The sequence below is a fragment of the Cervus elaphus genome, chromosome 8, assembly GCF_910594005.1.
Source record: "Cervus elaphus chromosome 8, mCerEla1.1, whole genome shotgun sequence".
NCBI lineage: Eukaryota > Metazoa > Chordata > Mammalia > Artiodactyla > Cervidae > Cervus > Cervus elaphus.
In genome coordinates, this window is record NC_057822.1 from 17,680,216 (window position 1) to 18,169,178 (window position 488,963).

At 42.3% G+C, this 488,963-nt stretch overlaps 1 protein-coding gene and 1 non-coding gene across 2 annotated transcripts; one reads left to right on the forward strand and one right to left on the reverse strand.

Moving 5' to 3' along the window:
- Window positions 1-20,034: 20,034 nt before the first annotated feature.
- On the forward strand, window positions 20,035-398,122 carry DNER (delta/notch like EGF repeat containing). The gene is made up of 13 exons (XM_043909786.1): window positions 20,035-20,409; window positions 174,282-174,581; window positions 176,759-176,853; window positions 179,546-179,712; window positions 216,160-216,305; window positions 253,356-253,509; window positions 277,171-277,284; window positions 308,965-309,189; window positions 348,088-348,210; window positions 361,003-361,116; window positions 377,443-377,574; window positions 390,175-390,421; window positions 397,099-398,122. Exons 1-13 carry the CDS (start codon window positions 20,155-20,157, stop codon window positions 397,208-397,210), a joined length of 2,184 nt encoding a protein of 727 aa, XP_043765721.1. The 5' UTR covers window positions 20,035-20,154; the 3' UTR covers window positions 397,211-398,122.
- Window positions 366,389-366,496, reverse strand: LOC122699069. The gene has a single exon (XR_006342553.1). It is a non-coding gene; the product is annotated as a U6 spliceosomal RNA (small nuclear RNA).
- Window positions 398,123-488,963: the final 90,841 nt, after the last annotated feature.

Consider the following 488,963-nt stretch of genomic DNA (forward strand, 5'->3'; position numbering starts at 1 on the left):
GCTACTCTCTAGTTGCCTTGCCCAGGCTTCTCATTGCAGTGGCTTCTCTTATCGTGGAGGACAGGCTCTAGGTATACAGGCTTCAATAATTGCGGCATAGGGGCTCTTTAGTTGTGGCATGCGAGCTCAGCTGTCGTGGCTTGCCAGCTCTGGAGCATGGACTTAGTAGTTGTAACACACAGGCTTAGTTGCTTAGGGCATGTGGGATCTTCCCAGACCAGGAATCGAACCCGTGTCTCCTGCATTGACAGGTGAATTCCAATCCACTGCACCACCAGGAAAGTCCCACAGGTTTCTTTAAATGCATGAAACAGTATGTCTGTCAGTCTTTGCTTTCCCTCTGTGAGGATGTATGTATATTGGGACATGCCTTCAATCCTTGGGCAGTTCAGTTCAGTTCAGTTGCTCAGTTGTGTCCAACTCTTTGTGACCCCATGGACTGGAGCACGCCAGGCTTCCCTGTCCATCACCATCTCCCAGAGCTTGCTCAAACTCATGGCCGTTGAGTTGGTGTTGCCAGCCAACCATCTCGTCCTCTGTCATCCCCTTCTCCTCCTGCCTTCAGTCTTTCCCAGCATCCAGGTCTTTTCCAATGAGTCAGTTCTTCACATCAGGTAGCCAAAGTATTGGAGTTTCAGCTTCCAATGAATGTTCAGGACTGATCTCCTTTAGGATGGACTGGTTGGATCACCTTGCAGTCCAAGAGACTTTCAAGAGTCTTCTCCAACACCACAGTTCAAAAGCATCAGTTCTTCGGTGCTCAGCTTTCTTTATGGTCCAACTCTTACATCCATACGTGACTACTGGAAAAACCACAGCTTTGACTGTACGGACGTTTGTTGGCAAAGTAATGTATCTCCTTCTTAATAAGCTGTCTAGGTTGGCCATAGGTTTTCTTCCAAGGAGCAAGTGTCTTTTAATTTCATGGCCGCAGTCACCACCTGCAGTCATTTTGGAGCCCAGAAAAATAAAGTCTGTCACTGTTTCCAGTGGTTCCCCATCTATTGCCATGAAGTGATGGGACCGGATGCCATGATCTTTGTTTTTTGAATGTTGAGTTTTAAGCCAACTTTTTCATTCTCCTCTTTCACTTTCATAAAGAGGTTATTTAGTTCTTGCAGTTTACAATTCTACTTTAGAGTCCCTCTTTGGCTTCCACAGAGACTCAAAGTCAGACAGAGCGGAGAGATTAGGGTCTTTTCAGGTCTTTCCTGGGCATGTGCATAGCTCTGAAAATGCATACAGTCTTCTAGATTTCCAGGAATATGTCAGAGCTTTTCCAAGCCCCATGTGGACATCTTGGAGAAGGAAATGGCAACCCACTCCACTATTCTTGCCCAGAGAATCCTGTGGGCAGAGGAGCCTGGGAGGCTACAGTCCATAGGGTCGCAGAGTCAGACCAGACTGAAATGACTAAACTCATGGGCATCTCATTTCCCAGCTTTTAAAAAAGTTTTTCCGTCAGTCCCAAGTGCTATTTCTACCTCAGGCATCTGCAGTGTTAAACAATTGACATATATTGTCTTCTGTTTGTTTGCAAATGCCCTGGGAGTAGGGTTGTTTGAACAGAGTGAGTTTTGAGTAAGGTCACACAGTGATAACCTTGAGAAGAGTACTTTTCAGGATGCTTCTAGGCAGGTCAAATGGTGACAATTCTCTGGGGTTGGCTCAGAGGAGCTCCAGACCCTTTTCCCTCCCTCCAGTGGTTGCAAGGCTGATTATTTTCACAGTGGTCATAGTTGTGGGGCTGTTAGTTTTCAAGGCTACAAGGGAGCTGGGGAAATGGGGATAGGACTAGGACAAGGAAAAGGACAAGGCTCATTTTTCTTACTGAGATTCAGCAGGTTTTCTTGAATAAGTGTATCTTGATGATTGCACATTTTTGGTTAATTTCCAGAGTTCTGAAAAAGTTGTTTTTTGACAATTTTCCCAGTGTACTCATTGCTTTTATGGAGGCGCAGATTGAGGTCCTTATTCCACCATTTCAGAAATGTTTCTACAGTGATTAGGTAATAGATGTGTGTGTGTGTGTATGTGTGTGTGTGTGTGTGTGTGTATAAAGAAGTGGGGAGAGATCAGAGGGTGGGTGTGTGAATATAGTTTAATTTGTAGACTTAAGGCCACCATGGTAGGAGCAGTTTGTAGAAAGTTCCCCCCACCTCGCTGTGAAAGTACAGTTATCCTTTGATACACACTGGGAGTTGGTTCCAGGACCCCTCCCCACCCGTGGACACCCCAATCTGCAAATGATGGTTTCTTTTATAAAATGGTTTATTTAGCAAAGTTGCCTCTCCATGTTTAACCCACAGATATGGAGGTTTTACTGTAATAACTTCCTTGCTTGTATCTAAAATTTCACGGTTTGGGAGAAGTTCTTATGGTGAGAATGGTGTATGTGTGTGTGTACTATCTAACTTCTTTTTTAAAAGGCACACAACATAACCATGAGAAAGATAGGTAGAGTTCACCCAGTTGTTTCTTTGCTTAGCCAGAGGGAAATTCTCTGAATGAGAATTTTACCTGAGTAGAGAGGTAGGGGTTGTTGAGAAGTCAGGAGAAGAGGGTAGGGGCCACAGAAGACAGGTGCTAAAGACAGAGATCTTCTATTTTCCAGATTTCCTGAAAACTCCCTTCGTGTAGATTGAGAGGTGGTGTGTGTATGTATGTGTGTGTGTGTGTATGCACGCACATCCATACATATGTGTGTTTGTTCATGGTTAGAAGATCATAGAAGAGGAGGTATAGAGGCTCCTGGACTGTGGTCAACAGAAAAAAAATGCATAACCTAAAAGCTGAGAATTATGTTTTGCCAGGCTTTCTGAGGACTTTCCCTGGGAGGCAGCCTCTCAGATAGCTCTGAGGGACATTTCTGAAGTGGTAAGGGAGGAACCTGGATCTATAGAAGTTTTTGCAACAGAAACCAGGTAGTTGGCATCAAAGGATGACTGTTAATTAAAGAAAAACCAGACATTTCAAGTTAATACATTTAGTGTTTTTCTTTGTATGGGAATATGCAAGAGTTTGAGCTCATTGAAATCATTCCTTTGATATGCACCTTAGCTATCTAAGGCAAGTATCCTGTTTTTTTCCATCCTGAATCCCTTCAGGGTACACAGTAGGGGGCTGCTGAGGAGGCGGGGGTGTTGGGGGCTGTTGACTGCAGTGGTTGATGGATTGGTGGACACATCTTTTGTTTATGATTTGGCAAGCAACTGCAAGGAGATCAAACCAGTCAATCCTAAAGGAAATCAGTCCTGAACATTCGTTGGAAGGACTGATACTGAAGTTGAAGCTCCAATACTTTGGCCACCTGATGCAAAGGGGCAGTTCATTGGAAAAGACCCTGATGCTGGGAAAGACTGAAGGCAGGAGAAGGGGACGACAGAGGATGAGATGGTTGGATGACATCACCGACTCAATGGACATGAGTTTGAGCAAACTCCGGGAGATGGTAAAGGACAGGGAAGCCTGGCTTGCTGCAGTCCGTGGGGTCTCAAAGAGCTGGACACGACTGAATGACTGAGCTACTACAACAACAGTGGCAGGCAACTTTCTTCATCCCCAGCTGAAAGTCGGAAGGCAGGATGACCTGTGTTCCTGTGTCTCTGTCTGTGTCTCTGACTGGGTCCCTCCTTCTGCTTCAGTTTTAATGCCCATGAAAACAATGCTAATGAGCTAGTGTAAGGTATTTCTGGCCAGAAATTCTATAGATCAATGAAGTAGAAGTCTGCAAAATATAGCAAATCACATTTAAAGTGAACTAGTAAGAGCTTGAAAGTTTTTCAAACGTATTTTGGGAGTATTTTTCCCTTTTATATACACAAGGAAGCAAAAAAAAAAAAAAAAAATCTACTGAGTTCCACACGAAGCTGTGACTTCTTTTTAAAATATTTATTTGGTTGCACCCAGTCTCAGTTGCAGCATGTGGGATCTAATTCCCTGACCAGGGATTGAACCCAGGCCCCCTGCTTTGGGAGCATGGAGTCTTAGCCACTGAGCCACCAGGGAAGGCCCTGAGCTGTGACATCTTTACTGTTTACTTTAGTGTTGGAACAAATGTCCTGCTGCCTTTCTGGGGACAGAGCATGGTCAGTCCCCAGAAAGAAAGGTCTCATTAGATGTGGTTTGTCTCATTAGACGAGGGAAGCAGCCTCTTGCTTGGCTGAGTTCAAATTACATGGAGATAGGAAGGGTCAGTCACCAACATAAACAATGAAAGATGAATGACTGTGGAGGGCGCAAATAAAACAACGTTGGTAAATCTGAGGCAGGAGGAAGTTCAGCCCCCCCCACCACCAGGGTAAAGCGATTGGAGATTCATTCTCTATTGATCAAAACTCCAAGACAAGAATAGCAGGACAATTAAGGGAGGAGGTTCGTTCCTGAAGTCAGGAGACCTCCCCAGCCACACATGAGCAGAAAAGGCTCCTTGGAGGCCAAAGGAGAGTCATGTCAAGAGATGTTCTACCCATAGGCCTTTGCGGTAGAATCCATCTTGGCTAAGAGATGCACATGCACACATGGCAGGACCCTGAGATACTCCAAATATAGACTGTGAACCAGGCAAATCATAATGATTGGCCAAAGGAAGCCCAGAAGAAATACCCCATGAAAGTAATTCAAACTACCTCAAGAGTGAGACTTAGCAGCTTAGGGGCTCTCCCTCTGAGTCTGCCCATGTGTCTATCTACAAGTACTGTACTCTTTTCCTCCTAATAAATACTTTACTTGCTTGACTATTTTCTGTCTTTGTGGAAATTATTTTCTGCAAAGTTGGAAGGGCCAGGCCCTTGTCACTGACCATTGGTCTAGTGGCTGGGATCTGGTACTTTCACAGCCACAATCCAGCCTCAGTCTCTGGTTGGGAACCGAAGCCCTGCTCCAAGCCGTTGCAGGCCATGGCCACCTGAGATCATATCCTCTTACTTGAGAACTGATCAGGTGTTCTACTGACATCAGGAGTTGGGTTTTTAACACCACAGAATCTTTGCGCATGATTGGAACTGAAATTCACACTGATGACCTCAGACTGTCTCAGTTGCCCCTAATTTCCAGGAGGATTAATTTATCAGCCTACGTTTTATCTCCAAGGCTAATTCTACTTGAGGCAATATAGTAGGCTAAATAAATTTCCTGCAGGGCCTTAGCCACCTTGCAGCACCCCCTGAAAGCTCCTGACTGGTGTTGAGTGCCTGCTTTCTGCTCTGCTCTTCCATCCACATTTACTCCCAAATTCTCCACTCATGGACAAAGGCAAATGATCCATCTTCCCAAGAATATTTTCAAATGAAGAGGGACAACATAAAAGTATCAAGAACAGCAGAGAAATGACATCCCATGGGCTGATCTTCATTGTTCTGTCGTGATTGTCAAGGGAGCTGTGATGGGAGGATGGGGAGATGACGTCACAGCCTGGGAGTGAAGAGTATCATGACTGATTATTGATGTCTGCTGTGGGTTAGCAGGAGTTACCATGGTAAACGTGACACATAGCTGAGCCTGGTGTGCAAGGCAGACACCTGCTCTGCAGGTCGTCTGAACTGAGTTTGAGTATGAGCTCTGCCACTAGCTTACAAACTTCATTATTTGCGGGGAGTGGCTTGAAAGAGCTGACTCTGGGAGCTGCCTTGATTGATTATCAAGGGTCTGTTCGCAGACATAGCTCTCTGTCCCGCCACCCCTCTGAAGTTTACTATCCAAGTTAACTCCTAACAGACCATTAGTGAGCCTTGAATGCACACAAGGTGCAGATAGATGGCTTTGCACGACTGCCCTTAAGATAAGTAGGATGCCTTTGGCGCCTTGAGAGAGCTCTGGTGATTATCTTAAAGATGATGTACATGGGGAAGAATTTTCTTTGGGATGCCTCTCTTCTTGGTTTAGTATATATGTAACCCTGAGAAATAAAGAATCATCGTTGACTGCAGCGATCCTCTCGACCCCATCTGTTCTGTCTCCTTATTTCTTAGCCTAAAGGAACGCGTCGTGTTGCTCGCTGAAATCTTCCGGCTGGCGCGGCAATTATTGAGAGAACGAAAGGGAAGATGTGGATTACATGAGAAGGTGCCTGTAAAATGTTCAGAAGAGTTTGGGGTGAGAAAGCAGTTCTGCCTCCTTAGGTTGTGAATTCTTAAACCAGTCATATTCATCTTCGTATTCTGGCAATTCTCAATTTGTTGAATTCTTGTATGTTGCATAGAGAAACAGTTTAAAGGAAAGAATCTAGTGGTCAAGTCGGAAGGCTCAGTTCAACAAATAGGGAAAAATCTGTGTGGTCATTGGGGCTTTTCTACAGGACCCTGAAACTGCCCTTTATAGGTTTTCCCTCCAATTTTCTTAAGCTTAAAAAATTGCTATCAAAGTAAAATGAGCACACAGAGAAGTACACAAATCATAAGGGGACACGGCTCCATGAATTCTCACGTATGTAACCACGACCCACATACAAATGGAAGCTACAGGGACTTCCCTGGTGGTCCGGTGGATAAGACATTGAGCTCCCAATGCAGGGGACCTGGCTTCCATCCCTGGTCAGGGGACTAGATCCCACATGCCACAAAGAACACCCATTGCAACTAAATAACTAAAAATAAATAATTTTTTTTTAAATGGAAGCAACACCAGCTCCCCAGAATGCTGATATTCCTTCCTCCCGTTGTCAGCTATTCCCTCCCTGCAAAGACACCCAGACATCCTTCACCTTTTTTTTTAAGTTTTATTTATTTACTTATTTTTGGCTGCACCAGGTCTTCACTGGGGCACTCAGGCTCCTCTCTAGTTGCAGTGTGCTGCTTCCCACTGCCATGGCTTCTCTTGCTGTGGAGCACGGGCCCTAGGCACTGGGGCTCAGCAGCTGAGGTGCATCAGCTTGGTTGCTCCGTAGCGTGTGGAATCCTCCCTGACCAGGGATTGAACCCTTGTGCCCTGCATTGGAAGGCAGATTCTTAACCACTAGGCCACCAGGGAAACCCCTGGCTTAACATTATGTATTAATTTTGTTCTGCATTTTCTGAGATTCAACTATGTTGTTTCATGGAGTTATAATTTGTTCATTTTCATTTCAGGAGATGAATATACCATAATTTGTTCATTTATTTACCTGATGGACACTTCGGTTGTTTCCAGTTTGGGGCTATTACAAATAGAGTTGCAATGAACATGGTTTTTGGAGCCTTTGATCTGTATTTCTGTGGGATGTGAGTAAAAGCATGGAGTGAAACTGCCAAGTCACAGGGAATGTTTGTGTTCGATGTTAGCAAGTACCACTAGGAAGCTGTCCAAAGTGGTCATTCCAATTTACAACCTCCCCAGCAGTGTCTGCAGGTCCTCACTGCCCTGCATCCTTGTCAATACTTGTCATTGTCAGTCTTTTTTAATTTTATCCATTCCAGTGGAATGTATAATATTTATTTTTATTTTAATTTGCATTTCCCTGATGACTAATGCTGATGAACCTCTTTTCACATATTTATTGGCCTTTAGAATATTCCCCTTTCCTGAATTCTCCTCTTATTTTTTAAGACTGTGCTTTACGGCTGGAATGTTAATTTTTAATGTATTCATGCTAATCACTTCGGGCATGTCCAACTCTTTGTGACCCTATGGGCTGTAGCCCACTAGGCTCCTCTGTCCATTAATTTCTCCAGCAAGAATACTGGAGAGGGTTACCATTCCCTTCTTCAGAGGATCTTCCCAACCCAGGGATTGAACCTGGGTCTCCTGCATTGCAAGCAGGTTCTTTACCATACGAGCTACAGGGAAGTTCCTAAATAATAATAATACAGTTATTAAACACAGTCAAGGACCTTTAGTTCTTTCTCAAGGGCTATAGACAACATTCTGAGTCATACTGTGAGCTGTCTTATAGATAGCAGATCACCGGGTGGAGAAGTTTACTACCTGATGACCAGACTGTACCAAGGATGCGAGCTGCCCCAATTCTGAAAATTGGAAGTAAAGAAATGGGGACAAATGGACCCTGGAACATGAAGATTAACTGTACCTAAAACAGCCAAGCTGATGCCGATCAGACTCAGTTCAGTTCAGTTCAGTTGCTCAATCATGTCTGACTCTTTTTGACCCCATGGACTGTAGCACGCCAGGCTTCCCTGTCCGTCACCAACTCCCAGAGCTTGCTCAAACTCATGTCCACTGAGTCGGTGATGCCATCCAGCCATCTCATCCTCTGTCATCCCCTTCTCCTCTTGCCTTCAATCTTTCCCAGCATCAGGGTCTTTTTCGGTGAGCCAGTTCTTCGCATCAGGTGGCCAAAGTATTGGAGTTCCAGCTTCAGCATCAGTCCTTCCAATGAATATTCAGGACTGATTTCCTTGAGGATTGACTGGTTGGATCTCCTTGCTCTCCAAAGGACTCGCAAGAGTCTTCTCTAACACCACAGTTCAAAAGCATCAGTTTTTCGGCGCTGATGAGACTATTGGTGACCAATTTGAAGGTGACTGTTAGAGATGACTGTGCTGTTTCTGCATGTAGCACCCTCCCCCACCCCTGTCTGTAAAAGCTCTCATCCCTCTGCTTGTTGGTGAGTGGGGCACTGGGGGGTAGTGGCCTTTGGACAAACATCTGCCACCCTCCCCCTGCTTCAGTTGCCAGCATCTGAAATAAAGCAAACTTTTCTTTCCCCCAACCTGGCCTGTTTATTGGCTTTTGAGCAGCAAGCAGCCAGAACCCACACTCTTTCAGTAACAATACAACAGCATGAATCAGCCATAAGTATACATACGTCCCCTGCCTCTTGAACCTCCCTCCACCCGCATCCCGTAACCACCATTCTAGGTTGTCACAGAGCACTGAGTTGAGCTCCCTGTGTTATGCATGAGCTGACCTTTTGCTTGGACTCTTTTGTCTCCTGGATGCCTCACCTTTAGCTCACAGATCTGTACCTTGTAACCAGTAAGATGTCCCCAGCCAACATCCGTGAGCCCTGCTCAGCCCCACAGATTGAAAGCATTTAGTCCCATCCATGGTCCTTTGGGATTTATTCCCAGAATGTAAGCATGAGTCAGCACCAAGTAAAAAAAATTGGTTTTCTTTTTTCCTGGAATTAAAAAATATCCCATAGACCCTGGATTATGTGGTGAGCATTTCTAAATACTGGATTTCTAAAAATTCATCATAGTTGATAACCAGGATGATGATACAAAATTCTGAGAGTTTCATAAAGCAGTGTAGTAAAAGCTGAAATTATGAGCATTCATTTAAGTAGTTTTCCATAGAAGAGGGGGTGGGCTCACCTTGGGCTAATTTGTACATTCAGAAAAATGACTGAGCATGTGCTGTGTGCTGTCACGCACATAAAAATGTCGTCTGACTTGTGCCTATTAATTTCCATCTCGGCAGCAAATAGAATCTTTGCTACTGAGTAGTTTTTAATCAGTCTGTGACATCTGTATCTAAATAAATTGGTTTAATCTCGAGAAAAATATCACAGTTGGTATGGCTCACAGTTCTACTAACGTCCTTTAATATTCACATCTTTGAAGGATGCTTGGGACTGCATTCTATCCCCTGACACACAAAAGGTCACATGATGCTGTGATGACATCGATGGTGACGCAGACCTACGCAGACCTAGTGCTTCAGCTAATGACCAGGCAGTGACATGCCAGCCCAGGAAAGCTAGAGCACTCGAGACTCACAGAGAAAAACTCCTGCCGTTTACCCACCCCTTAGCTTTTCTTTATAATTCAATTAGATTCCATATAAAATAAATCTGCCTTCTCTTGTGCACTGTCAGCAAAAACAGAATGTGCACAAGCCGTCTTCTGAGTTGCTGATTTTACCTGGAGAGCAGTTAAACCTAAGATTTTCTAGATTCTTTTTGTTTTTTTCCCCCAAATCAACCTCCTCTTATTTCATTAGTGTCTTTGAAAAGATTTCTAACAGATACGCAAAGGGACACACTGTCCTTTTGATAAGAGCACAAGGCTTGCTGGGTAAGGACATGAGTCCGAACCCTGGCACTATTTTTGGAAATTCGTGATAGGAAAAGTACTACATGGATCTCATAAAATGATTTTGTGGGTTTAAAATAGTAATTCGAGGGTCAAATTTATCTTTACTGATAAAATAATCAGAAGTAGATAAACACTTTATGTACGGGACATGAGATAGAAATTAACATTGAGCAATGCCCTTATTTAGCTCAACCCCATCACTTGTCACTCAACACTGCCGGTAAAGGTGGCCCAACCACCCCCTAGTGAAGTATCTACTTCTCTGCCTCCATCACAACACCCCCACCCCTCGACCCCCCCACCCATTGCTTCTCCTTACTGCTCACCATCCCAGGAAATGGAAACTCCATTTATCCAGCTTTCCTTGTGACTCAGCTGGTAAAGAATCCACCTGTGGGAGACCTGGGTTCAACCCCTGGGTTGGGAAGATCCCCTGGAGAAGGGAAAGGCTACCCACTCCAGTATTCTGGCCTGGGGAATTCCATGGACCGTATAGTCTATGGGGTTGCAAAGAGTCAGACACGACTGAGCAACTTTCACTTCACTCAGCACCCAAATCTGGAGGTCATCTTTGACTCCTCTTTCTCAATCACACCTCCTGGCCAGTGCATCCAAAGTGTCTTCCATGCTGCAAATATATCCCAAATTTGACTGCTCTCTCCATCTCCACTGCTATGCTCCTAGTTTAAGCTGCCCACTACTGCTTCCCCTGGGGCTTCCCTGGTGGCTGAGTGGTAAAGAATCCACCTACCAATGCAGGAGACACAGGTTCGATCCCTGGGTCCCGAAGACTCCCTGGAGAAGGAAATGGCAACCCATTCCAGTATTTCTGACTGAGAAATCCTTTGGACAGAGGAGCCTGGCGGGCCACAGTCTATGGGGTTGCAAAAGAGTCGGACACGGCTTAGAGACTAAATAACAACAATCAAACAACAAGCACTTCTGCTGTCTACTCTCCTTGGCAGTCAGTCTCTCCATCCACACTAATCTTCTTAAGATGCTAATTCAATTGTATCATTCCTTGGCTTCCCCTCTGGAAGAAAAAAAAAAAAAAAACAACCCAGGCTCCAAATTGTGGTCCACAATCCTGGTTCTCTCTAGCTCCCTCTTGTTCGTGTTCCCACTGCCAAGCTGGGTTTCTTTTGGCTTCATGAAGCAGCTCTCACAAATAAATACAAAGAGGCTAATAACACAATAGAACAGGCAGTGGCTCAGAGACTGAATTTACTGCACTGCAGAGTGTTGGCAATGGTCTCTGAGGGGGAGAGGAAAAGCTGGATTCTGCAGCAAATTTAAAGTTTGGTTTAAGGCAAATCTTTCAATGAAGGGGCTTAGTGGGGATTGAGTAAGACGTGTGATACACCAGGATTTGGGTAGGTGGAAGCAGCAAGGCGAGTATTTTGAGGCAAAGGGTTTTAGAGCTTGAAGTGTTGGTGGTTTTTATTAAAGAATTGATGGATTTTTCAGGAAGTTTCTGCAATGGATAATTAAGTTATTTGCCTGGAGAGGCATGTCCTGAAATAGTAACGCAATGCAAGGGAAGATGAGGGAATAGTGAAGTCTGTGGAGTCTACACTGCGATTTTAGGGTGTGTGTATGTGTGTGGGGGGGTTTCATCGCAGGTTCAAGCTGTGTATGAAGGTGGATGGTTTTGGTTCTCAGAATAATCAGCTCACAGAAAAGAAGATACACATGTCTCTGAAGTATACAAAAAGACACTAAGTTTGATTCATGATGAGAAATACATTTGAAAACTACACTGAGATTTTTTTTTCACTTATTAGATTTTCAAAGATCAAAATGTTTGATTAGAATCTTATGATGGAGGGGAAAACAGGGAATCCTACACACTTTCTCCTAATTTGTTTAAGTCATTAAAGAAAAAAATCTTCCATATGGAACTGAAAATATGAAGTATTTTTTTATGTCAGCAAAGCCAATGTGGGCATTGCCATGCCGGAATGCATTAGACCTATATCACGGTGTTCTATTTCAAGGTCCTGGAGTGAATTTAGGGGCAAAGGGGAGGTCTGGAATTGAACCTCCTGATTTTCAAGCCAGGAGACGTGGATTCCTTCTTGAAAACAGTCCTGTCTTCCAGTATGGTACATTTGTCATAATAACAGTAAGTAGAAACTAAAAACAATTATTGAGTTTAACATAATTCTCATGTTCTCAGGAGTCTTTGTGAAAAGATCTGATTTCCATTTGGTGGTAGTTGAAGTGCTTTATGAAATATTTATAGAGGAAAGATATGCTTCCTTGCTGTGTTTTTACTCAAGACTTCTCATTTAAACTTGCCCTAGATCAAATCAATATTAGAGTAATAATGTAAAAGAAATTAAAACTGTTTTAAACAGCTGCTAGAATAGTGGTTTAATTCAAATCAGGACAAGTCTAGTGGGAAGAAAGTAAATGTGAGCATATCTTAAACATGGCATTTAGAAATTGTTCAGTGATAATTCAGAGTAAAATAACCTGGATATATATGCTAAAATGGGCTTCTCTGGTGGCTCAGATGGTGAAGAATCTGCCTGAAGTATGGGAGACCTGGGTTTGATCCCTGGGTTGGGAAGATCTGCTGGAGAAGGGCATGGCAACCCACTCCAGTATTCTGGCCTGGAGAATCCCCATGGACAGAGGAGCCTGGTGGGCTACAATTCATGGGGTCACAAAGAGTCAGACACAACTGAGTGACTAAGCACACAGCACATATGCTAAAACACTTCAATGACTAATTACAAAAAGGGTACTACTAATTAAAAGAGTAAGAAGTAGTTCTGGTACCTATGACTGGAATGTACGCAAATCATATTTATCCTTTGTGAGGCACTTAAAACTCCCATGTAGTTAGTATGTGTGTTTTTACATTGCCTTTTGATTTGATTGCCTCTTAAATGGGCTTCCCTGGTGGCTCAAAAGGTAAAGAATCGGCCCACAATGCGGGAGACCCACGTTCGATCCCTGGATGGGGAAGATCCCCAAGAGAAGGACATGGCAACCCACTCCAATATTCTTGTCTGGGAAATCCCAAGGACAGAGGAGACTGTCAGGCTACAGTCCATGGGGTCACAAGAGAGTCAGACACGACCGAGTGACTTTTGCTTTCACACATGTAAGCAGGAAATACTGAGAGTGGAGGAAAGGCAGAAGCAGCCTTACTGCACCAGCATGTGCTGTGGAATTCGGAGGACTGGGGTCTCGCTCGGGTTCTGCACTGCCCAGTCTGGAGCAGTGATTCATTTCCTCAGTATCTCATCTTACTCCTCAGAAAAGATGGTTCAAGTCCCATTCCATTTTCACATCCTATGACTCTGCAAGGCAGGAGCAATAGAGCATCTTACAAGGAAAGCAAGTGAGCAACAAAACTAAACCTTCCAGAGCCTCAGCCAACAATAACCAAAGCCCAGCAGTCACTGTGCATATATTACATGTTCACTCATACATATACATGATACAGACATATAGTACATACATCATAGACACATGACATTGCATACACAATACACATAGAATATCCATACATGAGTGCTTCCCAGATGGTGATAGTGGTAAAGAGCTTGCCTGCCAATGAAAGAGACTTGAAAGACATGGATTTGATCCCTGGGTTGGGAAGATCCCCTGGAAGAGGAAATGGCAACCCACGCCAGTGTTCTTGCCTGGAGAATCCCGTGGATGGAAGAACCCGCTGGGCTACAGTCCATGGGGCCACAGAATCAGACACTACTGAAGTGACTTAGCATGTATGCACATCCATATATGAAACATCCATGATATAGACATAGAGATATGATGCACACACATCACAGATACACACATATATACATGTGTACACACATATATACCATATATGTTTGTGTGTGTGCCCAGTCACTCAGTCATGTCTGACTCTTTGCAACCCCATGGACTGTGGCCCATCAGGCTCCTCTGTCCATAGAATTTCTCAGCCAAGAATACTGGAATGGGTTGCCATTTCTTTCTCCAGGGGATCTTCCTGACCCAGGGATTGAACCCGCATCTCTTGCATCTCCTGCATTGGCAGGTGTATTCTTTACCACTGCACCACCTGGGAAGCCCATACCATGTATATGTGTGTGTGTGTATGTATGGACTTCCCTGGTGGGAAGTAAAAAATCTGCCCAGACAGTAAAAAATCTGCCTGCAATGCCGGGGACCTGGGTTCGATCCCTGGGTTGGAAAGATCCCCTGGAGAAGGGAACGGCTACCCACTCCAGTATTTTGGCCTGGAGAATTCCATGGACAGAGGAGCCCGGCAGGCTATAGTCCATGGGGTCACAAAGAGTCAACATGACTGAGTGACTTGCACAGCACAGCATACACACATACACACACACATATGCACATACATATTTATATGGCAGTATCTACCTAGTATCAGACCTGCATTGCAGGAGATTCATATAGCAGATGCAGTTTCAAAGCGCAGGCTCTTCAGCCAGAATCCTCTCTGTGAGTCCTGGCCACTCTACTTGTTGTGTGACTTTAGATCTTTTTCTAAATTTTCTTGTCCTAGTGCAGTGAGCCTTTCTCATCAAGTTTTCTGAAAGGCTGGCACTGGTCAGTGAAGAAGCTGAGCTTGTCCACCTGGACATGACCATGAGGAAGAGTTGGCCCCAATCAGCACCCAACTCATGCGCTGCACCCTGGGCAGAAGTCTTTAGATCTTTTACTTAATCTCATGGCCCCTCAATTTTGTCCTTTTAAAATTGGGCACAAATCCTGGTTTGTACCTCATTGTGCTAGGATTAGGATCCAAAGAGATAATATGTGAAATATACTCATAGTAATGCTCATTACCATATTAATGGTACCATATTAATGGAAGTTGGTGATGGACAGGGAAGTCTGGCATGCTGCAGTCCATGGGGTCGCAAAGAATTGGACACGACTGAGTGACTGAACTGAACTGACCACATTAATGGCTCTTATCATCCCATTTAATTCTCCCAACATCTTTATAAAGTATAATATTGGTTCAAAATATCAGGGACTTCTTGGGTGAAACGTGAAACTGACCCTATAACCCAGAGGTCAAGGCAAAACAGAGAAAGGGGTGGAGGTGGACCACTCTGGATTGGCCAATGGCAATGTTAATAAGCAAGAGAAAGTACATATGAGGCGTGTCTTGGGCACTGCAAGACCAAGTAGATCTGTGCACCCACCACTAGAATCTTCCAAGTTGATACAGAGGCCTTAACTCAGTTCTGTCTCGTATTTGGTCCAGATGATCTCAACAGCACTTTCCTCTCTCAAGTCTTTGTCTTCGAGGCTTCGTGGCTTCCTGTGGGCGTGTGGGGAAGTACAGTTCAAGGATAGGAGGGAGGAAGGAGCCATTGCCCCGTTCTACTCAATCAGTGTCACATCCTCTTACTGACCTCTTCCAGCAAAGGTGTTTCTGTCTCCATATCACGTGGCATCTGAAGGTCAAAGAGCCTAATTTGCTCAACATCATTGTGGGTCCTGATAAGACTATTCTGGTTGGAGTAGGCAGTTTGGTGCTGTTCTCTATGGCAGAATATTGACACCAGGCAATGTGTCCCCTGTCTGGGTTGTAGGGCTGACTTTTTCTTTCAAGCTGACTCCAGATTCAATCCAGTATCCAGGCCCACCTTCTGCAGGGGGCAATAATGTACTGTGTAACTTTAGTGGGTAACTGAAAGTGGAAGGAGGCAGCAGTAATGACGTCACCATCTACAGGCAACTCTGGGTGCAGAGAGAGGCATAGAGTCCAACTTGCTGATGACTTCAGAAAACTTAGGTTCCTTGAGTGAGGCAATGAATGCTTAATCATTAATAGATGCACGTGGGCACACCTTGGAGCTACCGAGGGTCCATTTCAGAGCACCACAATAAAGTGAATATCACAATAAAGTAAGTCACAGGAATTTTTTGGTTTCCCAGTGCATATAAAGGTTTGGTTACACTATAGTCTGTTGTGTATAATAGCATAATGACTAAGAAAAACCTCTATACGTTAATTAAAAATACTTTGTTGCTAGAAAATTCTAAACATAATCTGAGCTTTTGGTGAGTCATAGTAATAACATCAAAGATCACTGATCACAGATCACCATAACAAACCTAACAATGATGAAAAAGTTTGAAATATTGCAAGAATTACCAAAGTGTGACAAGGATAGGAAGTGAGCAAAGGTGTTAGAAAAATGATGATGCTAATTGACTTTTTCAAAGCAGAGTTGCTACAAACCTCCAATTTGTAAAAAATGCAGTATCTGTGAAGCACAGTAAAGCAAAGTGCTTTACTTACTCATGAAATGAGCTATGCCTGTATGTTAGCACCTGTGTAGCTCCAGGTATACCACCCCACATAAGTGTTCCTGCTTGGACCTTAGTTCAAACCCTGGGAGATCATACCAGGTAACCTTTGCAGATTGTTCTAAATACCAGGTTCTGAGTCTATGGACCATCACATCATTTGTCAGGTCAGCATTCCCATAGGATGCTCTGGAGTTCAGAACCTGGGAACCTCACTATTACAATGAGTGTTGTTCTCATTGAGGCAAGTGATCCCCAAATGGCTGCCTAGGAACCTGGGCTGGCCTGGGAAGATGTGTTTCACCTGTTGTGACAAAAGGAAAAAAATAAAAAGAATCATGCGTGCATTGGTTCGTAACATTTTTGTAATACCTAAAGTATATTGAGTTGAGCTATCACTCTGGAGTAGATCCACGAAAGGAAATGAGCCAAATTGTTTCTTAAAAATGTCTCTGTTCCATCAAATTCAGAGACCTTGGAATCCATAACTGGATCCAGCCTTTTATCTTGCAGAAAGATCACACTGAAGATAGTTGGTTGAGCTGCATGGCCTGACTGGGAACAGTCAGTCCTGCCTTGACATTTTCTTGTGTGTGGTCTGGAGTTATTTAACATCTCTGGGACTTAAGGGCTTAACACTACAATGGCTTATGTCTTACACCACAGTGTCTATTACAGGTTCCTATTGCTTCACCACGTTTGCCCCCTGCTCAGGGACACAGTCCCCAACTTTCAGAATCTTAAGGGTCACCATGGTCACGTGTCATGTACTGGATTTTATTTTATTTTTGGCCACATATCAGTTTGTAGGATCTTAGTTCCCTTATCAGGGATAGAACCTGGATCCCCTGAAGCAGAAGCACCAAGTCTTAACCACTGGACGCCAGGGAATTTCCACTGGATTTTAAAGTCTTCCACCTGGAAGTGGTGTGTGCTATTTCCCCTCAAATTTCATTGGCCAAGACAAGTCATGTGATTACACCTAACTGCAAGAGGTCTGAAAAGTACAACCCTACAAAGAAGTTCTTGGAAGGAATAGAGGTATAAGTATTGGCAAATAGCAGTTAAGGCCAAACACACACTCATTCATTAATATTCCTTTTTCTTTATTTTAGCTCAGTATTTTAACTGGTTGAAATATTTTTATATCTTGATTCTGATATGAATTGTTTTAGTTGCCAAATTTTGAGTCTATGGCATTTCCCTAAAAACTTCCTCTAGCCTGGTAGTGATTTGCTGACTAGTATGTTCAGATTACAGTTGTTCAATGGTTTCAAGTCCACATTCTCCATGAGGGCATCTTGAGAAATTCTATCACATGGTTTGCTGAAATCCAGACATGTTATTTGGGTATTTTGCCTTTGACTTGTTAAAGTAGGATCTCTATCAAAAAAGGAAATAAGGTGAGTTAGTGAGAAGATTAGATGTTTTTAAGTTTGGAATAATATGAACCAAAGGTCTGGATAATTGAACTTTGAGTTTTTGTTTAAACATAGAACTAGCATTGTTTTAATAACTATGTTAATAAGATATAGTAATATACTAGTTGGGCTCTTTGGTTAGGTATTTGGAGGTCTTGCAGATGGTTGGAAACTGTCAGCCAAACACCAAATCAACTTCAGGACCAAAGAAAAGACCCACTTCTCCATGAGTGACAACAGCAATAATAACAGTGAACACTTGCATGGTATTTAGTGTGTGGATGTTTTGCAGCCAGGGCACATAATACCATGTTCTACTGTCCAGAAATAATTGCATAGTTCCTCTTACAATCAAGAGGGCTGGATTTAGTCTTTTTTAACTTGGATAAAAATGGTCTTGTACTGTCTCTTTCATAATATGCTTTTTAAAAATAAAGACAGAGAGAATATATTTTTATGAAAGTTCAGTGTTAACTTAAAAATTCAGAAATCAGCATCCAGAAAATAAAACTAGTTACTTCTTTTTTTTTTTCTTTTTTTTTTAGTTACTTCTTTCATAGTTCAAAGTGATATGAAATTCACCCCCAAGAGAATTGTTTAGGCAAAAATATAGCAAACTGAAGCGTGATTTTAATTAGATCACAACCTTACACTTCATTGTGTGTGTGAGTGTGTGTGTGTGTGTTGATGGAAAGGAATGAGCAGCGTTAGTTCATTATTCCAGAATTTAAGGTAAGAGTTAGTTTCAGGAAAGAATGTGCACTCTATAGGCACAGAAACACCTGAATGATGAGAGGATTACCAGCAGAGGGTGCTGGTGCGGCACAAAATTAAGAATTTTTTTTTTTTCCAAACAGGCGGTCTGGGCTAGAAGACAGCAGGTGTGAGGGAAATGTAATAACTGTTTGGGTCCACTTGGAGGTATGAATTCTCCAGCTGCAGGCAAATGAGTCTGGGTTTCAGTGACTTGTTTTGTAATGGCCACATGGATTTTAGACATCTTCTAAAGCACAACCTCCTGACACTTGCTCCTGTGTCTGAGCGAGTTGGGCAGAGGCCAGGCAGTTTGGTTCCTGTTTTCACTGGAGACTTATCAGCCCCTGGCTGCTCATCTGTGGCACCTTCATGCTGGGTTCACGTGTCATCTCTACTTTCTTACTTGCTCAGCTTTTGCAAAACTGTATTTGTATGGTTGAGAAAATTTGCCCGAACTGTTAATCCAGTTCGGGCAATCCTGTTAATCCAAGAGGGTCGCATTTTCTTTACTCACACTGTCAGCTTAAAGACTAGGTGATTAGCTCCTGGGAGCCCATCCGTAGCAGAGGTTGTGAAAGGTCAGATGGGGAGACAAGGTGGGCTTCATCTCCTCCGCGGAGCCTGACCTCCCGGCCTAACTCGGACGTTTAGAGGAGCCTCCCCCTCCCCTCTCCGTCCCCCCTACCCATGTAGGTCGGGAGGAACATCCCCTTTACTCAGGGCTCTATAGTAAACCCTGGCAGGGCCTTCTCGAACCTGCACTTCTGAACTGCTCTTTCAGAAGACCGACCGCGTTCTGGGCTGGGAGTCAAGTGACCCACTGGGGTCCAGTTCAGCCCGTCTGGGCCTCAGTTTCCTCCTCGGTTCAACGACAGGGTTGGACACCCTGATCCCGAGGCCTCTTTCCGCTCTCCCACTCCACAGTCTGACATTTCCAAGCGGCGCGGCCGGCTCCGCCCTCGGCAAAGTGCGGCTCTCGGTCAGCACCAAGGACAGGGGCCCCGGGGCACGCTACGCAGAACGCAAGGTCACTTCCTAGCCAGCCCCGGGGATCTGCGGGTGTCGGGGCGCCGGGGTTGGGATGCGGCGCGGTGAAGGCTGTGTGTGTCGGGGGGAGTGTTGTGGTGGGCAGTGGGGTGGGGAAGGAGCCCCGAGAACGAGGTAAGGCCGGTCCCCGCTACGGTCTCGCAGATTCCGCGCCGAGGGGCCGCGGGCGGCCAGTCGGGCACCTGCTCGCCCCGCGGCGGGCGCGCGCTGCTCGGCACCTGGAAGCCCGTAAAATCCTCCCCGTGTTGGCGTTGACCCCGTCCACCCCCCTTTTCTTCCCAAGCCCCTCCGAGCTCCCCGCCAGGCCCGCATCAACACCGCTGTCCCCTAGAGCCGCTTTTGGACACACCCCCGACTCTGACCGCACCCCTCGAGGCTGGGAGCCCCCTGTCGGCCTCTCTGCTCCACCTAACCCAACTCCTGGTTTGGGGGGAAGGGTACCCACCTCCCTCCCTCCCCTGCCCGCCCGGAGCCCCGCCCCCGCTGGCCCCGCCCACAGGCCCCGCCCTCCGTTGCCCCGGGAACCGCTCATCCCGCATCTGCAGGAGGCGCCCGGCCCGGCGGAGCTGTGTTCTCGCCGCCAGCACCTCCGCTCCTGCCGCCAGCGCCGCCGCCGCGCCCCAGTTCCAGCTCCGGCTCCCGCGCCCTCTCCGTCGGCCATGCCGCCCCGCCGCGCCCCGGCGTCCGCCCTGCTGCTGCTGCTGCTACTCGGCGCGGGGCCCCGCAGCGGCTGCCTGGCCAGCCCGGTGCCCGCCGCGCCCCTGCCCGTGCCGGGGCCATGCAGTGCGCAGCCCTGCCAGAACGGGGGTGTGTGCTCCCAGCTCCCTGCGCCCGACCCGCAGTCCTCGGCCGCCGCCGGCGAGCCCGGCTACAGCTGCACCTGCCCCGCCGGGGTCTCTGGCACCAACTGCCAGGTGAGTGGACGCGGCGGGCGCGGCGCGGGCCACTGCGCGCTGTCCAGTGCGGGGCTCTAGGGGCCTGACCCAAGCTTCTCCCTTTTCGGGGTGGGCGATGGAAGTGGCCTCTTGGCTCGCGTGGACGCGGACCCCTGGCCGACCTTGCTAGCGTCTCTTCTCTGCCTACCCTGGTTCTCCGGCCGTGCCAGCCCGGGGCTCTCGGGGCGCCCCGTTCCAGGGCCTGGCGGCTACCCTGGCCCTCATACTTCTGGCACGACCGTGAGCCACCAAGTGGCGCGCCCCTCTCGACCCGGGCCGAGCCATCCTCCACTAGAGCCGGGTCTTGGTGCCCGCCCTGGCAGCAAAGAAGGGCCAGCCTGCGAGCGTCCCTGGCGGGATGTTCGTGTCCAGGTGACCCCTGCTCTTGGTCCCGCTGGACCCGAGGGTGAGCTGTAAGAGCGACAGGGAGTGGTGGGCTCCGTGCCCGGTGGTCGGGCATTTCCTTTCCTTTCCAATCTCCTTGAGGCTCTGACAAGGCAGCTGGAGACCGAGAGGTCAGCTGCCTCCCCGCGGCCAGCCCTTTTTGAGCTCAGGAGGAAGTGCTGGAGCCCTAGGAAACATTCGAGGGGACGTGGCGAGTGGGGCTTGGTGCGTAGCCTTCCCGGCCGCCGCTCCTGGAGGCGCACGTTTGGGGCAGGCAGCCAGGCTTAGTGAGGCTTCGAGGAAGCGTGGGGCCAGGCGAGGGACGGGAGATGGCCAGCTGCTGTCTCTGGGTCTGGGATTTCAGAAGAATTTGGCAGATAACAAACGAGGCTGGTTTAAAGAATGTTGAAAGCTCGGTGAAACCTACTGACCTATTCACACCAACGTTATCAGTAGGTGACTTAGCAGCCCTGGGTGTGCAGGTAGAAAATCTGCAAGTCTTGGTTCCAAGGTAGGGGCAAAGAGTGGATTTATCTGAAATGATGAAATTAAACCAAGTGAACGTGGAAAACAATTGGGATCAAATGCTTTCTTCCCTCCATTTGGAGGGGAGGAGTTTATTTCATGTCAATCTGCCCCGAGAGTTACTTTGAGAATGCTCAGATGCACTTTTATTCCTGTGGTGAAGAGGCCGCATGTGACATGATGTAATTTGATAGGATAGGGTGGCTTAAGCTTTAATATTTTTTAAATAGAGGTAAATAAGACTGAGAAGCTTGACCTTGACAGACAATTTTTGCTATTTTCTAGAATCTTTTTTTTTTTTTTTTCTTCTGGGTAGTAGCAAACTGTCAAGCTGACCCTGTCTTTTCAGTGTAGTGCTCCTCTTTGTTAGCTGGTTCCAGTGAGCTGATGAAAGGAGGATGAGGATGAAGAGGGGATAATGATGAGTGTGTGAATGAACCTGGGAGTAAATTTGGGGAATGAGGCCTCTCTTGGGAGATGCCAGTTGGAGCCATATGAGCCATTAGGACGAAATCCTGCTCACTGATCTCCCCTGCTGATTGATGAAGTGCATGGTGTTTACGGGAGAAATGAGTTGCCTAATTGATTCCATCAAACCACTCTCACGTTTCCATGTCTGAAATCTGTCCTTGAAAGAAATAGTTGATTTGGACTCAGACTGTAGTAGCAATGCACAAGAGAAGGTAGGTTAGAGCGCACGTCAGTTTAAGTATATGGGAGGACAGACTGAACATAGGGAATTTAATCCAACTCTGGGACTTATTCTTTTGGTAACTCTAAAAATATAAGAAATCTTCAAGAGAGAGAAAAACCTCTTTAGTTCTTCCTAAAGATGATTCACAGAGAAGCATAAATATTTTTTGTCCTAACGTGGGGGTTTGACATAGACTGCGTTCATTCAGAGACGAGTCATGAACTGATGCACAAATATTGCAGAACAACTGGTCAAAACAGAGTCAGATCTCTAGCCCCGATCTGAGACGTTCTTAGCTGTGTGAATGTGAGGAGAAGCTGTAGTGGGTGTCCGGAGTTCTGAGTTGAAGAGAGCTGGAGTTACTGTCATTCTAACAGGAAAGCTTAGCAAATTTGGAACCTGATCTGACTTGGTTACCCAGAAGAACTTGACTGAGATGATTCGGAGTCTTATAAACCCATAACAAATTGATTCCTGTTAATTCTAACTTAATCTTTCATTATCTTGCAGTAACACTCGAGACTCTCATTTTCTGTTGGGGGGAAAAAGGCAATCTGAATAGAGAAGTTAAACAGAGGAAAAAGCCCCTTACACATACTCAATTACAGATAAGGGAAATGGATGTTAGCCATTGCAGACCGTGTGGTTGCTGAAACAGAACGGCATGCTTGCTGGATAAATTGAATATGGAATTCTACCTGTACATGAAGAGAATTCTTTAGACAGCAAGTGTCACCCCTCCCCCAGCTACAGAGGCAATAATGTTAGCAATGGAAACATCGAACCTAACTCTGAGGTTCCCTTTCTGCCTGCCTCCTCCCTCCCTTCCTTCCTTCTTTCCTCCCTTCCTTTCTTTCTCTTCTGCTCTCCCTCCTCCCCCTCCTTCTATTTTGGGTATGTGTTGCAAGGTTAAGAAAGCCATGAACCACTAATTTGGCTTAAAATGGAGTAAGGCTGTCTTCAGCTTCTGTGTGGTCACTTGGCTGATGTTCGGGCAAGGCCATGGCTTCAGACAGTGCTTCTGGTATCATCTGGTGATGGAAGTACCCAGGCTCTGGGAAGTGGTGTGAATAATGTGAAGGAGGATCTGTGGGTCTGAAGCTGAGCCACCCGCATTGAACCTGCTGTTACAGGCGATCTAAGCCACGTCTCAGGTTCCTCATCTTTGAGGATGGGATCTACCTCACAGGGTGGGTGATGAATGGTCTGATTCTGTTTTTTAATATTTGACTGCTGACAGCTGTCAAGCGTCATCTGTCCCTCTTCCCCCTCTGCCTACATGGGTGCAAGCTGATAGGATGGTGCTCTTTCCATTGGTACTGGCTAGAGGTTCAAGCCATGCAAGCCCCTGTCCAGACTTGCGATACATCTTAAGATACATCTTTTTTAAAGTGTTAGGACACACTGAAGAGTATGAAATCCTGAGGATTCGATGGATTCTAAAGATGATATGGAAATCTAACCTACAGAGACGTGGTGACGATGATGACGATTGCTGACTGTTTTCTCAAGCGCTTGGTATGCGCCAGTGCTATTCCAGGGGCTTTACAGATATAGCTCCTGAGTTCTCCTGGTGTCCTGTGAGCTAAGTGCTGCAACCATCCCCATTATTTAGATGAAGTGCAGAAAAGTTAAATGACTGCCCCAAGGTCACCCTGCTAGTCAGTGTAGGATTTGAACCAGGTGGCTGACTTGATGCTATTAATAGAGCTGTTGAGTCTGAAGGATGCCAAGATGAAAGTCCAGTCCTGTCCCTGTTATTTTTAGCTATGTGACCTTAAATTAGCACCATAACCTCTTTGAGTCTTATCAGTGAAAAGGGGATGGAGTGATTTCTGAGTCTGGCTTTACTCTAAAACACCCTGTTTTGCTCTGAAACACAGTTCAGATGGCTGTGCCCAGCTGGAATGAAAAGCTTCAGGACTGATAAAGACACAGAAAATTCTCCTTATGCTGCCTACCAAGCAGGACCTTCCTGCAGAGTTAGAATCATAGGTCCTGCCTGGCTGAAGTTATTTTTTGCCACCATGAAAGCATATGGATACTAGATAAAAGACACCTTAGTATCTCTGATGGATTTGAAAACAACTTCAAACTTTAAATTAAAAAAAATATTATTGAAGCTGCTGTTCTTGCCTTCTTGGTTCACTTGGGGAAGCAAGCAGGTATCAGAGGTGGCAGCTGCTGGGCCAAATTTTCTTTCTGGTGAGTGGTACAGGAATGCCTCCCTTCCATTGAGCCTTCCATCACATGTAAGGATTACTTAGTTTTATTATTTTGTTTTTTTATTTTTAATGAAATAATTCTTTGTCAGATATTCAAACAGGCAGACACCTGTTTGTTTTTTCTTGTCATGTTCCCTGGAAATCTTACCCTTTGGGATTAGAATGAAAATGTGTCAGTTTCTCCCCTTGGAGGAAAAAGGGGTTTTTGGAGCTGCTTTTTATGCAGTTTTACCCACTAAGCTGATTCTATAATCCTCTCTTTGATTAAACATGCTAACTTGAAACAATGGTTCTGCTTCTGATGAATTTATTTTTGATTGAAGTTTGCTAACAAACAACAACAAAGAATTCTAGCACTTTGCACAGCATCATCCTTCTCAACTGAAGTATTTGCACACATTCACACACATGCATGCACACGCACCAGTTCACATTGTGATTGTACAAAATGTTCTATGTTGGCTCTCAAGAGACATTGCTCCTTCCTCTGATTTTTCTACAGGTATTCATGTTTTGTGACCTTGCGAGAGAAATTGAACATCCCTGAACTTCAGTGTTCTTATCTCCAAAATGGGCTAGTAATGCTTGTCTTATTTTCTTTTTTAGAAAAGGTGCAGTTAATAAATGAGAAATTGTGAAATTTTTTTCCATAAATATAAAGATGTATGGGAGAATGAATTTTAAAATTTTTTGAGAAAAAAAGTAAAATGTTGCATAAACACAAGGTATAGTGCTAGGAGAAAGATTATCTATTTCTCATACAAAATATGATTACACTAGTCTATTTGGTGTCTGTGATTGTTTCCCTTCAAGGAACAGATTCAACTTTTTCTCCCTACCAGGATGAGTTATACTACAACCTCAGTTTTTAAAATGAAAAAACTCATTGTGCTGAAATTTTGATAAATGTATAGTTCTTTTTATTATGAAAGAGACAGTTTCTCAGAAAATTCTCAGTGTGACTTCAAGTTTTCTTTTGAAACAAACAGATAAAGCTCATCTAAATCCTTTGAGTGATTTTAAGAAAGGAAAGAAACAGTTGTTTTTCTAGGCATTATGAAAATGGAGTGATTTCTTATTTGGTCTATCTGGTGCATTCTTAGGAAACATCATTTTTCTCAGCTTGGCCACCTGACAAAGACGCATTTCTGTCTTTAGCTTCTTTGCTTAAGCTTCTCATGTGACACAGTACCATCCAAAGTGCTTTTGTTTATGCCCTCATTTCAGGCATCAAACAGGAAAGAAAACCTATCTGAAGCTGAAGGGTATTTGAGTCAGAAAACGGAATGGCTGAGTTATATTTTTAGATCTTCTTACTGATTCAGGAGACGGCTGTGGTTAGTGCTGGCTAACCCAGAGGCCGGAACATCTGAAATTTACCCCCAAACGAAAAGTCCAACAGTGCAGTAAAGTTTGTGGATAGAATTTTTTTTAAAGCGAAATTTTATTTTATCTGTTTTTTCGATGTGAGTCATTTTTATAGTGTTTATTGAATTTGTTACAATATTGTTTGTTTTGTATTTTGAAATTTTTGGCCACGAGGAATGTGGGATCTTAGCTCCCAAACAGGGATCGAACCTGCACCCCCTGCATTGGAAGGCAAGGTCTTAACCACTGGACTGCCAGGGAAATCCCTAGAATTTCTTTATATTTCCCCCTTCCTTCTTTACTTACACTGGTGTTCAACCCTGGCTGCATGTTGGAGTCACATGGGAGCTTTAACATAAATGAGTGCCTGGGTCCCTCTACTCCCACCCCCAGGCTCTGATTTAATTGGTGGGGTCTGGGAACCTGGGATTTTAAAATGTCTTCCAAGTAATTCTACTGTAGGACCAGGGTTGAGAAGCCCCCTCTAGACTTAGGACATCTCCCCTACAGCCTGCCCTACATGTGGCATGTGGCAGAGAAAAAGAGTACAAATCGCAACCTGCTCTTGGACCTTCTCATCCAAAAGCACCTAGCTTCAAATGGCCTGAAATTTCTGGCCTATGCTTTCCTCCAATGGCAAAGATCTTGCATCTTAAAGTGGACTTGAAGTCTCCATGAAGCTGGCGTGCGCTGGATTGTTAAAGAGTCCAGGTGGGTGGACTCTGAAGGTCCTCAGATAAGTAATTTGTTTTTCTGCAGCTTGATTTTCTCTTCTGTGAAAATGGGAACCCGATGCCAACCTTGAAATTTGTTGTGGATTAGAAAAGTATCCAGCCCAGTACCTGGCCCAGATGAGACAACTACCAAGAGCTAGTAGCGATTGTGTGTATCTGTAAGAGGAGTCATATTTATTTCATGCTTTTCCCTTGGAGAGAGATATATATACATATTATATATATATTTCTATCTGATTTCCAAAAAGACTAAAATTCCACCAGTAGAGAGTCTTTTCTTTGGTTGTGATGTATCAGACACTAGAAAGCTCTGATTTTGGTGCTGATTCCCCTCTGCATTCACTTTTGTTAGTTTCTCCTCTGTAGCCCCCTTACCAGGTAGGTGCCAAACAACAGAGAACGATGTGGCCTGAGCATGCGCGGGCCACCTAGACTTTTATGGAATCATTCATTGCTTCATTTGAACACTGACCTGTCTTTGGTCAACACTCACAGTGTGAGTTGGAGCGCAGTTGTCTTTAAGAGGAGGGGCTTCTCTAAGTCACCCACTGATGCTCCCCAGGATGAGCGAGGGCAGCTGGCTTCAGGACTCCAGGAGCGCTAGGCATCAGACAACAGACAGGCCCCCTGCCAAGAATGGTTTTAACATTTTAAGATGATTGGAAACAAAAATAAGAATAAGGTTTAGGGATGCATGAAAATGATATAAAATTTGATTTTCAGTATCTCTCAGGTTTTGTGGAACACAGCCACGCCCATTCGTTTAGGTACTGTCCATTCATTTAAGTACTGTCCATTTGTTTAAGTACTGTCCATTCGTTTAAGTACAGCGGAGTGGAGTAGTTGCAACAAACAAGATGGATTACAAAGCTGAAAATATTTATCTGGCCCATGATAAAGGGAGAGGTTGAGTGACTATTTTCATAAACGTTGGTGAAAAGAATTTGCTTTTCCATTTTTATTTGACTGAGCTAAATACTGGTCCTGGCCCCCCTTGCCAAGTCCTTCCACATTCTTTCTTCTTAAGGGGTGTTTGTAGCCAGGCTCTAGAGTCTAACCCTAAGGCTGTATCAGTGTCTCTTCCACAGCATCCTTAATTTTTAAGCAAAGTGAAGTGTATTAGAATAGGAAAATTAAGTATATCTTCAGTATACTACCCAAGAAAGGGAAGACTTTATATAGGAAATATGAAAAGAAAACCAAACTCTCTAACTTTAAACTGACCTTCCTGATTATTCCTTACATGTAGGATTTTCAGACTCTATAAAAAAATTTAAGGTATAATTTGCACACAGTAAAATTCACCCTTTTAAGCATTCAGTTCTATGATTTTTGAAGTATAGTTGTGTAGCTGTCTCCATAATCAGGATATAGACTAGCTCGTTACCTTCATAAATTTCAGCTTGCCCCTTTGTGGTGAACCCTCTCCCCAGCCCCAGCCTCCACTGATCTGATGTCTGTCTTTAGAGTTCTGCAGCTTCCAGAACATCCTATAAATTAAATCATACAACAGGCGTGCTGCTTTTACTTGGTGTAAGGCTCCTGAGGTTCCGTGCCTCAGTAGTTTTTCTTTCTATTGCTAAGTAGTATCCCGCTGTATGGATACGCCACTGTTTCATTTATCCTTTCACTGGTTGATGACTTTCCAGTTGTTTCCAGTTTTGGGTGATTATGAATAAAGCTGCTGTAAACATTCATCTACATTTAAGTGGGCATGTTTTCATTTCTCCTTGGTGAGTACCTAGGGATGGGATTGCTGGGTCACATGTAAGGACATGTTAAGCTTTATAAGAAGTTGCCAAGCTGGTTCCCAGCATGTTAGTTTGCATTAAGTGAGAGCTCCAGTGGCTTGCATCCTTATCACTTCTTGGTATCATTGGTGCTTTAGGTTTTAGCTGTTCTAATACCTGTGTGTAGCAGCATCACACCGCTGTGTTAATTTGCGTTTTCATAGCAATGGATGATATTGAGTATTTTTTAATGTGCTATTTGCCACCCATACCGTTTCCTGGATGAAATGTTTGTTTAAATGAGTCGTGAGAATTCCTTCTATATTTTGGATATAAATCCTTTATTCGGTATGTGACTTGCAAATATTTTCTCCTAATCTGTGGCTTGTCTTCTTATTTTCTTGACAGTATCTTTTGAAGGGCAGGTTTTTAGAATTGATGGAGTCTAATGTATCATTTTTTCCTTTTTTGATTTGTGCTTCTTTTTTTTGTGTGTGCAATAAAGTTTTATTAAAGTATAAAGGAGATAGAGAAAGCTTCTGACATAGGCATCAGAAGGGGGCAAAAGAGTACCCCTTTGCTAGTGTTAGCAATGGAGTTATATACTCTCCAATGAATCCAAAGAATGTCTGGAGGTTGCAAAGACCTCACCAGACCCACTCCCATAATTTACGTTTTAAGATAACAGAGTTGGCTAGAAGGTTTAATCCAAAGATTGTCCTCAGGCAGGATACGTCCTCGTAAAGACCAGACCTACTGCCATAATTTACATTTTAAGATAACAGAATTAGCCAGAGGGTTTAATCCAAAGACTGTCCTCAGGCAGGATACATTATTGTTATATAATCCTAAGGAATGTAGAGAAAAAAAAAAAGTTTGTCCTTTCTTCCTCCTTGAATATCCCAGACCTCTCTCTCCTTGGGGACCCCTAGACTTCGTATCAACCTGCCTAGGAAATGACTCTCTCATTCCCCCCTTTTCTTTTAGGAGAATTATGTTGCCTAGGGAAAAGGGGGGTCATTCTCATTCCATAACTGCTTCCGAGCTGATAAGGGGCATTGTCCCTAAATTGGTGAGGCAACATATTCTCCTAATCCTCATAGGGAGGATGTCTGATCCAGGGGCTCCAAGTAATAGTTGGAGGAGGCTGTGGCACTCATAGGAGCTTGGACAACTATTTGTAAATTAAAAGCTTTTAGACGGTTAGAAAACCCCATTATACAGTTACAGATGTAAGGCAAAATAGTCATTAAACCAAGTTAAAATCAAAATGAAAAGTCACATTATGTCCATAGTTACATCAGTCCATCTTAAGGTTGTTAGATGTCATCAGTTTAAGAAGAGGTATCACATGTGATTGTTGAAGGTATTTGCAGACTTGGAGAAAGTCCTTTCCTTGAAGTGGAGATGTCCACCATGGAACGCCTTCCACTGATGAAGAAGGGAGTGCTCCGCAGACCCAGCAGTTAGACCGATTGTGGAATGCAGCATAGGAGTGAGCGCAGGACAGGAAGGCATTGTCTTGAGGATCAAACGGCAGACTCAGGATTTCTGGAGTCAGCAGAAGTAGGCTCACATAGGTTATCAGGCCCATCTTGTCCTGAAGGATCCCGGACGAGCCCCCAAGATGAAAGGTTGTTGCTGAACGATGAGATGCGGGATTCTTGGCCTCCGGAGGAGATGAATTCAATCCGGGGCCAGAGACGAGGCTGGATCGCTCAGAGCTTTTGTGTAATAAAGTTTTATTAAAGTATAAAGGAAATAGAGAAAGCTTCTGACATAGGCATCAGAAGGGGGCAAAAGAGTACTAAGGGGGCAAAAGAGTACCCTGTGCTTCTTTTTCTATGTAAGAAATCTTTACTTAACCCAAGGTCACAAATTTTTTCTCCTATATTTTCTTCTAGACTTGTATTGTTCTAGGTGTTACATTTAAGTCTTTGACCCATTTAGAGTTAATAGTTGTATTTTCATGTGGTTCAGTGTATGAGTAGCTTTTATTTATTTTTGGCATAGGAATATCCAATTTCCTAGAAATAATTGTTAACAAGAGGCTCTGCTGAATTATCTTGGCACCTTTGTTGAAAATCATTCGACTATACATATGTGGGTATGTTTTATTCCATTCTGTTGTCTCTGTATATCTGTCCTTCTGCCAGTTTTATACAACCTTGATTACTGTAGTTTTAGAGTAAGCCTTGAGGTCAGGTTGTGTGAGTCCTTTAAATTTGTTGAGATGACATGAAATTCAAGACTCAGGGTAGCATGTCACATCTAGATAGAAATTAAGGTTCTTAACCTGGAACCTACAGATGGTTTCAAGAGTATGTCGATGTCTTGAGATTCCAACTTTTGTATGTATTTGTTCTCCTAGAGAATGGCCCACAAGTTTCATGAGGCTCTTGAAGGAGTCTTCCACCAATAGAATAACCACTGGAACAGAGGAAGAAGAATCTAGTTAAATGCACAAGAACTTCTGGGCATGGACTAAAGCATGTTCCAAGAACCACCCTGGGACCATGAATTAACTCCCAAATAGGGGTGCCAGATAAAATGTAGGATGTTCAGTTAAATTTGAATTTCACATAAAAATGAATTTTGTTTCCTTTGGGTCCCACGTATTGCACATTGTTCTTCTGAAATTCACATTTAACTGGGAGTTCTATAGTTTTAATTTGCTTAGTCTGACAACCCTACCTGAAAAGCCTAGCTAATCCCTACCTTGATTCCCAGCTTTGCTCTGAAGAGTTCCTCAATGACAATTTAAATTCTTGCCAAATAATCACACAAGGCCAATTTTATTAGCTTGCATTTAAAATAATAACTTAGCTCATAGTTTTACATCTTCATAGACTGTTCAAGGGCAACTGTCAAACTGTGTTACGGCATTAAAAATGTGTAAAAATATAGGAAATAAGGCCGCTGGTAAACTTATCTTACCCTTTTCCTACCTCTTCTGCTAGTATCATGCCTCTGCAGTAATCATTATTCATGTTTTGGTGTGTCGTTTTACATTGTCCTCTCTACATATAAGCATATGTGAAGCATATGTAAATTCTCATATATCCAGGCAGCTATTTTATATAAAGAAGAAATAATCTTGTGCATACTATTCTGCAGATATTTTTCTTAATCTATTGTGAAAATCTTACCATGTCTTAAAACAGAAAGCAAGCTCGGTCTTTTTGATGGATGAATAGTATTCCATTATGTGAATATTTATGTACTCAGTTTTTACTGGAATGCACTATTTCCATTTTTCTGTTATAAATGATGTTGCAATGACTATATATGTATGTACATAATTTTATGCAATGATATATGTGGGTGTGTATATATATATGTATATGTAGGTCAAAAGTTACATATATTAAGCATTTTAATAAGCATTGCTAAATTGCCATCCAGAAAGATTGAACAGTTTTGCTCATTTGCTCACAGCATTTGAGAATGCCTATTCACCCACATTTTTGTTAATTCTGGTTTCCCAGATTTTGATTTATTTTTATGTGTTAACTGATAGATAAAACATGGTATCCTCCTGGTTCTCTTTGCATTTTAAAAATTGTGAATGAAAGAAAACTGTTTTTTTTTTTTAAATGAATTGCCTCTTTTTATTTCTGCCTGATTTTCTTTTGGGTTGTTCATTTTTAAAACTGATCTATCGTGGAACTTCCCTGGTGGTCCAGTGGTTAAGACTCCATACTCCCAGTGCAGGGGGCATGGGTTTGACCCCTTGTCAGGGAAGTAAGGTCCCGCTTACTGCCTGGTGTGCCAAAAAAAAAAAAAGGTTGATCTGCAGTAGCTCATTGTTAATGAGAATATCAGCCCTTTGTCCTTTGTGTTATTAATATTTTCCCCTACTTATCTTTTCTTTTTTGATTCTGCTTATGCTCACTGTTTTGCCCTTTAGAATTTTATCATTGTTTGTTCTTATTTATAAAGCCAAGTTCATCATGGTCAATAGATTTTAATTAGAATTCTAATGTTTGATACCAGTACTATATTATACAATATTTTGAGAACTGCCTAATTTGAACCAGGAGTTTGCTTTTAAAGAATTCTGTTTTGGCCAAGATTTATATTGACAGGACTGATCCTATTGTCTTTTTAGAATGTATAATTAAACGTAACTAGCCCTAGTTTATGGCTATTTTAAGAAGGACTGGCATGGATCTTCTAAATCATATTTAAATATTTGTAATTTGTCTTGATTTTTTTTTGAAGCTGAAACACTGCAACCATTTTATTAAGATGCTTCATTCATTTTTAAAAAAGAACTATTCAGCAAAGTTCCCTTTTAATAATTGGCATGGGTTTCTCGGTATTTTGTTAAAATCACCAAGTTAATTTTAATGGCATTATTGGATAACAGAGTATTTCTTAGAAGTTCTTGATGGTGTAATGGTCTGATTTCAAAAAGTGTTCTCTATACAGGCTTGGGCAGAAAAAGACTCATCTTAATATTCAGCAAAATGCAAATTTCCCTTATGCTTTAATTTCACGTTATGTATTTAGCACTTTTTCCCTTGAGAACAACCCCTTTTTTTCCTGACCAGGAATTTTTGTGGTCCTCTATCTTCATTTTCACTCTTTAAAACTGGCCATTGTTTTTTTTTTTTTTTTGGTTGTGCAAAAGGGAATTCTTTTATTTCTGTAGAAAAGCTTCATAATGAGAGAAATAAGCGAGACAGAGAAATGAGAACTCATATTAGCATTTCTATGAGGCTTAAAATAAACTCTCAGCTGGAGAGAAGTAAATTTAATATTATTATGTTTTCTTTTATAAAGAAGGGGTAGGACGGGGTAGGATGGAGATTTGGGGGCTATACTGACTGAAAGAAAAATCACTCTTGTCTTTGTTATCTAAGGAAAAAAATCATTATTATATTCAGCCTTAAGAGCTAAAAACTATGCTCAGTGTGCTGACTCCTTTAAAAAAATCTCTTATGTGAGGTTTTCCTCACCTTCAGTGAGATGTTTTGTATGTTCGGAAGAGGCTTAAAATTTTTTTTTTTATTGGTGTATAGTTGATTTATAATGTTGTGTTGATTTCAGGTGTACGGCAAAGTGGACCAGTTGTCCATATCCATATTCCCACACTTTAGATTCTTTTCCCATATAGGCCATTATAGAATATTGAGTAGAGTTCCCTGTGCTGTACTTGAGTGCGTGTGAAGTTGTTTCAGCTGTGTCTGACTGTTTGCGACCCTATGGACTGTAGCCTGCTAGGCTTCTCTGTCCCTGGGATTGTCCAGGCAAGAATACTGGAGTGAGCTGCCATGCCCTCCTCCAGGGGATCTTATATGCCAGGGTTGATGTCTTCTTGCTTCTGTCCTTGCCCAGGCACTCAGCATCCCAGGTAATCCATTCTTGGTCTGGTCTGGTCTGTGGCCCCAGTTCTCATGACATTCTGCTTGCCCACTCCATTGTCTCTTCCTGAAAGAGCTCAGTGTCTGGGGTTCCCTCCCAGGAAGACCTGTGCACTGGGGAGCTGTGTCTTCTGACCTAGCCTGGGCCCTAAGCCCTGCTTGTCCACCCCAGCGATCAAGCCGCCTTCTAGTGCCTGTGTCTGCTGAACTCCTTTGGGAGAAGGAGGGAGCTGGCCAGGGGTACTAGAACTACTGTGAATAAGCGGCTCTAGATGTCATTAGTCCACTTGCTTCACTTCACTGAGAAGAAAATTGAGGCCAGAAAGTGCAAAAAAAAAAAAAAAAAATGCAGGGCCATCCAGATCCGAAGTAGCCACATACAGCTTGAGGATGGTCTTGGCATCCGGTTGGTTGACCTTCACATGCCTGGTCCTGTCCCCTTCTGTAGGCCCTGGCACCCATGGGGCACTTGCAGTGTGTCTGGTATGGCACGGTGTAGAGTCTCTCTGGTCATTGTGGTGGGTAGCCGTGCCATCTGAGCATGCTTGTTAAGGGGCTAGTCCTGTGGGTTTGTGTAGAGCACTGACATAGCTAGTTTTTAGTGAGGGTGTATAAATGAGAAATGCGAGTGGGCGGGGAGGTGGGACCCCTTGCCCTTGATGATGGGCCTGCAGGGCTGCAGGCTGGAGATCACTCGTTGCTTAGCAACCTCTGCCAGGCTTTTTGTTTCCTCCAGCCTGAACCTAGGTAATGTCCTCAGGGATTGGGATTCAGGCAGCCCAGTTTAGAAAGGAGTGGGAATTGGATGTTCCGTAAGCTCAATATGGGGGCTTCCCTGGTGGCTCAGTGGTAAAGAATCTGCCTACCAATGCAGGAGATGCGGGATCGATTCCTGGGTTGGGAAGATCCCCTGGAGAAGTAAATGGCAACCCATCCAGGATTCTTGCCTGGAGAATCCCATGGACAGAGGAGCCTGATGGGCTAGAGTCCATAGGGTCGAAAAGAGTCAGACACGATTTCATGACTAAACAATAACAACAAAGCTTAATATGGCTTCTAGTGCATAGCCTTCTACCCTAAACAAAGAAACAAACAAACAAATACCTTCAGGGAGCTGGCAGTTCTGGCAACTTTGGATAGTTTGTGGCCCAGAGAATCTCATAAAACAAACTGAAACCGCAGGTCAAGGGCTCAGCCTAAACATCTGCTTCCCATTTGTCCCTCAATTTCCATGACTTGGAATCTTCCAGGCCTAACCTACTCACAGTTTGACACTGAAACAGATTTTTTGTAGAATGCTGGAAGAGGGGGAGGAAATGATGCTCTTTGTCTTTCAAAGCGAGGTTAGTAATCTAAGAAACTCATCCTTTCACTGGCAGTTTCTGAAAGTGAAAGTGAAGTCACTCAGTCCTGTCTGACTCTTTGCGACCCCATGGACTGTAGCCTACCAGGTTCCTCTGTCTATGGGATTTTCCAGGCAAGGGTACTGGAGTGGGTTGCCATTTCCTTCTCCAGGGGATCTTCCCAACCCAGGGATCGAACCCAGATCTCCCGCGTTGCTGGCAGATGCTTTACCATCTGAGTCACCAGGAAAGCCAGTTTCTGAGCACTGATTAAAGTGGTGTTGGAGGAGGTCATTGAGAAGACTTGACTGCTAGCTGACTTTCCATCTTACCCTGAGCAACTGGTAGCTCCTCACCCATTCCTGTCTCATCCTTGGAATGTGCATTCTGCCTGGCATTACCGTGATGAGAGCCATCTTCAAGGATATGACCTTGAGAGCAGTGTGTTGTTGAGACCATCTGGACTGGAGACATGGCTGAATCTCTACATAAATTTTAAGATTCTGGAGGGCAGGGACAGAAATCTGTCTTGTGATGCCCAAGATATAACTCATAAGTAAGTTCCTTTGCTTATTAAATCTGCCACCTGCCGATCCAGAGGGGTCTGCCTTGTCCTCACTCTACAGGGGCTAGTTTCAGATTTTACCCTGGAAGCTCATGAGTTTTCAAACTGACAGATGGCAACACATTTTGTAGACTTCTAGAGCTTGGAACCATCCTAGAATTCATCTTGGCCATTTCTCTAATTTTGCAGAAGAAAGTGAAGGCCAAAGAGGTGAATGACAGAGTCAGGAGTCGAATATTGCTTACTTCCCATCTTTGGGCTCTCTTCACCAAAGAATTTAAGCTTAGACATTTGGAATCACAAGGACAGTCCTCTGGGCAGGTATGGTGGGAATTGCCCATAAGAACGTATGTAGGTTCTTAGGGGCATTCAGATTCACATTCAATATTCAGTTACTTATGTGCCTGGCTGTGTGTGAGGCTCCTTTCTCTGTATTACATATTTTTAATCTTCACATTTCTTTGGAGGAGGCATTTCCTTTGCTTGATAGGTGAGGAGACTGGAGTGGATAGAATTGGTGGTTTACCCAAGGTCAAACAGTGGCTGGGTTGATACTGGAGTCCCCTGTCTACATATGTAGTGTTTTCTTCATGTCATCACAGCTGTCTACTGCTCATCCTGCAATGTATAGAAAAATTCATTATACATGATGTTGAGCTCAGTACTGAAATTTATCCCATTCGGTTGAAGACTTAAAATGGTGAAATGCTTACTGTAATCATTGCATCATTTTATTTTTTGGCAATTAAGAGACATCTCAGACAAGCAGGCCATTGTTTTACGATGGCCTCAACCAAACCATTTTCATCTGGATCAGAAACAATTTTCCTGCATGGCTTAATGCTTTTGCCTAACACCTTCAGAAATCACTGTTAAAAGTGTAATTTTGTATTTTAACTGATAGAAAACCTCTAAAAATAAAATGAGTTTTATTAAAATAATAATTAACTTGCAGTAATCACTTGTAATACAAAATTCAGTAATTTGAATGACCATAGCTAAAAGCCAGTAAAATTACTAATTTTAAGATGATTGTGAATTTTGTATGTTTCCATGAGTATGAGTAGACCAGAAGTACAATTAAGTGTTTTTACTAAGTAGACATAATTGTGTGTGCATGCTTAATTGCTCGGTCATGTCCGACTCTTTGGACCCCATGGACTGTGGCCCTCCAGGCTCCTCTGTCTGTGGAATTTTTCAGGCAAGAATACTGGAGTGGGTTGCCATTTCCCCCTCCAGGGGAAGGAGGAAATTCAACGCAGGGATAGAACCTGAGTCTCCTGCATTGGCAGGTGGATTCTTTACCACTGAGCCATCTGGGAAGCTCATAGTCTTAAATAGAATGTATTAAGCACTCTTATGAGGACTTCAGTGATTATGTCTGAGGTTCTTATCTTATAGATGAGAAAAATGAAGATGAGGGAATTTTGAAAACCAGGCCAGATCAAGATTCTTTCACACTTGTAGCAGGTGTTAATTAGAACTCCTTGGGTTGCAAGCAACAGAAAACTCAATTCAGATAGCTTAAGCAAGAAAGGAAGTCTCTAGTTTCAGTTCAGTTTCAGTTCAGTTCAGTCACTCAGTCTTGTCCAACTCTTTGCGACCCCATGGACTGCAGCACGCCAGGCTTCCCTGTCCATCACCAACTCCCAGAGTTTACTCAAACTCATGTCCATTGAATTGGTGATGCCATCTAACCATCTCATCCTCTGTCACCCCCTTCTCCTTCCACCTTCAATCTGTAGTCATGTACAGATGTGAAAATTGGACCATAAAGAAAGCTGAGTGCTGAAGAATTGATGCTTTCAAACTGTGGTGCTGGAGAAGACTCTTGAGAGTCCCTTGGCCTGCAAGGAGATCAAACCAATCAATCTTAAAGGAAATCAACCCTGAATATTCATTGGAAGAACTGGTTCTGAAGCTAAAACTCTGACACTTTGGCCACTTGATGTGAAGAGCTGATTCATTGGAAAAGACCCTGATGCTGGGAAGGATTGAAGGCAGGAGGAGAAGAGGGTAGCAGAGGAACAGATGGTTAGATAGCATCATTAACTCAGTGGACATGAATTTGAGCAAACTCCTGGGGATAGTGAAGGACAGGGAAGCCTGGCATGCTGCAGTCCGTGGGGTCACAAGGAGTTGGACATGACTTAGAGACTGAACAACAACCACCCCTGACATTGATGTAATATAAACAGCACTTTACCTCTATGGTTTTCCTCTCCTCAAATCCATAATCCCACTTCAATTGTGATAAAAATGGCGGTTAAGTCTTTGATAGACACATTTATGTGTGTGCTTAGTTGCTTCGTCATATCCGATTCTTGTGATGCCGAGGACTGTAGCCCACCAGGCTTCTCGGTCCATGGAATTCTCCAGGCAAGAATACTGGAGTGGGTTGTCATTTCTTCCAGGGGATCTTCCTGACCCAAGGATAGAACTCGCAACTCCTGTGGCTCTGACATCGGCAGGCGGATAAGTCCATACGTCCCTAATGTCCCTAACAAAATACCTGATCATTACTCCTCAAAATTATCGAAGTCATCAAGACAAGGAAAGTCTGGGAAAGAATCTGTCACATCCAAGGAGAGCCTGTGAATCCATAAAGGCCACCTGTAATATGGGATCTTGTAATAGGAGAAGGACATTAGGAAAAAGCTAAGGAAACTTGAATAAAGAATAAACTTTAGTTGGTAATAATGTGTCAATATTGCTTCATTTGTTGCAACAAAGGTACCAGACTAATGCCAGATATCAGTGATAAGAGAACCAAGTTATGGAGTGTGTGGTAATTCTCTATGTTGTCTTCACAACTTTCCTGTGAATCTGAAAGTATTCTAAAATTAAAAAAAATTTACTTAAAGAAAATGAGCTTCCCTCACTTCAGCCGAAAGTATTTTATCAAACTCTGGTTCCATCCAGGCCCTGGCGCTGGGAGATCCGAGATGAATTAGACGTGTTTTCTGCACCTGGTTGTTATTGGGCAGATGTTAAAGCAGGTTCAGGGAGGCTGAATGATTTTTACAAAGAAGAGCAAAATTCTGTCATTCCTTGAGACCCAGGGATATCTGTAAGGCATATTTTGTTTTGTAGGCAAAAGAGGAAAAAACATCTTGCCTCCTCCATCAGTGGTCCTCAACCCTGGCTACATATTGGGTGAGGCTTCCCTAGTGGCTCAGATGGTAAAGGTCTGTCTGCAGCTCAGGAGATGCGGGTTTGATCCCTTGGTGGGGAAGATCCTCTGGAGGAGGGCATGGCAACCCGCTCCAGTATTCTTGCCTGAGAAACCCCATGGATAGAGGAGCATGGCAGGTTATAGTCTATAGATTCAGAAGAGTCAGAAGGGACTAAACCACCACCACCAGGGGATCTTTAAAAATGCAAATATCTGTGTACTAAATGCTCAAAAAATGTTATTTACTCTTAAAAAAGTGTAGATGCCTGGGCCTTACTCCAGACCTATTACATCAGAATCATGGGGTGGGGGTGGTATCTGGGTGGCCTTTTGACGACAGACCCCCTAGGTGATTCTGATGGTCAGCTATGGTCCAGGACCACTGGCCTGATTACTTGTGTAGGTCACACAGCACATTTTCGTGTCATTCCTCTTCCTTCTGGAATATCACCTTTCTTCTGCTTTCTTGGTTGAGAGCTTGGTTTGGTTTCTTTACCTGTGTTGGTCTGCTCCAGGACAAAGTAAGCCTTGCCTGAAAATTGTGGTAATTCAGGTCTGCCATGATCAAATTAAATTGGTGATTCTGTGTTCTTGTCCTTTCCTCTTACTTATCCAGCCATGGGATTCCACGTTACATATTTAGTCCCTTCACTCTTTGGATCCAGGGATTTTCATCCTGGTTCTTTGGCCTTGAGCAAGTTACATCCTGTCTGTGAGCCTCGTTTCCCTCAGTCCTAAATTAGACCCCGTCAAGTGTATATCTTCTGGCTGTTATGAAGGTGATTCAGGTGATTCAGGTCCCAACTGAACACATGGCTTTGATCCATCATCTGCCAGCCCAGGAACTTTCCTTCTCTATAGGAAAGTTTCCTAAATTGTTTCTTCCTTTTCTTTCTCAAAAATAAATTTCCATGTGCATTTTGCTCTAATGCCTGTAGGAAGTGGACTCAAATATTTGCAAAATCATCTGATATAGTTTCTACAAAGAATCAAAGGATATACTTTTCCTGGTTCCTTTCTTCAGGACCCCTCTAGAAGCAACTAGAAAAGAAGATTGTTTTTATTTATTTTGTTCTGCAAGGGTGATTGGAGTGGATTGGTGAAGATGACTGTTCTTTGTCTCTGTCACCCTTGTGTCGACTTTAAATGAGAATCATTGTGGTGGAAAGTCAGTTGTCTGCAAGCTGAATCTTGAATATGTGCTTTATGGTTCAATATTTCCACTGGTAAGAACAGTTCTGGCCTGTCGTAAGGGCCAATATTATAGCACAAATGAAGCATTTTGCTAGAGCCTACATGATTTGTAATGATCTCTCTCAAGGCTTCATACTGGCTCTATTGCTTTATTGTGTTCCAAATTTCAATTATTGTTGTTCAAGAGAAAGTAAGATATCTATTATACTGTTGTCTGAATCAGATCAGTTGGGTTTTGTCTGGTAATTCCCTTTATGCATTATTTTCTATAGAACTTGACAAATGATTAATCAACATGACACATTCTCGTCTTGCATATGTTTCTTTGGGGAAATTACTGGAGTTACTTGGCTGCATTGTTGAGTACTTAGTTGATATCTGAGCACGGAAAAGAAACTTTAACATGGGGCTTAACATGCTTTGGAAGAATTACTTGTAAATATCTGAAGACTACAATGACCCACTAATGCAAAATAATTGCAGCCTTCAAATTTAATTACTCCAGTTATGCTTGCCAAAGGTTGTTTGGAATTAGGAATCCTGCATTTGAACAGAAGAACACACTTTTTTGTCTTTATACCTGGGTAGTAAGCTAGGAAGAATTCTTGATGGTGAGTAAGGAGGCTGTGTGTGTGTGTGTACTCATTTATGTCTGACTCTTTGTGACCCCATGGACTGTAACCTGCCAGGTTCCTCTATCCATGGAATTTTCCAGGCAGGAATACTGAAGTGGGTTGCTATTTCTTTCTCCAGGGGATCTTCCTGACCCAGGGATCGAACCTGTGTCCCTTGTGTCTCCTGCATTGCAGGTGGATTCTTTACCATTAATGCCACCTGAGAAGCCCACAAGGAGGCTAGATTCCATCATTAGCTTGCAGTGGGAAACCACCTAACCTTTCTGGGGCTTAGTTACATCATCTCAGTGCTTTCAGCTTCTCCAAGGTTCCATTGAAGGCTGTGATCATTTCGGTGGTAGGAGCTCTTACATTTGTCCAGTGGGGCCAGAGAGGGCCTTTGGTGGTGTCTGCCCCCTCCACTGGCCCAGCCTCTCTGATTAATGAGAGTATGCCTGTCTGTGAATGCACTTTCAGAAAGCAGGGAGTGCCAAGGGAGTTTCACACTGGTAGGTGGTGGCATTTCCTCTTCATCCAATTTGAGTTAAATGGGACCAACATATATTTTTTTCTGGCTTGTTTTTTTGCCAGGTTACATCTCCAGCGTTTGCTGGTATGCTGATGTGAACACTGTCATCTTGCTTCTTTTCTTCCAGGATATTTTAAGGCTAAGATAAATTGTGTGAAGAAACACATTTTAAAATGGTTTTAAACTTTGCATATGTTTAAATGGGTTTTCACAGGAGAAATATGTCTAAACTTTTGCATCATTAGAAAGTCATGACTCTGCCAAAGCCACCTTCTAGAAGCAAATAGGAATCAGCTAACTCCCTCTGAGGTGAAAGAAGATAGCTCTAAACCAAGGCCAAGGTGGGGAGGGTGAAGCAGGTGGAAGGTGGGGAACACAGGGGCCTCCAGGTTCCAGTGTATATATATTCAGCTTGGATTCTTGAATCTGTTTAAATTATGTGTTCAGCTGACACATGTTTTCTGATCTCTCCCAGGAACCAGTCTTATAGATGAAATTCTCATACGTGCTAAAGGTCAGACTTTTCGAGACATGATGTTTCATTCAGGATTCATCCTGCTGCCTCAGGGGTCAAGCTCCTAGAGACAACTGAGTCCACCATTTAGAGGCATCTGCCACAAAAGACAGACCTAGGATCCCAGGACCCCAAAGCTGGTTCTGACAGGGTGGGGGTGTCTGCAGCAGCAACTCATACTTTGCTGTGTCTCAGTCTTCAAGTCAACACGGGGGAAACTTCCATCTTCTTCACTCATTTCCATGATTCAAGGGGAGGAAAGTGGCCTGTTCAACGTAGCCGAAGCTTCAAAAGTTCAAATTGCGTGAATGTCATGGTGCACCTGATGGTTGCCTCAGAGAATCCAGGGTGGGAGGGGTTACCTGCTAGTGTAGATAAGTTTGGACTTCAAGGTGATTCAACAGGACCCAGCTTATACAGGGTCAGGACTAGACTTTTCCAGGAAGGTCCTTTCGGTGTCTCTGGTCATAGGAGGGGCTCACAACCCCCAGGTTGGGATGTTCTGCTGAAATACATTAGGGAAGACTATTATTTACGTGAGTTTGATGAGACATGAGAAGTTTCCGGGCCACGTGTTTGCTGATGTGAATTTACTACGGCGGAAGACTGGCATCGATTCTACATCATGACTAAAAGTTGCCAAACTCTTGTTGTCCAATTTTAATTACCAGCCAGACTAAGAGGACAGAAAAGGAGGAAAGAAATGATGACAGTTAAGATAAAGTTGACTGAGAATCCATCTGGAGATCATTTTGGCCCAAAGCAGTGCCAAATATACAAATATTATGGGAAATTATTCTATTAGACTTATGATTAAATTTGGCAGCTATTGATATTAAAATATTGTGACAGATTAAAATAATTTCAAGTTGCATTAAAAATATACCCCTAGAAGTGAAATGAATTCTTCTTTGGGTGTTGGGTTGTAAAAATTGGTTTAGTTTTCTGGAAAGCAATTATACTACATGGATCAAAAATCTTAAAGTCTGTTGACTCTGTAATACCTCTTTTAGAAGTTTGTTCTTAGAAAGTTGTTGGAAATTTGAGCAAGATTTTATAAACAGAGATAGTCCTCACAGCATTATTTACAATAACCCAAAATCAGAAAATGGCTATATGTCAAGTTTAAAAAAAATATTTATATGTATTTGGCTGTTCCAGGTCTTAGTTGTGGCACATGGAGTCTTTCAATTGAGGCATGTGGGTTCTAGTTCCCTGACCAGAGATTGAACTTGGGTCCCCTGCATTGGGAGCTTGAAGTCTTAGCCACTGGACCACCAGGGAAGTTCCGGAGTATCAAGTTAATAGGAGAATGTTTCAGTAATGGTGTAGCTCTGTGATGGAGATGTATATAGACAATGCAAATGCATGCTCAATTGTGACCCATAGACTGTAGCCTATCAGGCTCCTCTGTCCATAGAATTCTTAGGCAAGAATACTGGAGTGGGTTGCCATTTCCTACTACAGGGGATCTTCCTGACACAGGAATCAAACCCATATCTCCTGTGTCTCATGCATTGGCAGGCAAATTCTTTACCAGTGAGCCACCTGGGAAGCCCCAGACATTGCAAAAGGTATTTTTAAAGATAACTTGTACTTATGATGTTAAATGGAAAGGAAAAAAAAAGAAAAATTGAACCAGTGCTACACAGAGGATGAGATGGTTGGATGGCGTCACCGACTCAATGGACATGAGTTTGGGTAAACTCTGGGAGTTGGTGATGGATAGGGAGGCCTGGCGTGCTGCGGTTTGTGGGGTTGCTAAGAGTCGGACATGACTGAGCGACTGAACTGATGACTGATAGTCACAATTAGTTTAAGGTACATAAAATAACGCTGGAATGAAACACACGCTGTCCTTTGACAGAGTGACTATAAAACCGATTGAACTCTGTGCCTTTCAATTATTTAGAATTTTTGGCGTTTTGCATGTCTGTTGATACTTCATTGTGATTTGAAGAGAGTTGATGACAAAGTCCACGAAACTCATTCCTCCCTAACATATTGGTGTGACTGGGATTTCCAGGATTAGAGTCACTTGTTTGGGTTAGGTAGTAAGGACTTCCAGAAGGTCCTTGTCTAGACTGTTAGGGAGTTGGGGGAGGAAGGGGATGGTATTAAGCCATCAACTCACTCCACTCACAGAGCTTTGTTTTCTAGTCGAGTGGGAGCCTGCAGCTGGGTGTCTTGGTCGGTGGTTAGAAGGCGTCTGCTGGTCTCTGAACAAACACGGAGGGTGGGCCGAGTGAGGGTCAGGATGTGGTACTAGGGCAGAAGCGGAAGGGTTCGCTTCTGTTGGTTTCTTAGAATCTCTGGGATTTCTGCCTGTTCCCTCCTCCCAGGCCGGCTCATGCTGGCCCAGACTCATGTCTTTGGCGGGCTGTTCCTGGACTCCGCCTCTCTGCACCCAAGGCTGGTGAACGCTGGCTGGGACCCGGGTGCAGGCCCCGGCTGGCTGGCTGGGTGGGGGTGGAGTGGGGATGGAGGGCAGCCAACAGCCGTGCCACATGCGCAGCAACCTCCCTCCTGTAGGGTTCATTTTGCACAAGTGAAAGTGGGGTGGCTTTTTGCTGGTAAAATGGGGCTTTTGGAATTTCATGAAGACACAGGCCCATCTCCGTCTCCTGCCTCCCTCTGATCCCCGCCTACCATGTTCATCCCATCTTGGGAGAGGCTCACAACACACTTTTCTGCCCCAGCCCTTTGTATGTGACATTCCTCCAGAAAACTCCTCTTTCCTTGACTCTATCCAGGGCTGGCTCTCCTTCAGGTACCTATTAAATAGCACCTCCTGAAAGAGTCCTCCTCTGACCACTTTATAGAGATCTTGCACGTGTGCTCAATTGCTTCAGTTATGTCCGACTCTTTGTGACCCCATGGACTGTAGCCCGTCAGGCTCCTCTGTCCATGGAATTCTCCAGGTAAGAATACTAGAGTGGGTTGCCATGCCCTCTTCCAGGGGATCTTCCCAACCCAGGGATCGAACCTGCATCTCCTGGGGCTCCTGCATTGCAGACGGATTCTTTACCTCTGAGCCTCCCATGTCCCAGTTCTTATCATGACTGAGAGACTGTTGGTTTACCTGTTTCCCATCTCCCTTGAGGCTGGTTGCCGTGTCTCCTGGAGTGATTGCTCTGTGCCTGGCGCCTGAAGTTGCTGCATGACTGTTTGCTGAATGAATAAATCATAAATGAATGAATGAAGAGCATGTAAACTCACTCCTGCATTTACAATCACCAGAATGAATGGACAAGTGCTCACTATGGAATAAATGTTATTTGCTAAGTTCTCTGCACAGGCCAGTTGATCTGTTCTTCTTTGCTGAGAATAAGAATGATGGTGATTGGGGCTTCTCTGGTGGTCCAATGGTTAAGAATCCTCCTTGCAATGCAGGGGACCTGGGTTGGCTCCTTAGTTGCGGATCTAAGATTCCGCATGCTGCACGGCAGCTAAGCCCGTGTACTATAACTACTAAGCTCGCATGCCCTGGCGCCCGTGAGCCACATCTAGAGAAACTTGCACTGTGCAACAAAGATCCTGTGAGCCGCAACTGTGTGCCAATGCAGCCAAATAAAAAATATATTTTTTTTATAAAGAATGTTGGTGTGATAACAGCTAACCTGATTGGGCAAGCTTGACAGGCATTGCCTTTGTCATTGACATGCATCTTTTCCTTTAATTTTTCCAACTTTGGGAGCTCTGCTAGGAAAGGAACAATGACACTCAGCATTTGAAACAGCCATGTTCAACGCTGTTCTCATCATATTTTTGTTCAAATTAGTAAAATTGCATCATCCATTCAGTGATTAACTCCAAATTCAGGGTAGGACGGAAATAAAAATGACGATGGATCTTGTGGAGTAGTCATTTGCATACTTTATTTAGACAGAATAGTTTTAATAATTCTAAAACTTTTAAATAACTGTTGAACTGAAAACAGCATTATTTTACCAATGAACCCTTTTTTCTTCAGTCTCTTCAGAGCTGTGGGTTGCTAGGCAACCAAAGACCAGAGTCCTCTAAACTTGTTGAGTTATTGCCCAATCACAGCCCTGGTGGATAGGAACAAATCAACAAAGATAAAAACATGCCCCAGAATGATTATAATAATTCAGTGATTATCCCGATTGCATTCTAGAGAATCACATTTATTCCAAACCACATGCTCAGTCTCTTTATTTTTTTTACTAGGTCATGGGAACAGCTTTTATCTAAATTATCTTTAACTGTGGATTCTCATTATAATTCTCAAAAAGTAAATTATTTTAAATTAGTTTCAGTTGGAAAATAGCCCACAATGCTTTGATTTGTGATGAACCATAGGCTGTAAATAGGTCATAATCATAGTCATAATAAATAGACCAGATTTGGTAGGAGATTTTTTTTGTTTGTTTGTTTTCTTCCCCTGCAGATTGTGGCCCAGGAAAACTGGGTCAGGGGGCAGTATGCCAGGAGTCAGACAGGTCCCAGTGCAGCTTTGGACAAGTTTCTTAAACTCGGTCAGCCTCAGTTTTTTTATCTGTAAAATGGAAAAACAACAGCCTCTCCCTCACACAGGAAGCTTCTGTAATGGATGGGATCCGAGAAGTGCCTTGTGCTCAGATGATGGAAACTTTGTAAATTTTTTATGTCATCCTAAAGACACTGGGGAGCTTTTGGAGAGTTTATAGAGACGCCTTCTCTTTCCTGCCATCTTTCACCACCCCCACTGATAAGCAGAGGCTTATTTGGGTCTGGGGGGCTCAGCGATCATTGTTTTGATCATCTATTGTGGAGAAACAAATGATCCCCAAAATGTAGTAGCTTAACTCAACAACTGTTTTATTGATTTGCTCATGAACATGTGATTCAGGCAGGGTGTCCGCTGGGCCTGACTGGGCTGGGGGACAGGGCCATATGACAACATGAAAGGCAGGTCAGTGCTGGCTTTTGGCTGGATGCTCTGCGGGGCTGTAGCCTAGACCTCTGTCTTCCTCCACGTGACTTCTCTGTGGGGTGGATTGAGCTTCTCACAGCATGGCAGGCCCAGGTGAGTAGGACTTTTAGCTGGCTTCCCCCAGGGCAGAAATGTGGAAGCCTCCGGGACTTCTTAAAGTGGAAACCCAGGCCTGGCACAGTGTCACTTCTACTGCAGGCTGTGGGTTGAGGCAGATCAGAGCTCCAGTCCATACTAAAGAGGAGGGGTCTACATAAGGCCTCGGTTGTGGGAAGTGTGGCTTATTGACTGCCTTCACAGTAATAGTCCACCAGAACCATCCTGCTTGTTTTCAGAGTTCAGCCTCCAAGTCTCTGGGCAATAAATGCCTCCTTCCCTCTCCTGATGGGCTTCCCTAGTGGTTCAGATGGTAAAGCGTCTGTCTGCAATGCAGGAGACCCGGGTTCGATCCTTGGGTTGGGAAGATCCCCTGGAGAAAGAAATGGCAGCCTACTTTAGTATCCTTGCCTGGAAAATCCCATGGACCACGGAGTCTGGTAAGCTACCGTCTTTGGGGTCGCAAAGAGTCTGAGCAACTTCACTTTCACTCCCTCTCCTGATATGTTCACATTGTGAGAATTAAAAATCATACCTACACATTACAAAGTGCCTCTGGTTGAGAACCACTTGGTCATGTATATGTTCAAGGGCTATGAGGATAGGCAGTGTGGTTGTAAAGGGTACTTAGCAGAGTGCCTGGCACAAGGTGAGTGCCAGACATGCTTATAGCATCACCACCATCACCATCACCATTATCACCATCACCATCATTGTTATCATTATCACTCTAATCCATCACCATCATCACCATCACTATTACCATAATCACCATCACTATTACCATCACCACCGTCACCATCATCACAATCACTATCATTACCATCACCATCATCACCACCACTGTAATCATCATTATCATTACAAATTTAGCTTTCCTGGACTAATATGATAACCCAGTTATTTCTTTTCCCTTTCCTTTTTAGGAAAATGTGCTGTGATTTCTAAACAACCAACTTAAAATTTTAAGCACAATGAATTTTCAAATTGGGGAAATTATAGACTTCTTTACATCACACTCTTTTTGACATTTGTAATTTATGGATTCTGTGATTTCTTGGCAAATACTGGATAACTATTAAAAGTAAGAGCTCTAATTATAGGGGAAATAGCAAAGTGTCAGAATACCCACTTTGGAATTCAGACTTTAAAATTACATACCGCTGACAAATGACCAAAGACTTCCAAGCCTCATTTTCCGAATCCATAAAATGGGGGTAACTATGTGTCTAGGAAGGTGGTGTAAGAATTAAATAAATTATGTGTAAAAACCACAAACTGAACCACTAGTACATAGCAGGAATTCAGTTGATGAAACTTTGTCATCGGTTTGGATTTTTTTTTTTTGGTACTTGTTTAGCTATGATATGAGTCAAACTTCATGCTATTATATCCTACAATTAAGATGTTAAATAATTAGCTACCTCACAAAATAAATTTGTTTCCTTTGTCTGGAAATTGCTGCCCATCTTTGCATTTTTGTAGTTCAGTCTAATGGAAAGCAGTTACATTTACAACCAATCTTCCATTCTTGTTGATTATCTGGTTTTGACCTTTCCTGGTGGCTGGTTTTCTTGTTTCTTCACTGTCTTCTCTGTCCTACCTGATGGTTTTGAGATAAAGTGACTGGTATAACTTTTCAAATGCTACTTGCTTAGAGAAGGAAATGGCAACCCACTCCGGTACTCTCACCTGGAAAATCCCATGGAGGGAGAAGCCTGGTGCAGGCTACAGTCCATGGGGCTACAAAGAGTCAGATATGACTAAGCGACTTCACTTTCACTTTCTTTAGCTGATTATATCAGTAAGAAGTATTAAAAAATAAGATCAATAACATCTTCCTGAATATTTTAATGACCTCCATGAAATATTTGGCTACAGTTCGATAAGCAAACTTGGGTAAATGAAAATTACCCTTGGTTACTGAGATCAGTCCTGAGTGCTCATTGGAAGGACTGATGTTGAAGCTGAAACTCCAATACTTTGACCATCTGATGCAAAGAGGTAACTCATTTGAAAAGACCCTGATCCTGGGAAAGATTAAAGGCAGGAGGAGAAGGGGACAACAGAGGATGAGATGGTTGGATGGCATCACCGACTCGATGGACATGAGTTTAGGTAAACTCCGGGAGTTGGTGATGGACAGGGAGGCCTGGCGTGCTGTGGTCCATGGGGTTGCAAAGAGTCAGACACGACTGAGTGACTGAACTGGACTGAACTGTAATTAGAAAATATTGAGTTTTATGCTGAGGTTTTTGAGAGCTGAACAAATACTAACTGAGTCTTCATTTTAAAATTCTACGCGTAAGGTTTCTTAGGAAATTTCAGTTCAGAGTCTGCTGAATTTTACACTGGGGTTGGGGGGAAGAGTGCAGGATAAATTTATAAACTAGTCTTGAAATATGTTCTCACCTGTTCAAATGTCATTTTCATTCTAAACAGTGTAGCCTTTAGCTGTGGCCTTTAGATTGCGATTCTTGGAACTCTCTCTTCTCATAAGCCAGCTCCCCACCCCTCATCTTGCTTACATTTTGAATGATTTCTGTTCCCCTCTAACATGATTTTCTCTGGAATGTGTGCATAGCATCTGGCAATCTGTTGTGCCTGTTTCCAATTTCTTGAGATGACATTTGCTAAACTAAAAAATATATATAATTGTGTTTTTATAATTATAAATGTATTATGTGATGCATGGGTTTTAGTATGCATACATGGGAGGGTGTAATATTCCATAACCTGCTTAATGAACTCCACTGAATTTGAGTGAGGAAATGTGGTAAGGATCCCCAAATTTGAAAGAATAATGCTTCTGAGAGAAACTTGCTGAGTCTCTTTCCTCTCGGATGGTGTTCCATGGCTTCCCCAGGACTCAGGAACTGAGTTGGGTAACTATGTGAAGGATAAAGGATTTACTTAATGAATGACTGAGATGGTTTTTGGTCATCCACAGATGACTAGGAAGAAATTTACTATAAATCTTGTAGTCTATAGGATACCTGGTTGTTTGAGTTTGGATGCTCTTCTCTACGAGGGACCAAACTCCTTTTCTTAGAACATAACTGACTTAAAGGGTGGAGAAAGCATGGCCTTGACCTGTCATTTTATCTCTCACCGTGATCTGAGAGTCAATGGTTCTTCTGTGGGTATTAATATTCTCAGGTGCATCCAATGAACTATTACACTATTATGGTACCAAGGATGGGATGTTTAGGATCTATGACTTAGTGTTAGAATCTGGGCATGGTCTATTGTTTCTCCACCCTCTTGCACACTTGATCAGGTCAGTTGCCTCATAATTTTATCAGTGGTTTTTTGGAGCTGGAGTGTGTCAGTCTTTGAGAGCTGACTGTTAGGTTTTCAAGTCACTTGATGTCATGCTGGTAATTTGAAATCAGCCATGGTGGGACCGTTGGCACCATAGAAATTAGCAGAGGTTTCAGATCAGAGCTCCTTCCTTCCAGAGAGCTGGTTGTTAAGCTTTTATTGGCACACCAATATGTATTCCTCTCCTTTGGAGATTCTATCATGTTGTGGACTAATAGTTTCTTCAATACCTTGATACCTGCCCATCCTCCCTACTCTCACCCCTCCTGCCCAAGCTAACCTCTTCACGAAGGCAGTCTTCATCAAGGTATCCTCAACTACTCACACAGCGCCCTAGAACATAGTAGGTTTAATTGGATATTCATTGGCTGAATATCCACTGGTCTTTTGAAACTGTTCTCTGTTCTTCTCACATTCTCCAATTTGTACACTTGTTGGAAAAGGAATTTGTTTGACCATTACATTCAAGAGAAATGATACTGCTAAGAAAAATAAGCTGTATGAAAAGTTAGTTTTGTCAAAAAGTTAAATAAGTCCCTTGACTAATTTTATAGCCACTGGTACACAGCATTGTTTGATAGGGCACATAGAAGTTGCTTGCTTATCTTTGGTGGGGAAGATGAAGGCTTTAGCCTGCCAAGTGTTCTAGTGTTGGACAAAGTTGCTAGCCCATCAGATTCAGCACTCGTGTGATACCTATGCTTCCAATGAAGGATGAAATTAGCAATGACATGGGCATCTGGGGGTCAGTGGTTCTTCTCCAGTCATTCCTGATTACCAGTTGCATCCAGTTTGCTATGTAAGACACAGGAGTCATCAGCAAGCGTGAGATCTGTGGACCATTTAACACAAGAGTGGCCAACAGGACCCCCAAGTATGTACCATGGGAGGATGCTGTCTTCTCTGATACGGCTTTACAGATGAGGTCTTTCTGAATAGCCACCCATGTTAATTACTATTAACACATTAATGGTGCCAAATGTCTAGAGTCTTTCTTAGCCCTTTTTCTTACATACCTGGGACCACATCTTGAGACAAATGAGTTTCATACTGTTATTACTTTATTTGAACACTGAGTTTCCCTTTATTTGTCTTACTCTTGAAGCTGTACGGGGTGCCTGCCCCCATAGTCTAGTATTTTAGGATTTGGCGAACGAATCCAGAATCATTCATGAACATGTGCTTCATGATTATGAAGGTTTGAATCAGATGTCTTCCAATTCTTTGCAGTTGGAGGAGACCTAACAAAAAAAATTTTTTTTTTTAAAACTTTTCTCTGTGCTAGGTCTTCATTGGTGTGCTCAGGTTTCTCTAGTTGCAGTGCATGGGCTTCTCATTGCCATGGCTTCTCCTGTTGGGGTACTTGGGTTCTAGACACATGGGCTTCAGTAGTCACAGCAGGAGGGCTCAACAGTTGCGGCTGGTGGGCTTTAGAGTATGAGGTCAGTAGTTGTGGTGCAGAGGCTTAGTTGCCCTGTGACACATGGAATCTTCTTGGACCAGGGATCAAATCCGTGTCCCCTGCATTGGCAGGAAGATTCTTTACCACCGGACCACCAGGGATATCTGAGACCTAACTTTTACAGCTTTTTTTTTCTAATGAGTCAGATTGCTTTCATTGCACAGTAGGACCCTCTAGAGTGAAAGTGAATCACCCCATTTTTTTTAAATGTGAGGGCTTCATTCCTGAGGAACGAAGGAATTGGCCTTAGGTTCGATGTGAGAGATATTGGGTCAGGTGATCAGTGCACTAATTTGCCACATAATGAAGCTCAGTTTTGAGTGAATGACAGGTGGGCAAGCAAATGCAGAAGAGTCAAAGGAAACATGAAGACAGTTGCCAAATGTGATCCAAGACCAGATGAACCATTAGGCAAGTGGAACAAGGCCTTAGTGGGTTTTGAGAATCTTTCTGCCTAAATGAATGTCTGGTCAATAAGATTCTGTGGATGAAGTACCCATTGTGCCTGAGACAACTATTTCTGTCAGACTCTGTGTTGGTACTCATGTATGGAAGGTTTTCCAGCAGTCATGTATGGATGTGAGAGTTGGAGCTTTAACAAATGATTATAATTGTGTTTTCAATCTTCAAAAAACATGGACTAGGCAAGGATTAGTAGAGAGAGATGTTCCCATGAGAAACTTTGCACAAGTGAAGTTAAAGGTTAATGAAGTTCTTTTATAATAATATTTTCATATTAAATATGTTTAAAATATCATTTAGTATCTTTTATAAAAGTTTTTCTTTTTGATGTGATTTTTAAAGTCTTTATTGAATTTGGTACAGTATTGTTTTGTAGTTTTGGTTTTTTGGCCACGAGGCATGTGGGTTCTTAGCTGCTTGCCCATGGATGGAGCCCTCACCCCCTGCATTGGAAGATAAAATCTCAATCACTGGACCACCAAGGAAGTCTCACTTAGTACCTTTTATAACTACTCATTCCTTCTCCCCTTATGTACCTTACTGTTTAAGGAAGAATGTGAAGATGAATTCTTGGACTATCTTACTGAGAAATTACAGTGAAAGATGGTTTGCGTCCTAAATATCAGAGTAATTTCCCCCTCCTTTCTCCTCTGATATTCCTGCTCAGGAATAGACTTCAGGTAGGCACTTTGTCCCTGGTGGGCAGAGAAGTGGCGTAACCAGGAGTATTCAGGAAGGGGGATTCTTACATACGGTAAATCTTTCATGCTGTATGTGGTGTCAGACTGAAATCCTCACAGGCTGTGGAGGGAACCTTGGAGAGTCTGGGAAGTTCTCACCCTGCCTGAAAACAGTGCGCACTCTGTCCTCCTGCTCCCTGGATCCATTTGAAAGAGCGCTCAATGCCTTTCTGCATAATTTCCCAGCAATCACATTATATATCCTTCTAACTGTGACTGTTGGTATCTTTCTGTCAGTCACTTGCCCTTCTGATCTCTGTACAGGGCATTTGTGTGATGTGTAGCCTGTGGCTGCTGAAATATGTTGATATTCCTTTTTTTCTAAGGCCTTAAATTCCACAGACAATTCAGGATTAACAGAACTGAGGTGGTTGGCAGAATTTGACGCCTTCTGGTTGAACAATGCTGGTCTAGGTTTTGCAACACCACTTCGCTCATTAGCTCTTTAGTTCCTCTTCACTTTCTGCTATAAGTGTGGTGTCATCTGCATATCTGAGGTTATTGATATTTCTCTTGGTGATCTTGATTCCAGCTTGGGTTTCAACCAGCCCAGCATTTCTCATGAGGTACTCTGCATATAAGTTAAATAAACAGGGTGACAATATATAGCCTTGAGGTGCACCTTTCCCAGTTTGGAACCAGTCTGTTGTTCCACGTCCAGTTCTAACTGTTGCTTCTTGACCTGCATACAGATTTCTCAGGAGGCAGATAAGGTGGTCTAGTATTCCCATCTCTTGAAGAATTTTCCAGTTTGTTGTGATCCACACAGTCAAAGGTTTTAGCATAGTCAATAAAGCAGAAGGAGATGTTTTTCTGGAATCCAAAGTAGTTTTAAAAATATAAATATAAATAAATATATATATATATATATACAAACGGGGCTTCCCTTGTGGCTCAGTGGTAAAGAACCCACCTGCCAATGCAAGTGACACGGGTTTGATTCCTGGGTCAGGAACATCCCTTGGAGAAGGAAATGGCAACCCAACTAGAGAAAGTTTGTGCAGCAACAAAGACCCAGCGTAGCCAAAAATAAAAGTTAAAAAAAAAAAGAGAGTAAAGAGGAGATGCAGGTGGAGCAGAAGCCAGAACAGGAGCCCGTCAGTCATCTCTTCCCTGATGGGTGAACCGAGATGGCTGAAGTGAGACTTGAGTACCGTCCCTTTGGTGAGATAACAAGATTACTTCCCAATGATCATGGAGGGACACGGCAAGTGAGGAGAAGTCAGGAGAGCCTGTGTCTTTTGTCTCCTCGGGCCCATCCTCTCTGCCTTGTGCAACCTTGAAGTCCAGCTGGCTTCTGGACAGTAATGAGGCAGAAATTTGACAGCACAGATAAGCTTCCTGTCCACAGGTTCTCTAACTGAACCACAGTGAATGCAGGCCTGGGATCAGAGCTGACAGTGGCTGGCAGATGGTGGGTGTGGAAGGGGCAGGGAGTGGGACTTTGGGGTTAAAAAAGGCAGACAGTGGAGCTGGGTCTACTTCAGCTCAGGCTGATATATCAGCTACAGCAGCTCAGAAGCTCCTCCTCTGACTGGCCCAGTGAAAACAATAAAGCTTCCTCCGTGAGACTGATTTGTCCTCATGGGAGGAAGGTGTCTTTGGTGACTTCTGTTGTGTAGCATACTGTGTACTGACCCTCCAGGGTACTTTCAGATTAGATTCGTTTTCAGATATCCCTGGCTGACTCCACCCCAACCAACATGAAGACTCACAAACGTCACCCTCTGTGTCAACCATCCCCTGATTGCCACCTGGGATTTGAACAGTGTAACAGGATCAACACCTTCCAGGATCGTGTGATTTTTATATAAAAGATGAGCTTTATGGGCAGATAATGATGCTGTGGGCTGGTGAGTGTCCTTCACTTTTTAGCTTCCCTTCTAGCGCCGTGTCACTCTGAAGGTGACAAGTAAAGGCAGAGGTCACCATCAGCAATCTGTGTTACCTTTGTTGTTCAGTCGCTCAGTCATGTCCAACTCTCTGTGACCCCATGGACTGCAGCACACCAGGCTTCCCTTCCTTCACTATCTCCCAGAGCTTGCTCAAACTGATATCCACTGGGTCAGTGACATCATCCAATCATCTCAGCCACTGTCTCCTTCTTCTCCTGCTGCCTTCAGTCTTTTCTAGCAGCAGGGTCTTTTCAAATGAGTCAGCTCTTCACATCTTGACTGTCTTCAGCATCAGTCCTTCCAATGAATATCCACGGTTGATTTCCTTTAAGATTGGCTGGTTTGATCTGCTTGCAGTCCAAGGGATGCTCAAGAGTCTTCTCCAGCACCACAGTTTGAAAGCATCAATTCTTCGGCGTTCAACCTTCTTTATGGTCCAACTCTCACATCTATACATGACTACTGGAAAAACAATAGCTTGACTAGATGGACCTTTGTTGGCAAAGTAATGTCTCTGATTTTTAATATGCTGTCTAGGTTGGTCATAGTTTTCCTTCCGAGAAGCAAGCATCTTTTATTTTCATGGCTGCAGTCACCATCTGTAGTGATTTTGGAGCCCAGGAAAATAAAGTCTGTCATGATACCTTAGGTCTCAGTGTTTTGGAAACTAGACACTTCTTCTGGCTGCCTGACAAATATTGGCCAAATAAAACCCAACATGACAGGTGGATGGTAAGTTCCACAAAAGTAGGCATCCACAAGGTTTCCCCTCACCCCCTAATCTAGCTGTTGCAGTCACTTACTAGTACTCATGGTTATTCATGGATAAATGAGCGGGTGTGACCTGATTAAGGCATCACCCTGGTGAACACCCCTCCAAAGAGTGGAGCACAGAGGAGGAAGAGGGATTTGGACCACTCCTAGTTCAGAGGAGAAGGGTCTGGGCCAGGCTGGGGCACATCTGGAAACAGATGACCTCCTCGAGTTTGTGCACTTTGAGAAGAGTTTAATAAGGCAGCCATTTTCACAGAAGTGGGCAGGATGCAGAACAAGCTACAGGGGCTGCTGCAGTGCCCCGGGGCTGACAATGGCTGTTGTATTGTCACGGGTCAGAGGGGTGAGGGAGGGAGGAGCTGATCTTGAACCTGGAGACCAAAGAGATGGAGTGAGAGCCCTTCACGGATGGAGGCAGCCAGCCTGGGGAGAGTTGCCTGGGGGAGCTGGCCCGACAGACACCCTTCCCTCAGCCTCCTCCCTCCCTCCCTGCGGGCTCAGCCAGTGCCCCTGAGGTCAGAGGCAAGGGAGCCTGGGCACCAGCCTGCAGAGCTGCCCCTGCCCACCTCAGCACTGGGGCAGGATGTTCCCGCTTGATCTGTCACTTGTGGTTGTGAGCAGTGGGCATTGGTGCCTCCATCTCCTTGGGTATCGTGTGCCTGAGATCAGCTTAGGAAGGGTCAGTAATGGGTGTTCCCAAAAGATCCTTTTGCAAAGACGTGGCCACTGGGTGAAGGGCTATTTAGCAAATAGTTGGAAGTCTTGGGAAATGGTCTTTTCCAAAAATGGCCGCAACAATATTTCTGGTCCCGTAGATATTTCTAGAAATGTGCCACTCTTCCATTGAGGTGTTGAGTCCATATCTCTTCCCCTTAAACATGTGCAAGCCTTGTGACTGCTTCTGTGAAGAGACTGTGACTTCTGGGTTAGAGGAGGTCACACAGCTCTCCCGCCTCTTCTGTGCTTCTCTGTCTCTCTCTCTGTACCTTTAGAGCCCTCGGCTGCCATCTTAGAAGTCTGGCTCCTTTGAGCCTGCCATGCTGGGGAGACTACATTGAGACCGAGAGAGATGTCCCAGGTCATGAGACGGAGCGAGTCAGCATACGAGGCCAGCCTAGCTTTGACTTCTGATGCCAAGTAGAGCAGAGATGGGCTATTTCTGCTGAGCCCGATTCAAATCATAGATCTGTGGTCAAAGTCAATGTTATCATTTTTTTAAGCTTTGATTTTGGCCTGGTTCATTTCGTGCCAATAGAAAACAATCAGGAGTTGCCTTAGAAGGTGCTGGTTGAAGTTTTGATTCCCTTTCCTCTTACCAACGATTTCTGCAAATTTGTCTACTTTCCTCCCACAAAGCAGAGAGTTTTGAAGTCTAGTAACAGCTGATGTTGAGCATGTCTGTGTCAGACACTGGGCTCGGGGCTTTACCTGTGTTATTTCATGTGAATTCTCGCAGCCGGTAAGGTCTCTTATTACCGTCCCCTTGAGCAGCAAACAAATGGATGTGGAGAAGAGGTAGTGATTATCTTCCCAGATTGAACCTGGCAACTGGACCCCAGGACCCACCTATGTCTCACATGTAAAGTCTTAAAAAACAGAGTTCTCCATGAAGTCTGGAGACTGTAGCCATTCATTCAGTGAGTATTGATTGAGCACCAATAAGTTATAGTCATTGTGCTTGGTGGTGGGCAGAGGGCAGTGAGCAAAACAGACAAGACTCCTGCTTTCTTGGAGTTTATCTTCTAGTTCAGGGAAGACAGATAGTAAATAGGTAAATAAACTAGAAAATAGCAGATAGTGCAGTGCAGAGAATGAAGTGAAGTGACAACGTGGTGGGGGACTGGTTGCCTCCACTGGCAGGAGATGGTGTTTAACCTGAAAAGCGAATTTTAAGGAGCCAGACTAGAGACTTGGGAATGTTGCTTACATCAGGAGAAAGCTTTGCTGGCTTACATAAGACAAGCCTGGCATATTCAAGTACTCAAAGGAAATCCAGTGTGGCTGGAGCACCATGAACTCCAGGTGGATCTGAACCTGCCTCTCGGTGAGTGATGGCTACGTGGGCAGCAGCAGTGGTTTCATCATCCATTGGTAGTCTTAAAAATTTGTTTATGATTTTTGTTTGTTTGTTTTTGGTTTCCTTTGCTATGTAGAAGCTTTTAAGTTTAATTAGGTGCCATTTGTTTATTTTTATTTCTATTACTCTAGGAGATGGATCCTCCAAAATATTACTGTCTAATTTATGATTTATGTCAAAGAGTGTTCTGCCTGTGTTTTCCTCTAGGAGTTCTATAGCATCTGGTTTTACATTTAGGTCTTCAGTTCATTTTGAGTCAGCGGTAAAGAATCTGCTTGCAATGTAAGAGTTGCAAAAGATGTAGGTTCTCTCCCTGGGTTGTGAAGATCCTTTGGAGGAGGAAATGACAACCCACTCCAGTATTCGTGTCTGGGAAATCCCATGGACAGAAGGAGCCTGGCGAACTATAACCCATGGGATCACAAAGAGTCAGACATGACTTCACAACTGAGCAGTGGTGTTAGACTGTGTTCTAAAAAACATCTTAAAAAATGATACAAACAAACTTGTTTACAAAACAAAAATAGACTCACAGACAGAAAACAGATTTTTGGTTACTACGCAGGAGAGGGGAAGGGAGGGACAAATTAGGAATTAGGATGAACAGATACACGCTACTATATATAAAATAGATAAGCAAGATGCTGTTGAATATAGTTTCCTATGCTATACAGCAGTATAACACAGGGAACTATTCAGTATCTTGTAATAACATGTAATGGAAAAGAATCTGAAACGGAATACACACACACACCACACACACACGTATAAAATGAATCACTTTTCTGTATGCCTGAAGTTAACACAGCGTTGTAAATCAACCACACTCCAATAAAAAAAAATGTAGAAATATAGAAAAAGTATAAAAAAGAAGAAAAAATGTGCCCCCAGGTAACCACTATTATCATTTCACACATTTTGCCAGTCTTTTTCACTGTGTCTGGTTTTCATAGTTGAGATCAGATGTGGCCTGTCCAGTACAGTAGACAGTAGCCACGTGTGTATGGTTACTTAATATTAAACTAACTGTAAAAAATAATGGTGTGATCATGCATCACGATGGTATGATCACTCACCTAGAGCCAGACATCCTGGAATGCGAAGTCAAGTAGGCCTTAGGAAGCATCACTACGAGCAAAATTAGTGGAGGTGATGGAATTCCAGTTGAACTATTTCAAATCCTAAAAGATGATGCTGTGAAAGTGCTGCACTCAGTATGTCAGCAAATTTGGAAAACTCAGCAGTGGCCACAGGAGTGGAAAAGGTCAGTTTCCATTCCAATCCCAAAGAGAGACAATGCCAAAGAATGCTCAAACTACCACACAATTGCACTCAATAGCAAAGTAATACTCAAAATTCTCCAAGCCAGGCTTCAACAGTACATGAACTGAGAACTTCCAGATATTCAAGCTGGATTTAGAAAAAGCAGAGGAACCAGAGATCAAATTGCCAACATCTGATGGATCATCAAAAAAGCAAGGGAATTCCAGAAAAACATCTATTTCTGCTCTATTGGCTACACCAAGGCCTTTGACTGTGTGGATCACAACAAACTGTGGAAAATTCTTCAATAGATGAGAATACCAGACCACCTGATCTGCCTCTTGAGAAATCTGTATGCAGGTCATGAAGTAACAGTTAGAACTGTACATGGAACAACAGATTGGTTCCAAATTGGGAAAGGAGTATGTCAAGGCTATATATTGTCACTCTGCTTATTTAACTTATTTGCAGAGTACATCATGTGAAATGCCGGGCTAGATGAAGCACAAGCTAGAATCAGGATTGCTGGGAGAACTATCAATAAGCTCAGATATGCAGATGACACCACCTTTATGGCAGAAAGCAGAGAGGAACTGAAGAGCCTCTTGATGAAAGTGAAAGAGGAGAGTGAAATAATTAGATTAAAACTCAACATTCAAAACACTAAGATCATGGCATCCGGCCCCATCACTTCATGGCAAATAGATGGGGAAACACTGGAAACAGTGACAGACTTTATTTTCATGGGCTCCAAAATCATTGCAGATGGAATTAAAAGATGCTTGCTCCTTGGAAGAAAAGCTATAAGCAACTTAGATAGTATATTAAAATACAGAGACATTACTTTGCCAACAAAAGTCCATCTAGTCAAAGCTATAGTTTTTCCAGTAGTCATGTATGGATGTGAGAGTTGGACTATAAAGAAAGCTGAGTGCCAAAGAATTGATGCTTTTGAACTGTGGTGTTGGAGAAGACTCTTGAGAGTCCCTTGGACTGCAAGGAGATCCAACTAGTCCATCCTAAAGGAAATCAGTCCTGAATATTCATTGGAAGGACTGATGTTGAAGCTGAAACTCCAATACTTTGGCCCCCTGATGTGAACAACTGACTCATTGGAAAAGATCCTGATGCTGAGAAAGATTGAAGGTAGGAGGGGAAGGGGTCGACAGAGAATGAGATGGTTGGATGGTATCACCGACTAGATGGACATGAGTTTGAGCCAACTCTGAGAGTTGGTGATGGATAGGGAAGCCTGGTGTGCTGCAGTCCATGGGGTCGCAAAGAGTTGGACCCAACTGAGCGACTGAACTGAGCTGGAAAAAAGAATAGAAAATTCAGTCCTTCAGTCCCAGTAGCCACACTTCAAGTCCAAAACCCACTGTGGCTGGTGGCTACCATATGGATAGTGCAGAATAGAATCTTTTATCATCACGGAAAGTTCTAGTGGACAATGCAGTGCTAAACACAAGCCTGCTTCTGGACTTTCAAGTGTAAGAGTTTTTTTCTTAGTGCATTTGTGATTCCTATAAAATTTTACTGCAGAATCAATGGTGCCTACTGTTTATTTAGATATGCGTGGCTCATGCGATAACATCAGTTTCTCTTTATAAGGCTCCGATTCCTTGGGGAGCCCCATGGAATATCTGTTTCATTCCCACAGCCGAGCTCATCTGATGTTTTGAATGCCGCAGGTGTATTTTCCCAGGGGTGCACACCAGCTCCTTCTCCAGTCTTGGTGGCATTCTCCATGAGATGAATGAGCCTAGCTGGGATTGTTGTGTAATTGTTAAGTTGTGTCTGACTCTTGGCGGCCCCATGGTCTGTACCCAGCAGGCTCCTGTGTCCATGGGATTTCCCAGGCGAGAATACTGGAGTGGGTTGCCATTTCCTCTTCCAGGGGATCTTCCCAACCCAGAGATCAAACCCAGGTCTCCTGCATCTCCTACACTGGAGGCAGATTCTTTATTGCTGAGCCACCAGGGAAGCCAACTATTGATAATAAGGACCTATTGTTTTAGCACAGGGAACTCTACTCAATACTCTGTAATGACCAAAAAAATTAATAAAAATTTTGTGATATTTTCCCCATTTCTTCCTTTTCATGCCTCAGTTGCTTCTCAGGTCTGTTCTTATTTGGTATGGAGACCGTGTACCCTTTCCCGCTCGAGGTGTTGGAAGCTGCTCCTTCACCTTCTGTGCAAACAAAGTGATGCACGGTCTGCCTGGACACACTCTTTCCTTGGACTAGTATGAAAGCAGATTAGGTTAAGGCCATGTGAGAACATCCTGGGTCTGCACCTCCACCCCTGGGGAAGCCTCTCAAGGAGGCATCTCATTTGAGGCCGAGCCCGTTGAAGCAGCAGTGCCTCTCACAGCTGCCTCCTCTGGTTGGAGAGCTTGTGTCTGAAGGGGGCTGGACACCATCTCAAGAGCACAGCCTCAAATCCTCTCTATTCTGTAAAATACACTAAGTCTGGATGAAGTGAAGGACATCGTTTGGCATAGTTTGGGCTTCAGAAACTCTCAATGCTCCAACGCATGTCTTTTGTTGGCTACAGGATGGCATCAATTCTCTGAGTTCAGGGTCCCCAGATGACGTGTCATCTCCTGTGGGCCCCTCCATGGCCATATTTACGGACGGCTCTGTTTACATTCTGGTGTGGGGGCCGGAGCTTGTAGTCACCTCGACTGAGAGACAGTGACCCATCTCTGCTTTTTCCAGACCCACCTGCCCACCTACCTCCTCCTTCCTTCCTTTTCCTCTTTTCTTTCTTCCTTTCCTCCCTCCTCCTTCCTTATTACATTAACATTTTACTCTCTCTCTTTTGTTACACACTTAATATAATTGTGTTGCTGAAAACGTTTAAGCCATATGGAAGTATCTCAGCTGTCACTTTAATACACAACACCTTGTCAGAAAAGGCAGAAGACAAGCCTGGGGGACACAGAACTCTGACATGGCCATCATTTATTGGGACACATATGATGGTATAACTGTGCCCTAAATTGTGAAAGAATAATATCAAAGAAGCAATTAAGAAAAATGCTAGTGTTAAACATGGGCACCCCTGCATGCATGACCCTGAACAATTTCTGTAATAGCCGTTAAAGGTATCTGTTTGTGTCCATGAACTTTTTAATTAAGACCTTTATGCTCAGGAACTTCCTTAGTGGTCCAGTGGCTAAAACTCTGGGCTTCCAATGCAGGGGGCCCAGGTTTGATCCCTGGTTGGGGAACTAGATCCCACATGCCACAACTAAGAGTTCACATGCTGTAACTAAAGATTCTACATGTCACAACAAAGATGGAAGATTCCACGTGCTGCAGCTAAGACCCGGCACAACCAAATATGTAAAAAAATAAAAATAAATAATTAAAAAACCCAACCCTCCCCCCCCCCCCCCCATACTTAGTGTTACTGAAGACATAGGTTTGTCAGAAGCTCTCTGCTGGTTCATCTGTTGCTTCCTTTCCCCAGGTTGTTATGTGTCACTTTGCAGAGTGGTCAAACCACAGTGCTCTTTTGGGCAGGTGCCTCTGCGTCTTGATGGCCAGTGCTGGGTGGTCACTTCCAGTCGATAGTGACTCCAGTGGGCATTTTGTTGCTGATGACTCCTGGTTGCTGTAGTCCTGCTGAAAGGATATATTGGACAGGAGTCATTTTCGGGCTGTTTTTGACAGAGCAGAGTTTGGGTCATCCTGCCCCCTGAAGCTTTTCTGTGTTTGATGTAGAGGACACGTCAACGGCAGCTGAGTGCCTGTTTGAGCATCAGACACGACATGGAGATGTTTTGGAGATAGTCTTAGATTAATCACCTGGCTTCTTTGGTGACACGTTTCCCCAAGGATATCAGGCGGCCTCCATCAAGGTGACTCTTCCATGTTCCTGCCCAAATGAAACATTTGTTGGCTTTGTCCTCAGACAACCAGCATTTGGTCAGTTCCTCTCAGGTGTCTGCCGGTGGTGTCTGTGGCAAGTCACCTGCTGTCTCACTCCAGGCAGATGTTAGAAGGAGCAGTTCCTGTGCCAAGTCTCAGAGCTATAAAGTGACGCACCTGGTATTTTTCTAGCTCCCAATAGAATTGTATTAATAGATTCAGGTTACCATTATGCCCTTGGGTTTTAAAATTTTATTTAAATTTTTTAATTGAAATATAGTTGACGTACAATGTTGTGTTAGTTTCAGGTATACAGCAAAGTGATTCAGTTATGTGTGTGTGCTCAGTTGCCCAGTCCTGTCTGACTCTTTGAGATCCCATGGATAGCAACCTCCCAGGCTCCTCTGTCCGTGGGATTTTCCAGGCATGAATACTGGAGTGGGTTGCCATTTCCTCCTTCAGAGAACTTTCCCAACCCAGGGGAGGAACCTGCTTCTCCTGAATTGCAGACTGATTCTTTACTACTGGGACACCCGGGAAGCCTGATTTAGTTAAACATACATATTATATATGTTTTTTCAGATTCTTTTCTCTTATAGGTTATTACAAATTACTGAGGATAGTTTCCTATGCTATACAGTAGGTCCTTGTTGGTTATCTATTTTATATATAGTAGTCTGTATATGTTAATCCCAAACTTCTAATTTATTCCTCCCCTTCTTTTTCCCTTTTGGTAGCCATAAATTTGTTTTCTGTATGTGTGGGCCTATTTCTGTTTTCTATATGAGTTCACTTGTACCATTTTTTAAAGATTCCACAGATAAGCAATATCGTATGGTATTTGTCTTTGTCTGGTCTACTTCACTTAGTATGATAATCTTTAGGTCCATCCTTGTTGCTGCAAATATGCCCTCAGTTTTTATTGAGGGTCATGGGAAGAAATAGCCATATGGGTTTTTGCTTTCTATAAAACAACTTTTGTGGATGTTATCCATCATGTTAAATGTATTTAATATAATGATTACACATGGAAATTTCTTCTGAGTTCGGAGCTGAGGAAATTGTATCTCTTCCAGTGAATTAGATTATCTGATTCTTCTTTGATTAGAGTCAGATAAAAACTACTCAGTGTATCATGTGTCATCTTTACCTTGATGTAGATAGTCCACCAAGGAAATGCAGAGCTGGATTTGAAGTCAGAATAGAGCCTATATCTAGTGCTGAGTAGGGTGAAAAGACTAAGCACTGACATTTTGGCATCCTTTAACATTGCATTATAAATATTTTGAGGTCAACATTTAATTATATATTTAAATTTTTATTACATTTTATGTAATTTAAATTGCATATTTAATTACACATTACATTTTACATATCACATATTACATTTAATTACATATTGTCCCCATATTATATTTATTTTTTATAAACATTATATTTATTTTCTAATTTTGGGCTTCCCTGGTGGCTCAGTTGGTAAAGAATCTGCCTGCAATGCAGGAGACCCAGGTTTGGTCCCTGGGTCGGGAAGATCCCCTGGATAAGGGAACGGCAACCAACTCCAGTATTCTTTTCTTTTTCTTTTTCCACTCCAGCATTCTTGCCTGGAGAATTCCATGACTGGCAGGCTACAGTCCATGGGGTGTCAAAGAGTTGGACATAACTTAGTGACTAGCAGTTTCACTTTTGATAGATGCTTTAGAGAATCACTTAAAAAATCATGGCGCTGTTGGCTGTTTTAAGTGTTTTTGATGACTTATCTGTTTGCTCTGCTCTTTGCGGTGCTCTGCAGCTGTGCTGGCCAGCTCTGTCCCCTGCCTGCCCCGACTCCTCGTGGAGTTGGTGATCAACACTTAGAACAATGACTGGCTTTCCTAGAATCCTCTGGCGCTATGACGTTCTTTCTTTTGGATCCTTCTTTAATAAGTGTCTTAAATCTGGCAAGACTTGTTTTGAATTCATTTTCTTACCTTGATGACTTTTCTTAGGATCTCCACTTGGGTCATTTTATGAGAGCTTCTTACCTCACAGGCTTTCAGAATCTGGTCTAGATGGACAGTAGCATCAATTCTCGTACAAGAGGAAATTCACTCTGGTGGGGTTCATGGTGCCCAAGGAAACGTGACCTGAGAGGCTGGTTAGGGAGCCAGTCAACAAATTAAAGAACCTGACTTGAAGCTGCTTGAGTTATTTGACAGAAGGAGGGGAGTGTTGTTTTACTATTTTTCCTGATAAAGTATTCTCAAGTTTGCTCAGAGGACTGAGTAGCTCAATGTAGCTTTCTTTTTTCCCCCAGAGTTCAATTTAATTTTCTTTTTCATTTCTTTAGAAGTTAAAAATTATATATTACTAGAGCTTAAAGGGAATTGCCAAGAAACTGGGAAGACAGAATAAGACACCAGGTGTCCTGACCCAGGCCCAGCGCTTTTTCATTTCATCATGGCCTCAGGCCAGAGTGATGTGAAAGTGCCCTTTCTTCTACCCAGTAAAAGAATCCACTAATCTTTGCAGAACACTTTGTTTTCACTTTGGATGCCAGTTTTTTTTTTTTTCTAAAGGAAGACAGTGTGAAATAGACTTATCATGGACATTGGGATCAATTTCTAGATCCTTGACTTATCATTTTAAAGTCAAATTACTGAGCTCCTTTGTGCTTCTATGTGCCTCTCTGGGGACAAGCATAATGAGCTGGTCTTTTTTTTTTTTTGGTGGGGGGAGGTATAATTTCTTTACAATGTTGTATTAGTTTCTGCTGCACGATGAAGTGAATCAGCTATATGTATACATATATCCTCCCCACCCCGCCACTGGCCCAACTGCTCTGGCCTTGGACCTCCCTACACTCATCCTTCTCAATTCTTCCAAGAAAATTGCAGAGGAATAAGCTCGCCTTTTTTGGTCAGTTTTTTTTTTTTTTTTAATATTTCACATTTTCCTTTAATATTTATGTATTTACTTATTTACTTGCCTGTGCTAGGTCTTACTTGCAGCATGGGGATCTTTGGTTGTGGCATGTGTGATCTAGTTCCCTGACCAGGGACTGAACCCAGTTCCCCTGCATTGGAAGCGTGGAGTCTTAGCCACTGGACCACAAGGGAAGTCCCTTCTTGGTCACTTTTTTCTTGCTGCTTCTAGAGTGGGGCCCTTCACAGAGGATGTGTCTGCTGGCTCAGTTGTTGGCCATACCATTCTTGATGCTCCAGACGGTACTTGCATCCCACCAGTGTATGTAACATGGCTCTTTGTGAAAGCTGTATTTAATTTAGTGATTTTTCTTTGACTGCTGACATTGGGCAAATTGCTTACTCAAGGTATACTTTGGGAGGACATTCCTATTCAGTTTGGAATAATTCAGCATTGAATAGAAATCTTTGCAGCTGAAAAAAAAAGACAGAAGCCTATGGTTTTATGAATCCCCCTCAGCATCAAGACAAGGGAAGAACCGAAATATGAGCAGGGATAATGAAGCAATTACTGGTACAATGCCAGTTAAAGGATTTTTTTCAATGTCAGATGCATTTAGAATATGGAGGTCAGAAATGGAGATATCTTTATGGAGTCCCAGAGCTCTGATTGAATCTCTTGGTAATTTATTCTTGGAGATTACCTTCTAGTTGAAGCTGTGTTGCAAATAGGCAGCAATTACCAACCCCCTGTCCCCACTTGGGCTGCATGTGCAAAAAGGATAGGATCCTCTGTAGAGATCAGTAGCCGTGAATGGAAGCTGACCATCACATATTGCTAAAGAACTATTGCACACCTATTTTTTTAACTTCCTGTAACTCACAATGAAAAATTAAAAACCCAACCACATCTCCTGGTCTCAACACTCTCCTTAAATCTTAACTCTTCTTTCAAAGGAATGTTCCATGATACATTGTCACTTAATCTCCTGCACTGCATTAGTGAAGATGCTAGATAACAATGGGAGATGTAAACAGGTGGCACTTCTGCTTTGCACAATACAAGCGAGATTGCATCTTATTGGTATTACTTTTAAAAATTTTATAGAAAAATGAGTGTGAAAAGTGAAATCTCGAGACATGGAGGCTGCATTTTGTACCCATTTTGGTTGTCTGTGCAGGGTCCAAGTATGTCAAATTGTAATTCCCCAGAGAATGCAACATACAAACCATTTTGTTTAGGTTAAGTGATGACTGGTTTGGTTGTGTACTCGGGAAGTGAATGCCAAGATCAGTCCTGGGACCGAATCAGGTAATAGAAAACAGTTGACTTTGGGTTTTTTTTTTTTTTTTCATTTGTTTTTATTAGTTGGAGGCTAATTATACAGCAGTTGACTTTGGAATGATATGAGTGTGTTTGCTTTTAACACTATGTGAAAACTCCTTTTGATTGACTTGCAGCATAGAATAGTGCTTTAATTGGGGGGAACCTTGTGCTTATAAGGTCACAAATCAGTTACACTCTTCATTGCACTTCCTTTTTTGGTGGATCAAAGAAAGAGCTAAGAATTAAACTGTGGTGGCTTTTTCCTTTTGCGTTTGATCAAAGCTAACTATTCTGATAGGGAAAGAGCAATTGAAGGTTGCTTTCAACCTGGTTCAATGGATCCAGCATCTCCTTGAGGCAAATCCCTGGGGAGGTGCTGTGTAGTTTTTCTCAGAAGAGGGTCTGTGGCATGGAGTCTTAGCTTTGGAGGGGATATTAGTAAATATCTGGTTCCACCTTCTCATGCTACAGGCTAATAAGACAACGTCCAGAATAGGAAGAACAGACTAAGATTGTAGTTGGAGGCAGCTGCAGAGATAGCCCAGGTTTCTTATTTTAGTTCAATCCAATGTCAGTGCATTGGTCTATGTTTGTGGTCTCCCACTCTGAAAAGTCTACCTTATTTCACAGGTGAATTTGCTTTTGCATCCTACTTAACAGGTTTTGAAGCTTGATTACCTGAAGCCTGGTTTGGTTCAGCTCTGTTAACTTGATGAGTCTGGTGTGACTGTTGTGGTCAGCAGAGGCGATGGAGAGTTGTACTGTCCTTGGTTTTTTAGGAGGCTGGGCCAATCCTAGATTATGAGGCAACCTTAGGTTGGAGGCCCTGAGGTGGGAGAGGAGATGAAATAATGTTTACTTCCTGCCTCAGAGTCATTCCTATAGCATCAGAGCAATGGTCTCTGAACCTGGACTGCCTGGTTCTGTGTCTTGTCTCTGCCACTTACTAGTTGGGTGAACTTGGGCAAGTTATTTTGCCTCTTTATGCTTTCATTTCCTCATCTGGAAATGGGAGCAACATAATTAGTAATTAATTACATACAAAACTCTCAGAATAGTGGTTGGCAAATAATGATACTCCATTGGAGTCACTTATCATTCTCCTTGGGTCTGCCTTTGTTTGTCAAAACGTGTGCCCTCTTGGATAGCGCTGTTCCAGGTCTCAGCCTCAGTGAACTAGCTATAGCTTGCATCTCTACCAGGCAAAGTGGCCTTGGACGTCTTCTCTGTGCTGACTCCGAGAGTCCTGCCCTAGTTCCTCTGATGATATTGTGCTCTTCTTTATCCTATGAGATTATTGATTTTGTCAACTTAGCACTTTGGGGAATAGTACACTCTTACAAAATTGAACAAATAGGGCCAAATTTAGTGCTACTGATTATTACAAGTCTTTGGCTATAGCTATATTGTGCTAAACCAAATATTAATTGGATTAAAAATCAGTCTAACAAATTATTTGATGTCATGGACAAAAAAAGCCAGAATTTTCCCATGTCTAGATCTTGGCACTGCCCCATGAGGATGTAGATATGGAGTTTCATTTCTCTCAATTGTTGTTGTTGTTCAGTTGCCAAGTCATGTCCAACTCATTGCAACCCCACAGACTGTAGCCAAGCCTTCTTGTCCCTCACCATCTCCTAGAGTTTGCCCAAGTTCATGTCTATTGAATCGGTGATGCCATCCAACCATCTCATCTCTGTCTCCCTCTTCTCCTTTCTGCGTTCAATCTTTCTCAGCATCAGGGTCTTTGTTGGCTCTTTGCATCAGGTGGCCAAAAGACTGGAACTTCAACTTCAGCACCAGTCCTTCCAATGAATATTCAGGATTGATTTCTTTTAGGATTAACTGGTTTGATCTTCTTGCAGTCCAAGGGACTCTCAAGAGTCTTCTCCAGCACCACAGTTTGAAATCATCAGTGCTTCAGTGCTCTGCCTTCTTTATAGTCCATCTCTCACATGGTCCAACTTGTACATGACTACTAGAAAGACCATAGCCTTGATTTTATGGACCTTTGTTGGCAAAGTGATGTTTTTGCTTTTTAATACATTGTCTAGGTTTGTCATACCTTTGCTGACAAGAAGCAGTTGTCTTCTAATTTCATGGCTTTGGTCACCATCCTCAGTGATTTTGAAGTCCAAGAAGAGGAAATCTGTCACTGCTTCCATCTTTTCCCCTTCTATTTGCCAGGAAGTGATGGGACTGAATGCCACAATCTTAGTTTTTTAATACTGAGTTTTACACTGGCTTTTTCACTCTCATCTTTCACCCTCAACAAAAGGAGCTTTAGTTCCTCTTCTCTTTCTGCCAGTAGAGTGGTATCATCTGCATATCTGAGCTTGTTGATATTTCTCCTGGCAATCTTGATTCCATCTTGTAGCTCATCCAGCCTGGCATTTCACGTGATGTTTTCTGCATATAAATTAAATAAACAGGGTGACAATAAACAGCCTTATCATACTCCTTTCTCAGTTTTGAACCAGTCAGTTGTTCCATATAAGGCTCTAACTGTTGCTTCTTGACCCTGTACAGGTTGCTCAGGAGATAGCTAAGATGGTCTGGTATTCCCACCTCTTTAAGAGTTTTCCACAGTTTGTTATGATCCACACAGTTAAAGGCTTTCACGTAGTCAATGAAATAGAAGTAGATGTTTTTCTGAAATTCCCTTGCTTTCTCCATGATCCAATAGATATTGGCGATTTGATCTCTGATTCCTCTGTCTTTTCTAAACCCAGCTTGATCATGTGGAAGTTCTTGGTTCACAAACTGCTGAAGCCTAGTTTGGAGGATTTTGAACATCACATTTCTCTCGATTATGAATCATGAATCCTAACACCAATAGATCACACATTTCCTCCCCTTTTCTCAAAGTAAGAGTGGGTCACTATGGAGTTATGGCATTTGAATGTTCCACATAGACATTTAATTAAAAAATAGGTTTGCATTCCCACGGTCATGTTTGTTGCTCTGATTTTAAGGTTAATTTTGGTAGGTTTGACTTTATGCTGCATTAGAAATCAAATATTTGCTTGTTTTCTTTCTTTTTTTTTAAAATTTGCTTGTTTTCTTAACATTTGGTTTCTTTTCATGAATGTCTTTCTTATGAAGTCTTTTCTTTAGTCTCTTTGATATTTTACGTTTCACTGAGGACTGTGGTCCAGCTCATCTTTTTTGGGTCATCCTTAAAGAGTTTAATTATGAACAGTCAGTTAATATCAGATCTCCTTTTCTAATTTTGAGAATTCTTGATCTTGGAACTTTAGGGTCAATATATGATGGCTCTTGGGTTCCATGGAAAGCCTTAGCATGTACTATTCTGCTGCAGTGAACCTTGTACAGCATGACTAGGTTTGTTTTTCTTTTTTTTTTCCCAGGCTGATATGCCGGAAATTTGGAGAAGCAGTTTTCCATTTTGTGCTTGGTTATAAAACCTAAGTCCAACTCTCACATCTGTACATGACTACAGGAAAAACCATAGCTTTGACGATATAGACCTTTGTTGGCAAAGAGATGTCTCTGCTTTTAAATAGTCTGTCTAGGTTTGTCATAGCTTTCCAGTTGGATGGTAAAGAAGGCTGAGCACTGAAGAACTGATGTTTTCAAATTGTGATGCGGGAGAAAACTCTTGAGAGTCCCTTGTAATGCAAGGAGATCAAACCAGCCATTCCTAAAGGAAATCAATGCTGAATATTCATTAGAAGGACTGTTGCTGAAGCTGAAGTTCCAATCCTTTGGCCACAATGTGAAGAGCCAACTCATTGGAAAAGACTCAGGTGGTGGGAAAGACTGAAGGCAAAGGAGAAGGGGATCGCAGAGGCTGAGATAGATAACATCACCAACTCAATGGACATGAAGTTGAGCAAACTCCGGGAGATAATGCAGGACAGCGGGGCCTGGCCTCCTGCAGTCTGTGGGATCGCAAAGAGTGGGAAGTGACTGAACAACAAACATTAACATTTATTCTGCTATGTGGTATATAACATATAACATACACAATAACTTATACAATAGGTTGCCCTCCTGAATGATAGTAATACTTCAGCTCTGCAGGGATCATAGAGATTGTTTAGATATGTTGTTTTTTAATCTGTGGCTCCTTTTGAATATCACAGAATTGATGGTAAACTTCGGTCTGTGTGGAGATGATCTATAACTCATATCAGCCTCTCAAAGTGACTGTTTAAGAAATGCTCATTGAGATCAGATCATAGCAGATCTGAGTGGTAAAAATACTGGCTCATTCAATGTCACATGGTTTTTGGCTCAAGGTCCAGGACTCAGAGTTCAGATCTTGTGACCAAACTACAAATTAGAAGTATTTATATCATTGTGAGGTTAAATTAGGTCAAATGTTCCTGTCCTACATAAATAGCAAATGCTTGCAAGTGTCAGGAGTTGGAACTTGCCACTGAATCGGATATAAAGCTATCCTTTGTGCAAATATAAGCTTTTCAGAATCTTCTTGAGGTTTTTAGTAATTTTTACACGTGTGTCTATAGTGAGTATGTAAAGAAATAAATTTACTGCTTTAGAAAAAAGGTTAATGGCTTAAAAATGTAGTTCTTCCACGTGGTCCTCATTTCCAGTGTTGAGGATTCAGTCACTCAGTTGTTTCCAACTCTTTGTGACCTTGTGGACTGCAGCATGCCAGGCTTCCCGGTCCTTCACCATCTCCTGGAGTTTGCTCAAACTCATGTCCATTGAGTCAGTGATGCCTTCCAACCATCTTATTATCTATAGCCCCCTTCCATTGTTTACTGAGTTCTAATTTCAGAGACCTTGTAAGGACACCCCATCCTTGTCTCAGGACAAAACCCACAACCTTGTTTAGCTTTGCAGCTCCAGGATGTCTCTCTGTTCTTCATCAGTGACGGCCAGGGCTGGGTGCTGCAGAGTTCTGATAATGAGAGTGTCAGTTCTATGTAGGTCACTGCATCCTTCAGGACAAAATTCAGATGTAGCGAAGTGATGTTAAAAAAAAAGTATCACATTTCTTTCAGTAGGAAGCTGGCTAATTTTGTGGCCTCTAACTGAACTGATTTTTTTTTTTAAGGTCTACTTTTTAAACCTTCCGTTACTATTTCATTTTTCAATGACGCGTTGTGCAATTTGAACTACAAAAGTTATGCCCATTTTTTCCCCTCCAAACTAAGAAAGTCTTAGAAATCGACCAGAATGCTTCTAATGGTTCCTAAAACTAGAACGATAGGGGATCAAAGCAAGCTGTTTTCTGATTAGATTTTTGGTGTCTGGGTGCTGATTCTTTGAATCGTCTTTTAGATTAGGGGGTTGTTGTTGTTCTTCAGTCAATAAGTTGGGTTTATCAAAGGTCTTTCTGATGGGCAGTTGGAAAGTAAAACCCCTCCTCCTTTCCGAAATACCCTTTAATAACAGGCACATTGTTAGTGCTTAATAAAGTCTTAAGAATGAATGAATTCATGGTGAGTGAATTCATTTTGAATGACGTGTGTTCATTTTTAGTTTGTGTGAATTGTTGGAAGCATCGTTCCAAGATTCAGTCAGGCTGTTACCGTGGAGAGGTCCTACTTGGGCTTGCAGAGCTGTAGAAGAATGCTGCTAAGGGCTCTTCAGAAGGAAGCACATGTTCATTATCACCCAACTCCAAGATACCCGGGCAGCTTGCAGCCTCAGTCAGAGTGTGTGCTCACTTGCTCAGTTGTGTCCAACTCTTTTTTTGTGACCTCGTGGACTATAGCCCACCAGGCTTCTCTGTCTATGGAATTTTCCAGCCAAGAGTACTGGAGTGGCTTGCCATTTCCTATTCCAGGGGATATTTCTGATCCAGGGATTGAACCAGCATCTCTTGCCTCTCCTACATTGGCAGGTGGATTCTTTACCTTTCTGCCACCTGGTCAGAGCGTATGAACCAGATCAAATGAGACCAATGGTGTCAGTTGGGTGTCCTGGCTTCTCTGACATCTTCAGGCAAAATGAAAACTGCTTCAGAAGACACCTGGATAAAATTTGCTTCTGTTAAGATGATGTATTCAGGAGGGAGAGTGAGAGGGGAAACAGTCAAATCAGACTTCTTCGCATCTATAGCCGATATGTTTGTGAAGGCTGGGCTTACCAGACAGTTAAGGTAACTTGAACATTCCTCTCCCACCAGAAAGAATGAGGTCTTCCTAGAACTTCACCTGCTTGTGTTTGATTCAGCAGCATTCTGCTTCATTCCCATTTAATTCAGTGTTTTCTTTTTTCACTTCTTGTCCCCAATCATTGGCTTGTTGCTGCTGAGTCACTAAGTCTTGTCTGACTCTGCGATCCATAGACTGCAGCACACCAGGCTTTCCTGTCCTTCACTATCTCCCAGAGTTTGCTCAAACGTTGGCTTGGGAACTTTTAAATGTCTCCAAGGCTGTAAGGAAGAACTGTATTTTATTCATTACCATGAAGTTTACTTGAAATGCAGGTGTGATGGTTAGTTTTATGTGTCAACTTGACACATAAAGGGATGCTCAGATAGCTGGGAAAAAAATAAAAATATTTCTGGGTATGTCTGTGAGGGTGTTTTCAGAAGAGATTAGCATTAGAATCAATAGACTTTGAGTACAAACATATCATTTAGGGAGGCAGTGTGAGTGGGCATTGTCCAATCTGTTGAAGGCCCACATAGAACAGAAAGGTAGAGGAATGGAAAATTCGCTTTCGGCTTGAGGTAGGAAGTCCAGCTTCTCCTGTCTTTGGACATCCATGCTTCTGGTTCTTGGGCCTTTGGACTCAGACCTGGACTTACACCATGGTACCCCTACTCCATTTTGGGACCTTTGGACTTGGATATATGCTGTTGGTTCTGCTGATTCTCAGGCCTTTGAACTTTGACTGAATTAAACCTCTGCTTTCCTGAGTCTCCAATTTATGGATGGCAGGTCAGGGGACCTCTCAGCCTCCATAACCACATAAGCCAATTCCTATAATAAATCTCCTCTTACATCTATTTGTCTCTCTATCTATTACATATTTGTCATCCTATTTATCACATGTTTTTCTACCTATTATCTATCTGTATCACATATCTATCTACCTATCTATTATCTATTCATCTATCTATATCACATATGGTGTGTGTGCTTCCCAGGTGGCGCAGTGGTAAAGAATTCGCCTGCCAATGCAGGAGACACAGGAGACTCAGGTTCGATCCCTGGGTTGGGAAGATCCCCCAGAGGAGGAAATGGCAACCCACTCCAGTATTATTGCCTGAAAAACTCCATGAACAGAAGAGCCTGGCAGGCTCCTGGGGTCCATGGGGCCTATCTGTGTATCTATCTATATCACATATATATCCTACCTATTTATCTATCACCTATCTATCTACCTATTATCTGTCTATATCACGTATCTCTCTAGGTATCTATTATCTATCTATCTCTTTTATTGGTTCTGTTTCTCTGGAGAACTGACCAACACAGCAGGGATGCCTCAAAATTAGGGAGCAACAAGCTCGACTCCAATTCTTTTTTTTTTTTCCGACTCCAATTCTTAAAATGAATTTCTCCCTTCCCCTGAATTTAGCAGAGGGGCTGACTAGCCTATGTATAACTGCTTGTCACACCAGGCAAGTATTTTAACTCTGAGCTGGAGAAGCTCCTTTGAGAGTCTGTACACAAAAGCTTAGTCAAAGGAAGTATGTTTCCAAAAATAATATCATTCCAAAAACCGTGATCTTGTGTTCTGTGGTCTTGTCACACTAAGGTACTAAGCAAACATTTGAATGAATGGTGACTGTTACTTAGCTGACCATGATCAAATATCATGGGGTAAATATCTTTAGGATTATAATGACTTTTGTTACTTCAACAAAGTAAAGTTGAAACTGAAAAATTGTTGCCTTCATGTTTTTCAGAAAGTAAATGAATCACATTATAGTTTCATAACTCCAGGACACTGAAACATCTCAAAAACACGTTTCCTGAAATTAAACTCCTCCTGCGAGAATTAATGAATAAGTGCTTAGGTGTGGTAGTGAGAATGAAGCTGATAATTTTAAGTATTATAAATAGAAGTGTGGATATCAAGACTGTGGAATTGTTTTAATTATTGACAAGAAGTTCGCTGAGAAGAACAGATTCAAAGAGATAGATGTCATTAGCAGTGAGCTTTCGTTTTATTTATGAATCCCCAGCGCTCACATCCATGAGTATGGCACTGAGTTGGTCGTGGGGACTATATTTCACCATTCATCTGCCCCTGCACCATGCACTTTTGCAGTGATGATTTCGTTTATTCTCAACAACACTGTGTGAATAGGGGCTGTTTATACTACTCACCATTTTGGAGGTGACACTGATGCCCAGAGAGTTAAAGAAACATGTCCAGGGTCACACAGCGAGTAATTGGCAGAATCTAGATTCAGTCTTGGTTTCCTTAATCTGAAAGCTTTTGCTTCCAGCCACTAGGATATCTGCTTCCCACTAGATCATAGCTGGTAACGACAGGCACAGGATGGCTTTTCGGTAGGTAATTAATAGCTAAGGTGCTTGTGTTAGTTTCCTGTTGTGGTTTAGTCGTTAAGTTGTGTCCGGCTCTTCTGCAACCCCATGGACTGTAGTCCACCAGGCTCCTCTGTTCATGGACTTCTCCAGGCAAGAGTACTGGGGTGGGTCACCGTTTCCTTCTCCAGGGGATCTTCCCGACCCAGGAACTGAACCCATGTCTCTTGCTTTGGCAGGCAGATCCTTTACCACTGAGTCACCAGGGAAGGCCCGTTGGTTTCATAGGCCTGCAGTCACACACCAGTACGGAAGTGTGGTGGCTTAAAACAATGGAGATTGATTCTCTTACAGTTCTGGAGGCCAGAAGCTAGATATAAATGGGGCAGGGTCACTCTCCTTCCACACACTCTAGGGGAGGATCCTTCTCCGTCTTTTCCAGGGCCTGGTGGTTCTTGGGGTCCCTTGGCTTGTGGCAGCATAACAGTCTGAACCTTCACCTTTGCATGGGTCTTCACATCTCCATATGGCCTTGCCTGTGTCTGTGCCTGTCTCCCCTCCCCTTGCCCTCCCCTTCCCTCCCCTCACCTCATCTCGTCTTTTCTTAGCTTGTCACTGGATTTAGGACACACCTTATTTCCAGATCTTTGATGACCTTTGAAATGCCCCTTTCCCAAATAAGGTCACAATTTATAGGTTTTGGGAGTTAGGAGATGGACATAGCATTTTGGGGGTCACCATTCAATGCACTCCAGTATAACTTTTCATCCTTTGCATGTACCCCAAATGAAACCAAATTACTTTTTTTTTGAAAAAGCAAAAAGTACTTCTGTGCTGTGAATGCCTTGTGTGCCATGATAACATATTCCTTGTCTTACTCATTTAGACCTTCTGAACTGCCTCTTCTTTGCCTCTGTGATCCTAGATCTTAGGATTGTGAAGACCTTGTGAAATTTCTTTTCCTGGATCTGATGGTGTTTAAATGACTATTTCCTCCTTCCCCTGAGAAGTTCTTTAAGATGCTTTTCTGGTTTTAGTTATTAACATTTTATTTCCTACTTTTAATAGTCCCTCCTTTGATTTCATTTCTTTTACATCCTTTTTTTATTTATTCATTTTTAAACTTAAGAATTCTTTTTGCTGTTTTTTATATATTTGATTCCATTCTTTTTGATTATTCTTGATTGTGCATGGCTTTGTTATAGTAAAGACATTTTGCAGCTTTGAGGGTTGTTGCTTATAGTGATAATGGATCCACTGTAAGTTTCAGTGAGTGCCACTCAATTATGGGGAAATGTCCTGGGATTTGGCAGTGTTTTAGAACTAGGTCAGTACATTCTTCATTCTCTTAAATCTGTCTCAGTACCAAATTTGAAAGATCTTCTACAAGTTGCCAGATGCTATTTCTTTATGTAGATTTTTTTTCCCTTATAGAATTTGAGACTATAAAATTCAACACTCCAGTTAGGTTCAAACTAAAATTTTCACTTTGTGAAGTGACACTCTGGTGTTTTGGTTAATATGACCTCAGTAATGTATTTAGGCTGAGTTTCAGGTGGTTACCTAGGACATACTGATTGAATCTCAAAGCTGTCAAATGTGTTAATTTGATGGCAAGTTTCTGTAACTAAGAATCCCTTGGTCTTGTTGTAGGGATTGGAGCCTTCTATTCCAATCCATTGAATCAATGATGCCATCCAACCATCTTATCCTTTGTCATCCTCTTCTCCTCCTGCCTTCAATCTTTCCCAGCATCAGGGTCTTTTCCAATGAGTTGGCTCTTTGCATCAGGTGGCCAAAGTATTGGAGTTTCAGCTTCAGCATCAGTCCTTCCAGTGAGTATTCAGGGTTGATTTCCTTTAGGATTGACTGGTTTGATCTCCTTGCAGTCCGAGGGACTCTCAAGAGTCTTCACTGATTCAATGGCTGCAAACTTGGGCAAACTCCAGAAGATAGTGAGGGACAGGGAGGCCTGGCATGCTGTAGTCCATGGGGTTGTGAAGAGTCAGACATGACTTAGTGACTGAACAACAACAATATTCCAATCCCAAACCTGAGGGACTTCCCTGGTGGCCCAGTGGTTAAGAATCTGCCTTCTAATGCAGGGGATGCTGGTTTGATCCCTGGTCCAGGAACTAAGAGCCCACATGCCGAGGCGCAACTAAGCCTACAACCTGCAACTGCAGAGACTCTGCACCAGAACCAGAGGAGCTCATATGCTGCAGGGATAAGCCCAAGTGCCAAAACAAGAGAAGACTGCAGGCTGCAAGGAAGACCCAGTGCAGCCAAAATAAAAACCAAAAACCAAAATCTGAGACTCGTCCAGCCCATAAGCTTAATAGTACCCAAGGTTCAGATGGTGGGAATTCAGGGCCATCTTGGGAAAGGGATCCACGTCCACAACCACTGGTAGTTGTCAACAAACCAGACAAAAATTACTCTCGGCATGGGATTTCCAAAACGAATCATTGTCTCCTTAGGCATTATTGCTGTCTTTGTAATAAACACATATCAAGGTAAGACCCAAGCCCTGCCATATTCTTTCCCTAACCCTCCCTCTAAATATGGATTTAAGACAACCTTGCAACGCTTCCTCATGACTTTCGTTCATGTTTTTCTTTGGCGTTCTGCAGCATGGCTAATTGTACAGCGGGGATTTTCAACCATTAGCCAGTTGTAATGCCTCATATTTTTTCCTCTGCTGTTTACTTCCTCTTAGACTAACCAGATGGCATGAGGCTTATGAAGCACGTGTGAGGCTGTGAATGTTAAGAAACGGCAGGAAAAGGAAAGAAGTCTGTCTCAGGAGGTGGATTTCTGGAAGCTTAACAGGAGCTGGCCTTACTTCTTTGTTTCCTGCCTGGTGATGGGGAGGGTGTGTGTTTTGCTAGCTAATTTAGTGTAAAATAAGCCTCAGTTAATATTCTTTCTTGTCAATTTGAACTGCTCGGAAAAGGAGCAGAAAACACTTGGGTTCGGCAGGGAGCTAGTGACAGTGGGGTGATAATCACAATTTGTGATCAAGTGTGGCTTGGTTCATATATTTAAGAGAAGAGCACATGGAAGATACCGGCCCTCCACAGAGCAAGTTAGAGGGAGCATTTGTTTACTTTTTTGTTTTCGTGGCAAGTGGCTCCAGGGAAGCCATGAGCTCTTGATGGGCTTGGCACCAACCTTTCTCAACACCACTGAAACAAAAACCTCAGTTCTTTCATGGCTGACTCTGGGGTCCAGAGAGCAAACACCGTTCCCACTGCTCTCCCCCCAAAGATGCTCGAGCCTCGGGTACCGGCTCCATCCGGAACGGGTGGCAGCTGTCAACAGCAGGGGCCCTGCCACCCAGAGCCAGAAATGACAAATGATTTTTCTCCCTAGACCTCTGACTCTGGGGCTCTTAAGAGCTTCTGAGTTACTCTGTGACACATGAAAAGCAACCTTGGGCTTTCCGAGTGTGATTCGGAAGACTGCAAAAGCTAATGGACATGCTTGCGGCATGCCCACTGAGACGCAGGTCCAAATTAGCATGCTGATGCTTAAGCTCTAACAGATTCTGGGAGAAGAAAGATCTTGTGTTCGCGATGGCACTAATCATCCCTGACCCCACTCATTAGCATACTCCCCGGGCCCCTGCCTCTGTGTGCTCCCTTCTGCACCCGTGAACAGCTTTTCACAGCTTCTCTTCCATCTGCTGAAATAAACAATAGCCTTTGTAACCCATGGCAAAAGCAGCAGCAGGTGAAGAACTATTTTTAGACACGCTGCAAGCTCAACGTTGATGACTGCGTTTTCACACCTAAAACACACAAAATACGAGGCTGAGAAAAATGGATTGTTCCCCTCTCAGCTGAGCTCATGCTCTCTGCTGTCTTTCACATGCTGCTTTCTGCCTGGAGCTTCCGTCTGTCACCAGAGATGCTGCAGGGTCGGGTCACCTCCTTTTCATGGCTCCTCTCCCATCCCCACTTGATGGCTCTTTGTAACAACGACCGTTCTTTTCTCCCATCTCACTCTTTAACATAATACTGAGGAGACTGGTTTACTGTACACTGATGTGCAGGTGGTCCTTGCTCCATTCCCCTCTGTGATGTCCTGAGGAAGGCACCTGGTCCTTCACCGGCTCACATGGGGAACTTCATATGAAAATTGGCTTTCCCTGCGATCTCCTGTATCCTGCAGAGTAAATCTGCAAAGTGGTGGTCTTATTCATTTCACAGATGAGGAATGTGGGAAAGGGGACTTGGAGAGGTTGAGAAACCAGCTCAGCCTACCTGCCTCGTCGAGGCCAAACTTGAGACTGGACTTAGGTTTTTTCCTAATCTAAGACCTCATGTTTCCTGCTGCCTTTCTCACTGACTTAATTGCAAATCATTCTTGACTGCAGGGGACAGGGCTCCATTTTTCTTTTGATGTTTCTTCTAGCTCTTTGATTCTATCATGAAGTAAATCTCTTTTGAGTACAGTTTTCCTTTTTATGAAGTGCTGCAGTAATGACCAGTAATAGCTCAGATGTCAAAGGCCTGTCATTTGCCTTTTCTAATTGAGACAAATCCATTATACTCCCCACCAATTTTCTCTCTGTCATCAGGGTGCCTGATTTAATTGTCCCTACCGCTGCTTTATGGCTATAATGCTGAATCTTAAGAGCATCATGGCTGTTGGCACTTGGACACTTGGATTGTCCCCAAGGATCATGCTAACCTGTATGTTGCCCCATATTGAGTCTCCATTTGACTACTCATTGCTTCCTCATAATCCCCTTTGAAACTCAGAGACTTACTCTGAGGTGTCACCTACAAAAGGTCCTTGAAATCCCCTTGGTTGATACTGTGCTTATTCATGGTTTGGGAATAAAAGACTCCTCGATCACTATTCTGATGAAATGTGCTTTTATCCTCTTGTTTTGCCCCGTGCTGAGTTAACCTGAGACAGACCCCAATGGGCAGCCAAGGGAGGGGCTCGCAGCTTAACAGATCTGAATGGGTCCTTCTCCACCTCTGCTTCCCAAAGCAGGTTTCCTCCTGCAGTTCTGCTTTCTCTGAGACCCAGATAATGTATTGAGATTCTGCAGAGCAAAAGAGAAAAAAAGAGAGAGAGAGAGAGACTGGTTCCAGGGCTTGCTCATGGCCAGAGCTGGGACGAAGACACTCAGGGGTCCTCTGAGAACTGTAAGAAAACACGAAAGGTTAAGACTTCACTCCCGTTTACCCATCTGTCCGGGACTCATTCATAAATGTGTTTACGTAAATAGGAGTCTTTTGGTTACAAGCAGTGAAAATGCACTGCTGTTAATTTAAGGAAAAAAGAATCTGTTAATTTAAGAAAAGAAAATTTAAGGCCCTGGACTGCAAGGCTGCTCTCAGAGTTGAAAATGAAGCTGAGCGATTGACCTTGGCAAGAAGAGGAGCCAGGGTGGGTGGGGATGCAGGAAGTGTCCTCTCCTGAGGCTGCCCTTGGGACAACTCAGCTCTGTCCTCGAGTCCCTTGACTCATGACTAGAATTAGGGAAAGACTTAATGGGCCCGCCGTGTCACAGACCAGACTTGGGGCCAGACTGACCGTCCACTGAGCCTCCCCAAGGGGAATCTTGGTGCTCATGACAGATGAAGGACAAATGGAGGAAAGGCAAGCAAGACCATTACATGTCCCCACACCCTGTATTTATCCCCAGCTCTGGAGATTAGAAGGGATAAGCTATCCACTCCAGTATTCTTGGGCTTCCCTTGTGGCTCAGCTGGTAAAGAATCTGCCTGCAATGCGGGAGACCTGGGTTCGATCCCTGGGTGGGGAAGATCCCCTGGAGAAGGGAAAGGCTACCCACTCCAGTATTCTGGCCTGGAGAATTCCATGGACTGTATAGTCTATGGGGTTGCAAAGAGTCGGACACAACTGAGCGACTTTCACTGGAGATTCTATGGAAAGCATTTCACAGCTGTCCATGGTGATCAGTCCCAGGGCCTTTCCGTACAAGCTGGGAAGAAAGGAAGGGACTCAGAGATCAGACAGGGTCGGGTGAGGCGAGCACCAGTCCACAGCACAGTGGACTGTGATGGGTAACTCTGGGCAGGCAGGTAGAGTGCATTCTGGCAAGACAGTGGTACCAGGTAAAGCAAATAGCACAGAAAGAAGTCTTCAAGTGGTGAGTTCATGGAGGGTTGTGAAACAGAGCAGGACCCTATGGTCCTTGCCTGCCCCTGCCTCCCCCTCTTCATGTCTTCTACCTGCCTTTTGTCTGTGTAAAACTCTAGTCAAAGAATAGGTTTGAGCAGAGAAATGAGAACATGCAAAAACAAAGGAAAACAGTCTGTGCTTAGTCGCTCAGTCGTGTCCAACTCTTTGCAACCCCATGGACTGTACCTGCCATGTTTCTCTGTCCATGGGCATTCTCCAGGCAAAAATACTGAAGTGGGTTGCCATGTCCTCCTCCAGGGGATCTTCCCAACCCAGGGATCGAACTCAGGTCTCCCACATTGCAGGCATATCCTTTTCCATCTGAGCCACCAGGAAAACAGTCAAAGGAGACCAAATAATAACAATGCAGTCATTAAGCATAGCCTAGGACCTTTAGTGGAGAAGGCAATGGCAGCCCACTCCAGTACTCTTGCCTGGGAAATCCCATGGACAGAGGAGCCTGGTGGGCTGCCGTCTCTGGGGTCGCACAGAGTCGGACACGACTGATGTGACTTAGCAGCAGTAGCAGCAGCGGGACCTTTTAGTTCCTTCTCATGGGCTATAGGTATTATTCTGAGCCATATCCTGTGAGCTGTCTTATAGATAATGAAACCCCAGGTGGAGAAGTTAACCACCTGATGTCCAGACTGTAACCATGACCTAAGGTGTCACAACTCTGAGAACCGGCCTCAAAGAATGGAAACAAACTGACCCTGGAACTGGACATTAACTGTAACTAGAACAGTCAAGATGTTGCTAGTCAGACCACTGATGACCAATTTCAAGGTGACTGTGACAGCCACCTGTGCTGTTTCTGCATGTAGCCTCCTTCTGCCTATAAAGAAAGGCTCTTGCCCACTGATTTGTCAGTGGGGGGAGTTGGCCTTTGGACAAATGTCCACCCTCCCCCCTACCCCAGTAGGGCATCTGAAATAAAGTCGTTTCCTTTCCACCAACCTGGCCTGTTTATTGGCGTTTGAGTAGTGAGCAGCCAGACCCCCACCTTTCAGTAACAGTAGCAGGAGCGAAGGGCTGGAATTTAGCATCATGATGTCCCTCTTCCAGAGAGAAGATCTGGCATTGCAAGCTTGATCTCTACCCACGAAGCTCTGTTCTGACAGGGTCTGGGGGAAGGCTGCTTTTCAAGACTGAAAGTGAAAGTGTTTGTCGCTCAGTTGTTTCTGACTCTATGTGACCCCATGGCCTATAGCCCATCAGGCTCCTCTATCCATGGAATTCTCCAGGCAAGAATACTGGAGTGGGTTGCCATTCCCTTCTCCAGGGGATCTTCCCAACCCAGGGATTGAAGCTGGGTCTCCTGCAGTGCAGGCAGATTCTTTACCATCTGAGCCACCAGGGTGAAGCCACTTTTCAGGAGTAGCCACAGGCAAGATCACCAAATAGGGAAATACATTTTCATTTCTAAAATTTTCCCTTTCTTTGGTGATGATGGTCTCCATTAAAGCAGAGAGTAAAAGATACTCTTTTGTTATGTCCCCTCTAACCTGCCTTCAAAACCCCTTCTCAGATGCTTCATTCACACTAGGGTATGACTGTCAGAGAATAACTTAATGGGGATATTTGCATTCTTCACTAGAAGTGGGGAAGTTATAAGAGTTGAATCTGTAGCTGATGGCATCTCTTTAGTTACCATATGTGGGAGAGAAGGTAACAAGTGACTTTGTTTCGTGGGTATGGAGATCATCTGGAGGTTGAGCTATTTATTTTGATGTTCTTCCTTAAGGTGTGAAAAGGGAGAATAGAAAGGAAAGAGTTAAGGACAACTTTACTGCATATAAAGTATAGTGGCCTTCAGGTATTAGACATTTTCTGTCATCACATTGAGGGTTATAAATATTCCCTCCTTTTGATGATCTAAGTTGCTGTAGTCTTGGTGTAGTTCCACGATGTTCAGTCACCAAGTCATGTCCAACCTTACGTGACCCCATGGACTGCTGTCCATGCAAGCCTCCCTGTCCCTCACCATCTCTTGGAGTTTGTCCAAGTTCATGTCCATTGAATTGGTGATACCATCCCACCATCTCATCTTCTGTTGCCCTTTTCTCCTTCTACCTTCAGTCTTCCCCAACATCAGGGTCTCTTCCAGTGAGTTAGCTCTTTGCATCAGGTGGCCAAAGTATTGGAGTTCAGCTTCAGCATCAGTCCTTCCAAAGAGTATTCAGGACTGATTTCCTTTAGGATTGACTGGTTGGATCTCCTTGCAGTCCAAGGGACTCTCAAGAGTTTTCTCCAACACCACAGTTCAAAAGCATCAATTCCTCAGTGCTTTGCCTTTTTTATGGTTCAACTCTCACATCCCTATGAGAGATACTCTTAGCTAAAGCCAATGGTGTGTTGAAGCTGGCTCCTGCTGGCTTGCAAGGATGACCCCAGACATCTCCTTTCAAGCTGGAGTTCAGTGACATCACATTGGTAGCTGGAAATTAGACATGGTGGGAGTATTTACACCATGGAAATTGGAAATCCTTTAAAGCAGGAATTTTTTTTCAGAAAGTTGACTGTTAAACATTTATCTGCATATAACCAGATATAATTCATTTTGAAGTATTGCTTTTACATATCTAATGCTCTCCCTCCTGTGGAGGATAACATTTTAATAAGTAATACTGATAAGTGTATAAATGTACTGTTAAGCTTACAAAGCATCTTTGTACTCAGTCTTTGCTGTTAGTTTTTTTTAACCTTAAAATAAGGAAATGCTGCTTCTGATTGCAATAGAAATACATCCTGAAATGACTGTGGATTAGACGAGTTGAGAGTGTTAACTGAGACCCTTTTAACCTGCAGTTGTGATCTAGCCTTTTCTCACCTCCTCCTCTCTTTTGGTCTCTGTTACTGGAAAGAATTCCAAGTGTCAGCCATCTGTTCAGTTTATTGAGTTCAGGACAGTGTATGCTTCATTCATGGATTTTGACCTCTTGACACAGGTTAGCAGGGACACATTATCTCTGGGAGGGAAGAAGCCTACTGTAATTGCAAGCACGTTTTCAACAGAAGAAGATTTTGCACATTAATGAAAAAAAGTGTTTGGAACAGTGAGTATATAGGAGATGAATTATTATGGGGCAAAATGCACTTTTCAAAGAAAGGTCTATTAGCTTTTATATTTGAATCAGAAAGAAATAATGTCACAGATAATCACAGCATATATATGGAGTGATGTTTACCATTGAACCCAGGTCTCCCACATTGTAGACAGATTCTTTACCAGCTGAGCCATGAGGGAAGCCCGTTTAGCATTTAGTAGTTGTTATAACTTGTTTTCATTATCGTAATGACTATTATGCCTACCCTTACCATTCCCAACACAAGACTCAAGACTGAATAAAGAGAATTCTTTAGAAAAATGAGATATTCTAAAACAGCTAAATCATTTGATATCTCTGAGGTGAAGAAATGAAGAAAGATGTGAAGAAATGGCATAACAGATTCAGTACAGAACCTACCCATAACACAAAAAAGCTTACGGTTATTTCAGGCACTCAAAGATGTTGCAAAGAGAAAGCCTTAAATGCTGAATCTGATGCAAAACAACTTAAGTGTTACTCTAAGAATAGTATATGCTTTGACTTAAATGCAAAACAATGATCTCATTTAGACAGCGGATAAAAGATTCTAAATAGTAGGACTGATTACCTCTGATTTGCAACTTTACATGATTCAGTTGGCGTTTATTGAGCATTTACTATGAACCACATGCAGTGAGTGATGAGTGACCTCAGGATGCCCACAGGATTGTGATGAGAAGGCAACAGCATCAGTAAATGAGAGTGAAAAATCCAAACTCAGGGATGGAGGTGAAGAACTCAGTGCCCCCCCGCCCCCAGTACACTAAAATTATACTCTAGGTTTTCCTGAGGACATTTCTAATGTTTTCCTAGTACATTTCTGACTGTGAGCCCCTCTTTTTATCTAAAAAATCTAAAGCTGTAACACTGTATACTTCTATTTCTTTAGCTTTTTCCTTATAAACGTCAATCATGCTCTTTGTGGAACAAAGAGAATGTTTAGGGAACTCTAAAGAAAATCAATCACTTGTAATCTCCTAAAGTCAGAGGTAATCACCTTTTAGCATGTTTCCCCCAGAATACTATTATTTATTTATATTAGATATTGATATTTATTTAAATTAGAATATTATTTATTTATATATATATGTAAGTATATCATTGATTTCAAGTTGGAATCATTTATATGATTTTATATTGTCTTTCCCCTCAATTTCTCGTGAGCATTTCTGAATCTCATTAAATTTTGTGCAAAAATCTGCTTTTTAATTATTAGCTATTTCATTACATGCTGTTGTAACCATCTAACATTTCTTTTGTTGTTAGACCTTGAGTTCATTTCTGATTTTTTTGCTATTATAAGCTATAGATAGCTTTGATGTAGATTGTCATAGATACTCTTGTATAAAAACCTTTGTGCACATTTCTGAATGCATTTCTACCATATCTTAGGAACAGAATTACTGAATCATGTAATTATGATAATTGTAATAGCTTTCGCTACATATTTCCAGAGTACATTCTCCAAGTGTTTCCTAGTTTATATACCCATCTGCAATGATGTAGATATTCTCAAATGGATGTTTTAATATTAATGTAGCAGATACAAGTGGGGAAGTTGAATTCTGAGAAAAAATTTAAAAGAGAATTTTTTAAATTGGAGAATATTTGCTTTACAATGTTGCGTTGGTTTCTGCTGTACAATAATGTAAGTCAGCCGTAAATATGCATATGTCCCCTCCCTCTTGAATCATCCCACCCCACCAGGTTGTCACGGCACCGTTTTGAGCTCCCTGTTTTATTCAGCAACTTTCTGCTAGCTACCTATTTTATATACGGTAATGTATGTGTTTCAGAGCTACTCTCTCAATTCGTCTCACCCTCTCCTTCTCCTGCTGTGTTCACAAGTCTTTTCTCTACATCTGCGTCTATATAGCCTGCCCTGGAAGTAGATTTATCAGTGCCATTTTTCTAGATTCCGTGTGAATGAATGGGAATAATATGAATGTGGAAGTTGCTCAGTCGTGTCCAACTCTTTGCAACCCCATGGACTATATAGTCCATGGAATTCTCCAGGCCAGAATACTGGAGTGGGTAGCCGTTCCCTTCTCCAGGGGATCTTCCCGACCCAGGAATCAAACCGGGGTCTCCTGCATTGCAGGCAGATTCTTTATCAACTGAGCTATCAGGGAAGATTCCATGTATATGTGTTAATATACAATATTTGATTGTCTCTTTCTGACTGACTTCACTCTGTATAACAGGCTCTAGGTTCAGCCACCTCACTAGAACTGACTCAAATACATTCCTTTTTATGGCTGAGTAATATTCTATTATATATATCTACCACAGCTTCTTTATCCATTCCTTTGTTTTTTTTATTTTTTTAATTTTTATTTATTTATTTATTTTCATTTATTTTTATTAGTTGGAGGCTAATTACTTAACAACATTGCAGTGGGTTTTGTCATACATTGACATGAATCAGCCATGGAGTTACATGTATTCCCCATCCAGATCCCCCCTCCCACCTCCCTCTCCACCCGATTCCTCTGGGTCTTCCCAGTGCACCAGGCCTGAGCACCTGTCTCATGCATCCCACCTGGGCTGGTGATCTGTTTCACTATAGATAATATACATGCTGTTCTCTCAAAATATCCCACCCTCACCTTCTCCCACAGAGTCCAAAAGTCTGTTCTGTACATCTGTGTCTCTTTTTCTGTTTTGCATATAGGGTTATCATTACCATCTTTCTAAATTCCATATATATGTGTTAGTATGCTGTAATGTTCTTTATCTTTCTGGCTTACTTCACTCTGTATAATGGGCTCCAGTTTCATCCATCTCATTAGAACTGATTCAAATGAATTCTTTTTAACGGCTGAGTAATATTCCATGGTGTATATGTATCACAGCTTCCTTATCCATTCGTCTGCTGATGGGCATCTAGGTTGCTTCCATGTCCTGGCTATTATAAACAGTGCTGCGATGAACATTGGGGTGCACATGTCTCCTTCAGATCTCATTTCCTCAGTGTGTATGCCCAGAAGTGGTATTGTGGGGTCACATGGCAGTTCCATTTCCAGTTTTTTTAAGAAATCTCCACACTGTTCTCCATAGCGGCTGTACTAGTTAGCATTCCCACCAACAGTGTAAGAGGGTTCCCTTTTCTCCACACCCTCTCCAGCATTTAGTGCTTAGAGACTTTTGGATAGCAGCCATCCTGACTGGCGTGTAATGGTACCTCATTGTGGTTTTGATTTGCATTTCTCTGATAATGAGTGATATTGAGCATCTTTTCATGTGTTTGTTAGCCATCTGTATGTCTTCTTTGGAGAAATGTCTGTTTAGTTCTTTGGCCCATTTTTTGATTGGGTCATTTATTTTTCTGGAATTGAGCTTCAGGAGTTGCTTGTATATTTTTGAGATTAATCCTTTGTCTGCTGCTTCATTTGCTATTATTTTCTCCCAATCTGATGGCTGTCTTTTCACCTTACTTATAGTTTCCTTTGTTGTGCAAAAGCTTTTAAGTTTCATTAGGTCCCATTTGTTTATGTTTGCTTTTATTTCCAATATTCTGGGAGGTGGGTCATAGAGGAGCCTGCTGTGATTCATGTCAGAGAGTGTTTTGCCTATGTTCTCCTCTAGGAATTTTATGGTTTCTGGTCTTACATTTAGATCTTTAATCCATTTTGAGTTTATTTTTGTGTATGGTGTTAGAAAGTGTTCTAGTTTCATTCTTTTACAAGTGGTTGACCAGTTTTCCCAGCACCACTTGTTAAAGAGGTTGTCTTTTTTCCATTGTATATCCTTGCCTCCTTTGTCGAAGATAAGGTGTCCATAGGTTCGTGGATTCATCTCTGGGCTTTCTATTCTGTTCCATTGATCTATATTTCTGTCTTTGTGCCAGTACCATACTGTCTTGATGACTGTGGCCTTGTAGTAGGGTCTGAAGTCAGGCAGGCTGATTCCTCCAGTTCCATTCAAGATTACTTTGGCTATTCGAGGTTTTTTGTATTTCCATACAAATTGTGAAATTCTTTGGTCTAGTTCTGTGAAAAATACCGTTGGTAGCTTGATAGGAGTTGCATTGAATCTACAGATTGCTTTGGGTAGAATAGCCATTTTGACAATATGGATTCTTCCAATCCATGAACACGGTATGTTTCTCCATCTGTTTGTGTCCTTTTTGATTTCTTTCATCAGTGTTTTATAGTTTTCTATGTATAGGTCTTTTGTTTCTTTAGGTAGATATACTCCTAAGTATAATATTCTTTTTGTTGCAATGGTGAACGGTATTGTTTCCTTAATTTCTCTTTCTGTTTTCTCATTGTTAGTGTATAGGAATGCAAGGGATTTCTGTGTGTTAATTTTATATCCTGCAAATATATTTATAATTGTTATATCTTCTTCTTGGATTGATCCTTTGATCATTATGTAATGTCCTTCTTTGTCTCTTTTCACAGCCTTTATTTGAAAGTCTATTTTATCTGATATGAGTATTGTGACTCCTGCTTTCTTTTGGTCTCCGTTTGCGTGAAATATTTTTTTCCAGCCCTTCACTTTTAGTCTGTATGTGTCTCTTGTTTTGAGGTGGGTCTCTTGTAGACAGCATATATAGGGGTCTTGTTTTTGTATCCATTCAGCCAGTCTTTGTCTTTTGGTTGGGGCATTTAACCCATTTACATTTAAGGTAATTATTGATAGGTGTGGTCCCGTTGCCATTTACGTTGTTCTTTTGGGTTCACGTTTATACAACCTTTCTGCATTTCCTGTCTAGAGAAGATCCTTTAGCATTTGTTGAAGAGCTGGTTTGGTGGTGCTGAATTCTCTCAGCTTTTGCTTCTCTGTAAAGCTTTTGAGTTCTCCTTCATATCTGAATGAGATCCTTGCTGGGTACAGTAATCTAGGTTGTAGGTTATTCTCTTTCATTACTTGAAGTATGTCCTGCCATTCCCTTCTGGCCTGGAGGGTTTCTATTGATAGATCAGCTGTTATCCTTGTGGGAATCCCTTTGTGTGTTATTTGTTGTTTCTCCCTTGCTGCTTTTAATATTTGTTCTTTGTGTTTGATCTTTGTTAATTTGATTAATATGTGTCTTGGGGTGTTTCGCCTTGGGTTTATCCTGTTTGGGACTCTGGGTTTCTTGGACTTGGGTGGCTCTTTCCTTCCCCATTTTAGGGAAGTTTTCAGCTATTATCTCCTCGAGTATTTTCTCATGGCCTTTCTTTTTGTCTTCTTCTTCTGGGACTCCTATGATTCGAATGTTGGGGCGTTTCACATTGTCCCAGAGGTCCCTGAGGTTGTCCTCATTTCTTTCGATTCTTTTTTCTTTTTTCCTCTCTGCTTCATTTATTTCCACCATTTTATCTTCTACCTCACTTATCCTGTCTTCTGTCTCCGTTATTCTACTCTTGGTTCCCTCCAGAGTGTTTTTGATCTCATTTATTGCATTATTCATTTTTAATTGACTCTTTTTTATTTCTTCTAGGTCTTTATTAAACATTTCTTGCATCCTCTCAATCTTTGTCTCCAGGCTATTTATCTGTAACTCCATTTTGTTTTCAAGATTTTGGATCATTTTTATTATCATTATTCTAAATTCTTTTTCAGGTAGATTCCCTATCTCCTCCTCTTTTGTTTGACTTGGTGGGCATTTTTCATGTTCCTTTACCTGTTGGGTATTTCTCTGCCTTTTCATCTTGTTTAGATTGCTGTGTCTGGAGTGGGCTTTCTGTATTCTGGAGGTCTGTGGTTCCTTTTTATTGTGGAGGTTTTACCCAGTGGGTGGGGTTGGACGATTGGCTTGTCAAGGTTTCCTGGTTAGGGAAGCTTGTGTCAGTGTTCTGGTGCATGGAACTAGATTTCTTCTCTCTGGAGTGCAATGGAGTGCCCAGTAATGAGTTTTGAGATGGGTCTATGTGTTAGGTGTGACTTTGGGCAGCCTGTATGTTGACGTTCAGGGCTATGTTCCTGTGTTGCTGGAGAATTTCCATGGTATGTATTGCTCTGAAACTTACTGGCTCTTGGGTGGTGGCTGGTTTCAGTGTAGGTATGGAGGCTTTTGGACGGTCTCTTATTTCTTAAAGTTCCATGTAGTCAAGAGTTTTCTGGTGTTCTCAGGTTTTGAGCTTAAGTCTCCTGCCTCTGGATTTCAGTTTTATTCTTCCAGTAGTCTCAAGACTTCTCCAACTATACAGCACTGATAATAAAACTTCTAGGTTAATGGTGAAAAGATTCTCCCCCGTGAGGGACACCCAGAGAGGTTCACAGTGTTACATGAAGAAGAGGAGAGGGAGGAGGGAGATAGAGATGAGCAGGAGGAGAAAAAGGGGGACTCATGAGGAGAGAGACAGATCTATGCAGTTGTCTGTTCCCAGATTGTTCTCCGTAGCCCAGACACCCACAAAGATTCACAGAATTGGATTGGGAAGAGAAGGGGAAAGGAGGAAATAGAGGTGTTCTGAGGTAGAAAACGGAGAGTCAAGATTGGGAGAGAGTAATCAACACACTCCTGAATAAAAATGGGAACTGAATATTGGATTCTTAAATGTCCACAATTTATATCATGTACTGAAAAACAAAGATTAAAAATCTAGAGTAGAGGTTAGACTCTTAAAAATACAATATTAAAAACAAAAACCAAAACACACACACACACAAATTTTAGAAATATATATGAAGTTCGGTTTAAAAATAGGGCTTCTCTTTCTTTTTTTTTTTTTGGTAAGGTTATAGTGTAATGAAAATGAAAATTAAGGAGTAGTAGAGGAGTAATAGAGGACTTTCAAAGGAAATAAGAGAAAAAGAAAAATAGAAAGTAGAAGAGAAAAAGAAAAAAAAAGAACAAGAAAAAAAATTTTTTTTCTAATTAAAAACATCATAAAAATCTATGAAAATGAACGTTAAGGAGTAATGGGGGAGTAATAGGGAATTTTAAAAGAAAATAAAAGAGAAAAAATAAAAAAGAAAAAATAAATTTTTTTTAACTTAAAAAAAAAGGGGACTTCCCTGGTGGTTTAGTGGCTGCGACTCTGTCCTTCCAATGCAGGGGGCCTGGGTTCATACCCTGGTCAGGGAACAAGATCCCATGTGCTGTAGCTAGGACCTCATGCAGTCAAATAAAAAAAAAAAAAAAGTAAAAATGTATCTAGGAATTTCTCTGGAGCTGTTGTGGTCAGTGTGGGTTCGGTTCAGTTTCAGATAGCTCCTTGTTCCAGCTTACACTTCTTGATATCTACAGGCCCCTTCCAGTGTAGTCAGTGTTATCTACAGGGATTTTAATCTGTTGCACCGGTCCCTTCTGAGTCGGTTCCCTTTGTTTATTTGGCTTCTGTTTGCCAGTCTCTTCCACGCCTGATTTCCGCCCTGACACAGGCGGGCGGAGGTGGTCTCTCATTCAGGTAGCTAGTTCTGTCGCGCTGCGGGGCGGGGCTGGCGCTGCTTTCCCGTGTACGCTGCTCAGGCTCCCGGCTGCTCTATATGGAGCGTGCCCTGCGCTGCGTGTGGTTCCATCCCTCGGGTGTTCCACAAAAGCACTGAACAAAAAGCCGCGCCTGCGTTTTGTGCCTTCCCCGTCAGAGCGGCTCAGGTAGCCAGGGGCTTGACGGGTGCACTCTGCCCGGGGGCGGCGCGCCTTCTCCCCTCCGCGGTCCCAGTCTCAGTTTCCGCCGGCGCCAGTTGGGTGCGTGCGCCCTGTGTCTAGTCGCGACCCTCCTGGCGGATGTCGACCATCCAGAATGTCAGGAGGTCTTTGATTAGGAATTGGGGGCCTGTTTGCAGTGTGGTAGGGGATGCGGTCCTTGGGGCCATGCCTGCCCCTTTCCCCTCCCCACACCCTCCTGCCTCGGGCGGGGCTGGGCTGGTCCGCAGCCTGCAAGCTCTTCTCTGGACTTGCTCGGTCCCTTTGTTCTGTGAACGGCCGGCAGTGTGTTTGGGCCAGTTAACTATCTCTCTCTCTTTTGCTGTCCCACAGTTTAAGTTGGTAACTCACAAAAGCTCCCTCTGATTGCCTTCAGGGCACTCAGGCCCGGTCCTTACCCTAAGCAATGCCGCAGCTCCTCTCCGTTCCGCCCCCACATGCTGGTGGCAGATGCGGGCGTCTGGGGTACTTTTCTGCTGGGAGTTGCTTTTAGGCACGTAATCTGTGGGTTTTATTTATTCTTCCCCTCCCAGTCAGGTTGCCCTCCAAGATTCAAAAACTTCCCCCAGACTCGCCAGTGCGAGGGTTTCCTGGTGTTTGGAAACTTTCTCTGTTAAGACTCCCTTCCTGGGACAGATCTCCGTCCTTAGCTCTTTTGTCTCTCTTTTTATCTTTTATATTTTGTCTACCTCCTTTTGAAGACAATGGGTTGCTTTTCTGGGCACCTGATGACCTCAGCTAGCGATCAGAAGTTGTTTTGTGAAGTTTGCTCTGCGTTCAATTGTTCTTTCATGAATTTGTAGGAGAGAAAGTGGTCTCCCCGTCCTATTCCTCCGCCATCTTGGCTCCTCCTCTATCCATTCCTTTGTTGATGGACATCTAGGTTGCTTCCATGTCCTGGCTATTGTAAATAGTGCTATAATGAACACTGGGGTACATGTGTCTTTTTCAATTATGGTTGAAATAAAACATTTTGCAATGATTAAGTTTTATAGCAGTGAGACAGATATCATTCTTGCTGTTCCCACTGCCTGAATTGCTCATCTCCAAATCACTGTTACATTCAGCTCTCTCTACACACCAACCTCTATGAGAGACAGTTCTGGAACCCTCTGACCATTTCTCCCCACTGTTTTATTTTCTTCTTATTACCACTGTGTGCTCATGATCAACCACTTCAGTGTGCCCAACTCTTTGAGACCCCATGGACTGTAGACCACCAGGCTCCTCTGTCCATGGGATTCTCCAGGCCAGAATACTGGAGTGGGTTGCCATGCCCTCCTCCAGGGGATCTTCTTGACCCAGGGATTGAACCCGTGTCCCTTATGTCTCCTGTATTTCCAGGCGGGTTCTTTACCACTAGCACCACCTGGGAAGCCCTCTTATTGGCATTGCTTGGTACTAAATATTTATGACTTATCTATTGCCTCTGGGCTACTGCATGAGGGCGGGGAGCTTGTCTGGTTCCCCAGCACATAGAGTGTTCAGTCAGCAGGTGTTAAATGGATGCACAAAAATACTTGATGAATGTGATTGCTTTTATGTTGTTAATTTTTTTTTTTTTCCTTCAGAAAACCCGAGTGTAATGTTACATAACAAGCAACTGTCAGATGTTTTGTCCATCCCATTAGTAACTCAGAGATGGCTGGCTCAGGCCTTTCCCCTGTAAATTATGTCAACTGCACAATTGCAGATAGAAGCATAATGCACTTGCTTGGCATCAGCAAAACACAGATAGAAGTGGATGGTTATCTGACTTCCCAGTTTTGATGTTTGGGATTCTGAATTAAACCAGGATCTCATTATTTATTGTACATAGTGAGCCATCTGTGTTTACTGTGCTTTTCCAAATCAGGGTTTTTTTTTTTTTTGACTATTTTATGATTTATTATAGACTTTTCTTGGCAGTCCAAACTGGGTACTAGCCTGCACTTGGTGGGACTTTTTTAGTCGCCACAACTTCTTGTTGTAATGTCTTAAAATTAGCAGGCGGAAATAATCCACACTCACGGTGGGATTATTGGGCACATGAGCCCTGGTTGTCATCTGCTCACTGTGGCTTTTGCACAAAGCGTGGAAAGGAAAGTGGAAGTGGAGATTCAGATTCAGGTGCCAACAGGTGTCGACTAAAAATATAGTCAGAGGATGAGATGGTTGGATGGCATCACCGACTCGATGAACTTGAGTTTGAGCAAGCTCTGGGAGTTGATGATGGATAGGGAAGCCTGGCATGCTGCTGTCCATGGGGTTGCAAAGAGTTGGACACAAATGAGTGACTGGACTGAGCTGAAAAAATAAAGTCACAACCTGAAAGTAGAGAGTCTTTTGGTGGGAATGTTTAGGACTCCAAGCCTGGGAGACATCATATTAGTAGCTCTGAGAAAACTACTCTAAGGAGGTAGGGGGAAAATCAGAATATATACATGTTTGCAATAAAGGGAGCAAGTAGTTTGAACATCAAAGATCAGGTATCAAGTTAAGAAATTTAGCATACTATGTATGGGAAGATTATTCTTTGCAGCTGAAGGTGTAGAAGCTCTATATAGTCAGCAAAAACAAGACTGGGAGCTGACTATGGCTCAGATCATAAAGTCCTTATGGCCAATTTCAGATTTAAATTGTAGAAAGTAGGGAAAACCACTAGGTCATTCAGGTATGACCTAAATAAAATCCATTACAATTGTACAGTGAAAGTTACAAATATATTCAAGAAATTAGATCTGATAGAGTGCCTGGAGAACTATGGACGGAGGTTCATAACACAGTACAAGAAGTGGTGATCAAAACCATCCCCAAGAAGAAGAAATGCAAAAGGGCAAAATGGATGTCTGAGGAGGTCTTACAAATAGCTGAGAAAAGAAGAGAAGTGAAAGGCAAAAGAAAAAAGGAAAGATACACAGATCTGAATGCAGAGTTCCAAAGAATAGCAGGAGAGAGAGATAAGAAAGCCTTTCTAAGTGATCAATGCAAAGAAATAGAGGAAAACAATAGAATGGGAAAGATTAGAGATCTCTTCAAGAAAATTAGAGACACCAAGGGAACATTTCAAGCAAAAATGGGCACGATAAAGGACAGAAATGGTATGGACATAACAGAAGCAGAAGATATTAAGAACAGGCAGCAAGAATGCACAGAAGAACTATACAAAAAAGATCTTCATGACACAGATAACCATAATTGTGTGATCACTCACCTAGAGCCAGATTTCTTGGAGGGTGAAGTCAAGTGGGCCTTAGGAAGCATCACTATGAACAAAGCTAGTGGAGATGATGGAATCCAGCTGAACTTTTTTAAATCCTAAAAGATGATGCTGTGAAAGTGCTGCACTCAATATGCCAGCAAATTTGGAAAACTCAGCAGTGGTCACAGGACTGGAAAAGGTCAGTTTTCATTCCAAACCCAAAGAAAGGCAGTACCAAAGAATGCTCAAACTACTGCACAATTGCACTCATCTCACATGCTAGCTGAGTAATGCTCAAAATTCTCCAAGCCAGGGTTCAACAGTATGTGAATCAAAAACTTTCAGATGTTCAAACTGGGTTTAGAAAAGGCAGGAACAAGAGATCAAATTGCCAACATCTATTGGATCATAGAAAAAGCAAGAGAATTCCAGGTAAACATCTAGTTCTGTTTCATTGACTACATTAAAGCCTTTGACTGTGTGCATCACAAGAAACTTTGGAAAATGCTTCAAGAGATTGGAATACCAGACCACCTTACCTGCCTCCTGAGAAACCTGTATGCAGGTCAAGAAACAACAATTAGAAACGGACATGGAACAGTGGACTGGTTCCATATTGTCACCCTACTTTTTAAACTTATATGCAGAGTACATCATGCAAAATGCCAGGCTGGATGAAGCCCGAGCTGGAATCAAGTTTGCCAGGAGAAATATCAATAACCTCAGATATGTAGATGACACAACTCTTATGGCAGAAAGTGAAGAGGAACTAAAGAGCCTCTTGATGAAAGTGAAAGAGGAGAGTGAAAAAATTGGCTAAAAACTCAACACTCAAAAAACAAAGACCATGGCATCTGGTCCCATCACTTCATGACAAATAGATGGGGAAACAATGGAAACAGTGACAGACTTTATTTTCTTGGATTCCAAAATCACTGCAGATGGTAACTGTAGCCATGAAATTAAAAGATGCTTTTAACTTTCCTTGGAAGAAAAGTTATGACCAACCTAGACAGCAAATTAGCAAGCAGACACATTGCTTTGCCAACAAAGGTCTACACAGTCAAAGCTGTGGTTTTTCTAGTAGTCATGTATGGATGTGAGAGTTGGACCGTAAAGAAGGTTGAGCACTGAAGAACTGATGCTTCTGAGCTTTGGAGTTGGAGAAGACTCTTGAGAGTCCCTTGGACTGCAAGGAGATCAAACCAATCAATCCTAAAGGAAATCAGTCCTGAATATTCATTGGAAGGACTTTTGCTGAAGCTGAAACTCCAACACTTTGGCCACCTGATGGGAAGAACTGACTCATTTGAAAAGACCCTGATACTCAGAAAGATTGAAGGCAGGAGGAGAAGGGGACGACAGAGGATGAGATGGTTGGACAGAATCACCAACTCAATGAACACAATTTTGAGCAAGCTCTGGGCGATGGTGAAGGACAAGAAGCCTGGCGTGCTGCAGTTCATGGGGTCACAACGAGTCAGACACGACTGAGCGACTGAACAACAAGTATGCGAAGGTGCACGCCTCTAGGCTCGCTGAATCCATTCCTTTCATATGCACCTCAGCTATCTGTGGCCAATCCTGTTTCATTGTTCACCTTGCTTCTTGCATTCCCCAGCTCCTCAGCAGTCACTGTTGCGGATAGCAGCATTAGCTGGATCACAGTTTTGGGAGCTCTCATTCACATTTGGAGGCCAGAAATCACTGATGGCTGTGACATTTCTTGTTGGTTAATATGGCAGGAGATGTTTTCATTTCATGCAGGAAAAGGATTAAAAGCCACGTGGCCAAGGTTTTGGTCTATCCCTTGGTCTCCTGTAAAGTGGTGAAAGGACTAGATTTCCTCAGGATAGTTTGCTTCTGGTGGATTACCTGGGTGAGGACTAGCCCTCTTCCCAACCTTGTCCTTCAGGCCCATGTGTCTGTGGTTTGTGCCCTCTCCCATTGCACATGGCACGTGGTGTCTGAGATGCTAAGAGAAGCCTGCAGCATGAGGGGCAGAGGTTCTGGATGCAGAACAGGCCTGGTGAAGGTCAGCACCTAGAAGGTATTTGATTGAGTGAACATGAAAGAAACTTACATGTCCCAAGGGCCTGGGTTGGGGTTTTTCTGGTGGAACAGAGGGGTGGGATGGGGAGGGAGGTGGGAGGGGGTTTCAGGATGGGGAACACATGTAAATCCATGGCTGATTCATGTCAATGTATGGCAAAAACCAATACAATATTATAAAGTAATTAGCCTCCAACTAATAAAAATAATTGGGAAAAAAATAAATAAAAAATAAAAAAAAAGAAAAAGGGGAAATAAATATACTAAATTAAAAAAAAAAAAGAATCTGCCTTCAATGCGAGAGACCCAGAAGGAGAGAGATCCTTCCAGGGCCTTCAAGGCTTCATTTTCTCCTGCCCAGTCCCTCCCAGACATCCCAGAGAACTCTTTCCTTTCTTCTCTTCCCACCTGCCAGCTAGAATCCCATGATCCATCACTTGACCCAACTTCTTGCCAATGCTCTTAGCATCCTTACGCCTTTGGACATTCTGCTGCACCAGGTCAGCAAAATCACAACCCACGTCTGTCTAGATGTTAACCTTCTTTGCTCCAAACCCAGGCTGACCAGCTTTGCCAGGAGAAGTCACCCAGTCTGGAGACAGGTGCCGCTGGGTATTCCTGGTCTCCAACCTCTCCTGGGTCCTCAGCAGTGCCCAGTGAGCCGTCCATAATCCCAGTGACCTGTCTGTGGCATCCAGTTCCTGGTGCGGCCTCACTCCTTCATGCATACGTTGTTCTGACACAATTAGTGCCTCGGAGGCTGAGAGCATGTTGTGATATTTCTTCTCTCTGTGTGTTGACCATGATGGAGAAGCACAGTAAGAATAAATTGATTTGGAATTGTCTTTTGATTCCAGAAATTATCATAGATATTTGAAATTGCCTTGCACCTCATTGTAAAGCAGAAGCAGAGAAAAAAGTGTTTCTTCTGAAGGTTTTTTTTTTCTTCTTCTTCTTTTTTTCCCCCTATGGGATATGCTGAGCTACTTTCTCTTCGTGTATCAGTTAATGATAATATTTTGCTCCCTGTTCACTTATCTTTAAATAATTTGGCACAATTCTATATTAATCCTTTCAACAAAGCTCTGAGGCTCTGAGTGGGAAGTATGATATTGTAGCGTAATCTTGAAACATGCAGATCAGAGCTTAGAGCTCAGAAGATGAAGACCTGCCACAATAGGAGCAAAGCAGAGTTAACCTTGTTTCCTGAAAGCACACCTGGGTTGATATTAGCCTTTTATAGTTCTTTTTTTTTTTTTTTTAAGTCTTGTAAGTTCTTAAAATAGCCTCTGCAGAGGTGATCCAGGCGGCAGGGTTGGGGGAGGTGAAAGGGATAATTTAGGAGATTGGGGTTAAAATAGACACACTGCTATATATAAAATGGGCTTCCCAGGTGGCGCTAATGGTAAAGAACCCATTTGCCAATGCAGGAGACATAAGAGACATGGGTTCGATCCCTGGGTTGGAAAGATCCCCTGGGGAAAGGCATGGCAACACACTTCAGTATTTTTGCCTGGAGAATCCCATGGACAGAGGGGCTTGGTAGGCTACACTCAGTGGGGTCACAAAGTGTCAGACTGAAGTCATATATAAAATAGATAACCAACAAAGACCTACTGTATAGCACAGGGGACTCTACTCAATATCTTGTACTAACCTTTAATGGAAAGGAAACTATATATTTATATGTGTGTGTGTGTGTGTGTGTGTGTGTGTGTGTGTGAATCAGTTTGGTGTACACCTGAAATTAACACATCATTGTAAATCAACTATATTTCAGTAAAATAAAAAATAAAATAGCTTCTGCATGGTGCTCACGGTGCTGTGGTGTAGGTGGTACATTGGAAGAGGACACAGGCTGTGAAAAGAAACAGATGCTGGTGTGGGGGCATGGGGGCATCTGCTGATGTAATTTTTCTTCAAGGCCTCTTTCATAAATATCTATTGGTAATTAAGATCCAGGTTCAAATGGAAGATGTCATTTGGAGGAGGAAGCCAGAACTTGTGGTTTCTGTTACTTAACTGGTGAAAAGTTGCAAGTTCTGGGAACTCCGGAGCCCAACACCAGGCTGCCGTCAGAGCCCTGCTCCCGAGTCCTGGGAGTCTGAGGCCTTGTCTTCACTTCCTGGCTCCATCCCCATCCTTTGGCCAACTGTTCAGGTTTTGTGTGGATGAAGCCTGAGGTCCCAGCCTCATAAGAGCTTTGCTCTTAGCCACTTTCAGGATGTCAAGATAAAGCCTCAAAAGCTTAATTTTTAGTTTTATACTATCTTCAGAAATTACCTTCAGTGTTCTTATTCTTTACTGAATGTCCTTGGGTCTCCTGAAAAGACATTTCAACATGTAAAAAAATGTCAGAAAAAAGTCTAGGATAATTTGTATTTTAATAAGAAATACTGTTTTCTCATTTCCAAAAGTTGCTTTCCCATAGCTTTGTCTTGTTTTTATGTACTTTTCTTGGAGCCTTCATGGTATGATCATTTTGTTGTTCAATAAGTCAATAAGTTCAATAGTCGATAAGTTGTGTCTGACTTTTTGCAACCCCATGGATTGCAACATGCCAGGCTTCTCTGTCCTTCACTATCTCCAAGAGTTTGCTCAAATTTATGTCCATTGAGTCAGTTATGCTACCTAACTATCTCATCCTCTACTGTCCCCTTCTCCTTTTGCCTTCAGTCTTTTCTAGCATCAGAGTCTTTTCCAGTGACTCGGCTCTTCGCATCAGGTGGCCAAAGTACTGGAGCTTCAGCTTCAGCATCAGTCCTTCCAATGAACACCCAGGACTGATCTCCTTTAGGATGGACTGGTTGGATCTCCTTGCAGTCCAAGGGACTCTCAAGAGTCTTCTCCAACACCACAGTTCAAAAGCATCAATTTTTGGTGTTCAGCTTTCTTTATGGTCTGATTCTCACATCTGTACATGACTACTAGAAAAAACATATTGGACCCCTTCCAACCTAGGGGACTTATCTCCCAATGTCATATCTCTTTTGCCTTTTCATACTGTTCATGGGGTTCTTGCAGCAAGAATACTGGAGTGGTTTGCCATTCCCTCCTCCAGGGGACCACGTTTCATCAGAACTCTTCACTATAACCCATCTGTCTTGGGTGGCTCTGCACAGCATCGCTCATAGATTCATTGAGTTACACAAATTCCTTCACCATGACAAGGCTGTGATCCGTGAAGGAGGGTATGATGACAGAGGTACTAAATTCCATATTAGTCCTCCTTGGAGAGTGCAGTTGGTCAGTAAAGCTGGGCCCATTTCCACTAACTATCATTCAGGAGCCTGGGATGGGACCTAGGTGTCCACCTGTCACAGGGGTTCCCCAGGTGGCTCTGATGCAGGTGGATCACGTGGTGGCAGACACTCTGAGAAACTCCATGAGTCTCACCCTGGAGCAGAAGCCTGGACACCTGGCCCTGAAGCTTTGGATTCTTTGCCTTTATTGCTTCAGAAATAATTTTTCAAATCTGTGAGTGGATTAAATGAGATTATTTCTCGAACACTGTTTTCTACATAATCTCTGAGAGTTTGTTCCAAAGAAATGACTGTCTGACTTAGTTGTTGCCATGCAGTTGCTCAGTCATGCCTGACTCTTTGAAACCCCTCGGACAATAGCACGCCAGGCTTCCCTGTCCTTCGCCATCTCTTGGAGCTTGCTCAAACTCATGTCCATTGAGTAAGCGATGCCATCCAACTATCTGGTCCTCTGTCGTTCCCTTCTCCTCCTGCCTTCAATCTTTCCCAGCATCAGGGACTTATCTAATGAGTTGGCTCTATGCATCAGGTGGCCAAAGAATTGGAGCTTCAGCTTCAGCATCAGTCCTTCTAAGGAATATTCATGACTGATTTCCTTAAGGATTGACTGGTTTGATCTCCTTGCAGTCCAAGGGACTCTCAAGAGTCTTCTCCAACACCACAGCTCAAAAGCATCGATTCTTTGTCATTTAGCCTTCTTTATGGTCCGATTCTCACATCCATGCATGACTACTGAAAAAACCACAGCTTTGACTGTACGGACCTTTGTTGGCAAAGTAACGTCTCTGCTTTTTAATATGCTGTCTAGGTTGGTCATAGCTTTTCTTCCAAGGAGCAAGCGTCTTTTAATTTCATGGCAGCACTCACCATGTGCAGTGATTTTGGAGCCCAAGAAAATAAATCTGTCACTGTTTCCACTGTTTCCCCATCTATTTGCCAAGAAGTGATGGGACCAGATGCCATGATCTTCATTTTCTAAATCTTGAGTTTTAAGCCAGCTTTTTCACTCTCCTCTTTCAGCTTCATCTAGAGGCTTTTTAGTACCTTTTCACTTTCTGCCGTAAGGGTGGTATCATTTGCATATCTGAGGTTATTGATATTTCTCCTGGCAATCTTGATTCCAGCTTGTGCTTCATCCAGCCTGGCATTTTGCATGATGTACTCTGCATATAAGTTAAATAAGCAGGGTGACAGTGTATAGCCTTGACATACTTCTTACCCAATTTGGAACCAGTCTGTTTTATGTCCAGTTCTAACTGTTGCTTCTCGACCGGTGCACAGATTTCTCAGGAGGCAGGTAAGGTGGTCTGGTATTCCCATCTCTTTTAGCGTTTTCTACAGTTTGTTGTAATCCACACAATCAAAGCCTTTAGCTTAGTCAATGAAGGAGAAGTAGATGTTTTTCTGGAACTCTTTTGCTTTTTCTATAATGCAATGGATGTCTCTAAATCCAGCTTGAACATCTGGATTTTTGGTTCACATACTGTTGAAGTCTGGCCTGGAGAATTTTGAGCATTACTTTGCTAGCATGTGAAATGAGTGCTATTGTGCGATAGTTTGAACAATTTTTGGCATTGCCTTTCTTTGGGTTTGGAATGAAAACTGACCTTTTTCAGTCCTGTGGCCACTGCTGAGTTTTCCAAATTTGCTGGCATATTGAGTGCAGCACTTTCACAGCATCATCTTTTAGGAGTTGAAATAGCTCAGCTGGAATTTCATCACCTCCACTAGCTTTGTTCATAGTGATGCTTCCTAAGGCCCACTTGACTTCACCCTCCAAGAAATCTGGCTCTAGGTGAGTGATCACACAATTGTGGTTATCTGTGTCATGAAGATCTTTATGTATAGTTCTTCTGTGTATTCTTGCTGTCTATTCTTTATATCTTAGGCTTCTGTTATGTCCATACCATTTCTGTCCTTTATTGTGCCCATCTTTGCTTAAAATGTTCCCTTGGTATCTCTAATTTTTTTGAAGAGATCTCTAGTCTTTGCCATTGTATTGTTTTCCTCCATTTGCACTGATCACTGAGGAAGCCTTTTTATTTGTCCTTGCTCTTCTTTGAAATTCTGCATTCATATGGGTATATCTTTCCTTTTCTTTATTGCGTTTCACTTCTCTTCTTTTCTCAGCTATTTGTAAGACCTCCTCAGATATCCATTTTGCCTTTTAGCATTTCTTTTTCTTGGGGATGATTTTAATCACCCCCTCCTATACAATGTCATGGACTCTGTCCATAGTTCTTCAGGCACTCTGTCTATCAGATCTAATCCCTTGAATCTATTTGTCACTTCCACTGTATAATCTAGATTTGGGAGAGGAGCCAAGATGGCGGAGGAATAGGACGCGGAGACCACTTTCTCCCCTACAAATTCATCGAAAGAACAATTGAACGCAGAGCAAGCTTCACAAAACAACTTCTGATCGCTAGCTGAGGTCATCAGGCGCCCAGAAAAGCAACCCATTGTCTTCAAAAGGATGTAGGACAAAATATAAAAGATAAAAAGAGAGACAAAAGAGCTAAGGATGGAGATCCGTCCCGGGAAGGGAGTCTTAATAGAGGAAGTTTCCAAACACCAGGAAACCCTCGCACTGGTGGGTCTGGGGGAAGTTTTTGAATCTTGGAGGGCAACCTGACTGGGAGGGGAAGAATAAATAAAACCCACAGATTATGTGCCTAAAAGCAACTCCCAGCAGAAAAGTACCCCAGACGCCCGCATCCACCACCAGCATGTGGGGGCAGAACGGAGAGGAGCTGGCGGCATTGCTTAGGGTAAGGACCGGGCCTGAGTGCCCTGAGGGCAATCGGAGGGAGCTTTTGTGAGTTACCAACTTAAACTGTGGGACAGCAAAAGAGAGAGAGATAATTAACTGGCCCAAACACACTGCCGGCCGTTCACAGAACAAAGGGTCTGAGCAAGTCCAGAGAAGAGCTCGCAGGCTGCGGACCAGACCAGCCCCGCCGGAGGCAGGAGGCAGGGGGGAGGGGAAAGGGGCAGGCTCGGCCCCAAGGACCGCATCCCCTACTGCACTGCAAACAGGCCCCCAATTCCTCATCAAAGACCTCCTGACATTCTCGATGGTCGACATCCGCTGCGAGGGTCACGGCGAGGCACAGGGCGCAGGCACCCGACAGGCGCGGGCGGGGACTGGGGCTGGGGACACGGAGGGCAGAGGGCGCACGCACCCGTCTGGTGCTGGTGGAAACTGAGACTGGGACCACGGAGGGGAGAAGGCGCCCCGCACCCTGGGAGAGTGCGCCCGTCAAGCTCCTGGCTGCCTGCGCCGCTCCGACGGGGAAGGCACAAAAAGCAGGCGCAGCCGAGTCCACGCTTTTGTGGATCACCCGAGGGCTGGAACCGCGCGCAGAGCAGGGCACGCTCCATATAGAGCAGCCAGGAGCCTGAGCAGCGTAGACGCGGAAACAGCGCCAGCCCCTCCCCGCAGCGCGACAGAACTAGCAACCTGAGTAAGAGTCTACCTCCGCCCGCCTGTGTTAGGGCGGAAATTAGGCACTGAAGAGACCGGCAAACAGAAGCCAAATAAACAAAGGGAACCGCTTCAGAAGGGACCGTGCAACACATTAAAATCCCTGTAGATAACACCCACTACACTGGAAGGGGCCTGTAGATATCGAGAAGTGTAAGCTGGATCGAGGAGCTATCTGAAACTGAACCGAACCCACACTGACCACAAAAGCTCCAGAGAAATTCCTAGATACATTTTTACTTTTTTTTTTTTAAGTTAAAAAAATTTTTTTTTCTTTTTTCTCTTTTATTTTCTTTTAAAATTCCCTATTACTCCCCCATTACTCCTTAACGTTCATTTTCATAGATTTTTACGATTTTTTTAATTAGGGAAAATTTCTTTTCTTGTTTTTTTTTTCTTTTCCTTTTTCTTTTCTTTTTTATATTTTCCTTTTTCTCTTATTTCCTTTGAAAGTCCTCTATTACTCCTCTATTACTCCTTAATTTTCATTTTCATTACACTATAACCTTACCAAAAAAAAAGAGAGAGAAGCCCTATTTTTAAACCGAACTTCATATATATTTCTAAAATTTTTTGTGTTTTGGCTTTTGTTTTTAATATTGTATTTTTAAGAGTCTAACCTCTACTCTAGATTTTTAATCTTTGTTTTTCAGTACATGATATAAATTGCGGACATTTAAGAATCCAATATTCAGTTCCCATTTTTATTCAGGAGTGTGTTGATTACTCTCTCCCAATCTTGACTCTCCGTTTTCTACCTCAGAACACCTCTATTTCCTCCTTTCCCCTTCTCTTCCCAATCCAATTCTGTGAATCTTTGTGGGTGTCTGGGCTACGGAGAACAATCTGGGAACAGACAACTGCATAGATCTGTCTCTCTCCTCATGAGTCCCCCTTTTTCTCCCCCTGCTCATCTCTATCTCCCTCCTCCCTCTCCTCTTTTTCATGTAACTCTGTGAACCTCTCTGGGTGTCCCTCACAGGGGAGAATCTTTTCACCATTAACCTAGAAGTTTTATTATCAGTGCTGTATAGTTGGAGAAGTCTTGAGACTACTGGAAGAATAAAACTGAAATCCAGAGGCAAGAGACTTAAGCCCCAAACCTGAGAACACCAGAAAACTCCTGACTACATGGAACTTTAAGAAATAAGAGACCGTCCAAAAGCCTCCATACCTACACTGAAACCAACCACCACCCAAGAGCCAGTAAGTTTCAGAGCAATACATACCATGGAAATTCTCCAGCAACACAGGAACATAGCCCTGAACGTCAACATACAGGCTGCCCAAAGTCACACCTAACACATAGACCCATCTCAAAACTCATTACTGGGCACTCCATTGCACTCCAGAGAGAAGAAATCTAGTTCCATGCACCAGAACACCGATGCAAGCTTCCCTAACCAGGAAACCTTGACTAGCCAATCGTCCAACCCCACCCACTGGGTAAAACCTCCACAATAAAAACGAACCACAGACCTCCAGAATACAGAAAGCCCACTCCAGACACAGCAATCTAAACAAGATGAAAAGGCAGAGAAATACCCAACAGGTAAAGGAACATGAAAAATGCCCACCAAGTCAAACAAAAGAGGAGGAGATAGGGAATCTACCTGAAAAAGAATTTAGAATAATGATAATAAACATGATCCAAAATCTTGAAAACAAAATGGAGTTACAGATAAATAGCCTGGAGACAAAGATTGAGAGGATGCAAGAAATGTTTAATAAAGACCTAGAAGAAATAAAAAAGAGTCAATTAAAAATGAATAATGCAATAAATGAGATCAAAAACACTCTGGAGGGAACCAAGAGTAGAATAATGGAGACAGAAGACAGGATAAGTGAGGTAGAAGATAAAATGGTGGAAATAAATGAAGCAGAGAGGAAAAAAGAAAAAAGAATCGAAAGAAATGAGGACAACCTCAGGGACCTCTGGGACAATGTGAAACGCCCCAACATTCGAATCATAGGAGTCCCAGAAGAAGAAGACAAAAAGAAAGGCCATGAGAAAATACTCGAGGAGATAATAGCTGAAAACTTCCCTAAAATGGGGAAGGAAAGAGCCACCCAAGTCCAAGAAACCCAGAGTCCCAAACAGGATAAACCCAAGGCGAAACACCCCAAGACACATATTAATCAAATTAACAAAGATCAAACACAAAGAACAAATATTAAAAGCAGCAAGGGAGAAAGAACAAATAACACACAAAGGGATTCCCACAAGGATAACAGCTGATCTATCAATAGAAACCCTCCAGGCCAGAAGGGAATGGCAGGACATACTTCAAGTAATGAAAGAGAATAACCTACAACCTAGATTACTGTACCCAGCAAGGATCTCATTCAGATATGAAGGAGAACTCAAAAGCTTTACAGAGAAGCAAAAGCTGAGAGAATTCAGCACCACCAAACCAGCTCTTCAACAAATGCTAAAGGATCTTCTCTAGACAGGAAATGCAGAAAGGTTGTATAAACGTGAACCCAAAAGAACAACGTAAATGGCAACGGGACCACACCTATCAATAATTACCTTAAATGTAAATGGGTTAAATGCCCCAACCAAAAGACAAAGACTGGCTGAATGGATACAAAAACAAGACCCCTATATATGCTGTCTACAAGAGACCCGCCTCAAAACAAGAGACACATACAGACTAAAAGTGAAGGGCTGGAAAAAAATATTTCAAGCAAATGGAGACCAAAAGAAAGCAAGAGTTGCAATACTCATATCAGATAAAATAGACTTTCAAATAAAGGCTGTGAAAAGAGACAAAGAAGGACACTACATAATGATCAAAGGATCAATCCAAGAAGAAGATATAACAATTATAAATATATATGCACCCAACATAGGAGCACCGCAATATGTACGGCAAACGCTAACGAGTATGAAAGAGGAAATTAATAGTAACACAATAATAGTGGGAGACTTTAATACCCCACTCACAGCTATGGATAGATCAACTAAACAGAAAATTAACAAGGAAACACAAACCTTAAATGACACAATGGACCAGCTAGACCTAATTGATATCTATAGGACATTTCACCCCAAAACAATCAACTTCACCTTTTTCTCAAGTGCACACGGAACCTTCTCCAGAATGGATCACATCCTGGGCCATAAATCTGGTCTTGGAAAATTCAAAAAAAAATCGAAATCATTCCAGTCATCTTTTCTGACCACAGTGCAGTAAGATTAGATCTCAATTACAGGAAAAAAATTGTTAAAAATTCAAACATATGGAGGCTAAATAACACGCTTCTGAATAACCAACAAATCATAGAAGAAATCAAAAAAGAAATCAAAATATGCATAGAAATGAATGAAAATGAAAACACAACAACCCAAAACCTATGGGACACTGTAAAAGCAGTGCTAAGGGGAAGGTTCATAGCATTACAGGCTTACCTCAAGAAACAAGAAAAAAGTCAAATAAATAACCTAGCTCTACACCTAAAGCAATTAGAGAAGGAAGAAATGAAGAACCCCAGGGTTAGCAGAAGGAAAGAAATCTTAAAAATTAGGGCAGAAATAAATGCAAAAGAAACTAAAGAGACCATAGCAAAAATCAACAAAGCTAAAAGTGTGTTTTTTGAAAAAATAAACAAAATTGACAAACCATTAGCAAGACTCATTAAGAAACAAAGAGGGGAGAACCAGATTAACAAAATTAGAAATGAAAATGGAGAGATCACAACAGACAACACTGAAATACAAAGGATCATAAGACACTACTACCAGCAGCTCTATGCCAATAAAATGGACAACTTCGAAGAAATGGACAAATTCTTAGAAAAGTATAACTTTCCAAAACTGAACCAGGAAGAAATAGAAGATCTTAACAGAGCCATCACAAGCAAGGAAATAAAAACTGTAATCAGAAATCTTCCAGCAAACAAAAGCCCAGGACCAGATGGCTTCACAGCTGAATTCTACCAAAAATTTAGAGAAGAGCTAACACCTATCTTACTCAAACTCTTCCAGAAAATTGCAGAAGAAGGTAAACTTCCAAACTCATTCTATGAGGCCACCATCACCCTAATTCCAAAACCAGACAAAGATGCCACAAAAAAAGAAAACTACAGGCCAATATCACTGATGAACATAGATGCAAAAATCCTTAACAAAATTCTAGCAAACAGAAACCAACAACATATTAAAAAAATCATACACCATGACCAAGTGGGCTTTATCTCAGGAATGCAAGGGTTCTTTAATGTCTGCAAATCAATCAATGTAATACACCACTTTAACAAATTGAAAGATTAAAAACCATATGATTATCTCAATAGATGCAGAGAAAGCCTTTGACAAAATTCAACATCCATTTATGATTAAAACTCTCCAGAAAGCAGGAATAGAAGGAACATACCTCAACATAATAAAAGCTATATATGACAAACCCCCAGCAAGCATTACCCTCAATGGTGAAAAATTGAAAGCATTTCCCCTGAAATCAGGAACAAGACAAGGGTGCCCACTCTCACCACTACTATTCAACATAGTTTTGGAAGTTTTGGCCACAGCAATCAGAGCAGAAAAAGAAGTAAAAGGAATCCAGATAGGAAAAGAAGAAGTGAAACTCTCACTGTTTGCAGATGACATGATCCTCTACATAGAAAACCCTAAAAACTCTACCAGAAAATTACTAGAGCTAATCAACGAATATAGTAAAGTTGCAGGATATAAAATTAACACACAGAAATCCCTTGCTATACACTAACAATGAGAAAACAGAAAGAAAAATTAAGGAAACAATACCATTCACCATTGCAACAAAAAGAATAAAATACTTAGGAGTATATCTACCTAAAGAAACAAAAGGCCTATACATAGAAAACTATAAAACACTGATGAAAGAAATCAAAGAGGACACAAACAGATGGAGAAACATACCGTGTTCATGGATTGGAAGAATCCATATTGTCAAAATGGCTATTCTACCCAAAGCAATCTGTAGATTCAATGCAATCCCTATGAAGCTACCAACGGTATTTTTCACAGAACTAGACCAAAGAATTTCACAATTTGTATGGAAATACAAAAAACCTCGAATAGCCAAAGTAATCTTGAATGGAACTGGAGGAATCAGCCTGCCTGACTTCAGACCCTACTACAAGGCCACAGTCATCAAGACAGTATGGTACTGGCACAAAGACAGAAATATAGATCAATGGAACAGAATAGAAAGCCCAGAGATAAATCCACGAACCTATGGACACCTTATCTTCGACAAAGGAGGCAAGGATATACAATGGAAAAAAGACAACCTCTTTAACAAGTGGTGCTGGGAAAACTGGTCAACCACTTGTAAAAGAATGAAACTAGAACACTTTCTAACATCAGACACAAAAATAAACTCAAAATGGATTAAAGATCTAAATGTAAGACCAGAAACTATAAAACTCCTAGAGGAGAAAATAGGCAAAACACTGTCCGACATGAATCACAGCAGGCTCCTCTATGACCCACCTCCCAGAATATTGGAAATAAAAGCAAACATAAACAAATGGGACCTAATGAAACTTAAAAGCTTTTGCACAACAAAGGAAACTATAAGTAAGGTGAAAAGACAGCCGTCAGATTGGGAGAAAATAATAGCAAATGAAGCAGCAGACAAAGGAGTAATCTCAAAAATATACAAGCAACTCCTGAAGCTCAATTCCAGAAAAATAAATGACCCAATCAAAAAGTGGGCCAAAGAACTAAACAGACATTTCTCCAAAGAAGACATACAGATGGCTAACAAACACATGAAAAGATGCTCAATATCACTCATTATCAGAGAAATGCAAATCAAAACCACAATGAGGTACCATTACACGCCAGTCAGGATGGCTGCTATCCAAAAGTCTCTAAGCACTAAATGCTGGAGAGGGTGTGGAGAAAAGGGAACCCTCTTACACTGTTGGTGGGAATGCTAACTAGTACAGCCGCTATGGAGAACAGTGTGGAGATTTCTTAAAAAAACTGGAAATAGAACTGCCATGTGACCCCACAATACCACTTCTGGGCATACACACTGAGGAAATGAGATCTGAAGGAGACATGTGCACCCCAATGTTCATCGCAGCACTGTTTATAATAGCCAGGACATGGAAGCAACCTAGATGCCCATCAGCAGACGAATGGATAAGGAAGATGTGATACATATACACCATGGAATATTACTCAGCCGTTAAAAAGAATTCATTTGAATCAGTTCTAATGAGATGGATGAAACTGGAGCCCATTATACAGAGTGAAGTAAGCCAGAAAGATAAAGAACATTACAGCATACTAACACATATATATGGAATTTAGAAAGATGGTAATGATAACCCTATATGCAAAACAGAAAAAGAGACACAGATGTACAGAACAGACTTTTGGACTCTGTGGGAGAAGGTGAGGGTGGGATGTTTTGAGAGAACAGCATGTATATTATCTATAGTGAAACAGATCACCAGCCCAGGTGGGATGCATGAGACAAGTGCTCGGGCCTCGTGCACTGGGAAGGCCCAGAGGAATCGGGTGGAGAGGGAGGTGGGAGGGGGGATCGGGATGGGGAATACTTATAACTCCATGGCTGATTCATGTCAATGTATGACAAAACCCACTGCAATGTTGTTAAGTAATTAGCCTCCAACTAATAAAAATAAATGAAAAAAAATAAACATGATCATTAAGTATAAAAAAAAAATCTAGATTTGATTTAGGTCATACCTGAATGACCTAGTGGTTTTCCCTACTTTCTTCAATTTAAGTTTGAATTTTGCAGTAAGGAGTTCATGATCTGAGCCACAGTCAGCCTACAGTCTTGTTTTTGCTTACTGTATGGAGCTTCTCCATCTTCTATTGCAAAGAATATAATCAATCTGATTTCGGTATTGACCATCTGGTGATGTACATGTGTAGAGTCATCCCTTGTGTTGTTTGAAGAGGGTGTTGGTTGTGAGCAGTGCATTCTCTTGGCAAAACTCTGTTAGCCTTTGCCCTGCTTCATTTTGTACTCCAAAGCCAAAGTTGCCTGTTACTCCCGGTGTCTCTTGACTTCTTACTTTTGCATTCCAGTCCCTATGATGAAAAGGACGTCTTTTTTTGGTATTAATTCTAGGTCTTGTAGGTCTTCGTAGAACTGTTAAGCTTCTTTGGCATTAGTGATTAGGGCATAGACTTGGATTACTGTGATACTAAATGTCTTACCTTGGAAACAAACAGACATGGTTCTGTCATTTTTGAGATTGTACCCAAGTACTGCATTTTGGGCTCTTTTGTTGACTATGAGGGCTACTCATTTCTTCTAAGGGATTCTTGCCCACAGTAGAAGAAATAATGTTCATCTGAATTAAATTCTCCTTTTCTGGTCCATTTTAGTTCACTGATTCTTAAAATGTTGATGTTCAATCTTGCCATCTCCTGTTTGACCACTTCCAATTTGCCTTGATTCATGGACCTAACATTCCAGGTTCCTATGCAATATTGTTCTTTACAGCATCAGACTTTACTTCCATCACCAGTCACATCCACAACTGGGTGTTGTTTTCACTTTGGCTCTGTCTCTTCATTCTTTCTGGAGCTATTTCTCCACTCTTATCCAGTAGCATATTGGGCACCCACTGACCTGGGGAGTTCATGTTTCAGTGTCTGATCTTTTTGCCTTTTCATACTGTTCATGGGGTTCTGAAGGCAAGAGTACTGAAGTGGTTTGCCATTCCCATCTCCACTGGACCATGTTTTGTCAGAACTCTCCACCATGACCTGTCCATCTTGGGTGGCCCTACATGGGATGGCTCATAGTTTCATTGAGTTAGAAAAGGTTGTGATCCATATGATCAGTTTGGTTAGTTTTCTGTGATTGTGGTTTTCATTCTGTCTTCCCTCTCATGGATAAGGATGAGAGGCTTGTGGAAGCTTCCTGATGGGAGGGACTGGCTGTGGGGAAAACTGGATCTTGCTCTGGTGCGCGGGGGCCATCTGACTTAGTAGTGAAAGATATAATTCTGATAGGATTTTTGTTTTATTTTAGACTTTTGACTACAGGTTTAACAGGTCCAGATAGATAAGTCCTGCATTTGATCAATTTATTTCAATAATTAGAAAATATCTATGAATGTTTTGATTGAAATTAAATTCATATCACCTGGGAACACACATTTTTAAGCCTCTCTTTCTGTCCTTCCACTTATGCAGATGGCATATTACAAGGTGTAGATTAAAAAAGAGAGTTGAAATGTTTTCCATATGGATAACCAACTGTCCTGCACTGTTTTGTTGAAAAGAGGGTTCTTTTTCCATTAAATTACCTTGATATCTTTGCCAAAAATCAGTAACTGTTTTTGTGTTTCTGAACTCTGTTCCATTAACCTTTTTGTCTGTCTTTAGGCCAATACTTCACTGTATTGCTTACTGTAGACTGTATGTACTATATGGCAGTTTTGAGATCAGATAGTGTTAGTCCTCTAAATTCATTCTTTTTAAAAAATCAATTGATTCTTTTAGTCCTCTATATATTTTAATATATATTTTAAAGTCAGTTTTTTTCAATAGCTGTAAAAAGCTTAACAAGATTGTAACTAGAATTGCTTGGAATCTATAGATCAATTGAAAAGAATTGATATCCTATAAACCACTACAGTTCCCCACCCTCCCCCATCATGTTAGTTTTTAGTTTTAAGGGATTACTCATAATTTAAGGAAGAGAAATCCTGACTAGCGAGTGTATACTCTGAACAGAAAGTAGATGATGAGTTCAGATTTTCACTAATAGGCTCCATGTGGCATCTATCTGAGTTATTAACATGGTAATAAGAATGTTAAATAATTTTCTTAAGGCAACTTAGTAATTTTTGAAATAAACTTAATGAAGGAAATGTGCAAATTAAAAATTATAGTATTTTCAGGTTAACCCAAAAGCCTAATGTCTTTATGTCCATTTAAAATAATTAAGAGGATGATGTTAAAGCTTCACTTTTCCTCAACAGCAGTGGTAAATATTAAAAACTGACTCTCCAGGAAAAAAAAAAAAGAGCCCTGATTTGTAGCATTTGCCCATTTCTGTGTTATAAATACTCCCACTACAGCTCATTTCATGTTACAAAGTTAATGTCTCTCAGTGCATAGATGCACACTAGCATGCCATTATATAGAATTCCCGTCATACAGATACAATAGATGTAACTTCATGAGCATAGATGAAAATGAAAAAAAAGTGGAAGTGTTAGTTGCTTAGTCATGTCTGACTCTTTGCAACTCCATGGACTGTAGCCCACCAGGTTCCTCTGTCCATGGAATTCTCCAGGCAAGAATACTGGAGTGGGTGGTCATTCCCTTCTCCAGGGGATTGAACCTGGGTCTCCTGCCTTGCAGGCAGATTCTTTACAATCTGAGCCACCAGGGAAGCCCAATGATAATAAAATGTAAAATAATTAAACAGAGATGAGGTTTGATGGTTGATTTTGTTTTGCTATTTTTAGAAGATGTCTGCTCCACTCACTCATTCAGGGACCACGTTAAGAATAATTCTACAGCCTTATCCAAGGTCACACGTTGGAAGGAGACTGAGCCTGGAGGAGCAGTATGTGAGACGGTTTGTATGGCCAGGCCTGGAAGTGGTTCTAGTATCTTCTTCCCTTCTGGCCTACACTACAGTCACATAACTGCTGCAAAGGAGGCTGGGAAATGTAGTCCATTGGTGTGTCCAGGAGAGGAGCAAAGCCCAGTTTAGGGGACCAGTTAATAGTCTCTCATGTCATTGCTTCGTACTTTTTAACCTGTCCTCGTGTGGCATGACTTGGGGAGGGAGATGTGAATTTAGATAAGTGTAGTCAATAACTGTTCTTCAGCAAGCCCCGTCGTCTCTCTGAGTCCCAGTTTTCTCTGTAGAATTCAGGGCTTAAACTAGGTCCTTCCTAGTTCTGTAACTGCTAATTCATCTTCCCTACTCAGCATTCCCTGTTCTTTTCTTTCTGGTCTCTTGGGGGTAGCTTTTGTTCATCTGTCGGTCCTGATGTGAACCCCTTTCTGCAGTGGAAACTGGTCTTTCCTGTGACTTGGCAGCTTTGTCTACCTGCCTGACTTGGGACCAGGGCCTTGGAGCCCAGGGCACTCCTGAGTCAGGGGTTCTGAGTGCACCTGTTCTGTCTGGGGAGAGCCAGGCCTGCTGCAGGCCAGAGGTTTCTCAAGGAACTGTTCTCATTTTGCTTCACTCAGGAAAATGCCAAATTTAATATGTAGGTGCAGACATTTTGCTCCAGCAAACAACATCTTGGAGAAATTATAGTTTCCATGGGAGAATGCAGCCTCTGGAGTTAAAGTGCCTGGGTTCAAATCCCTACGCTTTCTGAGTTATGTTACAGAGGCCAAACTACGTAACATTTCTGTGCCTCAGTTTCTTTCTCTGAAAATAAAAAAAAAAAGATAAAATAAAAAGTTAGATGATATATAATTTAAAATATTTGTGTTAAAATAATCTTCAGTGTTTTTTTTGAGGAATAAATAAGTTAATACACGTAAATGCTATAAAAGTGTTGTTTTTAGTGGTGTCATTAATTGTTATTGCACAGAGAAGTTAAGGAAATGGTGTTCTTATGGGCATTGTGAATAGGAAATAAAAAAGGGTCAGGATCCGGTGATTTTAAAATTGGCAGTTACTTCAATAGGTTGCGCACTGCAGCCTGTTCACCAAGAATAGAAAACTGCCCCAATTATGCCATGGATGCTCTTCCCTTCTCTTCCTTCCTGGCTTTACACTCTTCCTCCTGCCCTCCTTCAATCCCTTTTCCTCCATGAGAAGCAAAAAGAGTGGGACTTAGGATGGTATTAAAGTGCCAAGCTGAGAGCTGCAGACATTTTAATCAGATCAGCATCTTTTCAGCATGTCGACCTCTCTTCCTACTTCTATATTCTTGGCAGACATTGCTAATCAATGTGAGAGTTTTTTCCTACTGAACCTCAGGACCTCCAAAGGAAGAGGTTGTAAGTCAAGACACTTAACATCTGGTATTGTTTGACCAATCAGAGCCAACCCTCCAGAAGGCTGGAGTTTCCCTGTGGCACCAGGCATTAACCCCTTAGTTGCTGGACTTGTTAAGAAATCAAGGGATTTACAGGGAAAAAGCCTGAGTGTCCACGGGAGTAGTAGAGCAGGAGAAGGGAAGATACAAGGGTTCTCAGAGCAGCATGAAAGAATGAAAGTATTTTACTATGTTAATAATTAGTATAGCTGTTCTTGCACAGAGTACTAACCTTGCACAGAATCATTTTCAACACCGCCACTGCCACAGACCACATTGGAGATGAAACTCAGCTGACAGGCAAGCATTAGAAGATGTGGTTCAAAGAAATAGGTCACTGCTCTTCTCGAAAGTTATGGAGGAGACTTTGTGGAAAAGATGGATTTGGGCTGGATCCTGAAGGGTTTCCACTGATAGAAGGGGAAATGGGAAGAGGATGAGCAGACAGGCCAGTGTGAACATGACTAGGGAGGCAGGTCCCTCTTCCTGGCTCCCTGGAAGCTGCTGTACTAGGCTGCCGTGGTGATGACAACAGATTCCTTTGGTCCAGCAGCCTTGTGAAGCCATCAGAGAAGAAAAGATGGGCAATTCCCCAGTTCCCATTTCTGCCCAGACTGTGAAATGGCAGTAAATGCCAATCTGTTTTCCTCTAGAAAAAGTGATTTCATTTTGAATTTTACATCGTCAGTTCCAAAGAGAAAATAATTCACCAAAACAAATGTAAATATATCATTATAAAATGTCCTGCTTTTCTATTTTTCTTTTCTTTGGGTAGATGTTTTCAGTATTCACAAGTAAAATCATACTACTTTCAAAATTAGTCTGCAGACAACTTAACTGCTTGAGAAAAATTGTTTCTCCAGATTTGTTAAGGAAGAAATACTACAGGAGTGGAGTGAGAGTAGAATGAATTTTATACTGGGAGTGAGAAGAAATGAGTGCTGGTCTTTGTTCTGTCTCCTAGTGTGTAATGGGAGATTTTACTTCCTGTCAATTGATTTCCTCCTTACAAAGTGAATTAACATCTTCATTTCAGAGAAAGTTTGACAAAATAGAGAAAGGAATAAAAAAGAAAAGAAGAATCCATAGCTCAAACACAGCTATTAAAATTTTTGGCTTATTCTCTCTTCATATTTGTTTAAAAATTTATACAAGGTTCTAATCAGGGAACCTTGGCTTTCTCTGGTGTCTCAGATGATAGGGAATCCACCTGCAATGCAGAAGACCTGGGTTTGATCTCTGGGTTTGGAAAATCCTCTGGAGAAGGAAATGGCTACCCTCTCCAGTATTCTGGCCTGGAGAGTTGCAGAGACAGAGGAGCCTGGTGGGCTACAGTTCATGGGGTCGCAGAGTCGGACACAATTCAGAGACTTTCACTTCCTTTCTTCCTAATCACTAAAAGTGAAAGTGTTGCTCAGTCATGTCCGACTCTTTGAAACCCCTTGGATTGTAGCCTGCCAAGCTCTTTTGCCCATTGAATTCTCCAGGCAAGAATACTGGAGTGGGTAGTCATTCCTTTCTCCAAGGGATATTCCTAACCCAAGGCTCGAACCAAGGTTTCTTGGCAGGCAGATTCTTTCCCATCTGAGCCATCAGGGAAGCCCATAAATCATAGTCTACATTTAATTTATGTCCTGCCTCCTCACCTAACCTGAAGTTTACATTTTTCCTAGGCTGTGTAGTGTGGCATTGTCTCTTCACTGAAGGCAAAATCACAGGATGCTGAGGGTTGGAGTTTATAATTTACTCCTTAAACTCAAGGGTCTTCACAGCATTTCCGTGTGGATAGATATTCTGGTGTCTTGTGTTTTAAGGCAATTGCTCATTTGTTTAGCTTCAGGCTGTCTTTGCTTTAGGTTCTCTGCATGAATGAGTTATTGTCTAGAGAGGGTGCTATACTAATAGATGGAGCTGGCCTCTCTTGGATGTGGGTTTTTTGACTCAATGGGGGCAGAAACTAGGGTGGCTTGAACCCTGTCCTCTCTGCCCTGCCCCTGGGGAGACAGGTATAGAAGGGGGCTGCTGGAAAGACATGTTCCCCAGGTTGGAATGAGCCTTGCTATTTCTGTACCAGTTCACAAACCTCAGATTTCACCTTTATTTGGGGTTTATTTTCAGTGTCTTAAATTTTAAAATCATCATTTTTATTACTTTAGCTACTCTTTGGCTTTTCTGCATATGCACTGCATGCTTAGTCATGTCTAACACTTTGCAACCCCCTGGACTGTAGCCCACCAGATTCCTCTGTCCATGGGATTCTCCAGGCAAGGATACTGGAATGGGTTGCCATTCCCTCCTCCAGGACATCTTCCTGATCCAGGGATCGAACCCAGGTCTCCTGCATCGATGCAGAAAGATTCCTTACCACTTTGACTTTTCTAAAGGAGTTTTATTCTTGTAATTGTTTAGTTCTTAAATAGTCTTTTAGTTTTACATTACAGCAGTGGGATCGTACCATTATAAGAAGTTTAGCCAAAAAGAGAAAAATACCCATAACCCAAACACAATTCATAATTTTTGCTTATTTCCTATTAATTAATATTCAACATATTTAATAAGTCATAAACATGGTATAGGAATAGTTTTATACCCTGCTTCTTCACATAACCTGCCATTGTTTGCATTTTCTATTTCGTTTTCCATACTGTTTGCTTTAAGTGGTTGCAGTATTCTGTGTGGTGATTGTGTACCCTCGTTGGTTGAACCATTTCTCTTATGTCACACATTCAGTTTTCTTCAAATTTGCAGCATGTGAGATCTGAGTGCCCTGACCAGGGATGGAACCTGTTCCCCCTGCCCTGCAAGCATGGAGTCTAAACCACCAGATTGCCAAGGAAGTCCCAAACTAAAGCTATTTTATGTCACTTGTTTACTTCTGGCCCGGTAGACTTCCCAAATTCTTTCTCAGACAATGCTGAGAACAGCTGTTTCATTGAACACTTGCTGACATTTGATATACTACTGCTCATTATTAATGTATTTACTTTTGCTAATTAAGTAGGGGAAGAGGATATCTTGTTTTAATTTGCATTTTTAATTTTTGGTAGGCTTGAACTTTCTCCCATGGTCGTTCATTTTTTTGAGTTTTTTCTTTGTGAATTATCTTTTTAGATGCATTGTGTGTGTGTGTGTATGTGTGTTTAGTCACTCAGTCATGTCTGACATTTTGCGACCCTATGAACTATAGCCCGCCAGGCTCCTCTGTCCATGAGGATTCTCCAGGCAAGAATACTGGAAAGGGTTGCCATTTTCTCCTCCAGGGGATCTGCCTGATCCAAGGATCAGATCTGTGTCTCCCTCATCTCCTGCATTGCTGGTTGATTCTTTACCACTGAGCCGCTGGGGAAGCTCTAGATGCTTTGGATATTTGGGCCTAATGATGTTCTTATTGTTTTAGATAAGAAGCATATTAACCCTTTGCTGTGTTTGCTGGATTGTTTCTTATTTAACATCCTTTCTGGACTGATATTTCTGTTTCTAGGATCTGGATTATCTGTATTGATACCACAATTTCAATGGTGCTGCTTTGTAATTCTTTTAGAAATTTCTTTTTAAAAAAATTTATTTATTTTTAATTGAAGGATAATTGCTCTATAGTATCATGTTGGTGTCTACCAAACATCAACATGATAAAACTTTCTTTATATTCTTTTATTCCTCACTTTTAAATGAAAATTATCATTGTTCAGTTAGTTTCCCCTACTCCACATCTCCCAAACTTCTGCTTGAGTTTTGATTGTATGTGAGTGAAATAAGCATATTAATTTTGGAAGAGCAGACGTATATTAGTCCTTTATTGAGGAGGTGAGTCTTGGTAAATGTTTGTGGGATAGAGTTCTTCAGCTGCTTCACTCTGGTCTCAGTTGCAGATTTGCTTTGTGAGCTGCTGGATACTTAGTATGCAAGTGCTATTTTATAGTTGGTGTTTATTTAGCTTTAGAATGCATGTGTCAGAATCTCCTACTCATTGTTTTGTAAAATGTTGATAGAAAACATGAGTAACTTTAAATTTGCACAGCCTTGTGTAGGAGCTCTTTTTCCAGAATTCTTTGGAGGTTGGAATGCTTTCTTTAATACTACATTGGTGTTGAAATGATGCCGTGTTTGACTTTTCATCCTTACCAGCTAAAATCACTATTTTGTGTCCAATGTGGCATTGCCTTTGGTGCTAACATTTTAATTAGAGAGATATACTTAATCATAGCTGTGTATTTTGACAGGATAATTTATATATATGTATTTTTTTCAGGATAATTTATATTAACTCAAAATATTCTACAGTGCTTATGTTAGTAAGGTTAGGGAAAATGTTGGCAGAAAAATTTTATTGCTTGATATAGAAATGATAATTATAACAATAATAAAAAATAATCGTAGCTGACATCTGAATCTGTCTTTTGCCAGTTATTTTTCTTAGCTAATATAATTCTTACAACAATCCTGTGAGGTAGATGCTGTTATTATTCCTGTTTTGCAGATGAGGAAACTGAGTCACTGAGAGATTAAGCAACTTTCTATTGATTTTCTCCTTTGCCCTTTCACTAAGATGGGCAAATGGAAGTCGTAGTAAATAGTTGCGCGGGGAGCATTTTTGATACCACAGGATTTAAGAGCTGGAAGCAATGTCTTCATATCATTTAGTGATGGTCCACTCTTTTCATCTTTCAGGTGAGAAAAATCAGAGTCCAGAAAGCTTCAATAATTATTTAATTTTTTTTAGGTTATGAAAACAGAAATATTCAATATGCAGAAGTACACAAAGAATTCCCCCATTTTCCTTTCTTATCTATTTTATTCACCAAGGAAGTCCCATTAGTAGCTTGAAGTGTCTTCTTCCAAGTTACAAAGTTGAAAAAGAGACACAAATGTAGAAAACAAATGTATGGACACCAAGGGGGAAAGGAGGGAGGTGGGTTGAATTGGGAGGCTGGGATTGACATATATCCACTATTGACACTGTGTATGAAGCAGATAGCTGATGAGAACTTACTGTATAGCACAGGGGACTGTACTCAGTGCCTCTGTGGCGACCTAAATGGGGAGGAAATCCAAAAAGGAGGAAATATATGTGTATGTATCGCCGATTCACTTTGCTGTATGGCAGAAACGAACACAATATTGTAAAGCAACTATACTCCAATAATTTTTTTTTTTTAAGCGGGGGAAAAAAGAAGTGTCTTCTTCCAGACATTCTTGTTCTGTATTTAAATAGCATTTCTAAATTTCAGAGCAAGTTGGAGGCACAGAGTTGAGTAGAAGGCAGAGCTTATGTCCCAAGGGCAGTGACTTGTTGAGGGCACATGGAGGTGCCTTTGTTGACTCCCGCTCCAGGGAGGTGCTGGGGGCAAGGAGATGGCCAGGATGCTCCCGTCATCACCAGATGCAGTCACTGGGGGTAGGTGAAGGTGAAAGTCACTCAGTCGTGTCTGACTCTTTTTGACCCCATGGACTATACAGTCCATGGAGTTCTCCAGGCCAGAATACTGGAGTGGGCAGCCTTTCCCTTCTCCAAGGATCTTCCCAACCCAGGGATCAAACCCAGGTCTCCCACATTACAGGAGAATTCCTTACCAGCTGAACTGCCAGGGAAGCCGCATTGGGGGTAAACCCTGGTCATAAATTAGCTGGTCTTTTCCAGGCAAGCCAATGACTTTTAATAGTTGGTTTTCTCCTGAGGATATGAAAGGAGGGCGCTGTCAATAAAAAATGTTTCTTCTGTTATATATTAGCTTGCAATCTGTGTGCCACAAGTAAAGGAGACTATTTTAAACATCTGGTCAGGAAAGTTTATTTTCTGTGAGTCTATAAGACTTCTAGGGTCCACTGGTATAAATGGTGTTGACAATGAATAAATTCTGTTGAAGTTCAGTGTGTTTTTTGAGTGGTCAACTGTTAAAACAAGGTGCACAAACCTTACTCAAATAAGCATTGGAAAATTATTAGATTGTGTTTAATAGAAAATTAATAGATTGTGCTTACAAATAAGATAGCTTAAAACAGGCACAAATTCTGTAGTCTGTAACTTCAGGCATTTTCTACAATGATAATAACTTTATAATGTCATGTTTGATCATTTTTGGTCACCTTCTCTAAAAATGTCCAGGTCTATCAAGATGCAATAACAGTAATTGTTGCTATGACAATGGATGTATCAGAGGTCAGGGCACCCATAGATGTGGTCCTAGAGACCATTCAGAGGCCATCTGGCTGCATTTCTGGGTGCTGTCCCAGAGTGTCCAACTCAGAGTATTCAAACATTAACTTCTTTTTCTCAGTTTTGCTGTGACACAGGAAAATGAGTTAACACTGGGTCATTGCACTGATATTTGGCTGTGTTTGCTCTAGTCCAAGTCTTCTTATCTAGGAAGACGTTCAGTTTGGGAGGAAAGGAAGCTCTCTGTCTCTGCTACACTAGACTCCATGTATTGCCTGAGGGTCCTTTAAAAGCTGACATCCAATCCCATGCCCTGGAGTCAGTAACTTGACTAACTCAGGTGGAGGCAACCATTTCGAAAGCTCTGCTTAGTATTTCTGCCCAGTGAGGCCTCAGGGTGGTGACCACACTGCAGTTGAGTCACCTTAGTAAGTCCTCCTTGGTAAAATGTAAAGAAAGTCTTTGAAAGGTTAACTGTAATGTGTAAAGAGTCTTGTACTTTATTTTTTTATTAAAAAAAATTTTTTTTGCCATGTTTGGGCATGCTTAGCTTCCCAACCAGGAATTAAACTTGTTACCCCTGCATTAGGAGCACAGAGTCTTAACAACTGGACCACCAGGGAAGTCTCAAGAGTCTTATACTTTTGAGCATAACTATCATGGTACATCTCAGATGTTACCTACGAAGTCTTCCTTACTAAAATATTGGAAAGCTGTCAGCTGCAGCTAGGATGATAGTCATGACCTAACATTTACTGAGCCCTGACTATCACATATTACTCATATACGTATTGCATCAGCTCTATGAGCAGGGTTCTATTACTATCACATGAATTTTACAGCTTAGAAAATGGAGGCCCAGCGGCCCAGAGAGTGGTTGGCAAAATTAGGACTGGGAAATCTGGAGTTTGGTTGGAGTCAGAATCTCCAAGTCACCCAAACATCTTGCAAAACCATGCTGAACAATTTTCCATTTCTTTTTCTCCCTTATCTCACTGAGAGCAATGCAGAGTAAGGGGAAGGTTGAGGAGAGAGGAAGGAGCAGGATGTAGAACTGCTGGTGTCTCTAAAAGGCTGTTAAGGTTATTTGAAAATAAGTTAGAGGGACCCTGCAGAATGGGGACTGGATGAGTCAGTGACAGGCCCTGAGACGGAGGAAGCAACTAGTCTAAGGGCAGTATCTCTTTCATGTCCTGGGTTCTGGCTCCCACCTACTGTTAGAACCAGGCTCCCTCTGGCTGTCGAGACCAAGATCAAGAGCTCTCTGCCTGCATCTGGATGCTGCCTGGCGAGGTGGTTCACAGCCAGGGCCTCTTGGGTGAGTGTCGTGGGTCCCTTCTCTGGAGCTGACAGGTTCAGAACTAATTAGCTCCAGGATCATGCTGAACTACAGAGCAGAGCTCCTGGGGCCCCTGCCACCTTGTTCTCCTAAATCAGAGCACCTCTTTTTTTTTTCTGTCTTTTATTTTTGGTTTCTGAATAAGATATCTTTTGGACAAAAGGTTCAGCAGTCCAAAATCTGTCAAAATCTGCTTCTCTGTCAGACCTAACTTGCTACTGTGGTGCTCTCAGTTATTTGGGTATCTATTTCTACATAACCAATTACTCCAAAATTTATTTGCCTAAAACTGCCGTTTTATTTTGCTGAGGGTTTTGTGGGCTGGGAATTTGGGAAGGGCTGTACTGAGGAATTTGTCTCAGATCCGAGAGGTGTCACCTGGAGTCCCTATGGCTGATGAATCTGCTGCTGAGATGGCTTCTTTCCCCATAAGTCTGGCCCCTCACTGCTCTTGATTTGTTTCTCCTTAACTCTCCATCTCCAGTCTTAGGGTTTTGTGCTTTACAGTATCTCCATGTGGTCAATACTTTGACCACCTGATGTGAAGAGCCGGCTCATTGAAAAAAGATCCTGATTCTGGGAAAGACTGAGGGCAGGAGGAGAAGGGATGATAGAGGATGAGATGGTTGAATGGCATCACCAACTCAATGGACATGAATCTGAGCAAACTCCAGGAGCTGGTGATGGACAGGGAAGCCTAGCGTGCTGCAGTTCATGGAGTTGCAAAGAGTCTGTCACAGCTGGATGACTGAACAACAACAGTATGTGGTTTAGGCTTCTCATGGTATGGTGGTTTCTGGGTAGTCTCCCTTTGAACATGGTGGTTACCTTCCAAGAGCCAGGAAGCAGTAACTACCTGGCCAAGTAAGAACCTTTCCGGAACTGGTGTAATATTACTTCCACCTTGCTCTATGGACAAGAGCAGCCATGGAATCTCCCACATTCAAGAACATAGAGAAACTTTATTTCTGTTTTGTAAATAAGTTCATTGTACTATTTTTTCCCCACATATATGCGCTATCATACAATATTTGTCCTTCTCTGTCTGACTTACTTCACTCAGTATGACACTCTCTATGTTGCTGCAAATGGCATTGTTTCATTCCTTCTTATGGCTGAGTAATATCCCGTTGTATATATGTACCACATCTTCTTTATCCATTCTTCTGTCAATGCACATTTAGGTTGTTTTCATTGGCTTTTGTAAGCAGTGCTGCAGTGAACATTGAAGTGCATGTATCTTTTCGAAATAGGGTCACAGATGTAGAAAACAATTTTATGGTTACCAGGGGAAGGGAGGGAGGGATAAATTAGGAGATTGAGATTGAAATATACACACTACAGCATATAAAATATATAACTAATAAAGACCGACTGTGGGCTTCCCTGGTAGCTCAGCTGGTAAAGAATCCGCCTGCAATGCAGGAGACCCAGGTTTGATTCCTGGGTCAGGAAGGTCCCCTGGAGAAGGGATGGGCTACCCACTCCAGTATTCTTGGGCTTACATGGAGGCTCAGATGATAAAGAATCTGCTTGCAATGCAGGAGACCTGGGTTTAATTCCTGGGCTGAGAAGATCCCCTGGAGGAGGGCATGCCAACCCACTCCAGTATTCTGGCCTGGAGAATCCCCATGGACAGAGGAGCCTGGCAGGCTACAGTCCATGGGGTCACAAACAGTCGGACAGGACTGAATGACTAAGCATAGCACAGCAAAGGCCTACTGTATAGCACAAGGGACTCTATTCAATACTCTGTAATGACCTTATTTGGGAAAAGAATCTAAAAAAGGGTAGGCATATATATATATGTGAGCTTCCCTGATAGCTCGTATGGTAAAGAATCTGCCTGCGATGCAGGAGACCTGGGTTCAATCCCCGAGTTGGGAAGATCCCCTGGAGAAGGGGAAAGGCTACCCACTCCAGTATTCTGGCCTGGAGAATTCCATGGACTGTATAGTCCATGGGGTCGCAAAGAGTCGGACACGACTGAGGGACTTTCACTTCACTTCTCTTCATGTGTATATGTATAACTGATTCACTGTGCTCTACACCTGAAGCTAATACAACGTTGTAAATCAACTATACCCTGAGAACATTTTTCTAAAGGAAGAATGTAGAGAAAGACTCCAGCTCCTGATGGGAAAGGGGAGAGGTCATATTGCAGAAGAGGATCCTGGGTGCGAGTCATTGTTGCGCCATCTTGGAAAATACAGTCTGTCTTATCTCACCACCACCAAGTGCAGTTTCAGCCTCTCACCCCTCCCAGATGCTGGTGTTTCTCTCTGCCACCTGCTTCTCTCCATCTCCTTTCGTTCTTCTCTCACCTCCTTTTCTGTGAGAGATTCCCTCTCCTTCCCTTGTTACTCTGCTCCCAGCTTCCTGCTCATGTCAGCACATTAATGGCTTCTGGGAGGGTTCTCCTCTTTTCCTTCTCACCACCTGCCTTTCTGTTTGCAGCTTCTTTTCTCCATGTCTTAACTTTTCAGCAAACAAGTGCCATTTACAAGGTGTCACCTGTTCATCAGACCTCTTTCTTCCACAGGGCATTCTAATCAGTCATGGCTTCACTCATGTCATCTTTGTGTCTTTCCTTCTGTGGTGTTGTTCATCGTTAATAGGTGGTAAATACCTGTTAGTGTGTGTGCGCATGCGTATGCTAAGTTGCTTAAGTCGTGTTCGACTCTTTGCCACCCTATGTACTGTAGCCCTCCAGGCTCCTCTGTCCATGGGGATTCTCCAGGCAAGAATACTGGAGTGGGTTGCTATACCCGCCTCCAGGGGATCTTCCTGACCCAGGGATTGAACCCGTGTCTCTTATATTTCTTGCATTGGCAGGTGGGTTCTTTACCACTAGTGCCACCTGGGAAGCCCAAATACCTATTTATTTTCTTTAAATATTTAAAAGTTATTTTCCTCAAAAACTCAAGTAAGTGAGCTTTTATTAACTCAGGAAAAGCCATCATTAGCCAAAACCTTTATCTCTAAAGTTGTGAAATAAATGAAACCATTGATTTTAGGTGGCCTGTTGTGGTATCTATATCTGTGTATTTGCAATAAGCATTCTCTAGGCACTTGTGCAGAAAAGAATTGAAAGAACGCGTATGTCACCAGTTCCCTGTCAAACAATGCCTTGGGACCAAACATTGTTTCTGGAGGCTAATTTGAAGGGGCAAATAAGTCCAAGTTGAGGTACCTAAAAGATTTACTCTCCACACAAAAAGACATTCTGGTAAATTCATTGGGACAGTGCATTTTAGTGAAAAGGAAAAGTGCATTGCCTGTGCTGGGATTTTGGGTGAGTTATTTAAACTCTCATGACCTGGTTTTTAACCTGGTTGATAATGGGGTCATCTTGATGATCTCTGTGGTTCCCATCAGCTCTGAAATGCTCTCATATTCTTAAAAGGTGACTTGAGTTGGGTAGGCTTTCTCTTAAAATACACATTACATGATCTCTTCTTTATGAATGTGGAGAAAATATATGTACTATATTCAAAGACAGTTTCAGTACTCAAACTGCTCAGTATTTACTTGGAGTGAAAAGATTAGCTTGAAACAAGTCCAGATTTTATGATGAATCAATTAAAATATCTAATAACAAGTGGCTTTTTGTGGAATATATGGATTTATTGATCTGCCTTCAGCGCTGGTATTGTTTCCCAAAAAGGCAAATGTGGGAAAGGAAAATGCTGCCTCTTTTTTAGCTTCAATATGATCCTTCCGTATCATTAGGCTTTTACAATAAAAGTAACATTGATTCTCTGTAATTGCTTGATTCTCTCTTACTGCTTTTGGTAACCCGTGTTTGAATTTTTTAAAAGGGCTAGAGCAAAGGCCTTAAATAATGGTTGTATAAGCAAAGAGGAGAAGATATTAAAATTGTGCTTTGTCTAGCTCTCCTGTCTATGAAATTTAGAAAACCAGTCTATACATATTTTGCTTAGCTCACAAACTATATATTATCCTCCGATCAGTTTTATGGAGTTGAATATAATGGTTTGAATGATGTATTTCTGTATCACTCAATATTTTCCTTTTAGCCCTTGGAGTAAACAGAAACTTCTGGTCCTACTATTGTTGTCAAAATTACTTAGTGCAGGCTCTTCCAGCCTGCCCTAACTGGTGATCTTTTTATTTCCAACAATGCTGCAACTCTCTTTCCAGTCTTTAGTTTTGGTTCAGTCGCTCAGTCGTGTCTGACTCTTTGCGACCCCATGAATCGCAGCACACCAGGCCTCCCTGCCCATCACCAACTCCTGGAGTTTACGCAAACTCATGTCCATCGAGTCGGCCTGCTGGAATTCTTTGGGTGGTCTTCAGTGGTGCTTTATGCATTCCCATTTCTAAATCGTACTTGTTTTACACACTGGGGAAATGTTTCTGGCATCTCCATAGGCTCTCCTCTCGATTCAAACTCAGATTCATTTCCACAATAATTTATGTTTTCTGCCAATAACATATTTGATTTATAACACGCAAGCTTTCTGAGAAGAGTCTCCATGTTGGTTCTAGGGTTTAAATCCTACCTGTGCAGAAAGTGGACTTTTCCTCTGGCTCTTAAGTCCTTCCTTTCCCTCCATCTCTTCTGTCTTCCAGCCTTTGACAGTGACTGTGGTCTATTCTTTATTTTTTGGGCTCCAAAATCATTGCAGATGGTGACTGCAGCCTTGAAATTAAAAGATTCTTGCTCCTTGGAAGAAGAGCTATGACCAACCTAGATAGCATATTAATAAGCAGAGACATTACTTTGACGACAAAGGTCCATGTAGTCAAAGCTATGGTTTCTCCAGTAGTCATGTATGGATGTGAGAGTTGGACCATAAAGAAAGCTGAGTGCCAAACGATTGATGCTTTTGAACTGTGGGTTGGAGAAGACTCTTGGGAGTCCCTTGGCCTGCAAGCAGATCAAACCAGTCCATCCTAAAGGAAATCAGTCCTGAATGTTCATTGGAAGGACTGATGCTGAAGCTGAAGCTCCAATACTTTGGCCACCTGATGTGAAGAACTGACTCATTGGAAAAGACCCTGATGCTGAAAGATTGAAGGCAGGAGGAGAAGGGGATGACAGAGGATAAGATGGCTGGGTGGTATCATTGACTTGATGGACATGAGTTTGAGTAAGCTTCAGGAGTTGGTGATGGACAGGGAAGGCTGGTGTGCTGGTGTCCTTGGGGTCACGAAGAATCAGACACTACTGAGCAACTGAACTGTGGTCCATTCTGGCTGAGACGCTTCTGTTTTATCTGAGCTGTGGGGAGGCTGGGTTGATAACGTTTGATGTCCCTGAGGATGGAGGAAGTGGCTATAAGGGAAGAAGTGGGGGAAAGTGTGGGATTAGATGCAGGAAACAAGGACCTTTGGGAGGAAGAAGAGCTGATCTCAGCCTATATTCAATTATTCATACTCCCCTCCCTTACCACTCCCTCCCAGTCCTTACTGACTCTCCAAGAGAATAAAATAAAAGAGAACTACTTTGGGGAAGCAGATTTTCTTTGGTTTGGTTGCAGTTTCTATTTAGCCTAGGGTTCAAAGGTCTATTTGAAAGAAATGCCCTCATCCTAGAGAATTCTCATATAGTCTTGTTTATCCTCAATATAATAAAATGAAATAATAGTGGATGCCTTACCATCACATAGAAAGACTTTAGGAGATTTGCTTACATATTGGAAATCTGAGGGAAAAAGCGACTGGAAAAAGGAGTAATGGAGATTGGAGTCCCAGAGTACATTGCACTAACCTCAGCAGGAATGAAATTAAGGGGCATGATTTGAAATGATAATTCTGTGTAGCCTCCAGAAATGTACACAAGTACAAAGGTGTGATGCAGCTCAACTCTGGCTCTGTCAAGATTGCCTGGAAGTGAGGGCTAAATGTCACTGCCTAAAAAATGCAGGGAGAAAAGCGATTTTAATTTATTTCAGTGCTGGTGGAAACTGCAGATTTTTGTGTGCAGCAAACATACCTGATCTTGTTGAAATCAGGACATAACTGCTATATTTAAGATGGGGACTATTTTATGCTCTGTTAATTTGCTAGAGGTGTGAGGAGATTTTGTATTTTTGGTTATGAAGAAAAGTTTTGAAAGTCTCTTGTAGCTATTGTTATTGTTTTTTAATTGAAGTATAGTTAACTTACAATGTTCTGTTAGTTTCTGGTGTACAGCAAAGTCATTCAGTTTTACATATATATATATATATATATATATTTAGATTCTTTTCTATTATAGTTTATTGCAAGATATTGAATATAGTTTCTGTGCTATATAGTTGATCCTTGTTTTTTATCTATTATATATAGAGTAGTGTCTGGACTTCCCTGATAGCTCAGTTGGTCAAGAATCCGCCTGCAATGCAGGAGACCTGGGTTTGATTCCTGGGCTGGGAAGATCCCCTGGAGAAGGGATAGGTTACCCACTCCAGTTTTCTTGGGCTTCCCTTGTGGCTCAGCTGACAAAGAATCTGCCTGCAATGCAGGAGACCTGGGTTCAATCCCTGGGTTGGGAAGATCCCCTGGAGAAGGGAAAGGCTACCCACTCCAGTATTCTGGCCTGGAGAATTTCATAGACTGTACAGTCCATGGGGTCGCAAAGCTTCAGACATAACTGAGTGACTTTCACTTCACTTAGTGTGTATCTTCGAGAAGGCAATGGCACCCCACTCCAGTACTCTTGCTTGGAAAATCCCATGGATGGAGGAGCCTAGTAGGCTACAGTCCATGGGGTCTTGAAGAGTCGGACATGACTGAGTGACTTCACTTTCACTTTTCATTTTCATGCACTGGAGAAGGAAATGTCAACCCACTCCAATATTCTTGCCTGAAGAATCCCAGGGATAGAGGAGCCTGGTAGGCTTTCCATCTATGGGGTCACACAGAATCGGACACGGATGAAGCAACTTAGCAGCAGCAGCAGCAGCAGCAGCAGTGTGTATCTGTTAATTCCAAACTCCTAATTTATTCCCCTCTCTCGTTTCCTTTTTGGTAACTGTAAATTTGTTTTCTGTGTCTGTGAGTCTATTTCTATTTTGTAGATAAGTTCATTTGTGTCATTTTAGTTTCCATGTATAAGTGATGTCATGTGGTATTTGCCTTTCTCTGTCTGACTTACTTCTCATACTCACTTAGTATGAGAATCTCTAGGTCCATCCATGTTGTTGTAAATGGCATTATTTCATTCTTTTTATGTCCTAAAGCCATAACTTAACTTTTTTTTTAAGGTTCTTGCTCCAGAAACTCTTGTCTATTTTTTAGTGCAAAGAGAAAAAATTGTAAGATGTTGTTGAAGAGAGAAATAACTTCTGGATTCCCGTAATATTTTTCTAGGATAGGACATTCTAGTCAAGAAATTCCATTGTTGTGGAATTTTTATTTTCCATCAGTGAAAGATCAGAGCTGCTACCTAGGATTTAGAAATCTGTAAAGAAACCTTTCCCAGGTGGCTCAGTGTTAAAGAATCTGCCTGCCAGTGCAGGAGATGCAGGTTCGGTCCCTGGGTCAGGAAGGTCCTCTGGAGAAGGAGATGGCAACCCACTCCAGTATTCTTGCCTGGGAAATCCCATGGACAAGAAGGAGCCTGACGGGTTATAGGCCACAGGGTCACAAAGAGTCGGACATGACTGACCACACCCACCCTGAAAGTCTCTCATGGTTTACACCATTTTTCTGCTTTCTTTCTCTTCCTTAAGTTCACTTCTAACTTAGGCTTGTGTTTTCATTTTGGTTATATTTTTGCCTTCCTTCTCTGCTATGTCATTTTTTTGGACACACCTCTTTAGAAGGTGCTCAGGAAGAATAAACTTGGTGAGTACCAGCTTTCCGCTGTCTCTCCAAGAGTTTTTTTTCCCCTTTTTAAAAATATTTATTTATTTGGCTGTGTTGGGTCTTTTTTTTAAAATTTATTTTTTTATTGAAGGATAATTGCTGTATAGAATTTTGTTGTTTTCTGTCAAATCTCAACATGAATCAGCCATAAGTGAGAAACAGACATAGAGAATAGACTTATGGACATGAGGAAAGGGGAGGAGAGTGTGAGATGTATGAGAAGAGTAACATGAAAACTTACATCTCCAGGAGTTTTTAATGCACTGTCTAAAGAATGTTTGTGAAGAAGCTTGGATGGCTGGGGAGTTGGATTTTAATGACTTCTAAAGTCTTTTCTAACCTAGAAGCTCTGTGAATCTATGAAGACCTGTCTTAGGTGTTAGGTATTCATATGAAACCTGATTGCCCAGGTTAATAGATGGTAACACTCAATGCTGGACAATGTTGAACATTTTGTTGTTGTTTTAGTCCTTAAATTGTGTCCGACTCATTTGCAACTCCTTACACTGTAGCCTGCCAGGCTCCTCTGTCCGTGGGATTCTCCAGGCAAGAACACTGCCTCTAGTCTAGGACACGGGTTGCCATGTCCTCCTCCAGGGGATCTTCCCAACCCATGAGTTGAACCTGCATCTCCTGCATGGCAGGCAGATTCTTTACTGCTGAACCACCAGGGAAGCCCATTGAACATTTAGAATTTGCCTTTTAGCAGCAGAATGTCTGATTCCTAGAGATAAATGAGTAGCACGGTGAGAAGGAAGCCTACAGATTTTCTGTCTTTGCTTTGGCCTCTTAAGGTCCATTTTCAAGTGTTTGTCTTGTCTCCATAGGTAATGGTGAGATGGATGGAAAGAAAACAATCTTTTTTTTTTTAAAACAATCTTTTTTACAGTAAATTGAAAACAAATTCTACTTTAGAAAAGAATTTGGAGCTAGGCTAGAAAAAGTGAAGGTATATTCTGGGCAAATTCTGCCATCAGTGCAATGTCCAGGTGAATGGGAAGCTCTTAATAGCTAAAGATGGAGGGACCCAGAGTTGGATCCCCACGGAGGACAATGGGAAACCCAGAAGCCCTGGTGTTGGCATTGGGCTGGGGAGGAGACCCGTGGGGACTTAGAGTACCACTATTAGAGATTCTGATGTGGTAATTCAAAGCGGGACTCAGGAACCTGCATCTTAGGTACACATTGCAAGTGATTCCAATTCAGGTGACCCTCTGAACGAGGCCTCAACAGAGCTTGAGACAGGCCCTGAGTTATATGTGTGTCTAGGCTATTTTCCTTACCCTTGACTGTGTACTGCAGTCACTTGGGATGCCTTGAATATGCTGAGTCTGGGCTCCACCCTGGAGATTCTGGTATGCTGGGCCCAGAGTGGGACCTGTGTCAGCTCCCAGGGTTGGGGGGCGCGGTTGGGGTGGTGGTGGTGATGGATCTGATGTCAGGGGGGGCTGAGAAGCACCACTTCTTTGGAGCTGAACCACAGACTGATGAGACGAATATATGATTAACTTGGACTTCATTACAGTGATCCAAATCCAGACGAAGTTGAAGTTTATATTTGTATAATTTATAAAAAAATGGTATGCTAAGAGTAATAGTGTTTCTAATGTCATAAAGGGATTATAGAGGCCATTTACAAAAATAAATTCAAGCATTCTTAAAAGGCCTTAGCCTTTATATGCAATCCATGTGTATGCAACTGGTTGCAACACTGTGCTTATTCCAGGTGTTTTCAATTTATTAAAAAATGTCAGGATTTCTGTGAACTCCTGTGTTGTTTGCTATTTATGTTATTGTTATATAATTGAAAATTAAGAAAACTGTGTTTCTCAAGCACTCTAAAATGAATATTTCCCCCCATTTAGAAAAGGTTATGGCTATTCCTTTGTGATGGTGTCCACATTGTGAGATTAGTGTGATATTGCTGAGAATTTCAGTTTGGATTTGTTTTTGCCAAACTACTAGGAGGAGAACATTGGCTCCTTTTATCAACTAGCTTTCTCTTAATTAGTTTCAGAGGTGAGATATTTACAAACATCAAAAGGGTGAGCCACCAGTACAACAAATAACACTTTGGCATCCCCAGCTTTTATGGTTTTCCCCAATTATTTTCTGTTACTGATATAATCAACTGAATCATCAGATACTAATAACATTAAAGCTATTAACTGTATACTAGTTCTTCTTGGTCACTGTTTCTTAACTGGGCACAAAGCTGCAAGTGTGCATTTGAGAGTAGGATTTGCAAAACACTGGTGAGTTACATTGAGCAGAGTCACCCTTGCTTTTGGCAGAGTTTTCGCCCTAGTGTGTGAATGCACTTGCTTTACTCTGAGACTAGGCTGGTGAAGCTAGGTGGTGGCCAGGAGGGTTTGATTTGACCTTTTTGGTAATAAAGTGTGTGTTAGTTGCTCAGGTGTGTCCGACTCTACAACCCCGTGGACTGTAGCCCGCCAGGCTTCTCTGTCCATGGGATCCTCCAGGCAAGAATCCTGGAGTGGGTTTCCATTTCCTTCTCTATTTGGTAATAAAACATTGCAGTAATTGAAATGAACATAGGATTGTTTCCCCACGGTTAGGTTAAGCTATTATCAAAAGATTGCAAAGATGAATTTCCATGGGGTAAGTGCACCAGAACCCAAGTCAGATGGAGAAGAGGTTTGGGAGTATTACAGCGTTGGGCTCATATGGGGGGGTGTGTGTATGTGAATGTGCATGTGAGTGTGCATGTGTGTACGTGAGTGTGTGAGTGTGTGTGTGAGACAGTGCAGTGTGTGAGTGTGCATGTGTGTATGTGAGTGTGTGTGAGAGTGTGTGTGTGAGACAGTGTGTGAGCTTGCATGTGTGAGTGTGCATGTGTGTGAGAGTATGTGAATGTGTGTGTAAGAGTGTGAGTGTACATGTGTGAGTGTGTGTGAATATGTGAGTGTGTGTGTGTGTGTGTGTGTGTGTGTGTGAGTGTGGGTTAGGTTTCCTGCTGGTTTCCTTCATCTTGCCTTGTCCAGGAGTCATCTTTCTTTATTACACCTCCACCCCCCACCCTGCATCGTCAGGATTTCTCTTTCCATCTGTCCCATTGGGGATGGGTGTCATGAGGTCTCTGGTTCATTGGAAGGGGATTGACTCCGTGGGGCTGATAAGATGGAGACCGAGTACACTTGTGGTCACTCTGCTGGGTGAAGGAGCTGGCTGCAGCCCATGGGAGGTCCTTGGCTTGGGGAAGGGTGAGCTGCACTAAGGCTGCGCTCCCTGCATTGGGGCAGGACGTCCCCAGGTTATGGCTAGACCTCTGACATTGGCGACCATCCGTGCTCACTTAAATGAAAGAAACTCTGCACCCATCTCCTGCTCTGGCCCACAGAGTCTCTTCATCATCTGCAATAGAGAGAATGAGCAAGACCTGTCCAGCATTTTCTGCCTTCTTCCTTATTGTGACATTTTTTTTTTTTTTTAATATTTACTTCACTTGTTTTTGCTTGTGCTGGGTCTTTGTTTCTTTGTGCGGGCTTTCTCTACTTACAGTGAGTGGAAGCTACTCTTCATTGTGGTGTGAGGGCTTCTCATTGCGGTGGCTTCTCTTTTTGCAGAGAATGGGCTGTAGGGTGTGCGGTCTTCAGTAGTTGCAACACGTGCTCAGTAGCTGGGGTGCACGGGCTTAGTTACTCCTCAGCATGTGGAATCTTCTCGGACCAGGGATCAAACTCACACCCCTCTTGGGCAGGCAAATTCTTAACCACTGGGCCAACAGGGAAGTTCCGTACTATGACTTTTGAAACCCAAATACCACGATTCAACACTTCCTTTCTCTAGCCCAAGTAGTGGCCCTCGTCTAAGGGTGAGCAGCTCAGGCCTAGGGGCAGGGATCTTGGAATACAAAGTGGTTTTGGGGGTAGAGAACCTATTGATTGGGCTGCCCTGGTGGCTCAGCTGGTAAAGAATCTGCCTGCAATGTGAGAGACCTGGGTTTGATCCCTGGGTTGGAAAGATCCCTTGGAGAAAGGAATGGCAACCCTCTCCAGTATTCTGGCCTGGAGAATTCCATGGACTGTATAGTCCTTGGGGTTGCAGAGAGTTGGACATGACTAAGCAACTTTCACTTTCACTTTCAGCCCACTGGTTAATACTTCAACATTACTCCTCCTCTCCTTTCTGCTGGTGAGGAGGTAGACTGGATGTGTGGAAATGGCCTTGCAGGATGGCTGGAGCTCAGGCAAGTTGCAGGGAGGGAGGATGGACATTCAGCCACAAGGAGTACTGGTTCTTAACCACTTAGGGAACATAGAGCTTGTCAGGAAGAAAACAAGCCTGGGCTTTAGGAAAGAAGAGACTTCATTGGAAAGGGCTATTGCAGCTGAGACGGGAGTGACTGTTTAAGAGGAGGGGTGTGTGTGTGTCTGTGTAAATGTGTGTGCTCAGGTGTGTCTGACCCTCTGCAACCCCATGGGGTATAGCCCGCCAGCCTCCTCTGTCCATGGGATTCTCCAGACAAGAATACTGGAGTGGGTTGCCATTTCCTTCTCCAAGGGATCTTCCCAACCCAGGGATCAAACCCTAGTCTCCTACACTGGAAGGTGGATTCTTTACCACTGTACCATGAGGGGGCTTTGTAATAGGGAGAATGTTGTGACTGTAAGCTTGGCAAACATCTCAAAGGGCAAGCAGAAATGATTTTATGGGGAGGAGCAAATAGGGCTAGAAAGACTGTAGGTGCAAGGGTAGCAACCACAGGTAGTATGACCTGGCAGTTGAACAGCTGTTTTTTTTTTTTTTTTTTGACTGTATTAATTTGCAGGAGCTGCTGTAATAAAATGCCACAAATCCGGTGCTTTAAAACAGTAGAAATTTATTCACTCATAGTTCAGGAGGATGGAAGTCCCAAATCAAGGTGTTGGCACAGTGGGTTCCTCCTGGAGTCCCCAAAGGAGAATCTGATCCCTGCCCCTCTTCTGGCTCTCAGAGGTGGCTGGCAGTCCTGGACGTTCCTTGGCTTGTAGATGCATCACTATGTCTTGACGTGATGTTTTCCCTGGGTGTCTATGTGTCTCCTCTTCTTACAAGTTTGCTGGTCATTTTGGATCAGGGCCCACACTAATTAGGGTGACCTCATTTTCTCTAATTACATCCACGAAGACCTGATTTCCAAATAAGATCACACTCTGAGGAACTGGGGATTTGGATTTCAACAAATAGGGGAACACAGTTCAGCTCATCACCTTACACCAGAGGCCCTTAAAGAGGTTGTGCTGTACTCTGATGCCACTCAGGCTGAGGGTGGATCAAAGTTCACAGGTCTGCAGGGAAGGAAGCCTGGCTAGTGTTTGGTTAAATCAGGTTAGCAGATTTTGTCCAGAAGAGTTTTTGGGGACAGTTCAGCTAATCGTTTTTGAGACAAGAAATGGGAGTATGGAGAGTCTGTGTCTTGCCTTGTCATTGGTGTATGTTAGATTTTAGCCATATGTGAAAGATGGTTCTTTGTAGTAAATAGTTTCTACACTGAAGACTGGGCTTCTTTGGTAACTCAGCGGCGAAGAATCTGCTTGCAATTCAGGAGACACAAGAGATGCAGGTTCGATTCTTGGGTTGGGAAGATCCCTTAGGGGAGGGCATGGAAACCCACTCCAGTATTCTTGCCAGGAGAATCCCATGGACAGAGAAGCCTGGTGGGCTACAGTCCATGGAATCGCAGAGTCGGACACTACTGAAGGGACTGAGCATGCATGCAAACTAAAGGTTGGGGTTTCTCAGCCAACACAGTCTTCCAGGACTACAGGCCTCAGGTGAAATTCAAGCTCCTTGAAAATCTAATGAGAATGATGAGCACTCTTTCTTGAAAAAAAAAAAAATGCTCATATGTAGAGATACGTGAATATTTGCATACAATTTCAGTGTATTCTTAGACTCTTTGGAGCCTTCTGAACTATAGAGGTCCATAGATTCTAGCTTAAGAAAACAGTAAAGAAAGGCAGGGCTTCTCTGGTGGTCCAGTGGTTGAGAATTCACCTTGCAATGCATGGGACACTGGTTTGATCCCTGGTCTGGGAAGCTCCCATGTGCCTCAAGGCTCCTGAGTCCGTGTGCTACAGCTGTTGAGCCCTTGTGCCCTAGAACCTGTGCTGTGGTACAAGGGAAGCCATTGCAATGAGAAAACCCGCACAACAGCAGTGAAGACCCAGCACAGCCAAAAATAAAGAAAGAAAGGCAAGGAGTAAGGGACAGTGCAGGGGTGACCAGGTGGCAGCAGGCAGTCCTGTTGGAGGATCGGGTATGTGTAGGGAGCATTGTCGTAGGTGTGGCTGGAAAGGTCGTATTGGGGCCTGAACCTCCAGAGCCTTGCATGCGAGTTTCATTTGTTTGGTAATGAGAAGCCTGAGGAAATTTCCCAGCAGAAATTTTCAAGGCTGTGCTTTGGGAAGATTTTATTTCCACAGAGGTAGACTGAAGTGGGAAAAAGATTGACTGTGAGGAACTGTGTTAGAAAGTTATTGCAATAAAGTCCCATGCCACAGATATTCATGTAGTTATTATTTATCATTTTTGTTTTAATACCTGTAATACTAAAACAGTAAAATCACTTGGTCTTGGGGTCGTTAAGGAGTTTGCTTATTGTTGGAAGCTCACAGAGCTTTCATGTAGGAGTCTGCTAGTGCTGCCATAACAAAATAGCTCAGGTGGGGTAACTTACATATAAGAGACTTGTTTCTTACAGCTTGGAGGCTGGAAGTCCAAGAGTAAGGTGCTGGCAGGTTTGCTTTTTGCTGAGACCTGTCTTCTCAGCTCACAGAGGACCACTTTCTGGATGTGTCCTCTGGCCTTTCCTGTCTGTACCCACGTCCTTGCTGTCTTCATTTTCTTATAAGGCCACTAGTCCTACTGGATAGAGGCCCCACCCCAACAATCTCATTTTCACCTTCTTTAAAGGCCTTTCTTTAAAGGCCTTATCTCCAAATATTGTTACATTCTAAAATACTGTAACCAAGCAGGACCCCTTGGGGCCTTCCCAGGACAGGCCTTCCCATAAGGGGAAGATAAGTCCTCTGCTTTAGCTCCTTTCTGAAGTACCTAGATAATGGTATCTGATGCACATTTCCTGAGTTATTTTGCAGATGTAAAAAACCTCCCCCTCTCCAACAAAAGGAAAATGTTAAGTACTTGAGGACCCTGAGCACATAGCCCCAGGCCTCCTCAGTCCAGTTCAGTTGCTCAGTTGTGTCTGACTCTTTGCAACCCCATGGACAGCAGCACGCCAGGCTTCCCTGTCTATCATCAACTCCCAGAGCTTACTCAAACTCATGTCCATCAGTCAGTGATGCTATCCAACCATCTCATCCTCTGTTGTCTCCTTCTCCTCCTGCCTTCAATCTTTCCCAGCATCAGGGTCTTTTCCAGTGAATCAGTTCTTCACATTAGGTGGCCAAAATATTGGAGCTTCAGCATCAGTTCTTCCAATAAATATTCAGGACTGATTTCCCTGAAGATGGACTGGTTTGATCTCCCTTCAGTCCAAGGGACTCTCAAGTCTTCTCCAACACCACAGTTCAAAAGCATCAATTCTTCAGCACTCAGCTTTCTTTAGTCCAACTCTCACATCCATACATGACTACTGGAAAAACCATAGCTTTGACTGGACGGACCTTTGTCATCAAAGTAATGTCTCTGCTTTTTTAATATGCTGTCTAGGTTAGTCATAGCTCTTCTTCCAAGGAGCAAGCGTCTTTTACTTTCATGGCTGCAGTCACCATCTGCAGTGATTCTGGAACCCAAAAAAATAAAGTCTTTCACTGCTTCCATTGTTTCCCTGTCTATTTGCCATGAAGTGATTGGACTGGACGCCATGATCTTCGTTTTTTGAATGTTGAGCTTTAAGCTGACATTTTACTTTCCTTTTTTACTTCATCAAGAGGCTCTTTAGTTTTTCTTCACTTTCTGCCATAAGGGTGGTATCATCTGCGTATCTGAGCTTTTTGATATTTCTCCCGGCAATCTTGATTCCAGCTTGGCATTTGATTCCAGCTTCATCCAGCCTGGCATTTCTCATGATGTACTCTGCATATAAGTTAAATAAGCAGGGTGACAATATGCAGGTTTGATGTACTCCTTTCCCGATTTGGAACCAGTCTGTTGTTCCATGTTCAGTTCTAACTGTTGCTTCTTGACCTGCACACAGATTTCTCAAGGGACAGGTCAGGTGGTCTGTGTTAGAAAAACGCCGCAGGAGGAAAAAAGCCGTCTCTAATGACTGGTGGTAAAGGCTTTATTGAGCGGTCGCTCTCGGGCAGAACTCCCGGGGGCGGGTGAGTGAGGAGACAAAGGGAGTCTGCGAGGTATGAGGGGTGGGGAGGGGTTTTATAGCCAGGGCCGGCATCCAAGCCTGGTCTTTTCATATAAGGAAGAAAGCGCGGGCTACAGCGGCGGTCAGTGTCCGAGGGCTCCGAGTCGGTACCTGATTGGACCAGGCTACAGGGGGTCAGTCCCCAGAAGTTTAGCCAGCCTCCGGAATTTGCCTTGCAGCACTTTCCCGGGGCATGCCCCAACCTTTCAGTCCGGTATTCCCATCTCTTGAAGAATTTTCCAGTTTGTTTTGATCCACACAGTCAAAATTCTCCTAAGGACTGATAAAGTTAACCCTCATAACACCACCCTGCTACCTCACCATCAGCTAGTGAGAGAAATGAGCACAAGGTGATCACAGACCTTGCAACCCCCTCCCTCACCTGGCTTTTCAAAGTGCTTTGTTGAAACCTTTGGGGAGCTCAGGACTTTAGGGCATGAGCCACCGTCTCCTTCCTGGCCCTGCAATAAACCTTCCTCTGCTCTAAACTCTGATGTTTCAGCATTTGCACAAGGACTTTTGTCAGCAGTACTGGGGGTTGGGGCTTCAATGGATGAATTTTGTAGGAACACAGTTCAGTCCATAGCACTTCTAAAAGGTCTTGTGCCCCATCAGAGCGCAAGGTGGGTGTTTTTCCCAGGCCTACGCTGGGATCTCTGTCAGGAAAGCTAAAGAGAACAGTACCTGCCTCTAGAAGACACCAATACCCAGCATTATCCAGAGATGCTTCTGTCTCAAGTCTGTTCCTCATTTCATCACACCCAGTAAGGTGATAGACAAGAACCCTTATTGAAAGAGATGCTGATGGCTGAAAACTGGATGGATGACATTTAATTGGCCAGAGTAAGGAGACTGTCAACGGTGAGGCCAATGTGTACTGATGTTCATAATTATAATTCTGATATGAAAGTCATTTGAGCCAAAAAGATACACACAAAAAATGAACTAGTAATGATAATGTCTGATTTTGCTCAGTCCTTCCTGTTGGCAGTTCCTTAATTGCTTCTGAATTCTTCCTTTTCCATTATTTTCTCATTGGTGCATGTCTTGGGAGCCATTCAGTCCCAGGAGGGGCTGGCAAACCTGTGCTTCATCTGAGTCACCTTAGTTCAGAACAAAGTTTCAACAAGTTCCGTATTAGCTCCATGAATCTGCTTTCTCACGTGTGAAGAAACTTCACCCTGGTGATTTTTCTGTTCTTCTCTGTTTCCTAATAATAAAAGTATCCACAGTTACCTAATATCTCAAGGTTTTTCCTTTTTCAAAAACAATGGCAAAGATGGAACAGCAGAGCAGGCTGAGAATGACCCATGGGACGAGAGACTATAAAAGAAAGTTGCATTACTTATCCATAGACTCATCGCCATTTAGTCCTTGCGTCCTTAGGAATCAAAATAGTGCTAATGTTGGCTAACATATTTACACTTTTACTCTGTACCTGGCACTCTGCTAAAGGCCTTTTATGCGTTCTCTTATGCAACGTCAAATAATCTTCTGAGTTAAATTCTGATATTAGCTACATTTTAAGAGTTAGAGACAGGAAAATTGCATTGTATTATATAGCTAGAAAAGTACAGGGGCCAACTTGAAGCCAAGATGCATAGATTTCAAAACCTGGGCCACTTTTCCTGTTTAAAACCTGATTCTTGGGACTTCCCTGGCTGTCCAGTGGTTAAGAGTCTGTGCCTCCACTGCAGGGGGCATGAGTTCGATCCCTGGTCAGGGAACTAAGATCCCACATGCTGGGAGGCATAGCCAAAAATAAAAATAAACAATGATGCAAAAAAATAAAATCCATGATGAACAAAAAAATCAAAAATTAAACAAATCATGCCAAAAACCTGACTCTCTTCTTTCATACCAGGTTAACCTGTCAAATTCAGAATAAGCAAACACAGTATATCTAGCAGTGTTGCTGTCATTTCTAATAAACCTGCATGAAAGACCACCAACCCAGTGATGAGACTTCTGAGAAGTAACATTATTAATTGCTAATAACCAGTGTAAAATTATGATCAGTAATTCCTATTTTCATAGCATATTTTCTTCTAAAACCTGAAGGAGAGGGTCAAGTGTTATAGTGTCCCACAGTTTGAAGCCATCAGCGGCACTGAGTCCCCTTTCATTCCATAAGATACATGCAGTTGTTCACAACCACCTATTCCTGTTCAGGTGCAGTTCTTAGTAGACTGTTCATGTTCTCCTCCAGCGGTGACCTTCAAGCCTTTGAAGACTGGGGGTGGTTTCCTTTCATGGGGTACCCTTGGGGCATTGTTGGTGTCCTGGTGGAGCTGTCCTTTGAGTGAGCACGAATTAGACTTTGTCCTTTGTGAATGAGGCTGAAAAACAAATCATTGAAACCATAGGGACCTCTGAAGTTTACATGGACAGGTCCGGAAGTGATCAGATCACTCCTTTCTGAGTAACATTACTGCAATTCAAGGCACAGGAAGTTTGTCCTTTTTTCTTTTTTTTTTAACCTAATTAAAATTTTAGCTAATCTCAAAGTCACTTGGATATTTATTTTGATTAAAATTTTTGGGGAAAGACTTAAATACATTTGTGTGTGTATATGAAATACCAGTTAGGTAAAGAATCTGAGTTTGATTCAGTTTTAATATTAGAATATCGTGACTAAGGATTGCTGTTATCATTGATGTTTTAATGATGAAAACTCACAGTTGTTTGGTATATTATGAAGCTGATAAAATGTGCATGTCTTGCCCTGGCTATAATTAAAGATTTACATATGGTGCCAGTCACCCTCAGAGGTCAGAGACTTTTCTTAAATAGTTAATAGATATTTAAAACTCCCCCCTCCCTTTAAGATTTTTTTTTTAAAAAACCTTTTTGATTCTATTTACTTTTCTTTTAAAGTATGTTTTAAATCTTCAAGATGAAAACATTTGGGAATGTCAGAATAGTAGGAAAAAGGAGCTTGAGACTTAAACTGTAAAAATGTGATCTAACAATGTTATGAAGTGTTTCTAAATACTAAAGTGAAATTTCCAGGTAAATGAAGCTTTCCTCCTTAACTGTCAAAGCATTCGTTGTTAGAGTCACTTTCTTAACCGTGTACACATTTCCTGTGCTCAGTCCTTTCAGTTGCGTCCGACTCTTTGCAGCCCTCTGGACTGCAGCCTGCCGGGCTCCTCTGTCCATGGGTATTCTCCAGGCAAGAATACTGGAGTGGGTTGCCATGCCCTCCTCCAGGGGATCTTCCCAACCCAAGGATCGAACTTGTGTCTCTTATGTCTCCTGCACTGGCAGGTGGGTTCCTTACCCCTAGTGCCAGCTGGGAAGCCACATTTCCTAGCCATTGTGTAAATAGTGGATAATGTAAGGACTACGTCAGTGTGGCATAGTTAAAATCTCAGGTTCTGGAGACTTCCTGGATTCCGATTTTGTTTTACCACTTGTAGCTGTCTTCCCTTGGCAAGTTGGCAAACCACTTGACCTCAGTTTCCTGGTCTGTAAAATGGGGATAATGACAGTGTCTCCCTCGTAGGTACGCTGGGAGGGTTAAATAAGTTAATGCATGCCAAGTGTCTGGTATGCACTAAAGTGAAAGTGAAGTCGCTTAGTTGTGTCCGACTCTTTGCGACCCCGTGGACTGTGGCCCACCAGGCTCCTCTGTCCATGGGATTCTCCAGGCAAGAATACTGGAGTGGGTTGCCATTTCCTTCTCCAGGGGATCTTCCCAACCCAGGGATCGAACCCAGGTCTCCCGCATTGCAGGCAGGTGCTTTAACCTGCAAGCACACATGAAATGTTAGCTGCTGTTGTGTAAGTTTTTTGATTTCTGTTATGAACATGACTTAGATACTGAATGATGGTCTGATGTAGAAGTGATCTCTCTGGTTCTCCTGAGTTTTCTTCATTCTTCTGATGCTTTGGATGATTTTTCTCCAAAACCTGTCACCAGCGCTTTTGTTTCTCCTTTGGTCATGGATTTGTTTCATGGTGATTAGGAGGATGGGGTTAGAGAATGAGAGACTTGTGTTCTGCTTCTGGCTTCATCATACCCGACTCTGAGACTGTGAGGAACTTATTTCACCTCTCTGGGTCTTAGTGCCCTTGTTTGTTACCTGGGCTAGTTGTGCCATTCTCTTCATAGGAAAAGTATGTAGAATTCTTGACATGGTGATAGGCACAGGGTAATAATATCTGCCTTAATACCCTTAATGATTGTTTATGCATAGTTGCCTAGAAAAGATCCTGAAGGCAATTTGTGATTTTCCAACAGAATAAAATTTGTATACGTGTATATATATATATATATATACATATATATTTAATTTTTTCCTTTACTTCTTCTGTTTAGATGCTGAGACGCTGAAATAGTTTAGATGTTTTGTTGTAATTGTTGTTCGGTCAGTAAGTCGTGTCCGACTCTTTGCAGCCCTACAGACCGTAGCACTCCAGGCTTCTCTGTCCTCCACAATCTCCTGGAGTTTGCTCAGATTTATGTCCATTGAGTCAGGGATGCTGTCTATCCAGTTTATCCTCTGCTGCCCCCTTTTTCTTTTGCCTTCAATCTTTCTCAGCATCAGGGTCTTTTCCAATGAGTTGGCTTTTCATATCAGGTAGCCAAAGTATTGGAGCTTCAGCTTTAGCATCAGTCCTTCCAATAAATATTCAGGGTTGATTTCCTTTCTGATTGACTGGTTTGATTTCCTTGCAGTCCAAGGGACTCTCAAGAGTCTTCTCCAGCACCACAGTTTGAAAGCATCAATTCTTCGGTGCTTAGCCATCTTTATGGTTCATTCACATCCATACATGAATACTGGAAAAACCATAGTTATATTTCCAGTTATATTTAATAGCATGTGATAAGTAGGTGAATCAATATACAAAATTATGATTAGACTATGAGACCACATTAAAGTGTTAAAAGAAAAACACAAAAGAATTTAGAAAGAGAAATATCATTTCATTTGGCTTATATGACAATTCCTGAATTGACATGCTTCCAAATTACTAAATTAAGCAAATGTGCTAAATTTTTCTAACCTTAGTCTACACATAGAGTCACAAGTAGAATATGAAATATGCAACATAAGACTTTGAAAGGCCAGTGGATCATGGTGCTGGGTGGAAGAACTAAGCCTGCTGGAGTCAGAATTCAAGGAGGTGGCCTGCATGTCTTGTTTTGATCACTCAGGCATCAGCTTTGTGATGCTGATTCGTGGCGAGCTACATTTTCACATTATGTGAGGGTCCTGGAAAAAGGGTCTTCATGAAGCCAGCAGAAGTTGTGTTGAGAATTACTGAGCTGCTGATATTCTGGCATCACATATAAAACACATGTTAAAACATATTCGGTGTGTTCTCTTAGTCCTGTATTTTCCTCAGGGAGGAATTGGTGAGAGCTCTTGCCCAAATGAATTGCTTTGGATTTGCATTATCTTCTCTCTAGACTGGAAATGTTGACTTCTTTGGTGGCCTTTACACCATGTAGCTCTTTGTATAATAATACTAAATATTTTCCTCTACCTCTGGAAACTATGGAATTGTGGATTGACTATTTCCAGGCTGGTAGCATAAGTAGTTAAAAAAAAAGGAGTTGTAGTGATTATCATGCATGAAATATTTGCCTATTAGAATATGGAGCTGGTGGGCTCTGAAGGCCATTGGGAGCAGCCTTTCATGCAGGAAAAGGGTGGTTATCTTCATTTGACAGATGCAGAAACCAAAGCTTAGGGATCAGGTGACTCGTCCAGACTCAGAGGACTGGGGACAGCTTTCTGATCTGAACCCCTTTTCATGCTTACCACACACTCTTGTTTTCTGGCTTCTTTATGAGGTACAGAAATAAATTACTCACAACTTCAGAAAACAAATTCAATTTTTTTCTTTCTGGTAAAAATGTGAAGTATGAAGGAATACAACTAATATGTTTGATAGGTCTGTTTTTAGCATCAGTTTTCAGAAGGCTGTTAAGTTGCCAAGAACAGTTGTATAGAAGCAAAACTAATTTGAAAAATAATTAATTTTTCATTAGCTAAATTATGAGAACATATTTGGAATAATTGTCACAGGTGACAGAGTTTTAATGCAAATGAGAGGCAAATCAGTATTTTAAATAGTTCTATATAATTAGGTTGCAATTATTTGAATAAATTGGATCTAAATCCTGGAAACTGTGTCATAATATCTATCCAAATGCAGGTTTATTGTTATAGCATCAAGAAAGGGTGCATTTTTTTTCTTTTCAGATTAGCATTATCTCTAGCCTGATTTTTTTCATCAAGCTAATGTTGAGCTTTGATAAATAAGATCAAGTAGGATCAAGGATCAAGGATTTCCTATTTACAGAATTTAATTTGCATATTTTGAAATTAATGTGAGGTTGAAATGCCTGCTTTTCTTTTTTTTGAAATTCACATAAAATTAACTATTATAAAGTAAGAAATTCAGTGCAAAACAATACATTCATAATGTTGTACAACCATCACATCAATCTAGTTCCATAACATTTTATCGCCCCCAAATAAAACCCATTATACATTAAACAGTTATTTTCATTCTCTCCTTCTCCTTGTCACTGATAAGTACCAATCTGCTTTTTTCTCTTCAAGTTCACTGAAGCATGTTCAGTCTATATTTTCCTAAAAACTCTAATAGTATCTAATGCTATCATTTAGATCTTTACACTATTTGGAGTTTATTTTTGTGTATGGTGTTCAGTTCAGTTCAGTTCAATTGTTCAGTCATGTTTGACTCTTTGTGACTCCCTGGGCTGCAGCTCACCAGGCCTCCCTGGCCATCACCAACTCCTGGAGCTTACTCAAACTCATGTCCATTGAGTTGGTGATGCCATCCAACCATCTCATCCTCTGTCGTCCCCTTCTCCTCCTGCCTTCAATCTTTTCCAGCATCAGGGTCTTTTCCAGTGAGTCAGTTCTTCACATCAGGTGGCCAAAGTATTGGAGTTTCAGCTTTAACATCAGTCTTTCCAATGAATATTCATGACTGATTTCCTTTAGGATGGACTGGTTGGATCTCCTTGCAGTCCAAGGGACTCTCAAGAGTCTTCTCCAGCACCACCGTTCAAAAGCATCAATTCTTTTGGTGTCACTCCAGGGTATTAGGGATTAATGGCATTGTAGATGTCAGACCTCCCCAGGGCCTAGACTTTAGACAACTCTCTCCTTTTACCCTGAGACGGACATGACCCTACAGTGGATGGAGCTCACCATGGCAGTGTCCCCTCTTCGACAGTGGTGTTTATAGGCACAGGGAAGGGAAGAAGGGTCACACACTGTCCATGAGAGCATTTTTGGGGAGGTATGTGAAATTGACTGAAAAGGTATGTAATGTGTGCTTTCATTTTGACATCAGCACCCTGGATCAAAGATGACCACTTTATAATGAACACCACTCTAAGAAGCGGGGCTTGCTTGTGTTTTTTATGTGTGTGCTAAGTCACTTCAGTTGTATCCAACTCTTTGCAACCCTGTGGGCTGTAGCCCACCAGGCTCCTCTGTCTGTGGGATTTCCCAAGAAAGAATACTGGAGTGGGTTGTCATTTCCTTCTCCAGATCTTCCCCACCCAGGGACCAAACCCATGTCTCCTGAGACTCCTGCACTGACAGACTGATTCTTTACCACTGAGCCACCAGGGAAGCCCAAAATCTATTACCCAGTACATTCGATTTTCCCGATCAGCCATGAGGAAAGTGAGGATTGTCCCCTTGATTTTATATGTGATGAAAGTGCAATTCAGCATCTCTGTTCAGTCAGCAGAGGAGGTGGGGCTGGAACCCAAGCCCCAGAGCCCAGGCTCTTAGCACTGTTCTTTACTGGTCCTTCAGCTTAGTGATAACCCTGGTCTAGTCTCAGCAGAACTGCAAGGAAGTCTTTTTGGTCCACGGACCTTCCTCTTGCTCCAAGAAATTGTGACTTTGCCAATGAAATGTCCCATAGGAGGGTCTGGCAAGAGGTTAGGAAGCAGGGCAGAGATGAAGCTGAGGGTAGAATGAGCGTCGAACTGGCCCCGTTTGCTCTCAGGGGTAGTGTATGTTGGAGAGGCTGGGCAGGTTAGGGAAAAGGTGAACATTCCATCTAGTTTGGAAAACATGAACATTCCATCTAGTTGTGTTTCATAGTTTTTTTCTGACGTGCATTAAATTCCCAGACGCTCATCTTCAAGTATAAATCACAAATTTTGGGGGGTGGCCAAACGTAAAATTATTTTTGCTTTACTCCTTACTTGCTTTGTCTATGCCCTGAAGGCCTTCCTCAGCAGGTATAATTAGGAATTTAAGGCTCAGCAGTTCTGAGGGGCAGCTAAAATGAAGATTAATGATTTTCGGCCTTAATAGGTGTAGTCATTTGTATCCAAAGATGTGCTTGGATTCACCTGACTCTAGTTGTCCTTCCTGAAAGGTGAAGGATTAATAGAAAAAAAAATCTGAAAGACTTAGCAGCTCTTCATCATTTTTTTTTTTGAAAGGTAAATTATAGTAAAAGCAACCTGGGTTTGATTCTTCACTGTGCTGTATGTTTGTGAAATGTTCATGGCTCCTGAGTCTCAGATTTCTCACCTATAAAATAGACTTGATAACACTTGCCTAAAGGGTCATTTCAACGTTTAGAAACAATGTTTGTAACGATTACAGCACCACTGCAGAACATTTGCTCAGTATATGAGAATCTCTATCATCAGTTTTATTTTCGACGCAATGCACTGATGGGTCACATCTCATAAGTTGAGGGTGATGTGACTATAATTTAGATGACCTGGCTCTTTTGCACTCATACATTCGAATACTTGACTATGTTTTCTTACAGTAGTATGCATTGATCACCAGACTACTAAAAATGCTACTGTAGTTATTGAAAATGCTGTTTGGATTTCATTTCTTCCCTTTACCAGCAAAACTTCTATTTTTGGAAGCAATATTTATAGAGTTAGCTGGCTATTAATCTATATTATAGTCAGCAAAATTGTATCTTTTAATAACATTGTTTGTCAAAAATCTTCCCTGCAGAATTAGAGACCATAAAAATACTGGTAAGTGGACTTCATCTCAGATATTTTGCAATGTAAACCTTGTCACGAGGACACATATGTGATACAATTTTAAATAGAGCTGAGTCATTGTTTTGTGTTACAGTCGGTCACTTGTACTTTGTCTTAAATATGCAAACATATGTTGTAGTAAAAATAATTTTGTATATTGGACTAGGTTCTTGCTTTATAACACATAGTGATGTAGCAGGTGGGGCTGTCACTTTCAAATTTCATATTAGTTCACCCTGTTCTCCCTATATATGTGAATAGATGTGATAATAAAATAAATTCATAGAACTGTTCACAGGATATAGAGGTGAGCACGTATGTTCAGTCGCTCAGTCATGTCTGGCTCTGTGAGACCCCATTGACTGCAGCACACCAGACTTCCCTGTCCATCACCATCTCCTAGAGCTTGCTCAAAATCATGTCCATCGAGTCAGTGATGCCATCCAACCATCTCATCCTCTGTTGTCTCCTTCTCCTCCTGCCTTCAATCTTTCCCAGCATCAGGGTCTTTTCCAGTGAGTCAGTTCTTTGCATCAGGTGACCAAAATGTTGGAGCTTCAGCTTCAGCATCAGTCCTTCCAATGAACACCCAGGACTGATCTCCTTTAGGATGGACTGGTTGGATCTCCTTGCAGTCCAAGGGACGCTCAAGAGTCTTCTCCAACACCACAGTTCAAAAGCATCAATTCTTCGGCGCTCAGCTTTCTTTATAGTCCAACTCTCACATCTATACATGACTACTGGGAAAACCATAGCTTTGACTAGATGAACCTTTGTCAGCCAAGTAATGTCTCTGCTTTTTAATTTGTTGTCTAGTTTGGTCATAAGTTTTCTTCCAAGGAGCAAGTGTCTTTTAATTTCATGGCTGCAGTCACCATGTGTAGTGATTTTGGAACCCATGAAAATAAAGTCTGTCACTATTTCCATTGTTTCCCCATCTATTTGCCATGAAGTGATGGGACCGGACACCATGATCTTCATTTTTTGAATGCTGAGTTTTAAGCCGACTTTTCTACTCTCCTCTTTCACTTTCATCAAGATGTACTTTAGTTCCTCTTCACTTTCTGCCATGAGGGTGGTGTCATCTGCCTATCTGAGGTGATTGATATTTCTCCTGGCAATCTTAATTCTAGCTTGTGCTTCATTCAGCCCAGCATTTTGCATGATGTACTCTGCATAGAAGTTAAATAAGCAGGGTGACAATATATAGCCTTGACATACTCCTTTCCCAATTTTGAACCAGTCTCTTCAGTTGTTTCCAACTCTTTGTGACTCCATAGGCTGTAGCCTGGCAGGATCCTCTGTTCATGGGATTCTCCAGGCAAGAATACCAGAGTGGATAGTCATTCCCTTCTCCAGGGGATCTTCCTGACCCAGGGATGGAACCTGGGTCTCCTGCATTGGCAGGCAAATTTTTTTACCAAAGAGCCACCAGGAAGTTCAGAGGTGAGCACAACTGATCAAGCATAAGTGGTTTGGAACTCACTGAGCCTATTGTTGGTCAGAACAGAAGCTGAACTGAGCACTTGGGTGCTGCCAACTCCCATCTCCAGGTCATTGTTGCAAGGTGCAAAGGAGCGTGATCTTAGAATATTCCAGTCTATGCTGGGCCCAAAGCTAGGTTGCTGGAGCTGCAGCTTTCTCAGTGAACACCTGCAGTGGACAGCTGGCATATCCTTACTCCAGAATCTGCTGACATTTTTCACTCAGAACCTTCCTCTCCCTGACCTGAGGTACCCTTGCTGGTAGTAGCTGGCTCTACCAGACACCTCTGCCTTTAGAGTGTATTGCTCTCTGGGACATTAAAAAATTAATTTGTTTTACTTAAGTATAATTGACCTATTAGTTTGAGGTATATGGGTTTCCCTGTTGGCTCAGATGATAAAGAATCCACCTGCAATGCAGGAGACATGGGTTCAAGCCCCGGTTAGGAAGATCCGCTGAAGAAGGGAATGGCTACCCACTCCAGTATTCTTGCCTGGAGGATTCCATGGACAGAGGAATCCGGCAGGCTACAGTCCATGGGGTCACAAAGAGATGGACAGGAGTGAGCAACTAACACTTTTATTTTTGAGGTATACCACATGTAGATTTTAATATTTGCATACATTGCAAGATATTCTCAACAATGTATAGTCTAGTGGATATCTGTCACCATACGTAGATAGAAAAATGCTTTTTCTTATGGAAACTTTTAAAATTTACTCTCTTAACAACTTTCACATGTGAAGTATAGTCATCATCCCCAGGACTTATTTTATAACTGGAATTTTGTACTTTTAGATCCTCTTCACCCATTTTGCCCCCCGCCCCCATTTTTGGCAGCCTATTTTCTGTATCTATGAGCTTTCTTTAAAAAATATTCTCCATGTAGGTGAGATTGTATGGTATTTGTCTTATTTCATTTAGCATAATGTTCTCAAGGTCCATCCATATCATTGCAAAAGGCAAGATTTTATTCTTGTTTATGGCTGAATAATATTCCATCATGCTCTGTCACTTAGGGACCCTGTGAACTCATGGGATCTCCTAGGACCTTGGTTTTGTCTTCCTAAAGTGGAGATGAAATCTTTTTGCCTGTCTGCTTCTCATAGTGGTATGGGATTGCTCAGAGCTGGGTCAGTCTCATGCATCGTCAACCCATTGATTTCAGTCATTGATCAGTAACTTTGTTCTTGTTTGCCCTGTATACTATTTTCTTGAAATGTCAGCTATTTGGCTTTCTTAGGAGATGAAGACAAGTAGACAGCTGAGCCTCCAGATTGTTGTACTTTCTATAATTTGAAGTGGCAGAAATTTACTTTTTATGAAAGTCATTTATAGAGTGACACACACGATGGAAAACTTTTATGGATTACCTCGCAGCAACCTCTTGGATATAAGCCAGAGGTTCTCAAACTGCCTTGGTTTATGGTGGTCTTAGCATCAGTAAAATTTTCACAGAATGTTAGGCCAAAAATAAAAGCTAGTGCTTCCATTTACAAAATAATATTAAAGAAAAAATAAGAGCTGGACAGTAGGTAAAGAGCAAAAAACAGATTTTATTCAAGACAATTGCATTAGGGAAAAGGGACCTCAGTACAGAACTGGGCTTAGTTATGAATACAGCCTGGGCAAATGGGAGTTTATAACAGAGGGTAGGTGGGTATCAATGGATGGAAAATTACTCATAGGAAACATTGAGGGCAAGGGGAGATTTTGGTTAAACTGACCTAATAGGATTCTTTCTAAAACTGTGCAGTATAGATACAAACACAGAAGTCCAAAAATTGAGACCTAGTTGAAAAATTCAATGGGTTTCCCTTGTGGCTCAGCTGGTAAAGAATCTGCCTGCAATGCGGAGGACCTGGGTTCGATCCCTGGGTTGGGAAGATCCCCTTGAGAAGGGAAAGGTTATCCACTCCAGTATTCTGGCCTGGAGAATTCCATGGACTACAGTCCATGGGGTCGCAAAGAGTCGGACACAACTGAGCGACTTTCACTTTCACTGAAAAGTTCATTAGAGCTTAAGGAGAGTTTGGTCAAGGAGAGAATCTATGTCAGTAGAGTTAGGACTCAGCAACTTTGGCCCTAACAACTTTGTAACTGTTTGAAAAAATAATGCACATGCATTGAAATAAAAGGATAGTAACTGTTGTCTCATTCTTAAATAACCTCTAAGGGGGGATGTGTGCCTGCTGGGTACTCACAGCTCCTCAAATCGATCACCACCACCCTCATTTTCTGTTCATGGTGACTTTCATGGGCTATTTGCTTTTTATCATGGCAACTGCTGCAAATCTAGCTGAAAAAATATGATGTCATCAAAAGAAAAGTAGTGGGAACTCCACTCCTGGGCATATATTTGGACAAAACCATAATTCAAAAAGACACACCACCCCTATATTCATAGCAGCATTGTTTATAATAATGAAAATGTGGAAATAACCTAAATGTCCATTGACAGATGACTGGATAAAGAAGTTGTGATACATATATAAGCAATGGAATACTACTCAGCCATAAAAATGAAATAATGCCATTTGCAGTAGCATGTATAGACCTGGAGATTATCATACTAAGTGAAGTTAGTCAGAAAGAGAAAGAAATATCATATGTTATCACATATATGTGGAATCTAAAATATGGCACAAACAAACTTATATATGAAACAGAGTCACAGACATAGAGAGCAGACTTGTGGTTGCCACAGGAGAGGGTGTGTGGGGAAGGGATGAATTGGAAGCTTGGGATTAGCAGATGAAAACTAGTATACATAGAATGGATAAACAGCAAGGTCCTACTGTATAGCACAGGAAACTATAGTCAGTATCTTGTGATAAGCTATAATGGAAAAGAATGTGAAAAAGTTTATATACATATATATATTCTTTTTCATATTCTTTTCCATTATATATATATATAACTGATAACTGAATCACTTTGCTGTATAACAGAAATTAACACAACATTGTAAATCAACTGTACTTCCATAAAATAAATCATAAAAGGAAATATATTGGAAGAGAATGTTGGAGCCATGAACTACCTCCAGCTGGACATTCTCGATGTCTGGTAGATATGTATCCTGTGTTGTCCTAGAAAATTACAGTAAGAAAATCTACATAATCCTGGATGTTGTTGTGACTTTATTGCAATGGCCCATGATGTTTTGACACCCAGTATGGGAACTGTGGATGTAGGAGCGTATGCATTGGCTACTGCCATTAGACAGTGCAAATGGCTTGAAATTGCCCAAAGTGCACCAGTCTAATGAAAGGACCCCAGCCTGGAAGTTGGTCCCGGTGAGTAGTCTTCTAGTACACTGTAGATGGTCAAGGAAATGATGTCCTCTGTGCACGGCCAGATAGAGCAATGGAAACCCATGAATAGTGACCTCTAGGGATCTCCTGGGTCATCCTTAGAAGCATCAACTGCTGATGCTCCTCTGGAAGATATAGAAGACAGAACCATCCTTCTGAGCATGGGTCTCAGTCCTGAAGCGAATGGGTATCTTGCTAATACTCTTCTAGGCAAACTGACTGCTCTTCAGGAGACCACTCTCTTTTTTAGGGTTCACTGATTTGGGTGCTATTTTGAGTGTTTCTTATCAAAGTCTGCACCATGACTCAGTGGACCACAAACACTGCCTTCTCGGTACCATTCACACTCTTCATTGATAAAAGACACACATCCTTGTTTATTTCTGGACCTCAGCTTAGGTTTATTGGGTGTGGCACATCCCAAAGTCTGATAACTTTTCTTCATCACAGCAAATGGCACCAGGTCAGTTTTACTACCTTAACTCTGCACAGAACCAGAGACACGAACAACAGTAAAAGAATCATTTCTACAACTACACAGTTACTTTAATTCCTATTCTGGTTTTTGCAAGACTGATGAATTTTTCTTAGGAGATTTCTGATGGATAAAGTTTCACATCCTGAATATTTCTAACTGATGAGTTGAATTGGTAATATAATTCTGGGGAAAAGGATAGTAAAAATATTTCCAGACGTTATCTCTGTCTCTTTGAGGGAGCTCTATATTCATTTAGCTTTTTTAAAAATTCAAGCTATATAAAGTAGATTGTATAATTCATGCAAGAAAATTGCCTTTGTCTTTTTCTGCATTAGGTGATACATATGAGCAGCGATGTGTGACAGTGTTGATGTGTCTACAGTGTTTATCATTTGCGTCCTTTTGCCAGCACTGTGGGAGCAGAGACTCTGGCTGTTCCCAGGGCCTGGTGCAGGGATCAGCAAACTTTTTCTACAAAGAGCTGAACAGTAGATATTTTTGGCTTTGTGAATCACATTGTCTCTGTAGCAGTTACTCAGCTCTGCTGATCTAGGGTGGGAGCAGCCAATAATAAGTTTTGTATTCTTTTTAAAAATTTTTATGTATTAATTGGAAGATAACTGCTTTAAAATACTGTGTTGGTTTCTGCCATACATCAACATGAATCAGCCATAGGTATACATATGTCCCTTCCCTCTTGAACTTCCCTCCCACCTCCCACCCCTCTAGGTTGTCACAGAGCTTTGGCTTGTGCATCCTGTGTCATCCAGCAAATTCCCACTGGCTATCTGTTTTACATGTGGTAATGTATATGTCTCAATGCTACTCTCTCATGTCCCACCCTCCCCTTCCACTGTGTCCACACGTCTGTTCTCTATGTCTTCATTTCCACTGATGCCCTGCAAATAAGTTCATCAGTACCGTCTTTCTAGATCCCATATATATGCACTAATATACAATATTTATTTTTCTCTTTCTGATTTACTTCACTCTGTACAATAGGCTCTAGATTCATCCACCTTATTAGAACCGACTCAAATGCATTCCTTTTTATGACTAAGTAATATTCCGTTGTATACATGTACCACAACTTATTTATCCATTCATCTGTTGATGGACATCTTGGTTGCTTCCATGTCTTAGTTATTGTAAATAATGCTGCAGTGAACATCAGGATACATGTGTCTTTTTCAATTATGATTTCCTCAGGGTGTATGCCCAGTAATGGAATTTTTGGGTCATTTAAAATGCTGGACATTCCCTGGTGGCTCAGATGGTAAAGAATCTGCCTGCAGTGCAGGAGACCTGGTTTGATCCATGGGTTGGGAAGGTCCCCTGGAGAAAGGAATGGCAACCTACTCCAGTATTTTTGCCTGGAGAATTCCATGGACGGAGAAGCCTCGTGGACTACAGTCCATGGGATCTCAAAGAGTCTGACACAACTGAGTGACTAACACTTTTCATGACAGTTTTATTCCAAATTTTTAAATAAAACTTTATTTTAATTAAATTTTAATAAAACTTTATTGATGGATGCTGACACTTGAACCTTATATGACTTTCACATGATATGAAATAGTTCCCTTCTTTGTATTTTTTTTCAACCTTTTAAAAATATAAAATCATTTTACTTCACAGGCTGGATAGACATGGTGGGCTGGACTTGACCTGTGAATCATAGAGTTTTGAGCTCTGGGCTAGATAATTGCATACGGGTGTTCATAAATATTTGTTAATGATGAAGATCACAGATTCAACTTAATTTTTAGTAAGAAATATTTCAAACACACAAAAAAGCCTAGATTAGCATCTACCACTGAGGTTCAACAAACATCATCATGTCATATTTGCTTCAGATTTTTTTTTAACAGATACAGTTAAAGCCCACCAGCCCCAATATGTTTGCAGGTGACAAGATACTATACATGCCATGAGATACTAAAGATACTAAAGGTGCTATGAGAAAACTACTAAAGCTCATCAATGAATTCAGTAAAGTGTGTATATGATTGATTCCTATAGCTTTGCAGTATAGTCTGAATTCAGGGAGCCTGATTTAGCCAGCTCCATGTTTTTTTTTTTTTTCTTCTTTCTCCATATCACTTTGGTTACTGGGGCTCTTTTGTGTTTCCATACAAATTTAAAAATTCTTTTCCTAGTTCTGGGGAAAATGCTGTTGGTAATTTGATAGGATTGCATTGTATCTGTAGATTGCTTTGGGTAGTATAGGCATTTTGACAATATTTATTCTTTCAATCCAAGAAGATGGTATATCTTTTCATCTGTTTGTGCCATCTCTGATTTTTTCATCAGTGTCTTACAGTTTTCAGATCACAGGTCTTTTGCCTCCTTAGGTAGGTTTATTTCTAGGTATCTTATTCTTTCTGATTCGATGATAAATGGGATTATTTTTTAATTTGTCTTTCTGCTCTTTTATTGTTAATGTATAGAAATGCACCAGATTTCTGTGTATTAAATTTGTAAGCTGCAAACTCCTCCCTGACCCTATTTCCCTTCCTCTCTCTCCAGAAAGAATTGATATTCTGAGTTGATGATATGTAAGCTTTCTCTCTGCATTTTCATATTTTTACAACACAGATATAAAATGTCCATAGAAAAGTCATTCTGCATCTGTCTTGCAACTTGATTTTTTCCCACTCACTATTGTGTTTTTCTCCATGGTTGTCAGAGGTAACTCTAGTTCATTTATTTAAATTTTTATTCAGTTTAATATATTCATATTTCATCTTACTCTAGAGGTTCTTTTGGACTTTGATATCATGAAAATAGTCTCCTATATTTTCATCTAGAACAGGAATCAGCACATCTTTCAGCAGAGAGCCGGAGAGTAAATATTTTAGGTTTTGCTGCCCACATTTTCTCTGTTGCAACAACTCAACTCTATGAAAGCAGCCATGGGCAATATGTAAACTAGTGGGAACAACTGTGTCCCAATAAAACTTTTGTACAAAAATAAGAAAATGGGCCAGATTTGGCCTATGAGCTGTAGTTTATAGACCCTTGATATAAAAGTTTTCAGGTTATATATTTTGGCCTTCTAATATCAATCCATCTGGAATTCATTTTTATATGGATATATATGGCATGAGTTACATATTTATTTTAGCTACAGGGATCAGCAATTATTTGAGCACCAGTTACTAAATATTTTATCCTTCCTGCACGGATTTTTAATGCCTTTCCTGTTATATAATACGTTCCCTTATATGCTAAGTTTCTGTTCTCTTTTCTGATGCACTGTTTAATTTGTCCATCTTTGTATCAGTACTATACTCTTACAATGATTATAGACATCTAGTAAATTTTTATATCTGATCGGGAAAATGTATCCTTATTTTTTTCAAATTATCTTGGAAATACTTGGTCCTTGCACCTGCCATTTAAGTTTTTAAATCAATTTGACAAATTAGGAATAAAAGGACATGGGGTTTGAGTTGGAATTGTGTCTTTTGACTTAGATTAATGTTTTCTTTCTTTTTTTTTTTTTTATGTACCACATAGCTTTTGAGATCTTAGTTGTCCAAACAGGGACTGAACTTGGGCTGAAGGCAGTGCAAGTGCAGAATCCTAACCGGTGGACCTCAAGGGAATTCCCTGGATTAGTATTCTTACATATTAGCTGATGACCATGGACAGGTATTATAATTCTCTGAGCCTGACATATTTGCAGATAATTCTGTTTACTTGGTAGAGTTATAGTGAAAATGAAATGAGTTAAAACATGAAAAACATTGAGAACTGTGCAATACACAGTGTAAACACTCATAAATCTTAGCTATTGTAAGCTATTGGTATTCTTTGGTAGAAACCCTCTTATCAAAAGTGTCAGGCCAGTTTATCAAAGAAGTTAAGTGGAGAATCCTCCAAATGTTTCAAATATACTGTAAGTATCTTGTGTTATTGTTGTTCAGACGCTAAGTCATGTCTGACTCTTCATGACCCCATGGACTGCAATGCGTCAAGCTTCCCTGTCCTTCAGTATTTCCCAGAGTTTGCTCAAACTTGTGTCCATCAAGTTGATGATGCCATCCAACCATCTCACCCTCTGTCGCCCCCTTCTCTTCCTGACCTCAATCTTTCCCAGCATCAGGGTCTTTTCCAGTGAGTTGGCTCTTCACACCAGGTGGCCAAAGTGTTGGAGCTTCAGCTTCAGCATCAGTCCTTTCAGTGAATATTCAGGGTTGATTTCCTTTTGGATTGACTGGTGTGATCTCCTTGCAGGTCAAGGGACTCTCAAGAGTCTTCTCCAGCACCACAATTGGAAAGTATCATTTCTTCAGCACTCAGCCTTCTTTATTATCCAGCTCTCACATCTGTACATGACTACTAGAAAAACCATAGCTTAGACTATGTGGAACGTCATCAACAAAGTGATGTCTCTGCTTTTTAATATGCTGTCTAGATTTGTCATAGCTTTCGTTCCAAAGAACAAGTGTCTTTTAATTTCATGGTTGCAGTCACCGTCTGCCATGATTTTGGAGCCCAAGAAAATAAAATCTGTCACTGCTTCCACTTTTTCCCATCTACATGAAGTGATGGGACCAGATGCCATGATCTTTGTGTTCTGAGTGTTGAGTTTTAAGCCAGCTTTTTTAGTCTCCTCTTTCATCCTCATCAAGAGGCTTTTTAGTTCCTCTTCACTTTCTGCCATAGAGTGGTATCATCTGCATATCTGAGGTTGATATTTCTCCCAGAAATCTTGATTCCAGCTTGTTCTTCATCCAGCTGCATTTTGCATGATGTACTCTGCATAGAAGTTAAATAAGCAGGGAGACAATATACAGCCTTAATGTACTCCTTTTCAATTTTGAACAAGTCCATTTTTCCTTGTCTGGTTCTAACTGTTGCTTCTTGATCTGCATAAAGGTTTCTCAGGACCAATTAAGGTGGCTTAGTATTCCAATCTCTTTAAGAATTCTTCACAGTTTGTTGTGATCCACACAGTGAATGCTGAATATTCATTGGAAGGACTGATGCTGAAGCTGAAGCACCAATCCTTTGGCTACCTGATGCAAAGAGTGACTCATTGCAAAAGACCCTGATACTGGGTAAGATTGAAGGCAGGAGGAGAAGGGGATGACAGAGGATGAGATGGTTGGATTGCAGCACCAATTCAATGGACAGGAGTTTGAGCAAACTCTGGGAGATGGTGAAGGACAGGGAAGCCAGATGAGCTGCAGTCCATGGGGTCACAAAGAGTCGGACACAACTGAGTGACTGAACAACACAGTCAAAGACTTTAGCATAGTTGGTGAAACAGAAGTAGATTTTTTCCCCCCTTGGAATTCCTTTGCTTTCTCTATGATCCAACGAATGTTGGCAATTTGATGTCTGGTTTCTCTGCCTTTTCTAAACCCAGATTGTACATCTGGAAGTTCTCGGTTCATGTACTACTGAAGCCCAGCTTGGAAGATTTTGAGCATTACCTTGCTAGCATGTGAAATGAGTGCAGTTGTGCTGCAATTTGAACATTCTTTGGCATTTGGGAATAAGCATCTATTTTATCCTAAGATATATAAATGTATGTTCATGCAGTAGGGAAAAGGATTCTGTTGAATCTTACCTGTAGTTCTAAAAGCTGATGGTGGTTTGTTTCCTTGTGCAATTGTAATTTTGGATTGTGAGCTCATTATAGCATGTGTCAGTGTGTGCACATGTGTGTGTGAGTCTTGTACTCTGTTGTTGTGAAAGTGTCACTCCATCGCTCTGCTGGTTCTGATCATTTTTCAATGTGCATTTCTTGGCTTAGGATTCCATATCAAAGGGCTGTTGTCAATTTCATGGGATATTTGTATGGAAGGTCTTGGCTACTTCTGGACAACTATTTTTTCATTCCAAAACCCTGAAGTTATGCCATGTTTTCAGCTGTTTCCCCTGCGGGATCTCCAGATCACTAGCCTTTTTTTAAGCGGGCAGGATGACCCTAAGAGGCTTCACGTATGGACTCAGGTATAGCTCCACTATGTCTCCTGGGCTCATGGCCACATTTCCATCCCTATGTGATTTCTAGAATTCAACTCCCCAGTCCCTAGGTCTTATTCTAGGTCCATAACCCCTGTGGTCAATGAATGGCTAATGGCTCTGGTTTCGAGTCCTCTTCTCTTATCATTTCTGAAACTTGAGGGTTCCCCTTCTCCCCTGCCTCCTTTTAAAGTTCACTCTTGAATTAAATAAACTATTTTCTATATTATCTAAAATTGTTAAATGTTTTTAGCCAAAGAAGGGGCTGCCCATCAGTTTAATCTGATATAATAAAAGTCCTGAGTAATGAAAATTCCATCAGTTAAGCTTTTATTTTCTGTGTGCCTGTATTACATATGCTGGAAAAATCATGGTGTCTATAATCTTTATGCAGTAACTTAATTCACATGGTCCAACTTGGAAAGCATTATTAAATGTGATTGATTTCATCAACATGCTAAGACCGTTCAGAAGATGCTCTGTGCTCAAAAATGAGTTTGCTGAAAAACCCTTAATTCTCATGGTTATGCCTACTGACCATTTTTCCAGTTTGGTTTTTCTACCCTTCTAATTTCATAACTTAATAGGAAATGCTAAGTATTTGTGTTTTTAAAGAGATCGTTTGTATGAATTGAGTGTCTTTGAAACTACAGCACGCCTGTCACACTGCTTCTGTAGACATAACTATCCAGGTGTTAGCTCTCTACTGATTTAAGGTTTGTCTTGTCATGATTGAGAAAACTGCCCTGTATCTTAAAGACAACGCCCTGAAATGCACTTTGAACGTTCTCTCTTCTGTTTCTGGGTAAAACAGTCCCGTGTTCACAGGGCTGCACAGTTAAGGTGGTGGTGGCTTTCTACCCTTGTCCTCCCTCCTGCCCTCATAGCTCAGTCAGTAAAGAATCTGCCTGCAATGCAGGAGACCCGGGTTCGATTCCTGGGTTGGGAAGATCCTCTGGAGAAGGAAATGGCAAGCCACTCCAGTATTCTGGCCTGGAGAATCCCATGGACAGAGGAGCCTGGCAGGCTACAGTCCATAGCATCACAAGAGTCGGACACGACTTAGTGAATAAACCACCACCACCCCTTCTACCCTAACTCCCAGGTTGCAGACACTCCGGTCTCTCTTCGTCACTTTCCTCTTCTCTGGGCGTCCCAACTCATGGTTTTTTTTGGTTGACAGGGCTTCCATGGATTCATTCACTCATTTACTCTAACCCTTGTTCTATCCCTTTATTAGCTTTCTTTTGTCTTTCATGTTTAAGACCCTCTCAGCTTCCTCATGGAAAAACAGTTGGCCTGTTACCAGATGTTAGCCAATCAGAGAGCTTCTTTCCAACCATGTCCTAAGATGACTAATCTGAGCATGCATGCTCTTTGGGGGTATTTGGCTTTTGTGGATTTAAAAACAATTGCTAATGGATATCTAGGGATGTCCCTTGGACTGGAAGGGAATCAAACCAATCAATCCTAAAGGAAATCAACCCTGAATCATTGGAAGGACTGATGCTGAAGTTCCAACACTTTGACTGTCTTTGTGAAGAGCCAACTCTTTGGAAGACTCTGATGCTGGGAAAGGTTGAAGACAAAAGGAGAAAGGGATGGCAGAGGATGAGATGGTTAGATAACATCACTGTCTCAATGGACATGGATTTTAGCAAACTCTGGGAGATAGTAGAGGACCGGGGAGCTTGGTATGCTGCAGTCTGTGGGGTCACAAATAGTCAGACACAACATAGCGGCTGAACAACAATCTAGGCCTTGCTGCTGGTGGCTTGAATTTCATCTTTTTTTTCTTCCCAGCTTTCTTTCTTAGTGAAGATCTCTGTATGAAGGCTGCTCATTCTAGAAAGCTTTTGTGCATGTGTTAAGTCGCTTCAGTCATGTCCCACTCTTTGCGACCCCGTGGGCTGTAGCCCGCCAGGCTCCTCTATTCATGAGATTCTCCAGGCAAGAATACTGGAGTGGGTTACCGTTTCCTCCTCCATGGCATCTTCCCTATCCAGGAATTGAACCTGAGTCTTTTATGTCTTCTGCATTGGCAGACGTGTTCTTTATCACTAGCGCCACCTAAGGCTTACCTCCAGGTGAATGAAGTTGGACAACAGACTTGAGATTTATCCTTAGGTCCACTGACCCTTGTCTTCATCTCTGGAGCAGATGGCTATTAAAATCAGAGCAGCTATTTCCACTTAAGTTTAGAAAAACTGAAAACAGAGCAGAGCGAATTTTTGTGCCTGCAGAGACAAAAGTACACGTCAGGGTAGTCAGGAGGCCGGGCAGGCAGACAAGCATACAGAGCACTTTAGAGCTTAGAGCGAGAGCCAGGGTGACCCTGGCTTCACAACAGGAATAAGTTCTCCCCCAAGTTTTCTCAAGGATCCTGGGCTCTCAAGTCTGGCAGATACGGGATACCCCTGGATGGAAAAGACTGTGCATGAAGAATGGTCCAAATGAAAGCAAGGTCCTCTCTGTTTCAATAGATATTTAGGGAATACCCAGCATGTGCCTGGTTTTGCAGCTCCCTGCTACCCCACAGAAGTGTCATTTGTCATTTACACCTAATTTAAATAATAAAGAAATCAGCACATTAATATTTGGAGACTACTTTGGGGCCCCCAACAAATGTAAAAGGATCTTTTTTTTTCACCTCTAAATAGGCCTTTAATGACTGGGGTGTGGTTGGACCAAAAGGTTGGATGGTTTAGGGCACTGGAAGGCTCTTTTGAAAGAGGGAGATTGACTCGAGTCCCCAGTCTGGTATAATACATGTCATTTGTCTTTCCAAGATTTTCAGGATGGCAACCAAACCCATTGGAATAATGGAGGCTGGGTATTTGGGCTCTTGCTAACTTCCCTGTGGCTTCTGCATGGCTGCTATGTGGCTGGAGCATCTCCACAGAATCCTTGTGCTGCTCCATCATAGAAGAGTAGAGTCAAGAAGGAACACTGAGTTTACTTTTGGGCAAAGGCAGGCTGGTGCCATCATCTTTGCCAGCAGCTTCTAGGGTCTTTCAGGAAGGGGAATGCTCAGTTCAGTTCAGTTGCTTGGTTCTGTCTGACTCTTTGCGACCCCATGGACTGCAGCACTCCAGGCTTCCCTGTCCATCACCAATTCTCGGAGCTTACTCAAACATCATGTCAGTGATGCCATCCAACCGTTTCATGAATGCTGGGTGCAGGAAATTCTCGAAATATGAGTGCAGTTCCTAAAACTCATACAATGTTGTAAATCAGCTCACTTTAATAAAAAAGTTAGAAAAGGCAAAACAAAAAAAAAATGAGGGGCTCAGCTGACACTGCTCAGGATGGTGTTTACTAGGGTCTCCTGCTGAGGGCAGTTACCTGTCCATCTTGGGAAACACTGAGGGTGTGTGTCTCAGGTTGTGACACTGGTTACAGAGTTGGCAGGTGGCAAAGCTATTTCTTATGACAGTTTAAAAAGGGGCCGTAAACGAAATATGCTTCTTTCATTTGATGGGTGGGAAATGTCAACCAGAAAGGTGTAGTCCCACACACTTGTGGACAGTTCCATCCCTGACTTTAATGAACTAGTTCCTCTCAGGATAAAAGTCACCTTCGCCCATATCCTCTCTCACTGCCAGTGTGACCTGTCTAGGTTACATCCTTGAGGCCCCTCACCTTGGTTCTCTGCTGTGGGCACGTCACATGCTATGCTGTCTCTGAATTTATCTGGGTAGGACAGCTCCATTTGTTTGTATTCTTGGGGTTTAGACTTTGCTCTTCTGTGCATTCCAGAAACTTGGTCAGCTTGTGGTTCATCCAGCAGACACATTCTTAGAAGTTTTCTTAGGGGCTGTTTGTCAGAATAAATGCCAGTGAAAATCGGACATATCATTGTTCTTCACCCTGCCTGGATGGGTTGCGGAATCCTATGGGTTCCACACTCCTGGGCATGCCTTCAGGTGTCTCACATTTTATGTGTGCAGAATTGAATGTTGAAGAGAACCATGAACCTGGGCCTCTGGACAAGCGTCTTCTCTCTTTAAGCTGGGTGGGCTCAGTTCATATTCTTTCTAAGGTCCAATGAGCTGGGTTTGGGGTCTGTTTAACCTGAAGCCCTTCACAGCTGACTGGAGCCAGATCCCCTCACTCCCACGGTGTCCTGAGTGTCTTCATGCCTCTTCCTGACTCACTGGAAGGTGGCCTCTGACCCCTTGAGCTGCCCAAACTGCCTTTGTCACGTGGCCAGTGTCAAATCCAGGTTCCACTGTCCAGTAATCATGTTACCCTCCCCTCGTGGCCTCTGGTCATCAGCCATAATCTCCTTCTCAAACTCACTCACTGACTTGATGAGATAAACTAAGAGGCTCTGGAATATGGGAAAGTGAAAGTCGCTCAGTCGTCTCTGACTCTTTGTGAACGCATGGACTCTACAGTCCATGGAATTCCCCAGGCCAGAATACTGGAGTGGGTAGCCTTTCCCTTCTCCAGGGTATGTGGGAAAGAGTTACAATTTGGAGTTGCTTGGTCTTGGGTTCAAATCTCGGCTCTGACACCTACTATGTGTGACTTTGGACCAGCTGCTTAACCGTTCTGAGACTTAGCTCCTTGGATAAAATGAGGATGGGATCTGCATATATGCGTGTGTGCTAAGTCGCTTCAGTCATGTCTGACTCTTTGTGACCCTATGGACTGTAGCTTGCCAGGCTCTTCTGTCCATGGGATTCTCCAGGCAAGAATACTGAAGCTTGAACCTGCATCTCTTATATATTCTACATTGGCAGGTAGGTTCTTTATCATTAGCTCTATCTGGGCAGCCTGGGCCCTCAACAAATTTGAACTCTTTTGCTTGTAACCTCTTTTTTTCTTCTCTGTGCTCATGGTTTCCTGTCTCCTTCAGCGGACCCTTCCCAACCTCTCTGAGGCTCCCCCTCAATGATTGTGTGTGTATGCAAGGTTCCTCTGTTCCCCTCCCCAATATACTGGTAATTGGGAACACCAACTCATCCCTTCCCCATGAGCCTCAGATCTTACTGACAATCTCTTTAGGACACCCCTATTCGATGTATTTTACTCACCCAAATATCTTTCTTCCCCAAACCAAAAACCATGGTTCCCTGCTCCTTTGTAAACTTGTTCTTCTTTCTGAAGCCTGTATTTCAATGAGTGACCCTACCCTTTACCTGCTTGTCCAGGTCAGAATCCCAGGAGTTCCCCCACACAGCCCCTTTCCTCTCTCACCTGTCACACCCAATCGCTTAGCCTCCAACCCTACGGATTCTCCAGCTCGCTTTCACGTTTCCAACTATGCTGACCCAGCCCTAGACATGACTCACATCCCTTCTCAACTGGCTGGTGATACATCCTTGTGTCTCCAGGTTGACCTCCTCGAATACATCATCCCATTCTTGCTAGAGGGATTTTTCTAAAATACTTCATCTCTCCTATCCCTGCTTAAAATTCATGATCGATTTGCCTTCAGATCCAAAGTCCAGATGCTACCAATGGTCATCATCCTTTTGAGCAAAACCTGCTTTTAAAACTCCTTGGCAGACCGGTGGTATGTTCTCCAGTTATATAGAACCATCTGTAGTTCTTCCCTTACCCCACCCATTTACCACCTCAGGGACTTTGTACTTGTTCTTTCTGGCAGGAAGCACCATTTTTGTTCTTCTTTCCTTGGGTAGCTCCTCTTTGACCCTTGACACTTCACATGGGAAGACTTCCTAGAGTCCCTTAGTGAGTTCACTGCCCTATTCTTGGTTTTTCATAGCGCACTGTCTGCATATTTCATGCGTATGTTTAGATTACAATCCTCTATCTACCTACCTGTCATCTATCCAGTTGCATGTATTTGTGTGTATGTGTGAGTTGTTCAGTCCTGTCTGACTCTTTGTAACCCCATGGGCTGTAGCCTGCCAGGCTCTTCTGTCCATGGGATTCTCCAGGCAAGAATACTGGAGTGGATTTCCATTTCCTTCTCCAGGGAATCTCCCTAACCCATGGATCAAACCTAGGTCTCCTACCTTGCAGACAGATTCTTCACCATCTGAGCCACCAGGGAAGCCTGCATGTATTTAATTAATTAATGTAACTTATTTAGAAATATTTTAGAAACTTTTTAAGTTAGAAAAATTTTAAATTGAAGTATAATTAATCTATATTAGTTTCAGATCACTTGCAATTTATCTTTTTATCTGTTGTGATGGGGGAGCTAAGCTTGATTTTTTCCCTCATATGGTTATCAATTTATTGAAAAGGCTGTATGTATCACACTATTCTAGTCCAGTAATGAAGTGTTCATATGGTTATTCTGTTTCTTGATTCTCTGTTCTATTGTCCTAATTACTATAGCGTTAAAGTTTCTGAGGAGGGAGAGCAACCCCTCCTCCATTGTTCTTATTTAGGGCTGTCTGGGCTATTTAGGGACGTTTTACAGAAGAACAAAGAAACACCGTTGTGACTTGCATTGAATCTGTAGGTCACTGGGGAAAATTGAAATCTTTGTGAAAATGAGTATTCTGGTCCCTAACTAGATTCTCCATTTATATATACTGTCTTTAATTTCTCTAAATACTACTTCACTATCTTATAGCTTTCTGTTGAGGCCCATGTACTTCTTCAGCTTGATTTATTCCTAGGGATTTAAAAAATATTGTAGACCACACTTTTAAGAAGATTTTATTTTTTTCTGTTTCTGATACATGGAGATGCAATTGTTCTTTTTTTAATTTTTTTTTTAATGTTGACCTTGTATCTAGCAAACCTGATGAAGTTCCATATTCTAATAACTTACCAGCATGCATAATCACATAGTCTGTGCATCATGACACTTTTGTTCCTATTCAGTTTTTATAACTTCTTTTTACTCTTGCTTCCTTGCACTGGCTAGGACTTTGAATGTGCTGTTCAGTGTAAGTGGTGAAAGCAGATTCCTTCTTTTGGTCTCAATTTCAGAGAGAAACTTTACAACATTTCACTGATAACTATTATATTCTGAAGAGTTTTTTTTATATTAATAGATACTCTTTATCAGAATAAAGAAGTTCTCCTCTATTCCTAGTTTTATAACTGTCTTCACTGTAAATGAATGTTGAATTTAATAAAATGCTTTTCCCGCACTGGTTCAGATGACTATATGATCGTCATAGGCTATTTAATTCCCATTTTGCTGCAGGCTCCTTTTTGTGAATAGGCAAGGAGGTAAAAGTTGACATAGTTCCTGTATTCGTGACATTGTTGTTTTGTCAAAAGAGTTTGCTTGGATGTCTGAGTGTCTCTGATGAGAGAGGGAACAAGAATATATGTGCTGGAATTGTTCTCTGAGTTTCTGATTCAAGAAAATGATCTCCAAATGGTTAAAAGAAAAAAAAGACAAGAAGCATTTTACTGAGCTGGCGTGCCTTTGGCAGTAAACACAGCCGAATGTTATCCTTTAGAATGTAGTTGAATATGGACACCAAGCGACAAAGGGTTTGCCAAGTTTTTGAAGAATAGTTATTTAATTTTGATATATCTGCAAGGAACAGGAATTAAAGATTCATCAGTATGAGTATTGACTGTGTGTGTTACCTGGACTACAGCAAAGGGAGTGCAATTTCAAGGTAACTCCCCAAAGTATCAGGTTTTAAAGAGATTCCGTAGAAAAGTTGGAAAGTAATTAGATAGGTAGTGGTTTATTTTTAATGGACTTGTTTCATATCAAAAGTCTGAATTCTGCTTGTAATTTCCTTTCAGCTTACTTACAGATGTGACTCAACCTGCATGCAAAAACCAGGACAGGCTGATTTTAAGAAAGTGACTCTGAACTGGGGGGAGAAATGGGCTGCCCAGGAATAATTTTTCAAGTAATTTAAAGTTACTAATACAGAAGTAAAGCAATATCAGAACATGTGGGAATTGTTTCCTTAGTGTATTTCACTAAGAGATATGGGCTTCCCAGGTGGCTCACGGGTAAAGAACCCACCTGCCAATGCAGGAGACTCAGGTTCGATCCCTGGATCAGGAAGATCTCCTCAAGAAGGAAATGGAAACCCACTCCAGTGTTCTTGTTGGGGAAATCCCATGGACAGAGGAGCCTGGTGGGCTACAGTCCACGGGGTTGCAAAGAGTCGGACAAGACTGAGCGACTTCACTTTCACTTTCATTAAAGTGAATGAGCATTTTTGTTATTTGGATCTGGGAAAAAAAAATTCATGGGATGCATTTCTTGGCCAAGACTACTACTGGCATAAGCATTATAATGGTTTTTTTTTTTTCCACACATTTTTACTCCTAGTGGGTAAGCAGTTGGTGTTGGAATATAGTTGAGATCTTTATTGAAGAAAGTGGGAAAAATTCATTTTTAGGACAAAAATACTATGACAGTTGGACCCCAACAATGTTCGTTTGTCTTTCAGCATGAAGATGACATTTCTAACCAGTGCCATTTCTATTTTGGGTGGAGAAACATGATATGAAGAACTGAAAGGACACCTGGGTGTAGCAGTGTGTACCTGTTTGTATGGCTGAGTCCTTTTGCTGTCCACCTGAAATTTTAACAACACTGTTAATCGGCTATTTTTGTTGTTGTTTAGTCGTTAAGTCATGTCTGACTCTTTTATGACCCCATGGACTGAGCCCGCCAGGCTCCTCTGTCTACGGGTTTTCCTAGGGAAGAATATTGGAGTGGGATGCCATTTCCTTCCCCAGGGGATCTTCCCGACCCAGGGACTGAACCCAAGTCTCCTGCACTGGCAGGCGGATTCTTCACCACTGAGCTTCCAGGGAAGCCCTATTAATCAGCTATCCTCCAGTATAAAATAAAAGGTAAAGGGAAAAAAAAGACCATCTGATTCCTTCTCTACCTTAAGCTGTATTGTGAAAGGTCCCTCGGTGATTGAATCTCATAGTGCATGCCACTCAGGTAAAAGGAGTTGGGTGTGGAGGAACAATTAGATGGAATTGCTAGCAACTTTATCATGGCCCTATTCAAGCTTGTCTTCTTCTCTGAAGTCTTCCTAGAGGAGCCTACCTATCTGTTTTCTTCTTTTTGTAAATCCTCAGATTCATCTTTTCTGGGTCAAGGATTGGCAGACTCCAGGCCCAGATAATAAATATTGTATAGACTTTGTGGGCCAGATTCTGCCGATGTTGTGCAAAAGCAGTAAAACATGAACAGATGGCTGTGGCCGTGTTCCAATAAAACTTTATTTACAGAAACAAACTGGCTCCAGCCTGTGGTTGTAATTTGCCATCCCCTGGTTTACACAGACAAATTCTGAATTTTGGTTTTTGGACTAGTGCTCCAGAATCATCTGGGGAGTGCTGAAAGATAAAGGTTTCTAGGCCTTGTCCTCAGTGTTTCATTCACAGACTGGGGCAGGGGAATCTGTATTTTATAACATCCCTTAGTGGATTCTGCTGCTCAAATTCCCAAAACAATGGTCCCTTCTACTTTTAAAAGTTTGTTTTTGTACTTAAACAAAGAGTTGTTGTTGTTGTTTAATGGCTAAGTCGTGTCTGACTCTTTTGCAACCCCATGAACTATACATATAGACCACCAGGCTCCTCTGTCCATGGGATTTTCCAGGCAAGAATACTGGAGTGGGTTGCCATTTCCTTCTCAGGGGATCTTCCTGACCCAGGGATTAAACCTGTGTCTCCTGCATCGGCAGGCAGATTCTTTACCACTGAGCCACCTACCAATAAACAAACACATAATATTGTGTTTTATGTTTAAAAATAATGTAAAAATGGCATGATTCTTTGGAAATCATTCTGAATATTGTTTATTTCTTTGTCCTTTTTACTGAGGTATATTCTCTCTAATTGTTTTCTAGGAATTTGTATTATAAAGGGCTTAGTCCTATGTAGTAGGTTGTACATATTTTCCCGTATTGTTGCCTTTTGATTTCATGTATGGAGTCTCATGAATGTTCAAAGCATAATGATGGAATGAAATGCTTCCCTCTGTTCCTTTAAGACAGTGGTTCTCAACTGGAGGTGGTTTTCCCCCAGAAGACAGTGGCAATGTCTGGAGATATTTTTGGTGTTCATAGCTGTCATTGTTGACGGGAGGGTCTTACTGGCATCTAGTAAGTAGAGATGAGAGATCCTGTCCAATATCCTACAATAAACAGGGCAGCCTCCACAGCAAGGAATTACCCAGCCTGAAGAGCCACTAGTGTACAAGTTGAAAAATCCTGTTTTAAGGCTTTTGTTTTTGCTTCTTACTTATTAAGGCATCTCTCCTTCCAACAGAACTAACATCTGTATCAACATCTGTATTAAAAGTTCCTTAATTGACTGCTGCTCAAATGATAAAAACTGGCCCATTTTACTTATGGAAACTCCCTCTCAGTTCTTTCCGGTCTGTGCCTACCCTCCTATCTAAGTGCACTGAGGCTGCCGTGTCCCCCGTCCACCCAGGTGACCTGCCTCAGCTGCCTGGGCCATGTCGTGTGTTCCATCAGCGTTTGTAGGTTCTCCTCCTCAAACGCCCTTTCCATGGCCCGGATGACTCTGCCAACTGAGTGTGGGCATAAATGAGGGAGGGAGGTGACCCCAGGGTGCTCTGTGCTCCTCTGGACCCTCTGAGAGCAGCTGGAACAGATCTTGACATGTCCCACCCCAGACCCGGGACGCTGGAGGAATGTGTGCCCAGAGTAGGCAAGGGACTTGCCCAAACCGCTTGGCCACCTATACACCAGGGTCATTGCCAGGACGCTGGGTGCTTAGCTGGCTCCGTTTTTCACTGGAACAGTCATTTCTGCTGTGTCTTTTGTGAGAGCTGCCATGGCCATCTAAGAGAATGGCTCATTTCAGACTTGCAATTATCAAGCCCATTCTCTCTTTCAGTCTTAGGAACTTTTAAAACAAAATTATGTCTTTTTTTTTTTTTAATATTTTCTTCTTTTTTTTAAAATAAATATGCTCCTTCCCTCTTGAACCTCCCACCTACCTCCTACCCCATCCCTGCTCTAGGTTGTCGCAGAGCACCAGGCTGAGCCCCTGTGTTATGCAGCAACTTCTCATTAGTTATCTAGTTTACACATGGTGATGTGTATATTTCAATGCTACTCTCTCCGTTTGTCCCACCCTCTCCTGCCCATGCTGTGTTCATAGGTCTGTTCTCTATGTCTGCGTCTCTATTTCTTCCCATTTTTAGGTTCATCAGTACCATTTTTTCTAGATTCCATATATATGCGTTGATATGCAATATTTGTTTTTCTCTTTCAGACTTGCTTCACTCTGTATAACAGGCTCTAGGTTCATCCACCTCACTAGAACTGTCAATTTTAGCAACTTTAACTCAATAAAACACATGACCATAGTGGTTGACATGCACACACGTGGGTCATTAGTTGAAATTACATGGCTCAAGGCATGTCTCCATTCACTTGTCTGACCCTTATGTTGGACTGAGTTCTTTGGAGGCTGGAACTAGGCTTTCTTCATCCTCTTGACCTCTCTTCTAGGCATGCACATCAGAGAGGCTGGATAAACATCACTTGAATTCCTGACCAATGCATTGAGTTTTCTGTAAAAGCACAGAAGTAGGAAGGAGGCCCACCAAACTAAGCTTTAGTTTAGTTTCGTATCTTTAGGCACTTTAGTGTCTAAACTAGTATGGAAGGATTACCGGTGAGGTGGTTATGTGACTCCCAGGCACCCCTCCCCCCCGCCCCTATCACTAAGTAATACAGATGAAGAGGTTCATATGCGGCACTTTGCAGTGACTCTAGTAGCTTTGATGTTCTCGTATTTAATGATTCTGTAAGTGGGCCTTTTTTATACCTGTTTTAAGTTTGACCTTTCATTTTTCTGTTTGTAAGCTGCAGAGGCCACTGGAATTGCCAAAAATATGGGCAGCTGACAATTTAAGGAAAGAAAACAGGTCACTGCTGAAGTGTCACATGAGACTGCCTTCACATCACCCGGGGCTGCCAGGCACCTTCTCTCTGGCCCGGCCTCCACCTTACGCTGTCCACACCCCAGCAGTGCTCTTGACTGTAGCATAACTTATCTGACATGGGTGAAAAGTTGAAAATAAAACGTCAATAGTGTTAGATTAGTTCCATGATGGGAAAAAAAATTGGCTTAAAGAGATGAATTAATCAGATGAAAAGAACATACAGTATTTAATACACGAGCTGGTTGGTTACTATAAGCAGAAAACCATTAGCCCATGAGCTTTCTCTTTACTCTTTCTGCTGACATGACAACGTCTTTATCCTTTTTCCCCATCATTAGAAGCCAGAATCTATCACCTGTTAAATTTTGAGTATTCCCAAAGTCAGGTGTGCTAATTATGATGTCTTGGCAGTTTGGTTATTTTCTGCTTATGGTTCAAATGTAATGGATTCAAGGGCAGTAGTGACATCTATAATAGGACTTTTTCCCAGTGAGATAAAATACACATAACAAACTAAAACCAAAAAAACACTGAACAAGCTATGTACAGAAAAACAGGACTTACAGTAAATATTCATGATGCTAATATTTTGCTTAAAGGTTAATGATTGCACTTTATCTTGTATTTGTTGTTAGGCAATCGACTTTTTAAAGTGAAACTGGTCTGAAGTGTTAGAAGATAGAAGAGCAGGTAGTTGGCATTGTTATTGAAGCCACTAGCAGAAAGCCCAAGAAGTAGCATAAACATGACACAATTATTTTAAAGAAGGGATCAGTGACCTCCCAGTGCAATTAACACTCTGCTTTGTATTCAGTGCATATGTGTACGTGTGTGCATGATCACAGGAGTCACTGTTTTGAATCTCTTTAGAAATCTATACAATTAATAGTTTAAGTTTCAGCTTCTGTCCTCTTATCTTTACTAAGAGCGTTTCTCCTGGCCTTCCACATTGTTGTTGCTATTGTTCGCTCACTAGGCTGTGTCCCACTCTTTGTGACTCCATGGACTGCAGCACACCAGGCTTCCCTGTCCTTCAGTGTCTCCTGGAGTTTGCTCAAACTCATGTCCATCGAGTCGGTGATGCTATCCAGCCATCTCATCCTCTGTCGCCTCCTTCTCCTCCTGCCTTCAATCTTTCCCAGCACCAGGGTCTTTTCCAGTGAGTTGGCTCTTCACATCAGGTGGCAAAGTATTGGAGCTTCAACTTTAGCATCAGTCCTTCCAGTGAATATTCAAGCCTTCTACATAAGTCATTCCTTACTGAATCCCATATGCTATTCTTGCTTTCCTCTCATCTATGAGGTCCAGACAGCAGCCCTTAGATGGTATTGTTTATCCTCAGCATGTTTTTCTTTCAGCTCTTTATTCCCTCACCTGGTGGAGCTGCCTCCTGGGCCTGGTGAACTGGGGGCCTGCCCTTCCCACCCAGCTCTCCCCACCAGCACCCACTCTCACACTGCCCACGATGGGATGGCTGTAAGCAGTGACCCACCTAAACAGTCTCTGGGGACTGGTGGTCTCCAGCAGTGGGCTGTGATGATGGACAGAAGCCCTGGGGCCTCTCTGACCATCAAACAGGTGGTCTTCGCCTTAGTGATGTCATTCCCTAAGCTGCACCATGGAGATTTGCACTTCCAGAACCAATTTCTTTGTAGTGATCTCTACAATTTTTAAAATGATTTAAATGTATTTCCGTTTTTTTAGGCATGTGTTAAAAGTTTGTGAGTAAGTCAACCTCTGACCTTGCTTTAAGAGTTGGTGTCAGAAACCTGGTTTACATGCCCAGCGAATTAAATTCCTCCTCCTTCTTGAGATGCTACCCACTCCAGGAAGCCTTCCTAAAAATAAATCCAAAGCACAGGCACATATCAGGACTAAAGGAGCAATTCAGTCTGTTCCTTATCACCCATTGCTTTTCAGAAACCAAGTCATCTGTCTGCTTTTATCTTTTCAATGCTTTTTAAAAGGAAACCCCACCACATTATCTGTTTTTGTCAACATGCTGGGAACAGAGCTGGGAACACGGCAGATATGTCCAGGCACTGTGGGAGAAAAAAAAAAAGGGATTACTTTAGATTTTCCAGTGAGGGAAGGCTTCTTGGAGGAGGTAACAGTTGAGCAGAGAACTTTGTGAAAGAGGGTAGTTGCCATTGTTCAGTTGCTAAGTCGTATCCGACTCTTTGCAAACTGAAGCAAAGAACCATGCAAAGTCTGAGAGAAAAGCATTTCAGGTGCGGGCCCAGCAGATGCAAAGGCCCTGGGGTGGGAATGCCATAATCCAAGGGGAGAAAGAAGGTGAAGGGGTTGAGTGTAAAGGAGGAAGATAGTGTGGGGGGAGAGCCAGATTAGGGAGGGCTTTGTCTTCCCTGGAAGGAGTCTGAATTTTACTTTGAGTTGATAAAGATTGTAAATATGTTAAATTATTTACACTTTAAATATTTTCTTCAGATACCCACCTGTCTACTTTCATCTGAGATTTTGTGAAGCTTTTTCCGAGTGAGAGCACAGATTTAACAGTGTGGTATTTTGGGAACTGTTTTATTCAGTCCAAAATCCCTTAATCTTCCTAAAGGAGTTTGCTGGAAATTGTGTGACAAGGGTAATTAGCAGAGTGAGTAGCTGTTTTTCCAGGCAGAATTCTATCCATGTGTGTTAAAGTATGAACTCATTTCAGCAGGAGAAATTGAAGGTCCGTTTTTTTGTAGTCTCTTATCACTCAGTTCTATTCTATTATCAGCCCTGAGAAGCCAGGGGTACATCAGATAGAAGTCTAATTTTCTGTTATCATAGAAGCAAATAATAATTGAATTAGCTCAGTGAACATGCCTCAACCCTTGGGCTGTCTGGAGAGAAGCACTATTACGTTGTTTCATTTCATATTGTTTTTGTAGCATCTCTAAGTAATAACAAATCCAAGTCAAAGGTCAGCAAGGAACTCAGGGATAAACACTTTCCTTAGAACAGGAACATAATTTAAAGATATGCAGTTAAATTTTTATCTTCCATTTCCAGCCGGGTCACATATCTCTGTAATCACCCTTTCAAATAATGAGGTTAGAAACTTTCATCAAACTCTGCTTAATAGAAGTCACCACCATGCTTCCTTCTAATCTGCAGTTGTCATGCCAGCTGATCAGTTTGGAAGCCTTTAATTAAATATCACCTTAAAAAAGAATTGTTCATCAGGTAGGAAATTGGAAGACATAGGTAAGTGCATCTGTAGAGGCGATAAACTGGGCAGTCATTTCTGTAAGGAGACCTTACAATGGTTCAGGATGTGAAAGGAGATTTCAATTTAGATTCCTGTATCCGTTGACCCGCTGCTAAAAAGATCGAAGTTAGTATATTCCCAACGAGTCTCCGTTTTAACTATTTTCGCCTTAGAAAATTTCTCTAAATAAGTGTTCCTGAAATCAACTTTACTTAGGGCCTTGGATTAGGGAAGGTTCTTTTTCACTAACTACATACTTCTTTGTTAGACATCTGTTATCTGTGGAAGGGTTAGTGTTGGGGTGACCTTGGGAGATGCCCCCCCCCACCCCTCAACAGCACAAATAGTTAAAAATGTATATTGCACAGGAATAACATTTGTTTTCGAGCAGCGGCTCTGAGTCACAGAACTCATTTCCCAGCAAAGGCACCACATTCCTTATGAGGGAATAATTGACCCATTTATGGTTTCCTTTCAGCTTGTTGCGGATCCTTGTGCCAGCAACCCGTGTCACCATGGCAACTGCAGCCTCAGCGGCAGCGATGGCTACGTCTGCATTTGCAATGAAGGCTACGAAGGTCCAAACTGTGAACAGGCACTTTCCAGCGTCCCCGCCTCTGGCTGGACCGAGTCCACGGCACCCAGGCAGCTTCAGCCTGTCCCCGCCACCCAGGAGCCCGAGATACTGCTGCCGCGCTCTCAGGCAACCATCACCATGCCGACCTGGCAGCCGAAAACGGGCCAGAAAGTTGTAGAAATGAAATGGGATCAAGTGGAGGTGAGAACATTAAGTGCACATGTTTTTATGTAAGAAACCAGTACGGTTAAAATCATTCCAGTGGTTCTAATATCAGCAGTAAAAATCAAAAGCCTTTAAGTTATACATTGAACAAAAGATGCCATACTTTTTTTTCCTGTCTGCCTTTCTGTGTAGGAAATCTCTCTCTCTTGGTTGTGTAAATAAGACATGCCAATTATGATTGTTTTATGAGCATAAGAAGAGATAACAAGGAACAAAACGAATGAAATTATTTTCTGAAATGATATCCACATATGTGAGATAATCTTAGATTTGGGACAGGCAGCTCAATGAAGAGTATTATCAATGAACATATTATAGACCCTCAATTACTGACCTAATTTTCCTCCATGGAATTTTATGCTTCAGTTTTAGTTTGTCATTGTTTAGATTCTATTGTTGGTAACTTGCAGCACTTCAGTGGGATTTAGAAAAAAACGTATTATTGATTTTTAAAATATTTTGGCAGTGCATTTAAGAATGAAATTTCCAAATTTAATTCATTTTGGCAACAGCAGATTCTGTTCGTTGAGTCTTCTCTGGTCTGGGTTTGGCTTATTGTACCTTCAAGCCCATCTGAAGTCTCACGCTGAGGATTTTCCAGCAGACCTTTAAAAGTTGACATAAAATATAAGTTTGCTAGCTAGAAGAATTGAAGTTGGACAAACGGAAATCGTGGGTTTGAGTTAACATCAATAAAGTGAAATTCCATTCCATATAGTATTCCTTATCAAGATAGACCTGTGGTTGTATGTTATGACAGGCTTTTAGCTTACCTGAAAAAAAAGCCCACATAGATCTTTGTATAGCATTTTTAGAGCCAATGAATATGTCCAGAAATTTTGATTATGGTTATAAAAAAGTAAGGCAGCATTTCTTGTTTTATGTTCCTAGGTAATTCTAACCAATTGACCCACTTTTTTTCATTGCCACCAATTTTTGAAGGCCCATTCAGGCTGAAGGGCAGTATTTTTATGCTGCCTAAAAAACTGTGAACTTGTTCTGATTTCAAACTTACAATCGAGGCTTTGAAGTTAGGACTTTAATACCTCTTTGCTGAATGACTCACTTCTTGAATGTGAACTAGGTTTGGTCCTATGTTTATCAAGGAACTGTCCCTTAAAGAAAATTTCTCCCCAGCCAACCATTAAAATCTCCCCCGCCAACCATGCTCTCCTGCGGTTGGTAAATGTAAAAAAGAAATGCCTCACCTTCCTGTCATGCTGTTATCTCTTAGGCCATTCAATAAGCAAGTTACAGGTACCAGAGGAACATGTGATTATATTTCTGAACAATAAGTTGTGCATGCTGGGAGTGGGGTGAAAGTGCTGAGCATTTCTGTATTGTCCTCTGTTAATTCAGTGATGACAAATGCTTTTAATACCCTTTTATTCCAACTCTCGGGGGATGAGCACAGATCACAGCATGAGGAATAAATGAATGAACGGGTCAGAAGCCCGTCACTGGACACAGCTCAAGTATTAGCAATATGCTTCCTGATGAGCACAATTCCCCCCTCAAGCTCCTTTTCTTAAATGCACGTCAGTATAATGCTTTCCGGAACACGTCACTTAAAAATGAAGGTCTGGTCCACAGGGGACGGAAAAGGGCAGCTCCCAGCTACCTGGCCTCAGCATGTTCTCCCACATCCACCTGTGAACCGAGCAGGGTCATTTGGACCAGACACGTCCTGTCTATGGCTCTCTGGAAGGCTTGTTCTTTTAGTCTTTCGTATTTCTACCACGATGTGGAAGCTACTCCTCTAAGGCCATCTCCTTGTTCTCTAAGCATTTAGTCCCTCATTATCCCCCAGACTGAGCAGAAAGCAGCGGCCCATGATTGCTTGCAGGCTGAAAGAGAGAAGGGGGCCAATCTCCCGCCCTTCCCTGTAACATCCTATTAGCAGTGTAGTCATCCTGGGAATTTGCAGACTGCTCTCAGCAAAGCTTTTGTGTTTCACAAGCTCAGATGGCAAAGCTTTCACTGTGGTTAGCGTTTGTAAGATTTCACTTGGCTTCTCCAGTCACGATCCCCAGCATCATCCAAAGAATGGAGTGGAGGCGGCCTGTGGGGTTTTGCTTTCTAATATATGGTCTTGCCCCATGATTAACCCTAATAATCTGTCTTTTTTGTGGTGCTTTTTATTTCCCCTCCAGGTGGTTCCAGACATTGCCTGTGGGAATGCCAGTGCCAACAGCTCTGCAGGGGGCCGTCTGGTATCCTTTGAAGTCCCACAGAACACCTCGGTCAAGTAAGAAAACTCCCAGTGGAACGTGGTTACCATTGATTCTCTGGCTGCCTGGGTGGTGTCTGTTCACATAACTGGCCTGTAATGGGTCAGCCCAGTGGGAACCAGGAATGGAACTCCATGTGTAGATGAGGCCTGTGTCCCTTAGGATCTAGATTTCAGAGCCGATTTCAGAGGAGACTCCAGGGATGCTGGGTGGGATGAGTTAGGTGGGAGATAAGAAACCCAGGAGCCTTAGCTAAGGTCTAGAGCCAGACCCTTTGCTTCTTCAATGACTTTTGCTTCCCAGATTCTTTGGCTTCTTTAGATTTTAATGGACCATGGGTGAAATTCATATGCATGATTTACTCCACATTTAACATCCAAGCATTGCCATTATCTCTTTAAAAACAAGCAGGTGAGATGCGTGTTTTGTTGTGTTTTAAATTTATGCTCCTTCAAATTACATACTGCTTGTTGTCACTGCAGGGGGTGAGGAGGAGGCAAAGGGAAGTGGTGTTGACAGTACCTGTGGGGGTACCAGGTGCTGGGCATTGCTGGGGAGCGGGGGTGGAGGCTGCATGGAGCACCCCTGACCTGTCTGACAGCTCCCCACCCTGGGCTGTGCTTAGTCGCTCAGCCATGTCTGACTCTCTGCGGCCCCATGGACTGTAGCCTCCAGGCTTCTCTGTCCACGGGGATTCTCCAGGTAAGAACAATGGAGTGGATTGCCATGCCCTCCTCCAGGGGATCTTCCAACCCAGGGATCGAACCCAGGTCTCCCACATTGCAGGCAAATTCTTTACCGTCTGAGCCACCAGGGAAACCCAAGAATACTGGAGTGGGTAGCCTTTCCCTTTCTCCAGGGGATCTTCCCAAATCAGGAATCGAACCTGGGCCTCCTACATTGCAGGTGGATTCTTTACCAGCTGAGCTCCCAGGGAAGCTACCCCTCATGTACCCAAATAGGCACTTGCTGTCTAGTCTTAAGGACGTTAGAAGAGAGGGTGGGACTTTGGGAGGGGGAGGACCTGGCCCAGGTTAACCAGGATACTGCAGTGACTCCGTTTTAAGAGGGCAGTGGGCACTCTTCACTTGGACTACGCAGGGTCATTTTTTACACCTTGCCTTCTAAACAAAGGAGTCTCAAAAATGTTTGGGCGAGGGGCTTTGTTCCATTACCCCTATATCCCCTGCCCCCACCTTGAAGTCACCTGGTGGGGAAGAGCCAGGATGGACACAGGGAAGACGGCTGGCAGGGAGGAGGGTGAGGCCTGGGAGCAGCTCCGAGTTCTACCAGTAGGGGGACCCCTGTCCTAAGTGTTCTGTTGCTTCTACTGAAGACGGAAACCCCACCGTCCAGAGCTGGTTTCGGGGAAATCATTGGTTTCCTTTATGTTTATGAAACCATGCCCCAGTTCTTCCTTGTCTGGGTCATGTTGCTTTACTTGCATAAGCCTTTCGGAAAACTTCTGATCTGTGCTTTTAAATGCTGCCTTCCTCTCCACCCGCCACTGCCGCCACAACAAATCTGAAATTCCCAAGACCCTGAGGCTGCAGAGTTAGAAATAGCAGTGACCCAAGCTGAGTAAGATGGAAGTGAAGAACGATCTCTGGGTGCTGGATTCACGTGGGAGGGTTGCTAGCCCCTTAATGCTTTCATTTATTCGTGAATCTGATCGCTTATTGACCCTTTATTGAGACCCCTGCTGCAAGCCAGGAGCTCTGCTCTGGGTGAGGAGGGATCTGTGCTCTGTGCACTGTGACCTGCTTCCCCAGCAGCACAGAGGAGGGAGCGGCAGCTAGCAGTGCTGGGAAGAGAGGGGAAGGTCCTGGAGGAGGGATGCTAGTGGGGTAGGCCTTGAAGAGTGACAGGTTCCCAGTGGGGTGGGGGCAATGGCTGGGAGCCGGGATAGGACGTCCTGGGGGAAGACACAGTAGCTCCTTGTGGCCACTGCGTGGATGGCAAGAGTGGAGCTGCACGATCCGAGACTGAAGGCATGGAGGCCGGGTGGTTTTGTCTGTTAGGGCATCTCATTCTTTGGATTTTATCCTGAAAACAAGGAAAAACCAGGGGCGGCCTGAAGCATGGGAGATGACACACTTTCACTTATTTTAGCAGCAAACACAGGTGATTTGGGGATGTGTTACACATGTATAATAAATTCTCGCAGAACTCTTCATCGTGTGGATATGGAAGAAGTTGGGCTTCCCTGGTGGTCCAGATGGTAAAGAATCCGCCTGCAATGCAGAGTTCAATTCCTGGGTCGGGAAGATCCCCTGGAGAAGGGAATGGCTACACCCTCTGGTATTCTTGTCTGGAGAATTCCATGAATAGAGCAGCCTGGTGGGATGTAGTCCATGGGGTCACAAAGAGTCGGACATGAGCGAGTGACTAACACACATGCATGGAAGAAGTTGTCTCTAAACTCAACAGACCCTTTTATTACTGATGAAAATTATGACCTAGAGTTACCTATTAGTGATTCTGTGGTATATTTTTGATCAAGTGGGAGATGGGTGTTTCTAACAGCATGGAAGTTGATCGTCATGAGTCCACATAAAGCAGGCACCTGTTTAGAAGATCATGTCATCCATTTCTTGATACTTTTATGGGGGTATGCATCATCTTTAATTTTAATTTTAACCTGATGGCCTGATTCTAAGATGAATTTTTCTGAAAGGGAGTTTCCATTGACGTTGTTCTCGTTTTCAGAATTCGGCAAGACGCCACTGCCTCGCTGATTTTGCTGTGGAAGGTCACTGCCACGGGATTTCAGCAGTGCTCCCTCATCGATGGACGGAGTGTGACCCTCCTGCAGGCTCCTGGGGGCCTTGTTCTCTTGGAGGAGATGCTTGCCTTGGGGCAGAATCACTTCATTGGTGAGTTGTGGATATCTTGTATCTAAAACTGCGTGGGCTTCAACTCCATCTCAGTTTGGTGTGTTAGAGACAGTGTGTAGGGAATTTTGCCCAGATAATCTGAATTCCAGCCCTCAGCATAATTTCCTCCATTTTAGGTGAGGTTTCACATATAATCAAAATTGGCTTCTGAGATGTAATTTCCATTGTGGCTCAAAATGGGAAAACTGTGGGCTCTGGAATCTGGAGACTGTATCCCAACACTGACCAGAGCATCCTTGGTGTGTGGTCATTGGCGTTCAATGCTCTGAGTCTCGGCTTTGTTTTTGACTCTTCAGCCTTCTTTCTCCTGGAATTGTGGGCAACTTGAGGCATTGAATGTCAGTGTCTCAGAGGAAGCTTGGTTGTCACTTGATATTGGCCTGACCCAGAGCCGGGGGCTCAGGGCCTGAGCAAGCACTTGACTGCATCTGAGCCTCTGACTCAGAATAACTCGGAGGAATCCCGTTTCTTTGGGGGTCCCTCTTACCTACACCACCTTCCTCCGTGGGTCACTTCTGAATTTTCACATTTTCTTGAACATGGTTAAATCTGTCATTTAACCTTCTCTAAACTGCCACTTGTCCAACTAGCCGATTTTAGATTCCTCTGTCCTGGAGGAGAAATGGCCTTCAGAAAGTGTGATTCTTCTTGACCCCCTCTACCCCTCTTACCTCCTGCCCCTTCAAGGGCTACACTTGGGCAGTTCCCACAAGACTTCCCCTGGCTTAGCCTTCTGACTGTGTCCTGCCAGTTGTCTTCATCCCAGGGATGGGACTTGAGGTCCAGCCCCTTAGCATGCCAATAGCATCCTGACTTTATTCAGACATGTGCCATCCTACAACTGCCACTCAAAGACACAAGCTCAAGTTTAGACTTCCCATCCCAGTCCAGCGCACCCACGTGGCTGCTACATCCTGTTCTTGGTACCCTGTCCTGTCCAGCCGCAAACTCCAGCAATCCTCGCCTGGAGGATGGGGGGGCCAGAGGGCAGAGGCAGCACCTGTCTCGCAGGGGTGTTGAAAAGGTTTAATGAAAATGGGTGTGAAAGTATAAATTACAAATGTTAGGGATGATTTTGGTTAATTTCACTATTGTTTTCGGAGGTACACTAAATATTTTGCTAAACTAAATAGAAGCATTAAGATGCATTCTCCAAGAGATGTGTTTGATGCAAATATAATGAAGATAAACTGGGAAAATAAAATGCTCAACTCATATAATTTGTAGCGTTATTTTGTGTTGGATCCTTCTCTGATGATAAGGTCATTTCCTAATCTTTGGAAATCTAACTGGGGTAGGGGCAGGGATTTTATTGGATGGAGAGAAGGTAAAAAAGAAATCAGTTTGGGAGTGTACATGCTGGTGAAAGAGGGACAGTAGTCAACTTTGGACCCATTTTTGGCTATTAAGATGGATAGTAGATTATATGAAAGTATGTAATGAAGTGTTGTCAACAGTCAAATCTCAATTTTACTCCCTGATGCAAGTAACTATTATTTGGGTCCATGTCTGTTGTAGCAATGTATTTAAGAGGAAATGGTTTGTATATTTTGATGTGTAGTTTCAATTTTATTTTATATTAAGCTTGTAAGGTTTTTTTTGTTTTTTGTTTTAGTAGATTAGCCTGTTCTATGACATGGAGCTCTTTCAAGAAAATGTATGAGTTGTTACTACTCTGTAAAATATCATTAATTTTGCCAAAATATATACACTTGAAATGTTATCTTACATTTTCTATTACTTTGGGTTGTAACATAACTGTGATTTAGACTGATATTGGGAGTAGGGATAAATATTAATAGAGAAAGATTTTCTAATGTTAATATTAGTTTATTCTTTTGAGATACAAGGAATTTTATGAACTCCAGCATAATTTGTCTTCCATTTGCTAACAGAAAATTTCACAGAAAAACATGCCTTTGGTTGAAATCTTCCTTAGAGGAGAAATTTCCAAAAAATTAATTTAACATATTGATAACTCAGGTAAGGAATTTTTTCTCAAAACTTATATAGATTATGATGAGGAGACCATGATTTTGATCCTTTATTTCTCCAAATCATTATTTTCCATTTTGAAAATTTGTGATCTGATATCTTTTTAAATTTCCTAACTAGAGCTTCCTATTTTGTGTGGCTTTTAGTGTTACTCTTTTTAAAGGTAGCAGTCTTGTTTCACAAGCTCCTTCTGGGAGAAAACTTCGGCTTCCTCAGTGAGAATTTGGTGACACCTACACATCCCCGGCTACTTCTTTTACAAATTCTTTTTGTCTTAAAGAAACAAGATTTAGCTTTTGTAATCATTGTGGAAGCCTTCTGCTTTCTACATTGACATGTTATTAACTTTCTTTTTGAGAGTTTAATTTTTTAAAAAACAACTTCTTATAATAATTACTATTTTTTTACAATACCAAACTCTGTAGGTATGAATACATTTTAGCTTAGAACTAAAAAACTATATTGAAGGATACAATGGCATTCGTTCGACGGATGAATGAAGAGATGCCACTGCCGGTGGAGGAGAACTTGCCCGTGGAAGGGAGAGGCCCGTTGCAGGGCTGTGGTGCTGTGTTTAGTCTCTGCTGCTTCTTCCTAGAAAGAAACGTGGCCGTCTCCGGAACCGCCTTCTTTCCCTCACTCCCGGTAGATTCCTGTCCATAACTGAGGTTCCAACGCGTTTTAATATTTCTCTGCGACATAGCAGAGGAGCCCCTTTTGTGTCTTTGAGAGACAAACTTGGTTGCTATTACCAGCTTTCCATAGATGTTCTTTTCTAAAGTTCGTCACTGAGAGCCTCACATTCTACACATGCCAATGATGAGAATGTATTTATCTTTGACCTTTTCAGTGCTACTCCTTTTAATTTCTTCCAGTTCTCCTCCATTACCATGACCTTATGAATATTTATACTGTTTTGTGGAAAGAAAGAGGTGACTTAACACTGCAACACAACGGGGAGCTCTTCCCTCTGGGCCTCAGTGTACCTGCTGCCCCTTTGCTCCTGTGCGGTCCGCCCAACTTCAGCTCTTCCACCTTCTTCTTAATTATCCCTTCTGTTTTCCCTAAATGTGTCTTTTCCAAATATCTTATTTGCTCTAGGCAATGTTTTTGGGCTAAAGGGGCATCTCTGGTGACTCAGACTATAAAGCTTGCCAGCAGTGCAGGAGACCCGGGTTCGATACCTGCTTCGGGAATGAGAATAGGAATGGCCACCTGCTCCAGTATTCTTGCCTGGAGAATCCCATGGACAGAGGAGCCTGGCGTTACAGTCCATGGGGTCACAAAGAGTCGGACATGACTAACACAGCACGTGGGCTAAAGAACTAAATTGACTTTGTTTAGCATCTTCTGCTTCCCGGGAGGCATCCGAGGTACTCTTAGCTCTGTGAGGATTCATTCACCCAGCACTCTGGATTACCAAGTAGGAAAGATGCATTGTTCTGGGTGCATTTCCATGAAATGCAGTTGTGGCTTGCCTGTCTGATGTAAGGTCTTTCTTCGGTTTTGTATTACTTGCTGTTGCTTACAGACATTGCCTTGATGGATGATCTCAGGAGAGATGGATGATCTCTCTGGGTTGGAATGCTGTTGGAGGTCTCCATTTCCTGAGGGTGAAAGCCCCATTGGACTCCTTCTCTAAGCTTTTATTTCCTCTTGTCACCTGTCCTTAAGCATGTTTTCCCTCAATTATACTCAATGGGGGCTTCCCTGGTAGTTTGGATGGTAAAGAATCTGCCTGCCAATGCAGGAGACCCAAGTTTGATTCCTGGATGGGGAAGATCCCCTGGAAGCGGAAATGACAACCCACTCCAGTATTCTTGCCTGGAAAATCCCATGGACAGAGGAACCTGGCGGGCTAGAGTCCACGGGTTGCAAAGAGTCGGACATGACTGAGCAAGTAACATACACTCAATGGACCTCGGCTCCAGTCACCTACTACCTTCCCCACCTGAGCCTCTCCCATCCCCCCATCCTCTCTGCTCCTCAGATGGCCAGATTTGTCTGTTAGAGAATTCCCTGGTGGTTCAGTGGTTAGGACTCCACGCTGTCACTGTGATGCGCTTGGGGTTTGATCCTTGGTCCGGGAACTAAAATTGCACAAGCTGTGAAGCTTGGCCAACAAGAAAGAAAGAAAGAAAACCTCATTTAAACTCTCCTCACTTGGATCTGTACAGGAGAAAAACAGTCAGCTGAAGTTCTACTCCACATGGACTCCCAAATCTCAAATCTCTGTGAACTCCTACAAATTCCTACAGACACACAGATGACTCCAGAATATCCTCATAGTTATTTCTCTTTCTGATCAGAAAAGCCAGCAGGGCATGTGTGCTTTACTGATGCTTCTTATCGACCCATTTGCTCAGAGAAACCCTGCTTTTTCCCCTCTTACTTTTTTCTTTTATGGTTTGTATTTGTTGCCTCCTTGATCTGATATTTTATTCCTTTTTTCTTCCTTGAGTTTATTTTTCTTTCCCTCCAGCTCATCCTCTCTCTGCTCTTTCTTTTCTTTTCAGTGGTCTAGCTGGTTATATTTGCTTTTTTTCACTTTCCTCATTATCTTTTCCTGCTCATTACCTACAATTTTTTTCATTAGTTTTACCACATTTGGACCACTCATTCTTACAGTTTTTAGTATATTTTTATCTCTAATTTATATTTTAAAAGGAAATGCATTTCTGTTTTATCTAGACCAATGGTATATTATTTATAATTTACAAAAAATCCTGCTCTTATAACTTTTGATCCATTTGAACTTTACAAAGGAAGGAATAGTGCTGTCCTTTTAGGAGCTAGGATCACTCTTTTAGGATTATAGCTAATAGATTTGTTGCAGGGAAAAGCCAATTCTGACTCCATGTTGGAACTTTCTTTGAGTTGCTTTCTGTTGTTTTTGTTATTATAATCATACATAATGACCTGCCTCAGAGAACCCTGCCCCTCTGCCTGCCTGTTAAAGGATACTTTGTTCTTTGTTCAGGACACTGTCCATCTGTGGATGGGTACTAACTAACTAACTAACTACTGAAGAAACTAACACATCCCCTGCCTGATCCTTGTCACTCTAGGACATACTTACAAGGTTAATGGCCTTTTTACTTTGCTTGCTCATCTCCACTCCACCTCCCCCAATCTCTGATCTACAAAAAAAAAAAAAAAAAAAAAAAAACCCAACAAAAAAACAAACTGGCATCCAGACCTCGATAAGATGGTTATTTTGAGACATTAGTCTGCCATCTTCTTGGTCAGCTGGACCTCGTCTCTTCTGTGAGCTTGTGCTTGATAACAGATTAACCACAGAACCCTGGAAATCAGTGACTTCTAGATCTTTGTAACTGTCATCATAACTTGATTAGAAATTATCCCAGTCTGCCCACGACCCTTTTGTGCCACCTGGGAGCTGTAGAATGCTTTATGTTTCCTTGAGTCTGTATTTCCAGTTAAAAAAGATTCTGGTCTTGCAAAATGACAGTTTGTAAAGCAGTGCATTTTATTGATTTTCTTCTCTTGAAAAATAAGAAGAAATAACTCAGTACTTGAGCAGGTAAAATGAGGGTTGAGACTTTTATTGAGGTAATAAGATGGCTTTGGTACAGTAGACCTTCACAGCCCCAGGGGTTTAAATCTTCATGGACTTATCAGCTACATTTGTTTTCAGTGACATCATGATGCTTCCTTGGAGATACAGTCTTTTGTAGTCTGTTTATTCTGGTGTGTTTTTTTAAAAAATGGAATTTTCAATATGCATCAATGGATGGATGCTGTTATTCATAGATGGAAGTTCCTAGTTTGGGCTCAGTTGGCCCCTTGTTTTACAGTAGTTGTGGGGGTCAAAGGTCACTTCACAGAGCCCAGGAAGCTCTTAAAATGCACTGTAGACTTTTGTGAATTTGTGCAGCCTTCTTAGGAGAAAGCTCAAACTTCATTAGATTCTCAGAGGCATCTGTGTCTCCTTTAGAACCAACTCTTTAAGCTGTTGTGGGCATCTCAGGTGGCTCAGTGGTGAAGAACCTACATGCCAATGCAGGAGACATGAGTTTGATCCTAAGTCAGGAAGATCCCCTGGAGAAGGAAATGGCAATCCACTCCAGTATTGTTGCCTGGGGGATCCCATGGACAGAAGAGCCTGGCAGGCTACAGTTCATGGAGTAGCAAAAGAGTCAGACATCTCTTAATGACCAAAACAACAACAGCAACAACTTTAAGCTGTGTGCGTGATCATGTGACAGTGTGTACATTTTCAACATTCTCTACTCATTCAGTGATGTTTCTTTTGATGGATTTATCTACTTCCCAAGTCTCCATATCAGGGAATTAACCTAGTTTTATTTATTTACATTTGTAAGCAGCAGAGCTGTGGGAAATATTTCCTTATAAGTTTTGAAAATCTGCATTACATGCCTTATTTCTCAGGCACTGTTGTTGATGTTGTTCAATCACTCAGTCATGTCTGACTCTTTGGGACCCCATAGACTGCAGCACACCTGGCTTCCCTGTCCTTCACCATCTCCCGGAGCTTTACTCAAACTCATGTCCATTGAGTCAGTGATGCCATCCAACCATCTTGTCCTCTCTCATCCCCTTCTCCTCCTGCCTTCAATCTTTCCCAGTATCAGGGTCTTTTCTAATGAGTTGACGCTTCACATCAGGTGACCAAAGGATTGGAGCTTCAGCTTCAGCTTCTTGACCTGCATACAGGTTTCTCAGGAGACAGGTAAGGTGGTCTGGTATTCCCATCTCACTTAGAATTTTCCATAGTTTGTTGTGATCCACACAGGCAAAGGCATGGTCAATGAAGCAGAAGTAGATGTTTTTCTGGAGTTCTCTTGCTTTTTGTCTGATCCAGCGGATGTTGGCAAGTTGGTCTCTGGTTTTTTGCCTTTTCTAAATCCAGCTTGAACATCTGGAAGTTCTCGGGACATGTACTGTTGAAGTCTGGCTTGGAGAATTTTGAGCATTACTTTCCTAGCATGTGAAATACCAAAGAATGTTCAAACTACCACACATCTGCACTCAGGCCCTGTGCTCATCTGTAAATGGGAAGTTGATTTAGGTGTGGTCTCTGAGTTCAAGGGGCATCAAAGGAGGAGACAAGGGGTGTGTCAAAGACTAAGGAGCAGCTAACTCTCCTAGGAGGATGGGAGCAGGGTTTGTGGTGAGCGGGCAGAAGATTATTCATGGCTGTGCAAAGGGCAGTGGGTGACAATTTAATGGCACAGGAGTCTGTGTAATTAAGATAACTTAATAACAGTGCTAAAAATTGACTAATGGTCAGTACAAATGGAAATAGGCTTTAATTTCAACAGGCCCATAATAGAACCTTGGAAAATCCCATCTACTCCTCTAACTGCTTCTTAAACGTGAACAAAAACACATAAAGTTAAGTGCTCAAAGGGGTGAATTTATGTCCTGGGTTCTCTATTTATCCTCAACAGGTAAAGGAAGTCTAGTCTTTGACATGATTTTTCAAGAAGTCTCTTAGAAGCTTTTAATAAAGCTCTATTTTTTTATTCTTGAACTCTCTCTCTACCCTCCCTTCTAGGTACACTGTTCCTATAAGATTTGTCCTTTAAAATGTAAGTTCAAAATAGTTTAGCTGGAGTTGAGTGTCTCATACCATAAATTTGATGAAAAGAGGGATTTGGGCAAAAGTGTTCTCAAGAGTCAGGGGATTCCATGAGGACTACACTAGTTGGGGTAAGGGTGGTGGGCAGTATTCAAAGGGGAAACTTTTTGAATAGAAAAGTAGGGACAGGAGATTTTTTAAAATATCATAATTCGGTTGAAGCACTCTGAAGCCTTGTATAGTGGCCAATGTTAATGATGAAGGCAGCAGGAGAAGGGGACAAAAGAGGATAAGATGGTTGTATGGCATCACCAACTCAATGGACATGAGTTTGAGCAAGCTCCCGGAGTTGGTGATGGACAGGGAAGCCTGGTGTGCTGCAGTCCATGGGGTCACAAAGAGTCGGACACGACTGAGCGACTGAACTGAACTGATTTAATGGTATGAGCTTCCCTGCTCAGATGGTAAAGAATCCACCTGCAATGCGGGAGGTCTAGGTTTAACCCCTGGATAGGGAACATCCCCTGGAGGAGAGCATGGCAACCCATGCTCCAGTATTCTTACCCAGAGAATCCCCATGGACAGAGAAGCCTGGTGGGCTACAGTCCATGGGGTTGCAAAGAGTTGGACACAACTGAGTGACTAAGTGCAGCACATTTAATGGTGTGTGTTTTCTGCAATGGTATGTGTTTTCAGATCTTACATTAACAGACTAAATAAAGATATAAAGAAATAAGGTACTGATTGGGGCACTTAAAGTTTCAGAGTATTCCATAATAGACCTTAATGGTATCTTAATTGAGTATGATATATTTTAAGACCATTAGTGTGAGGATAGGTATCTGCATCCTAGTTCTGAATCAGCAAAGCAGGGTTGATTCTCCAGAATGTCTTAACTCCTTTTCTTGTACCCAGGTTTCTGCCTGACTAGTTTTCAAAACTTTCATCCTCATAGTGTCAGAACCTGCATTCTCCAGACCTGCTTAGTTACATGAAGACTCAGTCTCCAGGTCATCCTCCAACAAACTTACAATATTTTATGAGCTTTTATTGGTGGAGATGGATGGTGTATACATCATACCATCCAAACACAGGGCTCTGAGGTCCCTGGCCCCTTGGCTGTACATTGAGCTTGAATCTTCCTAAGTCCACAAGTATTGAACTTCCTCCAGCTTTGAGGAGAGATGTTTGTAACATCTAATTTCTTGCAGATCTAAGGCCCACTGTCTCTAGTTCCCTTTCAGGGCTGTCATGCTGTCCAGCTTCTCTGCCCATAGTAGGCCCTCATCTTGTGGTCTGGACCCTGTCTTTCTGAAACCTGGAGCGGTTCTGCCTGCACCACCCCAGCTCTTGTGCGCTGATGCCAGCCTGGAATGGGGCTGTCTTTTCCCCCTTCTGCATCTTGTGGTTGGAATTACTGGTCACCCTTTCCAGATATTCAGTTCAGTCAGTCAGTTCAGTCACTCAGTGGTGTCCGACTCTTTGAAACCCCATGGACTGCAGCATGCCAGGCCTCCCTGGCCATCACCAACTCCCGGAGTTTACTCAAACTCATGTCCATGGAGTCAGTGATGCCATCCAACCATCTCATCTTCTGTTGTCCCCTTCTCCTCCTGCCTTCAATCTTTCCCAGCATCCGAGTCTTTTCTAATGAGTCAGTTCTTCACACCAGGTGGCCAAAGTATTGGAGTTTCAGCTTCAGCATCAGTCCTTCCAAAGAATATTCAGGACTGACTTCCTTTAGGATGGACTGGTTGGATCTCCTTGCTGTCCTAGGGACTCTCAAGAGTCTTCTCCAACATTGGAGTTCAAAAGCATCAATTCTTTGGCACTCCAGTCCTGCGAGTTTCCCATTTATTTTTCTCTCTGGGTAGCTGGCATCGTTTTTTTTCTCAGCCCTGTCTTCTTTCCCTTCTTCTAACTCCTTTATGAAATCATTGCTTTTCAACCACTTAAATTTCACCCACCCCTTTGATAATCAAGTTTGTGGCCAGCATCACACAAATCAGTGTCTAAATTGCTCCCTATCCTTTTAGATATTTTTTTTGGTATGTTGATTTTGTATCTTTAATCAGACTATAAATGTCTAGAGAGAAGGTACCATGTCACTGCTGCTTGCACCATGACGGTCACATGGTCACCTGAGTGATTACATTTTGTTCATTTGTTGCAAAGAGTTGCAAAGTCAACCAACTCTTTGTGATCCCAGGGACTGTAGCCTGCCAGGTCCCTCAGTCCATGGGATTTCCCAGGCAAGAATATTGGAGTGGGTTGCCATGTCCTGTCTGGGGGATCTTCCCAACCCAAGGTTTGAATCTGTGTCTGCTGCATTGCAGGCAGATTCTTTACCCCTGAGCCACCTGGGAATCCCCTACACTTTGTTCATATGTAACAGTTATTCTGCTCAGTGAATGCCACATGAGGAAAATTTCCAGTTGCAAGTGCCAATCTTAAGATTTCTTTTTAAGTTTTCACAGCCCACCTCTGTGACACTTAAATTTTACCCCCCTTTATTACATTCAAAGTAGAGGATCAAATGAAGAATAAGGAAAGAAAGAAAAACTTTTCATCATTCTTTTGGGAATGCTACATTTTGCACCCTGTCCTTTAAGATATCTTACCCTGGGGACCAAGGGTAACACTGTCAAAGAAAGTTTGGAAAGGGTACCAGCTGTAGAATCATTAACGTCTTCTTTTGCTAAAAGGTTAAGATTTAACAAAGAAAATGCAAATATTTCACCTTTTCATGGTCATTTTAAAGCCACAGTCGAATATGATCTATTGAACTCCCTGTTACAGTGGGGAGAAACTTGGGAATGTTCGAATAAAGGCAATAGTTGAAAGAGAATAAAGGCAGAAGTATAAGTCTGTCCTGATCAGCATAATTTAGATAAAATTTTTATAGCTCACATTGACCTAGTTAGGAGATTTCTGTTCAATTTAAGTTTTACTCAAATTGAAGTCACATTTCAGTATTATTAATAATCAAGATTATTCTTTTTATAATTGGTAATGACTTAGGATTTTTGGTTGTTAGTTGGCTTTGAACCACAGTGCTCTGCCATCTTCCCCAATATTGTCATGGTGAGCATCATTTATTTATTGGTACTTACTGATTGTGGTGATAAACCAAGACATTTTTTTTTTTTTTAAAACACTCTATTATAAATACACATGGTCCCTAAAGTTAACAGTATAATACCCACTGGGCCCCATTGAGTACTGGTTAATCAGACTGTCGTGGAATTGGGGCAGGTGAGTGAAGATGAATGAGACATTTCTCCTACCCTTCAAGACAGCCCCTGGAATCAGGCTTCCTAGAAAGGCAGATTGCTGGCCTATGGAGAATAGGTTGATGGTTGCCAGAGATAGTGGGTGGGGCATGGATAGTGTGTGAAATGGATGAAGGGGGTCAAAAGGTACGGACTTCCAGTTATAAAATAAGTAAAGTTGATGATACCATGCACAGCATGCTAACTGTAGTCAATAATACTGTATTGCATGTTTGAAAGTTTCTAAAAGAGTAGATCTTCTAATTTTTCTTTACAAGAAAAAAACACTTGTAACTATGGATGGTGATGGATATTAACTTGACATTGTGCTGATCTTTCTGTAGTAATACAAATACCAGATCACTTTGTTGTACCCCTGAAACTGATGTACTATTTTATGTCAATTACACCTCAATAAAAAATAAGTAAAAAAGGAGATGATGCAAATAATTCACCTATTATGTGAGCCTGATGCCTTAAGTGGGAGGAGGGGGTTTGTTTGATTTTCAGAAGCAAACTCAAGGTATATCTTTATAACCATAAACTCTCCCTCTCTCTGCCTTCCCATTCTGCCTTCCTTGTTTTCTCTTCTTCACTCTCAGTCCTTTATTTAAAAATTAAAGATAGTGCATTTTACTTGTAGATTAATTTTGAAACATTGAGTAATACAAATTACTTTTATATTTTTAAGAACTTCTTGTTAACTTTGGAAAGAAATGCCTTTTTACTTAATTGATACTAGTGATTTTTTTTTTTTTACTTTTGATCATTTAAAATTTTAAATCTTTAGTTTCTGTTTGCAAGGTTTTCCTTTGTTTTGCTTCCAAAAAGAAAGGAGAGCATTGCTGCGATGCCTGTACATTGTCCATGACCCAGGGGCCGGGGCAGGTCCCGACAGCATGCAGGATCTTAGTTCCCTGACCAGGGATTGAACCTTCACCCCGTGCAGTAGAAGTAGAAGAAGGAGTCTTAACCACCGGACCACTGGGAACTTCCTGTTACGTCTGGAAGATAATACTTTTTTTACTTAACCGGTGCTAGTGAATTTTAACGCACATCTTATCCACTGAATTTGATTAAAATATTAAAAAATTTTTTCCCTGCTTATTTTAAAGACAAACTTTCTCAAGGCTTTGCCAGTTTACCATTGAAAGAGTTCCTTAGTTTATCTCAGTGTAAATTTCAACTGAGAAAGTAAATTCTTTTATGGCCTTTTTTACAGCCAACTCCCTTCTCCTCCATAGCATCTCTTCTGTTTCTTCTTTCTAAGCAAGTGGGAAGGGAGAGAGGAAGGAAGAAGGAGGAAGAGAGGAGGGCGGGGGGAGGAGAGGGGAGAAAAAGAGAGAGAAAGAGACTGGTTATCAAGGCTAAATATATAAACCCAAAGGAGTATGGTTTTTTCCTCCCCAGAATGCAATTTTCCAGTTTACTCTCCTTTAGAAAATAAAAGAAGCCTCTATTGTCTCTTTCTTGTTATAAAGATAATGCATGCAAGAATAAGAAAAACTGAAAGGTACTTTCTGTAATCCCCCATCCCCCCACTGACAACCAGTGTTTACATTTTGTGGCATTTCCTTCCAGATATTTTCCTTATATGGCAGTGTGGGCATGTACATAAGATGCTTTTTTAGAAACAGAACACATTCCTGTGCTGTCTTGTTATTTGCCTTTTTTTCCTACATCATGTATCATTGGCATTCTTTTGTGTTAATAAATATAAACCTAGTATTCTTAATGACTGTATAGTGTTCCACTGAATTGATGCTCTATGATTTAATCAATACACTATTATTAAGCCATTACCTCCTTCTTTTCTTCCTTTCTTTTGCCTTGTTAAACAGAATTTCAAACATCATGATAACTTCATCTTTGTTATCTTTTCTTGTGATCTATTTGGGTTACATTTCCGGTATGAAATCTATTGGATCAGTGAATTTGCACATTTTAATGACAAATTGAAATATATTATCAATCTGTTCTTAATGTTCTTCCAGTTTTCATTCGTGATAGCCAGTTTATTTTTGGAATTGCACCTTGCCCCCGTTCCATCAACTTTTGACCAGATGCTTTTAACTCAACCCGGCTGGACATTTATATATAACTGAGCAGCAACCTTAGCAGTCTGAAACATTTAGGGATCTCCTCGAGGACAAAAGTGACCACTACAGTTTCCTACAGAAAAAGGATGGCATGATCTCTTTAAGCAGAAGATATTTAAAGAGGTTTCATTGCAATATTGCATTTATACCTCAAAGAATGGTAAATAGAATGGTTTCATTAGATCATTGAGTTTTCACATCAGAGTAAAAGTAAAATGGGGACAAGAGGATGGGGAATGAACACGTGGTTGCTGCTCTCATGGTCCCCATCACACTGTCAAGTTCTAGTGACATTTCTTTCATTTAATTGCCAGTTTAAAAAAAAAGTACATTTAAAATGTGCAACTGTCATTGGAAAAAAAAAAAAAAAGCCTGTAAGACTGCAACCCCTGATTCCATTTCCACCTCCTTCTCTTAAATCATTTTGCTTTCCCATTTCAATGTCCTGGAGGCACAGTTAAGTTCTTCTATCATGGACTTTTTAAGAAGTCACAGTTCTTCCATGAGACGAGGACAGAGGGTTTTCCAGAAAAGGCGTATATTTAGACACCTACCAGGGATGCTTTAGAGATGATCATTACAACCTTGACACAAAGGTTGTAGTTATTTTTCACAAAGATCTTGGGTAAAGCCTAAAAGCAGCAAGTAAGTGGACCAAAGTAGGGCATGTCAACTGGAGAAAGTTGTCCGGTCTTTGGTGAGGAATGTAAATAATTAGGGCTGCATTTCAGAAAGATGCTCTTGCCTTTTCCTCTCTAATGCTGTCTGACATTTGGGTGTTGAATGCCATGATATTTTTGGTATTCGCATGCATCCTTAACAAGCACAATGCTCTCTTGGCTGTCCTGTTTTAATGCTGTAATTGTGAGTTTGACCTACAAAAGTTATATTTGCTTGGTAGACAAATGGAAAATCTCCTTAAATAAATACACTGACTAATACTGTCTGGCTACATCACTAATAACAAATGACAGCCTTTGGGACGTGACCATGTTAAAATGCAGCATCTGTTTCACCTGCTCATCCGTCCACAGACCTGTTTATCATCAACAACTATTTGTTGATTAGTTACCATGTGTAGGACACAGTGTTCAGGACTGTGAATGCAAAGATATAGAAGATCCCAAGTCCTGTCTTTGAGGGGCTTTAGCCTCCAGTCAGGCAGGACATGCGCCATACTCATTATGCAACCAAGATAAATCTTGTCGTCCTGTGGCTCAGTCTTATTCATAGAGTCACATTCAAATAAACACAGTCCAGCAGCCAAAACATGAATTAAGAGCACTTAAAATCTTCATTCATCTTTTTGAGGGCATGTGAATAAGAGTGGGGAAAATACATTTCTATTGTGCCGTAAAAATCTTATCAATCTTATCTCCCCCTCACTGCTCTCTTAATAGTCTCCAGTGTGTTTGGCACTTGGTTTGTGAAATCTCTCTCCCACTTTCAGTGTTTACTTCCCAAAATCTCAGCCCACCATCCTGTCTTCAAGGCTTTTCCTTCCTTTCTCTTCCTGTTATTGCAGCTCTTGATTTTGTGTATCAGTGTAACCTCTCTGTTGGTGGTTTGCTTTTATTTCTCTCTGTCTGGCCCATTATCTACATTCTCACTACAAAGAACTTGCCTGAGAACTGATCCAAGAAGTAAGAGTCCTTCCCCGTGAGAAGTGGACGTAAGAGCAAGATTGTAAATATAATAAGCGGTTCTTTCCCCTGTTAGATATTAATGGTTTGAAATGATGCTGCACATAAAATGGTAAATGAGAAGACAAAGAATTGTATTCAACATATCAAATATCGGATGGACTGTATCATCTGTGTAAGGGCTGCGTGATTTCGGAATGGAGAGTCATTACCGAGGGAAAAGTTCACCTTTAGACCTGAGGTATTATCTCAAACTCGGTCTTGAACTCCAGTATCGGTTTGAGAGGGAAAGACGTTCAGTTAAGAGGAGTGGTGTGAGCAGTGATGTGGGAGGGAGGATGCATATGCCTCAGAATAATGGATCAATGTGTCTGGAGCAGCGGATTTCAGTAAATAAACAATGGGGTGGCGGTCCAGGGGCTAAGGTTTCACCTCCCAGTGCAAGGGGTACAGACTCAATCCCTGGTTGGGAAGCTAAGGCCCCACATCGAAAAACTGAAACATAAAAACAGACATAAAACAGAAGCAATATTGTGACAAATTCAATAAAGACTCTAAAAATGGCCCACAGCAAAAAAATCGTGAAAACATAAACTGTGGAAACATAGGAAAAGGATAGGCGGTAGAAGCTAGACCGTAAAGTGGGTTGCACTGTGCTAAGAGGTTTGTATTTATCTTATAGGCAGTGGTGACCCAAGTTTTTCAGCAGAAGTGCAGGTCTTGACAATGGTGGTGAGATTACATGGTGAGATCTGTGGTGTAGCTTTTGGTGGTGAAAACGAAGGCTTGAAATCAGCTGTCCTAGAGATTTAATCAGATGGATATCCTGCAAGGGGATGATGACCCTCAGAAACATTTGGTTTGGGCTTGTTTTAGATTTTGTGTATGTCATCTTACTCTATAGAATACATTTTTTTTTGGAGTGCTTAGTGATATCTTTTTTAAATTTATTTTTGGCTGTGCTGGGTCTTCCTTGCTACACTGACTTTTCTCTAGCTGCGGATGGCAGGCTTCTCACTGCGGTGCCTTCTCATTGCGGCAGCTTCTCTTGCTGCGAGCACAGGCTCTAGGGCTCACAGGCTTCAGTAGTTGCAGCACACAGACTCAGTACTTGCGATGTACTGGCTTAGTTGCTCCGGGCTTAGTTGATCTGACTTAGTTGATCTTCCCAGATCAAGGATTCAACCCGTGTCCCCGGCATTGACAAGCGGTTTCTTAACCCTTGAGTCATCAGGGAAGTCCAGAATACATTGTTGAGAAATGTAGATGCAGACAGCCTTATGTCCATCCATCACACATAGATGCGCACATAGTTGCACATGTGTATGTACAAGACCCGTATGTACCTTATAGTCTTATACACAATGACATGTATGTTTCTCATAACACAAAGTTCCATGTGCATACACAGGGATGCTCATATGTCTAAATGGTGTTTAAATAGTGTGCGTGCTCAGTTATGTCCGACTTTTTGAGACCTAGTGGACTGTAGGCTGCCTGGCTCCTCTGTCCATGGAATTTTCCAGGCAAGCAAACTGGAGTGGGTTGCCATACACAGAGGCATATCTGTACATAGATCTGCAAATACAGAGACACACAGATATGTATATGCACATAAAGGACTTGATACGTGGTACCCTTTTATAAAGGGTACAGCTTGGAACATGTGACAGGGAGCATGTAGGGAGACACAAAAGTGAGCCATTAGTTAAGAAAGAAACTGAATTTTTAGAGCTGGAAATAATGCTAGTGTTTATATGGAGAATATAGTACATCATGTTCATGAATCGAAAACCAACAGCAAATTGATGAATTAATTTTGTATTAAGGTGATAGTCTTTATTTTAAGAAGCATACCCTTTAGAATGTGAAAGTGTAATTGGCTTCTACAAACGGGCCTGATTCCAAAGCTTGAATTTCACTCTGGGGAGCCTGATCTCCTCAGTGGCAGGCAGCTCCTTAACCAATTGGGCCTACAATTAGCATCAGAAATGGCAGCTCAGAGAAGATGGAGGCCCTCGTGACTGGTTCGATCATTCTCTCTTTGTTTCGAATGGGAACAGATGCACAAAGGTCCCTTTTGTTTTCTGTTGGACTTCTGCCATACATACTGTGATTCCTGTTAGATTTTCCAGTAGTGAAAGCAGGCTGTCCAAACACAGTCAGACTGGGATTTCAAATGGTAAAGGTTGTAAGAGAGATGGAGAGAATTTTTAATTTGCTACCTTAACTGCTGGAGACAGAATTGATGATCAGATAGTATTCCCAGGACTTTCGTAAAGACTGAAGCATAAATAAAATCTGCTCTGGGACAGATAAAGGAAACCCTTATTAGCCCACTGAGCTGATGGTCACATTGAACTAAGGAATTTAATTTTGGGAGAGCGTTGATTGGCAACAAGGACAGCCTATAATTCATTCTTTCTTTGTCAGCCCCCAAAGCGGGATTGAAGGTATTGTTTGTAGTCTGGAGCAGGGCATGGCTTATCGTGAGGCTGACTGCCTACATTGGTCTGGGGCTCTGTGTTCATGCAACTCCTGGGTGAGGTTAAAGCCACTTAGCTCCAGGGTCAGCGCTGTTATTGATGACTGCATCCATGGAGGCTGTGAGCTAAAGCAGGAGATCAGGGAAGCTGGCCCGGGTCACTGTGATCACTCCCTGCTTTCTTTTCTTTGTTCCTCTTTCGTCCTTTGTCTCTCCTGTATCCAGTATTTGCAGGCATCACAACAAGCTTGCTGCTTGTTCTTTCCACCTCCTTCTTTTGCCCCCAGATGTTTATTGAGCACCGACTGATTTAACTACCTTCTTGGCACTGGCAATAGAGCAATGAGCAAAACAAAAATATCAGCTCTTGTCACTTTTATGTACTAATGGGATGACAGGTAATAAGGAAGTAATTCTACAAATAAATAGGGAATGGCAACTCTGATAAGCTCACTGTGCTTTGACTGTAGCTGACCTCACATTAGGGCAGTGGGGATCACTACCTGGAAAAAAGATGATTAGTTTGAGATATTAACAAGGCTTCCCTGGTGGCTCAGTGGTTAAGAATCCGCCTGCCAGTGCAGGAGATGCAGGAGACTCGGGTTTGATCCCTGGGTTGGGAAGATCCCCTGGAGAAGAAAATGGAAGAATCCCATGGAGCAGAGGAGCCTGGTGGGCTACAGTCCATGGCGTCACAAAAAGGAGGACATGACTTAGTGATTAAACAAAAGCAGCAGTTGACAAGACAGTGGGACACCCTTCCAGGCAGAAAGCTAGAACCACATGTACAAAGGCTCTGTGGCTGGAGAGAATGCATAGCCTCAGAGGAACTGCAGCAAAGCCATGAAACTGGAGCTCAGGCAGCAAGGGCAAGATAGCGGGAGACGTGGTAGAGAGGGAAGCTGATCAGAGAGCTTCCCATGCTGGGCTGTAGAGGCCACATGAAGATCCTAGTGGCAGTAAGGAGTCATTGAATCAAAGGAGCCGATAAATACTTTCATCCCGTGTAAGGTCCCTATTGTATTTAATGCACATTAATTTGGCACAAAAGAAGTCCTTCTTAAGACAGCAGCTTCCATACCTGGCAGGTAGTAAATCCGCAGGCATCTGTGGCCACATCCCCAGAGATTCGGCTTCCCTGGGTCAGGGTGGAGGCAACATACCAGTTTATTAAACTCTGTAGGTAATTCTGATTCCATGGGTTGATGAGCCAGATAGGAGAGGGCCCTAGTTATGGAGACCTTCCTGGAGCTCCTGAAAGTGGAGCAGGTACAGAAGACTGCCTCTGAGTATCCTGAGGACAGAAGGTGTGACTCTTCTTATGATGAGAACACTAATAGGAGCCAGAAATAGTCCAGCCAAACAGGCTGAATTGGAGTCAGCCTCTGCATACCTCCCCCCCCACCCCGCCCTTTTTTTTTCCCTTCCAATCATGGCACATCACTGGGGCATCATTGAAACACACTGGCTCATTCTATTTTTAGTGCAATAAATACCTGCACAGAAACATGAAGTTATTATGCATAATTCAAGAAGCCAGTGCATCTCAAATTAGAAATCTCACCAAACACTTGTAAATTCAGGTCGCCATGTCTTCCATATGACCTTGAAGTTACAGGATCGTCTTGTCAGTGGCCACTTACATGTGGGATTTTGAATCGAAATAGAGCAAAGAGAAGTCTTAGAGCAAAGGCAATTGAAAGATCATGTTTACAACAGCCAAGAAGGTAAACATGTCAATCAACAGCTTTTCATTTTAGCTCCTCTGAAGGCCTGATCCCCTGATTCCCTAATATTATAAAGTCATCTGTAGCCCAATTAGCTGTGCATTTATAATCTCCCATTACTCTCACATCAACACAGAGAAGTGATTAACTATTCTGGCATTCATGGTAATGTCATTAATCAGGAGGCATTCATTGGGTATTAATAACTGGACATGGTGGACAATTGTATATGAATTCTACAGTAATTTAGCAATTGATTTACTAGTATTTGATGGGTTGAAGGTGTACTAATGGAAGATTAAGTGATACAATTCTGATTATGAAAAGGTGATCAGATAGACGTTGAAAAAGAGATTAAATAAATGAAGAATTTCAGTTGTACATTCTGTGAGTCAACAAAATATCAAAGGAAAGCACAAATTAATTTTCATGCTCTACCAGTGGGTATTCAGGAATTGCCATTAAAAAATGTGTCCAGAGACTTCCCTGGTTGTCCAGGGTTAAAAATCTGCCTTCCAATGCAGGGGACACAGGTTCAGGCCCTGGTCAGGGAAGTAAGATCCTACATGCCATGGGGCAACTAAGCCCGTGCGCTGCTAGAGAGAAGTATGATGCTCGCCACAACCGAAGATGCCATGTGCTGTAACTAGACTCAAAGCAGCCAAATAAGTAACAAATATTTAAAAGAAAAAAAAAAGTGTCCATTTCATATGCAATGAGAATTTCCTTTATTTTTTTGCTACATGGACATTACTTAATGTCAAAAATAGGCACATGGAGAGATTTGACAGGCTCAGTTGTAAATTTTGCTTCAAAAGGGATTTTATAATTTGAAAAGGACTTTTAAATTTTATTTCTATTAGTGGCTGGTTATACTTTTTAAAAAGATGTCTTTTAATCCCATGAATTGTAGCCATAGCCCCATTTATTTACTCATATATATATATATATGCTTATAGTTACAATAGATACATATATATTTATATATATACATATATATACTTAGAGCTTAGCTTTTTAAAGAAGAACTTGCTCATGAATTATTCAAAATGGCAGATAACATAAATTATATTATTATGAATGTACTTTTATTTAGACATTAAACCTTAAATGTTAAAGTTTAACATAATGTTTAATGTTAAGCATTAAACCTTAAAATTCTAACTATAATTTTTAAAAGTAGCAATAATTAAATCAAAATTTATTTCAAAGTTTAGATATGAGAGGTGCTGAGTTAGGGGACTCTCTAAATGACCTTCTTGCTTGCATCTTGGATTTGCTATTTTCTCAAGGGACCTCCTTTCCCAGAGCCTTTTCCTCAAACCTACATAAGTCTAAGTTTCATTCAGGACCCAACTTTAAATAGATGTTGTTTGTCAAATAGTGCTCTTGATGATAGTGATGATGGGGATGATGGTGATGTTGGTATTAATGATGGAGGTGATAATAATGGTGGTGATGATGATGATGGTGGTGGTGGTGGTGATGATAGTGTTGATGGTGGTAACAATGGTAGTGATGGTGATGGCAATTGTGGTGGTGGTGATGGAGGTGATGATGATGATGGTGGTGATGATGGTGGTGGTGATGGTGATTGTGGTGGTGGTGATGGAGGTGATGATGATGATGATGGTGGTGATGATGATGGTGGTGGTGGTGGTGGTGATGGAGGTGATGATAAGGATGATGGTGATAATAGTGGTAGTGATGGTGGTGATTGTGGTGGTGGTGATGGAGGTGATGATAGTGATGATGGTGGTAACAATGGTAGTGATGGTGATGGCAATTGTGGGGGTGGTGATGGAAGTGATGGTAATGATGATGGTGGTGGTGATGATGATGATGGTGGTGGTGGTGGTGTTGGTGGTGGTGATGATAGTGATGATGGTGGTAACAATGGTAGTGATGGTGATAGTGATTGTGGTGGTGGTGATGGAGGTGATGATAGTGATGATATAGTGGTGGTGATGGAGGTGATGATGATGATGGTGATAATAGTGGTAGTGATGGTGGTGATTGTGGTGGTGGTGATGGAGGTGATGATAGTGTTGATGGTGGTGATGATGGTGATGATGGTTGACTACTAGGGATTGAATGTTTGTCCCTCCCATCCCAAATTTATATGTTGAAATCCTCACCCCCAATAAATGGTATCTGGAAGTGGAGCCTTTGGGAGGTGATTATGGTTAGTTTAAGTCATGAGGGTGGAGCCCTCATTTTAAGAAGAATGCCCTGATAAGGAGAGGAAGAGAGCAACATTTTCTCTTCACCATATAAGGACACAGAGAAAAAGCAGCTGTCTGTAAACCAGGAAGAGGGTCCTCATCAAGAACCTGAGCAAGCTGGCACCCTGATCTCAGACTTGTAGTCTCTAGAACGGCAAGAAGTAAATGTTTATTGTTTAAGCCACCCTGCTTATGGTATTCTGCTGTAGCAACCCATGCTAACTGAGACATGGTGGGGATGATGATAATGATGATTTATAGAGTCCTTTTAATAGGCTTCAATGTTTTAAAAGCTTTGCCTGTATTAAGATCTTTAATCATAAGAACCACAGAAAGAAATAGGTAGTGTTATTATACTGTTTCACAGAGAAGGAATCCAAGGCATGAAAGATGTAAACAACTCTCCCAAAGTCAGAGTTGTTGCTGTTATTCAGTCACTAAGAAGTATTTGATTCTTTGTGACCCCATGCACTGCAGCATGCCAGTCTTCCCTGTCCTTCACTATCTCCTGGAGATTGCTCATACTCATGTTCATTGAGTTGGTGATGCCATCCAACCATCTCATCCTCTGGCGTCTCCTCCTCCTCCTGCCCTCAATCTTTCCCAGCATCAGGGTCTTTTCCAATGAGTCAGTTCTTCGCATCAGGTGGCTAAAGTATTGAGCTTCAGCTTCAGAATCAGTCCTTCCAGTGAATATTCAGGGTTAATTTCCTTTAGGATTGACTGTTTTGATCACTTTGCTGTTCACAGGACTCTCAAGAGTCTTCTCCAGCACCACAATTTGAAAGCATCAATTCTTTAGCACTCGGCCTCCTTTATGATCCAACTCTCATATTTATATATGACTACTGGAAAAATTAGCTCAGCCTTCTATTTGGACCAACTCTCATATTCGTATATGACTGCTGGAAAAATTACAGCTTTGACTAAATGGACCTTTGTTAGCAAAGTGTTGTCTGTGTTTTTGAATACACGATCTAGGTTTGCATAGCTCTCCTTCCGAAGAGCAACTGTTTTTTAATTTCATGGCTGCAGTCACCGTCTACAGTGATTTTGGAGCCCAAGAAAATAGTCTGTCACTGTTTCCACATTTTCTCCTGCTATTTGCCATGAAGTGATGGGACCTGATACCATGATCTTAGTTTTTTGAATGTTGAGTTTTAAGCCAGCTTTTTGACTCTCCTCATTTACCCTCATCAAGAGGCTCTTTAGTTTCTCTTTGCTCTCTGCCATTAGAGTGGCATCATCTGCATATCTGAGGTTGTTGATATTTCTCCCAGCAATCTTGATTCCAGCTTGTGATTCATCCAGCCTGGCATTTCAAATGATGTACTCTGCATATAAGTTAAATAAGCAGGGTGACAATATACAGCCTTGATGTACTCTTTTCCCAATTTTGAACCAGTCTGTTGTTCCATGTAAGGTTCTAACTGTTGCACCTTGATCTGCATACAAATTTCTTAGGAGAGAGGTGAGTTGATCTGGTATTCCCATCTCTTCAAGGATTTTCCACAGTTTGTTGTGATCTACACAGTCGAAGGCTTTGGCATAGTCAATGAAGCAGAAGTAGATGTATTTTTTTTTAATTCCCTTGATTTTTCTGTGATCTAACAGATGTTGGCAATTTGATTTCTGGTTCCTCTGCCTTTTGTAAATCCAGATTATACATCTGAAAGTTCTCAGTTCATGTACTGCTGAAGCCTAGCTTGAAGGATTTTGAGCTTTACCTTGCTGACATGTGAAATGAGTGCGATTGTGTGGTAGTTTGAACATTCTTTGGCATTGCCTTTCTTTGGGTTTAGAATGAAAACTGACCTTTTCCAGTCCTGTGGCCACTGCTGAGTTTTCCAAAGTTGCTGGCATGTTGCGTGCAGCACGTTAACAGCATCATCGTTTATGTTTTTAAATAGATCATCTGGAATTCCATCACCTCCACTAGCTTTCTTTGTAGGAATGCTTCCTGAGGCCCATTTGACTTCACGTTCCAAGATATATGACTCTAAGTGAGTAACCACACCATCATGATTATCTGAGTTATTAAGAACTTTTTTGTATAGTTCTTCTATGTATTCTTGCCACCTTTTCTTTATCTCTTCTGGTTCTGTTAGGTCCTTGCCGTTTCTGTCCTCTATTGTGCTCATCTTTGTATCATATGTTTCCTTGGTATCTCCTGTTTTCTTGAAGAGATGTCTGGTCTTTCCCATTCTGTTGTTTTCCTTTATTTCTTTGCAATGATCACTTAGGAAAGCTTTCTTATCTCTCCTTGCTATTCTCTGGAACTCTGCATTCAATTGGGTATATCTTTCCATTTCTCCTTTGGCTTTCTCTTCTCTTCTTTTCTTAGCTATTTGTAAGGCCTCCTCAGACAACCACTTTGCCTTTTTGCATTTCTTTTTCTTGGTGATGGTTTTGGTCACCACCTCCTGTTCAGTTTTATAAACCTCTGTTTATAGTTTTTCAGGCACTCTATCAGATCTAATCCTTGCAATCCATCTGTAACTTCCACTATATAGTCATAAGGGATTTGATTTAGGTCATACCTGAATGACTTAGTGTTTTTTCCCTTACTTTCTTCAATTTAAGCCTGAATTTTGCAATAAGAAGCTCAGGCCAACTAATTAACAGGGAGGGAGCAAAGCTCCACCCATCATCAGACAATTGGATTAAAGATTTACTGAGCATGGCCCCCACAACTACACTCATCTTACAGCTAGCAAAGTAATGCTACAAATTCTCCAAGCTAGGCTTCAACAGTACGTGAACTGAGAACTTCCAGATGTTCAAACTGGATTTAGAAAAGGGAGTGAAATAATATTAAGTATTTTTCCTAAGCTATTGCTTCGTTCCCTTCCAGTCCTCTTGTGTCTGATATAAGCTGAGCCAATTTGATGGCCAGTCCTACTTTGTAAATAATAAGGAAGAGGAAGAAGAGGGGAAAGTGATGGAGTTAGTATTTTGTGAATTTGAAATGCTAAGTAGTAGCTGAATGGTGATTCATTCTACATCAAGTGGCAGAAGTGGGGGATATAGCACAGGAGAAGGAGTTTGATGTGGTTCTTTTGCAGGCCTGTGTTGGTCAGGGTGCAAGCTGTTCTAATGCAGATCTCGAATATAGTGCTTAAATTACAAGTTAATTTCTCCCTCATGTTTCTGAAGATGTGATCTGATTGCTTGCTGCTCTACAGCCAGTTAAGAGGCAAGTGTGGTGAAAAGAAACATTTGCTTTATTTTGGAGGCTGGCAAACGGGGCAGGGGAGAGGTGGTGAGGGGTGGAGGGTAGGGAGAGGATGGTGAGGGCAGATTCCTGTCCAAAGGCCGATTCCCCCACTGACAGTCAGTGGGCAAGAGGTTTTTCAAGGGGAGTTCCAGGGGTGTATAGACAGAGGGAGGGGGTACATGCAACAACAACACAGCTCTGACAGTCATCTTGAAATTAGTCATCGGTGATCTGACCAGCATCAACTTGCTTGTTTAAGTACAGTTAATCTTCAGTTCCCAGGTCAGTTTGTTCCCATTTCTTTGAGGCCAATTCTCAGAATTGTGGCTCCTCATGTCATGGCTACTTCCTGATCACCATGTCGTTAACTTCTTCCACCTGGTGGGGGTTTCAGTATCTATAAGACAACTTGCAGGATATGGCTCTGACTATTATCTATAGCCCTTGGAGAGGAGCTAAACGTCCTTGACTTTGTTTAATGACCAAACTGTTGTTATTTTTGTTGGTTTGCTTGACTAGCTTCCATTGCTTATGCATTGTCTCACTTCTCTGATCAAACTTAGCCTTTGGTTAAAAGTTTTCTACAGACAGAAATGCAGACAGAGGACATGATGGGCAGAGGGGAGGACCATAGGGTCCTGCTCCATTTCTAGGGGTCCTGTTACAATCTAGAGGTGTCTGGTCCAGGGTGGAGGACAGTCCTGGAGCCTCAGCACACAGATCCCATCTCTGGATTGAAACCGGCTGCCCTGGCTGTCACCATTGCTTCGGTGTATCAGTCACTGGGAAGTGGGGAAGGACAAAGGGAGCACTTGCTTAGTCTTCATAAAGGCAATACACAGAAGTGCCACACAGCCTGTCCCCATGCCACTGAGGAGAGGCTGGGTGGGTCTGTTGTACCCAGCAACAGTTCCCAATTGTGTTATTGAACGTGGGGAGAGTGGTTACCAATGGGCAACCTCCCATGATTCAAACACTCAGGTCTTACTCAGGACTAATGATTCAGTCTAACATTAGTGGAGAAAGGAGTGTGGTAGGGTGAATACCTTGAAAAAATTGAACAAAATTATAGCACTCCAAGCTACTAACCCTTTACTGTGGGACAGATACTTCTTTTGAGAAAGTGTAGAATGTCAACCTGAGAACTCTTAATCTAAACCCTTTTGTTCATTTTTTCAGCCTGTATGTCCATATTGAGTTTTCAGGTTTCCCTGCAGGATGAATAGGGAGATGCTGCTGTTAACATATTGGCCAGGTCGGGAGGGGGTTGTTAAGGGTTGTGACAGTGGGGCTTCCCTGGTGGCTCAGATGATAAAGAATCCACCTGTAATGCAGGAGACCTGGGTTCCATCACTGGGTCAGGAAGATCCCCTGGAGAAGGGAATGGCTACCCACTCCAGTATTCTGGCCTGGAGAATTCCATGGACAGAGGAGTCTGACAAGCTACAGTCCATGAGGTCAGACACAACTGAGCAACTAACACTCTCACTTCAGTATGTGACAGTAAGATTTGTGGAGAATAAACCAACCTCTCTTCAGGGGGTGGCAAGCTAATTGTATTTTTTTTTTCTAGAATATGTTCCCATTATCTTTATAATGTCTTTTTCCGTTTGGAGCAAATGATATACTTAATATATATTTTTCCTAGTCTTCTGGCTCGGTGCAGTCCACCTGATAACTTAGATCAGTGACAGTGGTCACAGTACTTGGATTGTTGCTATCATGGGCCGTTGTGCTTGTCTCTAATTCAGAAAGCATTTTTGGCCATACCTGACTCAGGAACTCCCAGAAAATGAGATATTCTGAACAGGTGATTTTTTCCAAAAAGCAATTTACTACTGCAAGCAACAGAGCTTAAAAGCGAGCAGACAAGGAAATGAACAACAACAGAACATAGAGTTTTACAAGGAAATCCAAAGAAAGCCTTGTTTAGAAAAGATAAAAGGAAATCGAATGAAGTCAGGATGGTTAGACTGGCCAGGTAGGTTCTCCAGCGAATGAGGCACCACTGTGCTGGTGCTTGGGGGTATTGACAGCTCTTTAGCACTCCCTCGCCTTCCCTCCCTAGCTCATGGTCTGACTGCATTCTGCATACGTGCCGGAAGGAGAGCTGTGTTCCTATAGCAGGAAGTGTATTAGTAAGTCTCATTTTAGCATCACGCCACCCTGGACCTGGTCTTGGTTCAAGTTTGTACCCTGCATCAAACTCTCTTCTTGTCTCTGGCCAGATACTGTCAAAAGGTGATTTATTTCTCAGGTTTTGCCTCTCAGCCCCAGGTATTGAGTCACAGATTCACAGGGATCCTGACCAGCTTATTAAGCTTTGCACTAGCCTCCAGCCCACCTTCTTAAAGAGCTGGCGCAGAGATGCCATCTCATTCCTGCTTCTGCGGATCGAATTGTGGGAATTGGAGGTGTTTGCCTTCCCAAGGCCCAAGTTACTGTAGACGCCCTGGGTCTCCAGCTGAAGCCGAAAGCTGTGATATTTTAAACCTTTCCTGCCTATCCGGTGCCAGCCATGGGACTTCCAGGACTGTGAACAGTTTTTATAGGCTATAGTTTTGTGCCGAGTGACTCGCCAAGACTTAATAGGAAAACTCAGCCATCTGTTTCCAACACCTACTGCTCACGTATTTATGGTCAGAGTTTTTATTTTGCATGTGTGCATTCCCTTTAACAGGAAAGAAAACGGTCTTTATAGCCAAACCACTGAAGTGAGAAATGCAAATCTCATTTGCTCTTAATCCCAATGAGGTATTTACTACAAAGTCCATTTGAGACTCTTTGGTGTTAATACTGAAGAAGACGAGGGGTAAAATAAATAGTTAATGGCCTGGAGCCAGCCCTCTCGTGAGTGCTAACTGATGCGGGCCCATTCCCTTCCAGAGGTAATGACAGGGGCCCCCTTTCCGTTGTTCTCGACTTCTCACTGGCACCAGGGGAGTGAGTTTGGTAAAGTCACTGTTTTGAAAGGACCGTAATGATGGCAGGACATTTTATTACTGTATTAATGAGCACAGTGTGGGGCCATGGGCAGGACAGAGTGTTTGTGTATGTCTGTGCAAGAGTTGGGGTCGTGGGGAGAAGGAAACCCAATTTTTATCTGTCATCGTAACTAGTTACTGGGGAGTGTTAACAGACCCCAGGATAGTGAAGGAGAGTTTTCCTTCATTATTGTCTTTAAAACTCCTTAGGGAAATCACTTTCGGTGGTAAAGAATCTGCCTGCCAAGCAGGAGACAGATTCAATCCGTGGGTGGGGAAGCTCCCCAGGAGAAGGAAAATGGTAACCCACTCCAGTACTCTTGCCTGGAGAATCCCATGGACAGAGGAGCCTGGTGGGCTACAGTCCACGGGGTCACAAAAAAGCTGGACATGACTTAGTGACTAAGCAACAATAACAACCCTCGAGATAGTTTTGTTTGTCATGGACCCAGTGTCCTCCTCGTGGTTCAGGAATCTTTTCTCCTCGATGCCACTTTGGAAAAGTTGCGTAGTTATTTATTTCAATAAAGTTTTCTAATATGATTCTGGTCTGTTCTGATTGCTATTTATAACCATTCCCTTCTCCAAGAGATCTTCCTGACCTAGGGACTGAACCTAGGTCTCTTGTGTTGCAGGCAGATTCTTTACCGAGCCACCGGGGAAGCCCATAAATGTAACACTAAGTGGATATTGTGCATATTGGTCTGTAAAACTTGGTTCTGGACCCTGGTCTCTCTCTTTTCTCCAGAAGTTCACGTTTTTCCCAGGGGTCTAGAATCCCCCTCATTCAGATGAGGGCTGATTTTAAATCTTCAGCCCTGACATTTCTAACTACTCATGTCCTGTGTTGGACCACCACCTTGGCTGCTCCTTTTGGTGGGATGGGGGTGGATGGGGGAGTCTCAAACTTAATCTGTACACAGTGGAAACTCATCATCGGCCAGCACCATTGCACATGAGGTTGCTATACTATGTATAATTTCTTCTTTTCCCTCATCCAGCCCAGACGAAAGTCTTATTGGTTCTTCCTCCAAAATGCGATCTTTGAAACAGAAGAGACTTGTAAACCCAGTGGGGGAAGGAGAGGGAGAAACAAATTGAGAGAGTAGCGTTGAAACATACACATTACCATATGTAAAACAGATGTGTTGTTCAGTCGCCCAGTTGTGTCTGACTCTTTGCGACCCCATGGACTGCAGCAATGCCAGGCCTCCCTGTTCATGCCCATTGCATTGGTGATGCCATACAACTGTCTCATCCTCTGGTGTCCTCTTCTCCTTCTGCCCTCAATCTTTCCCTAAATAGATCCTTCCTAAAATACAGAGCCAGTGGGAATTTGCTGTATGATGAGGGAACTCAAACCTGGTGCTCTGTGGCAACCTAGAGGGGTGGGATGGGGCAAGAGGTGGCAGGGAGATTGAAGAAGGAAGGGACATTGGTGTACCTATGGCTGATTCATGTTGATGTGAGGCAGAAGCCAACACAATATTGTAAAACTATTATTGCCCAATTAAAAATAAATACATTTACTTAAAAAAGAAAAGCATAAATCTTGTGTCTTCCACACTCTTTAGTGGGTGCTCATCACACTAAGGAGAAGGCAATGGCAACCCACCCCAGTGTTCTTGCCTGGAGAATCCCAGGGACTGGGGAGACTGGTGGGCTGCCGTCTATGGGGTCGCACAGAGTCGGACACGACTGAAGTGACTTAGCAGCAGCAGCAGCAGCATCGCACTAAGGCCCACGAGACCCCCTCTGATCTGGCCCCTCCTGCCTCTGTATCCTCATCTGGGCACTGGCCCTTGGCACACGGACCGCCTCATCCATCTGATGATGTCCTCAGCTCTCTTCACTGGCTCTTTCTCAGCCTTCAGGGCTCAGCCTAAATGCTCTCTCCTGTCTGGAGCTCAGTCATCATCTGCTGAGTGATTTCAACTCTCTCTCTGTCCTGTTCAGCCCTTCACCCTGCCCCACCTCACAGTTGGGTTACGCACATAGGATGCACGATTTCTCCTCTTAGAGGGACTCAGCATTTTGGCCTCATAATCAGAATCGTAGACTTGGATTGAACACAGTTATGATTCAAACAAATGTTTGCCAATGAACATTTTCAGAGAACTCTAATTTTACATGTCTTGTGTCAGAATGAAGGAATCTAAGGCCACAAACATGAGAAGATGATGAGATATTCTTCCTTGACAAAAGGCAGGAGAACCCCTGAAACTTTTGCCAGAAAGCCTTCAGTTCCTTTTCTCCATTTCTGCTTTCCTTGTCTTGAGTATCTCCTTTTCCTGTGTCTCATGAAGTTTCTCTTTCATGCTTTGCTTTTCTTTTTCAGCCTTCCTTCTTCCACCCCTCCATCTCTTCTTTTCCCTCCTCTTTTCTTTATTTCCCTTCCCCTTTTATATTTATCCTCTTTCTAGTCTTCTTTCTTGCTTTTAATTTAAGCCAGACTTTTGCCTGAGCAGCTTCTTAGCCTCCCATGTGTCATCAGTTCTCCAGTTTTTGAAAAGACCATAGAAGGCACAGGTGTTGACCCAAAGTCATTCTCAAGCAGCTCTGCAGACAGAACTGGGAAGTCACCCTTACTCTGACTTTGCCAGTTTTTGTCTTTAGTTGATCAGTTGGTCTACAGATCTTGGAATTCTGAATATAAGGACAAATTTTTCTATCCAGACCTGTCTCAGGAATTATGTTACATATATTGATTTCATACGATTAAGGAAGAGAGAAAATTCATAACCATTTGCTCGACACTTCTTATAAGCGTGTTAGAAGTGCCATTGTTTGAGGGCTGAGTCAAAGAAGTCACATGGTCTTTTCAGCAGCTCTCCAGTGATCACCCATAAAGCCCCGAAGAACTTCTTTTCTCAAAAAGTGAATTCTGTTTTATTTCAGATTCCTGCTTTTAATGTGAGCCAGGCTTTTGCTTGAGCAACTTCACAGCCCCCCATGTGGCATCAGTTCTCCAGTTTTTGAAAAGACCGTACAGCACACTTATGCTCCTGGCATGTGGGTGCTCGTGAGGGCTGCCTTGCTCTAACCCAGCTGCACTTTGAGTTAACTCAAACTGGATGGGATTACTTTTCAGTGGGCTTCCCAATGGCTCAGCAGTCAAGAATCTGCCTGCAGTGCAGAAGATGCCGGAGGTGCGGGTTCGATCCCTGGGTAGGGAAGATCCCCTGGAGAAGTAAGTGACAACCCACCCAAATTCCATGGACAGAGGAACCTGGCAGGGTACAGTCCAGGGAGTCACAAAGAGTCAGAGGTGACTGAAGAGGCTGAGCATACACGGCATGCATGCATGCACACTTTTCAGTAAGAGGAATTCCAAGCATTTTCCCCTTCAGTTCAGTTCAGTTGCTCAGTCGTGTCTGACTCTTTGCGACCCCATGAACCACAGCACGCCAGGCCTCCCTGTCCATCACCAACTCCCGGAGTCCACCCAGACCCATGGCAATTGAGTTGGTGATGCCATCCAGCCATCTCATCCTCTGTCATCCCCTTCTGCCCTCAGTCTTTCCTAGCATCAGGGTCTTTTCAAATGAGTCAGCTCTTCGCACCAGGTGGCCAAAGTATTGGAGTTTCAGTTTCAGCATCAGTCCTTCCAATGAATATTCAGGACTGATTTCCTTTAGGATGGGCTGGCTGGATCTCCTTGCAGTCCAAGGAACTCTCAAGAGTCTTCTCCAACACCACAGTTCAAAAGCATCAATTCTTTGGTGCTCAGCTTTCTTTATAGTCCAACTCTCACATCCTTACATGACCACTGGAAAAACCATAGCCTTGACTAGACGGACTTTTGTGGACAAAGTAATGTCTCTGCTTTTTAATATGCTGTCTAGGTTGGTCATAACTTTCCTTCCAAGGAGTAAGCGTCTTTTAATTTCATGGCTGTGGTCACCATCTGCAGTGATTTTGGAGCCCAGAAAAATAAAGTCAGCCACTGTTTTCACTGTTTCCCCATCTATTTGCCATGAAGTGATGGCACTGGATGCCAGGATCTTAGTTTTCTGAATGTTGAGCTTTAAGCCAACTTTTTCACTCTCCTCTTTCCCTTTCATCCAGAGGCTCTTTAGTTCTACTTCACTTTCTGCCCTAAGGGTGGTGTCATCTGCATGAGGTGCAAGCAACTTACTGAAATAACAGACCTCGAAGGAGCCACTGGGCACCGTTTTCCTCATGTGAACAGTGACTGCTGAAAATAACATGTTTGTTATGCTGCGGACTCACTTTCGGGGATTAGGTGACATGATCAGAAATGATGGAGGAACGTGTGACACTCCACTGTAAAGATTGATTTCTTTAATAGTTTACTAAGGGAGTTGAAGATCAAAATACTCAGGCTTATTAAGCAAATAAACCTAATAGAGAAACTTGTATCAAAGTTGTCTCCAGGAAGTTAAGAGACTATCATGAGTGAGGGAATATGGCCTAAATATCACAGAGTTTTGTAGACTTTCAAAAATAGATGTAAAATATGCTTTCAGGAGGCTCATGTGTGTGTCTCTAATTCAAGGTGATTGTTACCTTCATAAGAACACTACTTGTGTGACTTAGTTTCTCTATTGGACCAGTGGTTCTTAAGTGGAAGCACATGTCCAGATTACTTAGGAAGTCTTTTTAAAACACATGCCTACAGGGGCCTAGCCTAGACTATTGCTACTGAGTCATTTGTGTTGGAGCCTGGAAATAGGTACTTGGAAAAATCCCCTGCAAAATTATGAAGCGTCTGGTTTCAAACTAGTTAAGGATCATAATTCAAAAAGACATATGTACTCCAATGTTAATTGAACCACTATTCACAGTAGCCAAGACATGGAAGCAGCCTAAATGCCCAGTGATGGATGAATGGATAAAGAAATTGTAGTATATATGTACAGTGGAGGAACGAAATTGGGTCATTCGTGGAGAAGTGGAATTGGGTCATTTGTCGAGATGTGGATGGAGTATGAGTCTATTTTACAGAGTGAAGTAAGTCAGAGAAAAACAAATATTGTTTATTAACTCATATATGTGGAATCTAAAAAAATGCAACAGATGAATCTATTTGCAGGCAGAAATAGAGACACAACATAGAGAACAGATACTTGTGGACATGGGGGAGGAAGGGCAAGGAGAGATGAATTGGGCGATTAGGATTGACATATATACATTGCCATGTGTAAAATAGTGGAATAAAGGAAACCCACCGTATAGCGCAGGGAGCTCAGCTCGGTGCTCTGTGATGGCCTAGATGGGTGGGATGGAGGGAGGTGAGAGGGAGGCTCTAGAGTAAGGGAGCACATATATACATAGAGCTGATCAACTTCGTTGTGCCACGGAAACTTAACACAACATTGTAAAACAGTTACACTCCAAAACCAAAACAAAGCAAAACAAAAACTAGTGAAGGACCACCACTCTTGCCTGAAAGTTTGGAGTAGCACAAACCAAGGGTGACCCCTCCCTGTAACCTTAAAATCCTGTATGATGCCCGGTTTGTAGAAGTGAGTGCAAGAAATGTTCACTGAGGAAATGAAACCAAACTGTTTAGAAAACCATACTGTGCATTCATTTAAACTGCTCACTCATTTAAATTGCTACTGGCTTAGTAAATAGTTGAAAAGAATTTTTAAAATAACCATTGAAGAGATGCATCTTCTGGACAATTAGAGAACATTTTGTGATCTAAATGCTTATGAAGGGGACAGATGATGTAGATTTTTCAGGTAATTTGATGTGAAACTAGAGAACAAAGCAGAGAGATGGACAAATATATTTTTAATTACTATTTGATTTTTACCTCCATTATTTTATGGGTAAAATGTCTTTTAGAGTAAGAATTCTGATAGCTCCCCTATATTGTTCCAGATTCTATTTGTCTATCAAAGTTGATGAGCAATTTTTTTTAGTAAGCTGGAATTTGTGTATTCTAATAATGGCTGTTCTTCCAAGTGCACTCAGATTGACAACACATTCTGGAAAATCCTCTTTGGGATTTGTCTGTGCTGTGCTGGTCCTATATGCACCTATATCCTGAATTCCTACTTGCCACCTCCCTGAGACTTGTCCCTTTCCCTCAAGGAAGTTTCAATAAGGGCAGTTTGATAGGTAATCATCCACAACATAAAATACTCAGACCTTCACGTAACAGTGCGGATTGACATTGTGCAGCCAGGAGAGGACTGGGGTATTGCTCGTGAATAAAGTGTGTGTGTTAGTCTCTCAGTTGTGGCCCACTCTTTGCGACCCCATAGATTGTAGCCCGTCGGGCTCCTCTGTCCATGGGATTCTCCGGGAGAGAATACTGGAGTGGGTTGCCATGCCCTCCTCCAGGGGATCTTCCCGACCCAGGGGTTGAACCTGAGTCTCTTACTTCTCCTGCATTGGCAGGGGGGTTCTTTACCATTAGTGACACCTAGGAAGCCCAGCTGGTGCTGGTGGTAAAGGTGGGGTAGGATGGGATCCGAACTATGATGACAGGAGAAGGAGGCGTATTCCAGGGAGAGGCGCTGCGGGAACGTTTGCAGAGTTGGGGTGATCAGGGCGTATGGAGGCGCTGTGAAGAGGTGTGTGGTGTCTGCAGGGTGCAGGGCCACGGCTGAGAAGTAGAAGCTCTACAGAGGAGGTGCGTTTGCCTAAACCGTCCTTTTCCTTTTATTCCAAAGCCGATTTACCTTAAAGTTTTCAATAGGAAAACTTATAAAGAGAGCAACTAGTTCTCTATTTATAGAAAAAGCACTCCTTCTGACTTGCTGTGTCCATCTTTACTGAGACACTGGCTCCTAATTACAAACTTGAAGTTGAGGTGTGTCTCTACTGTGACTTGGGTCAATTTCTCAACATAACCTTGATGCTTGTGAACGGAATTAAATTTTCTGCTGCTGTTTTGAACCCATCTTCTGCCTGTTGAAAACATCCCTTGCACTACCATAGTGCTTTGCCTTTTGCAGATTTTTTGTTCCTAGATGCTTTTCAGGGTACAAGAAGCAAGGGGTGAGCCTGTCAGACAACCTCACTGTCTGCCTATGTCCAACTGTCACCATAAAAAGCATCCTTTTTTGATGTTAAAAGAGCCCTAGTTTTGATGATAAATTCTATGGTTACCCTCTTCAGGGGTTACTATCTTTACTTCCATGAGAAAATTGGGGATTTAGAGAGGATGGCTGTCTAGAATCATTTCTACTCCCCTGTCTAAAGCATCTTTTCTGGGTAATGCTGGAATCTTTCATCTGGGTGATGAAGGTATTAGTTATAAGTTGTTCATTTTGAAATTAAAAAGTATTCCTAAATAAATGAATATTCTTACTATAAAAAGGTACACTGTCTTTGTTGTTGTTCGGTCTCTAAGTCATGTCCAATTCTTTGTGACCATATAAACAGCAGCATGCCAGGATCCATGTCCTTCACTATCTCTTGGAATTTGTTAAAACTCATGTCCATTGATTCCATGATGCCACCCAACCATCTCATCTTCTGTCTCCCCCTACTCCTCCTGTTCTCAATCTTTCCCAGCATCAGCGTCTCTTCCAACGAGTCAGCTCTTCACATCAGGTGGCCAGTGTATTGAAGCTTCAGCTTCAGCATCAGTCTTTGAAAAATAATTATCTTGTTGATGCATAGTCCTCACAGTATTATTTCCTTATTCCAGTTGGAGGCTTTTATTTGACATTTATTGCTATCTACTATGTACAGATAGCTATACTTGACATAAAGATCATCATTCAGTGATAATTATGATACATTATTACTTTTGCAATCAGCATTCAGCTATGATTGGTCCACATTGCAATAAGGAGTTCATGATCTGAGCCACAGTCAGCTCCCAGTCTTTTTTTTGATGACTATATAGAGCTTCTCCATCTTCGGCTGGGAAGAATATAATCAATCTGATTTCGGTATTGACCATCTACTGATGTCCATGTATAGAGTCATCTCTTGTGTTGTTGAAAGAGGGTGTTTGCTATGACCAGTGAGTTCTCTTGGCAAAACTCTGTTAGCCTTTGCCAGCTTCATTTTGTACTCCAAGGCCAAACTTGCCTGTTACTCTAGGTATCTCTTAACTTCCTACTTTTGTATTCCAGTCCCCTGTGATGAAAAGAACATCTTTTTTGGGTGTTAGTTCTATAAGGTCTTCATAGACCCGTTCAACTTCAGCTTCTTTGGCATTAGTGGTTGAGGCATAGACTTGGATTACTGTGATATTGAATGATTTGCCTTGGAAACGAACAGAGATCATTCTGTTGTTTTTGAGATTGCATCCAAGTACTGTATTTTGGACTCTTTTGTTGAATATGAGGGCTACTCCATTTCTTCAAAGGGATTCTTGTCCACAGTTGTAGATATAATAGTCATCTGAATTAAATTTGCCCATTCGAGTCCATTTTAGTTTGCTGATTCCTAAAATGTTGATGTTCACTCTTGCCATCTCCTGTTTGACCACTTCCAGTTTACCTTGATTCATGGATCTAACATTCCAGGTTCCTATGTGATATTTCTCTTTACAGCATCAGACTTTACTTCCTTCACCAGTCACATCCACAACTGGGTGTTGTTTTCACTTTGGCTCCATCTCTTCATTCTTTCTGGAGTTATTTCTCCACTCTTCTCCAGTAGTATATTGGGCACCTACCAACTTGGGCAGTTCATCTTTCAGTGTCTGATCTTTTTGCCTTTTCATACTGTTCATGAGGTTCTCAAGGCAAGAATACTGAAGTGGTTGAAATTGGTACCATGCAGTCAGATTATCAAGTAGATATTTAGTAATAAGCTCAGCGTAAAATGTGTCTCATGTTGCATGCCACTGTGAGGGCACTGAGCTGCTTGGACAAGCCCATAGCAGGGGAGATTTAGTGCTTGCAACTACTCAAAGTAGCCAAGAGGATGGAGATTTGAGAGTTGCAAGATGGTGGCTCTCAGGGAAAAGAGAGCTTCAAAAGCAGGGCTGGAATTCAGACAGAGTGGCCCCTAGAGGGCAGGAAAAGGATCTCAGGTGATGTTGGAGTGCCTGGGGTCCTCGGTGTCAGGCATTCCTTATGATTCTTGGGAAGAATGTCCTATTTTAAAGTCGTGAGGTCCGAATGACCACTGGCCACATGCTTTATTCCTTGGTCTGACTTACTGCATTTTGATTTGTTTGCCAGAATTGATTCTTGTGTAATCTATATCTATAGTTTTGTCAAAAGAATGTCGGTCAAGCTTTACATTTCTTGTTATCCCATTGTCTTTTAGGTTTTGTGAATGATTCTGTTACTAAATCTATTGTGGCTTTGCGCTTGACTCTGGTGGTGAAGACCAGCACCTGTGCGCCGGGGGAGAGCCGCGCAAACGACCTGGAGTGCTCAGGAAGAGGAAGGTGCTCCACGAAGCCGTCAGAGGTTAGGGGGACACCTGGGAGCTTTGAAAATGCATGTTTACATAAGGATACATTTACATATAAGCACACACACATGTGTATATATATACACGGACTGCAGCCTCCTAGGCTCCTCTGTCCGTGGCATTTTCCAGGCAAGGATACTGGAGTGGATTGCCATTTCCTTCCCCAGAGGATCTTTCCAAGCCAGGGATCGAATCCTGGTCTCCTGTGTTGTAGGTAGATGCTTTACCGTCTGAGCCACTGGGGAAGCCCATCAGTTCAGTTCAGTTGCTCAGTTGTGTCCAAATCTTTGCGGCCCCATGGACTGTAGCACACTAGGCTTCCCTGTGCATCACCAGCTCCCAGAGCTTGCTCAAACCCATGTCTGTTGAGTCAGTGATGCCATCCAACCATGTCATCCTCTGTCATCCCCTTCCGCTCCTGTCTTTAATCTTTCCCAGCATCAGGGTCTTTCCCAATGAGTCAATTCTTCGCATCAGGTGGCCAAAGTATTGGAGTTTCAGCTTCAGCCTTGGTCCTTCCAATGAATATTCAGGACTGATTTTCTTTAGGATTGACTGGTTTGATCTCCTTGCAGTCCAAGGGAGGCCCATATATATATATATACACACACACATATATGTTGTGTGTGTTTGTGTGTGTGCATAAAGAATGAAATAGGAGAGAGCAAGTGCGTTTGCTGAAAATATCCCCAAATTTCTGGTTTCAATTATTCGTGTTCAACTTACAGATAGGTAAATTTCCATATAATTTTCAAGGTAAATACTGAAAAATTATGCAGTGCTGGACCCCCTTACTTTGGTATCAAGTAGATATTTTGTGAGAAGTAAATATCATATCTGGTTGCAGAATCAAGAGAAGCAGAAGAAAGAAAAGCTAAGACAGTTATCTATTTCCCTGTTGTGACCTAATTCCCTCCTGAGACTTTGCATGTCCCCAGTGGTGAGGGAAAAGTAAGAGGAGGAATGGAGAGGAGGCAGGGTGAGAAGGCCGATTCACTCTGGCCTTTATGGACCAGGGCCACCAGCTCTGGAAGACGTGAGTCCTGGGGCTTCCCTGGTGGTCCAGTGGTTAGGACTTCATCTTCCAAGGCAGGGGATATGGGGTCAGTCCCTGGTGAGGGAGCTAAGATACCACATGCCTCTTGGCCAAAAAACTGAAACATCAAACAGAAGCAGTATTATAGAAAATTCAATAAAGACTTCTAAAAAATGGTCCACATTAAAAAAAAATCTTAAAAAACAAAAGAGACTTGAGCCCTGTCCCCCCTTGTCTTTAGCATCTGATATCACCTGGGCAGGGGGTAGGGGCTAAGACATGTCCTGAGTGAAGGGGTCTTGGAATCAGACCAGCAAAGGACCTGCCATCATTGAAGTCAGTCTCCATCCATCGAGGATGCCCTGAGAACAGTTTTGGCAGATGGAGTTCAGGCTCCACCCGATCAGGGTGAGAGAGGGAGACTCCGTAGCTAGCAAGGGGCCCTTTTCCATTAGGAGATGCCCAGGGTAGCGCCACTGGCTGCATCCAACTCCTGCATCCTTTCCTCCATTCTCCTCTCCCCAGTTCCACAGAACTCCATATTTCCATTGGGGTTCATAGTATGTGAAAGGCAGTTCCCTAGGTCTCCAAAGAGCATGGTTTATTTTAGACCAATTTGAAGGGGAACACAGGTAAATTCTCTTTGTTGACACCTCCTAGTGGTAATGTCAGCACATTCTGTAACAGTGGTGCGAGCTTGGACAAATGAAAGGGCTGGGCCTAACGGATAGAAGGGCTCCTGGAGCACTTTCAACTACTCCTCGTGTTGTCTTGGGAAACATGTGACTTTGATGTCTTACCTGTGATTTAAACATACCATTTTCCCCTAAAATATCCCTCATAGCCGGTAGCATGTGGACAGGAACCCAAGAAAGTACCTGGGATAATAATTTCTGCTACATCCTCCAATAAAAAATAAATAAATTTAAATTAAAAAAGCAAATGTATTATGTTAAAGCTTCATGACTCCACAGGTGGGTATCTTCTCTTCATTTCATAGATGAAGAGAGAGAGATTAAGCTGCAACTCAAGGCCTCTTAGCTGCTAACTACCCAAGTCAAGTTTTTAGTGAAGTTTATTTGATCCCAAAGCCTATAACAATCTTCTACTAAAAATATTATATTTTAAAATTAAAAAAAAATTTCTTCTACATTTTTGAAAAGGGACACAAGTGTAAACCAAAGCCATGACCAGATCCCTCGGGGAGGGGAGAGTGACCGGTGTGAAACCACGGGGGGAAGCCTGAGAGTTCTTTCTCAAGCTGAGTCTGCCCCGTAGGTCCCGTTTTCTTCTCTCTTGGCCAGCTTGGACTCGCCTCTTCTCTATCCTGAAAGTGAACGTGAAGTCGCTCGGTCGTGTCCGACTCTTTGCGACCCCACAGATTGTAGCCCAGGGAGTTTTCCAGGCAAGAGTACCGGAGTGGGTTGCCATTTCCTTCTCCAGGGGATCTTCCTGACCCAGGGAACAAACCCGGGTTTCCTGCATTGCAGGCAGAGGCTTTACCTCTGAAGGGAAGCTTTGTTTATCCATTTATTCTATGAATGAATAAATAAAGGCTATTGAGTGTTCTTCTGTGACCATCCAGGTTAGGACAGACGCGTGAGAAGTGATGGAAGCAATGGGGCGCTTGTTTGATAAGGAAGTTCCACAAGAAGTGACCGTGAGAGGCTGAGGAAGGCCAGTCTCTCGAGCTGGAAAATCATCAGATCTTCCCAGTGAGGCTGCAAAGAGGAGGCACAAGCGTCTTCCTCAGATTCACTCTTCTTTTTAATATATATTTTACTGAAGTATAGTTGACTCACAGTGTTTCAGGTATGCAAGCAAGGTGATTCAGTCACATGCAATGCGGGAGACCTGGGCTTGATCCCTGGGTTAGGAAGATCCCCTGGAGAAGGGAAAGGCTACCCACTCCAGTATTCTTGCCTGGAGAATTCCATGAACTGTCATGGGGTCACAAAGAGTTGGACACAACTGAGCGGCTTTCACTTTCACTTCACTTTCATATGCATATATTATTGTTGATATTATTTTCCAGTATAGGTTATCATAAGATATTGACTATAGTTCCCTGTGCTATACAGTAAACCTTTGTTGTTCATTGCATATCTATTTTTAAATGGGAAATCTAGTAGTTTATTCATACTAAGTCAAACAAGTGTAATCAAAATGTCATAAATTTTTTAGTTAGGCAAAAATGCATAAGTTTTCTAAAATTATATATCATACCCATTTTATATATATTGTATACAAAAACTTTTCTACTATGCTTGACAAAAGCTTGAGAAAGAACACCAAAAAAAGAAGACTTTTTAAAAAAGCCTTATTTATTTTATTTCTGCGGTATGGTGGGTCTCAGTTGAGGCCCTCAGGAACTTTTATTGAGTTGCATGAACTCTCTAGTTGTGGTATGCAGGCTTAATTGCTCTGTGGCATGTGGCCTGTGGAATCCTAGTTCCTGGACCAGGGATGGAACCTGTGTACCCTGCATTGCAAGGTGGATTTGTAACCACTAGATCACCAGGGAAGTCTCCCCAAATTCATTCAATATTCCCAATGAGCAATTCTGCAGCCTGATTACCCTCAAAAGCCATGTGGATGACAGGGAAACGTCTTCAATGAAGAACCAAGGGCTGTGCTTGGAATCTGGGACTGATAGAGTGCTTTCTCTTATAACATGACCCTTCTGGGGACACTTTTCATCTGAAAAGCATTTGCCAGGTTATCTTAAAACATGCATGTTCGTAGTATTCAGCCTGCCTTTGGGTTTCATCTGCATGAAAGCTTAGCTCAGAGGCTCTGCCTGGTGGCTTAGAATGGACTTACTGCAAAGGTGGTAGAAGTATTTAGCACCTGGCAGGCAACTTGGCAAATGTCAGAGCTCTTTGTTTCTTTGAAAAAATGACTCAAAAGCCTTGGAATCCATGCTAACGTCAGCACAGCTTCTTATGGGTTCCAGCTCCTTTGAAGAGCTCTGAGTGCCCTGCCCAGAGATAACACCTCTACCCTCCATCTGCACCTCCCAGTTCCACCCCAGGTGCTTCTAAAGTGTTGTTAATTCTGTCAAAGCCTGCATTTACCTTAAGTGAATTTAAGGAAACTGTGACCAGTCATCTCATCTGAGACACGGTAATTACCCCCTGGTGACTGTAAGCAAGTGGTCAGGCTGGAATTACTGTGTTGTTCATAGACCTACCACATTGTTATCTTGGAAAGAAATGTCTGGAAACCAGCCTTATTGTTCCCCAAAAGCTGAACAAGCCTTGGTAGGAGTGAGAATGGAAAGGTGGATAATCTTTCCTGTGTCTGTGTGAGTCCTGTGGTTTTCGTCATGGCTGTTGAAATGATTTAGGAGTAGTCTGCTAGTAATAAAAGACTCGTTCTCAAGATTCTTTCTTTATATTGTTTCTTAAAATTAGAAATTATATAGTCCAACCTTTCACCTAATGCAAAAATCTATCCCATCATACAGAACAAAAAGAACTGTATTTGGTGGTTTAATTTTATTGTTTCTAATCATTTTTCTATCATTTTGTTAGATCATCCATCAAAATAAAAGCAATTCTGTTACTTCCACACTACTCTCATTTGGTAATGGAACTCGTCTCTCTTATCGAAAGTGCTTTAGCTGGAGGATATTTCACAATTTCGAGTGATGGGTGGTTTGTGACAAGGTGTTGATTTGCTGTTCTTAGATATCCTACCAACCTGGGAAGGCTTTTTAAGTGTTTGCAGGACCTATTTTTTTTTTTTTTTAATTGGAGTATAGTTGCTTCACGGTGTTGTGTTAGTTTCTGCCATACAATGAAGTGAATCAACTATGGTGTGTTAGTTGCTCAGTCGTGTCCAACTCTTTGTGACCCCGTGGAGCCTGGCAGGCTCCTCAGTCCATGGAACTCTTTAGGCGTGAACGTTGGAGTGGGTAGCCATTCCCTCTCCGGGGGATCTTCCCAGCCCAGATATGTATGCATATATCCCCTCTCTCTTGGGCCTCCCTTGACAGCCCCATGCCACCTATGTAGACCCATGGAGGTCATCACGGAGCACAGAGCTGAGCCCCTGTGCTATACAGGAGGTTTCCATTAACTATCATTTTATACATGGTAGCGCACATACCCTGAGAAAACCATTGTTCAAAGAGACACATGCCTCCCAGTATTCACTTCAGCACTATTTGCAATAGCCAGGACATGGAAGCAACCTAAATGTCCATTGGCAGATGAGTGGATAAAAAAGCTGTGACACATTGGAATATTACCCAGCCATAGAAAGGAATACAATGGGTCATTTGTAGAGACATGGATGGACCTAGGGTCTGTCATGCAGAGTGAACTCAGAAATAGAGAAACAAATATTGTATATTAATGCATATATGTAGAATCTGGAAAGATGGTACACATGAACCTATTTGCTGGGTAGGAAAAGAGACCCAGACTTTGAGAATGGACAGGTGCACATGGTGGGGAAGGGGAGAGGGGGACGAACTGGGAGACTGGGAGCTCTGTATTTTTGAAAACTGCTTTTGTTACAAGGGTTGAATTTGATCTTCTCTTTATGCAAAAATATTTGGCTGTTGACCATTCCTTCTTGAACTTTGTCCACAAGGTTGGCTGCTGCCTATTTGATGATTCTTTAATTACCTTAAAGGTAACTGTCACGGCTCTTTCTGATGTGGACCTTAAGCCTTCTTTAGATCAGTTAGCTTCCACGGCTCTGTCTCCCAAGAGTAAGAGATGTGTATTAATCAGGGTTTTCCAGAGAAATAGAACCAATAGGATGTATCTACATATGTCTCTGTGTGTGTCTCTGTTATTTATGGATGTATATAGATATAAAATTTATGTAATTTTAATATTTATTAATATTATATATACACACATGTATATATACACACAAACACACACATATATAAATCGATCAATCAAAGACATTTGTTTTAAGGAATAGGTTCACTGTTGTTGTTTTTCGGTCACTAAGTCATGTCTGACTCTTTGAGACCCCATGAACTGCAGCACACCAGGCTTCCCTGTCCTTCATTATCTCCTGAGTTTGCTCAAACTCATGTCCATCGAGTTGGTGATGCCATCCAACCATCTCATCCTCTGTCATCCCCTTCTCCTCCTGCCTTCAATTTTTCCTAGCATCAGGGTCTTTTCAAATGAGTCAGTTCTTTGCATTAGGTGACCAGAGTATTGGAGTTTCAGCTTCAGCATCTGTCCTTCCAAAGAATATTCAGGACTGATTTCCTTTAGGATTGACTGGTTGTATCTCCTTGCAGTCAAAGGGACTCTCAAGGGTCTTCTCCAACACCACAGTTAAAAAGCATCAATTCTTCATCACTCAGCTTTCTTTATAGTCCAACTATCACATCCATACATAACTACTGGAAAAACCATAGCCTTGACTAGACAGACCTTTGTCAGCAAAGTAACATCTCTGCTTTTTAATATGCTATCTAGGTTTTTCATAGCTTTTCCTCCAAGGAGCAAGCATCTTTTAATTTCATGGCTGCAGTCACCATCTACAGTGATTTTGGAGCCCCCCAAAATAAAATCTCTTACTGTTTCCATTGTTTCCCTGTCTATTTTCCATGAGGTGATGGGACCAGATGCCATGATCTTGGTTTTCTGAATGTTGAGTTTTAAGTCAACTTTTTCGCTCTCCTCTTTCACTTTCATCAAGAGGCTCTTTAGTTCCTCTTTGCTTTCTGCCATAAGTGTGGTGCCATCTGTGTATCTGAGGTTATTGACATTTCTTCCAGCAATCTTGATTCCAGCTTGCACTTCATCCATCCTATAATTTCACATGATGTATTCTGCATATAAGTTAAATAAGCAGGGTGACAATATATAGCCTTGATGTACTCCTTTCCTGATTTGGAACCAGGAAATCCTTTCTTCTGAAGCTTGTTGCTTCTTGACTTGCATACAGATTTCTCAAGAGGCAGATCAGGTGGTCTGGTATTCCTGTCTCTTGAAGAATTTTCCAGTTTGTTGTGATACACACAGTCAAAGGCTTTGGCATAGTCAATAGAACAGAAGTAGATGTTTTTCTGGACCTCTCTTGCCAATGATCCAGCGGATATTGGCAATTTGATCTCTGGTTCCTCTGCCTCTTCTAAATCCATCTTGAACATATGGATGTTCACGGTTCACATACTGTTGAAGCCTGGCTTGGAGAATTTTGAGCATTACTTTACTAGTGTGTGAGATGAGTGTAATTGTGTGGTAGTTTGAACATTCTTTGGCATTGCCTTTCTTTGGGATTGGAATGAAAACTGACCTTTTCCAATCCTGTGGCCACTGCTGAGTTTTCCAAATTTGCTGGCATATTGAGTGCAGCACTTTCACAGTATCATCTTTTAGCATTTGAAACAGCTCAACTGGAATTCCATCACCTCCAGTAGCTTTGTTCGTAGTGATGCTTCCTAAGGCCCACTTGACTTTGCATTCCAGGATGTCTTTCTCTAGGTGAGTGATCACACCGTTGTAGTTATCTGGGTTAAGATCTATTTTGTACTGTTCTTCTGTGTATTCTTGCCACCGCTTCTTAATATCTTCTGTTTTTGTTTGGTTCATACCGTTTCTGCCCTTTATTGAGCCCGTCTTTGCATGAAATGTTCCCTTGGTATCTCTGATTTTCTTGAAGAGATCTCTCGTCTTTCCCACTGCATTGTGTTCCTCTATTTCTTTGCACTGATCACTGAGGAAGGCTTTCTTATCTCTCCTTGCTATTCTTTGGAACTCTGGATTCAAATGGGTATATCTTTTCTTTTCTTTTTTGCTTTTCATTTCTCTTCTTTCCTGATAGCTCAGTTGGTAAAGAATCCACCTGCAATGCAGGAGACCCTGGTTTGCTTCCTGGGTCGGGAAGATCTGCTGGAGAAGGGATAGGCTACCCACTGCAGTATTCTTGGGCTTCTCTTGTGGCTCAGATAAAGAATCTGCCTGCAATGCGGGAGACCTGGGTTCGATTCCTGGGTTATGGAGATCCCCTGGAGAAGGGAAAGGCTACCCACTACAGTATTCTGGTCTGGAGAATTCCATGAACTGTGTAGTCCGTGGTGTTGCAAAGAGTTGGACATGACTGAGCGACTTTCACTCCCATTCAGAATAATATTCAATCAGTTATCTAGGCACATGGCCCAGCTAAGTTGCCACATAAAATTAACCACCACAGAATTCTTTCCATTTTTTCCCTCTGATTCACTATGGTTCCCTTTCTACCGAATTGCATCCTTTTCCCACAAAATTAAAGGATTGGTTTTAAATTTTGGATTCTCTAGCATTCACCTGTGGCTGTTGACAAGAAGTCATATTCCAGGCCCACCACTTAGATTATAATGCTTTTTGTTGGGCAGCCAGGCACTTCTCATGCAAAAGTCAGTTATGGACCATCATTCTGAGAAGAGAGGTCTCAAGCACGTGCTTATCATCTTCCCATTCCTGCTGATCCCCTAAGACAAAAAGGCACTATATTTTATTCAAAGATTTTATTGCTAATCATTTCAAGATCACGTGGAGTTAATGAAAAGATAAATGCTGATAAGTGAGATGGTTCAGTCCATATCCCAAAGCTTTCCTGTTCACTGGCCCTGGTCTATATTGATAGGCAGATGGGGTCAGGCCTCTATCCTTAGAAGGTCCTTTAGAGAGCTCTAGTTCTTGCCTTCTGACTCCACCATCCTCAGGCTATTTAGATTGGAAACTAGAGCTACTCTAGTAGCTACTCAGACTTTGTTTGGAAAGAGAATCGGGCTGTCATCATGGCCAGAAGCCATTCTCATTCCTTTTCTGAGTCAGTGTCTTAGTTCTGTCCTGAGGTACGGGTTTGTGCCTGAGCAAAGCCCTGCCATGGTGGCTTCTGAAGATCCCTGGCTTTCAGTGACCTCCCTCCCTACTGTTGGAAGTCAGAGGTTCAAGCCCTGGGAAGCTCTGGTCTTCCTACTGCTGACTTCTTTAGTTAAGCTGGGCTTAGAAGTGCAACAGTGACCTGAACTAGTTGCTCTGTCTATTGCTTGGTATTACCTGCCATCCTTGTTCTGCAGCCCATGTGGTCTAGGTGGGGGATGCTGTCCTTTTAGGAGCCTGTCTGCCTCATGTCAACACCCCTCTGTGTCTTTTTCCCTTTTTCAAAAACTTTTGCCTTTGGTAGGGCTCCAGGTAAATTCCCATTTCTGAGGTCTGTTTATTTCAGTTCTGACTCCCAGAACAGAGTGATGAGTCAGCCGTGAATTGCATTCCTGGCACGCCTTCCAGCTTCCAGCCCCAGCCCCTCTCACCACCCCTGTCTCCCCCCTCCCCAGTTCCTCCCTCCCATCTGTGCGCTTTTCTCATGCCCTTTCCTCCACCTGTAATGCCCCGTGTCTCTCCACCCTGCCCCAGCCCGCTGCCCCTGCCCTCCCACCTGCCCAGTTACATTTCAGGTTCCGCTCAAAATCTTTTTCCTTCTGGGATGCTGTCCCTCCTCCCCCAGTGCAAACTCTCTCTTCTCAAGTCCCGTACATTTTATTTTTCTTACGAGACACATTTGATTTATGCTTCTATTTCATGTTGTTGCTGTTGTTTAGTCCCTCAGTCATGTCTGACTCTTTATGACCCCCATGGACTGTAGCTTCCCAGGCTCCTTCTGTCCATGGGATTTCCCAGGCCAGAATACTGGAGTGGGTTGCTATTTCCTTCTCCAGGGGATCTTCCCAACCCAGGGATCGAACCCATGTCTCCTGCACTGCAGGTAGATTCTTTGCCACTGAGCCACCAGGGAACGTCCATTATTCTTTGTGTTCACTACTCCGTGAGCCACTTCACGGGTGGAGTCACCGCCTGTCACGTGCCTGGTGCTGCCTGAGCCTCTGGGTGATGCAGATTTGCTCAGATAAGACGTGGCTTTTGAGAAGGAGCTGGGAGGTTCAGGGTCTGGGCCAGGCCAGTAAATCATGGGTGAGAGCAGTGACATGCATGCTTTGGGGGAGGCTTGCAAGTGTGTTCCGGGAGCCAGAGAAACATCCAGCTCAGACCTGGGATCATGGGGCCCTTCCCAGGGGCATCTCAGATAGTTGACATTAGCCATTGTGTCTGTGTCCTTCGTAGGCGATGCTTAAACAGCATCGCCAACTCAGTGGACATAAATTTGAGAAAACTCCAGGAGATGGTGGATGACTGAGGTTGGTGTGCTGCATTACTTGGGGTCGCAGAGTGGAACACGACTGAGCAACTGAACAGCAGCTGCTTCCTTCCATATCCACTGTAACAACTGGAAAGGAGCTTTCTGCATGGGAGGTGCTCAAAAACCATCTATGAACTTAATGGACAAAATAAATAAAAGAACAAATATGTGATGGAGAACAAGTTCCCTTAAGTTTTCAGTTAGATATGTAATTTGGGGTTCTATGTTTGGTAAATATGGGACCATGGAAAGGACATGGTGTATTTGTTTTATAAATTCTTGAATCAGAATACATTATTTGATCCAAGGCTGCCTTATAGACAGCGTGACCCAGAATGTTGTCAGAACGCCTTAGGCGCATTTTAAGTGGTATTGCCCATCCTTTACATATCATTTAAAAAAGAAACAGGTCAGAATAATTTGAACCAATGGAATCTTTGATGCCATCCTCCTCTTGCTTTAAAACCACAGGCGAGCTCCTCTTTAGGTTAGGAAGTAGCAACGTGCCAGGGGGCAGAAATAGATGCCACATTCGTTCGTCCTTCACTTTTCTGAGAGCTGTTTTTCTCCACCATCATTAGTGAATACTAAGGCCCTCATGAGACCTCTAAAAGGAATTGAGACCCTTTAGAGTTTTGAGAAAGAAACGGGGCAAGAGCGTAGACAAGAAAGCCCATCAAAGCAAAACCGACAGGCATTCACTGTATCCTTCTCCATCAAAACAGCAGCTGGTCGTCAGGGTGTGGAGCTGTTTCTAAAAGTTCTGTTCAGTATGTGGTGGGGTTAGGTCTCCCACGGCTCTGTCAGCACTGGAGCGGAATTTCTCCTTTGAGTAAGAAATGAAACACAGCGTGAGAGGGTCAGAGTAGCATACTAGTGGATGGGAAAATACTCCATGAGCCAGTGGTTAGTGGCATGACCGAGAAAAAAAGACTAATTTATTGTAAGAGGTTGTTCTTCCAAGGGGAGGGGGACACTTCTCTTGTCTGAACGAATAGCTTATTGACAGCGCTCATTAAAGACTTCTATAAATAATAGATCTATGAGCCAGAGAAAGCATCTATGCTCTGGACTTCCCCACCCAGGGATCGAACCCACGTCTCCTGTGTCTCCTGCATTGCAGGCTGATTCTTTACCACTGAGCCATCGGGCAAGCCCAGAGCATAGATACTTAATGGCCAAAATGAAAGAGTCTGAGATACATTTATGTGCTAATAAAAGATAGATGATTTCTCCCACAGATTATATTTCTAGAAACCACTCTGTGGGCCTTTGAGAGAAAAGTACTTTTATGGATACTAAAAATAGAATAATAAATATTGGAAGCATACTAAATACTAAATACAGAGATCATAAAAAGAAGTGCGGCCAAGCTGTCACTGTTTCAACAGTCGAGGATCAGCCCATCTAGAATTTCATGCACTTGTGTCTAAATTATAATTCTTGGTGCTAATGTGATGAAAAAACCATTGCTTATTGCCATTTGCACCAACGTGGATGGACCTACAGAATGTCATGCTGAGTGAAGTAAGTCAGGCAGAGAAGGAGAAATACTACATGACATTCCTTATATGTGGAATCTGAAAAGAATTGATACAAATGAATTTACTTACAGAAATTAAATTAAAACAGAAAGAGACTCACAGACTTTGAAAATGAACTGGACTTTTGCTCCAGGGCTCCCCCTGCTGGGCAGCATGGCCTCTGCAGGACCTTCAGTGTTAACAGTGAGTCTTGGTGCCTGTTTTTAGCACCTTCACGTGAACTTTTACTGTTTACTTCAAGGAAAACGAGGGAGCATCAGGTCGAAACCTTTTCAGGTGATTCAACCTCTTGACCTGTTGGTGCAGCAGTTCTCCAGCTTTCATGTGCACTCGTGAACATCTCGTTAAAAATGCAGATCTGGACCCAGTGGGTCTTGGATGGGACCTGAGATGAGATGCTGGTAACCTTGTGAAATGCCACAGAAATCAGACCAAGACATTAAAAGTCACCATTCTCAAGACCTTCCGAAGAGATTTAGATTCATAAACCCCAGTCCCATGGGGGTTTTTTTTGGCATCAGTTACAGTAGGGGACTAAGCTCTCTGGGACTCCTTTATTCTAGAGTAAATTTTGAGAAAATCATGGTATAGGTGACATGAGGAACACAGGTAAAGAGAAAAGCCCTGCAGGTATGGCTGGCAACCTTTTACACGTAGCCCCAAAACTGTTCTTTTAGGCTACTACCCCACAGGCTTATGGAGATATAATTGACTTACATCATTGCTTTAGTTTCAGGTGTACAACAAAATGATCTGGTTATGTATATATTGTGAAATGATTGTCACAATAAGTTTAGTTACAACCCACCACCGCAGTTACACATTTTTTTTCCTCCTGATGAGAACTTTGAAGGTCTGTTCTTTTGGCAACTTTCAGATACGCAGTACAGTGTTATTAACTATAGTTACCATGCAGTACGTTACATCCCCAGGACTTAAAAAAGTTCCACTTGGAAGGTAAGATAGTTCCAGGACTGTTTCTTGCAGCCCCTGATTTTATACTCTGTTGGTTACAGCTCTCCATCTTTTTAAAAAAATTGAATTTGTTTATTTTTGGCTGTGCTGGGTCTTTGTTGCTAAGTGGGCTTTTCTCTAGTTGTGGCGAGTAGGGGCCACTCTCTAGTTGTGCACAGGCTTCTCATTGTGGTGACTTCTGTCGTTGTGGACCACAGGCTCTAGGGGGCGCAGGCTTCATTAACTGTGGCTTCTGGGTTCTCGAGCACCAGCTTGATAGCTGGGATGCACGGGTTTAGTTGCCCCGCGGCATGTGGGATCGTCCAGATCAGGGATTGAATCTGTTTCTCCTGCATTGGCAGGTGAATTGTTTACCACTGAGCCACCCAGGAAGCCCACAGCTCTTAGTCTTTACAGAGAGGAGAGATGTTTATTCTATAACTCTTTATCAGAGACCGACAACTATGATTCTTAGGTTTTAATAACTATTTTGGGATACAGAAATAAGGCTCTGATTAGACTTTATGCCCAAGAGAAGAAAACCATGTCTTTAGAACTCGGTGGGTTACTTTCCTTGTCTTTCCACTCCCAAAGGTGCTTATCCATTTGGCCTATTTTTCAGTCCATAAGTCAGCAAGCTGAGTGGGAGCCCCTGGGAATAATGCAGGTAAATGGCTTTGCCTGTGACATCTGGTGGGGATGCTCTTCTTTAGGGATCTGAAAACCATCAGCCTTGCTTGCTCACAAAAAAGTTTATTCCACTTACCATTTGCATGTCATTTGCATGCATGCATGCTCAGTCATGTCCGACTCTTTGTGACCCTATGGACTGTAGGGTCCATACAGGACAGCCTTGCTCGTCTGTCCATGGAATTTTCTAGGCAAGAACACTGGAGTGGGTTACCATTTCTCCTCCAGGGGATGTTTCTGACCCAGGGATTGAACCCACATCTCCTGTATTGCAGGCAGATTCTTCACCACTGAGCCACTGGGAAAGCCCAGAGAATCATTTATTTCTCCACATTTCCATCCCTCATCCCATGTTCTGTGAGCACCTCTGAGTGTCAGACATGGAGTTTCACCGCACAAAACAGAGTGAGGAAACCATTTAGAAGCTTGGTTTATTTCTAGGGAGCATGAGATAAGGCAGATTCAGAGAAGATCTTGCCTTACCTGGAAACTGGCCAGAAATCCACCATCTCCATGGCGGGGGCAGGATGGGAGACAGGCTTTACCCCAACACTTGGCAGGCTGTGCTGAGCCGTCATGTGGCTTTCTTCTCTCAGATTGCCTTCTGCTTGTATTCCAAGAGTAGTCCCTGAAAACCTGGCCCAAACCTGCGTGTCTATTACTCATTAGCAACAGGGAACTCGTTCTGTGCTCAGCTTCCTTTCACGTAATGGGCTTTTGGAAGCTAAGATCACCATTTAATTGAGCCACAGCGTGTGTCCCTTCCGGGTTCACACTGGAGGAGAATTTCTAGTTCATGATGATTCTGCAGTTAAACAGGATATTTCCAAGTCAATAAAGGATGGAGAAGCGGGCTGGGAAGGGAGTATGAACACTTTCCCTAGATACAACTGCTTTGTAACAGAGAAGCAGAGCAAGATCACTGCCGGCCCCTTGGGGTCATCTCTGTGAATGTAATAGACCATCTTCTACATGCCTTTGGCTGGTTTCTGCACAGTTCTGCACAGAAGATTCGAGCTGTGTCTTAGCAGTGACTGTGTGTTATGTGCAGGGACACTTTGGGCTGGAGGGAAAGGCTCAGAGACTGCTGGTGTGACTGTTTCTCAGGAGTCTGCAGAGGCCCTGGCGAATGTGGAAAGTTCCAGAGCTGTCCAGAATCCCAAGGTCATCACTGTGTAGGACATCGGAACTGTCATTTACATGTCTTGTTTTTACACCATCACAACATTTTGGCAGGAAACTGGGGGAAACAAAGCACGTGGCCAGAGGAAATACCCACAGCCACTTATATGATATTATTTATACTTGCCCAAGATAGTCATAACCTTCCCTGGTGGCTCAGATGGTAAAGCATCTGCCTACAATGTGGGAGACCTGGGTTCAATCCCTGGGTCGGGAAGATATGGAGAGGGAAATGGCAACCCACTTCAGTATTCTTGCCTGGAAAATCCCATGGATGGAGGAACCTGGTAGTCTACAGTCCATGGGGTCACAAAGAGTCAGACAAGACTGAGCGACTTCACTTTTTAAGATAGTCATGGGGCTTCCCTGTGGCTCAGTGTTAAAGAATCTGCAGGCAATGCAAGAGATTCAGGTTTGATCCCTGGGTCAGGAAGACCCCCTGGAAGAGGAAATGGCAACCTACTCCGGTATTCTTGCCTGGAAAATTCTATGGACAGAGTAGAATAACAGGCGGCAGTCCATAGGGTTGCAAAGAGTCAGACATGATGGAATGACTCCAACAACAAAAATAGTCATGCATATGTGTTTAGGTCTATATCTGTAGGGGGAAAAAAAAATTTTCACTTTCCTCCCTTCATCCTGTCTCCACGTTATAATTCAGCACTTTGGGCTAGATTCACTGGTGTGTTTTTGGTTTTTCCTTCCTGGTAACCGTTTCCATTTCTTTATATGCTTTCTTCATCACATTTTACTTTTATCTTTTTCTTTGTTACTATCTGATCTCAGTTTGACTTGTATATATTTCAGTGCTGGTAAGCAAAGTGTAATAGGTAATCATCAAGTGTTGTCAGGCGTAGAGAATTGAACGAAGTTCTATAAATCAAGCAAATTAAACATCAATGCAAGAGGCACTAATGGTTAGTGGAAACTAATGTATTTTTAAAAAATATTTATTTATTTATTTGACTGTGCCAGGTCTTAGTTGTGGCATGGGAACTCTTAGTTTCAGCATGTGGGATCTAGTTCCTTGAGTAGGGATTGAACCTGGGCTTCCTGCATTGGGAGTGTGGAGTCTTAGCCAGTGAACCACCAGGAAAGTCCCCAGACTAACATATTAATATTAAAGGGATGGGATGTATGTTGTGAAAGGCACTGGCTGAAACGATGAGAGCACAGTCTGTTGGCAAAAGTTTTGTAGGAGTCTGAAGCAAAGATGCGTGGGGCTAGCTTGAACTTGGATTAGGTTAAGGAAGGGGCTGCCCGACAGGCCAGGGTCATGGACTATGAGAACTTGTACTCAAAATCCAGTCACCCTTCCTTAAGCTTGAATTATTTTATTGATTTTTAAACCAAAGTTTGATCTTCTATTTTAAGAATTTCTTCACACATGGAAGACTTTGAGGATTAAAAAAAAAAAAATCCCGTATTGTGACATCTAAAATCAGAAGCAGTATACGAATTTGACTTTTGCCTCTGGGCTGTTTGAAGTTGCTTAAATAAATTAATAATACATTTTTAAATCTACTTTAGCAACTTCCATATTTAGATAATATTATGCTTCCATTTCTATCATAAGAACAATTCATTTTGCAATTTTTTTTTCTTTCTTTTTTTTTTATTATTATTATTTTTTTTCCAGTGGGTTTTGTCATACATTGATATGAATCAGCCATGGATTTACATGTATTCCCAATCCCGATCCCCCCTCCCACCTCCCTCTCCACCCGATTTAATAAAAAATACTCCATTATATTTAGCTTGGTTTAAATTCACAAGATGATAAGTGAGACATCAGTTCCATGGCTGTTTCCTGATAGAAACGGTTTTCTGCTCATCACAGTCCTGTGACATGACATTGCCTCATCAGTATTACTCTATGGGGTACTAAGGCTTCTGGGATGACTTCATTTCAGGAAGGGTTGAAATCTCATTTTATTTATTATTTTTAATGTTTATTTATTTGACGACCCCAGATCTTAGTTGTGACATGCAGGATCTTCAGTCTTCCTTGTGGCATGTGCGATCTTTAGTTATGGCATGTGAACTCTTAGTTGCAGCGTGTGGGATCTAGTTCTGTGACCAGAGATTGAACCCAGGCCCTCTGCATTGGAAGTGCAGAATCTTAGCCACTGGACCGCCAGGAAAGTCCCTGAAATTTTAAGAGTTTGTAGTACTTCCAAAGGTACTAGCATTTTAGTTTTGTTTTGGTCAGTGAGAAACCAATCCAGCCTTATTATTACTATCATCTGGAGAGAATTCAAGGTGGCTCTAGATATCAGTGAGCTTAAAGAAGGCACATGGCTCCTCCACTTGGCCCAGGTGATGTCTGCGTGGGCTTCCATGTTTCTATGGACCATTCTGATGAAGTAGGAAGCTTTGTGGCCAGGTGGAGGCCAGTGGACACAGGGCAGATCAGGGTCAAGATCTAACTCTGGCACTTACTGAAACTGCATCACTTAATTCTCTAGAGCTTCAGTATCCTTGTCTGATGATGGGAAAGATGAAATGTCCCTATAACAGGGCCGTGGCATGTGGGAGATCTTGGGCAAGACCCGGTCTTGTAGAGGTGCTGGAGAAAATCCTAGTAGAATTTGAAATGAAATCATACACGTGTGAGCATTTTGTAAAGTGCTTTGGAAATAAAAGGTGACACGATACACAAACGATGAAAGTGGCATCTGTTGTCTCCATCAAGAGCCACTTCCTGTGGCCCTTGTTGCTCTTGGCATTCAACCCTGTTATCCTTGGATGTCTCTGCCTACCCTTATCCTGTTTTGAACAACCCAGGAATGCTCCTGGCCTACATGACAGATTTTAATTGACTTTAGTGGAATACATTCAGAGCTAGACTCACATTTAATTTCCTTCTCAGAGTTCTCATTTTAAAGGAAAGTTGTTGGGAGAAAGTTGATACTTGAATTTCTGAATCCAAGTCACTAGCATATGCTCTATGTATTAGTGTTTTTGGTTTTATTTTGTCTTTAAGATCTGTGCTGAGACAAGAGAGGATGCAATTGGCCACAAAAATGGGTGATTGGTTGTTTGTCTTAATTGTTATCCATTGTTTTGAAGAGCTGTTTAACTCCATGTATTTTTAATTTTGGAGTTAAAAATAAAATTGGTGACAAATATCAGTTTTATCCAGAAAGACTCATGAACATATAATGGTTCCTCAAGAGGAACCATAATAAACAGCACAACCTAGTTACCAACCAGCAGTAGTAGTATAAAGTAGTTTTTGTTTTTAATTATGGGCATCTTTATTTTGAACTGAATTTAAAAAGTACTTTAAAAAATAAACATAGCTATACATGGATACAGGCTTCTCTGGTGGCTCAGACAGTAAAGAATCTGCCTGCAAGGCAGGAGACCCGGGTTCGATTCCTTGGTTGGGAAGATCCCCTGGAGAAGGGAATGGCTACCCACTCCAGTATTCTTGCCTGGAGACTTCCATGGACAGAGGAGCCGGGCTGGCTACAGTCCATGTGGTCGCAAGGAGTCGGACACGACTGAGTGACTAACACGCACATGCCCAGAGACATGGGTGCAGTTTAGTTGCCCATGTTTTGGACAGAAGGCAGTGGACTGGTGACTTAGTGAGTGTAGGATTCAAGGACATCTGGGGCTTCCCAGTCCTTCCCAGGTGGCATGGTGGTAAAAACAAAAAAACAAAAAAACAAACCCTTCCGGTTTGATCCCTGGGTTGGGAAAATCCCTTGAAGGAGGAAATGGCAACCCACTCCAGTATTGTTGCCTGGAGAATCCCATGGACAGAGGAGCCTGGCGGGCTACAGTCCATGGGGTCACAAATAACTAGACACAACTGAGCTACCGAGCACATGAACACAGTCAAGGACATCTAGGACGGTCCCTTCATCCCAAATTTCCTTGATACACCAGCCTGGCGGGATGCCTGGAATCTTAGTATTTGAGCTTAATTCCTTGTAATAAAGGCATGATTTCCTATTTAAATGCAAATGTCCCTAAAATGGTACCACATTAAGGCATTATCTATTATTAAAACTGGAATAACTTAACTTAAGCAGAGGCTGATTTTAGTAGGCGAGAGAAGAGTAGGTAATTCTAGAATCCAGCTGGAGATGTTGGATCTGAAAACAGGGACCTGGATTTGGGGGGGTGGGGTTCTGAGATTTGTCAGACTGGTCAGCATCAGAGTCTTGTGTTTGGTTTCCAGTTCTTCCTAAGTTTAGAAACAGGGGAGGCTGATGAGCCATTCTTCTGAGACAGATGTTATATGCCAAATAAACAAAAGTACTAGTTTTAAGTTTGGTTTTTGGCTCCACTGTGCAGTATGTGGGATCTTCATTCCCCGACTGGAGATCTGACCTGTGCCCCCTGCATTGGAAGGAGAAGTCTTAACCACTGGGCTGCCAGGGAAGTTCAAAACTAGTTTTACTTTAGAGGAGCCTGAGAAGCCCTAGGAGACATGCTCATCGGATGACTAAAATGACCTAGAACCCCATTCCATAGCTTAGGTCCGTTCATGCAGCTCTCAGAGAAGACAGGAACTGGGGCTCACTCATGGATTTTTTCTTTCCTTTCTAACACAAGCATTCAAAAATTATAATTAGAGAAAATGATTTGAGATTGGCCTCTTCACTGGGGACTGTCCTGTATAACAACACTACTAGGTGTACCAGCCTTCATCAGAACCGGTGCATATGAACCAGGAAGTGAGATGAAGGTTTTTTCCAGCACTTATGTGGATCTGTGTTATTTAAGGACTTCTTGTGACATGGACATTTTATTACCACCTCCTAATGATGGCGATCCTGAGCCTCTAAGGAATTAAGCACACATTTCCTATTTTTTTTTCCCCCAGTAAAGAACCTAAATCCATTATCCTATTGTAAGACTCATAAATGAATTAGAAAAGAAACTTCAACCATCAAAATGGTTAAAACATGATATATTAACCAAGAAACTTTTGAAAGGAAGATCTGGACCGTATCAGTGTTCTTACATTCAAAATTTATATGCAGATTTTCTCTGATTCAGAATTGGAGAACTACATTATCACCCAAAAGAAATTGCTTCATGAGAATCAGTCAGTCAGTCAGTTCACTTTAGTCGCTCAGTCATGTCTGACTCTTTGAGACCCCATGGACTGCAGCATGACGCCAGCCTTCCCTGTCCATCACCAACTCCCGGAGCCTGCTCAAACCCATGTCCATTGAGTCAGTGATGCCATCCAACCGTCTCATCCTCTGTCATCCTCTTTTCCTCCCGCCTTCAATCTTTCCCAGCATCAGGGTCTTTTCCAGTGAGTCAGTTCTTTGCATCAGGTGGCCAAAGTACTGAAGCTTCAACTTCAGCATCAGTCCTTCCAATGAATATTCAGGACTGATTTCCTTTGGGATTGATTGATTGGATCTCCTTGCAGTCCAAGGGACTCTCGAGAGTCTTCTCTAACACCACAGTTCAAAGCATCAATTCTTTGGCGCTCAGCTTTCTTTATGGTCCAACTCTCACATCCATACATGACTACTGGAAAAACCATAGCTTTGACTAGTTGGACCTTTGTAACCAAAATGATATCTCTGCTTTTTAAAACTCTGTCTAGGTTTGTCATGGCTTTTCTTCTGAGGAGCAAGAGTCTTAAATTTTATGTCTGTAGTCACCATCTGCAGTGATTTTGGAGCCAAAGAAAACAAAGTCTGTCACTGTTTCCATTGTTTCCCCATCTATTTGCCATGAAGTGATGGGACTGGATGCCATGATCTTAGCTTTTTAAATGTTGAGTTTTAAGCCAGCTTTTTCACTCTCCTCTTTCACTTTCATCAAGAGGCTCTTTAGTTCTTCTTCACTTCCGGCCATAAGGGTGGTGTCATCTGCCTATCTGAGGTTATTGATATTTCTCCTGGCAATCTTGATTCCAGCTTATGCTTCATCCAGCCTGGCATGATGTACTCTGCATATAAGTTAAATAAGCAAGGTGATAATATACAGCCTTGATGTACTCCTTTCTCAATTTGGAACCAGTCTATTGGTCCATGTCTGATTCTAACTATTGCTTCTTGACCTGCATACAGGTTTCTCAGGAGGCAGATAAGGTGGTCTCATAGTCCCATCTCTTGAAGAATTTTCCACAGTTTGTTGTGATCCACACAAAGGCTTTAGCATAGTCAATGAAGCAGAAGTAGGTGTTTTTCTGGAATTCTCTTGCTTTTTCTATGATGCAGCAGATGTTGGCAATTTGGTCTCTGGTACCTCTGCCTTTTCTAAATCCAGCTTGAACATCTACAGGTTCTCAGTTCATGTACTGTTGAAGCCTAGCTTGGAGAATTTTGAGCATTACTTTGCTAGCGTGTGAGATGAGTGCAATTGTGTGGTACTTTGAACATTCTTTGGCATGAGAGGAAAGTAGATCTGAAGGCTGAGGCAAAGGAGAATTCTAGGTCCCATAGAAGAGAAAACAGGTTAAAGTTGCAAATGTATAGAGGAAGACTCATGTACTGGCTAAAGGTGGGAATTGGGAAGTGTGTTGGGTTAGCCATGGTCTGTGAACATAGTAGCCCATATGTGTGGAGTCCAAAGGGAATGAGGATAAACAAGAAGCAGGGATGGAGGATGGAGAATATTCATGAGAATATTATACATTAATAAAAGCAGTTTGAAGCAAGCAAGATTCACCTTGCCCATGAACTTACCTAATTCTTTTGCCACCCCTGAGTTAGAGCTTTTGATGAGCTTCTTCTGGAATTGTTAGAATCATTCTTTTCTAATTATCCTGGAGAAACACATCTATTAGCTATAACCTGCCTTTTGTTCAATGTGAAAATCATGAAAGCAGCAAGCATTTAGTGAGATAAGATTTAATTAAAATGAATGATAAGACCTTCCCACCTCTGCTGGTGTTACTTCAATTTGTGTGACTGTAAATTCAATAAAGAAAAACATCCATCAGATCAGGGACTCTATATAAATAAAATCATTTGCAATAAAATGAAAAGATTTTTCCCCTGTAATACTGAGGAAATATTTTTAATTAAATGCTGTGGTGTCAGGGATTATATAATCAAGACAGACTTCTTGGAGTTCAGAATATGATACCAGTAATAAGAAGAAGATGAATCTAGATTCATGTGTGCATTCTTATTTCAATAGGAGAGCAAGGGGATGAAGAATTGCATTCATCCTCCCTAAAGAAGGCTACACTAATGATCCTTTATACCAACTCTGTTGTGTTTTACTTTTTTGTTTACCTACAGTCTCTCATTTTGGGTTGGATTTGTGAAAGTGAAAGTCACTTAGTCATGTCTGGCTCTTTGTGACCCCATGGAATTCTCCAGGCCACAATACTGGAGTGAGTAGACTTTCCCTTCTCCAGGGGATCTTCCTAACCTAGAGATCAGACCTAGGTCTCCCACACTGCAGGTGGATTCTTTACCAGCTGAGCCACAAGGGAAGGCCAAGAATACTGGAGTGGGTAGCCTATCCCTTCTCCAGTGGATCTTCCTGACCCAGGAATCAAACCAGGGTCTCCTGCATTGTGACTATCCACAAAAGTGTGTGAACTATAAAACAACCTATTAAGAGGAAAGTAGATCTGAAGGCTGAAGCAAAGGAGAATTCTAGGTCCTATGGAAGAGTAAACATAGGTTAAAGTTACAGATGTATAGAGGAAGGCTCATGTACTGGCTAAAGGTGGGAATTGGGAAGTGTGTTGGGTTAGCCATGGTGTGTGAACATAGTAGCCCATTTGTGCGGAGTCCAAAGGGAATGAGGATAAATAGGAAACAGGGATGGAGGATGGAGATGGAGAGAGGTAATATGGAAGAGGGACCACATGCAAGAGTGATGTGCTAGGAGAGGAGCATTGAAGCAGGTGCCCACAGGTGGAGTTCTTCAGATCTGTCTCCCCATCTTGGGATCTTGAACATCAGATGGTGACAAAGGTCTTGAGAACTCAACAGTTCATCCCCAAAAGAGCAAAAGCTTCTGCTCAGGACTGACCTATGGATAGACCTAGAGCAATCAGACTGTTTGGACAGGCAGGACAGGGAGCTGGGGTTCTCTGTAAGGATCTGTACCTTTTACCTGGACCACGTGCAAGTGTACCTCCTGCCTGGTCCCCACATCCATCTGAGCAGTTGACCATCCCTGTCTCCAAGATTTGTGAAGGACCAGTGCAATCTTGCGGGCTTCCCTGATAGCTTAGTTGGTAAAGAATCTGCCTGCAATGCAGGCGATCCTGGTTTGATTCCTGGGTCAGGAAGTTCTGCTGGAGAAGGGATAGGCTACCCATTCCAGTATTCTTGGGCTTCCCTTGTGACTCAGCTGGTAAAGAATCTGCCTGCAATGTGGGAGACCTAAGTTCGATCTCTGGGTTGGGAAGATCCCCTGGAGAAGGGAAAGGCTACCCATTCCAATATTCTGACCCGGAGAATTCCATGGGCTCTGTATTCCACGGGGTCACAAAGAGTCGTACACAACTGAGTGACTTTCACTTTCACTTCACTTTCAGTGCAATCTTAATGGAAAAAAAGAGATTGAGGGTTTTGATGAGTTTGGTGGTGGTTTAGTCATTAAGCTGTGTCTGACTCTTGCGACCTCAGGGGCTGTAGCCTCCCAGGATCCTCTGTCCATAGGATTTCCGGGGAATCTTCCCAACCCAGGAATTGAACTCCAGTCTCCTGCATTGCAAGTGGACTCTTCACTGCTGAGCCATAAGGGAAGGTGGCTTTGATGATCTTCAGTTCAGTTGAGCTGCTCAGTCGTGTCTGACTCTTTAAGACCCCATGAATCGCAGCACGCAAGGCCTCCCTGTCCATCACCAACTCCTGGAGTTTACTCAAACTCATGTCCATCGAGTCGGTGATGCCATCCCGCCATCTCATCCTCTGTCATCCCCTTCTCCTCCTGCCCCCAACCCCTCCCAGCATCAGGGTCTTTTCCAGTGAGTCAACTCTTTGCATCAGGTGGCCAAAGTACTGGAGTTTCAGCTTCACTGGAAGCATCAGTCCTTCCAGTGAACACCCAGGACTGAGCTCCTTTAGAATGGACTGGTTGGATCTCCTTGCAGTTGAAGGGACTCTCAAGAGTCTTTTCCAACCCCACAGTTCAAAAGCATCAATTTTTCAGTGCTCAGCTTTCTTCACAGTCCAACTCTCACATCCATGCATGACCACTGGAAAAACCATAGTCTTGACTAGATGGACCTTTGTTGGCAAAGTAATGTCTCTGCTTTTTAATATGCTGTCTAGGTTGGTCATAACTTTCCTTCCAAGGAGTAAGCATCTTTTAATTTCATGGCTGCAGTCACCATCTGCAGTGATTTTGGAGCCCCAAAGAATAAAGTCTGACACTGTTTCTACTGTTTCCCCATCTATTTGCCATGAAGTGATGGGACCAGATGCCATGATCTTAGTTTTCTGAATGTTGAGCTTTAAGCCAACTTTTTCACTCTCCTCTTTCACTTTCATAGGAGGCTTTTTAGTTCCTCTTCACTTTCCCCAAGCCTAGTTTCTCATCTCCATCTATACATCCTGGTCCCTGAATCTAGCTTGTTATTTGATTTGTTGATTTTCTTTTTTTTTTTTTTTTTGGGGATTTGTTGATTTTCATCGCTTTACTCAAATAGGAACTGAGACTGGGGCCCAGCCCCTCACTCCTCCTGTGTCACTGATATAGTCATTTTATCTGTTAAGTGGCTGTGCTGAACCCCTTCATTATTGGATAAGGATTCTCGAGTATCTGTTGTGTCACGTTAGATCTTACAACAGTTAAATTTTTAAAGCCAACAACATAAATAATACAATCTTTGGGTTATAGCACATCTACTTTCATTTCCTCCTTTTTATTGACCTGAGGTCCAACAGGAAATCAAGTCATTAATAATGTAAATTTCTTGCCCAAGGTCAAAGAGATGGAAGAACCAGGAATAGCATCTTGGCAGGTCATGTAGTGTTTTCTTCTTACTATGCTACATGGTCATCTGTGGTTCAGTTTGACTGTAGTTTCTTTTATATAGAAGGGAGATCCTGGAACCAGATTTCCTGGGTTCACATTTTAACACTTTAGTTGATTAACTGGCAGAACTTGGTCTGTTTACTCACCCTCTCTGTGTCTCCATTTCCTCAAACATAAAATTGGAATAAGTGACAATGAGGGTATCTGCATTTTGCACAGCCCTTAGGCTAATGCCTGATATCCTTATAAGAAGAGGAGATTAAAAAAAAGAAAGAAAAGGAGATTAGGACATAGACATAAACAAAGGGAGGATCATATGAAGACATAGGGAGAGAGGGCCATCTATAAGCCAAGAGATTTTCAAAGAAACCAACCCTGTGGACATCATGGATTTCCCAGGCCCCCATACTGTGAGAAAATAAATTTCTGTTGTTTAAGCCACCCAGCCCTGCTACTCTGTTATGGCAGCCCTGCCATTTGATATTGCTATCAAACTAATAGCAAGAACAGGAAAGAAACCCACAAGATGGTTGTTAGCACCCCAGTGTGGCATGGAATGGGCTTCTCTGGTGGCTCAGTGGTAAAGAATCCACCTGCAAATGCAGGAGGCTTGAGTTTGATCCCTGGGTCGGGAAGATCCCCTGGAGAAGGAAATGGCAACCCAGTCCAGTATAGCATCACTGACTGAATGATTGTGAATTTGAGCCAACTCAGGGAGATAGTGGAGGACAGAGGAGCCTGGTGGGCTACAATCTATGGGAGTCGGACATGACTTAGTGACTGAATAAAGTGACATGGAATCACTTGGAGGAGGATAGTGACATTAGGGGTTTATGGCTTATTTGGGACTGAAACCCAGGTCCAGCAGATGTAAGAGCTGAAGAGGCTATTGGAGGTTATCCCCTTCAGAGTCTCTCTCAATGGGCAAAGGCTGCCCTCTTCCGTTTTCTCAGGATGTTGTTTGAACCCTGCCCCTCATCGTTTGTGACTCAATTCCTTGCATTTCTCAATATGTTAAATTGTAAAGATCTCTTTGGAAGGAGACCAAATCTGCCTTCCTCTGCCTCTGAGAAGCTGTATGGCTTTGAGCAGGTGGCTTACATTCGCCAATCTGTTTCCTCTTTTGTGAAACAGAAAAACAATACCCATCCTGCAAGATGGCTGCAAAGATTAAGTGAATCCTTACAGGGTAGTTGGCATATGATGGGAGCTTTCTGCAGTAAATGATGGTTTTAAACCCTGCCCTGTCCCCATTGGCTTTCCATCGTCAGAAAAAGTTATCCCTGGTTTATCATCTTTGCTTTACATTTCAAAACGTAATTCGTAGTGAGTTTTCCTGCCCAGGGAACTTGAAGAAGACGTTGGGAAGCTTCTTTATTCTTCAGTGAATCCATCTCATCAATAATTTATACATCAAAATGTCCATTTTATTAAAGCTTTTTCTTTATCATTTTCTTTTGATGTAGCAAAGGAAATAACTAGGAGGCTAAATTGAATTTTAAAATAAGAGAAGTAGAATGGTGTGTCAATTACTTGTGGGATCAGGCGGATTTGTTTTTCCAGGAAATTCAATAGAAGATGAGTTTTCAATGACATCTGTTTTTTTTTTAAAAAGTCAAATGCTACTCCTGTTAGTGGATTAGAATTTTGCAGCAAATAAATACACAGATGTTGGTCAACAGGAGATCAAGGCTGATTACGTGAAAATCTCATGCCTAATGTATGCTGAGAGTGCATAAGTTGCAGTGATTTGGTTGGAAATTGTTTTTTTTAATTTATTTTAATTGGAAGATAATTGATTTATAATGTTGTGTTGGTTTTTGCCATACATCAACATGAATCAGCCATAGGTATACATGTGTCCCCTCCATCTTGAACCTCCCTTCCACCTCCCATTTCATCCCAGTCCTCTAGGTTGTCCCAAGGCACCAGGTTGAGCTCTCTGTGTTATATAGAAGCTTCCCATTAGCTATCTGTTTTATACATGGTAATATATATGTTTTCAGCATTACTGTCTATTTGTCCCACCCTCTCCTGTCTCTGCACATAAGTTTGTTCTCTACGTCTGTATCATTGTTCCTGCCCTGGGAAACTGCTTGTGAACACTTCCGTTGTGCCAACCCATACATCCAATTTCAAGAAGAAAGTCTTCTACAAAATTTCCTGAAAGACATTTACTTTCTTCTCCCTGTGTAATTAAGTAGACTTCAAAGTCTTTTGGAAGGAAAGCGCGTGGCTATCTCATTCATTATCATTTCTATTTTTTAGAATTTACTATTTAAGCCAAAGAAATGAATTCTAGGAATTCTTGAATGTCAAGTCTTGAATTCAATGTTTAGATGATCTGCATGTTTTTTATTTAAAAATCAGGCTGCCTCATTTGCAATTAATGACCCGAAGAGAAGAGCAATAGTATATTTAAGACTAATGGGAAAATAAGATTATGAGCTATAAGCAATGAGAGTACGTTGTTTAAATGTGAATAATAGAGCAGTAAGACCCAGTCAATGGATGAGAATTTTAAAAATGTAATTCATAGCGAGTTTTCCTTTGAGATGGTTCACTGTGTTCCCAATAAGAGGCAACAGTTTGTCTCTATGGCTGGACTCCAGATGTTCTTGTGTGGCCTGGGATCAGAAAAATACATTTATAGGGACTTTAACATCCTAAATAGAATTCTCAGATAGTCTCTTAAATTTTATGTCAGAATAACCATTTCTGTCCCTTGAAATGCTAAATCTGGGTATAGTAAAAGTCTAAATTTCATGTGTCTAAAAGAACATGCTAGACTGATTGTCTGACCCTTTAGTTATAGCTCATCTATACTTAATGGAATGAAAATGTGTGCTATAGTTACAGCTTTTTATCAAAGTTTTAATGTTTGTCAACTATGTACTTTCAGACCTGAATGACCAGCTGCTCTGGTTCCTCAAGTTGGAATAATAGGTCCTTGGCTTAGAATGGCAGGGATGAGGCTTCTGTGACCTCCGCCTCCACAGATTCTGGGTCAGTGCATTTGGGATGATGGACACCTCAGGCTAGAATCTGATGCTGCATTGTTCCATGAGTTAGGATTCATCACCTTCCTTGCCTGAAGTCCATTTAGAGCAACATAAGCACTTGATCAAGGAGCTACAGAGAGCCCTTACTGGGGGGATCATTTTCATGGACAATACTCCTCTATTCAGTCAGTTCAGTTCAGTCACTCAGTCGTGTCTGACTGTTTGTGACCCCATGGACGGCAGCACGCCAGGACTCCCTGTCCATCACCAACTCCGAGAGTCCAGCCAAACTCATATCCACTGAGTTGGTGATGCCATCCAGTCATCTCATCCTCTGTCATCCCCTTCTCTTCCTGCCCTCAATCTTTCCCAGCATCAGGGTCTTTTCAAATGAGTCAGCTCTTCACATCAGGTGGCCAAAGTATTGGAGTTTCAGCTTTAGCATCAGTCCTTCTAATGAACACCCAGGACTGATCTCCTTTAGGATGGACTGGTTGGATCTCCTTGCAGTCCAAGGGACTCTCAAGAGTCTTCTCCAGCACCACAGTTCAAAAGCATTAATTCTTTGGCCCTCAGCTTTCTTTATAGTCCACCTCTCATATCCATACATGACCAATGGAAAACCAATAGCCTTGCCTAGATGGACCTTTGTTGGCAAAGTAATGTCTCTGCTTTTTAATATGCTGTCTAGGTTGGTCATAAGTTTCCTTCTAAGGAGTAAATGTCTTTTAATTTCATGGCTGCAATCACTATCTGTAGTGATTTTGGAGCCCAGAAAAATAAAGTGAGCCACTGTTTCCACTGTTTCCCCATCTATTTTCCATGAAGTGATGGGACCAGATGCCATGATCTTAGTTTTCTGAATGTTGAGCTTTAAGCCAACTTTTTCACTCTCCTCTTTCACTTTCATCAAGAGGCTCTTTAGTTCTTCTTCGCTTTCTGCCATAAAGGTGGTGTCATCTGCATACCTGAGGTTATTGATATTTCTCTTGGCAATCTTGATTCCAGCTTGTGCTTCATCCAGCCCACCGTTTTCTCATGATATACTCTGCATATAAGTTAAATAAATGCAGTGACAGTATACAGCCTTGGCATACTCCTTTCCCGATTTGGAACCAGTCTGTTGTTCCATGTCCAGTTTTAACTGTTGCTTCCTGACCTGCATACAGATTTCTCAAGAGGCAGGTCAGGTGGTCTGGTATTCCCATCTCTTTCAGAATTTTCCACAGTTTATTGTGATCCACACAGTCAAAGTCTTTGGCATAGTCAATAAAGCAGAAATAGATGTTTTTCTGGAGCTCTCTTGGTTTTTCAATGATCCAGTGGATGTTGGCAATTTGATCTCTGGTTCCTCTGCCTTTTCTAAAACCAGCTTGAACATCTGGAAGTTCACGGTTCACATATTGCTGAAGCCTGGCTTGGAGAGTTTTTGAGCATCACTTTACTAGCGTGTGAGATGAGTGCAATTGTGCAGTAGTTGAGCATTCTTTGGCATTGCCTTTCTTTGGGATTGGAATGAAAACTGACCTTTTCCAGTCCTGTGGCCACTGCTGAATTTTCCAAATTTGCTGGCATATTGAGTGCAGCACTTTCACAGTATCATCTTTTAGGATTTGAAATAGCTCAACTGGAGCTCCTCTATTAACTGGGAGCAAAAAGATCCCAGAACTTTCCAACCTTAGGAAATAGACTCTACTTCTTGAGGAAGTATTTTAGGAGATTGAGGAATACTAGTTTAGGAGATCTTCTGAATTTTCACCCAGAGCTCTGTAAGCAGGAATTCCACTCTCCCAGCCATGACCTGGGCTGGGTGTACCCTACTTATGACCCTGGCATGCTGGGCAAGCTGAGAGGCGGTCACACCTTCCCTTGGCATTGGAATGACTGAGCCTCCTTTTTTAAAGATGACTGGGTTGTTCAGAGGGAAATATGCTCAGTTTCGTGATTCCGTTTGTCCTCAGAAGAAGACCTGTCAGTCCCTTAGGCAAAGCAGAGCTTTTCCTGCACTTGGATGTGAAATGAATTTCTGGAGGGGGACTTCATATACAGGGACCTGGTGATGTACACGCAATGTTTTCCACAACATCTCTATGCTAAATGCAATCATACAGCCCACGGGGAGGAGCTGGACACAGGATACTGAAATGTGATTCTAATGTTTCAGAGTTTTATCTTTCCTTTCTTGAGATTTGGCCAAACTCTTAAAATAAAAACAGCAAATCTTTTATTCTGAAAAATTTCATCATATTTGAAAGTAGAGAAAGCCGTTTGGCAAACCACCATGTCTGCATTGCCTAGTTTCAGCAATAATCAACTCATTAGCCCAAGTTTTGACCTTGCAGATGTTCAGACATTTAACTCTGGATTGCCCAGGTGTTGTTTGGAATCAGGCTGGTCCATGACAGAAGTTGAAATTGGCTTTGCACGTGCATTAGCCAAGAGAGGCTTAAATCATCTCCTTTCCATTATCAGAGCTTTAGCTCCCCCCCCTTTTTTTTATTGGTTTGGGATTGTCCTTCTAATCCTTTTCAGCATCGCCTTTAGTATGAAGGTGTGGATGAAGAATGCATAAGTGGCTGTGATTCTACCTTAATAAAACACAAAACCATCAAAAATGGACAAGGAAGTAGGAGAAGAGGACCCTTGTCCTGCACAGAACTCTTACACAAGTCTGCCTTTAAGGAGTGGACTATCAAGTCAGCTTAATTCAGTGAACACTCAAATGTCTATCATGTATGCAGACACCAGGGACCCCCAGTTCTGGTGAAGAACTTACAAAGTTTCCAACTCCGTCCATGATTGACTGAGCACTTTATGTAGGAGAGATGCATTCAGCCCTCAGGAAGGACATTTTTACTCTATTTTAACATTGTATTTGAATAAATTTTGTATTATTCTTACAACTGAAGGAAATTAGGACCAGTGAACCAAGAGAACAGTCAATGATGCTGATAGGGAAGACAGCCAGATAGCAAGGAAGAAGGTAGAAAAACTATAGAAATCTAGAGCAAGAAATCAAATACAGCTGTTGTTGGGGCTATTTTAAAGCAAGGGTGAAGGGCATCCTCATGTGGGTCTGTGGTACCCACGGATGATCATGGTGATGATTGGACAGTATGTGAGTGGAATAGGATTTGGAATTGGATGATACGAGTTTAAGCCTTGACCCTACACTTACCAGCTGAAACACCTTAAGCAATTTATCTCACCTTTCCGTTGGGTCTGTTCTCAACTCCTAAAATGGATCTGGGAGGACTCACCTGACAGAAATGGTGAAGATTAAAGAGATAATTCAATATGAGTAAGCTCTATAAACAATGAGCTTCCGTGTCTAGTTGGCTGAGTTTTCTCTGTTCATACTGATGTTACTGGGACAACAAAAAGAGATGTGTGTTTTCTATACACTTTGTTTGAGGGAGCAAGTATATAAGAATTGATAAATTCTGACTCTGAAAGAGAGAAATAAAGCTCCTCAAAAAAATTCTCTTGGAGGCTTCCATGGTGGCTCAGTGGTAAAGAATTCACCTACCAACACAGGAGATGTGGATTCGATTTCTGATCTGGGAAGATCTCACATATGGCAGAGCAACTAAACCCAGCTGCCACAACTACTTAATCTTTGCTCCAGAGCCTGGGAGCTGCAGCTCCTGAGCCCATATGCCTGAACTCCTGAAGCACACACACCCTAGAGCCTGTGATCCGAAATAAGAGAAACCACCACTATGAGAAGCCCAAGCCCGGCCATGGGAGCATAGCCCCCGTTCACCACAATGAGAGGAAAGCTTGAGGGCGGCAACGAAGATGCAACACAACAAATAAATTAAATAAATAGATAAATAAAAGACCAAATTTGCTCTCAGGACTTCCCTGGTGGTCCAGTGATTGGGACTCTGCTCTTCCACTGAAGAGGACAACAGGTTGATCTTTGGCTGGGGAACTAACATGCCACAAGCCACGTGGTGCAGCCAAAAAAAAACCCAGGACATAGGTTGGTGCTATCAGAGTGGGTTAAACTTCCCAAGGTTGGTAGAATCGTTTACAAATGTCAGTAATTGAACACATTATTTTTATGACAAATACATTAAAAATAGAGTTTCCTAATAAATATTTATGGCCCCTTATAATTCAAAGTCTTGAAACTATTTTTTAAAAATCCTGTTAATATTATAGGAAAGCTCTTCATTCTTTCCAAATGGACTTTGGAATCCAAGTGGACTTTAGAAGAGATCTGACTTTATGGGCAGCTTGGCACAGAATACACAAAGATATGACTAAAATTTTATGGTCACGAGTATGTAAACTGTTAATTGTCTTCCTCATCCATCAATCAAAGTTTAATTTTAATCAATCAGTTTGGTGCTTTGCTTGGTCAAAAGCTATTGTTTCAGCAGTTTCTTAACATTTCTGTTAAGTTTCTTGCTCAAAACAGAACAAAATACGTGGCTTTCATTTTAGCATTGAATTCATTCAATTATACTTCAAATATATATATATATATATGTGTGTGTATATATATACACACACATAAATTCAGTCAATATTAACTCAAAGATATTTGATTTGGGGCTTTCCATAATTTATTTTCACAAGCGACATATTTTCCTGGAACATGCCAGATGAATTATGTGCAAAATGAATCCCTTGAATGACCAAAGAAATTTATCTGCAAAATGGAATGACTGGATGCAAACCAAGTAAATTTTAGAGGACAGCTGCCAAAAATAATGACATGGAGTGATTTATTACAATGCTGAGGCCCAGTTTGGAACTGTGCACAGTATATGCACAGCTTTTACATTCAAAGGCGGTCACAACTCCGTGGAGATGCACAAGGGGATCTGGACAGCCCCCTGCAAATATCAAAGTTGTGCACCGTTGTCCATTTGAGCGAGGACAAGATTTCCCATAGAAAATAGCTCTATTTTTTATTTTAAAATTTTTATCAATTATTTTATTTTTATTATTTTATTTATTTACTTAATTTTTTATTAAACATTTTATTATTTTTATAGTCGATTTACTATATTGTGTTAGATTCTGGTATACAGCAGTGATTCAGTTATATGTATATGTATACATATATATTCTTTTTCATATTCTTTCCATTATGGTTTATTACAAGATATTGAATATAGTTCCCTGTGCTATTCAGTAGGCCCTTTTTGTTGATCTGTTTTATACATGGTAGTTTGTGTCTGCTAATCCCAAACTCCTAATTTATCCCTCCCCCACCTCTTTTCTGTTTGGTTGGTGATGACAAGTTTGTTTTCTATGTCTGTGAGTCTGTTTATGTTTTGTAAATAAGTTTGTTTGTATCATATTTTAGATTCCATATATAAGTGATAGCATATGGTAGTTGTCTTTCTTTTTTTTGACTTACTTCACTCATTATGATAATCTCTGGGTCCATCCATGTTGCTGCAAATGGTATTATTTTGTTCTTTTTTATGGCTGAGTAATATTCCATTGCATATTTGTACCACATCTTCTTTTTTCCTACAAAAAAAAAAGGAAAGATTGATTGATTTTATTATTTTGCTGTGGTGGGTCTTCATTGCTGCATGTGGGCTTTCTCTAGTTGTGGTGAGTGGGGGTAGTCTTCGTTGCAGTGTGCAGACTGCTCATTGCGGGGGCTTCTCTTGTGGAGCACGGTCCCTAGGTCCGCATGCTTCGGTAGCTGTGGCTTGAGGACTTAGAGCTCAGGCTCAGTAGCTGAGGTTCACAGGCTTAGTCGCTCCACAGCATGGGGGATGTTCCCAGACCCGGAATCAAACTCGTGTCCCCTGCTTTGCAAAGTGGACTCTTAACCATTGGACCATGAGGGAAGCCCCTGTACCACATGTTTTTTTAATCATCTGTTGATGGACATTTTGTTTGCTTCCGTGTCTGGGCTATTGTGAATAGTGCTGCAGTGAACATTGAGGTGCATGGATCTTTTCGAATTGGAGCTTCCTACAGATTTATGCCCATGAATGGGTTGGCTAGATCATATGGCAACTCTATTTTCAGTTTTTGAGGAACCTCCATACTGTTTTCCATGGTGGCTGCATCAATGTACATTCCTACCAACAGTGTAGAAGGGTTCCCTTTTCTCCATGCTCTCTAACATTTGTCATTTGTAGGCTTTTTAATGATGGCCATTCTGACTGGTGTGAGGTGGTACCTCATTGTAATTTTGGTTTGTATTTCCCTAATAATTAGCAATATGAACATCTTTTCATGTGCCTATTGGCCATCTGTAAATAGATGCCTTTCTTTGGAGAAGTATCTGTTTAGGTAGAAGACAGTTCCAGAAAAGGAGTTTTCCTAATTACAAGGCTGCTTTTCTAATAGTCCTTGATGAGCTTTCCTCAGCATGCAACTATTAATAGTCTCTACAAACACACACAAAAGAAAAAAAAAAAACTCACAACATCATGAAAAAAACAGGAATCAATTACTGCTAGAATGTAGAGGGAACTTCCATTTGCCACAAGGAGGTGTGAGATGATAGGAAAAGAAGGCAGACAATTTATCTTTAACTTCAGTAGAAAAAGCTGCTGCTCTTATTTCTGTTGTTCTGGTTCCTAAGATATAATTGAAGAGTGTATCCTTAAACTAAAGAGGTCTTGATTTTGTAGTTTGTAAGGATTTGTTACATTCTCTCAACAACAACAAATTCAACTAACAGAAGAAATACACCTACATAAAATCTGGCTGTTTTGGTTGAGCTAAATGTCATGTTTGACTGTTTGACTTCTTGATTGGTTGCTGAAATCAGAGTTCCATCCACTCCTGGTTTAGCCCCTTGTGACAAGGGGCATCCTTTTATGGTGTAAGGGCTTCCCTGGTGGGTCAGATGGTAAAGAAATCGCCTGCAACATGGGAGATCAAGGTTCAATCCCTGGGTTGGGAAGATCCCCTGGAGAAGGGGATGGCTATCCACTCCATATTCTGGCTTGGAAAATTCCATGAACTGTATAGTCTATGGGGTCGCAAAGAGTAGGACTCGACTGAGTGACTTTCACTTTCACTTTTATGGTGTAAACTATGATTTCACCAGGCAAGGGACAGTTTTTCTTAGAAAAGGAGTCTGTGGGGATAGGGCATGTTAGATGGAAGTCACAGAAATATAAGTAGAATGCAGTCATAAAATACAAATAGAATAAAAATACAAGAAGAATTCAGCCATAAAACAGGTTGACTTGATGACCTCTGTGGACTTTTCTTCTAGGAATATAAGAAGTCATTAGTAGGGAATTTAAACATTCAGTTCATGTACTGCTAGGTTAGAGATAAAAAGTTGATTTTTAAAAATAGAAGCTAAGGTGTGTGTGTGTGTGCTCAGTCATGTTCAACCCTTTGTGATGCCATGGGCTATAGCCCACCAGGCTCCTCTGTCCATGGAATTTTCCAGGCAAAAATACTGAAGTGGCAGCTCTTTCTACTCCAGGAAGTTAAAATGGCATTTGATAAAATTTGATTGTCATTCCAAGTGTTCTACTTAGTGGTGAATTTTTGTAAATTTCCCTTTGAAATCAAAGTTATTCTGAATCTGCACCAGTGTAACCATGAAGACTAGAGAAGGCAACATTATGATTTGCAAATGCTGTTCCCTTCTTTTGGGGAGGGAAGTTGTTTTATCTAGAAAAGCCAAGAGAATCAACTGAAACTTTGACCTGAATCAACTGAAACCTCTGACTCTGAGAGGCAAGGCGAAGACAGGCGCTAGCATTTCACTCATCAGTGATAATCCCTAGCTGGTATGATGGGAATTACAAGAAAGGAATGAGGAAAGAATCTCATTGGCAATAGCTACAAAGAAACCTAAACTTTTAGGAGTAAATTAATCAAGAGATGGACGAGAAATAGAAAACTTGATTAAGAGACAAAAAATCAAAGAGAAGAAAGAGCAACCTTTTTGTTTTTTTAGGACAGAAGATGTGGTGTAGTGCTTGGTGGGGCGGAGAAGGCAATGGCACCCCACTCCAGTACTCTTGCCTGGAAAATCCCATGGACGGAGGAGCCTGGTAGGCTGCAGTCCATGGGGTTGCAAAGAGTCGGACATGGCTGAGCGACTTCACTTTCACTTTTCACTTTCATGCATTGGAGAAGGAAATGGCAACCCACTCCTGTGTTCTTGCCTGGAGAATCCCAGGGACGGGGGAGCCTGCTTGGCTTCTGTCTGTGGGGTCGCACAGAGTCAGACACGACTGAAGCGACTTAGCAGCAGCAGCAGCTTAGTGGGGAGGTGGGTACTGGGTGAGATCCTGAGAGTGTCTATAAGACCAAGGGACCACCTCCTCCCAGCTCCCCCAAGGCCCCTCCTCCACCACAGAGAGAGGGAGGCGGGCCTGGGAATAGCTGTGGGCGGGGCTTTGAAACACTTGCCTGATGTGGGGCTTGGGGAAAGTTGGAAAAGGTGCTTTGGGCTGGTTTGTTTGTTTGTTTTTTTCAAACTTTGAACTTTTTATTTTGAATTGGGGTATAGCCAGTTAACAATGCTGTGGTAGTTTCAGATGAACAGTGAAGGGACTCAGCCATACATATACATGTATTTATTCTCCCCAATTTTGTTTTGATTTTTTTTAAGCAGTAAACTTTATTTATACCATTCTCCTTTGCCTCCTCCCTTCTATTCTTCATGAGAATCTGCAGTCCCATCTACATAGGCTTTGGACCCAGATCTGTGTCTGTTTTAGACACATCACCCTCAGGCCAGCATTAGGAAGAGAGCAGGAAGGCTCAGTTTATTGAGATTATACAACTGCCTCAGAAATGAAGTGTCCAATCAAATTCAATTCTCTGGGGACTTCCCTGGTGGCCCAGTGGTTAAGGCTTCAGACCCTGGAGGGGGGACTAAGATCCCACATGCTACAGAGCAGCTAAGCCCACGTACCGCCAGGAAAGACCCCATGTGCTGCAAATAAGACCCAACATAGCCAAACAGATAAGTAAATAGATATAAAAATTCAGTTCGCTGGGTCTGAGTTATGGTCCTTTACTAGTATAACAAATCAAATGAAATGGTTCCTATTATTTTCCCTTACACTCAGTTCATCTACGTGGTTGTATGTTGAAGTTAATTTCCAGGGTGATTCGATAAATTCTCTCAGTGCTCCAGAAAGGCAGGCGTGGTAACACATTTGGTGATGATGTGTCCCACATGCTATCTGTGCTGAAGGCTTTTAGTTGGAGTGACATCTAATTTAATGGCTGTAGCGCGATATATCTGCTCTAGCAAAATTGTCATTTCCATATCAGGTCTGCAAAACTTTATTTTTCTGCCTAAAATAATTATTATTTCCATTTCTGGTTTAGGAAGATTAAAAGCCATTGGGATACATATCAATAAAAAGACATGTTTGAAATGAAACTGTAAAGAAATAGACTATTCCTCTGAAAGCTTTGATGTTAGTCAGATCATGGTATAAGTGATATGATAAAAATACTCAGTGTTGGTATAATTATAAAAATGAGAGGTATGTTTGCACTTCGAGTTTCACAGTTAACACACACGTTTTAGAGGGCTCAGGTAATACATACTGTATGTTTGTGTTTTAGGCAACATTTTCCTGTAACTGTGATGATCCATACACGGGTACTTTCTGTGAAGAATTTGATGCCTGCCAGAAGAAACCCTGTCAGAACAACGCCAGCTGTCTTGATGCAAAGCAAAAGCAAGATGGTGGCAACTTCACCTGTGTCTGCCTTGCTGGTAAGGTTTCCACAGTTCAGAGTTACTATGTGTCTCTCTGTAGAACAGACACTTATTAATTAGCAATGGTCAGGCAATACATTGTCCAGCTGTTGGACAGGTGCCTCCCAGGTCTCATTTAGTTCCATCAGTCCAGCTTTATGTCACTGGGAATGGAGGAAGGAAGTTGCCTTGGGGATAAACATTGTGTCCCTTGGCTATTTTTCTGATGTTAGGATGCTTCTGTCTTAGCATTCCACCATTTCTACTCTGGGACCATGATATTCCTGGTTGAACAGAGGCCTGGATATTTCAAAGACAATTCTTCAAATATGTTCTGAGTGTGGGCTGGTGCTATGCTGGCTGATTTAGCTAAGTTACTTAAGAAGAATTTAGGCTAAACTATGCAGGTGGGTAGGTAATGCCACCCAATCCTCTCGTTTGTTTAGTTTCCTGTTGTTCATGTATGTTCATTAATTCAAGTTCCTGGAACACCATCCTGCACAATTGGGCAAGTTTTCAATACTCCCTGGTTAGTATGGGGGATTCACTGACCCTGCATGAGACTTTCACATCCTCAGATTACAAAGGGTGACTCCTAAGAAAGTGCAGTGGACAGGGTGTCCACAGACTTCTGTTCTCTTGTAGGCATCTTATTGACTTACTGCTCAGCCAAATCGGTTATAAACCCTTGAGCAGGAAATGGCATTTTACTGGTGAACATTTTGATATAACAGTTTCTATGCAGCTTAAAAGCAAACACCAAGTTATTCCCTTTTTTAGCATCAATAATATGTAAAACTGACATCATCTTCTCCTTTCCATCTCATCCTCTTGCCAACCTCTGCCACTGGGCAGGGATTCAGGGTGATGTAAGGGCTGGGGATGGAGAGACGGAGGGAGTGAAGTGGGAGTTGGGGCGATTAACTGCAGAAATTCATAAACAAAGAAGTAAAAGTTCTTCACTCATCTATCCCAGCTCAAACTTTATAAGGTCATAAGGGTAGGTTAATAGTTTGGTTGATGTTTTCCAGACCAGTGTTTGTGTGTGTGTGTATCTATGTGTGAGTATGGATATTTCCCTTGCAGATCAAATGATTGTTTTTCTGTATGCTAAAAAAAGCGATTATAATATACATACTGCTCTACAACTTACTTTTTTCAGTGTTTACCAGTCGATCATAAGTGTACTTCCATGTCAGTATATATAGAGCTACCTTATTCATTTTTATTAATTCCATCGCATGTTTCCTAACATTGTATGTCCAGGCCAAACTGCTGCCTATTTGCCGTCTCTGCTCGTATGTTCCAGGCCACCTTAAGCTCAGTCATTCCAAAACTGAGCTCACTGTATCCCCAGCTCCACACAGCTCAGCTTCCGGTGTTCCATTTGTTTCTACCAGCCAGACTTCTACAAGTGACCCTGGGTGCCCCCCACCTCCTGCTCTTCCTGCCTCCAAGTGTTCTCCATCTTTCCCCCTAAAGACTTTTCAAATCACCCCCCTCTCTGCAGACCCATCGCCACTGCCTTTGCCCCTTGTCTATGTGACCGAGATAACCTCTCACATCATCTCTGTGTTTGCTCTTGTCCATGCCACACGCTGGAGCCAGAGCAACCACGCCGAAGTGAGCCCTGGTTCTCATTATGTCAGTTCCCTGACCCAGGCTCTCCGTTCTCCTGGGTGATTATTTTCCACTGCAGATCTGATCTGGTGTTGTTGCTTTCCACTTAATCCCCTTCTTCCCAGGGCTCTTGGGATGAAGGCCAGAATCCTCTGCCTCATTCTCCTCCGTGATCTGTCACTCACCCACCTTTCCAGCCCCATCTCGCCCCCCTGCTCCCCGTTCTCAGGGACCAGCCACCTTGGCTTTCATCTCGCTGGGTGCTCGAGCTGCTGCAGGACCTTGTCCGCTTCTTTGTGCCTGGACAGCCCTCCCTGCTGCCTCCCTTTGGCCAGGTTTCTATTTTGGATCTTGTAAATACCCCCTTTCCGTAGGAAGCCTCAGTTAAATGCTTCAATCCAGGTCTTCTTCCCTTTTCCTCTTTTGTAGCTGGGTGTTCCTTTCCTTCACAGCCCTCCCCTGTGTGCACGTGTGATTCTTTGATTTCTGCCTGTCTCCCCACCTGAATCAATCCCATGAGTGCGCAGCCTGAATTATTTCTGTTCTACATCGTGTCCCACCATGTCTGATGAGTCCTGGACACTCAAGACAATGTGCTGATGAGGTGAATTAATGAAAGGGTATGAACATGGCCTGATGTTTTAAACTGTTCCTCTATTGATGAATCTTGAAGAGAGTTTGAATTTCTTTGTTATAAGTGATGCTAGGATGAATCAAAATCCTTCTATACATAGTCTCAATCAGAACTGATAGGTGGAGTTTGTCACTGTTTGAACTGAAATGATTTCTGTTTGATGTTTTTTTTTTTTTTTCTTTTTTACCCAAGTCTGTTCTCAGAGGAGACTTTTCTTTTTTTAAAGAATGCAGGTGCACAGAATTGGAATGACCATAATGCTTGGTTTGTGATACTCTCTATTCTTGTCCATAGCATACTTTTATCTATTTGCTTACCTATTTCAATATACAGTAATCAGTGGTGGAACCGCCACTATAACCAGAAGTTAGACCTGATAACTAACTATATAGTCTCCTCACCAGCCAGTCTCTCAGTCTCTATTCCCCATCCAAAGTTAACAGTCACCCTGAATCTTGAGTTGATCCTTCCTTTGTCTTCCGTTTTATATGATCTTAATGTTTATGTGGCTTCCGAGGTGGCACAGTGGTAAAAAATCCGCCTGCCAGTGCAGGAGATATAGGAGATATGGGTTTGATCCCTAGACTGGAAAGATCCCCTGAAATAGGAAATGGCAACCCACTCCAGTATTCTTGCCTGGAAAATCCCATGGACAGAGGAGCCTGGAGGGCTATGGTCCATGGGCTTGCAAAGAGTTGGATACGACTGAGTATGCATGCTGGCATAAACATTTATATGTTTTCATAGAAAATTTTTATTTTTGTTTTAACTGTTCTTGAATTTATAAAAATTGAACCATGCATGAATCATGTTATGGTATCATGCATGTACTTATCTGGTACTTACTTTTTTCACTTAATACCGTGTTGCTAAAATGCACCTATATGAAGCCTTCTTTTGGAAGGCTATGTAAAATTCCATTGCTCTGTTTGCCTGGGGACAGGCACCAGTAAGCACATTCTTGTGTATTTTCTCTGAAATATGTGCCAGGGCTTGTTTGAGGGTGAACCTAGGAGTGGAATTGCTGGAAAATATGCTTGATCAATTTTAGGAGATCATGCCAGACTGTTTTTCAAAGTTGTGACACTCATATATACTCCCACATGAAATGCATAAGTGGTCTTATGGATTCAGATCCTCTACAGTACTATGTAGGGTTTTAATTTTTAATTTAGTTTTAATTTTTGCACAATGAATGGGTATAGAAAAGGTGCTTCATTGTGGTCTCTGCACTTTGTGGTTTACTAATGATGCTGAGGTCCTCTTCCTGTGTTTATTACTTGTTTTCCTATCTCTCACTCAAATTTGTGTGTGTGTGTGTGCTCTTCTTGTTGGCTTGCAAAAGTTGTTTCTTTTTTGTTCTAATCATTTGTCAGTTGTATGGCTTGCCCATATTTTCTCCAAGTTTGTAATCTGTCTTTTCCCTTTGATAGATTTTTAAAAATCATTGTTGTTGTTCAGTCACTAAGTCATATCCGATTCTTTGCTACCCCATGGACTGCAGCATGCCAGCCTCCCCTGTCCTTTGCTGTCTCCAGGAGTTTGCTCAAATTCATGTCCATTGAGTTGGTGATGCTAACTGTCTCATTCTGTGCCTCCCTCTTCTCCTTTTCAGTCTTTCCCAGCATCAGGATCTTTTCCAGTGAGTTGGCTCTTCCCATCAGGTGGCCAAAGTATTGGAGCTTCAGGCTTAGCATCAGTCCTTCCAATTCAGGGCTCAGTTTCTTTAGGACTGACTGGTTTACCTTGCTGTCCAAGGGACTCTCAAGAGTCTTCTCCAGTACCATAATGCTAAAGCATCATTTCTTTGGCGCTCAGTCTTCTGCGGTGATTTTGGAGCCCAGGAAAATAAAGTCTGTCACTGTTTCCACTTTCTCCCCTTCTATTTGCCATGACGTGATGGGACCAGATGCCATAAACTTCATTTTTTGAATGTTTAGTTTTAAGCCAGCTTTTTCACTCTCCTCTTATACCCTCATCAAGAGGCTCTTTAGTTCTTCACTTTCTGCCATTAGAGTGGTATCATCTGCATATCTGAGATTGTTGCTATTCCTCCTGGCAATCTTGATTCCAGCTTGTGCTTCATCTAGTCTGTATATAAGTTAAATAAGCAGGGTTACAATATATAGCCTTGATGTACTCCTTTCCCAATTTTGAACCAGTCCATTGGTCCTTGTCTGGTTCTAACTAACTGTTGCTTCTTGACCTGCATACAGGTTTCTTAGGAGGCAGGTAAGGTGGTCTGGTAGTCCCATCTCATGAAGAAATTTCCACAATTTGTTGTGATCCATACAGTCAAAGGCTTTAGCATAGTCAATGAAACAGAAATAGATATTTTTCTGGAATTCTCTTGCTTTTTCTATGATCCAACTGATGTTGGCAATTTGATTTCTGGTTCCTCTGTCTTTTCTAAACTCAGCTTGAACATCTGGATATTCTCAGTTCATGTGCTGCTGAAGCCTAGCTTGAAGGATTTTGAGCATGACCTTGCTAAGTATGTGAAATGAGTGCAATTGTATGGTAGTTTGAACATTCTTTGGCACTGCCCTTCTTTGGGATTGGAATGAAAACTGACCTTTTCCAGTCCTGTGCCCGCTGCTGAGTTTTCCAGATTTGCTGACATATTGAGTCCAGCATTACAGCCTTGTCATGATGAAGGGTTTGCATAACTTGGGTAGCCTGTGCAGGGCTACCCAAGTCAGATGGGTCATAGTGAAGAGTTCTGACAAAACATGGTCCACTGGAGGAGGGAATGGCAAACCACTCTAGGTTTTAAATTGAAGTATAGTTTATTTACAATGTTGTATTAGTTTCAGGTGTATGGTATAGTGATTCAGTCATATATATATTCTTTTTGTATGTATATATTCTTTTTTCAGATTCTTTTCCCTTATAGATTATTGTAATATATTGAGCATAGTTCCTTGTGCTATACAGTAGGTCCTTGTGGTTGTCTAGTTTATATAAAGGAGTGTCAATATGTTAGAATCACAGTTTAAGCAACTTTAAATAATCTCCACTGGTGTTTACATGGTGCTAATTTCTGACGTTCCTGAATGGCATAGAATCTCCATCATCTTCTACTTTCTCCAAAGGTGGCTTCACATTGGCTTGGTCTCTCAGCCATCCTGCTTCTATCAGGGTCTCCCTGACTCCCAGCAACTCCTTCACTGGCCTTTCCCAGAGCTGGGTTCCCATGGGATTCCTTCCCCCAGAGCCTCCATTCTTCTTCCTGCTCTAGAACATCCCAAGCAGAGGTAGAAGAGATCTAGGAACTCTGGTACTTAACTCTGTCTTTGCTCAGCTGCTACCCGACTTGTTCCTGCAGCTCTCTTAGGCACGTTCCTACCTGATCAGTTCTCATGTCCTATGGGAACAACTGCTCTTCCCCCTTTTAGCATCTACCTCTCCATCTGCTTTTTAAAAAATTTAATTTGGCCTCACAGTGCAGCATGTGGGATCTTAGTTCCCTGACCAGGGATCGAACCTGTGCCCCTTTGGGAAGCATGGGATCTTAACCACTGGACCACCAGAAAACTCACTCTCCATCTTCTTTCCACTGTATTACACACACACACATGTAGACACACACAGATGTATGCACACACGAATAGCTAGTGTTTATTCAGTGTTACAGAGGAGCCTGACGTGCTACAGTCCACGGGGTCACAAAGAGTCATACATGACTTATGACTGAACAACAGTAGCAGCAACATTTAATCTTAACCATGTGCCAGGGCTGTGCTGAGTGCTTTCCAATGCCCTTCTTAGAACAATCTCCGGGTTAAGCCCTCAATTACACTGATTTCATAGATGAGAAATCTAAGACATAGAGAATGTTGTAACTTGGTCAAGAATATTAGGGTGACATGGAACTGTACTGCAGGAACACACCAATTCCCAAATCTCCTGACCTCCAAGGAAAGACTCCTTTCCACCTTGTCATAGTCTGAGGAAGGCATTTGGTCTCCAGGTGGCAACTCAGGGATCTGAAGGGTCTGTGTGATGCTCTGAGAGCAGTGCCCGGACCTGTCTTAGATCACTTCTGCTACCCGCCATTTGCCAGAATCTGGTCACTTGGTCCCTGGAGGCTCTGCCTGGGAAGGGAGTCAGTGTGGGAAGCATGCTGTCAGAAGGGAGTGTCCTCATGGTCTGCTCTGCTGGGCACACGTGCCAGTAACTGTTGCACTGGGATTTGAACCCAGTCCTCTACCTGCATCCCAAGCCCATGTTCTCGATCATCTTACTACACTCTTTTCATGTACGTGCAGCCACACTGTGAGCTGAGGATTTTCCTGGTACAAACATGTGATTCAAGACCACGTCATGCTTTCAACTTTCTCCTATCAAATAGGACTCTTCTGAAGAGCAGAAACATTAGGCCATTTTTGTCCCCAGAGGGGGCACTGGATGCTTGAAATGAGGCATTTTCTACTCAGTTTAGTTCTGAATGTCCTTGAAAAACTCATGCTTCCACAGGAGAGTTCTATTTCCTTTGTGAAAAAAACTATTTACAGGTTAATTAACATCAATTAATTGACCTCTGAAGCTCTAGCTCTGTGTGTAAGAACCCTCCAAGAGTGGGATGTCTGTTTCCTTTTGAAAATTTAACCCCCTGTGCTTTCATTTCTGCAAGTCTGATCATGAGGCACGGTTTTGTTTGATGAATGAATTAATTCAAGCCAGGTTCTTGTCAGCAGAGAACAGAAGTTTCAGAAAGTCTCTTCACAGAGACGTTATCTTGATGCCATACTTGTTTCTCTTGGGAATGTTTCTCAGTAAGTAAAAATATTATTTTCAGCAAAGATGTTTTTCTCTAGTTTTGATAATATTTTGATATTTTGCTTTAATTTTTACATCAAGCCAGTACAGAGAGGATTTTTGCTTCATTGGTAATCCAGAGATGTTCGAATATGGTGGGTTGGATGTTGAGTCAATTAAGTAATAAACTCTGCTGTAGTTATCATTTTGGTTTTTGTGCCCATTTCTTGGAAACAGGAGTTAATTTTCTTAAATAGTGAAACACTGATAAATATTTTATACATATGTGTACAATATAAGATGAATTGTAGACTATGGTCAACCAAATTTCTATTTGGGGAGGAATTTTTATCGAGGGTGATTGATATTTTTCTGGAAACACTTTGGCAATATTTTCAAAAGGAAGGGGATTGTCAGTAGTACCAAATACTGCAGGAGGAGCTAAGGGAAGGTTATTGACTGTGGCAACAGGTTTGTCCAAGCCGTTGGCAGGCTCCTGTTTACACTGAGGTGATAAGGGCACCTCTGAAGCTTTGAGGTCTCCCTGCAAGACAACATCCAGGGATAGAGGCAAGGAAGGGTACCTGGAAGTTACCAAACATGCTGAAGGGCAACCCAGATGTGGAGATAGTCACAGTCACTCAGTTTTTATGTGGCCTAGAAGCTTCCCTGGTGGCTCAGATGGGAAAGAATCCGCCTGCTGATGTAGGAGACACAGGTTCCATCCCCGACCCGGGAAGATCCCACACGCGGCAGAGCAACTAAGCCCGAGCACCACAGCTATGGAGCCTGTGCTCAGTCCACGTGCCCCAGAGCCTGTGCCCACAACAGGTGAGGCCACACAGTGAGAAGCGTGTGCATCACAGCTAGAGAGAAGCCTCTGCTCGCCACAACTAGAGAAAAGCCCGTGAAACAATGAAGACCCAGCACGGCCAAACATAAATAAATAAAATTATTTTTAAAAAAATGAGAACACAAATTCCAATTCTGTTGACATGTCTGACACATAGTAGGTGCTCAATAAAGCCTTGTTGAATGAATGAATGAATGGAATGAGACGGAATTCTACCCAGGGCACCTAGCTATGTATTGAGGGCTGGGTCCCCTTACTTCTCCTCTGTTTACACATGTTGTGTTTTTTTTCCTTCCACATCAGGCTGGCCTGGGGCTGGTGCTGATCTCCGATATGATTCTTATTTCTCCATCCCGGGTTGATGCCACGCCCTGTGCTTTGCTCATAGGTGACACAGAATTTAACTTCGTTAATCAGGATGTATTTTATAAAAGCCTCCTAATTCCGAGAAAGTGATTTTTTTCCTCCCAGGAGCTATTCCTTTTTTTCTGAAAAGAATGGCTGTGATGCACCACTGCCACAATATTGGAAGTACTGTACAAAGCCTGTCTCAACGTCAGTGCGCTTCATTGTTTCACCTAATTGATGATTTCAGCCTGTTTTAAAAACTCATCATTTCCAGGGCGAGGGGAACGTGGCTTGTGTTGCCATCCCAGCTTCACTCTTTTAAACACCGAGGTGCCTTTGAGTGGGGGTTTGAAGTGGGCCAGCTCTTCCACTCAGAAAAATCCTGAGTGGAATTTTCTGGGTCCCTGCACCCACTCTCGCTCAGCTTGAGCACCGAGTTCTTGAGCAGATGAGCACAGGTTGTAAGAGATGGGTTAGTTCAGTTTCAGGATGGAAGGGGCCTTGGAAGGAGCCTCGGAACCCACCTTTCTCGTCTTTCTCTCTCCCTCTGGGATCTTTTGCTTCCATACTTTTCTGTCTTTCTGACCCTGCCATCCCCTTCCCCCATTCCATCCCTGATTTCTAGTCTGTAAGGACTGGAGGTCTCAGCTCAAAACCAGTCTCTCAAACAAGTAAGGATTTTGTAAGTCCTTGGGGCATCTCTGTGTGCTCACCTCCTCCCCCCCCCCCTCCCTCCTTCCCTCTGTCCTCCTCTTCATCACTGCTCTATGTCCAATTCATAATTTTCTATTGGACTCTAAAGAAAGCTGAGTACTGAATAATTGATGCTTGTGAACTGTGGTGTTGGAGAAGACTCTTGAAAGTCCCTTGGACTGCAAGAACATCCAACCAGTCCATCCTAAAGGAGATCAGTCCTGGGTGTTCATTGGAAGGACTGATGTTGAAGCTGAAACTCTAATACTTTGGCCACCTGATTCGAAGAACTGACTCCTTGGAAAAGACCCTTATGCTGGGAAAGATTGAAGGCAGAGGAGAAGGGACGACAGAGGATGAGATGGTTGGATAGCATCACCAACTCGATGGACATGAGTTTGAGCAAGATCCAGGAGCTGGTGATGGACAGGGAAGCCTGGTATTGCTGCAGTCTGTGGGGTTGCAAAGAGTCGGACACGGCTGAGCGACTGAACTGACATATCATGAATCTACTTCTCCAAGGTTATGAGTAGCGTCCTGCTCACTGATGTCCAGGGCTCTTTCTTAGCCCTACTCTCTCTAGCAGCCTTTCCTTCCTGTCTTACAGAGGACTGCATTGTGTGCATTCTCCCGGGACCTCTCCAGCCTCCTCTCCACCTTCCTTTCCCCCTTCTATCTCTAGAGCTCAGTCCTTACCACCCGCTTCAGCTGCCTTCCCCCTCCTGGGGCAGCAGCCACTCATTCCAAGCTGTTACCTTTAAGTGGATGGCTTCCAGACCCATCTTTGCAGCCTGGCCAGTCACCCAGTTCCAGCACCTGCACTGGGCTCAGAGTGATGCTCTGCTAACCCTCAACCCCCTCCTCAGACTCAACTCCAGACCCTCCTCTGTCAGCCTCCCACACAGGCTTTCAAGCCTAACTCTCCCCGCATAGCTCCAAGTTCCATCATGGGTGCCATCACTTCCCTCATCTCTCAGGCTGCAAGCTCAGTCCTGACTCTTGCCCCCCCCACTCCCAGTCCCACTTTGTTTATTTCTGGACAGTCTCCCCGTTTGCTCCGTTTATGATGGTTCCCCATCTGCCATGCATGCTGCTTCCTCTTCTAGTGCCCTGATTCCAACCTTGTCATCTGCTGCCTGAATGACTGCGATAAGCCCATCACCCTCACCACGCTGCCTCGCTTACGACTGCAGTGCAGCCTTCCAGAAGCCCAGGGCCGGAGCCCAGCCGAGGGAGAGCAAAGCCTGCTCTTGCTATTCATCCTCTGTGTGACCTTGGGGGAAATTAATCTCACTGGGTCTCAGCTTTCGCTCTGTGAATTGAGCTGGGTGACAGAATCCACAGCTCACAGTTCAGTAGATAAGTGATGCACGTGGTGTGCTTAGAAGGGCACCTGGGGCGCTTGGCGAGTGTCATTGGATCTTACTGTTGTTACCTGAGCCCATAGTCGGATGCCTTGCATGGAGTCCTTCTGCTCTTTCCTCTGGCCAGAGATTTGGCCTCAGCTCCTTTTGTGGCCTCCCTCTCTGGGGAGCGAACTTGGACCACAGTGTACCCTCAGGACATCCTTTGGTCTTCTGCTAAGACCCAGAAGAGCCGGACCTGAATGGGTCACTCCCTGCCATGGTCTCTGCCTCAGGGCCGGCCTGGCTGTCATGGTGTTTCCAAACAAATCTCATGAAAAGGCGAGAAAAGACGGGGGAGGAATAAATGAGTGTGGGATTTGGAGTCTGTGGTCCTGGGTTTAACTCCAGGCTGAGTCATTCACCGACTCTTCCTTACTCCTCTGAGCCCAAGTTATCTTGTCTGCAAAAAGAATAACTGTACTGACCCTGTAAGGGTTAAAGAGAACACACCCACACACACATCTGCAAATGTATATGTACATACACATGCATACACACCCGTATACTTATCCACCCCTAAGCACACGTCTGCATCTACATGCATACATCTGGCACAGAATAGGTGATCCATAAGGGCTTTGGTATTAAAAAGCAGAGACATTACTTTGCCAACAAAGGTCCGTCTAGTCAAGGCTATGGTTTTTCCAGTAGTCATGTGTAGATGTGAGAGTTGGACTATAAAGAAAGCTTACTGCCAAAGAACTGATGCTTTTGAACTGTGGTGGTGTTGGAGAAGACTCTTGAGAGTCCCTTGGACTGCAAGGAGATCCAACCAGTCCATCCTAAAGGAGATCAGTCCTGGGTGTTCACTGGAAGGACTGATGTTGAAGATGAAGCTCCAATACTTTGGCCACCTGATGCGAAGAGCTGACTCATTTGATAAGACCCTGATGCTGGGAAAGATTGAAGGCAGGAAGAGAAGGGGATGACAGAGGATGAGATGGTTGGATTGCATCACCAACTCAATGGACATGAGTTTGAGTAAACTCCGGGAGTTGGTGATGGACAGGGAAGCCCGGCATGCTGTGGTCCATGGGGTTACAAAGAGTTGGACATGACTGAGTGACTGAACTGAACTGAAACAAGGGTAAGAGGAAGGGCAAGGGAAGAAGAAGGATCGGAGTTTGTGTTCTCCTCTTTCTCTCCTCGAGGCTGTACCCATTCCTCCTTGCCCCTTTTTGCTTGTCCACTTGGAGTCACCTCATTCTGTCCAGACCAGAGCCCCTGTTCCCAGGGAGAAGGGCAGGAAGTCTTAAGCTTTCCTCCCAGATTATAGCAAATGAGAACAAGAAGGGGCCCAGCTGCAGCAGTCCTTCATCATGACTGTGCTGCATTCAGAAACCTTCAAAGGCACCTTGCTGGTGACCCCGCACTGCTCGGCACACAGATTTGAGCTGTCACAGCCTGGCCTGGCCCCAGCCTTCCTCCCCTTGCCTGCTTCAGGAGGTCCAGTGTCACAGGGCATCACATGGGCCTGACTTGGTACTAGGTGCTGGATTTCCTCTCACTGTGTTTCGTTGTTTCCTATGAATGTGTATTTTCTCCTCTTCTGGAGTGTAAGCTCCCGGCAGGCAGGAACTGTTTCTAAGCATCCTTTAGATTCTTCACTTGTGACTGTTTACTCTCTCCAAATTCTTTCTGAAAGAAGGAATGAATGCCTCCTTTATGCGTGCATGCTCAGTTGCTCAGTCGAGTCTGACTCTTTGTGAGTCCATGGACTGTACCCCGCCAGGCTCCTCTGCCCATGGAATTCTCCAGGCAAGAATACTGGAGTGGGTTGCCATTTCCTCCTCCAGGTGATCTTCCCGACCCAAGGATCGAACCCATGTCTCTTGTGTCTCTTGCATTGGCAACTGCACCACCTTTTGAGTTAATCACACAAGCTTAGAATTCAAGGGATACATCGCTTTAAGTTAGTCACTCACTTAACTTGTCTGCTTATTGTATCAGTTTTTTAATTAATTTAATGTTTTCTCCCTTTTGATTTCAATTTCTCAGAACATACTTAATGAAAAGATCTTTCGTGAAATCTCTCCCCCTTTGTAACCACTAGATCAGGAGACAGAGGTGTCATTTACAGTCTGGCCTATATTAATATTTTAATTAATATTTCTTATTTGGGCTCTAGGGAAATGGGATGAAAGAGATTATTTTAAAACAGCAGTGCATGGTGCTTATGCAGTCATTAATTACTTTATAATGAGTACCCTTGGCATCTCTGGCTCTGTGCTTGGGTGGGACTGGGGACAAAAATCACCAACACATGCTCTTCAAGAATAAGGAAGCTTCTTTGGAAACAGTGCAGTGACAGGTATAGTAATTGAGCCTAGGGGTTCTCCCACTCATGAAAAGAAAAAACATGTGTCAACATGCAGCCAGTAAAGGCTTTTTGATGTCATAATATTTAACTTTCACTGTCTGATCTTTTTTTCTTTGTAATCTGCATCAGATGTGTAGCTCTTAATGAATAATATTAATATTTGAAATTAAAAAAGCTGCTTCTAGTTTTCCAGATCAGTGGTTCTCAGACTTTAGCACCAACCCTGCTTCAGAGTCACCTGGAGGGCTTCTTAAAACTCATATTGCTGGGTCCCATCCCCTGAGTGTTCTGTGGGTCTAGGGTACTGCTGGTGAATTTGCATTTGTGGTAAGTAAGCCCCCAGGTGATGCTACTGCTGTTGGTTTGGGGACTTCGGGAACCACTGCTCTCCACTGCCTGTTAAAAACTGAGAGAACAAACAGTGTTGGCATAATGCTTACCACTGTCAAAACCCTAAATTATTCAGGGACTTCCCTGGTGGTCCAGTGATTAAGACTCTGTGCTTCCAATGCAGGGGGCATGGATTCGATCCCTGGTTGAGGAACAAGGATCCCACATACCACACAGTGTTTGGCCAAAATAAAAATCCTAAGTTATTCATTCATTAAAAAATATTGAGCTACCCACAGTGTGCCCGGCTTGGTGCAGGCTATTGTGGATTCAAGGGTGCACTTGATAGAAATGGCTCCTGCTATTTGGGATTGATCTCATTCATCACAACTGTCTTGGGAGCCAGGTGTGATATTGTTATCCCTATTTCACCCAGGAGGGGAATGAAGGTCAAAGTCAGCCCACTGATGCTTTCGCTCAGCTGATCATGGCGTCACCACCCTGACCTCCGACTCTCCAAACCATTGTCCTTCCCACTGTGCCTCTTGTCTCTGTGCTTATTAGATGTGGTTACTTCTTTCTTCTAACCTTGAGGTTAAATTTTTCTAGTTCTGCTGAATGTCTGCTTTCTTTCATGCTTTTCTTTCTATTACAGATTCCCATTTTATTTTATTGATTGTCTTTTGCAGATGGGCCTCCTATATCTTCCTTTCTTTGCCTTTGGTTTTACGAGCATGTTTGCATTTGCTCAGATGTGTTTGTTTTTCCCTGCCAGCAGATCTTACTAGTTTTTTTTTTTTTTCTGTTAAATAATTTCTGCCTTCCGACTTTGATATCGGAGGCCTCTGAGATTGAATGTCTTGATGGCACACAGATTCCTGCTATTTATTGCTTGCTAATATTAGACACTTCATCTCTGCAGCGGCTGCTGAGGCCCTGCCCGGCTCCTCTGATCCCCTCAGGGTGAGAGCTGAGGCTGGTGGGCTCTGTCGGTGGCATCAGGCTTTCAGTACAAATCCAGTCGCTTCATCTCACTGCAGAGGCCAGGCTATTAAAAGACCAGGAGTGTTAAAAATAGCTCTCACCACAATTCCTACCTTGGAAGCTTTCAGGAGAGCTCTGCAAAGAAACAATTAGATTCTACCTCACAGAGTCAAAGCAACCGCAGAAGAGTCTTTATTTCAGTAGAAAAATCATAACAATGGTACCAAAAAACCCTTGTTGTAAAGAAGGAGAATGTTTAGAAAAACAACTGGTCAATTGCCTGTTGTTTTTTTTTTTAATTGTCTGACTCATTTAGTCAGTTTTGTTTACACTTCATGTAATTTGCCATTAAACTCTGGAAGGTTTTCCTGCGTTTAAAGAGCACAGCCAGTACATAGTGATTTGAGGATACTGCGGGGTATATATTTTTTGTTATGTTGCTGTCAGTCAAATGACACCATGAGGACGTGGTTATCTTCAAACCATTCTGACGTTCACAAAGAAACATAGCTATTTTTCTCTTCATATACACTGATAAATTTTAATTATATTTATACTTACTACAACATAGTGTAAAATTAAATACTCACAGGCTTTGTTGTTCAGTCGCCAAGCTGTGTCCAACTCTTTGTGACCCCATGGGCTGCAGCACACCAGGCTTTCCTGTCCCTCACCATCTCCCAGAGTTTGCCCAAGCTCATGTCCATTGAATTCGTGATGCCATCCAACCATCTCATCCTCTGTCCCCATCTTCTCCTTCTGTCTTCAATGTTCCCCAGCATCAGGGTCTTTTCCAGTGAGTCAGGTGTTTGCATCAGGTGGCCAAAGCATTGGAGCTTCAGCTTCAGCATCAGTCCTTCCAATGAGTATTCAAGGTTGACTTCCTTTAGGATTGACTGGTTTGATCTCCTTCCTGCCCAAGGGACTCTCCAAGAGCCCTCTCTAGCACCGCAGTTCAAAAGCATCAATTCTTTGGCGCTCTGCCTTCATGATCCACATTCAACTCTCATATCTGTATATGACTACTGGAAAGACCATAGCCTTGACTATACGGATGTTTGTCGGTAAAGTGATGTCTTTGCTTTTTAACACACTTTCTAAGTTTGTCATAGCTTTACTATTCCCAGTCTGTGTTAGATGAGATATAATCTGGTAACACATCCATTGAATGAATGAATCAGTTCAATGCATTTCCTTCCGGGTGTCAGGGCATCTTCTCCATCTGGCCGGCCTCACTCACTGGCACATGTGCCGCATTTCATCTGACACCATTTCTAATGGTTGGACTGCTTTAAAAGCACTAAGCCTCCGTCTAGAGCTTTCTCAATCATCTCGTATGTCCTTGAAAGTCATCCTTATTATATGTGTATCCTAAGGCACAACTTTAACACTTATATCTTTTTTGTTATACAAGAATATTCTCCAAAGAGGCAATAGAACCCCTGTGATTCCCTAAGAGATCAGCATTTCTGATAGCATCTGTTTTTGAAGCAATTATTTTACTTACAAATTGACAATCAAAATTACAGATTCTTCAATACCTTAAAGTTTTTATAGTCAAATAATTTATTTTAAAATGGTCTTTAACTTGCTCAATGAAATGAAAGTCACTCAGTTGTGTCTGACTCTGTGACCCCATGGACTATACAGTCCATGGAATTCTGGAGTGGGTAGCTTTTCCCTTCTCCAGGGGATTGTCCCAACCCAGGGATCAAACCCCAGGTCTCCCACATTAGAGGTGAATTCTTTACCAGCTGAGCCACAAGGGAAGCCCCTTTAACTTGCTAGGAGTTATAAATATTCCTATGGATTCAGATTTGTGAAAATGTTCTAAAGGTGTTGTTTCCCTGTTTTGTAAAGGGTCAGTGTCTACTTATGAGCAGACAAGAGGCATTGGAATAAAACCAAGGGTTTTTAGTCTGATGAGCTAAGTTCTCATTGACCTAAACTGGGGTTTCTCAATTCTGATGTTAGGGTTATTTGGGGGTTGGACAATTCTTTGTTGCAGGGAACTGTTGTGTGTATTGTAGGGTGTTGAGCAGCATTCCCTGGCTTCTACCTAGTAGATGCTGGAGCATCCCCAGGGGTGGGACAATAAGCAATGCCTCTGGACATTGTCAAATGTTCCCTGGGGGAGAGAGTCAGCTGGTAGAGAACCACAGCCCTAAGGAATTAAACTTGGATAGGGGCTTGGGCAGGAAAAAGGAATTCTGTTTCAGGTCTGTTGATGCTTTATTTCAGAGAACTGTTGAAGGTGCTGAATGCTAGTTGAAGTGAGACTAATGTTCAAAAGAGTCAGCCTAGCTCCACCCACCTCAGTCTGCCTGGGGCAGGGGCATCCTATGTATTCCCAGATTGGAAATCGGAGCATTGCAAAGCACAAGGTGATTTTTGATAACACATTTTTGAGATAAATTTTTATTTTAATAGCTATGTGTTCATTTTCATGGGTGTTGGGAAAAAGAATAACTAGCACATGATGCTTGTGGTGTTCTGGGTATGATTGCTTAGGGAGAAGCCAAATCTAACTTGAAAGGTATATAGCTGTTGTTAGGGTTAAATGAAAGTGAAAGTCACTCAGTTGAGTCCGACTCTGCAACCCCATGGACTATATAGTCCATGGAATTCTCCAGGCCAGAATACTGGAGTGGGTAGCCTTTCTCTTCTCTGGGGGATCTTCCCAACCAAGGGATCAAACCCAGATCTCCCACACTGTAGGCGGATTCTTTACCAGCTGAGCTACCAGGGAGGCATTAGGGCAAAAACTTTAAGCAAATGGGTTCATTTGTGCCAGGAAGTGTTTAAGTGCTAAGGATTCAGCAATTAACAAGACAAAGTCCTGATTCTCAGGGAGTTTATGGTCTCAAGAGGGAACCAAAAAGTAATATCATTTCAGATAATGGTAAATCTGATATAATGGAGCATGCAGGAACCCTGGGAGGACCACAGGTGGCTTCAGAGATGAAGCCTTCATGCCATGGTGTCTCCTTTTAGATGGGGAGGTAGCCGGTAGATGTGTGTTTTGTCGAGTACTGCATGCATGCTAAATCCCTTCAGTTGTACCTGACTCTTTATGACCCTGTGGACCATACCCTGCCAGGCTCCTATGTCCATGGGGTTCTCAAAGCAAAAATACTGGAGTGGTTTGCCATGCCCTCTTCCAGGGGATTTTCCCAACACAGGGATAGAACCCGTGTTTCTTACATCTCCTGCGTTGGCAGCTGGGTTCTTTAGAGTTAAGTACTAAGGTGAAGAATAAGGAAACTTCCCTGGTGGCTCAGATAGGAAAGAATCTGCCTGCAATGCAGTAGGCCTGGGTTGAATTCCTGGGTCGGGAAGATTCCCTGGAGAAGGAAATGGCAACCCACTCCAGTATTTTTGCCTGGAGAATTCCATGGACAGAGGAGCCTGGCGGGCTACAGTCCATAGGGTTGCAGAGAGTCGGAAATGACTGAGCGACTCACACTTTCACTTTCAAGAGACACAAGGTCTGAGCAGGTGATTTCTGAGTGGAGATCTGACTAGTGGGAGAGAACAGTTACAGAAGGGTGCAGAGTCAGAGGGAACAAAGAGATGGTGGGCTGTGGTTTCTGATGTCTTAGATGGGCTCTTACACACATGGAAGACTATCTGAAATAATCTTTTGTGTTTTTTTTTTCCGTGCAAGAATTAAACTTATAAGCCATAGTGATTCTCAAGCCCCATCAAGCTTCTCCGTGTGCGTTGCCTTCACCCTGTCTTTCAATTTCAAATGCATAAAAATTCAGTTACTCAACTATCCATTTTCATTGGAATCCTGAGTCTGATAGATGCTCTCATGCACCACACTTTCTCCAGAGTGACACCTTCTTTGCACACCAGCATGCTCAGATCAGCCTAAGCCAGACAACCAGTGGCAGTCACAGGGCTCAGGTCTCTGTCATGACATCCTCCTCTGTTTATTTGGTTCCATCTCTTTCTGGGTTAGGAGACTCATCCTGCTGAGGGAAGAGCTTTATTATCTCTAGTGGATTTCAATTCTTCACCAGATGAGTTAGATTTGATGCTTAGACAACCAAGGTTGTTTCCAGGAGAGAGATTTTCGGATGTCTTACAAGACCTGGGCATCCAGGGCAATTCTTCCCTTATCAGTGATGAACACACAGGGGCCATCCTTTTCCTTAGTGTCTCCAACTACAGTTAGCTCTGGGCTGGACCCTCCAAATGGGTCCTGATTTCTCAGCAGATTGCACAACCCTTGGTTGGGTTCCAGAGCAATCTCGACCTAATTGTTCTGATTTTGTTTGGAACCCCCACAAAGATTGTAGCCAACTTCCTTTCTGTTTAGTTGGATTTTACATTTTTTAAGCTTCTCTAAAACATTTTTTCATCTCCCTAACTGGTTCTAGAGGTGACTTATGTGTTATTCTATGAGGTCCTCTTTGCCTTTATGTATTTCAGTTTTAACCTCTCCTATCTCGTGATTTTATAGGTGAAATTCCACTGCGTGCTCACCTCTTCCCCTCCCCTCCCTGCCAAAGCTAGTTGCTAATTTTCTTCTCAGTAGTTTCTCTGTTACACAGAGGTTTAACATTAGCACTGTCCATCTCTTTCTAGGATAGGGTCATAACTGATTGTCTTGAATCCTGTATCCCTCTGATATCCTTGTGTGGTCCTGCAGCCACAGTGCCAGAACAATGCTGAAGTCTGAAAAGGAGCTGGGCCAGTTTGGCCCAGGGGGGCTGCAGCACTTTGGTCAATGGGGAGAATGGGAGGATGAGGGGGCAGAGGCCAGGGCGTGGTGTGGTTTTGAGCCATGGGGTAAAGTGTTGGGGTTTTATTCCAAGCTTTTGGGAAGCCACCCTGAACATTCTATTGGAAGGACTCCAATACTTTGGCCACCTGATAAAAAGAGTTGACTCACTGGAAAAGACCCTGATGCTGGGAAAGATTGAGGGCAGGGGGAGAAGGGGATGACAGAGGATGAGATGGTTGGATGGCATCACCGACTCAGTGGATATGAGATTGATATACACGTGTGTGTGTGTGTGTGTTTGTGTGTGTGTGTTTGTGTGTGCTAGAACAGATCCTCCCTGACATATACCAATGGCCACCACTTACTACCGCTTCCATCCACTGGGCTGACTCCATCGCTGGCCTGACCATCTACTAACAAGGTCCGCTGGGTGCCTGTCACTGCCTTGGTATGATAAAGAAACATTACTCATGGTTGGCATAATTACTTCATTCCCCCAGACAGAGACTGGCTTGCAGCAGGATGGAAGGAAGAACCCAGGCAAAGCTTTAATGATGGAATCGTCTTTTTTCATTTGAAGTCCTACCGATCACTTATTTAGTTTTGACTCCATGGTTACGACATAAATTAAACAACAAAAGACACAGAAAGGGAGCTTTGTGAGCCTTAGGTATCCAGCTGAGAGTATCACAAGTAGCTCAAGGTCAGCGGTTTGTCTGACAACTGCAGGCAAATCTACTCTCTGTTGTTGTTCAGTCACTAAGTTGTGTCCAACTCTGCAACCGTATGGACTGCAGCACAGTAGGCTCCTCTGTCCTTCACCATATTCTGGAGTTTCCTCAAATTCCTGTTCACTGAGTCAGTGATGCTATCTAACCATCTTGTCCTCTGTCGTCCCCTTCTGCTCCTGCCCTCAATCTTTCCCGGCATCAGGGTCTTTTCCAATGAGTTGGTTCCTCACATCAAGTGGCCGAAATATTGGAGCTTCAGCTTCAGAATCAGTCCTTCCAATGAATATTCAGAGTCGATTTCCTTTAGGATTTTTTAAAGCATTTTATTTATTTATTTTTTAACACCCCAAACATTTTGTGTTGGGGTTTAACTTATTAACGATGTTGTGGTGGTTTCAGGGGAACAGCGAAGGGACTCAGCCATTTCCCTTAGGATTGGCTGCTTTGATTTCCTTGCTGTCCAAGAGACTCTCAAGAGTCTTCTCCAGCACTACAACTCTAAACCATCAATTCTTCAGCTCTCGACCTTCTTTATGGTCCAACTCTCACATCTATACCTGACTACTGGAAAAACCATAGCCTTGACTATTCAGACCTTTGTCAGCAAAGTGATATCTCTGCTTTTTACTATGCTGTCTAGGTTTGTCATAGCTCTCCTTCCAAGGAGCAAGTGTCTTTTAATTTTATGGCTACAGTCACTATCTGAAGTGGTTTTGGAGCCCAAGAAAATAAAGTCTGTCGCCGTTTCCATTTTTCCCCATCTATTTGCCATGAGGTGATGGGACCAGATGTCACTCTCTGCTCTCTGAGGATCTAAGAAACGACTTGCTTTTTTTTAAAGAGCTCCTTGAGTCAGCTTCAGGGTCTTCATGGTTCCTTGCCCTCCACCTCTTCTCTCCCAGAGCTGACTGCAGTTGGTCAGTGAAAGCAGTGCCGTCAAGGGTGGTGCTCTTGGAACTTTGAACTCGCCACTAGCTTGACGCCAGCAGTAATACCTGGCCTCGTGTAGACAAGCATGAGCTGACCAGCTGGCCACCTGCAGCTAAGGATGCTGATAACCCCATAATCCCACGACCCCAGCCCTACCCCTCTACCTGTCTCATCCCCAGCCACACAGTCCTCCACTGTTGTTTCTCATCTCCAATTATACTGAACTCAGACATGCCAATATCTATATGCTCTGTAGTCTAGCTAGTTACACAGGGTCTTTTTCTTTATAGTTCCATGTTTCCCATATTTTAAATATCTTTAATATAATCCTTTTAAAGCTCTGAAACAGAAAGCAATGATACAGTGACTGATCCTTGACCAGTGTTCCTCATTGGCTGGGACAATTGGCATTTGAGTGATAAAACTTATTCTGGAACCATCTCAGGCAGTGCAGAGCTTCAGCATCTCTACCACAGAATGCCAGTGTGACCCCCAGATCATTACAGACAATCCCTGAACACATCACAAATGTGGTTTATTCTCTTAGACTGAAATCTTACTAAACTTGCTTGCAATATTGGAGCAGTTAATAGTATTAAAGATTCACTTTGCTTATAGGTTTAATATTAGATCAGTTAGATAGGAACAAATTAAAAGTATGGGAGGATGTGTGTGTTATCAGACAGTGTGGTTCTTAAAAAAATTGTTGCTATTAATATAGTTTAGAGTGTTTAATTAAATTTTTAAGTGGGACCAGATATTCATTAAGGAAGGTGTTAAAAGTGATCTTTGCGAAAATCACTTTTAGTTAGGGATGTATAATGAAGTCTTTATAGGTGAAATAAAATTTTCTTTAAGATACCCATAGGGATGATATGGAAATATGAGGAGACTAGATGAAGTTAAATGGACAGAATGTTAATCTGAATTTAGACCTATTATTTGAAAATATATTAACATAAATTTGTTAGAATAAGATATTCTCTTCTGAATTCTGGAATGGCTTTCAGTCCTGGTGTTTAGATTTTTAGTTTACATAATTATCTTATTTTTCCCATACCCATGAATTAGCTAGAGTCCCCTAGACTATTCAGTTATCAATGTGGACCACTTTTAAAGTCTTTATTGAACTTGTTACAACATTGCTCCTGTTTTTCTGTTTCTTTTTTTTTGGCCAAGAGGCATGTGAAATCTTAGCTTCCCAACCAAGGATCAAACCAGAAACTCCTGCATTAGAAGGCGAAGTCTTAAATGCTGGACCACCAAGGAAGTCCTCCCTAGACTGTTTTAAAACACATTAAGAGTAGAATTGCAAGCAAGGGCCTCCACGTTCACAGTCTGTAATTTAGACTAGTTTGGCAGATCATTGAAGCTCAGGCAAATCATCTCTCTCCTAACCTCACTGATTTATTTTTCCAAATCTCAAATATGGTGCTAATGACACTCCTTCAAAACTAATAATTCAGAAAGACAAGTTTTTATGTACTTTATGTACATCCTGGAAAGATCAAAATGTTACAGTATGATTATAATTTAGTAGGAAATATCTGTGCATAAATATTTCTGATAGGAATCTCTCCAAAGTATTAATAATTATGTCACTCAAATAACATGACTGAGGGTAACTTTTTTCTTTTTCTATTTTAAATTTTGCATTTTCCAAATTTTCTTTCATAATCATTTTCTACTTTAAGCTAAAAAACGTAATTGCATATTATTTCTTAAACTTGCCTTTCGGGAGGGCTTTGTTTTCAAAGTTAACAAAATATTTGGAATTTATTTAAGGCTTCTTGGCTGCATGGGTATTCGAGTAGATTCAGGTCCTTATTTTCTCACCACATATGTGGTTATGTTCTTATCTGACAAAATCACCATTGCTTTACAGAAAAATTCACTGAGTTGGGGTTGTGCTTCAAATTAGAATTAAGATGAATATAGAAATGTGATTAAAATTATGTGTCTCAACCTCCTTAGCTTTAAAATGAAGGGCTAGGGGTTGAATTGAACACTGATGGTCTTTTAGCAGTAAAATATTACAAATTAAAAAAATTTAATACCTACCTAGCAATTTTCCTAATAGTGCTTTTAAAATTTTTTGAGAGAACAGCATCGAAACATGTATATTATCTAGGGTGAAACAGATCACCAGCCCAGGCTGGATGCATGGGACAAGTGCTCGGGCCTGGTGCACTGGGAAGACCCAGAGGAATCAGGTGGAGAGGGAGGTGGGAGGGGGGATCAGGATGGGGAATACGTGTAAATCCATGGCTGATTCATGTCAATGTATGACAAAAACCACTACAATATTGTAAAGTAATTAGCCTCCAACTAATAAAAATAAATGGAAAAAAAAATACGTAGTGAGATGACCATGGGAAAGTGGGTGTCATCTCAGTGGTCAAGCAAGAGGGGGTGGGAAGGAGAGGGTGGGATGTATGGAGAAAGTAGCATGGAAACATACCCACTACCATATGTGAAATAGACAGCCAATGGGAATTTGCGGTGTGACTCCGGGAACTTACACCAGGGCTTGGTAACGACCTAGAGGGGTGGGATGGGGAGAGAGGTGGGAGGGAGGTTCAAGAAAGAGGGGGCATATGTATGCCTATGGCTGATTCATGTTGGTGTATGGCAGAAACCAACACAACATTGTAAAGCAATTATGCTCCAGTTAAAAATTAAAAAATAAAGTTCTAAAAAGTCATAAAAAAAGACATTATAGAGCCTGTTTTTCCTTAGGTCAGAAGAAAGGGACGGGGTGTTCAGTCTCAGCTTCTGAAGATTCTAATATTTCAAAATAAAATGCAGAGCTAACGGTGAAAAAAAGTCTTTGCAATAAAGAGTTTTGTAAAGCAAATGACTTTTGAACTATGTTTCTGAGAGATGGAGGCATAGAGAATGGACATTTGGACATGAGGGGATGGGAAGGGTGGGATGAATTGGGAGATTAGGATTGACATATATACACCAGCATGTGTAAAATAGTGGAATAGAGGAAACCTGCTTTATAGCACAGGGAGCTCAGCTCAGTGATGACCTAGATGGGTGGGATGGGAGAGGTGGGAGTGAGATCCAAGAGGGAGGGATATATATATAGCTGATTCACAGTGTCATACGGCAGAAACTAATACAACAATGGAAAGCAATTATTCTTAAATAAAAAATAAACCACTCTGTTTTTTGTTGCAAAACCCAGTTAGACCAAGAAGTGCCTGGGAGACTAGTGTAAGGTTGCTGCCTTGGTTGGATAGGTACCAGTTAACTCCATCAACTTGTGGGATGTCCTGGTTTTGGGGACAAAGTATTTTATACATGTCTATCTTGTTTTCTTCAGGTTATACTGGAGAGCTCTGCCAGTCCAAGATTGACTACTGTATGCTAGATCCATGTAGAAATGGAGCAACATGCATTTCCAATCTCAGTGGATTCACCTGCCAGTGTCTGGAAGGTCAGTATCAGTATCATTACAGGAATAACTTCCGTTTTCTGTTTTAAATCCTCGATTAATTTGATGACCTTTGTACTTCAATTTTCTGAAAAATTCTACTCAAGAGAACTTCCTACTTTGTCCCATTTATAAAATAAGATATAAGATGGCCCCTTTTTTTTTAAAGCTCTGTGCTAAAATAGCTTGGAAATTATGTCTGAATATTAGACATAATCTCAAAATTTCTGCAGTTTTCATTTACACATTGAAAATGAACAACTTGTAATAAAATGGAATTTCTGTATAATGACAAATTTCACTTCATAAGAGTTCTATTTTTCAAATTATGCATTAGGTTTTTGATACCAATTTACATTAAAAAATTTTCACCATAAAATTCACCTGTTTTTATCTTTAAATCCACTTTATGACATCTTGGACATGTATAGTCTCCTGGAAAGTCACATATTTAAGGCAATTTTTATTAAAAAATAAAGTCATACTGTTTCAGTTTCACCTGAAGAAGCAGACATAGTCCTAGTTATGGAGCTGGTGTTAAGGAACAATTTTGCACTTGGAGGAAGTTTTGTTTCCGTTTCTGCTTGGAGAGATGTTATGGAAGGAATTACTTTAAACCTTTAATATGATAAGAATAAACATGATATTAAAGGTGTTTTCCCCCCTAAAACCAGCATGTAACCTCCTTATGCACAGAAGGGCCACTGACAATTACATAGAGTCAGTTGACATCCTTTGCAGAGATTACATGTTGAATCCTCGTCAATAAGGAAACATCTTTGTACTCATTAACCTGAATTACCTCCTGGCTTAGAGGCTGGACTGGGACAGTGGTACGGATGGATGTTGATAAAAGACCACTAACTCCCAGGTAACCCCAGGGCTCGGGGCGGCCAGGAGCTGCGCCCATGATCCGTGCTGCCTTGTACGCTTTATGCTTTCATATTCTGAAGCCCAAACAGCGACTCAGGAAGTGGATTCTTTGTCCTGGCTTCTGCTCCCCTGGGCAGGCACAGGAGCAGGTGGCTGTGGTCCTCCTGGTTATTCCCCAGCTGTGCGTGCTTATGATAGACATGGTTACCATGACAATGGTGTTAGTTACATGTGCTGGATGGTCTCCACTCTTCTCTCGAGTGCCTTAAGCAAATGGGAAAACTGGAGAGGAGGATGACTGAGTCAGCACCAGTGGTCACTCATGTACAGAGCGCTGGGCAGTTTTTCAAAGCGTTGCCACACCCCAAACCCTGGTTGTAGGCTGGGCTTAGAGTCAAGGGAAGGTTTCAGGGTCAAAGGCTGATTGACTGCTGGCAGTCACTAGTTTTCCTCCCCGACCTGATCGATCCTCCTTTTTCTTTCTTAAGTGACTGTGGGCCACAAGAACCCTGCTTCCCTCATAGGGCCATCTTGGGATCAAATGGGGTTTTGGGGAAAGATATTTGAAAACTCCACAGTGCTTTATTATCATAGTTTTGCAGCCAGAAGGTTCAGATTGGACCCCGGAGGCTCTGAGAGGTGGTGATTTGCACAAGGTCACACTGATAGTATAGAGAAGGAAATGGCACCCCCCCCCAGTACTCTTGCCTGGAAAATCCCAGGGAGGAGCCTGGTAGGCTACAGTCCATGGGGTCACAAAGAGTCAGACACGACTGAGCGACTTCACGTCACTTCACACTGATAGTAAAGCCAGACCCTCGAGCCGCAGCCCAGGGATTCTGTGTTCACTTTTGTGCCGTTTCTCTAGTTGATAAAGGTTTGTTGAGCAAGTCCTAATACCAGGCACTGGACTGGGCGCCGGGCTTTAGGGTCAGCAAAGCTGAGATGGCCCCTCCCGCGATGTGGGCACAAATAAGTCCCTAATTACAAGCCAGAATATGTGCCTTTAGGACGCATGAGGAGGACCTGCTTAGCCTTGGGGATCCAGGAGAGATGCCCACGTGTGGAGAGTGAGTGAGGAGGAGGAGGGCAAAGTTGAGGGCATCGCCAAGGAGCAAAAGGAAAAGGGAAGAAAGTGGGTGACAGGGGCTGAGTCCTCAGGGCTTTAGGACTTCGTGGGCATGAGTGGGGCATGTCATGTTCAACCCAGAGGGGAGAGAGCAGAGCCTTAGGTCTGAAGCCTGTCTGCCTGTTGCTAACCAGTTCTATCCCTGGGCAAGTAAGTTCATACTTCTCTGTGTCTCAGAGAAAACTGTAAAATTGATACAGTGATAACCCTCACTTCTTAGGATCCATGAGGATGAAATGAGAAGATGCTTAGACAAGGTGCTTATTAGCACACAGTGCCTGGCTAAGTGCTCAGTAAGTATTAGGCACTGTATCATGACTGTTTTCCTAATAATGATTACTATTAAACCATTGAAAAATGTAAACAGGAATTTGTAATTTCCCTTTTATACCAGTATGGAGTGTGGGTTGGAAAGAAACAAGTGTGGAAATAAAAGACTTGTGGAAGTTTGGGAAATCCATGTTGCCTGTTAAGAAGGGAAGGTGGAATCTGAAAAGGAGAGATGCTGATGATTTGGGAGAACTTTTGAGGGAAAACAGAAGGGTCTGGGGATGGATGGATATGAAAGTGGAGGAGGAGTGACGGGGAAGTTTGTGGCTTCTGTAACTTTACTGTTGGTCATGCCATTCATGGAGGAAAAAAAATCATGGAAGGGAAGTGTTCTATTTTAGACGTGTTGAGAGAGAGATGACAGCTGGGCAGGTGCTGAGTCTGGGAGTGAGCGGGGCCATCTGACCATGTTTCTACTCAGAGACCTTGGTCTATAGACTGTAATTTCAACCTGGGTGTTGATAGGCTTGTCTAGGGACCTTCTCCTTTATCCATTAGCCCATCAATTCCTTCACCCTGTCTTGATAAAGTCTAGAGAAGAAGTGAATTGAAATGATTCAGATGAATTTCCCAGCAAGGTTTTGTATGAAGACTTTCATCCACAGGTTTACCTTCAGTAAAGACTGACCAGGGAAAGGGGCATCAGTTATAGATCAGAAGGATTTATTGCCATGTTTTGAAGCCTCTCAGCAGCTGGCGCTTTAAAAGCAGCCCCTCCCATGGACCTGTTCCATGGTGGTTGTTGTAGGAATTATTTATAGAGCACTTTGCGCTTAAAAAACAGCCTGTGTCTGCAAGAGTTTTCTCCTATCAGTCACGCTGTGAGAACAAGTTTGAAAGAGTTTCAAGTCCACACAATGTTCTGAAGTTTGGAGCCAGCACTTGACCCTTGACTGCCAGCTTTTTTTCTCCCCAGTGATTAACATTTTGGCATGTTAGCGTTGTATATATGCATTTATGTATCTAGTTTGTTGTTTTTGCAAAGTAATTTGAAAGTAAATTATAGGCATCATCACACTTTATCCCCAAATAAATGAGTTTGTGTTTTCTGAGAATAAGAACATTCTCCTTGATAGCTACGATACCATGCCAAAGAAGATTAGTAATTATTTTCTAGTATTATTTGCTATCTGCCCTGTTTTAACTTGCTTCTTTGGGTATATGTGTTGGTTCTGTCTGCCTCGCTTGCCTGTGATATTCTTTGTGGTTGGGAAGTGGGTTTTATTCATTGCTCTTTTACCAACTCCCAGTATCCTATCACAGAGGTTTTAGTGCTTTTTTTTTTATGCTAGTAGGAAGTTAATAAATATTTGTTAGATAAATTAATGATAAAAGTCAGCAAATTGCTTCCATGTCCTAACTATTGAATTGGGAAATTGGGATTGACATATATATATGTGTGTGTGTATATATATACTGTTAGGTATAAAGTGGATAACTAATAAGAACATACTATATAGCACAGGGCAAAAAAAGAAGGTACAATCTATTTGTAGGACATATATTAAATTAACCTTAAAAATGCATTCCAGTATACATTAGATAGAAATACTGTTTGGTTCCACTTATACAAAGTACCGAGAATTGTCAAATTCAGAGAGTCAGAAAGTACTTTGGTAGATGCAGGGGAAGGCAGGGAAATTCAGAGTTTCAGTCTAGGAAGGTAAAGCATTTGGAGACGGATGAGGATGAAAGTTGTACGATAATGTGAATGAACTCAGTGCCACAGAGCTGTGCAGTTTGTTGTTCGGTCCCTAAGTTGTGTCCAGCTCTCTGCAACCCCTTGGACTGCATATGCCAGACTTCCCTGTCCTTCACTGTCTCCTGGAGTTTGCTCAAACACATGTCCATTGATGGGTGATGACATCCAGCCATCTCATTCTCTGTCACCCCTTTCTCCTCCTTCCCTCAATCTTTCCCAGCATCAGAGTCCTTTCCAATGAGTTGGCTCTTCTCATCAGGTGGCCAAAGTACTGGAGCTTCAGTTTCAGCATCAGCCCTTCCAATGAATATTCAGGGTTGATTTCCTCCTGGATTGACTGGTTTGATCTCCTTGCAGTCCAAGGCACTCTCAAGAGTCTTTTCCAACACCACAGTTCAAAAGCATCAGTTCTTCAGTCCTCAGTCTTCTTTATGGTACAGCTCTCGCATCCATATATGACTACTAGAAAAACCATAGCTTCAACTCTATAGACCTTTGTTGGCAAAGTAATGTCTCTGCTTTTTAATATGCTCTCTAGGTTTGTCATAGCTTTTCTTCCTAGGAACAAGTGTCTTTTAATTTCATGCCTGCAGTCACCATCCACAGTGGTTTTGGAACCCCAAGAAAAAGAAGTCTGTCCCTGTTTCCATTTTTCCTACATCTATTTGTCATGAAGTAATGGGATCAGACCCCATGATCTTAGTTTTTTGACTGTTGAGTTTTAAGCCAGCTTTTTCACTCTCCTCTTTCACCTGCATCAAGAGGCTCTTTAGTTCCTCTTTGCTTTCTGCCATTAGGGTGATATCATCGGTGTATCTGAGGTTGTTAATTCTGCCGGCAATCTTGATTCCAGCTTGTGATTTATTCAGCCTGGCATTTCACATGATGTACTTTGCATATAGGTCATATATGTAGGGTGACAATATACAGCCTTGATGTACTCCTTTTTCAATTTTGAACCAGTCCATTGTTCCATGTTCGGTTCTAATTGTACAGTTAAATATGGTTAAAATAGCATGCTTTATATTATGTGACTTTTACCACTACAATTAAAAAAAAAGCATTAAAAAGTCAACATTTAACTATCACTCACTACATTTAATAACTTATTTGATCCTCACAATAATCCTGTGAAGGAAATACTATCGATATTTCCATTGAACAGATTGAGAAGCTGAAACACAAGAGGGTGAATAACTTGCCTGAGATAATACAACTAGAAATTTAAACCCAGGCAACTTGGCACTAGCATTCTTAACCCTTGGCCTATACCATCTCTGAATATATTCTTTAAAATGAAATTTATTTTGTTTATTTTAAAATATGGTCTTTATTTTAAACTATGATCTTTATTTTAAAATACGGTCTTTAAAATAAATAAAATATGGTTTATTTTAAAATATGGTCTTTATTTGACCAAGTCATGAGTCAAATAAATTCAAAGTTTGTTGGGTTTTCAAACTTCTAAAAGTCCCTGCTAAAAATTCTTAAGCATGGGAAAAAACTAGAATTCCCCCCCCCACCCCTTTTTTTGTTAAGTACAGTGAAATCCTTTTATGACAGTCCTGCCCCGTCCAGAAGGCTATTAACCCTGGCTTTCCCTCTGGATAGTACTTTCAACACTGGTCCGTCACATCCTTGCTCTTCTCTGTTGTTTTCATCTCCATCCTATTTCCTTCAAGGATCCTTTTCCATCTGATCTGGACTGAGTCCTTAGAGGTTGAATTACTTCCTGGATACTCATCACTTTGACTTTTGTCTTCTTTTTAACCTCTCTCCAAAAGTTCAAGGTTGTGGAGGCCTGAGAGACAGCTTGTGCTGTAATTATCACATGGGCTCACCTTCCAGAAGGTATCTGCTCTTCTCCTATTCTTATATTTTTATGCTTCCATCAACGAGCCCTGCCTCTTTTTTTTTTAATTTCAACTTAATATTCATTAGGTCCCTATTTGAAAAGTGCAGTTTCAGATTCTGGTTCAAGTAGGGGTGATAAGAAACAAAAGTAAATTTGTCATGAGTGCTTTCTTATGTTCAGTTCAGTAGCTCATTTGTGTCCGACTCTTTGTGGCCCCACAGACTGCAGCACACCAGGCCTCCCTTTCCATCACCAACTCCCGAAGCTTGCTCAAACTCATGTGCATAGAGTCAGTGATGTCATCCAACCATCTCATCTTCTTCCATCATCATCTCATCGTCTTCCCCTTCTCCTCCTGCCTTCAATCTTTCCCAGCATCAGGGTCTTTTCCAATGAGTCTGTTCTTCCCATCGGGTGGCCAAAGGATTGGAGCTTCAGCTTCAGCATCAGTCCTTCCAGTGAATATTCAGGATTGATTTCCTTTAGAATTGACTAGTTTGACTTATTGAGCAATAACAAAGATAAATAATTTGGAGCTGATTTTATTGCCTCTGAATATACTCTTCACATCAGTTTTGTCTTTATGTTTGGTTTACTACTTTGAGGCCCTTAACTTTTGAAATAAATGCATCTTAAATCTGAGGAGGTTTAATTATAGATACTTATCATCACTGCCTATTGGTGTTTAAATATGTATGTTTAAATATGTGAGCATATTTAATACACAAATAAGTACAATCTGTATATTACTGCCTAGCCATCATCTTTGCTTCCGCATCTCCTTTAAAATTATTTTCCCCTGGGAATTTGAAGTAGAATAAAGAATAAAAAGAAATGAGTAGTGATGAGAACATTTAGTAGTGAAGCACATTAGTCAGTCCTGCCTGTGTGACCGTTTGCATCTTGCTGGCGTGCCTCCTAGAACCTGAGGACCTTCCTGGCATCCACCTGTTAGGGAAGACAGATGCTAATCAGAGATGACGTGAGAATATGGGGCTTCATGACTACTTTGAGGAAATATTTCATCCAATGTATTTAAAAGACATTCAGTTCAGTTCTTTACTGCAAAGGCATTTCCTGGTGTGATGCCCTTGGCTAGGATTAAGGCAAGTAGAATTTGTATGAACTGCTCTTGCACTACAATTATGAAGGCAAGTACTTCCACCAGGAAGAGGACTTACATGTCAGTCCTCTCACTTTTAGGATGTAAGGTAGGATCCATTATCAGACATGCAGATTTTTTTTTTTAAGACATGCAGATCTTTAAACATTTTAAAAAAATTTTATCCAAGTATAACTGATTTACAATGTTGTATTATTTCCTGCTGTCCAGCAAAGTGAATCAGTTATACATGTATATGAAAGTGAAGGTTGCTCAGTCATGTCCAACTCTTTGTGACCCCATTGACTGTAGCCCATCAGGCTCCTTTGTCCATGGGATTCTCCAGGCAAGAATACTGGAGTGGGTTGCCATGCCCTTCTCCAGGGATCTTCCCAACCCAGGGATCGAACCCAGGTCTCCTGCTTTGCAGGCAGATTCTTTACCGTTTGAACTACTTGGGAATCCCAATACATGTATATGCTTCATGCTAATTTGCTTCAGTGGTGTCTAACTCTTTGCAGCCCCATGGACCATAGTCCACCAGGCTCCTCTGTCCATGGGACTTCACAGGCAAGAATACTGGAGTGGCTTGACATGTCCTCCTCTAGGCGATCTTTCCAACCCAGGGGGTTGAACCCATGTCTCTTACATCTCCTGCATTGCAGGGGGATTCTTTATTGCTGAGCCACCAGGGAAGCCTATATATCTGTATATACACACATTATTTTTATATTCCTTTCCATTATGATTTATCATAGGATATTGAATATAATTTCCTGTGCTGTGCATTAAGATCTCATTGTTGATCCATTTTATGTACAGTTGCTTGTATCTGCTATCTCCAAACTCCCAATCCACCCCTTCCCTACCCTCCCTTCCCCTTGGCAACCACATGTCTGTTCTCTATGTCTCTGAGTCTGTTTTTGTTTCATAGGTAAGTTCATTTGTATCATATTTTATTTAAAAAATTATTTGTTTATTTATTTGGCTCCACCACATCTTAGTTGCAGTGTGCAGCATCTGGTTTCCTGACTAGGCATCGAATCCAGGCCCTCTGCATTGGAAGCATGGAGATTCTGCATATAAGTGATATCACATGGTATTCATTTTTCTCTTTCTGACTTACTTCACTTAGTATGATAAACTCTAGGTCCACCCAGGTTGCTGCTGCTGCTGCTGCTAAGTCGCTTCAGTCGTGTCCGACTCTGTGCAATCCCATAGACAGCAGCCCACCAGGCTCCCCCGTCCCTGGGATTCTCCAGGCAAGAATACTGGAGTGGGTTGCCATTTCCTTCTCCAATGCATGCGTGCATGCTAAGTCACTTCAGCAGTGTCTGACTCTACGCGACCCTATGGACAGCAGCCCGCCAGGCTCCTCTGTCCTCAGGATTCTCTAGGCAAGAATACTGGAGTGGGTTGCCAGCTGCAAATGGCATTATTTCATTCTTTTTTTATGGCGGAGTAGTATTCCATGGTATATATGTACCACATCTTCTTTTTCCATTCATATATCGATGCACATTTAGGTTACTTCCATGTCTTAGCTATTGTAAGTAGTACTGCAGTGAACATAGAGGTATCTTTTTGAATTATAGTTTTGTCTGGATATATGCCCAGGAGTGGGATTGCTGGTTGTTCTTGTTTTAGTTAAGTCCTACCCAACTCTTCAACCCCATGGACTGTAGCCCGCCAGGTTCCTCTGTCCATGGATTCTCCAGGCAAGACAACTGTTCATGGGTTGCCATGTCCTTCTCCAGGGGATCTTCATGACCCAGGGATCAAACCAGAGTCTACTGCATTGGCAGGTGGGTTCTGTCCCACTGAGCCACCAGGGGAAGCTCACTTGTTTGTCTACTCTATGCCTAAAACCGGGTTTATTGTAGACTTACACAAGTCTTTCGAGACCTAACGTTCTGTCAAAACTTGTCCAAAATTCATTGTAGTTTTAATTTGCATTTAAATTTGAGATGTTGAGCATCTTTTCATGTGGCCATCTGTACAGATATGCAGATCATATAACACGGAAGTTCCATCGCCAAGTGTGGACAGCTGGTGCCTTTGGTGGCATGGAAATCAGGGGACCTGAATCTGGGCCTGAAGAGGAATGGGAAAGTGGCGCAGTTATGAATGTGGATTTTTCAGGTCACACTGCTTGGGTTTGAAGTCTGGACCCACTTCTTTTGTAGATTTTTGGGCTCATTTTCCTCATTTAGGAAAGGAGAATGATACTTGTAAATCCTTTACCAGTTGAAGAATAGAAAAAGCCCCAAAGCCCTTAGCACTGTGCTTGGCACACAGTAAGTGCTGAATGAATGTCTGATGATGGTGATAATGATGGTGGGTGTGGTGGGAATGTAGTCATATCACCTTGGGAGAGTCATTTCATTTTTATCTCTTCCAGCCATGCTTCCTTGTTGTAAAAGGGCTCACTATTACCTTTAAAGGTCTCTACTCCTAAGTCTTTGATTCGAATATATCAGTTTAAGAACCCCTTGCTCAGTCAATAAATCCATTTTGTTGTTTCAAGTGATATTTATACCGAGAAGTTTCATAACCTCTAAGCGACTCTAAGGAAAGCTTGAGTCTAAAACCTAATGTCAGCCCAAAGGCCCCTGTAGGTTAAACCCTACTGCAATACCCTCCAAGGGTTTATCCAAACTATTTTTGTTTTTCTACATTTTATAGCTTTGAGGCATCTAGCCATATAAATCCTTTTGTCCAACTCAAATATCCTTTCATCTTAAACTGATTTATAGGCAATAGCCACACATGTCATAAAATTTATCTTTGAGATAATGTGTATTGTTCAGAAACTGGGCATGTTACCCCATCAGGATTTAGAACTTTTATATTAATAGTCCTGGGATTTGGTTGTTTTCCCCACGATCCTGGCATGTATGCTTTGGTGAAAGTACTCTCTTAGGATCATATGAAACTGCATGTATTTATTTAAGAAACGTGCAACATGTCCTCATAAAAGCCCCAAATAAAATACTGCTCTTATTCTTCTAAAATCTGGCATTATCCCTAAATCACCACTTCACTGGGGAATTGTAACAGCTGAGATCCTTGGAGTTTCAAGTGGTATATGGTTTCATCTTTTGGAAGCAAAGCAGGGTATTAAGACTTATTAAGTGTGAGTAAAAATGTTATTTCTATGTTTGGTGCATGCTGATTAATTTTTGATTTAGGGTTAAGTTCATATTTCTTTTTTGTTCTCTTTTTCCCACATGACACAGTTTCTCTGAGATTGTCCCAAAACACTGCAAAGACTGTTGCTTGCTTGCCTCTCCCAGCTGCAGTCACTTTAGTGAGTGGTGGAGCCTGTCCCTCACCTTTATTTCTCTTAATATTTCCCTTTGGGAACCATCGCGATACTCGGTTTAGTGCTGGCAGATGGGGGTTGAAAGTGACAGTGCGATGAGTGAATGAGGAGATAAATAATGATAACCTGGTGCTTTTCTTTTGAAAAAGAGCAAGGATATACCTAGAGAGGTCACCACTAATTCTGATTTCTTAAGGTGTATGTCCAATCAATCTCATGAAGATTATTTACCATTATTGCATGTAAACACCTTGAACTTCAGCTCTTTCTCTCTTGTGGCTGCATTGTAATCACGTGGCATCAGCAGGAACAGTAACACTCGTGATGGTGTCTGCCACTTGTGGAGTGCCTACTGCGTGTTAAAGCACTGTGTTGGCACTTGAAGTTGTTCTTCAACAAAACACAGTAGCGGGGGCCAAGCAGCCTTGCCGCTTGAGTTTTATTTTATTTTTTTCTCTTGAGTTTTAATCTGTTTGATCACTTTAGCACTTAGTGACTTTGGGCAAGTAAACTGAAATTCCCTATGCCTCCCTCTGCAAATAGTTTCATCAGTACCATTTTTCTGGATTTCACATATGTACACTAGTATGTGATATTTGTTTTTCTCTTTCTGACTCACTTCCCTCAGTATGACAGTCTCTAGGTTCATTCATGTCACTGCAGATGACATATATACACTGCCATGTGTAAGGCAGATGGCTGTTGGGAAGCTGATGTAGAGTACGTGGCTCAGCTTGGTGCTGTGATGACCTCCGTGATGGGATGGTAAGGGTGGGAGGTGGGAGGGAGGCTCAAGAGGGAAAGGATTATATGTGTACATATAGCTGATTCCCATTGTTGTAGGCAGAAACTAACACAACGTTGTAAAGCAATTACACTCCAATAAAAAATTTCCCTGCGCCTCATTTTTTGCATCTCTAGAGTAAGGGTGGCGGTATTAATGATATCTACCCAATGAGTTGTTATGGACTTCCCTTGTGGCTCAGCTGGTAAAGAATCCACCTGCAATGCAGGAGACCTGGGTTCGATTCCTGGGTTGGGAAGATCCCCTGGAGAGGGAAAAGGCTACTCACTCCAGTACCCTGGCCTAGAGAATTCCTTGAACTGTATAGTCCATGGGGGTCGCAAAGAGTTGGACACAACTGAGCCACTTTCACTTACACAGTGAGTTGTTACAAGAACTACATTAGTACACAGTGCATGTGAAAGCGATAGTCGCTCAATTGTGTCTGACTTTTTGTGACCCCGTGGACTGTAGCCCTCCAGGCTGCTCTGTCCATGGGATTCTCCAGACAAGAACACTGGTGTGGGTAACCATTCCCTTCTCCAGGGGATCTTCCTGACCCAGGGATCGAACCCAGGTCTTCTGCATAGCAGGTGGATTCTTTATTGTCTGAGCCACCAGGGAAAGCCCTATACAGTGCATAGGAAGTGCCTAGTATACAGTAAGTGATTAATATAAAGGCCACTATGTATTCCCCACAACCGCTGTACAAGGCAGATTCTGAGGCTCTAAGTCTTGGTGGATCCAGATTTCAAGCCCAGCTTTGTCTGGTTCTGGAGTCTGTGTTCTCTCTGCTGCACCAAGCTCCTTCTCTGGTCAAGTTCCAGTTTGTGTGACAGCTGCTTGGGTGCAGCTCTGCTTTTTCTCCTGGGACTCCCAACTTCCTCAAGGCAGTGATGCTGAACTTCTTTGTATCCCTGGAGTACCTGTGAGCCATGTTGAATTCGTGAATGAATAAACGGCTGGAAACAGTGGCAACAGTATCATTGCATGTGGGAGGAAACTGTAGCCAAGATGGATTAACCAGTGTTCACTAATGTAACCAGGCAACTCTTACTGGTTAGACCTATTGCAAGCTCAGTAATAGCAGCAGTGAGGCAGGGAATTGAATCTCAACCTTTGGCTTTCAGTGACCCATTAGTGTATGGTTTAGGGGTCACCTAGAGACATGGGCAGAGTTCAGATACAGAACTTGGGGACCCTCTTCTCTAGCTGTCTTCTTTCCCAGAACCCTTTTCACTCCTCATGGGGTGCCTGTCCTGGACTCCTTCCCCTTGTTCCTTTGAAATTAATTAATTAGCTAATTAATTAAATTAGCTTCACAGGATCTTCCTTGCTGCACATGGGCTTTCTCTAGTTGCGGCAATCGGGGGCTACTCTTGGTTACGGTGCATGGGCTTCTCATTGCGGTGGCTCTGGGGCCTAGAGTGTGCAGGCTTTGGGAGTTGTGGCTCCAGGGTTCTAGAGCATAGGTTCAGTAGTTGTGGCTCATGAGGTTGGTTAGTTTCTCCGTGGCATGCAGGATCTTCTGGGACCAGGGATTGAACCTGTGTCCCCTGCATTGGTAGCTGGATGCTTAACCGCTAGACCATCAGGGAAATCCTGATGCTAGTGTCTTGGTCTCTCTGGTTCATAGGCCCAGTTAAGGATGCCTGCAGGGTGGGGCTTCCTAAACCTGAACTTCAGCCCATGCTGACTATATTTTGACTCTTCTCCACAACCTGCCTGCTTTTGTTCTTTTTCAGAACCATGAAGTAGTGCTAGGGTGTTTTGGTCTGGAATTCAGTTATTTGTGTACCAATCTGTTTGTCCTTGGGTTTGGGCTCAGATGGTAAAGAATCTGCCTCCAATGCAGGACACCTGGGTTCGATCCCTCAGTGGGGAAGATCCCCTGCAGAAGGGAGTGGCTACCCACTTCAGTATTCTTGCCTGGGGAATTCCATAGAGGAGTCTGGCGGGCTAGAGTCTATCGGACCACAAAGAGTCAGACTCGACTGAGTGACTAACACTTTCCCCTTCTGCTTGTTCAAAGCTTACTTTCCCACATCAGAAGCAGAATGTCCATACAGTTGTTCTTAAGAGCAACAACGATCCTTTCCAATAAAAAACAAATAATTTAAGAATAAATGGAATTTTCATTTTTTTCCTGCAACATATTTTATCTCCTTCAATGTACCCCTTTCTAGATTGTAACCAACCATTGGAGGAGGTTAGAGGGAAATTTTTGTCTCACTTGGATCACATACCATGTGATACAGTCTCCGGTCTGATTCTGAACTGTTCAGATCTAGACTCTGACTCCTACCAGCCTCTTACAGTGGAGCTCATAGGGAGACCCAGGTCTGAAACACACTGAACACATAAAACTGGGGAAGTAAAAGTGCTTGTTCACAACCTGGTCAAATTCTGTCTTTGGTTCAATAAACTTTTCCTCAGCTGTTTTCCCAATCTAGTTCTGCTCTCATGTATTATATTGAGAACAGGCATCTGAAGACAGATACTTAAGCTTCTTCTTACATAATATGGGCTTCCCTTGTGGCACAGCTGGTAAAGAATCCGCCTGCAATGTGGGAAACCTGGGTTTGATCCCTGGGTTGGGAAGATCCCTTGGAGAAGGGAGAGGCTACCCACTCCAGTATTCTGGCCTGGAGAATTCCATGGACTGTATATTCCATGGGGTCGCAAAGAGTCGGACACAGCTGAGCGACTTTCACTTACATAATATAGCCCTCTTCTGTAGGCATTTTCCTGCTGCTCTTCTTTTCAATTGACCCAATTATATTTAGTTATAATTTCTAGGAAGAATTTGCTGTTTTCAGAGTCCCGCCCTCATTTTCAGCTCCTAACTAGTCTGTACTTAGCAACAATTCTGGTCACTATGAGCCAGAACCTTTCCCTAGGATGACCTGACTCACTGGACACTGTCACTGCGTTCAACTCTCACTCTCTTTTCTGTGACAGCCCAGGACTTCATATAACATTTTATATACTTTTTCATCATTTTTCTTGATTATCAAAGAAATCTATGCTTAGATAAGCTCAAAGATAAAAGCCCTACAACTCTATCCTCCAGAGAGATAATTTTAAATTCTAGGCACACATCTTTGAAATCTCCTTTTTATTATATGTTTCAGAAAACTGAAATTGGATCTCACTGTGCATTGTCTTTTGTAATGAGTTTCTAAAAGGGAACAGTGTGTGTTCCAAATATTCTTCTGTATTGTTAAATTGTTTTTCTAAAGGGTGATTATTAATTGCTGAGTTTTATTCCATCATATGATTGTGGCATAATATACTTACTAAAAGACTTAATTATCCACATGCCATTTATTGATTACCTAACTTGTGGAAATTGATCACAAGGGATCCAGGAGTGAACAAGACAGGCGGGGCTCCAGCTCAGGGGCTTATGGAAAAGTGGGTATGAGGATAGGATCTGGGGTCTGATGGGGCTGGGCTCGGGTGATTGGGTGGTTGAGAAGAAGGATGCTTCACCCAGGCTGGGGCCTGAGAGGAAAGTTAGGAAGTGTTCCGAGGATACTGAAGTTTCAGCCAAGACCCAAAGAAGCAGCAGCAGCAAGATGAATCAGTGAGGGCTGTGGGCAAAGGCAAGAGCCTCCCAGGAAGGGGGTCAACAGCCTAGGGCAGGGGAGTGGGAGGGCGACATATTTGAGGAACAAAAGGACGTTCTGCAGAGCTGGAACACAGAATGCGATGGAGGGAAGATACAGGCTAGAGATGTGCTAGGAACCATGCTAGACATCCTTACATAATATAGCCCCTTTGCAGGCATTTTCAGACTGTTCTTTTAAAATCGACCCAATTATATTCAATTGTAATGTCTGTGAAGAATTTGTCATTTGTGGGATCTCTTCCTCATTTCCAACCCCTAACTAGCCTAGACTTAGCAAAACTTCCAGTCACTATGAGCGAGGGCCTTTAAAAATTTTATTTTATTTTATTTTTTTTAGAGGTATACTTGCTCTACAATGTTGTGTTAGTTCCTACTGTACAAAGAAATGGATCAGCTGTATGTCTACATATACTCTCTCACTCTTGAACCTCTCACCCCACCCCATTCCACGCACCTCGGTCATCACAGGGCACCAAGCTGAGCTCCTGTGCTATGCTGCAGGTTCCCGTTGGATATCTATTTTACACGTGGTTGTGTGTATGCATGTCAATGCTACTCTCCAATTAAACACCATAATAAAGCGATTCAGCGTCACTCAAGAGTAACTCCATGAATAACCTTAGCAGGGGAAGAAGGGTAGAACTTTAGTGTTTGGGAGGGATTTAGGGCTTCCCTGATGGCTCAGTAGGTAAAGCATCTGCCTACAATGCAGGAGACTCAGGTTTGATCCCTGTGTTGAGAAGATCCCCTGGAGAAGGAAATGACAACCCACTCCAGTATTCTTGCCTGGAGAATCCCGTGGACAGAGGAACCTGGCGGGCTACAGTCCATGGGGTCGCAAAGAGTCATATACAACTTAGTGATTAAACTACCACCACCGTGGTGGCTGAAGGGGAAGGAAGGGCCTGGAGGAGGAAGAAAATCAGAGAAACCTATTAGGACTCTGTTGTCGTAAGTTAAGTGAGCTGTGCGGTGCTTAGGAGACACAGGGACATGGATGGGCGGGCCGTAAGAGGAGGAGGAGGAGGGCTGGGCAGAGCAAGCAGAGCTTTCATAGGCTTTAGGCGCCTTCTTGTATGGAGGTGCGCTTGGGTGATGAGCAGCTTTGATGAGAGGGGAGGGTGAGACATGAACACAAGGAGCCCATGGAATAGTCAGAGGGGATTGTGGAATTGTCAAATGAAAAAATGATGCTGAGCATGGGGAGAGAACTGGGCTGGAAAGGTCCCTTTGGGAAGTTTCTACTTATAGGTCCTACTTTTCAGCCATGGGTATACATAAGACACCCCCTCCCCCAGCCCCCATGCAAGAACGTGGCCCGGAAGAGAAGAGGGGCCAGGACAGAATGAGGAATGCCAAATTTTAAGGATCCCTGAGAAAATGGAGTCTGCCAATGGGAGATTTATTCATTTTTTATTTTTTGCTGTGTTTTATCATGTCACAGACAATATCTCATACACATCATCTATTTCCATGGGTCAAACTCCTGGGATTAGGACTACCATTTAAAAGGGCTTAAAAGTTGTATTTAACTTTTACAAACCTGGAAACCTTGTGGTCCAGGTAAAGAGGTGTGACGCGGTTGAAGATATTCCAATCAATTAAAAAAAAATCCAAGCAATCCTTATATTTTATTTGAAGTCTTTGAAAATTCTGCAAGGGTCTAAATTATATCTATCTCTTAGAGATGCTTGTGAAAGCTTTTCTTGTTCTACCTCATTTCCTCAGCTGTTCTTCTGTGTATGTCTTTCATTCTCCTCACTCTTATCATACATTTATGATTTTTAATTATTATTATATGTTTAGTAGGAGGATTAGCTAGGTTAGTTGGTAGCCTTTTGTCATCCATACAAGACAATTTTTAGAGCATCTCTGAATCCATTAAAAGTCTTGATTTTAAAGTAATGAACAATCCCACTCAAATAGGCTAGCAAAAGCAAAGAAGTGTATTGGCTCATGTTATAAATATTCAGGATGAATTCAGGCATTGCTTGATCCAGGGCTTCAATATCAATAAGCCTGAGGTTTTTTGTTTTTTTTTATCTCACCAACAGTCTTATTTATATTGGGCCCACTGTCAAAATGAATGGGCAGAGTCTGTCTTCTCCCAATAAATCAAGAGCCACGAGACTGACTTGGGATTGTTCTGAATTGAGACATTTGCCTACCCCTGAACCATTGTGTCCGTAGTATGGAATGCTTTGGCTGGCCAGACTTTAGATACAAGATCACCCTTGGATCTGGCATTTGGGGTCCATTCCATCAAAGTGTAAGATCTGAGGAAAGAGGCATGTTGGTTTATGAAAAGAGGAAAATTGGCACACAGTTGTCAAAATAAAGGACAATGAATTTCAGGGGATTAAAAGTAGTAAATAAACATTGTAGCAGTAGACTCCTATCATACCCTGTGCAAAGATGAAATCTGTCTTGGATGGGAGAAAAAAGACAATTATGAAACTATTATCTTTGTGACCCCATAGACTGTAGCCCACTAGGCTCCTCTGTCCATGGGATTCTCCAGGCAAGAATACTGGAGTGTGTTGCCTTGCCCTCCTCCAGGGGATCTTCCCAACCCAGGGATCAAACCCACATCTCTTATGTCTCCTGCCTTGGCAGACGAGTTTTTTTTTTTTTTTTTTTAACCACTAGTGCCACCTGGGAAGCCAGTTGAAACTTGTAATAGTTTATGTATTTTCTTCCTCAGGACTAAATAGAAACACTGTGTCTACCATCAGAGAAAAAACTGTATAAAGGAAAGCTGGACCCTCCTTATAAAATCCTGATGACAGGCCACACCTCAGCCAATTACAAGCTGGGAACCAGGTGCTGGATTTTTAAAAACTCTCCAGGTGGCCCCAATGCCGCCAGGGTTGAGAGCCACTTGCTTGAAGAGCAGAGCTGCAGAGTTCCCTCAGGGATTAATTTCTTGGAGCAGTCCAAGAAAGTTTCTGTAAAACCTTCTTTGTCAACAGGAGCCCTGACATTCACAAGAAAGGGGATAATAATAACCCTGGGTCTGGTATGATCTTGACACTGTCAAACCTGGCAACAGGGTCTAGCACCCCTTTGATGTTCTTTGTATGGAAGTGGAAATTAGGCATTTCCACTCACCAGCCTATTTAAAATTCATGAAAATAAGTGTTATTAAAGCAAAAAAAGATCAAGAAACTGGGGCTAGAAATTCATAGGTCCTTGGAGAGAGACAGATTTGTGTTGGATTTCACTTCTGACAATTATTGGATGGCTTTGGTTACTCCTTGGAAGGAAAGTTATGACCAACCTAGACAGCATATTAAAAAGCAGAGACATTACTTTGTCAACAAAGGTTCGTCTAGTCAAGGCTATGGTTTTTCCAGTAGTCATGTATGGATGTGAGAGTTGGACTATAAAGGAAGCTGAGTGCTGAAGTAGCGATGCTTTGAACTGTGGTGTTGGAGAAGACTCTTGAGAGTCCCTTGGACTGCAAGGAGATCCAACCAGTCCATCCTAAAGGAGATCAGTCCTGGGTGTTCATTGGAAGGACTGATGCTGAAGCTGAAACTCCAATACTTTGGCCACCTGATACGAAGAACTGACTCATTTGAAAAGACCCTGATGCTGGGAAAGATTGAGGGCAGGAGGAGAAGGGGACGACAGAGGATGAGATGGCTGGATGGCATCACCAACTCAATGGACATGGGTTTGGGTAGACTCCTGGAGTTGGTGATGGACAGGGAGGCCTGGCATGCTGCAGTTCATGGGGTTGCAAAGAGTCGGACACGACTGAGCGACTGAACTGAACTGAACTGAACTTGGTCAAGTTACTTAACCCTTCTGGGCCTCAGTTTCATACTGTGTATGAGATAACACCTGTCTTGTGAACTTGCTGGGTACTATATGGTAGGCATTTAAGGACCTATATTTTCCTTCCATTTCTCATTTTTTAGTTCCTGTCTTTGACTTTTTTTCCCATTTTTCTCCAACCTTAGAATTTCCATAAACTGAGACATCAAGATCCTTCTTACCTATGGAAGGCAATCCTCCGACTTACAGGGAAATTTTCCTCTTTCTCATGTCAGAGAGAATGATTCTGTCATTTGTCCAACATTCCTAGCCTCTTGGGTTTTTCCAGGTTCCAGTTGTATGTTGGCTTTTTAAAAAAAATATCTTTTGACCATACCAAAGCATGTGGGATCTTAGTTCCCCCGTCAGGGATTGAACTTGCATCCCTTGCATTGGAATGCAAACTCTTAACCACTGGACTTCCAGGGAAGTCACTCTAGGTTCCAGTTCTGTCTGAAATCCTGTGGAAGCTCCTGGCTTCTCTTTGTGATTCATTCTGAACTTCTGCAGTCCATTTTCCACACAATAGCCAAAGTAATCCTTCTGAAATGAAAAGCCCATGTTTTCAGCCTGTGCCCCTCAAACCTCAGGTGATTTCCCATCAGAAATGTGGTCCAGGGCTCACACATCTCTGGCTGCCTCCACAGCATCTTGTTACTCTCTTTGCCGGTGACTTCTTGTTCTTGAAAGTGAAAGTGAAAGCGAAAGTCGCTCAGTTGTGTCCTACTCTTTGTGACCCCGTGGCCTATATAGTCCATGGAACTCTCCAGGCCAGAATACTGGAGTGGGTAGCCTTTCCCTTCTCCAAGGGATCTTCCCAACCCAGGGATTGAACCCAGGTCTCCCACCTTGCAGGCAGACAGGCAGATTCTTTACCAGCTGAGCCATGAGGGAAGTCCAAGAATTCTGGAGTGGGTAGCCTATCACTCCTGCAGCAGCTGTTCCAGACCCAGGAATCAAACTGGGGTTTCCTGCATTGCAGGCGGATTCTTTACCAACTGAGCTATCAGGGAAGCCCTTAAAATGCACCAATTACTTGAGAATTGTCCTCCGGGGGCACCATTCACCTCTGGACACAATGATCTTTGGACATTTGCATCTGCGGGAACCCTTTCTCCTGGCTTGAACAATGCTCATGCCCCCTGATCATTTAGGTCTCACTGACCACACTATTTAAGACACCCCCCCTCCTCCCCCCATTATTCTCTGCCCTTTACCTGCTTCCGTAGTATGTATCAGATGTCTATTTGCTTGTCTTTCTACTTGTTTTCCTCACCAGAATATAAGATCTTGAACAGTGCCTGGCACATGATTGATCTCAATTAGTACAGGTTCGATAAATGAATGCCCAAAGGAAATCATAGAGCATTCTGACTAAACCTCTAAATTTCCTTTGTTAATGGCCAATTATTTTTGCTCATATAATTCATCTACTTTAAATAAGTTTCATCTCTTCTGCCGTCTCTTTTTTAGGCTAAACTGGTGAAAAGTTGATTTAAGATGCCTCTGACTATTTCCTAATTATTTTTCATTTTCCTGTCTTAGATCTAAATTCGTCTTTCTGTTCTCCTATAGAGAAAGTCCTTAAGGTGGTTTTTACTCTCTCAAATGGATTTTCTTAAAAATGAAAAGTCACATTTTATATGTAATCGCTGTGGGCCTTTTACGTCTGATGGCTTTGTAATTGCTTTTCCTAGATATTCCTCCCTCTTCCTCTTTATCTTACATAACTGTCTGCTTTCTGAGAACCAGAACAAATGTGGTCTCAATTAAGTTTTCCACAAACATCAGCCAAAACCTCTTCTCTGGTTCTAATATCATTCCTTGTCCTCCTCCGCCCAGCCAAGACTTGGGCTTTTCTTTGAAGCCCAGCACAAAACCCAACTCTCCCAGGAGGTTTTCCTGGCCTGCCGCACCCTTGTAATAATCCTTTCTTTGGAATCTCTGCCATTCTAGAGCCTGGGCTACACACACTGACCCCATGTTGACAGCCTGGGCCAGTCCCTCCAACCCCTCGATACACTGGAATTGTTCAGTAAAATGTTTGCAGAAAGAAAAAAAAAGACCTCAAGTTGTTCCTGCAGCATCCCAGGTATGCCCTCCTGGTCGCTTCAATTAAAGGATACATTTTTGAGAGTCCAAGTGCATCTTTGTCCTTGCTTCCCTTTGCTGCTCATCAAGGCATTTAGATGAACTACCCGTCTCCCTTCAGCTTGATTCAGCGATAATTCACTTATACCCCTATCATTAAAAAGGGAATAACCAATCATCTTTTTCATGTTTCCTTACCATAACTCCCCAAACTTAAAACACTGTTATTAATCCTGTTTTGCTAACTACCCTAATGTATAATGTCTGTTAGAGTATGTCCTCTGTCATTCATCCATTCATTCGTCTGCCCGTTTATGGCACAGATATTCACACAGTGGCCACCATGCTGGGTGCCGGGGCTCGAGGGTGAGTGGAATCAGCACGACTCAACGTCCAGAAAGTCCATGGGAGACAGATCATAGTCTGGGAATACACAGATTCAAGGAGGTCCTATGAAGGTGGTGAGCAGGCCACAGTGATACAGAATAAGAAAGGGATATCTAGACTAGGATGATCAGAGAAGACCCGTCTGTCTCACTTTGAAGCTGAGAACCCAAACCTCAGAAGGAACCAACTGTGAGGCAGATGGGAGACCAGCAATGTCCAGGCCCCAGAGATGGCATGTTGCAAGGCTGTACGTGGTCTTTTTGGGAACCGAAGGAGGCCAGTGTGCTGGCTTCTAGAGAGAGGGGCCAGAGTGGTCAGCTGAGTCCTACCTTGCAGGACTTGATGCTTATGGAGGTGAGGTCCAATTGTATTCTAACAGTAATTGGAAGCCATGATAATATGTACATTCTGAGTAAATAATGCTCATTGCTCTTTGGAGAATTGGTGATGGGGAGAGATGAACAGGGAATCTCATCAAAGGGAACTGTTGTAACAGATGAGGAGAGAAATAATTGTAACTTTGGCTAGGATGGTAGAAGCGCAGATGAAACAAAATGTTCAGGTTCCTAACGTATTTGAGAGCTAAAATTAATAACCACTGATTGATTCAATATGGGGATTAATATAGAAAAAGCATCAGGTGTGATTCCCAGGTTTCTGACGTGAACCATCTGCCCAGACAGTGAAATCATGAGTTAAGTTTTAAATGCCTATGCACAGCATTTCTTATATGTAAATTATCTTTACACTGTCAGTGAAAATGCCAGTATTGCTGTATCCATATTCTTCTTATTAATATTGCAGAAACTTCTGACATCTTGATAGCTTTCTAGATTAGAGTGACTTTATTGTTTTGTAGTTTAAAATCTTCCAGAAATGTTTTCTTTTGGTGTTAAATATCTGATTTCTATAACGTGTATATCTCAAGGATGTTGATTTTTTATTTATATAGTAAATGTTGAGCGGGCATATGCATATAAATATTGCCTCAAATACAAAATTTGAAGCAACAGTCCATTATCTAAATCATAGTTGTTGTTGTTGTTTTTGTATTAGCCCCTCATTTGTTAGATTTCTTTGGCAGTTCCGTTTTATTTTCTGTCTTTCTCCTTAAATCTTCCATCCTTTTCTGAACTTTCTTCTTGCTGCAATGGGCTGTTTTAAATCTCTTGGCTGCTGATGTTGCTTCCATGTTTTGAAATAGAGGTTTTTCTCTGGAGCTATTGCATTTTCCTTCCAACATTTCCTGATGTCCGTCACTGGAGGTTCATATGGCTTGAAATAAACTATTCCAAATAAGAAATATCACCATCTTTGTCATTCTCTCTGCACCTTTTGGTTCACATTATCAAATAACCTTTCATTTTCTACTCTTCAAGTAGGATTGAAAATCCAGATGTACTAGTTTGTTAGCATCCAGTTAGGACTTACATATTATCCCTCTGTTATAGTAACTTACTGACCTTTTAGTGGCTTCAGAGACATTACTATTATTATTTTTTATTACTTATGTTGCAATATTTCACCAAGCTGTATTTCACTTGTTCCATAAAGAGTTCTTCACATTTTGGAGTTTGAATGTGTCCAGGAAGGTAGTTGAACCCAAGAATGTTAAATTTTGTTTTCCAACATTCTTGCCTTTGCCACCATAACTGATCTGGTTTGCATATTCTGTAAGAGGAATTTTCAGAATCATTTACCTTAAGAGATGATTGATAGGCTGACCAAAGTTCTTCAAGGGTTATACTGATAAAAAGAGAAGCTTTCCCAAAAGCTCTCTGAAGTAATTACTTTTAGAACTGGTAACAGTACTCAGGGACAGGAAAATGCAGAAAAGCTCCTACTATTGGAGGTAGAGTTTAAAGCTCTTTCTGTGTCTGTGTGTATGTGTAAAGAGAAAGAGGATGGAGGGAGAGGCAGAGGAGAAAATAGAGTGAATGAGAATTTTGGTCCATTTTTAGAATTGTTCTTGGAAAGATTAAATATATCCTGGCTGAGTTTCAGCTTCAGATGATCCAAGGCCATTTCTACCATGTGGTGTAAAGCATCTTTCTACCAGCGCTCTCAGAACTGCCCTGCGTTCTGGAAATTCAGTGAAGAGCTTCATTTTACACCTGTATGCTGTAGCTTTTGGTCACTGACTTCCATATTTTTATACAGAGAAATCAGTTCATATTCTGCCATATCTGAGTTTGAGACCACTTCCAAAGGTACTTATATTTTTATATGCAGATATTGAATGCACAGTGCTTCTTATCTGGGGTGCAGCTTAAATTTTGATGCATTATTCAGGCTTTCTCTGATCAGCATCATGTTTCCAAGCCAGTTTTGATTCAAAATTTTAAAAAGTTATACATTAATGCCCCTGTAAGATGCAGTGTGGCAAGAACCATAAACTAGCTAACATCTGGCTTTGATCAACACATTGGAAGGTCAGGCTTGCGTTGGTTGGCATCATGGCTCTAAATTTGATATTTGGATGATTTTTTAAATATTTGGATGAATATAAAGATGACTTCTAATTTTATAAGGAATTGGTAGGTAAGGTGGTATGCAATAAGTTTACTCCTGAGGATTCAAGTTTTATTTTTATATTTTAAAAAACATCTTGCATGTGATATTGGAAATACTGAGAACTAGTCAGGCTTGGGACATTTCGAATGCCCTGAGTTCAAAAGTTCAAAATTCATCATTGCCAAGTAATTTCTGTTTTCTAAAGCTGTTTTAAATTTAAGACTTCAGGACACTGACGGGTCTAATATGACTCTTAATTCTATATGCTAGCATAGCACCTTCAACTTTTCAAGTGCTTTCTTGCAAACCCTTATGTTAGGAAGCCTAACATGGGGCTTAAGAGCACAGATGTGGTTACAGGTAGACCTTAGTCTGAACCTTGCTTTTCCTACTTACTGAGTGTCCCTGGGGGACTAGTTTCCTAATATCAAGTCTCTAGGCCTTTTTCTATAAAAGTGGATAATCAGTTCAGTTCAGTTGCTCAGTTGTGCCTGACTTTTTGCAACCCCATAATGGCGTGCTGTGATTCATGGGGTCGCAGAGTCAGACACGACTGAGCAACTGAACTGAACTGAACTGAATGGTAGACCCTAATTGAGTTAGTGGTTGTGATAAATAAAAGATAGATACCAATTGCTTAGCACAGTGTCTGATATATAATAAGAACTCAGGAAAAAAAAAAGAACTCGGTATTTGCTATTACTGTTAACACCAGAATTTGTCTCTTTCTCTCTGCTAGCACAACTATAACTACTTGATATATACAGCTGTAATCTCTTCTATAATCTCCATTATTAACAAATTAAGATACTAAGACATGCAAGAACTAGTTATTTGATTGTACTGATATGGTTTATCAACCAGAATTTGATTTATTGAATTGCAAATAGTAGACACCCAATAATCACGATTTAATTAATGTAGCTTTAAACTAAGTTTTGAAGTAGGCTAGTGTAAATCCTCCAAATTTGTCCTTTTTTTCAATATTTTTTGGGTATTAAGTCCCTCATTTGTTGATATAAATTATAGAGTCACCTTGTTAATTTGTTCAAAAAAAGCCATCTGAGATTTTGATTGGTAATTGCAGTGAATCAATTTGCATATTAATAATATCAAGCCTTCCAATTCATGACCATGATCACACACAAGTAAGATTCAAGCTTTGGCTTCTCAGCTCTGAATTCTTTGTGTTATGAAAAAGTCTGAGATGAGGATGCCAGCAGGGTCAGGTTCTAGTGAGGGCTCTCTTCCTCGTTTGCAGACTGCTGCCTCTTTGCTACATCCTCACATGACAGAAAAAACTCTGGTGTGTCTTTCTCTTCTTCTTGTTCAGTCAGTCAGTCATGTCTGACTCTTTGCGACCCCATGGACTGCAGCACGCCAGGCTTCCCTGGCCGTCACCAACTCCCAGAGCTTACTCAAACTCACGTCCATTGAGTTGGTGATGCCATCCAACCATCTCATCCTTGTCATCCCCTTCTCCTCCCACCTTCAATCTTACCCAGCATCAGGGTCTTTTCCAATGAGTCAGTTCTTTGCATTAGATGGCCAAAGTATGGGAGTTTCAGCTTCAGCATCCATCCTTCCAATGAATATTCAGGACTGATCTCCTTTAGGATTGACTGGTTGGCTCTCCTTGCAGTCCAAGGGACTCTTAAGAGTCTTCTCCAACACCACAGTTCAAAAGCATCAATTCTTCGGCCCTCAGCTTTCTTTATAGTCCAACTCTCACATCCATACATAACTGCTGGAGAAACCATAGCTTTGACTAGATGGATGTTTGTTGACAAAGTAATGTCTCTGCTTTTTAATATGCTGTCTAGGTTGGTCATAGCTTTCCTTCCAAGGAGCAAGCATCTTTTAATTTCATGGCAGCAGTCACCATCTGCAGTGATTTTGGAGCCCAAGAAAATAAAGTCTCTCACTGTTTCCATTGTTTCCCCATCTATTTGCTGTGAAGTGATGGAACTGGATCCCATGATGTCAGTTTTCTGAATGTTGAGTTTTAAGCCAGCCTTTTCACTTTCCTCTTTCACTTTCATCAAGAGGCTCTTTAGTTCTTCTCTGCTTTCTGCCATAAGGGTGATTACACCTTCCTCTTGTTACAGGGCCCCTAATCCCATTATGGGGGCTCCACCCTTATCTAATCCTAATGATTTTCCAAGGCCCCACCTCCTAATGTCATCACATTGTGGGGATAAGGCTTCAGTATATTAATTTTGAGGGGACATAAACATTTGGCCCATAACAAATAGCATTTTGAAAACTGGCTCAGCACATAATCTGTGAATCATTTCCTTTTCCAATGTTCATTGGATTTCCCAGGTGGCACTAATGGTAAATAACTCGCCTGCCAATATAGGAGACATAAGAGAGGATCCTGGGTTGGGAAGATTGCCTGGAGGAGGAAATGGCAACCCACTCCAGTATTCTTGCCTGGACAATCCCATGGTAAGGGGAGCCTGGTGGGCCACAGCCCATGAGGTCGCAAAGAGTCAGGCATGACTGAAGCGACTTAGCATATAGTATTCACTAATGATCTTGCAAGGATCCAATCCCATCACTTCATGGCAAATAGATGGGGAAACAGTGGAAATAGTGGCTCACTTTATTTTTCTGGGCTCCAAAATCACTGCAGATGGTGACTACAGCCATGAAATTAAAAGACGCTCACTCCTTGGAAGGAAAGTTATGACCAACCTAGACAGCATATTAAAAAGCAGAGACATTACTTTGCCAACAAAGGTCCATCTAGTCAAGGCTATGGTTTTTCCAGTGGTCATGTATGGATGTGAGAGTTGGACTATAAAGAAAGCTGAGGGCTGAAGAATTGATGCTTTTGAACTGTGGTGTTGGAGAAGACTCTTGAGAGTCCCTTGGACTGCAAGAATATCCAACCAGTCCATCCTAAAGGAGATCAGTCCTGGGCGTTCATTGGAAGGACTGATGTTGAAGCTGAAACTCAAATACTTCGGCCGCCTGATAAGGAGAGCTGACTCATTTGAAAAGACCCTGATGCTGGGAAAGATTGAGGGCAGGAGGAGAAGGGGACGACAGAGGATGAGATGGTTGGATGGCATCACCGACACAATGGACATGGGTTTGTGTGGACTACGGGAGTTGGTGATGGACAGGGAGGCCTGGCGTGCTGCGGTTCATGGGGTTGCAAAGAGTCAGACACGACTGAGTGACTGAACTGAACTGAAGCCAGGAAAATTATCCCATAATTGCTCTAAATCACATGCATTTCCATAAAGTGTACTGAGATACAGCTTGAATTCATTTTTGCTTTGTCATCATCCTTTATAACAGAATGACATTTTAGATTACGTTATCTTTTTTCAGACTAGGATAATATGTTAAGGGGGTCTTCTGTCTTCAATATTCCCTGAGGTATATTAAGATTCTCTGAAAGTATAAAACATTATGTGTTCTCATCTTGTTTTTATATTTTCTTGAATTGGTAAGAAAAAGGAAAAAAATTATTATTTATTAATAATAATAAAATGCAGGATTCCTGATTCAAAAGCAGTGAGTCTTTTAGATATTCAATTCAACAAACATTTATTGATCCTCTCTTTAGTTAAATTTTTTTCTAGTACATAATCAATTCCTCTTTTTTAAAAAAAGATTTTTTTCAATGTGGACTATTTTAAAGTCTTTACTGAATTTTTTACACTATTGTTTCTGTTTTATGTTTTGGTTTTCTGGCCAAGAGGCACATGGGATCATATCTCCCTGACTAGGGATCAAACTGGCACTCCCTGCATTGGAAGGCAAAGTCTCAACCACTGGACCACCAGGGAAGTCCCTCAATCATCTTTTAAGTCTTTTTACATAAAGCAAACAAAACAAAGGCCTCCCTCGGGCCTACATTCCTATTTAGATCCTATTTAGATACAGTGCTGGGTCTCCAGTTCCTTTGTGTCAATCAGCTTTTGTGGCATAACAAACCACCTCAAAACCTAATGGTTAAGACAATAGCTATTGATTTAGCTCATGATGACTATGGGGTTGGCAGTTTGGGCTGGATTTCAGAGGGCCACAGGCTGGCTAACTGGTGCTTCACTGGGCTGGATGCTTTGCTCCATGGGGTCTCCTGTCCTCTAGTGGGCTAGTCTGGGCCAGCCCACCTGGCTTCTAGACAGGGTTCAGTGACATTTCAGGCAACTCTCCTTTTGATGTTCACTTTTCTGATGTTTTCTCATAGCTCAGTTGGTGAAGAATCCACCTACAATGCAGGAGACCCTGTTTCCATTCCTGGGTCAGGAAGATCCCTGGAGAAGGGATAGGCTACCCACTCCAGTATTCTTGGGCTTTCCTTGTGGCTCAACTGGTAAAGAATCCATCTGCAGGACGGGATTTGATCTGGGTTTGATCCCTGAGTCGGGAAGATCCCTGGAGTAGGGAAAGGCTACCCACTCCAGTATTCTGGCCTGGAGAATTGCATGAACTATACAGTACATGAGGTCGCAAAGAGTTGGACATGACTGAGCGACTTTCACTTTCTTTTCTTAAAATTTATCCATTCCTTTGTCTATCCATCCATCTGTCCATCTGTCTGTCTTTTCTTCCTCTGGGAATCATAAGCCTCCCCTGGTAGTCTCTTTCTGTATTTCCCATTCCAGTTGGTAACAATATCATCCACATTGTTCTCCAGTCTGGAAAACCTGGGAATCACATGATTTTGTGGATTTTGTCATCACCTGACACATCCACAACTGAGCATCGATTCCACTCTAGCCCAGCCACTTCATTCTTTCTGGAGCCGTTAGTGATTGTCCTCCACTCTTCCAGTAGCATATTGGACACCTTCTGACCTGGGGCGGGGCAGGGGCTCATCTTCCAGTGTCATATCTTTTTGCCTGTTCATGGGGTTCTCGTGACAAGAATACTGGATAGGTTTGTCATTACTTCCTCCATTGGACCATGTTTTGTCAGAATTCTTCACTATAACCTGTACATCTTGGGTGGCCCTGCACCGCACGACTCATGGCTTCGTTGCATTACGCAAGCCGCTTTGCCATGACGAGGTTATGATCCATGAAGGGGATTATAATTTTAGCTGCTTCTTATTGAACACTACTTATCAGTCACCATACCAAATGTTTGTGTAGGTTTTTGCATTTAAGCTTCATAAAAACCATATGCTATAGGCATTGCTGTCTCCATTCCATGAAACAGATGAGGGTGATTAAGTCCTTGCCCACCGTCCCACAGTTTAGTGGGCAGAGATGGTTTTTGAATCCAATTTCTTTTGACTCCAAAGCCTGTGCTTAACATTTTGTCAGATTGAGAAACCAGATATACAGGGCCCAGAGAAATGACTTATCAACATTGTAAAATAGTAAGGGTTCACACAAGAATCTGGATTTCAAATATTCCTTGAAAATTCAGAAAGTATGGTAAATGGTCTAACATTCCAGTGGCAGCAGTTGGCTTCAGGGGGATCGTGGCCACCCCGTTTGGAAGGCCAGGCCTTCTGTAGTTAGCCACTGTCCCTGCCATTCCCCACTGCTTTATAACTGGCCCACTTCCTTCATCAACATGGTCTGGTGGGCTCCTGCTGGCATTTGGATTTTTGACTGTTGTTGCATTGTGTCCTTAGGCCCTGCTCACTCTTCAGTTCTTCCACCATCAACTGGTCTCTGACTTGACAGAGTTATGTTATTGTAAAATCTTTGTCTAGTCTGTCTCACTAGCTCAAGTCCTGTAGACTTCACATTTCTGGGTCACCATTTTCTCCTTTTTAAAATAGGGCTATTAATCGTTCTTGCATCATGCAATTACCCCAGGGTTAATAGTGTGAATTAATGCATGTGAAGGCTTAGAAGTGTCTGGTACATCTCAGCCACTAGTAGATGTCAGTTGTGACTGTTATTATTACCATTTTTTATTCATTCATTCAGCATTGGACTGGAAACTGTTCTAGAAATTTTGATATCATTTTAGAACCCACAACAACTTGATGAAGAAAATAATTTCAGCCTTGTTTTTGGGGTGAGGTAGAAAATGAGAGAGGTCAGGACTGCCTTTGTTGTTCAGTTTTCCATATGATGCGTATTTAAGTATATTCTTTTTGTTCAGAGTAAAATGGAATGTATCTCATGAAGAATGGAGTTACATTCCACCCTTGGCTTCAGAGGGGCTCTTTGGAGAATTCAAGTGTTATCGGTACCAATTGTTTGGTACATTTTTAGTATGATATTTAAAATTTAAAAGCTACAGGGAAGTTTATAAAATGTTGAATAGCACTGGAAGGTTTTTGAATTTTCTATTTCTGTACAGAAAAATTTCAAGTTGATACTGCCAATTTATGAGTGATGGTTTAAAGTGTGGAAACTAATTTTGTTTGGTTTATATATACACTGTGTCCTTAACAACAAAGATTGCCAATATTGCTGAGCATTCTGTATGAAGATGGTTAATATAAATTGAAATCTAGATAAGAAAAGTGAAATAGAATATTGAAATAAAAACTGCATATGAGTAAAGTTATTTAAATTTGTTTCTAAAACTGAATAGTCTTCACTTTATTTCCAAACGGCTTTTAAAATATTAGAAGAATAGGTTTTACTCAACTATTGTTAAAGACCTACTTGGACACACAGACCTACAGATTCACATATACATGTCTGTATAATTAAAAAATGTTTTTAATTGAAGTAGAGTTGATTTACAATGTTGTGTTAATTTCTGGTGTATAGCAAAGTGATTTAGTTGTATATTTTCAGATTCTATTGTTGTTCATTACAAGACATTTAATATGTTCCCTGTGCTATATAGTAGAAGGATATGTAATTTTTTAAATTGAGAAATACTGAAACATACAAAATAAAAATCATCTGCACAAGAAATACATTTAAAATGAAAAAAAGTTAAAGCTTAATTGAGGTACAATTTACGTGTCATAAATTTCATTCATTTTAAGAGTACAATTCAGTGCTTTTTAGTAAATATAGAGTTGTGCAGCCATCACCAAAACTTGCAGTTCAACATTAGAACATTTACATCAACCTCAATAGACTCCCTCATGCCCGTCTTCTGTCACCCCTCTTCCCGCCCCAGCCCCAGGCAACTACTCATCTACTTTATATAGAGATCTATTTTACCTGTAGATTTATTTTTTCTGGACATTCCTTATAAATGAGATTATACAACATATGGTCTTTTGTATTTAGCTTCTTTCACTTAGCATATGTCCTTTAGGTTCATCCACGTTGGCACAGGGCTTCCCAGGTGGCGCAGGGATAGAGAATCTGCCTGTCAATGCAGGAGATGCAGGTTCGATCCCTGGATCGGGAAGATCCTCTGGAGAAGGAAACGGCAACCCCCTCCAGAATTCTTGCCTAGGAAATCCCATGGTCAGAGGAGCCTGGTGGGCTACAGTCCGTGGGGTCGCAGAGTCCAACAGGACTTAGCAACTAAACAACAATGATGTTGGCACACCCGTCAGAAAACTTATTTCCTCTTTGTTGCATAATAGTGTTCCATTGTGTGGATACACCCAGTTTGTTTTTCCATTGCAATGCCCAACTTGTTAAAAATTACATATTTAAGAAACTACTAACAGTGGGTGATTCTAGAGAAAGGAGTGAGGAACAAAGGAATAAAGGTGGGAGAATGATATTTTTCACATTTCCTGTTTTATATGGATTTAAGGTTTTATATTCAGGCTTATTCTTCATTTATTAAAGTAAGGAATATCTTCCTCCAGCAATGTGCATTAAATAAGAAATGAAATCTGATCCCAATCCCTGCTTCCTGAAAGCAATCACCATTAATTTATTTTTGTCATGTTTCTACTTTGTATATACATAGATAGACATATCGGGTTGGCCAAAAAGTTCGTTCGGGCTCCCCATACGGTGTTTGCCCATTGAGTGAACTCTTCAGCCAACCCAATATATCTATCTCCCTGTGTCTCCGTACAGCTAAGCAATCATACATTTTATATTTCCACCAAAATGGAAGTACCTTGGTTACCAAAGCGAAGGAAACCCGCCTGGTTGGGCTGTGCGGTATTCCTCAATTGACAAGGAAGCAGAGTTCCGAATGGCAGCCCGAGTTTCTCGGTGATTAAGCGGAATGTGATGACTCTTTTCACCCCTCCGCCATTCTGTATCTTTCCGCAGGCTACCTGGGCTCCACCTGCGAGGAGAAGGTGGACCCGTGCGCCTCGGCGCCCTGCCAGAACAACGGGACCTGCTACGCCGATGGGCTGCACTTCGGCTGCAGCTGCAGCGCGGGCTTCACGGGCCCGGCATGCGGGCAGCTCGTGGACTTCTGTGCGCTCAGCCCCTGCGCCCACGGCACGTGCCGCAGCGTGGGCACCAGCTACAAGTGCCTCTGTGACCCAGGTGGGTACCGTGGCCCGGCTGGGAAGCCCTCTCCTTCCGTTCCCCAATCTCAAAGCCTTGTAACTTTTCTTTCGCATCTGAGCACAGGTCAGCCCACTGCAGGGGTTTGCTTGTCCATCCAAGTGGACCCCACATGTGTGTATGTGTGTGTGTGTGTGTGTGTTCAGTCACTTCAGTTGTGTCCAACTCTTTGCAACCATATGGACTGTAGCCCACCAGGCTCCTCTGTCCATGGGATTCTCCAGGCAAGAATACTGGAATGGGTTGCCCTGACCTCTTCCAAGGGATCTCCCCAACCCAGGGATCCAACCCTCATCTTTTAAGCCCCCTGCATTGGCAGGCAGGTTCTTTACCACTATGCCACCTGAGAAGTATAACACCCTTTCTTTTTAGACTTCCCTTAGGCAGGCTTTGAAAAATACCCTTTCCTCTTTTCATGAGCATTCCACAGTCATTACAGAAAAAGAAGAAAGTAAAGTCAGCAAAATGAAGAAAATGAAAACCAGGCTTAATCTTTTTGTTGTTGTTTAGCCCCCAAGTCATGTCCGACTTTTTTTGAGACCCCATGGACTGTTAATAGCTTAATTATTTTGGACAATTGACTATAGGTCACTTCAGAGCCTTCCCTGCATTACATATCTTTTATTACTGGGTTCTGAGGTTAATGGAATGTTTTTCATTTTCATGTGCACACAAAGCAGAATGCAGTCCATTCAGCATTTTATCATCATTTAAAATTCTTACTTGGGGCACAGTTCGTGTTAGAGGACTTTTCTGGCTTCCTGTGTAAATGTTCACAAGTTCCATCGTTTATTTTCCGGATGTCTTCTGCATTTGTATCACTGATTGTTGATTGTGAAAGCTTTGAGACTGAGAAGTCAGGGTAGTTTCTAGTTACAGTTTGCGTCTGCGCAGCCTCCTGAAAAGAACGCACACCGGCAGCTCTGTCTTTCCTCTGATTTATATTCTCCCCACGTCTGCATCCTTGCACGAGCTGGCTCTTCAGAATGTTTCCCAGCGCAGTGATCCCCGCCCCACTTCTCTGGCCCATGTACATGGCTGACCAGTCCCCTGGTTGGCTCCACTCCTGGTCCTGCTGCGCAGTGCCCTCCGCCTGGAGTGCCTGCTCCCCTGTCACCCCATCTCGTCTGCAAGCTTCCCCTTCTGAGGTTGAATCAGCTTTCCGTCCTCTGAGTTCCCACAATCACCCACAGTATCCCTTTCTTGGTATTTGAAGCTCTACATTAATTATCCTTGTATGTTTTTATTAACATATATATGTGGAATCTATATCACGCTTCCCTGGTGGGTAAAGAATCTGCTTGCAATGCAGGAGACACAGGATATGTGGGTTTGATTCCTGGTTCAGGAAGATCCCCTGGAGTAGGAAATGACAACCCTCTCCAGTATTCTTGCCTGGATAATTCCATGGACAGAGAAGCCTACAGTCCATGGGGTTGCTAAAGAGTCGGACACAACTGAGTGACTAAGTAGGCAGGCAGGCATATGTAGAATCTTGAAAAATGGTAGAAATGAACCTATTTCCAGGGCAGGAATAGAGACTCAGATGTAGAGAATGAACATGTGGACACAGCAGGAAGACAGAGGAGTGGGAAGAATTGAGAGCTTAGGATTGATATATACACTTGTTTAGTTGTTAAGTTGAGTCTGACTCTTTGCGACCCCTTGGCTGTAGACCACCAGACTTCTCTGTCCATGGGATTTCCTAGGCAAGAATACTGGGGTGGGTTGCTGTTTCCTTCTCCAGGGGATCTTCCTGACCCTGGGATCGAACCCGCTTGTGTCTCCTGCATTGGCAGACTGGTTGCTTACCACTGATCCACCATGGAAGTCCCATATACACACTACTATGTGTAAAATAGCTAGCTAGCGGGAATCTGCCGTGTAGCACAGAGGGCTCTGTTTGGTGTTCTGTGATGACCTAGAGGCGTGGGATAGGGGAAGGGAGGTCCAAGAGGGAGGAGATATATACTTACTTGTAGCTGATTCTCTTCACTGTACAGCAGAAACTAACACATTTTAAAGCAATTATACTCCAGTAAAGAAGACAAAAACCAAACCAAAACAAACAAAAATTATCCTTGAATGTGTTTTTCTCCCCCCTTGGGGAAGGGAGTAGAATGAAGTGTATTTTATTAGTGTCTTTTGTCTAACAATAAGGTACGGTTTAGTGAGCTTAGTCTTGCTCGGCCCTGAGCTGGGTGCTTTACATCTCTGGCCCTTTGATGTGCCCTCCCTGCCGGATGGATGTGGTGGAAGTACGTTTTCACCAAGGTGTGAAATGCCTTATTCCTGATTCAGTCATGTGTCGGTGGCCATTCACCCCCTCAGAGGCTGAGTCCAGGTTCCAGCCCAGGTGCCCCAGTTACCCTGTCTTATGCCTGGGCTGGAAGTTTTCAGGGGGCACAGCTCCTACTCATCCATCACCCAAGGACTGAGTGGGAAATACAATTGAGCCTTTGAAAGGTATTGAAAAGCCTCTTTCATGTAGACTTCTACTTCTCTGGTTTTCTAAACAGTCATGGGATTGATGTTTTGCCAAGGGCCCCGATCCTCTAAAATGTAGAGGGAATGGATGTGGTTAGTCTGCCTGGTAACTGCCTGAGTAGGATTTTCCAGACAAACAGAAGAGAGAGAAGGAGAGACAGAAAAAGAAACCATTGCTCGATTTTAAGGAGCTGACTCATGCAGTTGTGAGGACTGGCAGGTTCAAAATGTGGTATAAGCTGGCAGGCTATCAACTTAGGCAGGATTTCTATGTTACAGTTTTGAACTCAAATTCCCCCTGCCTCAGCAAACCTCAGTCTTTGCTCCTAAGACCTTCAACTGATTGGATGAAGCCCCCCCCTCCGCCCCCGCCCCCACTTACTGGGAGGGTAATGATTTACTCAAAGCCTACTGTTGTAAATACTCATTTTATCTAAAAAATACCTTCACAAGAACATCTAGCCTAATGTCTGACCAGACATTTGGGTCCTGTGGCTTAGCTGATCTGACACATGAAATGAACTGTTCCAATAACATTTTTGGGTTTTTCCTAAACCTCGTGGGCTACCCCGGTCATGCAGTGGTTAAGGCATCCACCTGCAATGCGGGAGATCCAGGTTTGATCCTTGGGTTGAGATGATAGGAAATGGCAACCCATTCCAGTGTTCTTGCGTCAGAAATCCCACGGACAGAGGCGCCTGGCAGGCTACAGTCCATGGGGTTGCAAAGAGTCAGACACCACTTGATGACTGAACAACAAAGCAACATGAGCGTCGTGGTGAAGGAGTTTCTGTAGTCTACACATCACAGGGGGATGCTTCTCTGCGAGTATACCTGTCCTCCCCATCAGAGCCGTGTGGAGATGGGAGCTGCTTCCCCTTGGGGGCCAGTGTTCTGTGTGCCTGGCAGGCACGTGTTGTGGTACCTCCAAGGTGAAGGAAGAGGTGTGCGGCCCCATGCCCTTATCTGTTTGGAACATGGGGCCCCGGGACTGCTGGGTGTTTGCAGATGAAGCAAGCTGCCCCTGTGCTGGGGGAACTATCCTTCTCATGTCACGACTCAGGAGCCCACTGCTCCCAGTTCCCTGGATGTCATGACACATGGGGTAGTGATAATTCCCCGGGCCAGGATCCAGAGCAGAACCTCAGAGCATCCTCCGCACGGGTCTCCCGAGAGTCCCTGTTTCCTCCGTGAGCTCCACGGAGAAGATCCCATGTCACAGGACCAGAAGGCAGTTTTGTTTCTCCTCCCGGTCTCCTCTGACTTCTGTTCTCAAACATACTCACCTTGCCCTCGTATTTAGTTGGTGTATTTTGAAAACTTGAAGTGGGGATGTAGTTATGTAGAAGTACCTGCTGTTTTTTAGTAATATCTGTCAATGTGTGTGTCGAGGCTTGTGTGCTAAAGTCATGTCAAACTCTTTGTGACCCCATGGACTGTAGTCTGCCAGGCTCCTCTGCCCATGGGTTTTCTCAGGCAAGAATATTGGAGTGGGTTGCCATTTCCTACTCCAGGGGATCTTCCCAACCTAGGGATTGAACACGAGTCTCCTGTGTCTCCTACATTGGCAGGCGCATTCTCTCCACTGCATCAGCTGGGAAGCCCTGTGCAGGGGCTTGAAAGTGAAAAGTGAAAGCGAAGTTGCTCAGTCATGTCCCACTCTTTGGGACCCTATGGACTGTAGCCCACCAGGCTCCTCCATCCACGGAATTTTCCAGGCAACAGTACTGGAGTAGGTTGCCATTCCCTTCTCCAGGGGATCTTCCTGGCCCAGGGGTTGAACCCGGGTCTCCTGCGTTGCAGCCAGATGCTTTACCATCTGAGCCACCAGGGAAGCCCCTGGTGGGAAGCTTACGTGATCCTAAGTAGAAAATATGCTTCCTGGTGTCTCTCTGTCCACACAGGGAGGAGTAGCTGGGGGTGGGAGAAAGGACTCATGAGACCCCCCACTTGTTGACTATCCCTGTAGGACTTTACAGGCCATTTCGGGGCCTTGGTGTCCATTTTCACACATAATGTATTAGATGCTCATCAGTTCAGCTGCAGTTGCAGCTGCAGATCCTCAGACTGGATCTGGGACAAGTTGCTGATCTCACCCTTCTAGCTTTTACTCTTTTTTTTTTTGGTGGTTGTTGTTATTTACTTATTTATTTGGCTGCTTCAAGTCTTAGTTGCAGGATCTTTGATCTTCAGTGCAGCATGCAGGATCTTTAGTTGCAGCATGTGAACTCTTAGTTGCAGTATGTGGGATCTAGTTCCCAGGGATTGAGCCCGCGCCCCCTGTGTTATCGAAAGAGTGAGGGGTCCGGCTGCTTGCTGCTCAAAAGTCAATAAGCAGGCCAGGTTGGTGGGAAGGAAATTTGGCTTTATTTCAAATGTCGGCAATTGGTGGGGGAGTGGGTGGCGGACGTCTGTCCAAAGGTCGACCCCCCACCACTGGCAGCCAGGGGGATAAGATCTTTTATAGACAAAGTGGGGGAATACCACATGCAGAAACAACAGCCAGCTCTGACAGTCATCTTTGGACTGGTAATCAGTGGTCTGACCAGTGTCATCTTGATTGTCTTAGGTGCGGTTAATCTTCAGTTCCAGGGTCCGTTTGTTACCATTTCTTTAAGGCTAATTCTCTGAATTGTGGCAGCTCATGTTCTGTAATTAAATTCTCCACCTAGGGTTTCAGTATCTTTAAGACAGCTCACAAGATATGGCTGAGAATATTATCTGCATCCCTTGAGAAAGCACTTAAGAGCCTTGACTATGCTTAATGACTACATTATTATTATTTAGTCTCCTTTGACTGTTTTCCTTTTCTTCCCCATTTCTCACTTCTCTGATTAAATTTTTTCTTTGACTAAAATTTCCCACAGACAAAAGGCAGGCAGAGGATACTGAGGGGGGTGGGGTGGGGCAAGGACCTGCTCTGTATCACCTGCGCTGGGAGCGCAGAGTCTTAGCCCCTGGACCACCAGGGAAGTTCCTGTATTAGACAGAAGGAACTTTGTTCCATGTCCTTCCATTGACTGTGATCTTCTGTTGTGTGTAAGGTTGTTAGATGAGAGGCACAGAGCATGTTTCCAGGCAAGAGCAGTAAGAGCTATGCAGTTGCTTTCTATCCATGGAGATTCCAGCACTTTTCCTCAAGTCAAAAGGGTGAAGTGTCTACTGTGAAGTTCCTCCTTTCTCACCTGCTGTTCTCTGCCCAGCCTTCATTCATGTCCACTTGGAGCTTTTCACTTGATAAGGTCAATGCCTGGCCTCTAAGGAGCCTTGAAAAGCCTGAAGAAACAAGTGTCCTGTTTCTGGATGCCTGCACTCATTAGGCAGTCCTCCAGGATAGAGCCTTGGAGTTCAGTCAACGCTCTCATCAGACTGAGGAGATGAAATTGCTTTTAGAGGGGTTGCTTCCTCAGATCATTAGGTGACATTGTGTGAAGTAAAAAAAGGCATCTTAACATCTGGCAAGAATTTACATTTTAAGAGGTGAAAATGACAATTCTCTGAATGCTAAATTTCTAGTCTTAATCTTTTGGAGCATGTAATTGCTTCACCAATAGTTTGCATAATAGAAGAATCTCATGAGAGTAGGTGAAATTGGGTGTCTAGCTGAAGAGCGGCAAGGCTGATCCTCTTTGTAGAGAGCACGCAGACCCCGTTTCATAAAATGGAAGCAGATTGAAATCGTGTCAGGTTGATAATTAGCTCCCATCTGACAAAATGCCATTTGGATATGACTGCAAATCAGATTTGCCAGGTGCTTTATTTTCAGACCTCATTTTTAGCTTATCAGGCTAGGGAGCTCTGATGGGATTTTAGTATTAAATAATAAAATGTCAGCAGTGAGCAATCATGGAAAAGTTATCTTTCAGGGACAGTGTTAAGTGATAGGCCACGTGTACTCTAAGAAAATTACAAATTGAAATCTCCCAAGGATGGAGAAAGAGCGTGGAGTCTAACGGACATCCATGGTGGGGAGCAGGGCCACCATGCCTGGAGTTGCCGGGGACCTGCCATAACCCTTACAAGTGGCAGGTGATATCTAGTGTGATCTCTAAGCAGTGGTGAGGTCTGGAGATGCCATTTGGATGGTGACCAGTGTGGGAAGGAATCCTTGCTAAGAGGGAAGGTGCTTTGCCTGAGTTCACTGGTCTTGGCCCCTGCCTGATACACTTGAGTTGTTACTCCAACCTTGTTTTTTTTTTTTGGAGTATTATTGCTTTATAATGTTGTGTTAGTTTCTGCTTTCCAGTGTAGTGAATCAGCTATATGTATACATATATCCCCTCCCTCTGGAGCCTCCCTCCTTGTGTTCCCATCCTATCCATCTAGGTCATCACCAAGCTGAGCTCCCTGTGTTATATAGCAGCTTCCCACTAGCTCTCTGTTTTACACATAGTAGTGTAAATGTGTCAACATGCGTGCTGTGTGTATGCTAAGTCACTTCAGTTGTGTCCGACTCTGTGCTTATCCTATGGACTGTAGCCTGCCAGGCTCCTCTGTCTATGGGATACTCTAGGCAATAATACTGGAGTGGGTTGCCATGCCCTCTTCCAGGGGATCTTCCCGATCCAGGGATGGAACCTGTATCTTCTGTGACTCCTGCGTTGCAGGCAGATTTTTTACTGCTGAGCAGCCAGAGAAGCCCCATGTATGCTGCTCTCTCACTTTCTTGAATTGAATGAACACTGCCATTACAGAGGGTGCCTTAAGTTACTATTTAAGAAATTTATATTATAAGGCATTGGAGGATTTCTGTGTGTGTGCATGTGTGCTGAGTCGTTTCAGTTGTGTCCAACTCTTTCCTACCCTATGGACTATAGCCCGCCAGGCCCCTCTGTCCATGGGATTCTCCAGGCAAGAATGCTGGAGTGGGTTGGGGGATCTTCCTGACCTGGAGATCAAACCTGCTTCTCTTACATCTTGCTCATTGGCAGGCAGGTTCTTTACCATTAGTCCCACCTGGGAAGCCTGAGGATTTCTACATAGAAATAGAAATAACAGGGTTTTTTTTTTTTTTTTTCCATGAATAACCTCAGTTCAGTTCAGTTCAGTTCAGTCACTCAGTTGTGTCCAACTCTTTGTGACTCCATGGACTGCAGCAATGCCAGGCTTCCCTGCCTGTCACCAGCTCCCAGAGCCTACCCAAACTCATGTCCACTTGAGTCGGTGATGCCATCCAACCATCTCATCCTCTGTTGGCCCCTTCTTCTCTCAGCTTCAATCTTTCTAGCATCAGGGTCTTTTCCAGTGAGTCAGTTCTTCACATCAGGTGGCCAAAGTATTGGAGCTTCAGCTTCAGCATCAGTCCTTCCAATGAATATTCAGGACTGATTTCCTTTAGGATTGACTGGTTTGATCTCTTTGCAGTCCAAGGGATGGAAAAGGAAATGGCAACCCACTCCAGTGTTCTTGCCTGGAGAATCCCAGGGATGGGGGAGCCTGGTAGGCTGCCGTCTATGGGGTCGCACAGAGTTGGCCACGACTGAAGTGACTTAGCAGCAGCAGCAGTCCAAGGGAACTCTCAGGAGTCTTCTCCAACACCACAGTTCAAAAGCATCAATGTTTCGGCGCTCAGGTTTCTTTATGGTCCAACTGTCACTTCCATACATGACTACTGGAAAAACCATAGCTTTGACTAGACGGACTTTTTGTCTGCAGACTAATGTCTCTGCTTTTTAATATGCTGTCTAGGTTGGTCATAGATTTTTTTCCAAAGAGCAAGAGTCTTTTAATTTCATGACTGCAGTCACCATCTGCAGTGATTTTGGAGCCTAAGGAAATAGTCTGTCACTGTTTCCATTGTTTCCCCATCTATTTGCCATGAAGTGATGGGACTGGATGCCATGATCTTAGTTTTTGAATGTTGAATTTTAAGCCAGCTTTTTCACTTCCTCTTTCACCTTCATCAAGAGGCTCTTCAGTTCCTCTTCACTTTCTGCCATAAGGGTGGTGTCATCTGCATATCTGAGGTTATCGATATTTCTCTTGGCAATCTTGATTCCAGCTTGTGCTTCACCCAGTCTGGCATTTTGCATGATGTACTCTGCATAGAAGTTAAATAAGCAGGGTGACAGTATGCAGCCTTGAGGTACTCCTTTCCCAATTTGGAACCAGTCCATTGTTCCATATCCGTTTCTAACTGCTGCTTCTTCACTTGCATACAGATTTCTCAGGAGCCTGGTAAGGTTGTCTGGTATTCCCATTTGTTGAAGAATTTTCCACAGTTTGTTGTGATCCACACAGGCAAAGGCTTTGGCATAGTCAATAAAGCAGAAGTAGATGTTTTTCTGGAACTCTCTTGCTTTTTCTGTGATCCAACAAATGTTTGCAATTTGGTCCCTGGTTCCTCTGCCTTTTCTAAATCCAGCTTGAATATCTGGAAGTTCTTGGTTTATGTACTGTTAAAGCCTTGCTTGGAGAATTTTGAGCATTACTTTGCTGGTGTGTGAGATGAATGCAATTGTGCGGTAGTTTGAGCATTCTTTGGCATTGCCTTTCTTTGGGATTGGAATGAAAACTGATCTTTTCCAGCCCTGTGGCCACTGCTGAGTTTTCCAAATTTGCTGGCATATTGAGTGCAGCACTTTCACAGCATCATCTTTTAGGAATAATCTCAGATGCTCATTAATTGTCACAGGCTTGATTTGGAAAGAGTTGCTGGTCATGTATCTGCTGATTCTTCTGTCATAGGGTTGGCCACTCAGACTGTCTAGACCATAAAAGAAAGGATGTTCAGACTTTTTCCAAATGAACTTTTGTTTGTTTGCGCTGGTCTTAGTTGTTACACCTGGGCTTTCTCTAGTTGCAGTGAGTGGGGACTACTTTTTGTTGTGGTGCACAGACTTCTCTTGTTGCAGAGCACAGGCTCTAGGCACATGAGCTTCAGTAGTTGCAGTATGCAGGTTTAGTTGCTCTGTGGCATGTGGAATCTTCCCAGGCCAGGGATTGAACCCTTGTTGCCGGCATTGGCAGGCTAATTCTCATCCACTGTACAATCAGGGAAGTCCCCCAAATGAAATCGTTTTAAAGTAAGTTGTAAGAATTTCAGATACTTTTTTTTTCTATTTTTCTCATACGCCTAACATTGAGCTGCAATTCTGGTCTGGATGGGCCTGAAGGACACAATTGGCATCACTTTGTTCTATTAAACTCTGATTTGGCAGTATCAGCACTCTGATAGTGTCTGCTGGAAACAGAATCTAAGATAAGACTTAATGGTCAGGACTTTAATAGCCATAAAGGAAAATGTACACATACAATGATATGAACACATTTAGCTTGATAATGAATGGCCAATTGCATTAAGATTATTGGATATGTACAGTGCACAACTTTCATCTTTTATTAACCAGAAAACCTTATCAGACTGACTAGGATGAAGACATTTCTTGAGTTTAACATGCTGTAGGAGGGGCCTGGTTTGGATATCACGTTATTCTTGAGAGTTGTTGCTTTTACAGAATATGTTGTCCTTTTCCCCGCATCCTAACCCTGTTATCAGACCCTCCTTCTGTTATATTGTGAAATAAGATAACTGTTCTCACCATTGGGCTCCCGGGTAGGATCTTGTCTACCTAACTGCAGCTTGTCTTGTTTTCTTAATCTGTCCTCTACCTCAGAAAATGTCTCAGTCTCTACATTGATGTCATGATAACACTAAGAATTGAGAAAGGAGCAGCGCCTGACATCTGGAAACTTGTTGGACACTTACAAGCAGATCTTGGAGTTGTTAGGAGCTGGCGTGGTGCTCACAGCCGGGCCGTGGTGTCTCCTGTTGGACATAAGGACATAAATACCCAGAACACAGTCCTTAGATGTGATCACTCGTTATTGTTGTGTAGTCGCCAAGTCATGTCTGACTTAAAATGAGACAAACAAGACCATTTCATAACTTTGTCTAAGTACAGAGAAAAACAAGGTCAGGATACAACCCACAAAATATGAAACATCCCCTTTTTATTGCAGATAAAATGAGGGCCAGCTGCTTCTTCACGAGCTATGACTTTAGCCTTGCTTGCATCTGCTCCCACCCATAGACAAGATTTATTGACATAATCATAGAATTGCTCCTGTTTTCCAACAGCATGCAGAGTGAATCCTATAATAAGCCTCATCTAACACCCTCTGGTAGCTCAGCTGGTAAAGAATCCACCTGCAATGCAGGAGACCCTGGTTCGATTCCTGGATCAGGAAGATCTCCTGGAGAAGTAATAGGCTACCCACTCCAGTATTCATGGGCTTTTCCTAGTGGTTCAGATGGCAAAGAATCCACCTGTAATGCAGGAGACCTGGGTTCGATCCCTGGGTGGGGAAGATCTCCTGGATGAAGGCATGGCAACCCACTTCAGTATCCTTGCCTGGAGAATCCCCATGGACAGAGGAGCCTGGTGGATCCATGGGGTCCCAAAGAGTCGGACACGACTGAGTGACCAACACAGCACAGCACCCTCTGACTGAGACACCCCAAGATTTCCCACTGTGTGCATGCTCCCTCACTGTGAGGAGTAAGAAACCCAACTGTCTCAATTATAATCTTGTCCCCGGTGGCCTTTGGTGTGACAGCATTGGCAGGACTTAACTGATTAAGCTTCTCAAAATACTGAGGGTTCCAGTGGATTGAATTTTCATATTAGTGATAGTTCAATCAGAATTTCCAGTGAATTGGACATTGAAGTATTGTTTGGGTGAGGAAGATGGGGAACATCTCTATGGAACAAAAGATGGGGTGGAGCAGGAGAAGTTCAGAGAACAGGAGATCCAGTTGGCTGTGGGATAAGATCCTTTGGATGCAGCGATGGGCAATAAGTAAGGCTGGAAATGATGATTGGGCCAGATTGGGGAGATCTAGGTGCTGAGGAGTTTGGAAAAGGAAGACTTGGAAGCACTTTGTGTTAGCTGCATATGTGAACTGATCTTTGTTTTACCAAGATGATTGTGGTAGAGTTAGGGGGTGACTGGAAAGACTGTGTGGCTTTCATAAAGATTATTCTGATGGAGTTAGATATTATAGTAAAGAAAAGATAATGAGGCGAGGAGACCAGTCAGAAGGCTCAGGTGAGTGGAAGTGAGGTCTTGCTTGTACGGAGGTGAGAATGGAAGGACGACCTGAAATCTGTTTGAGGAGTGGAGTCATCCAAGTTTGGTTGTCAGCTGAATGCTGGGTACAGAGGTGAGCGTGGAGTCAAAGGCGTCCCTGAGGCTGTGACTTGAGAAACTCAGAGAAACAGGGAATGTGCAGAAGCCTTTTTGCAATGACAGGCCAACCAAGCGGATGTGCCAGTAAAGAGTTGTTCCTTGAGGCTGGGACTGGTCTTTAGGCTGCTACCAGAGAGATGAGGAGGGAGTTCCTGATGTGTGGGTGCTGGAGAAAGTCAGGGAACTATCAAGATTGATGGGGCGAGAGTGAAAACAGAAAGGGGAAGGATTGGTGAGAGCATTAGGGGGTTCTTGCACTGAGGTGAGAGCTAGAGGCAGCAGCAGAAGAGGTTGGAAGAGGTGGTGTGAGGCGGCAGGGTCCTTTGGAAAGGGCAGAGCCCTGGAAGTTCATGAGAGGGGAGGATGATGGAGGGAAGTCTGTCCAGTGGGTGAGGAGCTGGGTTAGATTTGCCAAGATGGCCAGACGGGCCCTGTCCTAATGGTGTTCACAGTTACCACCACGGCCATTCTTCATCTCCATTTCGTTTTGATTCTAATTTGGGGGCGTGTTCAGGGAGACTTTGTGACATTTGCCTTCTTTAGATGAATGACCTGAGGGATTAATACGAGCGCAGGAAGGACAGTGTTAATGAATGAAGGGCACTTGCTGGTGCTGCAAAAAGAATTTTGATGAGATTCTTGACATTAAAAATCTTTCCCCAATCTATTTAACTTCGCTTTAAATGGCTAATCCATATGTATGAAAGTGTTAATGAACTGGCCTTTAATTAGGAGGGATTTCTGCTCCCACAACTCCCCTTCAAGTTCAGGTCGTTCAGAATTTTTTCCTGGCTGAACTATTGGGTGAGATTTACCTTCTGGTGGTAGGAGTTAGCATAGTCTGCGAGGCCAGCAGAAAGCATTTTACATCTTCTTACCTGGAATGAAAGTCAGAAATGGCAGCTGATAGCAGCTGCGTCACGAACCAGTGCATTTCTGAGAATGGTTTTATTTGAAGAACTGCCAGCACATAATTTCAGGAAATTCTCTTCAAGTTCGTGGCCATGGAGGTCAGATGGGGACTCATTTTAAGCTATTTTGTAACTGAGCCATTGACTCTTGCTTTGCGATTGGAAGTTGTTATGATCCATTATCGCTAATGTTTTGTCGGCTTGCTGAGAATGTCTGGGAATCTGGAATTTAGAATTGACATTTGGCGTGCCTCACCTCTCTTACCAGGTGTGATGGAAAGGACTCTGGGCTTAGAATTGAGTAGAACAGAATTTCAGTTCCAGCTTTATCACTGAACAGCTGTACCATTGGCCTGTTAGTCTTCCTTCTCTCTTCTTTAAAATGGGGTTAAACAGAAAGGAGCTCCAGTGAGATAATGCAGATGATGGAGCAAGTAGTGCCAGTGTTGGATATTCTGTGTCCTGGGGAAGACGACTGAGGAAAGTGTTCAATCTATGCCCTGCTTCTTTTCCTAGGAGGTTCAAGGTTGGAATCAGACTAGTTGTTGTTGAGTCGCTCAGTTGTGTCCGACTCTTTGTGATCCCATGGACTGCAGCACGCCAGACTTCCCTGTCTTTCACTATTTCCCAGAGCTTACTCAAACTTATGTCCATTGAGTTGGTGATGTCATCCAACCATCTCATCCTCTGTTGCCCCCTTCTCCTGCCTTCAATCTTTCCCAGCATCAGGGTCTTTTCCAGTGAGTCGGCTCTTTGTATCAGGTGGCCAAAGGATTGGAGCTTCAGCTTCAACACCAGTCCTAGCAATGAATATTCAGGGTTGATTTCCTTCAGGACTGACTGGTTTGATCTCCTTGCAGCCCAAGAGACTCTCAAGAGTCTTCTCCAACACCACAGTTCAAAAGCATCAATTCTTCAGCGCTCAGCTTTCTTTATAGTCCAGCTCTCACATCCATACATGACTACTGGAAAAACCGTAGCTTTGACTAAATAGATCTTTGTCTGCAAAGTAATGTCTCTGCTTTTTAATATGCTGTCTAGGTTTTTCATAGTTTTTCTCCCAAGGAGTCAGCCTAGAGATGGGATCAATTTTTGTGGCCTTGGTGGGCATCTGTGAATGACGGGTTAGCTCCAGCTTTGTGTGGAATTAAGGGATTGCTTGCTGCTTTGGCTCTTGGTGGCTGCGGTGATAAAGATTTAAGTGCCAGGGGCTGGGCAAAGCTATTTAAACTCAATGGCTTCTTGAATCCCCACAGTCCTTATGAAGTGGGCCCCAAGTGGTTGCCGTTCCTCTGCCCTAGTGAAGGATGAGACTTAGATTGGCACCAGCAGCCTCTGTCATCTCAGAGTAAACAGGAAATGGGGTCAAGCTGTGATCCTGGCTCACTCGGGGTAAATAACTGGCTAAGAAAATGAAACTTTTAACCAGATTTTTAAGTGATAGTTGTCTGAATAGTTACCTCAGATGAGCACATTAAGTTGGTGTTTGTCGGGACATTGATTCAGCTCTGCTGACCCAGATGATGTATTTTCTCGATACTGGCTTTGCCCAGAGGAGCTTCTATCTCTGAGAATTTACTGCCTTGAGACTCTGCTGAACACTTAAATATTCTCTTATTTCACTCTTGGTTATAGTATTATAGTATTCCTTTTTGGGGGGGCATCTTAGTTCCTGTGGCTTGTGGCATCTTAGTTCCCTGACTAGTGATTGCACCCAGGCCCCCTGCTGCAAAAGTGTGGAGTCTTAACAGTAGACTGCCAGGGAAGTCCAGTATTCCTATTTTTAAATTTGAGGATGAGTAAACTGAGATATTGAGTGTTTAAACAACAGGAGGTAGAAGTGATAGAGCCCCAGATTTAGCCTAAATTTGCCTGACATGAAGTTCTTGACCAAGAGGCTAGACTTGCAGCAACCCAGCTGTGCCTTGTAAGTTAACATCTTACAGAATAAAATTGAATGAACTTTTTGGCCAACCCAGTATGTGTGAATGTGGGTACTCACTTATGCTGGATGCAATTGCAAGAACAAGCTTCTAGACTCATGAGATGATGCTCTAAGAGGACACCTCAAAGCTATGCTTGATAAGTAGCCTTGATTTTGGTCCAGTGAATGACCAACACAGAGAAACACAATTTTGACTTCCAAGGAAACTGAGCCTCTCCTCAGAAGATGAACCTGTTCTGCTTTTGTTTCACTGTAGATTCAGCAGCATCACGGTTGATGCTGAGAGTTACCTGTGACTGAGACTTATGAGTTCATTTGACATGATACCTGCTCGGTGCACCTAATTAAAGAAACTGCTCTTGCACTGCTTTTATATGTTTGAAAATATCAAATTTTCTAATAGAAAAAATATCACAAAATTTGTGTTTGCTTCAAACAAAACAGAGGTGCAAGTAATCTCAAAGGATTTTTAAAAATTACTGTCTTAGACTGTTTTTGTCTCTTTAGTCTTTCTGTAGTGAATGTGAAAGTGTTAGTTGCTCAGTCATGTCTGACTGTTTTCAACCCTGTGGCCTGTAGCCCACCAGGCTCCTCTCTCCATGGAATTTTCCAGGCAAGAATACTGGAGTGGGTTGCCATTCCTTTCTCCAGGGGATATTCCTGACCCAGGGATTGAACCCACATTTCCTGCATTGGCAGACAGATTCTTTACCATCTGAGCCACCAAGGAAACCCTCTTTTTACAGTAATGGTTTCAAATATTTATGTATTTCTGAAGGAGAGGCAGTGTAGTAACATACCCAGGTTCAGAACACCCAATCTGGATTCCAAAGGATTACAAGTGGTAGATAAAGATTTTTTAAAATTAAAAGACTTTGCTAGCTATAAAATATAGTTGAATGGGTGAGTGTAGAACAGTAGTATTCCAGTTTATAAATGCTAGGATCTCAGGACTAATTTAGCGATGAGAAACCATTGTTCCTTCTTATAACTTTGAGCTAACGGCAGCAACGGCTAACACTATTGTGGAGCGTTACTGTTTACAACGCCTTTTAACAACCAGTGTTTATGTCTCACTTGGTTTCTAGCACCAGTAGGAGATACAGAAGCTACAACATGCATGATGTATCCATTACTGTTGTCAATGGTGTGCATGCAAATATTTTTTTAAACATGCAAAAGAAAGTCAGAAATCTGCAGTGTAATAAAAACTCATTCATTCCCTATTTCCTTCCTTCATTCAAAAAAAAAAAAAACACACAAACCACTCTTCCTTTGACTCAAATGGAAAGTACAGTCACAGTGGCATAGCGATGTGACAGATGGGTCACCTTTGAGCTTAGGTAGCCTCTCTTGATGGGTGCTTCTCACTTCTGGGGTCTCCAGTGTCTAGTAGCTCTTTGACCTTTCTTCCTTACCGCTTGAGTTTCTGGAAGCCTTCTGTGCTGATTATTGTATTCATGGATGCTTTTGATGCTGTTTCTGGTCACCTGGCCCTGTCATCATCTTAGATCCTCTTCGTGTTTGACTTCTGTTCTTTTAGTTCTCTGCCTGAGATAGCACTGATGTCCAGAACCTCCCACAAGCTAGCCTCAGTGGCAGTGATCGGCTGTCATTGTCAGTGATGGAGCATCTGCTGAGCCCCGGAACCCCAGGGCTTTAAACCCTCTGACAGTGCGTTGTTGTCGGAGATATCTGACGTGTAGAGTGACTGAGGGTGGCCTGCGGCCTGAGTCCCAATTAGACCACCAATATGGAGGTTCGTCTGCGTGTTCCACTTTTTTCTGGCCTTCTAGCCTTCAGTGTGCTTTTAAATTCTCTGCTGATTTGGACTTGGATAAAAACCTGGGGACAAGGCCCTGCGTTTCTTCCATTGTTTCTGTATCATCGCCTTGGGTTTTCAGTTTGAAAGCACACAATGAAAGCTGCTGCCTGTACTGAGTACTTTTCACAGAATTGCTTCAGTTTTAATGATGCTGCAGAGCTCTCATGTTTGCGTGCCTGAAGCAGACGGATACATGACCTTCTTTTCAGTCCAGCACATGATCAGCTGAGGCACTTACTGACTTTTCAGAACAGCGTGTCCCCTCCCTTGTCACCCAAGTGCTTCCTTATGCAATGCCATGCTGCTCCATTTAAAATCCCATTTGGCTTCAGAGGGTTGCCTAGAGAGGTCCTTAACTGTTTGGACTGAAATTTTAATGAGATGCTAATGATTACCAGGGTCACAGTTTATTTTTTTCTATAGCACATAGGCTTGTTTTTTTTTTTCACTTTAAACCTTTTGTATTGGGGTATAGCCAATTAACAATGTTGTGGTAGTTTCAGGTGAGCAGCGAAGGGACTCATCCATACATACACATGTATTTCTCCTCGAAACCCCTGTCCCATCCAGACTGGCACATAACATTGAGCAGAGTTCTAGGTCCTGTACAATACATCCTTGTTGGTTGTCTATTTTGAATATAGCAGTGTGTACAGTGCAAAAGTAAGAAGTCAAGAAACACCTGGAGTAACAGGCAAATTTGGCCTTGGAGTATGGAATGAAGCAGGGCAAAGGCTAATAGAGTTTTGCCAAGAGAACGTACTGGTCATAGCAAACACCCTCTTCCAGCAACACAAGAGAAGACTCTACACATGGACATCACCAGATGGTCAGCACTGAAATCAGATTGATTATATTCTTTGCAGCCAAAGAAAGAGAAGCTCTATACAGTCAGCAAAAATAAGACCGGGAGCTGACTGTGGCTCAGCTCATGAACTCCTTATTGCCAAATTCAGACTTAAATTGAAGAAACTTGGGAAAACCACTAGACTATTCAGGTATGACCTAAATCAAATCCCTTACATTTATACAGTGGAAGTGAGAAATAGATTTAAGGGACTAGATCTGATAGACAGAGTGCCTGATGAACTACGGACGGAGGTTCGTGACATTGTACAGGAGACAGAGATCAAGACCATCCCCAAGAAGAAGAAATGCAAAAAAGCAAAATGGCTGTCTGAGGAGGCCTTACAAATAGCTGTGAAAAGAAGAGACGTGAAAAGCAAAGGAGAAAAGGAAAGATATACCCATTTGAATGCAGACTTCCAAAGAATAGCCAGGAGAGATAAGAAAGCCTTCCTCAGTGATCAGTGCAAAGAAATAGAGGAAACTAATAGAATGGGAAAGATTAGAGATCTCTTCAAGAAAATTAGAGATACCAGGGGAACATTTCATGCAAAGATGGGCTCAATAAAGGACAGAAATGGTATGGACCTAATAGAAGCAGAAGATATTAAGAAGAAGTGGCAAGAATACACAGAAGAACAGTACAAAAAAGATACGACCCAGATAATCACGATGGTGTGATCACTCACCTAGAGCCAGACATCCTGGAATGTGAAGTCAAGTGGGCCTTAGGAAGCATCACTACGAGCAACATCCACTACAAGTAGTAGAGCATCACTCCACTACTAGTGGAGGTGATGGAATTCCAGTTGAGCTATTTCAAATCCTTGAAAGATGATGCTGTGAAAGTGCTGCACTTAATATGCCAGCAAATTTGGAAAACTCAGCAGTGGCCACAGGACTGGAAAAGGTCAGTTTTCATTCCAATCCCAAAGAAAGGCAATGCCAAAGAATGCTCAAACTATAGCACAATTGCACTCATCTCACACGCTAGTAAAGTAATGCTCAAAATTCTCTAAGCCAGGCTTCAGCAATACGTGAACCATGAACTTCCAGATGTTCAACCTGGTTTTAGAAAAGGCAGAGGAACCAGAGATCAAATTGTCAACATCCGCTGGATCATGGAAAAAGCAAGAGAGTTCCAGAAAAACATCTACTTCTGCTTTATTGACTATGCCAAAGCCTTTGACTGTGTGGATCACAATAAACTGTGGAAAATTCTGAAAGAGATGGGAATGCCAGACCACCTGACCTGCCTCTTAAGAAACCTGTATGCAGGTCAGGAAGCAATAGTTAGAACTGGACATGGAACAACAGACTGGTTCCAAATAGGGAAAGGAGTATGTCAAGGCTGTATATTGTCATCCTGATTATTTAATTTATATGCAGAGTACATCATGAGAAAACTGGGCTGGAAGAAGCACAAGTTGGAATCAAGATTGCCAGGAGAAATATCAATAACCTCAGATATGCAGATGACACCACCCTTATGGTAGAAAGTGAAGAATAACTGAAGAGCCTCCTGATGAAAGTGAAAGAGGAGAGTGAAAAAGTTCGCTTAAAGCTCAACATTCAGAAAACTAAGATCATGGCATCTGGTCCCATCACTTCATGGAAAATAGATGGGGAAACAGTGGAAATAGTGGCTGGCTTTATTTTGGGGGGCTCCGAGATCACTACAGATAGTGATTGCAGCCATGAAATTAAAAGACGCTTACTCCTTGGAAGGAAACTTATGACCAACCTAGATAGCATATTAAAAAGCATAGACATTACTTTGTCAACAAAGGTCTGTCTAGTCAAGGCTGTGGTTTTTCCAGTGGTCATGTATGGATGTGAGAGTTGGACTATAAAGAAAGCTGAGCGCCGAAGAATGATGCTTTTGAACTGTGGTGTTGGAGAAGACTCTTGAGAGTCCCTTGGGTTGCAAGGAGATCCAACCAATCCATCCTAAAGGAGAATTGTCCTGGGTGTTCATTGGAAGGACTGATGTTGAAGCTGAAACTCCCATACTTTGACTACCTGATGTGAAGAGCTGACTCATTTGAAAAGATCCTGATGCTGGGAAAGATTGAAGGTAGGAGGAGAAGGGGATGACAGGGGATGAGATGGATGGATGGCATCACGGATTCAATGGACATGAGTTTGAGTAAACTCCAGGAGTTGGTGATGGACAGGGAGGCCTGGCGTGCTGCAGTCCTTGGGGTAACAAAGAGTTGGACACGACTGAGAGACTGAACTGAACTGAACTGTACATGACCTTCCCATACTCCTTACCTATCCTTTTCCATGGGCAACCATAAATTCATTTTCTAAGTCTGTGTCTCTTTCTGTTTTGTAAGGTTATCTGTATTACTACTTTTTAGATTCCACATATAAGGGGTGTCGTATTTCTCCTCTCTCTGACTTACTTGACTCAGTATGACACTCTCTACATCCATTCATGTTGCTGCAAATGGCATTATTTCATTCTTTTTATTGATTTAGTAATATTCCATTATGTATAGGTACCACATCTTTTCTATCCATCCCTCTGTCAATGGACATTTAGGTTGCTGCCATGTCTTAGCTATTGTAAACAGTCTAACCTGTGGTTTTTTGATGGTACAGATCAAAGTGAATGTCCCAGGTCTAATTCATTAGTAAAAGTGTTTCTTTCAGGTTGGATAAACCCAACTGAAAGGAAGTCTGAACTAAGGAATAGGTAGAGCCTGATGGTATGACTCCCATTCATCCATGTTCCCCTGAAAATACCTTTCCTACCAGCTCTCTGATGCCTAAAAGTTCATGTCTGTAGTTTTATTTCTTTAAGTTAGGCACTGTTCTCAGTAATTAAGCCTTAGTATAAGTTAGGTACTGTTGAGTAACAAGTTCAGTTCAATTCAATCGTTCAATCATGTCCGACTCTTTGTGACCTCATGGACCACGGCATGCCAGGCCTCCCTGTCCATCACTAACTCCAGAAGTTTACCCAAACTCATGTCCATTGAATCAGTGATGCCATCCATCCATCTCATCCTCAGTTGTCCCCTTCTCCTCCTGCCTTCAATCTTTCCCAGCATCAGGATCTTTTCAAATGAGTCAGCTCTTCACATCAGGTGGCCAGAGTATTGGAGTTTCAGCTTCAACATCAATCCTTCTAATGAACACTCAGGATTGATCTTTAGGATGGACTGGTTGGATCTCCTTGCAACCCAAGGGACTCTCAAGAGTCTTCTCCACAGTTCAAAAGCATCAATTCTTTGGTGCTCAGCTTTCTTTATAGTCCAACTCTCACATCCATACATGACTACTGGAAAAAACCATAGCCTTGACTAGACGGACCTTTGTTGGCAAAGTAATGTCTCTGCTTTTTAATACACTGTCTACCACTCCAAAAACCTGGTAGTTGAATGCAACATTTATTGCTTATCATTCTGTGGTTGATAATTTTGGCAGGCTTAACTAGGATGTCACCGATGCAATGAACATGAACCTGGGCAAACTCCAGGAGATGATGAGGGGCATGGGGCCCTGGCATGCTTCAGTCCATAGGGTCACAAAGAGTTTGGCACAGCTGGCTGACTGAACCACAGCAACTAGGATGTGTCTTCTCTGCCCCATGTGGTTTCAGATATATTCAGTTCTGCTTTTGTGGTTGTCCAGCAGATCAGCTGGACTTGGCTGGTCTTGGACGACATCACTCATGTGTCTGGCAGTTGGCTGGAGTGATGGGAGCAGCCAGGCTACATATTTCTCATCACCCAGCAGATCAGTCTGGACCTTTTCACATGGCAGTTTGGCATTTGGGTCCCAAAAGCAGCAAGCAAGGACAAAGCCCATTGCACACTTTTTCTTTTTTTAAATTTTCTGTTTTGTATTGCAGTTTAGCTGATTAATACTGTTGTGATAGGTTCAAGTGGAAAGTAAAGGGACTCAGACATGCATACATGCATTCATTCTCCCTGAAATCCCCCTCCCATCCAGGCTACCACATAACATTGAGCAGAACGTTACCTGTGTTATAAATAGGTCCTTGTTGGTTATTCATTTTAAATATAGCAGTTTCTACATGTCCCTCCCCAACTCCCTTATTTTCCCTCCCCCCCACTCTCCCCCCACTCAGCAATGAAGTTTGTTACCTAAGTTTGTGAGTCTTTTTCTGGTTTTGTAAATAAGTTCATTTGTGTCATTTCTTTTTAGGTTCTGCCTATAAGGGATGTCATAGATATTTCTCCTTCTCTGTGTGACTGACTTTACTCCATATGACACTCTCTAGGTCCATTTATGTTGCTGCAGATGGTATTATCTCCCTCTTTTTAATGGTTGAATAATAGGCCATTATATATATGTACTGTATCTTCTTTATCCATTTCTCTTTATGGGGACATTTAGGTTGCTTCCATGTCTTGGCTATTGTAAGTAGTACTTCAGTGAACATTGGGCTTCATGTATCCTTTTGGACTATGTTTTTCTCAGGTTATATGCCCAACAGTGGGATTGCAGGGTCAGATTCTTTTTCTGTTATGTTTGCTAATGTCTGATTGGCACAAGCAAATCATAGGACCAAGCTCATAGACTTGATTTTGTGATGGGAGAAGCTACAAAGAATTTGTGGCTTTTTTGTTGTTGTTGTTGCAATCTACCACAGTCTTAACCTACATAGGTGAAAAATGTGAATGAGTCATATATATGTGTGTTTGTGTGTGCGTGTGTGTGTGTGTGCACATAAGTGGGGCTTCCTAGGTGGCACGAGTGGTAAAGAACCCACCTGCCAAGGCATGAGACGTCAGTGATGTTAGGGTTAGGACTTCAGCTAAAGAACTTCATGGAGAAGATTAATCACCTGAACTGTACCTCAAGGCAACTGGAAAGAACATTTCAAAATGTAAATAGTTTCTATCCCTGGGTCAGGAAGATCCCCTGGAGCAAGGCATGGCAACCCACTGTAGTATTCTTGCCTAGAGAATCCCATGGACAGAGGAGCCTGGAGGGTTATGGTCCATGGGGTCCCAAAGAGTCAGACATGACTGAAACGACTTAGCACACGTATATGTGCACGTGTTTATATATATATGTATGTGTGTGTGCACATGTGTGTGTATGTAAATGCTGATTTGAAGAGAAGGAAGGTTGAGAAACAAAACCAGTATATAGTCAGTGATTGCTTAAAGTACAGTTAAGGCCCCGCTGAATTTGCCTACTCAGTGATCCGGAATGTCTAGGAGACAACTTCTTTTCTTCACAATTCTGTGTAGATTGAGCCTTATTCCTGCTCTACTGCAACAAAGTTTCATTTTCCACTTTAGGTTATTAATGTACATATTCTACTAGTCTCTTAAGACACCAAATAAAACCCACACTTTTGATGTTCCACTGCTTTATCACCTCCTAAATGAACAAATGCCTTATTATTAGGCATCCTTAACATTCATTCAGTAGAGGTGATAGGAATAGGATTAGGATTTACTGAAATCATTGAGTTCTGACTCCAATTTATTTCCATTTTGAAATGTTCTTTATAATCCAGTTGCTTTGAGATACAGTTTGGGGGATTAATCGTCTCCATGAAGTTCCTTAGCTGAAGTCCTTACTCTGAGAGTCAGCTTCAGCCCTTATAAGTTTACAGCCCTTGGGGATGGCCGCCAAGTGGGAGGGAGGTGTGCACTTCTAAAAATACTCTTGAATGACTATGATGCATCTCCACAGTGTTTAACAATCTTTAGTATTCAGCATGTTTACTTGAAAATGACAGTGAGTAATGGGAAGTTAGAGGATTATATCTTTGCATTGTCTCTTTGAATGTCCACAGTGATACGGGAGTGAAAGTAAGTATACCCAGGGGGGACAATATCTACATTCTGCATTGCAGAGTCCAAGCACTGGAATTTTCTTGAAAAGTCCCAATCACAAGTTTTGTCTTCCATCACACAAACACCTTGGTACCAAGCTATATTTCCATGAAGCTGCATTTTCTCACTAGTTAGTGATGGCACAACTTTGTCAGATCACAGTCCCCAATTTTTGGTTCATGAGGATCATGGTAGATGGCCATTTCCTTAAAAATTTTAAATTAAAAATTATTTCAGCTTTATTGAAATTTACCTGACATGTAACGTGTTTAAGGTGTACAGCATGCGGATGAGCTGCATGTGTGTATTGCAGAACCACCAGAGTGTCAGTTAACACCTCCCTGATTACGTTTCTTTATTTGTGGTAAGAACGTTTAAGGTCCACACTCAGCAGCTTTGAGGTGTATAGTGTAGTATTATTAACTCTAATCGCCATGCTATACATTGTTGTCATTGTTCAATTGCTCAGTCATGTCCGACTCTTTGCGACCCCGTGTACTGCAGCTCACCAGGCTTCCCTGTCCTTCACTATCTCCCAGAGTTTACTTAAACTCATGTCCACTGAGTCAGTGATGCCATCCAACCATCTCATCCTCTGTCGTCCCCTTCTCCTGCCTTCAATCTTTCCCAGCATCGGGGTCTTTTCCAATGAGTCAGCTCTTTGCACCAGGTGGCCAAAGGATTGGAGCTTCAGCCTCAGCATCAGTCTCTCCAATGAATATTCAGGCTTGATTTCCTTTAGGATGAACTGGTTTGATCTCCTTGCAGTCCAAGGGACTCTCAAGAGTATTCTCCAACAGCACAGTTCAAAAGCATCAATTCTTTGGCGCTCAGCCGTACACTAGGTGCTCAGAATGTTTCCATCTTATAAATGGACGTTTATACCCTTGGACCAGTATCTTCCAATTTCCCTCACCCCCAGCCCGTGGCAACCACCATTCTCCTCTCTGTTTCTATGAGTTCATCTGCCGTTTTCTGATAGTGTTCTTTTCAGCTGAAATGTTGTTCCCATGGGCTAGGGAAGCTGCAACAGCAGATGTAAGAAAAAATTGTGCTCACTAATCTAAATTTAGACTCCTTCTCCTTCTGAATAGGTATATGTGAATCCTAGTCACACAATGAGAAATTTTAAATGTTTGCAATACCCTTACTGCCGTCCCTCATTTTGGCCTTCCTTTTCAAATGTGGCATCTGCCGTTGGGTTGGGATTTCTTTGCACTGCTTTCTTCCCTGAAGCAAATCCCCAAAGGAGTGTCATTTTGTTTAGTCCCCTTGTCTATGGCTGGCAGGTTATCTGACTCCGCATTTCCCTGTCGGTTTATTTCTATGCCTGTGACTGGTGCACGTTCTGACTGTGTGTTTTGTGATTGGTTGACTGATATGCTGAGGGGAAGCCAAGGCTATTACAAAGCATTGCTCTGCTGTATCTAGCCGTACATTTTTGAGAATCAGAAGTTGGTAGGAGATGGGTACATTGCTATTCTGTAACTCAGGGATTCTCAAACTTAAGTGTGTGATCAGAATCAGGTAGAAGGCTAATTTAGATGTCAGATTTCTGGGCCCTATCGCAGAGTTTCTGATTCAGCAAGTCTAAGGTGGGACCTAAAAACTTGCATTTCTAACAAGTTCCCAGGCTCTGATGCTGCTGGTCTGGGGACCGCTGTGGGGACCACTGGTTTAGTGTGATGAGCACAGATACAAGTCCCCATGAGGGCTCAAGAGAATATATTGTGATAACTGGGTGGGTAGCAAGGTAAAATCAATTTTAACCAATAGTTTGTAAAATAAATGAAAAGGAATGAAACATTTAAAGAATTTTCCTGTACTTTCCATTCAGTTCAGTTGCTCAGTCATGTCGGACTCTTTGTGACCACATGGACTGCAGCATGCCAGGCCTCCCTGTCCATCACCAACTCCTGGAGTTTACTCAAACTCATATCCATTGAGTCAGTGATACCATCCAACCATTTCATCCTCTATTGTCCTTTCTCCTCCTGCCTTCAATCTTTCCCAGCAACAGGGTCTTTTCCAATGAGTCAGTTCTTCACATCAGGTGGCTAAGCTATTGGAGTTCCAGCTTCAGCATCAGTCCTTCCAAAGAATACTCAGGACTGATTTCCTTTAGGATGGATCTCCTTGCAGTCCAAGGGACTCTCAACAGCCTTCTCCAACACCACAGTTCAAAAGCATCAATTCGTTGGCGCTCAGATTTCTTTATAGTCCAACTCTCACATCCATACGTGACTAGTGGAAAAGCCATAGCCTTGACTAGACGGACCTTTGTTGGCAAAGTAATGTGTCTGCTTTTTAATATGCTGTCTAAGTTGGTCATAACTTTAGCCTTTTAAAATTCCTCTTGGTTCACATACATACTTGTTCACATACATACTTGCATGAGAACAGTCATCTAGATTTTATTTTCTCTCCGAAGTGCCTGTTAGAACCTTGGTCTTTGACTTTGCTGTGTCACCAATCTGTTGTCTGTGCCGGGCCCCACATCAGCTTGGCGTGTTTGTTTTATACTGGAAACCTCTAGAGTGTGAAGGGTTTATGCCTCCCTTTTCTTGTCCCTGGTGGCTCAGAGGTTAAAGCATCTGCCTGCAATGCGGGATACCTGGGTTTGATCCCTGGGTCAGGACGATCCCCTGGAGAAGGAAATGGCAACCCACTCCACTATTCTTGCCTGGAGAATCCCATGGAGGGAGGAGCCTGGTGGGCTACAGTCCACGGGGTTGCAAAGAGTCAGACACGACTGAGCTGCTTCACTTTTCTTGTCCAAATCTCCTTCTCCTCACCTCAACTACAAACCAAGTTATTTTACATGTGTTTGTAAACATCCTAGATGATCAATGGAAGTTATGAGATTATTCCATTAAAATATTTTACTTACTGTTTATAGTTAAACACACATATGACAATAATCTTTAAAATGAAGTTGAAGATACTTTCTTGTCATTATACTTAATCTTGAACCCTGGAGCTTTGTCACGGTGTTACAAGCATTTGCGTTTTTTGAAAAATAATTTTTATAGAGAATCACTAAGAAAAACAGGCCACTTTATCATGGATGGTATTAACTGTAGCCACTGTATGTTTGGGCTTCCCAGGTGGCACTAGTGGTGAACAACCTGCCTGCCAGTGCAGGAGACACAGGAGACCTGGGTTCTATCCCTGGGTTGGGACGATCCCCTGGAGAAGGGCATGGAAACCCACTCCAGTATTTTTGCCTGGAGAATCCCATGGACAGAAGAGCCCGGCGAGTTACAGTCCATGGGGATGCAAAGAGTTGGACACAACTGAGCGACTTAGCATGCACGCACACACTGTATGTTTAGAGGATGTATCGATGCATTTGTAAACTATAAAAGAAATAGATGAATATTAAAATTTGTTATTAAAGGAAACAGTATTTCTTCTTTACAAATTTGCCTCCTTTCATGCATACAGCTCCCTTTTGTAAAACATATCTTTACATCGCTCCCTTTTTGTTAAAATCCCTGGTGACATTTTTTTCCATTTTAGCAGATATAGATCATAGGTAAAATCCACCCTCTAGTGGCCAAAGGCATCATGAAAAAAAATACTTTCATAAGACTAGGCTAAAAAGTTAGGAAGAGATTGATTTTTTTTTCATGTGACTAGTTTGTGACCTAATTCTGAAGGCAGATTCAAGAGGAAGCGTCTAGAAATGTTTAGATCCGCATGGTTAAAATAATTCCCAAGATAACGGACAAGTTTAAGATTCATATGCCTTTTAGATTTGCCAGTGCTTCTGTTTAAGTGTGTTCATTGCTGAGTTCTCTGGACTTCTGAGGCCCTTCATAAGTCCCAAGTCAGCTGTATCACCTAAAATACGTTTTCATTTGTCCTTAAATAGTTTTCAAAGGAGGATGCCCACTGTTGATCTTTGTGAGGACTCACTCAGAGTAGTGGTTGTTTGCTTTTCCGTCAGATACTTACCAATTATGTCTATTACTTTTTAAATTTTTTTATTGGAGTATAGTTGCTTTGCAATATTGTGTCAGTTTCTGCTTTACAGCCAAGTGAGTCAGTTATACATACACATATATTCCCTCTCTTTTGGATTTCTGTTCAACTTGGGTCACCACATAGCACTGAGTAGAGGTCCCTGTGCCATACAGCGGTTCTCATTAGTTGTCTGTTTTATACACAGCAGTGTGTATAAGTCAATCCCAGTCTCCCAATTCATCCCTTCCTCACTTTCCCCCTTGGTATCCGTATGTGATGGCTGATCCTTATGTCTTAAAAAGTCTCCTCTTCTAATAAGACTGAATTTCCCCCTCTATACACTATAACAGTTGTCCCCACTTCCTTCCCTTCCACCTAAAAAGTACCTTTAATAAAGTCAGTCTTTTCCTAATATGACAAGTACCCTTGCTGTTTAGTCACAGTTATCATTTCCCTTGGTTAATGGCAACCTGTCTTGGAGTTGTGATTCTACCCAGAAAATACCTATAAAGTATCTATCATATTATCCCTTTGCATTACACAAGTATTAGTAACAAATTTCCATTATGGAAAATTAGAAAACATGAGCATGCATATCTGAAATATAAAAAATAATCTGCTCGGTTTCACTGCCTAACAAAACCCACTATCAATTTGGAATACATTTTCCCAGGCATTTTTTATTGCATTTGTACAAATCAGGCATTTGTAAAGAAAAGAACCACTTTTTTTGTATTTCTCTGTCAAAGGTTATGTTGCTCGATGATGCCACTTTCCTGGCAAATTCAACTCACCCACTGTGACTGAGCATCTCCTATATTCACCCACCTATGTGCTGAGGACATGAGAAGAGAACAGACAGTTGTTAAAGGGAAAACACAGTTGGGACCAAAGATTGAGCAGTGTTTCAGAGTGTGACTGCCAAGCAGGACACTGGATCCAGCACAGAGGGTAATCTCAGGCGTGAGGCTCAAGGGAAAAGAAGGGGTCTTCTAAAAGCCAAATATAAACAATCTGGGTTTCATATGCTGGAAAATTCAGGCATTTGAGCTCCTGATTGGTGAAAACTCAGCTTCCCTGGTGACCTAGCTGGTAAAGAATCTGCCTGCAGTGTGGGAGACCTGGGTTCGATCGCTGGATTGGGAAGATCCCCTGGAGAAGGGAACAGCTTACCTACTCCAGTCTTCTGGCCAGGAGAATTCCATGGACTGTATAGTCCTTGGGGTCTCCAAGAGTCAGACACAATGGAGCAAATTTCACTTTGACTTTTGGTGGGAGCTGGGCTAATCAATCATGAAAGTACAGGGCTGATGCTACTGGTGTTTTTCCAGGAAGTGGTCTTTGCTGCCCATGTGAAGTGGTGACTCGGGGTAATCAAGGTTATTCTAAGTAGGGTTCTTCACCTTCCACCATCAAAATCCCATGGACAGAGGAACCTGGTAGGCTGCAGTCTGTGGCGTCGCTAAGAGTCGGACACGGCTGAGCAACTTCACTTTCACTTTTCATTTTCATGCATTGGAGAAGGAAATGGCAACCCACTCCAGTGTTCTTGCCTGGAGAATCCCACGGATGGGAGACCCTGGTGGGCTGCTGTCTATGGGATCGCACAGAGTTGGACACGACTGAAGCGACTTAACAGCAGCAGCAGCATCAATAGAAATTGACTAGAGGTCAGACAAGAAATTCATGTAAATCTTTTTTGGGGCCCCTGCTGTAGCTGGGGTAGCGAGACCAAGCACCCCATCCCCTATCCCTACCCTGCTCCTGTTAATGGGGTTCTGTTGTATTTGAACGTGCCTAGAACAGAAGTTGGTCCATAGAAAGCAACTCAATAACTGTCAGTTTCTCAATTCCTTCTGAAAGGTATTGTAACATCTTTGGCTAAAACAAGCCAGCATCCTAGGCTCAGCCTCAGCCTCTCCCTCTTTCTCACTCTTCACATGGTATTCATTACCAAGTATTGTTGTTTTACTTTAAAAACTACATGTTTTCTTCTTCTTTCTTTCTTTTTTTTGCCTGTGCTGTGCCGCTTGTGAGATCTTAGTTCCTCGACCTGGGATCGAACCTGTGTCCTCTGCATTGGAAGCACAGAGTCTTAACCACTGGACAGCCAGGGTTAGAAAGTCCCTGTTTTACTTTTTAAATGGCTCTTGACATTCATTCTCTAGCTGGTGCTGCCACTGCCCTCATTCCAGCCATATTTTTCTGGGGACTACAGAAGTAACCTCTTAGCTGGTTTCTCATCCTAGGTTCTTGCAGGTCTCTCCATTTTCCAAAAGGTGACTGGAGTATTTGTTCTGAAATGCAAATCAGATTTTGTCATTTAACACCATCCACCCCAACACACACAGACACACTCACTCACTCACTCACTCACTCAGTCACACACTTCATTAGAGGTCCTACCTGATCTGGAACCTGCCTCCCTCTGGTTTCTTCTCTGCCCTTTGCTCGTCACTGGGTTTTCCCTATCTTCAGAAGGAGCCCCAAGCCACGCTCCCGGTACTATGGGACTTCCACACACACTGGTTGCCTCCTTGAATTTCTCATCGCTTCTCCCACCTCACTGATGTGACACACTCCTGACCTCTCAGCCTCTGTCCCTTCCTCAAAGGGCAGCCCCTTTCCCCTCCTCAGAGGGCAGCCCCCTGGAGCTCAGCCAAGGTCATCTCTGCTGTTCCTTCTTCCTCCTGGCACCCTAAGCCCCTCATTGTTTACACTCACTCAATTAGTTTACATGTATTCAGATTCCTGTTTGATGTATTCCTCCTTTAAATGACCCTGGTAGAGAGAGATTGTCTGTATTCATCAAGTCACAGAGCCCTGGCACATAGTAGGCACTTAGTAACTATTTCTTGAATTAAGAATGAATTGATGGAGGAGACAAGAGCCTCAGAGAATCACCGACTTTCACCACATGCCTACTGAAGGCAGCAGGTCTTTGCAGTGATGGAGAATATAGACTCACCGCATGAACAGTCAGGAAATGACTTACAGCTCGATTTTGATTATCCATGAATCAGAAGACAGGGAAGGAGGTGGAAATTTGTAGATGGCTCAATAACATAAATACTAGGGAGGCTGGTGAATCTTAACACTTCAACTTAGCCTCTATCGTCCTTTCCAATTGAATGTTTGTATCAGTAAGAACCATGATGGAAATATTGACTGATCTGCATCTTTTTACATCGATTTTCTGTCTGGCCCAGGAGCCCCTAGCAATGAAAGGGTAAGAAATTAAGGTGTAAAAGAAAGAAGCGGCATCAGCACCACTGATCTCCACAGCCAACTAATACTCTGTATTTACTTATTCAGCTTCCTGCATGTTCACTGATATTTGTGTGTGTGTGTGTGTGTGTGTGTGTGTGTGTGTGTACTAGGAGCATAATTACTCCATGGAGATCTGTAAAATAGCAATACTGCAGGTCTGTTTAGATTCAGAACAGAGCATTTCATCTTTTGATAGGATTAGTGCAAGCAGAGATTCTTGCCTATGTTTTTCTGTTTTTAAGATTCCTACTGTGACTATACCAGCAAAGAGAAAGAGAATCATACACACACATACACATGGGCACACACACAGTTTCCCTCGAAACAAAGTTCTCAGTGAAGTGAATGCATTGCCTGACCCTCCGCAGTGCTGAGGGGCTGCCTCTATGACAATGAATGAGTTTAGCCACAATTTGAAAGCTCACAGACAGTCATCTTAAAAGAATAGGATTATTGTCTCTTTGCCCACATCTTTAACTACTGTGGGTGAGATGCTTGGAAATTTGATATCCTGGGGACTGGCCTAGACTTGAATCAGGGGGCATTGGGTTTTCACATTTTCTCCGTTCCATCTGAAATGCGGAGGAGACAGCCTTTGAATCCAACACAACACCCCTAAAGAGAGGAGCCTCTCTCTGTCTCCCTGCTCACTTCGGTCTGAGCTGAAAGCAAAACAAAAAAATCAAACAACCCCCGCCCCCCCCAAACACTTCAGATTCACTCTGACCTTGAGCTTGGCCTGAACCAGCAGGGACCGCGGGTGGTGAGGGGTGAAGGGATCAGACTGGCATCTCTTTAAGTTTCCCGTGTTGGCAGACAGGTTCTTTACCACTCACGTCACCTGGAAAGCCCCTGTTGTTGTTCCTTTTCCCAGGTAACTTTTTAAGTTGATATGTTGTATTTTTGTTTTTATTCAGTTCAAGCAATTTTCTTTTCTTTTCTTCTTCTTTTTTTTTTTTTTTGTGTGACATGTGGGATCTTAGTTTCCTGACCAGGGATCTGACCTGCATCCCCAGCAGTGAAATTTGTGGAGACTTAACCACTGGACCGCCAGGGAAGTCCTTGCACTGGACCACTAGGGAGGTCCTCACTCGAGAGCTTTGCAGGTCCATTAGCCTTCTTTTCCTGAGGCAGCAGGAGGCACAGGTACCTCTCCAGGGGTGATACAAAGGGAGGAGTAGTTGCAACTCGTTACACAAAGTGTGAAGCCATCTGGTTACAATTGGACTCAGATAGTTTGGGGTTTTTCCCAGTGGGATGTCATGGGCAGTGGGGGCGGGGAGGGGGGGTCGAGGAGGGAAGAGCTTTAGAGGAATCGCAGGGTGGGGCCAGGAGCCTGTCCCCTGCTGGTGGGAAGATGCTGTCTTGGGGTGGTGAGGAGAGAGAAGACAAAGAAAAGATGGCAGAGGCCGTTGCAGTGGGGAGAGTGGAAAGCAAGCGCCTCTTAAACCTGGAGGTGGCCGTCGTGTCTGGACAGTTCAGACCCGTGGGGTGGAACCTGGTTCACTGTGCCTTCGCTGAGTCAGTTGATCCTGGCGGACCTCGGTCTTCCCAGGAGGACACAGAGGAGTCCCACCCCAGCAGTAGAACATTCGAAAGGGTTCTCGGCAGCCTAAGAATCACCAGGCGGGGTCCCCATCCTCTCTCCTCTCTTTATCCCATTGGGTCTAGGGTGTTTCCAGCCCAGGGAACCGAGTGCCTGTTTGCTTCTGCAGGGTGGCACTCCTGGACAGAGTCACCCCACTGACTGGTTTTACCTTAGATCCATGATTGCCAGCTGACCACTTGGTTCTGCCTCCCAATCTTTTTTCTTGATGAATTCACTCTTACTCTGCCCAACAACAGTTTCAAACCTGCACATCTTTAAAACTCCTCAAGTTGCAGTCATGTTATAAAGAAGATCTAGGACAGTGGTTCTCCAAAGTGGGTTTTTGTTCTCTGGGAGACATCTGGCAGTATCTGGAGATGCTTTCGTTTGTCACAAGGAGGGAGAAAAGGGTGATGCTGCGGGAGTTTGGTGGGGGAATTCCGAGGCCAGGGAGGCTGCTCAGCGTCGTCCAGAGCTCCCAACAGTAACGACCTGGTCCAAAATGTGGGTAGTGTCACAGTTGAGAAATCCTGATTCTGGGTGTCATAGACTGAAGTGTCCCCTCCCTCTTTCGTAAGTGGAAACCCTAGTCCCCCAGTATAACTGTGTTCAGAGATAGGGCCTTTAAAGAGGTAATTAAGGTTCTGTGAGGTTATCAGAACGGGGCTCCAATCCACTATGACTGGTGTCATCTGACCATATAAGATGAGGACGAAACTTGGAGAGGTGTGGCCACGGAGGAAAGGTCACTCGAGGACACAGTGAGAAAGCAGTGTCTGCAAAGCAAGGAGAGCAGCCTCAGGAGACACCAAACTTGCTGACACCTTGATCTAGGACTTTCTGCCTCCAGCACTCCGAGAGAATATGTTTCCGTTGTTTAAGTCACCCAGTCTGTGTTCTTTTGCTATGGCAGCCCTATACACTGTAATTTATTTTTTGCAACAACCTGGGAAAGTGGGAAGAACGCCTAGCATTGAGCGCGTGGCCTTAGAGCGAGTTTCTCTACCTCTCCGACTCTTCATCCCTCATCTTTCAGCTGGGACTGGTCACACTCATCATTTGGGATGTCATGAGGGTTAAACAAGTTAACACAGGTAAAGTGTCAGTAAGGAAGCAGAGGCCACTCACGTGCTACTGGACAAAAACCCCTTGTGGGTGGAGACCTTGCTATTTGGTTGTGTGATCACCGCATCTGGAAGTTTCTGGCATATCACAGGTGCATCTTAAATGTGTGTTGATTTTTTTAAATTGGGGTATAATTGCTTTACAATATTGTGTTGGTTCCCCCTGTACAATGAAGAGAATCAGCTATTGTTATTCTGTACAATGAAGTGAATCAGCTATTGTTATTCAGTCGCTAAGTCTCCTCTGGCTCTGCATTCCCATGGACCGTAGTACACCAGGCTCCTTTGTCTTTCAGTATCTCCTGGAGTTTGCTCAAACTCATGTTCGTTGTTGAGTCGGTGATGCTACCTAACCATCTCATCCTCTGTCATCCCCTTCTCCTCCTGCCTTCTATCTTTCCCAGCATCAGGGTCTTTTCCAGTAAGTTGGCTCTTCACATCAGGTGGCTAAAGTATTGGAGCTTCAGCATCAGTCCTTCTGATGACTATTCAGGACTGATTTCCTTTAGGATTGGCTGGTTTGATCTCCTTGCAGTCCAAAGGACTCTTGAGAGTCTTCTCCACAGTTTGAAAGCATCAATTCTTCAGCACTCAGCCTTCTTTATGGGCCAACTCTCACATCCATACATGACTCCTGGAGAAACCATTAGCAGCCATATGTATGCATCCATCTCCTCCCTCTTGAACCTCCCTTCCACCACCCCCCACCCCCATCCCACTCATCTAGGTGATCACAGAGTGCTGTGCTGTATAGCAAGTTCCCACTAGCTGTCTCTTTTATACAAGGTAGTGTGTGCATGCCAACCCTTATGCTGATTTAATCAGTGGCATTTTAGTTCCCCGTTTAAAAGCTGTTTTTTAAGCATTCTTTCTGTACCAGATCCTGCAGGCATAGCTGTGAACTCTGCCATCACAGCCTCTACCTTCAAACTTATATTCCAGTGGAGGAAGAGAAATATCAATTGATAAAAAAACAAGGTTAATATGATTTCAGATCATTGTACGTTTTCTGATGGATATCAGTTGAGTGTTATAATGAGAAACTGGTGGGGGAATGCTACTTTGGATAGTGTTTTGAAAAATTATCTGAAGAAGTGATGTTTACTCTGTTTTGTTTGCTGGTATAGGTGTGTTTTATTGGTGACATAAATTCTTTAAGAGCTATTGCTCTTATGAAGTGATATTCCAAAATGGGGAATAACTGTTAGTACAATCTTCTCTTATCTATTGTATCTATCTGTCTATATTTATATATACACACACACATGTATATACTGGTATAATACATTCCAGGAAAACTCAGTATCTCTTATAAAACCATTGTACATGTAAAGCAGTCAGATTCTAGGCCTTGAAAGCTATAAACAGGGTTTTCACCAATGGGGATGTCCAGTGGGATGGTCTAAAGTTGTGAAGGATGCCAGACCACCACTGGCTGTGCGGGAGAATCCCAGATACTTCAAGGTGTTTAGTCAAATTCTTATCAGTGGTTCAGATGGTAAAAAAAAAAAAAAAAAAAAAAATCTGCCTGCAATGTGGGAGACCGGGGTTCGATCCCTGGAGAAGGGAATGGCAACCCACTTCAGTATTCTTGCTGGGAGAACTCCATGGACAGAGGAACCTGGTAGGCTACAGTCCACAGTGTCACAGCTGAGTGACTAACACTTTCATGTTCACTTTCGATCAAATTCTAATAAAACCCTACAATCATTGTGATAAACAGTCCCTCCCACCCCCCAATTCCCAAAATAGCCTCTAAAAGGCAATATGGCCCCTGTTGCGAGCCAGAGTTTTGAGGGTCTGCAGCAGCCTCCTGATCTTCTAGCCAGTTGTTATTCTTGCTCTTGGGGTCTTTGACATTGTTAACCAGCCCTCCCTGGCTCCCGATTCTCTCTTGGCTTCCAGGCCCACACCCCTTGGGGTTTTCCCCCCTCCTTCCCCCATCTCTGCTTATCTCTCTCTAGCTTCTTGCTCTCCACCTCTGCCCATCCATGTAGATACACCCTTGATTTCTTCTTTTTTCCTCTTCATGTTATTCGATGAAAAGTTGAACACATCTTCCAGGCATCTCGAACCCAAAGTGCTATTCCTATGCTTTTTTGGCTGATTTTCCCAACTGCCACGTGGACCTGGTTAAGTGAGCCCTGAGTTAAATGTGTCCAAAATCCAACTGGTCAACTTCCTCTAAAACTTCTTATTCCTTTTGTCATAACTGTTGCGTTCACAGCAACATCATCCACTCACACATCCTAGACATGGCAGCTGTCTTAACCTCTCTTTGTCTCTCCCCACATCCAGTTGCTTAGTCTGTTTTCTCAAGTCTCAGGGAGTTATTGGAGCTGAATATTCTGGATCAAGTCCTGCAAAGATCAGATCACTGGTAATGAAAAACAGTGCCCCGGAAGAGGCTACTCTTATCCCACCCTTCTGATCTCGATTTTACTTTACTTTAAATTCTGCTCTAACCTAATTTTTCTAGACCTTGGGCGTACTGCCCTGAGCTAATTTGTTTGCCCGAATTAATTACCAGCAGGGGGTGGCAGTCTCATTTTCATAGAATCCTTCTGTCTTGGAAGAGATGCCTTTTTCTTCAAACAGTCCGATTTAGGTACTTTGGCAGTGCAAAGGGTGTCTTGACATTTCCGTAAAGACATTTAAATGTTACCGTCTCTAAAGAAACAGTTTTAGAATGTGAAATCTTTTTTCTCCCCCCCAAGGAAGAAAAACATCACCAGCTTAATTATCTCTGTAAAATAACTTCCTCATTTGCTCTTCATGTTGCTAGTGGAAAAAGATGATGATACTGTTTTCAAAAAACAAAAACAATTCTGGAGGATTTCAAGAAATTTGCTTTTGATTTTCATCTGTATAAATAATACCACAATTCAGAGGTCAAAGATGCTTGTAGGGTTATGTGTTATCTTGCAAGTTGATTTTTGAAAGATCTGCTGGAACGGCAAATACGAGCAAAAAGATGCTACTGGTGGTTGTTGCTCCACACTAAGAAGGCAAAAGAGACTTAACTCTTTAGATGTGTACGTTCTAAAAATTGTGATAAAAAATCAGATAATATGAAATCTGTCCTATTAACAGAACTTTAAGTGCCCAGTGCAGTATTGTTAACTACGTACTCATTGTTGTATAGCCGAGTTCTGGAACATTTTCATTTTGCATAACTGAAACTCTATATCCATTCAGCTGCAACTCCCTATTTCCCCTCTCCTCCACCCCAGCAACTGTCATTCTCTTCTGCCCCTGTGAGTCTGACTACTTTAGTTTCCACATTTCAGTGGAATCATGACAGGTTTTTCCTTCTGTGACTGGTTTATTCTGCTTAGCACATGGCCTCAAGGTTCATCCATGTTATAACACATGACAGGATTTCCTTCTTTTTCAAGACTGAATAGTGTTTCATTGTATGTATATATTGTATCACATTTTCTGTATCCATTCATCTGTTGATGGACATTTAGATGTTTCTACCTCTTGCCTATTGTGAAGCATGCCACAATGAACATGGGAATGCAAATATATCTACAAGATCTTATTTTCAATTCTTTTGAATAAATAACTAGAAGTGAAGTTATAGATGTAGGGTAATTCTATTTTTCATTTTTGAGGAATCTCTGTATTTTTTGTGTTTTATATAGCAACTGCAGCCTTTTACATTCCCACTAACAGTGTATGAGAGTTCCCATTTTTCCACAACCTTGACAACACTTGTTATTTTCTGTTTTTGCTTTGTTTTCTTAGGGCCAGCTTAACTGGGATGAGGTGATACTTCTTTGTGGTTTTGATTTTCACTTCCCTGATAATTAGTGATGTTGAATACCTCTTTGTATACCTGTTGGCCATTTATCTTACACAGTTCACCAAAAAACAACACCAACTGAATTAAAGACTTAAATCTAAGAACCTGAAACTGTAAAACTCTTGAAAGAAAACTTAGGGGAAAATCTTCATAAAATTGATCTCAGCATTGATTTTTGGATATGACACCAAAAGTAAACATAAAGTAGGATTATATCAAACTGAACATTTCTATCCAGCAAAGGAAGCAATCAATATAGTCAAAGGCAGCCTTCAGAGTGGAAGAAACTGTTTGCACACTCTATCTTTAATAAATTGTTAATATCCAAAACTCTTGTAAAAAGAAAGATTTTCTGTTGACTCTAGATCAGAAATCTAAATTCCTGACTTGTGCTATAAGCGATCAGAGAGTAAAGATTTTGGACTTTCCAAGCATGTCTCTGTTGCAGCTACTCAATCTATCATTGTATGAAATCAGCCATAGACAACATATATGTGGATGAGTATGACTGTGTCTCAATAAAACTTCATTTATAAAAAGAGGGATGAATCTGACCTCTGGACCACTATTTGCTGATCTTTAATCTAGAGCTGGGTTTCCGTATCTGTCTCTTTCACTGTTTAGCTGGGTGGGTTTTTGTTGGGGGCTGTTCTGTGCATCATAGGATGGTTTGCAGGAGCCTTAGACCAGAAGCCAGAAGCAATCCCCTCCCTCCACCCTCCCTGTGACAAGTCAGAATCTCTCTAAACATTGCCAGATATCTTCTGAGGGGCAAAATCACTGTTGGTTGAGAAACTCTGATTTAGATGATTAAAATAATCTGATAAAGGGTGATAGGAAATATTTCTGTAAAGCTACCAGAAACCTGGAGAGATAGAAGAATGGAAATCCATAGGGTATTTGTCTCAGGGAGGTCAAGGTCCCCTTAAAGGGGTCACTATCACTGCCGAAAGATGGAAAACAATTCAAAAAGTACTGAAATGGCAACTTACTTGAAAAGTGCTCCATAAATAATGCAAATATGAGCTTAACCTACTTTAGTGATAGGCACCAAAAACAGAACAATTCAACACGTTAGACTGTGCTAACGGGACATTCTGAGCTCCGGGGCTGGCTCTGGGCTGCTGAAAACAAGCTGGCGGTTCCAGAACCCACTTGAGCAAGCGTTTATTTTTTCTGCTTATCTGAATTCAGAACCAACACAGGCAGAGTGATTTCTGAAAGTGCTCACATGTTTCTCTTTGTTTGGACAGGGCCAGACAAAAAATGGCCTGGTTTCACTGCACATTGGCAGGAACACATGTTTTTAAAAGTTAAAAACAGCCTAACATTCGTGAGTGAATCTCAAAGAATGTTGTCTTCTTGTCCTTTAGAATAAACACCTGTTTTGCAAAAAAAAAAAAAAAAGAGAGAGAGAGACTAAGAGCCATCTTTCTTGAGAAATCGTTGCTTTCTTTTTCTTTGTTGCTGTTATTCTATTTTTAACAGTTAAAAACTTTAAGCACAGCGTACCATATTATAATTTAGATATTTGTCATTTTAAATAAACAAAAAACCACCCCACATTTCATCAGGAAGTTCAGTTAAGCCCTTGTTAGCTGAGCTTCATTCCTGACTTGAAAAACAAAGGAAATCATGGATCCTTTTCTTCTGGAATAAAACGCTCTCTAGCTAGGTCTCTTTTTCTAATTGATTGGAGGAAATACGGAGTCCACATCCTTGAAAGGAGCTGTTGGCTCTTAGGTCCTGTAGCTAGTGCTACTTCCTGTGTGATCACAGCAGATGCACTCCACAACCTATGTCCCCCGGTCACCAGTACCAGTGGACGTGACATCATAATGGGGTCATCTAGTGGATCATGACAATGGTTGGGCTCATGACAAAAGGTGGTAAGGACAGATTCTTCATAACCTTCCTGGAAATTTACATTTCAGTGTATCCCGAGAGACCCAGCTCCTCCAGTCCCATCTATGTGCACCTCACTTTCCCTTGAACACCCACTGCCTTCCTGGCAGGCTGGTCCGGTGTGCGTTTAGATGGTTCTGGTTTGACCTCAGACCTTTCCTTCTGTCCCGCAGGCTACCATGGCCTCTACTGTGAGGAGGAATATGACGAGTGTCTCTCCGGCCCGTGCCTGAACGCTGCCACCTGCAGGGACCTCGTCAACGGCTACGAGTGCGTGTGCCTGGCAGAGTACAAAGGTGAGCATCACGGGGTGGACGTGTGAGCATCACCGGGTGGACGTGTGCCGGCGTGGCTCTCCGTGACGTCACGGATCTCTCCACGCACGTGCGTAGACCCCTGACTGGAGCGTGAAACTGTTTAGAATAAGAATCAAATGCTGGCAGTGGAATGATGTATGGGGGCCAGGGAGAGCAGTGTGCACGTCTCTGGTTTCCTCTTGATAAACTGAAGCATCTCTCTCCTGTCCTTTCCTTCTTCTCATCCTTCTCTTCTCATCTCATATGTAAAAAGCTGAGGATAAAACGGAATGGGACGTGGACTCCCAGGCTCAGGTCAGAGGATGCGGCTGTGGCCCCGGGGGAGGAGGAGAGCGTCTGCCCTGAAGCGCTCTCTGGGCGAGGAGACGCTGCTGTGCTTTTCAGGGGGAGGAGGCGGGTGGAGTCTCGTGCGTTGGCAGAAAAAGTTCATTCTCGTTAAATGAGTCGGTAAAGGGGAGGCAAGTGTTCATTTGAGTGGACTTGTGTCAGAGTCACTCTGGGAAAACGGCCAACGTCGATGAAGCGTTTATAACAATCTCAGGTGGTGTTAGTGGCGAGGACTCTTCCTGTTAGTGCAGGAAACTCAAGAGACACAGGTTCGACCCCTGGATCGGGAAGATCCCCTGGAAAAGGACATGGCAACCCACTCCAGTGTTCTTGCTTAGAGAATTCCGTGGACAGAGGAGCCTGGTGAGCTGCAGTGGTTCATGGGGTTGCAAAGAGTTGGACACGACTCAACAGCTAACACACATACACACACACCCTGTTCTAAGCCCTTACATGGGTAAATTCATAAAAAAAGACCTGAGAGTAACTCAAGAGGACGTAGTGTCAGCCTTCAGAAGCCCCTCCACCTGCCTCCCCAGTGGGCTCACTGGCGTGGCTTCATTAGAGCCCCAACACCCTCAGCCAGCACTGTGTCAGGGGCCTGGCCCTCAGCTCCTCTGCATGGGTTTCTGTAAGTCATGACTTCAGCGCTGGTGTAAACTTTTTTAATGCCTTTGAGGGCTCTATTTATATCCATTTCACTTAACCTCTGGCCCACACCACTGCCTGCTTGATAGCATCAATCCGCTACTGACCTGGCTTTGTAGCAGATGTTGCTTCTCTTTGGATGGACCTACCTTTATTTAGAGGTCTTTCTGGTGAGCCTTGAGGGTTTGTCGGGCACATGAATGAACCTGATCTAGCCCCTGGGTGGAAGGGCTGAAGCCGGACCCAGTCTTTGCTGTATGTTCGGCAGATCTGATATTCCTCACGGAGTATGATACCCACTTAGAGCTGAACTCTGCCAACTTCCGTGAGGACAAGTGTTCTGGCTTTCACATGGATTTCAGTTCTAGGTGGATCCAAGTATCCAGAAATAGGGCATCCTCTCAAGTCTGGAAAGAATAGAAGAGCAATGAATTCGGGAGACCTAGGTAGCTTATCCTCACTGTGCCATTGGCATTCGGATGACCCTGGATAAACCTCTTCAACTGACTTGTTGATGCTTCCTGAGAGATTTTGAGATTCTTCAATGACAACATTAGTAGAGGTAGATGTGCTTCAAAAATTTAAATCCTGGAATTCTTTAGTTTATGATAGAATTTTATGCAGTAAGTTTCATCTTTATAAATGACAAAATTATTAATGGGGTGTACTCTGAATTTGCTTCTTGTGTTCCTGGCTTGGAATCAGTACTCATGATATCATGACCAAGAAATAAAAAGTGAAATTGTATATGGTGACCTGCTAGTGACTCCACAAATTCATGGACTGTGAGCCTAGCTTTTTAACCTTTTTCATCCATTTTTCTCAATGGGTGTTCCCAAATTTTGCTGCTTCCCTCAAGCCTTATATTAAATCACTCATTCATCTTTATGGAATGAAAGAAAGGTTATCATTGAGAGACAGTTTGAGATTTGCCTAGTTTTCCATGTCCTAAGCAGTGGTTCTCAAACTTGAGCATGTGTTAGAGCATGTGTTGAGCTGGTGGGCTTCTTAGAACGTAGTCTGCTGGGTCCCAGCCCTTGAGTTCCTGATTCAGTATATCTAGGGTAGGGCCCAATAATTTGAATTTCTGATAAGTTCTCAGATGATGCCGATATGCTGATTCTTGCTGCCCTTTGAGAAGCCCCACCCTACAAACTCATCTGCAATCACAACTGCTCAAATTTGATTGTCCTGCCTATTAACTATCAAGTGCTCCCCGTTCCACTCAAGGCTAATCCTTCTGTATATGTTCCTCATTCCACCCCTTCTATTTTTCTGTGCCCTTCCTCCATCAGTTACAGATGCCCTGCCGTGAATGACTCAAGAGGGTAGGGTTGACATGAGATGACTCAAGATCCTGGAGGGGATCTCAATTGCATTTGAGGATGTGGGTTTTCAAGAAAAGGGTGCAGTGCCAGGAGCCTTTATGTACCACAGGATTAGGAAATATGGTTCTGGTGAGAACGGAGGACTCAGAGACCAGCTGAGCCATAAAGACCCCTCAGCTTGTAGAGAGGAAGTACGCACTGTAGTGTGCTGCACATGACCCTGTGAGGCAAAGGGCTCCTATCTCATGGATCCTGGCTGTTCTTTAAGAGGACTGCTGGACTTCCTTGGTGGTCCTGTGGTTAAGAATCCACCTGCCAATGCAGGGGACTCAGCTTCCATCCTGGTCCAGGAAGGTTCCATATGCCGTGGAGCAACTAAGCCCATATGCCGCAACTACTGAAGACCACGCCATCTAGAGCCTGAGGGCCACAACAAGAGAAGCCACTACAACGAGAGGCCCTCACACCGCAACCACAGAAAGCCCACAGGTAGCAATGTAGACCTGCTGCAGCCAAAAATAAATAAATAAAAATAAAATAATGACTAATTAAAAAAAAAAGAAGACTGCAGTTAGACTGAGCTGGTCCTTATGTGTATGTGTGAGTGTGTAAGAAAGAGAGATAAAGAGAATGGGCCCCTGCTCACACCTGGAGAACCTTGAAAAGCACAAACTGGGAGGCCTCTACCCCTCATAGACAGGGCTGGCTTGACTGGCCTGTCTAGCACTGGAGGAGAATCTCTAGTATCATCTGTTTCATTGCCAACCTCAAGCCTGGCCAGTCCAGGGAGCCTGTACCAGCAACTCAACGAGGGAAAAAATATCTAGGAAGTAAAAACAAAATTGCGGCAAAACCCACAACTCTAAACACTCAAAAAGGGAAGTGAAAATAGTAAGGTATGCTCCTCAAAATTAAAGTTAGGTCTGGGAAAGCAAAAGGAGGAACTATGTCATGATAGAAGAAAAATATGAGGAAATGGAAACTGTGAGTGAAAAGACATGAAATACAGAGAAAAGATCCAAGAGGTAATGTTTCATCTGAATGATGGATGCTGGGGAAGAAGAAAGAACACACGGAAATAAAACCAGAAACAAACAGCTACTAGAAGGAGAAGTCTAGGAGATAGATAAAACTGGAATTTTCGCATCGAATCAGCTTACAGAGTACCAGAGGATTAATGAAGGAGATGACATATAATTTGTGGTTTCCTGGTAGAATTTCCAAATCTAAGACTACAGAGAATATTTTTTGCAAGATTCTTCATAGGGAGTACAAGTTACACAAAAGAAAGACGAATCAGCATGGAACTGCTCTTCTCTAGAATGAAGCTGGTGGTCGGTGGTTAAGAATCTGCCTTCCAGTGCAGGAGACATGGGTTCGCTCCCTGGTCGGGGACCTAAGATCCCACACGCCTCAGGGTAACCAAGCCCTCATTCTGCAGCTGCTGAGTCCTTGTGCTCTGGAGTCCATGCCCGCACCTGGAGACGTCTGTGTGCTGTGATGAAGATCCTGTGTTCTGCAACAGGACCTGATGCAACAAAATAAATCAATATTAAAAAAAAATAAAACAAGACTAAACAACAGTGAAGAGTGTTTTATATTTTTCAGAGAAAAAGTCTGGTAGTTAAAGGTTCATTTATATTTGAAGGATAAAGACAGACATTTTCTACACTTAAGGAACCCCACGTACCCTCTCTAAAAAAAATTATTTTACAAGGTATACTCATCAAATTGGAACTATATCAGAACAAAGATAACCAGATAAGGGACAATAGACTGTACGAGGAAGGAGGTTGAGCAGACTTCTTTGCTTGTTATAAACATAAATAGATGCCATTCATGTGATTGTAAATACTAATTTAGTGGTGAAGAAAAGTCTCTTGAAAGAATAAACATGCATACTGTATTAATTATTATTATTCCTGCATAGTGAATTATTATAAGGTAGTGGCTTAACACAACACCCTTTTATTAGCTAACAATTTCCTACATTCTGGCATGGATTAATGGATTCCCTGTTCAAGGTCTGGTATCCAAAGCTGGAATCAAGGTGTTAGCTGGGATAAATGCTCATCTGAGGTTTAAATAGGAAGGATCAGATTCAAAGTCCCCTCAAGTTCTTGGTAGAATTCACATCCTTGTAGCTGGAGAATTGTTGACAGCTTCTTGAAAGTGATGAGGGAGAACCTCTGCTGTTTCAAGGCTCTTACTTCAAGAGAGGCCTGAACCCTCTTAAAGCTCTCACCTGGTTAGGGAAGGCCCACCCAAGGTTAACTCAAAGTCAACTGATTAGATTTTGCATCTTCAAACTTTCTTAACCATTGCTGAATGCCATTGGTTAGAAGTTCTCATTCAAGGGGAGGGAATTATACAAGGATCTGACTCACTGAGGAAGGTCACCCTAGAGTGTGTTACCATGTGAGTTGGTGGGTGTTTGGGAGTGATTGGAAGGCACACAGGTGTGTTAGAGATCTCATCTCAATTGGCAGGTAAAGTGATTATTTCATTTTGAGGTTATTTATAGAGACCTTTAGGTTTGGGTTTAAATAGGCATGTAAACCTTAGCAAAGTAGCAATAAATGAAAAGAACTTCTAAACTTAGAGTGATGGGCAGGTGTTGAGGTGTGGGGTAGAAAGGATTAAAAGAAAAGCAGAAGGGGCCAATTTATGCCCTCAATGCAGAGGAAGGTCACAAGACCCTGGACCTGTCTTTCCTGTCCCTCTTTGGAGGCATTTTTCCCAACATGTATTTACATATGAGAAGTCTGTATGAACTTAGGAAACTATCAGGTGAGTGAACATTAGTTCTTAACTAACATTCACCTCTGGAGTTAGACCTTGGGTAAGTGATATGTGGAGGGGAAGATTGGTACTTTAACTTCTTACTTTACATATGTGCTTTTTGCGTGGTGGTTTCTAATCTTTTCTTTTTTTAAAAAGTGTAAATAAATGAATATAACTTCCTGAAAAGAATGAGTGCAATAAGGTCAGGCGAGTATAGCTAGGAACATTTTGAAAAAAGAAGGCATGGAGGGGGAACTTCTGCCAGATGTTGAAACCCATTATAATGCTGCAGCTATTATTGCATTCCCACGTAATGGGTGCGAGAATGGACAGCTAACCAAAACGGAATAATGGCCTAGAAACCCTCGTCTATAATAATATATGACACTTAACAAAGAATTGCTATGAGTGGGAAGGGAATTCTTTCTTAAGAAATGGTGCTAAACAAAAACTGAGTTGCTAAACAGAAAAAAAAAAGAAATGTCCTTGCACACACTTCGAAATAAGTTCCTTGTGAATTTGAAAAAAATAAGTTTGGCTTTGCATCCTCATCTGCCTTCTTCCTCTGTCTTTTACAACCAAATTTCCTTAGAGTTGGTATAGATGACACCTCTATTTCCTTTAATTTTCTTTTCACAGCCCTTCGCAGTTTGGATCTCATTCTGCCAAATGGATTTGTGGTTCAGTCACTCAGTCCTGTCCAACTCTTTTTGACCCCATGGACTGCAACACTCCAGGCTTCGCTGTCCTTCACCATCTCCCGGAGCTTGCTCAAACTCATGTCCGTTGAGTCCATGATGCCATCCAACCATCTCATCCTCTATCACCCCCTTCTCCTTCTGCCCTCAATCTTTCCCAGCATCAGGGTCTTTTCCAATGAGTTGGCTGCTCGCATCAGGTGGCAAAAGTACTGGAGCTTCAACTTCAGCATCAGTCCTTCCAGTGAATAACCAGGGTTGATTTCCTTTAGGATTGACTGGTTTGATCTCCTTGCTGTCCAGTGACCTAATTAAAGACTGAAATCCCAAAGCTTCCAACTCCCCATTCCTGCCCCATCACCCTGTGATCACAGGGTTCCTCATGAAACTCACCTGCTTTAGCCTCCACAGCTCTGTTCCTCTCCCTATCCCACCCCCAACCCTAGTCTCCCCTCTGGTCTTTTGGGAAGAATCCTTGTCCTCTGGACACCATGGATACAGGTTGTTTCCAGGCTTCACTTCTTGGCTCTTTCTTTCTCCTCCTCTTTGCCATCTGTATCCACTGACTGAAATATTGATCTCTGAACAGGGGTGCTTTCTCCTTCCTAAACTTTCCAAGCATTTTCTTGATATTTGGTATGACAGTTATGGTCAGCCTTGTAGTCAGCTGTTTCTGGCTCCAGACTTTCCTTTCCTTGACACTCAATTATAACCTCCTGAATGGCAGTGACTACACAGGCTTTTTGTTGGGGGGGGGGGGCGGGGTTGTTGTTAATTAATGTATTTTGTTGGCTGTACTGCATGGCATGTGGAACTTCCCCGACCCAGTATTGAACTCATGAAGAAGAGCAGAATCTTAACCACTGAACCACCAGGGAAGCCCCTCTTTTTTTCTTTTCTTCTTCTTCTCTTAACTTATTATCTGCTCTTGGTACGGCAGCTTACTCAGAGTAAACACTCCACAGCTATCTGTACTTGAATGGAAACCATTGCTTAACACACTAGTAAAATAAACCAAAGCAACTTGAGCTTTTTGCCCGTAAGTTTCCACTGTGGATTATGAAATTGTTAGAAACAAAATACATGGAGGGACTGAGTGATCTCTCTTCAGATATACTGAAAAGCTGATACTTCTTTAAAACTAGTTCACAGCTAATTCACCATGGGACTTTGGTTAGCATTCATCAACCGTATGTTGCCAAAACATCAAGTTACAGACCCACATTATGCTGAATTATTATTATAGCAGAACAAATTTAATGGTCAAGACTATACCCACTTGGAATTTTTGGTGACAGAAGTTAGAAAATACTTCCATTTTTAATGATGAAATATGATGATTATGAATAATGAAAATAATTTATGAAAATAAATACCATTATGTATGTTTGATTTAGAAATTGTTAGCAAGTTTTACTAGTTTTACTTTATTTTTAAATTAATTTTTATTGGAGTATTGTTGCTTTATAGTGTGTGTTAGTACTGTAGAGCAGAGTGAATCAGCCATCCATATACACATATCCCCCCTCCCTTTTGGATTTCCTTCCCATTTAGGATACTACAGTACATTAAGTAGAGTTGCCTGTGCTAAACCATAGGTTTTCATTAGTTGTCTATTTTATACATAGTGTCAGTAGTGTACTGGTCTATCTTAAATGGCGATATATTCCCTTATTACATCTGATATGAGGCTACTATAATAATTCTGGAATGAACATATTTATTCATATAATTTTCATATTTTCTGGATTTTTTTGGAGGGATAGAATCTCAGAAATAAGTTTATTGGGTTGTGAGTTTGATCACATTGTACCTAGTTGTTGATTTTTAAAGTCCAGAAAAATGTATAATTGAAAAGATGAAAACTCTTTCTTTGTTGGCTAGAATTATTTCCTCTGTGTAACCAGTGGACAAGAATTTCTGGATTGTATACCTAGCCATTCTCAAGTACTGTGATTGATAGAAAAATGGAGAACTCAGGGTTTCTTCCTTTATCAGCTTATTGTTTAACCAGAAGAGCAGACGGCGGCTGGCACACACGTGAAATAATGAGGCGAAGGTCGAGGTGTCAGTTGTAATTTCTGAAACAGATTAGAAAAGGTTGAGCTCTGTGAGGTTGAAACCCTGGAAAAGTTTTCTTGGAGGAAAGCAGTTTGCATAAAGTAAGATGATGTCTTCAAATGAATAGGAAGTTCAAAGAACACTTCAAGCTAATTTTCCTTACCTGACTTAATTTTCTTGGAGCTAAAATAAAGATTTTTCAGTTGTGATAATATTAATCACAACCAAAAATTGTGATGACAACAGAGGTTTAGAACTGGAGCACGACTCTTTGAATTTTTGCTCATTTTGATTCTGAAATTAGCTGCTAGAAAGAGCCCTGTTGAAATAAAGATCTCTTCCGAAACATTGCTGCTCTATGCCTTAATATAAAAAGTATGATTTTTTATTAGTTTTGACTGATTTACAGTTTATTTTTGCTTGAGACTAAACATAAGTTGCGTAATAGTGCATGCTGCGTACATTGCCAGGGGGTGATGCGTGCGTCATTCTAGACTTAGTCTGAGGTGTGGACCTGGTTTTCCCTGACAGAATAGGGTGTTTCTGAGGTGGATTTGGAATGGTGTCTCACTCTTCTGGCAACCCTACCTGTGTTATCGGCCAAAGTACACAGACTGTCACCCCTCCTGGAAGGACAGGATTCTGGTGGTATAGCCATCATTTCTTCCCCGTGGTCTGATACAGCCGCTGCTCTAAAGGACCTCAGAGATACATGGGGGAATCAGACGGCAAAACACATAAGTGATGATTTAACACTGTGAACTCTGGGATCATGGAATCTCCACATGCCCTCAATGTGGCAGAACAGAGTCCTGTCTTGGGAGAGTCAACTTCAAGAGCGGGGGCGAAGGAAAGCGTCATGGTCAGAGGACACAGGATGCCCGACACTCTGTTGTGCAAGGGAATGGGGGCTCTGGGGGTGCAGATGAGGGGATCCCAGGGGCCCTGAAGAGCAGAGTTGAAGGGGATGTATCCTGGGCATCTCAGTGGTATTCGTGACTATCTCTTCTCTGCATTTAAGATTTCTAGCTCATAGTGGTTCAGTTCTGATCAACAAAATGAACAATGTGGTACGTGTTTCTTGCAAAAGGCTTAGCGAGCCTCAACGTAAAGAAACATGAGTCGGCAAAGTGCTCTCTGGGGACATTTGAGACCATCTTGCTTCGAAGTTATCCTGTTGCTGTGAAGATTAGTTTTTGTCCCATCTTGCTGCCAGAAAACTCTCAATGAACCTCAAGTGACTGAATATCTTATCTTTTGAAAAAGAGAAATAACAAAGGATAAAATCACTACCCAAACACCCAAAAGATTGAAGTTGCTTATTATCTTGAGTGTTTTCATCAAATGTATCTTACTGAAGGCTTTTAAAGTTGAAATGCTTAAATACTCAGCCTAGAACATGCTTTTCAGCCTTATTTGAGGAATGTGGTAATTTGTGTGCTAATGTATTAGTTATATGAATATTTTAAGATTAGGTTGGCAAATGTATTACTAAAAATCCAGAAAAGCATGTCCTTGATTGCTCTTACCTTAGGTCTAATGGAAATTTTTGCTCTTAGATTTCAGAACACTTCTGAACTTTGGTGTGGCTGTATTTCCCATTATAATCGAAAGCTTTTTTTGTCACCTGGTTCCCAGTAATCAGCCTCCTAGGACCTTGTTATTGTTCAGTCTCTATGTCATGTCTGACTGTTTGCAATCCCGTGAACTGTCACACATCAGGCCTTCCCTGACCTTGTAAATATGTGAATTCTTGTTTTTTCATAAACACTTGGAAGCAGAAAATGCTCTTTTGCATTTTACTCTTTCAGTTCAGCCTGTGCCACTTGGATATCACTGGAAAGATGAAAATAGACTCCTGGGTGAAGAGACTGTACCCACTCAAGCAACGAGCAATTACCAGTTTTATGCTTTAATCTTTAAATTAGTTTTTTAAATTAAGTAATTATTTGGCTGCATTGGGTCTTCATTGCTGCCCATGGGCTTTTCTCTGCCTGCAGCAAACAGGGGCTGCTCTTTGTTGAGGAATGCAGGTTTCTCATCGCAGCGGCTTCTCTTGTGGAGCACAGGCTCTAGGTGTGCAGGCTCAGTAGTTGTGGCACGAGGGCTTAGTGTTCCTGCAGCATGTGGAATCTTCCTGGACCAGGGATTGAGCCTGTGTCCCCTGCATTGGCAGGCAGACTCCTAACTACTCAACAACCAGGGAAGTCCAGTCTTTAAATTAGTTTGACCTTGAATATTTACTGTGAGTCGTGGGTTTGTTAAGGATGAGTCCAGGAGGTGCCATCAAGTCTCTGGAGGTAGAGAGGGAGCTAGGAGATATTTGGGGGCTGGGAGTGCTTCCCACCAGGCATGAGGCCGTGGGCTTGGGGTGGTAGTTGCAGGGAGAAAAGTCAGGCAAAAATCTGAAAGGCACTTTAGAAAAATATGTGGTAGAATATTGTTCACAAGTTGGATATGATGGCAAAGGATAAAAAGAAATGAAAACGCATCCATTCTAAGATGCTTTGTTGTTCATTGCTCAGTCTCTCAGTCGTGTCCGACACTTTGTGACCGCAGCACACCAGGCTTCCCTGTCCTTCACCATCTCCTGGAGTTTGCCGAAACTCATGTCCATTGAGTTGTTGATGCCATCCAACCATCTTATCCTCTGTCGCCCACTTCTCCTCCTGCTCTCCATCTTTCCCAGCATCAGAGTCTTTTCCAGTGAGTTGGCTCTTCACATCAGGTGGCCAAAGGATTGGACCTTTAGCTTCAGCATCAGTCCTTCCAATGAATATTCAGGATTGATTTCCTTTAGGATGGACTGGTTTGATCTCCTTGCAGCCCAAGGGACTCTCAAGAGTCTTTTCCAACACCACAGTTCAGAAGCATCAATTCTTTGGTGCTCAGCCTTCTTTATGGTCCAGCTCTCCCATCAGTACAAGACTACTGGAAAAACCATAGCTTTAACTATACAGATCTTTGTCAGTTAAGTGATGTCTCTGCTTTTTAATATGCAGTCTAGGTTTGTCATAGCTTTTTTCCCAAGGAACAAGCACCTTTTAGTTTCATGGCCACAGTCACTGTCTGCAGTGATTTTGGAGCCCAAGAAAATAAAGTCTGTCACTGTGTCCATTCTTTCCCCCATCTATTTGCCATGCAGTGACAGGACTGGATGCCATGGTCTTAGTTTTTTGAATGTTCAGTTTTAAGGCTTTTCCCTCTCCTCTTTCACCTTCATCAAGAGGCTCTTTAGTTCCTCTTCGCTTTACCAGGCTCCAATAAATCATTAGTGTAACTACAGATAGCGAGTTCTATTTTCTTTTTCTCTTGCATCCCACGCCCCGCCCCCCGCCATCCCATTTCCTGAACCTTGCTTCTTAAGACATTGAAAATTAGAAAAGAAAGGAGAGAAAAAAAGTCCCAGCAAGAATAATTTCAGTGTCAAAATGAGCCCCTGGGGGTGGCAGTCCTTTGTACAATGTGAGTGAAGTAGGGAAGTGGAAATTAAATAAATATCCTTTTATTATTTGATTTATGCCTATATTTTCTTGAGACTGTCAGAAAGGATAAATGTATCATTATATACTTTCTTACACAGAATGTAATTTATCTTCCTCTCCAAAGGGGAGGGGAACAAAGAGAGATTAGCCTATTCATCCATCTGACCTTCCAGTGAAACACCAGAAATTCTACCTTTCGAAGAGCATTGGATTTTTAAAGTTCTTTTGATAAATAAAATGATGAAAATGCTATATAGTCATTGTGAAAAATTCTAACAATGTAGAGATGTACAAAGTGACATGCGAAATAATTTCTTTTTCTCTCAGTTCAGCTTCAAGCCTTTGTGTGCATATGTATACACATAGACTACTTTTTAACACCAGTGGGAACTATTTTTGTTATAAAGACTGTTTTTCAGTGCCTCTTTTGTTGTTGCTGTTGAATGGGTGCAGAGCTCCATAGACTGTTGTATATTTCCATGGCAGTCAGAGCTCCATCTCGTGAACTGTTTAGCGAGCACAAGATCACATTCAAGTGACCAGCATCATTGGGTCCCTCCCCGCCAGCTTGGTGACCTTGCATTTGGATATTTGTCTCCTAGTGTTGACTCGAGGATCACCTTATACATAAAGCACAGCAGAAGGGGCTGGAACACAGTATGTGCGCAACATGTTGCCTTTCATCTGTGGTGAACTGGTTTGATCTTTGGGGATGAAGTCTAAGGACCTCCTCTCTCCTGTAGTTTTCCAAAACTACAACTGGAGCTCGTTTAAATATCTGACTCCAAATCTTTACCTTCAGGATACTGTTTATCAGTTATGTTGACTTTTTTTGTAGACTGTCTGGCTATGTTCTGTTTCTTTTGGAGACTTAGAAAGCATGTGTCACTGATAAATTTTATCTTTCAAAGTTTTAACTTTCTGTTGCCCAGACTTTGGGGTGTGGGGTCAGAGAAAATACAGAGATTTTATGGTGGGACTTATGATTGGGTAGTGAATTTGTTATTTTCTCGTAATGTGTGTTTTTACAACTTAAAGTCAAGGGTGGGCTTCCCTGGTGCCTCAGTGGTAAAGAATTCGCCTGCCAAAGCAGATGTGGGTTCAATCCCTGGGTTAGGAAGATCCCCTAGAGAAGAAAATGGCAAGTCACTCCAGTATTCTTGCCTGGAGCATTCCATGGACAGAGGAGCCTGGTGGGCTACAGTCCACAGAGTCACAAAGAGTTGGACATGACTTAAGTGAGTAAACAACAGCAAAAGTCAAGGGTGGGCACATGAATACATATACATGTGTGCACACGTGCGTGTACATGCACACACATATGCACCCTTCTGGGAATCAGCCTTCACACTGTTCAAGTCTATTCAAACACTTTCCTTTCAAAGGCCATGGAGCTGGAGACCTTAGCAAGTTATCCTTTTTGCATCTGTGTCTCTGCAGGCATCCACTGCGAATCCTACAAGGACCCGTGCGCTAATGTCAGCTGTCTGAATGGAGGCACCTGTGACGGCGAAGGTCTCAATGGCACGTGTGTCTGCTCACCAGGATTTACAGGCAAGTGAGCCAGAAACTGAGTTTTCAAATTACTGCAAAATCCTTGAGATTGCAGCTGTGAGGAAAACCCAGAAACCTCTATGCATACATTATTGCAAAATATGAATTGTACTGCAGAAGATAAGCAGGCAGCGCTTGGATGGAGACCTGTTTTAAGATAATTTACTGTGTTGTCATTAAGTGAGGAGATCAGCATTTGGTTTGAAGACTTGCTGAGACTGCCCTTGCTATGTGCGTTTTCTGACCTGTAGCTTTGAAACGTGAGACATGAGCCATTACACTCACACCTGATAAAGTGTCAGTGCTAATGGAGGCGAGAAGGAGAATGGAAGGGTCAAATGTGTCTTCTGCAGAAACTGCATTCCACCACCAGGTTTATTTCTGTTGAAAGATACAGCAGTGTCTGGATTTACTTATTTATTTTATTTGAAGGGTAATTACTACGTTGTGATGGTTTTTGCCATACATCAATATGAATCAATCAGTATGAATCGTCCACAGGCATACATGTGTCCCCTCCATCCAGAACCCCCTCCCCCCTCCCTCCCCATCCTATCCCTCTAGGTTGTCACAGAGCACTGGCTTTGGGAGCCCTGTATTGTACATCAAACTCCCACTGGTTATCTGTTTTATATATGGTAATGTATATGTTTCCACACTATTCTCTGAAATCATCCCATCCTTTCCTTCACCCACTGAGTCCAAAAGTCTGTTCTTTATGTCTGCGTCTCCTTTACTGCCCTACGCATTTGAGTCAGTTCTAATGGGGTGGATGAACCTAGAGCCTCTTATACAGACTGAAGTAAGTCAGAAAAAGAAAGGCAAATATCATATATTAACATCTGGATTTTGCATAATGGAGAGATGGTTGGGGGGATTAAGGGAAGATCTTGAATTAGTAGTGAAGGTGAGGACAGGAGAGGTATGGGTAGAGGGAGTGGATGAGGGAGAAAACATCTGATGGAAGAACAGATGGGGAGGACAGGGCTGGATTCAAGAGGAGCCTCGGAGGCTCCTGGGCTCTGAGTGGGGAAATTCACTGTGGGCAAGGGGAACGAACCTAACAAGGGCTCCTTTGAAGTCACCCCTCAAAGATCTCAGGGGGTTGTGAGCACCCCAAACAGATGTGAAGTGTCATATGCATGTGTAAATGCTGAGGGAGAAGTTCTTAAATTGTCATCAGATTCTCAAAAGAAATTAGGAGCCACTTGGGTAGTGCAAGAGAGTTCCAGAAAAACATCTATTTCTGCCTTATTGACGACGCCAAAGCCTCTGACTGTGTGGATCACAATAAACTGTGGAAAATACTGAAAGAGATGGGCATACCAGACCACCTGACCTGCCTCTTAAGAAACCTGTATGCAGGTCAGGAAGCAACAATTAGAACTGGACACGGAACAACAGACTGGTTCCAAATAGGAAAAGGAGTACGTCAAGGCTGTATATTGTCACCCTGCTTATTTAACTTATATGCAGAGTACATCATGAGAAACACTGGGCTGGAGGAAGCACAAGATGGAATCAAGATTGCCAGGAGAAATATCAATAACCTCAGATATGCAGATGACACCACCCTTATGGCAGAAAGTGAAGAAGAACTGAAGAGCCTCTTGATGAAGTAAAAGAGGAGAGTGAAAAAGTTGGCTTAAAGCTCAACATTCAGAAAACTTAAGATCATGGTATCCGGTCCCATCGCTTCATGGCAAGTCAATGGGGAAACAGTGGAAACAGTGGCTGACTTCATTTTTGGGGGCTCCAAAATCACAGCAGATGGTGACTGCAGCCATGAAATTAAAAGATGCTTACTCCTTAGAAGGAAAGTTATGACCACCCTAGATAGCATGTTAAAGAGCAGAGACATTACTTTGCCAACAAAGGTCCATCTAGTCAAGGCTATGGCTTTTCCAATGGTCATGTATGGATGTGAGAGTTGGACTGTGAAGAAAAGCTGAGCACCGAAGAATTGATGCTTTTGAACTGTGGTGCTGGAGAAGACTCTTGAGAGACCCTTGGAATGCAAGGAGATCCAACCAGTCCATCCTAAAGGAGATCAGTCCTGGGTGTTCATCCAAAGGACTGATGCTAAAGCTGAATCTCCAATACTTTGGCCATCTCATGCAAAGAGTTGACTCATTGGAAAAGACCCTGATGCTGAGAGGGGTTGGGGGCAGGAGGAGAAGGGGACAACAGAGGATGAGATGGCTGGATGGCATCACCGACTCGATGGACATGAGTTTGAGTAAACTCCAGGAGTTGGTGATGGACAGGGAGGCCTGGCGTGCTGCGATTCATGGGGTCGCAAAGTGTCGGACATGACAGAGACTAAATTGAACTGAACTGGGTAGTGGGGATTCCATCCTTTGCTTTGTTAGCTGAGCACAGGAGTGCGGAGATGTAGAGCGTAGGTCAGGTCTCTGTTTTCAGCACTTGTTCAGCCAACAAAAGCGTCAGGGTCACTCTGGCTTGCAGGTTGGGAAAGGTTAATATACAGGGTGCTGACAGAAGAAGGTGGGCACTGAAGTTTCTGGATATATGTTATCATTGGCTGGAGAGTGCCTTGCATGCTCACTTCTCCCTGCTAAGCCACAGTGGCCACCTCACCAACCTTGAAGAATTCCACAGAACCTGGACCCCCAGTCCATCCCTGGGGAACCTCATTTGTGCTTCTGGGGAAGATGCCAACAGTCAAAAATCAGGAGGAGCGACCTCTGATCTTCCTTCTGTTTATCTGTGTCACATTCTTTGTTTTTCTTTTGGCTTTTCCTGGGACTGAGAAGTGGGCTCACTCAGAAAATTATCTGCAGGTGGTTTTGTTTCTGACTGGTTTATAAACATGCAAGGACATTTGTCCTCATCAATAAATGCAAAATAATATTGGGGAAGCATTCCATTTTTTCCCCTAGACATTTATATCCCACAAATAATAAAAAGCTTGGAAGAAAAATGAGAAAATATAGTGCCATAGGGGGGAAAAAAAAACCCATCACTTAAAACTGTGCTACTAGGAGACAGCCATTGTTAACATTTTGTTACATATATCCAGGGGTTTTCCTGAAGGTCTGTTTGTGTTTAAGATACAGTGTGTAGTGTAAATGCATTTGTGTGTGCCTGCTAAGTCGCTTCAGTCATATCCAGCTCTTTTCAACCCTATGGACTGTGGCCCACCAGGATTCTCTGTCCATGAGATTCTCCAGGCAAGAATTCTGGAATGGGTTGCCATGCCCTCCTCCAGGGAATCTTCCTGACCCAGGGATCAAACCCATATCTCCTGCAGTTCCTGCATTGCAGGCAGACTTTTTTTACCGCAGAGCCACCGAGGAAGCCCGTAAATGCATATATTTGAACATAAAAGGAATCATACTGTTCATACTATTTTTCACTTAAAGATATGTGTATTTTATAAATGTGCTTTCACATTAAGGAATATGCTTCTGTTTATCATTTTTATTGGCTGTCCTGTCATCCATTCCATGATATGTCAGGATTTTTTTTTTTTAACCCATGCTCAATTCAACTTTTGGAGAGATGGAACTTTTCCCTATTGTAAACAATATTACAGTGAATAGTCTTACATGCATGTCTTTGTGAACATGTATAATTATTTCTTTGAGCTAATTTCCTAGGAATGGAATCCCAGGATCCAGGAGAATACATGCTTATTTCCATAGTGCTCTCCAGGAAGAAACCTTGTACCAATATTTACTCCTATCCAGAGTGCAAAGAAGCTTTTATTTCCTTGAAAGTGAAAATGTTATTCATTAAGTAGTGTCCAAGTCTTTGTGACCCCATAGACTGTAGCCCACCAGGCTCCTCTGTCTATGGGACTTTTTTTTTTTTCAGGCAAGAATACTGGAGTGGATTGCCATTTCCTTCTCTAGGGGTTCTTCCCAACCCAGGGATCAAACCTGCATCTCCTGCGTTGGCAGGCGAATTGTTTTTCCACTGAGCCACCAGGGTAACTCTGAAGAGACCTTTTAAATGAAAATCTAATCTTGTCTCTCCCTACTTAAAATCACCTACTGGCATATCATTGTCTTTAAGACTTTTTTTTTTTTTTCATTTCACAAATGATTTATTCTGTGAAAATTATTCATACCAATAGGAAGCAGTCTTTAAGACTTTTAACTGGATCATCAGGACCTGGGAGGTTTGGCTGCATCCAGTCTTTCCAGGCTTGTCCTGGGTCCCCCTTGCCTGCTTAATTCCCGAACACCCGTGTCATGCTCTTCTTCTCAGTAACGTTCTTCCTGTGCGTCTTCTGCCTCTCAATCCCCTCTGCCTCCCCCACTGGCCATACACCTTTTGGTTGTTGTTTAGTTGCTACATCATGTCCAACTCATGTTCTAGGTGAAAAGTCCTCCCCTAGGCCTTTCTCGTTCTTCTTACTGTGATCACAGCAAGCAGGAGGACTCTTACAATTGAAGTAGGCTCAAACATCACTCTAATTGGTCTTTGAAAATAACAAATGCCTGTTTTTACTCAGCCGTAGGCATTCTTCAACATTTTTCAGTATTTGTCTTTCAGTTCACAGGAGAATATTCTGTAATTTCCAGCTCATTTTCACAGGCAAATGTCATCAGTGTTTTATTCTCATTGAGATTTTAATTTGCCTTTCTTTGTTGTTGAGCATCTTTCATGTAGTTACTGATCCTTCAGATATCTTTGGGCTTCCCTGGTAGCTCAGATGGTAAAGAATCTGCCTGTAGTTCAGGAGATGTGGGTTCAATACCTGGGTTGAGAAGATCCCCTGGAGAAGGAAATGGCTACCCACTCCAGTATTCTTGCCTGGAGAATCCCATGGACAGAGGAGCTTGGCGGGCTACAGTCCATGGGGTCACAAAGAGTAGGACACAACTGAGAAACTGCTTTCACTTTTTTTACTTTCATATGTCTTCACTTGTGAAGGGTCTTTTCAAATTTTTTGCCCATTTTTTAAAAATTGAATTTTTGTCATATCATTGAGTTGTTAGAGCAATTTGCATATTCTAGATACAAATCCTTTGTCAGATAAACATTTGGCTTGTCCATTCATTCTTTTTTTTTCCCCCAGCAGTACATCCATCCATTCTTTTTTTTTTTTTTAATTAATTTATTTTTTTGTTGAAGGATAATTGCTTTACAGAATTTTGCTGTTTTCTGTCAAACCTCAACATGAATCAGCCATAGGTATACGTATATCTCCTCTGTTTTGAACCTCCCTCCTGTCTCCCTCCCCACCCCACCCTTCTAGGTTGATACAGAGCCCCTGCTTGAGTTTCCTGAGCCATACAGCAAAAATATGGAACATTTCATGGATTTGCATGTCATCCTTGCTCAGGAGCCATGCTGATTTCTCTGTATTGGTCTAATTTTTTACTATATGTGCTGCCAAAGTGAGCACCTTCCATACATTCTTAATTTTTTTTTCTTTTTTTTGGTGGGGAGCAACTGCTTTTTTTTTGGGGGGGGGTAATCTCTAATTTATTAATTTTTTTCTCTTTTGGTTTATTCTTTCTTTGCTTACCTTATGATGGTGACATTTTACCCATTGTTTTCTTCTAGAATTTTTAAAAATAGATTTTGCTTTTAGGTTTAGGTCTTGAGTTAATTTTTTGTGTGTGTGGTGTGACTTAAGGATGGAAGTTTATTTTTTCCCCATATAAGTACGAAGTTATCCTAGCAACTTAGCTAGCAGAATTCATTAGCACATTTTTTTAAGGAAATGATTGACTATCTGTATGTCTTTTTTTTCCCCTTGGGCTGTTTTTTCAAAATCAAAGTTTTTATTTTGAGATAATTGTAACTTCAAACTTCGTGGACAGTTTCAGTAAATAATAGAGGAATCCAGTGTACAGTTTACCCTCAGTGACAACATGTTGTAGAACTATAGTACAGTGTCTTTCCCAGGTTACTGACATTGACACAGTCACGATCCAGACCATTTCCATCATAAGGATTCCTTATGCTGTCCTTTGATAGCCACGCCCATTCTTGTCCACTACAGGAAAATTTCCTTAATCCCTGGGAAGTGCTAATCTCTTCTGCATCTTTATAACTTTTGTATTTCAAAAATATTTTATACATGGAATCATATAACATGTAACCTTTCAAGTTTTTTTCACTCAGCATAATTCTCTGGCAATTCATCCAGATCATTGTGTATATCAAGTGTCTTACTTTTTATTGCTGATCTGCCTTCTATGGTATGAATACTCCACAGTTTAACTATTTACCTGTTGAAAGAAATCTGGGTTCTTTCCAATTTTGAGCTATTACAAAGAAAGCTGTTGTAAATATTCACTTACAGTTTTTTTGTGTGAATATAAGTTTTCATTTTGTTCTGTAACAGTTGCCCAGGAATTCAACTGCTGGGTCATTTAGTAGTTGATGTGGACTTTTCAAAAAAAGAAAAAAGATGTCAGAATATTTCCAGAGTGTTTTAACTATCTTTTCCTTCCCATTAACCATGCATAATAATCCAGTTCATCTCTCCCCTTGCCAGCATTTGATATTGTCTTCATTTTTTATTTTAGCCATTTTGACATGTGTTTAGTGATGTCTTGTGGTTTTCATTTGAATTTCCCTAATGATAAATATGGGCTTCCCTGATGGCTCAGCAGGTAAAGAATCTGCCTACAGTGCAGGAGACACAGGAAATGGATTTGATCCCTGGGTCGGGAAGATCCCCTGGAGTAGGAAAATGGCATCCCGCTCCACTATTCTTTCCTGAACTCTCCCATGGACAGAGGAGCCTGGTGGGCCACAGTCTGTGGGATCGCAGAGTCAGATATGCCTGAGTGACTGATGCGCACACGAATGATAAATGATGTAGGACACCTTTTCGGGTGATTATTTTACATCTCCACTTCCTCTTTGGCCAAGTATCCCCGCATGTCCTTTGTTGACTTTCTAATCACTTTCTAATCCCACATATCAAGGCTACATACGATCAGTATGATTTCTGACCACTGATGTTGACCTTGATCACTTAACTGAGATAGTGTTTACCAAATTTTTCCCCTGTAATGTTATTCTTTCCCCCTCTTTGCATATTTTACTCTTTGAAAGGACCACACTTAAGGAATGGGGAGTTATACCCACATCTTTGAAGGAAAAGTCGTTAAACTATGTGAAATTCTTCTGTAGGAGAGGTTTGTCTGTTTTGCCACATTTGTTTGTATCAGTGTGGCGTTATGGATATTTATTTTATACTTCGAGTTAAATCCAGAATATTTTAATTTATTTTGTTGCTCAGAATGTTCTAGATTTTGGACATTGGGAATTCCTTCATTTGGCTCCTGTTGTCCCCGAACTATGAACATGCTTTGTTGTTGTGTTGGTGGTGGTTGTGTGGGTGTTTTGTATGCTTTCTGGCACTGAAGATACCCCAGTCTTATCTTGTATATTTCTTGCTCTAGTCTTAGGATCAGCCGTCTCTCCAAGGAGACTAGTTCCCTTTATTGGAGAATGGTACTAGAAACCAAGATCTTACCTCAAGCTGTGCTCAATATTCCAGGCAGGCCTTTGCTTCTAGATCCTCTCAGCTGACGTAGCAGCTGTCTGTACACTAACCCATGTATTTATAAATATTGCCATTGCGTTCAGTTCAGTTCAGTCGCTCAGTCGTGTCTGACTCTTTGCAACTCCATGAACTGCTGCACGCCAGGCCTCCCTGTCCATCACTAACTCCCAGAGTTTACCCAAACTCATGTCCATTGAGTCGGTGATGCCATCCAACTGTCTCATCCTCTGTCGTCCCCTTCTCCTCCTGCCCTCAATCTTTCCCAACATCAGGGTCTTTTCAAGTGAGTCAGCTCTTCGCATCAGGTGGCCAAAGTATTGGAATTTCAGCTTCAACATCAGTCCTTCCAATGAACACCCAGGACTGATCTTCTTTAGGATGGACTGACTGGATCTCCTTGCAGTCCAAGGGACTCTCAAGAGTCTTCTCCAACACCACAATTCAGAGGCATCAATTCTTCAGCCCTCAGCTTTTTTTATAGTCCAACTCTCGCATCCATACATGGCTACTGGAAAAGCCATAGCCTTGACTAGATGGACCTTTGTTGGCAAAGTAATGTCTCTGCTTTTTAATATGCTATCTAGGTTGGTCATAACTTTCCTTCCAAGGAGTAAGCGACTTTTAATTTCATGGCTGCAATCACCATCTGCAGTGATTTTGGAGCCCAGAAAAATAAAGTCAGCCACTTTTTCTATTGTTTCCCCATCTATTTGCCATGAAGTGATGGGATCAGATGCCATGATCTTAGTTTTCTGAATGTTGAGCGTTAAGCTAGCTTTTTTACTCTCCTCTTTCACTTTCATCAAGAGGCTCTTCAGTTCTTCTTCACTTTCTACCATAAGGGTGGTGTCATCTGCATATCTGAGGTTATTGATATTTCTCCCAGCAATCTTGATTCCAACTTGTGCTTCTTCCAGCCCAGCATTTCTCATGATGTGCTCTGCATATAAGTTAAATAAGCAGGGTGACAATATACAGCCTTGACGTACTCCTTTTCCTATTTGGAACCAGTCTGTTGTTCCATGTCCAGTTCTAACTGTTGCTTCCTGACCTGCATACAGATTTCTCAAGAGGCAGGTCAGGTGGTCTGGTATGCCCATCTCTTTCAGAATTTTCCACAGTTTAATGTGATCCACACAGTCAAAGGCTTTAGCATAGTCAGTAAAGCAGAAATAGATGTATTTCTGGAACTCTCCTGCTTTTTCGATGATCCAGTGGATGTTGGCAATTTGATCTCTGGTTCCTCTGCCTTTTCTAAAACCAGCTTGAACATCTGGAAGTTCATGGTTCACGTATTGCTGAAGCCTGGCTTGGAGAATTTTGAACATTACTAGCGTGTGAGATGAAAGCAATTGTGCAGTAGTTTGAGCATTCTTTGGCATTACCTTTCTTTGGGATTGGAATGAAAACTGACCTTTTCCAGTCCTGTGGCCACTGCTGAGTTTTGCGTAGCCACCTCTATCTGAATTAAGCTAAACGTGAATTTTTACTAATTTCTCCAACTCTACTCCATTGCTACATGAATCATTGCAGTCTTCTCTCTTGTTTATTTGAAAATTCCCACACCAACAGCAAGATTCCTGGCTAGTACCATCCAGCATCATTTTCCTTGTTTAATTCCTGCATACATGTAGAGCAGAGTCAGAATTCTCAACTTGTATCCTTGTGGGAACAGCTTTATACTCAGTGCTGGTGTCCAGCCCCTTTTGCCTTCGGTCCTGCCAGCTCTGCCCATCCCAAGGTCACTTAGGTCAGCACTGCCCCTCACCCGTCACGGAGCTTTGGGTCATACATTTGTAAATACTCTTGGATGATTTTCTTCACAGTCTGCATTCTTTTCTGGGATCTTCCAACTAGAAGGCTTGCTTTTATTTTTCCTATTGAAGTACAAGTCTCAGGCACCATTTTTTGAAAAGGCTGCCTTTCCTAGACAGAATTGCTTCTAAACCTTTGTCAAAAATCAGTTGGCGATATTCATTTGAATTCTCCCTTCTGTTTCATTGATCTGTGTGTCTATTCCTCTGCCATTGCAACTCCATCTTCATTACTGTGCATGCTCCATCACTCAGTTATGTCAGACTCTTTGCGGCCCCATGGGCTGAAGCCTGCCAGGCTCCTCTCTGTCCATGGAATTTTCCAGGCAAAAGTACTGAGGTGGTTTGCCATTTCCTACTCTAGGGGATCTTCTCAACCCAAGAATCGAACCCACGTTGCCTGCATTTGGCAGGTGGGTTTTTGAGCCATGTGAGAAGCGTTATTACCGTAGTTGTATAATATCGAAACCAGGCAGAATGATCTTCTCAATTACTCTTTTTCTTTCAAAACTGTTTGACATATACTAGTTTCTTAAATTTTAAAATAATACTCTCTATATCTCCAAAAGTTTTTGATGAAGTATTGATAAAAATTCTGTTAAATTTGTATATTAATTTGGAGAGAGTTGATACCATTACTATTTGGAGCCTTCCAATCCATGAACAGCAACAAAAAATCCATGAACACACATGATGCTCCATATATTTAGATCTTTGGTTTCTTTCATCAGTATTTTATAGTTTTCAGCATGTAACTCCCATACATGTACAGCTAAAGATTTCTCCCTTTTTTGAGTGATTATAAATAGAATTGTAGTTTGGTGTGCACATGTTCATTGCTAGTGTGCAGATATACAATTGATTTTTGTATGTTTATCTTGTGTCCTCTAACTTTGATGAGTTCATTCGCTTTAGGATTTCAAAGGTAGATTCCTTGGGATTTTATACATAGATAATGATAATTTCTAAAAATAGGGACATTTTTATTTCTTTCTTTTTGATATGTATAAGTTTTCTTCTCCTTGATTGTCTTATTACACTGGCTAGAACGTCTCACACTAGTTTGAATAAGAATGGTGATAGTAGACATTTTTACTTTGTTCCCAGGATTAGGGGAAAAGCATTCAGTCTTTCACCATTAAGTATAATGTTGTGCATGTACACATGTACTCAGCTGTGTCCGACTCTTTTTTGAACTCATGGACTGTTAATACTGGAATGGGTTGCTATTTCCTTCTCCAGGGAATCTTCCTGACCCAGAGGTCAAACCCATGTCTCCTGCATTGGCAGGCAGATTCTTTATCACCGTGTCACCTGGGAAGTCCCAAGTATAATGTTAGCTATAGATTTTTTAGATTTATTCCTATCAAGTTGAGGAGGTAACTCTCTATTCCTTGTTTGCTGATAGCTTTAGTTATAAATAGCTGTTGAATTTTTCCAAATGCTTTTTCTGCATCAATTGATGTTATCATATGATTTTTCTTCTTTAATCTATTAATATGATGGATTATATTGACTGATTCTCAAATATTGAATTAATTTCTTGTTTCTCTGGAATAAACACCATTTTGTCATAGTGTACAATTCTTTTTCTATATCACTGAATCCTGTCCTCTAATATTTTGTTCAGAATTTTTGTGCCTGTATTCATGAGGGATATTTGTAGTTTTCTCTTTTTATTAATATTGTCTTTGACATTTTTATATTTAGAAGTTCCACTCACCTTTTTTTTTATATCTTCCATTTTTATCTTCATCTTCCCCATGATTTCCCTTCACATTTTGAACAAATTTCTTATTTATTCACCATCATCTGTTGCTGATATTTCTGGATCTCTGAATTTTGACTGACTTCCCTTCTGGGTATGCATCCCATGTTCCTGCTTTTTTTGCACATCTGGTATTTGTTTGTCTGAATGGTCATTGTGAGTCATTAAGTTTTTGAGTAATTGAATTTCTTTTAAAAATACAGGCCTTCTTTGTGGTGAGTAGGTAAGTTACGTGCTGACCCGATTGATTCTTTCAAAGTTTGTTTTGTATTTTGGAAGGTGAAACTCTAGTAGCATTTACCGTAGGGATAGTTACATCCTACTACTTAGGTGTGACCTTTTCCTCTGTGAATGCCTGGGGCGGGGGTGGTGGGGAGGTCAGTGAAACGTCTGTATTCCAACTTGTGAAAGTTTAAATGCTTCCCAGTCCTCTGTGAGGTGTGGGCACTGTCCATCTTTCCTCCCCTTTGCTCTGCCTGTGGCGTTCCATCCGACTCAGGCACAGTATTCAACAATAAACTCAAGGGCTGCAGCGTTTCTCTGGTGCTCCTTTTCTGTGTGGCTCTAACTTCTGTGGTGGTCTGTCCTACAAATTGCAGCTACCTGAGTGCTAAGTCTCTTCAGTCGTGTCTAACTCTTTGCAACACTGTGGGCTGTAGCCCGCCAGGCTCCTCGGGCCATGTGATTCTCCAGGCAAAAATACTGGAGTGGGTTGCCGTGCCCTTCTCCAGGGGATCTTCCCAGCCTAGGGGTTGAACCCGTGTCTCGTACGCCTCCTGCATTGGCAGGCAGGTTCTTTACCATTAGCACCACCTGTGAAGCCTGAACCGCTCCAAATTCCAATTATGCCCCTCAGTTCAGCAAAACCACTGTGTTCTAAATTGGTTCCAGGCAGAAAGCCAGGATGGTGTTTGTTCTCCAATGTTTTCTTTCTCTTCTCTCAGCAATCAGTTAGGCACTGCCTGTTGTCTAATGTTTTAAAGGGTTTTTTAAAAATATATATATTTTGTTCACTTGTTTAATTATTTACAGTGGGAAGGCAAGTCAGGTTCCAGATACTCCATCACTGTAGAAGTTCCTAGTAATTATTTAGATTCATTTCATCTGAAGTAAAATGCTTGTAAAGGATGAAGGAGTTATGGTTAAAGCACCTGTTCCAGTGCCTGGCACATAGTAGCCTGAAATTTTATAATACTGGATATTATGACTATAATAATTTTCATTGATATCATTCAGTGGAGGCTCTATTAACCCAGGAATTTACTGACAGCAGTGACTTTTGATTTCTTACCTTTCTCATTTTAATTTATCCAAGGGAAGCATACAGAATTAAACAGTACACTTGTAAATTTGCATAAATACTACCAAAAGTGATACCTACTATACAGATTGCCTCTTACAAAGTAGTAGATTGAAAAGCAATTGGAAAAGATTTAAAGCTCAGACTGATTTCTAGCCTTAGTCAAGTAAAAATTTCATTTCATATTCTCTTTGCAAATGTTACTCAAGCACAATGATGATTTAAAAGTAATTGATTTTCCCCACTCAAATAAAAAACGTAAGCAACTCAAGAAAAAAGTAATCTGGCTCAAGCCAGCAAAAGCATCAAGATTTATTAAGTAAACTATGAGTGGAGAAAGATGATATAATGTACTGAAGACTCTTCTACTAAAATAAGCTAGAATGCATATTGCTTGGAGATCGAATGGTGAGGTGTTGAAATGTACATAAAAATATAATACTCCTAATACAAAGAAACATAAATGAAACCCAATTTACTCCCTATGTGCCCAGTTGCTCAGTCATGTCCGACTCTTTGTGGCCCCATGGACTGTAGCCCACCAGGCTCCTCTGCCCGTGGAATTTTCCAGGCAAGAATACTGGTGCAGGGTGCCATGCCCTCCTCCAGGGCATCTTCCCAACCCAGGGATCTAACCCATGTCTCTTGTGTCAATTCTTAACCACTAGCACCACCTGGGAAGCCCATTATTTGTAATAAGTCTTCACATACTTTACATAAAACTAATAACAAAGTGCATTATTACTCTGAAGCAAAGAGAGCAGTCATCTTTGAATTTCTCCTGATTGAAATTTTCCTTGAGTGGCTCCATCACCAGAATCACCACATATTCCTCCCCCAAGCATGCAACACTATGAAGACCTCAACTGTAGCCAATTAAGGGATAACAATTCAAGTAGAAATGTTGGCATGTTCTTCTGTAAAATAGGCCAGTGGAGTAAATCTAAAGATATTGTTGAACTGTGAACTGCTCTGAGATTCTTCCCAAGTACCTGTGCTGTGGAAATAGCTGCTGGCTATTTGGGCTCCTGACTGACATGGAGCTTTATCGTAAACTAATGTCACTGAACCCCAAGTGTAGCTCTAAGAACACGGTGGTGATGAAAACCAGATTGAGATAGATTTGGGACTCTCTCTGGGTCCTGGTTCTTTGGTTCCTGGGTCTTAGAGAGTAGATAAATGTCTATAGAATAAGTTAATCCTATTTTCCCCTGCCATTCTCTATTCCTACCAAGTCCTTCCAAATTAGTGAGTGTCAAGAAGAGATAAATCTGAGGATCTTGGACTTTTCTCAACTATTTTACAGCCACTTGGGGCTCCAAGAGCCAAAACATGCATTAGGGCTGCTCTGGACCTGATCTTGGCATTTATCTCCTCAGGAAAGCTCTGGATCTGAGCAGGACTGGACTGACAGTTCTAGGACTGCCCAGAACTTAGGGAATTAGAAAGGTTTGACACTGATGTTAAACTTCTGGAGCAAGTGGGGCTTTTGAGTTTTGCTAGGCTAGCAACCCAATCCAGTGTTCTCTCATGGAGAATCCCACAGACAGAGGGGCCTGGTGGGTTACAGACCATGGGGTCGTAAAGAGTTGGACAGGACTGATCGACTAACACTTTCACTTTCAGGCTGTGGAAGTAGGGAGAAGTCAGGTCATTTCTGTAGCTATTGCTGCAAAGGTGGCAAAACATCTTATTTCAGAATTTGCAGTATTCAGATAGCCAGGGAAAGAAAGCTATTGTTTAGTAAATACCTCAATCAAGCTTGTCTTGCTAAATGGATGGAAAGCAGTACTGATTGTATATTTGCAGGGCCTTTGATTTCATCCTTTTATTGTTTCTCAGCACGTTCTTGTTTATATGTCTCTTCAACTAGTCTATACCATGTAATGCCATTTGTAATAGTTTAGTCTATGTGCTTTTCCAGTCGGAGTGATTGCCCCATTAATAGCAAGACAACCTTTGAAATAGGTTAGTAAGAGGCAATCAATTTCATGTCTTTCCTATTGACATAAATGACTGTATTTATTGCAGGAAACAAATTCACTTAGACACTGCTGAATTATAATCAACCTAGTAGGACCTGGACGTAGTAAATGTTTCATTTGACAGATTTTACTTTAAAAATAGATGCCAGGTGTGAAAAAAGTGTGAAATGAAACAGACACAAACTATTTTTGGTTTGAGATTTTGCCTCTAAAATGGTCTGTGAGCGACACATGGTGGTTTGATAAATGCAAGGTAAACCTATGGCAGATATAAAAGCACTTTAACACTAATTAAATAAGCCTGGAAGCAATTACCCAAATGCATACTGAGACATTGCCTTTGAAGATTGACAAAATATTTGATTTTGCTCCTTTGCTTTAGTTATGACGGTAGCAGTGCTCAGAGTTTTGTTTTTTTTTTTTAAATATCATGTTTTTCATTTATCTCAGCAAATGGAGGTATATTTAGGTAGCTTGGGATTGACATGTACACACTGCTATGTTTAAAATGAATAACCAACAGGAGCCTACTATATATATAGCACAAGGAATTCTGTTCAATGTTATGTGTCAGCCTGGATGGGAGGGGAGTTTGGGAAAGAATGGATGTATGTATATGTATGGGTGAGTCCCTTTGCTATCCACCTGAAACTGTCACAACATTGTTAATCGGCTATACTTCAATATAAAATAAAACATTTTTTGAGAAAAGATAGCAAGAGGTTTCTACAAAAAAAGCTTGGTTTTTCTCATTTTCAAACTTTTAAGTAACTGCCTCAATTTGAAGTATCCTGTATTCAGTTTTGATGTCACCTCTTTTAGAGGTGTACTTATTTAGTGTTGACTCATAGTCTGGCTTTAAATCACACAGAGACAGCTTCGTATTGGTAACTTCTAATAACAAGGTATTGCTTGTAAGTTGGCCTTTCGACCACAGTGGCATCAGCCCACGTTCTGGTTTGTTAGTTTAAACCAGGCTTTCTCTGAGGGGGGCAAGGATGCCCCCAGGTGTTGGGAGTAGCAACGAGACGAGCCCCAGGTCACGGTTTCGTTATGGGTGGACCCAAGCAGTGGTGAGCTCCCCTCGGGCGCTGTCCCCAGGGAAAATGGGTTAAAGCCTGGGCTCCCCCGAGAGATCACAGCTTTCTTTCCTTAGGTGGGCTTGATGCTCTCCCTGAAGCAGATCCCGGGGTTTGGAAAGGAGATTGCATTTGTATTACTGACTCAGGCTAGGCATGCAGCTGCACCCTAGAACTATCCAGAAAATGTCAGATGACATGCACAGTCAAACACTTGGCTCCAAAAAAAAAATCATAAACTAAGTTTTTTAGCTTTCCGGAGCTTCAGAAAAACAAATGAGAAGATTCAGCTGATTCCATCTAAAACAAAATGATTTCTTTAATAAAATCAGGAGCCCAGGTTGGTTTCTCCAATAAACCACGAAAGGATTACTCAGACATGGGAAATCAGCTTCAGATCACGGATTTGATAGATTAGAGACTCTTTTTACCGGCACGATTTCTTTTCTTTTTTAAGTTTTACTGGAGTAAAGGATGTCTTGTCTGGAATTCTGGGAGACTTCTGCCCTTTATGCAAACAGCCGGTTGGGCAGCAATGCAGGCGAGCATGTGTGCACAGTCATCTCAGTCGTGTCCAACTCTGTGCGGCACTATGAACCGTAGCCCACCAGGCTCTTCTGTCCATGGGATTCTCCAGCAAAAATACTGGAGTGGGTTGCCCTGCCCTCCTCCAGGGGATCTTCCCAAACCAGGGATCAAACCCACATCTCATATCTCCTGCATTGGCAGGCGGATTCTTTACCACTAGCGCCCCTTGGAAAGTCCATGGAGAGCATGAGCCTAGCCAAAGATCTTTGCTGATCTCACCAGAGAAGTGACGGGGGTCAGAGCCACTGGGGCAGCTAGCTGGCTCACTGCTGCTTTGCTTTATCTCCTTAGGGGAAGAGTGCGACATCGACATCAATGAATGTGACAGTAACCCCTGCCATCACGCCGGCACCTGCCTGGACCAGCCCAATGGTTACACCTGCCACTGCCCACATGGCTGGGTAGGCGCAAACTGTGAAATCCGTGAGTATTCCTGCAGCTCTGCCCCTGTGGTTTTCCGTTCCATTTTCATTCAATGAGCAGAAGAGGCTGACTGTGTCCAGCCAGCCCCACGTCACTCTTAGCAGAGCCAGTGAGGCCCAGAGCGTTACCCTGAGCCCCCTGTGCCTCCCAGGTCCCGGTTGAATATTTTTGCTCACTGCTTTCTGCTGCTCCCCCTCCTTTCTGAGCCTGAACCCAGCCTTCCCACCGGCATGAGAATGCGCCGATGTCATCCCGAGTTCACAGCTGCAAGACAGCCAAAAATGTGCTTAGCAGAGAAGCATTAGAATCTGATCCAAAAAGAGAATCTTTGTGTTGAAAGCATAAATTAAACACACACACACACACACACACAGAGAATGTAAATTCACTTCGCATTTGTGTCTTCAAGTGTATTAGGTTCCATCAGTTGCCCGGAGAGAAGTCCAGGGAGGATGGGCATCACACAAAACCTGAAAAACATTTTGAGCTGCTTAGAGCGAGGTGTTCTCTACAGATGGACTCACGGAAGTTCAACAGTGTCAGAATCAGGACTGTGTATGTTAATAAAAAAGTCAGGTAGCTACTAGGATGGAGGTGAAAATGAGAACTGCACTGGAATTGGGTTGTTGTTTTGTCAATCGCTAAAAACTCAACTTTGAATGGTGTTTTTCTTCTCATTTAAATTAAGCAGGGCAGTTGAGTTTTCATGTTTCTCCGGGGCCTTCTTGCCTCTTCTTCATCAGGCAGAGACTCTGCTTTGTGAGTTTGGAAAGAGGCAGCTATGTAGACCTGTTTGTCAGTCTCCCTCGCGGGCTGGCCTGCCTGCTACCGCTTCTCCTCCAGGTTGCAGTGTTTCAAGAACAGACCCCTCACTGCTGGTCCAGCACGGGCTTGTGTGCTAATTCTTTGTGTCTGAAGTGGGGTGTGGTCAGCATCCGGAAACCTTTTTATCCACAAATATGGACCATATGCTTCAGCATCAACTTGACGGGTAAAAGTATTTGCATTCCTATCTACTCATTCTTTGTCTCTCATCTTGGCTCGGGGCTTGACAGAGGAAGAAATGAATTCTTTTTAGGACTCCCCCCTCAATCTTTTCAAATACTCATCATCAATCTTTTAGAATACCCATATACAGAATGGTCTTAGGGATCCTTGGTCACAGTAGGTGAGAAACTTTCTGTTGTTGAAGAAAGGGAAGGAGAGATTCCAGTGGTACAAATGCTAAGGGCTATGATTCAATGAAGGATATTAAGACTAAAGTAGGTCAGGGATGATTAAGTCCTGTCTGGTGAGATCTACTGAAGGAAAGGACCCCACATTTGGGCCAACAGGCCCATGGTTCTTGCCCTGGCGGTGGCACTTCTTGTGTTAGTTGTGCTGAGCCTCAGAGTACTTATTCAGTACTGATAAGTACATAAGTACTTATTTAGAGTACTTATGAAAGTGGGGCCCATTTTCATTCTAAAATTTGGTAATTCTGTGAAATGACAAATTTCATGCCACATGGCAGATCTATGTATAATTTAAAATTTCTAGTTGTGAAAATAAATATATAGGAGAGGCGAGTATGGATAAGAACTCAGAAACACAAAGGATGCCCTTGAGAAGTTTTGAAGTATAATCATATCATTATTTTTTAAAAAATCTAAATTTTACTTCTTTCTGGTGATGATATTATAGGCAAAAGATAAACATGGATGGAATAATCAGGATGAAAGTTGATCTCATGTTCTAGTGACATCATATTCTAGCTCTGTGACCTGCACAAATAATTATATCTCACCCTCATCTTTCTCACTTGTAAAATGGTGATAGAAAAGTTGCTGGGAGGATTAAGATTAAGGATCCTTTGTGCAGATCTCTGCTCTGCAGCAGTAGACACTAAACAGATGCTAATTGCCTTTTCTCTTTCTTTCTATGCTGCTGTAGCTCTTATACCTTGAGCCAGCTGGTGAGGACTTGCCTTTGACAATCATGTTTTTAGAGGATATATGCCCAGGGCAGAGGCCACTCTGAGTGTGTGGATGTGTTGGGCACATCCCAGTACACACTGGCTTCCCTGTTCTCCCAGAATAGCACTTTCCATTCAATGATCTCACTTGCACCTCTCCATTCAGTCAAAGGTGTTAAAAATAAATGTTATCACAGATAAGGCTCTGTCGGGTCCCAGTGTGGGTTGCTTCCATCCATGACCTGACTGTAAGAAGGGAGAATGAATGTGTAAGATTCGTGATGACACACAGGTGGAGCTGGTGACCAGTGCCAAGATAAATGGACCTGAATCAAAAGAACAGATCTAAGGGCCAGGAATGAAAGGAAAGTTTGGGCCACGAGTAGGCAGAGATGATATGAGTTCTGTAGTCCTCTGTGAGCCATGGGACCCATGGTCTCTGAGTTTCTTTCTAACCTGGAATATCTGTGATTTTCTGAATTGGCTGGAAACCAGGAGGAGGGTGCCTGCAAGATACAAGGTCAGGTTGGTAAATCTCAACAGGAATGCTCAGAAGGAGAACAATGGTTCTGTTAGAGTTACAGACAGTCCTGCTGATTGAGAATCAGCCAGTTCTATACACTGAGTCAATCCTAAAGGAAATCAACCCTGAATATTCATTGGAAGGACTGATGCTAAAGCTGAAGTTCCAATACTTTGGCCACTTGATGCAAAGATCCAACTCATTGGAAAAGACCCTGATTCTGGGAAAGGTTGAAGGCAAAAGGAGAAGGCAGCAGAGGAGGAGATGGTTGGACAGTATCACCAACTCAATGGAAATGAATTTGAGTAAACTCCAGGAGATAGTGAAGAACAGAGAAGCCTGGAGTGCTGCAGTCCATGGGGTTGCAAAGAGTTGGACACGACTTAGTGACTGAACAACAACAACAACGTATATTGAGCAGTTGAATCTATTGTTAAGCCACTGAATTAATAACATTCTGCGGTTGAGAAGTAGCGGAACAGGTTATCTTGGATGCATGCTTTCAGTGAATAATCCAGGGCCTCCTATTGTCAGGTGTCAAGCATTGTTGTTGGTGTTCAGTCATGCATAGTGCCCAGAATATAAAGGTTAATGAAGCAGCCCTTGTCTTCAGGATCTCATTATCCAAGGGTCGATCCTCATATGTGATGGCAGTTGCTGTATAAGACTTCGCTTAGGCAGCTCCAGGAGCCCAGGCAAGGAGCAAGGTTGGCTGTCTGGGGCTTCCTCTTCCCCGAATGCATGGAATTTAATAATGGTTGAAGAAACCCATCAAACAGTGAGCTGAGTAGTCTTTATTGTACAAATAGATTCAGTTCTTTGGTTTTTGTATAAACTAGGATTCTTAAAAAAAAAAAAACCTGATTTAGGATTAACATATATACACTACAATATATAGACTCCCCTAGTAGCTGAAGAATCTACCTGCCAGTGGAGGAGATGTGGGTTCAATCCCTGGGTTTTGAAGATCCCCCAGCAAAGGAAATGACAATCCCCTCCAGTATTCTTGCCTGGGAAATCCCATGGACAGAGGAGCCTGTTCACGGTCTGTACACTTAGAACTAGCGCAACATTGAAAATCAACCATACTTCAATAAGAAGTCAAAATAAAATGAATTAATCTTCCTCCCCATCAATACACCCCCTCACTTCACTCCCCAAAGGTAACAAGTGTTACCCACTTATTATGGATTCTTTCAGATGATTTTAGTCACTATATAAATCCCATTTTATGGTAGCTCAGATGGTAAAGAGTATGCCTGAAATGCAGAAGACCTGGGTTCGATCCCTGGGTCAGAAAGTTCCCCTGGAGAAGGAAGTGACAACCCACTCCAGTCTTCTTGCCTGGAGAATTCCATGGACAGGGGAGCCTGGTGGGCTACAGTCCATTGGGTTGCAGAGAGTCAGACAGGACTGAGCAACTAACACTTTCACTTTCATACACACTGTCCAGCATCTTGCATTTATCCTTAATATATCTTGAATGCTTACCCATGTTGACTTAGTACAGATCTTCCTCAATTTTTAACATCACACAATGTTTCAATTTCTTAAATAAGACCCCTGTTGATCGACAAATAACTTATTTTCAGGTTTTTGGTATTAAAAAGAATAGTAGAGTGAAAATTCTTATGTATGCATTTACTTGTATGAGAATATCAGAATATCAGTAGGAGAAATTCTCAAAAATGGAATAGTCAAATGAAGGGGTCCTCGAATTTTTCACGAGCATTTATTTATAAATTGACTCTTTGCAAATAAAACTTCTCCTCTTGGCAGCAATGGTGTTGGGGTCTGAGGTTGATTTGCAAATCCCACTTAATCCATAATTACTTTATTAAATACTCTGAACACCACTGACCTCTGGGGAGCAATTGTGGCTAGATGTGGTTTGCAACCATCACCATCATCTTTCTTCAGAACTCTTTTCATCATGCAAAACAGTAACTGCCCATACTTCCTCCCCCAGCCCCTGGCAGTCAACTAGCTACCTTCCTTCTTGTTTTCTTCCTTTCTCCCTTTTTTAGTTCCTTCCTTCCTTCCTTCTGTCACCCATCCCCCACTCCAGCCTCTAGTAACTACCATTCCACTGTGGGTTTTTTTTTTCCTTTATGTTGCGCATGTAACTGACATCATACAGTATTTATCTTTCCGTGTCTAGTTTGTTTCACTCAGCAGAATGTCCTCCAGTTCATCTTCATGGTTTTAAATGTCAGGGGCATCTTTTCAAAGATGCAAATCTGAACCCTCAGACCCTCCTTCCCACCACTGTTTCCACACCAAGCTGCTATTAAAGTACATTAACGACTAAAGACCAAAGGCCATGCTATAGCCTGTTGGAAGCTGTAGGACTGCCCCTGCACTAAGGGGAGCTGCCCCCACCCTCACTCGGCCACTCTCCGGCTCGCTACCCGGGGGCAAGCAGCCACCCTGTCCCCGTTCCATCCCCTCACTCTGCTCGCCACACCTCCCAGGTCTTTGCCTGGGTCAGCCTTCCCTTCTCTCCCTCCATCCCCGGCTAATATGTGCTCCCCCTTAGAGCCCTGCTTGCTGTGGACCCCATCATGAAAGCTCTCCTCATTCCCCAGTTAGATGGCACAGCTTTTGTCTCCTCCCGAGGCACTGTCGCCTTGGTCTCTCAGGGCTTAGCATGCTTGCACTTCCACATCTCTGAAAAGACTAGGGGACCCATGTGCACACTGTTCTCTAAGTTTTCCCTTGCTCCTTATCCCAGACATCCAGTGTGAGGCTTAGGACATAGTACATGATGTTGTTGTTCAGTCTTTTAGTTGTGTCCGACTCTTTGTGACTCTATGGATTGCATCATGCCAGGCTTTCCTGTCCTTCACCGTCTCCCGGAGTTTGCTCAAACTCATGACCATTGAGTCAGTGATGCTGTTTAACTATCTCATTGTCTGCCTGCCCCGTCTCCTCTTGCCCTCAATCTTTCCCAGCATCAGGGTCTCTTCCAATGAGCTGGCTCTTTGCATTAGGTGGCTAAAGTATGGGAGCTTCAGCCTCAGTTCATACACAGTACATAGTAGTTGCTTACTGATACTTCTTCAGTAATGGGATCACTATGAGGGATTCAAGCGCTGCCTTCTGTTCCCTCCCCTCCTGCCTCTTCTGAAGGTTAACAAGGGTGTTCACTTTTCCCAGTCTCATTGACTGCTTTGGTTGTCAAGCTAACTTTTAGCTACAGAAAACATAAATTTGAAATCCCTCCTCACAGTTATTCTAGGCAATAGATGGTTCCAAAATTCTCTAGCTATCTAAGTGATATCTACCTAAAACACAATTTTACTCGCTTTCAAACTTTTTTAAAGTATGATTGGGGCATAGAGTTGGATTATTGTAATGTTGAATGCTTTGCCTTGGGAAGTAACCGAGATCATTCTGTTTATTTTGAGATTGTACCCAAATACTGCTTTTCGGACTCTTTTGTTGACTATGAGGGCTACAGCATTTCTTCCAAGGGATTCTTGCCCACAGTAATAGATATAATGGTCATCTGAATTAAATTCACCCATTCCAGTCCATTTTAGTTCATTGTTTTCCTAAGATGTAGATGTTCACTCTTGCCATCTCCTTCTTGTGATTAGTAGCTCAGTCGTGTCTGACTCTTTGTTACCCCATGGACTGCAGCCTACTATGCTCCTCTGTTTGTGGGATTCTCCAGGCCAGAATACTGGAGTGGGCTGCTGTTTCCTTCTCCAGGGCATCTCCTTCTTGACCACATACAATTCACCTTGATTCATGGACCTCACATTCCCGGTTCCCATGCAGTATTGTTCTTTGCAATGTCGGACTTTAATTTCACCACCAGATGCATCCACAATTGAGCATTGTTTCCATTTTGGCCCAGCCTCTTCATTCCTTCTGGAGCTATTAGTAATTGCCCTCCCCTCTTCCCCAGTAGCATATTGGACACCTTCCAACCTGGGGGGCTCATCTTCTGGTGTCATATCTTTTTGCCTTTTCATACTGTTCATGGAGTTCTTGCGGCAGGAATACTGGAGTGGTTTACCATTCCCTCCTCCAGTGGACCACGTTTTGTTAGAGCTCTTCACTGTGGCCCATCCGTCTTGAGTGACCCTGCATGGCATGGCTCATAGCTTCATTGAGTTAGACAAGCCTCTTCGCCATGACAAGGCTGTGATCCATGAAGGGGTTTTAAATACAGAGGTGGACAAATTAAATAATCTGACTAGATTCACCCAGGTAAGTGAAAGAAACACAGATACAGGAGATGTATTTTAGAATTAAATTTACCAATCAATCAAGGTCTCTTTTTGGTGGAGGAGAGATGGTCAGTGGGTCAGCATGGTGGCTGACTGTGTTTTTACCTTGAGCAGAGGCTATGAGTCCAGCCCCAATGTAGCTCCTATTTTAGGACCCATTGAAATCTTAAAGGCGACAGCACTTGAGAAAATAACAAACCTCAAGCAAATTGAGTTTGTGCTGAAATGCAGATGCTCCCTGAGACCCAGGAGTGTGACATTTTCCCTGAATAGCTTGTGTGTGCGTTCCTGGTCATGTACCTGCCCGGGCTGGTGAGGTCATGCCGTCCAGTGTGTTCTGGTGCATGGATCTTCCCTGATCTCTGCAGTAGCCGACACAGTAAATGATTCCTGCCGCTGGACTCCTGGGATGTGGCGCAGCGATCTGGGAGTGGCAGCTGCAGCCACCTGCTGCTGATATATCCTCTGCCTCGCAGACCAAATGTTGGATTTATTCAGATCCAGCCTGGCTACCAACCGATTACTGTGCAAAGCAGCCATATTCACTTATCAGACAAGTTTCAGATGACAGTTTAAGGTGGAAAGAGCAAGGAGAAAGGGCAGAGGGGGAGAAACAGAGGTTTCAGGAGAAATCTGGAGAAGTTTTTTTCGAAAGTCTAAACAGCTTGGAATTCAGAGTTTGGGGAAATAGAACAGATGGTCAGAAATACAAACGGTTTAGACAGCTCATCAGGCCTGGGGCAGTGAGCCCAGCACATAACCTAGCACAGTTGTTTGTTTTTCTGCGAGAGTGGCCCTGTGCAATTGTGCACTGGCTGTGTGTATGCCGTCAGTGTGATGTGAAAGCTATTTTCATGAAGGTGTGCATCAAGAATTCCTGTGGCAGCCATAGCAATCAGATCTGAGCACTCCACCAAGCTGGAGTAGAAACAGTATTGGATGCCCTTGTGATGATGCTCAGTGAGTGTTATAGCACACTCCATGAGCCCTGGACTCCAGCCTACAACTGAATTTTTCAGAGAATGTTGAAATACTTGGAAATCAAGTGAGTCATGTTCCTTTTCAGCCAGAACGATGACTTTTCTCTCTCCATGTGCACCAGGTATTGCCAAATGAAACGGCTGCCAGTCGGGCTCGAGTCTTGGTTTCACAAAACACCTCCTCTCTTCCATTGCGAGCACTTATTCGCAGTGATTTATGTCCTTTTCTGTCTGCCTGTGTGTGAGTTGGCTCACACAGCATGGTGAATGCACGAACGGGCAGTCTTCTTGCTCCACGGGCTGTGTGAGCTTGGGGCAGGCAGACTCAAATGGCAAAACCAGTCTTCAAGGGCTGTGGTGAAAAACTCAGGAGCCAGACAGTCTGGACACAAACTCAGAAGTCACTTCATTCGCCCCAGTCTTCTCAAGCTCTCAGGAACCATGCAGGCTCAGGGCATGGGTCAGTTTCCCATTAGGCTTCTTGGAAAATGGTCTGCACACTCGGATCCTTGTTTGGCTGTTTACTTGCGCTCTTCTGAAGGTTGTAACTTTTCAAGGGAAAGAATAGCTGATTCTGAGACTCCAGTGTCCCTGAAGATGTCCCTGGGATGAGAGTATGAGGATTCAGAGGTCACAAATACTTTCACCTAAAAGAGAACAGTGGAAAGAGGCCTGAGGATTTCACAAGAAGTAAAGTGTAAAGTGAAGTCACTCACTTGTGTCCGACTCTTTGCGACCCCATGGACTGTAGCCTGACAGGCTCCTCTGTCCATGGGATTTTCCAAGCAAGAATACTCAGGGGGTTGCCATTCACAGGAAGACAGACCTATTTTCACCCATACCTTGAATCTGATTTCCAGGCACCCAGAGTCCTAATGTGGAAGTGATGGCCTGGAGAAGGTGATGGTGGAGGTGGTAGAGTGGGTCAAGTAGAGAAGACAACCCCTTTCCCATGGAAGTTTAGCTTCTGTTTGGTCTTAACCTAGCCCTTTTTCACCTTCGTGACTTCCTTTCAAATCCTGATCACGGTATCTGTATCATTCCATTTGTTTGCAGGTCTGTAAACAGGACATAATTTGACACTGTTGACCTGTACCAGACACAGAGACTATGTCCCATCCATCTACTTTTTTCTTACCTGTCCAGGTTGGTGTTTTTTGAGTGGGCACAGGGCAGTGCTCAGTAATCTTCAGCTCAGAATGTGCCCTGAGGACACCATCCTCCTCCTCTGTACCCTTCCTTTGTCCGCCACCACCGGGACCACCACCACCCATCACGTGCCCAGCAGTGGACTTTTTCTTCTTTACATGTTTTCTAACTTGTGCTCCCAACATGTCCATAGGGGGTATATGTTATAATTGTTGTCTTATAAATGAAGAAACTGACGCTCAGGGAGGTCAAGCCGGTGTTGCAGGTGGGGACTTTTCCTGGTGGTCCAGTGGTTAAGAATCCACATGCCAATGCTGGAGACATGGGTTCAATCCCTAGTCTGCAAAGATCCCACGTGCCTCAGAGCAATTAATAAGCATGTGAGCCACAACTACCCAGCTGCAGCTCTAGGGCCTGCATGTCACAACTATTGAAGCGTGCACACCCTGGAACCCATGCTCTGCAGCAAGAGAAGCCACTGTAATGAAAAGCCCTCCAATGAGAAGCCCTCACAAGGCAACTAGAGAGTAGTCCCCATTCATTGCAACTAGAGAAAGCCCACATCCAGCAATAAAGACCCAGTGCAACCAAAAATAATAAATAAGTAAAAATTTTCAAAAATACTACAACTGCAATGAAAGCAAGGTTAGTGTGATCCCAAAGCTCACACGCCGTCCACTAGTTATGCAAGAAGATAATCTTATGGGTGTTTTCTTCAAATGACTTATCACTTATTTTTTATTATAAAGAGACTATATTCTTTTTTTAAAAAAGCTGAAGAAGACTGAGGCATATAAAGAAGGTAAAAATCACATGTAATCATGCTTTTCAGAGATCACTGTTGTTAGCACCCTGCTGTGTGAGGCAGAGGCTAAGAAGTTGGACCTGGAGTTACAGTCAACACTCTCACCCAGGAAGTGGTGTCAGTTTCTAAGCTTTGTCTATAGAAATGGGGAGAAAGAATGATATATTTTCTGGTGGTTATGCTGATCAAATGAGATGTTTTCAAAAAGCTTAGTGTAGTAAGAAAATAACATAGGTTTATCATTATCATTGCTTCATCCTGAGCTTTTCAGTATATAGATAGACGTTGGAAGCTCATCTGAAACTTCTTGGTCACTCAGATGGTAAAGCATTTGCCTATAATGCGGGAGACTTTGGTTCAATCCCTGGGTCGGGAAGATCTCCTGGAGAAGGAAATGGCAACCCACTCCAGTATTCTTGCCTGGAAAATCCCATGGACAGAGGAGCCTGGTAGGCTACAGTCCATGGGGTTGCAGAGAGTTGGACACAACTGAGCGACTTCACTTTTGGAAGCTCATATGTGATTGTAGTATACCAGTAGGTTCTGTTTGGTAATCTTTTTTTATCCTTTTGCTACTTGATGAGTAGCTCTCCCTCTCACCAGGGCTTCTCAGATGGCTCAGCAGTAAAGAATCCATCTGCAGTGCAGGAGACGTGGGTTTGATCCCTGGGTCAGGAAGATCCCTTGGAGAAGGCAATGGCAACCCTCTCCCATATTTTTGCCTGGGAAATCCCCTGGACAAAGGAGGCAGATGGGCTACAGTCCATGGGGTCACAAAGAGTGAGATACGACTGAGGGACTAAACAACAACAGCAGTAAAATCATCTCACTAAGAGCTGAATATTTCGGTTGTTTCCTATTTTTCCATGTTTATGAATTGTGTTTATGAATTGTGTTGGTGGGGTGGAGAGAGAATGTGGGGTTGAGGAACTCTAGCTATATCTGTAATATCTTTTTAAATTTTTTATTTTTTTTTAAATTATGAAAGTATGATAACATTTACAGGAAAGTTGGAAAATACAGGACAGGGTTATATATAGTTCCACTATATATTACAATTATTTTTTTAAGTAGATAAATTAAGATTTTTAGTTGGAGTTTCAATATCAAACTCTCAAAATTAATAGAATGACTATACAGAGAAGTAGAAGAACATAGTAGGCCTGCAAAGCACTGTGAACCAATTCAACCTAATTAAGATTTATACAGTCTTCACACAACGGTAGGATACAAATTCTATTCAGGTTCCCATAGACTGTAAACTGTGTGTGTATGAAGTCAACTTCAGTCGTGTCCGACTCTCTGCAACCCTATGGGCTGTACCCTGCCAGGCTCCTCTGTCCATGGGATTCTCCAGGCAAGGATACTGGAGTGGGTTGCCATTTCCTCTTCCAGGCGATCTTTCCAACCCAGAGATCAAACCTGGGTCTATTACATCTCCTCCATTGGCAGGCAGGTTCTTTACCACTAGCACCACCTGGGAAGCCCTAGACTATAAACTAGAAGACACTAAAGCATTCCCAGGGATAACACAAGGTGCAGAAATGTCATGGTCTAAAGGTATTGAAATCATCTAGAGTCTCTCATCACTGTGGAATTATGTTAGAAATCAGTATCAAAAGATATTTGAAAATAACCCACATATTTTTAAGTTCAGTGTGATGTAGAGATCTTCTACTTAGCCATTGAAAGCCTCAATAAAGTTAGACTGAAAAAAAGCACAGAGGGTGATTGCAGAGAAGAAAGCATTTAAATGAAAAATTAGTATCAAAATGAGAAATCAATATTAAAGATGCTTTAAGTAGAATCCCATGTATTTGTAAATTAAATGTCCACTTTTAAATGTTGGGTGTATCTAAGAAGTCATCACAAGGAAAATTAGAAAATATTTGTAATAGAGTAAAAATGAAAAGAGAATTTACCAGAATTTGTTGCATGCAGCTGAAGTTGCTCAGTGGAATTAAATGCAACATGGAGTCTTGAATAAGAGATGAAAACAAATAATGGACACTAGCATAAATTTTGTGAAATTTGAACAAAATATATATATTAGTTAATAATACTGTATCATTTGTTAATTTCCTGTTTTTTTTAACAGCATGGTATTTTTTTTTATATACTCAGAATTGGATTAGAAGTTTCAAGCCTCATTCAAAAATTTTTTTAAATCACTAAGATAATAATATTTTTAGAGTTTCAGCAGTTACACTAGATTTTATTGGTAACATTTCATTTCTTTTTAAAAAAACATAAACATTTAAAGCAAAGAAGGTAAAATATGTACATATATTAACATTGAGCAGGGAATACATCTTGGTCTGTGCTTATTTCCTGAACTTATTTTCTAGATGTGTGATAGTTGATGATCTGACATTTGAAAACTGTGCTTCTGAGATGAACATCTTTGTACATGGGGCTTTTATACATTTTTAAGACCATTTTCTCAGCAAAAATTCTGAAAACTGGAATTTCTGTGTCAAAGGATACTCTATGTTGTCCACACACAGGGGTTGTGTGTCAGTTCACACAGTCCCTATTTCTGCACCCTTGTCTACTGTGGTTATCAAAATTTAAAAATAATATTTGGGAACTGATATAGAACTTGCATAGTTAAAAAAAATTATGAAGCCAAGCAGTTGGCGAATTCCTTTTTATATTCTTTACCCATTTTTCTATGGCATGTTCCTGGTTTTGCTTAAGGATTTGTAAGAGGTCTTTATATATTAAGGATATTAATATATATCCTGTAGCCTGCCAGGCTCCTCTGTCCATGGGGTTTCCCAGGCAAGAATACTGGAGTGGGTTGCCATCTGGATTATCCATAGAAAATAATCCTTTGCAGTTTGGACAGCTCTTATATTTTATGTTCCTGGTGTGAGGACGGGGAAGTCTTTCCCCTTCAAAAGGACCCAGCTGATACCCAGACATTTGCTTGTTCTCACCTTCAGACCTCCAGTGGAAGTCCGGGCACATGGCAGAGAGTCTAACCAACATGCCTCGGCACTCTCTCTACATCATCATCGGCGCCCTCTGCGTCGCCTTCATCCTGATGCTTATCATCTTGATTGTGGGGATTTGCCGCATCAGCCGCATTGAGTACCAGGGCTCTGCCCGGCCGGCTTACGAGGAGTTCTACAACTGCCGCAGCATCGACAGTGAGTTCAGCAATGCCATCGCCTCCATCCGGCATGCCAGGTGAGTGGCGGGAGGCAGCAAGCTGGGAACCAGGGTTATATTATGCCCAGGACGTCACATCTGCACGGGGGATGTCAAAGAAAAAGCTAGATTCAAGGTAGTATTGGGGGACCAGATAATTAGACTGCTTTATAAACAAACCCCTTTAATTTGCTGCTAACTTTCTGTTTTCATTGAATACATTCATTTGTTTAATTTGTGTTTATCTCTGCTATAAACACTTGACTCTTCGTCACCGTGTATGAAACAGGTTTTGATGCTTTCTTTTTAAAATGTGTTTAGCTGTGTTGTTCTTCAAGCAGGGTGACTATAAATGATCACATCTGATTTAGTTAAATAAAGTCACGCAGCAGTCATTCTGTTGTTAGAGTTCATATTGTATAAAATAGTGTCTTCTCCTGGGGGAAAGATTCCTGGAGAGACAGGAGTTAGTGTGGTATAGAAATAGCCTGAGTCAGGGTGTCAGACATCTGACATTAAACCCAACTGCTCCATTACTTGATTATAGTTTAGGTAGATGATTCAGCCTTCCACAAATATAGTTCCTTCAACTGTAGGAAGGGAGAACTACCTCCTTAAAGAGTTATGGCAATCAAATTATAAATAGTAAAGGATTGTATAAACAGATAATGCCACATTTACTTCTCCAGTGTATTACAACATGGGAAAAAAATCAACTAATCTAATTTTGTTGATTTTGGTCAGGAATATTTACTATCAAAATGATAGTGATATTGAATGTTAAAAACACCATCTTTTCCTTTAATTGGTAGAACAACCTAAAGCACCTGAATCAGAAAGTCAATGTGCTATAGCAAAAAGAGGGCTGAGTTCGATGCCTTAAGATTGGACCTCCAGGGATCTATTACCTGTTTTGTCTTTGTTGGGATGTTGTGACCGATATTGTTCGAGGAACAAGCAGATCCAAATTCTGTCTGAATGGAACAGAAGTTCAGAGGGTCAGAAGGTTCAGTTCAGTGCAGTTCAGTCGCTCAGTCGTGTCCGACTCTTTGCGACCCCATGGACTACAGAACGCCGGGCCTCTCTGTCCATCACCAACTCCTGGAGTCAGAAAGTTAGCCTTCTTCAAAAGGAAACCTCCAAACCCAGGGCTCAGGTCTTAGGATGAGTACAATGGAAACAAAACCCAGAACCTGGGTTCCGGGGAAAGAGCTGGTGGAAGAGAGAAGTTGGGGGACTTAGAGCATCTGTTCCAAAGCCAAAGGCAACTTCTTTGTAGGAGCAGCACTATCCCCATTTCTGTAACTTTGATAGAGAAAGGAGGATTCAATCCTCCTCCACAGCAGGCTCCACAGATCAGCCTTTGTCATGGACCCCATTTTAGAATCAACTCAGCAACACAGCTTCCGGGAAACCCTGAGGTGAATCCCTGCAAATCTCTTCTTGTTTAGTTAATCTTCCTCTTGCACAAAGGGCAATGGGATTTATTACTGTATGTCCAGTGGGTCCTGGCATGTGGTAGACCTCACTAAAATGTAAGGTCTGAAATGAATGGATTATTCTTGATGAGGGGTTGGCACAGGATGTCTTGATCTGTCTGAAATAGATTCTTCCCAGGGCACCAGCTTAGTCAGTGGTACCAGCCTGCAGGAGTATTTGGAGTATCTTGAAATTGTTGGGTGAGATGTAAAAAGAAGAGGCTATGGATACTGTGCTCAGTTGCTCGGTCTTATCCAACTCTTTGTGGCCCTATGGACTGTAGTCTGCCAGGCTCCTCTGTCCTTGGAATTTTCCAGGCAAGAATACTGGAGTGGGTAGCCATTTCGTCTCCAGGGGATCCTCCTGACCCAGGGATTGAATGCACATCTCTTGTGTCTCCTGTGTTGGCAGGTGTGTTCTTTACCACCTGGGAAGTCCTAAAAGAAGAGACTAGAAAAAATCTTTTGTGACTCAGAATTCTTCCCAGAAGGGTTTAGTTCACCCAGAAAGAACAGAATCCATGCTTCTATATGGGGATGTATTGGGAGACCCAAGGAAATCAGATTCCCTCCCCGACCCCTCCCCTGAAAGGAATCTCTGGCTAAGGTCCTTTTGCATCCAAGAGGAAGAGTATTCTATCTCAGCCCTGGAATAAGTTAAGATAGATTCTTCTGGGCTTCCTGCTTGTGCAGCCCACTGGGAAGATATTTAACTGAATACTCTTGGAAGGAAAGGAGAAACGTGAAAGCATTTACAAACCTGGTTCTTATGTGGTACTGATTTTTATCAAAAATATTTACTGCAGAATTCCTCACCAACAAGCTCCTGGATGAACCGGTGCTGCAGATCAAATCTTTGATGTTATTACAATGTCTTCCCACATATATTTGAGAACATTCTCGTCCAAACATTTATTTAGCTATGGCCTGGAGTTCTCCAGAGGCTCTGGTTCCCCAGAGGCTCTACCTGGGTCTCTGGCAGGTTGGCCCTTTTGCTCCCTTTTCCTGGAAACCCTGGAAAGGCACTGACGAAAATAGAGGCCTTTTGGTATTCTGCACTTCCTAGTTTTGAGCAACAGCCTATAGCTAATGTGTCTATTTCATGGCCTGTCTCCCTGCCACTATGCTGGAGGTGACACTGGCTCGGAATGACTGCAGCTCAGCAGCTGGGCAGGACGAACTCTGACTGGGTCATTGGTGACGTTCCCCTTTCCCCCAGGAAGTGTCTGGTGATTCTGACCTCAGCAGTCAGTCTGTTGGTGCCGATGATGGGGTGAGAAGCCATGCCCCCCTACTCCACCTTGCCCTAAGACTCATCTGCTCCTCAGCTGCTTTGCTTATGCTCAGGCTGGAAAGACATGCAGGAGGGAAGTCATGACTCTCCAAGTTCTGTATCTGAGGTCACACTCGGAGGCTGACCACCGATTATAGGATGCAAAGCAGAGAGCTGGGAAAGGACAAAGTTGCTCTTTCTCAAAGAGCATCTCCAAATGTGGGCCTTTTTTTTTTTTTTTTAATATTTATTGGGCTGCGTGCATGCTAAGTCACTTCAGTCATGTCTGACTCATTGCGACCCTTTGAACTGTAGTGCACCAGGCTCCTCTGTCCATGGGATTCTCCAGGCAAGAATACTGGAGTGGTTTCCATGCCCTCCTTCAGGGGATCTTCCCAACCCAGGGATCAAACCAGTGTCTCTTACATCTCCTGCACTGGCAAGCAGGTTCTTTACCACTAGCGCCACCTGGGAAGCCCCATTTGGCTGTACTGGGTCTTAATTGTGACATGTGACATCTTTAGTTGGGACACAAAGGATCTAGTTCCCTAACCAGGGATTGAACCCGTGCCCCCTGCATTGGGAGCTCAGAGTCCTTGCACTGGATGGCCAGAGAAGTCCCTCGATGTGACCTTTTTAAAGCCTACATCCACCTGCTCTTCTCCAAGGTGCTGACTAGCTATTGATTTCCAGGTGAATATGAACTAGAAGAATGTACATCCTTTGACTCCTTCGACACTGCTTTTAGTGTCTTTTGTTTCTTTAGTAAAATAAGGTACACAGGACTGGTCACCAACTGTGATGTTTGAGTGTCAGTTACCTTCATACCACACTGCACAACTGCTGTTAGTGCTTCTACAATGGTAACATGGCCAGACACAGTGCTAGGTCCTCGGGAGAGAGGACCGTGGGTGATCCTTATAGTCTTCATCAATGGCCTGTAAAACATCTTAGACTTTGTGGGCCATTTAGTCTCTGTGACCAACTCTGCCTTTGTTCTGTGAAAGCACCAGAGGCATTATGAATGGGCACAACTGTGTTCCAATAAAACTTTATTTTAAAAAATAAGCAGCAGGCTATTACTGGCTTGCAGACTATAGTTTGCTAAGCCTAGGCCTACACTGTAATTTTCTTTGGCTTCTACCTTTTAAAATTTTTTTTTAATAATTAACATGTCTCTTTAGGATAAGGAAAAACAGTGCATCGTTCTTAAAAAAGAACAGTTGCATGAAAACTCCTGCCATAACATAGGCAAGCTCTGACATTGGTTTAATGTCTGACAGTTTAAAATGGAATTCCTATAGGCGTTAGCTGATTTCTTAACATCCACCCAGTTCTGAGACACAAAGGAAATATGCCAAGCTGTTAGCATGGGAAATTCAAGTAGGAATGCACATTTGTTTGGCATTCGCCACTGTGATAGGTGTGGGAGATGGGAGGAGAGTCCTATTTCTCTTTACTGTGTTTTATAAGCCATCTTAGCCCCCATATGGTGGACACTGTGCTTTGGGTGGAGGCCTCAGCGTCTCATCTAAGGAATTAGGAGGCTTCTCAGCAGCTCACTAGGTCACAGTGCAAGGAATCCAGTTCCAGTGGTGCTGGGGCATTAGTCGTACTTTAACCAGGTTACCCTTGTACCAGCATTATATTTCGTGACCCCATTAGCACTGATGCACACAGCCGAGCTTCCCATGTAGACCCAAAGCAGTGCCTCCTTGTCCTTCAGTTGACGTGGCCTGTCTGCAAGGATGCATGGCAGCTCTTAACTGCCTTCATGCTCAGTGGGTCCGGAACACTCAACCTCAACCCTGTCTTGTCAGTATCCAGCTCCATGACAATAATTTAAGGTCACAGCCCTTTGAACTATAGCTTGTGGATGAATTGCTTAACATGGAGGCATTGAACTTTCTAGATTTGGAGGAAACAGATTAATTCTTCAAACTGGAATCACGTAAAAAACAAAAATGGATATTATAAACCTATATTCAACCTATTAAGTTGCTCAGATGTTTCCTCTTGGCCAATCAGTTGATTCATAGGCAGTGTATAATTCACTGACCCTCTTGCTGGAGTCCCAGCAGGAAACCGTCCCATGGCTGCCATGTTTGGATACAGTGAGCTTTACACTGGGATTTCCTGATTTTCAAAATTAATTAGATTAATATCATTAGTGGTATATTGTTACCGATATAATGAGCTATTTTATGAGAAATATCTTGTCAAAATGCTTGCTCCATAAAGTAGCCTCTGAAATGTTCAGACTTGAGAGAAAGTGTTAAGAGCCAATTGGCTTTGACATTGTTGCTCCTTTCCTGTTCTCAGATTGTGCAGACCTCAGTCAATTTAGATAAACACATCTCAGGCTGGAATCCAACCCACACTTATGCCCACACAACTCCAGACCTTCAGTGAGGCTAACCTTTTAGGCATGATATTCTTGAAGCCTTTTTAATATTGCCTCCAAGAGCTGTGGTTTCTTAGTGGCAAAATGCTTTAACTCTTTTTTAAAAAATATTTATTTTATATTTATTTATTTATTTGGCTGTGTTGTGTCTTCCTTGTGGCACACGGGATCTTCATTGTGGCATGCAAACTCTTAGAGGCAGCGTGTGGGATCTAGTTCCCCAGCCAGGGATTGAACCCACATTGGGAGCGTGGAATCTTAGCCACTGGACCACCAAGGAAGTCCCCATTTCTCTATTTTTGTACGATGCCCGGTGCCCATCTAGCATGCTTGTGCCTTTGCTCTCCTAAAGGTCAGTAAGTCTTGAGTGAACTGGAATTACAAGATGGATGAGTGTTTAAAAATAAACGATCATATGAAGAATGCAATGTTTTCTCACTTCCCACTTGATTCTACTTCTCATCTCTGTACGTGAGAAGACAGATTTTCCAAGATATAAAAAGAACAGACAGGAAAGGTGGAGAGATGGGTTTAAAGCCATGGTAAACAAGTCTCAAGAAATCCTTGGGGGCCCATCCTGGCAATCCTCTTAAAATTTGAGATTCCTTTAAAATTTCTTTTTTAATAGACTTCATTGGACTTGAAACGGTTAAAAAAAAATGCTGTTTATAAAAGAGAGGAGGGTTGGTGGGCTAGTGGGGAAAATTGTTTAAATCCCATTGCCCTCCAGGGGCCTTTATGGAAGGTGAGGTCCTGAATGGGGAGAGACCACCCAGAAGTTGAATTGACTTGATTTTAATAATCACCATTTTCAACACTGGTTTAGAGGGAGGTCCTGAAATTGGATTTTGACACTCTTGGGCTTCTGCACATCGGACCTGCCATCAAGGGGTGTTTGATACACACAAATCTGTTGGGACAATAGCTTTGTGCTCAAAGAAACAATGGCCTGTGTGTCCTTGGGGATTGGGGAGTGATAGGTGGGTGGGATGGGATGGGGGGCCCACACAGATCCTGGACCAACACCTCATTATTGAAAATCATTTCCTCCCTCTCCCTTTCTCCTGGTCTTGGGACCTCAGGCTGCCTCTGAGCCCTCATCAGCCCTCCTGCAAGTCCCAGGGAACAGTCTGCACTGTCAGGAAAGCCCACCCAGCCATTCCACATTCCAGGCATCAGAGTGGATGTGAAATAAACTCACCTCTCGAAGCCGCTCTGGGTCTGAGAAGAAAAAGACCAATCGATACACGTTTTCTCAAAACCTATTGAAGAGCCCTCACGCCTGACTGCTTTCCCAAGATTTAACCTACAAGCTTCAATATTAATTTGGACTCTACCTTGTGTGAAATCCATTTTTTGCCTCCCACGCCAAAGGCTAATGTTTATACTCAGTATTAAGATCAGGAAGACTTAAATGTCTGTACTTGCTAGAGAGGATATCTTAGAGTGTTTTATAGTTCCATTTGATTCTTGAATGTAAGTTATTGCCACCATTTACCTTCAATAGGACTTGAGAAGCCATTATTTCTCTAACCAGAGTCCTCTCTCTGTGCAATTTCAGGTTTGGAAAGAAATCCCGACCTGCCATGTATGACGTGACCCCCATCGCCTATGAGGATTACAGCCCTGATGACAAGCCCTTGGTCACACTGATTAAAACAAAAGATTTGTAATCTTTTTGGGGGATTATTTTTCCAAAAGATGGGCTACTACATTCATTTAAATATTTTTAAGAAAAGGAAAAGCTTAAGAAATTTAAGATGTTAGCTGCTCAAAAGTTTTCGGTAGACTATTTAAGAACTAATTTTCTGCAGCTTTTAGTTTGAAAAAAATATTTTAAAAACGGAATTTGTGAAATCCTTAGACTACGTTTTCATGTACTTTCTGCTCTGTAAACGGTAGGCTTTGACTAGTGTGTGTACCTTCCACAGTAGATATTCTCATGAACCAGATTGATTTCAGCAGTGGTTACAGAGTAAGTCTAATCAAGGACAAGTTTGTATTTGACGTGTGAGTGCTGACTTTTTGAGTAGAGTTAGGAAACACATGTAGTATGAACTATAATACAGTATACTCATTAACTTAAAAAGAAGTCTGAAATGTTCTGTGAAAAAGAAACTAGTTAAATGTACTATTCCTAACCCGAATGAAATTGGCCTTTGCCTTATTCTGTGCATGGGTAAGTAACTTATTTCTGCACTGTTTCGTTGAACCTTGCGGAAACTGGAAACATTCTCTTGAGTTTGTTTTTTTTCCTGTCGTTTTCGTAACAGTCATCAAGCTAGGCCTTGAAAACATACATGATGACAGGGTCTAGTGAGGCAAATTGCGATCGAATTGAATCTGTATTTTCCTCTACCAGTCAAGGTTTTTGTATTGTGAGTAAATTAAATTTATGTTGGAGTTGTTCCTTGCTAAGAGGTAGTAAGTGTAAGAGCATACCAATTCCTTCAGTAGTGAGAATATCTCATAGTGAACCTTTATTTATATCCAGGACATTTTTGTGGCTGTATTTGATTGATATGTGCTTCTTCTGATTCTTGCTAATTTCAAAGAATATTGAATAAATGTTATCAAGTCAAGGATGCACTTGTCTCTCTCTCTGGTTTTTAAAACTATAGAAAATGTTTGGATTTGATATGGTAAAGAATCCACCTGGAATACAGGAGGCCCCGGGTTCAGTCCCTGGGTCAGGAAGATCCCCTGGAGAAGGGAATGGCAACCCACCCCAGTATTCTTGCCTGGAGAACTCCATGGACAGAGGAGCCTGGCTGGCTATAGTTTATAGCGTCGCAAAGAGTCGGATACGACTGAGCAACTAATACATATACATCAAACAAAAAAAATCTTACTTTTTAGATTTCTTTTTTTTTTTTTTTTTTTACATTTTAAATAGTCCAAGGAGTACAGTTTTGTGGCTGCTGGAGTCATTCCTGGTTCCTTTCAGGAGCCCTTCTGACTTCCTAACTGTCAGTGAACCATCCCTACTGTCTTATGAGGTGAAAAAAGTAACACAAATTCTCATCGTAACTCTTGCATCAGAATTTGTCAGTGAAATGTAGCACATATGACTACTGAGGTACATTGAAATCCAGAAACGCTTCTGGACATGATGTGCAGAGAACCTACAGCTTTAAGAAACATCTTACAAAGGCTGCTCTCCTGTGGGGGTCAAATGAAATCGCCTTAGCAAGCAACACCTGGGTCCTTCAAACTGGAAGGCAGCTTACAGTCACCCTGGGTTCATTCCATTTTGCATCGAAATGTGGCACTGAAGTCCCAGGGGCTTTTTAAAAAAAACAAAAAAACTGCTTCATCTTCACCTGGGAACTTTTGGTGAGACCTAGAGAAGCCCTGAAATTAGGTGCAAGGGAGGGCTTTAGGCAAAAAGAAGCATTTACGATGCCTTCCCTTCTTTCTCTTCCCTTAGAACATCTGCCCCCAATCCTACAAGTGATATAGCGATATACTCATACTCTGATTATTAAATGGTACAGTGCAATAAGGTAATATTTTTAGTTTGAGTGTTTGGAAGTGACGTAAGAACAAAATGTGAGCAGGGCTGGTTGAGCATCCGTGGAACACAAGCAGGCGTTTTACTTCCATCTTCTCAGGGCAGACTCGGTTGTGCCGGGCACAGACACCTTCATCCCCAGAAGATGGCCTGGAAACCACCCATCTCCTGTGGACTCCCAAGGGCATTGTCAAGTGCTGCCGTGACCTTCATCTGAAGTGGCTTCCCTCACAGTCTCTGAAATAATTCTTAATCTTCCAAATTCTTTTTATTTTTTTAACTTTTTTGAAAATTTATTTTTTATTTGGAGGATGATTGCTTTACGGTATCATGTTGGTTTCTGCGGTACAACGAGGTGAATCAGCTGTAAGTATACACATATCCCCTCCCTCTTGGACCTCCCTCCCACCACCATCCCCCCCCATCCCACCCCTCTAGGTCATCAGAGAGCAGCAAGCAGAGCTCCCCCTGCTATAAGCAGCTTCCCACTAGCTCTGTTCCACACATAGTAGTGTCTGTATGTCAATGCTACCCTCCCTTCCCCCCACTGTGTCCACAAGTTCGTTCTCTAGGTCTACATCTCTATTCCTGCCCTGCAAATAAGATCTTCTGTACCATTTGTCTAGATTTCATATATAGTGTGTTCATCATTCAGTTGTGTCTGACTCTCTGCAACCCTGTGAACTGTAGCCTGCTAGGCTCCTCTGTCCACAGAACTTTCCAGGCAAGAATATTGGAGTGAGTAGCCAAGGCTTTCTCCAGGGGATCTTCCTGACCCAGGGATTGAAGCTAGGTCTCCAGCATTGCAGGCAGATTCTTTACCATCTGAGTCACCAGGGAAGTTCCATATGTTGTTAATATATGATACCAAATTCATTAGGTATGATACCCTTCAAGGACTTGCTTGGAAAACTAAATGGTCTTTTATCAGTGATAATTTGTCTTTTTAAAGCAATTTAACAGAGCCATTTGTTCGGGTTGTAAGCTGACGTGACTGCCTTCTGATGGTCTGCGGCCAACCCCAAACCCGTTTAAAGACCTTCACTTACTCATTTGAAGACTCAATAATAATCCCTCTCACTGAGCGCTTGTTCTGTATCATGCAGATGGTGAATAACAAGGGCTGCACAGAAGGATTCTGGCTCCTGAGTCCACAGCTTGTTTTGAATCATACCTTCATCTAATAAACAAGTACAGAATCACACTTAGAAGGGCCTGGTGAAGGAAAGGTAAACACTGCTATTCAGCAGTTTATTTGTAGCAGAGTGGATTGGAATCATGCTTCACCTCTTTACTTGCTAACAACTTTGAACACATGACTCTGAGCCTATCCTGTGTTTTTTTTTTTTTTTTTTTTTTGGAGTTGGGGGAAGATGAACTCCTCCTGTTTTTTCGAAAACTTTGTATTTTATTAATGGTGAGTTAGTGATGAAGCAATTTCTTTCTTTATTGGAGTATTTGTCATTGTTGTTTAGTTGCTAAGTCATATCCAACTCTTTCCATTCCCACAGACTGCCAGATGCCTCTGTCCAAGGGATTTCCTAGGCAAGAATACTGCAGTGGATTGCCATATCCTTCTTCAGGTCAGTGAGGGTCACTGTGAGAATTAAACACCAGAAGATATGTAAATCACTTAGCCCACTTCCAGTACACATTAAGCATTTAGCACTTTAACAATTACTATTGTCGCTTTTGTTCTTATTTTAGACACAGATCTTATCGCAAAGGAGGTTAGTAAGGTTAATGTCTGTGATCTGCAGCTCGTGAATTGTGGATGGTGGAGGAGTTATGAGAAAGATTGGTGCCCTTCTTGTCAGTGTATCAAACACTCTGCCATCTTGTTTAACTTTTTACTTTGCTGTATTCGTGAAGAAAGAAGCATTTAGTAAGCAAGAGTAAACTACTGCCCAGGACTTGTTTTGAACTGGTGATAGTCTCATGACATAGAGGAGCTGGAATTAGCCTTGTTCTCATGTGTGGGTTCTCACAGGACAAGGTAACTATTTGTAAGAATAGGGATCCTCACCCACTAGGGATTCCCAGGTGGTTCAGTAGTACAGAATCTGCCTGCCAGTACAGGAGATGCAAGAGATACGGGTTTGATCTCCGGGTTGGGCGGATCCCCTGGAGAAGGAAATGGCAACCCCCTCCAGTGTTCTTGCCTGGGAAATCCCATGGGCAGATGAGCTTGGTGGGCTACAGTCCATGGGGTCACAAAGGATCAGACACAATTGTGCAAGCAGAGCATCACCGCCTATAAATGGCCCAGCTCTATCTCCAGACCATTTAGTGGTTTTTCAGAATTGCAAGGACATGGCATACACAGATAAATCATTTCCAAGTGGTTTAAATTTAATTTCTGAAAGCTGATTTCTTTGACACTTGTACCAAGGTCTCTCTTAGTACTGTCCGGCTGGCCTTGGATCACCAACTGTTCCCCTACTCTAGTGACTTCTGCTTCTTCATTTCATGAAACTATAATTTTTTGACCACTGTGATTTTCTCCAACAACTAAAGGATGGCTAAGAGCTTGAATTGATTTTATTTCTAAACAATGTTGTAAGTGGAGTTTAAAACAACACTTGAAAGCCTTTTCAGGTGCAAATAAGTTTAAGGCGTAATTTTAAAGTTAAAGGATTTTACAGTTTACTTCTTGGGGCAAACAGAAAAGCCATAAGACAGATGTACATTTGTTGTTGTTCAGTTGCTAAGTTGTGTCTGACTCTTTGTGAACCCTTGGACTGCAGCGTGCCAGGCTTTCCTGTCCTTCACTATCTCCTGGAATCTGCTCAAACTTATGTCCATTGAGTCAGTGATGCCATCCAACCATCTTGTCCTCTGTCACCCCCTTCTCCTCCTGCCCTCAATCTTTCCCAGCATCAGGGTCTTTTCCAATGAGTCAGCTATGAGTGGCCAAAGTATTGGATCTTCAGCTTTAGCATCAATCCTTCTAATGTGATTTCCTTTAGGGTTGACCAGTTTGATCTCCTTGCAGTCCAAGGGGCTCTCAAGAGTTTTCTGCAGCACCACAATTCAGAAGCTTCAGTTCTTTGGTGCTCAGCCTCCTTTATGGTCATTAAGATGTACATGAAGTGATTATAAAATTGTAAGGAGTCACTGACAACAACCCTGGGAGACCCTGTTGATGCCTCCATAACTGGCATTTCTCTATTCCTCTTTCCGTCTCCTGGGTGGAGATGCCAGGAATCCACTACCCCAGTTGCCTTTGCTTTTAGGGTGAGTATGTGGCCCAGTGTTGGTCACTGGGACCTTCGAGGAAATCTCATTGAACTTCCTAAAATGACTTTCCTCCCTGATAAGAGAGATAAGATGGAGCACAGACTTCTTGCTGCCCATTACTTCCTTCTTTTGGGTGCTTTTCTGTCAAGACCAGAGGCTTGTACTGACTGCAATCTCCCCTCATTCATGAGAGGGTGCTGTGCATTTCTGAGGATGGCAGAAGATAAAGGAGAGAGCTGGTGCTTAGTGATGAAGTGGAGCTTTTGGGGGTAGGGTTTAAAATAGGGCTTTAATTTTTCTGAGCTTTACTGAGGTATAATTAACAAATACAATTGCAAAATATTTCGTGTACAGCATGATGATCTGATATACGTATACATTGTGAAAGGATTTCCCCCATAGTTACTTAACACATCTGTATCTTTTGTGTGTGTGTGTGCGAGAGAGAGAATGTTTAACTCCTACTTTTAGCAAATTTCAATTATACAGTGTGGTGTTATCAACCATGTGAAGTGAAAATGAAAGTGTGAGTTGCTCAGCCGTGTCCTACTCTTTTCGACCTCATGGACTGTAGTCCGCCAGGCTCCTCTGTCCGTGGGGATTCTCCAGGCAAGAATATTGGGGTGGGGAGCCATTTCCTTCTTTAGAGGATCTTCCTGACTCAGGGATCAGACCTGAGTCTCCTGCACTGCAGGCAGATTCCTTACCGTCTGAGCCACCACCGTAGTCATCATGTTTTACTCTAGGTGCTCAGACCTTATTCAGCAAATGGCTGAAACTTTGTTCAGGCTTTTACCAATCTCTCTCCATTCCCAGACCCCACCTCCCAACCTACCTCCCCCAGTCCATGGCAACCACTTTTCTATTCTCTTAGAAAACTCACTTTTCTGGGAGCTTGAATTTTTTTGAGTCACACATATAAATGATATGAGGCATTTGTTTTCCTCTGTCTGGTTTGCTTCACTTAGGTTAATGCCTTCCAGGTGCATCCATGTTGCTGTGAATGACCGGATTTCCTTCCTCTGTAAGGAAAAAGGAAGGAAACGTCTTTATCCATTTATCCATTGATCGACACAGGTTGTTTCCACAACTTGGCTGTTGTGAATTATGGTGCAATGAACATGAGAGGGCAGGTAATCTTTTCAAGAGAATGATTTTGTTTCCTTTGGGTTTATGTTTCCTTTCCGTCTCTTTGTTTCCTTTGGGGTTGCTGGATCATATGTTCTACTTTTAATTTCTTGAGGAAGCTTGATACTGTTTTCCATAGTAGTTGCATCAGTTTACAGTCCCACCAACAGTGTACAAGAGTTGCCTTGCCAGCATTTGCAGTTCTTGTCTTTTTGATACTAGATCTACTAAGAGTTCTGAGGTGCGCTGTCAGCGTCACTAACCTTATATGGTTAACTACATTTAAACTTGTGGGTAGCGCTAGTGGTAAAGGGCGTGCTTGCCAGTGCAGGAAAGGTAAGAGATGCGGGTTCGATCCCTGGGTTGGGAAGATTCCCTGGAGAAGGACATGGCAACCCACTCCAGTGTTCTTGCCTGGAGAATCGCATGGACAGAGGAGCCTGGCAGGCTACAGTTCATGGGATTGCAAAGAGTTGGACATGACTGAAGCGACTTAGCACACAAATAAAATTTAAAAATTTCAGCTTCTCTGTTGCACTAGCCACATTGCAAGGGCTCAGGAGCCGTAGGCACTGAGTGATTGCCATGTAGGACAGCCTCATCGTGGACAAGTTCATCATCACAGAAAGTTCTAGTGGACAGCGCTGATCTAGTTAAGTGTGTTTATTGTTTTAAGTCATTTAAAATTGGGTACTCTTAATCCTTGCAGTCTAAAGCAATGTAAACTGCTTTTGAAATTGTGTTGTATACATGTTAATCACCCAGTGAGTCATAGGGCAAGAATTATTTTACCAGTCATTCTTTTAGAGATCTGAGTCAGGGGCTGTGGGAAGGAAGAGGAGAGAGGCTTAGAGGGCTAGTGAGAGCCTGGTGTGGACAACCTGAATGATCAGCCTGTGGAAGTCTAGAATTTTCCTAGAGTCCGTGAAGAGTCATGAATGGCTTTGAGCTGGGAAAGAAAAGTCTTATAATGCTGTAGATAGAAAAGGCACAGACTTTGAAACTGGTCATAACAGGGTTCAATGAACTCTGATAAGATTTGAATTACTCTTCAAGCTCAGTGTCTTCAGCTACAAAATAGGAATGAAAGTAGCTCATTGAGAGCAGGGGTTGGTATGCTATGGCCCACAGTCCAAACATGCCCAAAGCTTGTTTTTTGTACAGCCTGTTCTCTAGCTAAGAGTGGCTGTGTATGTTTTAATGAGATTTTTATTTTAGAATAGGTTTTGATTTATGGGAAAGTTATGAAGGTATTACAAGGGGTTTGTATTTACACCACACAGGTGACTCAGTGGTTAAGAATTCACCACCCAGTGCAGGAGCTACAGGAGACACGGGTTCAGTCCCTGGGTCGGGAAGATCCTCTGGAGGAGGAAATGGCAACCCACTCCAGTGTTCTTGCCCGGGATAATCCCATGGATAGAGGAGCCTGGCGGGCTACAGTCCACAGAGTTGCAAAGAGTCAGACACAACTAAGCATGCAGATATAACATACCATAATTTTCCTTTTTATTAACATCCTACATTAGTACAACACATTTGTAACAACTCATAAACGATTGTTGATGTATCGTTATTAAAGTCCATACTTAATTCAAATTTCCTTTTTTTTTTTTTACTTAATGTGCTTTTTCTGTCCCAGGCTCTCTGTATTGCATTTGGTCACCACGTCTCCTGAGGCAACTTTTAGCTATGACACTTCCTCAGACTTCCCTTGTTTCTGATGACTTTGACAGTTGTGAAGGGTACTGGCCAAATACCTCATGGACTGATCCTCTATAGGAATTTTTCTATTGATTGTTTTTTCAAGATCAGACTGGGATTATAGGTTCTGAAGAGGAAGTCGACTGAGATAGATGGCCATTGTCATCATGTCATCTCTTGTCTACAAACTACCAATATGGCTTATGCCACTGACATGAACTTGATCACCAGGCTGAAGTATGTTCAGCAGGCTTCTTTGCTGCCAAATAACTCTGTGAGGCCTACAGTCATTGGTGAAGTTCCCCGTTTCTGAACCCATCACTGTTGAAGGACGTGGTATTGTCTTGAAACTGGGAAAAGAGCTCCTCACCTCTTCAAACACAGGGGATATACAGTGAGTGGTGGGGTGGGACAAGCCCCCAAACAAAATCACAGTGCCCTTACGATGAGGAAAGGTGAGAATGGTACTAGGGGGCTGCCAGAAATGTCCTCTATGTCTACATATAGATAAAGGAGTGATGAGTAAGTGGGAAATTGAGGAAGCATTAGGCTGGGAGTTTACAAGCCTGGATGCTTCTCTTAACTTGCTGTAACAAGCTGATGGAACTGGGTGACTCACGTTACCTCTCTGGGATAGTACTTTGTCATTTTTGATATTGAGCAGTTGGAGCAATTTCAGAGGCTATGTCTTGACTTTCATATGTATGATTTGATTCACAGATGTATTTTTCTTTGTCCTATGAAAGTAAAAGAGTTAGTCACTCAGTAGTGTCCAACTCTTCGTGACTCCATTGAGTATATGTAGCCTGCCAGGCTCCTCTGTCCACAGAATTCTCCAGGCAAGAATACTGGATTGGGTAACCATTCCTTTCTCTAGGGGATCTTCCCAAGCCAGGGATCAAATCCAGGTTTCCCTGCATTACAGGCAGACTCTTTATCATTAGAGCCACCAGCAAAGTCCGAGGTTGTGCTGTACTGTGTGTGTAAACCAAAATCCGAAAAAATTGATATAGATGATCTTAGTATTTACAAAGCAAAACTAGGCCCAGACCTTAAGAATAAACATATGAACACCAAGGGGATAGGGGGAGAGGGGATGAATTGGGAGATTGGGATTGATATATATGCACTATTGATACTACATATAAAATAGATAACTAATAAGAAAGGTGATACCAAAGAATGTTCAAGTTTGGAAAACTCAGAAGCAGCCACGGGACTTGAAAATGTCACTTTTCATTCCAATCCCAAAGAAAGGCGATGCCAAAGAATGCTCAAACTACTGCACAATTTCACTCAATCTCGCACGCTAGTAAAGTAATGCTCAAAATTCTCCAAGCCAGGTTTCAGCAATACGTGAACTGTGAACTTCCAGATGTTCAACCTGGTTTTAGAAAAGGCAGAGGAACCAGAGATCAAATTGCCAACATCCACTGGATCATCGAAAAGCAAGAGAGTTCCAGAAAAACATCTATTTCTTCTTTCTTGACTATGCCAAAGCCTATGACTGTGATCACAATAAACTGTGGAAAATTCTGAAAGAGATGGGAATACCAGACCACCTGACCTGCCTCTTGAGAAATCTGTATTCAGGTCAGGAAGCAACAGTTAGAACTGGACATGGAACAACAGACTGGTTCCAAATAGGGAAAAGAGTACGTCAAGGCTGTATATTGTCACCCTGCTTATTTAACTTAAATGCAGAGCACATCATGAGAAATGCTGGGCTGGAAGAAGCACAAGCTGGAATCAAGATTGCCAAGAGAAATATCAATAACCTCAGATATGCAGATGACACCACCCTTATGACAGAACATGAAGAAGAACTAAAGAAAGAGCCTCTTGATGAAAGTGAAAGAGGAGGGTGAAAAGGCTGATTTAAAGCTCAACATTCAAAAAACTAAGATCATGGCATCTAATCCCATCCTGGCAAATAGATGGGGAAACAGTGGAAATAGTGACAGACTTTATTTTTTTGGGTTCCAAAATCACTACAGATGGTGATTGCAGCCATGAAATTAAAAGACACTTGCTCCTTGGAAGAAAAGCTATGACCAACCTAGACAGCATATTAAAAACCAGAGACACTACTTTGCCAATAAAGGTCCATCTAGTTAAAGCCATGTTTTTTCCAGTAGTCATATGTGGATGTGAGAGATGGAGTATAAAGAAGGTTGAGTGCTAAAGAATTGATGCTTTTGAACTGTGGTGTTGGAGAAGACTCTTGAGAGTCCCTTGGACTGCAAGGAGATTCAACCAACCAATTCAAGGAAATCGGTCGTGAATATTCATTGGAAGGACTGAAACTGAAGCTGAAACTCCAATATTTGCGCTAGCCGAAGCAAAGAACTGGCTCATTGGAAAAGACCCTGATGCTGGGAAAGATTGAAGGCAGGAGGAGAAGGGGACGACAGAGGATGAGACGGTTGGATGGCATCACCAACTCAATGGACATGAGTTTGAGTAAATTCCAAGGGTTGGTGATGGACAGGGAGGCCTGGCATGCTGCAGTCCATGGGGTCGCAAGGAGTCGGTTGCAGCTGAGCGACTGAACTGATCTGAATGAGAACCTGCTCTATAGCACGGAGAACTCCACTTACTGCTCTGTGGTGACCTAAATGGGAAGGAAATCCAAAAAGGAGGAGATGTATGTTTACATAGAGCTGATTCATTTTGCTGTATAACAGAAACTAACACAACATTGTAAAGCAGCTATATTCCAATAAAAATCTCAAAATAAATAAAAAACTAAAAGTAAGGAAAGCCTGTCTCTGTCTCTCGTGCACACACCCACACACATGCTACCACATGGCAGCAAGTGGCTGAAACGAAAATGAAGCTTCCCCTTTCAGATAGCTGCACACAATTTCCACTGCTCCGTGTCATCCCACTGGTGCTCAAAAAGAATGTAACTTATATCACTTACAGTCTTATTTTCCCAGTTATGTTTGCTTGTTTTTTTGTTTTATTTTCTTTTGTGGATAAACATTTTTATGTAGCCATGCCTTCAAAATAGGTGAATGAGCATTGTATTGAGTGGGCTGTGTATTTCAAGGAAAATGTGAGCATAATTCCTTGTGTTGTTGTTTAAGGCTATTTGTCTGTGTTTGTTAAGCAAAACCACCTGCTGAGTTGACTTAGTTACATTGTTTTTCCTGACCCCTGGGGATATGTTTGGGAACACAAGACTAGATCAGTGATTTTAAAAGTTGTCTTTTAAAAGCATATTCTTTTCTTTCAGTGAAATATTACATGGAAGTGTGATATATAAATCAGATGAAAATAAGCAAGATGATCTAATTCAACTTGGTTGAGGTCCGCTGGTCCCTAGCCCCTTTGGCCCGATGCACTCACTACCTACCGCCCCAGTGTTCCCCAAGATCATAAGAGAACACATAAGAATCCCATAGAAGACAGTCTTAAAATCAGTGGACTGGATTAATCCATCTTCAAGACTCTTCACCTCCGCATCTATATAAGCGGTAGATTGACATTTATACACTATTGATACTAGGTATAAAATAGATAACTACTGAGAACCTACTCTATAGCACAGGGAACTCTGCTCAATGTTTTGCGGTGACCTACATGGGAAGGAAATCCAAAAAAGAGGATTTTATGTATGAGCATATATGAGACTGGTGAGTGAGTCAGATATAATTATTAGCTGTGGACCACAGAGACATTATACTCATCCCATAGAATTATTTTATAGATTACTACAAAATACTGAGTATAGTTCCCTGTGCTATATAGCATGTCCTTGTTGATTATCCATTTTATATATAGTATTGTATATCTGTTAACCCCAAACTCTTAATTTATCTCTGCTTACCTCTTTCCCCTTTGGTAACCATAAATCTTTTTCTTTGTCTGTGGGTCTATTTCTGTCTTGGATGTCTTGGATATATATTCATTTGTATCATTTTTTTTTAAGATTTCCATATATAAGTGATATCATCTGGTATTTGTCTTTCTCCATCTGACTTACTTCACTTGGTATGATGATCTCTGGGTGCATCCATGTTGCTGCAAATGGCATTATTTCATTTTTTATGGCTGAATAATATGCCATTGTGTAAATATGCATCTTTTTTATCCATTTGGCTGTTGATGGACATTTAGGTTGCTTCTGTGTTTTGGCTATTGTGGATAGTGCTGCAATGAACATTGGAGTGAACGTATCTTTTTGAATTGGAGTTTTCTCCATATATATGCCTGACCCCGTGGATCTTAAAGGCTAGAAGGAAGACAGAGATTTGAAATAGATCTTTGCATCAGGTTCCAGTACCAGGATTTATCAGAGCTCCTAGCAGGGAGAACCTGATACTTTTCTGTAGAAGTCAGGGAAGACACCTTGGTATTTAACATCTAAATCAGGGTCAGAAGGGTGGTTAAGAATTACCCAGGTGAAGAGAAGGTGTGTGACGTCTCAAAAAATGAGAGTAGGCACTTCTGAAGAGCTAAAAGAAATGAAATTGAGTCAGGCCAGACCATCAGTGCACAAGGTCAGGATAAGCATGGATTTCTCTATGACCCAACAATTTTACTCCCGGGTAAAGTATCCAAGAGCAACAAAAACACATGCTAAGAAATGTTTTCTACAAGAATGTTTATACCAACTTTATTCATCATAGTCCTCAATACGATAGGATGGCACCAAAAAATAAAAAGGAAACATACAGCAATTCATCAGAATCTTGTAGGTATAAATGTTGAGCCAAAAAAGCCAGACACACCAGAGGATACAGTGTGTGATTCTGTTTATGTGAGGCTCCAGATCAGGTAAAACCCATTTATGGTGCTAGAAATCTGAAGAGCAGTTGCCTCTGGGTATAGGGGATGGGGGATGGGTTGGGAAGGGACCAGAATGATGTGTCTGAGATATAGGAATAGTCTACATCTTGATTTGAGGGACAGAAACAAAAAAGTTACAGAAGAGTAGCAAAGGAGGAGAGGGTTGGATGGCATCACTGGCTCAATGGACATGAGTTTGAGCAAACTCCGGGAGATGGTGGACAGGGGAGCCTGGCATGCTGCAGTCCACGGGTCAATAAAAGTCAGCCACGACTTAATGAATGAACAACAACAACAAAAAAGTGTACAATTATCAGAGGTCATCAGACTATACACTTAAGATCTGTGCAATTTATTTTATATAACATTTTAAAAGCAATACATTTAAAAAGAAAAAAAACAAGGTCTTTTAAAAAAAAGTGCCAAAAGGAGAGTGGGTAGATTGAAGATGGAGAGGTGGACAGAGACCAAAAGACTTCTAGGGTGGGGGGATAACGCTGTTTTGTGCCAGGACAGGAAGGAATCAGAGGTCACGTGTTGGTGGGGGAAAATGACCTGGTTTTGGGGGCTTCAGCAGAAGTGAAATTCAGTTAGAGCATCACCAACCTCAGCTTCTGGATTGCATCAGTAGCTCCATGATTTTGTAATGTAGGCTTTGCTTGGATGAATGTCTATGCTAGTTATTACAGTTTTCTAATCCACAGATTAAAACCTCACCCACAGACGCAGTCCCAGACCAATAGACCACCAGTTGTTGTCATCTTTCTGTTGGCTTATTTGAAAATTTCCAAATTGCTCAAGGGGGTGTCTACAAAATTGAAATCCTTTTATTATTAAACTAGTCCATGTGGAAAATACTCCATGGCCAAATTATCTTTTAATAAGGCGATTTCCTATTTTCCCAAATCAAAAGGTCCCTTAAGAATTTGAAATTCTGACATTGCGGTTTCCTTATGTTGGAGCCAAGTGTCTCCTTCAGTCTTTCAGAAATGTGACTTCCATGGGAAATTTCAGTTTAACTCATTATAGCATGATCTTTCTTGCAGAGAGGTGGGTGTACATCCCTTCAGGACATAAAGGGTATAATAAACATCAAAATGGTCCTTAGATCAAATTGACTTTTAGGCAGACTATGCATAATACACACACACACACACACACACACACAAATATACAGACAGTGACATTCTATGGAGGAGCAGAGTTTGGAAACCAATGAAGCTGACAGGGGTTTCTCGAACTCTGCACTATTCATGTTTGGGTCTGGATTGTTCTTTGTTGTGGGGATGTCCTGTGTGTTGTAGAGTGTTTACCAGCATCTCTGACTTCTACCCCCTAGATGCTAGTAACATCTAGTTGTGACAAACAAAAATGTCACCAGATATTGTCAAATATCCCCAGAAGACAAAAATCATCCTTGGTTGAGGACAATCTCTCATTCCTTTTCATTTTCACATCTGTCCATTCATTCTGTCACTCATTCAGTTCAGTCCATCCATTCATGTTACAAGTATTTTCCAAGAACCCATTGTGTGTTATACGCATAGTCTTCTAGACACTCCCTCCTGACCCACAGTGTCTTGGGATTAGTCTAGGGGTGCAGAGACAACAAAGTGCTGTGAATTATAAAGTATTAAATGCCCTTTTTTCTTGATTTAGGGTGATCCAAAGTTAAATCACTGCAGATGGTGACTGCAGCCATGAAATTAAAAGATGCTTACTCCTTGGAAGGAAAGTTATGACCAAACTAGATAGCATATTAAAAAGCAGAGACATTACTTTGCCAACAAAGGTCTGTCTGGTCAAGGCTATGGTTTTTCCAGTGGTCATGTATGGATGTGAGAGTTGGTCTGTGAAGAAAGCTGAGCCCAGAAAAATTGATGTGGTGGTGAACTGTGGTGTTGGAGAAGACTCTTGAGAGTCCCTTGGACTGCAAGGAGATCCAACCAGTCCATCCTGAAGGAGATAAGTCCTGGGTGTTCACTGGAAGGACTGATGCTGAAGCTGAAACTCCAATACTTTGGCCACCTCATGCGAAGAGTTGACTCATTGGAAAAGACCCTGATGCTGGGAGGGATTGAGGGCAGGAAGAGAAGGGGACGACAGAGGATGAGATGGCTGGATGGCATCACCAACTCGATGGGCATGAGTTTGAGTAAACTCTGGGAGCTTGTGATGGACAGGGAGGTCTGGCGTGCTGCGATTCATGGGGTCGCAAAGAGTCGGACACGACTGAGCGACTGAACTGAACTGAATTGAAAGTTTTCTTTGCAATAAGATAATGTGTACTCAATTTTCCAATAAAAAAAAAAAAAGCTGGCCAAAGTGCTAATCAGTTTGTGCAAATTATCTCTAACCCTGACAACAATCCAATGAAGTGGGGACTTTTGTACCTTTCATTTAAAGGTGAAGAAACTAAGTCCAAGAGAGTTTAAATAGCTTTCCAAAAGTCCCACAGTTTTTAAGACATGGAGTCAGAACTTCTGTTCATAATCACCCTCTATCCATCCATCCATCCATCTCTTCCTCCCTCTACCTACCTACCCACAATTAATTCATTAGACCTTCATTAATTCACAAATTCAGCAAGTATTTATTAAATGCCTATTACCTGCCAGTAAGCTCTTCCCTAGTAGCTTTTCAAGTTTGCTTTGTGAGGAAAGGAGGGGAGCACCACGGCAGCAGATGGGCCAGGAATCGCTCATAATCCTGCATATCATGAACTTCACCAAGGATGCTGTATCTGTATCTTTTCATAGTAGTGAGTGCAGGGAAGCTACCTTCGAGTCTCTGTTCAGAAGACGAAAGAAAGGAGTTGGCTCTGAGTTTTGTGCTTGGGAGGGAGGCTTCCCCTGCAGGTTGACATAGGATCTTTGCTGTTGTCTTCTCATTTGCCCTCCTAGGCTGCTCCTGGCCAATGACTCTGGGCAGTGGACATGACAGAACTGTCAGAGAGACAGCCATGTATTGCCTATTGACTCAGGCTCCTGTGATTAAGAGGTGAATGATGTTTGGAAATTACTCCATTTAAACCTCACTTTACACTTGAGCCAAGTGAGACCCAGGAGGACTGGAAGATGACTTTTCCAAGATCAGGGGAAATAAGTGCTGTGAAAAAGTAGAAGATGGGTTCACGTAGCTGGAAGGATGAGCGGCACTTTCCCTGGCGTGTGGGACACACTCCTTACTTAGTAACTCATTATTACTCCTAATGAGCCCTTGTCTCCATTGGCCATCAGTTCAGCTGTGTGCTCAGAAGACAAGAGATGGTACATACATGAAGATATGAGGAACTGGCTTCAGCGCAGGCCTCTTTACATAACTGTTTGCCACATGGACATGTTAGTACGACTCACTTACAGATGACTCACCAGCGCTTCAGCTATGAACTAGGGGCCTGAAGTGCAGAAAGCTTTCCAAACAGGCTAAGATGAGTGTGAAAAGGCTTTCATGACTCAGATCAGGCAGTGACTCATGCACTTTGTTCTTTATGTGACTTGTCAGGTATGCTGCAAATGGATTAACATTAATTCTTCAATAAGCTTAGACACTAGTGATGAGAAATGCTTATGTAATAGAATAAGAACTGCCATCTGAACAGTTTTCAATGTTCAGTTCAGTTCAGTCACTCAGTCGTGTCTGACTCTTTGTGACCCCATGAACCGCAGCACACCAGGCCTCCCTGTCCATCACCAACTCTTGGAGTTTTACTCAGACCCATGTCCATCGAGTCGGTGATGCCATCCAGCCATCCCATCCTCTGTTGTCCCCTTCTCCTCCTGCCCTCAATCTTTCCCAACATCAGGGTCTTTTCAAATGAATCAGCTCTTCACATGAGGTGGCCAAAGTATTGGAGTTTCAGCTTCAACATCAGTCCTGCCAATGAACACCCAGGACTGATATCCTTTAGGATGGACTGGTTGGATCTCCTTGCAGTCCAAGGGACTCCCAAGAGTCTTCTCCAACACCACAGTTCAAAAGCATCAATTCTTTGGTGCTCAGCTTTGTTTGTAGTCCAACTCTCATATCCATACATGACTACTGAAAAACAATAGCCTGGACTGGACAGACCTTTGTGGACAAAGGAATGTCTCTGCTTTTTAATATGCTAAGTTGGTCATAACTTTCCTTCAAAGGAGTAAGCATCTTTTAATTTCATGGCTGCAATCACTATCTGCAGTGATTTTGGAGCCCAAAAAAATAAAGTCAGGCACTGTTTCCACTGTTTCCCCATTTATTTGCCATGAAGTGATGGAACCGGATGCCATGATCTTAGTTTTCTGAATGTTGAGCTCTAAGCAAACTTTTTCACTCTCCTCTTTCATTTCCATCAAGAGGCTTTTTAATTCCTCTTCACTTTCTGCCGTAAGGGTGGTGTCATCTGCATATCTAAGGTTATTGATATTTTTCCCCGGCAATCTTGATTCCAGCTTGTGCTTCCTCCAGCCCAGCGTTTCTCATGATGTCCTCTGCATATAAGTTAAATAAGCAGGGTGACAATATACAGCCTTGATGTACTCCTTTTTCTATTTGGTATTTGGAGGTAAGCACCACTTAGCACACAGACAGGACCAGTTCCCAGCTATTTTCTTCCATGAAGGACTCATTTGCAGATTCCCAGCTCCATTGCTTTCAAGGTACCAGCTTTTCCTTCAGCCCCTTCTGTTTTCAATGTGGAATCATATAATTTGGAGTTTGTTGCTAATCCTAAGGTAAACTGAGGTTAAGTTGAAGGTTATTGTACGAGTGTGTGGGTTGCTTTTCAAGTCCTTATTTTCAGGGTTCAACAGAGTCAACCTTTCTTGAAACGCTACAGCTATTTGCATCTCCTCCATGGAGGAAGGGTGATCTCCACGTCATTCCTCCACAGTACCTCCCTTGCAGGCAAGCACCACTTAGCACACAGACAGGACCAGTTTCCAGCTATTTTCTTCCACGGAGGACTCATTTGCAGATTCCAGGCTCCATTGCTTTTAAGGCACCAGCTTTTCCTTCAGCCCCTTCTGTTTTGTTTAGGCATTTATGCACCTAGACTCTACAGTCCTTTTGGGTGAAACTCAGTCTTTTATCCTTGTCCATCACTCATTTAATGGTTAAATTGCACTTCCCCTCCTGTGCCTCTCCTGCCCTCTCGTATGCGGGGGGTGGGGGCAGTGGTTGAAGAGCATCAGTGAACTCTTCCCAGCTTCCCATGTTCTCATACTAACTCCTTTTTCCCCCATGACTCCAAATGAATGTGTTTACATTGAATCAGAATTTCCCAAACTTGCCTGATTATGGACATCACTAGCATGGCTTCTGAAAATAATAGACTTCAGGACCTTCTCCAGTAGAGAATGAGCAACAGACCTATGTGCTGGGCCTGTCCTGGGCTAAATGCTGGACAGGTCCTAGCAGGTTGATTCAGGTGGATTGTCTGCCAGACACCGCAGTTGGGGAAAGGGTGTATTGAAAGCTTTGGGAAGGAGGTGGGTAGGGGTTATAGGATGTAGAAGGACCAGCCACAGCTTTCTGTGGACTCAGGGCTGGGCCTTTGGGTCAGCTCAGAGCAGGAAGAATTCAGTCTTAGTATGTCTGTTAGTCGCTCAGTTGTGTCTGACTCTGAGTATCCGTGGACTGGGACCTGCCAGGCTCCTCTGTCCATGGGATTCTCCAGGCAAGAATACTGGAATGGGTTGCCATTTCCTTCTCCAGGGGATCTTCCTGACCCAGGGATCGAATGAACCTGGGTCTCCTGCATTGCAGGCAGATTCTTTACCATCTTGGCCACCGGGGAAGCCCACAGTCTTGGGGGAGAGGGTAGTAAACCAGATGACTACCGGTTATTTCTGCTCCAGCCCTGATCGTCCTCATTAAACTTTGCTTATCATTTTGGTCATTGCCATACAATCAGCACAGGAATTTGTGCTGAGCAATTCACCCTCAGGGGCTGGGGCCCTCCTTATACTTTCAAAGATTCTCTCTCACTGGAAGTGAACTTGCAAGTGGCCCAGGGGAGGCTCAACAAGATGAAACATTTGTTCAGCACAGTTGCACATTTAAATCTAGTCTGACAGAAAGTAACTCTGATCTCCCAGGTTCTGAAAATCTCAGCATTTTAATCTAGAAATTGTACCTTTAATTTATGTGCCTGAAAAAATGGATCTTTCTGTTCAAAATGCTCTCAGACTGAAAGAGCTTATCTCAGATCCCACCACACCAAGGAAAAGGATCTAGGGAAGTCAACAGAAGCAAGGCTGCTTGCGTTGGGTTTGTTGTTTGAGATTTGAGGGTGCAACTCAGTGATTATAACAGATTGCTCAGTCTATGGACATGAGGATTGAGTGGGGGCGGATCTGGCAATTAGATGTGCTGCAAACTCCATTCCACTCAGCTTCTCTGAGCCTTGCAAAAGGAGTGGGTCATTTGTAAGCCACTTATTAAACAAAAGTTGCTGGAAGCCATTGTTCTACCATATTGCTTTTTTTTTTTTTTTTCTAAATTAAGTAGAAGATTCTTTAAATTCTATAATGCTTTGCAATATTGAAGTTTCATATGCACAATTTAATATAGTCCCATAATAGCCCCTTTTTGCCCCTATTCCAATATTGTCCTTCCCTGTTCCTTCTCCCCACTGGTAACCACTAGTTTGTTCTCTGTATCTGTGGGTCTCCTTCTTATTGTTTTAATCACTAGTTTGCTCTATTTTTTAGATTCTACATGTAAGTGATACCATACAGTATCTGCCTGACTGATTTCACTTTAGCATAATGCACTCAAAGTCCATCTATGTTGCAGCAAATGGCACAATTTGTTCTTTTTCATGGCTGAGTAATATTCCATGTGTATACATGTGTTCTATGCTCAGTTGTGTCTGACTCTTTGAAACCACATGGACTGTAGCCCACCAGGCTCTTCTGTCCATGGAATTTTCAAGGCAAGAATACTGGAGTAGGTTGCCATTTCCTACTCCAGGGGATCTTCCTGACCCAGAGATCTAACTCGAGTTTCTTGCTTCTCCTGCATTGGTTGGCAGATTCTTTACCACTAGCACCACCTGGGAAGCCCCGCTATGTGTATATATACCATGTCTTCTTTATCCATTCGTCTGTTGATGGGCACTCAGGTTGCTTCCATATCTTGGCAGTTTTAAATATGCCTCTATGAACATTGACTTCTATCTTGCTTTGGCTCCACACTTTTGTTCTTAGATTTGGGAGCATATTTCTTCCTTCCTAAATGGTGATGAAAACTGGGCATGCAGTGTGCCCTCAGAAAGATCCCGTGCATTCAGAAGTGTTGCCAGAGAACGCCCCAAACTAAAGGTGACTTTGCGGGGAGGTAATTTTCCAAGCTAGTCAGTGAGCTCTGTGTGTGCTATGCATGCTAAGTCGCATCAGTCATATCCAACTCTGCGACCCAATGGAATATAGCCCACCAGGCTCCTCTGTTCACAGGATTCCCAGGCAAGAATACTGAAGTGGGTTGCCATTTCATTCTCCAGGGGATCCTCCTGACCCAGGGATTGAACCCATGTCTCATGTCTCCTGCACTGACAGGTGGGTTCTTTACTACTAGCGCCACCTGGGAAGTGGGTGAGTTCTAATTTATCCACATACCCAGCTTCTCCAGGGAGCTGAACTTTTCTCTGATTCATATTATTAAGCTACACTAAGGTATTTAAAAGCCCTCCCATCCCCAAGTCCAGATGTACAGACCTTTCACCACATACAGAGCTTGAAATTTGTCTGGAGGTCCTTGATGAGGACTTTGGTCCTGAGCTTATCTTCTATGTCCACACAACATCCTTCTGCTGGGCAGTCCATCTGTTTCCCAAAGGGAACCTTAACAGCTCTTGGTCCATACAAGTCCCCTCTGCTTGGCCTCTCTGAAGTCGCAAGATTTTTGCCATGTGATTTCCTCCGTGGTCACAGTGCAGACATTTTGGTCCACTGTGGACAGAGCATCCTATTTTGATGTTTTGTCGAGTGTGTAGAGGGGCTTCCCTTGTGGTTCAGCTGGTAAAGAATCTGCCTGCAATGCAGGAGACCTGGGTTTGATCCCTGGGTTGGGAAAATCCCCTGAAGAAGGGAAAGGCTACCCACTCCAGTATTCTGGCCTGGAGAATTCCAAGGACTGCATAGTTCATGGGGTCACAAAGAGTCAGACATGACTGAGCGATTTTCACTTTTAGAGTGTGTAGAGTACAGAAGCTACAATTGGGCCACTTCCTTTTCTTTAGGGTATTTAATTTTGTTCATTAAGGAGAGGTCATGGTGATTGTCCCTATGGACTGTCACTCCCCTGCCGTGTGGTCCAGGGCCGGGCAAATCACCTCCCTGATTCTTGGAGTCCTTCTAGATCCTTGGGTTCTAGGATCTGTTTTCCATTTATTGTCCCAAATATCCAGAAATTCCCTTCCCATCTCCAGTTGATGCACAAGTGCTTGAAAAGAATTGCTTTCAATGAATATGTTTTTCAAATTGATGTGCATTTCAACTGTTAGGTGGCTTTTCAAAAAGATGCAGAAGGTTTCATGGTTTACACAAATACATGATCATTCCCTTCATGCCTTCTTCCCTTGTCTGTCTTCTCAAACATCCTTAAAGCACCAAAAATATTATTTTTCTATAAAAAGCTTAGAAAAGTCAATATGAAAAGTCCTAAAGTTCACTAGAGTACTGGGGAAAGAACATAGATGATTTACAGAAGAAATACAGATGTATAAGAGAGAAAGGAATTCCAGTTCACTTGTAAGGGAATAGCTAAGAACTAAAATAACAATGAAGTGCCACTTTCCTCTTATAAAAATAGTGGAGTACAAAGTGTGACGGGGACATCACAGGAGTTATAAACTGCATCCTTTCCTACATGTGGGGAACAGCACAACTCTGAAACTGTCTTGGGAAGGGCCACCGCCTGATGGAGGAGCCTGGAATGAGGGGACGGGGCTTTTGGAAACTCTCTGTGGAGTTTGGTTTGGTTGGCATGTGCCCAAGACTGAGGATGGCACATCAATCAGCCAGATTGAAGAATATTGATGAGAGGAAGGCATTAGACACTCCTTGGCCCCCTAAGGAAGAAAGCCAGCCTAGAGCACACTCCAGCCAGTCATGATGTCTGCAGAGAGACCAGAGGATGGACAGGATACATTTGGTGTTAGGGAGACAGATGGAGTGGAGGGACTGGAAGGGTGGGTGTGTGGAGGGTTAGTCCATTACTCTCCCAGGCTTTAGTTCAGTGTGTGCATATGTCTGTGCGGTGCATGTATACTTGAAGAACATGACTGGAATCTCAGCCACACCTGGCTTTTAATCTGTTTTACTATTTTCTTTTACAAAACAGTATCAGTTTATCCAACCAAAAAGTTCACCTGACTTTTTTGACTTGTTTATATAATTTTGATATATACCTGTTTACATACTATTGTAAATAGTAAAAAACTATTTACAACAGTTTTATAGTAAAAAAAAAACAATTTCCTTTTTTCTAATCAACATTTCTATACTTTTGTAATTGGAAAATGAGAATTGTCACATTTCCCATATAATAGTCCCTTATATTTTGAAAATTCTAGGTTAAAATTGTAAGATTTCTGTTTCTAACCCTCACTGAATAACTGGCACTGAGTTAAGTTTCTTGCTTTAAACAACTATGAAACTAAACAAAATAGATGAAGCATGAGATTCATTCACATTTTTTGGAATAGTTTTTTTTTTTATTAACAGCCTTCCTCGGTGGCTCAGCAGTAAAGAATCTGCCTGCAAGGCAGGAGACTCAGTTTCGATCTCTGGGTCGGGAATATCCCCTGGAGAAGGACATGGTAACCCACTCCAGTATTTTCACCTGGAGAATCCCATGGAAAGAGGAGCCTGGTAAGCTATGGTCCATAGGGTCACAAAGAGTCAGACACGACTGAAGTGACTTAGCATGCAAGCAAGCACCAAACTGTATATTAGATCCTCAGAACTCCTTCATCTTATGACTGAAAGTTTATGTAACCTTCCATCCACATCTCCCCTTGCCACCCTACCCCAGCTGCACACGCATGTGATGCTATAGAGGATTTGTCTTTCTCTGTCTGGCCCATTTCACTTTGCTTAACGCCATCAAATCCCATCCATATTGCCTTGGGTAACTGAAGTTCCTTCTTCTTTTTTTTAATGACTGAATAATATTCCTTGGTGTGAATATGCAGGCTTCCTACGTGGTGCTTGTGGTAAAGAACCCATCTGCCAACGCGGGAGCCACAAGGACACAGGTTTGATCCCTGGGTCAGAAAGATCCCCTGGAGGAGGGCATTGAGACTCCATTTTCTTTATCCTACCGTTCACTGAAGGACCTTAAGGTTATTTTCATATCTTGACCATTATGAATATTGCTACAGTGAACGTGGAAACACAGATAGATATATCTTTGTACTCTCTAAAATTTTAATGTATGTTCATCACTGGACATCCAACTTTTTATTCTTGTCTGTAAAAGGCCGATGACTATCTCTTTATATAAATCTTCATTTCGTTTCACTAAAGAGTCCCTCTGGTCAGATCACAGGATGTGGAATTGCAGGTAAGAAGTTGAAGATTCTCACCATGGAGCTGTCTCTTAAGGCAGAGACTCAATTGTTTGGTACCCCATTGTTGGGTACAGGGTCCAGAATGACTTTGGAATGTATCAGGAGCTCAAAATATGTTCAGACAGTGAACCCACTAAGCAGCCCATGGAGCCGGAGGAGACTGGTGCCCCGTGGGACTGGGTTTCTGTCTCCTAGGTCCTCCAGGAGCATTGGGACCAGGGTGGCCTGGTGTGGTGAAAACCGTGCGTGGGGACAGACGGCCTCCTCCCCCACAGAGGCCTGGGGGTGGACGGCTGCCACATGTGTCACTGTACCCACTGAGACCCCCCAGGGAGCTCAGGCAGCCGAAGGAAATGGCCTATTTGCCCCAGGAAGCATTTTGTGGATTTCGAGGATCAGAGGGGGGGACCTGAGTGAAGAAATGGGATTTCATAGTCTTAACCGCAGAGGTGACAAATGCCTTCAAGAGTTTTCTGAGCTGTAATTGATTATGTTTGGAGCAAGACCACAAGAGCATCTCAGCAGAGGCCATCTGGAGTGCCCGGAAGGGAGGCCAGACAAGAGCTAATTGGTTGTGTGTGTCTCTGGTGGGAGGCTGAAATCGCCCAGGGCTGGCTGGAACTCCTGGCTGGCAAGGCAGCCGCTCACTCCCAAGGCAGAAGAAAGCCAGCCTTCTGGCCACTTCCTTCCCCTGGGCTCTTCCGAAAATCCCCATCATCACTTTTTTCTCCCCTCGCCCACACATTGCTTGTCTTGGATATGGGGTCTGTTTGAATGGGAGTCGGCCTTAGTTTAACTAACTCCATGAACATTAGAACAGAGCTCTTTATTTTCCATGGGTACCATTTATGGGTTAGTAATCAAAGAGAGTGAGTAGCTGAATAGGAAAATGTGTGTTGGGAAGGACCCTCTGCTTGTGGAACCATGTGGCTGGGTTATAGGACATTAGCATTTTTATAGCCTGGGCAGCTCCCAGGAAGCAGTCTCTGTAGTAAGCCCCTAGTTGACACATCACAGGTGGGTCTTGAGGTTTTGAGCCCTGAGAGGTCAGACGTAGTGGATGACGTCCTGAGACCCTTCCTGCATGTCTAGGGCTGAAATCCAGCCACCAACGGGCAGCTGCTGACCAAGGATCCTCCAGGGCCACCTGTCAGCATTTCAGCTGGCATGCAGACCTCTTGACCCAGGATGAAGGCAAACTGGGCCCTGAGGCTGGTCTTTCTTTTCTCATCATTTTGGTGTCTGCTGTATAGACTGGGATAAAGGCATTTTGTTTCGGGCTGGTTTGTGTGAATTTTAAATTCCAAGGGGTTTTTGCAGAAGTGGATAGGGTTTCACAGCTTCCTGATCACCAGTTAGAGGGAAAGCAGCTAGAGGGAAAAAGGGGTCGAGGGGGTTGCCACAGCAGGAACCCATCTATCGTTTTGGAAGATGCCAAGCTTCTCATGGGCCTGAGTGAAGGAAATTGGTGTTTATGGAAAGGGACTTGCTATTACTGGGAGCATTTAAGCTTTCGTCAGGGTCTTGTCAAGGGCTCAACTGTTTAGCCTGTGTATATATGTGTGCCGAGCCAGATGAAAGAATGTTCTGGAAAACCGTGGGCTACACACAGCCGAGCTTTAGGAACTGGGCATACCTACCACCTACTTCACTTGCTTTTAATAAATAACATCTTATTTCACTCTTCAAATTGACAACAGAAGTCATAAGTGTCAGGCCCAGGGCCCCGACGAGCCAAAAGATGTCACCTGCCTGTCTCCTGGTGAATCCTGTCTGAAAACTGGACCAATTGGGATTGAGGGTTACTAGTCAGTGCACGGAACTTGGCACCTTGACCTGGAAGGGAATTCTTACAGTCTGAGACTTTCCTTAAAGCTCAGCTCTCAAACTTGGTTGCACTAGGGTGGCCAGATAAAACTCACATCTGAATTTAGAACAATGCATCTTTAGTATAAGTATGTCTTATGTAGTACTGGGGACATACCTATGCTAAAAATTTTATTAGTTATGTGAAATTCAAATTTAATTAAGCCTCCTGTACTTTTATTTGTTAGATCTGGTAACCATAGACACAATGTGGAATCAAATGGGAATTTCAGGAAATATTAAAGTCTCGTGCTGTTGTTACTGTTTAGTCACTAAGTCCTGTGTGATTTTGTGATCCCATGGACTGTAGCCCGCCAGGCTTCTCTGTCTATTGGATTTCCCTGGCAAGAATACTAGAATGGGTTGCCATTTCCTTCTCCAGGGGATCTTCCCCTCCCAGGGATTGAACCCACGTCTCCTGCATTGGCAGGCAGATTCTTTACCATCTGAGCCACCTGGGAAGTTTTTTTTTTAATTACATTTACCAGGGCCAAATTTGCTAGACTCTTTGTAGCTCCATCCTCCCCTGGAGCTAGTTGCAATGCAGAATCTCAGGCCTGGCCCTAAACAAACCTCCCAGTTGGAATCCGTTGTTGAACAAGATCCTCAGGTCTTTCAAATGCACATTAGATTTTGAGAAGCACTGCTTTTAACCACCGTGGGTTGCACCAGGTGTCACAATTACTATGTATTATTCCTGCAGCACTTGAATGAAATTAACCTTTTTGGAAAAGGTATTTCTAAGATGCGCTATCCATAGACTGTTTGTTGTAACTGTTATTTTAATCCATGTAAATTTCTAGCAACTGTGCCATTTCACTGCAGAATGTGAAGTCAGCTGTATATACTTGGGGTCCAGCGGTTTCTTTGAGCCAGGCTGGTCTCAGCTGTCACATCAGTCTGTCTGGGAAAGCACACCCCTCAGTCTGTCCCCACGGGATCAGTGCTGCGTGTAGCTGCAGATTTATGCTTGTCACTCAGAGCTGCGGTGCCTGGGTCCTGTGGCTCTGATGCCCGGCTGGAGTAGAGTCAGCCCTTTCGTGAGCTGCCCCTATTTGCTGAGTGGTAGAAAAACTTTGCAGAGTTTGGTCTGGTCAGTGAGGAAACTGGCTAGACCAGGGAAATGCTATGGTTTACTGAATCGTAAATAATGTTGAACGGATCCCTTCTCCTAGCTGTTTCCAAAAGAGTCTGTCATAGCCTGCTCAGTGCCTGGAGTGGGGAGTTGAAAATGAGTGCCTCCATTTTCAGTGGAGGACCTAGCAAAGCTCTGTTGGGTTTGCTAACAGGATAAACAGTTCTCCTCTGACTGGCAGACTGGAAGCAGCCCCATTGGACTCTTTCCCTGGACATTTTAATACCTTATAACCCATCCGATGGGAGGGGTAGAGAATGGTAGAGAGAGAGTTGCAGTGTGGGATCAGGAAATCTGTAAGCCTGAATCTCTGGCAGAAACCTCGCTTTTCAGAACAGAAGAGGGGTCTTCCAACGGTGTAATGAACTGTCACAAAGGATCCCATGGCTATATCCTTTGAGTCCCCCGCCCCCATAGCTCCCCTGCCAGAGCCAACTCCAGACTTATCCCAGTGGCTCATATAATTCCCTGATACCAGGGAAAATGGTGCAAAGGAAGACACTGGGGTTTAAATGAATGATACCAGCTAATAGGGTTATGCTGTGCCCGTGTCCAGTTAGCAGAATGAGGGATGAAAATCTTTGCCTCCACTGGGAGAGAAACCGTGGCCCCAGATGACCCAGCCTGGCTGCTCCTGCTGGTTTGACAAAGATGAATGGGAGGACAAGTTCTGCTTTTGATGAGACCCAATGAGGTGATGTCTGCATTTTACCAAAGGGTGCATGCAAACACGGCACGCTTGCCAGACACCAGAGTGTAAACAGAACCGCGGAAGAAACACAGATCCCAGGAATGACCAGTCACTCAGGACACTTGGGAAACTGAATGGACCCCACATGGAGGGCCACTGGTCTCTCTGAGTCTGCAGTGTTTATTTTCATCCCACGGTTTATGATCTGAATGTTCTTCATTTAAACCTAAATGCTCTTTTAATACAAATAAGTTGTGCGCCGCCCCCAGCCCGGCCCCACCCTTGTGCCTCCACAAAATAAATATCTGTTGTCCTCTGGTTTATTGCCTGGGAATGAGCCATGCTTTTTAAAGCATGAAAAGAAAACTAATGAAGGGAACCTTATTGTAGGAATCAAGGGTCTGTGCAGAGAACAGAGGCACTAAAATGGAGAAGGCGCACTGGGGGCATCTTCAAGTCCTCGCCCCTTGTGAATACCTGATGAGGTTTTACTAGGACAGTGAGTTGCTGAGCTAAATCTGGGAAAGACTGCTGATAAAATCAATTCAGTGTCATTCATTACAGATGAGTTCCCCAGACACCAGCCTATATCCAAGTCCATGCATGAGCTGTCCCCAACCCCCGGAACACGCTGAGCTTTCTCATCACTTTTGCCTCAATCTGGCCACCTCTGTCTGAAAGGTTCACATTATCTTCATAATACTTGTCTCCCAGCCAGCATGAATCTCAACAAGGAGCCACATTTAAAGAAAAAGTAGCCCATCAGAAAATAAGATCATGATGGAGACTTGCCTGGTGGTCCAGTGGTTAATACTCTGCATTTCCGTTGGAGGGGGCAAGGGTTCAATCCCTGGACAGGGAACTACGATCCTTGTCACTCAGCCAAAATGTTAAATTTGTTGTTTAGTCGTTCAGTCATGTCCGACTGTTTGTGACCTCATGGACTGCAACACGCCAGGCTTCCCTGTCCTTCACCATCTCCTGGAGCTTGCTCAAATTCATGTCCATCGAGTTGGTGATGCCATCCAACCATCTTGTCCTCTGTCGTCCCCTTTTCCTCCTGTATCAGGGTCTTTTCCAATTCTTCGCATCAGGTGGCCAAAGTATTGGAGCCTCAGTTTCAGCATTAGTCCTTCCAATGAATATTCAGGATTGATTTCCTTTAGGACTGACTGTTTTGATCTTTTTGCAGTCCAAGGGACTCTCAAGAGTCTTCTCCAACACCACAGTTGTATTTATTTATTTTACATTTTGACAGTTTGAAAAGACAAAATGTAAAATAAATAAATACAGTTTTAAAAAATAAATAAATGAGGTCAGGTCCCTGGGTGTTGTTTGTTAAAAAAAAAAAAAAAGAAGAAGAAGAAGAAGGAGAAGAAGAAGAAAACAAGATCATGAAAGGCAATCATAATCTTTGAGATAGCCCATAACTAAAGTTGGGTGTGAAGAGGGTAGGGGTGGGATTTGGACAAAGACATAACAAGGTTCCCTTTAAAATTCCTTCTTGGTACTTTTGTCCCTCTCAGTATCTTTCACTTGGATTTCATCATTTCTCACACCCATCTCCCAAGGAAAGCATTCCCCAAGCTTGGCCTGATAAGCCCTTGACTTTGTAGTTTCACAGTTCTCAATCTAGGGAAAAGCCTGACCAGGTTTTGATCTCTACTTTCCCATTTGTAGCTGTGTGCTCCTGGGTAAGTTGCTTAGTCTATTTCCACATTTATAAAATAGGGACAAAATTGAGATGAGGTTATATATGTAAATTACTAAAAACTATGCCTGACTCGTAGAAAGTACTAGATAGTTGTTTACTGTGTTGTTATTGTTATATTCTTATTATTGATTTGACCTTCCCCCAATCCACATTTTTCGTTAGTTAATAGTGCCTCCCTTCCCAAAGGTGGCTCAGATGGTAAAAGCATCTGCCTACAATGTGGGAGACCCAGGTTCAATCCCTGGGTCAGGAAGATCCCCTGGAGAAGGAAATAGCAACACACTCCAGTACTCTTGCATGGAAAACCCCATAGATGAAGGAGCTTAATGGGCCACAGTCCATGGGGTCACAAAGAGTTGGACTCGACTGAGAGACTTCACTTTCACTTTTCTTTTCTTTCCCAAAGTGAATAGTGCCTTCCTTCCCAAAGTGAAAGTCCTCATCTACTCTCTCTATTTTCCACCTACCCAGTCCCCTAGATCTTCCCACTAGAGCAGGGTGGGGTGGGGAGGAGGAGAGAAAATAGATCCTCATGTAGCAGTACTTTTTGCTGATACATCTGCATGCTTGATTCCTTTTCATCCTTCAAAACCCAGGCATTGCCATCCCTGTGACACCTTTCAATCTTCTTTCCCTTTCCTGAGCCACATCTATACCTCTTTCTACTGCTGTACACTGCACCCACAGTCAGCATCATTTGCTTGTCTTTCTATCTGCATCATGAAATCATGAACTCCTTCAGAGTTCATCTCTCTTTCTCTTCCTAGCACAGTATTCAACACACAGAAGGAGCTCAGTAAAGTTGGTTGAAGACAGTTGAAGGAGACCTTCTACTGCTTTAGCTTCCCTGATAGCTCAGTTGGTAAAGAATCCACCTGCATCTCAAGAGACCCCAGTTTGATTCCTGTGTCAGGAAGATCCACTGGAGAAGGGATAGGCTACCCATTCCAGTATTCTTGGGCTTTCCTTGTGGTTCAACTGGTAAAGAATCAGCCTGCAAAGCAGGAGACCTGGGTTCGATCCCTGGAAGATCCCCTGGAGAAGGGAAAGGCTCCATTCAGTATCTAGCCTGGAGAATTCCATGGACTGTATAGTCCATGGGATCACAAAAGTGGGACGTGACTGAGGGACTTTCACTTTCCATTGTTTTGGGGGAAGGCAGTGGACTTGTGAACTTTGAGGGGCTGCAGAGGATGGTGCCAAAGAAGCATACATGTTGTTTTTCCACCCATCACAAGTGCAGATTTCATGGTATCACTTCCTAAGAGGATTAAGATATCTTAGGGACACTATACCCTCAGATATGCAGATGACACCACCCTTATGGCAGAAAGTGAGGAGGAACTAAAAAGTCTCTTGATGAAAATGAAAGAGGAGAGTGAAAAAGTTGGCTTAAAGCTCAACATTCAGAAAACTAAGATCATGGCATCTGGTCCCATCACCTCATGGGAAATAGATGGGGAGACAGTGGAAACAGTGTCAGACTATTTTTTTGGGCTCCAAAATGACTGCAGATGGTGATTGCAGCCATGAAATTAAAAGACGCTTACTCCTTGGAAGGAAAGTTATGACCAACCTAGATAGCATATTAAAAAGCAGAGACACTACTTAGACAACAAAGGTCCATCTGGTCAAGGCTATGGTTTTTCCAGTGGTCATGTATGGATGTGAGAGTTGGACTGTGAAGAAAGCTGAGTGCCGAAGAATTGATGCTTTTGAACTGTGGTGTTGGAGAAGACTCTTGAGAGTCCCTTGGACTGCAAGGAGATCCAACCAGTCCATCCTAAAGGAGATCAGTCCTGGGTGTTCATTGGAAAGACTGATGTTGAAGCTGAAACTCCAATACTTTGGCCTCCTCATGCGAAGAGGAAAAGACTCATTGGAAAAGACCCTGATGCTGGGAGGGGTTGGGGGCAGGAGGAGAATGGGACGACAGAGGATGAGATGGCTGGATGGCATCACCGACTCAATGGGCATGAGTTTGAGTAAACTCCGGGAGTTGGTGATGGACAGGAAGGTCTGGCGTGCTGCGATTCATGGGGTCACAAAGAGTCGGACACAACTGAGCGACTGACCTGAACTGAGGGACACCATGCATGCGTGCTAAGTCGCTTCAGTCATGCCTGACTCTTTGTGACCCTGGGGACTGTAGCCCACCAGGCTCCTCTCTCTATAAGATTCTCCAGGCAAAAATACTGGAGTGGGTTGCCATGCCCTCCTCCAGGAGATCTTCCTGACCCAAGGATTGTACCTGGATCTCTTATGTCTCCTGTATCGGCAGGCAAGTTCTGCACCACTAATGCTACCTGGGAAGCCCTAGAGATGCTTCACCCTCACTGATTATGCTCTGAAAGGCTCCTCTTCAGAGGAGCACATGAGATTAATGAGTGTTATTGACAGTGAATATGGTAATTATCTAATGACATTCATGAGTGTCTGAAACACTTGGCACAGAGCCTGGGGGAACATGGGACCCATTTCCCACTTACTTCTTGAAATGAATCTGACTTATTTAAAAATAACAACAGGCTGAGCACCACCAACAAAAACTGCTAGTTGAGTAAACAGTCTCCAATACTGTCCCTCTGAGACTATGTGTACCGAGGTTTCCCATCCTATGTGTAGGCCAAAGAGTTCCTCTCTGACTGAATTTGCCTTTTAAGAAGATTGAAACTAGAGGAAAAGGAGGTCTCTTGCTGGTTAGAGATCTAAGCTTTCCATAAAGATACAGTTAAGGACTTCCCTGACAGTACAGTGGTTAAGCCCCAATGCAGGGGTTTCAGATTCAATCCTTGGTTGGGGAAATAAGATCCCATAAGCCATATGACGTGGCCAAAAAAAAAAAAGGTAGTAATACAACCAGGTACACACCTGTGTAGGAGCTACAGTTGATGCGGACACTTGTGTTCCCCACTGGCTCCAAAATCCCTGTGGATGGTGACTGCAGCCATGAAATTAAAAGACGCTTACTCCTAGGAAGGAAAGTTATGACCAACCTGGACAGCATATTAAAAAGCAGAGACATTACTTTACCAACAAAGGTCCGGCTAGTCAAACCTATGGTTTTTCCAGTAGTCATGTGTGGATGTGAGAGTTGGATTATAAGAAAGGTGAACACAGAAAAATTGATGCTTTTGAACTCTGGTGTTGGAGAAGACTCTTGAGAGCCCCTTGGACTACAAGAAGATCCAACCAGTCCATCCTAAAGGAGATCAGTCCTAAGTGTTCATTGGAAGGACTGATGTTGAAGCTGAAAGTCCAATACTTTGGCCACCTGATGCGAAGAGCTGACTGACTCATTTGGAAAGACCCTGTTGCTGGGAAAGAATGAAGGCAGAAGAGGGTATGACAGAGGATGAAATGGTTGGACGGCATCACCGATTCAATGGAGATGAGTTTGAGTAAACTCCGGGAGTTGGTGATGGACAGGGAGGCCTGGCATGCTGTGGTCCATGGGGTCTCGAAGAGTCAGACATGACTGAGTGACTGAACTGAACTGAAATGAACCTAACCACTCTTGTCTCAGGAGAAGAAAATGCCTAGAGGACAGACACATAGGAGGTGCCAGAAAAATGGTCATGATGACCAGTGGACAGGTGAGTACACCTCGTCTTTCCACATCAAGGAGAAGAATGGCAGAATTAAGTCAGAAATAAAAACACCAATACAGTATATTAATGCATATATATGGAATTTAGAAAGATGGTAACGATGACCCTATATGCAAGACAGCAGAAAAGACACAGATGTAAAGAACAGACTTTTGAACTCTGTGGGAGAAGGCGAGGGTGGGATGATTTGACAGAATAGCATTGAAACACGTATATTACCATATGTGAAATAGATCGCCAGTCCAGGTTCAATGCATGAGACAGGGCGCTCAGGGCTGGTGCACTGGGATGACCCTGAGGGATGGGATGAGGAGGGAGGTGGGAGGGGGTTCAGGATGGGGAACACATGTACACTCATGGCTGATTCATGTGAATGTATGGCAAAAACTGCTACAATATTGTAAAGTAATTAGCCTCCAATTAAAATAAAGAAATTAATATAAAAATAATAATAAAAATAAAAATAAAGAATGGCAGAAGTGCTTCAGGTGCTGGGAGAGCCTTTCCACTAAAATGGACCCTTGGACCAGAGCGGGCCCACACAGAGGACAGGAAATGGACCTCCCTTGCAGAGGGATCTCTACCTGTGTGGTCTTGTGGAAAAACTGGAAACGCAAGCTCTTGAGAGTGAGGTCATGATTCTCATGGACTCAAATGTGAAAAGTGCAACACTTTCTTGTCAGGGCTCGGTACAAAAATGCCACATGAGTTTTTCAGAATCAGATTTAGTCTCACTTAGGTCTCAGCTTTCTCCTTTCAGGACACACAGAAGGCCAGGACTTAACACGTGGCTCTAGTAACCCAGGCCTCTGCCCTGGCTCTCTCCTCACGGGCCAGAACAGGACAGTGGCTCTCAGCAAAGCTCCCGTGGGGAAGTTCCAAGTGCCCACACAGCAACTGTGCCGTTCCAGCCTGGGATCATCAGCCCCAGAAAAGCTTCCAAAAGCTGAAGTGAAAGGGTTCCTCGTTTCCAGGACTCGTGCTTAGAGTTCAGAAACCAAGCAGGAAGTGAAACCACAGAACCATCTGTAAGTGAAAAAAATAAAGAAATGAGGAAGGCAGGAGGAGGAAGCGTTGAAACATACCCTGATCTGGGGGCTGTTGGTGGTTAAATAGATTCACGACAGGATCAACGAAGAGAAGTCCTAGTCGTGTTAAGAACCAAAAGGTTATTTCAACAAGCATTTGTGGAATGACTCCTCTGTGCCAAGTCCTCTGCAAGGTACTGAGATTATAGAGACTCATTAGACCTCAAGTTCACTGCCTAGTCCTAGGGACTGTCTCCGACGTGCCCAGTACATTCAGAGCAGTAGATTCAACCCCTGGCATCTATATAAGGCCCAGGAGCTTTAGAAACAAAGAGTGATCTCATAGCTCATGGAGTCAATGAAGGTGCAGCTCACAAGACAGCGGTCCTTTGAAATTTAAATAAAATAGATGCCAGTCTCCTAGCTCATGATTAGGGAAGAGTCAGCACCTTCTCCAAAATTTCCATCAATTTCCAGACTCTTGTGTGTTCATGGTTCCTTCTGACTTAAGGACCTGAAAGATATCAAACTTGAGAGACTCTGTGTGTCTCACTTTCTGCAGCTCTTCTTTTCTCTGCTTCACTCTGACTTAGATATGGAACTCACCCTTTTTTTGCAAAAGTATTTCACATGTGCTGGGAGGAGTATTAAAAAAAAACTGGTACAGAGATGGACACAGAAGAATAGGAATGATACTACCAGGCAGAAGGGACATTGCCTGTACAATTCTCATGTGGCTACTGGTACACATATCAGTTCTCCCCACAAAGCAAATGCAGGTACATTTATTGATTTTAATGAAGGTATGCAGTCCTGGGTTTTATACTTAAATGATTCATAAAGATATTGAGGAGCTTCCCTGGTGGCTCAGTAGTAAAGTATCTGCCTGCAATGCAGGAGATGTGAGTTTGATCTCTGGGTGGGGAAGATCCTCTGGAGAAGGAAATGGCAACTCCCTCCAGTATTCTTGCCTGGGAAATCTCATAGACAGAGGAGACTTGCGGGCTACAGTTCATAGGGTTGCAAAAGAGTTGGTTATGACTTAGTGACTAAGGGCTTCCCTGGTGACTCAGAGGGTGAAGAGTCTGCTCGCAGACCTGAGTTTGATCCCTGGGCCCGGAAGATCCCCTGCATGAGGAAACGGCAATCCACTCCAATATTCTTGCCTAGAAAATTCCATGGACGGAAGAGCCTGGCGGGCTGCAGTCCATAGTGTCTCAAAGAGTCGGACACGACTGAGCGACTTCACTCAATCTTCAATCTTGTGACTAGAGAAAACCAATGTAATATTATACTGTCCTGTCTTTAAAGGACTTTCAGCCATCTCATCATGGGGATTCCTCACTAGCCATACTTCTAGAAGTTCCCAGCCTGACACTGTTTATAATTTAACGCCCATCTTTTTTTTTTTTTTTTAAAGAAATCAATTTGAATGACATACAATATCTGTATACAGTGAAGATACACCCATTTTTAGAGTATAGTTTGATGAATTTTAACAAAGTTTGAACCCTTTCAACCAACTCAATCAAGATGTAGAATGTAGCCATCATCCAAAAAGTTTCCTTATTCTCTTTCCTAGTCAGTATCACCCCCAGCTCTCTTTCCAGCCACTCACTGATCTGCATTGGGTCATTCTAGTTTGAATTTACCTTTTCTATACTGTACAAATGGGATCATACTGGATATATTCTTTTGTGCTTATGAATCTGTTCACGAGATGTAATTTCATTGAACAGATGTACTATAATTTGTATACCCATTCACTTGCAAATGGACATTTGAGTTTTTCTCTTTTTTGACTGTTTCAAAAGATGCTATAATTGTATGTGTGCAAGACTTTATGTAGAAATATGTTTTTATTTCTCTTGAGTAAAAACTTAGAAGTGAAATTGTTGAACTCTGTGCTGTGTATTTAACCTTATGAGAAACTGTGAAGTTGCACAATTTTGCATTCCCACAAGAAATGCAGAGGAGTTCCAGTTCTTTTATATCCTTCCCAAAATTTGGTGTCGCCAGTTCTTTTAATTGTAGCCATTCTATTGGATATACAACTGTGGTATCTCATTGCTGTTTTAATTTGGCTAATGATATTGAGCATCTTTTCCTATGTCTTGGTCATTTGTGTATATTATGTTTTGTGACATGCGTGATCAAATCTTTGTCTGTTTTAAAAATTGAGTTGATTAACTTTTTATTATTATATGTTGAATTTCTTTATATATATTTATCCTGGGCACAAGCACTTTGTAACTGATCTGTTTTTCAGATATTTCTCCCAATCTATGATCCATGCTGTTTTTGAAGAGCAGAGTTTTTATTTTTGATGTAGTTCAATATAAATTTTTTCTTTTATGATTTTTATGCTCTGTGTCTTATGTAAGAAATCCTTGCCTACTCCCAAATCATGAAGATTTTTCTTGTGTTTCTTTGCAGATATCGTTATAGGTTAGCTTTTACATCTAGGTCTAGAATTTTATAATTGGGTTAACTTTTGCAAATGGTGTGAAGTGAGAGTTAATTTCTACTTATGGATGGATATACAGTTCCAATTGTTGGAAAGGAAATTCTTTTGAAGGGCTTGATGTCTTTGTCAAAAATCAGTTTACCATATGTGAGTGAATTTTCTTTCTGATTTAATTCTGTTTCATTGTTCTATATGTCCATCCATACATCAATACCACATTATCTTTTTACTGTAGTTTAATACTGCTTTGGAATCAGATAGTGTAGATTCTACAACTCTGTCCTTTCTTTCAATATTGTTATAAATGTCATGTGATGAATGCCATTGTAAGTCCTTTTATTTCCAGATACATTTTAGAATCAACTTGCAATTTTCAAAAAAATAAAAAAGTTTTGGGAGTTTGATTGGGATTGCATTAAACATGTAAATCAATTTCAGGAGAAATGGTCTCTCAACAATACTGATCACTAACAAAATGGTATGTTAATGAAACTTCAAATACGTGAACATAGAGTATCTTTCTACTTTTTAATGGTCTTCTTTAATTCTCTAAGCATTTTAGGTAGTTTTCAGAGTATAGAACTTCTACATGTTTTATTAAATTTGTCTGTGGTTGTTTCATGTTTTCATGCTTCTGTATGTTTTAAATTTCATTTTTCAACTATATTTTTTTGTGGTCAAATAGAAAGATAATTGATTTTTATGTAAATTTTTCACCAGCGTCTTTGTTAAGTTTACTTATTAGTGCCAGTAACTCTCTTGAAGATGTGTTATTATTTTCTATACTCATAATCATATAATAATAATTATCTAAATTGTCAAATTTCTGGCATAAAGTTGTTCATATTATTTTCTTATTATTATTATATTTGTAGGATTTATGGTGATGTTCCCTTTTTTATTCCTCTTATTAGCATTTTGTATTTTCCATTTTTTTTCTTGATCAGTGTCAGTTCAGTTCAGTCGCTCAGCCGTGTCTGACTCTTTGCAACCCCATGAATCGAAGCATGCCAGGCCTCCCTGTCCATCACCAACTCTAGGAGTTTACTCAGACCCGTGTCCATCGAGTTGGTGATGCCATCCAGCCATCTCATCCTCTGTCGTCCCCTTCTCCTCCTGCCCCCAATCCCTCCCAGCATCAGGGTCTTTTCCAAGGAGTCAACTCTTCCCATGAGGTGGCCAAAGTACTGGAGTTTCAGCTTCAGCATCAGTGATCGGTGTAGCTTTTGTCTTTTTAAAAGAAATCTCCAGAAACATTAGAGTCACCTAGATGCTTGCTAGAAATGAACATTCCTGGGCTATACTTCACACATGCAAAGTTAGGAACTGGGGTCAAAGCTCAACAACCTATGTTTTAACAGGTGTTCCTGGTGATTCTAGTGCATACCAGGTTAGGGAGCCACTGCTTTAGGAGGGAGTTTATCAATTTTTTATTTTTAAACATTTTTTTGACTAATTGAATTTCTCTATCATTTTTCCACTTTCTGTTTCATCAGCTTTTGCTCTAATCCTATTATTCCTTCCTTTCTCCTTCTATTTGTGTTTAATCTGCTCATTTTCTATCTTTTTAATGAAGTGTAGGCTAAGATGATTGACTTTAGACCTCTGTTCCTTTCTAATGTAAACCTTTACAGGTGTATATTATAAGTACTGCTTTAACTAGAGTCCATAATATACATAATGATACAATTTGCTTACATTTTTACTTAATTCAAAATATTTTCTAAATTTGTGCTCTTTTTTTTTTCCCGACACTTTTAAATCTTCATATACTTTAAGGTTAGTTTTCCAGAAACATTTCTGTTATTTACTTCTAATTTAAGTCCTTTGTGATCACATAATAAAGTCTTTTGATTTTAGTACTTTTAAATTTATTCAACAATGTTTAATGCTTCAGTATATTGTCTATATTGATGAATTTTCTTTAGGCAATTGAAAAGAATATATATTCTGCTATTACTGGATGGAGTAGTCTGTAAATGTCAGTAAGGTCAACTTGCCTGATAAGATTGTGCTTACTGATTTTCTGGTTATTTGTTCTTTCAGTTACAGAGAGCAAAGTATTGAAATTTCCAGCTATAGTTGTGGATTTCTCTACTCCGTTTACATCAGCCTTTGCTTTATTAATATTACATTGTTTTAATTAGATATATACACTACTAGGATTGTTATGTCTATTTGACAGATTGATTCTGTTATCATTATGAAACCATAATTACTCCTGATAATATTCTTTATAGCTTACTTTGTTCACTATTGATATTGTCACTCTAGCTTTCTTTTTATTGGTGTTTTCATTATATATCTATTCCCACCCTTTTCCTTTAACTTATCTAAGTAATTATAGTTTCGTTGAGTTCCTAGGAAGTATACATTTGGGTCTTGGTTTTGTTTATTATGACACTATCGCTTATTTGTAGTGCTTCAATCATTTGTATTCAATGTTATTATCAGTTAAGTTGTGTTGATATTTACCATTTTGCTATTTGTTTTATACTTGTTTAATTTGTTCCTTTTTGGCTTTTGCCTGCTTTATTTTTTCATATTCCATTTAGTCTCCTCCACTGGCTTACACTAATATTTTTGTTTTATTTTTTGTCATATGTCTCTTAAAGTCATAGTCTACCTTAAATATGTTATATTACTTTGCTTCATAAAAAAGACTTACAATGTATTTCTGATTCCTCCTCTCATACTTGGTGCTATTATACACTTTGTTTCTATATATGTTTAAGCCTCCAAATTATATATTATATTTTATATAAATAAATATGTATATAAGCCATATAGATATAGGGATTCCCTGTTGGCTCAAATGGTAAAGAATCTGCCTTCAATACAGGACACCCAGGTTCAAGCCTTGGGTCAGGAAGATCTCCTAGAGAAAGGAATGGAAATCCACTCCAGTATTCTTGCCTGGAGAATTTCATGAACAGCGGAGCCTAGCCAGCTATAGTCCATGGGGCTGCAAAGAGCAGGACACAACTGAGCAACTAATACTTTCACTTAAACCATATATATGTATAGTTTAAACAGTTTAACGTATTTTAAATAACTAAAAATGATAAAAATTATTTATATTTATTCATATATTTCCAATTTCTGTTGGTCTCAAAGAGATGGTTTTAACATCAGTCTTTGGGAAATAGTGACAGGAACCTAGGTGAAAGACATTTGGAGTGACCAGCTCCTAGAAAGCTCTTAATGCCATCTTAGACTTTAGATTACCTGAAAGCAATGCAGCTTACATGATCCTTTGGATTATAGGAGGATCACTGCCATCAGTGGAAAAGTTTAAGGTGCTTCTATGCACTCAGCTGTCTATTGAAATTAATCAGGTAAAATTGCAATAAATCAGAGAGAGTGAGGCAGACCTGGAGTGATGGGACCTCTGTGGAGAGGCAGAAGAGAGTACGAATTCAAGGGAAGTTCAAGAGCTAAAATGAATGGGCCTAGGTGCTTGACCTGATATTTGGAGGAGAGGGACATGGAAAAGTGTGGACAACATGCAGAGGTTTAGCTTGGGTAGCCAAGCATGCTTGTGACTCCCGCTGAGACGGACAACTCAGAAGAGTCATCGAGGAGTAAGAGAGTTCAGCATTAGTGTACAGTGTCTGAGCTGTCTGTGGGAACTCTGTATGGAGACAGATGAATCTACTGCTCTGAGGAAAAGTCAGAGCTGAGTCTTCAAACTACAACATAACATCTGTGAGCATAGGTCAGATTAGACTATTTACCTAAGGCAGAGTTTGTTAAAGTGTGTGGTCATGACCCGCCTCTGCCTCGAGTTTACCTGCATTGCTGAAGAAAGTTAGAAGACTCCCAAGCTGCAAACAGGACCAAGAACCTAACAAACCGCATGGTTGATTCCTAACTTTATAAAAAAAAACCTGATTTAAAGAGTAAAAAGAAGTTGGATACATAAGGTTTTCATCTTATATTTTTTTTCTCCCACATACAAAAGGTGTGTGAAATCTTGAGAATGCTGGCTGGAAGATGCCTGGTGTTGGATATCAAGTGGAGGGTGCCGAACACGAAGTTAGTAAACAGGTCTGTAAAATGAAGTGAAAGAAAGAGTTTGTAGTGGAAATAGATTCTTATTCTCAAGCTTCAAGAAAAAGATACTTTGGAGGCGGTGGGAATTATATAAGAAATGATAGAAGGAGGTGACAAAACTGCTGATAATTTTAAATATTAGAAGGATTTATGTAAGAAAGCCATATGAAACTATCTTTCCTTATAAGACATAATCAGATAGCATAAGAAGACAATGACTGCCCATCTGGATTAAATCTGCTATCATCTCAGCATCCTGTCTCTCACAGTGGGACAGCTGATGAATTCTTGGGCTCCATGAGGTCCTTCTTGAGGTCAACCCACAAGGTTAGAGTTTCACCTTCTTAAATTCTGGGTGTCTCCAACATTTATGGTGATTCTGTCTGCTTATATAAAGATTTATTTAAGTACTTACATAAAATACTGACATAACTACTTATATAAAGACAGAGAAAGATGCTAAACTGTAGAGACTGCATGCTTTGCATGAATGTGTCGACCTTATTTATGAAACATAAAGAAAGAAGTTGTATTTTTCAGACTACTCAATATCAATTATTTATTTCTCCTTGTAATATTTTTGGGGATTTCAGAAATATGAAGACTGTGCTCTGCACATGAAATAATAATTCAAAGGCTTTTAAATAAAGGCACATGAGCTATAGTTAGCCTTTAGTGCACTAAGTAGTTACAAGAGATATTGAAACTAATAACTGTAGCAACTGACATACAAAAGTGCTTTACACTTATTGTTTGAAGTGCTTTACACACATACACTTATTCCTTTCATCTTCCCAAATGCTCTCCTAAAGGGGCTTCCCTGGTGGCTCAGTGGTAAAGAATCCGCCTACCTTATAGGAATCACAGGTTTGATCCCTAGGTTGGGAATATCCCCTGGAGAAGGAAATGGAAACCCATTCCAGTATTCTTGCCTGGAAAATTCCAAGGACAGAGGAACCTGGTGGACTATATAATCCATGGGGTCACAAAGAGTTGGACACGACTGAGCGGCTAAATAACAACAATAAAGGCTCTACTTGAGGTAGGTACTATCGTGATCCCCATTTTATAGATGGAAAAGTTGAGGTATGTAGGTCACCCTGGGTTGCAAGCTGGTAAGAGTCTGAGGTAGGATTCAAACCCAGGGACATGAATCCAGAAAGCAGCACACCACAGAGATGAGAAAGACCGTAAAGAGAAACAAAGATGAATGATTAAGAAAAGAATGAAGCTAAAGAACTGAAAAAATACTTCAAATAAAAGATTTTTGGCTAACATGAAATTGCACAAGTAGCTGAGGTTAAGAGATATATTAGAAAACATGTGTCTAAGTTAAAAATGAAAAGGCTTCCAATGGAGTGAATATTTAAGTTTCCTTCCTGGAATTTGACCGTCTGAGGACTCCAATCACCAAACTGTGAGTCTGATAAGGTCCCATGAGCCTTCTGACAGGTATCGTGCCCTGGGATTGTGGAGTTTTACCTGTAGATACACAAGAACAGGGGACTTCCCAGGTGGCTCAGTGGGTAAAGAACCCGCCTGCCAATGCAGGAGACACAGGAGACGCAGGCTCGATCCCTGGGTCAGGGAGCATCCTCTAGAGGAGGGCATGGCAACCCACTCCAGTATTCTTGTCTAGAGAATCCCATGGACAGAGGAGCCTGGTGGGCTATAGCCCACAGGGTTGCAAAGAGTTGGACATGACTGAAGTGACTGAGCACACACGTATCAAAATACAGAGAGTGTAAAATGTGGTTAAAATAACTAAGAATGAGAAACAAAACCAAGGTCATACCAAATAAAAGTGACAAATAAAGCTGGAGAAGCTTCTCAGAAAACAGGAACCAGAAGGGCAAGGGGAAGGCTCTGGGATCTCTTAAACTCTTTCTGACCACAGAAGGGATGGAAGGTTTACTGGGAAACCTGCAGCTACAGTTGAACACTACTGAGGACGCTTGCTCCTGGACCAGATGGGATCACTGCCAAGTGTGGCAGGCTCCCTGGAGGGCAAAACCTGCCTTTGTTAAAGGATGGTCATGAAATTTAAGAAAAGAGGGAAATGACAAAGCCTGTAGTAAAATAAGTATTGCCCACTTCTGCAGACTCTTTAACTACAGTGAATTTAGACTATAAAAATTCTTGCAAGCATTTATTGCCCCCAAACCAGGAAGGCTGGCTGGCAGTAAACGCCCCAGGAAAGGCAGGCTACTTGGATACCTCCTTCAGAGAGGTGGGGGCTCACCAAATGCGTTGAGGTGGCCATGCGGCCTCACTGGCTAGAAGAAAAGGTCCTTCCCAGGGAAGGCAGCTTGGGGGCCATCATGAAGGTGGCTGAGCGTCCACCTGTGCTGAAGTCCACCTTTTGACTTGGGGGTCATATCAGTGAGAGGTAGGAAATTGGGGTCATATCAGTGAGAGACCTGGTCCCCAGTAGAGTCCAATATAATCACTAGCAGAAGGCAGTGGGTAGACTCAACAATGACGTGGGTGGCCACATACAATGCTAACAAAAGTGAAAAGCAGCTTCAATTCATAAGTGATGGAGAGGGGCTTCCCTGGTGGTCCCATGGTTAACACTTCACCTTCCATGCAGAGGGTGTGGGTTTGACCATTCCCTGGTTGGGGAGCTAAGACCCCCGTGCTCGTGGCCAAAAAAATCAAAGCATAAAACAGAAACAGTATTGTAACAAATTCAGTAAAGACTTAAAAAAAAATCTTTAAAAAAAAGTGAGGGAAAGTCATATTCAATATAATTCAACAGAGAATAAGCTGGGGAGGAAAGTGGTAAAAAATTTGGGGGGATATCAAGGTGTAAGAAAGACCCATTAAAAGGCTAACATAGCACTCAAATGATAAAAGATGAAAGAAAGAGGAAGAGCAATGAATAGTCTCTTCATGTAGTCAGTTTTAATACAGTTATACCCGCACGATGCCTACTGATTATGTGGTATCTTTGTTGGAGATTTTAACAAATGTGTTTTTATAAGAGTAGGGATAAGCTGATTCAAAACCAACTGATATCCACATTTCCTAAGGATTAAAGAGAAATGCCTTTTAAACTACATTTTAATAAGCAGATTGGGACATGATAGATAGCATCTAATCTGTTTGCGAAAGATGATGTCTGCAATGTCGGAGAAGTCACTTTCAACACCAGATGCCGTGTCTGGGACCAGTAAGCAGTTCCTAAATGTAGGTACAAGTAAGTAAATATTTGAGTAAGAAATCTCTCAGCTGTTAAAGCAGAGAGACAAGAAAATGTAAATGTATTTAATTTGACCCAGGGATTGAACCCGCATCTCCTGCAAGTCTCCTGAATTGCAGGCAGGTTCTTTACCCCTAGTGCTACCTGCGAAGCCCATTTAAAAATCTTTAGGAGAAAGTAGAATGAAAAATTTTAAGTATATTTATAGAGTTTTCAAATGAAAATGGAAAAGCTTGAGTAAATAGAGTTACTGGCATCATAATTCAATAAACAAAGCATTGAAGTTAGTTTATTCAAAACCCAAAAGCTAAATCGTGTGATTTTTAATTTTATTGTAATTGTGAATTGGAAGATGTTTCTAAAAACATGCCATCTCAAATTGTTTCGTTATTGCACAAATTGGAAATTTTGATTAAACATGCACCATGAGAAGCGTTCTTTAGCTCCCCTAAATCCTGCCCCAGCTTCACCCAGTTCCAAGTAAGATAACCTGCTACCAGTAGGTCCAGGCCTGAACTAGTCTGAACCTGAGAATCTGGCCTGTATTGGTTTAGTATCTCCTTTGCTAAAGGATCAAGAAGTAAGGTAGGCTTAGAGACAGTGTCTATAGATTCAAAGATGGTCTCCAGCCTGTTTCATAATGCCCACACCAAGGTCTAATCCAGCCTTTTTATCTTGACACCGAATCAAATCTCAGAGACAGAATTTTGGGAGAAGTAGAAAAGAATAGCTTTATTGCTTTGCCAGGCAAAGGAGGCCACAGAAGCTAAAGCCCTCAAAACACTGTGTGTCCCAACTTGGAGGCGGCAGTGAGGAGTTTTAAAGTAATGGTTCAAAGAGGAGGTGATCACCTTGTGGACATTCTTCTGATTGGTTAAGTGGGAGGCAGCATCATCAGTCTTCTGGTTCCAACCAGTCTGGGGTCTATATGCCTGTGGGTGACATACTTCTCCCACCTGGTAGCGGTTTCAACATCTGCAAAACGGCTCAAAGATGTTTTTGTGTGTATCCCTTGAGGGGTTGCCAGGACCCTGCCCCAAGGCTGCATGTTGTTTTTTGACTATTCCTCCCTTCTCTCCACATCTTCTCCTTTCTCTGATTAGCAATTGCTTGAATCTGCCCTTTGGAACTCAGGGAAGGTCATGGAGGCTGAATGATGCCTATTTCCTGTAATCAAGATAAGGGGGACACAGAAAGGCTTCTGTGCCCAGAATCCCCGCAGGGTCCTGCTCAGCGGTAATGCTCTAGGGCCCCAGCTGGCTACCTCCTGGCCCCTGGCTGTGGAGGCTGGTCTGCCCTGAGGTCACTTCTCTATGCTGCTTCTGTTTCGGTCCTACTCTGCTTCAGCTCTGAACCCTGCCCTGCTCCCCTCCAATCACCTGGGGAGACGCTACTTTGATGTGTGTGCATCACTCAGCCTTTCACTAGGACACATCTTGGAAAGTCCACCACTCCTTTCCCTACCGCCCCAAATGGATCCCAACCCAGGTCAAAGTGGGTGTTTCATGTACACCTGGTGGTTCTCTCTAGTGGTCACCTTTGTCTCCTCTCACCTCTAAAGTGCTAACAAGCCTTGTATTTGTGTGTAGCTTTGCACCATCATCTAACAGAAAATAAGACCTTTTAACTCTTCAGAGATGAATTGTTTTCATGGACAGAGAAAAATCTTTTCACTAAGGATCTGGAGCTATGACTGTATATAATGTCTCAAAATCTGTATCGGTCAGAGTTCCCCAAGAAACAGAGACAATAGGAGATTAATGTGTGTGTGTGTGTGCGCATAAATATATTTTTGGGGGCTGGCAAGTACAAAATCTTGTACTTGCAAAAGTACAAGTACAAAAAAAAGACAAGGAGAGATAAGGTTGAAATCCAACTGATAAGCTTCATTTTCTTACCTGCAGTAGGGTGACTTGTAGGGGATAAATACAAAGGCAGCTACTTACAATCAAATATAAAACTTCTTTTTTCAGGAAAATAAAAAGTTTCTTTTTTAAGAAAGAACATATATTCTAGAGAATATATTCTCTCAGAGAATCTGGCTCCCAATCTGGTTTAAGCTTGATATGAAGGATAGTAGAGAAAAAGCTATCAAATTGTAAGAGAAAATATATTAAATTATATAAGATTTTATTTGTTTGGAAGACTTACAAAGCTAAATCAAAGTTTTTACATAAACTTGAGACCATTCTCCAGATTGAGTTAGGAGAAGCAGAATGTACTTAATGTGCAGATTTAGAAGAACATATGTGGGTCAGTGAGGTATGTGACGACAAGGGCTAGATAAACAGAGACTGAAGATTCTGTGTTCTTAAAGACCACAGCATACACGCCAGCCAGGAACTTAGTTTGAGTCAGAACGAGTGGTCAGAGATCTCAATGAAAAAACAATGTCCTTCTTGCCCAAAGTGGAGTTCTTGCCTCAGGCTAATGATTTACCTTGAGCAAAGCCACCTGCAAATGAATTACAAAATAGAAGTAAAACAACAATCTTGCAAGTTTCCACTTTGGAGGTAGGATTTGGGGTTAATTTAGAAGGGGTTTGAGAAGAGACAATGGGGAAGGATTTGGATTGGAAATAAAAGGAGTATTCCTTTCTACTGAAGAGCATCTGGGGCAGGCATGTGCCTGCTGTTTATCTATCTTGTCACTCACCAGCATAGGTAAGCTCTGTGAATTCCTGGCTTACCTGACCATCTCTTTGGATGGGATCCAAGAGGATAAAAATATCTGGGTAGTAAGTCGATGCTATAATGCTATTTTAGGGAAAAAAGAGATTTTTAAAGAGGGATTTATGGCATTCAGAAAAGTGGAGAAGTGTGGACTGGTTTGGCTACACAGGAAGCCTTGAAACAAAATCATTCTTAAAGAGAGCTTGTTTGTGAATAGATGGAGCAACCAGAATCTGGTAAGAATACTGTCAGGAGATGAAAACTCAATATTAGTAGAGGTCCAAGAAAATGAGTAAGGATAGAGAGTAGATGTCTTATACTCTAAGCCAATAAGATGGACAAAATCCAATTGCTTAGGGCCAATGATGAAATTCTAACTGATTAGGAATGATAATAAAAGTGGTTTGTTTTATAATCCCATCATAAGATGGCAAGAAAAGTTTAAGGTAAGCAGGAAAATACTGTTTAGGAATTTCAGATGACTTCACTTTATCAGGACTAAAACGAACAAACCTGTATGTGAGCTCAGAGTACTACCAGGACTCTGTACCACCTGACCCCAGAGGATGAAAGCAGAACCAGGAGGTTAGTGATGAAAAAAATGCTCTTGCCAGTTTTTGAAAAAGAGGAATTCTGCAAATGACACACCAGCAAATCTGATTTTATTCCAGGGAAAGCTTCTAAAATAGAATATTAAACAGATGGTTTGTGAGCACAGAGAAGAGGAAGCCGTGACTCACTAGGGAAAGTCATGCCAAACTCATAATCATTCTCCTTTTTTTTTATCATTATTATTACATACACTCCTAGATTGGTGGAACAGGAAACACTTGGGGAAACCTTTAGAAAAGCCTGCCTTAATTTCAAAAGAACATTTGCCAAAGACTCTCCCAAGAGCGTGGTATACACAGTCATGGGCTGTGAGTTGGGTATTGGGACAGTCAGGTGGAATTGTGGCTGGCTGGATAAGAACCTCTAAAAACTGTTGATTAATAGGTTAATATCAATAGGAGGAAATGCTGAGGAGGAATATCATATGGCCTGATTCTTGGCTGACTCCAACATTCCATCAGTTGCCTGGCTCAGGACATAGAAGGCTGCATAAAATTTGCAGATGATACAAAACTGAGCGACAAAAAAATGAGCTAAACTGACAGATGCAAGAATTGAGGTTCAAAATGATTTTGACGTCTAGAACTCCAGGCGGAAGCCAATGAGATGAAATTTAACAAGGCCAATTGTAAAATCCTATACTTAGAATTTCATGAGTACATAATGATAATGACCTGCCCAAATTTCAGACCCCTCAGGCTCTGACTACAGGATCCAGATGTCTGCTGTTTTACTCACTAGCATGTCCCCTGAATTTCCTTGGCCTTACATAGGAAGATAAGGAATTTTTTATCTATATTTCCAGTCTTGCTATTGGACTAGCTCTGAAGTCATTATTGCGATTCTTACTTATACACAATGTTCACAGTAACTGAGTCCCTTCCAGTCATCCCAGATTCCATGGACTTACCCTTCAGTCTCTCTTTGGCTTTGTCCTTGAATCAGTGCTCAATCAGCTATTAAGTCTTCATAATAGTTAATGTTTTGAAGCTCACCAACCACTCTGCACCAGCCCTGCTTCAATCCTTGTCCTTACATTCTGTCTGGGCTTTTGTTTGCGAAAGTTACTTTTAAGGTTGATTCCACATATATGTGTTAATATACACCATTTATTTTTCTCTTACTGACTTACTTCACCCTGTATGCCAGTCTCTCTGCATATGGCACAATTTTGTTCCTTTTTAGGGCTGAGAAATATTCCATCATATGTATGTGCCCCATCTTCTTTATCCATTCCTTTGTTGATGGACATTTAGGTTGCTTCCATGTCCTGGCTTATTGCAAACAGTGGTGCAATAAACACTGGGGGTGTGTGTATCTTTTGGAATTATAGTTTTCTCTGGGTATATGCCCAGGATCTGCAAAGTAGAAATAGAGACACAGATGTAGAGACAAACGTATGGATACCAAGGGAAGAAAGTTGGGATGGGATGAGATGAATTGGGAGATTGGGATTGACATATACACTACTAAGCATAAAATAGGCAACTAATGAGAGCCTCTTCTATAGCACAGGGAACTCTACTCAATGCTCTGTGGTGACCTAAATGGGAAGGAAATTCCCCAAACGGGGGATATATGCGCACACACAGCTGATTCCCTCTGCAGTACAGCAGGAAATAACACAATATTATAAAGCATCCATACAGCAATAAAATTAGTTTTTAAAAAAAGTCACTTTCTAAGCCTGCTATAAGATTTGAAAGCACCTTTAGCTCTTTGTTCTCATTGACTGGATAGAAATACAGTTTCAGTTTCAAAGCATAAAAGCAACCAAAAGGTCCGTCTAGTCAAGGCTGTGGTTTTTCCAGTGGTCATGTATTGATGTGAGAGTTGGTTTATAAAGAAAGCTGAATTGATGCTTTTGAACTGTAGTGTTGGAGAAGACTCTTGAGAGTCCCTTGGACTGCAAGGAGATCCAACCAGTCCATCCTAAAGGAAATCAGTCCTGAATATTCATTGGAAGGACTGATGTTGAAGCTGAAACTCCAATGTTTTGGCCACCTGATGTGAAGAACTGACTCACTGGAAAAGACCCTGATGCTGGAAAAGATTGAAGGCTGGTGGAGAAGGGGACGGCAGAGGATGAGATGGTTGGATGGCATCACCGACTTAATGGACATGAGTCTGAGTAAACTTGGGGAGTTGGTTATGGACAGGGAATCCTGGTGTGTTGAAGTCCATGGGGTTGCAAAGACTCAGACATGACTGAGCGACTGAACTGAACTGAGGCTGAAGTTGAAACTGAAGAAATGACTATGGTCACCACAGAAGCAGGTATAGAGTAAATGAAGAAGAGAGCTAAGAGCTGAAGTCTGAGGGAAACCAAGACAGTAGCAGTTAGAGCAAAGACAGACTGCAAGAGAAAAAGAAAGGATAGCCAGCAAGGCAGGAGGTCCACCAAGAAAGTTGATATCACAGAAGGTAAAGATGGGGACATCCCTGTGGTCCAGTGGTTAAGAATCCACCTGCCAATGCAGGGAACATGAATTTGATCCCTGGTCTGGGAACTAAGATGCCCGTGTGGGGCAACTGAGCCCAAGTTCAGCAACAAGAAAGCGGTTCCTGCTCATTGCAAGTAGAGAAATCCCATGAACTGCAATGAAGACCCAGTGCAGCCAAGAATACAATGACAACAACAAAAAAGGCAAAGATGTGGACTGTTTCCAGGAGTAGGGACTGACCAACAGTACTAAATACTGGCAAAATGTCAAATAGGATAAAAGACAAAAAATATTTTATTGGATTTATCAAAAGCTAGAACGTCAACAACAGTGGCAAATGTAGCTTCTCAGAGAGAAATAGAGGAGAAGGAAAATTGCTAAAAGTTAAGAGGGAAGAGGTTTGGAGAAATGAAGATGGTGAGAATCACTCTTGAATAAAGGAAAGAGAATGATGGGACAGTAGTTAAAAAGAGGTAAAGGATGAGATGAGGAAAATGTGTGTATGTGTGTGTGTGTGCTCACAGTTGTTTACATCTAAGACAGACAATGCTATTAGAGTGAGATATGGAATATTCATAAAGAAAATATGATTTTGATGGAAGAAAATCCCCTCAGATCTTCAGTTATGTCTTCCTATTTCTTCCCCTCCTCTTCATTTCCTTACTTATTCCACTTACCCTTCCTTCCACTCTATTATTTTTCCTTTGAAGATCAGGGACTGTGACTGATTGATTAATTGACTGTATTCACACCACTGTCATCACAGTCTGTTACTTGACAGGACTCAAGAATATGTCAAGCCTGAGTGGAGGTATGTGCTAACATTGAAAAGGGGCTGCTCCAAACACATGTCAGTAGCAGAATTATAGCAACCTAGTCACTGTTCCTTGTTCGTATTGTAGATGACTCTTGAGAGTCCCTTGGACAGCGAGATCAAACCAGTCAATCCTAAAGGAAACAAACCCTGAATATTCATTGGAAGGACTGATGCTGAAGCTGAAGCTCCAATGCTTTGGCCACCTGATGCGAAGAACTGACTTGCTGGAATATATACCCTGATGCTGAAAAAGATTGAAGGCAAGAGGAGAAGGGGGCGACAGAGGATGAAATGGTTGAATGGCGTCACTGACTCAATGGACATGAGTTTGAGCAAACTCTGGGAGATACTTAAAGATAAGGAAGCCTGATGTACTGCAGTCCATGGGGTTGCAAAGAGTTTGACACTGCTTAGTGACTGAACAACAACAGCAACTAACAAAAATATCTTGGAGATGTGTACTAATTAAGAAGAACCCTGAAGCAGAGACAAACTCCGGATGGAGAATGGTTCTGGAGAGCATGTCGTGTGTGGAAACTTCTGAGGATGTGGGGATATTTAGCACAGAAAGAAAGTGCTAGGTTGAGGGAGAAAGATATAACAGGCTTGTTTCATGTTTCTCTGAGGGCAAACTTAAGACCAAGGCAGGCAAGTCACAAGAAACTGAGTTTAGTTTAATGTCTGGAAGGACTTGCCACGAGAGTCCCCTGAATTGTTGTCTCTATGTTGTTAGAAGCTTGAGTCAAGTAATCTCACATCAGGCTGGGGGTCTCATATTCCCTGGATGGCTTTTAAGTTCTTTGCTAAAAATGTCCAGCCAAAGTCCGGATAATACTCTTGCTGCATGGCCTTCCTCAAAGTGGCCAGAAAATGGAATAGAGTGGCTATCTAGATCTGGGATCACAGATCCCATCTCTAGCTTTGTCTTTACCAAACCATAGGGAGTCCTGAATTGGGCAGTTTGGGGAAAGGAGAAATGGAGAAATAGGACTTGGAAAGCCAAACTGGCAAATGCACATGGCAACACTATTCTCAGGGACACTATGCTGATTATGAAAGAGTGCCACTGCTGAAGGCTCAGGAGAAGGAGAAAGAATCAAAGAGTTGTTTTCTTTTAAAGCACTTAACGTCTAGCTCCCCTAAATCTTGGCTGGTAAAGTTGGCCTCTCCCCATTCCTTTCCCCCGTCTTTTTTTTCATCGTATGCTTCTCTTTGCAATTTATCTCTTTTTCCTTCTCCTTTGTCTTTCGGAAACTAAATCAATGTTTAGAATGAGGTAAGAGTACAGAGTGGGTACAGCAAAGTGTAGTGAGAAGGCGTCCCACATTTACTGATTTTCCTGCCACTTGCCTTCAGAATCTGAAGGTTCTGATTATAAAGAAATAAGATATGGAATTTGCACCTTTTTATGAATGCTGTGGATGCCATTTTACCTTTTTATTAAAAAATTATTATTAGCTTTGAGCCCAATTCTCTTTTATCCCATTGTCTAATGTTCAGTTGTACTTCTACTTTAACCATTCAACACGTTTATTGAGTCTTTGCTCTGTAAGTTTGTAATCAGTGATGACCATGGAGAATGCAGAGAAAGCTGCACTTCCTGGTTCCGTCATGAATATATGAGGAAGAGAATTGTATGTAGCTTTCCAGCCACCTGTGATGGAATAAGTGGTAGGAGAAAAGGCCCAAGAACCTTCATGCCTGTGTGCCAAGTTGCTTCAGTCATGTCCGACTCTGTGTGCCCTATGGACTGTAGCCCTCCAGATTTTTCTGTCCATGGAATTCTACCAGCAAGAATCTGGAGTGAGTTGCCATACCATCCTTCAGGGGATCTTCCCAACCCAGAGATTGAACCCGAATTTCTTATGTCTCCTTCATTGGCATGTGAGTTCTTTACCACTAGCACCACCTGAGAAGCCCCCCCAAACCTTTTGACTTCTTGTTGCCCCTTCTGTATTAATCCTGCAGTGCAATCAGCCAAGACTTCATATTGATTGTTACGGGTCTATGAGCTTGGTATCCCGAAGCCCTTGGCCTAGCTTATTTCCATTCCCACTATTACTTCAGAATTTAGTTGCATCTTTTACCTAGTACTCTTCTGAACCTATGCAGTGTGATCAATGAACTTTAGGCTGGGCCCTCGAACTGTCAAAACATTTGGAGGCGAGACAGAGACTCTGACTGCGTGAGTAATCTTGCCATTTCTCTTTCCGGTGTGGAAATACAGCCAGTTCTCTGGTTCACTTCCCTAATTGATATCCACAACTCTGCTGCTCTCATGATCCCTGGGGGCGGGTAAATGTCACAAATAAATATTTTCAAGTTCTGCAAATTTTTGTGCTTAAGGAAATTGCTTTCTAATTTTTTTTGGCAACAAAGACTTTGATGAAACCTATCTCTATTGGGCTGGGTGCCACAAAAAATAAGAATTTGTGTGTAGAGAAACCACTAAAATTAGTTGTAATTTCTGTGGCGAGATGACTCAGCTTCTTGTCCACGCACATCTTGGCTTATCAGTTTGCTAGGCTTCCCCTTGTCCTTACCAAATTGATTGAGAAGCATCTTGTTTAATTTTCTGATTTCATGGTTGCACACAGCAATACTCATTAATCAGTTAGACGTTCTCAGAGTATCTGTTTATTGCCATTAGGTTTAGAAAAAGCACATTTAGTAGAAGAATCAAATAGAGGCTTAGTAGAAGAATCAAATAGAGGCACCAGATACACAGTAATACAATGAAGATAAAGAAGCTACCCCCATAGCAATAACTCTTCACTTTGTCCTGTTAAAATGTGAGACATAAGAAAGAGGAATGACTTGGTATTTGTCTCTCCTCACCACTCTTTTCCAAAACTTCCAAGAGGACTTGTTAGTGCCACAGAAATTTCAACATTAAAACATGATACTTTCTATATCTGGGAAAAGACATATCATAAATCTCACAGCAGTTCATCTGAAACAATCCAACACTGTTAACTGGCTCTATCTGTTAGTTGCTCGGCTGTGTCCAGCTCTGTGTGACCCCCCTGGACTGTAGCCCGCCAGGGTCCTCTGTCCATGGCGTTCTCCAGATGAGTATACTGGAGTGGATAGCCATTCTCTCCTCCAGGGGACCTTCCCAACCTAGGGATCAAATCTGGGTCTCCTGGATTCTTTACTGTCTGAGCCACTGGGGAAGCCCTAATCAGTTCTACCCCAGAATAAAATAAAAAGTTCAATAAAATAAAATAAATCTCACAGCAGCCAAATCAAACTAAAAACATAGAAAAGCAGATTACTGTATCCCTGGTAATTCTAGCTAAGAAGTCAAAACTAATCAAAAGATGTCTTGGACATATTTGATCCAGCCCTTTCTACCGTTGGGCTTCCCTGGCGGCTCAGTTGGTGAAGAATCTGCCTGTAACACAGGAGACCTGGGTTCAATCCCTGGGTCAGTCACATGTATGGGCCACATAGTGGGGTGTACAAAGAGGACAGAGGAAAGAGCAGTGAGAATTATCTTAGTTTGGTTAGAGTGGATTGATGCCGAAGGCCAGGGAGCACAAATATTAACACCACCCCACCCTTAACCCTGGTTTACCTTGGGGGGACTGTTCCTAACTTACCAGAAGGGGACGTGACAAAAACCCAAATGACGTATAAACCATCACAATTACACGTGTTCATCAATCTGTAGCTCTTCTTCTGTGCTTTTGCTTGTAGAAATTTGGAAATTTGTCACCAAACTGTCCCCTAATGACATCTATCCTGAGTAACTTCTTTCTTTACCGCTGCAGTTGAGAGACGCTGCCCAAGGTGTATGCATCTGTCAGAACTCCGGTTTCCTCGTGGGTGGTTATTCATTAATATAAGGAAAAGACGTGGATGTCTCTGGTAACAGCAACTAAAAGTTAAATGTATAGAATGTTACTTCCAAAGTTGATATACTATACCCCTTGCAAAAATGTGATAAAGTAAATAGATCATGTAGGTTCCTTATTTCTGATGATTAATACTGACTTCTGTGTCACTGTAATTTTTACATGAATTGGGTAAACTACAATCCTAGGCAGGCCAGATTAGCTTGAAAATTTCTCTCCCTGAACCTGCTTGATCTCCATTTTTTGTTGCCATGTCTTGGAACATCATATCTGATAGTCTTCTCAATTTTGCTAAATCAAAAATGTATATTTTCTATTTTTTTTTATTAGGAAGATTAAAATTTTGTTTATTTCTTTTTCTTAGTTTAGCTCTTTCTTCAGGCACTGAATTAGGCCTGATTTTAGAAGACAAAATTGGGGGTAGGGTGCTGATCAGTAACTGAATATAATTACAAAATCATGTTATATAAATTCTTTAATAGAGAGTTGCTATGAAGAGCCACAGATGGCTGTTAAAAATTATCAGGTTATTATTTTGCATAAGTTAAACAAAAGAAACTCCATTCAAATGGAAATTAATTCAAAATACCTTTCCCCTCTACCTTTCAGAATATTAAAAATAAAGTTATAAGGACCAAATAGCTCATAAATGCCTTTAAAGGATATAGTTTAATAGTTTAAATGTGTAATCTAAGGCGGAGAGGAGTTTTTATATGCAGAACTCTAGGCTCACTTAAAAAATTGGCTTTTAGGGCCCCGCCCCCGCCCGCTGTGCGCGCGCTGGCCGGGCAGCATGGCGGCGGCGGCGGGCGCCCCAAAAAAAAAAAAAAAAAAAAAAAATTGGCTTTAATTTCATTTGATTTTCATAACAATTAAAGTTTCTTTGGACTTTAGTGTAACCCAAGGAGTTGGTCAGTGATGGATGACAAGATCTACAGAATTTCTCATGTGGACCATTTACATGTTTATTACAACTGAACAATATATTAACGTCATTGATCCATGAATGATAATTCAAACTTTTTTTTTTTGACAGAAGTTTGAATTGCAGGATCTAGATTTTACTTCATGATACTGAATTCTTTTAATGTTTCATATGTTGTTATGGGTTTAAGTGTTATAACCGCTCCCCGCCCCCTCCCAGGGCTTCCCAGGTGGTGCTAGTGGTCAAGAACTCTCCTGCCAACTCTCCTGCAGGAGACATAAGAGAGGCGCATTTGATCCATGGGTTGGGAAGATCCCCTGGAGGAGGGCAGGGCAACCTACTCCAGTATTGCCTGGAGAATCCTATGGACAGAGCCTGGCAGGCTATGATCCATAAAGTCTCACAGAGTCGGACACAACTGAAGAGACTTCGCACACACGCGTGCACAACCCCCAAATTCATATATTGAAATTCCAACCTCCAGTAGCTCAGAAAGGGACTGTATTTGGAGGCAGAGGCATCAAAGAGTTATTTAAGTTAAAATGAGTGTTAGCGTGGGCCCTGATCCAATCTGACTAGTGTCCTTATAAGAAGAGGGGATTAGAACACAGAGAGACAGCAGAGATCTGTGAGCACAGAGAAAAGACCATGTGAGGACACAGCAAGAAATCTTTTAGCGAGCCAAGAAGAGAGGTCTCAGAAGGACTCAAACCTGCCAACATTTTGGTCTTGGACTCCTAACTGTGAGAAAATAAATTCTTGTGCTTTAAGCCACCCAGTTTGTGGTATTTTGTTACGGCTTTCCTAGTAAACTAATACACTACCCATATCAGCTTTCAACTGGTCTTATCCATCAACTACAATGCATTGAGTTATTATGATAAGTAAGAAACAAATTTAGACCAGGCTGAATTTCCATACCCAGAAGGAACTAAAAATTTTGGACTAGAGATTGTATTTACTCTAAGCAACTGATAGGAAAGACTTTTCAGTTATAATAAGACAGGGATGAAGATGCTCATTTTCAATGAAGCAAAGCTCTGATTCTACCTCTACACGTTTCCTTTCATGAAGAATCAAAATTCCTCATTTGAAACAGTGAACATTTGCTGATAGTAATGTTAGAAGTTGGTAGCACCAGTGTTCCTTGTTTTATAGGGTTAGTTTACTGTATGAAAGTTGCTCAGTTGTGTCCGACTCTGCAACCCCATGGATTATACAGTCCATGGAATTCTCCAGGCCAGAATACTGGAGTGGGTAGCCTTTCCCTTCTCCAGGGGATCTTGCCAACCCAGGGATTGACCCCAGGTCTCCTGCATTGCAGGTGGATTCTTTACCAGCTGAGCCACAAGGGAAGCCCAGTTTACTGTACATACACCTAGAATTGGTCAGCTTTCTACTTAGCACTTCTATCAGCCAGATAGTCTGCTGTGTAAAATGTTCTGGCTCAGAGTGGCTGAGGAGAGCCATTACAAGCCATCAGTGTGGTTGGAACAGGCCAATGGGGGAACATCCAGCATCAGTGGAAACCAGTGCATCTAATCACTGCTTCACTTATCTTATCTCTGAGGTCTTAAGCCATGGTGGTTCAAGCCCAGGGTTGAAAGTCACATGTACTCCAAGTAAACTGTGAAGTTCAGTTTTAGTGTCTGATTTTTCTTTTGATTTATCATGTGTCTAAAGGGGAGTGAAGCCCAAGGAGGTTTCTCTGCAGTGGTCAACCAGTTGTGGGTCTGGTGACATGAGGCACCATTTCCTGCACGTAGTCACCTAACACAGGTGACCTTACAGTTCTGAAACTGCTCCCTCCACCAACTGCATGTTCATCCTAGCTTCTAACTGCGTACTGTATTTCATCAATACACTCCCAAGTAGGTAAGAATAAAATATCTCTCGAGTGTTTTCGAAAGCATGTAATGATATCAGTTAAAGATGTTTGGTGCAAATGCACTCTAGCTAAGCCAAGGGGGAGATAAATAATTAAAAAACAGAAAAGTTTTTTTTTTTAATTTTTTAAATTTTTTTATTTTTTTATTAGTTGGAGGCTAATTACTTCACAACATTTCAGTGGGTTTTGTCATACATTGATATGAATCAGCCATAGAGTTACACATATTCCCCATCCCGATCCCCCCTCCCACCTCCCTCTCTACCCGATTCCTCTGGGTCTTCCCAGTGCACCAGGCCCAAGCACTTGTCTCATGCATCCCACCTGGGCTGGTGATCTGTTTCACCATAGATAATATACATGCTGTTCTTTTGAAACATCCCACCCTCACCTTCTCCCACAGAGTTCAAAAGTCTGTTCTGTACTTCTGTGTCTCTTTTTCTGTTTTGCATATAGGGTTATCGTTACCATCTTTCTAAATTCCATATATATGTGTTAGTATGCTGTAAAGTTCTTTATCTTTCTGGCTTACTTCACTCTGTATAATGGGCTCCAGTTTCATCCATCTCATTAGAACTGATTCAAATGAATTCTTTTTGATGGCTGAGTAATAGTCCATGGTGTATATGTACCACAGCTTCCTTATCCATTCATCTGCTGATGGGCATCTAGGTTGCTTCCATGTCCTGGCTATTATAAACAGTGCTGCGATGAACATTGGGGTGCACGTGTCTCTTTCAGATCTGGTTTCCTCAGTGTGTATGCCCAGAAGTGGGATTGCTGGGTCATATGGCAGTTCTATTTCCAGTTTTTTAAGAAATCTCCACACTGTTCTCCATAGCGGCTGTACTAGTTTGCATTCCCACCAACAGAGTAAGAGGGTTCCCTTTTCTCCACACCCTCTCCAGCATTTATTGCTTGTAGACTTTTGGATAGCAGCCATCCTGACTGGCGTGTAATGGTACCTCATTGTGGTTTTGATTTGCATTTCTCTAATAATGAGTGATGTTGAGCATCTTTTCATGTGTTTGTTAGCCATCTGTATGTCTTCTTTGGAGAAATGTCTGTTTAGTTCTTTGGCCCATTTTTTGATTGGGTCATTTATTTTTCTGGAATTGAGCTGCAGGAGTTGCTTGTATATTTTTGAGATTAATCCTTTGTCTGTTTCTACATTTGCTATTATTTTCTCCCAATCTGAGGGCTGTCTTTTCACCTTACTTATAGTTTCCTTTGTAGTGCAAAAGCTTTTAAGTTTCATTAGGTCCCATTTGTTTAGTTTTGCTTTTATTTCCAATATTCTGGGAGGTGGGTCATAGAGGATCTTGCTGTGATTTATGTCAGAGAGTGTTTTGCCTATGTTCTCCTCTAGGAGTTTTATAGTTTCTGGTCTGACATTTAGATCTTTAATCCATTTTGAGTTTATTTTTGTGTATGGTGTTAGAAAGTGTTCTAGTTTCATTCTTTTACAAGTGGTTGACCAGTTTTCCCAGCACCACTTGTTAAAGAGGTTGTCTTTTTTCCATTGTATATCTTTGCCTCCTTTGTCAAAGATAAGGTGTCCATAGGTTTGTGGATTTATCTCTGGGCTTTCTATTTTGTTCCACTGATCTATATTTCTGTCTTTGTGCCAGTACCATACTGTCTTGATGACTGTGGCTTTGTAGTAGAGTCTGAAGTCAGGCAGGTTGATTCCTCCAGTTCCATTCTTCTTTCTCAAGATTACTTTGGCTATTCGAGGTTTTTTGTATTTCCATACAAATTGTGAAATTATTTGTTCTAGTTCTGTGAAAAATACCGTTGGTAGCTTGATAGGGATTGCATTGAATCTATAGATTGCTTTGGGTAGAATAGCCATTTTGACAATATGGATTCTTCCAATCCATGAACACGGTATGTTTCTCCATCTGTTTGTGTCCTCTTTGATTTCTTTCATCAGTGTTTTATAGTTTTCTATGTATAGGTCTTTTGTTTCTTTAGGTAGATATACTCCTAAGTATTTTATTCTTTTTGTTGCAATGGTGAATGGTATTGTTCCCTTAATTTCTCTTTCTGTTTTTTCATTGTTAGTATATAGGAATGCAAGGGATTTCTGTGTGTTAATTTTATATCCTGCAACTTTACTATATTCATTGATTAGCTCTAGTAATTTTCTGGTAGAGTCTTTAGGGTTTTCTATATAGAGGATCATGTCATCTGCAAACAGCGAGAGTTTCACTTCTTCTTTTCCTATCTGGATTCCTTTTACTTCTTTTTCTGCTCTGATTGCTGTGGCCAAAACTTCCAACACTATGTTGAATAGTAGTGGTGAGAGTGGGCACCCTTGTCTTGTTCCTGATTTCAGGGGAAATGCTTTCAATTTTTCACCATTGAGGGTGATACTTGCTGTGGGTTTGTCATATATAGCTTTTATTATGTTGAGGTATGTTCCTTCTATTCCTGCTTTCTGGAGAGTTTTAATCATAAATGAGTGTTGAATTTTGTCAAAGGCTTTCTCTGCATCTATTGAGATAATCATATGGTTTTTATCTTTCAATTTGTTAATGTGGTGTATTACATTGATTGATTTGCGGATATTAAAGAATCCTTGCATTCCTGGGATAAAGCCCACTTGGTCATGGTGTATGATTTTTTTAATATGTTGTAAAAAACAGAAAAGTTTTAAAGAGGTCACAAGATTAAACAGTAACAACAAAATAGCACAAAACAAAGCAACACGAACAACCGACAACAACCAGACAAAGGAAAAAAGAGAAGAAAAAACAGTCAACAGTGAAGAGTCTTGGTAGCAGGAACTATTTGGGTTTTGTTAGACTTTGCTGCTGGAAGTAATGAGCTTCAACCAGCAACAGTGTCTTCATCCCTCTTGTATGAGTTTAGTTAAGGCAGGGACTGGGCCTCTGACCTGTATGGGGTCACCTGCTCTCTCCTGGACTGGAGAGGACAAGGCACCTTGAGTAAGAGTTCCATCCAGCTAGGTTCAGTAAAATGCAGTCCATCTTCCCAGAGACGGCCAGAATGCAAATTTCAAAAGCAGGTGGAGAGGACGAGTGGGAGCCCAAAGCCACCTCAGCTTCTTTACCAAGAGAGTTGTCTTGGAGCACTGCAGTTTTAGCTTGTGCAAACCCCTCCAGTGTTCCTTGGGGCTTTTTCAACTGGAGCTGGTCCACCTTGTCTTGTGGACACCAAGTGTCCTTTCCTGCTCTGTTCTCTCTATGAGATATCTGTTGGCTCCTCTTGAGGAACCCTCTGGATGCTCCACTCTGGCCCTGAATTTGTGGCAGGCAGGTTCTAAAGTGCTAGAGATCTCTTGGCTTAATGAAAGGCTTATTTGTGTAAATGTTATTATCAACAGTCACTATCAGAAACAAGGAACATCTTGACAGTATGAGAGAAACGGACCCAGCTCTGGTTGGGTGCCAAGCAAAGCAGCTGTGTGGACAGACAGAGTGCTCTAAGCTGCCAGACATGTGGGAGAACCGCTCCTCACTGTTTGGGTTTTAGCAGAATTTCCCAGGAGATGACACGGCAGGAGCCCTGAGAGGTTCTGGGTGCTAGAACATGAATCCATGTGCTTTAGGACAAAACCAGCTCTTTCCTTAGGATGACTCTGTTTTCAAAAGCTCCCAAGGATAGTGGTGACCACATTCTGTCTTTCTGAGGCTTTTAAGTGAGGCTAACTTACTTCCCTGGTACCTTGGCAGTGAAGAATCCACCTGCAATGCAGGAGCTGCAGGAGACAGGTTCAATCCCTGGGTCAGGAAGATCCCCTGCAGGAGAAATGGCAACCCACTCTGGTATTCTTGCCTGGAGAAGTCCACGGACAGAGGAGGCTGATGAGCTACAGTCCATAAGGTCACAAAGAGTTGGACAAGACTAAAGCCACTTAGCATGCACGCACATTTGTTCCTGTGGTCGAATATTTTTGCCTTCTTTGGGACTAGGGCCAGTAGCCCATCTGGACTGCTCCCTTTTAGTTTCCCAAAGATCTAAACAGTTGGCATCCAAACGACGAGAGGTCCATTTTGGAGAGATTTATTCCAAATCACAACAAAATGACCTTTCCTATTCTGAATATACCAATGGCCAAATCTAGGCAAATGTTGCAATGTGACACTTTATTAGTTATTTTATTGCTACATACTGTTTACAGGAAAACTCTAAGAATAAATGCAATTATATTCAATGCATGAGCATGAAACAAAGCCTTAATACTTGGAGTGGTATTCACATGGTTTAACCCTTTCTCTGCTGAGGATGTTGTGAAAGGAGCCAAGAGCTTCATGGCTAGACTCATGGAGATAGGTGTACTTGGCAGAGGAGGGTGCTGCTGGGTTTCAGGTAGCCGCTGGTGTACCTTCCTGGTTCTATAAGATGGAAGGGAAGAGAAAGTGGAGTAAGTGGCTGCAGAAGAAAATGACAAGGTACCTCCAGGAAGACCGTCCTCTCCTCTGCTCTAAGCAACTCTGCTCAGCGGCACCACAAACCATGGAATGAAGTCCGGGGAAAGCAGGATGCTTCCAAGAATTGTCTGAGGAGTCAGGATGTCTCAGAGAGAGGATCTCTGGGTAAGGTGGCAAGACTGGACTGTCACTCCTAGAAGCAATAGTCAAGGCAGAGTTTAAGGCTGGCAGTCTAGGAAGGGGAATTCCCTTTTACCTGACACTTTGTGGGCCCCCAGAGCTTGGTTGACATTTCATTACAGAGATTGGTGAGATTTTCAGATACGAGCAAATTTGGTGGTTATTGTTTTGAGTCCAAAAGTGTGGAGAAAATCTAATTTCCTTAGAAGGGCAATACAAGTTTCCCTTCCCTGTAAGAGATCTGTTTTTTGGTTGGGTGAAAAATTTGATAAGGGAAAGAAGCCTCTCTACCACCCCTACCCCCAAGAACAATCGCAAAGTTCAAGTGGTTTCTAAAGGGAGAAGCCTCTAAACTATCAGCTCTCAGGGTCTTTTTTCTTCCTTAGTTGGGGAGCTGGAGCTCAGAGCAATAAGGTGGATTTTATCTTAGGTAACTGCAAAGGGAGTGAGTAGAGAGATGCATTGGCAAGACTTGGAGAGGAAATTTTTAAGAGGAAGCAGGGGAGTGTCTAATGAAGAATTTTATTATATTTTGTTTTAAAAGTCCCTTTCCTATCTCTTTGTGAAATCCTCAGCAAAATCTAAATGATTTGCCAATGTACAAAGTGGTTGGATCTGTCTGGAAGATGGGGCAATAGGCTGTTGACCTTATGATGGGGGTGTGTGTGTGTATGTGAGAGTGTGTGAGTGGAAGAGGAGACTGGGGAAGCCTAAGTCACCCAAAAGAGACTTGCTACATCTGATTACAACATTTTAGCCAGCCATCACTCTATGCCTAGCTAAATCTTTTATAAAGCATGTTAAACCTTTTATGTATGTGGTATCATTTAATTCTCACTATATTCCAACAAGGCAGGCACTCCTGTGTTTTCTGTTAAATCTCTGTCAATAGCCTCTCTCTTCAGATAAGAGGCTGTGAGCATCTTGTGGGTGGGTAGGATTGTGTTTTATTTATCTTTGTATCTCTGTTTTCCATCATGAGGTTTGGCAAATAGAAGGTACTTGAGAATGTTTGTTCAGTTGAACTGAGCAGAGGAGGTATGATTGAAGATATGGACTGATGTTAGACTGTGGAGATTTGATTGACAGATCAAGTTTGGATTTCATCTTAATTGTTGAGGTTTTGAGGACATGATAGGATGGGCCAAGAAGCACAGGAGGGTTTTGTCTTGGTTAATCAGATTCGAGGCTTCCCAGGTGGCTCTAGGGATAAAGAACCACCGTCTCAGGACAGAGATTCAATCCCTGGGTTGGAAAGATCTGCTGGAGAAAGAAATGGCAACCTGTTCCAGTATTCTTGCTTGGAGAATCCTATGGACAGAGGAGCCTGGTGGGCTACAGTTCATAGCGTCACAGAGTTGGATACAACTGAAGTGACTTAGCACACACAATCAGCTTCCAGCAGGTAAGAGTTACATTCTAAAACTTGAGTTGAATGGAACTCAGCCTTGTATCTTGCAGGAACACATTATTTTTCTTGACATCTTATTTTTGATGATTTGTTTTATGTGATTGGTTTAGCAAGGATTAGCCAAGGGTAAACCCAAGGGGTATCTGGAAGCTAATGTTTCTCTCTGGGCTGTCATTTAGTATATAAAAGAAAATAGATACAACAAAACTTATTGAAACTCTGAGTCAAGTTAGTATTTTTAATAGTGAACATTCTACAAAAACATGATTGGTTGTCAATCCCTAATAAAGATTATCCTTCCGTATCATTAGAAGAAAAGAATGATTTCATAGATTTCTCTCCACTGTAGCATTTTCTGCCATGGAAAAAATTCTCCATTTGTTTTTCTTGCCCAATTTGGCAAGAATAGAGGAGTCACAGAACTGCAGTAGTCATCATTGGTGGTAAAACATGAAAATCCGCTGTACCAAAGTCTCCCAGCTTCAGAGTCTGACTACATAGTGAAAGGAGTTCCTAAGCTGATTTCGGTTTTTTTCTGAGAACATAGAAACCATCTAATTTCTTATGATAAGATCATGCAGGCCAACTGAAATAAGCTTATTTGCTTTGGACAAGCATTTATCAGTTTGCTTTGCTGACCTTGCTCATGTTTGCTGATTGGAAGCCCCGATGAGCAGTTACAATTGTCTGTCCCAAGGTATCCTCAGGGGACTGGTTCCAGGACCCTGTTTGGATAACAAAATTGGAGGATGTTAGAGTCCCTTAGAGAGCAAAATGATGTGGTACATTTGGCCCTCTGTATCTGACAGTTTCACATCCATGGATTTAACCAATTTGCCAATGTGGAACCCATGGATATGGAAGGCCAACTGGGTTATATATAAGTATTTGAATAAAGATGTGAAAAGACAATCAAGTTGATATTTTATAGGCAGTTGATTTGGTGCAAGAATTTTTTTCAAATAAATATTTCTCTGGAGACAGGCAAATAAAAATGACCCTTGGAAAGAAATGTTGGGAAGCAATTTCATTCTCTCCCCTCATTTTTATTGATGAGGTTATTGAGATCTGAGGGTTAAGTCCACCTTAAGGCCATCGGTACAGGATCTCTGTCACCCCAACACTTGTTTAACTCTCCAGGAAGCCTCAGATCCTTGGTTGAGTCGGTTGAAGACATATCTCCCTAAATAACTGTGTTTGGAATGAGGAAGATGCATTCTCTAAACTCTCTCCCTGTATTCTACCCCTTCCAGTTTTCCAGTGAATCAAGGGAAACGTGAACCCTTTTATTTTGGGCACAACAGGAGGGGTGACGCAGAGTTCCTGGTGACATGGAATTGGGATAATGTAGTTGAAGTGACAACAAAAGCCTGCAAATGTTTGCCAGAATCTTGTCAGGGTGTCCTTTAAAGAAGCATCACCAAGACTTCATTTGGAGGTCTTAGTGTTCACTTTTTCACGTGTCAGTATAAGCATCTTACGGTTGTGATTCTCTGAGCCTCACTGCTTCCTTCTGGGAATTCAGGATGCAAAACCTCACAGGGGACCTCCTCCGAGAAAGCGGAGTCTATTTGCAAAGACATCAACCTGGACAGAATGTCCTCAAACCACACTTTCAAACATTCCCTTAACCAGTATTTTGTCCAGTGCAATGAAAGAAAACATTGAAACGGAGAAATAAGCTTTTTAAGGGAAACAAATTGCTGTTATTTGAATCAAAGAAAAGTACACAGCCAGCCTGCATTTCAAGCAAGACAGATCACATGTAAATTGCAGCTAATTCTAGAAATGGAATGTTGGAGCCGCATTACCAGTGTCTGAAGTGAAAGAATGGAATATGTAAAACACTGACCTTTTTTGACGACAAAATAAAAGATGTGAAAAATATTGAGAGCTTGTTTTTCAAGTTGTTTGCTTCTATTTCAGTTAAAATAAACTCAAGGCTTGTGGTGTGAAACAGAGTTTTAGAGAAAGCAGAAACAGAGATTTAAAAAAAAGATTTAGAAAAAGCAGATATAGGATGGAAATTTGACATTTCAATGTAGCATTCTTTTGCAAAAATCATGCATATAACAATGTCACCTCCAGCTAGAACACAGTGTATGAAATACAGTGAGTCCTTCTCCCCAGGTAGCTCATCACCATGATAGCCCAGGCCCTGTATCACGTGTCAACCAAGTCTTGTGACACTGATGGGAGATTTGGTCCAGGCAAGGCCTTATATTTTTTTTTTCTTACTTGGCTTTTTTTTTTTTTTTTAAATCTTGGGTGGGAAATTCACTTTTCAAAATAATTATGTGCAATTTAGGAATGTTGAGGTCGGCAAGCTCCATCTGCTCTTTTTTTTTTTTCACCTTTTCTTGTGTGTTCAGTTGTGTCTAACTCTTTGTGACTGCATGGACTGTATGTAGCCTGCCAGGCTTCTCTGTCCATGGAATTCTCCAGGCAAAAATACGGGAGTGGGTTGCCATTTCCTCCTCAACAGTATCTTCCTGACCCAGGGATCGAACCCAGGTCTCCTGTATCAGCAAGTGGATTCCTTATCATTGAGCCACCTGGGAAGATCCACTAGAGAGTAAATGGGGAGGAAATTCTTTCAGTTCAGTTCAGTTCAGTTCAGTTCATTCGCTCAGTCGTGTCTGACTCTGTGACCCCATGAACCGCAGCACACCAGGCCTCCCTGTCCATCACTAACTCCCGGAGTCCACCCAAACCCATGTCCATTGAGTTGGTGATGCCATCCAACCATCTCATCCTCTGTCGTCCCCTTCTCCACCTGCCCTCAATCTTTCCCAGTATCAGGGTCTTTTCCAATGAGTCAGCTCTTCGCATCAGGTGGCCAAATTATTGGAGTTTCAGTTTCAACATTGGTCCTTCCAATGAACACACTGATTTTTTCAGAGGTACTGCAAACTACACCATGGACTGAAGGAATCCATATCCACCTTTCTCCAACCCCCACCTGGCCCCCGGCATATCTATCTAGAAGGTGAAGGGCAAGACCCAATGTAGAGCAAAACTACCATTTTTCTTATGGTTCCGCAAAGATGGTCTCTGGCATCTAACCAAACCAGAGCTTGCTGTGTTTTCCTTTATGCACACATGCTTTATGCATTTTCTGTACCATTTTATGCACAAATTTTAAAAGCAATGGACTCTCTTTTATTTTTTTTCTTTTAAGAAAACACATGAGATGCAAGTTGGAGGACTGTTCAAAGGAGCTCTTTCCTAATGCGATTACCAACTATTTAATTTGACAGTTTTGAAATTTTGAGCTGTGAGCCTTTCTAGAGCTGATGTTGACAGAGTTCACTGGTGTCTCCAAGCTACAACAGGACAGGCTGTGGATACTTGTTCATGGGTTTGTGGTTTTGGTTCATTTGGCATAAGAAATTCAGAAGAATGCAGATGTTCCTCCACCCTGCAGTGGCTGGTTAGATGCACGTACTAGCGCCCAAATTCAGAACCCTTCTGGGTGTATGAAACTGAGAGTCAGTGTCTTAGAAGAAGCAATGAGGGCCCTTGAAGAGGCTGAATGATTCATGGTTAAGAACAGGGTTTTCAAAAACAGAGAATTGTGAGTCTAACAATGAAACTTTCAGCAGACTATATAGTAATAAAATTGTTTATATTTATTTGCTATTTTTGCAAATCTTTCTAGGTATCAGTAACTGTGTGTGTGTGCATATAGATGTATGTATATACATTATTTATGTGTGTATACATACATAGATACATAGGTTGTTGTTTCTGTTTAGTCACTAAGTCATGTCTAACTCTTTGCAACCCCATGGACTGTGGCCTGCCAGGCTCTTCTGTCCATGGAATTTCCCAGGCAACAATTACTGGAGTGGGTAGCCATTCCCTTCTCCAGGGACTGAACCCAAGTCTCCTGCTTGGCTTCCATGGTAGCTCAGACAGTAAAGAATCTGCCTGCAATGCAGAGACCTGGGTTCAATCCCTGGGTCGGGAAGATCCCCTGGAGAAGGAAATGGCAACCCATTCCAGTATTCTTGCCTGGAGAATCCCATGGACAGACCATGGGGTCTCAAGGAGTTGGACACGACTGAGCAACTAACACTTTCACTTTTCTCTCTCCTGCTTGGCAGGTGGATTCTTTACCCCTGAGCCACCCGGGAAGCCCATACATACATGTAATATGTATATACACACATACATGTTATACACATGCCCATCTAGGGACCTTAATGCCAGAAGCTGTGCTCTGATCCATAGCATCCTGCTTCTTCAGTGTGCTCCTCAGAGTGTCCCTGCAGCAAAGCCTGCTCTTGTGGGAACTGCTTGTTCAATTCTGGGTGAGGCAAGGAGAATGTAAATAGATCACATCTCTCAGCACACCGTTCAGTTCATAGGACCTTTATTTCATAGTAAGACTTCAGAGACTTCCCTAGTGGTCCAGTGGTTAAGACTTCGCTTTCCAATGCAAGGGGGTGAGGGTGCGATCCTTGATGGGGACGCTAAGATCGCATATGCCTCAGAGTCAAAAAGCCAAGATACAAACCAGAAACAATATTATAACAAGTTTACTAAAGGCTAAAAAAAGTGATCTACATTAAAAAAAATTAGAACTTCAGTGAAGAAAGCAGTATATTGATTTGCATTTCTGCACTCACACCTTAAAAAGTTGTATACTCGTCTTTTGAGTGTGTCTGTCTGGTCTACAAGGGATTTCTTGGCTGAAATAGTAATATCTGTTAAATTTAAATACCTACTTTGAAGGGTTGTCAGGACAATTCAATGAGGAGATGTGCACAAATGACATCAAATAAAATGTTCCAGAAGTTCCTTTCTGCCTTGACCTTCTCACCTCTTTTCTGCCTCCTCAAATTCTTTTTGCAGAAGAAATCTCAGAGTGAAGAAAGAAAGGTTAGTATAAGAAGGTTAGAAGTGAAAGCTTTCAGAAACTTCTACAATACTATTTCTAGTAAATTCAACATGAAGCATTACTTTAAAAACTTTTCCTTAATATATAAATTCTCATATTTCTTTTTTCATCAGGAAAAGAATTTCTCCATAATAGACCACTCTGGGAATCAGTTCCATGCCTCTTCCTTTTTCACCTTGAAAACCACTGGGATAGAACTAAAACCATGAATAATAAATAACTTCTTGCATATCAGAAGGTTAATTTTTCAGTATGGGAATAGCTTGAAATATATGTGTATATAGACTTATGTATATATAATTTTATATTGTATATGTGATATTATAAATATATATTAATCTTTGTAGCCTGCAGTGAGTAAGGGCTATTATTTTCACATTCATCCGTTTCACATTTCAGTTTCAGTGCTTGGAAATACAGTCTTTTCATACCTTTTCATACAGTCCTCTGTCACTGTACTTGGAGTTGTTGTATCGTTCCGTGCGTGCATGTTAAGCTGCTTCAGGCATGTCTGACTCTTTGCTACCCTATGGACTGTAACCCGCTAGGCTCCTCTGTCCATGGGATTCTCCAGGTAAGAATACTGGAGTGCGTTGCCATGCTCTCCTCCAGAGGATCTTCCTGACTCAGGGATCGATCCTGTGTCTCTTAGGTCTACCTGCATTGGCAGGCAGGTTCTTTACCTCAGTGCCACCTGGGAAGCCCTCATATTGTCCTACCGCTCCATAACTGCAGAAGTAATTGACACATGTTGACATCCACCCTTGAAGGTCTTTTCTGGGTTGGAGTTACATGCGCATTGGTGATCCAAGCCAAGTTGCCACTCCCCACCCATCCTAAACAAGCTGGAGAGCTGGCCACCTAAGTCAATCACTTCAAATTCAGACAAATTCAGTACATACTTCAAGTTATCATTTATCTCCTGGTTTCCACGTGAGTCAGAAACTAACAAAAACTCTGAACTGTACTGCGGACAAGGTGAGCCCACGGGAAAGCATCTAGAAGATGTCTGACTGTGAACCCAACAATATTCATTCACTTCAGCTCCAAAATAAAATTCTCTGGGAAATCACTCTTGAGGAATGACCTAACATGCAGTTTTTCATGTGAGGAGAAATATTGGCTTCAGCTGGCCTGATGAATGGTGCCCAGACAAGGGTCACCTCCAACCACGAGGACCTCCCAGGCCCTGGCCCAGGAGCTTCTCCAGTCCTCAGGCCCCTGCTCCCCTAGAATCTGTAGCTGCTAGAAAGAGTGAGGGCTCTTGGACTGTGCTGACCAGTACAGTAGGCACTAGTCACATGGAGTGATTTAAATTTAAATGATTATATTTCATAGAAATGTCAAGTTCAGCTCTTCCGTCACCCTTCACATTTCTTTTCTTTTTTTTTTTTATTAGTTGGAGGCTAATTACTTCACAACATTTCAGTGGGTTTTGTCATACATTGATATGAATCAGCCATGGATTTACACGTATTCCCCATCCCGATCCCCCCTCCCACCTCCCTCTCCACCCGATTCCTCTGGGTCTTCCCAGTGCACCAGGCTGGAGCACTTGGCTCATGCATCCCACCTGGGCTGGTGATCTGTTTCACCATAGATAATATACATGCTGTTCTTTTGAAATATCCCACCCTCACCTTCTCCCACAGAGTTCAAAAGTCTGTTCTGTATTTCTGTGTCTCTTTTTCTGTTTTGCATATAGGGTTATCGTTACCATCTTTCTAAATTCCATATATATGTGTTAGTATGCTGTAATGTTCTTTATCTTTCTGGCTTACTTCACTCTGTATAAGGGGCTCCAGCTTCATCCATCTTATTTGGACTGGTTCAAATGAATTCTTTTTAATGGCTGAGTAATAGTCCATGGTGTATATGTACCACAGCTTCCTTATCCATTCGTCTGCTGATGGGCATCTAGGTTGCTTCCATGTCCTGGCTATTATAAACAGTGCTGCGATGAACATTGGGGTGCACGTGTCTCTTTCAGATCTGGTTTCCTCAGTGTGTATGCCCAGAAGTGGGATTGCTGGGTCATATGGCAGTTCTATTTCCAGTTTTTTAAGAAATCTCCACACTGTTCTCCATAGCGGCTGTACTAGCTTGCATTCCCACCAACAGTGTAAGAGGGTTCCCTTTTCTCCACACCCTCTCCAGCATTTATTGCTTGTAGACTTTTGGATAGCAGCCATCCTGACTGGCGTGTAATGGTACCTCATTGTGGTTTTGATTTGCATTTCTCTAATAATGAGTGATGTTGAGCATCTTTTCATGTGTTTGTTAGCCATCTGTATGTCTTCTTTGGAGAAATGTCTGTTTAGTTCTTTGGCCCATTTTTTGATTGGGTCATTTATTTTTCTGGAATTGAGCTGCAGGAGTTGCTTGTATATTTTTGAGATTAATCCTTTGTCTGTTTCTACATTTGCTATTATTTTCTCCCAATCTGAGGGCTGTCTTTTCACCTTACTTATAGTTTCCTTTGTAGTGCAAAAGCTTTTAAGTTTCATTAGGTCCCATTTGTTTAGTTTTGCTTTTATTTCCAATATTCTGGGAGGTGGGTCATAGAGGATCTTGCTGTGATTTATGTCAGAGAGTGTTTTGCCTATGTTCTCCTCTAGGAGTTTTATAGTTTCTGGTCTTACATTTAGATCTTTAATCCATTTTGAGTTTATTTTTGTGTATGGTGTTAGAAAGTGTTCTAGTTTCATTCTTTTACAAGTGGTTGACCAGTTTTCCCAGCACCACTTGTTAAAGAGGTTGTCTTTTTTCCATTGTATATCCTTGCCTCCTTTGTCAAATAATAGCCACCCGTGGCTAGTGGTCACTCTACTGCATAGTGTAGATATAAAATGTTTCCATCATCGCAGAAAGTACCATTGAACAGTGCTGCTCTAGAACATGTCACTGTGCATAAGTATTGCCTGGGAATCTTGTTAAAAGTGCAGATTCTCAAATTTCATTCTCAGTAGGCCCTTGGGTGGGGGGGAGGGGTGTTGCCTAACAACTGAAACAATTACCTGTTTCAGGGACAGGTCTACCGGTCCAGTTTTGACAAATACTGTCCACTAGAGCTAAAAATATTTGCTATTTTTTGGAATGGCATTTTTCAAACTATGATAAACAAAACCGTTTTAAAATTTTTCCAATCCTTCATGGACCAGTATAAGTAAAGTGAATTACTAGAAAAATAAAATTTAAAAATAAAACATATAAAATACAAATTTCAGTTTTTTGCTATTACTATTAGATTTAAAGAATGTAAAATGACTCGGCCAACATGCTCCATGACTACCTAATTACTTGCTTTCAATTTCTGAACTTGTCTGTTCTCAGACCATACTTGGAGAAGCAGTGGACCTATATCAGTAAAGGAACAAATGCAGGTTTATTCACTTTTTACACAAAGATGAGAGATAGCTCAGTGTTTCATATTTGCTTCTTGTAACCTCATGTCTTTCTCCATTAAAAATGTTAACCTCTGTTTAGATTTCTTATGTCACTGGTAGGAGAGGGGTGAAAGGCTTGCTTAGAAAAGAATGTATGGGCTCATTTTTCTCTAAGATGGAGAAAATACTCGATACCAAAGTTTTACGATACAAGAGCCAAGGAAGGAATTATGGCAGGAATAATGGAAAACGGTTGCAGTGAAAGAGAACAAGATCCAAACTTGGAGAGTTCAGAAAAAGAAGGAGGAAGAAGAGAAGAAAAAGAAAGTGGGATGTGACCAGGAAGTTGTTTTTTAATCTTGGCATGATACTAGTCCAATCACTGGTAATTTCACCACGACTCCTAGAGTTTATTTGAGCTTGATGTTTGTGGCTGATGGTGTTTCCTTCCCCCAGCACTTACTGAGTAGCCTTTGTGCATCTTTGGAGGATGAAGAATCAGACACCTATGATGCTGAAGTTTAAAGTGCTCACTTGTGGAAGTTGTGGGGAGCAGGGCTGTCCTCCCTGGTGGGCTGAGGTCAGAGAAGCCTCAGGCACCAGCACATTTGGCAAAATGAACAGTGATTTCTTAAGGGCATGAAAATAACTAGTCAGGGACCCCATTTCCTATTCGGGAAAAAAGTCTTAGGTTGCATTTCATTGCTAACTTTAATGTTTCTTTTTATGTGTACTTTTTCTTGTCCTGTAGATACAGAGGAAACCTGGTCATTTGTCCTACAATTTCCACATTCTGGATTGTGTTGACTGAAGCCTGGTTGTGTTGCTTGACATGTTCCCTTGTTCCTCATATTTCCTGCAAAATGGTGGTTATATCTAGAGCAGTACTATCCAACAGAAAGGGGATGTGAGTCACATGTGTAATTTGAAATTTTAAAGTGGTCTCCTAAAACAACAAAAAGAAACAGATGAAATTAATTTTATAACATTATTCAGGATATTCTTGCTCCTGTGCTCAGTCGTGTCTGACTCTTTGGGACCTTTTGGACTGTAGCCTGCCAGGCTACTCTGTCCATGTGATTTTTCAGGCAAGGATATAGGAGTGTTGTCATTTCCTCCTCCAGGGGATCTTCCTGACCTAGGGATCGAACCAGCGATTCCTGTGTCTCCTGCATTGCAGGTGGATTCTTTACCCACCAAGCCATCGGGGAAGCTCTTATTCAGGATAACTGACATACAATAAACTACTTAGGGCTTCTCAGGTAGCTCAAAGGTAAAGAATTCTCCTGCCAATGCAGGAGACACAGGAGATGCAGGTTTGATCTCTGGGTCAGGAAGGTCCCCTGAAGAAGGAAATGGCAACCCACTCCAATGTTCTTGCCTGGAAAACTTCATCAACAGAAGAGCCTAGCAGTGTACAGTCCATGGGGTTGGACAGAGTCTGACACGACTGAGCAGCAGCAGACTCTACTTAAAATGTACAGTTTGAAACCATCGCCATGATTAAGACAGTCAACGGATTTGTCATTGCCCAAAGGTTTCTCATGGAAAGATCCCCTGGAGAAGGGATAGGCTACCCACTCCAATATTCTTGGGCTTTCATGGTGGCCCAGGTGTAAAGAATCTACCTGGAATGTGGGAGATCTGGGCTTGATCCCTGGGTTGGGAAGATCCTCTGGAGAAGGGCAAGGCAACCCACTCCAGTATTCTTGCTTGGAGAATCCCCAGGGACAGAGGAGCCTGGAGGGCTACAGTCCATGGGGTGTCAAAGAGTCGGACATGACTGAGCCACTAAGCTGAGCACAGTAAAACTTTCTTATATCCCTCGATAATTTCTTTTGTCCAGGTTTCTGTATTCACAGGCAATGACTGAGCTATTTTCTGTCTCTGTAGGTTAGCTTGCATTTTCCGGGATTTTATATAAATCAAATCATTTAATATGTATTCATTTTTATCTATCTTTTTTCACTTATACTTGTTTTGAGGATCACGTGTGTTGATGCAAGTATCAATAATTTGTTCCTTTTTCTTGGTATTAGTCCTTTGCATGAATTTACTGGTATATCATAATTTGTTTATCCATTAGCTTGCTGATGAACATTTGAGTTTTTTCAAACTTTTAGCTATTTGTGGACATCCCTGGTGCTTCAGTGGTTAAGAATCTGCCGACCAATACAGGGGACATGGGTTTGATCCCCGGTCTGGAAAGATCCCACATGCTTTGGAGCAGCTAAACCCATGTGCCACAACCACTGAGTCCACGTGTTGTGACTACTGAAGCCTGTGTGCCTGGAGTTCACACACCACAACAAGAGAAGCCTCTGCCGTGAGAAGCCCGTGCACCGTAATGGAAAAGGAGCCTCCACTTGCTGCAACTAGAGAAAACCCGCAAGCAGCAATGAAAACCCAGTGCAGCCGAAAAATAAATAAAATAAAAATGAAAAACATTGCTTTAGCTACTTCAAATACAGCTGCTGTGAACTTTTGTGTACAAGTATTTTATAGACATACACTTCCTTTTCCCTTGGGTAAATTTCTAGGAGTGGAATGACTGCATCACGTGGTGGGTGTTTGTTTAACTTTTTAAGAAACACTTAGACTGTTTCCAAAGTGGCTGCACCATTTGACATTCCCATCAGCAGCAAGCATGTATACTATTTATGGTGAAACAGATCACCAGCCCAGGTGGGATGCATGAGACAAGTGCTCGGGCCTGGTACACTGGGAAGACCCAGAGGAATCGGGTGGAGAGGGAGGTGGGAGGGGGGATCGGGATGGGGAATAAGTGTAAATCTATGGCTGATTCATATCAATGTATGACAAAACCCACTGAAATGTTGTGAAGTAATTAGCCTCCAACTAATAAAAAAATTTAAAAAAAAAATAATTTTTATATACTTCACTTAATTCATCCAAAATATCACTTCAACATATATCCAAATTTTATTACTGAAATATTTCATTTTTCATAGTGTCTTCAAAATCCCATGTATAGTTTGAATTTGTTTATAGCATATTCCAATCCAAAATAGCCACATTTCAGATGCTTAAAAATCATGTATCTAATGTTTCTACTGAGCTTCCCTGGTGGGTTAGACGATAAAAAAATCTCCCTGCAGTGCAGGAAACTTGGGTTCGATCCCTGGGATGGGAAGATCCCCTGGAGGAGGAAATGGCAACCTGTAATATTCTGAAATCTCATGGATAGAGGAGCCTGGCAGTCTACTGTCCACGGGTTTCAAAGAGTTGGGCACAACTCAATGACTAAACACAGCACAGCACAGTCAATTTACAAGATTATATTAGTTTCAGGTGGACAAAATAGTGATTCAAAATTTTTATAGGCTAAACTCCATTAATGCTTATTATAAAATATTAGCTACATTCCCCCCATTAGCTTTTCACAGAATGCTTTGAGTGGGAAAGTGCAAATGTGAAAGTCGCTCAGATGTGTCCAACTCTTTGCAACCCCATGGATGGTAGCCCACCAGTCTCCTCTGTTCATGGAGTTCTCCAGGAAAGAATACTGGAGTAGGTTGCCATTCCCGTCTCCAGGAGATCTTCCCAATCCAGGGATCGAACCTGGGTCTCCTGCATTATAGGCAAATTCTTTACCATCTGAGCCACCAAGGAAGCCTTCCTGCTTTGAGCAGATATTAATTGTTTCCCCAGATCAATGATTTCAATCAGAATTGCAGAATGGTAATATTTGATCATTCCTTCTTCATTTATTAGCTGAAGTACTTGAAAAACACAGCCACATTGACTGTGTGTTTACCATGTGTATACTCTGTATAGGTACTCAGAGAAATGATAGACTCTTTCTCTTTATTTGTCAGTTTTTATAATAACAAGTCGGTTTTCTATATCCTCCAAAAGCAAATAGTAAAGAGCTTTTAAAATGTGTATGTTGTCCTTAAAAATCCTTATAAACTCATAGATTTAAACATGTTTGATGTGTACTTATTTATCACTGTTAATGCTCTAACTGTCTCACCTTTGGACTTAGGGAGCTTTTCATGATTAGTTCCTGAGACATTTTGATACAAATGAAGATTTTTATGATAGCACCCCTGTTTTCTGGTTTGATAAGATGTAATAGGTCCCATCACTCCTTGGTAAATAGATGGGGAAACAGTGGAAACAGTGGCTGACTATTTTTTGGGCTCCAAAATCACTGCCGATGGTGATTGCAGCCTTGAAATTAAAAGATGCTTACTCTTTGGAAGGAAAGTTATGACCAACCTAGACAGCAGAGTAAAAAGCAGAGACATTACTTTGTCAACAAAGGTCCATCTAGTCAAGGCTATGGTTTTTCCAGTGGTCATGTATGGATGTGAGAGTTGGACTATAAAGAAAGCTGAGCGCTGAAGAATTGATGCTTTTGAACTGCGGTGTTGGAGAAGACTCTTGAGAGTCCCTTGGACTGCAAGGAGATCCAACCAGTCCATCCCAGAAGAGATCAGTCCTGGGTGTTCATTGGAAGGGCTGATGTTGAAGCTGAAACTCCAATACTTTGGCCACGTCATGCGAAGAGATGGCTCATTTGAAAAGACCCTGATGCTGGAAGGGATTGGGGGCAGGAGGAGAAGGGGACGACAGAGGATGAGATGGTTGGATGGCATCACTGACTCAATGGACATAGGTTTGGGTGAACTCTGGGAATTGGTGATGGACAGGGAGGCCTGGCGTGCTGTGGTTCGTGGGGTTGCAGAGTCGGACACAACTGAGCGACTAAGCTGAACTGAACAAATAGGCTCTTTTTGCACATTTCTTTGATCAGGCATTTTTTTAAGGAGCTATGGTTGCTGTAATTAGAAATGATATTTACAGACTCTAATCTGGACACTACAGATGTTCATTGCTATTGAGATAGTTATGGTTTCTGGGCATTTTTGGTGGACAAGGCTAGGAAATGTATTTTTTTTCACTCAGGAAAACATACATTGAAAGTTAATACAAATTACTTCTAGTTCACATGTAAGAATAATAGGACTTTAACTTAACCTCTTTGATTTTATGTTTGTAGCATTTTTTTAATAAAATTCTTGGTTTCCAATGATATTAACATAAGTAATTACCTTATACAAATAAAAAAATTATTAACAATATCATTCTTATTTAAGATTTCTTTGTAGTACTTTTTGTCTCCAGAATATATCCCACTGGGGATGTCCAGTAAAATCACTTTGTTTTAATGTCACTTGCAATAATTCATCACTATGCGACTGATGTAATATAATTGACTCTTGAACCATATAGGTTTGGACTATGCCAATTCAAATATATGTAGGTTTTTTTTCAATAAATAAATACTTCAGTATTACATGATCTGTGATCGGTTGAATCTGTGGATGTGAAACTCCAAATACAGAAAATGAAGTGAAAGTCTCTCAGTCATGTCTGACTCTTTGCAACCCCATGGACTATACAGTCCGTGGAATTCTCCAGGCCAGAATATTGGAGTGGGTAGCCTATCCCTTCTCCAGCAGATCTTCCTGACCCAGGTATCAAACCAAAGTCTCCTGCATTGCAGGCAGATTCTTTACCAACTGAGCTATCAGGGAAGACCCCAGATACAGAAGGCAGAATGTAAATCTGTATGCAGATTTTTGACCGCATTAGGGTCAGTGCCCTTGACCTCTACATTGTTCAAGGGTCAATTGTACATGATTTTGTTCATTCTATTTTGCATTTAATATTTGGTAATTGTTTTATTTTCATTTTGATATAATTTTATTTAGTAAGTATGTATGCGGAATATTTACGTATTTCCAAACTTGTGCTCAGTAGCTCGGTCGTGTCTGACTATTTGTAATTCTTTGGATGACAGTCTGTCAGGCTTCTCTGTCCATGGAATTTCCCAGATATGAATACTGGAGTGGATTACCATTTCCTACTCCAGGGGATCTTCCTGACTCAGGGATTGAACCTATGTCTTCTGCATTGCAGGCGGATACTTCACTGCTGAGCCTTTGAAGAAGCCCAATATATATGTAGAACATTTACATATTTCCAAACTTAGATATGCAAAATAAGACCTCAGTGAAATTTTGCTTATCCTGTCTCTGTTTTGTGGTTTTGTGTGTATTCACTATTCCCTTTTTACATAAAGGGTACCACACTATTTACATTGTTCTTCTCCTTTGTTCTCTTACTTAATAATATATACCAGAGCACTTTACAGCATGTAGAGATAGTCTCCACTACATTTTATGGCTCTATAGTATTGTATACCATAATAAACTATAATAATATACTATAATAAACTGTGGGTGCACCACAGTTTATTAACCTGTCGCTTATTAACTAGCACAACCAATCCCATATTTTACTATTACAAAAATACTGCCATTAATAGCCTGTGCATAAATCTTAATATTTTCCTGGGGTTTCTTTCTTGGCAGAGGTAGGACTACTAGGTCAATGGGTGTATGCAGAGACAATTTGTTTAGATGTTGCTCAATTCCAACAGAAACAGTTGTGGTTGTGTTATTTGCAGTGCTATCAACAGAGCATAAGAAGAATTGCTTCCTCACAATGTCATTAACAGAATATATCGTCAACCCGTTACACGTGGAATCGAAAAAGAAACGATACAAATGAACTTACTTACAAAACAGAAAGAGACTCACAGACTTAGAAAACAAACTTACAGTTGCTGGCAGGGTGGGGAAAGATAGTTAGGAAGTTTGGGAAGGTTATTTATACACTGCTATACTCAAAATGGATAACCAACAAGGACCTGGCATCTAGCACATGGAACTCTACCCAAAGTTATGTGCCGGCGTAGATGGGAGATGGGTTTGGGGGAGAATGAATGCGTGTGTATGTGTGACGGAGACTCTTTGTTGTTCACCTGAAACTACCACAACATTGTTAATTGACTATACCCCAATACAAAATAAACAAAGTTTGAAAATAAAAAAGCTATTCTGTTTTTATAATAGGTTAGAAATAATATCTTTATGTATTGTTAATAGCTTTAATTTGATTTTTTTCTTATTATGAGCGTGGTTGGACATGTCTTCACATCTTAAGACTTACTTGAACTTCTTTTTCTGTGAAACATTTGTTCATATCTCTTGTCCAGTTTTGTTTGGATTATTGGGCTTTTCCTTTTATTTTATAAGTTCTTTATATATTAGGGATGTTAACACTTTTCTGTGGTTAATTTTCGCATATATTTTCTTGTTTTTATCTGTCATTTCTACTTTGCTTATGATGTTGTTTGGTGTGACAAAGTTTTAAAAACTTATAAATTGTCAAATTTTTCAAAATTTCCTTTTATTGCTTGAATTCTGAATCATAATTAAGTTTTCCTATAATGGAAATTATTCATTTTTTATACCCATATGAATTTTATGTTTTATGTTGTATTTTCATTTAAATATCTCATGTATTTTTAATTTATCTTGATATACTGTGAAAGAATAAATCCAGTTTTAATCTTTTTCCCATTGGCTATTAAATGATCCCAACACTGCTTTTTAAAAAGTTCACTGTTTACCCACTGATTTGAGATGGTATTTTATTATAAACTAAATGTCTAAATAGCTTGAGTCTAATTCTGGATTTACTGCTTTGATCTATGATATTTTTGTCTATTTAAAAGTCTAGACTCTGAAGCATTATAATATGTTTTAATATGTGCTAGAGCTAGACTCATCTCCTTGTTCTTTGTTTTCCCAGGGCTTTCCTGATTAATTTCGGTATTTTTTTCTCAACTTTATAATTAAGAATATATATTTTCCTATATAGTAAATATCAGGGTGGAAATGTAATCCTAAATATTTTATTTCTTCTCCTCAACAAATGGAATAAAAATTAGTATTTTTTTAAAGAGGAGTAAATATGGTTTGAAAATATACAAAACAGCTGTTGTGAAATTAACAGTAGAGTTAAAAAGCAATGTATTTGTATTTTTAAAAATCAAGAAAGTAAAAATAAATTAAATAAGTTTCTATAATAACATTTTGAATAAAAAATAAATATTAAGAAAAGCTGAAATCAGAGCACAGAGAAGTCAAGCAAACATGCTACTGCAATACTAGGTATTTATTCACCTATAAGTTTATGAACTGAACTGAACTGAAGTTTATGATTAAAAAACAGATTTTAGATTAAAGGAAAAAGCAAAGAAAAGAAAATGATACTGAAATATTAACAATAACAGTGTGTAATACATCACTGAACTTTAAGTAATAAAAGTATGAAGTTAATATAAGTAGCATCAAATAGAAATAAACAAAATAACTTAAAAAGAGAATTACTTTATATTGATAAAATTAGAATAAGTAGTAAATAAATATGAAGAATGATAACACTGAAACTATCTTTAAACAATACAGCAGCAAATTTATGTCTTATAAATTGTTTGAAATATAAGGAGAAAAATTGACATAAACATGAGAGAAATGGGATATTTTGATTATAAAAGTCATTCTGGAAGATAAAATAAGGACACATAGAAGTTGAATAATTTGCAAAGTAAGATTAAAAGGCATATTAAACATTGTACCCCCAAAAGCAAGACTATATTTTTCTAAAGTGAATATAGAGCATTTTCAAAATCTAATATTATAATATTGTTTGAATGTAACAAAATTAAAAAGGAAAAAATGATATAAGCTTTAGATACCTTGATAATTTGTAAGCCCCAAATGATTTTCTTATTTAGATTTTTACATAATCATGAAGAATATTCCTGATAAAAATGTATGGAATCCATAAAAATTCTGGCAAGGGATCAGAAAACAAAGGTCGAAGGCTTAAGATATGCTAAGTTTATTGATAAATTTTGAAATGTATATGAAGCAGACAATAATATGAGAAAAGCATATTAACAGATAATTTAGAAAGAAAGAATATAACTGCTTTAAAAGAGAAAAATGATCAATCTCACTTATAACTAAAGAAATGCAAATAATAATAAAGTTTTTCTGTTTGTTTTTAAGTTGTTAATAGAAAGAGCTTAATGGAAATGCCCAGTGCTAATGATTTGATATTCTCACACCTTGTTATTGACTGTGTTTTTGAACAATGCTTTTTTGAGACAATTTGGCAATATGTATTGAGTGATAAAAGTATTCATATCTTTAGTGTAATTTTCATTCAGGGAATATTTCCTAAGATTAAAACATGTTGGGAAACTAGGGGATGATCATTGCACTCTTTCCTGCATTTACATCAAGGTGGTTTTAGAAATTTCTTAAGCGGAAAAGAGATCATGGACAGTCACTCAGGAACTGGCTCAGAGCACAGTCTGAGGTCAGTGACAAACCACAGAGAGAAAATGAGATCAGATAGTGACAAGAGAACGGTCTTTGCCAAAGCCAACCAAGAGGCATGGCATGCAGAGTCCTAGGGATAGAGCAGCCTTCGTTGTTCGGCTGCTCAGCCCTGTCCGATTCTCTGGGATGCCGCTTCACAACTGCAGCACTCCAGGCTCCACTGTCTCCCGGAATTTGCTCAAACTCATGTCCATTGAGTCGATTATGCCATGTAACCCTCTTACCCTCTGTCGCCCCTTTCTCCTTCTGCCCTCAATCTTCCCCAGCATCAGTGTCTTTTCCAGTGAGTCAGCTCTTCACATCAGGTGGCCAAAGTATTGGAGCTTTAGCATCAGTCCTTCCAATGAATATTCAGGGTTGATTTCCTTTAGGATTGACTGGTTTGATCTCCTTGCAGTCCAAGAGACCCTCAAGAGTCTTCTCCAACACCACAGTTCAAAAGCATAAATTCTTTGGTGTTCAGCCTTCTTTATGGTCAAACTCTCACATCCATACATGACTACTGGAAAAACCATAGCTTTGACAATATGAACTTTTGTTGGCAAAGTGATGTCTGTGTTTTTTAATATGCTGTCTAGGTTTGTTATAGCTTTCCCTCCAAGGAGCAAGCATCTTTTAATTTCGTGGCTGCAGTCATCATCTGCAGTGATTTTAGAGCCCAAGAAAATAAAGTCTCACTGTTTCCATTTTTTCCCAACTATCTGCCATGAAATGATGGCACTGAATGATATGATCTTGGTGTTTTTAATGTTGAAGACCCTTAGAATCACCAAAATGGACTAATGGCCTTTCCAGAGTTTGTAGGTGGTGAAAGCATTAGTTGCTCAGTCATATCCGACTCTGTGACCTCATGAACTATAGCCCGCCAGGGTCCTCTGTTCATGGAATTCTCTAGGCAAGAGTACTAGAGTGGGTCAGTTCAGTTCAGTTCAGTTGCTCAGTCATGTCTGACTCTATGTGACCCCATGGACTGCAGCATGCCAGGCGTCCCTGTCCATCACCAACTCTCAGAGTTTACCCAAACTCATGTCCATTGAGTCAGTGATGCCATCTAACCATCTCATCCTCTGCTGTTCCCTTCTCCTCTTGCCTTCAATCTTTCCCAGCATCAGGGTCTTTTCAAATGAGTCAGCTCTTCGCATCAGGTAGCCACTAGAGTGGGTAGCCATTCCCTTTTCCAGGGAATTTTACCAACCCAGGGTTCAAACCCAAATCTCCTACATTGCAGGTGGATTCTTTACTATCTGAGCCGCCAGGGAAGCCCTTGTAGGTGGTAGTCATGAGCACATGCTTTAGAGACAGGTTTGAATCTGGCTAATCAGCTGTGGGATTCTGTAAATGCATTGCGCTCCAATGTTCTCTTTCTTTTTTTTTTTTTTTCAGGGAAGCATTTTTATTTATTTATTTATTTTATTTTTATTTTTTTTATTAGTTGGAGGCTAATTACTTCACAATGTTCTCTTTCTTAACCTAGAGATAAAAACAGTGCCTGGAGTATTGACAAATGAGATAATAATATAATTCAGACATGTCCAGCTCCATCCCTGGTGCATTCTGATCATGAAGTATATCTTGGTTTTTATTTGTTGTGATATGTCTGCTGAAGATTCTGGAGACCTGGTCCTAGCATATTGCTAGCTGGTAGTTTGGACACATCAGTTAATCTGTCAGAGAGCTGGGCTAGATTAGATAATCTCTTAGGTCCCTCCAACTTTAAACTCTATTTATGAGACAGTTTTGTGTAGCCTAGTGCCAAAGAGCTTAAACTACTGGAGTCAGATACACCTAGGTATACACAGCACCTATGTCTATTTCTGGGCTTCCTTGATGGCTGAGGTGGTAAAGAATGCGCTGCAAGGCAGGAGACACAGGAGACACTGGTTCAATCCCTAGATGGGAAAAATCCCCTGGAGAAGGAAATGACAACCCATTCCAGCATTCTTGCCTGAAAAATCCCATGGACAGAAGAGCCTGGCCGGCTACAGTCCTAAGGGTCGCAAAGAGTTGGACATGACTGAGCGACTAAGCAAATATCTATTTCTAGCAATGTGATCTGGGGCATAATATTTAAGCCTTCTGTGACTCAGTTCCTCACTTGTAAAATGGGGCTAACAAGAGCACCTACTTCACAGAATTGTTGTGAATATCCTGGGAGATGTTGGATTCAAGGTGCCCAGAAGGATTGCTGGCAAAGCTAAGGGTTCCAAAGAATGTAAGTATTGTTATTATGGTTCTGACATGGTTCAAATCCTGCTGTCACCTTGTTTTCTTTTTGGCATTGGTAGGGACATTAGAATTATAGTAAGCATTCTGATTTCAAATATTATATCCATCGCCCACTTGAATCTATAATTTGTGATGGAAATTCAAATATTTTATACCTAAATTTCTAGCTACTAGGTAGGTTTAAAATTCTAAACAACCCTCATGTACTTTGATTTTTAGCTCAAAAAAATAAAACTACTGTTCTTAGTGATCATTCCAGAGGCTGAAGGATGTTAAACATCAGTGTGGTCAAGTGTAATAATAATCTTTAGGAAATACTACAGAATAAATGGAAATGGGTTCACAAAATGATCAGGTGGAATTTCTTTGCAGTGGGACCATGTGTTTGGAATTAGGCAGTTCTAAGGAAACTTGTTGTAACTGATACTAACACTGTTAGTAGTATAACACCACACTCTTAGCACCGAGTCATTGTTTTATAGGATGAGGTTACCTGTTTTAATACCCTCTCTGCACTACACCAACATATTGCAACTAAAATACCTTAAATCTCACTCCGTTTACCCTTCCCACCCTGTGCCACCCATATGTACCCCATTTGGAGCTGGAGATCCCTAAATGGCAAATGATGTGGCTACTCCTGCTCTATAAATAGATTTGAATGATGATGAAAAAAATCTGAAACAGTCATGGTCTTAAAGAATTCCATTAGTGTTATTGATGTACCACATTATATACTTTAATGGGATCATTAGCCAAAGAAGAGAATAATAAATTTTTAAAGCTGGAACAAAGCTTAGAGGTAAACTAATCCAAATAATTTATTTTACAGGCAGGAGAAATGAATCTAGGAGAGCTGAAGTGACTTTTTCAAAGTCACTCAGTGGCAGTGGACCCTACACACATTGGTATGGATGTCTGAAGACCTTAAACTTTTCTAAATTTCATGATGACATCATAAGGTTCTAATTATAGAAGGAGTTACAAATGTATATGAAATTTATGAATTAATGGAATATATTGAAGAAAAAATGTAGGGACTCTCTTTTTACATACTCTTGCCATTACTAATGAACCTCTCCAGGAAAATATCTCAAAATTGTGGAGTGATGGATATATCCAGCCCTAAAGCTTAGTGTTGAAAAGCTCACTAGAGACTGAAACCATAGGAACATTACCACTATATCCCTTAATTTAATGCAAGTTTCTAAAATCTGATTTTTAGCTCCATTGAAAAATTAGATATCAGAGAAGGAAGATTAAAAGGTTGACTCACTGTAAGTGGTCTGAGAGAAGCAAGCATGACTGCTGACTGTGACAATCTCAGTGGGAACATGACTGCGGCATTTAGCTATTCACTCTTAAAACTGGGCAGAGGAGATCTCAGAGACAGCCCTGTGTATCACATGGGTGCCAAGATCTATCCCTGTCTGCCCCCACATGCATGAGCAGCCCTATATCTTCTTGATAACATAAATCACTTCCTTCCAAAGCAGAGTAAATCCTGCCTTTGACTGCTGAGTTTTGGGCATAGGGAATCAGAAGTAATTGGACACTCAACACTAATTGGCTATCACTTACATTAAAAAATTAAACAAACTCTTTTGAGGTCTAATTTACATAGAATTAAATGCACATGTATTACGTATACAGCTTGATGAGTTTTGACTCATCACCACCACAGTCAAGAAATAGAATACTTCATGCAAGAAAGTCCCCTCATATCCATTTGATTTCAATTATGGATCCCCCACCCCCAACTAGGAAACTATGATTTTCTACTGTCATTATACATCTAAATATAAACTTTGCCCTTATGATATAATAGTGTCTGATGTGTGGCTTTTTTTGCCCTAAAGAACATTTTTTTTAAAAAACTTTGTATTTTGTATTGGGGCATAGCTGATTAACAGACAATGCCATGATAGTTCATGAACACGGAAGGGACTCGGTCATACATATATGTGTATCCATTCTTTCCCACACTCTTCCCCCCATCCAGGCTGCCATATAACATTGAGCAGAGTTCCCTGTGCTATACCATAGACCCTTGTTGGTTATCCATTTAAAAAATAGCAGTGTGTGTTTATTCTTTAAGTCAGTGAACATTTTTAAAAGCCTCCATGTTGCTACATGTTCTAGTCATGTGTTGCTTTTTGCTGCTGGGAAGTAGCTCATTATGAGGATAAACTATGATTTGTTCAATTGTTTACCTGTTGATTGATATTTGGTTGTTTCTGGCTTGACTTGGGATAAATAATCTGCTGTGAACACTTGGGTACAAGTTTTTGTGTGGACATAGGTCTTTTTTTTCCTGAGTATATAGATATATATATGCTCAAGAATTGCTGGGTCACACAATAAACACATGTTCAACTTTACAAGAAACTGTCAAACTGTTTTCTGAAATGGTTGTGCCATTTTATATCCCCAGCAGAAATGTTGGAGAGTTTATGGGACTCTACTTTTACCCCCAGATTCTTAAGGTAGAAGCTAAGATAATTGATTCTAGATATATTTTCCTTTCTAAATAAAAGCCTCTAGGTCTATATATTCCTCTCTTAAGGCTGCATTAGTTGTATGCAACAATTTTGATTGGCTCATGTTCATTGTTCTTTAATTAAAATATTTTAAGAAGTCCTCTGTGATTTCATCTTTGAGACACACATTATTTAACAGTGTGTAGCTTAATTTCCAAATATCTGTGGATTTTCCAGGCATTTCTCTGTTATTATTTCCAAATTAATTCTGTTGCAGCCAGAGACTATATTCCATACTATTTCAATTCTTTTAAATTACTGAGGCTTATGGTATGGAGCAGTTTATGAGTATATAGTCTGTCTAAGTGGGTGAATATTCATGGGTACTTAAAAAGAATGTATATTCTGCATTTGTGGCATGCAGTATCCTATAAAAGTCAATTACATTAAAATAGTTCCTTTGCAGAGTTCAATACATCTTGAGCAAGGAGGGCAGCACTTCAGGGTCATGGAATCTGAGAATTCAAGATTTCCAAAGGCATCTATCTGTATTCTCATCTCAAGCATCAGGGGCTCACTCCCTCCGAATCAGAGTTGTGAACTATAGCACTTTTTGGAGAGTTCAGACTCCCTGGAGCTTCACTCTCCACAGAGCTCATTCCTGGGTCTCATCTTCAGCTTTCTCCACCACTTAGTTGCAACAGGTGTGCATCCCTTAATATGCTAGGAAGGAAGCCCCTGGTCATAATCACTAGCTGTATTTCTTTGTCTTTCTCCAATGCATCCACAGCACTCAGCAACGACCATTTGATTCCATTATCCTGGGAATTACTGTTTCCCCTAAAACTCTCTAATACCCGAGACACGGCAGCCCTCAGCACATTCCCTTTCATTTGTATCTCATTCTATTCCCTCCAAGTTGTTTTAACAACCGCCCAGCAAGAGTGCCCAGGGATGATCAGCACTCTGTCTATTGCCATCCAGGGGGTGGTTTGGCTCCCAAATTCCCACTGTCGAGTCTGCAAGCGAGTGAGGGGAACAGGTCTGGATAAGAAGAGAGCTTCAACTTGAGGCATCTGCAACCAAGGCTTTGGCTGATCCAACATTGACAGTCACCGGAAGTGGGCTGCCTGTAGGGAGGAACGTATTGGGCAAGTTGGCTCCCTTTGGCTAAAGGCAATGTCAAGAGGGACTCAGCTGTGGACCATTGGCGAATACTCCCAACCTTGGCCCACCCTCTTTGCTGCTGAGACCATGAACACAGTGATCTTGAAGTGGGGAGGGGTCTGGATGGCACATTAGAATCCCCACTACACCATTCCTAACAAATAATTCTCAAATGTTGTCTGCACTTCAGAGAGGTCATTGATGACGTCCTGCTCCTTTTCTCTGCCACCTACAACATGACCAATAAAAACGGAACACCGAACCATGGTTTCTGCTGCTCTACCTGCGATTCTAGGTAGTTTGTTAAAGGTGAAGATTCAGGTTCCTCTTTATCTCTCTCCCAATTCTCCATCCATAAGATCACTGGCTTGATCTCTGAACCTCTGCAGGAAGGGCTGCCTCATCCATTAGAGAGGGTTTTACTTGCAGAAGTGCATCTAGGCTTTGAGTTAAGCAAAGGCCAAGATGGATCTGGGACTTCCCAGGTGACGCAAGTCATAAAGAACCTGCCTGCCAATGCAGGAGACATAAGAGACATGGGCTTGATCCCTGGGTTGGGAAGATCCCCTGGAGAAGGAAATGGCAACCCACTCCAGTATTCTTACCTGGAGAATCGATTGACAAGAGGAACCTGGCATGCTACAGTTCATAGGGACACACATACGACCGAAGTAACTCAGCACACACATAAGATGGATCCAGAAGCATCTTTCTTTTCATGAATGTTCTTTTCTAGATAACCTAATTTCTTCAAGTTATGGCCGGCACAGTTCCTATCGGTTTGAGGACAGCAATTCTTGGCTTTGATGATGAAAGTGGGAAGAAAGAGAGAAAAAATAGAAGTAAAGGAAGACTGGTTTGGTGTGAAATCAGCTCAGATGGAGAAGTGATGAGGTGGGAAGACAGCATAAGCTATGGCTTCACCCCAGTCCCGATTAGAGTGTATACTGCTTATCACCAAGGCAGGACTGTGGTCCAGGGCAACAGGGACCCTTAGAAACCTGGCCACAAAGGACAGGAAGAGTTGCCTGTTTCTGGGCTAAATGTGGTAGAAACAGATCTGAGCACCATCCTCCATGCCCTTCTCAGCTTCCCCAGGCTCTAGTTGGAAAAGGAACTGTATTCACTCTTCATCTACAAAGATGGCCAGGATATTATTGACCAAGCTGTGTCTCAGAAAGAAGGAGGAGGACGGTGAAAAAGCAGGTACCTTCATGTTCACTGAAAATTGTGCTTGAAGGAATCTACCTTGATCATTGTATGATTGGAGCACAGCCCACTTCCTGTCTTCCTGTCAGAAAGACTACAAAAATTAGTAAGGTTCGGCAGCATGGGTCACAGACTATGCTAGCTGTGCATGAGGGAATTGAGAAAGCAAGAGTAAAAGAACAAAAAAGGAAATAAGTCTGTTTTCCCTATTGTTCTGCCACAAATTGTGTGTGGGATCTTTGTTCCCCGACCTGGGATTGAATGTATGCCATTTGTAGTGGAAGCATGGAGTCTTAACCACTGGACTGCCAGGGACGTCGTCCCAGGAAAGGTCCTTATGTTAGACTATGAGGTTTCATTTTTGTACCAACTCTGATAAATCGGTTGTTAGGAAAGACTGAGAAAGATGCGAGGTTTACCAGGAAAGACTAACAGGTATTAGTGATGCTTTCTGAATCAATTATCTACCCCTACCTAACAAGCCACTCCAAAACTTAAGGCTTAAAAAAAACCACTGTGTTATTTTTTCACGATTCTGAGGGTCAGCAATTAGGGCTGGTCTCCGCTGAGTGTTTCTTCTGCTGGTCTCACCTGAGTCACCCACGTGGCTGCTGTCTTCACGTGGTGTGGTTGAGTTGTTGGCTCACTCTGCTGCCGTGGCTTTGGCTTGGCTTTCCCCTACAAGGTCATCATCTCAAGGAGGCTAATCTGGCTTCTTCCTGCCATGATCTCAGGTTCCAAGAGGGTAACAGTGGGAGCTGCAAGGTGTCTTGTGACCCAAGCTTAAAGGTGCCATAGTGTCATTTCTGCTGAATTGCATTGATCAAAGCAAGTCACACATCCAACGCAGATTCAGAGGGTGCAGGGAAATTCAATCTCACGATGGGAGAAATGAGCAAACCCACACTGCAAAGGGCATGACTTCCGAGGGGAGTGGAATGATTGTGACTGTCTTGGAAACAATCCACCTTCTTATATTTATTTTTCTTTTTTATTTATTTTTGCCACACCACGTGTCTTGTGGGATCTTAGTTCCCCAACCAGGGACTGGACCCAGGTCCTTGGCAGTGACAGCAACAGAGTCTTAACCACGAAACCACCAGGGAACTCTTAACAATACACCGTTTTTCTAAGTCTGGTCAGAGGATGAGGAGGTTCTCAGTAGGGCAATGACAACACACATATGAGGTACTAACTAGTCCTACACCATTTGCCTTTTAGCCTAGTTTGCAAAAACTACTGTGAAGGTTTCCTTTTCAGGGAGAGAAAGGGCTACCTAAACACCCTTATAAGTACATAGGGACAAGAGCTAGTGGCTCCATCACTATAGGCAGGTTTAAATGTTTTAATGAATTTTTTTATATTGCTCATCTACAGCTGTTTTGGTGATTTTGAAATCAAGTTAATGACACCAGAAGGACTTTTCAACGCTTGCTCTGCTAAACATAATAAATATCTCTGGCCATATGATTAAATTAGAAATGGAAGTGAGCTTTAATATGGCTGATCGCTTTCATGTGAAAAACTAAATCAAACAACTGAAGTCCACAAACATTCCAAGTGGAAATGACTGCACCACAGGAAACATGGGCCACTTTGCCACTTTGTGAGAATTTGATCATTCAGTAATAAAAAGAGGGAGAGAAGTAAGGGGATGGAAACTAAAGTTTTCTGCACATGTACTAAGTACACGGCATGTTGCACACATGCACTCATGCATGGCCTCCAATAACTCTTAAGTATTATCATCCTTTTTATAGATGAGACATCTGAGGTTCAGCAAGGCCAGTGACTTGCCAAAAGTTCTCACCAAGGTAGTTCAAAGGCTAAGATTCAGGCCTTATTGTCTTAGGTCCTCTCCAATACTTACTGAAATTGATACATATTTTTCTACTTGTATTGAAATTATATACACTGTAGCTTACTTTCAACAAATCTATTATCACAGCATAAGCATTTTAAAGCTGCAGTGTAGATCCATAATTTTCCTCTTCAATGGCTGCATAACATTTTAATATTTTTGTGATTTGCTGGGTCACAGCTTAATTCACCATCCTTCTGATGGAAAGACATCTAGGTTGTTCACCTTAGGGCTCAGAATCATGAACTAGACTAAATCTGGTTTATAAGAATTTCTGGACGTGGTTGGAATTCTTTTTCTGAACAAAACATTGTGTTTATAATTCATCTTGGCCTTGCCGATTTTTTTTTCGGGGGGGGGGGAGTGTGGTCATTTTCACTGAAATGGTATTTATTCATAAGATTAAATCTGCTTAGATAATTACAGGAGATTAAATACATGAAATTACACATATACCTGTGTGCCTAATATTTCTACTCACTGCACCAAAACAAATCCTGCTTATTTCAGGAATGACTCCTTGCTCAGAACCAACCTGCTTTTTTTCAGTTTTATTTATTTTTTTACTTTACAATATTGTATTGGTTTTGACATACACTGACATGAATCCCAACCTGTTTTTGCTTTCAGACTCATTGAGGTTGAGGTGGCTTCTCCCAGAAAGGGGCTGGGAGTGATATGATGCACATCCTGGCTCTGGCCAGTAGGTGTCTCTGTTTCATTCACCCTCTATTGCAGGTTCCTCCTGAATGGAAAGGTTTGGGAGCAAAACCGATGGTGGGAGAGTCGTCCCATTCCTTTTGCCACCTACCAGTCTCCAGCTCCACTCTCATGCCCCTGTCCCAGATTCCTGATTCCTGACATAAAGGTCATTAAAACTAGGGGTGTCCTCTGAGTTTAAACACTACTTTACCAAACCCGCTTCCAAAGTGGAACTGGCAACTGAAAACCAAATCAACAGAGCCCCGAAGCCTTTTCTCCTTAAACAGCATCATACTCTGAACAAAAAGCTGTATTACTGAGTCATAACAATTAATTACACTCGGAGGTGAGAAGACAGGATTTAACGCTCTAATGCGATTTGAATGTAGGCCGTTATCTCATCCCACTGCTATTTAAAACAAAATCACTTTTCCACGGGAGCATCTGCGACCAAGGATGGTTTCAAAGCTTAAGTCGGAAAACATCCCTGGCAACTGAGTGGTTCTGTTTTAGCTTCCTGAGAGGTATAACATGCACATTTGGATTTTCTAGATTTTCGTAATGAAGTGCCTCTCTCTCTGCTTTGGGATTTTTATAAAAAAAGAATTAGGAGGCTGGGGAGGTCTATTATTTGCAGCAGGAAATTTCTAGGTGTGGGAAGTGTGCTGGATGAGTTATTGGAAAAGTAAAAATATCATCTCCAAGCAGAGAGCACATGACCAAGCATCTGAGATGTATTTCCATGTAGGGCTGACATTCCAACACCTCATCAGAAAGGAGCTATTGGTAGATCCAGAGCAGGTAGCAGGGACTGCGGAAGTAGCTGAGAAAGTCTTTGTGGTTGTCAGGCAGGAGTGGGAGGTCCTGTGGTCATAGGTGGGGACGGAGACCAGCCTTTCAGAAGCATCTCTGTAGCTCTGCTGGCTCTTAGGGCATCGAGGGTCTGCCTGGGTGGGTGGCATCAATCAGCAGCTGTGTGGTTTGGAAGGAGCTGTCTGGAGCCTTGGAAAAGAGCCCTGGGTAGGCACTGCCACTGTGTGACTCTCCTCTGGGTGACTCTGTGAATCGCATGTTCCCCAAAGCCTGGGAGATGTGTGTGTGTCCCCCTTGGAGAGTCCCGGGAGGGTCTGGTGAACTGAGTGCTCTATTATATGCAAATCACTCCACCTATGCATGACCCTGATGCTGGGAAAGATAGAAGACAGGAGGAGGAGGGGGTGGCAGAGGATGAGATGGTTGGATGGCATCACTGACTCAATGGAAATGAATTTGAGCAAACTCTGGGAGATGGTGAAGGAAAGAGGAGCCTGGTGTGCTGCAGCCCATGGGGTCGCAGAGAGTGGGACGCGATTTAGCGACTGAACAAGAACGATGCATGATGATGGGCAAATCCTTCCAGATGTGGGTGTTAGTTTGGACGGTGCCTGAGTAGCTCCGGTGCCAGGCTGTGCACATGTGGTGCAACATGCCCTCGAGACCCTTCCCCTGCCAGCCCTTGCTGCTTCATGGGACTCGCCTCTCAGGGGCTTTGGGCCCCCACAAACATCTCCTGGTCCTTCCCCTCTCTCTGTTGCTTCTCTCCTCAAGCATCTCCGACCACTTCTCCTCCCACCCTCTTAGCTTCCCCATCCTGTCCAGCTCTCCCAATCTCCAGCCCCCGAAGGTTGCCCTTCTTCCATGGTGTTTCCCTGGTCAGAGCAGGAACCAGGTAAGCGCTCCAGCCTTCAAGCCACCTTGAAGCCACTCACTGGCTGTGTGACTTGAATGGTCACCTCAACTCTGTGAGCCTTGATTGTTTCATCCGAGTGATGGGAATGTTCGTGCTCGTCTCAGCCCGTTGTCAAGGGCATCGGAAGAGCTGGGTTTCCTTAGGAAAGGGAGTTATTTCAAAGAGGCCAACACCACCCTCCAAACCCCGGAGCTCATGGTGGCCCTTGGCTTATGTTTGGGTTCACAGAGCTTCCTGAGGGACCTGGCACATCTCAGAATGGATGCAGGATGGGGGACTTTGGGCCGCCTTCCTCCTCCAGGTTACAGGCGCCCCAGTCCTCTGCCTTTCATGTCATCCCTCACCTGGTGGGCCCATCTTTCCCTCTTACTCCAGACACGCCCCAGAGCCACCCTCCCCTCCCGCAAGACGCTCTCCTCTCCCTTTCTTCATCCTTCAGGCCCATTTTATTTTCTTCCCAACATGTCTCAATCAGCATCTGACCGAGGAGCGCCCTTTCAGGTATGTTCTCTTGTCGTTGACCGTCTCCTCCAACTAGAACGGAGCT

Bases quoted from the DNA above. Each gene is read 5' to 3' on its own strand.
- DNER (XM_043909786.1), top strand. From the start codon at position 20,155: ATGCCGCCCCGCCGCGCCCCGGCGTCCGCCCTGCTGCTGCTGCTGCTA. The intron at 253,510-277,170 runs GTAAGGTTTCCA...TGTTTTCTTCAG, and splicing joins CACCTGTGTCTGCCTTGCTG to GTTATACTGGAGAGCTCTGC. The intron at 390,422-397,098 runs GTGAGTGGCGGG...GTGCAATTTCAG, and splicing joins GCCTCCATCCGGCATGCCAG to GTTTGGAAAGAAATCCCGAC.